We start from the raw sequence: 576,716 nt of genomic DNA, 5'->3' as shown, positions 1-576,716 counted from the left end.
AAGTATCATCCATGAAAAGCTCTTATTTCACTCCCAAAAACGTAAGCATCTCATCCCTTACTTGTTCATGCTTAGCAACCCCTTTGTTCTAGCCTTGATTCATCACTCGTAGTCACCATCTTCAAGATCTTCAAGATCTTCAAGGGTTTACGGCCGTAAACCCTTCATAAGGGCCGTAAACCCTTCAAAAGATCTTGGGCTGTAAACCCTCCCAAGGCCGTGAACTCATAGAGTTTGTCCGTGAACTCCTTGTGATCAATCACATGTGATTCTAACACTCCATTGAGAGTGTTTCCAAGTTCCTAAGGTTGTTTTCCTACATTTTAGTCATTTTAAACACTATTTATATACATATATGTATCAATATATGTCACTTAGGACTCAATTGTGCCTTGGGACTTCATTCGTGGAACTTCTCATCCTAACTCGAATCTTCAATTGAATCACCCACATAAGGTGAGTTCATACCCCTATAATCAATCTTTTAAATGTTTTAAATGCTTTTAAGGGGGGGGGGGGTACAAGTTGAACACAATATTATTGTGTTAAGATTTACTTGTGATAACCATCACTTTTAAAGATTTCTTATGCTTTTGTAAGTGATCAAATCAATTCAAAAACTCTTTTAAGTTATGTTACTTTGTTGTTTATAATACTCTGTTGTTTTAAAGTACAAGTATAACTCAGTAGATAATCGAGTCTTTTCTACAAACCAGAGACAGTTCATAACAAACATACTAATAAACTATAATAGGTGTAGTTTAGGGGTTCATAACATACAATAACAACAACAGAAAGGAACATACAATAACAAGAACAGAAAGGAACATACATCCTTTTACAAGTACAAGATAACATTAACGTGAAACCACTACTTCACGGCTTAGCAATATACTTGTTATGTCGCGTTTTGTAACCAGAGTCTCCTGGAGGGAGAGCGGGCATTGTGTGTATACATCTATACGAGACTGACAATCCCACATCCCAACTGTTAGCTATAGTCTGGCAGAAAATCCAAGGGGTGACAAATGTCACATCAGTTTCAACGCCAGCAGGTCGTCGTGTTAAACACTCGTCAATCAGTACGGTTATAACCTCATCACATTTTAACCTTAATTAACAATTTGGTTTTAAGGTAGTTAGTGCTTCATTAGTTACTTTATACAACATTACTATACGCTTTCATTTTCCCATTACATTCATATAGTGATCTTCTCACATAAAAGGTAATGCAAACTATTTTCTAGTAAAGATAGTCTTAAACTTGGGAAAACTTACATCATTACAAAAGACAACCAGAACAGTCGAGTCTTAGTACATTCAGTTAGAAGGGGGCCTATAATGCTAACTTTATGATTCCTCGGTAGATACATCAGGGATATATATTAATCGGGTCCGACAGACAGTAGGATGTGTGCTTTCCGCTTCATTTCCTGTTCCTTGTATTGTTGTGGGCTTAGAGCAGATTCACCGAGTCTACTATCTATTCAATCTTAGCTATATATATATATATATATATATATATATATATATATATATATATATATATATATATATATATATATATATATATATATATATATATATATATATATATATATATATATATATATATATATATATATATATATATATATATCCCGTATAGACCAAGTAACCATAAGGAGTATCAGGTATCGGTCAGGTCATAGCATACAAATTCAATATACATTTTTCTAGTACAAAAACATACTTTTCAGATAGAACATTTAGTAGGCTAAACTAGAAACTTATCAGTAAAAGGTTTAATTCATTTTATTAAACTAGTATAACTTAAAGGTCCTTTAGTGGTTAATTCTATAATACCTTAGTTTATACATCAGGGTTATATATAATTAATATCTGATAGGCAGTTGGATGTATGCTTTCCGCCTTACTTCCTGTTCCTTGTTTGGTTGTGGGCTTAGGGCAGATTCACCCATTTAACTGTCCGTTCGATATTGGATTATATATAACTAGTATAAACTAAGTGATTACAGAAGGAACTATTGTGGTTACCATTTTTACTAAAGGAAATATATGATTTTCTTAAAGAATGTTTTCAACAAATATAAAGAACTATTACAGTTAACTCCGTAAGTACCAAATGAATACGCCATGGTTATATACAGTGAAGAGCTAACAAACAATGGGATGTGTGACTTCCGCCTCATTTCCTGTTCCTTGTTTGGTTGTGGGCTTAGGGCACATTCACAAAATTGATTGTCTGTTTACTCAAAATTTTATATAACTTGTATCCATTTAGTACTTATAGATGGAATTGTAGAGTCATTTTTACTTTCATTCATCATATCAGAAAATATAGGATTTTCTGGAGGAACAGGAGAACTTTTCTAAAAGAACTTACAACTTTCTTTTCATCACTTAAATACTTATGAACTCACTAGCTTAAATGTTGATCTACTCTTTCAAAATAACTTGTATTCTCAGGAAACTAGTAGACAGGTACGCGCACTGGGATTCAGAAGATGGAGTATAGTAGCTTCATGTCTTGTTTTGTTATTTACTTTTGAAGTCAATCTTTTGGGAATCACATACTTTGTAAACACTTTAATATTAATGCAATGGTTGTTTGTTACTTTGATTACTATGATGCATGTGTTGTAATACTAAACATGACGTCCTCCGCCCCCGAACGTTTCCGCCATTCCGGTTTGGGGGTGTGACATCTTATCCGAACCTTGATGAACGGAGTATCTAGTCCGGTGAGCTTCGTTCATGACAACCTCCCTGTAACCGCCGTACTTTGGGGTCCAGATCTGGTTCATGAAATAATAAACTCTGTCTCCCTTGATTTCTAAGTTCTTTTCCATTCCCCTCAAGGCTTCGTCCAACATGTTCTCTGGTTTCAAGGCTTCTAGCTGAGCCTCTATGATTTGTGCAGACAGATAGGAATGGATGGTCATTGTAAGTGCCTTCACTCTGCGACCTGAGTACTCTTTCCGGCTAAGGGCATCTGCTACCACATTGGCCTTGCCGGGACGATAGCGTATTTCGCACTCATAATCGTTGAGTAGCTCTACCCATCGTCGTTATCTCATGCTCATCTCATTATGGTCAAAAATGTGTTGAAGGCTTTTATGGTCGGTGAAGAGGGTGCACTTGGTTCCGTAGAGATAATGCCTCCAAATCTTTAATGAGAAGACCACTGCTCCCAACTCCAGATCATGAGTTGTATAGTTGACTTTGTGTGCTTTCAGCTATCTTGAGGAATAAGCAATGACTTTTCCTCACTGCATGAGCACACAACCTAGCCCCTGATTAGATGCATAGCAATAGACCACGAAGTCCTCTGTCCCTTCTAGAAGAGACAAGATTGGTGCGTTGCATAAGGCCTGCTTCAATGTTTGGAACACAGTGTCTTGATTTTCTCCCCTACTAAAGGTTACACCTTTCTGAGTCAGGGCGGTAAGAGGCTTAGCAATCCTGGAGAAATTCTGGATAAACCTGCGATAGTAGCCAGCAAGACCCAATAATTGACGGATTTATGTGGGTGTCTTCAGTGCTGACCAATTCTCGATCCCTTTAATTTTGGAAGGGTCCACGTGTATGCCTTCTTCGCTAACCACGTGACCGAGGAAAGTTACTTTTCTGATCCAGAATTCGCACTTTGACAATTTTGCATATAGTTTCTCCGCCCTTAGAGTTCCCATCACTTGCCTCAAATGTCGTCTATGATCTTCCTCACTCCGATAATAAACAAGTATATCATCTATGAATACTATCATGAACTTGTCTAGGAAGGGGCGGCACACCCGATTCATCAGATCCATGAATACTGCAGGTGCGTTGGTTAGACCAAATGGCATTACTACAAACTCGTAGTGACCATATCGAGTTTGAAATGCTGTCTTAGGAACATCACTCTCATGGACCACTTCTCATGAATACCTCTTGTAGACTTCTCCAAAACCTCGACGTCAAACAAACTATCCCGATCTAACACAATCATCAGGGGAACACCATGTGTTTTCACTATCTCTTTCACGTAACCTTTGCAAGCTTTTCCATAGACCACTTCTCTTTAGAGGCTATGAAATGTGCTCTTTTTGTGAACCGATCAACGACCACCCAAATCATGTCGTGACCGTTCTTTGTTTTGGGCAGTTTAGTCATGAAATCCATAGCGATGTCTTCCCATTTACCCATGGGTACATGTAAAGGTTCTAAACTCCCATACGGTTTCTGATGTTGTGCCTTAACCCTCGCGCATGTCACACATTCGGCAACATACTTTGCAACATCGAGCTTCATCGTCGGCCACCAGTAGTAGGGTTTCAAATCCTTATACATCTTTATGCTGTCGGGATGAATCGAGTACATGGTCTTGTGAGCTTCTTCCATCAGAAGATCTCTTAATCCTCTCGTCTTAGGTACCCAAATCCTGTCTTGGAATACCTTCAACCCTTGGTTGTTTGTACCGAACACTAATGTTTTGCCCAAACGTTCTTCCTTTCGGTCATTTTTCTCTGAAGCTTCCTCCTGAGCTTTCTTTATACTTTCCACAATTGTCGAGACAACTTCAATTCTCAATGCTCTTGGCCTTTTCTTTTCGAGGTTTACCTTCGGACTGAGAGCATCAGCAACAACATTTGCTTTACCAGGGTGGTAAAGTATTTCACACTCGTAGTCCTTGAGTAACTCCAGACAGCGTCGTTGCCTCATGTTCAATTCTTTCTGATTAAAGAGATATTGAAGACTCTTATGATCAGTGAAAAGTTTACACTTTGTGCCATAAAGATAATGCCTCCATATCTTTAGGGCGAATACTACCGCTGCCAAGTCCAAATCATGAGTGGGGTAGTTCTTTTCATGCTCTTTCAATTGTCGAGATGCATCCGCTATCACCTTTTCTCTTTGAGTTAGAACACATCCCAACCCAATTCCCGACGCATCGCTATACACTGCGAAATATTCAACTCCATCGGGTAGAGAAAGAATCGGTGCTTCACATAATTTCTTCTTTAGCTTCTCGAATGCTTCCTTATGCTTCTCACACCAAGCATAAGTAGTTCCCTTGTGGGTCAAAGTTGTCAATGGAGCAGCTATCGAAGAAAAGCCTTGGATAAATCTTTGATAATATCCAGCTAATCCTAAAAAGCTTCGGATCTCCATAGGACTTTTTGGTTGTTCCCACTTCATCACACCTTCAATCTTCGCTGGGTCAACCATTATCCCTTCTTGGTTAACCATATGACCAAAAAATTGGACTTCTTGAATCCAAAATTCACATTCGGAGAACTTTGCATACAACTTCTCCTTTTTCAGAACTTCTAGTACTTCACGCAGATGCTTTTCATTCTCCTGCTTGCTTTTTGAATAAATCAAAATATCATCTATGAACACTATCACGGATTTATCGAGAAATGGTTTAGAAACCCTATTCATCAAATCCATGAATGTTGCTGGAGCATTGGTTAGTCCAAACGACATAACCAAAAACTCATAGTGTCCATATCTTGTTCTAAATGCAGTCTTCTTAATATCCTGCTCTCTTACCTTTAGCTGATGGTATCCTGACCTAAGATCAATCTTTGAGAATTAGTTCGAACCTTGCAACTGATCGAACATGTCATTAATTCTTGGCAACGGGTACTTGTTCTTTATTGTTGCCTTGTTCAGCTCTCTCTAATCCATGCACACTCTCATGCTCCCATCTTTCTTCTTCACGAATAACACCGGAACTCCCCAGGGTGATGAACTAGGTCTAATGAAACCATTGTCCAACAATTCCTGAAGTTGCGTCATAAGCTCCTTCATCTCTGTCGGTGCTAATCGATATGGGGCTTTTGCTATTGGTGTTGTTCCTGGTAACAAGTCTATTCTAAATTCCACTTCTCTATCAGGGGGCAATCCAGGAAGATTTTCGGGAAAAACTTCAGGATATTCACACACCACTAGTATACTTTGCATATCTTTTTTCTCCTTCTTAGCATCGATCACGAATGCCAAGTATGAAGTGCATCCTTTAGATAAACATTTTCTGGCTTTCATTAGGGAAATGATTCCAGAATTTACTTTGCGCTTATCTCCGTGTACCATAAACGACTCTTTTCCAGACGGGTTTACCCTTACTATCTTTTTCTTGCACAGTATTTCGGCATCATTGGCACTAAGCCAATCCATTCCCAATACTACGTCGAAGCCGCTTAACTCAATGTGTAACAGCTTCTCAAGGAATTCGTTTCCATTCAGGTCGATGACAATGTTCTTAATATAATCGCTAACAGGTATGAATTTGCCACTAGCAACTTCTACAATTAGGGCATCATCTAGCTTTTCTATAGGCAATGCTAGTCTTTCACCAAATTTATGTGATATAAAGGAGTAATTCGCTCTGGAATCAAACAATAAATTGGCAGGCAATCCATTCACATGAAAGGTACCTGAAGCGACATCCGTTGCATCCTTTGCAGCTTTTAATCTCATCTGGAAAGCTCTGGTTTTTCGCTTTGGTGGGAAATTGAGCTATGCTGCATCTTTCTTCTTCGGGCAGTCCTTCAAAATGTGCCCTTCTTCATTGCACCCATAACAGACTTTCTTAACAAAGGTGCATTCATTGGCATAATGCCCAGGCTTTCCACATTTGTAACAAGTGACTTCCTCACTACATTTCCCAGCATATTTCTTCTTACACTTGTCACACCACTTGGCTTCGCCTCCTCCTCCGAATTTTCTCGAACCAGACTTCGAGAACTTATTCTTTTTGTTGGAACCTGAAGTTCCTTCAAACTTTCTCTTTTCACAAACTTCAACCTTGCTGGCGGCTCTCCCTTTAATCATATCTTCAACAGACTTGGCAGCCTTGATAGCTGCCTCCAAGGTAAGTATCTGACGCACTGGCACTGCATACTCCCATGGAAGTCCCTTTGCGTACCTATCTATTTTCGTCAGCTCATCTGGGACAATACGCAAAGCAAACTCCATTTTGTCTGTGAAGTTATTTGTGTATTCATCAATGGTCATACTTCCCTTCTTCAACGTCAGAAATTGGTTTTCTAGCTCAAGCACATTTTGAGCCGAGTAGTACTTGCGCTTGAATTGCACCAACAACTCTTCCCAAGTCAGTTGTAGTGGCTCATTAGGGCTTAGGGTCTTCCCTAGAGTGTTCCACCAGCGAACAGCGCCACCTCTAAACTGACGCACTGCAAATATGGTTTTGTAACTTGCCTTGGCAACCACATGTCATGAAAGCCAATTCCATTTCCGAGATCCAATCCATTACTCCGACGGGATCTTCTTTTCTAGTAAAAGTTGATGGCTTGCAAGTCATAAAATCTATATACTTGCATCCATTTCTCTCCACTCTGTCCTCGTGGTTATTCCTCCTAGCTACAAGTGGTTCAGTTTGACCAACAGATCGACTATAATTTCCATCCCCATACTGACTGTCATTTAATTCAGGTTGTTCAACAGGCATTGAAGGTTCACTCATGTTGTTCAGCAATAGTTGCCTCATTTCCTCCCTTTGTTCAGTCATCATTGCCTGAATCATGGCTTGTAATCCAGCCATGGTGATGGGTGCTGGTGCAGCTTCTACTATTAGCACCTATTCCATCACTTGGGGTTGAGGTTGCTGGTTTATGTTTGCATTTCCAGCTCCACTCCGAGTTCTTTCCATTTTTATCTATACACCAAATTAGGCGAATGTAGATCTTTATTCATGAAAGACGTTTAAATCTTCATTATCACTACGAAACGTTACATGCTAGTTCTAATATCGTAATCGTACGCTTAGAATCTTAAAACATAAGGTTTCCAGATCCGGTAGGCAACAGACCATAGATCCGAACAAATAACATCATATATGGCAAACATATAGCATTTAGCACATAAAAGCATTTTAGGCATCTTTCCTAAAATATACTAGTGCTCGTGTCTAAAATATGGTAAACACTCATCTCACAATTATCGCTTAGCATTCTAAGTTTAAGTCTAGAAATCCTACAAATTCCTAGTTCGTTTAAACTAATGCTCTGATACCAACTGTGACATCCCCAAATTTCTCGGCCAGAAAAGACCGATTTAGTTTATGCTTCTAAAATAAAATCAGAGAAATCTTTTTAAAAGATGTTGCGGAATTTGTCCCCAAAACAAAACATGATAAAAATTTATCAAAACATTTCTTAAAGAAATATACATTTTCCTTATATATCAAAACCTCGGGATGTCATGTTTCGATAAAGACCAAAAGCATAAACAGTACATAATAAGCCTTACAACAGTTATTTACAACTACTGGCCTATAATCCAAAAATCCCTCGTTGTCATCCAACTATGCTCTGGGTCCACTACCTGTAATATAAAAAGCTGAGTGGGTCAGGCTTGGGAGCCTGGTGAGCATATAGGGTTTTCAACCCATAAATAATAATAAATTTATTAAATTCATCAACCAAAAATAAATTTATTAATTTCATCAACCAACAATAACCCTAATTACCTATTCCCGTTATCCTCACCTTACGTCCCTAAACACCTATCATAAGGGACCTAGTCTAAGGATTTTCATCGGGGTGACAACACTGCTTTAGGGATTCCTCAGCAATTATGTCAAATAAGGCAACCATGACGGGGATGGAGTACACCAATGAACATATAGTTCACCAACACCTACAGGTTGCGAACCTGCTAGCGTTCCACTGGACTGTCTAGAAAGGTCTGTGCTCGTCATCTATACTCCGCTAGATGACTACAATAACAACAACTACTACTACTACTACAACATCGAGACCTCTCATCATTTTAACACACATCAACTATTTCATCTACCCATGTTTTACCCAACATATTTGTAGATAAAATAAATAGACAGTTTAAAACTTGTATAAAATATCTATTCAACACTCATTTCAAATAAACAAACAATATAATTATACATAGCACGTATTTTATAGAAAATACTTCATTAATGTGTAACATGAAAGTGACTATACACTCACTTGATTTAACGATAATCGGGCAGCGCTTCGTTTCCTAAAACGATCGTTTCCGATGAAACCGGGATCTTTAATGAAAAATCGGGCCTTGCGAAGGTTGACCTTTAAACCGAAAAGATAAATTTCTCGGGCTCTTCGGGCACTCCGGAACGTGTTTCGGGTGTTGGGTATGATCCCGAGGCTTCGGGGGATGATAAGTAGCTTAAAAGAGGGTTTAGGAGTGAAAAAGTGAGGATTTTCCAAAATTACCCGGGAGGTCTCGCACCTCATATATATAGGTGCGAGCCTCGGATCCGAAGGAAGGAGAAGCAAGCACGTGGCTCGCATCTGAGGGAGGCAGGTGGCGAGCTTCGGACAGAGCAGGTGGCGAGACACGCGTCGATCTCGAATTGGACCGAGCCTTCGGTGCGAGGAGGGTGCGACACGGGTCGACAGCTGGCCTCAGATGACTCATCAATTTCGGACATGCGGCATGCTGCGAGCGAGGGTGACGTGGCCGAAGTCTGACCATGCGAAATTCCTTGGTTTTAGTGATTTTCTCGAATTTTGTGCCCCGAACTTTGAAAATCCATAACTTTCGCATACAAGCTCTGTTTTCGAAGCTCTTTATATGCACGCGTAGGTAATATTATCCTTTACAACTTTTGTTTAGACTCCGTCGGCTAATTTTGTAACATCCCAAAAATACAGTCTAAAATTTTCGTTTTAATTTAATAATAAAACCATAGTCATCGAACATCATATGAAAATCATAAACACTGTTTTCAAAATATCGTAACAATTGTGAACATATCAGAGTATAAACATCCCAGGCTGAACAAATGGTGTGTGCACTGCAATCTTCTCGAGCTCCTCTTTTGAAAACTGAGTACCTGAGACCAAAACTGAAAATGTAAGCACGAAGCTTAGTGAGCTCCCCCAAACTACCACATACCATACAATAACATATAAAGCACATACTGGACCTTGCCCACTGCATCGGACCGAAGTCCGGAACTGACTAAGGTCTTGCCCACTGCATCGGACCGAAGTCCGGAACTACTAGGGCCTTGCCCACTGCATTGGACCAAAGTCCGGAACTAACTAGAGCCTTGCCCACTGCATCGGACCGAAGTCCGGAACTAACTAGGGCCTTGCCCACTGCATCGGACCGAAGTCCAGAACTGACTGAACATAGCATAACATAATCATAGCATATAATATGAACACATATACTATGACATGCCCAATTTCTTAGCCAGAACAGACCGATTTTGTTTATGCTTTATAAAAAATCAGAGTACTTCTTTTAATAAAAATGTTGCGGAATTTGTTCCCAGTAAAACTGTTGGATAAGATGTCTAAGTCCATAACTTATTTGGTATATACTTGACCCGACCCGGCATGGTCCATTTGGGTTGCACTTCACCCAAACTAGTTATGGATAATTTTATGAGAGTTGTATACTTACGATTTATTAATATATTATAAGTTATAATATATTAATATAAAGTCATGTTACTTAATTAGTTTTAATCTTGAATTAATTATGAATTAATTTAGTGATTAAAAGGAAGACTAATTAAATCATGGGCTATTATATTTATATAGTGTGGGCTAACACTCATTTGGGAATGGGCTAAGCTTATATGGAAGTCCATGGATGATCCATGGAGCTTTTACCCATGGATCCTTGGAAGAGGAAAAGACATGGGTTATTAGGGTTTCACCCTAACCATGTACACTATATAAACAAGCTTATGTTGCCTGAAAAAAGACTAATGTGTGTGTAAGTGTGGTGGCCAAAATCAAGAGTTAGTATACTCTCTCATACATTTTCCAAGTTTGTGGTGATTTGTAATTTCCATTTGAGGCATTCACATTATTGGTGCTTGGCTCTCAAACTCCAAGGAATCAACAATCAACAAAAGGTATGTAATTCATCTAGTACTTTTATGGTTAAAAGTACCCCATCCCATGCTAGATAGGATATAAACCTTGGAAAATAATATTTTGCATGTATCTTAGACAAACATAGATCCAAGGTTTAATAGGGTTGCATGTACACTTAGGAAGTGTTAGAATGCTCAAAACCCAACAGTGGTATCAGAGCCTAGGCTTGTTTGTTTGATACTTGATGCAAAATAGTGATAAAAAGTCGATTTTTTGTTGTCTGACTGATGAACTCGCCGAGTCCATGGGGGGACTCGCCGAGTTCATGTGTAAACTCATCCTACTCGCCGAGTAGGTTCGTGCACTCGGCGAGTAGGAGCCTCAGAATGCAGATTTTCGACTTTTGCTGCTGGAAATGGACTAGAAACATTACCCTAAACTGTTTTGGTGTTTTAAAACTTGTTTTAGTTGGTGTAATGGTTGTTCTAATCCATTTACAATAGCTTATATCAAAATTTCATGCTTTGTATGTGTTCATATAATTCTTGAAACTTTGATGATCATGTTCATGTTCTTATGAATTTAGAAGATGATAGGAATTATTTGCTGAATTGTTTAGGATTAATTCTTGATCATTTATGTGTTGTAATGGAGTCCATAATTTGTCCTCAAGTTATGGATATCCAAAGGTCACTTCTTTTAAACACACACTTAAAACACATAAGTTACATGGAAATGAAGAGTCTTCATTTTTATGAACCTTTAATTCATAAGTTATGAAATGAAAAGTTTTGAATAGTTTCAAAACTTGTCCTCAAGTTTTGGAATTTGTAAAGTTACACACACTTTAATATACTTTAATTCCAAACCCTTAGATTTTTAAAAGTTAAAATTCAACCATTATACTATTTATAACATTAATGGTTAATTATTATATATATGTATAAGATCAAAGTCGTCTTACCGCTAGTACGCCTCATTCACGAAGCCAGTCTATAAGGTGGGTATAAGGTTGTGGCCTATAAAATGGAAACTTAATGGGTGTCCACTCTCACCCACCGCTTGCTTGACTGGTGGAGGGTCGTTAGCCGAACGGGTAGGACAAGGACTTATAAATTCTCATTAAAAGTATGATGAATATTATAAAGTAACTAAACCTTTTATAAATTCCCAATCTTATTTACTTTCGGAAAATGTGAATATGGTGCTAACCCATGAAATTCACACTTTGTACCTTACCAAGTCGTTGGTGGAGCGTGTGTGGTTAACCGGCACACTAACTTGGACTAGTAAGGATCACGAAGGGTGACTTAATGTTTATCATAGGTCGGTGGAGCGTGTGTGGTTAACCGGCACATTGATTAGGTGATAATATTAAGGGTACCAAGTGAATTTGCATGGTTATTCACACCTTGTTTTGTGATCCTCGGCATCCCAGTCACAAAACTTGAAGGGCACAATCGAGATTGAAACATGCCATTGAAAAGTTCAATGAATCTCAAAGGAATCTAGGAATTTCAAAACCAATTAAACCTAATAATTCATTTCGTTTTCATGGTGGAAATTGGTGAATCGTCATTCACCTACCTTCAAATATATTATAGCTTAGATTACGGCATCCCTCTTCTAAGTTATAATATATTGTGTTGGATCCTAGCCTTAATATTACATTTGGGTGTATTATTAAGGATTCGATATATCTAATCTAAACTTGTTTTCTTCTTTTCAGATGTCTTCCAACAACAAAGCTTCGGGCTCTAACCCTACTGGCTCCTTTTCCCTCATGAACCTTTGGGGAGGGTCATCTTTGATGGTTCCAACTTCATGGATTGGATCCGGAACATCAGGATGGTTACTCGTTACGAGGACAAGGAATATGTCCTCGATAACGAGCTAAAGGAGCTTGATGAGTCCACTGCTACTCCTGAGGAGGTCGCTGAGTATCAGGCACATGAAAGAGATGCCACCAAGGTGGCATGCATCATGATGGCCACCATGACAGCTGAACTCCAAAAGTCCTATGAGGACTATTACCCTTTTGAGATGCATCAGGATCTGATGGAAAGGTACCATCAGAGTGCTCGTCAAGAGCGGTATGAAATAATCTCCTCCATGATCACTACCCGTATGAAGGATAGCCAACCAATCACGAGCCACATGCAGAAAATGCAAAGGTATGTGGACCGTCTAATGAAACTGAATGTGAACTTCCCTGAGGAGTTGGCAATTGATATCATTTTGCACTCCTTGCCATCGTGTTATGATCAATTTCGTATGACATACCACATGAACAAGGAGGAAGTCACACTCAGTAAGCTTCAAGGAATTCTGAAGACTGCCGAAAGTGGTCTTAAGAGTAAGTCGGTTGCTACTCTTACTCTTACTACTACCCCTGTTTTGGCTATCGGGCAAGGCAAAGGGAAGAAGAGGAAGCACCCTTCGAAGGGTACCAAGGGAAAGTCCCTTGAAGGCTCCTCATCTGGAACCAAAGGTGGTTCTATCACTCCTTCTGCCATCCCTAAGGATGCTGAATGCTTCTACTGTCAAAATAAGGGGCACTGGAAGCGAAACTGCCCAAAGTACTTGCAGGATGTCCAGGATGGGAAAGTGAAACCATCCCATGCAGGTATTTACACTATATTGTCTAATAACTCACCATATTCTAATTCTTGGGTTCTTGATACAGGTTGTGGTATTCACATCTGTTGTGACTTGCAGGGCCTAAGAAGAAGTGAGAATGTGGAGCACGGAAAGATAAACTTAATCATGGGGAACAAGAAGGTTGCACCTGTTACCAAGATTGGAGTTTATACTTTGTTGCTAGATAGTGGGTTAAAGTTAGATTTGAATAAATGTGTGTACTCGTCTGAAATGGCGAGGAATATTATTTCCTTTCATGCTTTGTACAAACAAGGTTTTACCTTTTCTTTTGATAATGAAGTTGGTAGTATTAATGCTTTCTTTAATAATGTTCTTTATTTTAAAGCATTACCTTGTGATGGTGTGTATGAAGCTGTATCGGTTGTAGATAATTTAGGAAATAATGTATTATGTATTGATTCTTCTACTAGCTTGGATAAAGCATCTTTGTGGCATTGTCGTCTTGGACATGTAAGCAAGAAACGCATAGGCCAGCTCCAAAAGGATGGAGTCTTGGAGTCGTTCGACCTCAAGTCGGATGATAGTTGTGAGTCTTGTCTACTTGGAAAGATGACAAAATCACCCTTCACTGGTACTTGTGCAAGGGGTGAGGGTTTGTTGGACCTTATACATACTGATGTATGTGGACCATTCAAAACCGCCACAAGGGATGCTAATCGCTATTATGTGACTTTTATTGATGATTTTAGTAGATATGGTTATGTCTACTTAATCAAACATAAGTCAGAAACTTTTGAAAGGTTTAAAGAGTTTAAACAGGAAGTAGAAAATCAATTGGGCAGGAACATTAAGATGCTTCGATCCGATCGAGGTGGTGAGTATCTTAGTACTGAGTTCCTCGACTATCTTAAGGAGTGTGGGATTGTCTCACAATTGACACCTCCCAGGACACCACAGCTGAATGGTGTAATTGAGAGGCGCAATCGAACTTTGTTGGACATGGTTCGCTCTATGATGAGTCGAGCTTCGCTACCAATCTCTTTTTGGGGGTATGCCTTAGAGACTGCCGCCCACATCCTTAATCTAGTCCCTACAAAGAAGGTTGCCAAAACACCTCATGAGATATGGACTGGGAAAGTTCCCAATTTGGACCACATCAAGATTTGGGGTTGCGAGGCTTTCGTGAGGCGCGAGACTCATGACAAGCTCAAACCTCGAAGTGAAAGGTGTATTTTCATCGGCTACCCACAAAAATACTTTGGTTACCTCTTCTACAGACCCAGTGAGAATGTGGTCTTTGTGGCTAGGAGAGGGGTCTTTCGAGAGAGAGAATTTATAAGCCAAGGAGACAGTGGGAGGCAAATTGACCTTGAAGAAATTCAAGACTCGATTGGTGAAGGAACCTCAGACACTAGCAATCAACTTGAGGAGGAAATTCCTGTTGATCCAGCTGACGAGTCTATACTTCCGAGGCGTTCCACAAGGGTTAGGAACACACCTGAGTTTTATTATGGATTTCATATTACTACGGAAGGTGATACATTTATCAGTGACAGTACACTGGTAAATCTGGATGAACCTAACAGTGTTAAGGAAGCCATGGCAGGCCCAGAGTCTGCTAAATGGAAGGAGGCTATGGACAGCGAGATACAGTCCATGTATGACAATCAAGTTTGGAACTTGGTTGACAATGTACCAGGCCGTAAGACAGTCGGGTGCAAATGGATCTTCAAGAAGAAGACCGACATGGATGGGAAGGTGCACACTTATAAGGCTCGACTGGTTGCGAAGGGGTTTACTCAGACTCAGGGAATTGATTATGATGAAACCTTTTCACCAGTAGCAAAGATTAAGTCTATTAGGGTTATGCTAGCCATTGCTGCATTTCATGATTATGAAATATGGCAAATGGATGTCAAAACCGTTTTCCTTAACGGAAAGTTGGCTGAGGATGTTTACATGAATCAGCCAGAAGGTTTTGTCAGCGCAGAGTACCCCAATAGAGTGTGCAAGCTTGAGAAATCCATTTATGGATTGAAACAAGCATCTCGAAGTTGGAATCTTTGTTTCGATGAGAAGGTCAAAGAGTTTGGTTTCTCAAGAAGTGAAGATGAGTCCTGCGTGTATGTCAGTGCTAGTGGGAGTATAGTTAGTTTTTTGGTACTGTATGTGGATGACATACTACTCATAGGAAATGACATCCCAACCTTGCAGGAGGTTAAGTCCTGGCTTGGGAAGTGCTTTGCTATGAAGGACCTTGGAGAAGCTACCTATATCCTAGGGATAAGGATATTAAGAGAAAGGAGTAAAAGACTAATTGGACTTAGTCAGAGTATCTACTTGGATAAGGTGTTGAAAAGGTTCAACATGCAGAATTCCAAGAAAGGGGAATTACCGATCCAAAGCAATGCCAAACTGAGCAAGGCTCAGAGCCCGAGTACAGAAGATGAGATAGCTGAGATGAGTCGATTACCTTATGCTTCCGCTGTTGGTTCGATCATGTATGCTATGACTTGTACTCGTCCTGATGTGGCCTTCGCTTTGAGCATGGTCAGCAGATATCAGGGGAACCCTGGCAAGGCTCATTGGACTGCGGTAAAGAATATTCTCAAGTACCTGCGGAGGACTAAGGATTGGATCCTTACCCTTGGTGGGAGTGATGACTTGAGAGTAGTAGGGTATAGTGATGCTAGCTTTCAGACTGATAGGGATAACTTCCGCTCTCAGTCGGGCTGGGTCTTTCCTTAAATGGAGGGGCAATCACTTGGAAGAGTTCCGAACAGGAGACTGTAGCTGATTCGACTTGTGAATCAGAGTACATAGCAGCGAGTGAAGCGGCAAAGGAGGCGATATGGCTGAGGAACTTCATCGGAGACCTTGGAGTTGTACCAGCTATTAAGGAGCCTATCGAGATTTTCTGTGACAGCAATAGTGCGGTTGCCTTAGCCAAGGAACCAAGAGATCATGGCAGTTCCGACACATTGACAGAAAATATCACTTCATAAGACACAAGATAGAAGAGGGACTCCTCGTGGCAAAGAGGGTATCGTCAGATGAGAACCCTGCGGATCCCCTTACGAAGGGACTGACGAGGGTGAAGCATTTGCAGCATGCAAGGCGCATCAGGCTGAGGGACGATATTAGTTTTATAGATTAGATAGCCTTTTTCTGAAACTTGTAAAATGTAATCGACGTTTGATGATGAATAAATTTTGTGATTTATTCATGAGTAAAGTGTTGCTATCATTGTCAATTATTTACTATTGTTTCAGTTTTGCATGTTTTGACTTCCAGAATAATTAATTTATTCAAACTCTCCACAGTCGGTCATATGTCGGAAGTAGGTATGAATCAAGACTGTCATGAATTGGGATTGTAGATGACTAAAGGTGTTTAGCCATAGCAATGGTTGCTACAACATTCATGAGTACTCATAAGTTATGAGTATTGGAATAAACCCACGCTCACTTGTATCACTTCATGGAATTTATCTCGAGTGATCGTGAGACGGTAATATCATATAAGTCTTCAAACCTACAGATATGAGTTGTTACCTATGAGTTGGTTGTGCATTGATTGCACGTAAACGCATCAGTAACTTGATGTTATAAAACGTGCCTTTGTGTGCAATTCAATAAGTAGTAGAACAAGCATATGAGTCGAAGTTTATCTGTTCCTTCTAGAAATAGAAGCGATATCTGGGCCCCTCGATGATTTTGTGTTGACCCATGTACCGGGCCCGGTCAGAACTAAATTGATGTGTTCAGTTAAGTTCTTTGTCAAACAAATCGGAAATCGAGAAACAACTACTAGACAATAAGTAAGACATTGTTCCATCTATTTGTCCGGCTGATATCATGAGAGCAGAGGATTATATGATCACTTATCTAAAATGGCGCTTCATAGTTCACAAGAGTTTTCGAGAGCTACGATTGCCGGTTGGTTCCTGAAGTAATATAGGCAAATACAGTTATTAGAATTATCCAAGTGGGAGTCTGTTGGATAAGATGTCTAAGTCCATAACTTATTTGGTATATACTTGACCCGACCCGGCATGGTCCATTTGGGTTGCACTTCACCCAAACTAGTTATGGATAATTTTATGAGAGTTGTATACTTACGATTTATTAATATATTATAAGTTATAATATATTAATATAAAGTCATGTTATTTAATTAGTTTTAATCTTGAATTAATTATGAATTAATTTAGTGATTAAAAGGAAGACTAATTAAATCATGGGCTATTATATTTATATAGTGTGGGCTAACACTCATTTGGGAATGGGCTAAGCTTATATGGAAGTCCATGGATGATCCATGGAGCTTTTACCCATGGATCCTTGGAAGAGGAAAAGACATGGGTTATTAGGGTTTCACCCTAACCATGTACACTATATAAACAAGCTTATGTTGCATGAAAAAAGACTAATGTGTGTGTAAGTGTGGTGGCCAAAATCAAGAGTTAGTATACTCTCTCATACATTTTCCAAGTTTGTGGTGATTTGTGATTTCCATTTGAGGCATTCACATTATTGGTGCTTGGCTCTCAAACTCCAAGGAATCAACAATCAACAAAAGGTATGTAATTCATCTAGTTCTTTTATGGTTAAAAGTACCCCATGCCATGCTAGATAGGTTATAAACCTTGGAAAATAATATTTTGCATGAATCTTAGACAAACATAGATCCAAGGTTTAATAGGGTTGCATGTACACTTAGGAAGTGTTAGAATGCTCAAAATCCAACAGTTTAGGGTAATGTTTCTAGTCCATTTCCAGCAGCAAACGTCGAAAATCTGCATTCTGAGGCTCCTACTCGCCGAGTGCACGAACCTACTCGGCGAGTAGGATGAGTTTACACATGAACTCGGCGAGTCCCCCCATGGACTCGGCGAGTTCATCAGTCAGACAGCAAAAAATCGACTTTTTATCACTATTTTGCATCAAGTATCAAACAAACAAACCTAGGCTCTGATACCACTGTTGGGTTTTGAGCATTCTAACACTTCCTAAGTGTACATGCAACCCTATTAAACCTTGGATCTATGTTTGTCTAAGATACATGCAAAATATTATTTTCCAAGGTTTATAACCTATCTAGCATGGCATGGGGTACTTTTAACCATAAAAGAACTAGATGAATTACATACCTTTTGTTGATTGTTGATTCCTTGGAGTTTGAGAGCCAAGCACCAATAATGTGAATGCCTCAAATGGAAATCACAAATCACGACAAACTTCGAAAATGTATGAGAGAGTATACTAACTCTTGATTTTGGCCACCACACTTACACACACATTAGTGTTTTTTCATGCAACATAAGCTTGTTTATATAGTGTATATGGTTAGGGTGAAACCCTAATAACCCATGTCTTTTCCTCTTCCAAGGATCCATGGGTAAAAGCTCCATGGATCATCCATGGACTTCCATATCAGCTTAGCCCATTCCCAAATGAGTGTTAGCCCATACTATATAAATATAATAGCCCATGATTTAATTAGTCTTCCTTTTAATCACTAAATTAATTCATAATTAATTCAAGATTAAAACTAATTAAGTAACATGACTTTATATTAATATATTATAACTTATAATATATTAATAAATCGTAAGTATACAACTCTCATAAAATTATCCATAACTAGTTTGGGTGAAGTGCAACCCAAATGGACCATGCCGGGTCGGGTCAAGTATATACCAAATATGTTATGGACTTAGACATCTTATCCAACAGACTCCCACTTGGATAAGTCTAATAACTGTATTTGCCTATATTACTTCAGGAACCAACCGGCAATCGTAGCTCTCGAAAACTCTTGTGAACTATGAAGCGCCATTTTAGATAAGTGATCATATAATCCTCTGCTCTCATGATATCAGCCGGACAAATACATGGAACAATGTCTTACTTATTGTCTAGCAGTTGTTTCTCGATTTCCGATTTGTTTGACAAAGAACTTAACTAAACACATCAATTTAGTTCTGACCGGGCCCGGTACATGGGTCAACACAAAATCATCGAGGGGCCCAGATATCGCTTCTATTTCTAGAAGGAACAGATAAACTTCGACTCATATGCTTGTTCTACTACTTATTGAATTGCACACAAAGGCACGTTTTATAACATCAAGTTACTGATGCGTTTACGTGCAATCAATGTACAACCAACTCATAGGTAACAACTCATATCTCTAGGTTTGAAGACTTATATGATATTACCGTCTCACGATCACTCGAGATAAATTCCATGAAGTGATACAAGTGAGCGTGGGTTTATTCCAATACTCATAACTTATGAGTACTCATGAATGTTGTAGCAACCATTGCTATGGCTAAACACCTTTAGTCATCTACAATCCCAATTCATGACAGTCTTGATTCATACCTACTTCCGACATATGACCGACTGTGGAGAGTTTGAATAAATTAATTATTCTGGAAGTCAAAACATGCAAAACTGAAACAATAGTAAATAATTGACAATGATAGCAACACTTTACTCATGAATAAATCACAAATTTTATTCATCATGAAACGTCGATTACATTTTACAAGTTTCAGAAAAAGGCTATCTAATCTATAAAACTAATATCGTCCCTCAGCCCGATGCGCCTCGCATGCTGCAAATGCTTCACCCTCGTCAGTCCCTTCGTAAGGGGATCCGCAGGGTTCTCATCTGACGATACCCTCTTTGCCACGAGGAGTCCCTCTTCTATCTTGTGTCTTATGAAGTGATATTTTCTGTCAATGTGTCGGGATCTGCCATGATCTCTTGGTTCCTTGGCTAAGGCAACCGCACTATTGCTGTCACAGAAAATCTCCATAGGCTCCTTAATAGCTGGTACAACTCCAAGGTCTCCGATGAAGTTCCTCAGCCATATCGCCTCCTTTGCCGCTTCACTCGCTGCTATGTACTCTGATTCACAAGTCGAATCAGCTACAGTCTCCTGTTCGGAACTCTTCCAAGTGATTGCCCCTCCATTTAAGGTAAAGACCCAGCCTGACTGAGAGCGGAAGTTATCCCTATCAGTCTGAAAGCTAGCATCACTATACCCTACTACTCTCAAGTCATCACTCCCACCAAGGGTAAGGATCCAATCCTTAGTCCTCCGCAGGTACTTGAGAATATTCTTTACCGCAGTCCAATGAGCCTTGCCAGGGTTCCCCTGATATCTGTTGACCATGCTCAAAGCGAAGGCCACATCAGGACGAGTACAAGTCATAGCATACATGATCGAACCAACAGCGGAAGCATAAGGTAATCGACTCATCTCAGCTATCTCATCTTCTGTACTCGGGCTCTGAGCCTTGCTCAGTTTGGCATTGCTTTGGATCGGTAATTCTCCTTTCTTGGAATTCTGCATGTTGAACCTTTTCAACACCTTATCCAAGTAAATACTCTGACTAAGTCCAATTAGTCTTTTACTCCTTTCTCTTAATATCCTTATCCCTAGGATATAGGTAGCTTCTCCAAGGTCCTTCATAGCAAAGCACTTCCCAAGCCAGGACTTAACCTCCTGCAAGGTTGGGATGTCATTTCCTATGAGTAGTATGTCATCCACATACAGTACCAAAAAACTAACTATACTCCCACTAGCCCTGACATACACGCAGGACTCATCTTCACTTCTTGAGAAACCAAACTCTTTGACCTTCTCATCGAAACAAAGATTCCAACTTCGAGATGCATGTTTCAATCCATAAATGGATTTCTCAAGCTTGCACACTCTATTGGGGTACTCTGCACTGACAAAACCTTCTGGCTGATTCATGTAAACATCCTCAGCCAACTTTCCGTTAAGGAAAGCGGTTTTGACATCCATTTGCCATATTTCAAAATCATGAAATGCAGCAATGGCTAGCATAACCCTAATAGACTTAATCTTTGCTACTGGTGAAAAGGTTTCATCATAATCAATTCCCTAAGTCTGAGTAAACCCCTTCGCAACCAGTCGAGCCTTATAAGTGTGCACCTTCCCATCCATGTCGGTCTTCTTCTTGAAGATCCATTTGCACCCGACTGTCTTACGGCCTGGTACATTGTCAACCAAGTTCCAAACTTGATTGTCATACATGGACTGTATCTCGCTGTCCATAGCCTCCTTCCATTTAGCAGACTCTGGGCCTGCCATGGCTTCCTTAACACCGTTAGGTTCATCCAGATTTACCAGTGTACTGTCACTGATAAATGTATCACCTTCCGTAGTAATATGATATCCATAATAAAACTCAGGTGTGTTCCTAACCCTTGTGGAACGCCTCGGAAGTATAGACTCGTCAGCTGGATCAACAGGAATTTCCTCCTCAAGTTGATTGCTAGTGTCTGAGGTTCCTTCACCAATCGAGTCTTGAATTTCTTCAAGGTCAATTTGCCTCCCACTGTCTCCTTGGCTTATAAATTCTCTCTCTCGAAAGACCCCTCTCCTAGCCACAAAGACCACATTCTCACTGGGTCTGTAGAAGAGGTAACCAAAGTATTTTTGTGGGTAGCCGATGAAAATACACCTTTCACTTTGAGGTTCGAGCTTGTCATGAGTCTCGCGCCTCACGAAAGCCTCGCAACCCCAAATCTTGATGTGGTCCAAATTGGGAACTTTCCCAGTCCACATCTCATGAGGTGTTTTGGCAACCTTCTTTGTAGGGACTAGATTAAGGATGTGGGCGGCAGTCTCTAAGGCATACCCCCAAAAAGAGATTGGTAGCGAAGCTCGACTCATCATAGAGCGAACCATGTCCAACAAAGTTCGATTGCGCCTCTCAGCTACACCATTCAGCTGTGGTGTCCTGGGAGGTGTCAATTGTGAGACAATCCCACACTCCTTAACATAGTCGAGGAACTCAGTACTAAGATACTCACCACCTCGATCGGATCGAAGCATCTTAATGTTCCTGCCCAATTGATTTTCTACTTCCTGTTTAAACTCTTTAAACCTTTCAAAAGTTTCTGACTTATGTTTGATTAAGTAGACATAACCATATCTACTAAAATCATCAATAAAAGTCACATAATAGCGATTAGCATCCCTTGTGGCGGTTTTGAATGGTCCACATACATCAGTATGTATAAGGTCCAACAAACCCTCACCCCTTGCACAAGTACCAGTGAAGGGTGATTTTGTCATCTTTCCAAGTAGACAAGACTCACAACTATCATCCGACTTGAGGTCGAACGACTCCAAGACTCCATCCTTTTGGAGCTGGCCTATACGTTTCTTGCTTACATGTCCAAGACGACAATGCCACAAAGATGCTTTATCCAAGCTAGTAGAAGAATCAATACATAATACATTATTTCCTAAATTATCTACAACCGATACAGCTTCATACACACCATCACAAGGTAATGCTTTAAAATAAAGAACATTATTAAAGAAAGCATTAATACTACCAACTTCATTATCAAAAGAAAAGGTAAAACCTTGTTTGTACAAAGCATGAAAGGAAATAATATTCCTCGCCATTTCAGACGAGTACACACATTTATTCAAATCTAACTTTAACCCACTATCTAGCAACAAAGTATAAACTCCAATCTTGGTAATAGGTGCAACCTTCTTGTTCCCCATGATTAAGTTTATCTTTCCGTGCTCCACATTCTCACTTCTTCTTAGGCCCTGCAAGTCACAACAGATGTGAATACCACAACCTGTATCAAGAACCCAAGAATTAGAATATGGTGAGTTATTAGACAATATAGTGTAAATACCTGCATGGGATGGTTTCACTTTCCCATCCTTGACATCCTACAAGTACTTTGGGCAGTTTCGCTTCCAATGCCCCCTATTTTGACAGTAGAAGCATTCAGCATCCTTAGGGATGGCAGAAGGAGTGATAGAACCACCTTTGGTTCCAGATGAGGAGCCTTCAAGGGACTTTCCCTTGGTACCCTTCGAAGGGTGCTTCCTCTTTTTCCCTTTGCCTTGCCCGATAGCCAAAACAGGGGTAGTAGTAGGAGTAGGAGTAGCAACCGACTTACTCTTAAGACCACCTTCGGCAGTCTTCAGAAGTCCTTGAAGCTTACTGAGTGTGACTTCCTCCTTGTTCATGTGGTATGTCATACGAAATTGATCATAACACGATGGCAAGGAGTGCAAAATGATATCAATTGCCAACTCCTCAGGGAAGTTCACATTCAGTTTCATTAGACGGTCCACATACCTTTGCATTTTCTGCATGTGGCTCGTGATTGGTTCGCTATCCTTCATACGGGTAGTGATCATGGAGGAGATTATTTCATACCACTCTTGACGAGCACTCTGATGGTACCTTTCCATCAGATCCTGATGCATCTCAAAAGGGTAATAGTCCTCATAGGACTTTTGGAGTTCAGCTGTCATGGTGGCCATCATGATGCATGCCACCTTGGTGGCATCTCTTTCATGTGCCTGATACTCAGCGACCTCCTCAGGAGTAGCAGTGGACTCATCAAGCTCCTTTAGCTCCTTATCGAGGACATATTCCTTGTCCTCGTAACGAGTAACCATCCTGATGTTCCGGATCCAATCCATGAAGTTGGAACCATCAAAGATGACCCTCCCACAAAGGTTCATGAGGGAAAAGGAGCTAGTAGGGTTAGAGCCCAAAGCTTTGTTGTTGGAAGACATCTGAAAAGAAGAAAACAAGTTTAGATTAGATATATCGAATCCTTAATAATACACCCAAATGTAATATTAAAGCTAGGATCCAACACAATATATTATAACTTAGAAGAGGGATGCCGTAATCTAAGCTATAATATATTTGAAGGTAGGTGAATGACGATTCACCAATTTCAACCATGAAAACGAAATGAATTATTAGGTTTAATTGGTTTTGAAATTCCTAGATTCCTTTGAGATTCATTGAACTTTTCCATGGCATGTTTCAATCTCGATTGTGCCCTTCAAGTTTTGTGACTGGGATGCCGAGGATCACAAAACAAGGTGTGAATAACCATGCAAATTCACTTGGTACCCTTAATATTATCACCTAATCAATGTGCCGGTTAACCACACACGCTCCACCGATCTATGATAAACATTAAGTCACCCTTTGTGATCCTTACTAGTCCAAGTTAGTGTGCTGGTTAACCACACACGCTCCACCAACGACTTGGTAAGGTACAAAGTGTGAATTTCATGGGTTAGCACCATATTCACATTTTCCTAAAGTAACTAAGATTGGGCATTTATAAAAGGTTTAGTTACTTTATAATATTCATCATACTTTTAATGAGAATTTATAAGTCCTTGTCCTACCCGTTCGGCTAACGACCCTCCACCAGTCAAGCAAGCGGTGGGTGAGAGTGGACACCCATTAAGTTGCCATTTTATAGGCAACAACCTTATACCCACCTTATAGACTGGCTTCGTGAATGAGGTGTACTAGCGGTAAGACGACTTTGATCTTATACATATATATAATAATTAACCATTAATGTTATAAATAGTATAAGGGTTGAATTTTAACTTTTAAAACTCTAAGGGTTTGGAATTAAAGTATATTAAAGTGTGTGTAACTTTACAAATTCCAAAACTTGAGGACAAGTTTTGAAACTATTCAAAACTTTTCATTTCATAACTTATGAATTAAAGGTTCATAAAAATGAAGACTCTTCATTTCCATGTAACTTATGTGTTTTAAGTGTGTGTTTAAAAGAAGTGACCTTTGGATATCCATAACTTGAGGACAAATTATGGACTCCATTACAACACATAAATGATCAAGAATTAATCCTAAACAATTCAGCAAATAATTCCTATCATCTTCTAAATTCATAAGAACATGAACATGATCATCAAAGTTTCAAGAATTATATGAACACATACAAAGCATGAAATTTTGATATAAGCTATTGTAAATGGCTTAGAACAACCATTACACCAACTAAAACAAGTTTTAAAACACCAAAACAGTTTAGGGTAATGTTTCTAGTCCATTTCCAGCAGCAAAAGTCGAAAATCTGCATTCTGAGGCTCCTACTCGCCGAGTGCACGAACCTACTCGGCGAGTAGGATGAGTTTACACATGAACTCGGCGAGTCCCCCCATGGACTCGGCGAGTTCATCAGTCAGACAGCAAAAAATCGACTTTTTATCACTATTTTGCATCAAGTATCAAACAAACAAACCTAGGCTCTGATACCACTGTTGGGTTTTGAGCATTCTAACACTTCCTAAGTGTACATGCAACCCTATTAAACCTTGGATCTATGTTTGTCTAAGATACATGCAAAATATTATTTTCCAAGGTTTATAACCTATCTAGCATGGCATGGGGTACTTTTAACCATAAAAGAACTAGATGAATTACATACCTTTTGTTGATTGTTGATTCCTTGGAGTTTGAGAGCCAAGCACCAATAATGTGAATGCCTCAAATAGAAATCACAAATCCCCATAAACTTGGAAAATGTATGAGAGAGTATACTAACTCTTGATTTTGGCCACCACACTTACACACACATTAGTGTTTTTTCATGCAACATAAGATTGTTTATATAGTGTACATGGTTAGGGTGAAACCCTAATAACCCATGTCTTTTCCTCTTCCAAGGATCCATGGGTAAAAGCTCCATGGATCATCCATGGACTTCCATATAAGCTTAGCCTATTCCCAAATGAGTGTTAGCATATACTATATAAATATAATAGCCCATGATTTAATTAGTCTTCCTTTTAATCACTAAATTAATTCATAATTAATTCAAGATTAAAACTAATTAAGTCACATGACTTTATATTAATATATTATAACTTATAATATATTAATAAATCGTAAGTATACAACTCTCATAAAATTATCCATAACTAGTTTGGGTGAAGTGCAACCCAAATGGACCATGCCGGGTCGGGTCAAGTATATACCAAATAAGTTATGGATTAGACATCTTATCCAACAGATGCTCTGATACCATCTGTTGGATAAGATGTCTAAGTCCATAACTTATTTGGTATATACTTGACCCGACCCGGCATGGTCCATTTGGGTTGCACTTCACCCAAACTAGTTATGGATAATTTTATGAGAGCTGTATACTTACGATTTATTAATATATTATAAGTTATAATATATTAATATAAAGTCATGTTACTTAATTAGTTTTAATCTTGAATTAATTATGAATTAATTTAGTGATTAAAAGGAAGACTAATTAAATCATGGGCTATTATATTTATATAGTGTGGGCTAACACTCATTTGGGAATGGGCTAAGCTTATATGGAAGTCCATGGATGATCCATGGAGCTTTTACCCATGGATCCTTGGAAGAGGAAAAGACATGGGTTATTAGGGTTTCACCCTAACCATGTACACTATATAAACAAGCTTATGTTGCATGAAAAAAGACTAATGTGTGTGTAAGTGTGGTGGCCAAAAATCAAGAGTTAGTATACTCTCTCATACATTTTCCAAGTTTGTGGTGATTTGTGATTTCCATTTGAGGCATTCACATTATTGGTGCTTGGCTCTCAAACTCCAAGGAATCAACAATCAACAAAAGGTATGTAATTCATCTAGTTCTTTTATGGTTAAAAGTACCCCATGCCATGCTAGATAGGTTATAAACCTTGGAAAATAATATTTTGCATGTATCTTAGACAAACATAGATCCAAGGTTTAATAGGGTTGCATGTACACTTAGGAAGTGTTAGAATGCTCAAAACCCAACAGTGGTATCAGAGCCTAGGCTTGTTTGTTTGATACTTGATGCAAAATAGTGATAAAAAGTCGATTTTTTGCTGTCTGACTGATGAACTCGCCGAGTCCATGGGGGGACTCGCCGAGTTCATGTGTAAACTCATCCTACTCGCCGAGTAGGTTCGTGCACTCGGCGAGTAGGAGCCTCAGAATGCAGATTTTCGACTTTTGCTGCTGGAAATGGACTAGAAACATTACCCTAAACTGTTTTGGTGTTTTAAAACTTGTTTTAGTTGGTGTAATGGTTGTTCTAATCCATTTACAGTAGTTATATCAAAATTTCATGCTTTGTATGTGTTCATATAATTCTTGAAACTTTGATGATCATGTTCATGTTCTTATGAATTTAGAAGATGATAGGAATTATTTGCTGAATTGTTTAGGATTAATTCTTGATCATTTATGTGTTTTAATGGAGTCCATAATTTGTCCTCAAGTTATGGATATCCAAAGGTCACTTCTTTTAAACACACACTTAAAACACATAAGTTACATGGAAATGAAGAGTCTTCATTTTTATGAACCTTTAATTCATAAGTTATGAAATGAAAAGTTTTGAATAGTTTCAAAACTTGTCCTCAAGTTTTGGAATTTGTAAAGTTACACACACTTTAATATACTTTAATTCCAAACCCTTAGAGTTTCAAAAGTTAAAATTCAACCCTTATACTATTTATAACATTAATGGTTAATTATTATATATATGTATAAGATCAAAGTCGTCTTACCGCTAGTACGCCTCATTCACGAAGCCAGTCTATAAGGTGGGTATAAGGTTGTGGCCTATAAAATGGCAACTTAATGGGTGTCCACTCTCACCCACCGCTTGCTTGACTGGTGGAGGGTCGTTAGCCGAACGGGTAGGACAAGGACTTATAAATTCTCATTAAAAGTATGATGAATATTATAAAGTAACTAAACCTTTTATAAATTCCCAATCTTAGTTACTTTAGGAAAATGTGAATATGGTGCTAACCCATGAAATTCACACTTTGTACCTTACCAAGTCGTTGGTGGAGCGTGTGTGGTTAACCGGCACACTAACTTGGACTAGTAAGGATCACGAAGGGTGACTTAATGTTTATCATAGATCGGTGGAGCATGTGTGGTTAACCGGCACATTGATTAGGTGATAATATTAAGGGTACCAAGTGAATTTGCATGGTTATTCACACCTTGTTTATTGATCCTCGGCATCCCAGTCACAAAACTTAAAGGGCACAATCGAGATTGAAACATGCCATCGAAAAGTTCAATGAATCTCAAAGGAATCTAGGAATTTCAAAACCAATTAAACCTAATAATTCATTTCGTTTTCATGGTGGAAATTGGTGAATCGTCATTCACCTACCTTCAAATATATTATAGCTTAGATTACGGCATCCCTCTTCTAAGTTATAATATATTGTGTTGGATCCTAGCCTTAATATTACATTTGGGTGTATTATTAAGGATTCGATATATCTAATCTAAACTTGTTTTCTTCTTTTCAGATGTCTTCCAACAACAAAGCTTCGGGCTCTAACCCTACTGGCTCCTTTTCCCTTATGAACCTTTGTGGGAGGGTCATCTTTGATGGTTCCAACTTCATGGATTGGATCCGGAACATCAGGATGGTTACTCGTTACGAGGACAAGGAATATGTCCTCGATAAGGAGCTAAAGGAGCTTGATGAGTCCACTGCTACTCCTGAGGAGGTCGCTGAGTATCAGGCACATGAAAGAGATGCCACCAAGGTGGCATGCATCATGATGGCCACCATGACAGCTGAACTCCAAAAGTCCTATGAGGACTATTACCCTTTTGAGATGCATCAGGATCTGATGGAAAGGTACCATCAGAGTTCTCGTCAAGAGCGGTATGAAATAATCTCCTCCATGATCACTACCCGTATGAAGGATAGCGAACCAATCACGAGCCACATGCAGAAAATGCAAAGGTATGTGGACCGTCTAATGAAACTGAATGTGAACTTCCCTGAGGAGTTGGCAATTGATATCATTTTACACTCCTTGCCATCGTGTTATGATCAATTTCGTATGACATACCACATGAACAAGGAGGAAGTCACACTCAGTAAGCTTCAAGGACTTCTGAAGACTGCCGAAAGTGGTCTTAAGAGTAAGTCGGTTGCTACTCCTACTCCTACTACTACCCCTGTTTTGGCTATCGGGCAAGGCAAAGGGAAAAAGAGGAAGCACCCTTCGAAGGGTACCAAGGGAAAGTCCCTTGAACGCTCCTCATCTGGAACCAAAGGTGGTTCTATCACTCCTTCTGCCATCCCTAAGGATGCTGAATGCTTCTACTGTCAAAATAAGGGGCACTGGAAGCGAAACTGCCCAAAGTACTTGCAGGATGTCAAGGATGGGAAAGTGAAACCATCCCATGCAGGTATTTACACTATATTGTCTAATAACTCACCATATTCTAATTCTTCGGATCTTGATACAGGTTGTGGTATTCACATCTGTTGTGACTTGCAGGGCCTAAGAAGAAGTGAGAATGTGGAGCACGGAAAGATAAACTTAATCATGGGGAACAAGAAGGTTGCACCTGTTACCAAGATTGGAGTTTATACTTTGTTGCTAGATAGTGGGTTAAAGTTAGATTTGAATAAATGTGTGTACTCTTCTGAAATGGCGAGGAATATTATTTCCTTTCATGCTTTGTACAAACAAGGTTTTACCTTTTCTTTTGATAATGAAGTTGGTAGTATTAATGCTTTCTTTAATAATGTTCTTTATTTTAAAGCATTACCTTGTGATGGTGTGTATGAAGCTGTATCGGTTGTAGATAATTTAGGAAATAATGTATTATGTATTGATTCTTCTACTAGCTTGGATAAAGGATCTTTGTGGCATTGTCGTCTTGGACATGTAAGCAAGAAACGCATAGGCCAGCTCCAAAAGGATGGAGTCTTGGAGTCGTTCGACCTCAAGTCGGATGATAGTTGTGAGTCTTGTCTACTTGGAAAGATGACAAAATCACCCTTCACTGGTACTTGTGCAAGGGGTGAGGGTTTGTTGGACCTTATACATACTGATGTATGTGGACCATTCAAAACCGCCACAAGGGATGCTAATCGTTATTATGTGACTTTTATTGATGATTTTAGTAGATATGGTTATGTCTACTTAATCAAACATAAGTCAGAAACTTTTGAAAGGTTTAAAGAGTTTAAACAGGAAGTAGAAAATCAATTGGGCAGGAACATTAAGATGCTTCGATCCGATCGAGGTGGTGAGTATCTTAGTACTGAGTTCCTCGACTATCTTAAGGAGTGTGGGATTGTCTCACAATTGACACCTCCCAGGACACCACAGCTGAATGGTGTAGCTGAGAGGCGCAATCGAACTTTGTTGGACATGGTTCGCTCTATGATGAGTCGAGCTTCGCTACCAATCTCTTTTTGGGGGTATGCCTTAGAGACTGCCGCCCACATCCTTAATCTAGTCCCTACAAAGAAGGTTGCCAAAACACCTAATGAGATGTGGACTGGGAAAGTTCCCAATTTGGACCACATCAAGATTTGGGGTTGCGAGGCTTTCGTGAGGCGCGAGACTCATGACAAGCTCGAACCTCGAAGTGAAAGGTGTATTTTCATCAGCTACCCACAAAAATACTTTGGTTACCTCTTCTATAGACCCAGTGAGAATGTGGTCTTTATGGCTAGGAGAGGGGTCTTTCGAGAGAGAGAATTTATAAGCCAAGGAGACAGTGGGAGGCAAATTGACCTTGAAGAAATTCAAGAGTCAATTGGTGAAGGAACCTCAAATACTAGCAATCAACCCGAGGAGGAAACTCCTGTTGATCCAGCTGATGAGTCTGTACCTCCGAGGCGTTCCACAAGGGTTAGGAACAAACCTGAGTTTTATTATGGATTTCATATTACTACGGAAGGTGATACATTTATCAGTGACAGTACACTGGTAAATCTGGATGAACCTAACAGTGTTAAGGAAGCCATGGCAGGCCCAGAGTCTGCTAAATGGAAGGAGGCTATGGACAGCGAGATACAGTCCATGTATGACAATCAAGTTTGAAACTTGGTTGACAATGTACCAGGCCGTAAGACAGTCGGGTGCAAATGGATCTTCAAGAAGAAGACCGACATGGATGGGAAGGTGCACACTTATAAGGCTCGACTGGTTGCGAAGGGGTTTACTCAGACTCAGGGAATTGATTATGATGAAACCTTTTAACCAGTAGCAAAGATTAAGTCTATTAGGGTTATGCTAGCCATTGTTGCATTTCATGATTATGAAATATGGCAAATGGATGTCAAAACCGCTTTCCTTAACGGAAAGTTGGCTGAGGATGTTTACATGAATCAGCCAGAAGGTTTTGTCAGTGCAGAGTACCCCAATAGAGTGTGCAAGCTTGAGAAATCCATTTATGGATTGAAACAAGCATCTCGAAGTTGGAATCTTTGTTTCGATGAGAAGGTCAAAGAGTTTGGTTTCTCAAGAAGTGAAGATGAGTCATGCGTGTATGTCAGAGCTAGTGGGAGTATAGTTAGTTTTTTGGTACTGTATGTGGATGACATACTACTCATAGGAAATGACATCCCAACCTTGCAGGAGGTTAAGTCCTGGCTTGGGAAGTGCTTTGCTATGAAGGACCTTGGAGTAGCTACCTATATCCTAGGGATAAGGATATTAAGAGAAAGGAGTAAAAGACTAATTGGACTTAGTCAGAGTATCTACTTGGATAAGGTGTTGAAAAGGTTCAACATGCAGAATTCCAAGAAAGGAGAATTACCGATCCAAAGCAATGCCAAACTGAGTAAGGCTCAAAGCCCGAGTACAGAAGATGAGATAGCTGAGATGAGTCGATTACCTTATGCTTCCGCTGTTGGTTCGATCATGTATGCTATGACTTGTACTCGTCCTGATGTGGCCTTCGCTTTGAGCATGGTCAGCTGATATCAGGGGAACCCTGGCAAGGCTCATTGGACTGCGGTAAAGAATATTCTCAAGTACCTGCGGAGGACTAAGGATTGGATCCTTACCCTTGGTGGGAGTGATGACTTGAGAGTAGTAGGGTATAGTGATGCTAGCTTTCAGACTGATAGGGATAACTTCCGCTCTCAGTCGGGCTGGGTCTTTACCTTAAATGGAGGGGCAATCACTTGGAAGAGTTCCAAACAGGAGACTGTAGCTGATTCGACTTGTGAATCAGAGTACATAGCAGCGAGTGAAGCGGCAAAGGAGGCGATATGGCTGAGGAACTTCATCGGAGACCTTGGAGTTGTACCAGCTATTAAGGAGCCTATGGAGATTTTCTGTGACAGCAATAGTGCGGTTGCCTTAGCCAAGGAACCAAGAGATCATGGCAGATCCCGACACATTGACAGAAAATATCACTTCATAAGACACAAGATAGAAGAGGGACTCCTCGTGGCAAAGAGGGTATCGTCAGATGAGAACCCTGCGGATCCCCTTACGGAGGGACTGACGAGGGTGAAGCATTTGCAGCATGCGAGGCGCATCGGGCTGAGGGACGATATTAGTTTTACAGATTAGATAGCCTTTTCTGAAACTTGTAAAATGTAATCGACGTTTGATGATGAATAAAATTTGTGATTTATTTATGAGTAAAGTGTTGCTATCATTGTTAATTATTTACTATTGTTTCAGTTTTGCATGTTTTGACTTCCAGAATAATTAATTTATTCAAACTCTCCACAGTCGGTCATATGTCGGAAGTAGGTATGAATCAAGACTGTCATGAATTGGGATTGTAGATGACTAAAGGTGTTTAGCCATAGCAATGGTTGCTACAACATTCATGAGTACTCATAAGTTATGAGTATTGGAATAAACCCACGCTCACTTGTATCACTTCATGGAATTTATCTCGAGTGATCGTGAGACGGTAATATCATATAAGTCTTCAAACCTAGAGATATGAGCTGTTACCTATGAGTTGGTTGTGCATTGATTGCACGTAAACGCATCAGTAACTTGAGTTTATAAAACGTGCCTTTGTGTGCAATTCAATAAGTAGTAGAACAAGCATATGAGTCGAAGTTTATCTGTTCCTTCTAGAAATAGAAGCGATATTTGGGCCCCTCGATGATTTTGTGTTGACCCATCTACCAGGCCCGGTCAGAACTAAATTGATGTGTTCAGTTAAGTTCTTTGTCAAACAAATCGGAAATCGAGAAACAACTGCTAGACAATAAGTAAGACATTGTTCCATGTATTTGTCCGGCTGATATCATGAGAGCAGAGGATTATATGATCACTTATCTAAAATGGCGCTTCATAGTTCACAAGAGTTTTCGAGAGCTACGATTGCCGGTTGGTTCGTGAAGTTATATAGGCAAATACAGTTATTAGACTTATCCAAGTGGGAGTCTGTTGGATAAGATGTTTAAGTCCATAACTTATTTGGTATATACTTGACCCGACCCGGCATGGTCCATTTGGGTTGCACTTCACCCAAACTAGTTATGGATAATTTTATGAGAGTTGTATACTTACGATTTATTAATATATTATAAGTTATAATATATTAATATAAAGTCATGTTACTTAATTAGTTTTAATCTTGAATTAATTATGAATTAATTTAGTGATTAAAAGGAAGACTAATTAAATCATGGGCTATTATATTTATATAGTGTGGGCTAACACTCATTTGGGAATGGGCTAAGCTTATATGGAAGTCCATGGATGATCCATGGAGCTTTTACCCATGGATCCTTAGAAGAGGAAAAGACATGGGTTATTAGGGTTTCACCCTAACCATGTACACTATATAAACAAGCTTATGTTGCATGAAAAAAGACTAATGTGTGTGTAAGTGTGGTGGCCAAAATCAAGAGTTAGTATACTCTCTCATACATTTTCCAAGTTTGTGGTGATTTGTGATTTCCATTTGAGGCATTCACATTATTGGTGCTTGGCTCTCAAACTCCAAGGAATCAACAATCAACAAAAGTTATGTAATTCATCTAGTTCTTTTATGGTTAAAAGTACCCCATGCCACGCTAGATAGGTTATAAACCTTGGAAAATAATATTTTGCATGTATCTTAGACAAACATAGATCCAAGGTTTAATAGGGTTGCATGTACACTTAGGAAGTGTTAGAATGCTCAAAACCCAACAGTGGTATCAGAGCCTAGGCTTGTTTGTTTGATACTTGATGCAAAATAGTGATAAAAAGTCGATTTTTTGCTGTCTGACTGATGAACTCGCCGAGTCCATGGGGGGACTCGCCGAGTTCATGTGTAAACTCATCCTACTCGCCGAGTAGGTTCGTGCACTCGGCGAGTAGGAGCCTCAGAATGCAGATTTTCGACTTTTGCTGCTGGAAATGGACTAGAAACATTACCCTAAACTGTTTTGGTGTTTTAAAACTTGTTTTAGTTCGTGTAATGGTTGTTCTAATCCATTTACAATAACTTGTATCAAAATTTCATGCTTTGTATGTGTTCATATAATTCTTGAAGCTTTGATGATCATGTTCATGTTCTTATGAATTTAGAAGATGATAGGAATTATTTGCTGAATTGTTTAGGATTAATTCTTGATCATTTATGTGTTTTAATGGAGTCCATAATTTGTCCTCAATTTATGGATATCCAAAGGTCACTTCTTTTAAACACACACTTAAAACACATAAGTTACATGGAAATGAAGAGTATTCATTTTTATGAACCTTTAATTCATAAGTTATGAAATGAAAAGTTTTGAATAGTTTCAAAACTTGTCCTCAAGTTTTAGAATTTGTAAAGTTACACACACTTTAATATACTTTAATTCCAAACCCTTAGAGTTTTAAAAGTTAAAATTCAACCCTTATACTATTTATAACATTAATGGTTAATTATTATATATATGTATAAGATCAAAGTCGTCTTACCACTAGTACGCCTCATTCACGAAGCCAGTCTATAAGGTGGGTATAAGGTTGTGGCCTATAAAATGGCAACTTAATGGGTGTCCACTCTCACCCACCGCTTGCTTGACTGGTAGACGGTCGTTAGCCGAACGGGTAGGACAAGGACTTATAAATTCTCATTAAAAGTATGATGAATATTATAAAGTCACTAAACCTTTTATAAATTCCCAATCTTAGTTACTTTAGGAAAATGTGAATATGGTGCTAACCCATGAAATTCACACTTTGTACCTTACCAAGTCGTTGGTGGAGCGTGTGTGGTTAACCGGCACACTAACTTGGACTAGTAAGGATCACGAAGGGTGACTTAATGTTTATCATAGATCGGTGGAGCGTGTGTGGTTAACCGGCACATTGATTAGGTGATAATATTAAGGGTACCAAGTGAATTTGCATGGTTATTCACACCTTGTTTTGTGATCCTCGGCATCCCAGTCACAAAACTTGAAGGGCACAATCGAGATTGAAACATGCCATTGAAAAGTTCAATGAATCTCAAAGGAATCTAGGAATTTCAAAACCAATTAAACCTAATAATTCATTTCGTTTTCATGGTGGAAATTAGTGAATCGTCATTCACCTACCTTCAAATATATTATAGCTTAGATTACGGCATCCCTCTTCTAAGTTATAATATATTGTGTTGGATCCTAGCCTTAATATTACATTTGGGTGTATTATTAAGGATTCGATATATCTAATATAAACTTGTTTTCTTCTTTTCAGATGTCTTCCAACAACAAAGCTTCGGGCTCTAACCCTACTGGCTCCTTTTCCCTCATGAACCTTTGTGGGAGGGTCATCATTGATGGTTCCAACTTCATGGATTGGATCCGGAACATCAGGATGGTTACTCGTTACGAGGACAAAGAATATGTCCTCGATAAGGAGCTAAAGGAGCTTGATGAGTCCACTGCTACTCCTGAGGAGGTCGCTGAGTATCAGGCACATGAAAGAGATGCCACTAAGGTGGCATGCATCATGATGGCCACCATGACAGCTGAACTCCAAAAGTCCTATGAGGACTATTACCCTTTTGAGATGCATCAGGATCTGATGGAAAGGTACCATCAGAGTGCTCGTCAAGAGTGGTATGAAATAATCTCCTCCATGATCACTACCCGTATGAAGGATAGCGAACCAATCACGAGCCACATGCAGAAAATGCAAAGGTATGTGGACCGTCTAATGAAACTGAATGTGAACTTCCATGAGGAGTTGGCAATTGATATCATTTTGCACTCCTTGCCATCGTGTTATGATCAATTTCATATGACATACCACATGAACAAGGAGGAAGTCACACTCAGTAAGCTTCAAGGACTTCTGAAGACTGCCGAAAGTGGTCTTAAGAGTAAGTCGGTTGCTACTCCTACTCCTACTACTACCCCTGTTTTGGCTATCGGGCAAGGCAAAGGGAAGAAGAGGAAGCACCCTTCGAAGGGTACCAAGGGAAAGTCCCTTTAAGGCTCCTCATCTGGAACCAAAGGTGGTTCTATCACTCCTTCCGCCATCCCTAAGGATGCTGAATGCTTCTACTGTCAAAATAAGGGGCACTGGAAGCGAAACTGCCCAAAGTACTTGCAGGATGTCAAGGATGGGAAAGTGAAACCATCCCATGCAGGTATTTACACTATATTGTCTAATAACTCACCATATTCTAATTCTTGGATTATATGATCACTTATCTAAAATGGCGCTTCATAGTTCACAAGAGTTTTCGAGAGCTACGATTGTCGGTTGGTTCCTGAAGTAATATAGGCAAATACAGTTATTAGACTTATCCAAGTGGGAGTTTGTTGGATAAGATGTCTAAGTCCATAACTTATTTGGTATATACTTGACCCGACCCGGCATGGTCCATTTGGGTTGCACTTCACCCGAACTAGTTATGGATAATTTTATGAGCGTTGTATACTTACGATTTATTAATATATTATAAGTTATAATATATTAATATAAAGTCATGTTACTTAATTAGTTTTAATCTTGAATTAATTATGAATTAATTTAGTGATTAAAAGGAAGACTAATTAAATCATGGGCTATTATATTTATATAGTATGGGCTAACACTCATTTGGGAATGGGCTAAGCTTATATGGAAGTCCATGGATGATCCATGGAGCTTTTACCCATGGATCCTTGGAAGAGGAAAAGACATGGGTTATTAGGATTTCACCCTAACCATGTACACTATATAAACAAGCTTATGTTGCATAAAAAAACACTAATGTGTGTGTAAGTGTGGTGGCCAAAATCAAGAGTTAGTATACTCTCTCATACATTTTCCAAGTTTGTGGTGATTTGTGATTTCCATTTGAGGCATTCACATTATTGGTGCTTGGCTCTCAAACTACAAGGAATCAACAATCAACAAAAGGTATGTAATTCATCTAGTTCTTTTATGGTTAAAAGTACCCCATGCTGCGGTGCTTGGTGTTTTAAAACATGATACATGCAAAACATGTTGCGGAATTTTTTCCCAGTAAAACATGATAAATACGTTATCAAAGCATTTTCGAAGAAATGTATATTTATTCATTTTCAAAACATGGGGATGTCATCGTCAATACAGAAACATAAGCATAAACAGAACTTACACTTATTTACACTAGTGATCTACATCTCTTTTAAATCTCTCAGTGTAAGGTAGCTTCACATCGACACCTGTGATACAAATAAACTGAGTGGGTCAGGTTGGGAAACCTGGTGAGTACATAGGGTTTTCAACCCACAATAATATAATTATTATGTTTAAACATCAAACAATCAACCCAATTACCCATCCTCATTATCTTCTTTACTCTTAAGGATCTACCCTAAGAATTAGCTATTACTCGTTCATTCATTCCTAAGGATCATCCTAAGGAATCGGCACGAAATCCATCGTTGCCAGGGTTTACTCGATAGGCACTAAGTTGCATAGTCGCCAGGGTTTAGGCACTAAGTCTCATAGTCACCAGGGTTTATACAACAGGCACTACGTCGCATGGTCGCCAGGGTTTAGGCACTAAGTCTCATAGTCGCCATGGTTATCTCGTTTATCGACAGTATCGTTTCTGAGAATCCACTCGCAATACGTGTCAATGGGTTTTTTAAAGTACAGCTGGTGAATACACAGTTCAAATACATCTACAGGTTGCGAGCCTGCTAGTGTTCCACTGGACTGTCTAGAATAGTCTGTGGTTGTCATCCATACTCTGCTAGATGACAGGGCCAACACTTGGGTAAAAGGCTTCTCTCATGGTTCACCTCTCACCCTTATCTCATGGTCTATATCACCTCTCATCATTTTATTTTTTTGTCACACAGCAACTATTTCATCTACCCATGTTTTACCCAACACATTTTGTAGATATAAAATACATATACAGTTTAAATCATTTAAAACATGTATAAAACTCTTTCACCCAACATAGACGGCAAGTCTACAGACAATATGCACACATAGCATGTAATTTATATTAAATACTTCATATCTATGTGTAAGATGAAAGTAACTCTGCACTCACTTGAAAGGTGGTGACTCTGCAATCGAACAACGCTTCGTTATCTCAAAATAAGTTTCCCTCGACAAAACCTAGTATCAATACTACTAGGGTTTAGTCTAACGTTAACCGTGACTAATTAATAGTCTAGCTATTATTATTATTATTATTATTATTATTATTATTATTATTATATAAGCGTTAAACAACACTCATATAACCCATAATAATAGCCCAAGTACTTATTATAAGTTCCCAATAACGTTACTATAATTAAATAAAAGTTATATTAAAAATAGCGTAGGCGTAGCTCACTTACACCGGGTTTTATAGAAAACCGGGCTTCGCTTGGAGCAGCGTTTCTGAACCGAAAGACCCTTTTTCTCGGGACTCCTGGAGCCTGGGGGCTTCCTTCGGGTGCTAGGGGGTTTACCTAGACTTTAGGGGGCTTAAGGGGGCTTAGAGAGAGACTTTAGAGAGAGAAAGAAAGCATGAGTGGTGTGAAGAATGCTCTACCCCCGATAATCTATTTATAGGAGGCTGAAATGGCTCTCACGTTGTGAATCTCTTGATGTTCACGTCGTGAGTGAGCTTGGGCTCCAAGTCACAGCCTGGTGCTGACACGTGGCATCGCACACAGGGTGGAAATCAGCCGATTTTCAAAAATTCATAACTTTCGCATACTAGCTCCGTTTTCGACGTTCTTTATATCCACGCGTAGGTAAAAATAAGATCCACAACTTTTATTTTGACTCCGTTGGCAAATTCTCGACCGATCTTAAATTTAACAGTACGAGGAGATTATATTGTTAAATGACCGCGAAGAATTCGTAACTCCTTCATACAGACTCTGTTTTCGTCTGTCTTTTTATCGTTGAGTTCCTATTAATGAGATCTTCAACTCTCATTTAGGTCGCATAAGCCAAAAACCGCTCGAACTAAAATTCGAGTTTCGGGCCGTGCACTGCTATGCCGAATTTTACAAAATTCATAACTTCCTCATACGAAGTCAGATTTGGGCGTTCTTTTTTTGTATGTTCTTGGTTTAACATATACTACAACTTTTGTTTATATTTCTAAGGCTAAAAAGTCCTCCATCGTAAATTCACTATTTACGTCTCCCGGTGCTGTGCCGGTTTTGCCGAAAAACTTCGACGGGTCATAACTTCTTCGTTATAACTCGGATTTCGGCGTTCTTTATATGTACGTAACCCTTGTAACATATACTACCACTTGGAAAAGATTAATACTTCTAAATAATCTTCCATCAAAAACTCATTTTTGATGCTTACTGTCTCTAAATTGACTAGCCCGGATCTGCGGGTGTTACATATACTGCATACTGCATCGGACCATAGTCCGGAACACATAACACATACCATGCATGTATCACAAAGACACCAAGCATACTGAACTACTGCATCGGACTGTAGTCCGGAACTACTGCTAACTAAACAGGCCGGCATTGTGGCCGTAGACCCGTTCCTACTAAAAGGAAAACTCATCTGCAATGCTGAACTCTGCCGATAACCCTCTAGCTGCTATCCGACAACTCTCCGAAACGTTGCTCCTCTAGCTCCCTGAGCTACCAATACCAAAAATAATACTTAGTCTAAACTGTCCTTCAGAGGTCAACTAAGTTAACTCTGGTCAAAGTCAACTTTCCAGTTGACCCGACTCGCCGAGTTGTTCTACCAACTCGCCGAGTCCATGCTCCTCAAGTCCCAAAACAACTCCGACTCTACTCGTCGAGTCTAGCGAGAACTCGATGAGTTCTCCTTCATCTAACACTTCGGGACTATCTTCCACCGACTCGCCGAGTTCATCCTCATCGTATAAATATCTAAGCCATGACTCGCCGAGTTGTATGAACAACTCGTCGAGTTCATCTTCATAACTAAGAAGATTGTTTTGGACTCGCCGAGTTCCTCTTCGAACTAGTCGAGTACTATGATCTTCATGCCATTACGGGCCCAGTCTGGTTGAATCCTTTACTAAATCCACTCACTGATCCGAATCATAAACAGAAGGGTTTGGGTTTGCGACCCGACTCGCCGAGTCCATGATCTGACTAACCTAGTCCACCTTGTGACATCTCTATTCTGACGATTACAGTCCCCTCCAACACCTTCAACCCATAGATCGGGACTTCTAATGCTAGCATTGCACGTAAAGTTGCTAACTTTACGTGCATGCAAGGTGTTATGAGGCTAGAACACTTAATCCAAGCTACAATGAAGGCCTAGGTCATGAAATGGGACCTTAGCTGGATAAAGCCAACAACTTTGAGCTTCTAAAGCTCAAGAGTGTCCAGATCTGTTGTCCAATCCATCCTCAAAGGCTTAATACTCGGATTCTACTTGGAAATGATCCAATTGTGACAAAAAGGCAAGCTAGAAAGGGGATCTATCAATTGAAAGCTCAAGGTTCAGACTTTTTACCTCCTAACAGTTTCCAAGTCGATATGGAGGGTGGATCTACTCTTCCTTCCTTGCTCCTTTCTCTCCAAGCTTCCAAGATGCACTCTAAAGGCCCTTAATCTTCTCAAAAGCTCAAACAATGGAGTTGGGTGGCTAGGGTTTTGGGTTCTGGACGAGAGAAGCTGTAAATGAACCCTAGGGAAGAGAATAAGATGCTTAAATAGGGTACCAAGTCCCGGAATTAGGGCTTCCTAACCCAGCCCAGACTTGCCGAGTCCACTCGCCCACTCGCCGAGTCGGTCACTTAATCTTTGACACGGAACCCGCTCCGACTCGTCGAGTTCTTCCCTAGACTCGACGAGTTGACCCCTTTGACTTAAGGTTTTACTTTCCTTTCTTGGTCTTCTGGATTCCGGGTGTTACAACTCTCCCCCACTTAAACTAGACTTCGTCCTCGAAGTCTGCCACGGCCAACTACCTTACAATCCACTTACAACTTTCCTGCCCTATACTCGCTTCACCTGCTCAATCCATTCCTCGGAGGGCTGCCTCCAATGGCCTTCTACCTGGTTATTCCGGCCAAAACTAGCCCTTACAAATAATAACCTCGAGTGTAATCTAATCCCCGCCAATCCTGAGAACACAACTTACTCAACCAACAATCCTTCAAGTATCCATTAATCCAGTCACTCTCAGTGCTGGTCACTACTGCCGATACACACTGAATGCTTCTGACTACTATAACTTAGTGCTGAGCATCCAACCCAGCGAGTGGATCAGATAATCCTTCGAGTAAATGATTCATCCCTGTAACGGTTAGACTCATACGAGAGCTACGCAACAGGGTTAAACCCTTCCCTCTGAGATTATTTAACCCTGTTGTGAGAGGCGTAGCACTCCCCGGTCAACTAGCTGCCCCCTACCATCCTTCTCTTATCAACATTGCCCTTGCTTGAAGGTCCTGCTGTCTCGAGATGGTCTGAATCCTTGACAGACCACTCATACTGAATCATTATCTTTGAATCCAATCCTTTTATCCCTCATGTGACTACTCAACTCCTGCTAGATCAAAATTCCCACTACAAAACAGGTTCATAAACCTAATTATCCCTGCAGATCACTTATACTTTGGCCAATGCTCAGCTATTTCCGTTGTGAGTAACTTGTCACTCACCAACCCATTTATCTATTCTGCCCGAATTCACAACATGAAGCGCCAACGCTAACACTGCCCAAACGCTGAAACTGTTTGAACACTGAACTGCCTGAAGCACTATGCTACTACATAGCTGCTTCCCAAAATCTATTGAGACCTTCCTGGTCTCGATTCATCCGTCAGTCATCTGAAATACCAGGTTCCGGCCCGACTGCGGAGCCAAAGGATCCCCACTTAGTCGTCTTACATGACTCGTGAACGAAACCCTTCTCTGGAACTAGTTGCCACTGTGGCTCTAACAACCTCCTGATCCAACCGATCAGGTCCATACGTCGAATCCTGATGTTACCAATCCAAGACTAAAAGTGATTTCTACTTGACCACTGGTAGCCTTATGTTACAAGCAATCTTATATAGTCTGTGGCTTCCCTGATCCCATGACTGTAGTGACGTTCCTACAGTCTCATCACTGGCTTAACCAGATCTAATCCCTTTTGGGAAATCCATAAACCAATCCACGAATTTCCATATCCTAACTGCTACACCCGAACTGGTGGGTACTACTGTTCTTTCCGCGATCTAACAACACTCCCATTCTATATACCAATCTAGTGAACGCTACGGCTACACCCACAGTCTTACAACACTCTAACACTATCTGACTGCTAGTGAATGCTACGGCTACACCCGCAGACTTACCACACTCTAACACTATCTGGTTGCTAGTGAATGTTATGGCTACACTCGCAGGCTTACAGCACTCTAACACTATCTGGCTGCTAGTGAATGCTACGGCTACACCCTCAGACTTAAAACACTCTACACTATCTGACTGCTAGTGAATGCTACGGCTACACCCGCAGACTTACAACACTCTCCTCACTAATCCGCTGTTGGGGAATGCTGCGGCTATCCCACAGTCCTACTACACTCTCCAGGCTGTCTCTACCACTGGTTACTACTTCGAAGGCATCCGGACTCTCCCAAGTCCTACTGGCGATCCTCCAACCTAATTCCCAAACCATCCATCAGTTACCCAGTGCTGCTACTATCTTGTAGTCTTACATCCTTGTTACGCTCGCGCTCTGACAAGAAAATCTTCAGCTTGGTTTCCCGAACCAATCATCTACTAATCCCAATTACATGATCCCAACGTCGGAAAGTTCCCCAAACTCCCAACCCTGCACTCCTCTACCTACACAGTCCCTCGGACTGCTTTCGCTTCCTCCTCGAAGGTCACTAACCCTTCTAAGTTTAGCATGCTACCGACCATGAATATTTGAAGGGTTCTCCCCCACTTTGATCCGGCTAACCCCTTACAGTTAACCTCTCGAAAAGGATTCCCCCATCCTTCCTATCATCTATAGGGTCGGTCCACTGACCACAACGCTTACCTCTGCTAGAAAATAACCGATCTATACCCGAACGACACCTTCCCGAAGGTAGTGAGATGCTACCGAGTCTCACACATACTTGCTACCGCTACTGCATCTAAAGTAACCTGCTCTACAGGGGACGTCCTCCAACTATCATTCTAAAATCGAAGATATGCAGATGGAATATAACTCAATCACAAGCAGGCCACAAAATTCCAAAGTATCATTATCTGTAACAACGTAAATGTTCAAAACAATTTTTCATTTTTCAAACAACATAATATTCATTTAAACATTCTCAAATCTCATGTTCAACAATTGTTATAAAAAAAACATATCCCAAGTCACAAAACATAAACTCCATAAGTGTGTACGGATCATGTCGGCGTCTTCCCGCGATCGTCGCTAGTATCTGAAACACATAACACAACAATTGTAAGCATAAATGCTTAGTGAGTTCCCCAAAATAAGATATACGATACATACGCCACTCGAGGCTACAGTACGACCCTCTGGTCGATGTGTCTCAGCGGGACCCTCCAGTCTCGTAGCTCGTTGGACCCTCTGGTCCGGTCATAGCTCGTCGGACCCTTCGGTCCAGTCTGTGTTGGTGGACCCTTCGGTCGGTCTATATCGTTGGGCCCTCCGGCCCGGTCTGTTCAACACATAGCATACATATAACACAACGCACATAATCTCATATATATACACATAGCATACAAGACCCTCCGGTCTACACATAAATACCACTCTAGGTAATGTATAGTGAGAAAACTCACCTCGGGTATCTCGGATAATCTCGCACACGAATATACTGATCTAGCCCCCGCCTAATCACATACACAATATCCTCAAATAAATAATGGCTCTCAAAGGCTGGATTAAAAATCCCTTTCTACAATCCCACAGAAGGGTAAAAGACCATTTTACCCCTCCTTGACCCAAAAGTCCAAATGTTGACCAAAACCCTAAAAGTCAACGAAAGTCAACAGGGGCAGTACGCGGCGCGTACCAGCTCTTGTACGCGGGGCGTACTCTGGCGATCCAGAATCGGGGTCTCAGACCCTTACACTGCGCGTATGTAACATCCGGATTTCCAGGTATTATGTTTGATTATTTATTCTTTTGAGTAAAAGGGAGGGACTCGACGAGTTGAGGCGTAGACTCGTCGAGTAGGATCGTGTGTGCTGACTGGATTAATGAACGGACTCGACGAGTCGGAAAGGATGGACTCGACGAGTCCGCACTGTGGATTGAAACCCTAATTCTCGGGGTCTGTGCCCTATTTAAAGGCCTTAATGGCCTCCATTTGTGGCCGCTTCACCCCTGAGAAACCCTAGAGAGCAGAGAGATCGTTTGTGGTGATACCGATCCTACTCGACGAGTCTACGCCTCAACTCGTGAGTCCCTCCCTTTTACTCAAAAGAATAAATGATCAAACATAATACCTGGAAATCTAGATGTTACAATTCTCCCCCACTTGAAATAGATTTCGCCCTCGAAATCGCTCCTCACCCAAATAGATGGAAACCAAACACTCGAAAAGCACCACTGAGAGGTTCTCACACCAAAACGATATCCTTCCCCATGAATACCTGGATCCGACCAGGAACTCCAAATTTGGAACAAAACTGGCCCCTCTGTTGCTAGAATACCCCTTCCTGACCTTCCCAGAATCGGGAAACTCTAGTGGCCTGGCCTGCCGCCAGACCCTCCACTCACGCTATCACCATGATATTCGCTCTTCGAACATCAAACCCTGATAACTCCCTGCTCCTCTGATTCTCATAAGAAAAAATCCGACAATCGGCTACCGATCGCTCATTCCAACGTACCAAAATAGTCTGAATCACGCCCCAAGAATCGAAAGGGTTTACATCCCACCAGGGCTCATCCACTGAACTACTATCAGAATCCATCCGAACAATAAACTTTCAACATCCTGTTCTATAACACAAGAGAATCGTGCTCGCTCAGAAGTCCTCAGACATCTATAATCATAAGCCTCGGCTGCATCCCTCATATCCCTTTTTAACACTGAGTACCAGATCTGATCTCGACCCAACAGTTGAACCTACAGGGTCATCCGTTGCATTATCCCAACCGTCTCCATGGTTTTCTTCTTACTATAGCCACATCGGCCCAATGTGACACACAAATAACGAAGTTCGCTTAACCCTAAGCGAATGCTACCTCCCGTACTGGAGATCGACTCAACCACGACCTCTGTCATCTGATGAATACTACGGCTTCCTACGTTATCACCACAACCTCTCACTGACTGGTGAGTACTACGGCTTCCCGTAGCATCACAACAACCTCTGACTAGTGAGTACTACGGCTTCCCGTAGCATCACAACAACCTCTGACTAGTGAGTACTACGGCTTCCCGTAGCATCACAACAACCTCTGACTAGTGAGTACTACGGCTTCCCGTAGCATCACAACAACCTCTAGCTAGTGAGTACTACGGATTCCCGTAGCATCACAACAACCTCTGACTAGTGAGTACTATGGCTTCCCGTAGCATCACAACAACCTCTGACTAGTGAGTACTACGGCTTCCCGTAGCATCACAACACCCTCTGACTAGTGAGTACTACGGCTTCCCGTAGCATCACAACAACCTCTGACTAGTGAGTACTACGACTTCCCGTAGCATCACAACAACCTCTGACTGATTCACAATCCGCGAATCAATCACAGATAGGTGCATGCACTTACCCAAATGATGCATCACTATATCTGGCGGCAACTGTCATAACAAAACATCCTTCCCTGCTACGATCCATATTCTTGGACAATCTCACTTGTTGTCATTAAGCGAAAGGGCTCCCACTGGAATCATCGATGCTTGACCCACCACTTGCCGTCTCCACTAAGCACTCAAAATTATCCGAAATCCAATGCATTAAATTCGGATACCTCGATACACCTCATAGGACCTCATGACGTCTCGTCTCATCCGCTGATCTTCCTGTTCCACAACCTGAAATTGGTTGTCTAATCAACTTCTGCCCTTTCCAAGCTGAATAACAGCCCCATTATTGAACCAGAATTTCTCAACCGCTGAACTCACCCTACGAGCCAACCATCTCGAATTCACCATTATGACCTTGAAGAATTCCCGTTCACCCCAAGGTCTCCGATCCACGGCCACTTGCCGTGGAGGCACTCATCCTTTTCAAACATAACACATGCATCATCTCTCTCTGCACCTCGTCTCAATCACCAACAACCTTGGGCTCAATGAATTCGCACCGTCGGTCTCTATATCCAGATCTCTTAACCATTATCGATCGAATCTCTGATCCCCTCAATAAAATACCCGGTTCTCCCCCACTTAGGGTTCGAACCATCCCCAATCGGCGTGCCAGCAACCTATCACACCGACTGTTTCCACCAGTAATCACCGCACCTACTCTTGGAAGGTGCTACGCAACGCTCGATGATCTCCCGACAGAGATCGAGCAGCTCCAAATGCCCTGAAACTCAGATGAAATCCTCAGAACTTCCCACCATGACTGCCTCTAGTCATTCAGAAGCTCACACCATTCCATCACCGGACCTCCCAAATGTCCAATATTAACCCTGAATCTTAGTCTGGAAGTAATGATCTACCGTACTCCTCATCATCGACTCCTCAACCAACGTTCCATCACGCCACTTATCATAAGAGCAGAAACCATATTTCCACTCTTAATACCCATCAAAGACAATAAGGGCCACCGCCCTGATATACTCCTCTTGATCATCCGACGGTGCAGCTAACACATGCCCTACTCTACTCAATTAGGGTGTATCCTGGTCCTTGACCATCTCAGCCCCCACTGACGACCTGTTCAAGCTATATCTTTACCTCGCGGCAGATCTACTGCCATATACTCTGGTTGGAGATCACCATCCGTGCAATCCCATAGGGCTCACCCCCAAAATCAAAAACCGAAATCTCATTACCTCTTACGTCTCCCACAGGAAACGAAAATAGCACCACTCGGGTCACAGAAAGTGACCTCTCCACTATCGGCCGGTCGCCCAGCCCAGACCGTATTCTCCCATAACACACCATCCCTACTCATCCCTGAGTCTTGCGACTCCAACTGGCATATCACCAACAATCCCTCGGAGCTCACTCGATTTCCCTTTTCAAGGGATGCTCCACTAAAACTAGTTCATCAAGGCCTTCTGGCCCCTTACTCATTCACCTCTGATCTCAATCTAGACAATCCCCACGGAATAACCAGTAAAAACCAGAAATACTAACCGCCACATATCATGCTACTCAAACCGTGTGGCCACCTCTCGATCTGTTATGAATCATGGTACCTGCACCATGTTATCTCCTCTGAATCTTCTACGAGTCATGGTACTCGAACCATGTTCCCTCTTCTTATTTCACCTCACATCATGGCACTCGAACCATGACATCACCCCTCGACCTGCTACAACTCATGGTACTCGAACCATGACGTCACTTCTCAATCCGCTACTTATCATGGTACTCAAACCATGACATCACTTCTCAATCCGCTACTTATCATGGTACTCGAACCATGTCATCACTTCTCAATCTGCTACTTATCATGGTACTCGAACCATGACATCACTTCTCATTCCGCTACTTATCATGGTACTCGAACCGTGACATCACTTCTCAATCCGCTACTTATCATGGTACTCGAACCATGTCATCACTTCTCAATCCGCTACTTATCATGGTACTTGAACCATGTCATCACTTCTTAATCCGCTACTTATCATCCTCCGGATTAGCCTTCCGGATCGCCACAGTCATCTCGTCATGAATCATACGGCAAATCTCATCATCGCTAACACCGCTGCTCTCCGATGTGTGTGGTGTACCAACCATGATGTCTCTGAAACACAACATGAAGATACCAGAGACTCGATCGAGTATACTCGCACTCGACCACCCATCCCTACTTGTTCCTTGGTACCCTAAGGATTCTTACTTGGACTGCTCACTGATCTGGTGTTTTCAGCAGTACGGGCCCTATACTACCTTTCACACCGCATCAGTATTCATCCCAAGTCCTCCTCCTAGGATCCCAGATCACAAGTACTCTACACATTGCTAAGCATAGGCTACCCTTCGGTAGACCTCTCATAAGCTCCTCACTGCTACCTACTCACTCTCAAGCATCACAAAGCAGTAGAAATCTTCCTAGGCTAAGGCATCACAAATCAGGACACTCTAGTCCTAATATGAATACCTAGCCTACTCTAGCATGCATATCATAATATATCTCATAGCACAAAATGTAACAGTATTTTGGGAAATCACCGTTCGGGCGCTGACTGATCATACACACTGCTCCTTCCTGCTTTTCTCAAAATCTTTTACTCGTTTAGAAAAATTGTTCCATTTTATGAAAAACTTTCTAAAATCCTCAGTTTGAGTTCAGATACGCCCGAAGGTGCATCCGAATCCCTCAAACCAAGGCTCTGATACGTATGTGTGAACGCTACGGCTACACCCACTGTCTTACAACACTCTAACACTATCTGACTGCTAGTGAATGCTACGGCTACACCCGCAGACTTACCACACTCTAACACTATCTGGTTGCTAGTGAATGTTATGGCTACACCCGCAGGCTTACAACACTCTAACACTATCTGGCTGCTAGTGAATGCTACGGCTACACCCTCAGACTAAAAACACTCTACACTATCTGACTGCTAGTGAATGTTACGGCTACACCCGCAAACTTACAACACTCTCCTCACTAATTCGCTGTTGGGGAATGCTGCTGCTATCCCACAGTCCTACTACACTCTCCAGGCTATCTCTACCACTGGTTACTACTTCGAAGGCATCCCGACTCTCCCAAGTCCTGCTGGCGATCCTCCAACCTAATTCCCAAACCATCCATCAGTTACCCAGTGCTGCTACTATCTTGTAGTCTTACATCCTTGTTACGCTCGCGCTCTGACAAGAAAATCTTCAGCTTGGTTTCCCGAACCAATCATCTACTAATCCCAATTACATGATCCCAACGTCGGGAAGTTCCCCAAACTCCCAACCCTGCACTCCTCTACCTACACAGTCCCTCGGACTGCTTTCGCTTCCTCCTCGAAGGTCACTAACCCTTCTAAGTTTAGCATGCTACCGACCATGAATATTTGAAGGGTTCTCCCCCACTTTGATCCGGCTAACCCCTTACAGTTAACCTCTCGAAAAGGATTCCCCCATCCTTCCTATCATCTATAGGGTCGGTCCACTGACCACAACGCTTACCTCTGCTAGAAAATAACCGATCTATACCCGAACGACACCTTCCCGAAGGTAGTGAGATGCTACCGAGTCTCACACATACTTGCTACCGCTACTGCATCTGAAGTAACATGCTCTACAGGGGACGTCCTCCAACTATCATTCTAAAATCGAAGATATGCAGATGGAATATAACTCAATCACAAGCAGGCCACAAAATTCCAAAGTATCATTATCTGTAACAACGTAAATGTTCAAAACAATTTTTCATTTTTCAAACAACATAATATTCATTTAAACATTCTCAAATCTCATGTTCAACAATTGTTATAAAAAAACATATCCCAAGTCACAAAACATAAACTCCATAAGTGTGTACGGATCATGTCGGCGTCTTCCCGCGATCCTCGCTAGTATCTGAAACACATAACACAACAATTGTAAGCATAAATGCTTAGTGAGTTCCCCAAAATAAGATATACGATACATACGCCACTCGAGGCTACAGTACGACCCTCTGGTCGATGTGTCTCAGCGGGACCCTCCAGTCCCGTAGCTCGTTGGACCCTCTGGTCCGGTCATAGCTCGTCGGACCCTTCGGTCCAGTCTGTGTTGGTGGACCCTTCGGTCGGTCTATATCGTTGGGCCCTCCGGCCCGGTCTGTTCAACACATAGCATACATATAACACAACGCACATAATCTCATATATATACACATAGCATACAAGACCCTCCGGTCTACACATAAATACCACTCTAGGTAATGTATAGTGAGAAGACTCACCTCGGGTATCTCGGATAATCTCGCACACGAATATACTGATCTAGCCCCCGCCTAATCACATACACAATATCCTCAAATAAATAATGGCTCTCAAAGGCTGGATTAAATCCCTTTCTACAATCCCACAGAAGGGTAAAAGACCATTTTACCCCTCCTTGACCCAAAAGTCCAAATGTTGACCAAAACCCTAAAAGTCAACGAAAGTCAACAGGGGCAGTACGCGGCGCGTACCAGCTCTTGTACGCGGGGCGTACTCTGGCGATCCAGAATCGGGGTCTCAGACCCTTACGCTGCGCGTATGTAACATCCGGATTTCCAGGTATTATGTTTGATTATTTATTCTTTTGAGTAAAAGGGAGGGACTCGACGAGTTGAGGCGTAGACTCGTCGAGTAGGATCGTGTGTGCTGACTGGATTAATGAACGGACTCGACGAGTCGGAAAGGATGGACTCGACGAGTCCGCACTGTGGATTGAAACCCTAATTATCGGGGTCTGTGCCCTATTTAAAGGCCTTAATGGCCTCCATTTGTGGCCGCTTCACCCCTGAGAAACCCTAGAGAACAGAGAGATCGTTTGTGGTGATACCGAGGTGAGTTCCATATTGAGGAGTATTCACCTGTGTGGGTCAGTACTCGGGTACGGGAGGTACCGCAAGTCGCATGGAACGATGAGTAACAGATGACAGAGGTCGGGGTTGAGTCGATCTCCACTACGGGAGGTAGCATTCGCTTAGGGTTAAGCGAACTTCGTTATTTGTGTGTCACATTGGGCCGATGTGGCTATAGTAAGAAGAAAACCATGGAGACGGTTGGGATAATGCAATGGATGACCCTGTAGGTTCAACTGTTGGGTCGAGATTAGATCTGGTACTGAGTGTTAAAAAGGGATATGAGGGATGCAGCCGAGGCTTATGATTATAGATGTCTGAGGACTTCTGAGCGAGCACGATTCTCTTGTGTTATAGAACAGGATGTTGAAAGTTTATTGTTCGGATGGATTCTGATAGTAGTTCAGTGGATGAGCCCTGGTGGGATGTAAACCCTTTCGATTCTTGGGGCGTGATTCAGACTATTTTGGTACGTTGGAATGAGCGATCGGTAGCCGATTGTCGGATTTTTTCTTATGAGAATCAGAGGAGCAGGGAGTTATCAGGGTTTGATGTTCGAAGAGCGAATATCATGGTGATAGCGTGAGTGGAGGGTCTGGCGGCAGGCCAGGCCACTAGAGTTTCCCGATTTTGGGAAGGTCAGGAAGGGGTATTCTAGCAACAGAGGGGCCGGTTTTGTTCCAAATTTGGAGTTCCTGGTCAGATCCAGGTATTCATGGGGAAGGATATCGTTTTGGTGTGAGAACCTCTCAGTGGTGCTTTTCGAGTGTTTGGTTTCCATCTATGTGGGTGAGGAGCGATTTCGAGGGCGAAATCTATTTCAAGTGGGGGAGAATTATAACATCTAGATTTCCAGGTATTATGTTTGATCATTTATTCTTTTGAGTAAAAGGGAAGGACTCACGAGTTGAGGCGTAGACTCGTCGAGTAGGATCGCGTGTGCTGACTGGATTAATGAACGGACTCGACGAGTCGGTAAGGATGGACTCGACGAGTCTGATCTGTGGATTGAAACCCTAATTCTCGGGGTCTATGCCCTATTTAAAGGCTTGTATGGCCTCCATTTGCGGCCACTTCACCCCTGAGAAACCCTAGAGAGCAGAGAGATCATTTGTGGTGCAAGAGGAAGGCTAATTCACCATTTCTTGTGTGTTTTAGCAAGAAGGAAGGAGGTAGAACAAGCTAAGTGGGGTGAGGAGCTAGGATCCACTTCTATTTGATCAGAGGAAGCTGTTGGAGGTAACAATCTGTGCCATTCTCGTGTTTATAATGATTCTAGTGAAATCTAGGGTTTTCTTTATGCCTCTTTTAGTTGAATCTGGAGTATGTGAGGTCCCAAGGCGAGATGATTCATAGATCTGGACCTTAAGAGGTCCAGAGAGTCCTTACCACTCTGCTTTATGCCATACCTTTTGAGTTATGAGCCTAGGTGGCCATTTTAGAGATTATTTCACCAAAAGAAGCTTTGGGTGTGTTGCATGTGTACCAAGATTCGACCTTTACGTGATTATCATGCTTGGGAAGGTCAGATCTATAGATTAGAGAAGCAGATCTGACTTTAGAAGGTCATTTGAGTATGAACATGGAAGCAACTAGCCGAGTTCATAAGTGGACTCGACGAGTCGAGTCGGGGTTGCCCCGCGATTCGTGACAGGAGGAACTCGTCGAGTGGAAGGATGACTCGACGAGCCAAGAGAGGCTAGAAGGATTCAGAGGATCCGCATGGACTCGCCGAGTCGCCCGTGTGCACTCGACGAGTCGGGTCAAAGTTTGACTGTTGACTTTCGTTGACCTTAGGGTTCTGGTCAAGACTGATTCAAAAGAGTTCAGGGAGGGGTAGAATGGCCTTCTACCCAATCTTTAGAGATGAGACTATGAGAGAGTAATGATCGGGGATGTTATTTTAATGATAGGAGGAGGCTAGGTCGGGACGTTGAGCACGAGAGTTATCCGACTTCATTGAGGTGAGTCTTCTCACAATACTGTACCTGGAAGGGTACCTATGTGTGACCGGAAGGTCTTGTATGCTATGAGATGTATGTGATATATGTTGTTATGTGATATGTATGTGTTATGTATGTTATGTATGATAAGGACCGGAAGGTCAAGATGTTATGGACCGGAAGGTCAAGATGACATGGACCGGAAGGTCAGGAGGTTACGGACCGGAAGGTCGATACGGGTAGGACCGGAAGGTCTACCGGGATTCGGGACGGAAGTCCCCTGAGACACTTGGATCGGAAGATCCTACAGAGTTATGGCCTGGAAAGGCGTATGTGTTTTATGTGGTATATTGGGGAACTCACTAAGCATTTATGCTTACAGTTGCTGTGTTATGCGTTTCAGGTACTAGCGAGGATCGCGGGAAGGCGCCAGCATGATCCGTACACACTCATAGAGATTATGTTTTGAGATTCTGGGATTTGTTTGTTATGATGACATTGGATACAGTTTGTTTGATATTGTTTTTGATGATTCAAAATATGATTTAAAAATAAAAAATTGTTTTGAAAATTTACGTTGTTACAGCGTACTGAGATTTACGCCCAGCGTAAGTCTCAGCTTCAGCCTTTCTTGGATTTTGGTCTTAAAAGGTTAAGACATAAACTCAAACTCTAGATCTGACTTCTCTAAGATCACTTAATCCATAAAGTCGAGACCTTTAAGCCTTTGCATGGCTATAAAGGTCACCAAACACTCCAAACACCTTTCCTCTTTCCTCATTAAGCCAAATCTCATGCATGACTTAATATTCACGTCCAAGATTGGATTTTTATGAACATACAACTCATATTACCCTGAAATATGGCAGATCTAGGCCAATGGAGACCATTTGCTCATAAAGTCTCCACCTTGGGACCAAAAACCCTAAAAATTGGTCCAAGAACCACAAATCACAAATGACAAGGAAAGCTTTGAGCTTTTTACCTCAGAAAGAAGCTCCAACCTCTATAGAACTCAGATCTACTCTTGTCCACCAACTTCTAGCTCCTAAAATGGCCTCCTCTTCTCTTTCACCACCTTGAAATGGCACTTTGAAGCTTAGAACACACACACACAAGTTAGGAACGAAGGGTAGCTCTCTATTAGGATTTCACTCTCTGAAATGGTGGCTGAGGATAAGGCCTTAGCATTCCTTTTATAGTGTACAAGCCACAAATTAGGGTTTGCATCTGGGCCCGCCGCCCAGCGTAACCCTGGGTACGCCCAGCGTACCTAGGCGAGTCCGCGTCCAACTTAAGCGCATGAGTACGCGCAGCGTACTCTTCAGTACGCGCATCGTACTCATTTGTCTTAATATTTCCTTTAAGGGTTAGACTTGACAACTTGGAAAAGAAGAAGGGTTAAATAGATATACCTGAATTTCGAGATGTTACAATTCTCCCCCACTAGAACCAGACTTCGCCCTCGAAGTCTCATGTAGTAAACAACTCCGGATGCTGCTCCCGCATCTGTGACTCCGGCTCCCAAGTCAGCTCGGACCCTCTCCGATGTTGCCACTGGACCTGAACCAGGGGCACCTCCTTGTTCCTCAGAACCTTGATCTTTCGATCCACAATCGCGATTGGCCTCTCAACATAATTCAGGCTCGCATCCACCTGAATGTCCTCTAGCGGTACCACTGTCGTCTCGTCGGCAATACACTTCCTTAACTAACACACGTGGAAGGTATCATGAATCTGGCTCAACTCCGCAGGTAGCTCCAAACGATACGCTACCCTGCCCACCATCGCGGTCTCCCTGAACGGACCAATGTATCGGGGCCCCAGCTTGCCCCTTTTCCTGAATCGGATCACTCCTTTCCAAGGAGACACCTTCAGGAGTATGAAGTCTCCCACTTGAAACTCAAGCTTGGATCGTCGCCTATCCGCATAACTCTTCTGGCGACTCTGAGCTGTCAACTGCCTGACCTGCTGTATCTGCTCAGTCGTCTGAAGCACTATCTCAGTGCTACCCATCACGCGCTGCCCTACCTCTCCCCAGCAAATGGGAGTCCGACATCTCCGCCCGTACAACAACTCGAAGGGAGGCATACCAATACTCGAATGGTGGATGTTGTTATAGGAAAACTCAGCCAACGGCAAGTACGTGTCCCAGCTTCCTCCGAAGTCCAACACACATGCTCGAAGCATGTCCTCGAGCGTCTGGATTGTCCGCTCACTTTGTCCGTCCGTCTGTGGGTGGTAGGTGGTACTGAAATGCAACCTCGTACCCAACTCGTCATGGAACTTCTTCCAGAACCTAGAAGTGAAACGCACATCTCGGTCTAACACAATCGAGATCGGCACTGCATGCCGCGATACCACCTCTCTCACATACAACTCTGCCAGCCTCTCAGCGGAAGAGCTCTCACAGATAGCAAGAAAGTGAGCGCTCTTCGTCAGTCGGTCGACGATCACCTAAATTGCATCGACACCCCTCGCGGTCCTTGGCAATTTGGTGATAAAATCCATGGAAATCTGTTCCCACTTCCACTGGGGAACCTCAAGTGGCTGTAACTTGCCATGCGGACGTTGGTGCTCGGCCTTAACCCGACGACAGGTCAAGCACCTCTCAACGAACCACGCAACATCCCTCTTCATACAGGGCCACCAATAATCTTTCTTCACATCCAAATACATTTTAGTGGCTCCGGGATGGATCGAGAACCTCAATCTATGCGCCTCCTCCATCAGAATGGTACGTGCCCCGCCTGTATACGGCACCCAAATCCGACCTTGAAAGGTCATCAGCCCTCGGCTATCGGTAACGAACTCAGACACCTGCCCGCTCACCCGCTCCCTCTTGCGGTTCTCTGGTATTACGGCCTCTGCCTGCGCCTCCCGAATGGTGTCCAACACTGGAGTCATCACCGTCAATCGCATACAAGTGTCTCGAATCGGGGCACTCTCTGCTCTACGGCTCAGAGCATCAGCTACAACATTAGCTTTGCCCAGGTGGTACAGGATCTCACAATCGTAATCCTTTACCACATCCAACCATCTCCTCTGGCGCATATTCAGGTTGGGCTGATCCATCAGATACTTCAAACTCTTGTGGTCCGTGTATATGGTACACCGAACCCCATACAGATAGTGACGCCAGATCTTGAGGGCGAACACCACTGCCCCCAACTCCAGATCGTGGGTGGGATACCTCGTCTCATGAGGCTTCAGCTGTCTCGATGCATACGCTCTCACATGCCCTCTCTACATAAGCACCGCACCAACCCCGATATCGATGCGTCGCAGTACACCACAAAATCCTCCATCCCCTCCGGAAGGACTAACACTGGGGCTTCGCATAATCTCTGGCAAAGTGTCTCGAATGAGGCCTGCTGCTCCGGGCGCCAACTGAAAACCACGCCCTTCCGGGTCAACCTGGTGAGAGGAACAGCAATCCTGGAGAAATCCTTGATAAATCTCCGATAATAGCCGGCTAACCCTAGAAAACTCCTGATCTCTGAAGGGGATTTGGCACCTCCCAACGCATCACAGCCTCAATCTTGGCCGGATCGACCAATATCCCATTCTGGTTGACGAGATGTCCCAAGAACTGGACCTCTCGTAACCAGAAATCACATTTGGAGAATTTGGCGTAAAGGTTCTCCGATCTCAAAACTCCGAGGATCTCCCTCAAATGCTCCTCATGCTGCTCTCTGGATCTCGAATACACCAATATGTCATCGATGAACACGATCACTGAACGATCTAACATCAGCCTGCACACCCTGTTCATGAGATCCATGAACACCGCTGGTGCGTTGGTGAGCCCAAAATGCATCACCACAAACTCGTAATGCCCATAACGAGTCCTGAACGCCGTCTTCTGGATATCCTCATCTCGCACTCTCATCTGATGATATCTCGACCTCAAATCAATCTTGGAGAACCAAGATGCTCCCTGCAACTGATCGAACAGATCATCGATCCTCGGTAAGGGGTAACGGTTCTTGACTGTCAGCTTTTTCAACTCCCGGTAATCAATGCACATCCGGTGTGAACCAACCTTTTTCTTAACAAAAAGGATCGGCGCTCCCCAAGGTGAGCTACTCGGTCTGATAAATCTTTTCCCCAACAGCTCCTGAAGCTGTGAGGTTAACTCCTGCATCTCTGCTGGCGCAAGGCGATAGGGCGCCTTGGCGATAGGCGCCGCTCCCGGAACCAAATCGATGTGAAACTCTACTTGCCTCTCGGGAGGCACACCCGGAAACTCCTCCGGGAAAACGTCTGGGAACTCTCGCACTATCGGCACATCATCAACCGAACTAGGCCTCTCCGCTGCTACTCGTGTGTCCATCACGTAGGCCACAAACCCACTACAGCCCTGTTGTAGACTCTGCCTCGCTCTAACAGCCGAACAGAATGCTGACCCTGAACGGGTACCCTCGCCGTACACCGTAAGAACTCCCCCACTAGGGTCTCGTATCGTCACCAACTGTCGCTCGCAGTCTATAACAGCCCCAAAACGGCTCAACCAATCTATGCCCACTATGACACACACATCCCCCATCGCAATCGGGACCAGATCTATCGGGAACTCAACACCGAAGATCTCGAGTACACATCCCCGAATCACATCCGTAGCATACACCGCTCGCTCGTCAGCTATAGAAACTCGTAGAGGTCGACTCAACGCCTCATGCTGGATACTGATGTGCTGACTAAACGCTAACGACACAAAAGACCGACTCGCACCCGAGTTAAATAACACCAAAGCAGGTACAGAACTCACAAGAAAAGTACCTACGCATATCATCATATAAGCACAATATCTCAAACTCAGCATAAATAAATGAAAGAATACATACCAGCCACGACATCGGGCGCTGCGTGGACCTCCTCCGCTGTCAACTGGAAGGCTCTCCCGTGAGCCTTCGGTGCCTCGGCCTTCGCCGGCCGGATCTCAGTAGCTCGAGCAATAGGTGCAGATCCCTGCGCTGATCCCTGTAGTAGCTGTGGGCACTCGGCCTTCCGATGGCCGGTCTAGTTGCAATGAAAGCAAACGGTGAACCCCTTGGGGCAATCCCTCGCATAATGCCCCTCCTTTCCGCACTTGTAACACACCCCAGCTCTGCACACTCCCTCGTGGCTCTTGCCGCACTTCCCACAAGTGCGGCCCTTCGGACCCCCAGATCTCGAATCAGCGGGCTTTGCCCGCTTGGCTGCCGGCTGCGCCTGTGCCGGTCGCCTGTCCCTCCTCTGCGACTCGGCCTCCTCCCTGACCTGAGTCTCCAGCTCAATCTCTCTCTTCCGGGCATTAGCTTGGAGCTCGGCAAATTTCCGGTATGACGAGTTCGTCACGAACTCACGGATATCCCTCCTCAGTATGCTCAAGTACCGGCCCATGCGCGCCTGCTCAGTCGACACGTGCTCAGGGCAAAACAACGCCCTCTCATGAAACATCCTCGTAATCACCTTCATAGACTCAGTTCCCTGCTTGACGGACAAGAACTCATGGGCTAGACGTTCCCTCTCCACAGGGGGAACATACTCATCTCGAAACATCATGGTGAACCTCTCCCAGGTCACCGCAGTAAGCTCTGCCGTAGTGAAGTCTGCCGTCACAAACTTCCACCAGTCCTTCGCTCCCAAGCGAAGCTGGTTCAGCGCAAACCGAACCCTCAGATGCTCCAGACACGAGCAGGTGTAGAAGCATCCCTCGATATCAGAAATCCATCTCATCGCAACAATCGGATCCTGCGTCCCATCAAACTCTGGTGGCTTCGTGTTGCGGAACTCCTGGAACAACATCGAGTCACCCTCCTGGGGTCTAGCAGCAGCAACAGCTGCAGTAGCCGCAGCCTCAGTAACCGTTACGTACCGCTCATCAAAGGTCTCAATCAATGTGGTCTTGATAGACCCAAACATCTCCGGAATCTCGGCTCGGATCGCCGCAGCCACCTCATCGTGGATCATCTGACGAAGCTCCTCGTCACTCACGTTGCTCGTCTCAGGTCTGTGGCGTGTCCCAACCATGATGTCTCTGAAATACAAACATGAAATATCAGAGACTCGCTCGAGTATACTCGCACTCGATCACTCAACCCTACTTGTTCCCTAGCACCCTAAGGATTTTTACTTGGACTGCGCACTGATCCGGTGTCTTCAGTAGTACGGGCCCTATACTACCGTCCACACCGCATCAGTATTCACCCCAAGTCCTCCTCCTAGGATCCCAGATCACAAGTACTCTAATCTCTCTATGCACAAGCTACTCTCCAGCAGACCTCTCGTAAGCTCCTCGCTGCTACCTACTCACTCTCAAGCATCTCATAGCAGCAGTAATCTCCTAGGCTAAAGCATCACAGATCAGGCCACTCTAGTCCTAATATGAATACCTAGCCTACTCTAGCATGCATAACATATCATATCATATTTCATAACACATAATGTAAGGGTATTTTGGGAAATCACCGTTCGGGCGCTGGCTGATCGTACACACTCCTTCCTTCTGTTTTTCCCAATTTCTTTTACTTTTTGGAAAAATTGTTTATTTTACGAAAAACTTTCTCAAATCCTCAGTTTGAGTTCAAATACACCCGAAAGTGTATCTGAATCCCTCAAACCAACGCTCTGATACCAACTTGTAACAACGTAAATTTTCAAAACAATTTTTCATTTTTCAAACAACATAATATTCATTTAAACATTCTCAAATCTCATGTTCAAAAATTGTCATCAAACAAAACATATCCGAAGATCACAAAACATAAACTCCATAAGTGTGTACGGATCATGTCGGCGCCTTCCCGCGATCCTCGCTAGTACCTGAAACACATAACACAACAACTGTAAGCATAAATGCTTAGTGAGTTCCCCAAAATACCACATACAACACATACGCCACTCGAGGCTACAGTACGACCCTCCGGTCGATGTGTCTCAGCGGGACCCTCCAGTCCCGTAGCTCGTTGGACCCTCTGGTCCGGTCATAGCTCGTCGGACCCTTCGGTCCAGTCTGTGTCGTTGGACCCTTCGGTCCGGTCTATATCGTTGGGCCCTCCGGCCCGTTCTGTTCAACACATAGCATACATATAACACAATGCACATAATCTCATATGTATACACATAGCATACATGACCCTCCGGTCTACACATAAATACCACTCTAGGTAATGTATAGTGAGAAGACTCACCTCGGGTATCTCGGATAATCTCACACACGAATATACTGATCTAGCCCCCGCCTAATCACATACACAATATCCTCAAATAAATAATGGCTCTCAAAGGCTAGATTAAATCCCTTTCTACAATCCCACAGAAGGGTAAAAGACCATTTTACCCCTCCTTGACCTAAAAGTCCAAATGTTGACCAAAACCCTAAAAGTCAACGAAAGTCAACAGGGGCAGTACGCGGCGCATACCAGCTCTTGTACGCGGGGCGTACTTCGGCGATCCAGAATCGGGGTCTCAGACCCTTACGCTGCGCGTATTGAGATTTACGCCCAGCGTAAGTCTCAGTTTCAGCCTGTCTTGGATTTTGGTCTTAAACGGTTAAGACATAAGCTCAAACTCTAGATCTGACTTCTCTAAGATCACTTAATCCATAAAGTCGAGACCTTTAAGCCTTTGCATGGTTATAAAGGTCACCAAACACCTTTCCCCTTTCCTCATTAAGCCAAATCTCATGCATGACTTAATATTCACGTCCAAGATTGGATTTTTATGAACATACAACTCATATTACCCTGAAATATGGCAGATCTAGGCCAATGGAGACCATTTGCTCATAAAGTCTCCACCATGGGACCAAAAACCCTAAAAATTAGTCCAAGAAGCACAAATCACAAATGACAAGGAAAGCTTTGACCTTTTTACCTCAGAAAGAAGCTCCAACCTCTGTTGAACTCAGATCTACTCTTGTCCACCAACTTCTAGCTCCTAAAATGGCCTCCTCTTCTCTTTCACCACCTTGAAATGGCACTTTGAAGCTTAGAACACACACACACAAGCTAGGAACGAAGGGTAGCTCTCTATTAGGGTTTCACTCTCTGAAATGGTGGCTGGGGATAAGGCCTTAGCATTCCTTTAATAGTGTACAAGCCACAAATTAGGGTTTGCATATGGGCCCGCTATGCCCAGCGTAACCCTGGGTACGCCCAGCGTACCTAGGCGAGTCCGCGTCCAACTTAAGCGCATGAGTACGCGCAGCGTACTCTTCAGTACGCCCAGCGTACTTATTTGTCTTAATATTTCCTTTAAGGGTTAAACTTGACAACTTGGAAAAGAAGAAGGGTTAAATAGATATACCTGAATTCGGGATGTTACATTATCATTACCGATGCAGAACCATAACAATAGAGTCATTACAAAAGGGAGAATTCAAACGACATACCTGCGATCTAGTGCGGCTCGATCTTGACTTCCTGCGGAACAATGGGCGCCTGAACCTAGACTCTCTCCACCACCAAAACAGGACAGCAAGACTTGAAATGACTCGGTTGGTGACAATGAAAACATATATGATCCTTCTTACAATCCCGACACACATGCCCCTTTTCCCCGCACTTGAAACACCTGAACTTGTGACAAGCAAACCCATGAGTCCCTCCACACTTACCACACACCTCAAGGTCCTCCTGACTTGCAACACCCAAGTCAGCTGAGTATGATTCCTCACTTCCTCCCAATTGTCCTGAAATAAGTGCTCGCTTCCTTTTACCGATCTATCCATCCAAACCAATCTCCTTCTCCCGCACTATCACGACTACCTCATTAATCGAATGAGTAACCGCTGTTTGACCGTGAAGCCTAGCAGTTAGCCCAATATTGTTGGGTAGCTCTTCGCGTACTGCTCGCGACTCCACTGTAGACAACTGAAAAGCCCTGCTTCCCACCACAGGCGCCTCTACCCGGCCCTGACGGCCGTCGATGATCCTCAAAGTGGAAGGGGCAGGTGCTATCATTTGTCCTGCCGAAAGTAAACTCGGACACTGGGCCTTTCTGTGGCCCCGCTGACTGCAAAGGAAACAGATCAGATCTGACCCCTGAGTGGCGGTAACAGTACAATCTCTGCTAAAATGACCAGTCCGGCCGCACCTGAAACAACCAGAATCACCACCACTACCACTCCTACACGCACCCTCGTGCGTCCTGCCACACTTCCCGCATCGGATGCGGCTCTGATAATCCCTTGGTCTCGAATCTAACCCCTTGGGCCTTTTTCCCGAACCTGTGACTACCTGAATCTCATCTGGCTTCCTCTTCCTGATCTGCTCCAGGTCAATCTCCCTCTCTCTGGCCCGAGCAATCATGTCCTCCAGCGTTTTGTAGCTGGACCTGCTCACAAACTGCCTGATGTCACACCTCAGCATTTCATGATATCGAGCTTTCTTCATCTCCTCGTCCGCCACATACTGCGGAACCAAGAGAGCCCTCTCCCTGAACTTGGTAGTGATCTCCGCCACCGTCTCAGTGGTCTGCTGAAGATCCTGGAACTCCCGTGCCAACTGCTGCACCTCAATAACTGGTGCAAACTCAGCCCTGAACCTAGTCGAGAAATCACTCCATGTCATCGCGTTCAACGCGACATCATCCCCCAAGGCATGACCAATCTCCTCCCACCAATCCCGCGCTCTGTCCTTCAGAAGACAGGAGGCGAGTCTGACCTTGTCCCCCTCAGGGGCACCGACTCGTACGGAAAGCGTTGGCAACATCGGCCAACCACCTGCTGCTAGCGATGGGGTCCCTAGCCCCATGATAATCCGGTGCTCCACAAGCTCTGAACTCTCGAAAAGTCAAGGTACGCGCCCCAATCAACACCATCATCTCTGTACGAAAGGCTCCGAGCCTCTCGTCTAAAATCTCCAATATACCCTCCTTGACCGTGCCAAAGATCACAGGAGTCTGGTCTAAGATACTGCGTTTGACCTCAGCTGATACAAACTCTCTCATCCGCTTCTCGAGTTGCTCGGTCCCTGAACCCGAGCCTAATCCCTCTCCGGTGCCTGAACTGCCGACCGCTGGTCTAATGCACAAAACCACCATTCTGAACACATAATGACAACATCAGAAACACTGATATGACTAAATGGATCACATCTACTACAAGTTCCCCGTTCTCATCTCAGCCTTCCTTGATTCGAGTACGGATCCTCTACTTTCAGTAGTACGGGCCCATCCTACCTTCCACATCTATCCGTACTTTCCTCAAGAACTGCCTTGAGTCCACCAAGTCCCTTCTACTACCACTGCTCTCTGCTACTCTCATCCTAGGCTTGCCCTAGGGTAATCACCGACCCACTCTCTGCTATCAGCTGCATAAGAAGTCCCGGCTATCTCCCCATAACTAGCTCGTGAATACTATTACATATCACTAAGACTAGATAATTTTTCGAATGAGAGATCCTACCCTACAACGGTTGGACTCAGACAAGAGCTGTGCAATAGAGCTAGACCTGACCTTCTGAAATTATTTAATCCTCACAATATGTAACGTAACACATTCATTTACTAGTTAGTGAAAGATAACTAAGACTCCTAAAAGCACAAAGCAAGCAGCATTCGAGCATCGAGTACACATAATCAAGCATATACTACTCTAGCTATCATACTGACAATTCTGTACTAGCATACAGTTTTCATAGAGCTGAAACACGTATAACAGGCACATAAGGCATCCTTCCTAGATCCTTAGTCCTAATCTAGCATGCTGTTCTAATAAAGCTGATAATCATAACATAGCATAAACTTGTATGGATAATTTGGGAGTACTTACTTGAGCTCGGCAGATTGCATGCACCACACCCTTTTCTCTTTTCAAAGTTTCTTTTCTTTCTAAGATTCCTTTTCGCTTTTTCTAAAACTCTTTTCTTTCCTTTTTCTCAAAGCTCTTTTCTAAAAATGATTTTCCTTTTGAAAATTTTCATACCAATTCCTCAGTTTGAGTCCAGACACACCCGGGAGCGTGCCCGAATCCCTCAAACCAAGGCTCTGATACCAACTTGTAACATCCCAAAAAATACAGTCTAAAATTTTCGTTTTAATTTAACTAATAAAACCATAGTCATTGAACATCATATGAAAATCATAAACACTGTATCTCAAAATATCGTAACAATTGTGAACATATCAGAGTATAAACATCCCAGGCTGAACAGATGGTGTGTGCACTGCAATCTTCTCGAGCTCCTCTTTTGAAAACTGAGTCCTTGAGACCAAAACTGAAAATGTACGCACGAAGCTTAGTGAGCTCCCCCAAACTACCACATAACATACAATAACATATAAAGCACATACTGGGCCTTGCCCACTGCATCGGACCGAAGTCCGGAACTGACTAGGACCTTGCCCACTGCATCGGACCAAAGTCCGGAACTACTAGGGCCTTGCCCACTGCATGGGACCGAAGTCTGGAACTAACTAGGGCCTTGCCCACTGCATCGGACCGAAGTCCGGAACTAACTAGGGCCTTGCCCACTGCATCGGACCGAAGTCCGAAACTGACTGAACATAACATAACATAATCATAGCATATAATATGAACACATATACTGCATACTGCATCGGACCATAGTCCGGAACACATAACACATACCATGTCTGTATCACAAAGACACCAAGCATACTGAACTACTGCATCAGACTGTAGTCCGGAACTACTGCTAACTAAACGGGTCGGCATTGTGGCCGTAGACCCGTTCCTACTGAAACGAAAACTCACCTGCAATGCTGAACTCTGCCGATAACCCTCTGGCTGCTATCCGACAACTCTCTGAAACGTTGCTCCTCTAGCTCCCTGAGCTACCAATGCCAAAAATAATACTTAGTCTAAACTATCCTTCAGAGGTCAACTAAGTCAACTCTGGTCAAGGTCCTGGTCAAAGTCAACTTTCCAATTGACCCGACTCGCCGAGTTGTTCTACCAACTCGCCGAGTCCATGCTCCTCAAATCCCAAAACAACCCCGACTCCACTCGTTGAGTCTAGCGAGAACTCGACGAGTTCTCCTTCATCTAACACTTCGGGACTATCTTCCACCGACTCGCCGAGTTCATCCTCATCGTATGAATATCTAATCCATGACTCGTCGAGTTGTATGAACAACTCGTCGAGTTCCTCTTCATAACTAAGAATATTGTCTTGGACTCGCCGAGTTCCACTTCGAATTCGTCGAGTACTATGATCTTCATGCCATTACGGACCCAGTCTGGTTGAATCCTTTACTAACTCCACTCACTGATCCGAATCATAAACAGAAGGTTTTGGGTTTGCGACCCGACTCACCGAGTCCATGAACTGACTCGCCGAGTCCACCTTGTGACATCTCTATTCTGACGATTACAGTCCCCTCCAACACCTTCAACCCATAGATCTGGACTTCTAATGCTAGCATTGCACGAAAAGTTGCTAACTTTACGTGCATGCAAGGTGTTATGAGGCTAGAACACTTAATCCAAGCTACAATGAAGGCCTAGGTCATGAAATGGGACCTTAGCTGGATAAAGCCAACAACTTTGAGCTTCTAAAGCTCAAGAGTGTCCAGATCTGTTGTCCAATCCATCCTCAAAGGCTTAATACTCGGATTCTACTTGGAAATGATCCAATTGTGACAAAAAGGCAAGCTAGAAAGGGGATCTATCAATTGAAAGCTCAAGGTTCAGACTTTTTACCTCCTAACAGTTTCCAAGTCGATATGGAGGCTGGATCTACTCTTCCTTCCTTGCTCCTTTCTCTCCAAGCTTCCAAGATGCACTCTAAAGGCCCTTAATCTTCTCAAAAGCTCAAACAATGGAGTTGGGTGGCTAGGGTTTTGGGTTCTGGACGAGAGAGGCAATAAATGAACCCTAGGGAAGAGAATAAGATGCTTAAATAGGGTACCAAGTCCCGGAATTAGGGCTTCCTAACCCAGACCTGACTCGCCGAGTCCACTCGCCGACTCGCCGAGTCGGTCACTTAATCTTTGACACGGAACCCGCTCCGACTCGTCGAGTTCTTCCCTAGACTCGACGAGCTGACCCCTTTGACTTAAGGTTTTACTTTCCTTTCTTGGTGTTCTGGATTCCGGGTGTTACAAATTTTGACTTTATTTTTAATATTATTATTTTTAACAGACCGGCACAGGAAAATCCGTTAAAAATTCATAACTTCTTCATCCGACGTCCGTTGTACTACTATTGATGAGACCTTCGATTCTCGTTTAGGTTGTGTCGTCTAAAAATCACTCGATCTAAAATTCGAGTTTTTAGCTGTCTACTACTAAGCTGAAACTTAGAAAAATCATAACTTCTTCATATGAAATCAGATTTGGGCGTTCTTTTTATGAAAATTCTCGGTTTAACGAATACTACGACTTTTATTTAGATCGCTAAGGCTAAAAATCATTCTATCGTAAATTCACTATTTACATCACGCAGTGGCGTACCGGTTCTGTCGCAAAACTTCGACAAGTCATAACTTCTTCGTTATAACTCGGATTTCGGCATTTTTTATATATTCGGAATCCTTGTCACGACCACTACAACTTCCTTCATAGATATTGGGTTTATCTAATATTTATTTTTGACGCTTATTTTTATCCTTAATTCATTAAATTATAATAATTAAGCATAAAACACATAATTCACATAATAATCACATAATTCCTCTTTATTTCTTCAAAATGAGTTACAAAGGTTGACCTAGACTATTACATCATCATTAATGCCTAGCCTAGAAACACGAGCGTTACATATGTGTTGGCCACAGACTAGGGTATTGAAAGCAACTGTCTAAATTTAGCATTTGTTCTCTATCATGATTAACTAGACATACTTCACAAATTAATGCATAATTTTTAATTTAGCCAGGGTTCCTTAGCCACAATCCACATCACTAAACTTTAGAAACAAATTTTAGGGAACATACATTGTATGTACTACGGAGATATCGAATAGGGTACGCATACCAAAGGTCCTAAATTAGGGTATGATCTCTATCATGATTAATATACACAACTATGCAGGAGAATTATAGCAGTCTAATAACTTCATGACATTCACACTCCAGCTTCTTTTTGATGTTTTCATCGCCAATCAAATTATGTTTCTCTATTTTTGTGCTACTAGCTATAGATCTACATGACAATCCAATTTCTTGGATTCATTGATATATGTTAATTAATATTCATGATTACATCTCTCCATCATCACACTCCATACTCATGGTGTCCCCCTAAACATCAATCTTGCTAGTGCATGTAGTCATGAATGGGGGTTTACAGTTTAGGGTTTAGGGTTAATTTAGGGTTTACGGTTTATTAGGTTTTAGGCTTTCACATTTTTTATATATTTTTATGTTAATTATAGCTTTACAAAATATAAATATTTCATAAAATTTATTATATTTTTTTAAATGTACATCTATTAATTATATATTTTTATATTACAATATTACTATTTTTAAAAACAATGATTGTTAATTAAGCTTTAGAGCAAAAATTTGGACAGAAATTTTGAATTCAACACTAACTGATGATTCAATTTCCTAATTTTGCGATCCTCAACCTATTGTATCATCAGTCGGCGATCAAAAAGTCAACTTTCTTCACATTCTTTGCCAAAAAAATTCAAGAACACTCTCCAAATTAGCAGGCGCCAACCAAAGTTTCAAGTTTTTTCGACAAAAATTTTGAATTCAACACACCATGCTGACCATTAACCTACTTATTATTTCTTCTGAAACCAGATTTCATCAAATTCTTTTTACACCAGTACCAGATATTCGATCATTTCCTAAAACCCTAACCAAAGAGACTTATTTTGTTTTAATAATCTATCTTGTCAATAATCACGGAACCTTTGGCTGATAATGCAGACATTAAAATATACAAGGATCTGGACTATCGCTTAGAGGAGGAAGTTGAAGATGAGGCTGGAAACGAAAACAAAGTGGAGACAAAATGTAGTTAAGAGAGGCATAACAGGGCTACATAAGTTTCGCAATGAGCATGGTAAAGGAGTAAAGATCCCTCTCACAATCGATGACATGGGGAGGATATCAAGGACAAACCGATTAGTTTTTGCTAGTTTTCTGGGAGACCTAGTTCGTAAGCATATAGGTTTAAAAGTTCTATCCTAGAAGAAAGTGGAGTTACCAGCAAGAGATGACCTATGGAGTGAAATCACAGTATGGAAAGCATTATTTAACGTTGTCCTTAATTATGCATATATGCATTTACATTGTGTCCAACTGATAACAACATTGTGTTATATTTTGTAGGGGTATTTTTATCTTGACAACACATTTATAAAGTCAATAATGCATCGTCTTGGTCAACTTCTAAATAATTGTAGAAGGAAACTTCGAGAAAGATACATATTGCTCGACAACGAAACACCTACAACACCTAATCCAACGAATGAAGTCCCTATAAAGTATACAACAATTATTTAGGACTCACATTGAGTTGCTTGTGTAACACATATAAATTCTGAGTCATACAAGGTTTAAGTTATTTCTATAGATTTGATTATTTTCAGTCCATATATATTTCATAATATTGTGTTGGCATGTAAACATTGTATTTTTGATTTTCCATTATGGTTAGGCAAAGTCAGAAGCAACAAAAAAACCACTTGAGATGTCTGTTTATAACCATATGATAGGAATAGGTGGATGCATATGTGTCAAAGAGAAGATGGTAATAAAAATGGTTCCTTTTTGTTAATAGCAGCATACTTTCTTTTATGTTGGTTTAACTTTGTTAATTGTCTGTTTAATGATTATAAGATCAAAGCCAAAGAAATTGAACCTGATGAAGAACCCTCCCATTGTATGATGTGGTTCAAGGGGAGGCTAAACAAAGATGAAAATTTGAAAATGACGAGCTTAGAGATAAACTAGTAAGTTTGAATGTAAATTTTGTTTTGATTACTTTGTGCAGAAAACAACTGACAACCAGATCAAATATGGGACCTTAGAGGTTGACCATGGCACCAATGTCATGACATTTGTGTTTGGAAAGGACACAAGAGGTTATGCAAGAGGAGTGGGAAGTCGAGGGACATACAACAAGTATGTTGATCTTCCTCGAACCAAATCATCAGACACAAGAGTTTAATAACTTGAACATCAACTTGAAATTGAGAGACAGGAGCGTAAAAACGAGAGACGTGAACGTGAAGAGAAAGACAGACGGGAGCGTGAAGCAAAAGATAAAGAAATCAAGGGCTTGAATGCCAAGATGGCACAAACACAGGGAATGGTTTCTCTTTGGTGTGTCATTTGGCTGCCCAAGGGAAGTTAGTTCCAAATGGACTTGTAACATCATTGGTAAACATGCTTTTACTTAATTATTTCTGTCTGGCATAGGAAGTTTAAATATATATGTAACTTGTTTCAAATGTTTTATATGTACATAGGAAATTCAAATTTCTATGATGGGTGTAAATACGCTGGAAGAACAACAAAACACGTTTCCAAGTTCAGATTCTCAATCGCAACATAATGAATATCTAATAGTAATGCCAACAATATGTATATCAATCCACATGTTCATATATTATTTACTTTGATTCTCTGATGCATATATGCCAATATTGGTTATTTGATAGGAAAAGAGGCATAAATTGTGGCGCAACAGTAGAAAACAAATGATTGCTATTGGTAAGTACACATCACAGATGGAAACCAAATGCTTCATCACAAACCACTCCCAAAAACCTGCTATAAAGTGTCAATTCAAGAATCTTTGGTGGACGTAGCATGCATACCGGACATAGAAAATAACGGTTTCAAAACCTTTAAGGATGCATTAGGTTGTTTTGTGGAATGACCAAAGGATCCGCAGGTCGTTTTAATTTATCAAGAAAAGGTACACATATGTATATGTTTTATCCACATACATCTGTATTATAATCCTTCATGATTTATTCAATGTTTGATACGTTGGTCTTTCGTTTCTTACAGGTAACTCCACCATCTACCATAACAAAGGATGGTGAACAAACAACTGCACCTAAATTACCAGTTAATCGCAAATTTGTCAGTTCAGCTTTGCTGGTAAAACAAGCCATCCCAAGAAGAGTCAAAACAATTTACAGTGATGATTATTAAATGTTATATAGATCTTTTTGATATGTTAATTTAGTATTTTATTTAATTTGTACGAAATTACAATTTAACTTTTAATTTAATTATTTGTGTAAATTAATCCAATTTTGTTGGGTTTGTGCTTTTCCTTTTGATTTGTTTTATATAAATAAATAAATGAATAAAAAATAAATACATAAATAAATAAATAAGAAAACAAATACACACACACACACAATATATATATATATATATATATATATATATATATATATATATATATATATATATATATATATAATCATATTTGTCACACAAATAATGGATTTTAACCAAACACCACACAATTGTTGTGTCACCAAATACACAAAAGGCTACACATTACTTGACTTTAAAAACCATATAGTCACTCTATTTAACATCTTAGGTCACTCATTGCTTAATTGTAAGTGACGAAATCCCCCAAAAAACCAATGATTGTGTCACTAAATATACAAAATGCTACACAAACATCATATTTATGTGGCCATTGGATGGACTATATATATATATATATATATATATATATATATATATATATATATATATATATATATATAATCAATATTTTCACACAAATAATGGATTTTTTTAGAGTAACTAAATGTACCAAACGTCACACAGTCGTTGTGTCACTAAATATACAAAAGGCAACACAAACATATACATTTACTTGGACAAACATCACTTAAAATACACTTTTTAAAGATTATTAATACATTTGGCCACTCTTTTTAACACCTTAGACCACTCATTGCTTAACTATAAGTGACGAAAACCAATAGTTGTGTCGCTAAATATACATAAGGCTACACAAACACCATATTCATGTGGCGATTAGATGGACTAATGTCACTCAAAATACATTTTTTCATGACTTTTGAAACCATTTGGTGTCTCATTTTATCCCGTTTGCCACTCTTTTTAAATGGATATGACCACTAACTCGCTAATGTGACCGTATGTACTTGATGTCGCTCGACCTTTGTTCATACATGTAGTGAAAACCAATGTGTGGCTATATGCATACAGTCACTCATTTTTCGTGTGACGGAAGGCCATTTTTGTACTAGTGTGGTTTGAAAGGCAACCACTTCTCATGTGGGTTTCTTAAATGAAGTGATCACACGTTGATGCTTATCCTCTACCACAAGATGATAAGCGGTTCTTAGTTTTGGTGTCATATTCATCGCCAATATCTGTGTCTTAATCAAACTATATTGGTCATCAAGCCCCTTTAGGAACTCGTAGGTCCTCTCCTTTTCTTTGAATTTGGTCAACTTCTTCGCAAGCCCACATGAACAACCATCACAAGAAGATCAAAAAGTAGGAAGAATGAATTCCATCTCATCCCAAAGGATGCGGATCCTGGTATAATAGGTTGATACAATTGTATTATCTTTTCGGGTGGTGTTTATTAATTGTTTCAGTTCATTCACCTTGGGAGCACTCTCTTTTCCAAAATGTTCCTTCAAATCTTTCCAGATTACTTTTTTTGTTTTTGCATATTTCACACTATTGCGGATTTCCTGTTCCATGGTTGTGGTTACCAACCTTTGATCATTGCATCGCAACGCATCCAATGTAGGTATTTCACCGATCCCACCTCAGGCTTTTCAATCGAGCCATTGATCAACCCGACTTTTTTGGCAAATAAGAAATTCATCATCTCTTGTTCCTAATCGTTGTAGTTCTTGTCGGTAAGCACTTCATTCACACACATCTATTTCGGGTAGTCGGAAGCGTGTAGATAGAAAGGAGATTTGTGATCAATGGACTCTCCTTCATTCTTCATCTTTGCTGCTTCATCGCTGGATGTAGAGATCAATAAGTGTTTTTCATTTTTCATTGGTTTCTGGATCGGTCGCTCTGATACCATATGAAAATTGATATCAAAGGATACATTTTGATTATGACTAAAACTATTTACATATACAACAGGAGGAATACAAATAAAGAAAGAAACCAATTAGTGGGTTATACGAGGAAAGTGTATATACGATGGAGAGAATTTTAAGGAGTGAAATAATGGATTCCAATAAAAACTAATACAAAAACATTCACACATAAATCATTCATGTTTTAACACATAATTCATTAAAAAATCACAGCTTAATATAGTCAATTAATAGTTTAAACAGAAAATTCACAGCTTAATGCAGTTAATTCACATTTTTAAACAAAAATCACAATTTAATACACAAAATTCACAGCTTAATATATTCAATTCACATTATAAACAGAAAATTCACATGTTAATGTACTTAATTCACAGTTTAAAATATAAAAATCATAGCTTAATACATAAAATTCACATCTTATTACACTTTAATACACAAAATGTGTAAATTCACAACCATATTATCAACTTAAAACTATTAATACAGTCAATTGATAGTTTAATATACAAAATTCACACCATAATACAGTCAGCTCACAGTTTAATACATAAATTCACAACTTAGTACAACAACTTCACAATTTAGTACACAAAAAATATACATCCATAACTATATTATCAAATTAAAACTTACATATCAAGACTTTAATTCGTAGTTTAAAAAAGAACTTTAGGACACCCATTTACAGTGTTCACAACTTAAAGAAACTATTCAAAGTTTATAATTTTCATTTAGACAAATCATCAAACACCGTGTGTGCATCAAAAAACCATCAACAATATTTATATAACTCAGATTATTTATAAATACAAAAAAAATCATAGTAGAATTTAGGTTATTCACATATTAATACATAATTTTATACACTTATTCACAGCTTAATGTATACTATTTACAGTTTCAAATTTTCAGTCGGGAAAATCACCAAACACCTTGTGTGCATCATGAGATTACTCTTGATTCTGATTTTTACTAAATATTTAGCACATAATAGGTAACAAAGATGGAGTGAGATACAAAACATAATAAATAACAATGAAAATAATTGTACGAATGTAAAAAAAAAACACTCATCCGAGCCTCGTCATAACCCACCTGATGTGAAGAAAAGGAGTGACACATTATGGCACATAGGTTGTAACAGCACCACCAAATGTTATCGATATGGCTTTATCGCTCACCAAATATTATAGATCTGGTCTTGTTGGTTGTCGATGCTCTTGTTTCTGGCTTCGTTGGTTGTCGGTGGCATTGCAATCGTCATTGATGGTGGCGATTAGTGCTACACCTTACAAATCTGGAGGAGGAAGACGCTACCAGTGGTTCTATAGTGGTTGAACGGTGGTGAATCTGGTTAATCTGGAGCGAAAATCACAGATCTAGATGACAACGCCAGTGCCGGCTTGGATTCCACCAGAACTCCTTTTTCTGAACAGTAGATCTCATCGAAAGTACTTCGATTTCACCGAAAATCCTTCTAGGTGTCGAGATCTCACCGGAACTCCTTCCACATCACGGGATCTTGCGGAAAAAGTTATAGATCTAAAGGAGGAAATTGTAGATCTAGTGTAAAAAATCAGAGATCTTGAGCTGGATCTAGTAGATCTTTAGAAAAAAGTGTGTGGTGGAGGTGACGATGGATGTTCAGACATGAAGGGGGTAGTGATGACGTGACATTGACGGTAAGAGGAAAATATTTTGATCAGAATATGAGAACACACACTAGATCGGAGATATTAGTGGTGGTGGAGACGTCGTCACTGGTGGTGGTGGTAGTGTTGAAGATGCCATCACCGGTGGTGGTGATGGTGCAACCACCGATAACAGTGACGTTGTTCATCATATGTGGTGGTTGAAGGATATAAATGAAGGTTTTTGTTCTAAGGGTTGAAAGAGAAGAAGAAGTTAAAGTTAATAGATCTTAGACCCATCGAGTGATTGTTCGTTTATGAATTTAAACTAGAATTTGATGTAATTTATAATAATACCATTCTTTTTTTAACAAGTGATAGCCAAAAATGTCCTTTAAAACATTTGTAAGCATGTATGTGAGATATTACTAATATACACTTTAATTATAAGCTAAAAATAATGGTTCTTGTAGCTCTTAATCTTTTTAAGTTCTCATTTAATCTTATATATATATATATATATATATATATATATATATATATATATATATATATATATATATATATATATATATATATATATATAGACATTGAAAATTAGACACAAAATTTTAATTGAACATTGAGTATGTTTGCATCTTTATGTATGAATTTTGATTTGCTTATGCTTGGAGAAACCACTTTTACTTGTAACAGTTACTTATGCCTAGAGCAGTTGCTTATGCTTAAGCAGAAGTAGTCAGGAGGACTGCTATGCTCAAGTAGGAGGAGGTTGTTGGAGGAGTAAGTAGTTGCTTATGCTTGAAGAAGGAGCAATCAATAGTTTCTTATGCTCAGAGAAGGATTAGTCAGTAGTTACTTATTCTTGAGTAAGCAATACTACTTTAGCAGTAAGTAATATTTGAGCACCAAGAGTTGACTTAGGTATTCTTAGATGGAAATTTTTAACTCCAAGAACCACAAGTATACTCCCTCTTCAAGGGTGTAAAAAATGCACCATAATATCTCTAAGGAGGCACAAGGGGCTAGGATTCATATATAGAGGGTGGAGGCTGGTGATAGAGGAAACCTTAAGATATTAGTTCCTTTAAATAGGGTCCAAAGCCCAAAGACTAGTTTTTTGTGCAAATGCAGTGTCGCGTCACGAGCAAGATATGGGTCGCATCGCTACTTATCAACGTGGCTCGTTTCGTGTTACACAGAACTCACGTCTTTCACTACTAAAAACCCCTAATTTTCATAAATAATTCAAATCAACTAGATATCTTCTCATGACTGAAATGTGGGCATTACACAACAAGTGCCCAAATAATAGAATCTAAGAATCTAGCCTCGACTGCAAATAAGAAAGAGAAACCACCAAAAGTGATTGGAAGAGCATTCTAAATTAATTTTGAAGAGTCCAAGGAGCCAGATGATATCGTCTTAGCTATGTACATTGCTAGTTAATTACATACAAACACGCGTTTTGTGTAAACTATTCATTTGTGTCACATAATTTCTATAAATAAAGTTTCTAGTCCCACATTAGGCTATGCATGTGTAAAGAAATTGCAAATGGAGAAGATAGTTTTAATAAAAAAAAACTTTGAAGGAGACATTTTTTATGTATGTAGATAGCAAACACAAATTATAGAAAGCGTGATTACAATGTTTAAGGCTAAAGAATCTTTTGTAATGGGATGTGCATTGTTTTTGGCACATGTGCATTGTTGTAGAGGTGGTGATATTCTGAACTCTTTGGTTTATCTAGAAACTTAGGAATTTGATTTTATTTTTGGTACAACGATGTTGGGTCCAAAGTTGATTTATGGCGTTCAAGTGTACTCGTTCAGTTGAATTGAAAATATATCAAATTTCATTTGAAATGGGTTCAATGCCTAGTTTGAATTACTTGAAAAAGAGGATAAATTGAGATATAATTGCTATACTAGTACTAGGCGTAAAGAACCAACTAGGTTGACCAGTTGACCTATAATCCATAAGTACTAGGCGTAAAGAACCAACTAGGTTGACCAGTTGACCTATAATCGATAAATCAAAAATAAATAAACAAAAACACCATTGGATCGGAGAATGTGTTTTCATTATAAAGTCACATTTTAAAAGATCCAACAAGTTATAAATGATGCTACATAAATCGTGTTAGTCCGAAAGCGCCACCAAAAAACCTATATACTACATAAGTGACACTAACATTTGTAATCTCATTATGTTTCTTGGACCTTATAGTAATATCAAAGAATATGCTAAACTATTTGCAAGAGTAGATTTTCGATTAAGAAATTGGAGATTTATTAACAGGATTTGACCAAGTCATTGTATACCATAAAGTTACAAATGTTGTATATGTGAACCACCACAATGTAAAGGAAAAGTTCGGTAGTTTTTTATAGCTTCATCTTATAAAACAAATGTTTTCTATAATTCTCAACTAGTCGAGCTAGATTAGGTAAGCGAGTTTGATAATTTATCATATTTGAGTAGAAGATTCTGAATTCGAATTCTACCGGATGATATTGCCTAGAAATGTTTGGTTTGGAAGAAATAGTTGTGTTTTTTAGATAAACTTAGTCTAACAAAAACATTGTTCGAAAAATAATTACATTTTCATAAGATCAACACACGTTTATCAAATTTTGTAATCGATGGTGATATATGGTTAAGTTAATAGTGATGTTTTCATGGTTTGTAAAACAAACATGTTAACAGTATGATTTAAGGGAAATTAAGTAAACTAAACATTTTAAATGAGAATTTTAAAGAATATAACAACTTTTCTTAGTTTTTCAAAAATGGTCACTTTCTCTGGTATGCTCCATTATAGACTTGTTCTTCAAATTTTGGAGGGTTTTTTTTTTGCAATTTCTTTTTGAAAAAAATCTCCATACATATGTCTGAAATATCTATTTTGAAGTAATATCATTGTTTTTCAATCAAATGTTTGATTTTATGGCTAGTATCGTAAATACTTCCAATTTACTATATTTGATTATTTCATATTAAAATTTAGTAAAAAACGATTTATTTTTCGATATTTTGGAATTGTCATCGGATATCGGACTTATCATTTAAATCACTAACTTTTTTTCGAACTCCTAAACTTTTAGTCTAGAATCCGAAATGTTAGTCCAACATGTATATTTCTGTCAGAAAAAATATTTTTTTGTCAGTCGGTAACTTGTTCCGGATTTGATGGTTATTTTCTCATAAAAAATGGTTATTTTCTTTATATACACACTTGCCATACTCGATCTCATAGATACATATAGAATTCTGCGAAAAGCCATATTCGATGAAAGTCGTATGTATGGCTTGGAGGGAGATCTTTATGTCTTTCGAGTTCCACCCTATAATATGTGGTAAAAAATCTAAAATAAGTGATTTTATCTATTATAAAAAGAAAACGGATTCTTGAATCACTTTCATGCTCATGTCACGTCGAGGTATTACAGAAGAAAAAACTACAAAATTCGATCCAGTTTATTGTAATCGATTAGTTAACATGTTGGTTAACTGTATTCTGAGATATAGAAAAAAATCATTGGCTTATCAAATTATCTATCGAGCCGTGAAAAAGATTAAACAAAATACAGAATCAATCAAATATTTGTTTTACGTCAAGCAATACATGGAGTAACTCCGGGTATAACAGTAAAAGAAAGAAGTGTAGGTGGATCGACTCATCAAGTTCCTATTGAAATAGAACCACACAAGGAAAAGCACTTGCCATTCATTGGTTATTAGCGGCATACCAAAAACGTCTGAGTCGAACTATGGCTTTCAAATTAAGTTTTGAATTTGTGGATGCTGCCAAAGGGAGTGGCGACGTCATACGCAGAATGGAAGAGACTCATTGAATGACAGAGGCAAATAGAGCTTTTGCACATTTTCATTAATCAATGAATAGGATCTATACATCTCGATCGGAAAAGAATCAAGAGAAAAAAGAAAGAATCGGAATTGATCGATATATTTCTCGAAACAAACGAAAAGGAAATGAAAGATGAAACATAAACCATGGATCAACTAAGCCCTCTCGGGGACTTTCTTAAGAATAAGAAAGAAGAACATCATGTGAATACCATGGAATAAGGATTGATCATATTCATGGAGATTCCATAAATATTCCATTCCAAAAATGGAAACGATTGGAATTTTTTTAGAAATTAGATGCAGTTACTAATTCATGATCTGGCATGTACAAAATGAAAAGTTCATTCTTGATTCTATGAGAATTTCTATGAAAGCCTTTCATTTTCTTCTCTTCAATGGAAGTTTGATTTTCCCATAATGTATCCTAATATTTGGTCTAATTCTTCTTTCTGATGATCGATTCAACCACTGATAAAAAAAGATATACATTGGTTATATTTCATCTCTTCAACAAGTTTAGTAATGAGCATAACGTCCCTATTGTTCCAATGGAGAGAGGAACCTATGATTAGCTTTTGGGAAATTTCCAAACGAACAATTTCAACAAAATCTTTCAATTTCTTTCTTTATTATGTTCAACTCATGTATTCCTTTATCCATCGAGTACAATGAATGTACAGAAATAGATATAACCGAGTTTTTCTTATTTGTATTAATAACTACTATACGAGGAATGTTTTTATGTGATGGTAAAGATTTAATAACTATCTTTGTAGCTCCAAAATGTTTCGGTTTATGCTCCTACCTATTATCTATCTGGATATACCAAGAAAAATGTATGGTTTAATGAGGATACTATGAAATATTTATGCATGGGGTGGGGCAAGCTCTTTTATTCTGGTTCATGGTTTCTCTTGGCTATATGGTTCATTCGGAGGAGAGATCGAGCTTCAAGAAATAGTGAATGGTCTTATCAATATAAAAATATATAACTTACCAGGAATTTCAATTGCGCTCATATTCATCACTGTAGGAATTGGGTTCAAGCTTTCCCCAACCCTTGTCATCAATGGACTCGTGGCGTATACGAAGGAGTACGGCTAGTTTACGCAATTTAATTTGGATTTATCTTTCAAACACAATAAATTCCTCTTTATCAAATTTAAAATTTGATTTTATTCTCAGGAAAAAATATTATAATGATTATTTTCTTTCTTTTTTTAACTTTTACCACAGCTGTATTTGCAATATAAAAATATGAACAAAAACAGAGACGAAAACCCGACAAGCAACAAAAATATTTCCAAATTAAAAAACATAAATATACTCACGTACAACATATATACAAAGATTTATACAATTTTCCAAAATTATTAATAAATAAATTTTAACCTTTTTAAGGGGTGATGTGGATATATTGAATTTGTGGTGCTCCCATAGCCCATGTTCTACCCAATATTCCTAGATTAAGTAGAGTACTAGATATAGAAGTGAAAAAGTTGAAGGAAAGTATTAAGAAAAAAAAAAGTTAGTCAAGGCTTAATATGAAAAGATGTGATCCACTTGGATTTTGGTAGAATGGTTGTTAGATAGTAAAGTTGCTTAAAATGTCCCTGTCTTGTTTCTATTTAACAAAATCATCTTTTACGTACTCAAGTAAGGATATATAGCCGATCAAATCGATATTTATGGTTTCCTTTTTTTCATAGATGCCAATTTATATTTGTCATGTTATCACCTTTCCATAGTTTATAATGTTTTTTATCAGTGGCGGAGCCAAGATTTTAATATAGGGTACAAACATAATCGAAATTTAAAATAACATTTGAACAATCAAAATCTTGGTAAAAACATGAAGTCTCTTGAAACTGTATTTTTTAACAAAAAATTTCGAATGGATGGTGGAATACCGATCTTGCTATTGTCTCTAAACTCTCGGCAGCAATCACTTTTGATAAGAAAAAAAAACGGGCAGCAAGATTTAATGTTTCGAGTTAGGGTGCAAGGTAGTTAAGCTTACTTACATATAAGAAACTAATATATAAAGTTTAATATATAAAATTTATTTCGGGGTACAACTGTATCCCCAACGTCCCATCTAGCTCCGACACTGCTCTTTATAAAAACTAAACAGTAGACAAAACAATACAATTGGTTTTATGATATATAATTTTTTTACATGTATCGTTATTGTATCAATTTCTAATGTGGTTGGTACATGACAGATGCAAATGATATTTATATTATTTTTAATTTATTTTAATTTTAAAAAATAAATAGATTAAACCTCACCCACCCTCGCAACACTTATGACCATATCCATCACTTGGTACTCACTCTCTCACACATACACACACAAGAACCAAGTTGTTGGAACGCAGATTCGAAACTTAATCGACAAAACTAAAGTTGGCTTGGTGGGTTTGAAGTTCAGATATGAGATTCGATTTTTTAGAACCTTAATAGGATAAATAAGCATCTGTTGTTCAGGTTTTGCGTCCGAATGTTAGAGTGATAGATGCTTTTTGATCAGATTTGTTGGGGCACCGAATGACGACCCTGTGGCAGTATACGAATTCGACGGTCGGATTTTAGGGTTATGGTTTCATGTTGGTATGTTGACTATATATTGGATTAATAAATCTTGGTTCAGTCTTGAGTTTGGGTAATGGAAACAATTAAATTACCTCTTAACATTTCATCATGTACTAATACATATAAGGGTTGGGCTACTCTTGCTAATTTTCTGTATATTAAAGTTTCGGAGGGTTGGGTTGTTCTTGCTGATTTTCTGAATATTAAAATTTCTATCACGTGGAAGGTAAAGTAACCAGGTAGTTCACAACTTGAAGATAACACAGGTTGGTATTTGTGTCAATGATGAGTGTTGATGATTTTGTACGGGTTTTGATTTGAATTAAGAGTTCGATGATTAGAGTTAACCCTATCTGAACAATGCTATGAATTATAAGATAATAATAAATTTAGTTCCGCATATAAATGTCGGATTTTATATAACAATAATCAACCAACATTCTAACACAAAAATACAAATTTCAATACTTCAAATTTTAATATAAATTAAAAAAATTATATTCACTTTACATTGTAAATACATAAATAATTCTAAATCGCCTCTCATATATAATATTAGTTTCATAAATTAAGTTCACTTATGCTCCCGCTACAATATTTGTACGACTGATAAACTTTTATATAAGAACATATATTCGTGTCTAGTTAATCTAGTTGTTATAGAAACTCTTATACAATTAGAATTTTTTTTACAAATGAAATAAAATATATATAAAAAATAACAAAACATATATTTTAAATGTCTTCAAGTGTTATATAAAAAAAAGGTATCGGCTCCACTCTGTTTGTAGGAAGGTTCTTTCGTCCCTCTTTGAGGATACCCGTAATGATACTGTTAGGTTGTGATGTAGGTATAACCGTTTCTAACGAAATATGTTTATAACTTCATATTTAGAAAATTCAACCAAATGAACCAATAGTATCCGAATATAAATCAATATTACAACTATAATTAGATAACACTTTCAAAACATAGTGTTTAATGGGATAGAACTTAAAACATTATTATTAATAAGTAGATCTATCCACAGACATTACCTTAATAAAGAATGTAAACCACCATTAAAGCAAAATAATGATTATCACCTGAGTGTTAATGAACTACTTTAACAAAAAATTTGGGATGTTAAAATCTTATGAGTCATCTTATAGATAATCTACCGTATAATAAAAAAAGAAGCTAGGAACGTAAACATAATATTATAAAAAAAATGAAAAAAGAAAATATTTTAAAAAACAAATGATCGAACTTGCATTGTTGTGTTTTTTTAAGAGAGTGCATGAGGGATTTGAATAGACACAACCGAAATCCTCTAAGCTAGGGATGTAGTGTTAGGGTAGCAATTTTGTACTGACAAAAGAACTTTGTGGGTCAGATTTGGAATTTTGCACGTTCTCCCAGATACCCAACACATATGTCGCCCGGGATTCGGGGAGAAAGAGTATGACATTACAAAGACCTTGGACTTTGACGCACCTCAATTTGACCACATTTGCCCTTCAGAAAGTCTTATTATGCTTTGGACGTACGTGTATCTACTATTTTTTTTTAATAAAATTATATAATGATAAATAGCATAACTTTATGAAATCTTCCTATTCTATTTAATATTAAGTTATGAACATTAATATTCTATTCAAGTGGAATATATAAAAATAATAGCTGTCTTATATACCTTAAAGAACTCTAGATCTTGATATTATGTTTTTGTACTGTTAGGTACTTAGGTTCAAAGATCATATATATGGCAACTCTTATTTTCATAAAGATTTATGTAGGAACGAGTGTAATTTTGATGAAGGTAGTAAGTCGAAGGAAGAGCAATGATAAACTTTAGAAAGAATAATGAAAGGATAAACGGTAAGCCTTTGTACATCACAATTGACATCACATATGAATAAATGATTGTCGAATATATATATGGAGTTAAAAGACACAATTAATAAGTACGATGTTCGAATTAAGAACCACATGATAATATATAGCCATATTTGGTCTTGTCAAATGATAAGTTGGCCTCATTAATAGATAGTTTAGAAGAGTTTATGTAAAGGTTATTCAATTGAACAAATATCATGTTGGCCTCTACTGTTTTGGACGGTTAACTATTGGGCTCCTAAGAATCTCTTAAAAAAACGCAGTCCACGTATTTGGGATTCATTGGATTTGATTATTTGTAAGTCACTATGCTTGAGCTATCTAATATCTTTTCGGTTTACTTATCACGTTTTTAATATGTGAATGGTCGTTTGGATATCTATCCTCTGGTCAGTGATTAATTAGAAGCAGCTCATACAACGAGTTTTTTAGTCTTTAGATCAAAATAACTAATAATTTATTTTATTTACTTCTTTTGTATAGTTTTTTTTAATATTTTTAGTTTTTTTATTGTTTTTGCATTACATATTCTATTCATTCTTTATCTTGGATCATATAAGATACTTTCTTTTTTACATAAGGTGTTTTGGAGTCTGGTTGTGGTTGTGGATTAATTTGTTGTTGGGCTTGGTGGGCTTGCGAGGAGTTATTGGACGAATCCATTTTAGAAGAATTGGGCTTGATGTGTTGAAGGTTTGGATGAGATGGACTCTTGAAGATAGGTCACGGACTCTTAAAGATGGGCTTGGACTATCCATTTTAAAGCTTGAAGATGATTGGTCCATTTTGACTCAAGTGAGGTGTGGAGGGGACCAATGCAATCAAAAGTAACGGGGAGAGTAGTGGAAGAATAAGCCAATAACATTCAAACTTTATTTGTGAGGGAGAGATCTCACTCGCGCAACCCTGCATAGTCATCTGCACACCTACCTTCTCGGGGGCATGTTGGTCATTTAGCTCATTATTTACCTTGGAGGTTAGGTCTTGCAGCACACACTTCGAATTTTCCACCATGTGAGCAACTTAGAAGCGATTGGAGGGATAGAGGCGTCACCTTCTAATTCTTCTAATCTTTGCTAATTTCTTGATGTTAAAACACTTTTATTATTATTGCCTTGTTGCTATGAGTGACTAATTGCTTTATTTTGGTTAACTTAGGCCAAAACCCTTGGATATTTGTGGGTTTTGAAGGATTCGTGATTGATTGTCATTTATCTCATGTTATTGATTCTTAGTTCATAATTCTTATGCTTATACTTGAATAAGCAATTGTTGGTTTCTTTTTTTGATTTAGCAATGGATCATTAAAGTTGCTTAGAACAATGACTTTATGATGGTAGAAATCATCTTTAGCTTATAGATCATGACTCCTTTATGGATGTGAAGCATTGACATCCTCTTGGAATCTAGAATTCCTTCGGTCTTAAGGCTAATCAGTTTTCTTGAGTTTAGTTGCTTCAATTGGGTTCTTGATTTCGATTAAGAAGGTGTGTTGTGGGTTTCCCCAACCTCCATACTACCTTTGAGGAATTTTGCCATATCATGTTTCATGATTGCTATAAATAACTTGGATTGAATGATAAACATATATATTGAACCCTTTGATAAATACACAAATATTAATTGTGTTGAATTGCCTTAGTTGACAAACTTTCTCCAATATTTGAGCATCTCACCTGATGGGTTATGGAGGTTACAAAAACAATGCTCTAAGCATAAAAACATTTAACAATTAAATGATTAGGGCACATGCAACCTAAGAAGGATCTATGTTTTTCACATAAAGACAACATACTACGAACTATCAAACTACAAAATTTTCCTAATAAAATCTGAATTCATTAGTAAGAATACATACCTTGATGATTGTTGAAGTAAATAACCAAGAATCCATTTTATTGATCTTTTGGAAGCAAGCACCACAAGCGTCGTGCCTCTAGTGGTTCACACCCAACACAAGCAAGAATGATATTGAGGAGAGAGGAGGGAGGAGATCAGAATTTTGGCCTAGCTCTCTAAGGTATGAGTGCCGCAAATCAAAGCCTTAGGGGCCTTATATAGTGCAGCAAGGAAACCCTAGATAACCCTAAAACAAATATAATAACATTATCTTGTTTTTAGTAATTATCCAGCTTCTTGATTATCCTCCAATGATAATTCTAGAACCCTAAAGCCTTTAGAAACCGTCCACCCTATGTGTGGAAGGTTCTGGAGTCATTTTCTCAACTATTGAACAATTTCACTTTATTCCCTGCACTTTTAATTAATTCTGTTAATAACAAAATTAATTTCAATTAATTTCTGATTAAATATTAATTAAATATTTCTATTTCTAATTAATATATTGTTATCATAATATATTAATAAGTTATTTATTTCAATTTATTAATCAAATAATAAATTGTAGAAACAATAAAATAAAGAACGATAGATTCAAAACAGTTTAGTTGAATCAAACAATAAGAACAAAGATTGAATGATTGAATGAATTCTGAATGCTTTATTATCAATATCTTAGAAGAGTTCAAAGAAGAACTTCTCTATAAAGATACGTAGGGCTACAAAAACACACTACAAGAAAAACAGTCTTTTACGACACACAATCGTAAAACGCTCAGACGACACGCAAATGCGTCTCAAGGAGGCCATGTCATAACGAAAGACGACACGCTTTTGCGCGTCGTCTATTTACGACACGCATTTACGACGCGCAGTTACGACATGCATTTACGACGCTCATTTACGACATGCAATGCGTATCAAGGAAGGCCCTGTCATAAAGGAAGACGACACGTATTTGCGTGTCGTAACCTTACGACTCGCATTTATGACACACATTGCATATCATTAAAGCCCCTGTCATAAATGAAGATGACATGCATTTACGTGTCATAAACTTCAGCAGCCATTTATGATATGTATTTACAACGCCTCTTTACGATACTCATTTACGCATAATACAAAAATATGGAAACAAATATATTTACCAAAACTATCAATTTCATCCAGTAACATCATGTCAAAAAATTGTAATACATTGGTATTAAAAGGATCTGATTGTACATTGTTATTAAGAGGTTTTCCCTAATTGTATAACATAATACTACATTGCTATTAAGGGACACCTTATTTCAGATATCATGTCAAAAAAATCCTTCATGTCAAAAAATTGGTTGTTGTTCACCGGGTGTAGATGGCAAGTAATGACTTGAACATTAGCTGAAAAAAAAGCTTTTATTAATCACACAATCAACAACATTTAGAAGTACATCATAATGCATATATATACTAACAGATGTGATATAATATGTACGATCCTGTAAAAAGAAAAATAGCAAAAAACAATTTAAGGAATAGATTGCCAATGATAATAAATAATAAAGAAATGCCTCTTACCAGATGATCCAAGAACTTCTCTAGCTTATCATTGAGTGAAGGCGATTCGCTCATACGAAATTAACTCAACCTGCAATATATTTATAAAACTATATAACTACCAAAAAAATAAAAAGTAAAATCTACCCTTAAGCCGACCAGAAAGAATACATGTCATACATAGAATTAAAGACTTGTTAAACCAAAAAGAATACATAGCATACATATATAGAATATTTAGAGAAATGTAAACTAAAAGTACCTCCAAACCAAGTTCAAAAGCTTTTTTTGGCAACAAGACCAGCTCCAAGACAAGTAAACTTGCTCTTATTGGAGCTGAGAGAATTTAGATATAGCAACAATGTTATATTTAAAGGAATAAAAAAAGTAGGAATGTAAGGGAAACATGAAGGGGAATAAGATAACCTAACCTCACCATAATCAACAAACAGTTTGTTTGCTGGCTAGTATGCTTCAATCATAACCAATTACCTTCTTTCATTTTCTCAACAGCAGCAAAATAGTCATTTCCATTAACTCAACAACTTCCTTCTCATCATATTTTGCAACTCAAAATGTTCATATTGAACCACAAGGTGATAAACTCTTTATGAAATTGAAAAAAAAAATCTTGATTATGAATTCTTCACATTCTCTTACTGTATTGTAAAATTCAACCAACAATAAAGAACAAAAAAAATCATGTATACTAAATAGATTACTACATCAAATCGATCATTCTTATCCAACCATCAGGGCCAAATATGTAGTATATACCCTAAAAAAATGTGCAAATATCAAAACTTCACTCACACATACATAAGTTAGATCTGAACACACACAACAATATCTAATAATAAACACCAAATATATATACATATTGATGCATATCCAACTCTAAAATATACTAACAAATCAAAAGGAGATACATGCTAAGGGAGGAGGGAGTCATTCCCTCCCAACCCACTGAACCCACTGCCATATCATTTTTTCTCTTTTATTTTTCTTCATCTTTCCGAACCCACAACACACGGAAATCCTATCTTTTTGAACCCACTCAACCCACTCAATTAAAAAAAATACAAAACAATCAAATGTAAAATCTTAATTAACAATAGAGTTATCGGCGGTACCACTCCCGCTTCAACGAGTGGGTTGATTGGTTTCACTAACCCACTTCATCATCTCTCTCTACTTTCTCTTTCTTATTTTCTCTTGTACCATGTGTTTTAAAACTTGTACCTTATTTGTTTTGTATTTTTTTTAATTGAGTGGGTTGAGTGGGTTCAAAAAGATAGGATTTCCGTGTGTTGTGGGTTCGGAAAGATGAAGAAAAATAAAAGAGAAAAATTGATGTGGCAGTGGGTTCGGTGGGTTGGGAGGGAACGACTCCCTCCTCCCTAAGAACTTGTGTGGAATAGAGGTAACCTTAACATCAGGAATATCAGTTAGGTGCAAGTGAAGACAGACGACTTCAAAATTGAAAAAGAGTAAAGTACATTGTTATTTCCTGCAATTTGCCCAAACTGAGAATAAGTAGCATTGTTCAGTAACCTACCTTGACAAGCCTGAAAAGATTGAATAAAAGCAATGAACAATCCTCTGCTGTCAATATCTTTGCATTTTTCCTACAAACAAAACAAAAAAAACAAAGATTATTCTTAATAGATATTGTTAAGAAAAATATTAACAAAAAAAAAACTCACCTAGAATCAGATAGTAGAGAAATCGACCTACACACAAGAATGCACCAATTAAGCTTGTGTGATGTACTAAGAACTTTAGATAGCATCTGAACAACCCTTCACTCAACAGTATTGGCTGCAAAAAAAAGCATAAATCATTAAAAATTAGCAAATATTAACTTTTAAGCAACAACTTAATAAATAAAAGAATCCTTGGCATGTGGCTGTTCAAGTAAGCTATCAAGAAAATCAAGCAATCTTTGAACTTTATATGCATATATATCAGTTAAGACAGATGGATCTGAAAGCCACTCTTCAATATAAAGTATCATAGGAGTATGGCTGCTCTGTCAGCATGTACACATGCCACGCGTACAATAAAAATCCTCAAGATGTCTTGTATAACAACCAACACCTGTTTGTCAAGAAAATCCTAAAATGAAAAAAAGAAAGAGATAGCACAACGTAAAACAATCTCTAAAATCTTGTGAAGAATTGGTGTCAACTGTCCAATCAGCTTCTGCTTATGTCCAGACTGTAAGTACCAGTTGATTTCTCTCTCCTTTTCAGGGCCCAACAGTGTTGCAACTGCCAGCTGGCGAAAAGCACTCAACATTGTCATTCTGTTTTTCCAAAGTGAGACGCCTTCATCAGGTAAGAAATCATTCTACCAAAATACAAAAAAAGATAAGATATTATTACTTTCTATAACAAAAAAGAAAAAAAAGTAAAAATTGACAACTTACCAAAAGGAAAAGCAAACTACAAGTTTCTTTGGGGCCCATTGCTAGCAATGACGTAGCGTTTAGACTATCAAGAAGAAAATGAAAAATAGTAGGAGTCAAACCCTATACAGGCCAACAAGCAAGTGCAAATACAAGAAGATGGCAAACAGCTTTGAATACAAAGGCAAAATCAGGATAAGGGTAAGATAAATCAACTACACATGCAGGTTCTTTTAGGCCTGATTCTAATTTTTTCTTTGCTGAGTGTATTCCTTGTCATCCCTACCCATTCATGCGTAAGATAATTCAATTTGGACTTTGATTTCTCATAGTTCTTTGTGTTGCTGGTCTCCATAGCTGACTTACTGAAGATGGTGGAGAATATATTTTAATAAATATTTTGTTATTTGTCTAAAACAAACAAAAAATATTTGTTAAATATCTACTCTTGACAAGGACCATAATCGTTATGAAATATCAACATAAGGATCAAAATTGTAAGGTAAAACCTTTTGGGACCAAAACTTCAAAAATCAACTAAACGCAAGGATCAAAAATGTCATTTACTCTTTTGTTGATGCAAAAATAATGATGGATCATACCATATGCTTATACCAAGGTCTTCCACGGAGTTGCTCTCCTATCAATAAGTGCTCATTTTGCCATCATTAATCTATCATTCCTTTCTCTCCTTTCCGTGCTTGATCGTTTTTCTCTTTCCATATGAATGACAATGCCCACCCTTTATTTTGTCTATGTTTTATTTCCTGGAATTTGACATTTTTTAATTTAATGTCTATTCATGGTATTATTATTTATATACATAAAAAAGATGAATCATACCTTGATTTCCTTGTTTATTTGTATGGTCGTTGTTCTCATTTTCTCAATGTATTTGAACTATGGGATTATCTTATGCCCTTATTATCCGATAACTCAATTTCCAAGTCTTCAACTCTTGTCTGTGTCAACAACGAACATTTAAATAAACTGCCACCAAATATTTCAAAATAATGATCTGTGAACATACCTGAAACTCAAACACATACATAGGAATCATAATTAAAAGACAAGTGGATGATAAAATGATATAATCATCTGTTTTAGGACTAAGCAATGAGTTGATTCTTAACTTCATCACTTCTCTTTTCACATACATCCCTGTTTATTCATTACTAATTGTTTATTCATTTACTCTCATATTGAAGACTAGGGACGGATTTTTAACCTGGAATCCTGGTAAGAGTGGTATGACAATGATAACCCTAAAGCACTTTTCCTCTTTATGTGCACAGAATATACATCTGTACAGAGCTTCCAGGATATGATCATGTATGATTATCATTTGAGAGGCCTGAAATTAAAAATTTATTATGGAAGGGAATAAGAAAAAAACACAAAAATATTATAAAATTTAGATTTACAATATAAATCATTGTATTCTCTTTTTTCTTCTATTCAGCTACAACGACACCACTTATTGTTGGCATGTATGTAGTACATTTAATGAACAGATGATGTATAGAGTTTTATCAAGTCAAACATTTAACATAATACTCATTACAAAAATGCATACTTCTAAGGTCTCAAATTTAGACTGTAAACTAGGTCTGGATAGTAAAAAAAAACTCAACCAAAGTGATTCATACTCCACTTACAAAACATTGAAAATAAGTATTTACCTGTAAATCTAAAGATTTCAAAAATCTACACTTCTCAGCATAGATCTGTGGTTGTTACACATAGAATAAAAGTATTAGAAATAGGAGCAAAAGAAACACAAAAGACAACAATAAGTTGAAAAAAGTGGGTAATTAGGGAAACCGATGCACTGGGTTATCCTCCATGATGAGATCTGTAAAGGAATGAAGATCACTAGCTGAACCATGAGGTTTGTCTTCTTTTGATGTCCATAACAATTGTGTACAGGGCAGCATTCGAGAGATTACTGCTTAACCTCCTTGACATGATTTCTCTTTGCATTTCTTTGTACAATCTCTGAATCAAATCATATGTTACCTGTATAAATATGTAATAAGTTTAAAAAGGTGGAATTACATGAATTTAGGGTAAAAAATGAGAAACCTCATAAACATCTGTGATGATTCAAATTTTAGGTTTTTCTAGCAACAATAGGAAAAAGAAGGGCATACCTGAAGAATGAGAAATCGATACCTAAGGCTGTTGAAATCTCAGGAGAAGAATAAGAAATAGGATGCATAGGAGAAGTTGATGAAGGCTGAAGTGGTATATTTTTTAAAGATGAAAAAAGCTATAACGGCACAATTCGTTTAGGACCTGTAAACAAACACTCACACAACGAAAAACAATTATGGTTTTCTTATGGAAATATACTGTAGAATGATGGAGACGGGGTGGGAAGGAGAACCCAAAGAAGGTAAGAGAGGATAAAAAGGCACCATATCTTTCTTGTGCTTGCTTGTTGTTGTATAAGATAGAACCAAGGTTGAGAAAACGGATACATACTTAATGGAGGGGGAAAGAGACCAGAATGTAGTGAGGGTTAGAGGTGGTGGAGGTGGGTGAGGGGCGGAGACGGAGGGATGGATATAAGAGGAGATATACGAGAACAAAATAAAGAGACAAGATAGAAGGTAAGAGACTCGATTTTTGTGAAGAGGAAAATGAAAGGAAATGAAGGTGGAGTAGAAACAAACGAGCCGAGGATGAGAAGTGATCCTGAGGTTATCGGAGGAGAAGTGAGCCTAAGGTCGCCGGACCTGAGGTTTCCGGTAAGACGAGGCGAGGCAAGCGAGCTCATTGATTGTTGCAGAGGCCAGAGAGCATCATCGTTCTTGAAAAAAGCCCTAGCTAGAATGGTCCTTGCCATTTTGTGGAACGCGCGTTGCAAAACATTATAAAGTGACATCTATCTCTACATGACACCCATTTTAGATAGGTGCCTTCTGTGTTTGTAAAAAAACAAATTGTTGGACACTAAATTTAGGGCGCGCATAAATGCGTGTCCTCTATCCTTTAAATTTTGAAAGACTGACATTGTTTTTAGGACACGTAAAAATGTGTATCATAAATCAGTGCGTGTCATTGTTCGCGTGTCATTAAAGAGCTGTTTTCTAGCAGTGACATTGATGTGTGTAAAACCAACTCGTTTTATTCCTACTCTAAAAATATAATTACAAAGGCAGTGAACCTGTCTTTTAGTGGTATAGTTGAATAAGTAGGGTGTCGAACTCGAGGAACGGAAATTAACCTAATAACTGATTTTAACCAACAAGTAAGTAAAGGGTTTTCTCTAGTTTTACAAGACTAGAAACTCAGACACACTAACTAACACGCAATTAACTAATCAACTAAAACCAAGTAAAAATTCACCAAATTTGATAAAAGGTTTCTGCTTAGGTTCAACTCATTCACTCCTATGGTTAATTTTATGGCAAAGCAATAGATTAATTGTTATTGGTTACCGACTAAAGTGATTAGATTCGCACTCGCTATTACCAATCCTTAGAAAATCAATTAATTTAAGCAGTGATCAAGTGTTTAAGCTAATTAATTCCCTAGTTCAATTATTCGGATTAAATAAGACTTGTAATTGGTTAATGAAATTACTAATTCAATTAGCCTCTTGTTGGTTTATCAACAAGCTCACACATTAATTTACCCATTCTCTAATTAATCCTAGTTTCATATTCACTAGTCCTAGGCACATAACAAAGTGTTCACATAAATCATATGAGGTAAACAATTAAGAGATGTTCATGCAGCCTAATTTCCTTCCTATTAACAGATAATAGTTATGGTTAATGCATAAAGATCTTTAACAAGCTTAATTTAACAAAATCACCAATTAACAATTAATCAAACCATAAAATTAATCCATAAGAGTAAAATTGTCTTCCCTAAACAGAAACTAGTAAATTTAGCTCATGATTACAGTAGTCAAAAAGCTAAAAACGAAAGTAATCAACTCAAACATTGTTCAATTCAAAGATAAAGTGGAAAATTAAACCTAAGTTGCCTTGAATCTCTTAAGAATGAGAGATTAGGGTTCTTCTCACGTTCTCCAGGTCTCCAAGGGTTTCCTTAGTCGCAAAGTTTCTTCCAGAAAATCCAGAAAAGATCCTCCAATCGGATTTATTGCTTCTATTTATAGATAACTCAAAACAGGGGCTACTCGTCGAGTAGACAACCGACTCGCCGAGTACCCTTTGTGAATCCGTGTACGGTAAGGACTTTACGTGTTGCTTCGCAAATCTTCATGGAAACTCGTCGAGTAGACGATTGGACTCGCCGAGTAGATTCAGGTTTGTACTCCTTTCTTCATTCTGCAGCTTCTAATTGCATCTCCTTCCTCCTTTTTGCTCCCGAGCATGACTTCTGGACTGAAAATACAATTTAAACATTATTAAGTACCTTTTGTCCATAATGTGTAAATAATTAGCTAATAATTGATAAAAATCTATACTAAATATATGGCTAAATATGCAAATATCAAAATACCCCACACTTGACTTTTGCTTGCCCCCAAGCAAAACTGAATTTTTGCACACTAGAATCACATGAGACAATCCCAATCAAACCCAACCATTATGCCAAGACCGCAACGCATGCATTTGTGTCTAAATTTTTCCTAAACAACCCCCCCTCATCCTAAATACTCACAATCCTCATAAAAACTCGCCTACTTCTTTTGAACAATGCTCATTTTATGCATCCCTCCAAATCCATCCGCAGAAAAGCTCCTAGTCTCAACGTGTTTTTGGTTGAGCAACCCAAGCATACATAAGCTAAATATTACAATTTTTCGATACCACTATGGAGCTTTTTGGAATTCTTCACCTTCTTGATAATTTGAACTTTGATTTCTTTGAATTCTTCAAATTTGCCACCTTTTTTATTTTCTTTGATTTTTGGGTATCTTCAACTTTTTGAAATTTCTTTAGAATTTTTGATCTTTGATCTTCATACTTTGTACTCCAGAAATTCTTCAAACTTTTCTTGTAATTCTCTCTTTTTTTTACATGTAACTCACTTTTTATCACTCAAAACCTACGTGCTTAAGCAGGGGCGCTCAACTTCAACCTTTATTGATTAGAGATAAAAAATTTCCTGGATACATTTCTAGTACATGATGCTAAACTTATTGCATCCCTCAAACTAAGCGAGGTTATGTTTTTGTCCCATGATTTCACTAGAACAAAGGGGGCCACAAATGCACTATAACGTGTATAGGCTCAACTAAACATTTGGGTCTTCATGCAATCATCAAACATAACACTTAGCATGATTCCTAATTGCTTTTACCAAAATTTTCTAAATTAAGATCCTAGCAATATTAATGCAATAATTTTTTAAAAATTAAGCCTAATTTAGGATTCTAAATTTACTAATATAACCAACCCCCTACCCCACACTTAATTCATACAATGTCCCCATTGCATGTTATGCATGAAAAGAAAAATGCAAAAATAAAGAGGGAATTGGAACAAACTCCCTTGTGATAGCAGTGGCGAGGTTGATATCTCTTCTCTTCAGCTCCATCTTCAATTGACTTTAGACATGGGAACAGCTCATCCATGTCTTGGGTGTCATGTCTCGTGTGGAAAAACATCTAAATAGCTCCAATTATTAAGGAAAAAGCTCTTAGAAATCTCTAGGAATAAATCTTCATGATAATATGAGTAAAAACTGCAGCGAATGTGCCCAAAATTCGAATCATGAGAGTAGAATCTTGAGTGGCTCGTCGAGTAGAACGGGAACTCGGCGAGTAAATTGACTCCAAGCAGAAAATCGTGATATTACAGATGGACTCGTCGAGTCCAATATGTTCACTCGGCGAGTAGAGCGCTGAGTGGAAAAAATAATGTTGTGCCCTTTATCCTTTGCTAAGCTGCTGGAATATGACAATTCAGCGACTCTTCTTTGATTTCTTCAGTAAATGACACATTTTGTCACCCTTATTCCTAACGGACTCGATTCTAAACTTGAATTTTCATACTCTCATCTAGACCCGATCCTCACTCTAGCCTTGACCAATGAGACTCTTATATTGCATCCTAATCTTCAATCCTGAAAAGAAACAAGGCAACCACAGTAAAAGAAAACAAGCACACTGCTAATTAAGTCTTAATACATAAAAGTTCAAAACACAAAACCAACAAAATAAAATAACATCCAAATTAAAAAACATAAACTTTCAATCTTCTTCAATATCATCTCCTCCAGGTCCACTCCCACTCGCTTGATTGTGCCTCCTCTGCACACGCTCCTCCCAACTCATCACATACGGGAATCCGGGTCCGGGCCTCGGCGCAATATTCATTTGTTCAAAGAGATAAACAAATGACTCGTTGTGATAATTCATACTTCTACCAAGGTCATCTTGGTACCTTTTTTCCTCAACGTGGTACCAATCCATAGGCAACTCATCATCCGCCGAAATGACCGGTGGGTCTTTTCAGACTTGCTCCCTCCTTTGCCTCACCCTTCTTCCTGGCTCCTCCGGTACCAACACCTCGTCCGCATTGGGGATGCCAATGTGCCCCCCACCATAGTCGTCAATGATCCTCGCCCTCCTATATAAGGTGGTGCTAAAAGGAGGGGACGGAACCATTGTCAACATCCGAGCTTCCCTTTTTTCAAAAATCCCATATGTTCTCGCAAGCTTTGTGACAAACATGCCCCCATTGATCTTTGAGGTGATCCGCTCTTTGACTGCCCCTTCTGCTAAATATTTCGCCAAGAAATATGGCAAGTTGCAGAAAACATCAGGACTTATAATACTCCACATATAGAAAATGTCAAGGGTGGGAACTTTGTCATCATCCTTCCTCATGTTGATGGTGCTAGCAACGAGACGGTGGATAAGACGATGGATGGGTGAACGGATAAAGCCTTCTTAGGAGGAAGATGGAATATAGACCCGGTTGGCGATAGTATTCCACCAAGTCGATGCCACCACCACCTCGGGCAAATCTTTGTGACATTGTTCTAGGAAGGTTTCAAAATCTTCAGACATAATCACAGCTTGATCATATATCCCCATCCTCCAAGCAAGCTCTGCAATACTACACTGATGCAACTCCCCTCCAAGACAGAAAGTAATAGTGTTTGGATTATAATATTCACTACCACCTCGGAAGGAAATAGTGGCAAAGAATTCCCAGCACAACTCTTGATAAACGGTCTCTTGAATTTTGAAGAGTCGACTCCAGCCATCGCACACTATATTCACCCCCTCATTGTTGAAATACTTGACCAAATAAGGGGTCAACTCCTCCTCCAACCCAGTTTGACCAATCCACCGCCAGTCAATTGCATTTGGAACATATATTTCCTTGCGTTTCAATGCATCCAGTTTAGTTTTCGCACGAGCCAATGAAGATTTTGAGGTAATGCTTGGAAAGTTTAACTGTAACATCCGGATTTCCAGGGACATTATCGTGTATGTTAATCTTGAGATTTAAGGAGGGACTCGACGAGTTGAGGGACCAACTCGCCGAGTCGAGTCGAGTTGATCGCGTGAATTTAATGAATGGACTCGACGAGTCAGAGGAGGGACTCGCCGAGTAGGTGTTGGGCAGAGAAACCCTAATTTCCTGGGTTTGAGACCTATTTAAAGGAACTTATAGCCTCATTTGCGGCTACCCTTCCTTGAGAGCAAACCCTAAACGTGTATGGAGAGCCATGAGAGTCTTAGAAGCTAAAACTTGGAGGAAACTAGTGCATCTCTTGAGGAGAAGAGGAGATCACCCATCAAGGGAGCTAGAGAATCAGTGGATCTGGTGTAACTTCGTGCAAGGGCTTAAGTAAGAGGTAAAAGCTTGCATCTTTCTTGTTATTTTGCTTAGATCTTGTAGATATGGAAGATTAGGGTTTCTTCGACCATTGTTGGGACTTTGTATGCATAAGGTCTCTCATGAGGCCTAGACTTCAGATCTGGACCTTCTGAGGTCCAGAGAGTCCGAAGATTATAGCTTTAGTTAACCATATAAGAGTTATTGTGGTTAATCATCCTTGTTAGAGTTATATTGGCATTATGAGCTTTATATGCCATGTTTAAACGTAAAGCTTGCAGCTTTATGTGACAATCGACCCTCAGGATGGTAGATCTAGTCTTTGGGGTGATGGATCTGCCTTAAATCGTTTGAATGAACATTTGGTCTGAATGAACTCGCCGAGTCGATGAGCCGACTCGACGAGTTGGTTAGGGTTTGTCCCGAGGAACCGAATCAGGCGATAGCTCGACGAGTTCGGGGTCAACTCAACAAGCTGAGATGGACTGTCACGAGATCTCTGAGGAAAGTAAGTGGACTCGACAAGTCGCAAGGGTGCACTCGGCGAGTCGGGTCAAACATGGACTGTTGACTCGAGTTTGACTTCTGTTGACTTTGGGGCTTTGATCAACATAAGTAGTAGAGACCATGGAGGGGTAAAATGGTCTTTTATCCACTTCAAAGAGTTAAAGAGAGGAAGAATAGCCTTCGGTCATTAGAGTTGTGATTAGAGTATCACTTAGAGATATTCATCCCTTGTGTTAGGTGGAGGCTAGTTCGAGATCCGGGAGCGGGGTCTTTACTTGTTGCTGGTCAGGTGAGTCTTCTCACTATACCTTACCTTGAGTGGTAAGAAGAGTTATGTGACAGAGTATCTTGTATGCTATGTATATGATATGTTGCACTGCATTATTTCTATGTGATTTATGCTGTGTGTATTCCAGAGTTTACAGAGTTAGGACCGGAAGGTCCACAGAGTTAGGACCGGAGGGTCCACAGAGTTAGGACCAGAGGGTCCACATAGTTAGGGCTAGTGGGCCCACAGAGTTATAGCCTCGAGTGGCTAATATGTGTTATATGTGGTATTTTAGGGAACTCACTAAACTTCGTGCTTACCGTGTTATGTGTTATGTGTTTCAGGTATCTTAGAGGATCGCGGGAAGGCACCGGCTTGATTATACACACCAGGGAAAGAGTCACGTTTTGAGGATCCTGGCTTATTAATGGAGTTGTGTTTTGTAATTTGAATAAACGAGATTTCTATACAATATGTTACGAAAAGTATGCGATTTAAAAATGAATATTTTGTTTGAAAAATTTACGATGTTACAAGTCGGTATCAGAGCCTTGGTTTGAGGGATTCGGATGCACCTTCGAGTATATTTGGACTCAAACTGAGGATTTGAGAAAAAATTTCAATGAAATGATTTTTCTAAAACGAGCAAGAGTTTCTAAAAGAATACGAGTTGGAGCAGTGTGTGCAATTAGCCAGAGCCCGAACGGTGATTTCCCAAAATTCCCTTACGTTTGTATTATGAGATATTTATGAGATATGCTATGAGATATTATGCATGCTAGATATAGGCTAGGTATTTCATATGTTAGGACTAGAGTGGCCTGATTTGTGATGCCTTATCCTAGGAGTTATTGTTATCTGTGATGTGCTTTCGAGCATGTGTTGAGTAAGAGTATCCAGCAGGAATCCTCTAGAGAGGGATTTGAGTAGAGGAGTAATCTAGGAGAGATACCTAGATGAGCATTTGAGGAGTCTACTGAGAGAGTAGTCAGACGCCCGCGTGGGGTAAAGTTGCATGAGTTCGGTGGTATCCTTTGAGTATGAGGAGAGCAAGTGGGTAATAACCTAGAGTGGTTATACATGTTGGTAGATATTATTCGATGCCCGAATGCTGCTTGCTTCGTGCTTTGTGGAACTGTTGATGATGAGAGTCAGCTACTAAGTGAATATGACGATATTCAGGAGGTAGATGGCTGGCATCATAAGGAGTTCTTCAGCAGCTGATGGCGGAGAAGTGTGAGAACCTAGGAAGAGCCTAGGAAAGGGTGACCCTAGTCAGATAAGTACGCTGACAGAGTTGGATATTTCGCAAGAGGAGCGAACACGCATGACGGGGTTGGTGATTGAGAAGGTCGAGCAGCTACTTAGGAACTCGGGGATGGTACGTGTGGAAAGTATGGGTAGATGTGGCAGGTAGTATGGGCCCGTACTACTAAAAGCAGAGGACCCATACTCGATACAAGGAACATTCCGGAGGTTTTAAGTAGCAGATCGAGAGGTGGTTTCATGGTTCGAGTACCATGATTTGTAGCAGATCGAGAGGTGGTTTCATGGTTCGAGTACCATGATTTGTAGCAGATCGAGAGGTGATTTCATGGTTGGAGTACCATGATTTGTAGCAGATCGAGAGGTGATTTCATGGTTCGAGTACCATGATTTGTAGCAGATCGAGAGGTGATTTCATGGTTCGAGTACCATGATTTGTAGCAGATCGAGAGGTGATTTCATGGTTTGAGTACCATGATTTGTAGCAGATCGAGAGGTGATGTCATGGGTCGAGTACCATGACTCGTAGCGGATTGAGAAGAGATAACATGGTTCGGGTACCATGATTCATATCAGATCGAGAGGTGGCCACATGGTTCGAGTACCATGACCCGTGGCGGTTAGTGTTACTGGTTCTACCAGTTATTCCGTTGAAATTGGTTAGACTGAGATCAGATGTGAAAGAGTATGGGGCCAGAGGGCCATGATGAACGAGTTTTAGTGGAGCATCCCTTGAGAGGGAAATCGAGTTAGCTCCAAGGGATTTTTGGTAAGATGGCAGATGAAGTCGCAAGGCTCAAGGATGAGTAGAGATGGCAGTTATGGAGGATTGCGGCATGAGTTGAGAAATCAGCCGATAGTGGAGATGTCACCCTCTGTGACATGGATGGTATTATTTCCGTTTCCTGTGGGAAACATAAAAGGTGCTGAGAATTCGGTTTCCGAGCTTGGGGGTAGAACCCTGCGGGTTAGCATTGATGGCGACCTTCCATCAGAGTATTTGGGCAGTATGTCTGCCGAGAGGTAATGTTAGAGCAAGAGCAGGTTGTCAGCGGGGATTGAGATGGTTAAGGACCATGATACACCCTATTTGAGCATAGTAGGGCAGGTGTTAGCTGCAACAACGGACGGTCAAGAGGAGTATATCGGAGCAATGGCTCTTAGTGTCTATGATGGGTATCGAGTATGGAAATGAGGTCTCTGCTCTTATGATAACTCACGAGATGGGACGTCGGTTGAGGAGTCGAGGATGAGGAGTATGCTAGTTCATTATTTTCAGACAGAGGCAGGGTTACTACTGGACAGTTGAGATGTCCGGTAGTGGGATGGTGCGAGATTCTGAATGACTAGAGGCAGTAATGATGAGAAGCTTCTGAGGATTCCATCTGAGATTCGGGGTATTTGGAGTTGTTTGATCTCCATCGGGGAGATCATCGAGCATAGTGTATCACCTTCCAAGAGTAGGTGCGATGTTACTGGTAAAAACAGTCTGTGGGATAGATTGTTGGTGAACCAATTAGTGATGGTTTGAACCCTGAGTGGGGGAGAACCGGGTACTTTTTGAGGAGATCAGAGGTTTGTTCAAGAGTGGTTAGAGAACTGGATATAGAGACATGCGGTGCGGATTCCCGAGACCAGGGTTATCGGTGGTCGAGGTGAGTTGCAGAGGGAGTTAATGAATGTTGTCCGCGTTCAAGAAAGGATGAGTTTCTGCACGGCAGGTGGCTGTTGGTCAGAGGCCTTGTGGCAGATAAGAATTTTTCGAGGTGGTTGGTTCATAGGGATACTTCGGTAGTTGGGAGATTTTGGTTCGATGAATGGACTATTCTATGCTCTCTGGAAAGGGTAAGAGATGATCAGGCTGCCAATTTTCGGGACGGCATGCGTAATCTCGCTTAGTTTTGAGCAATGGAGGAAAGAGTTTCGGAGGGTCATTTTCGTGTTCTGAGCCGTTGGCGATTTCTCCGTGTTTCAGTTTAGGAGATGGAGTATTCCGAGGTATCCGAGTTTAATGTTATAAGTTTCGGATTATTTCGAGACTTGAGTTATGAGATGTCGAGTGGTGTATAAGTGACTATGGTTCCGGTGGGGGCCCTTCAGCTAATTGTCACCAAACGGGATTATCTGAGAATGTGAATGGCAGCGAGAAAAAGAAGTTTTGTCACGGCGGTGGTCGTCCGAAGTAGTGACGCATAGCCGGGATGGGTGTGTGTACCAATCTACTCTTGGCCGCGGAGCATGAGTGAGTGAACGCAGGATGGCGTCGACTTGAGGATGAGATCGTGGAATGGTAAGAGGAAGCACCGTAAGACTACAGAGAGCTGTAGCATCCATGAGTTAGTGCGAGAGGTTGCGGTGATGCTACGGGGAGCCGTAGTACTCACTATTCAGTGAGAAGTTACGGTGATGCTGCGGGGAGCCGTAGTACTCCCTATTCAGTGAGAGGTTGCGGTGATGCTACGGGGAGCCATAGTACTCACGATTCAGTGAGAAGTTACGGTGATGCTACGGGGAGCCATAGTACTCACTATTCAGTGAGAGGTTGCGGTGATGCTACGGGGAGCCGTAGTACTCACTATTCAGTGAGAGGTTGCGGTGATGCTACGGGGAGCCGTAGTACTCACTATTCAGTGAGGGGTTGTGGTGATGCTGCGGGGAGCCGTAGTACTCACTGTTCAGTGAGAGGTCGTTGTGATACTGCGGGGAGCCGTGGTACCTGCTAGTCAGCAAGAGAATGTTGTGACGAAGTGCTCTCTGATCAGAGCGTGGCGCAGAAGAGTTTTGGGCTTGGGTAGCCCTAATATTTGATTTTGTGGGAGCCTGGTGGTCGAACCAGGGACGAGACTGGGGTCTCCATATTTGTCGGGAGTCGTTATATTCTGAAATTGAGTAATGGTTGTCGCAACCAAAGGGAAGTGGATAAGTGAGGAATGCATGAGTTGCGGGTCATGAGTCATGAGTCATGAGTTGAGTGGTTCGTTGGGACAAGTGGTTCCAATTCTGTGCCGGATCAGACTCTTGAGTTGAGTTCGATTCTAGTGGCGTATTGAGTAGACGGAATGAGATTCCGGATTCAGAGATGCACTTCATTTGGAAGGGGGTATTGTTCCATCTGGTGTATTAGACCGGAGTGGGTCAATTCATTGGTATGAGAAAACCGCAAAACACATGGAACTAATGAGTAGTAGACGGCAGAGGTCGAGAGCGAGTCGAGTTCCGTACTCGCTTGAGGTGAAGCGAACTTCGTGACTCGTGTCTCACACAGAGCCGAGATAGTTGCATTGATAAGGAAGTCAGTGAGGCGTGTTGGTACACGCAATTGGTAACCTTTGGAGGTTCAACTGCTAGGTCGGGAGATGACCTGGTGTTCAGTGTTGAAAGGGATTTGGAGAAGGGAGCTAGGGTTTGATTGCAGTTCAGTGGATGAGTCTCTGGTGTGATGTGATCCTTCCATTCCTTGGTATATGACCGAGATTGTTTATCATGACTGGGACGAGTGATCGGTAGCCAGTTTTGGGCATGGACTTGTTTTATCGGTCCCCACTAGAGAGTCAGAGGAGCAAATAACGTGGTGACATCTGGAGATGGCGGTCTGGCTGTATGTCAGGCTACTAGAGTTCCAGATTCTTGAGAGTCAGAAGGGGTAGCATAGTAGCAGATGGGTCTGTCCTTTTCCAGGGAGGAGTTCCTGTTTGGATTCAGGTGTCCAGAAGGGAAGATAGTTGTGTGGTATGAGACCTTTCGATGGTGCTGTTTGGTTATTTGATTAGATCTAGATGTTGTGGAGGAGCGATTTCGAGGGCGAAATCTAATTCAAGTGGGGGAGAATTCTAACATCCGGATTTCCAGGGACATTATCGTGTATGTTAATCTTGAGATTTAAGGAGGGACTCGACGAGTTGAGGGACCAACTCGTCGAGTCGAGTCGAGTTGATCGCGTGAATTTAATGAATGGACTCGACGAGTCAGAGGAGGGACTCGCCGAGTAGGTGTTGGGCAGAGAAACCCTAATTTCCTGGGTTTGAGACCTATTTAAAGGAACTTATAGCCTCATTTGCGGCTACCCTTCCTTGAGAGCAAACCCTAAACGTGTATGGAGAGCCATGAGAGTCTTAGAAGCTAAAACTTGGAGTAAACTAGTGCATCTCTTGAGGAGAAGAGGATATCACCCATCAAGGGAGCTAGAGAATCAGTGGATATGGTGTAACTTCGTGCAAGGGCTTGAGTAAGAAGTAAAAGCTTGCACCTTTCTTGTTATTTTTCTTAGATCTTGTAGATATGGAAGATTAGGGTTTCTTCCACCATTGTTGGGACTTTGTATGCATAAGGTCTCTCATGAGGCCTAGACTTCAGATCTGGACCTTGTGAGGTCCAGAGAGTCCAAAGATTATAGCTTTAGTTAACCATAGAAGAGTTATTGTGGTTAATCATCCTTGTTAGACTTATATTGGCATTATGAGCTTTATATGCCATGTTTAAACGTAAAGCTTGCAGCTTTACACGACAATCGACCCTCAGGATGGTAGATCTAGTGTTTCGGGTGATGGATCTGCCTTAAATCGTCTGAATGAACATTTGGTCTGAATGAAATCGCCGAGTCGATGAGCCGACTCGACGAGTTGGTTAGGGTTTGTCCCGAGGAACCGAATCAGGTGATAGCTCGACGAGTTGGGGGTCAACTCGACGAGTTGAGCTGGACTGTCACGAGATTTCTGAGGAAAGTAAGTGGACTCGACGAGTCGCAAGGGTGCACTCGGCGAGTTGGGTCAAACATAGACTATTGACTCGAGTTTGACTTATGTTGACTTTGGGGCTTTGATCAACATAAGTAGTAGAGACCATGGAGGGGTAAAATGGTCTTTTATCCACTTCAAAGAGTTAAAGAGAGGAAGAATAGCCTTCGGTCATTAGAGTTGTGATTAGAGTATCATTTAGAGATATTCATCCCTTGTGTTAGGTGGAGGCTAGTTCGAGATCCGGGAGCGGGGCCTTTACTTGCTGCTGGTCAGGTGAGTCTTCTCACTATACCTTACCTTGAGTGGTAAGAAGAGTTATGTAACAGAGTATCTTGTATGCTATGTATATGATATGTTGCACTACATTATTTCTATGTGATTTATGTTGTGTGTATTCCAGAGTTTACAGAGTTAGGACCGGAAGGTCCACAGAGTTAGGACCGGAGGGTCCACAGAGTTAGGACCATAGGGTCCACAGAGTTAGGGCCAGTGGGTCCACAGAGTTATAGCCTCGAGTGGCTAATATGTGTTATATGTGGTATTTTGGGGAACTCACTAAGCTTCGTGCTTACCGTGTTATGTGTTATATGTTTCAGTTATCTTAGAGGATCGCGGGAAGGCACCGGCTTGATTGTACACACCAGGGAAAAAGTCACGTTTTGAGGATCCTGGCTTATTAATGGAGTTGTGTTTTGTAATTTGAATAAACGAGATTTCTATACAATATGTTACGAAAAGTATGCGATTTAAAAATGAAAATTTTGTTTGAAAAATTTACGATGTTACATTAACCATGAAAGATCCCCATAGTCACCTCCCCCGGAACTCTGCCCTCTTCTAGACATTCTGCCTTGTGGTTGGAATTGGAAGAAAATGGAAGAAATCAAGATGAAAACTTTGAGAGAACTCGCTCGTCGTGTATGGGTGGCGGCTGTGAAATGTTGAAATGTTCCTCAATTAGGGTTAAAAACCCCTTTTACTGAATGTGAAAAAAATAATTTTTTTTCTGGTAAATATGTGGACTCGCCGAGTAGGTGTACCTACTCGCCGAGTATTTTCGTGATTCTGCGTTTAATCGGGATTTCTCAAATGGACTCGCCGAGCAGGTTTAGGGACTCGACGAGTCCTTTATTCAGGAAGCTAAAAACATCGATTTTTTTTAAATTGTTATGCCACACCCCACACTTGAGCATTGCTTGCCCTCAAGCAATCATCATAAACTCAGAAGAAGAATGATAAAAGCAGATCCTAAGAAAAACTTAAAATAAAAATGAAAAAAAATAAAGGAAAAAGAAAGCAAACTCTAAACTCGGGTTGCCTCCCGGAAGCGCTTCTTTTTAAGGAGTCATTAGCTGGACTCTTTCCCGCTTACGTTTCTGTAATCCCTTCCAGCAGCAGCCCTTCTTCAAGTTCTTCATTTCTCGGAATTCCTTCTTCATATCTTTTCACCCTATGACCATTGATTTTGAAAGGAGTTCCATCTCTTGATATTAGCTCAATAGCTCCATGTGGAAAAATTTCCTTCAATATAAATGGACCATCCCATCGTGTCTTTAGCTTGCCCGGAAAAAGTTTGAGCCTTGAATTAAAAAGTAACACCTTTTGTCCTTCGTGAAAGTCCTTATTACCCTTGAGTATTTTGTCATGCCAATTCTCGGTCTTTTCTTTGTAAATCAAGGAACTAGTGTATGCCTCATTCCTTAGTTCTTCAAGGGCATTCATTTGCATCAATCGGTTGTTTCTAAGTTCAGCCAAATCAAAATTGCACATCTTTAAAGCCCAAAATGCTTTATGCTCAATCTCAACTGGCAAGTGGCAACTCTTCCCATAAACTAACCTATATGGTGTAGTACCAATAGGTGTTTTGAAAGCTGTTCTAAACGCCCAAAGTGCATCATCAAGCTTATCCGACCACTCTTTTCTATTACTTCCGACCAATCTTTCTAATATTCTCTTCAACGCCCTATTTGTAACTTCAGTTTGCCCACTCGTTTGAGGATGATAGGATGTTGAAAATCTATGGTGGACACCATATTTTTGCAACACCTTAGCTAATTGATCATTGGCGAAGTGGGTGCCTCGATCAGTAATTAGAGCCCTTGGAACTCCAAATCTTGAAAATAATTTCTTGAGAAAACGTACCACTACTCGAGCATCATTCGTGGGTAATGCTTGTGCCTCCGCCCATTTGGATACATAATCGACTTCTACCAAAATGTATTTATTTCCCTTTGACATTGGGAAAGGTCCCATGAAGTCAATTCCCTAAACATCAAATATTTCACAAACTTGAATGCTATTTTGGGGCATCTCGTTTCGTGATGAAATGTTTCCCAATCTTTGGCATGAATCACATTCTTTGACAAATTTTGTAGCATCTTTAAAGATAGCAGGCCAATAAAAACCCGAATAAAAAACCTTCTTGGCCGTATATTGCGCTCCATGATGTCCTCCGGTGGGCCCGCTATGACAATGCTTGAAGATTTCCCGACTTTCTTTCCCGGATACACATCTTCTTGTCATACCATCAGCACAACTACGAAAGAGGTATGGCTCATCCCAAAAGTAATACTTAATTTCTGAAAAGAACTTCTTCTTTTGTTGGCGGGTCAAGTCTTTTGGGATGTATTCACTAGCTAAATAGTTAGCTATATCTGCAAACCATGGAATCTCTCCTGCTATAACCAATAAATATTCTTCGGGAAATTCATCTCCAATCTTGTTTTCTTCTAACTCTTCCAAGTGCGGGTTTTCCAATCTCGATAGATGATCGGCAGCCATGTTTTCCATCCCCTTCTTATCTCGTATTTCAATGTCAAATTCTTGTAGCAGCAATACCCAACGAATCAACCTTGGCTTAGCATCTTGTTTAGCAAAAAGATACTTAAGGGCAGAATGGTCGGTAAAAACTATGGTTTTTGACAAAACCAAATAAGAGCGAAATTTATCAAATGCAAAAACCACTACTAGTAGCTCCTTTTCTGTAGTAGTGTAGTTCTCTTGTGTTGGGTTCAGGATCTTACTTGCATAATAGATTGGCTGAAAATGCTTGTCAATTCTTTGTCCCAAAACAGCTCCCACCGCAAAGTTACTAGCATCACACATTAGCTCAAAAGGAAGACTCCAATTTGGAGCTACCATAATAGGCGAAGTAGTCAACTTTTCCTTCAACAAATGAAATGCTTCAAGACATTCTTTAGAAAAGTTGAATGGGGCGTCCTTTAAAATAAGTTGAGTCAAGGGTCTTGTGGTCTTCGAAAAGTGTTTAATAAAGTGCCTATAAAACCCTGCATGGCCTAAAAAGCTTCTTACCCCCTTGACATTTGTTAGAGGTGGCAATTTGGCTATAGTGTCCACCTTTGCTCTATCCACCTCTATCCCCATCCTCGAGACCTTGTGTCCTAGCACGATTCCTTCCTTCACCATAAAATGACACTTCTCCCAATTAAGGACAAGGTTGGTCTTCTCACATCTTGCTAACATTAGATCCAAGTTGGACAAACAATCTTCAAAAGAGGACCCGAAAACCGAAAAGTCATCCATGAAAACCTCCATAAACTTCTCGATCATATCGTGGAAAATGGCCATCATACACCTTTGGAAAGTAGCCGGTGCATTGCATAACCCAAAAGGCATGCGTCTATATGCAAATGTTCCACTCGGGCATGTAAAAGTAGTCTTCTCTTGATCTTGTGGGTCGATTGGAATTTGAAAATATCCCGAGAAAGCAATAATATAGATGCCCGGACAGCCTCTCGAGCATTTGATTAATAAGTGGCAATGGAAAATGATCCTTGCATGTTGCATCATTTAGTTTCCTATAGTCGATGCAAACACGCCACGCGGTCACCGTTCTTGTTGGAATTAATTCGTTATTTTCATGTGCTACCACCGTCATTCCTCATTTTTTCGGTACCACCTGCACCGGAATCACCCACGGGCTATCGAAAATTGAGTAAATAATCCCGGCATCTAATAGTTTTACCACCTCCTTTTTCACAACTTCTTGCATGTTCGGGTTTAGTCTTCTTTGGCGTTGAACTACAGGTTTAGCCCCATCTTCTAAGTTAATTTTATGAGAGCAATAAGCTGGACTAATTCCCTTGATGTCGGTTATCTTCCATGCTATAGCACCTTGCCTCTTTTTTAGTACCCTCACAAGACTTTCTTTCTCATGTTTGGCCAAATCAGCAGCTATAATTACAGGTTTTTGTTGATCCTCTTCAAGAAATGCATACTCCAAGTGACCTGGTAGTGCTTTCAGCTCAGTTTTCGTGTTCTGGATGTTGCACACGTCGAGTCCAGTAAGGGGACTCGTCGAGTCTTGGGCAAATTTTGCGTCTGATCGGGATTCTTTGGATGGACTCGTCGAGTAGGTCGAGTCTACTCGGCGAGTAGACTGTTCATTACTTTTGATCAGCTCATTATAATAAGCTTCCTCAAGTAGTCTCTCTAATTCCAGCAGGTCGCTTTCAGCATCGAATTCTTCATCAAATGTGATGGTGGACTTGTTTGGTTCTTCATTATTCCATTCCTCCATTAATTCTTCCAACATATCAATCGAAAATGCTGTGTCATCACTACTCCTTGCGTGCTTCATGGCTTGATCAACCCCAAAAGTGACTGATTCATCCCCCACCCGTAGAGTAAGTTTGGAATCTCGCATGTCAACTATAGCGCTTGCGGTGTTAACGAAAGGTCTTCCAAGAATGATCAGGACTTGAGGATCCGCTTCCATGTCTAAAACTATAAAGTCCGCGGGAAACACGAACTTGTCAACCTTCACCAATAAATCTTCGCATATTCCCCTTGGGAATGTAACCGTTTTATTTGCTACGTGAATTGCCATTCGAATTGGCCTCGACTCTAGGAGATCTAATTTCTTGAAAAATGAGTATGGCATGAGATTTACACTCGCCGCTGAATCAGCCAATGCATAGATGGTAGCTAAATTTCCGAATTGACAAGGCAAGTTTAAGCTTCCCGGATCACCCTTCTTCTTCGGTAGTTTGTTCAACATGGCAGCTGAACAATTCTCATTTAGAACCACTTTCTTCACTTCTTCCATCTTCTTTCTATTAGTTAGAAGCTCCTTGAGAAATTTGGCGTATTTTGGCATTTGTGCAACCGCTTCTATGAATGGTATATTAATTTGAAGAGCCTTTATGTGTTCTAGAAACTTCTGGTAGTCTTCTTCATTCTTTTCTTGTCTAGCTCGGGCTGGATATGGCAGTGGAGGCTGATATGGCTTAACAAGAGACTTAATTTTCTGATCAGGTGTCGGACTCGTCGAGTCCATATCCTGGACTCGGCGAGTAGTGTCTGGGTTCAGCTGGGTCTGATTTTGGTTTTGTTCTTCTGCCTCCTCCTTTTGTACCAGCTTTGGATCTTCGTTCTGAATAGGGGCCAGAGGAGTAATTATCTTTCCACTCCTAGTTGTCACAATATTTATATGTGCGCCTCGTGGATTGTTTTCGGTATTACTAGGAAGTTCTCCTGGTGCTCTTTGATTTATTTGTTGGGCAAGTTGCCCCAGCTGCTTCTCAATGTTGTGAATAGATGCTTGCTGATTCCTTAATATCGTTCTTGTATCTTGTAATGCAGCATTGTGGTCATTGTGTCTTTTCTCGGATGCAGCTACAAATTTAGTGAGCATTTCTTCTAAATTTGGTTTCTTTTCTTGTACCGGTTCCTCCTTTTGGTAAAAACCCCTTGTCTTTTGTCTATACTTCTCCTCCTTCGCCTTCTTGTACTCATCATAAGGAAGCCATTCTTTCATAGGTTTTCGCCAATCGTCATCAAATCTATCACCACTAGAATAGCATACTTGCACTTTCTTTTTCCCGTTCTCGTCCAAATCACAATCTCTAGTTAGATGAGGCCCATTGCAATTCTCACATCCTACCCGAATAGCATGGATTGTTTGATCCATTTTATCCATCCTCATATCCATGGTTTTCAACATTGCCATAACTGTCGACAAATCTTCTGAAGCTGCATAAGCTGATCCCCTTATCACATCATTCCTTGGATTGTGGTATTCTCTAGAATGCTTAGAGAATTCCTCAATTAGTTGCTTTATCACCGGGGGTGCCTTCTTTGTGAGCGGTCCTTGCGAGTCAAGTAATTGCCTTGTTGTCACATTTACTCCATCATAAAAAATGGAGACTTCTTGTTGACTATTAAGATCATGATGTGGGCAATTCCTTAGTAAGCTTTTGTACCTCTCCCACGCCTCATAAAGTGATTCTCCGGCTTGTTGCTCAAAATTAGCTATAGCTTTCTTCAACTTGGCTATCTTTGATGGTGGGCAAAATTGATCAATAAACTCTTATTTCATTCTAGCCCATGTGGTGATGGATCCTGGAGGGAGTGATTTTAGCCAATCTTTTGCAGCACCTTTAAACGTGACCGGTAACATGCGAAGCAGAACGGTGTCGCGGGCCACATTAGGAAAGTTAAAGTAATCGGCTATATCATTGACCTCTTCTAGGTGCTTGTACGCGTCTTCATGATCTTTTCCATAGAACAGAATTTCTTTAAGTTGGGCGAGTATATGGCCTTTAAGTTCGAAGTTGGCATTTTCTGGAATCGCGGGTTGCACGAGTCCCGGACCGGTGTCTTCACGCATCCTCTTCTTCCACTCGCCCATGGTAACTTCATCGATGTTAGCCATGGTTCCGCCAAATCCGCCTTCTAGATCGCTACCTTCTTCAAATTCGCTTTCTTCCTTTTCGGATTCGTACACAATGTCTACCTTGATTGGGTCTTCGTTTGCCAAGGAAGAGGTGTTGGATGCTCCTGATTTACTGCTATTTTTCTTACTAAAAACGGATTTGAGATTCTTCAAAGGTGAGTTCTTTGAAGAAGCGGATTCTCCAACGGTTTTGCCTTTGTTTTTCCTTAAAGTAGCTTCCGGGTCTTCAAGTGGTGGAGTTAAAGGTGTATTTCTTCCTCTGGTCATAAACACTCTGCAATTAAAGCAAGAAAAACACGTAAAAAGAACAAAAATGAAACAGAAAGAAAATAAAAACGAAACTGGAAATCAGCACTGTACTCGCCGAGTAGGTTCGACTGCACTCGGCGAGTACACTGCCTAGAAGCCTAAAAATAAATAAAAACAAATAAGAACAATTAAATACTAAAACTTAACCTAATTACTGAATTACTGAAAAAAATAACTTTGTGTAAGATAAGCTCACACAAAGGATCGATAAAACTAGAAATTAGAATTAATTTTTGAACCGTTCCCCGGCAACGGCGCCAAAAACTTGATGTGTGTAAAACCAACTCGTTTTATTCCTACTCTAAAAATATAATTTAAACACACAAAGGCAGTGAACCTGTCTTTTAGTGGTATAGTTGAATAAGTAGGGTGTCGAACTCGAGGAACGGAAATTAACCTAATAACTAATTTTAACCAACAAGTAATAAAAGTAAAGGGTTTTCTCTAGTTTTACAAGACTAGAAACTTAGACACACTAAGTAACACACAATTAACTAATTAACTAAAACCAAGTAAAAATTCACCAAATTTGATAAAAGGTTTCTGTTTAGGTTCAACTCATTCACTCCTATGGTTAATTTTATGGAAAAGCAATAGATTAATTGTTATTGGTTACCGACTAAAGTGATTAGATTCGCATTCGCTATTACCAATCCTTAGAAAATCAATTAATTTAAGCAGTGATCAAGTGTTTAAGCTAATTAATTCCCTAGTTCAATTATTCGGATTAAATAAGACTTGTAATTGGTTAATCAAATTACTAATTCAATTAGCCTCTTGTTGTTGGTTTATCAACAAGCTCACACATTAATTTACCCATTCTCTAATTAATCCTAGTTTCATATTCACTAGTCCTAGGCACATAACCAAGTGTTCACATATATCATATGAGGTAAACAATTAAGAGATGTTCATGCAGCCTAATTGCCTTCCTATTAACAGAGAATAGTTATGGTTAATGCACAAGGATCTTTAACAAGCTTAATTTAACAAAATCACCAATTAACAATTAATCAAACCATAAAATTAATCCATAAGAGTAAAATTGTCTTCCCTAAACAGAAACTAGTAAATTTAGCTCATGATTACAGTAGTCAAAAAGCTAAAAACGAAAGTAATCAACGCAAACATTGTTCAATTCAAAGATAAAGTGGAAAATTAAATCTAAGTTGCCTTGAATCTCTTAAGAATGAGAGATTAGGGTTCTTCTCACGTTCTCCAGGTCTCCAAGGGGTTCCTTAGTCACAAAGTTTCTTCCAGAAAAGCCAGAAAAGATCCTCCAATCGGATTTATTGCTTCTATTTATAAATAACTCAAAACAGGGGCTACTCGTCGAGTAGACAACCGACTCGCCGAGTACCCTTTGTGAATCCATGTACGGTAAGGACTTTACGTGTTGCTTCGCGAATCTTCGTGGAAACTCATCGAGTAGACGATTGGACTCGCCGAGTAGATTCAGGTTTGTACTCCTTTCTTCATTCTGCAACTTCTAATTGCATCTCCTTCCTCCTTTTTGCTCCCGAGCATGACTTCTGGACTGAAAATACAATTTAAACATTATTAAGTACCTTTTGTCCATAATATGTAAATAATTAGCTAATAATTGATAAAAATCTATACTAAATATATGGCTAAATATGCAAATATCAGACATTATCCTTAAAACGATACATGCATACTATATTTATAGTCTAACCCTAGCACCATAATGGTGGATGGACAGGCCCAATCCGATAATAATAAAGACTACAAACATGCATAATTAATTTGACACAACAGAATAAATAACCCAACAATCTCCCCCTTTGAAGAGTTTCGGCATCAGACCAAGTAAAGTGTTGCGAACTTGAATGTACCATTTGATCATATCTGCGGAGCACTTCTTATCTGCAGCATCATTCACTTTGCATTTGTCTGTAATCCCCAACATGTAGTTGAGGCAAGGAGTTGAAAACAGATGATTGTTTGGTAAGGAGAACAAACACTTCTGAACATTCGTACCATTTCTAGCACTTTGTTGAAACGCCACACTCCAATTGTCCTTTTGTATTTTTCTGAGCTTCATCTTGGAGACATCATTCGTAGTTTCTTTTGGTTGCACAGTGGGTTTCTTTCGGAGTGCTGCCGCAATCTCCACATCCATTTTCCCAACTTCTTGAATGTAGGAGATCAACATCCTTTTCAGATGTGCCACAATGGGTTCAAATTTATGTTCATCTTTTGATAAGACGCTGAACAAAGAAATCCAATCGTAAGGATTAAGGTACGGCAGATCAGCAAGAGAGAATTCAAAGACTTAACTCCCAGCTCCTCGAACAGCTTTGAATCTAACATTGATAAAGCTTTCGGTCTCATCAGGTCCAAAAACTTTCACAGCTACAATCTTCTTTGAACTCCATGTTTGGTACTGTGGCTTTCCATTTTTAAGATAAAATGAGAAAAGCGAGTGATTGACATCATTATCCGAATCTGGTTCTTTCTCAATGTTCTCAAAGCAACGAAACATGAATGACTTCGGAGTGATTGGAAAATCAAGCTGAGACTCCGAAGTGTTGTCCAGGTCAAAAGAGACAACTGGCTCCAACCAGTACATATTCAGATTATCAATTGCCTCGTTCAGAATCCGTTCCATGGAACTGTTCGATTAGGTGTCTAAGCCCATAACTATAATCGGTATGTACTTGACCCGAGAGTAGCATGGTCCATTTTGGGTTGCCTTCACCAGAACAATCTGATAGGATGGATATTTGAGAAAGAGGTTATTTGTGATTTATTAATACATTATAAGTATAATATATTAATTAAGAAATCGTATTATTTAATTAGTATTAATCAAGAATTAATTTGGAATTAATTTAGTGATCAAAAGAGACTAATTAAATTAACGGGGACTGATTACGTAAATCAGTGATACATATGGTTTGGGCTATTGATCCATGATGGACTAAGTTTATGTGAAATTCCATGAAGAGTTAGTCTGTATGAGTTATTGGATCATAAAACTAAGTGTAAGAATTAGGGTTTACATATCTCTTGGAATTCTACACTATATATATGTATTCCTTAAACCCTAAAATCGGCACTTTGTGTATTCCATGAAGGGTATAGCCGATTTTTGGTGTGTCTAACCTCTCTCTCAAAGTCCTCCATTTGTTCATGGTGTTTATGAACCATTTGAGGCATCACACTTGAGGTGCTAAGCTCTTGAAAAGCCAAATTCTACAAGCTACAATATAGAGGTATTCATCTAACTTGATTTTATGTTTCAAATATCAAATTCTATGCTAGTTGTAGGATTCATGCTTTGGATAATTTTATTGCATGTATAACTAGAGAAAACTTAGATCCAAAGCATTAGGGTTGTATGTGCACCATAGGGATGTTAGAGTACATAAAACCCAACAGTGATATTAAAGCCATGGGTTGTTTTATGTTATATAGATGCATTAGTTAATTTTCAAAGCTGGAAAATTTCATTTTTTTACTGTCTGACTGCTGAACTCAACGAGTCCCATGAGTGGACTCGCTGAGTTGGATCATATGAGGATGAACTCGTCGAGTCCATGCCCTGACTCAACGAGTTGGCATAAATTTTCTAGTTTTTGGCCTGTTTTGGATTAGGATCATTACCACAAACTGTTTTGGTTCATAAAATTTGATTTTGTTGATATGGTAATGATTATCCCCATCCAATAACATGATGATTTCCAAATTTTAAGATAATTACTTGATTTTGTGAAAAACTAATTATTTGTAAAATTTGAATCAATTTGCTACAAGAGTTGAATTAGATCAATTTAGTAAAAGATAAAATGATATGATTATTTTATTAGTTTAAAGTTTGATCTAAATGTTTCTTGAAGAGTTTCATAACTTGTCCTCAAGTTATGGAACTTGAAAAGTCTCATTCATGAAACAAAGTAACTCCTTAAGTTATGGAATTCAAGAGTCTTGAAAGGTTACAAAACTTGTCATCAAGTTTAGGAATTTAAAAGGTTTTGAAGAGTTTCGAAACTTGCCCTCAAGTTTTGGAATTTAAAATTTAATTAAAGGTTTTAATTGTGAAATATTAAATTCTAAACCTTTTGGCTTCATAACTTAAATTTAGACTTAATGGTTTAATTATGGCTTTGTTGATAATTAATTAAAGGATTAATTAAAAGAGTATTAATAAATCCGTAATCATATGGTTTAAAGTTAATTAAATTAAAAGTTTAATTTATTAATAGATTAAACCACCTAGTATTTTAAAAGTTTAAAATACACCGTTATACTATATAAAATTAAAAGTTTAATATATTATATATGTATAAGTAAAAAGTCAGTCTTACCGTTAGTAGGACTCATTCACGAAGTTGGTGTATAAGGGGTGTTTAAGGAAGCGGCCTGTAATATGACCGCCATTGGGTATCCACTCGTACCCACCGCACCCTTGACCAGTGGAGGGTCGTTAGCCGAATGGGTTTGATAAGAAACTTAAATCCTCATTAATAGTATAATGAACTACAAAGTATCTAAACACTTTACAAATTCCCAAAATTAGTTACTTTAGGAAAAATGTGAATTTGATGCTAACCCATGAAATTGCACATTGCACCTTATTGGTCAGTTAGTGGAGCATGTGTGGTTAACTGGCACACTAATGTGGACTAATGAAGGATGGCAATGGGTTTCTTGTAAATTATCATTGATCAATGGAGCGTGTGTGGTTAACCGGCACATTGATTAGGTGATTAATGACATCGAGAGTAACAAGCTAATTTGCATGGTTATTCACACCTTGTTTGTGATCCTCGGTATCCCAGTCACAAACTTGAAGGGCATAATCAAGATTAAACATGCCATTGAAAAGTTCAATGAATCTCAAAAGAATCTAGGAATTTCAATTCATTTAAAACCTAATATTCATTTTCGTTTTTCATGGTGGAAATTGGTAAATCGTCATTTACCTACCTTCAAATATTTTGCAATTGAATTACGGCATCCCTCTTCCGAATTGCAGAATATTGTGTTGGGTCCTAGCCTTAATATTTCATTTGGGTGTTATATTAAGGACTTGAATCAATTAACTTGAATTTGTCCCTTGTAGATGTCTAGTTCTAACAACTATGGTCTTCCCGAATCTTATGGATAAAGCTTTCCTCATGAAGATGATGTTCACAGAAATCATACTTCACTTCCTCCACCTCCTCCAATTATTCTCCCTGACCCACATGTTCGTCGACTTGAAAAGTTCAAGGTTACTCAAGCCCTATTGGCTAGAAAACACAAAGATGGAAAGTCTATGTGTGCACACGTCTTGGAGATGAAGTCACACATTAACAAGCTGAGAATGTTAGGTTTCGTTGTCTCGAGGAAGTTGGTTGTTGACTTGGTTCTTCAGTCACTTCCTAAGTCATATAGTGAGTTCATTAGAGATTACTATATGACAGACCGCGACGTGACCCTTATTGATCTTACCTATTTGCTAATTGCTGCTGAATCAGAAATGATTTAGGCGCACTGGTAATGCAAATTTGATTGGAAGATCTTGTGACAACCCGAAATTTTCATTTGTATAAAGTCTACAGTCAAGCACTGCAAATATTAGTCAAATTCATTTCAGTACATTTTTGGCCGGTTTAAAGCCTGTTTGGGTGTTTTTATTTAAAATTCGTCAAAAGGACAAATAAAAGGAAGTATCTTCTAGGGGGAAATGTGTAACAAATAAACACTTCAACACCATAACAAGGTGTTTACGGCCAAACTTGGGGAGTTTGGGCCGTAAACTCCTCTTGACCTTAAACTCATGCTTAAGGCATGAGTTTACTCCCCACTTCCTCACTTTACACTTCCAAGCTCAAGAACACCCAACTTTTCTCTCAAGTATCATAACACATTTCTTCCAATCTTCCAAAAATGTAAGTGTTTCTTCTCTTGTTTTGTTGTTATAACACTTCATCTAGTAGTTATACATGATTTCATCCATGAAATCTTGTCTTTTTCATAGATCTTCAAGTGTTCTTCAAAACACCAAGAACACACACTAGTGTTTTAGGGCCTTAAACACTCTTACAAGCTTCCTATAAGTAAGTACACTCCTCCTAACTAGTTACTTACTTAGAATACTTGTTAAACCATTGACAAACATCAAAACCCCCCAAGAACACATGGGTTTACGGTCAAGGCATCTCCTTGAACCGTAAAGACCATCAAGTGGTGTATAAGTGCCACCAACACCTTCTAGGACTTGGATATGGGACTAGAACCTTGCATGCATGAGCTAAAGACCCCAAACCACGAAATGGTAGGCGTTACCATGAGTTTACGGCCGTAAACTCATGGGTTTACGACCGTAAACTCCAAGGGAGTGGTCCATGAACCGTAAACTCCAATGAAGGGCCATTTTGAGCCCTAGTCCCTTCCTAAGCCTTGGATACAAACCTAGATCACTTCCTTGAGGGGTATGAGACCTTAAAACACACAATGGTACAAATTACTATGAGTTTACGGCTGTAAACGCATGGGGGAAAAGACCAAAAACCGTAAACTCATGTATTATTACCAAATGGGAAGTAAACTCCAATGTGAGGCCATACTCTCTTTAGATACAACCCTTTAGTACTCCTAGCACTTGAATCAAAGTGTTATCCTTGTATTAGGGTGTCTTTACTTGATAAATGGGTTGTTAAATGACTAATTGGATACATATATGTATCATTACATGTTAAATAGGATCAGTATGTGTGTTCAAGTCTTCACTTGACACTTAGCATCCTATCCGGCACTTCCATCCAAACCATTCACTGCAGGTGAGTTCATACCCCTTAATCAACCTTTGAAATGATTTTAAATGCTTTTATGGGGGTAATACAAGTTGAAATATTCTAGTTGTTGCTTTAATCACATGTGATTAATAACTAGAACAAACAGAAAGATTTACTACTACTTTCAAGTTACTATCAAAATTATGGTTTTCAAGCATTTTAAAACCTTTTATTAAACTTTTAGATACAAAAACTGTTTCCAAACTCTTTTAAACTTGCATTGTTATCAAACTCATATCTACACTAATATATTTATATAAGTAAGATTTGAAGGACTTAGGACTGATAGCTCACCTTATTTCCTGTTCCTTGTTTGGTTGTGGACTTAGGGTATCCCGTTATTTGTCCGAATGTCGTTGAAATCTTAGTTATATATCATATATATATATATATATATATATATATATATATATATATATATATATATATATATATATATATATATATATATATATATATATATATATATGTGTTGGATATAAAAGCTTTCACTTCAGTTCAATACCTTTGTGTAACAAAGGCATAAATACAACATTACTATTTAACTATAATAGGTATAGTTAAGGTTTTACTACTCACTACTACTATTAAACGACACATACAAGAGCCAGTACAGTTATGAGTCAATACACGCTATATTCTATACAAGAAAACATACTATACAAGAAGACATACTATACACTATACAAGAGAACATACTATACACTATACAGAAACATACTATATACTAGTAAAGAGAAAACATCACTACACTATGACATACTATACAAACATTTGATTACTATAAACAGAATGTGACATACTACCTCTCGATACGACACTTTACTGTGCTATCACCTTGTAACCAGAGTCTCCTGGAGGGAGAGCGGGCATTATGTGTATAGATCTATATGGGACAGACACTCCCACATCCCGACTGGTAGCTACAGTCCCAGCCGAAAGGCCAAGGGGTGACAAAATGTTACCTCACTATATATGACCTGGAGGGTCATCCGTTATTCAGCCGTCGATCAGCATGGTTACATACGAGTTCACATTCAAACCTTTAATTAACCAATTAAGAATTAAAGGCAAAAATAGAATTTTCGAGGCGTATTGTTCATTTAATACCTCCTGGAGTCTACATGTTACTACTTTAGACTCCCCGAGGTGTACTGTACATTTAGTACTACGTGGAGTCTGTATTTCATTACACTGTGATTTTGTCACATACACGTTTAAATAAACTATATTTTTATAATGATAGTTTCACTGAGGAAAAACTCTTACACTACATAAGGAACAAATACACAAACAATCGGGTCTTGGTAGAAGACTACAATTTTACTGGAAAATAAAGGATTTTCTAGGGAGTATACTATTTACAAACATTTGAAATCAGTTACTACATTAAATTGTTACAAACATTTTCATACAAGCAATGACACTAAATACTTATGAACTTACCAGCTTTATGCTGATAAACTCTTTCAAAATAACTTGTATTCTCAGGTCATCAGTAGACAGGAACAGATGAAGCTTTTAAGAAGATGGAGCACACACAAGACTCATCTTTTATTTTGATTATACTTTTGGTGTCTTACAAACTATACAGAACACCCTTGTATTACAATTATTATATTAATGCAATGAATGTTGTTACTTTTCTTTACTATTATGCATTGTTATGATACTTGTGACATCCCCTAATTTCTCGGCCAGAAAAGACCGATTTAATTTATGCTTTTTAAAATAAAATCAGAGAAATCTTTTCAAAAGATGTTGCGGAATTGGTCCCCAAACAACATATGATAAAAGTTTATCAAAACCCTTCATTAAGAAGGTATATATTTTCCATATATATCAAAACCTCGGGATGTCATGTTCCGATACAGATCAAAAGCATAAACAAGACATTATAAGCCTTACTACAGTTATTTACAACTACTGGCCTATAATCCAAAAATGTCACGTCATCCTCCGACTATGCTCGGGGTCCACTACCTGTAATCATAAAAAAACTGAGTGGGTCAGGCTTGGGAGCCTGGTGAGCATATCGGGTTTTCAACCCACAGTAATAATAAACTTATTAAATTCATCAATCAATAATAACCCTGATTACCCGTTCCCGTTATCCTCACTTTACGTCCCTAAACACTTTTCACATGGGACCTAGCCTAAAGAATATCATCGGGATGGACACTACTGCTAAGGGGTTTCCTTAGCCATACATGTCCTAAAGGCAACCATGAGGGGGATTGGAGTACATCGAATAAACACCCAAGTTCATTAACACCTACAGGTTGCGGGCCTGCTAGTGCTTCCCACTGGACTGTCTAGAAAGTTCGTGGTCGTCATCCAAACTCCGCTAGATGACTGAATCACAAATCACAACGAGGCCTCTCATCACTTTATTTAATCACACACCAACTATCTACCCATGTTCTACCCAACATATTTGTAGATAAAAATACATATACAGTTTAAAACTTGTATAAAACATCAACTCAATAGTCACCTCAAATAAACAATTAATATATTTACACATAGCACGTATTATAAGGTAAATACTTCATATCTATGTGTAAAATGAAAGTGACTATACACTCACTTGATTTGATGAAAATCGGGCAGCAATTCGTTTCCTAAAACGTTCGTTTCTAATAAAATCGGGATGGCTCGCACGAGGTCTGCGCGGGCGAAGGCTTGCTGTCCTCTCCTGATTGGACCGAGGTCTACTGGTCCGAAGTAGGGTTCCGTGGCTTCTTGCGAGGGCTTCAGACATGTGAAGGAGGACACGCGTCGGACATGCATTGGACCGCTCAGCAGCTCGGATGACTCAGCCTCGTTTCAGACATGTGGCACATGCGAGGCGAGGACACGTGGCTCGCATGACTCACCAATTTCGGACACGTGGCACGATCTAAGCGAGGGTGATGTGGCAAAAACGTGACTATGCGAATTTTCTCGATTTTTGTGCAAAACTTCTAAAATCCATAACTTTCGCATACAAGCTCCGATTTTGACGTTCTTTATATGCACGCGTAGGTAAAATTACGCTCTACAACTTTCGTTTAGACTTCGTCGGCTAATTTTGATTTTAATTTTTATATTATTATTTTTAACAGACCGGGACAGGAAATCCGTTAAAAATTCATAACTTCTTCATCCGACGTCCGTTTTCGTCAGACTTTTTACCGTTGTGCTACTAATGATGAGACCTTCGATTCTCATTTAGGTCGTGTCGGCTAAAAATCACTCGATCTAACATTCGAGTTTTTAGCTGTCTACTGCTAAGCTGAAACTTCGAAAAATCATAACTTCCTCATACGAAGTCAGATTTGGGCGTTCTTTTTATGCCTACTCTCTGTTTAACGAACACTACGAGATTCGTTTAGATCACTAAGGCCAAAAAGTAGTTTATTGAAAACTCACTTTTTACGACATTCGGCCCCGTGCCGGTTTGTCGCGAAACTTCGACAGGTCATAACTTCTTCGTTATAACTCGGATTTCGGCATTCTTTATATATCCGTAATCCTGGTCACGCCCACTACAGGTTTCTTAATAGATATCGGCTTTATCTAAAATTTAATTTTTGACGCTCATTTTTATTCTTAATTAAGTAAACCCTAATAATTAAGCATAAAACACATAATTCACATAATATTCACATAATTCCTTTTTCATTTCTTCAAAATGAGTTACAAAGGTTAACCTAGACTATAATGTCAATATTAATGCCTAGCCTAGAAACACGGGTATTACAATTCTCTCCCCCTTAGGATGATTCCGTCCCCGGAATCACACATCAGCAAACAAATGTGGGTAGCGACTCATCATGTCACTCTCTGTTTCCCAAGTGAGATTTGGCCCATTCGTATGTTTCCAACGCACAAGCACTAAATCGATCATCTTGCGTCTCAGCTTCTTAGTCTTACGGTCAACGATTGCCTCAGGTTCTTCGATCAACCTCTTGTTTTCATCCAACCTTAACTCAGAAATCGGAATTATTTCGGGCACATTTCCCGTGAACTTTCTTAAATAGAACACATGAAAGGTATTATGAATACCCTCCAGTTCTTCCGGTAATTCTAGTTTGTAAGCTTGATTCCCGATCCTCTGAAGAACTTTAAATGGTCCAATAAACCTTAGACTCAACTTTCCCCTCTTACCAAATCTTATAAGTCCCTTCCACGGCGAGACTTTAAGTAAAACCGAATCTCCAACATCGAAGGATATCAGTTGTCTTTTCTTGTCACCATAACTCTTTTGTCGATCTTGAGCAGCTAATATTCTTTCTCTTATCACTTTCAACTTTTTAGCAGTTTGATGGACTATCTCAGGTCCCATAAACTGCTTTTCCCCAGCTTCCAGCCAGCATGATGGCGTTCGACACTTCTCCCCATACAAAGTGTGATAAGGTGCAATCTTGATGCTCGAGTGGAAACTATTATTATAGGAAAATTCTACTAGAGGTAAGTGTTCATCCCAGTTACCTTGGAATTCTAGGGCACATGCTCTCAGCATATCCTCCAATGTTTGAATCGTTCGTTCGCTCTGACCATCAGTTTGAGGATGGTAAGCTGTACTCAAACACAACTTGGTACCCAATTCCTCTTGTAGACTTCTCCAAAACCTTGAGGTAAAACGGCTGTCACGATCGGATACAATCGTTAACGGAACACTGTGTAGCCTCACAATTTCCTTCACGTAAGAATTCGCAAGTTTATCCATAGACCATTTCTCGTTAGCGGCTATGAAATGCGCACTCTTAGTGAAGCGATCAACGACCACCCAAATCATGTCGTGACGGTTCCTTGTTCTGGGCAGTTTAGTCACAAAATCCATAGTGATATCTTCCCATTTACCCATGGGTACAGGTAAAGGTTCTAAACTGCCATACGGTTTTTGATGTTGTGCCTTAACCCTAGCATAAGTTACACACTCGGCCACATACTTAGCAACATCGAACTTCATCGTCGGCCACCAGTAATAGGGTTTTACGTCCCTATACATTTTCGTACTGCCGGGATGAATCGAGTACATGGTTTTGTGAGCTTCTTCCACCAGAAGACCTCTTACTCCTCCCGTCTTAGGTACCCAAATCCTATCTTTGAATACCTTCAATCCCTGACCGTTCGTATCAAACACCAACGTTTTTCCCAAACGTTCCTCCTTTCGGTCAATTTTCTCTAAAGCTTCCTCCTGAGCTTTCTTTATACTTTCCACAATTGTCGAGACGACTTCAATTCTCAACGCTCTTGGCCTTCTCTTTTCAAGATTTACCTTCCGACTGAGAGCATCAGCAACAACATTTTCTTTACCAGGGTGGTAAAGTATCTCACAGTCGTAGTCCTTGAGTAGTTCCAGCCAGCGCCGCTGTCTCATGTTCAATTCCTTCTGATTAAAGAGATATTGAAGACTCTTATGATCAGTGAAAAGTTTACACTTAGTACCATAAAGATAATGCCTCCATATCTTTAAGGTGAACACTACCGCTGCCAACTCCAAATCATGAGTGGGGTAGTTCTTTTCATGCTCTTTCAACTGCCTCGATGCATACGATATCACTTTATCCCTTTGGGTCAGAACACATCCTAACCCAACTCCAGAGGCATCACTATAGACTGTGAAGTCCTCAACTCCTTCAGGTAACGAAAGAATTGGTGCTTCACACAGTCTCTTCTTTAACTTTTCAAAGGCCTCCTTATGCTTTTCATTCCAAGCATAAGTAGCTCCTTTGTGGGTCAAAGCTGTTAATGGAGTAGCGATCGAAGAAAAGCCTTGGATAAATCGGCGATAATATCCGGCTAATCCTAAAAAGCTTCTAATCTCCGTAGGACTTTTTGGTTGTTCCCACTTCATCACAGCTTCAATCTTTGCTGGGTCAACCATTATTCCTTCTTGGTTAACCACATGACCTAAAAATTGGACTTCTTGAATCCAAAATTCACATTTGGAGAACTTTGCATACAGCTTCTCCTTTTTCAAAACTTCTAGCACTTCACGAAGATGCTTGTCATGCTCCTGCTTGCTTTTCGAATAGATCAAGATATCGTCTATGAATACTATCACGGATTTATCAAGGTATGGTTTACAAACCCTGTTCATTAAATACATGAAAGCTGTTGGGGCATTGGTTAATCCGAACGACATAACCAAAAATTCATAGTGTCCATATCTTGTTCTGAACGCAGTCTTTTCGATATCCTGCTCCCTCACCTTCAGTTGATGGTATCCTGACCTAAGATCGATCTTCGAGAAGTATCTCGAACCTTGGAACTGGTCGAACAGGTTATCGATCCTCGGCAACGGATACTTGTTCTTTACTGTCGCTTTATTCAGCTCTCTGTAATCGATGCACATTCTCATGCTCCCGTCTTTCTTCTTTACAAACAACACAGGGGCTCCCTAGGGTGATGAACTAGGTCAAATGAAACCTTTGTCCAATAACTCCTGAAGTTGTGTCATAAGTTCTTTCATTTCGGTTGGTGCTAATCGATACGGTGCTTTGGCTATCGGCGTCGTTCCTGGTAACAAGTCGATACGAAACTCCACTTGTCGATCAGGGGGCAATCCGGGAAGATCTTCGGGAAAGACTTCCGGATAATCACACACCACCGGAATATTCTGCACCTCCTTCTTTTCCTTCTTAGCATCGATCACGAACGCTAAATATGATGTACACCCCTTGGCCAAACACTTTCTGGCTTTCATTAGGGAAATGATTCCAGAGTTTACTCTGCGTTTGTCTCCGTACACCATAAACGACTCTCCCCCTGGCGGGTTTACTTTTACTATTTTCTTCCTACACAATATTTCGGCGTCATTGGCGCTAAGCCAATCCATTCCTAAAACTATGTCGAATCCATTTAACTCGATAGGCAATAATTCCTCGTGGAACTTATTCCCATCCAATTCAATGAGGATATTTTTCATACGATGGCTAACAGGTACAAACTTGCCACTAGCAATCTCGACTAATAAGGCATTAACTAGTCTATCTACAGGCAAAGCTAGTTTTCTACCAAATTCATGCGAAATAAAGGAGTAATTGGCTCCAGAATCAAACAAAAATTGGGCAGGCAATTCATTTATGAGAAAGGTACCTGAAGCGACATCGACTTCTTCATTTGCAGCTTCAAGGGTCATCTGAAAGGCTCTCGCCTTCGGCTTTGGTGGTAGATTGGGCTTTGCTGCATCCTTCCTCTTTGGACAGTCTTTAAAAACATGCCCTTCTTCATGGCACTCAAAACATACCCTCTTGTCGGATGGACACACGTTGGCATAATGCCCAGTCTTTCCACATTTGTAGCAAGTCACCCCCTCGCTACGTTTCCCAGAGTGCTTTTTCTTGCACTTCTCACACCATTTCACTTCACTTCCTCCTCCTCCAAACTTCTTAGACTTAGAAAATTTGCTTTTCTTGTTGGAACCTGAAGTTCCTTCAAATTTTCTCTTCTCACCAACTTCTGCCCTCTCCAGACCCTTCTCTTTGATCTGAACCTCAACATTTTTAGCAGCCCAGATGGCGGCTTTCAAAGTGGTTACTTGCTTAATCATCGGACCAAAGTCCGCTGGTAATCCGAGGGCAAACTTGTTGACCTTAGAGAGTTCAGTTGGAACTAGGTAAGGAACAAGCTTCATCTTTTCAGTAAAACTAGCAGCGTATTCAGTAATGCTCATCTTTCCCTTCTTTAAATTCTGGAACTCATTATTAATTTCCAGAAGGTCCTGCTCAGAACAGTATTGCAGTTTCAGTTGTAGCACAAAGTCTTCCCAAGACATCTTACTAGCTTCTCCCTTGGGCATCGAATCAGCTAGTAATTTCCACCAGCTCAACACACCAGACATTAACAGAGGAATTGCAAGTCGGTCTTTTGTTTGTTTCTGCACTCACAGCTTTCAAACATCGTCTCCATTTCGGAGATCCAGTTCATGACTTCCACCGGTGTCGGACTTCCAGATAGACATGGTGGTTTAGATGCCATGAAATATTTATATTTGCATCCGCGTCCATCAACTCCTCCATCCTGGTTGTTTTGTCTAACTATCGGTGGGTTGGCTTGACCAAGAGTCCCACTATAGTTCGCTCCTACTGATTGCCCTTCATTCAATACGGGCTGTTCAACAGACATCGTAGTTTCTTCCCTATTCTGTTGTAGTAATCGCCTCGTCTCCTCCATTTGGCGATCCAGCATCGTCTGTATCATTGCTTGTACCCCAGCCATCGTCATTGGCTCAGGTGCAGCTCCTACAACAGGTACTTGCTCAACTACTTGGGGTTGAGGCTGTTGATCCCTGTTTCCGTTTGCATTTGCAACTCCACTACGAGTTCTTGCCATTACAATCTATATACTGAATAAGGCGAATTTAGGTCTTTATCCATTTTAGACATTTCAATTCCCTTATCACTCCGAAACTTTTACATGTTAGTTCTAATCTCGTAATCATACGCTTAGAATCCTACACACATAAGGTTTCCAGATCCGGTCGGCAACAGACCATAGATCCGAACAAATAATGGCACACATGGAAAACATATAGCATTTAGCACATAAGGGCATTTTAGGCATCTTTCCTAAAATAAACTAGTGCTTGTGTCTAAAATATGGTAGACACTCATCTCACAATCATCACTTAGCATTCTAAGTTTAAGTCTAGAAATCCTACAATTTCTTAGTTCGCTTAAACTAATGCTCTGATACCAACTGTGACATCCCCTAATTTCTCGGCCAGAAAAGACCGATTTAATTTATGCTTTTTAAAATAAAATCAGAGAAATCTTTTCAAAAGATGTTGCGGAATTGGTCCCCAAACAACATATGATAAAAGTTTATCAAACCCTTCATTAAGAAGGTATATATTTTCCATATATATCAAAACCTCAGGATGGCATGTTCTGATACAGATCAAAAGCATAAACAAGACATTATAAGCCTTACTACAGTTATTTACAACTACTGGCCTATAATCCAAAAATCTCACGTCATCCTCCGACTATGCTCGGGGTCCACTACCTGTAATCATAAAAAACTGAGTGGGTCAGGCTTGGGAGCCTGGTGAGCATATAGGGTTTTCAACCCACAGTAATAATAAACTTATTAAATTAATCAATCAATAATAACCCTGATTACCCGTTCCCGTTATCCTCACTTTACGAACCTAAACACTTTTCACAAGGGACCTAGCCTAAAGAATATCATCGGGATGGACACTACTGCTAAGGGGTTTCCTTAGCCATACATTTCCTAAAGGCAACCATGAGGGGGATTGGAGTACAGCGAATAAACACCCAAGTTCATTAACACCTACAGGTTGCGGGCCTGCTAGTGCTTCCCACTGGACTGTATAGAAAGTCCGTGGTCGTCATCCAAACTCCGCTAGATGACTGAATCACAAATCACAACGAGGCATCTCATCACTTTATTTCATCACACACCAACTATCTACCCATGTTCTACCCAACATATTTGTAGATAAAAATACTTATACAGTTTAAAACTTGTATAAAACATCAACTCAACAGTCACCTCAAATAAACAATTAATATATTTACACATAGCACGTATTATAAGGTAAATACTTCATATCTATGTGTAAAATGAAAGTGACTATACACTCACTTGATTTGATGAAAATCGGGCAGCAATTCGTTTCCTAAAACGTTCGTTTCTAAAATTAAAGCCATCGAGAACTGGTCAGCATCGAAGACGCCTACGGAAATTTGTCAATTTCTTGGCCTCGTTGGCTACTACCGCAGGTTCATTCAGAACTTCTCTCGAATTGCGAAACCCCTTACAACATTGACCTAGAAAGGCGTGGCCTTTGAATGGATTTCATATCACTAATTTATTTCATAAAAGGTGATTTCACTTCCACCACGGAAGATGTTTTATACTCAAAGTATATGTAAACAAGTTCACGTAAGTAGTGAGACATTTCTCTATCGTACTCTTAGAGTACGGGTTCAAAATCCTGTAAGTTATACCCAGAGTCCCTTGTAGGGAGAGTGTGATAATTGTATATAGATCTATATTGGGATTGACACCCCACACCTCGCTGCTAGCTACAGGTTGACCGGCAGGTCTGCGGGTGACAAGAGTCATAAGATCCTGACGTCAGAAAAATGTTGTTGCAGGTTGTTTCTCGTCATAGTATGGTTATAACGACTCACATAGGGAGTTAACAACCTTTCCAGTTTACAGGGGAAAATTCTATTTTGAAAAGGGGTTTTATCTATTTAAAGACTATTATAAACATTATAAGAACAAAACCCACACATTCTCGGTCTTGGGATTTAAGGCTACATAACTTTTTATAAGGAAAATAAGGGATTTTTCTTGAAGTATACATGACAAAGTACCAGGTTTATTACTAAATGGCTTTCATGATATTAAAACTAAGTTTCATCTAGAATTGTTAGACTTCAGCTATAATTTGAATTTAGTCGCAATCGACTTAGAATTGGTGGGCCCGCCTTACTTCCTGTTCCTTGTTTGGTTGTGGACCTAGGGTAGACCTATTATAATCGACAGTTTATTTAAGTTAAATTTTATATAACTTATATATACTGGGTGATTATAGAAGGAATCTACAGGTCTTTCTAGGGTACATTATTGCATAACATAGGAGAGTTCATTTCGCGTTTGATAAAGAAAATATTGAATTTTTTGGAATCATACTCTATCGCTTTTTACAAGGAAAACGACTTCTTTCTCAAATAAAACTCTTATGAACTCACCAACTTAATTGTTGAAACTTTTTCAAAACTACTTGTATTCTCAGGAATTCAGTGAAACATGAAATCAACCGCTTTTGAGGATGGGACGTTAAATCGTCAAACATTTCATTTTGTTATCATAGTGTAATTGATTTGAAACATGTAAACACATACTATGGTCTAACTTTTTCAATTATATCCATGATGGTTGTATTTACTTTGAGCACTATTATACTCGTTGTTGTGATACTATACATGAAGTCCTCCACCCCCGGACGTTTCCGCCATCCTTGGTTTGGGGGTGTGACAGATTGGTATCAGAGCATTGTTTATAGTGAACTAAGTATATCGAACCACATAAGATATACAAACTAATGCATTGGGACTAAAGTCTCTGATTAAACATTTTCAAATAACTATACTTTTATAAATAAATAGTTTCTTGATTAAAAGTATGAGTGCATGCATACATACTAGTGTAGTATCATATCTAGGACAATACAAAAGTTAAAAATAGAGGAGTTGTGCAATGTGAATATGCCCTGGGATATGCAATCAAGTCTGGGAGGAATATAGCCTGATCAACTATATTCGTCCGAGAAGTGACTAGTATGTGTCGGGGGATAGTCATAGTGGACAACAAGTCTATCAACTTACCAACACCCATACCAGAAAATCGTTAAGAAACAAACATAACATTTAAAATACTATAGGAGTATTTTGTGGTATTATAACTTATGTGAAAACTAAACATATTCTTGCTAGTAGATCTACAATCACTAAGTGGATACGCTAAAGCTATATATAACTTAGATATGTAACTGATATGCACCGTGTCATTATAGAAGTAACTAAGGAGGATCAAACCCCCATAAGTATTTCTAGGAATATGATTATTATATGCCTCTTATCTCACCCCTATTCTCGCACGAACATCATAACAAGATTTTACTTACCAGGAGACCCCTTACTTTCTGAACCCGGAGAGTTAGTGGATGATTAGGATAAAAGTCGGAAGTGGAGCCATGGGTCGACAACTCTCCTTACATAGCCAGGACTCTCGCGAACCGTTTCGACTACGTCGAACTTGTGCCCCGTTGGGCAGCATTGATCGAGGGGTGGAGTCGCCATCAGCAACAACAATCGCCATTTAAAGACCAAAGAGGTTGCGATGACCTCAACCATGGGGGACCGGTTAACAGAGCCCTCCCGGTGATGACTCGGCAGATCGCGAACATCGAGTTAGGAAACTGCGCGCTGCTACAGACGCTACCACCTCACAAACTCGAGACTTAGAAAGAGACTACTGTTTCAGAGACCAACTCATTAAGGACCTTATCGCCGCACAGACGAAGGCAAAGGAATATTAGGATAGACACTCGACACTCGAAGAGAGAGTGGTCGCAGCCGAGCATAGGTTGGCAGCACTACAAGACGCATCGGTTTCGTTTCAAGCACCACTAGGGACATATTTGTGACATCCCCATATTCACGGCCAGAAAAGGCCGATTTTGTTTATGCTTTATAAAAATAAGAGTACCTCTTTTAATGTAAATGTTGTGGAATTTGTTCCCAGAAAAGCATGATAAATACGATATCAAAGCATTTCCGAAGAAATGTATTTTTATTCATTTTAAAACATTGGGATGTCATCGTCAATACAGAAACATAAGCATAAATAGAACTTACATTCATTAACACTAGTGATCTACATCTCTTTTAATCTCTCAGTGTAATGTAACTTCATATCGACACCTGTGATACAAATAAACTGAGTGGGTTAGGTTGGGAAACCTGGTGAGTACATAGGGTTTTCAACCCACAATAATATAATTATTATGTTTAATCATCAAAAATTTAACCCAATTACCCATCCCTATTATCTTATTTACTCTTAAGGATCTACCCTAAGAATCAACTATTTCTTGTTCATTCGTTCCTAAGGATCATCGTAAGGAATAGGAACGAAATCCATCGTTGCCAGGGTTTACTCAACGGGCACTAAATCCATAGTTGCCAGGGTTTGCTCAACAGGCACGAAATCCATAGCTGCAAGGGCTATTTCGTTTATCAACAGTATCATTTCCGAGAATCCACTCGCAATACATGTCAATGGGTTTTTATCTCGTTTATCGACAATATCGTTTGCGAGAATCCACTCGCAATACATGTCAATGGGTTTTTAGAGTACATCTGGTGAATACACAGTTCAAAACACCTACAGGTTGCGAGCCTGCTAGTGTCCACTAGACTGTCTAGAATAGTCTGTGGTTGTCATCCATACTCTGCTGAATGACGGGGCCAACACATGGGTAAAAGGCTTCTCTCATGGTTTACCTCTCACCCTTATCTCATTGTCTATATCACTTCTCATCATTTTATTTTTTTCACACAGCAACTATTTCATCTACCCATGTTTTACCCAACACATTTTGTAGATATACAATACATATACAGTTTAAATTATTTAAAACATGTATAAAAATCTTTCACCCAGCACAGACGGCAAGTATACAGACAATATGCACACATAGCACGTAATTTATATTAAATACTTCATATCTATGTGTAAGATGAAAGGGACTATGCACTCACCGGAAAGGTGGTGACTCGGAACTCGGACAACGCTTCGTAATTTCAAAACAATTTTACCTTGACAAAACCTAGTATCAATACCACTAGGGTTTAGTCTAACGTTAACCGAGACTAATTAATAGTCTAGCTATTACTATTATTATATAAGCGTTAAACAACACTATATAACTCATAATAATAGTCCAAATAATTATTATAAGGTCCTAATAACATTACTATATTAAAACATAAGCTATACTAAAGATAGGTTAGGCGTAGCGCACTTACAGCGGGTTTTCTCAAAAATCGGGCTTCGCCGGATCAGCGTTCCCGAGCTGAAAGGCTCCTTTCTCCGGACTCCGGGAGCCTCGGGGCTTCCTTCGCGTGCTAGGGAGGTTCCCTAGGCTTTTTGGGGGGTTTAGGGGCTAGAGAGAGAGTCTAGAGAGAGAAAGAATGGTTTGGAAAGGTGTGAAGAATGAGGGAACCCGACACCTCTATTTATAGGCTGGAAAACAGCTCTACTCGTCGAGTAGGTCCTCCTACTCGTCGAGTCCATGCCACATGTCACCTTCTAGTGGCTTGCCTTGGGGAGAAAGCCTTGGCCCATAATCAGCCACGTCACCCCTTTTGTAGCAGCACCCTGCCGCCTTCTAAACCCCGTAACTTTCGCATACGAGCTCCGTTTTCGACGTTCTTTTTTCCACGCGTATGTAAAAACGAGATCTACAACTTTCATTTAGACTCCATCGGCTAATTCTTGACTGATCTTAAATTTAACAGTAGGATGAGATTAGACTGTTAAATGACCACGAAGAATTCGTAACTCCTTCATATGGACTCCGTTTTCGTCTGTCTTTTTACCGTTGAGTTCCTATTAATGAGATCTTCAACTCTAATTTAGGTTGTGTAAGCCAAAAACCTCTCGAACTAAAATTCGAGTTTTGGGCCGTGCACTACTATGCCAAATCTTAGAAAATTCATAACTTCCTCATACGAAGTCAGATTTGGGCGTTCTTTTTATAGATGTTCTCGGTTTAACATATACTACAACTTTTGTTTAGATCACTAAGGCTAAAAAGTCCTCTATTGTAAATTCACTATTTACGTCTCCCGGTGCCGTGCCGGTTTTGCCGAAAAACTTTGACGGACCATAACTTCTGCGTTATAACTCGGATTTCGGCGTTCTTTATATGTACATAACCCTTGAGACATATTCTAAAACTTGGTAGATTATTTATTCTAAATAATCTTTGTCGAAAAGTCATTTTCGACCCCTATTATATCTAAATTGACTAGCCCGGATCTACGGGCGTTACAGTATTGTCGTGAGCAGAGTTCATTTTACTCACAAGACCTTGTAGATTAGGTCTATGAGTATGCGTTGGTGCTACTCCCCTCCATGTGTAGGCCCGACCCTGCGAGTTAGTGATTACACTAGTCCAGAGATTATTTGCGGTCCAAACTTTTCTTTGCAATGATGTGGTGTGGACCTGCATCAGGCTCAAAACCTTTCTCTAAAAACTAAATATACTAGAATCATGCAAATGAAATGGGCATGCGTATTATTTCATTGGGAGCAATACTACCAAAAATTCATAAGTTTATTATATATAGACTCTCATAATGAATTGTTTTCAAGAACACCATAAACATTGGAACACGACACACTCAGGACTAAGATAAACTTAGTGAGATAACTCCTGACATATATGCCCTTATTCAAGACTCATTATCATCTCACCCTTTTAAACCTTATGGTTGAAAGGTGCCTTTTTCGTAGGCATATAGGGTGCGATCATACCAGCACTAATACACCGGATCCCATCAGAACTCTTCAGCTAAGCGTGTGTGGAAAAACATAACCCTAGGATAGGTAAAACTTAACGCCCGTACACAACCTACTCCTACCCACTACCATAACTTCGTCTCAGGAACGTTAGCGGAAACATGAAGAATAGTTCATTAAAGTGCGAAATTTATATATGTATATATAAATGGTAAGGATATAACAAGAGATAATCATCCCCACTCACGACATCATTTCTCCCCATGCAACAGAGTTATGTCTTCACAAGGAGGTAACCAGCCAACAAGCAAGGCATCAATGCTGCAGATAGACTCTGCTACTTTTCAAGCTGCGGTCACGGCAGCCGTGACAGCTGTCATGACGCAACTCAATGCTAACAACACCAGTAGAGGTGAAGGCGGTGTCGGCAATACTAACCGTAGTAATAGTCAAGAACACCAACGGGTGTCTACCAACGAAGACGGCTCAGACCACAAACCCAAAAGCAAGAAACGAAAGTTTTGGGACAAAAAGGGGCGTAACCTATCTAAAAAATGCACTAAAAGACAACAATCCGTGGCTGCCCTTGAGATTACAACAGCAACCCCGACTCATGCCTCGACACTAGCCGCAATATCTGTCACTCAAGCACCGGTCAGACGATATATGGGAACGCTCCCAAATGTAACAGGTGTGGCTACCATCACAATGGGGTTTGTGATGGGTTTTAGGAAAAACAAATAAACTAGAAAACAATTCCTAAGTTCACATGCAACCTACTTTGGATCTATGTTTTAACTATTGAACATACAACTTTGAATTGCAAAACAAGAACCCTAGAGGAGAGAGGCTAATTTCGAAATTAACAAACTAGGGTTTAGGGTTTACATACCTTTCAATTGTTATAGCAAACAATTGATATTCCCTTGATCTTGATCTTGATCTTCTTGGAAGCTTTAGCACTACAAGTGTAATGCCTCTAATGGAATCACACCCAATGACTAGCAAGAAGGAAAGTAGAAGAAGAGAGAGGGGAGGGAGTATGCAATTTCGGCCAAAGTATTCTTCCAAAGAATGAGTACCCTAAAATGTGAGCCAGGAGGCTCCTTAAATAGTTGAGGGAACTAGGGTTTAGGGAAAACCCTAGTTATCCTTTGCTTAGGGCCTAAGCAAGACCCAAGGCCTTATCTTGGACCCCTTGGACGAATTCTCTAGGGTTTCCCCTAGGGTTTTCGTCCACCCCCTTCCAAGGGAGTTCCGGATCCTTCCATTCAACTATCAGTTAATTGCAAACTAGTCCCTGCACTGTATAATTAATTCTTTTAACCCCAAAATCAATTCTGATTAATTTCTGGCTAACAATTAATTAAACATAATGATTTCTAATTAATATATTAATCCATTAACATATTAATAAATCATTTATATATATATATATATTAATTTATTAATCTTATAAATTAATATCTCTCCTTTCATAATTTCCTTGTCCAGTTGCTAGGTTGAGGGCAACCCAAAAGGACTATGCTGCTATCAATTCAAGTACATACCAATTATAGTTATGGGCTTAGACACCTAATCCAACAGTCTCCCACTTGGATAAGTCTGTAACTATAATTGCTAGTATGCCTTCTAAATTTTGACCAGCAAATTGTAGCTTCCAAAAGCTGCTGCCGAACTCTGACCCAGTCAGTTACGTGTCCTAAGATAAGTGATCATATAATCCTTCGTTCTGCTTGATATTCCCAGACAAAAGACATGGAATGTAATCAATCTCTTTGTCCAGAATCTATGTTTCCCGATTCCTGATTTGTGATGATGAAGGACTTCTAATCGAACACATCAATTTAGTCCTGGCTGGGCCCAACACATAAGTCAACACCAAATCATCGAGGGGCCCACAGATATCGCTTTTCCTGTTAGGGCAAAAGGAACGAATAAACTTTGACTCATATGCTTGTATCTTTTACTCATCAAATTATACATGACAATACGTTTTATAACACCAAGTTACTGATGCGTTTTCGTATCACCAATGCATGACCGACTTGTAAATTACAACTCATATATCTTCGTTTCAAGATTATAAGATATTATCGTCTCAGTATTACTCGTGATGAATTCCATGAAGTGATACTCTGAGCGAGGGTTTATCCAATACTCAAATCTCAATTTCTGAGTACTCATGAATGTTGCAGCAATTCTATTGCCATGTCTATCCTTTAGACAATCTACAATCCAGTTCATGACAGTCTTGATTCACTACTTACTTCCAAAAGTACGAGCGACTGTGGAGTTTGAATAATCTTATTATTCGGGAAGTAAAACATGCAAAAATGAAACACAATAATAAACAATTGACAAAAGGCAGAAACCAAACTTATAAATAATACTTTATTATTTAATCACCAAAAGTCAATTACATTTAGTTTGTTACAAGTTTCAGAACAAAACTAATCTAACTACTAAAACTAATATCATCTTTCAGTCCTATGCTCCAAGCATGCTGAATATGCTTAGCCCTACTCAGACCCTTTGTGAGAGGATCTGCTGGGTTATCTTCAGATGACACCCTCTTTACTATAAGATGGCCTTCTTCTACTCTATGTCTGATGAAATGGTACTTTCTGTCGATATGTCTGGTCTTACCATGATGTCTCGGTTCCTTTGTCAAGGCAACCGCTCCTTCATTATCGCAGAACAGTTCCATAGGCTCCTGGATGGTTGGAACAACTCCGAGATCTCCGATGAAGTTCCTCAACCAAGCTGCTTCTTTCGACGCTTCACTTGCTGCTATGTACTCTGATTCACAAGTAGAATCAGCCACCGTATTTTGCTTGGAACTCTTCCAAGTAACTGCTCCTCCATTCAGTAAAAACACCCAGCCCGACTGAGAACGGAAGTTATCTCTATCCGTCTGAAAGCTGGCATCACTGTAACCATCTACTCTCAAAGTATCACTGCCACCAAGCACAAGGACCCAGTCCTTTGTCCTTCGCAAATACTTGAGTATATTCTTAACTGCTATCCAATGAGCTCTACCTGGGTTTCCCTGATAGCGACTGACCATGCTCAAAGCAAATGCCACATCAGGGCGAGTACATGTCATAGCGTACATGATCGATTCGACAGCGGAAGCATAAGGTACACGACTCATGTCATCTATTTCAACATCTGTACTCGGGCATTGAGTCTTACTCAATTTGGTATTGCTCTGGATAGGTAGCTCTCCCTTCTTTGAATTTTCCATACTAAACCTCTTTAGTACCTTATCCAAGTATGTGCTCTGACTAAGTCCAATTAGTCTCTTCTTTCTATCTCTCAATATTCTAATCCCAAGAATATAGGCAGCTTCTCCAAGGTCTTTCATGGCAAAACACTTTCCAAGCCAAGACTTAACCTCTTTCAAGGTTGGAACGTCGTTACCAATGAGTAATATGTCATCGACATACAACACCAGAAAAGTTACTATACTCCCACTAGCCTTGATATACACACAAAACTCATCTTCGCTTCTAGAGAAACCAAACTCTTTGACTTTCTCATGGAAGCAAAGATTCCAACTGCGAGATGCTTGTTTCAATCCATAAATGGATTTCTCAAGCTTGCACACTCTATTGGGGAACTTTGCATCAACAAAACCCTCTGGCTGACTCATGTAAATATCTTCAGCCAACTTCCCATTAAGGAAAGCAGTTTTGACATCCATCTGCCAGATTTCATAATCATGAAAGGCAGCTATGGCAAGCAATATCCTAATAGATTTAATCTTAGCTACTGGTGAGAAGGTCTCATCATAGTCAACCCCTGGGGTTTGAGTGAAACCTTTTGTAACCAGTCGAGCCTTGAATGTGTGCACATTTCCATCCATGTCTGTCTTCTTCTTGAAGATCCATTTGCACCCAACTGTCTTACGACCTGGTGCACTATCAACCAAATTCCAAACTTGGTTGTCATACATGGACTTAATCTCGCTGTCCATTGCCTCTTTCCACTTGGAAGCCTCTGGGCCTGCCATTGCTTCCTCATAAGTGACTGGTTCATCTAAGTTTACCAGTGTTCTGTCACTTATGAATGTGTCACCATGTGAAGTAATATGAAAACCATACAACTCAGGTGGCACACTCACCCTAGTGGATCTTCTAAGAGGTAATGAGTTATCAATTGGTTCAACAGGAACTGTTTCCTCTGGTTGAGTGCTAGTGTCATCTAAGGTTCCTTCATTGGCTGACTCTTGAATTTCTTCAAGGTCAATAGTGCTCCCACTGTCCTCTTTGAATATGAGCTCTCTTTCAAGAAAGACTCCTCTTCGTGCTACAAAGACCACGTTCTCACTAGGCCTGTAGAACAAATATCCAAAAGACTGCTTTGGGTAACCAATGAAAACACATTTCTCACTTCTAGCTGCTAGCTTGTCGTGAGTCTCTCGTCTTACGAAAGCTTCACAACCCCAGACTTTAATGTGTGCTAACAAGGGAACTTTCCCTGTCCACATTTCGTGAGGTGTTTTGGTAACCTTCTTTGTAGGGACAAGATTGAGGATGTGGACGCTGTCTCTAAGGCATACCCCCAGAAGTGAATAGGAAGCGAAGCCCGACTCATCATAGAACGAACCATGTCTAACAAGGTTCGATTGCGCCTCTCAGCTACACCATTTAACTGTGGTGTCCTAGGAGGAGTCAATTGTGAGACTATCCCACATTCTTTCAGATAGTCGTTAAACTCGATACTAAGATACTCCCCGCCTCTATCGGATCTAAGTATCTTTATCTTTCTGCCCAATTGATTTTCTACTTCATGCTTAAACTCTTTGAACTTTTCAAAAGTTTCTGACTTATGCTTGATCAAGTAGATATATCCATATCTGCTATAATCGTCAGTGAAAGTCACATAGAATCGATTAGCATCTCTTGTAGTTGATCTGAAGGGCCCACACACATCTGTGTGTATGAGATCCAACAGACCTTCACCTCTTTCACAAGACCCTGTGAATGGTGATTTTGTCATCTTTCCCAAAAGACAAGATTCACACATATCATCTAACTTTAGGTCAAATGATTCCAACACTCCATCCTTTTGGAGTTGGGCTATGCGTTTCTTGTTAATGTGTCCAAGACGACAATGCCACAAGCATGCCTTGTCTACACTTTTAGACAAGTCAATATTAAGTACACTATTTCCTAGGCTATCAACACAAGTCACTGTTTCATACACACCATTACAAGGCAAAGCTTCAAACATAAAAACACCATTCTTATAAACAGAAATTGAACCATTCAAATCATTAAAAGAATATGTAAAACCTTGTATGAACAATGCATGAAATGAAATAATGTTTCTTGTCATCTCAGACAAATAGCAACAATTTATTAAATCTAATCTAACATCATTACTAAGCAGAAGCTGATAAACTCCGATCTTGGTTACTGGTGAAGACTTTCTGTTTCCTATGATCAGGTTTATCCTTCCTCGCTCTATCTCCTCACTTTCCTTTAGACCCTGCAAATCAGAACAGAAATGAAAACCACATCCTATATCAAGGATCCGTGAACGAGAAGATAATGAGTTATTAGCAGAAATAGTGTAAATACCTGCCGAAGATGGCTTCACTTTGCCATCCTTGATATCTTGCAGATATTGTGGGCAAGATCTCTTCCAATGCCCCTTTTGGTTGCAGTAAAAGCAAACTGCCTCTTTTGGATCAGAAACATGGGGAGTGGAACCATTGGGCTTAGCCTTTGGGCCATTACTAGATGACCCAGCTTGAGCCTTGCTCTTCCAGTTTTGCTTGGGAGGACCTTTCCTCTTTTTCCCCTTTCCCTGTCCAATAGCCAAAACAGGGGCACTCGTAGGTGTGGAGGGTATACTTTTACCCTTCATCCCTGCCTCAGCTGTCTGCAACAAGTTGTGCAATTGGGCCAAGGTCTGCTCAGTATTGTTCAAATGGTAAGTTAGAATAAACTGACCATAACATTCAGGAAGTGATTTCAAGACCATGTCAATGGCCAATTCCTCATCAAAGTGAATATTGAGCTTGACCAAACGCTCTATGTAGCGTTGCATTCTTTGCACATGTGACACAACCGACTCCCCATCTTTCATCTTGCAAGCCATGAGTGACTTGACTACTTCGAACTTTTCTTGACGAGCTCGCTTATGGTACTTTTCCATAAGGTCCTTGTTCATCTCGAAAGGCCAGTAGTCCTCATAGTACCTCTGCAGTTCTGGGGACATAGTTGCCACAATGATGCATGCCACTTTGGTAGCATCATCGTAATGTTTCTTGTAGGCAGCAAGATCTTCAGGAGTAGCTTCATTCTCATCAAGCTCTTTGAGCTCCTTTTCAAGAACATATTCTTTGTTCTCGAAACGAAGAGCCATCTTGATGTTGCGCATCCAATCGTTATAGTTTGAGCCATCCATAACGACTTTGGAGTAGATATTGAGCAAAGAGAAGTTTTGGTTGGAGGAGGACGAAGCAGAAGTGTTTCCAGGAGTAGACATCTGAAAAGAAAGAAAGTTTTAGTTAGATTTCAAGATACCTTAATAAAATAACCCAAAGATATAATATCAAGGTTAGGATCCAACTATGAAGATTCACAACTTAGAAATGGGATGCCGAGATCCAAGTGCGAATTTCATAAAGGTAGGTGAATGACGATTCACCAATTCCACCATTAGACGAAACAAACGAAGTGAAATTCCTAATTCTTTTGAGATACATTGAAACTATTCAATGGCATGTTTTGATCTCAGATTATGCTCTTCTATTTGTGACTGGGATGCCGAGGATCACAAACAAGATGTGAATAACCATGCAAATGTGCTTGGTAACCTCATTGTCTTTATCATTAACTATTGATGTGCTGGTAAACCACACACGCTCCATCAAAATGACAATTATGAGATACCCATTACTACTCTTTATTGGTGCCTTTTAGTGTGCTGGTTAACCACACACGCTCCACTAACGACCAATAAAGCACAATGTGAAATTTCATGGATTAACATACTTTTCACATTTTTCCTAAAGTAACTAGAGTTGGGATTTTGAAAATAATGTTCTAGTACTTTCTTTAATATCATTATACTTTTAATGAGAAGTAGTTGTCCTATCAAATCCGTTCTGCTAACGACCCTCCACTAATCAAGGAAGCGGTGGGTGAGAGTGGACACCCATTCAACTACCATTTTATAGGCAGTTTCCTTATACCCCCCTTATAGATTAGCTTCGTGAATGAGGCATACTAGCGATTTGACTGACCATATTCTTATACATATGTAATATTAAACTTTTAATCATAATACATATATAGGGTGTGTTTTAAAACATTTTAAAACTTCAAGGGTTTATATAAATTTCGAAATTCAAACTATTAAATTTAAATTTAAATAAACCAATTAACTAGATTTAATATTTATCTTTTAATTAACTATTAATCAAATTATTAAATCTTGTAAGGATTATCTAATTAAATTAATCAATTAATTTAATCCTTATCCTTATCCCTCTAAATTTCGAAAATTAGGGTAAGGATAATTATCCAATTAATCTAATTAAGTAACAATTATCCAAAACAAGAAACCCTAAAACTTATAGCAATTTCGAAATTTACAAGGGAGGAGGCTAGGGTTTTCAAAACCATAACCCTAATTTCGATTAGGGTTCTTTGGAGGCTAGGGTTTTCGAAAAAACCCTTTGATCCAAAACCCTAGAAATCGAAAATTTGGCCTTTAGGGTTTAATAGCTATAAACCCTAATTTGCAATTCAACAATTGTAGCAATTCAATTTAAAACAACAATGGCTCTGATACCACTGATGGGTTTTAGGAAAAACAAATAAACTAGAAAACAATTCCTAAGTTCACATGCAACCTACTTTGGATCTATGTTTTAACTATTGAACATACAACTTTGAATTGCAAAACAAGAACCCTAGAGGAGAGAGGCTAATTTCGAAATTAACAAACTAGGGTTTAGGGTTTACATACCTTTCAATTGTTATAGCAAACAATTGATATTCCCTTGATCTTGATCTTGATCTTCTTGGAAGCTTTAGCACCACAAGTGTAATGCCTCTAATGGAATCACACCCAATGACTAGCAAGAAGGAAAGTAGAAGAAGAGAGAGGGGAGGGAGTATGCAATTTCGGCCAAAGTATTCTTCCAAAGAATGAGTACCCTAAAATGTGAGCCAGGAGGCTCCTTAAATAGTTGAGGGAACTAGGGTTTAGGGAAAACCCTAGTTATCCTTTGCTTAGGGCCTAAGCAAGACCCAAGGCCTTATCTTGGACCCCTTGGACGAATTCTCTAGGGTTTCCCCTAGGGTTTTCGTCCACCCCCTTCCAAGGGAGTTCTGGATCCTTCCATTCAACTATCAGTTAATTGCAAACTAGTCCCTGCACTGTATAATTAATTCTTTTAACCCCAAAATCAATTCTGATTAATTTCTGGCTAACAATTAATTAAACATAATGATTTCTAATTAATATATTAATCCATTAACATATTAATAAATCATTTATATATATATATTAATTTATTAATCTTATAAATTAATATCTCTCCTTTCATAATTTCCTTGTCCAGTTGCTAGGTTGAGGGCAACCCAAAAGGACTGTGCTGCTATCAATTCAAGTACATACCAATTATAGTTATGGGCTTAGACACCTAATCCAACAGTTTGCCGGGTGCCGCACTGTAAAAACTGCAACAAGAACGGACATACTGCCCGCTTCTGTAGGAACCAGACCCAACAAATCGCTTCAATCACCTATAACAGTGTAAGTCCAGTATGCCACCTATGCGGTGAAATGGGACACTTCAAGAGAGACTGACCAACTGAGAGGAATGACGGGGGAGCAGGAGGAGTGTGGCAAACAAACTAGCAGGAGCAACAAGGAACCTTATTAGGACTTTTGTAATGTTTCCAACAACAAAAACGTTTAAGTACCATATGTTTGTAATGAATTTGGTATATTTGCTAAAATTACCGTATTTCAAAAAGTAGTTAAAATACTCTCTCGATCAATCAAATCAAAGACACTTATATATGATCTTAGGATCATTTCCAGTAAGCTGGGATAACTTGGTATGTACATCAGGGTTAATTAAAATCAAAATGCTACAGACTTAAAGCGAATACAACTTAACACATGTATTACTAAAAAGATCTGTTGTCGTCATTCGATGTCGATTGGTATAGTCCTCAATTTCCCGATTAAACGGCTACGAAAAGACCCTTCACCTAACCCACTGAATATCGAAACCCTCGTCTCTCATAAACGCAAATCCGACACGAACCTCCGGGTCATCTCTCGCTGCGAAACCCCAAAACACTCACCAGAGGAGTATTATACCTTCCGAAACCTTTCCACAAGTATTTCCAGAAAACCCTTCGAGAATATCACACGTATAACAGGACAAGATCAAGCACAGAAGCTTGGGACGAATACGGTGAGTCTATCACTACTAAGTATATACGCAAGTTAATGATAAATGGACCAGGTACGAGTCCTACCATGAACTTCGGGACAAGGCTACCCAGGAGTCCGAGTGAACATTCTACCATCCGAATAAGTCTAGTCGCGTAAACCGAACCCATATGCTCCCTACCGATCTCATCAAACGAGACACACTAAAACAGACCCTATGCATCACTTCGAGGAGAAGTTATTACTTATGACTTGGTACGAATTCGAGAAAGGTTGATAGCATCTCGAAACCGACAAGAGAGCTACACAGATAAGCGACGCAAACCCTCGGAATTGCAGGTTGATGACCGAGTTCTGCTAAAGGCCTCACCGTTGAAAAGAATGATATGTTTCCGTAAATATGGGAAACTGAATCCAAGGTATAGCGGGCCATTCAAAGTCCTCGCTAGGATTGGCCCGGTAGCATACAAACTCCGACTGCCACAAGAACCTAATAAGGCACATCCAACCTTCCACACGTCAAATTTAAAGAAATGTATGTCTGACAAGACTCTTGTGGTACCTCCCGCCGAGATCAAAATCAATGAGAGTATCCACTTCGTGAAAGAACCGGTAGAAATCAGGGATCGAGAGATCAATAGAACTAAATCAAAGTCGCATCCTCGTTGTGAAGGTCCGTTGGAACATAAAATGAGAACCCGAGTTCACCTCGGAACGCGAAGACCAAATTAAACAAAAGTACCCACATCTATTCCCTAACCCTTGAAGTCCCACTCAAAATACAAATTTCGGGACGAAATTCCTTCTAACGGGGGGATAATTGACAATAGACAAATTCTAGTCAAAGTCAAAGTCAAAGTCAACAAGTCAAACCGGTCAAACTTAACTAGTACTTGTATGTTAAAACTTATTCTATGTATAAAAATGTGCATTTGTATGTCAAGAATTCAAGTATCTCGGAGAATCTATGTGTTTATCAATGTAAAACCCTAAAAAGGGAGTTAAACGCATCAAAACACGACTATGGACCCTTTTGGGGACTTAAAACAATCATAAACGAAGCATAACGGGATTCACGAACCTTGCATTGCAAGATTATACGATAATAATGGCTAAAATCAAATCTCTCCCAAATCTCTCCAAGTATGTGAAATCTCTCCCAAATCTGTCAAAGTATGTGAAATCTCTCCCAAATCTCTCCAAGTATGTGAAATCTCTCCAAGTATGTGAAATCTCTCCCAAATCTCTCCAAGTATGTAAAATCTCTCCAAGTATGTGAAATCTCTCCCAAATCTGTCCAAGTATGTGAAATCTCTCCAAGTATGTGAAATCTCTCCCAAATCTCTCCAAGTATGTGAAATCTCTCCCAAATCTCTCTCAAAATCTCTCTCAACTTTCTATAGTCATCCGGGTCATCCCGACCCGTAACTTGGCCAAAAACCGCTCAAAACGGGAAGTTACATTGAAAAACAGCTAAATAGGACCGAAACCCTTCTTAGGAACCGAAACCCTTCTTAGGAACCGAACCTCTTAGGAACCGAACCTCTTAGGAGTCGAACCCTCCTATTAGAGCCGAACTTGTCAGAACCGAACCCACCTTCTCGGACCGAAGCTCAATAGACCGAACATGCATGCAGGACCGGAACTCCTTACAACCGAAATAGGCCGAACCCTCGGTCCATTTCGGTTCCATAGCCATTTCGGACCGAGCCTGCCACCTTCGGTCCCTTCTTCCCCCTTCGGCTCCTCCTCCCCTTCTCTCGGTTCTCACCTTCTAAGAGCCGAACCTCGCAGGTTCGATCCATAATGCCCGGTTTTCGACTACTTTCGCTTCCTAAGCCCGTTTTTGACGGGATTTTTCAACCAATTCATATTTTTACCATTTTAAACCCCCAAAACTCATATTTTGTTTATTTCTCAAGGATTTATTAATTAAAAATCATTATTTTATAATAAGAGAAGTATCCTACCCCACAAGTGGGTCAAGTGTGCCCAATTGCCTCCAAGTGTCATCCTCTCATTAGCCAACCTTATCCACATCACACAAACCAAGGCAAACATCACTTCAAACTTGCAAATTGCTCCAGCAACCTTCAATATATATAGAAATCCCTGGAGGATTTCTTGGATTACTTGATCATTTCAAACACTTACAGTTCTCAAAACACCAAAAGAGCCTCATTTTCTCTCTACTTCCCACCACTTTATGAAAGTGTTCTGGAGCTACTACTGCACCTTTTGGTAAGTATTGCATCTAAACTCAATTTTTATTCCATAATTTCATAACACTCTTGGATCATCGACTCATATCTTAACACCAAAAATCGTTCTTAGGATCATCCAACACTTCACGTGTTCATCAAGTGTTCTTGACTTGATACTCCTCGTCTCCGACCTTCCACTCTTCAATAAATCACTCAAGGTGAGTTCATACACCTACATTTTCCCGTTTTCTTTAGTTTTCAGGGGGAATACAAGTTAAAACACCAAAACATATTTGAAACTTAACTTGACAGCTTACAACAGAAAAGTTGTGACATGTTCACGAACTGTTTTACCCAACTTAAACTTAATATCTTTCAAAACTGTTTAATATGCAAATAGTTCAGGTTAATACCTTTAAAATGACTACTTGCACATCTCTATACGATTTTCCTAAAATTTTTGGTGATTTTTACAAAACTGCCTAACATTTCAGAAACGAATTCGGACCAGTCTGTGAATATGAACCTTTTCACACAAGTTAGAGACTTCTAAAAATCATAATAAAAATTATGAAAAACTAGACACATTTTATAATCTCTCAGAGTTTACGGATTTAGTTTTCGACTTCGTATGATTTTTCTATGATGTTTTCAAAACAGTGCAGAAAGGTTAAAAACTAGGTACATAGCTTACCATATTAACCACACGTTGTAGTATGTTGAGCAAAGTGCATAACACTAAGTTCCTAAATGTTGAATGTATTTCTTGTTAGTTTACCATCATAAACAGAAATTAGTCATTTATGTTAAGGTTTTTCTTCCATTCATTTCGAACACATATAATAAACTACAATAAGTATAGTTTATGAATTTTCGATAAAAGCATACTACATGGAAAAGGTTTTACTAAGAGTGCGCATTTCATAGCCGCTAACGAGAAATGGTCTATGGATAAACTTGCGAATTCTTATGTGAAGGAAATTGTGAGGCTACACGGTGTTCCGTTAACGATTGTATCCGATCGTGACAGCCGTTTTACCTCAAGGTTTTGGAGGAGTCTACAAGAGGAATTGGGTACCAAGTTGTGTTTGAGTACAGCTTACCATCCGCAAACTGATGGTCAAAGTGAACGAACGATTCAAACATTGGAGGATATGCTGAGAGCATGTACCCTAGAATTCCAAGGTAACTGGGATGAACACTTACCTCTAGTAGAACTTTCCTATAATAATAGTTTCCACTCAAGCATCAAGATGGCACCTTATCACGCTTTGTATGGAGAAAAGTTTCGAATGCCGTCATGTTGGCTGGAAGCTAGGGAAAAGCAGTTTATGGGACCTGAAATAGTCCATTAGACTGCTGAAAAGTTGACAGCAATAAGGGAAAGGATGTTAGCTGCTCAAGATCGACAAAAGAGTTATGCTGACAAGAAAAGACAACCGATATCCTTCAAAGTTGGAGATTCGGTTTTACTTAAAGTCTCGCCGTGGAAGGGACTTATAAGATTTGCTAAAAGAAGAAAGTTGAGTCCAAGGTTTATTGGACCATTTAAAGTTCTTCAGAGGATCGGGAATCAAGCTTACAAGTTGGAATTACCGGAAGAACCGGAGGGTATTCATAACACCTTTCATGTGTGTTATTTGAGAAAGTTCACGGGAGATGTGCCCGACATAATTCCCTTTTCTGAATTAAGGTTGGATGAAAACAAGAGGTTGATTGAAGAACCTGAGGCAATCGTTGACCGTAAGACTAAGAAGCTGAGACGCAAGATGATCGATTTAGTGCTGGTGCGTTGGAAACATACGAATGGGCCAAATCTCACCTGGGAAAGGGAGAGTGACATGATGAGTCGCTACCCGCATTTGTTTGCTACTGTGTGATTCCGGGGACGGAATCATCCTAAGGGGGAGAGAATTGTAATGCCCGTGTTTCTAGGCTAGGCATTAATATTGACATTATAGTCTAGCTTAACCTTTGTAACCCATTTTGAAGAAATGAAAAGGAATTATGTGAATATTATGTGAATTATGTGTTTTATGCTTAATTATTAGGGTTTAATTAAATAAGAATAAAAATGAGCGTCAAAATTAAATATTAGATAAAGCCGATATCTATTAAGAAACTTGTAGTGGGCGTGACAAGGATTACGGATATATAAAGAATACCAAAATCCGAGTTATAACGAAGAAGTTATGACCTGTCGAAGTTTCGCGACAAACCGGCACGGTGCTGAATGTCGTAAAAACTAAGTTTTTGATAAAATACTTTTTGGCCTTATTGATCTAAACAAAAGTCGTAGTGTTCGTTAAACCGAGAGTAGGTATAAAAAGAACACCCAAATCTGACTTCGTATGAGGAAGTTATGATTTTTCGAAGTTTCAGCTTAGTAGTAGACAGCTAAAAACTCGAATTTTAGATCGAGTGATTTTTAGCCGACACGACCTAAACGAGAATCGAAGGTCTCGTCAATTGTAGCACAACGGTAAAAAGACAGACGAAAACGGACGTCGGATGAAGAAGTCATCCGAAGGGGTCCACTAGGAGTCATCCGAAGGGGTCCACTAGGAGTCCGACGCGTGTCCCATTCCTCGTGTCCGAGTCTCGCAGGAGGAGCCACGTCCGAAGCCTCGGACTAGACCACGGTCCAATCAGGAGGCGACAGCGAGCCCCTCGCACGCGCAACCCATGTGCGAGCCACCTGCACACCCTCACCCAGCAGCTGCCACGCACCCTCGCCTGATGACTCCTCTCCTCCTTAAGCCGACTTCGGACCCCTATAAATAGAGGGCTTGCGAGCCTTCTCGGTTACTTTTAGAATTTTGTCACTTTTAGCCCCTTTCTTCATATTTTCTTCATCTTAACATCCCCCAAAGCCCCGGTATCGATTAAAACCCCCGGAATATGCCACGAAGAGCCCAAGAAGCCCGAAAAATTTATCTTTTCGGTTTCGAAGCCCGACCCTCGAAGAGCCCGGTTTCTGAATAAAACTCCCGGTTTTATTTGAAACGGTCGTTTTAGGAAACGAATTGCTGCCCGATTTTCATTAAATCAAGTGAGTGTATAGTCACCTTCATCTTACACCTATATATGAAGTATTTTATATAAAATACATACTACGTGTAATTATATTATTTGTTTAATTGATGTGACTGTTAAATTGATGTTTTATACAAGTTTTAAACTGTATATGTATTTTTATCTACAAATATGTTGGGTAAAACATGGGTAGATATTTGTTGTGTGATGAGATAAAAATGATGAGAGGCCTCGATGTGATTTGAGATCCAGTCATCTAGCGGAGTTTGGATGACGACCACGGACTTTCTAGACAGTCCAGTGGAACACTGGCAGACCCGCAACCTGTAGGTGTAATGAACTACAGTGTTCATTCGCTGTACTCCATCCCCCTCATGGTTGCCTTTAGGACATGTATGGCTGAGGAAACCCCTTAGCAGTAGTGTCCTTTCCGATGATATTCTTTAGGTTAGGTCCCTTGTGATAAGTGTTTAGGGACGTAAAGTGAGGATAACGGGAACGGGTAATCAGGGTTATTGTTGATTGATGAACTTAATAAGTTTATTATTACTGTGGGTTGAAAACCCTATATGCTCACCAGGCTCCCAAGCCTGACCCACTCAGCTTTTTATGTTACAGGTAGTGGACCCCGAGCATAGTCGGAGGACGATGAGAGATTTTTGGATTATAGGCCAGTAGTTGTAAATAACTGTTGAAAGGCTTATAATGTCTTGTTTATGCTTTTGATCTGTATCGGAACATCACATCCCGAGGTTTTGATATGAAATGAAATTATATATTTCTTTAAGAAAGGTTTTGACAAACTTTTATCATATTTTGTATTGGGGTCCAATTCCGCAACATCTTTTAAAAAGATTTCTCTGATTTTATTTTAAAAAGCATAAATTAAATCGGTCTTTTCTGGCCGAGAAATTAGGGGATGTCACAGTTGGTATCAGAGCATTAGTTTAAGCGAACTAAGAAATATCCTATGATTTCTAGACTTAAACTTAGAATGCTAATTGATGATTGTGAGATGAGTGTCTACCATATTTAAGACACGAGCACTAGTTTATTTTAGGAAAGATGCCTAAAATGCTTTTATGTGCTAAATGTTATATGTTTGCCATATATGCCATTATTTGTTCGGATCTATGGTCTGTTGCCGACAGGATCTGGAAACCTTATGTGTGTAGGATTCTAAGCGTGTGATTACGAGATTAGAACTAACATGTAAACGTTTCGGAGTGATAAGGGAATTGAAATACCTATCGAGGATACACACCTAAATTCGCCTTACTCGGTATATAGATTGTAATGGCAAGAACTCGTAGTGGAGTTGCAAATGCAAACGAAAACAGGGATCAACAACCCGAACCTCAAATGGTTGAGCAAGTACCTGTTGTAGGAGCTGCACCTGAGCCAATGACGATGGCTGGGGTACAAGCAATGATGCAGATGATGTTAGATCGCTAGATGGAGGAGACAAGGCGATTACTAAAGCAGAATAGGGAAGAAACTACGATACCTATTAAACAGCCCGTATTGAATGAAGGGAAATCAGTAGGAGGGAACTATACTGGGACTCTTGGTCAAGCCAACCCACCGATAGTTAGACAAAACAACCAGGATGGAGGAGTTGATGGACACGGATGCAAATACAAAGATTTCATGGCATCTAAAGCACCATGTCTATCTGGAAGTCCGACACCGGTGGAAGTCATGAACTGGATCTCCGAAATGGAGACGATGTTTGAAAGCTATGAGTGCAGCAACAAACAAAAGACCGCACTTGCAATTCCTCTGTTAAAGTCTGGTGTACTGAGCTGGTGGAAGTTACTAGCTGATTCGATGCCCAAGGGAGAAGCTAGCAAGATGTCTTTGGAAGATTTTGTGGTACAACTAAAATTACAATACTGCTTAGAGCAGGATCTTCTGGAAATTAACAATGAGTTCTAGAATTTAAAGAAGGGAAAGATGAGCGTTACTGAATACGCTACTAGTTATACGGAAAAGATGAAGCTTGTTCCTCATCTAGTTCCAACTGAAGTCTCTAAGGTCAACAAGTTTGCCCTCGGATTACCAGCGGACTTTGGTCCGATGGTTAAACAAGCAACCACTTTGAAAGCTGCCATCTGGGCTGCTAAGAATGTGGAGATTCATATCAGAGAGAAGGGTCTGGAGAGGGCAGAAGTTGGTGAAAAGAGAAAATTTGAAGGAACTTCAGGTTCCAACAAGAAAAGCAAATTTTCTAAGTCTAAGAAGTTTGGAGGAGGAGGAGTGAAGTGAAGTGGTGTGAGAAGTGCAAGAAAAAGCACTCTGGGAAATGTAGTGAGGGGGTGACTTGCTTCAAATGTGGAAAGACTGGGCATTATGCCAACGTGTGTCCGTCCGACAAGAGGGTATGTTTTGAGTGCCATGAAGAAGGGCATGTTTTTAAAGACTGTCCAAAGAGGAAGGATGCAGCAAAGCCCAATCTTCCACCAAAGCCGAAGGCAAGAGCCTTTCAGATGACACTTGAGGCTGCAAAAGAAGAAGTCGATGTAGCTTTAGGTACCTTTCTCGCAAACGAATTGCCAGCCCAAATTTTGTTTGATTCTGGAGCCAATTACTCCTTTATATCGCATGAATTTGGTAGAAAACTAGCTTTGCCTGTAGATAGACTAGTTAATGCCTTATTAGTCGAGATTGCTAGTGGCAAGTTTGTACATGCTAGCCATCGTATGAAAAACATCCTCATTGAGTTGGATGGGAATAAGTTCCACGAGGAATTATTGTCTATCGAGTTTAAAGGATTCGACATAGTTTTAGGAATGGATCGGCTTAGCGCCAATGATGCCGAGATATTGTGTAGGAAGAAAATAGTAAAAGTAAACCCGCCAGGGCAAGAGTCGTTTATGGTGTACGGAGACAAACGCAGAGTAAACTCTGGAATCATTTCCCTATTGAAAGCCAGAAAGTGTTTGGCCAAGGGATGTACATCATATCTAGCGTTCGTGATCGATGCTAAGAAGGAGAAGAAGGAGGTGCAGAATATTCAGGTGGTTTGTGATTATCCGGAAGTCTTTCCCGAAGATCTTCCCGGATTGCCCCCTGATCGACAAGTAGAATTTCGTATCGACTTGTTACCAGGAACGACGCCGATAGAAAAAGTATCGTATCGATTAGCACCAACAGAGATGAAAGAACTTATGACATAACTTCAGGAGTTATTGGACAAAGGTTTCATTCGACCTAGTTCATCACCCTGGGGAGCCCCTGTGTTATTTGTAAAGAAGAAAGACGGGAGCATGAGAATGTGCATCGATTACAGAGAGCTGAATAAAGCGACGATAAAGAATAAGTATCCGTTGCCGAGGATCGATGACCTATTCGACCAATTGTAAGGCTCGAGCTATTTCTCGAAGATCGATCTTAGGTCGGGATACCATCAACTAAAGGTGAGAGAGCAGGATATCGAGAAGACTGCGTTCAGAACAAGATATGGACACTATGAATTTGTGGTTATGTCGTTCGGACTAACCAATGCCCCAGCAGCTTTCATGGATTTGATGAACAGGGTTTGTAAACCATACCTTGATAAATCCGTGATAGTATTCATACACGATATCTTGATTTATTCAAAAAGCAAGCAGGAGCATGAAAAGCATCTGCGTGAGGTGCTAGAAGTCCTGAAAAAGGAGAAGCTGTATGCAAAGTTCTCCAAATGTGAATTTTGGATTCAAGAAGTCCAATTTTTAGGTCATGTGGTTAACCAAGAAGGAATAATGGTTGACCCAGCAAAGATTGAAGCTGTGATGAAGTGGGAACAACCAAAAAGTCCTACGGAGATTAGAAGCTTTTTAGGATTAGCTGGATATTATTTAAGATTTATCCAAGGCTTTTCTTCGATTGCTACTCCATTAACAGCTTTGACCCACAAAGGAGCTACTTATGCTTGGAATGAGAAGCATAAGGAAGCCTTTGAGAAGTTGAAGAAGAGATTGTGTGAAGCACCAATTCTTTCGTTACCTGAAGGAGTTGATGACTTCGCAGTCTATAGTGATGCCTCTGGAGTTGGGTTAGGATGTGTTCTGACCCAAAGGGATAAAGTGATCGCGTATGCATCGAGGCAATTGAAAGAGCATGAAAAGAACTACCTCACTCATGATCTGGAGTTGGCAGCAGCAGTATTCGCCTTAAAGATATGGAGGCACTATCTTTATGGTACTAAATGCAAACTTTTCACTGATCATAAGAGTCTTCAATATCTCTTTAATCAGAAGGAATTGAACATGAGGCAACGGCGCTGGCTAGAGTTACTCAAGGACTACGACTGTGAGATACTTTACCACCCTGGTAAAGCAAATGTTGTTGCTGATGCTCTCAGTCGGAAGGTAAATCTTGAAAAGAAAAGGCCAAGAGCGTTGAGAATTGAAGTTGTCTCTGCAATTGTGGAAAGTATAAAGAAAGCTCAAGAGGAAGCTTTAGAGAAAAATGACCGGAAGGAGGAACGTTTGGGTAAAACGTTGGTGTTTGATATAAACAGTCAAGGACTGAAGGTATTCAAAGATAGGATTTGGGTACCTAAGACGGGAGGAGTAAGAGATCTTCTGATGGAAGAAGCTCACAAGACCATGTACTCGATTCATCCCGGTAGTACGAAAATGTATAGGGACCTAAAACCCTATTACTGGTGGCCGACGATGAAGCTCGATGTTGCTAAGTATGTGGCCGAGTGTGTAACTTGTGCTAGGGTTAAGGCACAACATCAGAAACCGTATGGGAGTTTAGAACCTTTGCCTGTACCCATGGGTAAATGGGAAGATATCACTATGGATTTTGTGACTAAACTGCCCAGAACAAGGAACGGTCACGACATGATTTGGGTGGTCGTTGATCGCTTCACTAAGAGTGCGCATTTCGTAGCCGCTAACGAGAAATGGTCTATGGATAAACTTGCGAATTCTTATGTGAAGGAAATTGTGAGGCTACACGGTGTTCCGTTAACGATTGTATCCGATCGTGATAGCCGTTTTACCTCAAGGTTTTGGAGGAGTCTACAAGAGGAATTGGGTACCAAGTTGTGTTTGAGTACAGCTTACCATCCGCAAACTAATGGTCAAAGTGAACGAACGATTCAAACATTGGAGGATATGCTGAGAGCATGTACCCTAGAATTCCAAGGTAACTGGGATGAACACTTACCTCTAGTAGAATTTTCCTATAATAATAGTTTCCACTCAAGCATCAAGATGGCACCTTATCACGCTTTGTATGGAGAAAAGTATCGAACGCCGTCATGTTGGCTGGAAGCTGGGGAAAAGTAGTTTATGGGACCTGAAATAGTCTATTAGACTACTGAAAAGTTGACAGTGATAAGGGAAAGGATGTTAGCTGCTCAAGATCAACAAAAGAGTTATGCTGACAAGAAAAGACAACCGATATCCTTCAAAGTTGGAGATTCGGTTTTACTTAAAGTCTCGTCGTGGAAGGGACTTATAAGATTTGGTAAAAGAGGAAAGTTGAGTCCAAGGTTTATTGGACCATTTAAAGTTCTTCAGAGGATCGGGAATCAAGTTTACAAGCTAGAATTACCGGAAGAACTGGAGGGTATTCATAACACCTTTCATGTGTGTTATTTGAGAAAGTTCACGGGAGATGTGCCCGACATAATTCCTATTTCTGAATTAAGGTTGGATGAAAACAAGAGGTTGATTGAAGAACCTGAGGCAATCGTTAACCGTAAGACTAATAAGCTGAGACGCAAGATGGTCGATTTAGTGCTGGTGCGTTGGAAACATACGAATTGGCCAAATCTCACCTGGGAAACGGAGAGTGACATGATGAGTCGCTACCCGCATTTGTTTGTTGATGTGTGATTCCGGGGACGAAATCATCCTAAGGGGGAGAGAATTGTAATGCCCGTGTTTCTAGGCTAGGCATTAATATTGACATTATAGTCTAGGTTAACCTTTGTAACTCATTTTGAAGAAATGAAAAGGAATTATGTGAATATTATGTGAATTATGTGTTTTATGCTTAATTATTAGGGTTTAATTAATTAAGAATAAAAATGAGCGTCAAAATTAAATATTAGATAAAGCCAATATCTATTAAGAAACTTGTAGTGGGCGTGACAAGGATTACGGATATATAAAGAATACCAAAATCCGAGTTATAACGAAGAAGTTATGACCTGTCGAAGTTTCGCGATAAACCGGCACGGTGCCAAATGTCGTAAAAAGTGAGTTTTTGATAAACTACTTTTTGCCCTTAGTGATCTAAATAAAAGTCGTAGTGTTCGTTAAACCGAGAGTAGGTATAAAAAGAACGCCCAAATCTGACTTCGTATGAGGAAGTTATGATTTTTCGAAGTTTCAGCTTAGTAGTAGACAGCTAAAAACTCGAATTTTAGATCGAGTGATTTTTAGCCGACACGACCTAAACGAGAATCGAAGGTCTCGTCAATTGTAGCACAACGGTAAAAAGACAGACGAAAACGGACGTCGGATGAAGAAGTTATGAATTTTTAACGGTCTGTTAAAAATAATAAAATAAAAATAAAATTCAAAATTAGCCGACAAAGTCTAAACGAAAGTTGTAGAGAGTAATTTTACCTACGCGTGCATATAAAGAACGTCAAAAACGGAGCTCGTATGCGAAAGTCATGGATTTTAGAAGTTTTGGCGCGAAAACAGAGAAATTTCGCATAGGTGGCTTCGGCCACGTCACCTTCGCTTAGAGCATGCCACGTGTCCAAAAAATGGCTGAGTCATCTGAGCTGCTGAGTTATCCAAAGGGGTCCACTAGGAGTCCGACGCGTGTCCCATTCCTCGTGTCCGAGTCTCACAGGAGGAGCCACGTCCGAAGCCTCGGATTAGACCGCGGTCCAATCAGGAGGCGACAGCGACAGCGAGCCCCTCGCACGCGCAACCCATGTGCGAGCCACCTGTGCACCCTTGCCCAGCAGCTGCCACGCACCCTCGCCTGATGACTCCTCTCCTCCTTAAGCCGACTTCGGACCCCTATAAAAAAGGGCTTGCGAGCCTTCTCGGTTACTTTTAGAATTTTGTCACTTTTAGCCCCTTTCTTCATATTTTCTTCATCTTAACATCCCCCAAAGCCCCGGTATCGATTATAACCCCCGGAATACGCCACGAAGAGCCCGAGAAGCCCGGAAAATTAACCTTTTCGGTTTCGAAGCCCGACCCTCGAAGAGCCCGGTTTCTGAATAAAACTCCCGGTTTTATTTGAAACGATCGTTTTAGGAAACGAATTGATGCCCGATTTTCATTAAATCAAGTGAGTGTATAGTCACCTTCATCTTACACCTAGATATGAAGTATTTTATATAAAATACATACTACGTGTAATTATATTATTTGTTTAATTGAGGTGACTGTTAAATTGATGTTTTATACAAGTTTTAAACTGTATATGTATTTTTATCTACAAATAAGTTGGGTAAAACATGGGTAGATATTTGATGTGTGATGAGATAAAAATGATGAGAGGCCTCGATGTGATTTGAGATCCAGTCATCTAGCGGAGTTTGGATGACGACCATGGACTTTCTAGACAGTCGAGTGGAACACTGGCAGGCCCGCAACCTGTAGGTGTAATGAACTAGAGTGTCCATTCGCTGTACTCCATCCCCCTCATGGTTGCCTTTAGGACATGTATGGCTGAGGAAACCCCTTAGCAGTAGTGTCCTTTCCGATGATATTCTTTAGGCTAGGTCCCTTGTGATAAGTGTTTAGGGACGTAAAGTGAGGATAACGGGAACGGGTAATCAGGGTTATTGTTGATTGATGAACTTAATAAGTTTATTATTACTGTGGGTTGAAAACCCTATATGCTCACCAGGCTCCCAAGCCTGACCCACTCAGCTTTTTATGTTATAGGTAGTGGACCCCGAGCATAGTCGGAGGACGATGAAAGATTTTTGGATTATAGGCCAGTAGTTGTAAATAACTGTTGAAAGGCTTATAATGTCTTGTTTATGCTTTTGATCTGTATCGGAAATGACATCCCGAGGTTTTGATATGAAATGAAATTATATATTTCTTTAAGAAAGGTTTTGACAAACGTTTATCATATTTTGTATTAGGGACCAATTCCGCAACATCTTTTAAAAAGATTTCTCTGATTTTATTTTAAAAAGCATAAATTAAATCGGTCTTTTCTGGCCGAGAAATTAGGGGATGTCACAGGTGATTATAGAAGGAATCTACAGGTCTTTCTAGGGTACATTATTGCATAAAATAGGAGAGTTCATTTCGCGTTTGATAAAGAAAATATTGAATTTTCTGGAATCATACTCTATCGCTTTTTACAAGGAAAACGGCTTCTTTCTCAAATAAAACTCTTATGAACCCACCAACTTAATTGTTGACACTTTTTCAAAACTACTTGTATTCTCAGGAATTCAGTGAAACAGGAAATCAACCGCTTTTGAGGATGGGACGTTAAATCGTCAAACATTTCATTTTGTTATCATAGTGTAATTGATTTGAAACATGTAAACACATATGGTTGTATTTACTTTGAGCACTATTATACTCGTTGTTGTGATACTATACATGAAGTCCTCCACCCCCGGACGTTTCCGCCATCCTTGGTTTGGGGGTGTGACACATATGGGCTTTCTAATAAAAGGTGTATGAGCTTAGACAAAGTCTTATCGAAGCATCTGTAACACCAGTCAAAATAGGTCAACAACAATCACATGTGATTATGCCAATCATGTAATGTGATTTTGTTAAACTAGTAATGTGATAAACTTACTATGTAATTAATGTTAAAGTATGAACTTTCATGATACAACTCAAAGTATACGTACATACGATTCCAAAAATGTAGAGAACGTCTGAATCTGACTTCGCGTGAAGAAGTTATGATAAATCGAACACTATAAAATCTTTATAACAAGAGGAATTTAAAATAGGCTTAGAATTAGATATTGTAATCTGTTAGAGAGTTGTAGTACTCAGAATTACCTACGCGTGGATATAAAGAACGTCAAAAACGGAGTTCGTATGCAAAAGTTATGGCCTTCCGAAGATTTCGCTGTCAGAAACCCTAATTTGACTGAACTCACGACGTGAGCACAAAAACTCACGACGTGAGGAGTCAAACCGCCATATTTCGGATCTAGAAGGTGTGACGAGGCTGCGAGGGGATAAGATCCAAACTCACGACGTGAACATTGATAATTCACGATGTGAGGAGTCATTTTGCCACCTTCGGAAGCTAGAAGACGGATGGCAAGTCTACGAAGTGATAAGTTTGGAACTCACGACGTGAACAATGAGTTTCTCACGTCGTGAGGGTCCAAAATCCTTCCTATAAATAGCAGGTCCGACTTCAGCTATTCCTTACACCATTTCCCTTTCTCCTCTCTCCTGTGCTGAAGCCATCTTGCATCCCGAGCCTCGACGACCTCGTACGCTGACCGTTTCTGCTTAGATTACATAAAATCACGCTATTAAGGTGAGTTTCACGGCCCCACTTTCTAATATTTCGGGGGAAAACGCATGCTAAATATTATATATACGTTATTATTATATCTATATGATAATATATTAGTATCAACGTGATAGTTATAATAACCGGGATATAGTTATTTCGTATCTGAAAGTATACAACTATCGTAAAGTTGTTAGCATGTTATTGTTATAGTAGTATACTAATGTAGATCTTGAGTTATACTTAGGATTCTATATATATATATATATATATATATATATATATATATATATATATATATATATATATATATATATATATATATATATGTTGTGTGCGATATAGTTCCAGAGTTATACTCGGAAGTTCTATATGTTAATTGATAAGTATGTTGTTATTGTTGGTTTTATGTCAAGATAAAACCAGGTATGTTATATGTTGTTGTTATTGGTTTTATGTCAAGATAAAACCTGGTTTTAATTGTAATTATAGCTGTTGTACTACCGCAAGGTGTGATCCTTGTACTACCGCAAGGTGTAATCCTTGTACTACTGCAAGGTGTGATCCTTGTACTACCGCAATGTGTGATCCTTGTACTACCGCAAGATGTACTCCTTGTACTACTGCAAGGTGTGATCCTTGTACCACCGTAAGGTGTGATCCTTGTACTACTGCAAGGTGTGATCCTTGTACTACCGCAAGGTGTAATCCTTGTACTATTGCAAGGTGTGATCCTTATACTACCGCAATGTGTGATCCTTGTACTACCGCAATGTTTGATCCTTGTAATAATAATAAGAGGTATAAAACTAAGTCATACAGTCGCAGCTATAGACTCATGGTAGCACAACTTTATAAGCATTATACTTTGTTGATATACAAGTATGAATGTTAAGTATAAGTTTCCCAAAGACTTATACTCTAAGTATAAGAATCTAGTAGGTATGGTATTTGTATATTAAGTAGACCACTATACCTATTCTACTTACTCGTATAGAATTGAAATAGATTTATACGTAGCGGTTTTACTCGTATAGAATTGAAATAAGATTTATACGTAGCAACTTTCGTTTGTATGGAATTACAAACACTTATATTCATAGTATATGAGACTTATAGGTAAACTACTTATTTGGTAAGTAAACTTTTATACCTAGGATATATATGCTAAACGTTGGTGAGTCAAAATGATACTTTCAAAACTATACTTTTGAACATGGAAAATGTATTATTTTATGGAGTCAAAACCTGTGAACTCACCAACTTTATGTTGACGTATTTTAAATTGCATGTGTTTTCAGGAAGTTGATAACCATGATACGAGAAATGACGTTACACCGCCCGGTGTTTCCGCCGACGGCCGGGGTGTGACAGATTGGTATCAGAGCTATTAACTATAGTGAATCAGTACTTTCTTAGGAAAGCACGACTATAGTTTAGGGCTTACTCTGTTAGGTTTAGGTATATCCCTTAACCTACAAATAAAGAAGTATTATTAAATTATACTACTGAAGGACTACTTACGGGAGCGGTGACAAGGATAGACATGTCGATTTGGGTTGCTGGATTTCAGAACGGCTATATGCTAAAATGATCATGCCCACCGACTGTCCTGACTGGCCGGTGCCTTATCAGCTAGACCTGAAGTAACAAACATTAATTAATAATACTCGTGAATACAACAAACACAAAGATATAGAGTTATGTATGAACTCAGTTCCGCGATAAGAACACATGTATATAACCCAAAAATATAGAAAACCCAAACCCTCGATAAGAATTCAACGCAAGGTTTTAGGTCAAACTACTTAGTTGAGTTTTATTGTACATGGTACGAACAACAACTAAACGTAGACTAATCACCTATGTTTAATTTTGGTCAGACCGATGCACAACTAAACTTGGATACGGTGTTTGATAGACTAAAACACCTGAAGATTCTAGAAGATTAAAGATAGATCTCAGAGCAGGATACCATCAACTCGGAGTACAAGAAGACGATGTTCTGAAAACAACATTTAGGACTCGGTATGGTCAATCTAAGTTCCTAGCTAAGCCTTTGGATTGACCAGCGCTCCAACAACGTTCGTGGACCTCATGAATAGTGTTTGCAAACCGTACTTGGATAAATTCGTGATAGTGTTTATCGATGATATATTTGTTGGAGATAGTGTCTAAGTCCATAACTATATTTGGTATGTACTTGACCCGACCCGGCATGGTCCATTTGGGTTGCACTTCACCCGAACAATTTACGGATAATCTTTTGAGAATAGTATAAGTTATGATTTATTAATATATTATAAGTTCTAATATATTAATATAAAATCATATTATTTAATTAGTGTTGATCTATAATTAATTTAGAGATCAAAAGTATGACTAATTAAATATGGGCTCTTGTATTTATATAGTGTGGGATAATGCTTATTTAGAATGGGCTAGGCTTGCATGGAAAGTCCATGGATACTCCATGGAGCTTTAACCCATGGATCTCATGGAAATTAAAAGACATGGGTATTAGGGTTTACATGGATGTAACCCTAATCCACCACACTATATAAAGGAGGCTTTGGTTCTTGAAATTGCACTAGTTGATGTGTGTAAACTAAGAGGGCCGATTTCAAGAAGTTTGTGACTATTCTCTCAAGTTTCCAAGTTTGTGGTGATTTGTGACTTCCATTTGAGGCATCCACATTATTGATGTTAGGCTCTCAAACTCCAAGCAATCAACTACTACTACAAGGTAAGTAATTCTACTAGTTTTATTTGATTCAAGTACCCCATGCCATGCTAGTTAGGATAAGAACCTTGGAAAAATAATTATTTGCATGTACCTTAGTCAAACATAGATCCAAGGTTTCTAGGGTTGCATGTACACCATAGGAGTGTTACAATGCAGAAAACCCATCAGTGGTATCAGAGCCTGGTTTGTTTATTTGACACTTGATGCAAAAAAAAAAAAAAAAAAAAAAAAAACTTGAAAATCGATGTTTTGTTCAAAAGCTCGTATCAAAATTTCAAGTTTTGTATATGTACTTACGATTCTTGAAATTTTTGATATGGACATTCATAAACATATGAGTTTAGAAGATCATAGAAATTATGTGCTAATAATTGATTAGATTAATTCTTGATCTTTATGTGTTTTAATGGAGTCCATAACTAGTTCTTAAGTTATGGATAACCAAAAGTCACATTTATAAATAACCGTTAAAAGAACACATAGGTTACAAAAAATGAAGAGTCTTCATTTTTAATAACCATTAACTCATAAGTTATGAGAAATGAAAAGTTTTGAAAGTTTACAAAACTTGCCCTCAAGTTTTGGAACATGTAAAGTCATATTAAAAACTTTAGTTCCAACCCCTATAATTTTAAAAGTTAAAATTCAACCCTTATACTTTATAATATTATAAGTTTAATAATATTTATATATATGTATAAGATCAAGTCGTCTTACCGCTAGTACGCCTCATTCACGAAGCCGGTCTATAAGGGGGGTATAAGGTTGTTGCCTATAAAATGGCAACTTAATGCGTGTCCACTCTCACCCACTGCTTCCTTGATCGGTGGAGGGTCGTTAGCCGAACAGGTAGGACAAGGACTTATAAATTCTCAATTAAAGTATAATGATAATACTAAAGTAACTAAACTTTATTGAATTCCCAATCTTAGTTATTTTAGGAAAATGTGAATAAGGTGCTAATCCATGAAATTACACTTTACACTTTGTTTAAGTCGTTACTGGAGCGTGTGTGGTTAACCGGCACACTAACTTGAACTTAACAAGGTAGGTAAAGGGTGACTTAATGTTTATCATAGTATCGATGGAGCGTGTGTGGTTAACCGGTACATCGATTGAGGGGTAATACATTAAGGGTACCAAGTAATTTGCATGGTTACTTCACACCTTGTTTTATGATCCTCGGCATCCCAGTCACAAAATTTGAAGGGCACACTCGAGATTGAAACATGCCATTGAAGAAAGTTCAATGAATCTCAAAGAATCTAGGAGTTTCTAAACCAATTAAAACCTAATTAAATATTTCGTTTTTCATGGTGGAAATTGGTGAATCGTCATTCACCTACCTTCAAATATCTTATAGCTTAGATTATGGCATCCCTCTTCTAAGTTATAAAATATTGTGTTGGGTCCTAGCCTTAATATTACATTTGGGTGTTTTGTTAAGGACTATCTCTATATCTAATCTAATCTATTCCCTCTTCTTTTCAGATGTCTTCCAATAACAATGCTTCTGGCTCAAACCCTACTAGCTCCTTCTCTCTCATGAATCTTTGTAGGAGAGTCATCTTTGATGGGTCTAACTTTACAGATTGGATCAGAAACATCAGGATGGTCACTCGGTATGAGAACAAAGAATATGTTCTCGACAAGGAGCTGAAGGTACCCGAGCCAACTGCTACTCCTGAAGAGCTTGCTGAATATGAGGCACATGAAAGAGATGCTACAAAAGTGGCATGCATCATGATGGCCACCATGACAGCCGAGCTCCAAAAGTCCTATGAGGACTATTATCCTTTTGAGATGCACCAGGACTTGATGGACCGCTCCCATCAAAGTGCTCGTCAAGATCGATATGAAATAATCTCCTCCATGATAACAACCTGAATGAAGTATGGTGAACCCATCACGGGCCACATGCAGAAAATGCAAAGGTATGTGGACCGTTTACTGAAGCTGAATGTGAACTTCCCTGAGGAGTTAGCAATAGACATCATTTTGCACTCCTTCCCATCGTGTTATGATCAATTCCGCATGACATATCACATGAACAAGGAAGAAGTCACCCTCAGCAAACTTCAAGGACTCTTGAAGACCGCCGAAAGTGGTCTAAAGGGTAAGTCGGTTGTTACTACTCCTACTCCCACTCCAACTGCGGCCAATGTCTTGGCAATCGGTCATGGAAAAGGGAAGAAGAGAATGAACCCTTCTAAGGGTACCAAGGGTAAGACCCTTGAAGGCTCCTCTTCAAGCAAAACCAAGAAAGGTTTTGTCACTCCTTCTGCTAATCCTAATGAGGCTGAATGCTTCTATTGCCATGAAAAGTCACACTGGAAGCGAAACTGCCCAAAGTACCAGCAAGATTTGAAGGATGGGAAAGTAAAACCCAACCATGCAGGTATATACACTATATTGTCTAATAACTCACCTCATTCTAAGTCTTGGGTCCTTGATACAGGTTGTGGTATTCACATATGTTGTGATTTGCAGGGACTAAAAAGAAGTGAGAATGTGGAGCAGGGAAAGATAAACTTGATCATGGGAAACAGGAAAGCTTCACCTGTCACCAAGATAGGAGTTTATTCCTTAGTGCTAAATAGTGGGTTTACATTAGATTTGAATAAATGTTATTATTCGCCAGAAATGGCAAGAAATGTTATTTCCTTTCATGCATTGTATAAACAAGGTTTTACCTTTTATTTTGATAATAATAATGGTAGTATTGATGCTTTCTTTAATAATGTTCTTTATTTTAAAGCATTACCTTGTGATGGCATGTATGAAACTGTATCTGTTGTAGATAATCTAGGAAATAATGTATTGTATATTAACTCTTCCACTAGCTTAGACAAAGCATCCTTATGGCATTGTCGTCTTGGACATGTAAGCAAGAAACGCATAGGCCAACTCCAAAAGGATGGAGTCTTGGAGTCATTTGACCTAAAGTCAGATGATAGTTGTGAATCTTGTTTGCTTGGTAAAATGACAAAGTCACCTTTTACTGGCACTTGTGCTAGGGGTGAAGGTTTGTTGGACCTCATACACACGAATGTGTGTGGACCCTTCAGAACCGCCACAAGAGATGCTAATCGGTTCTATGTGACTTTTACTGATGATTTTAGTAGATATGGATATGTCTACCTAATCAAGCATAAGTTAGAAACCTTTGAGAAATTCAAAGAGTTTAAGCAAGAAGTGGAGAATCAGTTGGGCAGGAACATTAAGATGCTTCGATCCGATCGTGGTGGTGAGTATCTTAGTACTGAGTTCCTTGACTATCTTAAGGAATGTGGGATTGTCTCACAATTGACACCTCCTAGGACACCACAGTTGAATGGTGTAGCTGAGAGGCGCAATCGGACCTTGTTGGACATGGTTCGTTCCATGATGCGTCGTGTCACACCCCAAAACCGAGAACGGCGGAATACGTTCTGGGGTGGAGGACGTCATGTACAGTATCATAACAATGCATAATAGTAAAGACAAGCAACAACATACATTGCATTAATATAATAATTGTAATACAAGCGTGTTTTGTATAGTTTGTTAGACACCAAAAGTATAATCAAAATAAAGAGGAGTCTTGTATGCGCCCCATCTTCTCAAAAGCTGCATCTGTACCTGTTTACTGATGACCTGAGAATACAAGTTATTTTGAAAGCGAGTATCAGCATAAAGCTGGTGAGTTCATGAGTATTTAGTGTCATTGCTTGTATGAAAATGATTACAACCATGTAGTATAATAATTGATCTCAATGTTGGAAAATAGTATGCTCCCTAGGAAAACCCTATGTTTTCCAGTAAAAGTGGTCTTCTACCAAGACCCGGTTGTATGTATGTTTGATCCTTTGAAAATGTAAAAGTTTTCCCAGAGAAACTATTAGTAGGAAAATATAGTTTTAGACTTCATTCATGTAAAGTAATTTGGGAAAATAGTGTTTTACCCCAGCAGTATCACTGCCAGCTAATGAAATGAAAATGCAGGCTCCAGGTAGTATTAAATGTACAATACACCTCGGGGAGTCTGTTTTGCCTTTAATTCTTAATGTATTAATTAAAGGTCGAAATGTGAACTTGTATGTAACCATGCTGATTGACGATCGAATCCCTGATGACCCTCCGAGTCATCTGTAGAAATGTGACATTTTGTCACCCCTGGGCCTAGTCGGCTCAGACTGTAGCTAGCACTCGGGATGTGGGAGTGTCTGTCCCGTATAGATCTATACACATAATGCCCGCTCTTCCTCCAGGAGACTCTGGTTACACGGTGATAGCACAGTGAAGTGTCGTATCGAGAGACAGTATGTCACATTCTGTTGTAGTATGTTCTCTTTGTATAATGTATAATGTACTTTCTGGTATAGTGTATAGAGTGTTCTCTTGTATAGTATATAGTATTCTCTTTTTATAGTGTTTAACATGTATTGACTCATAACTGTTCGGACTCTGGTAGGTACCGTTGTAATAGTATACACGAGTAGTAATCCTTAACTATACCTATTATAGTTAAATAGTAAGGTTGGTTGCATGCCTTTGGTACACAAAGGTATTGAACTGAAATGAAGACTTTAATATTCAAAACGAATATATATAATATATAACTAAGAATTCAACGACAGTCGGACAGATAACAATATACCCTAAGTCCACAATCAAACAAGAACAGGAAGTAAGGTGAGCTATCAGTCCTATGTCCTTCAAGTCGTACTTATATAAATATATTGGTGTAGATATGGTTTGGGAACAGAAGGAGTTTAAAAGAGTTTAGAAATATTTTTATAACAATTTAACAAGAAAATGAGTTTGATAAACACTTAAAGCAGTTTTGTTGGTAAAGCAGTTAAAAGTATAAAAATCCTTTTGGTTGCAAGTTATAAATCACATGTGATTGATACTATAACTTGATTGATTCAACTTGTATTCCCCCCCCCCCCCATAAAAGCATTTAAAAACATTTAAAAGGTTGATTAAGGGGTATGAACTCACCTGCAGTGAGTAGTTTGGATGGAAGTGTCGGGTAGGATGCTAGGTTTCAAGTGAGGACTTGAACACACACACGGATCCTATGTAACATGTAGTGATACATAAATGTATCTAATTAGTTAATTAATCACTAATTAAGTAAGTAAAGACACTCTAATGCATGAAGACACTTTGTTTCAAGTGCAAGGAGTGCTAAAGGTTGCATCTAAGGAGTATATGGCCTCACTATGGAGTTTACACTTCAATAGGTTACACTTAAGTGTGTTTAAGGTTTCTGGACCATTGTCCCCATGAGTTTACGGCCGTAAACTTATGGTAATGGTGCCATTGGGTGTTCAAGGGTCTTAAACTACTCAAGGAATTATGCTAGACTCAAATCCATGGCTTAGGAAGTGATTGGGGCTAGAAATGGACACTTCTTGGAGTTTACGGTCCTTGGACCACTCCTTTGGGAGTTTACGGCCGTAAACACATGAGTTTACGGCCGTAAACTCATGTTGGTTCATTTCTCTTGTGTTTTGGTGGTTCTAGGCTATGCATGCAAGGTTCTAGTCACTTACACAAGCATAGGAAGGTTTTTAAGGCACTTAAACATTCTTAGAAGGTGTTTACGGTTTTGGGAGGCCTTCCCAAAGTGTAAACTCATGTTTGTCTCATCCTTACACGTTTTTGGGGTTCCTAGTTCATGCATGTAAGTCCTTAGTTCATTACTCAAGCATTGGAAGGAGTTTGGGGCATCAAAACCCTTCTTTGGGGTGTTTACGGTTTTGGAATGTTCCAAAACCGTAAACCCATGTTCTTGGGGTTTTTGGGTGTTTAATCCATGAATACTAAGCCAATAACTAGTTATATGAAGTATACTTACTTATAGGAAGCTTGTAGAGGTGTTTTAGGACCCAAAAACGCAAATGTGTTTTTGGTGTTCTTGAAGATTTGAAGATTCTTTGAAGATCTAAGTAAAAATCGGAATCCTTGGATGAGAAGGTGTAGAAACACTAGATTAAGTGTTGTTTAAAAGGATCTAGAAAGAAAACTTACATTTTTGGGCAGATTTGGAAGAAGAAGATGATGATACTTGAGAGAAAAACTTGTGTTCTTGAGTGGAAGGTGGTAAAAAGTGAGGGCAAGGGGTAAACCCATGTTATAAGCATGAGTGCATGGGGAAAGGGTGTTTACGGCCCAAACACCCCATGTTTAGCCGTGAACACCTAGCTAAGGTGTCAGGTTGCCCGGTTTATTAAACGCCACTAATTACGTCACTTCCATTTATTAAATCGTTTGACGAAAACTAAAATAAAACACCAAACGGGTTTAAATTCGGCCAAAAATGTACTGAAATGTTTTTATCTAATATTTGAAATGTTTGACTGTGGAAATTATACAAATGAAAATTTCAGGTTGTCACATCATCCCCCCGTTAGAGGGAATTTCGTCCCGAAATTAGAGTTCAAGCAACTAAGTTATTATACAATAACTAAGTAAAAAGGTGAGGATATTTAAGTCTCATTTGATCCTCGCGCTCCCAAGTGAACTCCGGTCCTCGCTTGGCGTTCCAGCGAACCTTCACAATTGGGATGCGGCTTTGTTTCGTTCGTTTGACCTCTCGGTCCATAATTTCCACGGGTTCTTCCACGTAGTTAAGGCTTTCGTTGATCTCGATCTCGTCGAGTGGGATTACAAGAGTCTCGTCGGATAGACACTTTTTCAAGTTCGAGACGTGGAAGGTAGGATGTACGTTACTAAGTTCGCGGGGTAGATTGAGTCTGTACGCTACGGGGCCGATTCTAGCGAGAATCTCAAAAGGCCCTACGTATCTTGGATTCAGCTTTCCACGCTTTCCGAAGCGTATTAAGCCCTTCCAGGGTGAGACTTTCAAAAGGACTCGGTCTCCCACCTGGCATTCCAAAGGTTTCCTTCGTTTATCCGCGTAGTTCTTCTGTCGGTCTCTAGAGGCTTTCAATCCTTCACGAATCTGGACTATCTTCTCTGTTGTTTCCCGAATGATCTCCGGACCTGTGAGAGTGCTGTCAGGAACTCGTCCTTTAGCTAATTGAGTGTCACCCACCTCGGCCCAGCACAGAGGGGATCTGCACTTCCGGCCGTAGAGGGCTTCGAATGGAGCAGCTTTGATGCTCGTGTGATAACTGTTGTTGTATGAAAATTCGACGAGGGGTAGGTGGGTATCCCAAGCCTTAGCAAAGTCGATCACACAGGCTCGCAGCATATCTTCCAGAGTTTGGATGGTTCTCTCACTTTGTCCGTCGGTCTGAGGATGGTAGGCTGTACTCATGTCCAGCCTCGTTCCCAGGGAGCTTTGTAGGGACTGCCAGAACCTCGAAGTGAATCTGCTATCCCTATCGGAGATAATAGATATAGGAACACCATGCAGTCGTACGATCTCCCTGATGTATGTTCTTGTGAGTTTCTCCATCTTGTCAGTTTCTTTGATGGGTAGGAAGTGTGCGGACTTGGTCAATCTATCGACGATGACCCATATGGTATCAAGCCCACCCGTTGTCTTGGGTAGCTTGGTTATGAAGTCCATAGTGATCCGCTCTCATTTCCATTCAGGTATCTCCGGTTGTTGGAGTAGACCTGATGGTTTCTGGTATTCGACCTTGACCTTGGCGCAAGTAAGGCATTTACTACTTACGAAGGTAGCGATCTCCGCTTTCATATTAGGCCACCAGTATAATTTCTTGAGATCCAGATACATTTTATCTGTACCCGGGTGGACGGAATATCGAGTGTTGTGTGCCTCCTTCATGACCAAGTCTCTGAAGCCACCGTGTCTCGGGGTCCAGATCCGGTCCATGAGATATAAGGTTCCGTTACCCTTGACCTGTAGGTTCTTATCCATTCCTCGCAGGGATTCTCCTGCTATATTTTCAGGTTTCAAGGCTTCAAACTGAGCCTCCTTTATTTGTGCGGAGAGACATGAATGGATAGTCATTGTTAATGACTTGACTCTTCGACCAGAATAATCTTTCCGACTTAGAGCGTCTGCTACTACGTTGGCTTTACCCGGATGATAACGAATTTCACATTCGTAGTCATTGAGTAGCTCGACCCACCGTCGTTGTCTCATGTTGAGTTCTTTCTGGTTGAAGATGTGTTGGAGGCTTTTGTGGTCGGTAAAGATAGTGCTCTTCGTACCGTAAAGGTAGTGCCTCCAGATCTTTAGGGCGAACACGACCGCTCCTAGTTCGAGGTCGTGCGTGGTGTAGTTTACATCGTGTGTCTTCAGCTGTCTTGAGGCGTAGGCTTTGACCTTACCTCGTTGCATCAGAACACAACCGAGCCCCTGATTGGAGGCATCGCAATATACTACAAAGTCTTCTATCCCTTCGGGGAGGGATAGTATCGGTGCGGTGCACAAGGCTCGTTTTAGGGTTTGGAATGCATTCTCCCTTTTCTCCCCCCAGTTAAAGGTCACACCCTTCTGGGTCAATGTTGTGAGGGGCTTGGCGATTCGGGAGAAGTTTTGTATGAACCTGCGGTAGTAGCCAGCGAGGCCTAGAAATTGACGAATTTCTGTGGGCGTCTTCGGAGCTGACCAGTTCTCAATGGCTTTAATCTTGGATGGGTCCACGTGGATTCCTTCCTCGCTAACCACGTGTCCTAAGAATTCGACTCTTCGGATCCAAAATTCGCACTTAGAGAACTTTGCGTATAGCTTCTCCGATCGTAGGGTTTCCAGGAGTTGTCGCAGGTGATCGCTATGCTCTTCCTTACTTCTAGAGTAGATAAGTATATCATCAATGAAGACGATGACAAACTGATCCAAGTAAGGACGGTATACTCTATTCATCAAGTCCATGAAGACTGCGGGCGCGTTGGTTAGTCCGAAGGGCATCACTACGAACTCGTAGTGTCCGTAACGAGTTCGGAAGGCTGTCTTCGGGACATCCTCCTCTAGCACTCGTAACTGGTGATACCCGGACCTTAGATCAATCTTGGAAAAGTAACTCGCCCCTTGCAATTGGTCAAATAAATCGTCTATACGAGGAAGAGGGTAACGATTCTTGACCGTCAGCTTGTTGAGTTCTCTGTAGTCGATGCACATGCGGAACGATCCGTCTTTCTTCTTTACGAACAAGACTGGTGCTCCCCAGGGTGAGAAGCTTGGTCTTATAAAGCCCTTGCTGAGCAGTTCGTTAAGTTGACCGGACAGTTCTTGCATCTCAGCAGGAGCTAAACGGTAGGGCGCCTTGGCTACGGGGGTTGCTCCTGGAATTAAGTCGATTCGGAACTCGACTTGACGTTGCGGAGGTAAGCCCGATAGTTCTTCGGGGAAGACGTCGGGGAAGTCGCGTACTACGGGAAGATCCTTCGGGTCTTTTGTTTTCCGGCTCGTATCTACAACATGCGCCAGGAATGCACGATATTCCTTACGCAAGTACTTCTGGGCTCGAATACTCGAGATGATGCGAAGGCTCGTACTGGGTTTGTCTTCGTAGATCATCAAGGTTTCGTTGTTGGGTAGATTCAGACGGATGGCCTTGTCGAAGCACAAGATATCGGTACGATGGAGACTCAACCAGTCCATGCCTATGATGACATCAAAGCTTTTGATCGCTACTGGTATGAGGTCGATAGGAAACGAATGATTATCTAGCATGAGGGTACAACCTATGTAGATTTCGTTAGAACTTTCCGTCTTGCCGTTAGCCATTTCTACGACGAATGTTTCTTTCAGTGATCGCGGTGTTTGTTTGAGTAAGTGTTTAAAGTTTTGATTTACAAAACTTCTTTCTGCCCCACTATCGAATAGAATACAAGCATAAGAGTTATCGAGAAGGAACGTACCCGTGACTACGGTGGGGTCTGCTACAGCCTCATTATGGCCAATAGCAAGTAGTCTACCCGCTCCTCCCGCGTTTCCAGCCTTTGGGCAGTTTCTTTTGAAATGTCCGACTTCGCCACAGCCATAGCAGGCCTGGCTTGCTCCCGAACTAGGAATTTGGAAAATAGGTTTGGGTAGTGTTCTGCAAAACCGGGCGGTATGGCCCTTCCGGTCACAGTTAGTGCAGTGTATTTCACGGCAGGGGCCGTTATGATGGAAAGAGCACTTATTGCACTTGGGTAAGCTTCCTGCATAAGTTTTGGCAGGTTCAGGGGCAGCAGGAGTACTGGCAGCATGGACAGCCACCGATTGTTGGTTATTGGAAAAGGATTGGTTTGATTTGCCCTTCCTTTGGTCCCCACGCTTCCTTTTGTTGTCGGATGTGTGGGTTGGTGCAGAGGTAGTTGTAGTGGTTGTTGATGGAGTATAAGGGACTTCATGATCAATCAACCTCTGGGCCAATTCCTTGGCACTGTCAAAGGTCGTAGGTTGTGATGCTAGAACATTCCCTCGATATGGGGGTACTAATCCCCAGATGTATCGTTCGATTTTCTTGCTTTCGGTGGGCACCATGTTTGGGCATAGAGCCACCATGTCGCAGAACCTGGCCGTATAGGCTACGATGTCGGAACCCTGTATTTTGAGGTTCCAGAGTTCCTCCTCAAGTTTCTGAATTTCGCCCCTCGGGCAGTACTCCCTCATCATGAGCTCTTTCAGTGTGTCCCAGCCCATGGCATTGGCTGTGACCAGGGAGAGTGATTTGACATGGCCATTCCACCATGTTAGGGCCCTTTGGGTGAAGGTGCAAGCAGCAAATTTTATCTTGCTTCCTTCGAGGCATGAGCACATTTCGAAGATCGCTTCGGTTCTCTCAATCCATTGGGACAGTGCAAGGATCCCTCCGGTTCCATTGAAGTAAGTAGGTTTGCAGCTGATGAAATCCTTATAGGTGCACTCTCGTGCACGTGGGTGGATTTCACCATGGCTGGAGTTTGTGCCAGTTCCCGTTCCACTAACACCACCAGAGTTGACTTGCGCCAGCGCGACAGTCACAGCTGCAGTCACAGCTGCTTGAAACATCACCGGGTCGAACTGCGGTGGGGGAGGTGGTGGTGGTGTTTGATCCACAGGCGTGCGTCTGGTCGGACGCTTGCGAGGAGGCATCTTTTACTGAAAATTTTTAAAAGATGATGACAACAGTGAGAATCAATTGTAAGTATGATGAGAGTGTCTCATGGAATAAATCGCCATAGTCCAACAATTAGATAGATGCATATCAATAGAGTAAGAAAACACAAGAGCATGAACTTCCAAATAGATTAGACAACTGCCAATATTACTGGTATTACTGATGTAAAATGAGTTCAGGAAAAACGACCTAACAATTGGTCTTACATCAAACCATAAGGAGAATGTTGACAGTTTAGAGGGCTAGTTATAGTACTTTCAAAGTCGGGAATGTTTTACAGACAGGTGAGACGGAGGTATTGAAGGGGAAGGCTATTCTTCTTAGGAAGAGAGAGGATGAGTAGATAATCTTCTGCTGGCGACGGGCACCCCTCTCTGGGTTACCCTTGAATCAGCCATTGTATCTATGCGAGAATGGAGAGAAGATAGTTAGTAGACGTACTAATCCTAAGATACTTATAAGATGATCGTTATTAGCCGACCCAATACTTGCATAATGCATACCAATTACATGTAATTCGAGACAGGATAGACCTTCGAATAAGTGACCCTAACTCTAAATCCACAACCAAACAAGGAACAGGAAGTAAAGCAAAGATCACAGATTCTAAGTCTATAGCGTCTTAGTCACATGTAACTGTAGTGTATCCACTTAGCAACTATTGCCCTACTAGTAACGACCTTTTTAGTTCTCACATATGTAAATTACAGGAAATGCAGAATACTCCTATAGTATTCTTGTTCAAATGTTCTCGTAGTAGTGTTGGTAAGTTTTTAGACTTGTTGCAACACCACAACCATTCTTAGGCACATGCTAGTCACTCCTAGGAAAATGTAGTTGATCAGGCTACATCCACCCAGATTTGACCATATGTCTCTAAGCCCAATTGTGCTGTTCAACAATCTTAATACTTTTGTTATGTTCTTGTATGATACTGACCCTTTGTATGAATGGATTGTACATATATATACTTAGTTAAATATTTTATTATTAAAAAGTATATATTCTTGTTCAGAGTGTTTTAATCCCGATGTGTTTATAGCTCGTATATCTTTTATGGGTTGATATACTCGATTCAGTATAAACAATGCTCTGATACCAATCTGTCACACCCCAAAACCGAGAACGGCGGAATACGTTCTGGGGTGGAGGACGTCATGTACAGTATCATAACAATGCATAATAGTAAAGACAAGCAACAACATCCATTGCATTAATATAATAATTGTAATACAAGCGTGTTCTGTATAGTTTGTTAGACACCAAAAGTATAATCAAAATAAAGAGGAGTCTTGTATGTGCCCCATCTTCTCAAAAGTTGCATCTGTACCTGTCTACTGATGACCTGAGAATACAAGTTATTTTGAAAGCGAGTATCAGCATAAAGCTAGTGAGTTCATGAGTATTTAGTGTCATTGCTTGTATGAAAATGATTACAACCATGTAGTATAATAATTGATCTTAATGTTGGAAAATAGTATGCTCCCTAGGAAAACCCTATGTTTTCCAGTAAAAGTGGTCTTCTACCAAGACCCGGTTGTATGTATGTTTGATCCTTTGAAAATGTAAAAGTTTTCCCAGAGAAACTATTAGTAGGAAAATATAGTTTTAGACTTCATTCATGTAAAGTAATTTGGGAAAATAGTGTTTTACCCCAACAGTATCACTGCCAGCTAATGAAATGAAAATGCAGGCTCCAGGTAGTATTAAATGTACAATACACCTCGGGGAGTCTGTTTTGCCTTTAATTCTTAATGTATTAATTAAAGGTCGAAATGTGAACTTGTATGTAACCATGCTGATTGACGATCGAATCCCTGATGACCCTCCGAGTCATATGTAGAAATGTGACATTTTGTCACCCCTGGGCCTAGTCGGCTCGGACTGTAGCTAGCACTCGGGATGTGGGAGTGTCTGTCCCGTATAGATCTATACACATAATGCCCGCTCTCCCTCCAGGAGACTCTGGTTACACGGTGATAGCACAGTGAAGTGTCGTATCGAGAGATAGTATGTCACATTCTGTTGTAGTATGTTCTCTTTGTATAATGTATAATGTACTTTCTGGTATAGTGTATAGAGTGTTCTCTTGTATAGTATATAGTATTCTCTTTTTATAGTGTTTAACATGTATTGACTCATAACTGTTCGGACTCTGGTAGGTACCGTTGTAATAGTATACACGAGTAGTAATCCTTAACTATACCTATTATAGTTAAATAGTAAGGTTGGTTGCATGCCTTTGGTACACAAAGGTATTGAACTGAAATGAAGACTTTAATATTCAACACGAATATATATAATATATAACTAAGAATTCAACGACAGTCGGACAGATAACAATATACCCTAAGTCCACAATCAAACAAGAACAGGAAGTAAGGTGAGTTATCAGTCCTATGTCCTTCAAGTCGTACTTATATAAATATATTGGTGTAGATATGGTTTGGGAACAGAAGGAGTTTAAAAGAGTTTAGAAATATTTTTATAACAATTTAACATGAAAATGAGTTTGATAAACGCTTAAAGCAGTTTTGTTGGTAAAGCAGTTAAAAGTATAAAAATCCTTTTGGTTGCAAGTTATAAATCACATGTGATTGATACTATAACTTGATTGATTCAACTTGTATTCCCCCCCCCCCATAAAAGCATTTAAAAACATTTAAAGGTTGATTAAGGGGTATGAACTCACCTGCAGTGAGTAGTTTGGATGGAAGTGTCGGGTAGGATGCTAGGTGTCAAGTGAGGACTTGAACACACACACGGATCCTATGTAACATGTAGTGATACATAAATGTATCTAATTAGTTAATTAATCACTAATTAAGTAAGTAAAGACACTCTAATGCATGAAGACACTTTGTTTCAAGTGCAAGGAGTGCTAAAGGTTGCATCTAAGGAGTGTATGGCCTCACTATGGAGTTTACACTTCAATTGGTTACACTTAAGTGTGTTTACGGTTTCTGGACCATTGTCCCCATGAGTTTACGGACGTAAACTCATGGTAATGGTGCCATTGGGTGTTCAAGGGTCTTAAACTACTCAAGGAATTATGCTAGACTCAAATCCATGACTTAGGAAGTGATTGGGGCTAGAAATGGACACTTCTTGGAGTTTACGGTCCTTGGACCACTCCTTTGGGAGTTTATGGCCGTAAACACATGAGTTTACGGTCGTAAACTCATGTTGGTTCATTTCTCTTGTGTTTTGGTGGTTCTAGGCTATGCATGCAAGGTTCTAGTCACTTACACAAGCATAGGAAGGTTTTTAAGGCACTTAAACATTCTTAGAAGGTGTTTACGGTTTTGGGAGGCCTTCCCAAACTGTAAACTCATGTTTGTCTCATCCTTACACGTTTTTGGGGTTCCTAGTTCATGCATGTAAGTCCTTAGTTCATTACTCAAGCATTGGAAGGAGTTTGGGGCATCAAAACCCTTCTTTGGGGTGTTTACGGTTTTGGAATGTTCCAAAACCGTAAACCCATGTTCTTGGGGTTTTTGGGTGTTTAATCCATGAATACTAAGCCAATAACTAGTTAGATGAAGTATACTTACTTATAGGAAGCTTGTAGAGGTGTTTTAGGACCCAAAAACGCAAATGTGTTCTTGGTGTTCTTGAAGATTTGAGGATTCTTTGAAGATCTAAGTAAAAATCGGAATCCTTTGGATGAGAAGGTGTAGAAACACTAGATTAAGTGTTGTTTAAAAGGATCTAGGAAGAAAACTTACATTTTTGGGCGGATTTGGAAGAAGAAGATGATGATACTTGAGAGAAAAACTTGTGTTCTTGAGTGGAAGGTGGTAAAAAGTGAGGGCAAGGGGTAAACCCATGTTATAAGCATGAGTGCATGGGGAAAGGGTGTTTACGGCCCAAACACCCCATGTTTAGCCGTGAACACCTAGCTAAGGTGTCGGGTTGCCCGGTTTATTAAACGCCACTAATTACGTCACTTCCATTTATTAAATCGTTTGACGAAAACTAAAATAAAACACCAAACGGGTTTAAATTCGGCCAAAAATGTACTGAAATGTTTTTATCTAATATTTGAAGTGTTTGACTGTGGAAATTATACAAATGAAAATTTCGGGTTGTCACACGTCGAGCTTCGCTACCAATCTCATTTTGGAGGTATGCCTTAGAGACTGCCGCCCATATCCTTAATCTAGTCCCTACAAAGAAGGTTGCCAAAACACCTCACGGGGTGTGGACTGGAAAAGTTCCCAATCTAGACCACATCAAGATTTGGGGTTGCGAGGCTTTCATGAGACGTGAGACTCACGATAAGCTCGAACCCCGAATCGAAAGGTGTATTTTCATCGGCTACCCACAGAAATCCTTTGGTTACATCTTCTACAGAGCCAGTGATAATGTGGTCTTTGTAGCAAGAAGAGGATTCTTTCGAGAGAGAGAATTCATGAGCCAAGGAGACAGTGGGAGGCAAATTGACCTTGAGGAAATTCAAGAGTCAAGTGGTGAAGGAACCTCAAACCCTAGCCCTCAACCTGAGGAGGAAACTCCTGTTGAGCCGACTGAAGAATCTATACCTCTGAGACGTTCCACCAGAGTTAGGAATGCACCTGAGCATTATTATGGTTTTCATATTACTACAGAAGGTGAGACACTTATCAGTGATAACACACTGGTAAATCTGGATGAGCCTAACAGCTACACGGAAGCCATTGCAGGCCCTGAGGCTGCTAAATGGAAAGAGGCTATGGATAGCGAGATACATTCCATGTATGACAATCAAGTTTGGAACTTGGTTGACAATGTACCTGATCGTAAGATAGTTGGGTGCAAATGGATCTTCAAGAAGAAGACCGACATGGATGGTAATGTACACACTTATAAGGCACGACTGGTTGCAAAGGGTTATTCTCAAACTCCCGGAGTTGATTATGATGAGACCTTTTCACCAGTGGCCAAGATTAAGTCTATTAGGGTTCTATTAGCCATTGTTGCATTTCATGATTATGAAATATGGCAAATGGATGTCAAAACCGCTTTCCTTAATGGAAAGTTGGCTGAAGATGTTTACATGGTTCAGCCAGAGGGTTTTGTCAGTACAGAGTACCCCAGTAGAGTGTGTAAGCTCGAGAAATCCATTTATGGATTAAAACAGGCACCTCGCAGATGGAATCTTTGCTTTGATGAGAAAGTCAAAGAATTTGGCTTTTCAAGGAGTGAAGATGAATCTTGTGTCTATATCGAGGCTAGTGGGAGTATAGTCAGCTTTTTGGTACTGTATGTGGATGACATACTACTCATAGGAAATGACATCCCAACCCTGCAGGAAGTAAAGTCCTGGCTTGGGAAGTGTTTCGCTATGAAGGACCTTGGAGAAGCTGCCTATATCCTAGGGATAAGGATTTTGAGAAACATGAGTAAAAGACTAATTGGACTTAGTCAAAGCACCTATGTGGACAAAGTGTTGAAAAGGTTCAACATGCATAACTCCAAGAAAGGAGAGTTACCCATCCAGAGTAACGCCAGATTGAGTAAGACACAAAGCCCTAGTACTGAGGCTGAGATAGCAGAAATGAGTCGAATACCTTATGCTTCAGCTGTAGGATCGATCATGTATGCTATGACGTGTACTCAACCTGATGTAGCCTTTGCTTTGAGCATGGTTAGCAGGTATCAGGGGAACCCTGGCAAGGCACACTGGACTGCGGTAAAGAATATCCTCAAGTACCTACGGAGGACTAAGGACTGGGTCCTTACCCTCGGTGGCAGTGAGGACTTGAGAGTTGTAGGGTATAGTGATGCTAGCTTTCAGACTGACAGGGATAATTTCCGCTCTCAGTCGGGCTGGGTCTTTACTCTAAACGGAGGGGCAATTACTTGGAAAAGTTCCAAGCAGGAGACAGTGGCTGATTCCACTTGTGAATCGGAGTATATAGCAGCAAGCGAGGCAGCAAAGGAGGCTATATGGCTAAAGAACTTCATCGGAGACCTTGGAGTTGTACCAGCTATAAAGGAGCCAATGGAGATTTTCTGTGACAGCAATAGTGCGGTTGCCTTAGCCAAGGAACCACGAGATCATGGGAGATCCAGACACATTGACAGAAAATATCACTTCATCAGACATCGAATAGAAGAAGGAATCCTCGTGGCAAAGAGGGTATCATCGGATGAGAACCCAGCAGATCCCCTCACGAAGCGACTGACTCGGGCTAAGCATCTCCAGCATGCTCGGAGCATAGGGCTGAAGGATGATATTTGTTTTAGTAGTTAGATAATCTTGAAATTTGTAAAATGTAATTGACATTTGATGATAAATAAAAGCTGTTATTTATGAGTAAAGTGTTGCTATCTCTTGTCAATCGTTTACTATTATTTCTTTTTGCATGTTTTGACTTCCAGAATAATTATGTTATGGTTTATATCATATTATTCAAACTCTCCACAGTCGGTCATATGTTGGAAGTAGATATGAATCAAGACTGTCATGGGTTGGCTTGTAGAGGTCTAAGATGTTAGACAAAGCGGGGTTACAGCATTCATGAGTGCTCATAAGTTCTGAGTATTGGATTCAACCCACGCTCACTTGTATCACTTCATGGAATTTATCTCGAGTGATCATGAGATGGTAATATCATATAAGTCTTCAAACCTAGAGATATGATTTGTTGCCTATGAGTTGGTTATGCACTGATTGCACGAAAACGCATTGGTAACTCGATGTTATAAACCGTGCCTTTGTGTGTAGTTCAACAAGTAGTAGAGCAAACATATGAGTCGAAGTTTATCTGTTCCTTCTAGGATTAGAAGCGATATCTGGGCCCCTCGATGATTTTGTTTTGACCTATGTATCGAGCCCGGCCAGAACTAAATTGATGTGTTCAGTTAAGTTCTATGTCAAACAAATCAGAAATCGGGAAACAAATGTTGGACAATAAGCAAGACCATGTTTCATGTATTTGTCCGGCTGATATCTAGAACAGAGGATTATATGATCACTTATCTAAAATGGCGCTTCATAGTTCAACAGAGTTTTAAGAGCTACGATTGTTGATCGGTTCCTGAAGTCATACTTGCAACTATAGTTATTAGACTTATCCAAGTGGGAGACTGTTGGAGATAGTGTCTAAGTCCATAACTATATTTGGTATGTACTTGACCCGACCCGGCATGGTCCATTTGGGTTGCACTTCACCCGAACAATTTACGGATAATCTTTTGAGAATAGTAGAAGTTATGATTTATTAATATATTATAAGTTCTAATATATTAATATAAAATCATATTATTTAATTAGTGTTGATCTATAATTAATTTAGAATTAATTTAGAGATCAAAAGTATGACTAATTAAATATGGGCTCTTGTATTTATATAGTGTGGGCTAATGCTTATTTGGAATGGGCTAGGCTTGCATGGAAAGTCCATGGATACTCCATGGAGCTTTAACCCATGGATCTCATGGAAATGAAAAGACATGGGTATTAGGGTTTACATGGATGTAACCCTAATCCACCACACTATATAAAGGAGGCTTTGGTTCTTGAAATTGCACTAGTTGATGTGTGTAAACTAAGAGGGCCGATTTCAAGAAGTTTGTGACTATTCTCTCAAGTTTCCAAGTTTGTGGTGATTTGTGACTTCCATTTGAGGCATCCACATTATTGGTGCTAGGCTCTCAAACTCCAAGCAATCAACTACTACTACAAGGTAAGTAATTCTACTAGTTTTATTTGATTCAAGTACCCCATGCCATGCTAGTTAGGATAAGAACCTTGGAAAAATAATTATTTGCATGTATCTTAGTCAAACATAGATCCAAGGTTTCTAGGGTTGCATGTACACCATAGGAGTGTTAGAATGCAGAAAACCCATCAATATTGATATATTCACGAACCAAGGAAGAACACGGTCAATGCTTACAAATAATCTTGGAACTTCTAAGAAAAGAAAAGTTGTACGCCAAATTCTCCGAATGTGAATTCTGGATTAGAGAAGTACAAATTTTTACATGTAGTTAGTAACAAAGGGATTCATGTCCAACCCTCCAAGATTGAAGCAATTAAGAATTTGGAAGCACCAAAGACGTCAACAGAAATGCGTCAATTCTTAGGATTTGCTGGCTATTACCGTAGATTCATAGAGAATTTCTCCAAGGTAGCCAAGCCACTTACAACACTAACCCAGAAGGATATGAAGTTCAACTAGGAAGACAAACAAGAAGCTGCTTTTCAGAAACTAAAGCAAATGTTGTGTAGTGCACCAATCCTATCCCTTCCAGATGGGACGGAAGATTTCGTCGTATACTACGACACATCAAATCAAGGATTGGGATGTGTGTTGATGCAAAGAGGAAAAGTTATCGCCTACGCATCACAAGAACTAAAGGTGCATGAGATTAATTACACTACCCATGACCTTGAATTGGGAGTTGTAGTTTTTGCACTGAGAAGTTGGAGACACACAATTGGCCAGAGAACATATAGGTGATACCTTATGTGCTAAGCCAGAAATAATCCACGAGACAACTCAAAAGATCGTGCAAATTAAGGATCGGTTAAAGGCAGCACGTGATCGTCAGAAGAGTTATGTTGATGTAAGACGTAAGCCTTTGGAATTCCAAGTTCGAGATAGAGTAATGTTAAAGGTATCTCCTTGGAAAGCCGAAATTCGATTCAGGAAACGAGGCAAACTAAACCCACGGTATATAGGACCTTTTTCTAGCAAGAATTGGTTCTGTCGCATACCAACTCAAGTTACCTCAAGAGCTAAGTAGTGTGCACGATGTTTTTCACGTGTCAAAAGATGTCTATCTAATGACACTCTTGTTGTACCTATCAACGAGATACAAGTCATAACCAAACTCAACTTTGTAGAAGAACCTGTCGAAATCATGGATCGATACACCAAACGATTAAAACAAAGTTGTATTCCCATAGTGAAAGTTCGATGGAACTCTTTACGAGGACCTGAATTTACTTGGGAATATGAAGATCAGATGAAACAAAAATACCCCCAACTATTTAATAAAACCCCATCCACAAGATAAACTTCGGGACGAAATTATTCTAACGGGGGGAGAATGTAACACCAGTCAAAATAGGTCAACAACAATCACATGTGATTATGCCAATCATGTAATGTGATTTTGTTAAACTAGTAATGTGATAAACTTACTATGTAATTAATGTTAAAGTATGAACTTTCATAATACAACTCAAAGTATACGTCCATACGATTCCAAAAATGTAGAGAACGTCTGAATCTGACTTCGCGTGAAAAAGTTATGATAAACCGAACACTATAAAATCTTTATAACAAGAGGAATTTAAAATAGGCTTAGAATTAGATATTGTAATCTACTAGAGATTTGTAGTACTCGGAATTACCTACGCGTGGATATAAAGAACGTCAAAAACGGAGTTCGTATGCAAAAGTTATGGCCTTCCGAAGATTTCGCTATCAGAAACCCGAATTTGACTAAACTCACGACGTGAGGAGTCAAACCGCCATATTTCGGATCTAGAAGGTGTGACGAGGCTGCGAGGGGATAAGATCCAAACTCACGACGTGAACATTGATAATTCACGACGTGAGGAGTCATTTTGCCACCTTCGGAAGCTAGAAGACGGATGACAAGTCTACGAAGTGATAAGTTTGGAACTCACGACGTGAACAATGAGTTTCTCACGTCGTGAGGGTCCAAAATCCTTCCTATAAATAGCAGTTCCGACTTCAGCTATTCCTTACACCATTTTCCTTTCTCCTCTCTCCTGTGCTGAAGCCATCTTGCATCCCGAGCCTCGACGACCTCGTACGCTGACCGTTTCTGCTTAGATTACATAAAATCATGCTATTAAGGTGAGTTTCACGGCCCCACTTTCTAATATTTCGGGGGGAAACGCATGCCAAATATTATATATACGTTATTATTATATCTATATGATAATATATTAGTATCAACGTAGATAGTTATAATAACCGGGATATAGTTATTTCGTATCTGAAAGTATACAACTATCGTAAAGTTGTTAGCATGTTATTGTTATAGTAGTATACTAATGTAGATCTTGAGTTATACTTAGGATTCTATATATATGTGTTGTGTGCGATATAGTTCCAGAGTTATACTCGGAAGTTCTATATGTTAATTGATAAGTATGTTGTTATTGTTGGTTTTATGTCAAGTTAAAACCAGGTATGTTATATGTTGTTGTTATTGGTTTTATGTCAAGATAAAACCTGGTTTTAATTCTAATTATAGCTGTTGTACTACCGCAAGGTGTGATCCTTGTACTACCGCAAGGTGTGATCCTTGTACTACTGCAAGGTGTGATCCTTGTACTACCGCAATGTGTGATCCTTGTACTACTGCAAGGTGTGATCCTTGTACTACCGCAAGGTGTAATCCTTGTACTACCGCAAGGTGTGATCCTTGTACTACCGCAAGGTGTGATCCTTATACTACCGCAATGTGTGATCCTTGTACTACTGCAATGTGTGATCCTTGTAATAATAATAAGAGGTATAAAACTAAGTCATACAGTCGCAGCTATAGACTCATGGTAGCACAACTTTATAAGCATTATACTTTGTTGATATACAAGTATGAATGTTAAGTATAAGTTTCCCAAAGACTTATACTCTAAGTATAAGAATCTAGTAGGTATGGTATTTGTATATTAAGTAGACCACTATACCTATTCTACTTACTCGTATAGAATTGAAATAGATTTATACGTAGCGGTTTTACTCGTATAGAATTATAGGTAAACTACTTATTTGGTAAGTAAACTTTTATACCTAGGATATATATGCTAAACGTTGGTGAGTCAAAATGATACTTTCAAAACTATACTTTTGAACATGGAAAATGTATTATTTTATGGAGTCAAAACCTGTGAACTCACCAACTTTATGTTGACGTATTTTAAATTGCATGTGTTTTCAGGAAGTTGATAACCATGATACGAGAAATGACGTTACACCGCCCGGTGTTTCCGCCGACGGCCGGGGTGTGACAGCATCTCATATCTGAAATCTGAACTTTGGTAAGAAAGTCAATAAAGTATTGATTTCTAGAAGTCCAGTTGATTTTGGATGCATGTCAAAGCTAGTGGGAGCATAAATGTTATGCTAGTAACAAAATAGTTGTTATGCTAGTGAGAGCATAATTATTATGGTAAGTGTTGCGAGTTAGCAATACTATTTATAGGGCACAATCTAAAGTTCGCTATGGATTGGTTGCTTAAGGACAGTTGGAAGTATAAGTAATGGATGGACCATATTGACATTATTATGAATAGACAAAATTCTATTAATAATGCATTGTCATATGGCAATGGAAATGTTTTCATAATGGGAGTTGGATATTAAGAATCTATGTGTAGGTTAGAAACTTTTATGCAAGAAGGATGTTCAAAGGAATGTACTTTGAATTTGAGACTTCGCTCCCTTGGAATTGTTTTGTTATCAATCTCCAGTGGAAAGTTTTGTAATATCGTTGGCAAAGTCTCTGTGACTTTGGTACCTCGACATTACAAAAGATACATTGCATGAAAGTTTAGAATCTAACACATTCTTATAGTGGCAAGAATTATGTATTCTTACACTAAGTAATAAGGATTTGGAATTGTGAAATGAGCATCATTGAAATGTTTTCAATTTATCTATTTCACAAAGTAAGGACCATATATAAACATAGTGTGCATGCTTGTAGGATGGGATAACTATTGTTTTAATTCAATTATTAAGTTGATTAATCGAAACATTATACAACGAATAATGTGTAATCAATATGGTGATTAAATAATAAGTGTTTTATTTATATTCAAAAGTTTTGAAACCATATTGGATTAAATTATTCTTGTGTTTTACTTTGCGTGTTTTGACTTCCCGAATAATAAGATTATTCAAACTATCCACAGTCGATCATACTTTGGAAGTAGGTATTGACGTAAGACTGTCATGAATCCGTCTGTAGATTGTCTAAAGTGTTTAGACTGCTACAGTATTCATGAGTACTCCTGTAATAAGATTTGAGTATTGGATTAAACCCACGCTCATCTGAATCACTTCATGGATTTTATCACGAGTAATTAGTGAGACGATAATATCTTATATTCTCGAAACGGAGACATATAGTTGCTGTTTACAAGTCAATTGCACATTGATGATATGTAAATGCACCAGTAACTTGGTGTTATAAAATATATTAATGTCTGTGATTTGATGAGTAAATAGAGCAAGCATATGAGTCGAAGTTTATCCGTTCCATTTAACCTAATAGGGATAAAAGCGATATTTGTGGGCCCCTCAATGATTTAGTGATGACACCCTAAGCGCTTGGCCAACCCTGGACTGATTTGATTTGTTCAGTTAGTCATTCATCATAAATTGGAAATCGGGAAACAACATATCAACAGAGAGAATGATTATAATCCATGTCTCAGTTCATACGATATCTAGAATGGAGGAATATATGATCCCTTATCTAATGGACGCGTCAGAGTTCGACATCGGCTTTTGAGAGCTACGATTGCTAATCGGATTTTGGAGTCGTACTTGCAATAATAGTTATTAGACTTATCCAAGTGGGAGACTGTTGGATTAGGTGTCTATGCCCATAACTATAATTGGTATGTACTTGACCCGAGAGTAGCATGGTCCATTTTGGGTTGCCTTCACCAGAACAATCTGATAGGATGGATATTTGAAAAAGAGGTTATTTGTGATTTATTAATACATTATAAGTATAATATATTAATTGATAAATCATATTATTTAATTAGTATTGATCAAGAATTAATTTGGAATTAATTTAGTGATCAAAATAGACTAATTAAATTAACGGGGATTGATTATGTAAATCACTGATACATATGGTTTAGGCTATTTATCCATGATGGACTAAGTTTATGTGAAAGTCCATGAAGAGTTAGTCCATATGAGTTATTGGATCATAAGCCTAATTGTAAGAATTAGGGTTTACATATGACTCTTGGAATTCTACACTATATATGTATTCCCTAAACCCTAAAATCGGCACTTTGTTTATTCCATGAAGGGTATAGCCGATTTTTGGTGTGTCTAACATCTCTCTCAAAGTCCTCCATTTGTTCATGTTTTTTGTGAACCATTTGAGGCATCACACTTAAGGTGCTAATCTCTTGAAAGGCCAAATTCTACAAGCTACAATATAGAGGTATTCATCTAACTTGATTTTATGTTTCAAATATCAAATTGTATGCTAGTTGTAGGCTTCATGCTTTGGATAATTTTATTGCATGTATAACTAGAGAAAACTTAGATCCAAAGCATTAGGGTTGTATGTGCACCATAGGGATGTTAGAGTACATAAAACCCAACAGGAACAAGGAGGGAAAGAGGGCCTTCTGAGTTTTGAGTGTGACTTGTGCTTCACGAGCCTCCCTTTCCAGAGCTTCAGATTCCTTGGCAACCCACTGAGCTTCATCAAGCTCTTTATCACGTTTCTTTCGTTTGAGCTTTGCCCCTTCAGATAATTCCTCTTCTTCTTCATCATCATCAATCAACTTTCCTTTTCCCTTCGATCCAGAAGCTTCATTACCCTTCGGATCTTGTGATTTTAGCTGTGTCTTATGTTCGTATTCACCAGAATTAGCAGCCAATTTATTTAGTTCTTCAGTAGATGGCTTCTTTGCTTCTCCCCCTTGTTTCGGAAGAGAGCCAGATTCCGAAACACCCTTGATATGATTCATCAAGGAGAATACTGGCTTGAGTTTGTCAGCGAGATGTTGGCGAACTGAGACTGTGAGCAAGGAATCACGAGTCTCTACCAGATTTTGCAAAAAGAGGTTAACATCCGCAATACAACTTTTGATAACAACGTTTTCGGACTTTAAGGCATCAAGCTTCTTGTTGGCATTTTCAAGATGAATTGAAAGATCCTTCACCTTTTCAGTCTTCACAGCTAGCTTATCCATGATCTTGTTCTCCATAGCCAGATCTGTTGAGTATTTGATATATTGAAACTGATTTGACATGTTTGGTTATTTAGGGAAGCCTTTTTAGGGTTAATCGTTTTGTGATTCCCTACTTTGCCTTTACATTAGAAGTTCTTCATCGAACTCTTCTAAGGCATTGGTTTTATATTTTTGGTAAATATTTTATGTTCCCTATAAATAATCATTAGGTTAGCTTTTGTTGTAAGCTTTTTCCTAATTAGGGTTTTCTTTGTACGTTCATATCAAAATCAATATACACAAAACATTTGACAGATTACTTGCATATTATGGTGATTGATTCGTGATTATTCTTGATATTCCGCATTCGTCATCTCAGATTTATTCCTAACAAGTGGTATCAGAGCGGGTTCTTGTAGATCTCAGCGATTATTGCAACAACCGATATTGTTTATGACAATATTTTTTCGTGAATATCACCTTGTTCTTCAAGTTTTTATAAGTTTTCTGAAAAGAAAAAGTGAAATATCTCGTTTTGTTGCAAAACCCATCTCAGATCTGTTATTTTCTACTCATTATTTCATCTAATTTTTTCTTGATTCGTGTTTTGGAAGAGAAATAGAAGAAGAATTTCGTGTTTATTCGCATGTTTGTGTTCAGATCTACTTTATCTCTCTAAAAACCATCTCATATCCATTTTCTCTCTCTAGAAATCTTATCAGATCTACTTTCTCTCTCTTCAAGTTCTGTCACTTGTTAAAGATCTAATGGATTTTTTATTCTATAACTCCATCTTAGAACTTGGATTAAAGGTTACTAAACCAATCTATGGAGTCAACAAAGTAGCTATGTTTCATATTCTTGGTGAATATACATTGAGGGATGTTACTGAGTTCTATAATCTTTTTGTTGATAAGACAATATCTGAATACTCACGTGTTAATGACGGTGAATTACAAAAGGATGAGAGAATAGTAGAACAATTTCGTATTATCCATAGATATTTAGATCGAGAAAATAAGCAACAGACTGTGGAGATGAAAAGAGCTGAAAAGAAAAAGGAAGATGTTCTTGGTGAAGTTCATAATCTTCTTCATCTTTCTGAAGAAAAAGTGACTCCAGATGTTCTTGTTGAGGGGGAGTCAATTGGTTCAAGTTTTTCAGAAGTTTTACAATCTGAATCTAGATGTTTTGAAGACGAATCTCATGGCAAAAATTCAAAAGTTGTGAATGTAAAGACATTTTGTTCTATTAGAACTCAAACAGATGATTTTTCTAGTTCTGATGATGTTTTTGAAGGATTGGTTCCTTACAGAAAGCCAATAATTCAAGATGTTCAGATTTACCAAACTCCTAAGGATTGTGTTCAAAAGTCTTCAAATGTTTAGATTCAGAAAGGTGAAGAGGTTGTTCAGATCCAAAATTCGTTTCTAAAGCCTAGAAATCAGAAAAGAAAGAAAAAGAAGAAGAACAATAGTAAAATGAAGAAAGTTTGGATGCCCAAGTTACAAGTTCTTCAAGCTTGTGAAAAGGTTCAGAAAATTGAAGTCAAACATGTTCAAAGAAACTTCACTTCTCATTTTTCTTCAGATAAAGATGTTAGAAGTTGGAGAAAAGAGGAAAGAGTATTTGGTTGGTTTAATGAAGTTTTAGGAACTTTTTGTTTTCCAACTAAAAAGTGGGTATTATTTTCAGAAGATGATCGATTATCTTCAAATAAATGGGTATGCAAGAAACCAACTTCAATCTTGAATCTTAAATGGGTACCAAAAGTTTCATAAAAGTTTTGTCCTTTATCAAAAAAAAATGAATAATGAAAAATAAAGGGGACAAAATATGGTGAAAGCTAACGAATTTTGAGTCAAAAGGATGAAATCTTGTTGAAGGAATCAATTTTTATTGATTTTTAATTGTTGGAAATGACAAAAGGCTGAAAAACTTGAAAAAATTGGTGACAAATGACATTTTCTGCAAAAAAAGAGAGCTACCATCTGACACATTTCAGCAAAAAGGGTGCATGCTGTCAGTGTACTGTAATAGGAGGGTTACATTCGGAATTATTGACAAATAGGGATTAGGTTCGGAAGTTTGAAGAAATAAAAGGGTTAAATTCAGAATTATAGTCAAAGATTGATGTTTGATTGGTATAGTGGGTTGCATTTGATTCTTCACTGATTCTCTAGGGGCCAATTATGTAACGTGATGAAATACTTACTTTGCATCTGGTAACGAACAAAAGAAAAAAAAGGAAGGCTTTACATGAAAGTCGCAATCAAGAATCAGAGGAGTTCTAGTTTCAAAATTGAATTTAGAGTTCACTATTCATCTCGGAATGACTCCGAGCGCTCGGAGCGATTCAGAGTTCTAAGATCAGAAACCTTTATCGGATTCACAATCGGACTCGTATTTGGAAAACGAAATCGGAATCTGAAGCTACGAATGCGAATATACTATTCATCTCCGAGCATTCGGAACTATTCAGACTCGGTATGAATCGGATTCGAAACTTCAACACTCTCGGAGTTCTGCGTTCGGAGTTCTAGGCTCGGAGGTTGCAATCGATTCGGAAGTTCAAATCAGAATCGGAGTTTCATCACTTTCGGACTCGGAATTCTGGACTCGCATCTTACTTGGAAAATGGAATTGTTCTGAATTAGAATTAAATGTCACGAACTCGGAAATCATCATCGTACAGCAGGTTACTCTCGCTCAAATCAAAAGAGTTCGATTTCGAATGTGAAGACTGCAAGCAAAACGAAACTGAAATCGGATTTCAAGCAAATTGAAAACGGAAATTTCATTCATAAAATTCCAAATCGGAATTGGAAGTCCCGTCAGATCTGTTGAATCGGAATTAATGAATATCTCAATCGGAAATTGGAATTCACATATATAATCGGAACTTATGAAGAAAAGTCAACATTCGATCTGCATCATATATATGATCGGAATCTGATTTTGACTTTACGAGTCAAAATGGTGTGTTTCATTCCGATTAAACTGAAGATGAGTTCTTTTTCTCAAATTCAGTCTCCTAACTCAGAGTTTCACAGTTTCAACCCCACATATAAAATTTTTTTTACAAATTCTTGGATTTTACCATTTTTACCCCTTCTTACCAAAATATTTTCACTTATTATTCTTTTCTTTGGTCTTATTCTTTTAAATCTCTTCTAAATAATATTTTCTTATTCTATTCTTTTTGTCTAATATCTAAAAATCGAAAAATACAAATTTAATTTTTGTTACTTTTCCGGTTTTAATTTTTGAAAATTGGGTATATTCTAAAAAGATTTATTTCATCAAGTCTGACGGGTTTTGAAGATCCTTTTTGGCAACTCGCTCCTTATGATAGAGCAGGTTATACGACTTACTCTATGAGATAGCAAAGATTGTTGATGATTCTTCTTAACTTTTCGGATTCTCTCCATGATATTTTTTGAAGATTTAAGGGGGATTGATGATTATTCAAGGGGGAGTTCGTATTTGGAAGATGATATTTAAAGTAGAAACTGATTTGGCATGTTTGGTTATTTAGGGAAGCCTTTTTAGGGTTAATCGTTTGGTGATTCCCTACCTTGCCTTTATAGTAGAAATTCTTCATCAAGCTTTTCTAAGGCATTGGTTTTATATTTTTGTAAATATTTTATGTTCCCTATAAATAATCATTAGGTTAGCTTTTGATGTAAGCTTTTTCCTGATTAGGGTTTTCTTTGTACGTTCATATCAAAATAAATATACACAAAACCTTTGACAGATTACTTGCATATTATGGTGATTGATTCGTGATTGTTCTTGATATTCCGCATTCGTCATCTCGGATTTATTCCTAAGAAGATCTTCTTGAAGCTTCTCAATCTTGGAACCGATAGAGGCACTTAACTCCGCATTGTCCTCTAGGAGTTCGGCACGAACCTTGGATAAAGCTTCTTTCTCGGTTTGGAGCCTATTCCCAAGATTGGTAATCACCTTGTTCGCAACTGATGTGTTGTTGTCAGAGGAACTCTGAAAGTCCTCCATGAACTGAGTGACATTTGCAAGTAGTTTTTCAACTTTTTCGGTCGTATCACGAACAATCTTTTTGGAGTTTTCAACAACTTTGGTAGAAGCATCAAGACTCTTGGCATGTTCCTTGGTGAGAGTCTCGATTAAGGCTTTAACAGACTCATAGGAGTATTCGTTGCTTGACGATGTTTTGGAAGACTCAAGTAGAGTATCCAACTTTTCATTGAGGGCCTGAAACTGCCCTTTCGTCACAGGTGCATCATCATCACTTTCCTCGTGAATAGTGAATGGAATGTAGTGGAAATATTGAAGGTCATCCCGATCATCACCAAATATCATATCCGGATCATCAGTCCTTAGGGGTGAGATTGGGGTAGAATCCTGACCAATAGTAACACCAAATGCACCTGCCCCCGTATCAGATACGTTGACAGTTACTAGAGGTGAACTCGTAGTGGTCGTTGTTGTTGTGGATTCGGTGTATAGGAGAGTGGTGTGAGCAACTTAGATCTGTGGTTATGAAACACCAACAAATATATTTGGACAAGGAGCGATTGTGATTGGTGTAGAAATGGTTGTAGATGTAGTAGTAGGAGGTGGTGGAGGAGAAGGAACATGAAAAGTGTCATTTGGTGAAGGAACAGAAGTAGGAATCACGGAATATACCTTCGCAGTAGACCGAGTGGGAGTGGGCTTCGAGACCATAGGTTGGGAACTGACTCCTGTATCTTCGTTATTATTCCGAGCCTGAATATCTTCCGAAATGGTTCGAGAATCCGAATCCTTTTAAGCGACTGGTGAGGGTGATCTCGGCTTGCGAGTAGCCCTCTTTATTTTCTTCTTCGGAGTTTGAGCTGGCTCGGAGGGACCAGCTTTCGCCTTTTTTCCGCCCTTTTTGGGTTTGTTACCTTCTTCAAGTTCCCTTCATAAATCTTCGGCCCTAGGTCGAACACCAGAAGCAGGTTTCTTTCGGTATTCGTTTATCACAACATTATCACCTGGAACATTTAAGAGCATTGCTTTGGGAATCGAACCAACGAAGCTAAATTTTGTTTTCCTCCTTTTTCAACTGAGCTTCGGAATTCTTGGAAGAGATTTCGGGTTCCGAAACTAGTTTGCCTTTGCCTTTAACATCTTTTGATGCATTGGCAGTTTTTGAAAAATTGGATTTAGGAGAAAATTTTGGTTTAGCCTTTTCAAATGGGTTCGAAACTTGAGGTTTTACATAATTTTATGGTTTCGCAACAGGTTTTGTAACCGGAGGTTTTGTAACCGGAGGTTTTGCAACCTGTTTCGGAATAGAATTTGGTTTCGAACTTTGAACAGGAGTCGATTTCACATTTTGAACCGGAGTTCTTACTGAATGAACAACATTGTAATTAGAATAATGACTTTTTTAGAACTATTTCCTAGCTTGTTGATTTTTCTTGTATCTACTATTTATTTGCTTTCTCTTAGTTATCATTTCTTCAGAAGACAAATGTACCTTAGATCTAGGATTTTCCTTTTGGATCTTAGGACATGACGGTTCGGAAGAGGTTTCGCATGGGACATCTTTGGTGCCACTTGGACTTGCCTGATTGTTATAGGGATTGAAAAAATTTATGGGATTTGAGACATATCTGACTTTTGTCTTCCAAGAGGTCAATTCGGACAGACCTCTTGTCTTATCTTCATTGTCTATAGGACCATCCTAGCAAATTGGGGACAACCATTAGCATTATCATCATTAACAATGGTCGTTAGTTCTGGAGTATCTTTTGTGTCGAGTCCAGTTGTTACGAACACTTGATTCGTAATAGTTTTAACTTTCGGGAAAATGGCAGCCTTTTCTTTTAAAAGGCCTGAACCTTTATTTTCTACAGTACGAACATATTCAATAGAGTTTTCAGAAATTAACTTATTCTTAGGTTCATATTCATTTTAAACAAAATCTGAACAATCAATCTCATCCTCTAGATAAATTTCAATCATGTCGCTCTCATCAAATTCAGAAACATTGTTAGCATCAAAAGTGCTTTCTGAACTCAATTTCGTGCACAACGAGTCAAATTTTTTCACAGTATCAGATTTAATTTTCTCTTTATCTTTTTCATCCAAAACTTATTTTAACATGTTCTTATGGTCTTTGGATTGTATGTACACTACAATTTCCTCAAGTCCAACTCGATATGCGTCTGAAACCTCTTCGAAAGAGACTATGGACTCGCACTTGTAACACTCTGCATCGATTTCATCCTCTTTCAATTCGAGAAAGGGTAAAATCATTTTATGAATCTTTTTGCCTATTTCACAATCAAGACGTAGTTGAGTGATGTTAAAATGTAATGTGTTGAGTATTTGAGATATTGAAACTGATTTGGCATATTTGTTTATTTAGTGAAGCCTTATTAGGGTTAATCATTTTATGATTCCCTACGGTGCCTTTACAGTAGAAGTTCTTAGTCGAGCTCTTCTAAGGCATTGGTTTTATATTAAGGCATAGATTTTATATTTATGGTATATATTTATTGTTCCCTATAAATAATCATTAGGTTAGCTTTTGGTGTAAGCTTTTTACCAGATTAGGGTTTTTCTCTGTACGTTCATCTCATAATCAATATACACAAAAACCTTTATCAGATTACTTGCATATGATGGTGACTGATTCTTGATTGTTCTTGATATTCCGCATTCGTCATCTCGGATTTATTCCCAACAAGTGGTATCAGAGCGGGTTCTTGTAAATCTCAACGATTATTGCAAGAATCGATCTTGTTTATGGGGATATTTTATCATGAATGTCACCTTGTTCTTCAAGTTTTGTAAGTTTTCTGAAAAGAAAAAGTCTAATACCTCGTTTTATTGCAAAATCTTGTTTAGATCTGTTATCTTCTACTCATTATTTCATTTAATTTGTTCATGAATCGTGTTCTGGAAGAGTATTAGAAGAAATATTTCGTGTTTATTCGAATTTTTGTGTTCAGAACTACTTTATCTCTCCAAAAATCATTTCAGATCTGTTTTCTCTCTCTAGAAACCATCTCAGATCTGTTTTCTCTCTCTAGAATTCTTATCAGATCTACTTTTTCTCTCTTCGAGTTCTGTCACTTGTTGAAAATCTAATGGTTTCACCAAACTCATTGTTTTTATCTTCTGTTTTCGATCTTGGATTAAAGATCACTGATCCAAATTTTCATCTGGATTTAAAGAAATATTGGCGTTTGTACAATCAATATGTGGATTGAGATGCTATAGAGATGTATAATCTCTTTGTTGATGGGGAGATAGATAAGTTCACAAGTTGTAATCAATATGGAAGTTGTGTCTTAGTAACTGATGAAGTTTTTATAGATCAATTTCGTATTATTAAATCACATTTAGCTCTGAAAAATGAACAACAGTTGGAGTTAGATAGAAAAAGAAAAGAATATGCTATGAGAGAAAGAAAAAGAAAAGTGTAACATCTGGAGTCCCAGGTACATCATTTTGATTATTACTTTTGAAGTTTATAGAATGACTCGACAAGTTGGTGCTACAACTCGCCGAGTAGTATCGCGAATGGCCACGTGGGTTTAATGATCTACTCGATGAGTTCGAGAGACGACTCGCCGAGTAGGCGCTTGGATGAGAAACCCTAAATCCCCGGGTTTGGGGCCTATTTAAAGGCACTTATAGCCTCATTTGCTGCTACCCTTCTTTGAGAGCAAACCCTAAATGACCTGTGAGCCTAGATAGAGAGAGTGCTTTGCTAAGTGTGAGTGTTTGGTGCATTTTGTGAAGAGAAGAGAAGATTTCCAAGCCAAGGGACAAGAGGGTGTTGCTAGATCTGAGGTTGTTTCACTTCAAAGCTTTTGGGAAAGGTATAAAGCTTTCACCTTTCTCATCCTATTGTATAGATCTTATGATTTTGTGAATCTAGGGTTTTTCCACCCAAATATGAGGACCTTCAGGGTTCCATGCTCATTGAAAGGGTTGAACTTCAGATCTGGACCATGTGAGGTCCCTAGAGTCCAAAAGTCCCTGCTTTATCCAACCATAATAGTGATCTTGAGTGAAAAACCCTTTTTGGGGTGTGTTTTGGCATTTTAAGCTCAAAATGCCATGCATGAACGTAAACCCTGTGACTTTACGTGATAAATGAGCCTTAGGAGTGTAGATCCAGAGTTGGGGAAGTTCCCTACTATGAAAACGACTGAATGAGATATGAGTCTGAATAGACTCGCCGAGTCAAGAAGCCGACTCGACGAGTCAGATGGGGTTGTCCCGATGGATTAGATCGTGCAGCAACTCGGCGAGTTGACGGGTCAACTCGGCGAGTTAAGCCAGACTTTTGAGTAATTCTAGGAATGGCGAGCAGACTCGTCGAGTTCCATGAGTGCACTCGACGAGTAGGGTCAACATGGACTGTTGACTCGAGTTTGACTTCTGTTGACTTAGGGTTTGGTCAACCCTGTCTTTGGGAAACCATCGAGGAAGCTAGACTGGTGATTTGTGTGCGAGAGTATTCATTCACTCAGCTTACTTACGAGGTGAGTCTCCTCACTATACGTGCCTTGAGTGGTACATTGTGTGATTGAGTTGTTTATTGTGTTTATCTGTGTATTTGATATTCTGCATTATGTCTTTGTGGTTTATGCTGAATATTGTTATTATAAGCTTACTGAGCTGGAACCGGAGGGTCCCACTGAGACACACTGACCGGAGGGTCTTATCGAGTTATAGCCTAGAGTGGCTACTGAGTTATATGTCGTATTTTAGGGAACTCACTAAGCTTTATGCTTATCGTGTTATGTGTTATGTGTTTTAGGTACTTTCGATGATCGCGGGAAGGCCCCGGCTTGATTGTACACACACTCGCTTTGGGGATATATTTTGGAGGATCCTGGTTTATGTAATAAACAACTTTTGATAAATAAATTGTACTAATGTTGATACTTGAGATTTTCGGGAAATATGATATGTGATTTTTATGTCTAAAAATGAAAAATTCGGTTTGAAATTTCGGTGTTACAAGTTGGTATAAGAGCCTTGGTTTGAGGGATTTGGATGCACCTCCGGGTGTGTTTAGACTCAAACTGAGGATTTGAGAAAAAAAAATTTCAAAAGAAATGATTTTTTTCCAAAAATGAGAAAGAGCTTTAAGAGAAAACGAGTTGGAGCGGTGTGTACAATCAGCCAGAGCCCGAATGGTGATTTCCCAAGATACCCTTACTTTGTGTTATGAGATATTTATGAAATGTTCTGTTAGGGTTGCATGATAGAAAAATTAGGCTAGGTATTTCATATCCTAGGGCTAGAGTTGCCTGATTTGTGATGCCTTAGCCAAGGAGGTGTTCTTGATTAGTGTTACCTGCTATTTACTCTGAGTATGTACTGAGTTTTGAGTTGAAAGATAATCTAGGAGGAGGTAGCTAGATGAGCTTGGGAGGAGTCTTCTGAGAGAGTAGTCTGTGAATAGTGAGGCATAGAATGTTGTGAATTAGAATCCTAGGAGGAGGACTTGGGGTGACCACAGGTGGGGTGTGGAAGGTAGTATTGGGCCCGTACTACTGAAGGCACCCGGTCTGTGTGTAATCCAAGTAAGAATCCTTAGGATGCTGAAGAGCAAGTAAGGATTAGTAGTCATGTGTGATTATGCTCGAGCGAGTCTCTGATGATTTTGTGTTGTGTTTCAGAGACATCACGGTAGGTACACACCATAACCCCGGGAGCAGTGGGACTAGTGATGATGAGATTCACAGGATTATTCACGAGGAGGTGTCCGCAGCTATTCAATCAGAGATTCCTGAGATATTTGATGAGCGGTATGCCGCTGTTTCTGAGGCCGTTGCTGCTGCAGCCACTGTAGCTCTCGCTGCTGCCAGACCGTAGGGAGGTGACTCGTTGCTGTACCGGGAATTCAGTAACACGAAGCCGCCGGAGTTTGATGGGGCTCAGGATCTGATTGCTGCGATGAGATGGATCTCTGATATCGAGGTTTGTTTCTACACTTGTTCATGCCCAGAGCATTTGAGGGTACGGTTCGCGCTGAACCAGCTTCGATTGGGAGCGAAGGACTGGTGGAAGTTTGTGACAGCTAGTTTCACCCCTGCAAAGCATGTTGCGGTGACTTGGGAGAGATTTGTGGGGATGTTCCGAGATGAGTATGTTCCTCCTGTGGAAAGGGAATGGCTGGCCCAGGAGTTTCTGTCTCTTCGACAGAAGACAGAGTCGGTGACTGTGATTACGCGGATGTTTCATGAGAGGGCGTTGTTTTGCCCTGAGCATGTGGCGATTGAGCAGTCTCGCAAGATTCGGTACTTGAGCATATTGAGGACGGATATTCGGGAGTTCATGGCGAACTCATCTTATCGTACATTCGCTGAGCTACAGGCGAATTCCAGGAGGAGAGAGATCGAGCTGGAGACTCAGGCGAGGGAGGACGCGGAGTCTCAGGGGAGAGACCGGCGACCGGCGCAATCACAGCCGGCAGCCAAGCGAGCTAAACCCGCTGATCCGAGACCAGGAGACCAGAAGGGCCGCACTTGTAGCAAGTGCGGCAAGAGTCACGAGGGATCTTGTCGGGCAGGGATTTGCTACAAATGTAGCAAAGAGGGGCATATGGCGAAGGATTGCCCCAAGGGTTTTGCAGTCTGTTTCCACTGCAATCAGACCGGCCATCGGAAGGTCGAGTGTCCTCAGCTTGTTCAAGGATCAGCCCAGGGTTCCACTCCTGCTGCATTGCGTGTTACTGATGTTAGACCGGTGAAGGCCGAGGCTCCATAGGCTCGTGGGAGAGCTTTCCAGCTGACAGGGGAGGAGGTCCGCGCAGCACCTGGTGTTGTGGCTGGTATGTATTCCTCTATTTATCCATTTATTTGCTCTTCGCTTCTTTTATGATTATCCTGTGCTATATTTAGGTACATTTCTTGTGAGTTCTGTACCTGCTTTAGTGTTATTTGATTCGGGTGCGAGTCGATCCTTCGTATCCATAGCCTTTAGTCGTCACATTGGCAACCAGCGTGAGGCGTTGAGTCGACCTCTGAGGGTTTCTATAGCTGATGAGCATGTGGTTTTTGATACCGATGTGTTCCGAGGATGTGTGCTGGAAATTTTTTGCGTCAAGTTTCCGATCGACCTGGTACCGATCGCGATGGGAGATGTCTGTGTCATCGTGGGTGTTGAGTATTTGAGATATTGAAACTGATATGGCATATTTGGTTATTTAGGGAAGCCTTTTTAGGGTTAATCATTTTATGATTCCCTACGATGCCTTTACAGTAGAAGTTCTTAATCGAGCTTTTCTAAGGCATTGGTTTTATATTAGGCATAGATTTTATATTTATGGCATATATTTATTGTTCCCTATAAATAATCATTAGGTTTACTTTTGGTGTAAGCTTTTTGACTAGATTAGGGTTTTCTCTGTACGTTTATCTCATAATCAATATTCACGAAAAACCTTTATCAGATTACTTGCATATTGTGGTGATTGATTCTGATTGTTCTTGATATTCCGCATTCGTCATCTCGGATTTATTCTTAACAAGTGGTATCAGAGCGGGTTCTTGTAGATCACAGCGATTTTTGCAAGAATCGATCTTGTTTATGGCGATAATTTATCATGAATCTCACCTTGTTCTTCAAGTTTTGTAAGTTTTCTAAAAAGAAAAAGTCTATACCTCGTTTTTATTGAAAAATCTTTTTCAGATCTGTTATCTTCAACTCATTATTTCATCTGATTTGTTCTTGAATCGTATTCTGGAAGAGAATTAGAAGAAAATTTTCATGTTCAGATCTACTTTATCTCTCTAAAAATCGTTTCAGATCTGTTTTCTCTCTCTAGAAACCATCTCAGATCTGTTTTCTCTCTCTAGAATTCTCATCAGATCTACTTTCTCTCTCTTCAAGTTTTCTTTCTTGTTGAAGATTAAATGGCGGATTATAAGGTGTTAAAAGACATTAAGACACTAGAATTAAAAGTTACAGATCCAAAGTTTCGTCTTAAAGAAGGATATTTGTTTTGGGATGTTCCTGAACAATCTATGTTGAAGAATGCCATTGAGATGTATAATCTCTATGTTGATGAGAAGATTGGTGATTTCACACATATTTCTAGTGGTGGATTTAAAAGTAATCGTGTAGAGGAAGATAAAGATTTGTTAAAACAATTTATCATTATCAAAGAATAATTACTTTTGAAGCACATACAACAGAAGTTAGAGAAAGAAAGAAAAGAAAAATAAGGTGTTCTTGGTGTTATTAATAAAGTTCATGATGTTCTTCAAGTTTCCGAAGAAAAAGTGACTCTAGATGTTCTTGTTAAGGGGGAGTCAAGTGTTTCAAGTCTTTCAGAAGCTTCACAATCCGAATCTAGTTGTTCTGAAGAAGAATCTCAAAGTAAATCTTCGGAAATCGTGAAAGTGAAGGAGTTTTGTTCTATTGGAACAACTACAGATGATTTTTTGTGTGTTGATGATGTCTTTGAAGGATTGGTTCCTTACAAAAAGCCAATAATTAAAGATGTACAGATTTATCAAACTCCTAAGGATTGTGTTCAAAAGTCTTCAAATGTTCAGATTCAGAAAGAAGAAAAAGTTTTACAGATCCAAAATTTATTTCTGAAGCCTAGAAATATGAAAAGGAAGAAGAAGAGAAAGAACAAGAGTAAAACAAAGAAGGTTTGGATGCCCAAGGTACAAGTACCCAATGCTTGTGAAAAGGTTGAGAAAGTTGATGTCAAGCATGCTCAAAGAATCTCTGATTCTCATTTTTCTTCAGTTAAAAATCTTAGAAGTTGGAAGCAAAAGAAAAGAGAAATTGGTTGGTTTAATGAATTTTTTGGAAATTTTTGTTTTCCAACTAAGAAGCGGGTATTATTTTCAGAAGATGATAAATTTTCTTCAAATAAGTGGGTATGCAAGAAACCAACTTCAATGTTCAACCTTAAATGGGTTCCAAAAGTCCCATAAAAGTTTTGTCCTTTAATTTAAAAAAGAAAAACGAAAATGGGGACAAAATCTTGGTGAAATCTGGTGGATTTGGTTCAAAGATATGATATTGTGTTGAAGAAATCAAATTTATTGTTTTTTTTTGTGTTGGAATTGACAAAAGGCTGAAAAAGTTGAAAAAGGGGTGAAAATTGTCATTTTCTACAAAAGGAAAGCTGCCTTCTGACACTTTTCTGCTTAAAGGGTACAAACTGTCAGTTCTCTGCAATCAGGAGGGTCAAATTCGGTTTTATTGGAAAATTGGGGTTAATTTCCCTTGTTTGTTGGTTCTCGTTCTTTGATGTTCGGTAAGATCAAAGAGCGAATACTCACAAGCCAAACTCAAGATGTAATTTTGCTAAATCATAGAAGCGAACCTCACGAATAAGAACCGAACTCATAGAAGCGAACCTCACGAATAAGAACCGAACTCATATAAGCGAACTTCACGAATAAGAACCGAACTCAAGTTAAGAAGCGAAACTCAGATTAAGAACCGAACTCACAAGAACCGAACCCGAATCTACTGTTCATAGGCGAACGTTCGGTTGATTTCGCTTTGGGTATGAAATTGAAGCGAACCTGCAATTCGCTTTCGGTTCATCATCAATTGACTAGATTTAGAAACGAACGTAGTGGATTAAGTTCGCTTCCTCATCTACATCTACAGGTTCGTTTTCATGGCTCGATAGTTCACAGTTGCAAATCCAAATCGAAAGTCAAAATTGGAATTTGTACCACACACTCATAGTCTTCTTACAATCGATTTGGAGTCGGAATTCACGAATCTACATTGAAATAGCATCGACATCAACTGGAAACGAAGGTTTGTGATTTAGTCTCAAAATCAGAAATCTCATTCAGAACTTATGGAATGAATTTAATCGCAATCTGTTACTAATGAATGAGAGTCGGAATTAATTGATTCTGAAAATTGAAGTCGATCTCAGTGTTCGTAATTTGGTTCTCGACTACATCATCATCTGAAATCGGAATTTTTGTTGGAATCAAAATCGTCGGGACTCGGGAGTTCTTTGTTTTGGCGTCTGTAATCAGGAATTTACAAACGAAATTGAAGTCGAAATTGGCTTGTAAAATCAAATCTCGATGGGGTAATGGACATTTCATGGGTACCTGATTTCGATCTAATGTTCTTGGAATTTTGTTTTAAGAATTTTGACTTTCAGAAGTCAATGAAACGTCGTTCCCTGAATGAACGAAGAAGATTACTCAATGTTACAACTCCAGTCCCCGAAAGTTATCAAGCTTTACAGTTTTAATCCCAACAAGTGGTATCAGAGCCCCGACTTTCAGACCTTCACAAGTTCAACCCCATATCCGAAATTCTTTACAAATTTCTTGGATTTTACCATTTTATCCCCTTCTTACCAAAATATTTTCATTTCTTATCCTTTTCTTTGGTCTTATTCTTTTCAAACCCTTCTAAATAATTGCTTCGTTTCTATTCTTTTGTCTAAATTTAAAAATCGAAAAATACAAAATTATTTTTTGTTATTTTTCCGGTTTTAATTTTTGAAGATTGGGTTTATTCTAATGTGATTTATTTCATCAAATCTGACGGGTTTTAAAGATTGTTGGTGATTCTTCTTAACTTTCCGGATTCTCTCCATGGTATTTGTTGAAGATTCAATGGGGGTGATGATTATTCAAGGGGGAGTTCGTATTTGGAAGATTATTCTTATTTCTCTCGCGTTGAACACCCCATGTGCTGATGAGTATCACAATTTAGGGGGAGAAATGCAAAGAAGATCGGAAATTGTGATCTTCATCAGTTTCAACATCTAGGGGGAGATTGTTGAGTATTTGAGATATTGAAACTGATATGGCATATTTGGTTATTTAGGGAAGCCTTTTTAGGGTTAATCATTTTATGATTCCCTACGATGCCTTTACAGTAGAAGTTATTAATCGAGCTCTTCTAAGGCATTGGTTTTATATTAGGCATAGATTTTATATTTATGGCATATATTTATTGTTCCCTATAAATAATCATTAGGTTTACTTTTGGTGTAAGCTTTTTGACTAGATTAGGGTTTTCTATGTACGTTTATCTCATAATCAATATTCATGAAAAACCTTTATCAGATTACTTGCATATTGTGGTGATTGATTCTGATTGTTCTTGATATTCCACATTTGTCATCTCGGATTTATTCTTAGCAGTGGGCATGGATTGGTTGGGCCGTTCTGTAGCAGTGATCGACTGCGAGCGTCGGTTGGTAATTATACGAGACCCTAGTGGGGGAGTGCTTACAGTGTATGGCGAGGGTACCAAATTTGGGTCAACTTTCTGCTCTGCCGCCAGGGCAAGGCAGAGTTTACAGCAGGGTTGTAACAAACCGTTATTTCAAACTTATGTAATAATATAGGTCAAATTGTAGTTCTTTTAAAATAATAAAGAGAAATTTTAGCATACTGTGTACATTTACATAATCGACCCTCAACAATGAAGTATTAAACAATCTTGATTGGGATGAAGAAAGTAGTAGAGATTGTAACAAGGTTTCCAAAATGTAAAGAACACTAAAATCCGACTTATAACGAAGAAGTTATGATCAATCGAAGATCCGCGACAAAACCGGCAAAACACTGTTCAGTGTAAAAAGTGAGTTTTCAATAAAAGGCTTTTTAGCCTTAACAATCTAAATGAAAGTTGTAGAATATGTTAAACCGAGAAATTTCATAAAAAGAACGACAAAATCTGACTTCAGATGAGGAAGTTATGATTTTTCTAAGTTTCAGTATAGCAGTATACAACTAAAAACTCGAAATAAAGATCGAGTGATTTTTAGCCAACACAACCTAAACGAGAATTGAAGGTCTCATCAATAGTAGTACAACGGTAAAAAGACAGACAAAAACGGACGTCGGATGAAGAAGTTATGAATTTTTAATGGATTTTTCTGTCCCGGTCTGTTAAAAATAATAATATTAAAAATAAATTCAAAATTAGCTGACGAAGTATAAACGAAAGTTGTAGAGTATAATTTTACCTACGCGTGCATATAAAGAACGTCGAAAAATGAGCTCGTATTCGAAAGTTATGAATTTCGCAAGTTTTGGGCACAAAAATCGAAAAATATTGAAAACCGGGAAAAAATATTGAAAACCGGGAAAACTGACCTCGTGTCTGCTTCTGATTCGACCGAGGGCTCGGCCACTCCTGATCCGACACGCCTTGCACGGTGGCGCCTCCGAGCTCGGACCCGTGTCCGCTTGCGAGCCGAGCCATGCGTCCCTCTTCCCTCGCTGCCACGTCACTGCTGACTCCTCCCCCTCGGTCCGAACTTCGGCCTATAAATAGCCTGCGAGACTCCCCGGTTTTAACCTCATTTTTACACCAAATTTCACACTCTTTCACCTCTTTCACTCCCACAACCTCACTTACAACCCCCGAAGCCCCGATATCATATCTAAAACCCTAAGCAAGCGTCGAAGCCCCGAGATTCCCGAGAAAAACAACCTTCTCCAGTCGAAACTCTGTCCAAGTAAACCCGGTTTTTCTTCAAATAAACTCCTTTCTAGAAAACGAAACGCTATCCAAATCACCACCTATCAAGTGAGTTCATACCCCCATATTTTCATAGTTTTTACTGTTTTAAGGGGGGGAATACAAGTCTAACACAAGAATTTTGTGTTACAAACAAATGATTTCAAATCGTGATAAAATGACATTAAGTCATCAAAAATACTTCAAAATATTAAACTCTTTTATAAACTTATATTTTTCCCCAAAATTCATATTTATATATATGTATGTATATATATATATATATATATATATATATATATATATATATATATATATATATATATATATATATATATAAATAAGATTTAAAAGGCTTAGGACTGATAACTTATTCTGGGTCATTTTCCTTGTTTGGATCTGGGCTTATAGTATCGGTTATTTGTCTGAATGTCGTTTAAATTTTACTTATATATAATTGTATATGTATATAAATATAAAAGTTATTTCATTCAGTTTAAATACCCTTTGTAAAATGTTGAGCAAGGGATTACATTCAAAAACAGTTAATACCAATTCAGAAAGTACATATAAATTATAATAGGTATAATTTATGATACATAAAACAATAATTCATGATTCAAGTATACTAGAATACACAGTTTTACAAGAAACAAAGGTTTGATTCAAAACAAATCAAGGGTATACAACTTTCAAATACATGTTAAGAATACTAATTCAGGAATATACAATCAATCATTATTTCAGGATGATTGGGTTTTCATAACTATTATACATGTAATGTTTATATGCTTTTTATGAGTCATTCGATTTAGGTTGTTTAATTCATTTAAACAAAATTGTTAAAGTCCTGATATTATAACCAGAATCTCCAGTCAGGGGATCGAAACAAGTTGTGTGTAGATCTATATTAGGATTGACAATTGTTATCAACAGTTTAAACGCCTACAAAGCGTTTGTTTCAGGCCATCTAGTCTCAGTATGGTTATAATAACTCATTAAAAAGATATTAACAATACGTTAGTGTATAATCAACTAAACGTAAGTACATTTTCAAAGTACTAGTTTACAAAATACAAACTACAGTAGTACGTTACAGTTTACAATAACAGCTGGTGGAACCAGGCACAGTCACAGTTACAAGTTTTACATAAAGGAATACAAATACAGAACATTGTTTTACAAATAGAACGGTTTTATGAGAATAAAACTACTTTTCATATACAGCAGAAAATATAGGATTTTCTAGAACAGTTTACATATTCAAGATACAGAAACATACTTTTAAACATAAATACTTATGCACTCACTCAACTTTATGTTGATACTCTCTTTTCAAATTACTTGTATTCTCAGGGAAACAATAAACAAGTACTCCCCGAGCTTTTTGAGAAGATGGAGCTATTTTGAGTCATATCTTCTTCTTTTGTATAACTATTTTGGTTTCAATATACAATGATTGAACACATGTAAATACTTATACTTTTTTTTAAATACAATGGTTGTTTGTACTTTGATTACTATGATGCATGTGTTGTGATACTACAAATGAAGTCCTCCACCCCCGGACCTTTCCGCCGTCTGGTTTGGGGGTGTGACAGATTGGTATCAGAGCATTGTTTATAGTGAACTCAGTATATCAATCCATAAAAGATATACAAACTATAAATACATTTGGGGCTGAGAGCTCTGACTACAAGTATACTTTTTAAAAATTTAAGTATTTTTACAAGAAGCATACTAACACTTATACCTACAAGTACAGTATCACAGTCATAAGAACTTAAAAGTATTTGGATGTTGGAGATTACAGTCAAACCTGGGCAGTTATGTAATCATATCTGGGATTAATATAGCCTGATCAACTATATTGATTTGAGATATGACCAACATGTGTTTGGGAGTGATAGTGGTGTTGCGACATGTCTAAAACTTACCAGTTATACATATTCAGAAGAACTCTAGAACAGAACATAAAGATTAAAATACAATAGGGGTATTTTAGGCACTACTAATAACAAACATGTGAAAACAATAGAACAATTGAGGGTAGAACTATAAATATTAAGGGTATATTACAGTTATATATAATTAAAGTTATATAGACTTGGAATATGTGATCTAGCTTCATTTCCTGTTCCTTGTTTGGTTGTGGATTTAGAGCCAGGTCATTTAATTGAAGGTCAGTTATACCCAAGTTATATATAATTAGTATACACTTTATAGTTATAGTAATACCTAGAACAAGTCATAAAGAATACATTACTTAATAACTATAGGTCTCTCTCGTAGAAACTTGTATCCTTAATCTATCGTTACTAACTATATTTTATATCTCTTATCCCTATTCTCGCTTAGATAACAATGGCTGGATTTCATCTACCTGGAAACCCTTATTTCCCCAATCAAGGACAAGATGCAGAGCCAGAAGAAAATCACGAAATTCCCTTAGATGATGATTTTGCAGAAAATTTTCCCGAAGACAATGATTCTGAATCAGAAGCCTATAATCCACCACCAGTTGCCCAAAATCCTAACCCTCGTCCGGCTTTTCAAGGCCCGACGCCTTTGTGGGTGGAAAGCTTGGAAACATGGAGTCAAGAGTAGGGTCAACCCATGCCATACAACGGAGAAAGAATCTTCTACAACCTGAGCGAATGAGGATCAGCAGATAGAGTCCTGTCAATTCTGGTCCGCAGGGTTGCTCGAAATGAAATACAGGGTAGGACAACCATCAACCGAATCATGGAACTTGATGCCAATGCGGGAGTTAATACAGTCCGAATTCGTCGTCTTGAAGATGCTCGTGACAGAGCAATGAGAGAAAATGAAGCCTTACTGCAAGAGTTAGCTGTAACTCGAGCTGAAGTCATAGAGCTTCGAGCACGCCTAACAGTGTATGAAAGACATATGCTTGCTGTGGAGCGTCAGCTGGCTAAGTTGAGGTTTCGTCCAAGTGATACCCGTCGCTAGTAGGAGATGCTCTACTCATCCTTTCTTTTGATTAAGAAAGGGATAATACTCTACTCGTTCTTTGTTCACTCTTTTGGTTATAGTTAAAGTCTACGTATATGTTCTAGCGTTATTTTTCATGTTTTTCAGTAAGACCGCGAAAATTTCATCTTCGGTAGGTCAGTATGATGTCGATATTTTTCCCAGAATTTGGTATATTGTAGACCTGTTTAGGGTCAAGTTTTCCAGACTTTATGTATTCAATATGCCAATTTAATCGACATGCATTTTCATACTCTTTGAAAAATTACCACTCAATTTCATATCATCCTGTTGCAAGTTGTACTTGTCGTAGACTTCTATTTCCAATTCATTACAAGATTCATGTTGAACTAAATGTTTTAGTTCAGAGATATCAAAATTCATATTCACTCTTGATATCTTACCATCTTTGTATCTTTTAACTTTTATAGAGAAAGATGCCTCCTCGTAGAAATCCAAGACGTAACACTATTAATGAAGCACCTCCGCCACCTCCGCCACCACCTCCTCAATTCGACGCCGCTATATTTCAAGCGGCAGTCATGGTAGCGGTTTCGGCTGCCATGTCCCATATCAATACTCCTGGTACTAGTGGGTCGGGAGCTGGTGCACATCCTTCTAACCATGGCGAGAGTCATGGGCACTCGCGAGAGTGTACTGATAAAGATTTTTCGAATGCCAAACCCAGGACCTTTAATGGGACTGGGGGAGTTATGCCATTAAGACAGTGGATTGAGAAGACAAAAGCAATTTTCGAAATTTGCTCCTGTCCAGAGAGCAGCAGAGTCAAATTCGCTGCGTGTACCTTTTTGGATAAAGCCTTGACGTGGTGGAATGGCCATGTTAAGTCACTTACTCTAGTAGTGGCTAACTCGATAAGCTGGGAGAGCTTAAAAACTATGCTGATGCGGGGATACTGTCCGTGAGGGGAAGTTCAGAAACTCGAGCTAGAGCTCTGGGGCATTATAATGGTTGGTTCTGACATATCAACCTATACCAGTAGATTCTGTGATTTGGCAATTCTTTGTCCGGATATGGTTGCTCCGGAGAGCAAGAAGATTGAGAGATATATTTGTGGACTGTCGCCCAAAATTCAGTCAAGTGTTTTAGCTTTAAGGCCTGTTACTTTTGACAGCGCCAAAGAGCAGGCGCAATCTCTTATTGACCACGGAGCCCGTCAAAACTCAGTGGTTGCTGCACTAGAACAACCGAAGGGAAACAACAACAACAATAACAACAATAACAGCAAGAAGAAGGGTTGGAGCAAGAGGAAGGGCAAGTCTTCACAGGAATCCTCAAAGAAGCAACAACTAGTTGCAGTCAATGCTGCTACTGTACCTGCTACTGTTCCTGCTAACCCTGCACCAGCTAAGCCTTATGCTGGTAATCTCCCCAAGTGCAACAAGTGTAATTTTCACCATAATGGAAATTGCCGGGAAATGCAGTGTCGTAACTGCAACAGAAAAGGGCATATTGCCCGATTCTGTAGATCACCACCCCAACCACTTAACCAAGTACCTTCCGCTGGAGTAGGTCAAGCATGCTACCAATGTGGTGATGTGGGGCATTTCAAGAGAGATTGTCCAAAAGCTGGAAATGCCAGTGGAGTTGGGAGAATTTTAGCCTTGGGTCACGAAGAAGCGGTGGCAACCGTGCGGTGGTCACGGGTACGTTTCTTCTCAACAACACTTATGCATGAATTCTATTTGACTGTGGTGCTGAGAAGAGCTTTGTGAGTCATAATTTCAAAAACTTGCTAAATCAAAACTCCCAACCACTAAATAAAATTTTCACAGTCGAAATGGCTAACGGGAAATCCGAATCCACCAACGATATATACATAGGATGTACTCTTACCTTGAATAACTTTTCGTTCCCAATAGACCTTATGCCTGTCTTTATCAAAAGTTTCGACGTCATAATAGGTATGGATTGGTTGTGCTCTAACCACGCTGACATCCTATGCTATGAAAAAGCCATTCGTCTGAACTTGCCAACTAACGAAACTCTTGTTATTTACGGCGACAAACCCGGAACGAACCTCCAGATCATTTCTTGCATCAAGGCACAAAAGTACCTTCACAAAGAGTATTGTGCTTCCTTAGCTCACGTGGTAGACAAAAAGCAAGAAGTGAAAGATATCGCGAGCATTCCTAAGGTCTGCAACTTTCCCGATATTTTCCCGATGATATTCCAGGAGTGCCTCCCGAACGACAAGTCGAATTCAGAATCGACTTAATCCCTGGGGCTACCCCTGTAGCCAAATCCCCCTATCGTCTTGCACCTTCTGAAATGCAGGAATTAACCAGCCAGCTTAACGAACTCCTTAGCAAAGGTTTCATAAGACCAAGCTTCTCACCCTGGGGAGCACCGGTTTTGTTCGTGAAGAAGAAGGATGGATCATTCTGTATGTTCATAGACTACCGCGAGCTGAATAAACTTACCATCAAGAAATGATATCATCTGCCTCGCATTGACGATCTGTTCAACCAACTTCAAAGTGCGAGCTACTTCTCAAAAATAGACTTAAGATCCGGGTATCATCAGTTATGGATTTTGGAGGATGACATTCCCAAAACCACATTCAGAACTCGTTATGGTCATTACGAGTTTGTAGTGATGCCATTCGGATTGACGAATGCACCTGCCGTGTTCATGGACCTAATGAACAGAGTGTGTCGTCCATTCCTGGACAAATTCGTCATAGTCTTCATTGATGACATCCTTATCTACTCAAGAAGTAAAGAAGAACATGGCCAACATCTTCGTCAAGTATTGCAAACTCTTAGATCATAGAAGCTCTATGCGAAGTTTTCAAAGTGTGAATTTTGGATCAGGAAGGTTGATTTCCTAGGTCACGTGGTCAGTTCAGAAGGAATACACGTCGACCCTTCCAAAATAAAGGCAATTGAAAACTGGTCAGCACCCAAAACACCTACAGAAATCCATCAATTCTTAGGTCTTGCTGGCTATTATCGCAGATTCATCCAGAATTTCTCTCGAATAGCTAAGCCTCTTACCACCCTGTCGCAAAAGCGTGTAACTTTTAGCTGGGGAGAAAAGCAAGAAACAGCGTTCCAAACGCTGAAGCGAGCCTTGTGTAGTGCACCGATCCTGTCTTTTCCTGAAGGAACAGAGGATTTCGTGGTGTACTGTGATGCTTCTAATCAAGGGCTTGGATGTGCTCTTATGCAAAGAGGAAAGGTTATATCCTATGACTCAAGACAGCTAAAGACACATGAAGTCAACTATACAACACATGACCTTGAACTAGGAGCAGTGGTATTTGCTCTGAAGATCTGGAGACATTACTTATATGGCACGAAATGCACAGTATTCATGGACCATAAAAGTCTCTAGCATATCTTCGATCAGAAAGAGTTAAACATGAGACAACGACGGTGGGTGGAGCTACTGAATGACTACGATTGTGAGATTCTTTATCACCCTGGTAAAGCTAACGTAGTAGTTGATGCCCTTAGCAAAAAAGAATACTCGGGACGCCGAGTAAAGTTGTTGACCATGACAATCCATTCACATCTGGCCACACAGATCAAAGAAACTCAAATTGAAGCCTTGAAACCCGAAAACGTGGCAGGTGAAACCCTGAGAGGAATGGATAAGAACTTCGAAGTCAGGGATGATGGAGTCTATTATTTCATGAACCGGATCTGGACACCAAAGTTCGGTGGTTACAGAGACGTGGTTATGAATGAACCACACAAAACCCGATACTCCATTCATCCAGGTTCAGACAAGATGTACCTGGACCTCAAGAAACTATAATGGTGGCCTAACATGAAGGCCGAAATTGCTACCTTTGTGGGCAAGTGCCTTACTTGTGCCAAAGTCAAGGTAGAATACCAAAAAACTTCAGGTTTATTACAACAATCTGAAATCCCTGAATGGAAGTGGGAGCGGATTTCATAACCAAGTTACCCGGGACATCGGGTGGTTATGATACTATTTGGGTAATCGTAGATAGATTAACCAAATCCGCACACTTCTTACCAATAAAAGAAACCGACAAGATGGAGAAGCTAACAAGAACTTACCTTAAGGAGATTGTTAGACTGCATGGTGTACCAATATCTATTATTTCAGACCGAGATAGTAGATTCACTTCTCGTTTCTGGCAATCTTTACAAAACTCTTTGGGAACTTGGCTGGACATGAGTACAACCTACCATCCACAAACCGACGGACAAAGTGAGAGGACGATTCAAACATTAAAAGACATGTTGCGAGCTTGCGTGATAGACTTTGGAAAGACATGGGATACCCATTTACCCCTTGTCGAATTCTCTTATAACAAAAGTTATCACACTAGCATAAAGACTGCTCCATTCGAAGCCCTCTATGGCCGCAAGTGCAGATCACCTCTGTGCTGGGCTGAAGTGGGTGACACACAGCTAGCTAGAGGTCAAACTCCTGACAATGCTCTCACTGGTCCGAAAATTATTCGAGAAACTACAGAGAAAATCATACAAATTCGGGAGTGACTTAAAGCTTCCAGAGATAGACAGAAAAGCTACGCTGACAAAAGGAGAAAACCCTTGGAATTCCAGGTTGGTGACCGCATCTTGTTAAAGGTTTCACCCTGGAAGGGTATGATACGCTTTGGAAAGCAAGACAAACTAAATCCATGGTACATAGGACCATTCAAGATTCAAGATTATTGCCAGAATCGGTCCTGTAGCTTACAAACTTCGACTACCCCAAGAACTAAGTAACATTCATCCTACCTTCCACGTTTCGAACTTGAAAAAGTGTCTATCCGACGAGACTCTTGTGATCCCACTCGAGGAAATCGAGTTAAACGAGAGCCTCAACTTTGTGGAAGAACCTGTAGAGATTCTGGACAGGGAAGATAAGAAAACCAAACAAAGCCGTATCCCGATAGTGAAGGTTCGCTGGAATGCAAAACGAGGACTTGAATTCACTTGGGAGCGGGAGGATCAAATGTAACAGAAATACCCACATCTTTTTCCCTAGTCTATCTGTAATGCTAATTTCGGGACGAAATTCTCTCTAACGGAGGGATAATGTAACAAACCGTTATTTCAAACCTATGTAATAATATAGGTCAAATTGTAGTTCTTTTAAAATAATAAAGAGAAATTTTAGCATACTGTGTACATTTACATAATCGACCCTCAAAAATGAAGTATTAAACAATCTCGATTGGGATGAACAAAGTGGTAGAGATTGTAACAAGGTTTCCAAAAATGTAAAGAACACTAAAATCCGACTTATAACGAAGAAGTTATGATCAATCGAAGATCCGCGACAAAACCGGCAAAACATTGTTCAGTGTAAAAAGTGAGTTTTCAATAAAAGGCTTTTTATCCTTAACAATCTAAATGAAAGTTGTAGAATATGTTAAACCGAGAACTTTCATAAAAAGAACGACAAAATCTGACTTCGTATGAGGAATTTATGATTTTTTTTAAGTTTCAGTATAGCAGTATACAGCTAAAAACTCGAAATAAAGATCGAGTGATTTTTAGCCAACACAACCTAAACGAGAATTGAAGGTCTCGTCAATAGTAGTACAACGGTAAAAAGACACACAAAAACGGACGTCGGATGAAGAAGATATGAATTTTTAATGGATTTTTCTGTCCCTGTCTGTTAAAAATAATAATATTAAAAATAAACTCAAAATTAGCTGACGAAGTCTAAACAAAAGTTGTAGAGTATAATTGTACCTACGCGTGCATATAAAGAACGTCGAAAACAGACCTCGTATGCGAAAGTTATGAATTTCGCAAGTTTTGGGCACAAAAATCGAAAAATATTGAAAACCGGGAAAAATCGCATGGCTGGGGTTCGGCCACGTTCCCTCGCATGTGAGGCTGCCGCGTGTCGCCTCGTGTCCACTTCTGATTCGACCGAGGGCTCGGGCACTCCTGATCCGATACGCCTTGCACGGTGGCGCCCCCGAGCTCGGACCCGTGTCCGCTTGCGAGCCGAGCCACACGTCCCTCTTCCCTCCCTGCCACGTCGCTGCTGACTCCTCCCCCTCGGTCCGAACTTCGGCCTATAAATAGCCTGCGAGACTCTCCGGTTTTAACCTCATTTTTACACCAAATTTCACACTCTTTCACCTCTTTCACTCCCACAACCTCACTTACAACCCCCGAAGCCCCGATATCATATCTAAAACCCTAAGCAAGCGTCGAAGCCCCGAGATTCCCGAGAAAAACAACCTTCTCCAGTCGAAACTCTGTCCAAGTAAAGCCGGTTTTTCTTCAAATAAACTCCTTTCCAGAAAACGAAACGCTATCCAAATCACCACCTATCAAGTGAGTTCATACCCCCGTATTTTCATAGTTTTTACTCTTTTAAGGGGGGGAATACAAGTCTAACACAAGAATTTTATGTTACAAACAAATGATTTCAAATCGTGACAAAATGACATTAAGTCATCAAAAAAACTTCAAAATATTAAACTCTTTTATAAACTTATATTTTTTCCCAAAATTCATATATATATATATATATATATATATATATATATATATATATATATATATATATAAGATTTAAAAGGCTTAGGACTGATAACTCATTCTGGGTCCTTTTCCTTGTTTGGATGTGGGCTTATAATATTAGTTATTTGTCTGAATGTCGTTTAAATTTTACTTATATATAATTGTATATGTATATAAATATAAAAGTTATTTCATTCAGTTTAAATACCCTTTGTAACATGTTGAGCAAGGGGTTACATTCAAAAACAGTTAATACCAATTCAGAAAGTACGTATAAATTATAATAGGTATAATTTATGATACATAAAACAATAATTCATGATTCAAGTATACTAGAATACACCGTTTTACAAGAAACAAAGGTTTGATTCAAACAAATCAAGGGTATACAACTTTCAAATACATGTTAAGAATACTAATTCAGGAATATACAATCAATCATTATTTCAGGATGATTGGGTTTTCATAACTATTATACATGTATCATTTATATGCTTTTTCTGAGTCATTTGATTCAGGTTGTTTAATTCATTTAAACAAAATAGTTAAAGTCCTGATATTATAACCAGAATCTCCAGTCAGGGGATCGAAACAAGTTGTGTGTAGATCTATATTGGGATTGACAACCCCGCACTCAGGCTGCTAGCTACAGTCAGGCATACACGCCAATGAGTGATAATTGTTATCAACAGTTTAAATTCGTACAAAGCGTTTGTTTCAGGCCATCTAGTCTCAATATGGTTATAATAACTCATTAAAAATATAATTACAATACGTTAGTGTATAATCAACTAAATGTAAGTACATTTTCAAAGTACTAGTTTACAAAATACAAACTACAGTAGTACGTTACAGTTTACAATAACAGCTGGTGGAACCAGGCACAGTCACAGTTACAAGTTTTACATAAAGGAATACAAATACAGAACATTGTTTTACAAATAGAACGGTTTTATGAGAATAAAACTACTTTTCATATACAGCAGAAAATATAGGATTTTCTAGAACAGTTTACATATTCAAGATACAGAAACATACTTTTAAACATAAATACTTATGCACTCACTCAACTTTATGTTGATACTCTCTTTTCAAATTACTTGTATTCTCAGGGAAACAATAAACAGGTACTCCCCGAGCTTTTTGAGAAGATGGAGCTATTTTGAGTCATATCTTCTTCTTTTGTATAACTATTTTGGTTTCAATAAACAATGATTGAACACATGTAAATACTTATACTTTTTTTTAAATACAATGGTTGTTTGTACTTTGATTACTATGATGCATGTGTTGTGATACTACAAATGAAGTCCTCCACCCCCGGACGTTTCCGCCGTCTGGTTTGGGGGTGTGACAAGGGTTGTATGGGATTCCTGGCGTATGTGATGGATTCACGGACCGTGTCAGAGAGGCCGAGTTCTGTATCCGAGGTTCCGATAGTATGCGAGTTCCCTGATGTGTTCCCCGAGGAGTTACCGGGTGTGCCTCCCGAGAGTCAGGTGGAGTTTCGGATTGATTTGATTCCGGGTTCGGCACCTATTACCAAGGCACCCTATCACCTTGCACCACTAGAGATGCATGAGGTATCCTCTCAGCTCCAGGAGTTGCTGGGGAAAGGGTTCATTAGACCGAGTAGCTCACCGTGGGGAGCTCCGATCCTTTTTGTCAAGAAAAAGGAGGGTCCGCACCGGATGTGCATTGATTACCGGGAGTTGAACAAGTTGACTGTCAAAAACCGTTATCCACTTCCAAGGATCGACGATTTGTTCGATCACTTGTAGGGGGCATCTTGGTTCTCCAAGATTGATCTGAGGTCCGGATATCATCAGATGAGAGTTTGCGAGGAGGATATTCCAAAGACAGCCTTTAGGACTCGTTATGGGCACTATGAGTTTGTGGTGATGCCCTTCGGGCTCACCAACGCACCGGCGGTGTTCATGGACCTCATGAACCGGGTGTGTAGGCCCACATTGGATCGATCGGTAATCGTGTTCATCGACGATATTCTTGTGTACTCAAGATCCATACAACAGCACGAGGAGCACCTTAGAGAGGTTTTGGGAGTTTTGAGATCGGAGAGGCTATATGCCAAATTCTCCAAGTGTGATTTCTGGTTACGAGAGGTCCAGTTCCTAGGGCATCTCGTTAATCAGAATGGGATATTGGTCGACCCAGCCAAGATTGAGGCAGTCATGCGATGGGAGGTGTCGAGATCCCCATCCGAGATCAGGAGTTTTCTGGGATTGGCCGGTTACTATCGTAGATTTATCAGGGATTTCTCCAAGATTGCAGTTCCTCTCACCAAATTGACCTGGAAGGGTGTTACTTTTGTTTGGGGGCCTGAGCAGCAGGCATCATTTGAGACCCTCCGCCAGAGATTGTGCGAAGCTCCAGTGTTAGCCCTTCTGGAGGGAGTGGAGGACTTTATGGTTTATTACGATGCGTCTATCTCAAGGATGGGTGCAGTGTTGATGCAGAGGGGTCACGTGATAGCATATGCGTCGAGGCAACTGAAGCCTCATGAGACGAGGTATCCCACCCATGATTTGGAGTTAGGGGCGATGGTGTTCGCCCTCAAGATTTGGCGCCACTACCTTTATGGCGTGCGGTATACTATATACACGGACCACAAGAGCCTGAAGTACCTCATGGATCAGCCCAACTTGAATATGAGACAAAGGAGGTGGTTAGATGTAGTGAAAGACTATGACTATGAGATCCTGTATCATCCGGGCAAAGCTAATGTGGTAGCCGACGCCCTGAGCCGTAGAGCCGAGAGCGCTCCGATCCGAGATATGTGTATGAGGATGACGGTGATGACTCTAGTTTTAGATACCATTCGAGAGGTCCAGTTGGAGGCCGTGAGACCGGAGAACCGCAAGAGGGAGCGGGTGATTGGGCAGGTGTCTGAGTTTGTGACAGACAGTCGTGGGCTTATGACTTTCCGAGGGCAGATTTGGGTGCCCTATACTGGCGGAGCTCGCCGTGTTCTGATGGAGGAGGCGCATAGATCGAGATTCTCGATCCATCCAGGAGCCACTAAGATGTACTTGGACCTGTAGAGGGACTATTGGTGGCCCTGTATGAAGAGGGACGTGTCTTGGGTAGTCGAGAGGTGCTTGACCTGTCGTCGGGTTAAGGCCGAGCACCAGCGTCCTTATGGAAAGCTGCAGCCATTAGAGGTTCCCCAGTGGAAGTGGGAACAGATTTCCATGGATTTTATCACCAAATTGCCGAGGACCGCACGAGGTCTCGACGCAATTTGGGTGATTGTGGACCGGTTGACGAAGAGCATTCACTTCCTTGCTATTAGTGAGAGTTCTTCTGCAGAGAAACTAGCTGAGGTATATGTAAGAGAGGTGGTAGCTCGGCATGGAGTGCCGACATCGATAGTGTCAGATCGGGATGTGCGCTTTACGTCCAGGTTCTGGAAGAAGTTTCATGAGGATCTGGGTACGAGATTACACTTCAGTATAGCCTACCACCCACAGACGGACAGGCAGAGTGAGCGGACGATTCAGACGCTCGAGGACATGCTTTGAGCATGTGTTATGGATTTCGGTGGAAGTTGGGACACATATCTGCCCTTGGCGGAGTTTTCTTACAGCAACAGCCACCATTCCAGTATCGGTATGCCTCCTTTTGAGCTCCTTTATGGGACAAGGTGTCGGACTCCTATCTGTTGGGGAGAGGTGGGGCAACGAGTGATGGGTAGCACTGAGATAGTGCTCAAGACGACTGAGCAGATTCAACAGGTTAGGCAGAGGTTACTCACGGCCCAGAGTCGCCAGAAGAGTTATGCAGACAGGTGACGATCCGAGCTTGAGTTTCAGGTTGGAGATTTTGTCCTCCTGAAGGTATCCCCTTGGAGAGGGGTGATCCGATTCAGGAAACGGGGCAAGCTTGGGCCCCGATACATTGGTCCTTTCAGGGTGACCGCCAGAGTGGGTAGGGTAGCGTACCGTTTGGAGCTACCTGCGGGGTTGAATCAGATTCATAACGCCTTCCATGTGTCTCAGCTAAGGAAGTGTGTAGCCGACGAGACGGCGGTAGTACCATTAGAAGACATTCAGGTGGATGCGAGCCTGAATTACATTCAGAGACCAATTACGATCATGGATCGAAAGGTGAAGCTTCTGAGGAACAAGGAGGTACCCCTAGTTCAGGTCTAGTGGCAACATCGGAGAGGGTCCGAGTTGACGTCGGAGCCGGAGTCCGATATGCAAGAGAAGTATCCAGAGTTATTTCCAGATTATGACTTCGAGGGCGAAGTATGATTCTAGTGGGGGAGAATTGTAGCATCCGGAGTCCCAGGTACATCATTTTGATTATTACTTTTGAAGTTTATAGAATGACTCGACGAGTTAGTGCTACAACTCGCCGAGTAGTATCGCGAATGGCCATGTTGGTTTAATGACCTACTCGACGAGTCCGAGAGGCGACTCGCCGAGTAGGCGCTGGGATGAGAAACCCTAAATCCCCGAGTTTGGGGCCTATTTAAAGGCACTTATAGCCTTATTTGCGGCTACCCTTCTTTGAGAGCAAACCTTCAACGACCCGTGAGCCTAGAGAGAGTGTTTTGCTAAGTATGAGTGTTTGATGCATTTTGTGAAGAGAAGAGAAGATTTCCAAGCCAAGGGACAAGAGGGTGCTGCTAGATCTGAGGTTGTTTCACTTCAAAGCTTATGGGAAAGGTATAAATCTTTCACCTTTCTCATCCTATTGTATAGATCTTATGATTTTGTGAATCTAGGGTTTTTCCACCCAAATATGAGGACCTTGAGGGTTCCATGCTCATTGAAAGGGTTGAACTTCAGATCTGGACCATGTGAGGTCCCTAGAATCCAAAAGTCCCTGCTTTATCCAACGATAATAGTGATCTTGAGTGAAAAACTCTTTTTGGGGTGTGTTTTGGCATTTTAAGCTCAGAATGCCATGCATGAACGTAAACCTCGTGACTTTACGTGATAAATGAGAATTAGGAGTGTAGATCTGGAGTTGGGGAAGTTCCCTACCTTGAAAACGACTGAATGAGAGATGAGTTTGAATGGACTCGCCGAGTCAAGAAGCCGACTCGACGAGTCGGATGGGGTTATCCCGATGGATTAGATCTTGCAGCAACTCGGCGAGTTGCGGGTCAACTCGGCAAGTTAAGCCAGACTTTTGAGTAATTCTGGGAATGGCGAGCAGACTTGTCGAGTTCCATGAGTGCACTCGACGAGTAAGGTCAACATGGACTGTTGACTCGAGTTTGACTTCTGTTGACTTAGGGTTTGGTCAACCCTATCTTTGGGAAACCATGGAGGGGTAAAATGGTCTTTTCCCACTTCAAGAGAGAGAGAAAGAGAGATAACTTAGTGAAATGTGCAATATTAAGAGTTAATTAGATATACTTATCTTATGTGATTAGGAGGGGCTAGACTGGTGATTTGTGTGCGAGAGTATTCATTCACTCAGCTTACTTACGAGGTGAGTCTTCTCACTATACTTGCCTTGAGTGGTACATTGTGTGATTGAGCTGTTTATTGTGTTTATCTGTGTATTTGATATTCTGCATTATGTCTTTGTGGTTTATGCTGAATATTGTTATTATGAGCTTACTGAGATGGGACCGGAGGGTTCCACTGAGACACACTGACCGGAGGGTCTTATCGAGTTATAGCCTAGAGTGGCTACTGAGTTATATGTGGTATTTTGGGGAACTCACTAATCTTTATGCTTACCAGGTTATGTGTTATGTGTTTCAGGTACTTCCGATGATCGCGGAAAGGCCCCGGCTTGATTGTACACACACTCGCTTTGGGGATATATTTTGGAGGATCCTGGTTTATGTGATAAACAACTTTTGATAAATAAATTGTACTAATGTTGATACTTGAGATTTCAGGAAATATGATATGTGATTTTTATGTCCAAAAATGAAAAATTCGGTTTGAAATTTCGGTGTTACAAAAAGAATATTTTATGAGAAAAGAAGAAGAAGTTCTTGGTGTTCTTGATGAAGTTCATAATGTTTCTCATGTTTCTGAAGAAAAGATGACTCCAGATGTTCTTGTTGAGGGGGAGTCAAGTGTTTCAAGTTTTTCAGAAGCTTCACAATCTGAATCTAGTTGTTTTGAAGAAGAATCTTAAAGCAAATCTTTGGAAATCATGAAAGTAAAGACATTATGTTCTATTGGAACTCAAACAGATGATTCTTTATGTTCTGAAGATGTTTTTGAAGGAATGATTCCTTACAGGAAGCCAATAATTCAAGAAATTCAGATTTATCAAACTCCAAAAGTTTGTGTGCCAAAGTCATCTAATGTTCAAATTCAGAATGGTGAAAAGGTTGTTCATATTTCCAATTCGTTTCTGAAGCCTGGAAATCAGAAAAGAAGAAAGAAGAGGAAGAAGAACAAGAGTAAAACAAAGAAGGTTTGGATGCCCAAGGTACAAGTACCCAATGCTTGTGAAAAAGTTGAGAAAGTTGAAGTCAAGCATGTTCAAAGAAACTTCAATTCTCATTTTTCTTCAGATAAAAATATTAGAAGTTTGAAGGAAAAGAAAAGAGAATTTGGTTGGTTTAATGAAATTTATGGAAATTGTTGTTTTCCAACTAAAAGGAGGGTATTTTTTCAGAAGAAGATAGATTTTCTTCAAATAAATGGGTTTGCAAGAAACGAACTTCAATGTTGAACCTTAAATGGGTACCAAAAGTCCCATAAAATGTTTTGTCCTTTACTAAAAAAACTAAATAAATAAAAAAATAATAACGAAAAAGGGACAAAATATGGTGAAATCTTATGAAGATTTAGTCAAAGATGTGAAAGTGTGTTGAAGAAATCAATTTTATTGAATTTTTAATTGTTGAAATGACAAAAGGCTGAAAAAGGGTGAAAAGTGACATTTTCTACAAAAAGGAAGTTGTCATCTAACACATTTCAGAAAAAGGGGTACAAGTCGTCAGTTTACAACATTCAGGGGTCAGATTCGCTATTTCTTGAAAAATTGGGGTTAGTTTCGCTTGTTTTCTTGTTCCTGTGTTCTTTGAAGCGAAGACAACTCAAGACGCGAATGATAAGAAACAAACTTCATCAACCAAAAGCGAACCTCAACATCTATCAAAAGCGAATGTCAGGAAAGATCATGAAACGAAAGGCGAACCTCAAGACGCGAACGTCAAATAAGCGAATGTTAGATTCGCAGGTCTCTTGTTACTCCATGAAGCGAACATTTGAAACGAACCTGAGATTCGCATTGGGTTTGGGACTTGAAGCGAACCTCTCACAATCGATGTTTCTAAACTCGGAACGAATCTCCATTTGCATTCACAGCTACCAGGTTTCGTTTCGTGTTTGGATTGAAAACAAGAATCGGAAGTATTAAAAGCGAATCATGATCTGAACTGATCAAACTACAATCGAAATTTGATATACATGTATTGGAACTGAAACCCAAATCTGAAACGACTGTTAAAATCGGGATTGGAAATCAAAAAGAGAAATCGATCAGAAATTGGATGTCGCTACTGAACTCGGAATTAGATGATGACTCGGAATTGGTGATTGGATTGATTGAATTTCTCTCGACATTTGAAGGCCTGCGCTTGAAATTTTGATTTTGACTTTTAATAGTCAACAAAGCGTCGTTCTCTGATTGAACGAAGAAGATAACTAAAAGTTTCAATTCCGGTCCCCGAGTATTTGCAATCTTTACAGTTTTAAACCCCCTTTGGAAGATTCATTTCTTTCAGCGTTAAAATGAAGAAAATGGGATATATTTTCATCTTTAGCCCCCAAACTTTCAGACCTTCACATTTTCAACCCCATATCCGAAATTCTTTTAAAAAATTTTGGATTTTTACCATTTTAACCCCTTCTTTCCAAAATATTTTCACTTCTTATCCTTTCCTTTGGTCTTATTCTTTTCAAACCCTTCTAAAATAAATTGCTTCTTATTCTATTCTTTTGTCTAAATTTAAAAATCACAAAATACAAAATTAATTTTTGTTATTTTTCCGGTTTTAATTTTTGAAGATTGGGATTATTAAAACGGGATTTATTTCATCAAATCTGACGGGTTTTGAAGACTGTTGGTGATTATTCTTAACTTTCCGGATTCTCTCCATAGTATTTGTTGAAGATTCAAGGGGGAGTGATGATTATTCAAGGGGGAGTTCGTATTTGGAAGATTATTCTTATTTCTCTCGCTTTGAAGACCCCATGTGCTGATGAGTATCACAATTTAGGGGGAGAAATGTCAAGAAGATCGGAAATTGTGATCTTCATTAGTTTCAACATCTAGGAGGAGATTGTTGAGTATTTGAGATATTGAAACTGATTTGGCATATTTGTTTATTTAGTGAAGCCTTATTAGGGTTAATCATTTTATGATTCCCTACGGTGCCTTTACAGTAGAAGTTCTTAGTCGAGCTCTTCTAAGGCATTGGTTTTATATTAAGGCATAGATTTTATATTTATGGTATATATTTATTGTTCCCTATAAATAATCATTAGGTTAGCTTTTGGTGTAAGCTTTTTACCAGATTAGGGTTTTTCTCTGTACGTTCATCTCATAATCAATATACACAAAAACCTTTATCAGATTATTTGCATATGATGGTGATTGATTCTTGATTGTTCTTGATATTCCGCATTCGTCATCTCGGATTTATTCCCAACATAATCGTTTCGCAATCAAACAAAAAATATTTCGTTGTTTTAAAAGCGCTAAATTGTCTCGTTTCAAATAAATGGCATCATCCCTAGACCTAGTCAACTCTAACTCCAGCTTCTCTATCCACATTCGTCTCTCTTCACTTTTACTTGTTAACCTGCTGATTTGATCAGTTAGGTTAGAATTGTTTAGATGAGTTCTCTTTAAACTATCACTAAAACTAGAGAAAGTGCAATTCAAATCATCTAATTCAGGTTCATAGCGTGTAGCAGGAATATTAAGAGATTGAAGTATGCAGTGTACCTTGTTGATGACATTTTCGCACTCCTTCACCTATTCTGAAACAGGCCTCGCTGCAAAACAGCTTTCAGTAGGACCACCTACATCAACTGCGGATCCCTTCTTCTCCGATACTTCGCTTTGCACCATCAGACATTTCCTAGTATACTCCTGCGCATCAGCCTTCGCAACAAAGCATTCGCCATACATCGGATTTCGGACCTCTTCATCTTCCGAATCAGTTGACCATACCTCAACTCGTCCAAACTCATCCCCATCCTCCTGCAAGATTAAAGAAGGTTTGGCATTCTTTGCATTCTTTCTCTTCCACGGCTCTTCTATCTTCTGAAGATAGTACGCTTCATTCTTTTCTTCTTCCTTCTTCTCATTCGTCTTTCTCAGCATGCATTCTTTGGCGAAATGGTTCTTGCCGTGGCAGTAGTTACAATCGTAACCTGAATAACCAAGCAGCTTTTTCTCTTGGTTTTCCTCATCCTTTTGCGAGCCTTTGTAGCTCTCATCCCTATACTTCTCAGAATTAAAGTTTCCTGCCCTGTTTCTGCCCTTGAACCGACTGAAGTTCCTTTTAATGAACTTTTTGGGATTAGAAACCATCATAGCATATTCTTCCTTGGTGGGTTCATAATCCGAGAGGTCGGATTCTGTCTCTTCTTCTAAAACCTTTTTTCCCTTCGCAACCAGGGCCAACGAACCCATACTAGAGACAAGTTTCACATCTTTTGTCACTTCATCTTCATGGGATCTCAGAATCCCCACCAACTTCACCAAAGTATAGCTCTTAAACTGTTAATGAGTTTTCATAGTTAATACCACTGTTTTCCATTCGGACCTCAAGTCGTTCATGAAAGTTACTTTTTGCTCAATTGTTTCACGCTTTATCTTGTGTTTTAACATTCTGCTCAAAAGATGATTAAATCGATTAAAAGTCTGATCAAGTTTCTCTTCAGGCTTCTGAACAAAATCATCAAACTCTGAAGCAAGGTTTGTACAGAGTGTTCTAGATCTGCATCGCTTGAGTAAAGTTCCTTCAACCTATTCCATATTTCCTTGGCTGTTTCACAAGCACTGACCAGACGAAACGTGTCTGGAGGCAAAGCAAACCAGGTTATTCTCATTGCTTTTATGTTACTCAACAACTTTTCTTTTTCATCTTGTGCAACGTCCTTAACGTTAAGAAGAAGTTCGTTGTATTCAACTTGAGTCTTAATGGTTTTTCTTGTACCAGAATGCATGAAGGTCTCCTTCGCCATTGCTTCCCATATTAGGGTTCCATTTTCTTCAAGACCAAGAATATAGTCTTCAAAGTGTAGAGCCCAAACTTCATAGTTTTGTGGAAAAAGGATTGGGATCCTGGTAGTCGATCCAATGCTGCTAGAAAGATTGAAAGAAAGAGTATGTGGATCTTTTGGATTCATCTTTAACAGGATTATCGAAACTGTAATGAATCAGATGTGTAAAATACTAATCGAGATTAGGGTAAAATAAAGACCCAGATCTAACGTCTACAATCGATGAAAACGATGGAGACGGCAAGAATATATCTGATAAAAAATCAAAACTCTAGTAAGCTCGACAAAAGATATGCGCATGTATTACATAATCTCCTACTCTGATACCAATTGTAGAAACAATAAAATAAATATCGATAGATTCAAAACAGTTTAGTTGAATCAAACAATAAGAACAAAGATTAAATGTGATTGAATGAGTGCCGAATGCTTTGTTATCAATATCTTAGAAGAGTTCAAATAAGAACTTCTCTGTAAAGATACGTAGAGCTACAAAAACATTAACCCTAAAACGATACACGCATACTATATTTATAGTCTAACCCTAGCACCATAATGATGGATGGACAGGCCCAATCCAACAATAATAAAGACTAAAAACATGCATAGTTAATTTTGACACAACACAATAAATAACCCAACATAAATCAACCTCTCTCTCCAAAAACATCTTATCCAATTGCTAGGTTTGAGGGCAACGCAAAAGGTATTTGCTACCATCAATTCAAGTTTATACAAATTATAGTTATGTGCTTAGACACCTAATCCAGTAGTCTCCCACTTACGTAAGTCTGTTACTATAATTGCCAGTATAAATTTTAAACTGATTAGCAAATTGTAGCTTCCAAAAGCCGACGTCGAATTCTGACCCAATCAGTTACGTGTCCTAAGATAAGTGATCATATAATCCTTCGTTCTACAAGATATTATTTGGGTATGAGACATGAAATAGAATGAATCTCATTGTCTAATACTTTGTTTCCCGATTTCCGATTTATAATGATATAGAACTTCTAATTGAACACATCAATTTAGTCCTGGTAGGGCCCGACACTATAAGTCAAAAAAAAATCACCGAGCGGCCCAAAGATATCGCTTTCCCCATTTGAGCAAAAGTAATGAATAAACTTTGACTTATATGCTTACACCATTTACTGATGTGTTTCTTATCATCAATTCACAACTAACTTGTAAACACCAACTCATATATCTCTGTTTCGGGATTATAAGATATTATCGTCTCAAAATTACTCGAGATAAATTCAATGAAGTTATTCTGTGAGCGTAGGTTAATCTAATACTTAAATCTCCATTTTAAAGTACTCATGAAGATTATAACAATACCATTGTTGTATCTAAAACTCTTTAGACAATCTACAATCTAATTCATGACATTCTTAATTCACTACTTAGTTCCAAAAGTATGATTAACTGTGGAGTTTGAATAATCGAATTATTCAGGAAGTAAAACATACAAAAATGAAACACAATGATACACAATTGACAAAAGGTAGTAAACAAACTCATAAATAATTCTCCATTATTTAATCACCAAAAGTCAATTACATTTACTTGTTACAAGTTTCAAACTAACTATCTAACTACTAAAACTAATATCATCTCAGACTAATGCTCCTAGCATGTTGAATGTGTATGACCCTACTCAGACCCTTTGTGAGGGGATCTGCGTAATTCTCTTTTGATGATACCCTCTTCACTACGAGGTGACGTTTTTCTACTCTTTGTCTGATGAAATGGTATTTTCTGTCAATATGTCTTGATCTATCACGATCTCTTTGCTCCTTGGTCAAGGAAACCACTCCTTCATTATCATAGAAAATTTTGATTGGCTCCTTGATGGCTAGAACAACTCCAAGGTCTCCGATGAAGTTCTTCAACCAAATTGCCTCCTCTGATGCTTCTCTTGCCGCTATGTACTCTGATTCACAAGTAGAATCAGCCACTGTTTCTCGTTTGGAACTTTTCCAGGTTACTGCCCCTCCATTTAAAGTAAACACCCAACCAAATTAAGAACATAAGTTTTCTCTGTCTGTTTAAAAGTTGGCATCACTATACCTAGTTACTCTCATTATATCACTGCCACCAAGTACTAGGACCCAGTCCTTAGTTCTTCGCAGATACTTGAGAATATTGTTAACTTCTCTCCAATGAGCGCTACCCAGATTTCCCTGATAACGACTGGACAAGCTCAAAGAAAAGGCCACATCAGGGCGAGTACATTTCATAGCATACATGGTAGATCCAATGGTGGAAGCACATGGAACTCTACTAATTTATGCTATCTCTACATCGGTACTCGGGCTTTGAGTCTTACTCAGTTTGGTATTACTCTTTATAGGCAGTTCTCCTTTCTTGGAATTCGCCATACTAAAAAATTTTAGCACCTTTTCCATGTATGTACTTTGATTAAGTCTAATTACTCATTTACTCTCGTCTCTCAGAATTTTTATCCCCAGAATATAAGCAGCCTCTCCTAGATCCTTCATAGCGAAACACTTCCAAGACAAGACTTAACTTCTTGCAAGGTTGTAATGTTGTTTCCTATAAGAAGTATATCATAAACATACAATACTAGAAAGGTTACTATACTCCTACTAGCTTTGACATATACAAAGGACTCATCTTCACTTCTTGAGAAACCAAATTCCTTGACTTTCTTGTCGAAGCAAAGATTCCATCTGCGAGAAGCATGTCTTAATCCATCGATCAATTTCTCAAGGTTACACACTCTATTGGGTAACTTTGCATCAACAAAACCCTATGGCTGACTCATGTAAACATCCTCAGCCAACTTCCCAGTAAGGAAAGTGGTTTTGACATCCATCTGCCAATATTCATAATCATGAAAAGCAGCTATGACGAGCATTATCCTAATAGATTTTATCTTAGCCACTGGTGAGAAGGTCTCATCATAGTCAACCCGTGGGGTTTGAGTAAAGCTCGTCGCAACCAGTCGAGCCTTAAAAGTGTGTACCTTTCCATCCATGTCGGTCTTCTTCTTGAAGATCCATTTGCACCCAACTGTCTTACGACCTGGTACATTATCAACCAAATTCCAAATTTGGTTGTCATACATGGACATGTTCTCGTTGGCCATTGCCTCTTGCCATTTGGCTGCCTTAGAGCCTACCATTGCTTCCTTTTTAGTAAGTCGGTTCATCTAAATTTACCAGTGTACTATCACTGATAAACATATCACCATTTGTACTAATATGGAAACCATTGAACTCAGGTGGGATTCTAACTCTACTGGAATGCCTACGAGGTAATGACTCGCCAACTGGTTCAACTGAAATTTCTTCCTCTGGTTGAACCCTAGCGTCTTTAGAGGTTCCTTCATTGTTTGATTCTTGAATCTCTTTATGATCAATTTTACTCCCACTGTCCTCTTTGCATATGAGCTCTCTCTCTCTCTCTCTCTCTCTCAAAAGACTCCATTCGTGCTACAAATACCATGTTCTCTTTAGGCTTGTAGAACAAATATCCAAAGGACTTCTGTGGGTAGCCGATGAAAATATATATCTCACTTCGAGGTTCAAGCTTGTTGTGAGTTTTTCGTCTAACGAAAGCTTCACAACCCCAAAACTTAATATACGAGGGAACCTTCCATGTCCACATCTCGTGAGGTGTTTTGGCAACCTTCTTAGTTGGGACAAGATTAAGAATGTGGGCGGAAGTCTCTAAGGCATACCCCCATAATGAAATTGGAAGAGAAGCTCGACTCATCATGGAACGAAACATGCCTAACAAGTTTCGATTGTGCCTCTCAGCCACACCATTAAATTGTGGTGTCATAGGAGGTGTCAATTGTGAAGCTATTCCACATTCCTTGAGGTAGTCGTGGAACTCGATACTAAGATGCTCACCGCATCTATCAGATCTAAGCATCTTTATATTCTTGCCTAATTGATTATCGACTTCTTTTTTTAAGTCTTTGAACCTCTCAAAGGTTTCTGACTTATGCTTGATTAAGTAGATATAACCATATCTGCTATAATCATCAGTAAAAGTCACATAGAATCGATTATCATCCCTTGTGGTAGATCTGAAGGGCCCACACAAATCTGTATGTATGAGGTCCATCAAACCTTGACCTCTTTCATAAGAACCAGTGAAAGGTGATTTTGTTATCTTACCCAAAAGACAAGATTCGCATTCATCATCTGACCTTAGCTCAAATGATTCCAACACTCCATCATTTTGGAATTGGGCGATGCGTTTCTTGTTAATGTGTCCAAGACGACAATGCCACAAGCATGCTTTGTCTATACCATTAGACGAATCAATTTGAAATATACTATTGCCTAAATTTTCTACACACATCACTGTTTCATACACACCATCACAAGGTAAAGCTTCAAAATAGAAAATACCATGTTTATAAGCATAAATAGAACCACTCTCATAATTAAAAGTATATCTAAAACCTTGTCTGAACAATGCATAAAAAATGATGTTTCGAGTCATCTATAACGAATAGCAACAGTTAAATAAATCTAAACTAACTCCATCACTAAGGTCTAGACTATAAACTCCAATCTTGGTGACAAGTGAAGATCGCCTATTCCCCATGATCAAGTTTATTCTACCATGCTCCACGTCCTCACTTCTTCTTAGCCCCTGCAAATCAGAACAAATGTGAAATCCACATCCTGTATCACGGACCCAAGAACGAGAAGATGATGAGTTATTAGAAAAGATAGTGGATATACCTGCAGAAGTCGACTTCACCTTGCTATCTTTAATGTCTTGCAGATACTTTGGGCTGCTTCGTTTCCAAAGTACTTTGTCATTACAGTAGAAGCAAGTGACCTCTTTGGGATCAGAGACAGGGGGAGCATTAGAACTAGATTTACCTTTGGTTCCATTGCTTGATGACACAACTTGATACTTTCCCTTCCAGTTTTTCTTTGGATGACCTTTCCTCTTTTTCCCTTTCCCTAAACCAATGGCCAGAATAAGAGAACTATTAGAAGTGGAGGCAACACTTTTTCCCTTCATCTCTGCTTCAGATGTTTGCAGGAGGTTGTGCAATTGAGACAAAGTGGTCTCATTGTTGTTCAAATGATAGGTCAAGATGAACTAATCATGACAACTTGGTAAAGAGTTCAAGACTATGTCGATAGCCAACTCCTCATCAAAATTCACATTAAGCTTGACAAGGCGATCCGCGTATTGTTGCATTATTCGCACGTGGCTGCTAAGAGATTCTCCCTCTTTCATCTTGCTTGCTATGAGGGACTTTACCACCTTGTAATTTTCTTGACGAGCTCGCTTATGATACTTTTCCATAAGGTCCTTGTTCATCTCGTACGAACAGTAATCCTCATAGTATCTCTGCAGTTCATGTGACATCCCCATTTTCACGGCCAGAAAAGACCGATTTTGTTTATGCTTGTTTGAAAATCAGAGCAACATTTTAAATAAAATTGTTGCGGAATTTGTCCCAAAACAAAATATGATAAAGATTTATCAAAAGCATTTCCAAGGAAATGTATTTCATTAAAAGACTCGGGATGTCATCTTCGATACAGATCAAAAGCATAAACAGTACAACATAAGCCTTACTACATTATTTCATATCTACAGGCCTATATCCATAATCCCTCATCCAAAACATCACATCTATGCTCGAGCGCCACTACCTGTAATACATGAAACTGAGTGGGTCAGGCTTGGGAGCCTGGTAAGCACATAGGGTTTTCAACCCATAATAAATAAGTTTATTAATTTCATCAATCAACAATAACCCGATTACCCGTTCCCGTTATCCTCACTTTACGTCCCTAAACACTTATCATAAGGGACGTAGCCTAAGGATCGTCATCGGGATGGACACTACTGCTAAGGGGGTTCCTCAGCAATAAATGTCCTAAAGGAAACCATGAGGGGGATGGAGTACACCGGTGAACACATCGTTCACAAACACCTACAGGTTGCGAGCCTGCTAGCGTTCCACTGGACTCTCTAGAAGAGTCCGTGGTCGTCATCTATACTCCGCTAGATGACTGGATCACCAACAACATCGAGGCCCCTCATCATTTTATCACACATCGTCTTATTACATCTACCCATGTTTTACCCCAACATTTTGTAGATATAAAATACATATACAGTTTAAAACATTTAAAACATGTATAAAAATATTTCATCAGCATAGACAGCAAGTATTCAGATAATATGCACACATAACACGTAGTTTATAATAAATACTTCATATCTGTGTGTAAGATGAAAGGGACTATGCACTCACCTGATTAGGTGGTGACTCAGATACTCGGACAGCGCTTCGTTATCTCAAAACAATTTTTCCTTGACCAAAACCTAATATCAATACCACTAGGGTTTAGTTTTAACGTTAACCGCGACTAATTAATAGTCTAGCTATTATTATTATTATTATATAAGCGTTAAATAACACTCAATATAACTCATAATAATAGCCCAAACAATTATTTTAAGGACCTAATAACATTACTATAATTATTTAAAAGTTATATTAAAAATTGCGTAGGCGTAGCTCACTTACAGCGAATTTTAAAGAAAATCGGGCTTTGCTCGGAGCAGCGTTTCCGAACCGAAAGACCCTTTTTCTCGGGGCTCCGGGAGCCTCGGGGCTTCCTTAGGGTGCTAGGGATTTTTCCTAGGGTTTAGGGGTTAAAATGGGTAGTGAGAGAAAGTAGAGAGAGAAAGGAATGAAGAAATGAGTGATTTCCTCGGCAGCCCTCGCAGGGTATTTATAGGGGCCGAACTTCGGATCTACACGGGGCGTTCAACAAGTTACGTGGGGCGTAACTTCGGATAAGGGTGCCAGCTCGCACCAGCTGGCTCGCACTCGCTAGAGGATCAGGTCCGAAGGTACGCTGGGCGTACCAGCCTTGGAAGCGGGGCGTAGAGTGAAGGCGAGGCGACGTGGCGTTCATCGGATGCGAGACCGTGGGGAGCAAGCAACGGCTAGGATTGAGCCACGTCATCGCGTCTTGCATCAGATTTCGCAAATTGCACTCTCGACTTTAAAATTTCGTAACTTTCACATACGAGCTCCGTTTTCGACGTTCTTTATATCCACGCGTAGGCGGGAACATACTCTACAACTTTTGTTTAGACTTCGTCGGCTAATTTTGACTTTATTTTAAAAGTTATATTTTTAACAGGCCGGGATAGGATTGATCCGTTAAAAATTCATAACTTCTTCATCCGACGTCCGTTTTCGTCTGTCTTTTTATCGATACGCTACTATTAACAAGATCTTTGATTCTCGTTTAGGTTGTGTCGGCTAAAAACCGCTCGATCTAATATTCGAACTTCGGGTTGTACACTACTAAGCCGAAACTTCGAAAAATCATAACTTCCTCATACGAAGTCAGATTTGGGCGTTCTTTTTATGGACGCTCTCGGTTTAACGTTTTCTACGACTTTCGTTTAGATCACTAAGGCTAAAACTCGCTCTATCGTAAATTCACTATTTACGCTTCCCGGTATCGTGCCGGTTCCGTCGCGAAACTTCGACGGGTCATAACTTCTTCGTTATAACTCGGATTTCGGCGTTCTTTATGTGTCCGGAATCCTTGTTTCGACCACTACAACTTTATGTAAAGATATGGGGCTTATCTCATACTTTAATTTTGACGCTTATTTTTATTCTTTGTTTATTATATATTTATAAATAAATAATAAGCATATAAATTCACATAATACTCTAATATTTCATCTTTATTACTTCAAAAGAGTTACAATAGTTGACCTAGACTATTACATCGTCTAAAAATCCTTAGCCCCGAAACCCAGGCGTTACAATTCTCTCCCCCTTAGGATGATTCCGTCCTGGAATGATGCTTCAGCAAACAGATGCGGATAGCGACTCATCATGTCGTCCTCTGTTTCCCAAGTGAGATTCGGCTCATTCGAATGTTTCCATTGGACTAGAACTAATTCGACCATCTTGCGTCGTAACTTCTTAGTCTTACGGTCAACAATTGCCTCGGGCTCTTCAATCAGCCTCTTGTTTTCATCCATTCTTAACTCTGAGATCGGAATTATGTCGGGAACTTCTCCCGTGAATTTTCTCAGATAACACACATGGAAGGTGTTATGAATACCATCGAGTTCTTTGGGCAATTCCAGCTTGTAAGCATGGTTCCCAATCTTCTAAAGAACTTTGAACGGTCCAATAAACCTTAGACTCAACTTTCCTTGTTTCCCGAATCTTATAAGTCCCTTCCATGGTGAGACTTTAAGCAAAACCGAGTCCCCAACTTTGAAGGTCATCGGTCGTCTTTTCTTGTCAGCATAGCTCTTCTGACGATCCTGAGCTGCTAACATTCTTTCCCTAATCACCTTCAGTTTCTCAGCAGTCTCATGGACTATCTCGAGGCCCATAAACTGCTTTTCTCCAGCCTCAAGCCAACAAGACGGCGTACGACACTTTTGCCCGTACAAAGCTTGATAGGGTCCCATCTTTATGCTCGAGTGGAAACTGTTGTTGTAGGAAAATTCTACCAAAGGTAAGTGCTCATCCCAGTTACCTTGGAACTCGAGGGTACATGCTCTCAACATATCTTCAAGCGTTTGAATCGTTCTTTCGCTCTGACCATCAGTCTGCGGATGGTAAGTTGTACTCAGACACAACTTCGTACCCAGTTCCTCTTGTAGACTTCTCCAAAACCTTGACGTGAAACGACTATCACGATCCGATATAATTGTTAGAGGAACACCGTGAAGTCTCACAATTTCCTTCACGTAAGTATTTGCAAGCTTATCCATAGACCACCTTTCGTTGGCAGCTATGAAGTGTGCACTCTTTGCGAAACGATCCACGACCACCCAAATCATGTCGTGACCATTCTTCGTCCTGGGTAGTTTAGTCACAAAGTCCATGGTGATGTCTTCCCATTTACCCATGGGTACAGGTAAAGGTTCTAAACTCCCATACGGTTTCTGATGTTGTGCCTTAACTCTCGCACATGTCACACACTCTGCCACATACTTCGCAACATCGAGCTTCATCGTCGGCCACCAGTAGTAGGGTTTTAGGTCCCTATACATTTTAGTGCTACCGGGATGAATCGAGTACATGGTCTTGTAAGCTTCTTCCATCAGAAGATCTCTTATTCCTCCCGTCTTAGGTACCCAAATCCGATCTTGGAATACCTTCAGTCCTTGACGGTTTGTACCGAATACCAACGTCTTTCCCAAACGTTCTTCTTTTAGGTCATTCTTTTCCGAAGCTTCTTCTTGAGCTTTCTTGATACTTTCCACAATTGCCGAGACAACTTCAATTCTCAACGCTCTTGGCCTTTTTCTTTCAAGATTGACTTTCCGACTGAGAGCATCAGCAACAACATTTGCTTTACCGGGGTGGTAAAGTATCTCACAGTCGTAGTCCTTGAGTAATTCCAGCCAGCGTCGTTGCCTCATGTTCAATTCTTTCTGATTAAAGAGATACTGGAGACTCTTATGATTAGTGAAAAGTTTGCACTTCGTGCCATAGAGGTAATGCCTCCATATCTTTAGAGCAGAAACTACCGCTGCCAATTCCAAATTATGAGTGGGTTAGTTCTTCTCATGTTCCTTCAATTGTCGAGATGCGTATGCTATCACCTTTTCTCTTTGGGTCAGAACACAACCCAACCCGACTCCAGATGCGTCACTATAGACTGCGAAGTCTTCAACTCCATCGGGTAGAGAAAGAATCAGTGCTTCACATAACTTTTTCTTTAGCTTCTCGAATGCTTCTTCGTGCTTCTCACTCCATGTATAAGTAGCTCCTTTGTGGGTCAAAGTTGTCAATGGAGCAGCTATCGAAGAAAAGCCTTGGATAAATCGTCGGTAGTATCCGGCTAATCCTAGAAAGCTTCGAATCTCCGTGGGACTTTTTGGTCATTCCCACTTCATCACAGCTTCGATCTTTGCTGGGTCAACCATTATTCCCTCCTGGTTAACCACATGACCCCAGAATTGGACTTCTTGGATCCAAAAATCACACTTGGAGAACTTTGCATACAATTTCTCCTTCTTCAAGACTTCTAACACTTCTCGTAGATGGTGGCCATGCTCCTTCTGGCTTTTCGAGTAGATGAGAATGTCATCTATGAATACTATCACGGACTTATCGAGGAATGGTTTACAAACCCTGTTCATTAGATCCATGAATGCTGCTGGAGCATTGGTTAGTCCAAACGACATAACCAAGAACTCGTAGTGTTCATATCTCGTTCTGAACGCAGTCTTCTCGATATCCTGATCTCTCACCTTCAGCTGATGATATCCTGACCTAAGATCGATCTTTGAGAAATAGCTTGAACCTTGCAGCTGATCGAATAGGTCATCAATCCTTGGCAATGGATACTTGTTTTTCATCGTTGCCTTGTTCAGCTCTCGGTAGTCTATACACATTCTCATGCTTCCGTCTTTCTTCTTCACGAATAGCACCGGAGCTCCCTAGGGTGATGAACTAGGTCTGATAAAACTGTTGTCCAACAACTCCTGAAGTTGCGTCATGAGCTCCTTCATCTCCGTCGGTGCTAATCGGTATGGTGCTTTCGCTATCGGTGTTGTTCCTGGTAACAAGTCTATTCTGAACTCTACTTGTCTATCAGGCGGTAATCCAGGAAGATCTTCGGGAAAGACCTTCGGATAATCACACACGACCGGTATATTCTGCACCTCCTTTTTCTCCTTCTTTGCATCGATCACGAATGTCAAGTATGATGCACATCCCTTGGACAAACATTTTATGGCCTTCATCAGGGAGATGATTCCAGAATTTACTTGGCGTTTGTCCCCGTACACCATAAATGACTCTTTTCCAGGTGGGTTTACCCTTACTATCTTCTTTCGGCATTGAATCTCAACATCGTTGGCGCTAAGCTAATCCATTCCCAGAACGATGTCGAAATCGTTCAATTCTATGGGTAACAGCTCCTCGTGGAATTCGTTTCCGTTTAGGTCGATGACGATGTTCTTAATACGATTACTAACAGGTACGAACTTGCCACTGGCAACTTCCATAATTAGGGTATTATCAAGTTATTCTACAGGCAATGCTAATTTCCCACCAAATTTATGCGATACAAAGGAGTAGTTTGCTCCCGAATCAAATAGTATATTGGCAGGCAATCCATTTACAAGAAAGGTACCTGAAGCGATGTCTGCTTCCTCCTTTGCAGCCTCCAGCGTCATCTGGAAGGCTCTTGCCTTCGGCTTCGGTGGAATGTTGGGTCTTCCTGCCTCCTTCTTCTTCGGACAGTCCCTCGAAATGTGCCCTTCCTCGTTGCACTCATAACAGACCTTCTTAGTGAACCTGCACTCGTTGGCATAGTGCCCAGGTTTTCCACATTTGAAACAAGTGACTTCTCCGTCACATTTCCCCTGGTGCTTCTTCTTGCACTTGTCGCACCATTTGGCTTCACCTCCTCCAGACTTCTGTGTACCAGACCTTGAGAACTTGCTTTTCTTACTGAATTTCGACGACCCATCAAATTTCCTTTTCTCTCCCACCTCCACTCTCTCTAGACCCTTCTCTCGTATCTAGGTCTCCACATTCTTAGTAGCCCAGATGGCGGCTTTCAGAGTGGTTGTTTGCTTGACCATTGGACCGAAGTCCGTTGGTAATCCGAGGGCAAACTTGTTAAGCTTGGAGAGTTCAGTTGGGACGAGGTGAGGAACAAGCTTCATTTTCTCTATAAAGCTTGCAGCGTATTCAGTAATGCTCATTCTTCCCTTCTTCAGATTCTGGAACTCATTGTTGATCTCCAGAAGATCCTGCTCAGAGCAGTATTGCATCTTTAGTTGCACTAGAAAATCCTCCCAAGACATCTTGCTCGCTTCACCCTTGGGCATTGAATCAGCTAGCAGCTTCCACCAGCTTAGTACTCCAGATTTTAACAGAGGAACCGCGAGAGTGGTCTTCTGCCTGTTGCTGCATTCGCAACTCTCAAACATTGTCTCCATCTCGGAGATCCAGTTCATGACATCCACCGGTTTCGGGTTTCCAGATAGACACGGTGGTTTGGATGCCATGAAATCCTTGTATTTGCATCCACGTCCATCATTTCCTTCATCCTGGTGGTTTCGCCTAACTATCGGTGGGTTGGCTTGACCAACAGTCCCACTGTAGTTTCCTCCTTCAGACGGCCCATCATTCAGCTCGGGCTCAACGATTGGTATGGTAGCTTCCTCGCGATTTTGTTGGAGCAAACGCCTGGTTTCCTCCATTTGACGATCCAACATCATCTGGATCATCGCTTGCACTCCGACCATCGTGATTGGCTCAGGAACATCTGCTACAACAGGTATTTGTTGAATCACTGGGGGTTGATTCCTATTCCCATTTGCATTCCCAGCTCCATTGCGGGTTCTTGCCATTTTGATCTATACACCGAATAAGGTGAATTTAGATCTTTATTCAGGATAGACGTTTAAATCATCCTTATCTCTCCGAAACGTTTATATGCTAGTTCTAATATCGTAGTCGTACGTTTAGAATCCTAAACACATAAGGTTTCCAGATCCGGTCGGCAACAGACCATAGATCCGAACAATTATCAGCACCTAAGGCACAAAGTATTTAGCACATAAAAGCATTTTAGGCATAATTCCTAAAATAAGCTAGTGCTCACACCTCACAATCATCGCTTAGCATTCTAAGTTTAAGTCTAGAAATCCTACAAATTCCTAGTTCGCTTAAACTAATGCTCTGATACCAACTGTGACATCCACATTTTCACGGCCAGAAAAGACCGATTTTGTTTATGCTTGTTTGAAAATCAGAGTAACATTTTAAATAAAAGTGTTGCGGAATTTGTCCCAAAACAAAATATGATAAAGATTTATCGAAAGCATTTCCAAGGAAATGTATTTCATTAAAAGACTCGGGATGTCATGTTCGATACAGATCAAAAGCATAAACAGTACAACATAAGCCTTACTACATTATTTCATATCTACAGGCCTATATCTGTAATCCCTCATCCAAAACATCACATCTATGCTCGAGCGCCACTACCTGTAATACATGAAACTGAGTGGGTCAGGTTTGGGAGCCTGGTGAGCACATAGGGTTTTCAACCCACAATAAATAAGTTTATTAATTTCATCAATCAACAATAACCCGATTACCCATTCCTGTTATCCTCACTTTACGTCCCTAAACACTTATCATAAGGGACCTAGCCTAAGGATCATCATCGGGATGGACACTACTGCTAAGGGGGTTCCTCAGCAATAAATGTCCTAAAGGCAACCATGAGGGGGATGGAGTACACCGGTGAACACATCGTTCACAAACACCTACAGGTTGCGAGCCTGCTAGCGTTCCACTGGACTGTCTAGAAGAGTCCGTGATCGTCATCTATACTCCTCTAGATGACTGGATCACCAACCACATCGAGGCCTCTCATCATTTTATCACACATCGTCTTATTACATCTACCCATGTTTTACCCCAACATTTTGTAGATATAAAATACATATATAGTTTAAAACATTTAAAACATATATAAAAATATTTGATCAGCATAGACAGCAAGTATTCAGATAATATGCACACATAACACGTAGTTTATAATAAATACTTCATATCTATGTGTAAGATGAAAGGGACTATGCACTCACCTGATTAGGTGGTGACTCGGATACTCGGACAGCGCTTCGTTATCTCAAAACAATTTTTCCTTGACCAAAACCTAGTATCAATACCACTAGGGTTTAGTTTTAACGTTAACCGCGACTAATTAATAGTCTAGCTATTATTATTATTATTATATAAGCGTTAAATAACACTCAATATAACTCATAATAATAGCCCAAACAATTATTTTAAGGACCTAATAACATTACTATAATTATTTAAAAGTTATATTAAAAATTGCGTAGGGGTAGCTCACTTACAGCGAATTTTAAAGAAAACCGGGCTTTGCTCGGAGCAGCGTTTCCGAACCGAAAGACCCTTTTTCTCGGGGCTCCGGGAGCCTCGGGGCTTCCTTAGGGTGCTAGGGATTTTCCTAGGGTTTAGGGGGTTAAAGTGGGTAGTAAGAGAAAGTAGAGAGAGAAAGGAATGAAGAAATGAGTGATTTCCAGCCCTCGCAGGGTATTTATAGGGGCCGAACTTCGGATCTACGCGGGGCGTTCAGCAAGTTACGCGGGGCGTAACTTCGGATATCGGTGCCAGCTCGCACTTGCAAGAGGATCAGGTCCGAAGGTACGTTGGGCGTACCAGCCTTGGACGCGGGGCGTAGAGCGAAGGCGAGGCGACGTGGCATTCATCGGATGCGAAACCGTGGGGAGCAAGCAACGGCTAGGATTGAGCCACGTGATCGCGTTTTGCATCAGATATCGTAAATTGCACTCTCGACTTTAAAAATTCGTAACTTTCACATACGAGCTCCGTTTTCGATGTTCTTTATATCCACGCGTAGGCGGGAACGTACTCTACAACTTTCGTTTAGACTCTGTTGGCTAATTTTGAATTTATTTTAAAAGTTATATTTTTAACAGGCCGGGACAGGATTGGTCTGTTAAAAATTCATAACTTCTTCATCCGAAGTCCGTTTTCGTCTGTCTTTTTATCGATTCGCTACTATTAACGAGATCTTCGATTCTTGTTTAGGTTGTGTCGGCTAAAAACCGCTCGATCCAATATTCGAACTTCGGGCTGTACACTGCTAAGCCGAAACTTCGAAAAATCATAACTTCCTCATACGAAGTCAGATTTGGGCGTTCTTTTTATGGACGCTCTCGGTTTAACATTTTCTACGACTTTCATTTAGATCACTAAGGCTAAAACTCGTCTATCCTAAATTCACTATTTACGCTTCCCGGTATCGTGTCGGTTCCGTCGCGAAACTTCGACGGGTCATAACTTCTTCGTTATAACTCGGATTTCGGCGTTCTTTATATCTCCGGAATCCTTGTTTCGACCACTACAACTTTATGTAAAGATAACGGGCTTATCTCATACTTTAATTTTGACGCTTATTTTTATTCTTTATTTATTATACATTTATAAATAAATAATAAGCATATAAATTCACATAATACTCAAATATTTCATCTTTATTACTTCAAAAGAGTTACAATAGTTGACCTAGACTATTACATCGTGTAAAAATGCTTAGCCCCGAAACCCGGGCGTTACAGTTCAGGAGTCATTGTGGCAAAAATGATGCAAGCAACTTTTGTTACATCATTGTAGTGTTTCTTGTTGGCAGCCAGTTCTTTAGGAATAGGCTTCTCTTCGTCTATATCATTGAACTCTTTCTCAAGGACGTACTCATTGTCCTCGAAATGAAGGGCAATCTTGATGTTGCGCATCCAGTCATTATAGTTGGTGCCATCTAATGTCACCCTTGAGCAGATGTTTAGCAATGAGAAGTTTTGATTCGAGGAGGAGGAGGAACCAGAAGCATCATTTGGAGTAGACATATGTAAAAGGAAGGTAGGTTTATTTAGACAAGAATATTCCTTAATATAACAACCCAAAATGAAATATTAAGGCTAGGATCCAACTAAAAATTCACAACTTAGAAAAGTGATGCGGTAATCTAATTCTAAATTTTATGAAGGTAGGTAAATGACGATTTGCCAATTCCACCATTGAAAACGAAATTTGAAGGAAATTAAGATAAGTGAAATTCCTAGATCTTTTGATACTCATTGAAACTATTCAATGACATGTTTAATCTCATATTATGCTCTTCCATGTGTGACTGGGATACCGAGGATCACAAACAAGATGTGAATAACCGTGCAAATTAGCTTGGCACTCTCGATGCCATTTATCATCTCATTTTAATGTGCTAGTTAAGCACACACGCTTCATTAATCAATGATAATTTTTTAGATGCTCATTATCACTCTTTATAGTCACTATTAGTGTGTCGGTTAACAACACACGTTCCACTAACTACTATAAAGTATAATGTGCAATTTTATGGGTTACATACAAATTCACATTTTTTCTAAAGTAACCAAGATTGGGTTTTTTTTTAAAATAGTTACTTTTAATCGCATTATACTTATTAATGAGAATTAATTGTCCTATCAAACCCGTTCGGCTAACAACCCTCCACCATAAAAGAGAACGGTGGGTAGGAATGGATACCCAATGATGGTCATTTTATAGGTCGCTTCCTTAAACTCAATTATAGTATGGCTTCGTGAATGAGGCGTACTAGCGGTTCGACCGACTTAGTCTTTATACATATAGTAATTATTAAACTTTTAATTTTACATATAGTATAAGATGTATCTTTAAAACTTTTTAAAAAGTACTAGGTTTATAATAATTTCAAATTTTTATACAATTTAATTTAATATAAACCAAATAATATTGGACATTAATTATTAGGACTAATTAATATCTAAATCAATTATTTACACACTTAAAAAATCAATCATATTAATCAATAATTAATCAAGTCAAATATTTATCTCTTAACTTTAAGGCTTATAATTTATCATCAAATATTTAGCAAAATCGGATTTGGAAGATATTTAGGGCAGATAGTTATCAACCAAAACAGATTAGACAGATACTCTCGAAAAATCTGATTTGATCAGATCTCAAGTCGTGAGCATCAATGCTCACGTCGTGATATGCGATTAATCCGAAAATTAAACTTTTGATCAATTCACCAATGTGCAATCACATGAAAGATAGTCATATGCTCTGATACCACTGATGGGTTATGGAGGTTACAAAAACAATGATCTAAGCGGAAAACATTTAACAATTAAATGATTAGGGCACATGCAACCTAAGAAGCATCTATGTCTTTCACATAAAGGCAACATACTATGAACTATCAAACTACAAAATTTTCCTAATAAAATCTGAATTCATTAGTAAGAATACATACCTTAATGATTGTTGAAGTAAACAACCAAATATTTAGCAAAATCAGATTTGGAAGATATTTAGGGCAGATAGTTATCAACCAAAACAGATTAGACAGATACTCTCGAAAAATATGATTTGATCAGATCTCAGGTCGTGAGCATCAATGCTCACGTCGTGAGATGCGATTAATCCGAAAATTAAACTTTTGATCAATTCGCCAATGTGCAATCACATGAAAGATAGTCATATGCTCTGATACCACTGATGGGTTATGGAGGTTACAAAAACAATGCTCTAAGCAGAAAAACATTTAACAATTAAATGATTAGGGCACATGCAACCTAAGAAGCATCTATGTCTTTCACATAAAGGCAACATACTATGAACTATCAAACTACAAAATTTTCCTGATAAAATCTGAATTCATTAGTAAGAGTACATACCTTAATGATTGTTGAAGTAAACAACCAATAATCTGTTTTGTTGATCTTTTGGAAGCAAGCACCACAAGCGTCGTGCCTCTAGTGGTTCACACTCAACACAAGCAAGAAGGATATTGAGGAGAGAGGAGGTAGGAGATTAGAATTTTAGTCTAGCTCACTAAGATATGAGTGCCGAAAATCAAAGCCCTAGGGCCTTTATATAGCGCAACAAGGAATCCCTTAATTACCCTAAAACCAATAAAATATTATTATCTTGTTTTTGGTAATTATCCAGCTTCCTGATTATCCTCCAAGGATAATTGTAGAACCCTAAAGCCTCTAGACACCATCCACCTGTAACATCCCGACTCCCAGGTATAAAAATTAAAAGCTTAAAGTCATATTCTTAAACCTACTCGACGAGTTGGTTGCCCCCAACTCGTCATGTAGAGGTGGATCAGGACGTGTGATTTATGAGGGCTACTCGACGAGTTGGAGGACCTCGACTCGACGAGTAGGAGCTGGAAAATGAAACCCTAATTGTTAGGGTTTGCCCCCTATATAAAGAATTTAATCAGCCTCTTGTGGCCTCCCTTACCACTTCATTACCCAGAGAAGAAACCCTTGCCGTCATTTGTTGTTTTCTTGAGCTTGTGAGACTAAAAGAGTGCTTTTGGTGAATTTTGTTGAAAAAGCTGGAAGGTTGAGAAGCTTGGAACGGGAAGGAGCTTGTAGATCCAGCATCTACAATGTTTAGGCATCCATTTGAAGGTAACAAGTTGTTACCTTGATCATTCTAGCATTAAATCCCCTTTTTCTTGGGTTTAAGGCCATTTTTAGTATATTTCTGAACTATTTCGGGTGTTGGTCATGATCTGAAGTTGTAACTTCAGATCTGGACTCCTCTATGTCCCTATAGTCATAAAATTATCAGATTTAGCAAGCCTTGGCCTTCTCCCTAGGTTAAACCTTTCCCTTAGCTTGGTTTTGGCATTTAGGACCATGCATGTACGTAAAGTTTGAAATTTTACGTGGAAACCATGTCACAATTGGAATTTTTGCCAGGAAATTTTGTGATCATGTAAACGTCATCTATGATGATACTTGTAACTCTAACTTGATATCATAGACTATGTTGATTCTATGACCACAAACTTAGTCAAGATTTACAATTGAAATTCAAAACTCTACGCAAAACATTTCAAAAAGTCAATTGGGGAGTTGAAATCCCTAGAGATCCAGGTTCAAGTTCATTATGGACTAGGACTTCCTTATTGGGCCTAATGGACCAATAAGCATTCAATTCAACTACATTGGGCTTAGAAACCCTATTTGGATTCTAATTGGACCCAATTCATAAATCTATAACATTTTGGACCATTTGGGCCTAGAATGATTCATTCTAACCCTAATGGGCCTTATTGGGCCATAAATGATTTCCATTTACCCTAATGGATTTTTATTGGGCCGTAAACCACTCTAAGGGCCCAATGGGCCGAAAAATAATTTTTAGGCTTCATGATTTCGAACAAAGGCAAGGAATGACCCAAGATAACCCATTCCTTCCTCCTAGCCCAATTGATCGGCCCATATATATATATATATATATATATATATATATATATATATATATATATATATATATATATATATATATATATATACAAGTAATAAAAAAATAAAGAAGAAAGGAAGGATAAATTGTGCACTTGCCACCTCACTTTTGCATGGTGGGTTTCCATGCACCTATCACTTCAACCCTCTCTCCCCTCTTTTCTTCTACTCACGACCGAGAGCAAGAAACACACACACACATCTTCAAAATTTCCTTCAAACTCTCTCAAGCACTCAAGAACATCCCTTCCCTTCCATCAAAAATTTCGAGATTTCTAAGTGCTTCAAGAGGATCCTTCACAAAAAAATCATCAATCCTTGGTAAGTCACTACACCTCTAAATTATACAACTTCATTCTTATGTTAGATCACGCCTCCTAAACATTTGCTTGTGATCACACTCTTAGAAACCTCATAAAATCGAGATCTACTCAAGGAAGCTTGCTAGGATCGAAAACTCACCCCATTCTTCTTCAAAACCGAGATCATCAACCCATTGTGAGTTCATACCCCCTTGTTTTCGGTTTTTACTTGTTTTGGGGGGAGAATACAAGTGTTTATGTGTAGATCTATGTATATATGCATGTTATGTGTGATTTTCTTGGTTTATGTTGTGATTGTGTGATAAAACTCGATCGAAAATCCGGGGGTGACTCCCCCACACCTGAGTTGTTCGCTACAGTTAGACTAGGTCAGTCTAGGGTGACAAAACCTTGATCGAAAATCCGGCGTTTGGAAAAATGCCAAGCCAGGCAAATTAGTCACTATCATGCATGGTTATAACAACTCATATAGAGATCTATTCCCATCACGACATTACGGAAATTAAACACTCGTAAGTCATATTGATACAAAACATACGACAGTGCAAAGACCGTAACATTTTTATAAATAAGAAAATATCGGATTTTTTGGGGAAATACTATTATTCAAATACCACTTACTTACAACAGAAATACTATTTGCTATACATGTTTATTGGGCCTTCGTGATCCATTTACATGTTTATTGGGCCCAATGTATTCATCACATGTATATTGGGCCTTAGTGACCCAATTACATGCTTAATGGGCCTAAATTAGCCTTTACATGTTATTGGGCCTTAGTGGTCCATTTACATGCTAATTTAGCCTGGAATAATTCATCATGTGCTTAATGGGCTTAAATGTGTCCATGGTATACATAACAAGCCTAGAAATAACTTACATGTCTAATGAGCCATAGTTGTCTTTTCTTCATGTTTGTTGGGTCTTTTTTTTCATTTCATACACCATCTAGTGGTTCGAACTTTCAAATACATATAACGTATACAAATTCATGAGGCAATAACTGGAATCTAGTGAGACGTGTCGGTTGACTCCATTGATTGTATGGCCGTAGCCTGTAGTTATAATCAGAGTCTCCTGGAGGGAGAGCGAGAGTTTGTGTATAGATCTATACGGGGGTGACTCCCCCACACCTGAGTTGTTCGCTACAGTTAGACTAGGCCAGTCTAGGGTGACAAAACCTTGATCGAAAATCCAGCGTTTGGAAAAATGCCAAGACAGGAAAATTAGTCACTATCATGCATGGTTATAACGACTCATATAGAGATCTATTCCCATCACGACATTACGGAAATTAAAAACTCGTAAGTCATATTGATACAAAACATACGACAGTGCAAAGACCGTAACATTTTTATAAATCAGAAAATATCGGATTTTCTGGGGAAATACTATTATTCAAATACCACTTACTCACAACAGAAAGAATACAAAGAAATTTGAACTGCATTCCTATATGTTACTACTATTAAATTCACACATGCATTTATACTCGATTTTCACATCATTTTTCAGACTTTTTACAGAAAATATCGGATTTTCTGGGTTTTACAAACAATACAAAAACTTTCATTCAAACATGCTTATGAACTCACCAACATTATATATGTTGACTGTTTTCAAAATAACTTGTATTCTCAGGTAACCGTTAAGCGGAAGGACTTTCAAGTGTGTATGGATATATTTTGTGTAATGTCACTCATTGTACTATTAATATTTTGGAATTATCTAACGTAAGACAATGTACTTGATGTGAACAATACTAGTTGTAATATGTAATGTTTGGTGATGAATGTGTTATGTTTCATGTATATTCATTGTGATGATACTTCAATTGATAGTCACACGAGCCCTCAGACGTTTCCGCCGTCTGGTTCGGGGGTGTGACAGGTTGGTATCAGAGCATTGTTTATAGTGAACTGGCATATCTAACCATACTTGATATGCAACTATAAATACAATGGGACTAAAACACTCTGAATAAAGTGCAAACATTAAAACAATAACATTAAAAGTCTCTAGAGGAAATGGAAAGTTGTGATTAACTTGGGCAGTTATGTAGTTATATTGGGGGTAAATATAGCCTGATCAATTATATTTATTCAAAATATGACCAACATGTGTTTAAGGGTAATTATGGTGACAAATCGACCTAGAAACTTACCTCCTATCCACAACTTCTCCGGAATTCGAACATAAAAAAAATGAAAATACTATAGGAGTATTTTGAAATTTTATATACACCCCTTTTACACACTTCTCACTCCCAGCTTCTCGCGCATCCACCAAAGATGGAGCGCATCAGGGCATTCTTTTCCACCAGAACGTAGTGGCTCACGGAGAGATTGAAGAAGACCCCGTGGTAGGACCCGAGGCAGCCTCTGACCTTGAGGAAGAGGAGTATACAGACATGGACTACGAGTTTGACGAGACTGATGACGACAAAGAGGACGATAAGAACACTGATGAAGTTTCCGACGAGCCTCCTACCACAGAAGTGCATCAGGACCACCCTATACCGCCAAGGGGCTCCATTAGTGGAACCCGATCTTCGGAAGAAGAAATTGCCGCACTTCGACAGCAGCTACTGGCAATGGAGACGCGAGCTTTGCGAGCGAAACAGGAAAGGGATGAGGTCATTAGAGAAATGACCGAGATGGCTACTTTAGTAGCACAACATTTTGGAATATGATATCGCTATTGCTGTTAGACGCATCTCGTCATGATTAGGATTCGCTCCCTCACTTACTAGTATCATTATGTTTCCTTTTTTATGTATGCTACTTTATGTACTATCGACCTTATGTTTAAGTGATTACACTACTCATAGGGTCGTCATGCTGTCGGATTATATGTCTTCCTGATGTACTGTATGCCTTCTGGGAAATTTTCATGTATTAAAAACAATTAGTATTAATGGAAATGCTTTATGATTTTATCGTGATGTTGTTATCTGCTATGTGTTTATTTCCTTGTTTTATGTTAATACATGGAATCACCTAAATGCATACTCGATACGCTGAGTCTATGGAATTCTAAACTCGGAATACGATATGTACTAAACATCTTTCCGTTCATTGATAGAAAGATGCCTCAAAGACCCAACCGTGGAAACAACGCAACACCGACCCAGCCGGAAATAAACTCGGTTGCATTCCAAGCAGCAGTGTCCACTGCGGTCACTGCAGCACTTGCACGGATTCGCAATGGAAACAACATAGAAGGAAACGGACAGGGAACCGGAAGCACAAATCAAGGAACAAACCACGGATCCACACGAACATGCACCTACAAGGACTTCACCAACGCCATGAAGCGATGGATTGAGAAGGTGGAATCAGTTTTTGAAATTTGCGGGTGTCCGGATGGGTGCAAGGTCAAGTTTGCGGCCTGCACATTCACTGATCAAGCTCTGTCCTGGTGGAATGGCCACGTAGAGGCCATGACACTCCTGGTGGAGAACGCATTGCCATGGGAAGAGCTTAAAGATATGATGTTGGCTGAATACTATCCAAGAGGCGAAATTCAGAAGATGGAACAAGAGTTGTGGAACCTCACGGTTCAAAACTCTGATATCGATGCATACATATCCAAGTTTAGTGAACTATCCCTCTTGTGTCCCGGAATGATCACCTCAAAAGGGAAAAAGATTGACAGGTTTATCTAGGGATTGATTGTACCTATCCAAGGGAATGTTATTGCGGCAAACCCTGAGACGTTTGATAGCGCCAAGAGGCTGGCTAAGAAATTGTATGATCATGGCAACAAAAAGGGTGCCAAAACAGTAAAAGTGGAGGTTAAGAAAGAAGGTGAGAGCAAGAAGGGGAAAAACAACAAGCGAAAGGGAAAACAGAACTCCGAATCATCAAAGAAAAAACAAACTGTGACTGTCTATGCTGCAACTCAAGCTACCACCACACCACAAGTTCCAACCTCATCCACGCCAAATGCTCCAAAGAAGTACTCAGGAAATCTCCCCAAATGTAACAAATGCAACTTCCACCATCAGGGGGAATGGAGAGAGATGATTTGCACAAGGTGCAACCGGAAAGGCCATACATCAAAGTACTGTAGGACTCAACTTCAACAAAACCAGACGCCAAACAACAACAACAATAACAACCACAAAAACAACAACAACAACAACAACAACAACACCAATGCTGGGACCAGTCATACCTGTTACGGATGTGGGAGAACTGGGCATTTCAGGCATAATTGCCCCAATGTTAACAATCAAGGAGCTGGAGGATCGGGAAGAGTTTGACTTTGGGACAAGGTGAAGCAGTCCAGGACCCTACCGTTGTCACCGGTACGTTCCTACTTATCAACACATATGCATGCATCTTATTCGACAGTGGAGCAGAGCGAAGTTTCGTTAGTAACAAGTTTAAACATTTACTAAAACAACGACCCCAGAAGCTCAATGAAACCTTCACGGTGGAAATGGCTAATGGGAAGACTAAATCCACTAAAGATATATATATATATATATATATATATATATATATATATATATATATATATATATATATATATATATATATATAGGATGCACGTTAACACTAAACAACCGCTCTTTCCAAATAGATTTGATGCCTGTAAATGTTAGAAGTTTTGATGTGATAATTGGCATGGATTGGTTAAGCCCCCATCATGCTGATATTATGTGTCACGAGAAGGCCGTTCGCTTTAATCTTCCCAATCATGAAACCCTAATAATCTACGGAGATAAACCCAACACAAATCTTCGCCTTATCTCGTGTATCATGGCACAGAAGTGCCTACACAAAAAGAACTACGCATTCCTCGCTCACGTCGTAGATAAAACCAAGGAAGAGCTAAACATTCATAACATCCCAGTGGCGTGTGACTTTCCAGATGTATTTCCTGAAGATCTTCCAGGAATACCTCCAGAAAGGCAAGTCGAATTCCGAATCGACCTCGTGCCTGGAGCCACTCCGATCGCCAAATCACCCTATAGGTTGGCTCCCGCTGAAATGAAAGAATTATCAAGCCAACTGAGTGAACTCCTGGATAAAGGATTCATAAGACCAAGCTTCTCTCCATGGGTAGCTCCGGTTCTTTTCGTTAAAAAGAAAGACGGATCCTTCAGGATGTGCATTGACTATAGGGAACTAAATAAACTCACCATCAAAAACCGGTATCCCCTTCCACGAATCGATGATCTATTTGACCAGCTTCAAGGGGCTAGTTACTTTTCGAAGATAGATCTGAGATCCGGTTATCATCAACTCAAAGTCCGAGATGAGGACATTCCTAAGACTGCTTTCTGAACTCGCTACGGTCATTACAAATTTGTCGTGATGCCCTTCGGTCTGACAAATTCCCCCGCTGCATTTATGGACCTCATGAATCGAGTCTGCCGCCCATTCCTTGACAATTTCATAATTGTTTTCATCGATGATATTCTCGTATACTCTCGAAGCGAAGAAGATCATAGACAACATCTCCGACAGATCTTAGAGACTCTGCGGGCTGAAAAGTTGTATGCGAAACTCTCCAAATGTGAGTTTTGGATCCGCAGTGTAAATTTCTTGGGCCATGTTGTTAGCAAGGAAGGAATTCATGTAGATCTTTCCAAGGTCAAAGCCGTTGAAGGCTGGGCAAATCCGACAACACCAACGGAAATTCGCCAATTCTTGGGTCTTGCAGGCTACTACCGAAGGTTTATTCAGAACTTTTCCAAGATAGCCAAACCCCTCACCACATTAACATAAAAAGGCGTACCTTTCAACTGGACTGAGAAGCAAGAGATTGACTTCCAAGCCTTAAAGCAAGCCCTCTGTAGTGCACCAGTGCTATCCTTACTGGAGGGAACCGAAGACTTCGTAGTCTACTATGATGCTTCGAATCAAGGTTTAGGTTGTGTCCTTATGCAACGCGGGAAGGTAATTGTGTATGCGTCCAGGCAACTAAAAACTCATGAAGTGAATTACACCACCCATGAACTCGAGCTGGGGGCGGTGGTCTTCGCCTTGAAAATTTGGAGGCACTACCTTTATGGTACCAAGTGCACCATTTTCACCAATCATAAAAGCCTCCAACACATTTTAAATCAAAAGGAACTAAACATGAGGCAGCGGAGATGGGTTGAGCTACTAAATGATTACGAGTGTGAGATCAAGTACCATCCAGGCAAGGCTAACGTGGTAGCCGATGCCCTGAGCCGAAAGGAGTATTCAAGTCGCCGCGTGAAGACTCTATCAATCACCATCCAATCTCATCTAGCCTCACAGATCAAGGAAGCCCAATTGGACGCATTGAAACCAGAGAATGTCGTTAGTGAATCACTACGTGGAATGGATAAGGGACTTGAAGTTAAAGAAGACGGAACTCACTACTTCATGAATAGAATCTGGGTTCCCGAGATTGGGGGATTCAGAGAAGTAGTCATGCATGAAGCCCACAAGACGCGATATTCTATTCATCCGGGGTCAGATAAGATGTATATGGATATCAAGCAACATTATTGGTGGCCTAATATGAAGGCAGAGATGGCCACTTACGTCGGCAAGTGTCTTACTTGCGCCAAGGTGAAAGTGGAATACCAAAAGCCCTCGGGATTATTGCAACAGCCAGTGATACCTAAGTGGAAATGGGAAAGGATAACTATGGACTTCGTGACCAAATTACCAAAGAAAGCAGACGGATTGGATGCTATCTGGGTAATCGTCGATCGGTTAACAAAATCCGTTCATTTCCTACCAATAAAAGAATCCTACAAGATGGAAAATCTGACCTGAATTTACATCAAAGAGATCGTGAGACTCCACGGAGTGCCAGTGTCTATTATCTCAGATCGAGATAGTAGGTTCACTTCAAGATTCTGGAAATCCCTTCAGAAGGCAATGGGAACACAGCTAGATATGAGCACTGCCTATCACCCACAGACGGATGGTCAGAGCGAGCGTACCATCCAAACGCTTGAGGACATGCTCCGAGCTTGCGCGATTGACTTCGGCAAGTCATGGGATGCCCACTTGCCTCTGATCGAATTCTCATACAACAACAGTTATCACACAAGCATCAAGGTTGCTCCTTTCGAGGCTCTTTACGGACCTAAATGCAGATCGCCCCTATGCTGGGCCGAGGTGGGTGACACCCAACTAGCAAAAGAGCAATCATCGAACAATACTTTAACAGGGCCAGAAATTATTTGTGAGTCGACGGAGAAGATAATCCAAATCAAAGATCGACTCCAAGCATCGCGAGACCGACAAAAGAGTTATGCTGACAAGCGGCGAAAGCCATTAGAATTTTAAGTCGGGGATCGCGTGTTATTGAAGGTCTCTCCTTGGAAAGGAATGATTCGCTTTGGGAAACGAGGAAAACTGAACCCGCAATACATTGGACCGTTTGAGAATTCTTGCCCGGATTGGTCCAGTGGCTTACAAGCTGTAGCTACCTGTCGAGCTCAGCAACGTACACCCCGCGTTCCACATCTCGAATCTGAAGAAGTGCCTATCAGATGAAACTCTTGTCATTCCTCTAGAAGAGACCGAGATCAACAAAAATCTCCCGTTCGTCGAAGAACCAGTCGAGATATTGGAAAGGGAAGTGAAGTGTACGAAGCAAAGTCGCATTCCGATTGTGAAGGTTCGATGGAACGCCAAGCGTGGACCGGAATTCACATGGGAACGCGAAGACCAAATGAAGCAGAAGTACCCTTACTTATTCTCTCCTTCATAATCCTAGTTTTCGAAAGAATTTCGGGACGCAATTCCCTCTAACGGGGGGATGATGTCACAACTGGCATTTTTGCCAGGAATTTCTGTGATCATGTAAAAGTCATCTATGATAATACTTGTAACTCTAACTTGATATCATACACTATGTTCATTCTATGACCACAAACTTAGTCAAGATTTACAATTGAAATTCAAAACTCTGTGCAAAACATTTCAGAAAGTCAATTGGGGAGTTGAAAACTCTAGAGATCCATGTTCAATTTCATTATGGACTAGGACTTCCTTATTGGGCCTAATGGACCAATAAGAATTCAATTCAACTACATTGGGCTTAGAAACCCTATTAGGATTCTAATTGGAACCAATTCATAAATCTATAACATTTTGGACCATTTGGGCCTAGAATGATTCATTCTAACCCTAATGGGCCTTATTGGGCCATAAATGATTTCCATTTACCCTAATGGATTTTTATTGGGCCGTAAACCACTCTACGGGCCCAATGGGCTGAAAAATAAATTTTGGGCTTCATGATTTCGAACAAAGGCAAGGAATGACCCAAGATAACCCATTCCTTCCTCCTAGCCCAATTGATCGGCCCATACACACACACACACACATATATATATATATATATATATATATATATATATATATATATATATATATATATATATATATATATATATATACATATATATATAGGGTGAGGTTCAATAGAGAACCATAATTAACCAAGGAACCAATCTTTTTTTCAACTTTTAGAACTTATTTTTTATCAAAAAAAAAATTAAAAATACAGAAATTCATAACTTTTTATCATTTTTCCAATGATATCAAATTCAATTTTTTTTACGTCAAATTCACGATGCGCATCTTTGAAAATTCACAATGTGAATCCAAAAATATTTTTCACATTCACAATGTTAATATATGAATTTAGATATTTTTAGATATTTTTTCGATAAAGAAGAAGCTCTAGAAATTGAAAAAAAGATTTGGTTCCTTGAAGAACCAATAATTATGGTTCTCTATTGAACTTTTCCCTATATATATATATATATATATATATATATATATATATATATATATATATATATATATATATATATATATATATATATATATATACAAGTAATAAAAAAATAAAGAAGAAAGGAAGGATAAATTGTGCACTTGCCACCTCACTTTTGCATGGTGGGTTTCCATGCACCTATCACTTCAACCCTCTCTCCCCTCTCTTCTTCTACTCACAGCCGAGAGCAAGAAACACACACACACATCTTCAAAATTTCCTTCAAACTCTCTCAAGCACTCAAGAACATCCCCTCCCTTCCATCAAAAATTTCGAGATTTCTAAGTGCTTCAAGAGGATCCTTCACAAAAAAATCATCAATCCTTGGTAAGTCACTACACCTCTAAATTATACAACTTCATTCTTATGTTAGATCACTCCTCCTAAACATTTGCTTGTGATCACACTCTTAGAAACCTCATAAACTCGAGATCTACTCAAGGAATCTTGCTAGGATCGAAAACTCACCCCATTCTTCTTTAAAACCGAGATCATCAACCCATTGTGAGTTCATACCCCCTTGTTTTCGGGTTTTACTTGTTTTTGGGGGAGAATACAAGTGTTTATGTGTAGATCTACGTATATATGCATGTTATGTGTGATTTTCTTGGTTTATGTTGTGATTGTGTGATAAAACTCGATGGATCTAAGAAACTTCAACAAAAATAGGTGAGATTCATAAACTAAAACACTCTAGTCACCATACTACAAAGTTAAAAGTGTTATACATGCCTAAGTTGTGAAAAACAAAACACAAATCTTGTATAAGGATCATTTTTGGCAAATAAACAAAAGATTGGGACAAAAGTGACACCTACGGTTTTATAGGGACCAAAAGGGTCATATTAGCTTAAAAACGAGTTTTTTATAACAATCATATTTTCCAAAGGGCCAAAAGTGTAAAATTTGGCATTATGGGCCTTAATGTGGGCCTTACGGCTTTTTGGGCCCAAATTGCAAAAGTAACAAATTTTATGGATCAAAATGTTATGAAATAGAAACTCGAGCCAAAAATGAAAACCCACGAGATTAGGGGCTGAAAACGACACTTATTTCAAGATTTGGACCAAAAATGTTAATTTTATAAAAATTAGGCCGAAAATGTCATTTTATTCAAATAAGGGCTGAAATTGTAATTTTCTGCAAAAATGGACTGAAAATGTCATTACATGTATTTTTGGGCCAAACCCGTCAATTACTAAACATTTGGGGCGAAAATATAATTTTTTATAAATTTATGGACTAAAATGTTATTTTTAATTTAAATAGACCAAAATGACATTTTATGTAAAAATAAGCCTTTAAATGTTCAAATTAGTTCTTAAGTGACCTAAAGTGTAATTTTTAATAAATACGGGTTCAAATTATAGAATTTTGACGTATCAAACTAAAAATATCATTATAACAAACATTGGACTTTTTATAATGTTATGTATAAATAATTCGACTAAACGAAATATACTATAGCAAATAAACGAAATACAACAATGGTGCGATTATTCGGCCTAGTATTTGCTATACATGTTTATTGGGCCTTCGTGATCCATTTACATGTTTATTGGGCCCAATGTATTCATCACATGTATATTGGGCCTCAGTGACCCAATTACATGCTTAATGGCCCTAAATTAGTCTTTACATGTTATTGGGCCTTAGTGGTCCATTTACATGCTAATTTAGCCTGGAATAATTCATCACGTGCTTCATGGGCTTAAATGTGTCCATGGCATACATAACAAGCCTGGAAATAACTTACATGTCTAATGAGCCATAGTTGTCTTTTCTTCGTGTTTTATTGGGCCTTATCTTTTCATTTCATACATCATCTAGTGGTTCGAACTTTCAAATACATATAACATATACAAATTCATGAGGCAATAATTGGAATCTAGCGAGACGTGTCGGTTGACTCCATTGAGTGTATGGTCGTAGCCTGTAGTTATAATCAGAGTCTCCTAGAGGGAGAGCGACAGTTTGTGTATAGATCTATACGGGGGTGACTCCCCCACACCTGAGTTGTTTGCTACAGTTAGACTAGGTCAGTCTAGGGTGACAAAACCTTGATCGAAAATCCGGCGTTTGGAAAAATGCCAAGACAGGCAAATCAGTCACTATCATGCATTGTTATAACGACTCATATAGAGATCCATTCCCATCACGACATTATGGAAATTAAAAACTCATAAGTCATATTGATACAAAACATACGACAGTGCAAAGACTGTAACATTTTTATAAATCAGAAAATATTGGATTTTCTGGGGAAATACTATTATTCAAATACCACTTACTTACAACAGAAAGAATACAAAGAAATTTGAACTGCATTCCTATATGTTACTACTATGAAATTCACACATGCATTTATACTCGATTTTCACATCATTTTTCAGACTTTTTACACAAAATATCGGATTTTCTGGGTTTTACAAACAATACAAAAACTTTCATTCAAACATGCTTATGAACTCACCAACATTATATATGTTGACCGTTTTCAAAATAACTTGTATTCTCAGGTAACCGTTAAGCAGAAGGACTTTCAAGTGTGTATGGATTTATTTTGTGTAATGTCACTCATCATACTATTAATATTTTGGAATTATGTAACCTAAGACAATGTACTTGATGTGAACAATACCAGTTGTAATATGTAATGTTTGGTGATGAATGTGTTATGTTTCATGTATATTCATTGTGATGATATTTCAATTGATAGTTACACGAGCCCTCAGACGTTTCCGCCGTCTGGTTCGGGGGTGTGACAAACCATACCCTTGGAGGTTAGATCTGCAATTTGGAGCTTTGGGGTAACTTAAAAATGTCTGAATGAGAAATGGATTGAAGGGACTCGACACCTTATGGACCATGCCGGGTCGGGTCAAGTACATACGAAATATAGTTATAGACTTAGACACCTTATCCAATAGTCTCCCACTTGGATAAGTCTGATAACTATAGTTGCAAGTATGACTTCAGGAATCGACCAACAATCGTAGCTCTTAAAACTCTGTTGAACTATGAAGTGCCATTTTAGATAAGTGATCATATAATCCTCTGTTCTCAAGATATCAGTTGGACAAATACATGGAACAACGTCATACTTATTGTCCAGCAATTTGTTTCCCAATTTCTGATTTGTTTGACATAGAACTAAACTGAACACATCAATTTGGTTCTGACCGGGCCCGACACATAGGTCAAAAAAAATCATCGAGGGGCCCAGATATCGCTTATAGTCCTCCAAGGACTAAAAGGAACAGATAAACTTCAACTCATATGCTTGTACTAACTACTTGTTGAATCATACACAAAGGTACGTTTTATAACATCAAGTTACTGATGCATTTTCGTACAATCAATGTACAACCAACTCATAGAACAACTCATATCTCTAGGTTTGAAGACTTATATGATATTACTGTCTCACGATCACTCGAGATAAATTCCATGAAGTGATACAAGTGAGCGTGGGTTTAATCCAGTACTCAGAACTTATGAGCACTCATGAATGTTGCAGCAACTTTTGCTATGTCTAAACACCTTAGACATCTACAAGCCCAATTCATGACAGTCTTGACTCATACCTACTTCCAAAGTATGATTGACTTTGGAGAGTTTGAATAAAGTAATTATTCTGGAAGTCAAAACATGCAAAGTTGAAACAATAGTAAACGATTGACACAAGATAGTAACACTTTACTCATAAACAAATAGCAAATTTTATTTAATCATCAAATGTCAATTACATTTTACAAGTTTCAGAAATAGCTATCTAATCAGTAAAACTAATATTGTCCTTCAGCCCGATGCGCCTCGCATGCTGCAAATGATTAACCCTAGTCAGTCCCTTCGTGAGGGGATCTGCTGGGTTCTCTTCTGACGATACCCTCTTTTCCACGAGGAGTCCTTCTTCTATCTTGTGTCTTATGAAGTGATATTTTCTGTCAATGTGTCTGGATCTGCCATGATCTCTCGGATCCTTGGCTAAGGCAACCCACTATTATTGTCACAGAAAATCTCCATAGGCTCCTTTATAGCTGGTACAACTCCAAGGTCACCGATGAAGTTCTTCAGCCATATCGCCTCCTTCACCGCTTCACTTGCTGCTATGTACTCTGATTCGCAAGTTGAATCAGCTACTGTCTCCTGCTTGGAAATTTTTCCAAGTAATTGCTCCTCCATTTAGGGTAAAGATCCAGCCCGACTGAGAGCGGAAATTATCCTTATCAGTCTGAAAGATAGCGTCACTATACCTTTCTTGGAGTTCTGCATGTTGAACCTTTTCAACACCTTGTCCAAGTAGGTACTCTGACTAAGTTCAATTAGTCTTTTACTCCTTTCTCTCAATATCCTTATCCCTAGGATATAGGCAGCTTCTCCAAGGTCCTTCATAGCGAAACACTTCCCAAGCCAGGACTTAATTTCCTGCAAAGTTGGGATGTCATTTCCTATGAGTAGTATATCATCCACATACACTACCAAAAAGCTAACTATACTCCCACTAGCTCTGACATACACACAAGACTCATCCTCACTTCTCGAAAAACCAAACTCTTTGACTTTCTCATCAAAACAAAGATTCCAGCTGCGAGATGCTTGTTTCAATCCATAAATGGATTTCTCAAGCTTACACACTTTATCAGGGTACTTTGCATTGACAAAACCCTCTGGATGACTCATGTAAACATCCTCAGCCAACTTTCCATTAAGGAAAGCGGTTTTGACATTCATTTGCCATATTTCATAATCATGAAATGCAGCAATGGCTAGCATAACCCTAATAGACTTAATCTTCGCTACTGGTGAGAAGGTTTCATCATAGTCAACTCCCTGAGTTTGGGTGAATCCCTTCGCAACCAGTCGTACATTATAAGTGTGCACTTTCCCATCCATGTCGGTCTTCTTCTTGAAGATCCATTTGCACCCGACTGTCTTACGACCCGGTGCATTGTCAACCAAGTTCCAAACTTGATTGTCATACATGGACTGAATATCGATGTCCATAGCCTCTTTCCATTTAGCTGACTCAGGGCCTGCCATGGCTTCCGTATAGTTTTTAGGTTCATCCAAATTTACCAGTGTACTATCACTGATAAATGTATCACCTTCCGCAGTAATATGGATACCATAATAATGCTCAGGCGGATTTCTAACTCTAGTGGAACACCTCAGAGGTACAGACTCGTCAGTTGGCTCAACAGGAGTTTCCTCCTCAGGTTGATTGCTAGGGTTTGAGGTTCCTTCACCACTTGACTCTTGAAGCTCTTCAAGGTCAATTTGCCTCCCACTGTTTCATTGGCTTATGAATTCTCTCTCGCGAAAGACCTCTCCCCTTTCCATAAAGACCACATTTTCAATGGGTCTGTAGAAGAAGTAACCAAAGGATTGATGTGGGTAACCAATGAAAATACACCACTCACTACGAGGTTCGAGCTTATCGTGAGTCTCGCGCCTCACAAAAGCCTTGCAACCCCAAATCTTGATGTGGTCTAATGTGGGAGCTTTCCCAGTCCACATCTCGTGAGGTGTTTTGGCAACCTTTTTAGTTGGGACTAGATTAAGGATATGGGCGGCAGTCTCTAAGGCCTACCCCCAAAATGAGATTGGTAACGAAGCTCGACTCATCATGGAACGAACCATGTCTAACAAGGTTCGATTACGCCTCTCAGCCACACCATTCAGCTGTGGTGTCCTAGGAGGTGTCAATTGTGAAAAAATTCTACATTCCTTAAGATAGTCAAGGAACTCGATACTAAGATACTCACCACCCCCAACCAAACCGAGCATCTTTATCTTCCTGCCCAAATGATTCTCCACTTCTTGTTTAAACTCTTTGAATTTCTCAAAGGTTTCTGACTTATGCTTGATTAAGTAAATATAGTCATATCTACTATAATCATCAGTAAAAGTCACATAGAAGCGGTTAGCATCCCTTGTGGCGGTTCTGAAGGGCCCACACACATCGGTGTGTATGAGATCCAACAAACCCTCACCCCTAGCACAAGTACCAATGAAGGGTGACTTAGTCATTTTTCCAAGTAAACAAGATTCGCAACTATCATCTGACCTTAAGTCAAATGACTACAAGACTCCAACTTTTTGGACTTGGCCTATGCGCTTCTTGTTGACATGTCCAAGATGACAAGGCCAGAAGGATGCCTTATCCAAACTAGTGGAAGAATTAATATGCAAAACATTATTTCTTAAGTTGTCTACAACCGACACAGTTTCATATACACCATCACAAGGTAATGCTTTAAAATAAAAAACACTATTATAAAAAGCATTAATACCACCACATTCATTATCAAATGAAAAAGTAAATCCTTGCTTGTACAAACCATGAAAAGAAATAATATTTCTCGCCATTTCAAATGAGTAACAACATTTATTCACATCTAACATTAACCCACTACTCAATAATAAAGAATAAACTACGATCTTGGTGACAGGTGAAGCTTTCCTATTCCCCATGATTAAGTTTATCTTCCCGTGCTCCACATCCTCACTTCTTTTTAGGCCCTATAAATCAGAACATATGTAAATTCCACAACCTGTATCAAGGACCCAAGAATTAGCATGTGGTAAGTTATTAGACAATATGGTGTAAATACCTACATGGGTGGGTTTTACTTTCCCATCCTTAACATCCTGCAAAAACTTTGGGCAGCTTCGCTTCCAGTGCCCCTTATCATGACAATAGAAGCATTCAGTTTCTTTAGGGTTGGCAGAGGGAGCAGCAGTACCACCTTTAGTTCCACTTGAAGAGGAACCATCAAGAGACTTTCCCTTGTGACCCTTTGAAGGGGTTTTCCTCTTATTCCCTTTACCTTGCCCAATTGCCAGAACAGGGGCGGTGGTAGGAGTAGGAGTGGTAACAACCGACTAACCTTTGAGACCACTTTCTTCGGTCTTCGAAAGTCCTTGAAGCTTGTTGAGTGTGACTTCCTCCTTGTTCATATGATAGGTCATTCGGAACTGATCATAACATGGAGGTAAGGAGTGCAGTATGATGTCAATAGCCAGCTCCTCGGGGAAGTTCACATTTAACTTCAGCAAACGGTCCACAAACCTTTGCATTTTTTTGCATGTGGCCCTTGATGGGTTCACCATCCTTCATTCGGGTTGTTATCATGGAAGAGATGATTTCATACCTCTCTTCACGAGCACTCTGATGGTATCTATCCATCAGGTCCATGTGCATCTCAAAAGGGTAAAAGTCCTCATAGGACTTTTGGGTCCAGCTGTCATTGTGGCCAACATGATACATTCCACCTTGGTGGCATCTCTCTCATGAGTCCTAAAGTCAGCGATCTCCTGTGGAGTAGCAGAAGACTCATAAATTTCCTTCAGCTCCTTGTCGAGGACATATTCCTTGTCCTCGTAACGTGTGACCATCCTGATGTTCCTGATCCAATCATTAAAGTTGGAACCATCAAAGATAACTCTCCCACAAAGATTCATGAGAGAGAAGGAGCCGGTAGGGTTTGAGCCAGAAGCATTGTTGGAAGACATCTGAAAAGAAGAAAGACAAGTTTAGATTAGATAAAGATCCTTAATAAGACACCCAAATGTAATATTAAGGCTAGGACCCAACACAATATTTTATAACTTGGAAGAGGGATGTCGTAATTCAAGCAATAAAATATTTGAAGGTAGGCGAATGACGATTCACCAATTTCCACCATGAAAAACGAAATAAATTATTAGGTTTTAATTGGATTGAAACTCCTAGATCTTTTGAGATTCATTGAACTTTTCAATGGCATGTTTAAATCTCGATTGTGCCCTTCAAGTTTGTGACTGGGATGCTGAGGATCACAAAACAAGATGTGAATAACCATGCAAATTAACTTAGTACCCTTAATTTTATCACCTAATCGATGTGCCGGTTAACCACACGCGCTCCACCAATCTATGATGAACATTAAGTTACCCTTTGCCACTCTTACTAGTCAATGTTAGTGTGCCGGTTAACCACACACGCTCTACTAACGACTTGGTAAGGTACAAAGTGTAATTTCATGGGTTAGCACCAAATTCACATTTTCCTAAAGTAACTAAGATTGGGAATTTATAAAAGGCTTAGTTACTTTATATTTATCATTATACTTTTAATGAGAATTATAGTCCTTGTCCTACCCGTTCGGCTAACGGCACTCCACCAGTCAAGGAAGCGGTGGGTGAGAGTGGACACCCATTAAGCTGCCATTTTATACGCAACAACCTTATACCCCCTTTATAGACCGGCTTCGTGAATGAGGCCTACTAACATTATGACTGACTTGATATTATATATATATATATATATATATATATATATATATATATATATATATATATATATATATATATATATATATATAAACTTATAATACTATAAAGTTAAGGGTTGAATTTTAAACTTTTTAAAGTTCTAGGGATTGGAATTAAAGTATTAATGTGTGTGAGACTTTACAAATTCCAAAACTTGAGGGCAAGTTTTGAAACTATTCAAAACCTTTCAACTTCATAACATATGAGTTTAATGGTTCTTGAAAATGAGACTCTTCATTTTTATAACCTATGACATTTATTGATCCATTTGAAAGAAAACTTTTGGAATTACATAACTTGAGGACAAGTTATGGAGTCCATTAAAATCATCAAGAACAACAATTCCACTAACAAGAATGTTCAAGTTCTAGATTAAACTCATATGATTAAGGTAATACAAATCAAACAAATTCCATGTAATTTAGATTAATCATATAAACAAAAACAAAGTATGAAATTTTGACAATCACCTTTCAATTGGACAAGCAAGAACATTACCCTCTTGAAAAACAGGTTTCTAGGTTCAAAAACAGTTTAGGGTAATGATCCTCATCCAATAGCAAGAAAAAACCCGAAATTCTGTGTTAGAAATTAAATATAAGATCTAATCACCACGAATAACGGCTCGGATACAGTTACTGTGTGACAGATATTTATATTAATTAGATATAAAATGCGGAATATAAACAATAATAGTTGCGGAAATAAATATGGGATTATTAGTCACCACTAGAAAGCAGTAAATGACTGAAAGCTATAAATAAAGTAAATAACTGTATTTAAATAACGTTAAGCTGTAAATAATATAAATGACTGTATATAGATGTTAGAAGTTAAATAATATGTATAAATATATATAACGGGTTTAGAACTGGACGGATGAAGCGACTGGTCTTTCAAGTAAGTTCGCCAATAAATTGACTGAACAGGCTTAGGGTTGGACTGGTAACCTAAAAGACTTTGTCACTATTTGTTCAATAGTTCAATCCGGAATATGATAAGTAACACAAAATTCTTTTTGTTTCAAATTTTATGTAAAACAATTTGTTTACATAAGGGTTTGAAGGTTTTCTTAATTTTTGGATATATTTCTCTGGATACCCGATTTTCTCTGTCGTCTCTCTGGAGTTTCCCTTGGTCAAAATCGACCACGAAACTTCCTAGATATAGGTAAGGTTCTGAATAATTTGTGGTAAAAATCTCTCCAGGGTTTGTTGGATGTATTGTACCCAGTTAGCTTTGTTTCTGACTTGAAGATTCTGATCTGGTGAACCGAAATCTATCTGGATACCCAATTTTGTATATCGTCTCTCTGGGGTTTCCCTTGGTCAAAATCGTCCAGAAAACTTCCTAAATGTACGTAAGGTTCTGAATAATTTGTGGTAAAAATCTCTCCAGGGTTTTTTGGATGTATTATACCCAGTTACGTTTGTTTTGGACTTGAAGATTCTGATCTGGTCAACAGAAATCTATCTGGATACCCGATTTTGTATATCGTCTCTCTGGGGTTTCCCTTGGTAAAAATCGTCCAGAAAACTTCCTAGATGTAGGTAAGGTTCTGAATAATTTGTGGTAAAAATCTCTCCTGTATTATCTTGTTGAGTTGTGCTCGGTGATTTTTTTCTTAACTTCGAAATTCTGATGTCGAAAAAACAGCAAGGTGGAGATTTTGTGGTGGTTTAAAGGATGTTTGGAGGAGGTTTAAGGAGGGTATTTGGAGGATGTTTGGAGGGTATTTGTAGGATGTTTGGAGGGTATTTGTAGGTTGTTTGGAGTTGTTCTTGGTGTTCTTGGTGTTCTTGATGTTCTTGGTGTTCTTGGTGTTCTTGATGTTCTTGGTGTTCTTGGTGTTCTTGGTGTTCTTGCTTCAAGGATGAAGATGAAGATGATGTTGAAGAACTTCTTGAAGATGCAGGAGATGTTCTTGGTTGAGAGGTTTTGGTGTATGGAGAGGTTTTTCAAAGTTTATAAGAGGTTATGAATGAAAGAGCACACAACTCTCTTATATACTAACTTACATATACATACACTTTCCATACATACATACAAGTATACATACACACACATAAATATCTAATATGTATGGATTATTGGCTGTCAAATAAAGAGGTGGAGTAGTAGAAGTCAATTTGACTTTTGCTTCTTTGATTTGCAAGAGAAGTATTTGGTATAAATACTAGGTATTTGGTATAAATACTTGTATTTTGGAGATGTATCTTTTCTTCACTAGGTATTTGCAAATGAAATACAAATAAATTAATATACATAAATTCAAGTAAGATTAATTGAATTTACATAATTAATCCAAATTGTTTTGAAGTTTGACACTTTTAGCCCTTGATTGGTTTTTGTCTTCAAACGTGGTTGACTTTCCGTCTTTGCGTATTTCGCCTTTGCGTATTTTTGTTTAATTACGAATCCATGAAACCTGAAATAACTGATAATATTTGTCAGATTAAATAAATACAGTTCATCTTATTTCAGTGATGGTCACATACAAAAACATTTTTCAACAATTTCCCCCTATGTGATCATTGCTGGAATAAGGACATGTATGTTTTTAAAAGACCGATTATCAATTAACAATTTATCTTTAAGATTTTGGATAAAAGTTTTGTCAATCTATAAGATATATATAAAACCATAGTGATCGATTTGAAAGTTTATGACTTGGTTTGACATATCTTATGTAAAAGATTTTTAGAAATTTGATTCCGGATCAAAGTCTCGGGTTCGGTTATCAAAGAGTAGCCATATATGTATCTAAAGAAATTTCCTTAGATTTTATAGCATTATTAACGACGACAAGTGGTCTAACAGGTCGATTCAGATGAACGCTCATAGGTATAGCTCACACTTCACTTGGGTGTTTGGTTGTTCTGGCAGCAGAACAAGTTAATGATCACTAAAAATGAGTGATATCTCTCTCTGACGACTCACACTCATATTGGAGGTGTTCAGCTATGCTTTTCCTGTAGAGTCACTTAGTCTCGTTATTAGAAAATCAATCACATAAGACTGGTTTCGGCATTACTCAGTGGGTTTCTTCATTCATGCCATTAATGTTCACTCTCTCTCCGTTGGGAAATACATGTAGAGGGGTTTAGCAATTTTCATAGTGCAGTTTGCAACTAAGATTCTTCAGTGATGAAGGCTACAGTATCCCGGGAAATCCATTGTTGTTGCAGCTTCTTCTTTGATAGTATCCTGTTTGTTGATCAATATCGATTTATTGTAAAAAGATATTTTGTTTTAGCATTGAGAATTTGCTACATTTGAGACCTTTTTAAGAGTATTTGACTTGAGTGATTGAGATATCTTCTTTTGTGAAAAATGGTTAAAACAAATCGCGGGATTTTATGATTTTTGTTTTGAAATAACCATTTGGTTGAAAGTTTGTTTGAAAATACCAAATATAGAATAATTTTTTTTGTTTTGTTTGGTATATCTTTATTGAATCCATTTGTTTTCTTGTTGATTTGTCTTTGAGGATTAGATGTTGATAGATATTTGTTTCTCCTTTGGTTTTCTTGTAAAGATATGTCGTTGTTTGCTTGATAGATCATGGGATCGCAAGTCTTCATTTTTGGTTGGCTTTTATCTAGGTAGGGATAGGTGGCATAAAAGACAGTTTGTCTAGTATGTAAGAAATGAATGTATCGTCCCTGGTCATTTTGATATCTAAGCAAAAATGAGACCGTGACAAGGTATAATTGGGTATACCTTATAAGCAATAGTGACACACCTAAGCTCACAAGAAATGATTTCCACAATGATTTAGATCGACGAGGCACAAATTCTCACATGGGTTTTTGTTTTCATCTGAACCTCCTAACCTTATGTCCCTTGATTGTTTAAAATCGTCAATAATGAAATAAAATCGAAGGAAATAAAGTTATATACATTATGAAAAGTAGGATATTTGAACCTTCACTCCAATTGAGAATCAATATGACTTAAAATCTTCATCGAGCATAAGCATCTGAAAATTAAGTCAAGAGAAGATTAATCACAAGGTTCTATAAAAGCTTATTATGGCAAGTCTTTTATTAATTTATTTGAAGATTTGTTTTTCTGAATGTTTTTGGAAATATTGGTTATTTGAATGTTTTTGGTAATTTTTAAAAGGAAAGCAATTTTCAATTGTTTTTGAATTTTCCTTTTGAATGAAAGTAAACACACTTTTGTACAAACAAAAAGTAAAAGTTTAAGGATAGATGTTATCTGGATTTAACATTCCTAGACGGCCTAGGAAGTATTGAAACTTTGTTTCATCGAGAGCCTTAGTGAAGACATCGGCAATTTGATCTTCGGTGTTGATGAAGTGCAATTCGATATGACCCTTTTGAATGTTGTCTTTGATGAAATGATATCGAATATCGATGTGCTTTGTCATGGAATGGTGAACGGGATTGTGAGAAATGGCAATTGCACTGGTTGAGTCACAAAATATGGGAATTTGTGAAATTTTGAAGCCATAGTCTCGCAGTTGAGTTTGCATCCATATGACTTGCGAACAACAGCTGGCGGCAACGACGTATTCAGCTTCTGCTGTTGATGTGGATACACAAGTCTGTTTCTTTGAAGTCCAACTCACTAGTCTACCTCCTAGGAATTGACAGCTACCAGATGTACTCTTTCTATCTAACTTGCATCCTCCATAGTCTGAGTCGGTGAAAGCGTTCAGCTGAAAATCGGATTTAGCTGGATACCAAAGGCCAAGTTTGGGAGTGCCTTTTAGGTATTTGAAGATGCGTTTCACAGCAACTACATGGGATTCCATAGGATTTGCTTGGTATCTGGCACAGACACATGTAGAAAACATGATGTCAGGTCTGCTGGCAGTGAGGTATAAGAGTAATCCGATCATTCCACGATATCTTTTCTGATCAACAGGTTTGCCATTTAAGTCTGCATCGATTTTGTATCCAAAAGCCATTGGGGTTTTAGCGGTATTGGATTTGTCCATTGAAAAGCGAGTGAGTTGGTTTTTGATATAATTCTCTTGGTTGATGAAAATGCCATCAGTTGACTGTTTGATTTGAAGTCCGAGAAAAGTAGTCATCTCCCCAATCATGCTCATTTCAAATTTGCTCTTTATTAGATCTGCAAACTTAATACTCAAAGATTCATCAGTAGAACCGAAAATAATGTCATCAACATATATTTGTAAGATTAAAAGATGTTTATTATAGATTTTACGAAAGAGGGTTTGATCGATTGAACCTCTTTTAAAACCTGATTCTTCGAGAAAGGTTGTCAATGTGGCATACCAGGCTCGGGGTGCTTGTTTCAAGCCATAGACAGCTTTCTGCAATTTGAAGCTGTGATCAGGAAATTTGGGATCTTCGAAACCTGGTGGTTGTTGGATGTATACATCGCGATCTAACTCTCCATGTAGGAATGTACATTTAACATCCATTTGGAATACTTTGAAGTTCTTATGTGCAGCATATGCAAGAAAGATGCGAATTGCTTCAATTCTGGCAACTGGAGCATATGTTTCATCGTAGTCGATTCCTTCTTGTTGTGAATATCCTTTGACTACGAGACGTGCCTTGTTTCGACAAACGATTCCTTGATCGTCAGTTTTGTTTCTGAACACCCATCTTGAACCTATAACAGAAACATCGGGTGGGGTAGGGACAAGATTCCATACGTCATTTCTTTCAAATTCTTCTAGCTCTTCTTGCATAGCTTTTACCCAGTCTGGATCTTTGAGAGCAGAATGTATGGTTTTGGGTTCAGTCATGGATAAGAAGGCTCCAAATAAACAATCATTAGAAGTTGCGGCTCTAGTTTGGATGCCTGAGTTTGGATCTCCGATGATTTGGTCAGTTGGGTGGTTTCTGGTCCATTTTATTAAGCGATTCTCTTCCACTATAATAATTGGAATTTCAGTATCCCATTGTTCTTCTCCGGGAGTTTCATCTTGGAATAGGTTTGAAGGTTCCCCCATAAATGATGCATCGGGATTGTTTTGGATATTTGGGGATGGGGTATTTAAAGGAGGATTTGGTGTTTGTTCCAATGAAGAAGTATGTGTAGGTGGTTCCCCCTCGAATTGATCTGCATCATTTCGGTTTGTTTGTGGAGTTCCTTCAGTGGTTGTTCCTGTAGAATCAATAGAAGTAGTTAGAAGTTCAGAATTGTAAGCGGTTTTGGGTTGTTCAAAAAGTAAATCAAGATCGATTTCAATATCTCTGTCAGGAGAAGGTGTTTGTTGAATTGGATTTTGAAAAATATTATCGATCATTTTTGAACCAAAATGTTCACGATCCAATTTCCTGACATAAAATTCATCGAAATGAACATTGGTACTTTCTTCAATTACTCTGGTATGTTTGTTCAGTACTCGATAAGCAGCTGAAGAAAATGAGAAACCAAGGAAAATTCCTTCGTCCGACCTTGATTCAAATTTTGAGAGGTGGTCTTTATTGTTCTTTATGAAGCATCGACAACCAAAAATATGGAAAAATTTGATGTTTGGTTTTCGGTTGTTAATGACTTCATATAGTGTTTTATGAAGATGTTTATGGATTAAGGAGCGATTTTGAGTGTAGCAAGTTGTGGCTATTGCTTCTGCCCAGAAGTATTGTGGCAGATCAGCAAAGATAAGCATTGATCTTGCAGCTTCACACAGTGTTCGGTTCCTTCTTTCGACAACTCCGTTTTGTTGTGGAGTGTATGGGGCTGAAAATTTGTGTTCAATTCCCTTGTTTTTGAGAAATGAATCTAGAGTCTTGTTTTTGAACTCTAAACCATTGTCACTTCTGGTTCTTCGAACAGGTCGTTTGAGTTTCAGTTCGATCTGTTTGATGAAGTTGATCATCTCTTCAGGTGCTTCAGATTTTAGTCTTAAGAAAAAGACCCATGTAAAGCGTGAGAATCCATCAACAACAACGAGAATGTACTTCTTCCCTTGTATGGTTTGGGTTTTGGCAGGGCCACAAAGGTCTATGTGCAACAATTCTAGTGGTTCAGATACACTAGAATTTGGGATGCTTTTGTGAGTTGATTTGGAAAGTTTTCCTCCTTCACAAGCAGCACAAAGAGTTTCGTTGTCAAGTTTTAGAAGTGGTAGCCCTCGAACAAGATCATCGCCTATGAGTTTGTTGATGTACCCAAAGTTTAGATGGGAAAGGCGGCGGTGCCATAACCAACTAATATCTGTTGGGGCTTTGGATAGCAGACAAATATCGGGTTTACCATAAATAAGATCCATGTCAAGTAGATACATATTTCCGGCACGGTCAGAGTCAACAATAACATCTTTGGTTTTGGCGTCCATGATCAAGCTTCGTTGTTTTGTGAACATAACTTCAAGATTGTTGTCACACAACTGAGAAACACTGATGAGGTTGTGTTTCAGGTCATCAACATAAGCAACTTTCTTGATGGTAAAGTTACCATTTGTTATGTTTCCATAACCCATGATTTTTGATGTCATGTTGTTGCCAAAGGTAACATCTTGATTGGTGTCGGTTGGTTTGAAGTCACGTAAGAAATTCCTCTTTCCTATCATATGCTTAGAGCAGCCGCTATCGATATACCATGTATCATCCTTGGGCTCTCCAACATTAAGTACCTGCAATTAGACAGAAGGTTTAGGTACCCAAATCTGAATGGGTCCTGTTTTGTCAGTTGTTAACTTAGGTACTTTTTTTTGATGAATTTCTTTTGTTGTAGGGTCTTGGTTTATTATGACGGAATTGTTGTGGTTTGATCTGACTTATCAAGTTTTCCCAAAAAGTGATTTGTTTTTGAAAACCCGTGGGTTGATAAGATCTGTGTTTTGGTGTAGGATATCCTAGATGTGATGTTTTGTTAGAAATTGTTTTCTCATATCTAGGATGTGAAGTATGGTTTTGAAAAGCATTATAATGATGGTTTTGAACTTTCTGATATGATGGTTTTTGAAAGTTCCCTGACTGTTTGAAATTGATATCCTGAAAGTAATTTTCAACAGTCTTTCGCAAAGGTTTTGGTTTAGAGTTGAAAACTTGTTTTTGTGGCACAAAGTCAGGTTTCAAAAGTTTCCTTGGTTTTGTGGACTGAGCGTGGACAGCCTGAATGGGTTGCTTATTTTTTTGTTGTTTCTTTGAATACTTTTGTCCCAAACTGTTCTTTCCAACTATGGTAGAATTCAAAGAAGGGAAGACATTTGGAGCAGAAGTATTTCCATGCTCATGAGTAGATTTTTGTCCATTTAAGAAAATCTCAGGTTTGATTGTGCCATCATTCTTTGTTAGTTCATTAGATCTCAATTGATGAGTTATTGAACTAACAGAGTCTGATTCAGAATTCACAACTCTTTTGTATGACTTTTTGGAAATAAAGAAATCAGTATCATCTGGGCTACAGTTGATAACTGTTTCGTCATCTGAATCTTCCTCGTTGGCAGATGTGAAAAGATCTGGTAGAGTGGATTCAGAGTTTTCACAAATTGTCATGTTTTCAATTTGTTCCTTTTCAAATGCTTCTCTACCAATTCCTGGTTTATAACTTGTATTAACTGTGCCAGATCCTAAGGTTTTTGCCTTAGTGAAAATATCATCACTTAATTTTCTAGCAATATTAATAGAATCCAATTTTCCTTGCAGTCTTTTGTTTTCGGATTCAAGAAATATGATTTTGTTTGAAAAATCAGTCAGTTTTTGAGTTAAAACATAATTTTCATCAGTTGAAGATTGAAATTTTTGTTTCAACTTAATGATTTCCATTTCTAAAATATCTTTAATTTCAGAAGAAATAACTGACTGGTTTTTCAATTCCAAATCCCTCTTTTGAATTAGGGCTTGATTTAATTGTTCCAAGACGTGAACATTATCTTCAGATTTTCGTTCAACGTCTCTTTCCAATTTCAAAATCGTTCTTGTATTTTCTCCGAGTTTGAATTGCATCGTTTGTGATTCAGACTTGACAATGTCCATTTTAACCATGTTGTTATGATATGTATTGAGATCAACTTGCAGGCTATTCTCAATCTTGGTTATATGGGATTCAAAAATTGTTTTAGAATAACCAAGTTCTACAACCATGTTCCATACCTGTTCAATGACGTTTGGAGCCCTTGAAGGTATTTCTTCACCAGCCATGAAGCAGAAATTTGACTGTGCTGGTTCAGAGTCTGCTTCATCATCTGAAGTTGGCCAGTATTCGACGTTGGGTTCGTAGATTGCCATTAAAGCTTTATCTTTCTTTTCTTGTTTCTTCAGTTCTTCAGCTTTTTGAACGTAGTATGCTGAGTCCTTGACTTTGGATTTGCTTTTAGCACGACATTCTCGAGCATAGTGATTTGTTCCTTTACAATTGTGACAAATGATCACATCATCATTATCACTGTCAGCCTTTTGACTTTGAATTGGTGGTCTTTCAGGTGCCTGGGCTTGGTTCTTTTGTTGAGATTGCTGAAATCCAAAATTTTGATTGTTGTTAGAACCTTGATTTGAGTTGTTATTAAAAATTGGATTGGGATTGTTTTGAAATCCCCGGTTTTGGAAACCTTGGTTTGGGTAGTTTTGGAAAGATGGTCTTTGAGAACTTTGTCCAAAACATGGTCTTTGTTGAAAACCTGGATCGTTTTGTCCAAAGTATGGTCTTGGTTGAAAACCTGAATTGTTTGGTCCAAAAGATGGCCTGTTTTGATAATTTGGTCTGAAATTTGATTGACCAGAATTTGGCAAAAATCTTTGTAGGTTTGTGTTTGCTACCAAGGCGCATAGTTGTTGATAATCCGCTTCATCATTTGAATCAAAAGAATTATAACAATTTCCCAAAAATGCTTGGTTTTGATTTTGATCGAAAAAGGGTGTTTGGTGTTGAGAAGATGTGGACAAAAGAGCTAATGGTCCACCAAAAGTTGTAGTGGTTGGTGATTCAATAGAGGATTCATACGATTGAAGTTCTCCATACAAATTGTATAAAGATTCAGTATGAATTGCTGGATTTCCCTGAATAATGAGTTTTACCATTTTCCAGCTTTCAAAAAGATTATTCAAAAATTTGAGATTTATCTCATGTTGTGACTTTTTGATACCCAAATTGTTCATTTTAATAACAATAAAATTGAACCTGTCGTGAGCATCATGAATAGTTTCTGATGAAAACATTTTGAAATTGTCAAATTCATTCAAAATGGATGTTTTCTTGTTTCCGATTATTCTTTCGTTTCCACAAAAACGATTTTTTAAACTTTCCCAAATTTGATTTGCGGTTAACAGTATAATGTCATCCATTTGACTTAGAATACTGTGTGGGATTCCAGAAACTAGTTCCTTTTTAGCTTGGAGTTCAAGCTTTCTGTTGTTTTCGGCTATTGTGATTTGATTTGTAGCAAGAGTGGCCATATCTTCTGTAGAGATTCCAGTATACGTTCCTTCCACGCATTTCCAGACATTTTCACCTAAAGTATTTAGATGAAGGTTCATACGTCCAACCCACGAATTATACTCTTCAGGTATAAGTATGGGTGCCCGTGAACCTGAACCCAAACTGTTAGCAATAGAAACAGAATTCATGTTTGAGTAATTTGTTGAAGACATAAAATAATAAATTTTTTAAAATTTTTTGATTAAGGATTTGAGCAAGTGATATTAAAATGAAACTTTTAAAGAAAATCTTATGGAAGGTTTATATAAAGGCTAACCAAAAGTTTTCGACAAAAATTTCAGAATGAATCACACGAGCTCTGATACCAATTGTTAGAAATTATAATATAAGATCTAATCACCACGAATAACGGCTCGGATACAGTTACTGTGTGACAGATATTTATATTAATTAGATATAAAATGCGGAATATAAACAATAATAGTTGCGGAAATAAATATGGGATTATTAGTCACCACTAGAAAGCAGTAAATGACTGAAAGCTATAAATAAAGTAAATAATTGTATTTAAATAACTTTAAGCTGTAAATAATATAAATGACTGTATATAGATGTTAGAAGTTAAATAATATGTATAAATATATATAACGGGTTTAGAACTGGACGGATGAAGCGACTGGTCTTTCAAGTAAGTTCGCCAATAAATTGACTGAACAGGCTTAGGGTTGGACTGGTAACCTAAAAGACTTTGTCACTATTTGTTCAATAGTTCAATCCGGAATATGATAAGTAACACAAAATTCTTTTTGTTTCAAATTTTATGTAAAACAATTTGTTTACATAAGGGTTTGAAGGTTTTCTTAATTTTTGGATATATTTCTCTGGATACCCGATTTTCTCTGGCGTCTCTCTGGAGTTTCCCTTGGTCAAAATCGACCACGAAACTTCCTAGATGTAGGTAAGGTTCTGAATAATTTGTGGTAAAAATCTCTCCAGGGTTTGTTGGATGTATTGTACCCAGTTAGCTTTGTTTCTGACTTGAAGATTCTGATCTGGTGAACCGAAATCTATCTGGATACCCAATTTTGTATATCGTCTCTCTGGGGTTTCCCTTGGTCAAAATCGTCCAGAAAACTTCCTAGATGTAGGTAAGGTTCTGAATAATTTGTGGTAAAAATCTCTCCAGGGTTTGTTGGATGTATTATACCCAGTTACGTTTGTTTTGGACTTGGTGGTTTAAAGGATGTTTGGAGGAGGTTTAAGGAGGGTATTTGGAGGATGTTTGGAGGGTATTTGTAGGATGTTTGGAGGGTATTTGTAGGTTGTTTGGAGTTGTTCTTGGTGTTCTTGGTGTTCTTGGTGTTCTTGGTGTTCTTGCTTCAAGGATGAAGATGAAGATGATGTTGAAGAACTTCTTGAAGATGCAGGAGATGTTCTTGGTTGAGAGGTTTTGGTGTATGGAGAGGTTTTTCAAAGTTTATAAGAGGTTATGAATGAAAGAGCACACAACTCTCTTATATACTAACTTACATATACATACACTTTCCATACATACATACAAGTATACATACACACACATAAATATCTAATATGTATGGATTATTGGCTGTCAAATAAAGAGGTGGAGTAGTAGAAGTCAATTTGGCTTTTGCTTCTTTGATTTGCAAGAGAAGTATTTGGTATAAATACTAGGTATTTGGTATAAATACTTGTATTTTGGAGATGTATCTTTTCTTCACTAGGTATTTGCAAATGAAATACAAATAAATTAATATACATAAATTCAAGTAAGATTAATTGAATTTACATAATTAATCCAAATTGTTTTGAAGTTTGACACTTTTAGCCCTTGATTGGTTTTTGTCTTCAAACGTGGTTGACTTTCCGTCTTTGCGTATTTCGCCTTTGCGTATTTTTGTTTAATTACGAATCCATGAAACCTGAAATAACTGATAATATTTGTCAGATTAAATAAATACAGTTCATCTTATTTCAGTGATGGTCACATACAAAAACATTTTTCAACATTCTGCACAAAGGTGCATCACCACGTCGTGGTAAAGACTGCCACGTCGTGGTGAGCAGTCAGATGCAAAAATGGCAGAATTTCAACTTTGGAAAAACATGTAGCATCAAATATAATTGAAAACAAACCTAGGCTCTGATACCAGTGAAGGGTTTTGAGAATTCTTACACTCCTATGGTGTGCATGCAACCCTATAAACCTTGGATCTATGTTTTCTCTATTATACATGCAAACTTTCTTTTTCCAAGGTTTCATCCTAACTAGCATGTGATTTGGGTACATGTAATATAAAAATTAGAAGGATAACATACCTTTTCTTGTGGTTGATTTATTAGAGCTTTAAGAGCCTAGCACCAATAATGTGAATGCCTCAAGTGGAATCACAAATCACCAAAACAACTTGTAAGACTTTGATAGAATATGATGCACTCTTAAAATCGGCCCACCCTTGTTATCTCATACACTAGTACCATTTCAAGTGCCAAAGACCTCTTTATATAGTATGGTGGATTAGGGTTACATCCATGTAAACCCTAATACCCATGACCTTTCATTTCCATAGTATCCATGGGTTAAAATCTCCATGGACTATCCATGGACTTCCATGCAAGCTTAGCCCATCCTAAATGAACATTGGCCCATTCTATATATAAAAGAGTCCATATTTAATTAGTTTCTTCTTGATCACTAAATTAATTCCAAATTAATTTTTGATCAATACTAATTAAATTATATGATTTCATATTAATATATTACAACTTATAATATATTAATAAATCATAAATATACAATTCTCAAAAGACTATCCATACAAATTGTTCTGGTGAAGTGCAACCCAAATGGACCATGCTGGGTCGGTTCAAGTACATACCAAATAAAGTTATGGACTTAGACACCTTATCCAACAAGTTCTTCTCATTATATCAACAGGGTCTAAGGCGCCAATGCCGGCCCTTTCGGATTTGTATCCGGGTTTATTGCATGATATGCTTATTGATTTGCATACTGATAGTTAGGATGGTGATATGCTTAGTGACCTGGTAGGTCGGTTTCCTAGTATATAGGATAATGCTATGTTAGTGACCGGTTAGGTAGATATCCTGGTTATAGGATGTTGCTATGATTTGTGATCTGTTGGATTGGTATGACTATTATATATGCTAGCGTATGAGATTTATGTGCACATGTTTCTTTGATTTAGGGTTGGGTTGAGGCGGTCCTGCTTTGTGCGGAAGGCCAACATACCCAAGGTGGACCGGATAGACTACAGGCCCGATAGGGCGTACTAGTAAGGATGAAGGCTCGACGAGCGGTCCGGATAGGCTAAAGGCCCTGCGAGGCGGTCCAGACGTGCCGAAGGCTCGGAGAGTGGTCCAGATAGGCTGAAGGCCCTGCGAGGCGGTCCAGTCAGACTGAAGGCGTATTATGCACGCTGTTTGTTTATATGATATGATTATGATTGTATGGCGTTGGTATTTTGGGAAGTCACTAAGCTTCGGGCTTACAGTTGTTGATTTTGTTTCAAGTACTTCTAATGATCGTGGGGAGGCGAAGGCGTGATCGTACACCTCCTTATGTTTTCATGATTTGATTCTGGGATACTCTGACACTAAACTATTTTGAAAACAAGTTTTGTAATAATTGTTGGTTTTTTAATGTTTTAAAAAGTTTAAATTTGGCATGATTTTTATGGGTGTTACAAGTTGGGATCAGAGCCTTGGTTTGAGTGAATTGGAGGAAACACTCGTCTGTCTCCAGTCTCAAACTAAGGACAAGAATTTTAAAATGATTTTTCAAATGATTTTCAAAATAATAAAGGAGGATGCAAGTGTACTATCAGCCGGAGCCAGTAAGTAGACCCCAAAATACCTTACGGATTATTTGATTTTGTGATATGTTAGAACAGCATGCTAGTACTAAGCTAGGGATCTTCATGAATTGCATGATAGAATTTCCTGATTATATGATGCCTGGTAGCCTAGGGTTTTCCTTATATGAAATTGACATCATTACTTTAGTTGCTTAGTGTATGCATCATGGTTGTACATAATTAAGATCTTATAGCCTGAGAATGTTTGGTTTGGCCTTATTTCCTATTCTGGTTTGATGAAGGGCTTGGGGTAGGATCAGGTATTTGAAAATCTATAGGCTCCAGCGTTATGTATGGCTAGCATAAACGAGTGTTGCAGGGTAGGTGGAAGTTTCATGGGTGGGTTGTGCGAGGTCGGTAGGCCAATATGAGATATTTAGCATTCCTCTAGGAGTGAGGATTGAGCGTTCACTATGTTTATGTATATTGTTAGGGCGTTGTGGTGATACTTGAGACAAATATGGGTAGGTGTGGAAGGTAGTATGGGCCCTTACTACTGAAAGCACAGGACCCATACGCGTAGCAAGGAAGTCACAACCCCTAGGGTTTAGTTGGGAGTTGGTTCCCCGTTATTTATACGAATTATCTGATATTTTTCCTGGTGTATTTTCCGTATGGTGGTTACGAGACGCTTTGTGACTGGATCCGGATCAGGATCAGGAGATGGCGTTCAGGAGGGACCGGCAGTGCTCGAGGTTGTTGGTCAGATGAGGTCGAATGAGCTGGACGCCAGGATTCGAGAGATCCTGCATGATGAGGTTGCTCCTTTATTTCGGGCACAGCCGCCGGAGATGTTTGGGTCTATTAAGACCGCCATGGTTGAGTATTTCGACGAGCGCTATGCAGCCCTTGCTGAGACGGCTGCCGCAGCAGCTAAATCAGCTGTAACACCGGCAGAGGAGGAGGTAGTCGGGCTTTTCAGTACCGGGACTTCGATAACATGAAGCCCCTGAATTTTGATGGGATACAAGACCCGATTGTAGATATGAGGTGGCTGTCTAACGTGGAGGGTTGTTTCTTCACATGCTCATGTCCTACTGACCAGAAGGTCAGATGTGCCCTGAACCTGCTGAGGTCCGGGGCAAAGGACTGGTGGAGGTTGATGACTGGGAGTTATACTGATGATCAGAGAGCTGCGATTTCTTGGGAGCAGTTCAGCGATATGTTCCACGCCCGCTACATTCCGTGGGTCGAGCGGGAGCGGTTAGCTCAGTAGTTTTTGGATCTGAGATAGGGTACTGAGACGGTGACGGAGATCACCCGTGTGTTCACGGAGAGGGCGATGTTCTGCCTGGAGTTTGCTTCTGAGCAGGCTCAGATGACACGTTATTTGAGCATGCTCAAGACTGACATCCGTCAGTTTTTTACTACCCAACGATGTGATACTTTGCTGGAGTTACAGGAGGCCGCTAGGCGGCGGGAGCTTGAGATTGAGTTACAGCTGAGAGAGCAGAGACGGGCCCCGGTGCAGTCATAGTCAGTGCCAGAGTGGTCTAAGACTGCTGATTCCAAGACGGGAGGACAGCAGGGTCGCACTTCTGGCAAGTGCGGGAAGGGTCACTCGGGGGTTTACAGATCGAGCAGTGTGTGCCGCAAATGTGGCAGGGAGGGGCATTTTGCAATGGATTGTTGCTAAATAGCGTCGGTTTAGGATATGAGGATCTGCTACCACTGCCATCAGGTTGGTCACATGAAGACCAACTGTCCACAACTCGTTGCCAGGCCGGCGCAGGCACAACGCCGAATACACTGAGGATTACTGACGGGAGTCGGGGTAGAGCAGCTCCCCCGACCGCTCAGGGACACGCCTTCCATCTTACAGCAGAGGAGGCCAGGACAGCACCAGACGTGGTTGTTGGTATGTTTCTATCACTTATCTTACTGATTATATCTGTTTTATGCTTATATGTTTGTACCTGTGATTAGGTATGTTCTTAGTGAACTCTTTACCTGCTTTGGTATTATTTGACTCGGGGGCGAGTCGGTCATTTGTATCTCAGTCATTCAGTAGGAAGTTCATATTGCTAGTAGGAGAGCTAGAGTGTCCGTTGCGAGTCTCTATCGCCAACGAACACAAGATTTCTGCTTCTTCTGTCTATCGGGTTTGCGTGTTGTAGATCTTCGGGGTATCTTTCCCGATAGACTTGATTCGGATTCCCATGGGGGATGTGTGTGTGATCGTGGGTATGGAATGGCTTAGTCGCTTCGGTGCCATGATCGACTGCGAGGGTCAGCGAGTGGTAGTTCGAACCCCAAGTGAGGGAGAACTAATTGTCTACGGCGAGGGCACCAGATGGGGATCAGGGTTTTGTTCAGCTGTCAGGGCTCGGCAGTACATTCAACACGGGTGTGCGGGTTATTTAGCATATGTGGTGGATACGCGGGTCAGGGATCAGATTTCAGTTTTAGAGGTTCCAGTGGTCCGGTAGTTTGATGACGTGTTCCCGGAGGAGTTATTCGGAGTGCCTCCAGAGAGGCAGGTAGAGTTTAGGATCGACCTAGTGCCAGGTGCGGCCCCTATCGCCAATGCGTCGTACCTGTTGGCACCACCAAAGACGCAGGAGCTGGCGTCACAGCTGTTGAAACTGTTAGGCAAGCAGTTCATTCGTCCACGTAGTTCTCCGTGGGTAGAACCGATTCTCTTCGTTAGGAAGAAGGATGGTTCAGGCCGGATGTGCATTGACTATCGGGAGTTGAAAAAGTTTACGGTGAAGAACCGTTATCCACTCCCGAGGATAGATGATCTTTTCGAGTAGCTGCAGGGAGCATCTTGGTTCTCCAAGATAGACCTGAGGCCCGGGTACCATCAGGTCAGGGTTAGAGTGGAGGACGTCGAAAAGAGCGCGTTCGGAATCGTTGAGGACATTACAAGTTCGTGGTGATGCCATTTGGGCTCACCAACGCGCCGTCGGTATTTATGGACCTGATGAATCGGATATGCATATTGATGCTCGATCGCTCGGTCATTGTGTTCATAGACGATATCTTAGTGTACTCCAAGACCCGAGAGCAACATGAGGAGCATCTTCGGGAGCTACTGGGAGTTTTGAGGGCGAGAAAGGCTATATGCCAAGTTCTCGAAGTGCGCGTTTTGGTTACGAGAGGTTCAGTTTCTTGGACACCTCGTTAACCAGGAGGGGTTTTGGTCGATCTGGCCAAAATCGAGGCGGTTATGCAGTGGGAGGTTCCGAAATCTCCCTCGGATATCAGAAGCTTCTTGGGATTGGCAGGGTACTATCAGAGATTCATACAGGATTTCTCCAAGATTGTAGTACCCATCACTCTTCTGATGAGGAAGGGTGTGGATTTACGGTGGGGCCATGAGCAGCAAAGGGAATTTGAGACCCTCAGGCAGCGACTTTGCGAGGCTCCAGTCTTGAATCTCCCAGAGGGAGTTGAGGATTTTGTAGTGTTTTGTGATGCATCCATCACGGGACTGGAGCAGTCCTCATGCAGAGAGGACGGGTGATAGCCTATGCGTCGCGGCAGTTGAATCTGCACAAGACGAGATACCCTACTTATCATCTGGAGTTGGGAGCGGTGGTATTCGCTCTCAAGATTTGGAGACATTACCTCTAAGGGGTACGTTGTTCCATATACACGGACCACAAGAGTTTGAGACACATCATGGATCAGCCGAACCTAAACATGAGACAGTGCAGGTGGCTGGATGTAGTCAAGGACTACGACTGTGAGATCCTTTACCACCCAGGTAAAGCGAACGTGGTTGCGGACGCTCTGAGCTGCAAGTCAGCTGGATCTTCTACTCCAGTGACATGTATGAGGATATCAGGGGATTCTCCACTTGTGATTTTGATCAGGGAAGCTCAGGTTGAGGGTATGCGTCAGGAGAATTGGAAGCTTGAGAAGATTATGGGTGAGAACACTCGGTTTGTGCAGGATAGCCGGAGATTATTGACCCGTTATGGTCGTGTCTGGGTTCCGATGTCTGGTGGGGTCAGACAGATTGTTCTGAAGGAGGCTCATAAGTCTCACTTCTTAATCACCGGGGGCCACCAAGATGTACCGGGATCTACGATTGAGTTACTGGTGGCCATGCATGAAGAGGGAGATTGCATGGTATGTTGAGAGATGCTTGACCTGCCGGATGGTCAAGGACGAGCATCAGAGGCCGCATAGTCAGCTGCAGCCTCTGCAGATCCCCATGTGGAAATAGGAGCAGATCACGATAGATTTTATCACCAAGCTACCAAGGACGGAGAAGGGCTTCGACGCTATTTGGGTCATCGTGGATCAATTGACCAAGAGGGCCTACTTTTTTGCGATACGGGAGAGTTCATCGGCCGAGAAGCTGGAGGACTTGTATATCCGCGAGATCGTTGCTCACCATGGGGTGCCGGTCTCTATTGTCTCAGACCGAGATGTTCGGTTCACCTCCCATTTCTGGAAGAAGTTCCACGAGGAACTAGGCATGCGGCGGCACTTCAGTACAGCCTATCATCCGCAGACAGACGGCCAGAGTGAGAAGACCATACAGACTCTCGAGGATATGCCGAGAGCCTGCATTATTGACTTCGATGGGAGCTCGGACTCCTACCTACCCCTTGCAGAGTTCTCTTACAACAACATCTTTCATTCCAGCATTGGTGCTCCACCATATGAGCTGTTGTATGGACGGATATGTCACACTCCAGTCTGTTGGGGTGAGGTTGGACACAAGGTGATGGGACGGATAGAGGTAGTTCTACGGACTACCGAGAGGATTCAGCAGATCAGGCAGCGACTACAGACCACTCAGAGTCGGCAGAAGAGTTACCCCGACAAGCGTTGATCTGAGCTGGAGTTCCAGGTAGGAGACATGGTTTCACTGAAGGTCTCACCCTGGAAGGGTGTGATTCGTTTCAGGAAGAGGGGAAATTGGGTCTCCGATACATTGGGCCATTCAGGATCGTTGCCAGGGTTGGCAAGGTGGCATATAGACTGGATCTCCCGGAGGAGCTTAGTCGGGTCCACAACATTTTCCATATGTCACAGTTGCGGAAGTGCATATTGGATGAGGAGGCAGTAGTGTCGCTAGATGATATTCAGGTCGATGAGCGCCTGAATTACATGGAGAGGCTAGTGGTCGTTCTTGAGAGGAAGGTAAAGGTTCTACGGAACAAGGAAGTACCTTTAGTAAAGGTACAGTGGCAGCACCGGAGGGGATCCGAGTGGACGTGGGAGCCGGAGACAGAGATGCGGGAGCATTACCCCAAGTTATTTACCGCAGGAGACTATGGGGACGAAGTCTAGTTCAAGTGGGGGAGAATTGTAACATCTCGACTCCCAGGTATAAAATTTAAAAGCTTAAAGTCGTATTCTTAGACCTACCCGACGAGTTGGTTGCCCCTAACTCGTCGTGTAGAGGTGGATCAGGACGCGTGATTTATGAGGGCTACTCGATGGGTTGGAGAACCCCGACTCGACGAGTAGGAGCTGGAAAATGAAACCCTAATTTTTAGGGTTTGCCCCCTATATAAAGAACTTAATCATCCTCTTGTGGCCTCCCTTACCACTTCATTACCCAGAGAAGAAACCCTAGCCGTCATTTCTTGTTTTCTTGAGCTTGTGATACTAAAAGAGTACGTTTGGTGAATTTTATTGAAGAAGTTGGAAGGTTGAGAAGCTTGGAACGGGAAGGAGCTTGTAGATCCAGCATCTACAACGTTTGGGCATTCATTTGAAGGTAACAAGCTGTTACCTTGATCATTCTAGCATTACATCCCCTTTTTCTTGGGTTTAAGGCCATTTTTAGTATATTTCTAAACTATTTCAGGTGTTGGTCATGATCTGAAGTTGTACTTCAGATCTGGACTCCTCTATGTCCCTATAGGCATAAAGTTATCAGATTTAGCAAGCCTTGGCCTTTCTCCCTGGGTTAAACCTTTCCCTTAGCTTGGTTTTTGCATTTAGGACCATGCATGTACGTAAAGTTTGCAACTTTACGTGGAAACCATGCCCTAGGAGGTTAGATATGCAATTTGGAGCTTTGGGGTAACTTAAAAACTTCTTAATGAGAAATGGACTTAAGGGACTCGACGAGTTGCATGGTTAACTCGACGATTCGGATGAAGATTGCCTGTATTAGTTCGGCATGGACTCGGCGAGTCAGTGAGAAGACTCAACGAGTTAGTTAGGGTTTTTCCTGACATTTGGACATCACATGGACTCGACGAGTTGGCTAGGAACTCGGCGGGTCAACTAGGGTTTTCACGATTTCTCAAGTTCTGGAAGGACTCGACGAGTCAGTAGCTGCACTCGACGAGTTGGGTCAACATGGACTATTGACCTTGACCGTTGACTTTGACTTTGACCAAGGGTTGACCAGTTTGACTTCTGGGGGTATTTTAGTAATTTGGGAATTTATGGAAGTGGATAATTGGTGGATGTGGGTGTTGGAATTGGAGTTGTATTTGGAGGAGGTTGACATTATCACTCCGAGCTACTTGTGAGGTAAGTTCTTCTCACTATATCAACAGGGTCTAAGGCACCAATGCCGGCCCTTTCGGATTTGTATCCAGGTTTATTGCATGATATGCTTATTGATTTGCATCCTGGTAGTTAGGATGGTGATATGCTTAGTGACCTGGTATGTCGGTTTCCTGGTATATAGGATAATGCTATGTTAGTGACCGGTTAGGTCGATATCCTGGTTATAGGATGTTGCTATGATTTGTGATATGTTGGATTGGTATAACTAATATATGCTAGCGTATGAGCTTTATGTGCACATGTTTGTTTGATTTGAGGTTGGGTTGAGGCGGTCCTGCTTTGTGTTGAAGGCCAACAAACCCAGGGCGGACCAGATAGACTACATGCCCGGTAGGGCGTACTAGTCATGTCGAAGGACCGACGAGTGGTCTGGATAGGCTGAAGGCCATGCGAGGCGGTCCAGACGTGCCGAAGACTCAGAGAGTGGTCCAGTTGTTGATTTTGTTTCAGGTACTTCTGATGATCGCGGGAAGGAGAAGGCGTGATCGTACACCTCCTTATGTTTTCATGATTTGATTCTGGAATACTCTGACACTAAACTATTTTGAAAACAAGTTTTGTAATAATTGTTGGTTTTTGAATGTTTTAAAAAGTCTAAATTTGGCATGATTTTTATGGGTGCTACACCACCCTTTGTGTGGAAGGTTCTGGAGTCTTTTGTCCAACTTTTAAACAATTACATTTTAGTCCCTACACTTTTAATTAATTCTTTTAATCACAAAATTAATTCCAATTAATTTCTGATTAAATATTAATTAAATATTACTATTTGTAATTAATATGTTACTCTAATAATATATTAATAAATTATTTATTTCAATTTATTAATCAAGTAATAAATCAATCTCTCTCTCTCTAAAAACTCCATGTCTAATTGTTAGGTTTGAGGGCAACCCAAAAGGACTGTGATACTATCAATTCAAGTTTCTATTAATTGTAGTTATGTGCTTAGACACCTAATCCCACATCAATATATTACGTTTTATTTGCAAGCAAAATGGTGCAATTTTCTTGGTGGACTTGACATCCCACCGATAACCATGTTAAAAACCATGAATAAAGTTATTTGAAAAAATGAACAGATTATTACTATAAATGTAAAATTATGTGGGGGCATATCTATGTATGCAAGAATGTAGTTTTTTAAATTTAACTCAATAAATGAAAGTTATTTTTACCGATATGTTCTCATTGCATTTGACACATGTTATTTTTTGGGATGTTATAAATTACATTTTTTCCACTTGTCATTTTCTTGTATTTTTTTTCTTAAATTTAAAATCTATATTTTAAGTGATGCTTTATATATGTAAGGTAAATCATTGTATTTTACAACAACAGTTTCTTTCATTCATGTATATATATATATATATATATATATATATATATATAGGTTCAAATGTGGATCCACATATATTGTGTGGATGTATGGATCATTCTAGACCAAGTGTTTTCATTAATTAAATAAGATATTATTCCCAATCAAATCCCTTATTTTTAGCCTAATTATAGATATAATTTTAATTTGTATTCATTATCCTTTAACCCATATATAATCTCTGTACGTTTGATTGAAGATTTATCATTCTCGTTCGTTTTTTTTCTTTGAAATTGCAATGGAGCATCCGAACAATAATCAAGTTCAGGTACAAATGAATTACAGTTTTTGTTTATCTAATTAACGAATTCGATACAATATGTGTTAGTATCATATTTTTTTTTCAGCAACAACTAAACAACGATTTCAATGTTCAAATGGATCCTCCTCCGACGAATGCAAGTAGGATTCGAAAATGAAGATGTTCGATTTGTATTAAGTTGGTGAATCATGACATGTGAAATTGCCCATTTGCCAGGAAATCAACCTAGAACTCTAGTTGTTTGGAGTTTATGTTTCAATAAAATTAAGTTTTCGCTATATGTATGGGTTAATTTTATCAAAGAAGCTTTAGGTATTTTCATTATGTAATTCAAATAAATTCATACATCATTTGATGTATGGGTAGATTTTATTATATTAATTGGTGTCTTTTTAGTCTATATAATGAGCAATATCGTTTTTGTTTGGATGTTACACAAGTATGTTTGAATTATTCAACAATGTGAACTTAAATGTTTCAATAATATTGTAAATGTGATAATGCAATGTGAAGTTGCATGAATTTATACTTTGCGATTCTGAAAGAAAAGGAAAACATATTTATAGTATTAGCATTTGTATATTGCTGTTTTAGAATAATTGTAATTTAAATCGTTTACAGAATTCATATAGGTATTTAATAAAAGTAAAATGTTGCTGCAATTCTGCCAGAATTATGGGCTTATAAGGATAACAGAACCCATAAGTTCAATACTACTCTGAAAGAAAAGTGAAACAAATTTTTATTATTGTCATTAGTACATTTCTGTTAATAAGGTTTTTATTATGTAGTTTGTTTATAACAACCACGTATTTAGTTGCTAAAATACAAATATTATAGACATTCTGTCAAAATTCCGTGTAATGACCATAATTTTTTTACATGTGTAAATTATGTTTGAATTCAGATCACCATTTAATTTTAGATAATATATTTAGTTTTTAGAGCTTAATGTCAAGGAGCCAAGTTACCAAATCTAAGACTATTTATGAAATTTTTTTTACAAAAAACAAGATATTATCAATTAATGAATGATATCTTTTAAAAAAATAAATTAAAATCATAAAATCATTATTAACTTAATATCCCCTGATATCACGTGTTATCAGTTACACCGAATTGGATTGTTTGTTCTTTGAAATTCCTATTGATCAAGTCGATTTTATTCATTTTTCTTTTCTTTCTACAGATCGGTGTATGTTATCATAGAGCCTGTTTATCATATTCATTCTAATGGAGGAGCAAGTTATCAGTTACACCGAATTGGATTGTTTGTTCTTTGAAATTCCTATTGATCAAGTTGATTTTATTCATTTTTCTTTTCTTTCTACAGATCGGTGTATGTTATCATAGAGCCTGTTTATCATATTCATTCTAATGGAGGAGCAAGTACTTTCAGTTGATGAACAAGTAATTCCTATAAATTATGAAGAACAATAAGAAGAGTTTGAATTTTCTGAGTACGATACACTCGACAATGTAAATTTGCAGATTGTTGATACTAGTAACATCAATGAGTGTGAGTTTATTTTTATTTATGAAGTATCTAATTTTTCATAATGTGTGCTGTAATAAACATTTAAATGTCAATTATGAATTTGTTTCTTGTAAGGCGGTTATTCATATGCCAACATTGGTTCTGACACACTCTACAACAACGGATTGTCAATCGGTGAAAGTAGTAAATCTAATGATGGTGATTATTTTAATTATTTAATGACCCCATTACCAATAGAATTTAACTTTATATATTGTAATTTCATTCCTTTTGTTAGCAGAATTTGAAGATGCAGAAATCGAAAATTACTCATCTGATGAGGATGATATAGCACAAAATATCGATCTACTACGTGGTAACATATATTTTAACCCAATAATTTGATTGTATTCATATTTATGATTTAATACTTTCAGAACAATCAGCTGCTGATCATGATTACGTTTCACCTGGTGGCTCACTGTATTGGACTCCCGATGTATCTGATCATATTAAGACAAAGATTAATTAAGTATATGATTCATATGCTGATGTTGTTAGAATGTATAGACCCTATGCATTAGAAGCTGGATTTGATGTTAGACTTGGGACTCTTAGAACATCAACGTTTCGTGTTATTACGGAAAGACATTTATTCTATAACCGTGAAGGCAAGCCCAACACTGGTAAATTGGATACTTTGGATATTCAACACAATAAGCCTAAAAGAAGAAAAGATTCATTTAGGGTGGATTGCAAAGCAAAGATTGTTTTAAAGATAATACCTAGCACTATAAAGTATGTGGTTCATGATTTTACCGAGAAACATTCTCACGCTTTGTTTAGTAAGGAAACTATTCACTTATCACGTGCCAAGAGAAAACTTGATTACGCACAAGAAAGTTTTATTCACAACATGTCCAAACAAAACATTGGTGCGACAAAAGCACATAGATTTTATACTGGCATAACTGGTTGTCATTCTGATCGAGGATTGGTTTCTGACTTCAAAAATAGTACAAGAAATATTAATTGTTTCATAGGTGGGAGGGATTCCAAATTTCTTGTTGACAAAATGAACGAAAGGAAAAAATATGTCCCAAACTTTACTTTTGAGTACAAAGTTGTCGACAAGAAGCTAAATACACTTTTTTGGGCGGACGAGACAGCTAAGTTTAACTATAATGCTTTTGGGATGTTGTATCACTTGATGCCACGTTCAACACAAATAGGTATGTTTTTATTATTTTTTCTTAATTTATCTTCAATAAAACATGTAGTTAATTTTCCTATATATAAAACATATTTTCTACACAGGCATAACATGGTTTTTGTTCCATTCACTGGTATAGATAACCATAAAAAATGTGTAACATTTGGCGCTGGTCTGTTGAGTAAAGAAGACTATGACTCTTACTCTTGGCTGGTTAAGGCCTTCTTGAAGACATTTACAAAACCACCTACATTGATACTATCATATCAGGATCCAGCATTATCCAAAGCTATTAAAGAATTTATTCCAACGACACAACACATACTTTGCATGTGGCATATAACTAAAAAGTTACCAAAGAAGGTACAATTTAAGTCTCATACTCGTATAATAATTATACAACCACGCCAATTACATAAGAATCATACCAGTTCTTAAAGGATTGGCATTCTTTTATCACAATAAAATTTGAATACAGACTATATTCTGCATAGCATTACATTTCAAAGACATTCTTATTCATACTAACACATTTATCTATTTTAAATAGATATAAATTGAAATCTCTACCAATCCAGAGTTTCGTAATCGTTTCCATGGTTTAATATGGAATTCTAAAATTGAACCACAAGCATTTGAGGCTGGTTGGGAATGTTTGTTGAGGGATTTCAATATTACAAACAACAAGTGGTTGAATGCTATGTACGAGTATTTAATAATGAAACAAGTTCCTATAAACAAGTGTTCTGAATTAAATATCATCTTTGGAGAACAAACATACAAATTCTACAAGAAAAAGTTTACATCCATAATGTAACGCCCGCAGATCCGGGCTAGTCAATTTAGAGACGATGAGCATCAAAAATGAGTTTTTGATGGAAGGTTATTTAGAAGGATTAATCTTAACCAAGTTGTAGTATATGTTACAAGAGTTCCGTACATATAAAGAACGCCTAAATCCGAGTTATAACGAAGTTATGGCCCGTCGAAGTTTTACAGCAAAACCGGCACGGCACCGGGAGACGTAAATAGTGAATTTACGGTAGAAGACTTTTTAGCCTTAGTGATATAAACAAAATTTGTGGTATACGTTAAACCGAGAACATACAAAAAAAGAACGCCCAAATCTGACTTCGTATAAGTAAGTTATGAATTTTCTAAGATTTGACTTAGCAGTGCACAGCCCGAAACTCGAATTTTAGATCGAGCGGTTTTTGGCCTACGCGACCTAAATTATAATTGAAGATCTCATTAATAGGAACTCAACGGTAAAAAGACAGACGAAAACAGAGTCCGTATGTAGAAGTTATGAATTTTACGCGGACATTTAACAGTATAATCTCCTCGTACTGTTAAATTTAAGATCGGTCGAGAATTAACCGACGGAGTCAAAATGAAAGTTGTAGATCTTATTTTTACCTACGCGTGGATATAAAGAACGTCAAAAACGGAGGTCGTATGTGAAAGTTACGGATTTTAGAAGTCGGAAGTGTGCTGTGCGAAAATGGGTGATGTGGCACAATATTGGCCATTGCTTTCTCCCCAAGTCTTGCCACTAAATGGTGACATGTGGCACCAAGTTCAGCCATTTTTCACCCTATAAATAGAACCTCTCCCACCCTCATTTTCTTCACACCTTTCCTATTCTTTCTTCTCTTTACTCTCTCTCTAGAACCTCTCTCTAGCCCCGAAACCCCCCGAAAAACCTAGGGAACCTCCCTAGCACGAGGCGGAAGCCCCGAAGTGCTCGACGGCTTCGAGAAGAAGAGCTTTTCGGCTCGGGAACGCTGCTCCAAGCAAAGCCCGGTTTTCTATAAAACCCGCTGTAAGTGAGCTACGCCTACACTATTTTTAATATAGCTTTTATTTAATTATAGTAACGTTATTAGGAACTTATAATAAGTACTTGGGCTATTATTATGGGTTATATAAGTATTGTTTAACGCTTATATAATAGTAATAATAGCTAGACTATTAATTAGTCTCGGCGAATAATAGACTAAACTCTAGTGGTAATAATACTAGGTTTCGTCGAAGGAAATTATTTTTAAGAAGCGAAGCGCTGTCTGAGTTCGGAATCACCACCTTTTCAAGTGAGTGCATAGTTACTTTCAGCTTACACATAGATATGAAGTATTTTATATAAATTACGTGTTGTGTGTGCATATTATCTGTATACTTGCTATCTATGTTGGATGAACGATTTTATACATGTTTTAAATGATTTAAACTGTATATGTATTTTATATCTACAAAATGTGTTGGGTAAAACATGGATAGATGTAATAGTTGTTGTGTGACAAAATAAAATAATGAGAGGCCTCGATATAGATGTTATTGATGATCCAGTCATCTAGCGGAGTATAGATGACGACCACGGACTATTCTAGACAGTCCAGTGGAACGCTAGCAGACTCGCAACCTGTAGGTGTTTATTTGAACTGTGTGCTCACCAGCAGTACTTCATCCCCCACATGGTTGCCTTATTTGACATTAATTGTTGAGGAACCCCCGAAGTATGTGTTGTCACCCCGATGAAAGTCCTTAGACTAGGTCCCTTGTGTTAGATGTTTTAGGGACGTAAAGTGAGGATAACGGGAACGGGTAATCGGGTTTGTTTGGTTTGATAAAGTTAATAAACTTATTTATTGTGGGTTGAAAACCCTATGTACTCACCAGGTTTCCCAACCTGACCCACTCAGTTTATTTATATCACAAGTGTTGATATGAAGTCACATTACACTGAGAGATTAAGGAGTTATAAATCACTAGTGATAATGAATGTAATTTCTGTTTATGCTTATGTTTCTGTATTGACGATGACATCCCAAATGTTTTAAAATGAATAAAAATACTATTCTTCAGAAATGATTTGATAACGTATTTATCATGTTTTATTGGGAACAAATTCCGCAACATTTTTATTAAAAGAGGTACTCTGATTTTTATAAAGCATAAACAAAATCGGACTTTTCTGGCCGTGAAAATGGGGATGTCACACATAAGATATGAAACATATATCATGATTATAAACATAAAAAATCACTTTCAATTATTAATACTAACATTATGAAGGAGTGTTTCATACCATTGAAACTACAATACTATTAGAACTTCATACCACCACAAAACCCACATAAAATCTAACAGAGTAACAAACATTCCATTCGAATCTCACTGAATTCATTCGAATCTTACTAAATTCATAAGAACAATATCCCAATAGATGTTTCATATACCAGAATAACAAATTTAACAACACACATTACATCAAAGGGAACCCTATCGATTTAAATCAGTTTTTGTCGTGTTCGTGTAAACTACACACAAGACTACAATACTATTATAACTTCGTACCACCACAAAACCCACATTAAATCTATCAGAGTATAATACATTCCATTCGAATCTAACTGAATCTATTCGAATCTAACTGAATACATAAGAACAATATTCCAATATATGTTTCATACACCAGAAAAACAATTTTAACAACACAAATGACATCAAAAAGGAACCCTATCGATTTAACACTAATATCTCACCGAAAACCCCTATGACAAAACCCTCAAGTATTCGTAAACAATTTTTTTTAAATTCTCATTCTTTTTGCAAAAAGCTTAATACCTGAAGTTGGGGAAACGAAATCGTCATCATCGTCAAGAATTAAAGCATTTTTTGCCGTGTTCGTGAACTTAGACTTGAATAAAGTCGACCTTGTTGCTCTTATTCTTCTAGAAACTGTATCACAAACAAACCCTATCGATCGTTTTCGAAAAAACAAGTTTCATATAAAAAAGGATTAACAAATGTAATACCTTTTACGAAATTGGTTCTTCTTTCTTGAGTATAATCAATCGTAAGAAACTTTGAGCTATGATAAAGACGAAGGTAGCTTCTGCCTCCGTTAATTTGGGGATTCTCAAAATCTGTTACAAAATAATCTATATATTTCCAAATTAGATGGAATAGTATCCGGAATGGTATCCGTTCTTATTTAATAACTTGTTTAAAATTAATATCTTTTTTTTTAAGTAAAAACAATTACTTTAATATAAGAAAAACACTTGGCACACAAACTATCATTACATCCACACAATACTTAGAATCCACGTTATAACTTAAGCCTATATATATATATATATATATATATATATATATATATATATATATATATATATATAGGGAAGGGTTATTTGGAAAACAAAAAAACCCTAAAAATCATAAAAATACATAAAAAAAATATTTATAGATCACAAAACTTTTTTTTGAATTTTTTTTTGAAAAAATCGCAGCTTTCTATACAAATTCGCTGAAAAAAATTTTGAAAAAAAAAATTGATTTTTTATTTTTTTTTCAGCGAATTTTAAGAAAAAGCTGCGATTTTTTATAAAACAAATTCAAAAAAAAGTTTTGTGATCTCTAAGTATTTTTTTTATTCATTTTTATGATTTTTAGGGTTTTTTTAGGGTTTTTTGTTTTCCATAGAACCTAAACCTATATATATATATATTAGGGGTGTTCGCGTTGTGGTTTGGTGCGGTTTAGAGTCAAAACCGAAAACCGTACCACATATGCGGTTTGAGTTTTTTGAAAACCACAAACCGCACCGCGAACCATGTAAACCGCATTATGCGGTGCGGTGCGGTTTTGGGCGGTGCGGTGCGGTTTTATGCGGTTTAAAAAATTATATATTTTATAAAAGTATTATACGATATAATCGTAATGAAAATAAAAACATCTAAACAATTAGCACAAAAAACAAATTTTCTATCATAATTGTCACACACATAGAAGTTAAACTATAATTATCGTCAATACTCTACACAATTATCAATAATTAGAATTACTTTAGTTATGAAATCAATTCAAAACCATGCAATCTGATGAACTTCTATCCTTCAATCTATTTCTTCTTTTGTTTGTATATATATACACGAGCGATTGGTTATTATATATATATATATATATATATATATATATATATATATATATATATATATATATATATATATATATATATATATATATATATATATTGCGGTGCGGTTTGAAACCGCGGTTTCATATTTAAAAACCGCAAACCGCACCGCGTAGTGCGGTTTGACAAAAATAGAAACCACAAACCGCACCGCTAATGTTCCAAACCGCGTTATGCGGTGCGGTGTGGTGCGGTGCGGACGGTTAATGCGGTTTGTGCGGTTTTCTGCACAGCCCTAATATATATATATATATATATATATATATATATATATATATATATATATATATATATATATATATATTAACTTACTTACTTTATTCATTATATATTTTATATTTATGTAAAGCTACTACTTTAAAAATACGTAATTTACAACTTTATATTAAACATTTATTTTTTTATGGATTTTTATTATTTTTCTGGTTTTTTTAAGGTTTTTGTTTTCCATAGAATCTAAACCTATATATATATATATATATATATATATATATATATATATATATATATATATATATATATATATATATATATTAACTTACTTACTTTATTCATTATATATTTTATATTTATGTAAAGCTACCACTTTATAAATACGTAATTTACAACTTTATATTAAACATATATATATATATATATATATATATATATATATATATATATATATATATATAAATGTTTAATATAAAGTTGTAAATTACGTATTTTTATATATATATATATATATATATATATATATATATATATATATATAAATGTTTAATATAAAGTTGTAAATTACGTATTTTTAAAGTAGTGGCTTTATATATATATATATATATATATATATATATATATATATATATATATATATATATATATATATATATATATATATATATATATATATATATATATATATTAACTTACTTACTTTATTCATTATATATTTTATATTTATGTAAAGCTACCACTTTAAAAATACGTAATTTACAACTTTATATTAAACATTTATTTTTAATAAACTCGTATAGTACACATGTTTGACACCGCGTCTATCCTAATAAATCAAGATCTTTTTGCTAAATATCAATTTCTTATTCAATTTGACATATGTCATTTCCTAGAAAGTTTAGATTAACTTTTTATATATATATATATATATATATATATATATATATATATATATATATATAATTCTATTCATAAATATGCCACGTATTACTTACTAATAAAAATAATAAAAACAATAATTATTGCAGACGGGTTTTATATGTCATGTATTTATTATATTAAATGTGGGTTATATGACAATATTTATTACATTAAACGTGAGAATAAAGCCTCCATATACGTCAATCGTTTTCCAATATATATATATATATATATATATATATATATATATATATATATATATATATATATATATATATATATAAAAAGCTAGCTTCAAGTATTCTAACTAATTATTATGCGGATATCGTATGCTATGAGAATGATAAAGAAAATATTTTGTTTGATAATATAAATATGTTCAATGTTACATAACTATTGTCATTAACACACATTCTCACTAATTAAATCGTCTATAAGGTTACTATACACTTATTATTATTATTATTCTAATTTCTGTCAGAATGTTTTATTGGGTCGTATTCTGTCAGAATGAAAATGAGTGAAAAACGATGTGTGAGAACAAAAAAAATTAATAATTAGCGAGAATGCATGAAAATGACGATATTTTTGTAAGGTTGAACGTATTCGCATTGCCAAACAACTTATTCTCTTAGTAATTTTCATAGCATACGATATCTGCACAATAATTAGTTAGAATAGAATAACCTAAGCATATATATATATATATATATATATATATATATATATATATATATATATATATATATATATATATATATATATATATATATATAGACTTATAAAGGAAGCATTTTCCTTTCACCACATTAATTTGAAACTCCCAACTTTTCATATTTCCCTATAATATACTTTGTAACATAAATATGTTATTGATTATAAATATTATCATAAATGGAAGACTTCTTGAGTTATCAATAACTTCATTATAGTGTTAAATGCATAACCAAAATTAATATATCGAATAAACTTAAAAATATAGTGTAAAATTTAAATCCTAAAGTAAAATATCAAAAATATCAAATAAAGTTTTAAAAAAACTAAATGTATATTTTTTACAAGAGTTAAAAAGAAAATATTAAATATAATAAACGTAAAAGAACATAAACCTAAAAGAAAAATTAACTAAAGATTTCCACAAACTATTATTTACAATAACTGAAATTCAGTTAAGTTTATTTTTTTATTTTTATTTTTTTTAATTAGTTTATAATAATAATAGTTAAAATAACATAAAGCGAAAAATTAAATTATATTACATCACAAACAATGATTGATAATTTAAATAATCATCATGATGAAATTAAAATGTCGTCAATTTTTGTTTAAAGTTAATAAATCATTACATTAGTTAATTAAAATAGATAAGAAATATATTTAATTTTATACACACGTAAAGCGTGAGTAGATACCATTAAATGGTTCGATTTTAGTAAGTGTTATATTATCTATTGTTCAAATTATTTATATTGTTACATTAACTAAATGTCTAAATGTAATAATAATAATTTTTTAGTTAATATAAATGATAAAAATATTTTCAATGACATATGATTACAAATAATGATTAAAAATTGTTTAATAATCTTAAAAAAAGCAAAACCTAAATTTTAATCTTAAATTAACTAAACCTAAATATTAAACTATCACGTTTTACTTCAACTTATAAAATAATGTCTTTAACTTTTAACATATTATACTCAACTTATTAGTTTACATGTGTTGTTGAATGTAAATTATTGTTATTTTAAAGTCACAGCTTTGAATAATAGAAAATATTTCAATTTTTAATTTAAATATAACCTTAAAGGGTTCATTTAAGTTGAAATTTCAATTAAACTTAAAATAAAATCCAAAGTATTTTATAAATAGTTAAAATATGTAAATTATAGTGTTCAATGCAAAACCTAAATTATAATCCCAAAATAAATAAAAAATCTAAAACTATTTTTATAATCATTAAGAGTTTCTAAATAAGTAGTTTAAAAATAACTTACAACAATATTAATAGTCAAAAGTAGCAATATAAAAATTATATTGTTACCTTTTAAAAGAAAAACAATGTTTGATATTTTTAAATAATTACAATGATAGAAATTAAAATGTTAAGAAAAATAATTAAAAATAATAATTAAAAATGACAACAATTATAAATAACATTAAACTATATATTATTTTTAATTTTTTTTATGAGTAACCCGCGAGTAGAACTCATTGAGACGATGAATATTATATAGTTTTAATAGATGTATACATTGTAATATCATTCAAAATAATCAATGTTTAATAACAACTTAGTTTAAGAATTATTATCAAAGTTAACAACCTCATTGTTATAATTAACAAAAACATATATATTTATAAATATTTCAACTATATACTAATATTCTGCACAACGCGCGGATTTTCGCCTAGTCATACTATATTATAAAGGAAACATTTTTCCTTACGCCACATTCATTTGAAACTTCCATGCATTTTTTCTTTCACCACATTCATTTTAAACTCCCATGACTTTTTAATTTTTTTTCTAATAATAATTATAAGTTGGTTAATAAGGTTAAAAAAATATCAAATCTAAAGTGTAATCATTTATAAACTAAATTTCAATATTAAAATAATATCTTTACTTCTACTTATTAATTAATGTTTTTTAACTTTTAACATATTATACTTAATTTATTAGTTTTATTATATTGTTGGATGTAAACCATTATCATATTAAAGATACAATTTTGGAACAATTTGTATAAAATATTTAAATTAATTTGAATATAACATTACATAGTCAAAATAAATATAAATTTTAGTTTAACTTAAACAACCCAAAGAATATTTTGTATATAGTTAAAAGTGATTAATTGTGGTGTCTTTCCAATAATGATGATAAGTTGGTTAATAAGGTTAAATAAATATCAAACCTAAAGTGTAATCATAAATATACTAAATTTCAATTTTAAAATAATATCTTTACTTCTACTTATAAAGTTACGTCTTTAACTTTTAACATATTATACTTAATTTATTAGATTTAATATGTTGTTGTATGTAAACCATTATCAGTTTAAAGCTACAACTTTTGAACAATTTTGACAAAATACTTAAATTGCTAATTTAAGTATAACATTACAATGTCAACTTAAATATAAATTTCAGTTCCATTTAAAAACCAAAGAATATTTTCTAAATAGTTAAAAGTGATAAATGCAAAAACTAAATTGTAATCTCAATTTATCTAAAATATTTCCTAAATATATTTTTATAATCAATAAAGTTTTCAAATAAGTAGCTTAAAATAACTTACAATAACAATAGTTAAAAATAACTCTATATAAATAATTATATTGTTACCTTTAATGACAAAAAAACAATGTTTGATGTTTTAAATAATTTAATGATAGAAATTAAAACATTAAGCAAACAAACTTTAAAAAATTAATGAACAACAACAACTATAAATAACGTTAAACCATATAATATATTTAATTTTATTTATGTGTAATTCGCAGATAGAATTCATTCAAACGATTGAGATTATGCAGTTATAACAGATATATATATATATATATATATATATATATATATATATATATATATATACAATTCAAAATAATCAATATATTATATCAATTTAGTATATGAAATACTATATCAAATTTAACAACAATGTTATTGCTATATTTTAAAAAAAACATATATTTATAAAGACTTCAACTATATAGGTGTTTCTGTGCAACGCGCGGGCATTCGCCTAGTATACTTATATAGGAAGCATTTTTCCTTTCACCACATTCATTTGAAACTCCCATGCATTTTTCCTTTCACCACATTTATTTGAAACTCCCATTACTTTTTAATTTCTTTCTAATAATGATTATAAGTTGGTTAATAAGGTTAAATAAATATCAAACCTAAAGTGTAATCATATATAAACTAAATTTCAATATTAAAATAATATATTTACTTCTACTTATAAAGTTATGTTTTTTTTAACTTTTAACATATCATACTTATCTTATTAGTTTTAATATATTGTTGGATGCAAACCATTATCATTTTAAAGATACAATTTTGGAACAATTTGTATATAATACTTAAATTATTAATTTAAATATAACATTACAGGTTCAACTTAAATATAAATCTTAGTTTAACTTAAACAACCCAAAAAATATTTTGTAAATAGTTAAAAGTGATAAATTGTAGTGTCTTTCTAATAATGATTATAAGTTGGTTAATAAGGTTAAATAAATATCAAACCTAAAGTGTAATTTTTAAATAAACTAAATTTCAATTTTAAAATAATATCTTTACTTCTACTTATAAAGTTATGTCTTTAACTTTTAACATACTATACTTAATTAATTATATTTAAAATATTGTTGTATGTAAACAATTATCAGTTTAAAGCTACAAATTTTGAACAGTTTTGACAAAATACTTAATTTGTTAATTTAAATATAACATTACAATGTCAACTTAAATATAAATTTCAGTTCCACTTAAAAAACCAAAGAATATTTTGTAAATAGTTAAAAATGATAAATTGTAGTAATAAATTCAAAAACTAAATTGTAATCTCAACTTAACTAAAATATGCCCTAAAGATATTTTTATAATCGTTAAAATTTTTCAAATAAGTAGCTTTAAATAACTTACAATATCAATTAAAAATAAATTTAGGTAAATGATTATATTGTTACCTTTAAAATCAAAAAACAATGTTTTATGTTTTAAATAATTAGAATGATAGAAATTAAAACATTAAGCAAATAAATTTTAAAAAAATTAATTAACAATAACAACAACTATAAATAACATTAAACCATATATTATATTTAAATTTATTCATGTGTAACTCGCGGGTAGAAGTCATTCAAACGATTGAGATTATGCAATTGTAATAGATGTATGTATTATCATATAATTCAAAATAATCAACATATTATATCAATTTAGTATACGAATTATTATATCAAATTTAACAACAATGTTATTGTTATATTTAACAAAAGCATATATTTGTAAAGCTTTTAACTATATAGGTGTTTCTGCGCAACGCGCGGACATTCGTCTAGTATACTTTTAAAGGAGGCATTTTTAGTTGCACCACATTCATTTGAAACCTCCATTACTTTTCAATTTCTTTCTAATATATATTATAAATTTTTTAATAATATTAAATTAATGCAAAAAGCTAAATTCTAATCATAAATTAACTAAACTAGAATATTAAAATATAATATTTTACTTCTATTTATAAAATTATGACTTTAACTTTTTAACATATTATAGTTAACTTATTTCTTTAGATATGTTGTTGTAAGTGAGCAATTATCAATTTAAAAGTTACAACTTTTGTATAATTTATGATTTTATGCAAAATAGTTAAGTTATTAATTTTAATATAATGTTAAACGGTTAACTTAAATCAAAATTTCAGTTAAACTTTAAAAAAAATCGAGAGACCATTTTATAAATAGTTAAATGTTATAAATCATAGTATTAAACATAATCTGTAATCCTAAATTAGCAAAAAAAAACCATGAAACTATTTTTATAATCATTAAGAATTTTCAAATAAGCAACTTAAAAATAACTTACAATAAGAATAGTTAAAAGTAATATTATATAAAAGAAATTATAGTGTTATCTTTAAAAAAATATTTGTTGTTTTAAATAATTACAATCAAAAAAACTAATTTTCAAAAATGTTAAATTTCTAAAAACAAATTAAAATAATTAAGAGTTTCCATATACATTATTTTAAATAACTTACAACAACAATAATTAAAAGTAAACATTATATATAAAAATTATATTGTTACCTTTAAAAACAAAAATAATGTTTGATGTTTTAAATAATTAAAATGATTGAAATTAAAATCTTAAGAAAATAAAACTTTTAAAATTAATTAAACATAACAAAAACTATAAATATCATTAAACTATATATTATATTTAATTTTATTCATGACTAACACGCAGGTAGAGGACATCGAGAAATTTGAGATTATAAAATTTTAAAAGATGTCTATATTATCATATAATTCAAAACAAACAATGTTTATACCAACATATTATAAGATTTATTATATAAGAGCTAACAACAATGTCATTGATATATTTAGAAAACATATATTATAAAGATTTCAAATATATTGTTGTATTCTGCGCAACGCGCGGGCATTTGCCTAGTATCTATATCTATATATCTATCTATCTATTTATCTATCTATCTATCTATCTATATATCTATATATACTTATAAAGGAAACATTTTTCCTTTCACCACATTTATTTGAAACTCCCATGAATTTTTCCTTTCACCACATTCATTTGAAAATCCCATGACTTTTCAATTTCTTCTAATAATGATTATAAGTTGGTTAATAAGGTTAAATAAATATCAAACCTAAAGTGTAATCATCTATAAACTAAATTTCAATATTAAAAGAATATCTTTACTTCTATTTATAAAGTTATGTTTTTTAACTTTTAACATATTATACTTAATTTATTAGTTTTAATATATTGTTGGATGTAAACTATTATCATTTTAAAGCTACAACTTTTGAACAATTTATATAAAACACTTAAATTATTAATTTAAATATAACATTACATGGTCAATTTAAATATAAATTTTAGTTTAACTTAAAAAGCCTAAAGAACATTTTGTAAATAGTTAAAAGTGATAAAATGTAGTCATTCGAATAATGATTATAAGTTGGTTAATAAGGTTAAATAAATATCAAACCTAAAGTGTAATCATAAATAAACTAAATTTAAATATTAAAATAATATGTTTACTTCTATTTATAAAGTTATGTATTTAACTTTTAACCTATTATACTTAATTTATTAGATTTAATATGTTTTTGTCTGTAAACCATTATCAGTTTAAAGCTACAACTTCTGAACAGTTTGAACAAAATACTTAAACTATTAAATTAAATATAACATTACATTGCCAACTTAAAAATAAATTTCATTCCACTTAAAAAACCCAAAGAATATTTTGTGAATAGTTATAAGTGATAATTGTAGAGCTAAATGCAAAAACTAAAGTGTAATCTCAATTTAAGTAAAATATTTCCTAAAGATATTTTTATAATCGTTAAAAATTTTCAAATAAGTAGCTTAAAATAACTTAGAATAACAATAGTTAAAAATAACTCTTTATAAATGATTATATTGTTACCTTTAAAATCAAAAAACAATGTTTGATGTTTTAAATAATTATAATGATAGAAATAAACGTTAAGCAAATAAATTTTAAAAAATTAATTAACAATAACAACAACTATAAATAACATTAAACCATATATTATATTTAATTTTATTCATGAGTAACTAGCAGGTAGAAGTCATTCAAACGATTGACATTATGCAGTTATAATAGATGTATATATTATCATATAATTCAAAATAATCAATATATTATATCAACTTAGCATATGAATTATTATATCAAATTTAACAACAATGCTATTGTTATATTTAAAAAAAAAACATATATTATAAAGATATCTACTATATAGGTGTTAAGCATTTTTTCTTTTCACCATATTCATTTGAAACTCCCATGCATTTTTTCTTTCACCACATTCATTTTAAACTCCCATGACTTTTCAATTTCTTTCTAATAATAATTTTAAGTTGGTTAATAAGGTTAAATAAATATCAAACCTAAAGTGTAATTATATATACACTAAATTTCAATATTAAAATAATATCTTTACTTCTACTTATAAAGTTATGTTTTTTTAACTTTTAACATATTATACTTAATTTATTAGCTTTAATATATTGTTGGATGTAAACCATTATCATTTTTAAAGATACAATTTTGAAACAATTTGTATAAAATACTTCAATTATTAATTTAAACATAACATTATAGGGTCAACTTAAATATAAATTTAGTTTAACTTAAACAACCCAAAAAATATTTTGTAAATAGTTAAAAGTGATAAATTGTAGTGTCTTTCTAATAATGATTATAAGTTGATAATAAGGTTAAATAAATATCAAACCTAAAGTGTAATCATAAATAAAATAAAATTCAATTTAAAGTAATATCTTTACTTCTACTTATAAAGTTATGTCTTTAACTTTTAACATATTATACTTAATTTATTAGATTAAAAATGTTGTTGTATGTAAACTATTATCAGTTTAAAGCTACAAATTTTGAATAGTTTGGACAAAATACTTGAATTGTTAATTTAAATATAACAATACAGTGTCAACTTAAATGTAAATTTCAGTTCCACTTAAAAAATTAAAGAATGTTTTGTAAATAGTTAAAATTGATAAATTGTAGTGATAAATGCAAAAACTAAATTGTAATCTCAATTTAACTAAACTATTTCCTACAAATATTTTTATAATCGTTAAAGGTTTTCAAATAAGCAGCTTAAAATAATTTACTATAACAACAGTTAAAAATAACTCTATATAAAAGATTATATTGTTACCTTTAAAATCAACAAACAATGTTTGATGTTTTAAATAATTATAATGGTAGAAATTAAAACATTAAGCAAATAAAATTAAAAATTTATTTAACAATAACAAAAACTATAAATAACATTAAACCATATATTATATTTAATTTTATTCATGTGTAACTCGCAGGTGGAAGTAATTCAAACGATTGAGATTATTCAGCTATAATAGATGTATATATTATCATATAATTCAAAATAATCAATATATTATATCAATTTAGTATACGAATTATTATATCAAATTTTACAACAACGTTATTGTTATATTAAAAAAAACATATATTTGTAAAGACTTTAACCATATAGGTGTTTCTGCGCAACGCGCGGTTATTCGTCTAGTATATTATAAAGGAAACATTTTTCCTTTCACCACATTCATTTGAAACTCCCATGACTTTTCAATTTCTTTCTAATAATTATTATAAGTTGGTTAATAAGGTGAAATAAATATCAAACCTAAAGTGTAATCATATATAAACTAAATTTTAGTATTAAAATAATACCTTTACTTCTACTTATAAAGTTATCTTTTTTAACTTTATAACAATTTATACTTTATTATTAGTTTTAATATATTATTTGATGCAAACCATTATCATTTTAAAGATACAATTTTGGAACAATTTGTATGAAATACTTATATTATTAATTTAAATATAACATTATAGGGTCAACTTAAATATAAATTTTAGTTTAATTAAACAACCCAAAAAATATTTTGTAAATAGTTAAAAGTGATAAATTGTAGTGTCTTTCTAATAATGATTATAAGTTAGTTAATAAGGTTAAATAAATATAAAAGCTAAAGTGTAATCATAAATAAACTAAATTTCAATTTTAAAATAATATATTTACTTCTACTTATAAAGTTATGTCTTTAAATTTTAACATATTATACTTAATTTATTAGATTTAAAATGTTGTTGTATGTAAACAATTATCAATTTAAAGCTACAACTTTTGAACAGTTTGGACAAAATACTTAAACTGTTAATTTAAATATAACATTATAGTGTCAACTTAAATATAAATTTCAGTTCTTCTAAAAAAACTAAAGAATAGTTTGTAAATAGTTAAAAGTGATACATTGTAGTGATAAATGCAAAAACTAAATTGTAATCTCAATTTAACTAAAATATTTACTAAAGATATTTTTATAATCCTTAAAAGTTTTCAAATAAGTAGTTTAAAATAACTTACAATAACAATAGTTAAAAATAACTCTATATAAATTATTATATTGTTACCTTAAAAATCTAAAAACACTGTTTCATGTTTTAAATAATTATAATGATAGAAATTAAAACATTAAGCAAATAAATTTTAAAAAATTAATTGACAATAACAACAATTATAACTAACATTAAACCATATATTATATTTAATTTTATTCATGTGTAACTTGCAGATAAAAGTCATCTAAACGATTGAGATTATGCAATTATAATAGATGTATATATTACCATATAATTCAAAATAATCAATATATTATATCAATTTAGTATACGAATTATTATATCCAATTTAAAAATAACATTGTTGTTATATTTAAAAATACATGTATTTGTAAAGACTTCAACAATATAAGTGTTTCTACGCAACGCGCGGACATTCGACTAGTGTCCTACATAAATGTAGGAAATCATTATTCCACAATTTCACCCCTTAAACAAGGCTAATAGAATTGGTCATGTAAATTAAACATTTTCATATATTAACATTATTTTTACATACCTACACATTTACCTTTGTAATATCTTTATTTTACTAAATGAATTGGTCTAAAAATTTACATTTTTTCATTATACTTTTATGACCGGAAGTAATATTGTTTTATAGATTCGGACACGATATGGATTCTATTGACCCTAAAAACAGATGAAAAAAATAAAATTACTTATGTATGAAAAAAAAATACAATGTTATGTGTACCATGGAAATTTGTAATTACTATCTATATGTCAATTTAAATTTATTGTCATTTATTTTTTAAATTTAAATTATCTTATAATTTTTTTTATAATGTATCAAAATGATATGTCACAATTAATTACATTTTATTATTAATTATTGTTACTTTTATATAACAAATGTAGGTTATCATCAGAAACATATAATGATGAAGCCATTGCCCATTAGAATTTTTTATTTAAAAAAAAACAAGATGAATCAGTTCGAAAGTTGCCAATTTAGTGTTAAGTGAAGATAGAGATACTAATAAAATAGAAAGATTGGTTAACAAAAGTATTGGTATTGACTGTTAAGAGGATAATTAAGGCATAATCTTTATTCAGCTATGATATGATCTTAGGCTAAAATACTTATTTTCATCACTATACGTTATTTATACGTTATTGATAAAGGGAGGGGGCGTATGTAGGTATTCTCTTATTAATTGAAGTATAATTTTGGGAGGATACCATATACCTTGAGTAAGTTTTTTCAAAGACATATGGTTAGCTCCAAATTACCACTTTGGTCCAAAAAGGTTTGAACTAGCACCAAAGGTCCAAACTTTTCATTTTGTTGTGAGTTTGGTCTGTTTTAAAATTGAAAAAGGTTAAAATAACTTTTTTGCCCTTGTTATTTGTTTTTTTATTTCCTTTTTATTTCCTCCATTACTTTTTAATTAAAAAAGAAATAAAATTAAGTCTCTTTCTCTCCCCTCCTCTCTCTCTCTCTCTAACCTTCCCTAACACTTTTATTTTCATCTTTTCCAAGACTGAAAAACAAATCTTCATCTTCTTCCCAACGTAGGAAGCCACCACCGAAAACCCTAGCCCCGGTGAAATAGGATGGTGTCTCAGATTGTCACCCTTCTCTCCTTCTCTTTTAGATATGCTAACCTTCTCTCCTTCTCTATCTGATCTGCAAACCCTATAAACCCACCTTTGTGATGCTCCGTAGATCCGCAAACCCACCTCTAGGAGGCGATGATGAGGGAAGTAGTGGAGACAGGAAGGTGAGAAACACCTTAAGTGTAGAGAAAGTCATTGAGGCCGGTGATGACACCGGTGACAGCCGCTACAAAGAACAATCTAGGAAAATATGATGCCACCCTTCGTCTTTATACGACCAAGCATCAAAAGATCGAACCGGAGAAAGACATCTCCGGTGGTTGTTCATATCAGAAACCTCCCTCCCTAACGATCGCCACTTTTTTGACTTCGTCTTTCCAGATCTAATCCGTAGCGTCGTTGTCACCATCGTTGTTAGAGATATCAACAACGATAGCAATGTTCAGATCTGCGACCATGGGCGGCGGCTATAAAAGATGGGTTCAGGGTTTCCAGATCTACAAATGATGGTTGAAGGCTCGAAGGTAAGAGGTATTCGAAAACGGATGTGCGTTTCCAACGGGGGTAATAAGGAGATGAAGGTGAGGTTATAAGAATAAAGGATGAGGTTATAGGTGGTGTTTGGCGAAGGTTACAGGTGGTGTTTGGTGGAGGTGCTGCTTCGAGGGTGTTTACAGATCTTTCAGCGGCGACTACTTCAGTAGTGGTATGGAAGTCAAACACGAACAAAGGGTTTTGATTTTGTTTTTATTGATGTTCTATAGAGAGAGAGAGAGAGAGAGAGAGAGAGAGAGATAAAGAGAAAGAGAGAGAGAGAGAGAGAGAGAGAGAGAAAAGTATTTTTCTTTTAATCATAAAAATATTTAAATAAATTAATTAACTAAAAAAGCAATAAAAACAAGGGTAAAATCGTCATTACAAAAAAGTTTAAATTAAATTGGACTATACACGCAACAAAATGAAAAGTTTGGACCTCTGGTGCTAATCCAAACTTTTTTGGACCAAAGTGGCAATTTTGAGCTAACCACAGGGACCATTTGTGCAGTTTAGTCTTTTTCAAAAGCATTTCCATATTCCATAAAGGGGAAGTTTAAAGTGATTTTTTCCATTGACTTGATAAGTTTGATCAAATTCATGAAATAGTGGTGTTATATAAACACTAGAGACCATATGGTGACTAATGGGTGGCTGAGTTGGTTGCAAATAAGGTCCTGATGGTGAGGATAAGTTATCCTAATATGAGTTTCTATTAGAATTATTCTTCAAAAAGAAAGAAAGAAAGTATATGGCTCGACCCCTTTAAAGTGGCAGGATTGTAAAAGAACTTACAATGTGACATCCTGTTTCGGATCGTTTTGTAATTTAAGGCTCGCCGGCCGTGATCCGGGTATGAGAAGGTTTTGAGGTTATAAAGGAGAGGGTTTTAGGCCCTTTTGGATATGGATAAGGTAGTTTGTGTGATAAAAGGGTTCGTGTTGTGCTTTAGATCCCAAGGGTGTCGGTAAGGCGTTAGTTCAGACCTTTATTGAATTTTAGATCGAGCTCAAGTGGGTTTCAGGAAAAATAAAGTTGATAGAAGTGTAGGGCTTCCCGTTACCTTTCCGTGGATATAAAGTTCGTTGGAAACAGACTTATAACGAAGAAGTTATGGCGGTTTGAAGTTTTGGCAAGTTTGGCCCTCTGTGGAATAAGTTGTCTCAAGGTTCTCATTACCTTGAGACATATACAGTTGTGTATTCGAATTTCAAATGCACAGATGAGGTTATCTTTCCAAATTAGGTTTTTGTCACAATAGTGAATTTCAAATGCACAGATGAGGGAATTTCACTGATTGCATGTTTTGTGTTACGAGCAATATGATGACAAATGGTATATCGATAGTGGTTGCTCTCGTCACATGACTGGGAAGAAGGAAAACTTGCGTGATTATTGAAGTCTAGATAATGTTGGAGTGGTGAAGTTTGGAAACAATAACAAGTGTCAAGTCAAAGGATATGGAAAAGTTACAGATGGGAAATTCACAGTGAACAGGGTAGCATATGTCGAAGGTCTTCAACACAACTTGATAAGTGTTTCGCAACTTGTTGTGGGCACTGGCAATCAAGTGGTGTTTAATGAAGAAGGAAGTGTGATTTCGAACATAGACACAAAGGAAATATTGCTCAAATCAAAACAAAAAGGCGATATGTTTACTCTCGACATCAAACCAATTGTTGGGATTCCCTCAGTGTACTTACTTTCGAAAGCTTCATCAGATGTTAGTTGGCCCTGGCATCGAAGGCTTTCTCATTTGAATTTTCAAAATTTGAATAAATTGGTGGTCAATGACTTGGTTAGAGGTTTACTTATGTTAAAATTTAATAATGATACTTTGTGTGCAGCTTGCGAACAAGGAAAACAACACATACAAGGTCATCCGATTGTCATTGATTCAAAGATTGTTGAACCTTTGGAACTTCTTCACATTGATTTTTGTGGACCATCGACTGTTGTGACTCTCAACAAGAAGAGATACATATTGGTCATTGTTGATGAATTTTCAAGGTTTACTTGGGTATATTTTCTTAGACCGAAATCCGAAACTGCTCAAGCAATGATCGACTTCATCAAACATATTGAACTAAGTTTGAAGAAGAAGGTTCGAAAGATTAAGAGTGACAATAGCTCTGAATTTAAGAGCAATGTTCTTGATTCATTCTTAACTGAAAAGGAATTTTGCATAATTTCTCTTCACCTTACACTCCTTAACAGAATTATGTTGTAGAAAGGAGAAATCGTTCACTTTGCGAAGCAGCAAGAATAATGCTCACATATGCGAATCTTCCTCAATATCTATGGGCCGAAGCAGTTTCTACTGCATGTTTTACTCAAAATCGATCTTTTATTCATCGTCGTTTTAACATCACTCCTTACGAAATTATAAACAATCGAAAACCAAATGTTAAATTTTTTCATGTTTTTGGTTGCAGGTGCTTTATTATGAATCTCAAGGATAATATTTCGAAATTTCAGTCAAAAGCTGATGAAGGGATATTCTTGGGATATTCACAAAATTCGGTTGCTTATAGGGTGTTAAACAAACAAACGAGGAAAATTGAAGAAACATTCAATATGACATTTGATGATTATTATGTTAAAAAAGTTGAAAAGACTTTTGAACAAAATCCAATAATGAATGAATCAAATAAGGAATCTCAAACTTTGAATTCGTTAGATTTTGATTATGATTTGATTTTCGGTGTTCCAGACCGTGCTATAGATGCAGAAGTTAATGCTGATGACAATCAAGTACCTGAAGCGTCGAAACATTCTGATGAGTCCACTCTCACATAGGATAACAATGATTCGCTCTCATCAACAAATTCTTCCAATGTTAACGAAGTCTGCCAATTGAAACGAATATTCAAGTAGAGGGGGAGCACTTGGATTCGTCTGCTCAAATTGAGGGGGAGCATACTTTCGAGGGGGAGATAGAAAGAATGAGTGTTGATGTCGAAGGGGAGCACCCTAATAATAATCCAATTGTTGAGGGGGAGCAACATGGAAATAATACAAATGTTTCGAATGATCAGAATAATGAGTTTCATGATATTAATGATAACTTGTCAAATGCAGGTGAAGGATTTGAAACTGAAGAAATGTTTGAAGATGCACCTTTGGACTTTGATCCTGCATTTCATCCAATAGATAAGTGGACGCAAACTCACCCAAAAGAACAAATTCTTGGCAATCCTCAAGATGGAGTTTTAACGAGAGCTCAACTTCGTGTGAAAAATGAGGTACTTAATGTACACCAAGAATTTTGTATGTTTAATGCCTTTATTTCAAAAATTGAACCAAAAACAGTCAAGATTGCTATGGAAGATCCTGATTGGATTGTTTCTATGCAATCTGAGCTGGCTGAATTCGAAAGAAATAAAGTTTGGCGTCTAATTTCGAAACCAAAAGATGTGTCAGTGATAGGCTTAAAATGGATCTTTAAAAATAAAAGTGATAAAGAGGGGAACATTATTCGAAATAAGTCTAGGCTAGTTGTAAAAGGATATTCGCAACAAGAAGGGATTGGTTATGAAGAAACCTTTGCCCCTGTCGCAAGACTCGAGGCTCTTCGAATATTTTTAGCCTATGCTGCACAGAAGGATTTTGATGTCTATCAGATGGATGTCAAGTGTGCTTTTCTCAACGGTGAACTCGAAGAAACTGTGTATGTCGAGCAACCTCCAGGTTTTATCAATGAAAAATTCCCTGATCATTCTTATATTTTAGATAAAGCTGTATATGGGTTAAAACAAGCACCAAGAGCCTGGTATGCAACTCTTACCAATTTTTTAAAGCAATAAAAATTTGAACAAGGATCAGTTGATCCTACTCTCTTTTAAAAGAAAGTTGGGAATCATCTCATGCTTATTCAAATTTGTGTTGATGATATTATTTTTGGTTCTACTGATCCTGCTTTATCAAGTGAATTCGAAATTTAATGAAAAGCCAATTTGAGATGAGCATGATGGGGAAGATAAACAATTTTCTAGGATTAAATATTCGTCAAAGCAGAGAAGGTATCTTCACCAATCAAGAGAAGTATACAAGAAATTTGCTTGAGAAGTTCGGAATGACGAATAATTCAAAGTTACGAGTACCGATGGCAGTTGGAACAAGAATGAGTCCTTCATTAGATAAACCAGTTGTTGATCTCACATTGTATCGAAGCATGATAGGTTCGTTACTATACCTCACAGCTAGTACACCTGATATTATGTTTTACGTGTGCAATTGTGCTAGGTACCAATCGAATCCTAGAGAACCTCATATTCCTGCTGTGAAGAATATTTTTCGCTATCTCAAAGGCACATTTTCGTTAGGATTGTGGTATCCTTCGAAAACAAGGTTTTTCATTAAAGCATTCTCAGATGCTGATCTTGGTGGTTGTCAACTCGATCGAAAAAGCACAAGTGGCGGATGTCAACTCTTGGACGGGAAGCTTGTGAGCTGGCAGTCGAAGAAACAAACATGTGTTTCGATTTCCACAACAGAAGCAGAATATGTTGCTGCTGCAGCTTGCACTTCTCAAATCATATGGATTCAAAGTCAACTGCGTGATTATGCAATCAACATGAAGAAAATTTCGTTGTATTGTGATTCACAAAGTGCCATACGCATTTGTCACAATCCTGTGCAACATTCAAAAACAAAGCACATTGCTCTTCGTTATCACTTTATTAAAGATCATGTTGAAGATGACAACATTGAAGTTCATTTTGTAAAGACACCTGATCAGCTTGCCGATATCTTTAGAAAACCATTAGATGAAAAATCTTTCGTAAGAATTCTGAATGGCTTAGGTATGATAGATGTGAATTCAGTTCAAGGACTGATTTCATTAGATTGACAAGCCAAAGTGGTGGCAAGATGTCGATTCAGCGGTTACTGTACATTATTCAACGGTTACTGTTCACAGTTAACGCTTCGACATGCTTCACTTTCGACATTATGCACAATGGTTTGACAAAATCTTTTCTACTTTTGTACTTATCTAATTTTCGTTAAATAGTTACATTTCTTTTAATGTTTACTATCTTTTCTTTAAAAATTAAAACAACAAAAAGATTTTCATTTTTGTTTTTCATCTTCAAAATTCAAAAAAAAAAAATTCAAAAAGATTTTCTTATTTTTGTAATTTTCTTTCAAAAATCAAAAATCCAAAAATATTTTTGTGTTCTTTTAATGTTTTATTGTGTAGCTTTTAGCGAAGATTTTTGATAAGTCATGCCTGTTGCTTGAGGGAAAGGTATATCTTCGAAACTATGTACTAGTTAAGATGTGCCTAGAAGCATGCTGCAGCATGTCGACCAAAGCCTCCATAACTCAATGTGTTTCGAAGCCTTAATGGATCTCTCATTCTGAGGATTCCTACCCAAGCAGGCTATATTCACATTAGTTTCTAAGCTACCTTACTCTTCTCATATGAGTTAATAGTTAACTGCTTGGTCCAATCATAGCAAAGGTACTTTCGATTCTTAAACTCCTCTTTTTCATCCTAGAGTTATTTCATGATCACACATAAAGACACATACCCAAGACATCTCTGGTCAAAACAAACCAGGTTATAGGTATGTAAACAATCTGTGTTTATGATCTGGATTCATGAGACCATGATGAAAGTGAAACCCAAAATTTCAAATCATTAAAGGAATTAACGAGGAATTTTGTTCTAGGTTTTAACGAAACTTTTGTTTCACTACCATTTTTCGATACTTCAAATCATATTATTTCTTTATGAGTGGTCTTGCTAAAATATTCGAAACCCACGACATTTTTACCCAACAAGATCCAGGAATAGTTTTGTTTTATGGAATATGATTTCAGTGTAAGTATCACTCAGATTCTTCGTTACTTGATAAATTTTTCCAAAGCATACTTGCCTCTGACTACACTGGTCAAACAGGTAATTTCATTTACATTTTATTACTCTTATGTTTAGATGTGATATGTAACAAAATTCTTAGCCACCCATGAAGCCTTATAAAAAATGCCATTCGATACTCCTTAATAAATATTCGATTGTAATTCACGGGAAACCACACAAGCTGTTAGTCATCTCTCTTGATGAATAATGAAGTGATCTTTTCCTGGGATCTCACTACATTTGTGTCGAAATATTTTTGACATCAGAGAACCAAAATTTTCTTATTTCGCTTCTTATCTTTTTATTTGGCACACATTGCACTCACGAAATCCTTGAAGTTCTGAGTAATACGAACTCAGGTTGATGATTTCGAAAGTCTGGCACATGATTTCGCTTCTCAACCCAAAAGTGAAAGAGCCCAACCTCCATACCGAAGGTTCTGACGGTTCTTATCCTATGGGTACTATCGAACAGACTGATGGATGTGACGTTCTGGTTAGGAATGGCAACGGGTCGGTTTCGGGAAGGGGCATGGTTTCCCAACCCGCCTCGATATCTTTCGGGTATCTTATCGGGGCGCCCCATCGGGTTTCGGGTATCTTATCAGGTTTACAACAATTCATAACAAAATCTTTATTCCGTTTTAGAGTACCTCAATATCTTATAAAAAATACATATTCTAGCCTCCTTTTAAATTAAAAATATGATGCATCATTTTAATAAAATAAATTGGACGTTATATTAAAAATTATTTGATTTAAGTTTATACGTCAAAATATAAAAACTGATCATTTACAATAGATTGTTAATAACTAAAAAGATTGTTCATAGTAAGTATTTTATCTTTAAATGCGTGCAATTAACATCAAAATGATTCGAACAAATTATATATATATATATATATATATATATATATATATATATATATATATATATATATATATATATATAGAGAGAGAGAGAGAGAGAGAGAGAGAGAGAGAGATATGTTCAGGTGTTCTAAGTAAGTATTGTGTTATTGTATGCATAAATCTAGGGCAATCAAAATTAAATAAAAATTTAAATAATTAAATAAATAAACAAGGGTATTTTAGTATTTTGAAAAATAGCTTCCATAAATAGTCCCTATAATCATGCTAGCATTCACTTTTAACCTAATTTCTTTTCTTATATACAGCCGTCATCAGTCAAATATCTTCTCTCACTCTCTCCGTTCAACTCCGACTGTATTACCATGGCTCCACCGCCGTCCCCCACCAGTCTCGAGATCGAATATGTCGTATTTCCACCAGCCATCAAGCCTCCTGGTGCAACCACCACTTTGATCCTCACCGGCGCACGTATTAATTCCCATATTCAAATCAGTAATTATACTCGATCTTCCACCGACAAAAAAATCATGTCACTTTCATCACTTCAGTTAGGTTTACAATTTTATTGTTAATTGGAGTTTGAATCGTCTAAATCGTGGTTTCTATCATGCGCAAGGTGTGATAGGTATGGAAATCGAAGGTAACTTCGTGAAGTTCACAGGGATTGGTGTGTATCTGGAGGATAAAGCTATTCCGTCACTCGCCGTTAAGTGGAATGGCAAAACTGCTGCTGAGTTGACAGATTCCGTTGAGTTCTTCAGAGACATTGTTACTGGTAAGCTTAAACTAATTTTGTGCTTATGACTCTGATTTGCTCTTCCATGTTATATGAATAAATTTGTGCTTTGATTTTAGGTGTTATTAAGTGGTTACAAAAAAAGTATAATTACAAATAAGGGCAAAAAGTATAATTTCTGCTTTGATATTAGGTGTTATTAACTCAATTACAAAAAAGTAGAAATAAGGGCAAAAACCGAAATTACAACAAAAGAAAAAATAGGGCCCAACCGGGTTCGAACCGGTAACCTCTTGATCTGCAGTCAAATGCTCTACCACTGAGCTATGGACCCATGACTGCTTGACAGAATTCGATGTGGTGTTTATTGCTTGAAATTGCCATGGAAATAAGATGAAGTAATAACAATGAGTGGTTGTATTTCTCATTTGCAGGTATACATGAAATCAAGAACAAGAATGTTCTTGTTTTCTTGGCTGGGAACGAAACGAGAGATATCAAAGCAAAACATGGTACATATGAAACTTACAACATTCTACTGGAATGGAATGTTGAATTCTGATTTTGTCATAATAGAATCTTGAAGATGAACATTGTATGGGATGAAGATGAACAATGACCACCAATCTTCCAAAAAAGAATGGATTATTCTACCAGAATAATATACAATATAATGAAAAAATATATGTAATAGTATATTCTGGTAGAATGATTTATATATTGAGTTTTTTGTTATTAATAAGCGTAACATTCTCATAGAATAATATATAATTTTTTTTTCTTTTCTAAGAATGTAATGAAATTTTTTTTAACTTATATCCAAAATTTTGTTATTCTTCAAGAAGTTCATTAAATCAAAATATATATTATGTCAGAATGTGTATTCTTGTATGGTTCAATCATATTTGTTATTTTTCAATATATTGATAAACATATTCCGTAAGAATTTCCGAATTAGGAGAATTATCATCCATACAATCAGATTTTTAAAATTAATAGAATCTATTTTCCCTTAAAATATGCAATTTTCCTTTTTTAAATTTATGTTAATTGACCCGTTATCCGACCCGAAATGATCGGGTTTCGGGTTCCCCCGTCGGGTTCGGACTTTTTGCCATCCCTAGTTCTGGTTACTATGCGGTTTTTAAGGTAAAAGTGATAATCACTTTTTCACACGTGGCTATCTTTACGACTCTAGCTCCACTTTTCTGGATGATACGTGGCTTACCATTTAATGCGCAAACTGTTTGGAATTCAAATTTGGTGTACGTATAAAAAGGGATTTGGGGATTCTATTCCAACTTTACACACACTTAATCTTCTCAAACGATTTGTGTTATTTTCTCTCTGTAATTCTTCAAGTTCTTCAAAACCCTAACAATGGCGGCCAAGCAATCTCAAACCAGTGAAGATGTTTCATCCCAACCAATCATGAAGATCCAAAGTACTAACTACCAAGTTCTTGGAGATGTCGATGCTTATCCGGAAGGTTTACAGATGCTAATCGTTGCTCTCCAGAATTTCGTGATGTCGAATGCAATGTTCAATTCATTCTCAGTACCACTTTCATGGTTGTCACTTGCTGGTTGCACGGCTACTTACAGCAAGACAATGAAGATCGTGACTTTTCAATTGGTGAATGAAAAGAAATTCAGGTTATCCAAGAAACTCTTTGCTCAGATTCTGAATATCCCAAATGATGAACCTTTCTACAAGGTCACGAATGAGCAAGTCATTTATATGTTCAATGAGATGGGTTATCAATCTATTCTTACCAAAGTTAGTGATTTTAAAAAGTCTGGAGTGCCCTATATCTGGAACTTCCTATTTGGAATATACCTTCTTTGTCTGACTGGTCGATGTGTGGGGTTGGATAAAGCTCGTTTGGAAGTGTATGCAATGGTAGCAGGGATTTACTATGATTTACAGGTGGACTATGCAACTCAAATCTGGAATGAGTTTGTCAAAAGTATTGGCAATACGAATGATGTAAATGGGATTTCTTGTGCTCGATACTGGAGCTTAATATTACAATTCGTTTATGAGAAGGAAGGGATTATGTTTCCTGAAGGCGAAGAAACAACATAATTCTCAACTTATCATTATCCCAAAACCGCCAAAGACAGTCTAGATGTGTTTCCTTCCATTGCTCGTATCCCAGATGCGATGCTTAGTAAAGTTGATACATCAAACCCTATTTTGGTAGCTTACTTACAGACTATCAGTCCATCCATTCAGACTGGAGTGTTGTTGAAAAAGTCTGAAGAAGGTCCTTCGAAGAAACGCAGAGGATCAAAGAAGGATGATCAACCTAGTCCTGTGAAACCAAGTCCTTCAAAAACAAGTCCAGTACCAGTGGAAAAATTGGCCAAGTGTAACACCGTAAATTTTCAAACAAAATTTTCATTTCAAAAATCATGTAATTCTCATAACATAGTTCACAAAACCCCAAATGACAATATTTTCAAAAACACATATTCAGAAAATGTTTTAAACACAATCCAAGATCCTCAAAATGTAACTCCGCCTCGTGTGTACAATCAAGCCAGCGCCTTCCCGTGATCCTGAGAAGTACCTGAAACACATAAAACATAACACGGTAAGCACAAAGCTTAGTGAATTCCCCAAAATACCAAACATAACTCATTAGCCTCTCATGGCTATGCTCGGATAAGACCCTCCTGTCAATGTGTCTCAGTGGGACCCTCCGGTCCTAACTCAGTAAGCTCAGAATAATACACATCATAAATCACAAAGACATAATGCAGGATATCACAATACTCAATATAAGCACATAAGACCCTCTGGTCACACAGAGATTACCACTCTAGGTAAGTATAGTGAGAAGGCTCTGTTGAGAGAAAAACTTGAGACACACTTGAATAAACGTTAGAACAAGTATAGTTGCGGAATAGTTTATCTCAAAGGATCTAAAAGCTCAACAATAATAATAAGTTAACGAGTTAGATAATTAGAGAGTTAATTGCGGAAATGTAAGGAAATATAAATGACAGCAGGTGATATATCAAGTATACACATAAGTTGATTCATAACATGGAATGCATTCGGACCAAGTTAGTAAGTGAGATCAAACTTAGTGATTAAGTCACGAATGACTTGCTTCGAAGAGAAATAATATTCAGTTATGTTCTAGTGAACTTTGAAAGTAAGGAGAGATTTAAGATGCATAATAAGATAGAATTGAGAGATGTAATTGATAGCATAGATTTTGTATTAGAAAGATTGAGCTATATATATATATATATATATATATATATATATATATATATATATATATATATATATATATATATATATATATATATATATATATATATATATATATATATATATAGACTCAGGAATTACATTGGATCAAATCTCTAAGAATAGCCATGCAAGGCATATTGGACAATAGAGAGTACTACAATAAAAGTAGATAAAGTTAAACTAAGTAGATAAAACTGCGGTTGATGATGACTTCGGATGAGGTTGCTGATGAAGCTTTGACTGCGGATCCTTGTGGGCTGCGGTACCTCAAGTTCAAGAGGGTCACTTTTATGATTCAACAATTTCCCCCTAAGTGACCTCTTTAACTTCTCTTCAGTTATCAAGTTTTAAGAACTTGATCAGAATCCACCAAAACTTTCTGATATTTTCCAACCATGTGATCCTTCTTAAAATTTCGAACTTGACTTCGGCAGTCGTGTGTTTTGATCTTTCAACTGCGGTTCGACAAATTTCAAGTTGCTTCCTTGTGAGACGATTCATGGCAGTCATAGGAATGAAGTATTTGATTTTATCGACCTTCCTTTTGAAAATGACTCCGAGTTCTGGGAAGTTTGTTGCACCTAGGGATCTATCTTGATAACCTTCGGTAGGCATCGGTGCAGGATCAAGTGGTGGTAGATCGAACTTTTTGGCAATTGTAGGGTAAATGTCTGCATCAATCTTTGCAAAGTCACAGACGGTTTCCCTCAGAAATGTGCTTGACCTTTCAAGTGCTACCTTCATCTTTGGATACTTCTCGCTTTTGTTTTGGAACACCTTTGCTATTAGGAAGACTTCTTCTGGATTCATACATGGGAAGTCAGCTTGGGTGCGGACGTAGTCCTGATTCCTTCTTGTAAGAGTATATTGAATGAAGTCAGCTTTCATGAATTTCCGGGGCATAAAGTTCTTGACTGCGGATGGTCTATCATTAGACCAGATTTTCTCTATGGAAGAAGCATGTTTGGCATAGAATCGATTGAGTCTTTCGAATTCCATAGGCAGTCTCTTGTGATCAGGTAGGCTACGGTTAAACTGCTCAAATACAGTGAAGTATTTAGCATTTGGGGAGATTGGAACATCCCAGTAACCGTCAGAGGGGGGTTCAACATAAGTAAGGTAGGGTTTGTAGTCATCATCCAGCAGTCTTCGGTGGGGATTGATCCAGGAATTGACTAAGGATTCATCCATGGTGATGTCGAATCCGTTTTCTCTCCAGATGAGTTCAGCAAACTTGGCTGCTTTCCAATCTGCTTTCTTCTGTTTCGTTGTGGGAGAGTCGTTGGAGTGTTCGGATGACATATTGGATGCAAGATTCTTGAAGTTGGGAGGAGTTTCCGGTCGCTCAGGAGAACTTTCTTGAGTGATTTTCTGTTGCGGTGGAGACTGATGCGGTGGTGTCTGATGAGGAGATGGTTGCGGTGAGGGAATTTTTTTAGTTATGATGGGGGAGCTCCTATGATGAGAGGCGCTGTTTGAATGATGGTCTTCATCACTTCCCTCTCTTGAGGAATGCAACATAGGAGCATCCTCAAGCCATTGTTTGAGACCATCGACTTTGGCACACACCTCCCGGAATTAAGCTTTAAGAGCATCAGCCAGTTGCTGATTGTCTGGGATGGCGGTGTTGAAGAGTAGTCGATGAATCTCCTTAGTAAGTTGAAGAATCTCGGGGCCATGAAAATTTGACGCTAAAGATCGTTGAAGTCTGTTGATGATGGATTGAAGGACTGAGATGGTAGACTCATAGGCAGTGTGAGTCTCAGCAATCAGCTTTTGTGAGTGAGTTGAATGGTATGCAATGGCTGTTTGTAAATCTGCCTTGATTGCGGATACCTCGGAGATGAGGCGCTCCGCAGCAGCCATGAATTGTGTATGATCAGCCTGGTGAATTGTATCCAGGGATCGGATTCCCATTTCAACTTTCAGGGAAATGCGCTCAGCAGCCAGTCGTTCACGGGTTTCCAGTCTTTCGATTCTTTCAATTAAGGACTGCGGTCCTGGAATGTCTTCAGGTTGTGGTTGAGTGGGCTTGACCGCAGCTAGAATCTGATCTACTTTGGCTTGTAGACTGAGCAATTCTTTTCTGGACACATCCATCTTCTTTTTCTTCTTTTTCTCTTTAGGCTTGGAGGTTGAGTGTTGAGAGCCACTCGATTCTTCTTCTTCATCAAACATCATCAAATCATCATCAGAAGGGTTAGGCTGATCTACCTCATTGAGATCAAAATCATCGAATCCGAAGGTAGGAGCGGAGCTAACTTCGATTGCGGTTCCCTGGTCTTGAGAATCTCGAACAGTTGGAGTTGGAGTTGGAGGGAGTTTAGATGTACCTTCACCACCATGAGTGGACTGAGCCTTGCGGATCGTCTCAGCCATTTCGGACATCTACTCTTGTACTTTCAGAATGGTGGCTACGGTATTAGCGTTGTTGAATGCGTCCGCCCAGTACTTGACTACAGATTGAATCTCCTGTTGTTTCTGTTGAAGTTGCTTGATTTGTTGATCCTTCCTTGCTTAAAATGCCCTACGGAAAGCGACATATTTCTTGATATCGGATTCAGAAACCGGAGTGTAATGTAACCATGAATCATTCGATTCATCACCGTTAAATCCTTGGAAACGCACCGAGGTGTCCCTCGGGTCCACGGATCCTTGCACATTGGTGCTCACCATGCCTAAACCACCTGTAAAAGATGTAAGTAGAGTAGGATTTCCTGAGCTTCCTCGGTCTCCTTGACCAGTGGTCAAGTCTGGCCTCGACTCAGTTCTGGGAAAGGCGGAAGAATTGCCCTGCGGTTGGGAAGGTGTTTGCAGTGTTTGGGTTACAGACAAAAGGATGGAGTTCAATTCCTCAGGAGAAAAGAAGTGTAGACGGGAAGCCCTGGAGACCTTAGGGCGAGAACCAGTTCCATCCTCTTGGGAGTGAGCTGGGGGTGAGTCTCCACGTTGAGATGAAACAGACACACTTTCTGTGTTTGAGTGGAATTCGATGGTGGTATTGAATGTGTCTGCGGCCACCCCAAGGACTACCGAAGCCTTTTGAGAGGTTGCGGCATCAGTCCGGTCACGCATTTGGTCTGTGGGATTGGTGTTTCTTTTCTTGAGTATAGATATGGGTTGTGCATCCTCATCAGAATCACTCATAGAGGGAGAGTGAGATCGATTTTCGATTGATTCGTCATCTGAGGGCACAGTTTATATGATTTTTCGTTTCTTGGAAGGTTCAGCTTGTTTGGGAGAATCTTTCTTCTTTGGGGTTCCATGTTTCTTGGAGACATTGAGGGGGCCTTGATGGGCTGAGGCTAACTTCTTATGTCTTTTTGATAAAGAAAAGTTGGATAGAGTGGTGGAGGATGGGACTGCGGTACTACCAGGGATGGTGAGTGCGGATGTGGCTTGTAGACGCGGGTAGGAAGGTATGGGCTAATACCTTCCGTAGCCTCTATATGGTCTGTGACATCAGTGGTTTCAAGACCAAGGGTAGATAGAATATGGACTGGTAGCCATCTGATGGGTCCAAAAACAGATTGATCAGTAGAAGGATTGTACCTTTTAAAATCTTTGGTGATAAAGAGGTTGGTATCGTTGCCCATGCGAAGTCCTGTATCCGCATGAAGATCCGAGATGCATAGAGACCAGAACCTAGCAAAAGTGAGTTCGGTAGGGTTTTCTCTTGGACTCTCTTTGGGAATGTACTGGAAGAAGTCATCCCACAAGATCTGACCGTAGTTGACATCGTGGCCAGTGAAAATACTCCATACCAACTCCAATAGCTTGAGACCCATATTATCAGTGCCTCCGGTTCGGCCTGACAGGCTGCAGATTACAAAGTGGCAAACGAACTACCACACCGCAGGCAATTGATTTTTCTTGAATTCACCTATGCCTTTGATCTTTTTCTGGTAACCCATTTGATAGAGTGCAGAAAGGATGTCCGCCATGCTTGGAGTGAAAACCTTGGTTGAAGGATGAACTAGCAGATTGATGGCATTGAGGAATTTTTCTTTGTTCAGAATGACCAAAGAATCGTTCACCAGATTCAGATGCACCTCTTGAAAATTTTCGAGTGGTCGATATGCAGAGAAGGCACATTTGAACAGAGTTGAAAGAGGAACCACATCTGTGAATGAATCGAAGGGGCCAAACAGGGGGTGATTGGTCAGGAACTTCATCATTAACTTGATCGGAGCATTGTAGGAAGAATGCTCTTCGAACACAACCCTAAAATTGCTTGAAGCAATCGTTGGCATTTGGTTCCTTGATGCAGAGTCTGAACCAGTAGGGTTTGCTGAGGCAGATGCCTTGGAATGTTTCTTCGAAATGCCGGATTTCACCATTTTTTTGAGAGTTGAAGAAAGTTGCAGAAACAGAGTGCAAGAAGATGGAGAATAAGTTCGATGTTCAGAAAGCGTAAACCTTTCTTGGGGAAGAAGAAGGGGTTTTATAGTGTTGGATTTGAAATGGTAATTGTTTTTACCCTAAGTGAAATTAGATAAGGTAAAAAACGTTTGGGTATTTTTCTTTGATTAGAAGGGGAAATCTGAGCCACAGATTAAGAAAGGGTTTAATTTATTTTTCGAGATTTACCAAAAAGGGTTGGCATTTAATGAAGTGTCAGTCTAATACATCACGTCTGAAGAACGTGTGGTGAGGGTGGGTTTAATCTGTTGTGTAAAAGGGGAAGATGTAACAGATTGGACGTTTTGGGGGTAATAGGAAGGGACAGGTTAAAAAGGATTTGTTTATGGAAAAACGTTCTTTTTGTCATCATACCTAAAATAGGTCTGACACAAGGTTTATTCAAAAGAAAGGAATGGGACAGTTACACAAGGAATGTTTTTTTTAATGTTTTTCTTATTTAATGAAGGATCATTAAATAGCACACCATGATTCAAGAATTAATGAAACAGTTGAGAAAACAATCAATGTGGTTGCGGATTGAGACTTCATTGCGGATGGATCATTTGTCATTACGGATGGATGGTTGGATGACTGTAGTAGAAGAACTGAGAAGAACACTTGAACCATCTATCATAAGTAACTTCAGTTAGGACCGCAACAGAGACCAATGATGGTCTGCGGTACCTATCAATTCAAGAAGAATTGTGGGTCCGGATTCATCATTCCTAACATTTGTAAGAAACTGTTGAGTTTTGTAGAGTCAAGTGCCTTTGTGAATACATCAGCAATATCTTCATGAGTATGGACAAAAATTAGTTCGATGTTACCTTTCAGGATGTGGTCCTTGATGAAGTGATACCGTATTTAAATATGCTTTGTCTTGGAATGCTGAATTGGATTGTGAGAAATCGCTATAACACTTTCAGAGTCACAGTAAATTGGTATCCGCAACATTCTGTATCCGTAGTCCATAAGTTGTGTTTTCATCCATAAGACTTGTGAACAACAGCTGGCTGCGGCCACATATTCAGCTTCTGCGGTAGACAGTGATACACAATTTTGTTTTCTTTATGACCAGCTGACGAGTCTTCCACCCAGAAATTGACATCCACCGGAGGTGCTTTTTCGATCTAGTCTGCATCCGACATGATCTGCATCAGTGAATGCCTGTAGGCTGAAGTCATTCCTTGCGGGGTACCATAAGCCAATAGTCTTGCTACCCTTTAAGTATCTTAAAATATGCTTGGCTGCGGTCATGTGTGACATTTTTGGGTCAGCCTGGTACCTTGCACATACACCTGTTGCAAAAACGATGTCTGGTCCGCTTGCGGTGAGGTACATCAATGAGCCAATAATACCTCTATAAGTCTTGTGATCCACTGATTCGCCTGAGGGATCAGCATATATCTTATATCCGAAGGCCATGGGGACCTTAGCCGAAGAACAGTTGTCCATTGGATATTTTTTTAACAGTTCAGTGGTGTATTTCTCCTGATGAATGAATATCCCTTGAGGAACTTGTTTCACTTGAAGTCCTAGAAAGAAGTTAATATCTCTATTCATGCTCATTTGGAACTTGTTGGTCACGAGCTTAGCGAATTCATTCACCATTTTTTGATCAGTTGATCCGAAGATGATATCATCCACATATATTTGTACAAGCATAAGGTGATCACCATTTGATTTTCTAAATAAAGTGGGATCAATCACTCCTCTTTTGTATCCGGACGAGACAAGAAATTCAGAGAGAGTCTCGTACCACGCTCTTGGGGCTTGCTTTAGACCGTATACTGCTTTTTCAAGCTTGTAGCAGTGGTCTGGGAATTCAAGACTTTCAAAGCCCGGAGGTTGCTGAAGATAAACTTCCTCTTTTAATTCACCATTGAGAAAAGCACTTTTCACATCCATTTGATGAACCTTGATGTTCTTGTGAGCTGCGTATGCTAAGAAGATTCGGATGGCTTCTATTCGTGCTACCGGAGCATCGTTTCATCATAGTCAATACCTTCAAGTTGACTATATCCCTTGTCAACTAGTCTTGCCTTGTTTCTGACGACCGCACCGGATTCATCCAACTTATTCTTGTACACCCATCTAGTACCAACAATGGTGTGACCTTGCGGCTTCGGAACGAGCTGCCATACTTTGTTTCTTTTGAATTCTTCTAGCTCTTCTTGCATTGCGGATATCCAGTCTGGTTCTAGTAATGCTTCTTTGATCGTTCGGGGCTCGACCGAGGACATAAATGCTGCGAAGTGACAATGATCAGATAAATCCTTGGAAGATTGAGTCTGGATACCTGCAGATGGGTTGCCGATGATTTGACCTGGTGGGTGGTCCTTCGTCCATACGTGTAGACGGATTTCAGATAATCAGCAGTTGCGGTAGAGGGAATGTCTTTAATATCGGAAGACTCTGCGGTTGGAGATGGCAGTTCCTCCTGGACTTGAGAACATCCTGCTGAATTGTCTTAAACGGGAAAGGTGGGATCAGAGTTTCCTTGAGCAGATGGTGAAGGTTCCCCGTGGAGTACAGACGGGAGTTCCTTTTGAACCTGAGAAGGTTCCCCCTGGGTTGCGGATGGGAGTGTGATAATCCTTGAGTCTGTTCTTGTGTCAATGTTCTCGATGTTTTCATTATCCGAGTCTGAAGAAACGTTTGATGGTTGAAAGTCTCTTCGGATAGGGATTGGAGCTGGATCCTCTAGTAATGGAACCTCGATGGTTGTTGTATGGTCCGGATTTGAGTTTTCCCCCTCAATCGGCGAGGTGGAAGTATTTAGTGATACCTCATCGGACGGTGTAGGACCAGATACGTCAGCATGCTGCTGCTGAGATTCCAGGGACAAAAGAACTTCGGATAACTTGGCTGTTTCTACAGGGTCGAAGAGATCATCATAGTTTACTTCAATTAGATTTAGTGGACCCGAAGAGGCAGGAATATCACTTTCTAGGATTGCTGTGGTTTCGGTGGATGGAGCGGTGTTGCGGATGTGATAGTTATCAAATTTCACATCGAAGCTTTCAATTATCAGCCTTGTGCGTTTAATGAGAACCCTATAAGCAACTTTGTTAGTGGAGTAGCCAAGGAAGATGCCTTCATCAAACTTCGGTGCGGACTTGTTAAGGTGGTCTCTGTTGTTGATGACGAAACATATACACCCAAATATATGGAAGAATCGGACATCTGGCTTGCGGTTGTTAAGGCCCTCATATGATGTTTTGCTGAGACGTTTACACACAATGCTTCGGTTCTGTACAAAGCAAGTTGTGGCCACTGCTTCGACCCAGAAGTAGAGAGGAAGGTGGGCGAAGTTGAGCATAGACCTGGCAGCTTCTACTAGAGTGCGGTTCGTTCACTCTACTACCCCATTTTGTTGCGGTGTGTAGGGAGCTAAGAAGTTGTGAGTGATACCCTTTGAAATCAAGAAACTATTTAGAAGATGATTAGTAAACTCGGTTCCATTATGACTTCGGATACGTCGTACTGGTAACTTGATCTGAAGTTCAATTTCCTTGATGAAATTGATCAGTATCTGCGGAGTTTCTGATTTGAGTCTTAAGAAAGAAACCCAGGTGAACCGTGTGAAGTCATCAACTATAACCAGTATGTATTTTTTGTGATGAAGATTGGCTACGGTAGATGGACCGCAGAGATCAATGTGCAAGAGTTCCAATGGTTCAGAAATTGAGGAGTCAATCACCATGGGGTGACTTGCTTTGGATTGCTTTCCACATTCACATGCAGGACAAAGAGTATCATTGCTGAACTTGAGGATTGGAAGACCTCTGACTAGTTCTCCGGTGACCAAATTGTTGATGTATCTGAAGTTGAGATGAGCTAGCTTGCGGTGCCATAGCCAGCTGACTTCGGATACTGCTTTGGATAGGAAGCATAACTACGGTTTTCCTATGATCAGAGATACGTCCAGAGGATACATAGTACCTTCGGATCGGGACTTGATTACACACGTGCTTCTATCGCTTGTCATTACATAGCAAAATTGGTCATCAAATTCAACTCGATGGCCTGCCTTACATAGTTGACCAACACTGATGAGATTGTGTTTAAGGCTTTCTACATAAGCAACCTTTTGAATAGAGAAGTTTCCCGTAGTAAGAACACCATAACCTCGGATTATCCCATTCGCATTGTTGCCGAATGTGACATTTCCACCGTTGCAAATTGGCCTCAAATCCCGAAGGTATTCTAACCTTCCGTTCATGTGCAAGGAGCAGACACTGTCGATTAACCATTCTTCTTCTTGTTCCTCCTTGCACAGAGCCTGAGAATTACACGGTTAGTTTAGGCATCCAAACTAGTTTGGAGCCTGGGCCAAAAGCTGAGTTTCTAAGTGATGCATGAACCGAGGTTGCAGGGACTGGTTTCGTGTCAAATTTTAATCCTAATCCTGGGTGTTTGTGAGTTTTTGGAGTGTTGTGTTTTTTGGAAAAGTTACGAGGTTTCTAACAACTACATTGACATTGACATGCTGAAATTTTGTCTTTTGTTCTGACACTTGGTTTGGTCAGCGGTCTAAATGATGAAGTAAGCTTGTGACCGGTCCGAGGTTCGTAATATCTGACATTGGTGCTGTTGGAATTTGAAAAAGTTTGTTTCAAAAAAGATTTAGCACGTGTAGATTCTTTGGACCTTTTTATTGGATTTGGTAAAATTCCCTTCCACTTGTTAAAATTTTGATGTGATTTTAAAAGTGTTGGAGTGGGTAAGATACCCTTCCATTTTGGATCATCTGAGGAATAGATTTGAAAACCATTGCTTCGAAAAGACCTTACACTCTTTTGGGTTGTGTCAGATGAGCTTGGAATGACTGTTGAAACTGTACATTCCTTTTTGCATGTTTTCTTGATGGGAGAGTTTTTTGAAAAATAGTGTGAGAAAACAAACTTTTCTGGACTTTTAGATTTTGGAGATCTGATATGTCTTTTGTTTTTAGAAAAGGTTTGTCGATTTGTGCCTCGGGATCGAATTTCCTATTTGAAAGCCTTTTTTGCTAAGGTTTTTGGAGAACCGCAATCATTAGTGTTCAGATGCGGTTTCCTGGAAGCCTTTGAAATTTTTTGAAAACGAGGGCTTGATTCATCCGAACTTGAAGATTCAGGGTTTTGAGAGCATTGACCCACTTCAAAGTTCTATATGGGTAATTCATGATGAATTGGCTGAAGAGTCACAAAGCCTTTTATTGAGGACTGCGGTAAGGATGATTTGACTACCGTAGAGTAAGTCTGAGTTGGGACTTCAGTAGGAATTTTGTGGGACTTCTGCAGCTCATGACTACAGTGAGAGACATTGCGGTCTGAGGGCAGAGATGGGAAGTCCTGTGAGACTTCGAGACTCTCTATGATAATTTCTTCATCAGCAACTGATGAGGTCTGAGAACTTGGATAGATTGTGCCACAGATAGGAGTTTGATCACTTGTGTGACCCGAAACCTCAGGCACGATTTCCTCTATGACATAGTTATTACTTAGATTATGAAGTCTACCGAAGTGTGTTCTGATATCTTCGGGAAAGGTCTTGTCATTGACTGGGAAATGAAATTCTTGGTCCGGAGGGACACACAGTCGATCTTTGTTAAACCGGGGTGAGGAATCCTTTGCGGTAGGATATCCATTGGACCAACCCCAATTGTATGTATTGTCCATAATTCCATTATTCACCAAATTTTCAATAGCTTCACTTTCATTGAACAGTTTTTCTATTAATAGATTTAAGCGTACAATCTCACTCTGAGCTAAATTTCTTTGGTTTAAAGCTATCTCTAGTTGTGTTTCACTCAACATTCTTGCATCTTTTTCTAACTCTAAGTCCTTTTCTAACATAGCCATTTTGAGTCTTTTGTTGTCCAGTCGTCCTCTTACATGAAACATTTCTTGGGACGCTATGTTCTTCTCATCTAAAGCTTTGTTATAGTCTGTAAGGACGGCATCACATGTGTCATTAAGATTGTCTATGAAGGGTTGACAGTCATGCATGCTATAGTTTAGAGTTTGAATCATGAGTTTTACCTATTCGACGATGCTTAGAGTTCCATCCTTTGCCATGTAGCAGTAGTTTTTTTTAGCTTTGTAGACCCATCATCATCCGCAGTTTCCAGCATGCAGATTTTGCCTTTTCCTTTGACATTGCTGATGGCTTCTTCTTCATCTCCGGATGACCAAACTTGATGGTCTCTTTTGACATGGGCTACGTATGCCCTAGCCTTTTCTTTTTCTTCCAATTCATGAGCCATTCTAAGGTAGAATGCTCTGTCTTTTACTACATTTTCCTCGCAATCTCTTGCAAAATGATTCTCTTTGTTGCACTTGTGACAAATCACAACATCAGTTTTGTCTTCTGGGGGAGTACCGGAGTCAGTGGTTTGAATGGACTGCGATGCCTCCTTTGGTTGAGTATTTTGAGATTGCGGTGGTGGATGAGAACTTTTGGGATAACGAGAATGGTTATTCTGTGGGTTAAAGTTACGGTTGAATGGAGGTTTGTTGAACTGTTGATTTTTACGAAAAGAAGGAGGTGGTAGCCGGTTGAACTGTTGACTAACAAGAGTAATAGCCTTCTGAAATTCTTCTTCATCATCATAGTCTGAGTCAGCTTCGTATGACTGCGGTGTAGTGTCATACGAGGGAGAGTAGGATTGATTATGTGGAGCTTGTGCTATAAGAGCAAGTGGTCCTCCGAAGTCAGCACAGTCTTTGAGTACAGTTGATTCTTGTGCTTGCAGTTCCCCGTAGAGCTTGTAGAGAGACAAAGAATGAATCTTTCTATCTCCTTGAACTATCATCTTAGCAGTAGTCGAATGTATTCCCAAACCGTTGAGAAACTGAAGGTTTGTTTCATGGTTACTGCGGATGGTGCCAGCATTTGATAACTTGGTGACTATCAGGTTGAACCTTTTAAAGGAGTCTTCTAAACTTTCGCCAGTATGAGCTTTGAAGTTGTTGAACTCATTGAGTGCAGTTGTGAGCTTCTTATCTTGAGCTTGTTCTGAGCCTTCGTACAAATTCTTGAGAAGTTCCCAGATCTCTTTTGCTGATTTGCAGTTTATGATAATGTCGAAGTTGTCAGGAGCAACTCCACAAGAGATTTCATAAAAGGCAACATCATAATTTTCCATTTTATCGAGATCATCTTTGGTGGGACGGTTCATGACTGGTTGTCCTCCTCCTAGTCTGGCTGTGGCGCCATCGGTTTAAATTGGTGTAAGAACAGGGACATGTGGTCCTTCTTCTACGGATCGCCATACATCTCTACCAAGTCTCCTTAAGTATCTTTCCATTCTCTGAGACCAGTGATGATATTCATTTGCTACCAATATTGGGGCTCGATTTGAACCACCAACACTGTTGGAAACATTCAGAGATAATGCTTGTGCCATTTTTCCTTTTTTTTTTTGAAGTTTTTTTTGAGAAACAAGCTTCAGTTGTATAGAAGGCCCTTTGAAAAAATCAGAGTTTTGTTTTTCAAAAAGCAACCACTATGGCTCTGATACCAATTGTTGAGAGAAAAACTTGAGACACACTTGAACAAACGTTAGAATAAGTATAGTTGCAGAATAGTTTATCTCAAAGGATCTAAAAGCTCAACAATAATTATAAGTTAACGAGTTAGATAATTAGAGAGTTAGTTGCGGAAGTGTAAGGAAATATAAATAACAGCAGGTGATATATCAAGTATACACATAAGTTGATTCATAACATGGAATGCATTCAGACCAAGTTAGTAAGTGAGATCAAACTTAGTGATTAAGTCACAAATGACTTGCTCCGAAGAGAAATAATATTCAGTTGTGTTCTAGTGAACTTTGAAAGTAAGGAGAGATTTAAGATGCGTAATAAGATAGAATTAAGAGATGTAATTGATAGCATAGATTTTGTATTAGAAAGATTGAGCTCTATATATATAGAGACTTAGGAATTACATTGGATCAAATCTCTAAGAGTAGCCATGCAAGGCATATTGGACAATAGAGAGTACTACAATAAAAGTAGATAAAGTTAAACTAAGTAGATAAAACTGCGGTTGATGATGACTTCGGATGAGGTTGCTGATGAAGCTTTGACTGCGAATCCTTGTGGGCTGCAGTACCTCAAGTTCAAGAGGGTCACTTTTATGATTCAACAGACTCACCTCGTAAGCAAGCAAGGAAACTGAATACCCCTCGAACAGTCTAATCCCCGCCTACATGTAATAAGCATCTCTAATTAACACTTAAAGATCACAACTCTAAATAAACTCATGTTAGTCCCTCTTTAACTCTTGGGATGGGTAAAAGACCATTTTACCCCTCCATGACCTCCATCCCTCAGTTTGACCAAACCCTAAAGTCAACAGAAGTCAACACTCGAGTCAACAGTCCATGTTGACCCAACTCGTCGAGTGCATCTATGCGACTCGTCGAGTGCATCTATGCGACTCGTCGAGTCCCTTCGTTTCCTCAGAACCCTTGAAAGTCCAACTCAATTCGCCGAGTTGACCCGTCAAATCGCCGAGTTACAGCGTGTTCAGACTCATCGGGACAAGCTCCAACCGACTCGTCGAGTCAGCTCATCGACTCGTCGAGTCCCTTAAGTCAAATTCTCATTCAGACGTTTTAAGGCAGAACCGATACCCCATACTTCAAATCTATCTTCCTAAGGCTCGAATATCACGTAAAGCTGCAACCTTTACGTGCATGCATGGCATATTAGGCTCATAATGTCAATACAAGCTCCAACAAGGGTTAGATACACAAGATCTTGCCTCCAGCTCAATAAAGCTCGAGTCTTTAGACTCACAAGACGTCCTACAGTCCAGATCTGAGGTTTCAACCTCAAGCCATGCTCAAAAGACTTAATGACACAAGATAGATGGGAGAAAACCCTAAAAACTCCCTAAACCAAGATCTCATAAGGAAATGATCAAGTTAGCATCTTTTTACCTCCAACTAAAGCAAAACTCTGAGGAATCTCTGGATCCAAAAGCCTCCTCTTGATCCAAGCTTTGATGCTCTCCACTTCTCCTCCAAAAGATCACAAAAATGCCCAAGATTAACTCTCTTTTCTCTCTTAGCTCACTCTTGGCGATTAGGGTTTCACACAGGGGAGTTGGGTGGCTGGTGAGGCAGAAATGAGGGTTTATGGCCCTTTAAATAGGACACAAACCCGAAGATTTAGGGTTTCCTCACACAGTTCCAACTCGGCGAGTCGGCTCTTTGAGTCGTCGAGTTGGTCATTAAACCCACGTGACTAATCCGACTCTACTCGACCAGTCGGGCATACAACTCGTCGAGTCACTCAATCAACCCCAAAAATAAATATATAAATATAATACTTGAGAGTCGGGATGTTTCAATTCTCCCCACTAGAATCAGACTTCGCCCTCGAAGTCATGCTCCAGAAACAACTCAGGTTACTGCTCGCGCATCTTGGACTCCGACTCCCAAGTCCACTCGGATCCCCTGCGGTGCTCCCACTGCACCTTAACCGGTCGCACCTCCTTGTTCCTTAGGATCTTAACTTTTCTATCCAAAATTTCTATTGGCCTCTCAATGTAATTCAGGCTAGCATCCACTGCCGTCTCATCGGCTACACACTTCCTCAACTAGGACACGTGGAAGGTGTTATGAATCTGGCTCAACTCTACAGGTAGCTCCAACCGATAAGCTACCTTCCCCACTCTGGCAGTCACTCTGAAAGGACCGATATATCTGGGGCCCAACTTCCCCCGCTTCCTGAATCGGATCACCCCTTTCCACGGGGATACCTTCAGGAGGACAAAATCTCCAACCTGGAACTCCAGCTCGGATCGTCGCCGGTTTGCATAACTCTTCTGGTGAATCTGAGCTGTCAGTAACCTCTGTCTGACCTGCCCTACCTCTCCCCAACAGATGGGAGTCCGACACCTCCTCCCATATAAGAGCTCAAAGGGAGGCATGCCAATACTGTAATGATGGCTGTTGTTATATGAAAACTCAGGCAAGGGAAAATAAGTATCCCAACTTCCTCCGAAGTCCATAACACATGCACTCAGCATGTCCTCCAACGTCTGAATTGTCCGCTCACTCTGCCCTTCTGTCTGTGGGTGGTATGTGGTACTGAAGTGCAATCGGGTACCCAACTCCTCATGAAACTTCTTCCAGAACCTGGAAGTAAAATGCACATCCCGATCTGACACTATCTATGTCATCACTCCATGCCGAGCCACAACCTCTCTCACATAAATCTCGGCCAACTTTTCTACAGAAGAGCTCTCACTGATAGCAAGGAAATGAGTAGTCTTCGTCAACCAATCCACAATCACCAATATCGCGTCGGCACCTCGAACGTTTCGCGGTAGTTTGGTGATAAAATCCATGGAGATCTGTTCCCACTTCCACTGGGGAACCTCTAGAGGCTGTAACGAGCCATGTGGACGCTGGTGCTCCACCTTAACCCGACGACAAGTCAAGCACCTCTCAACTACCCATGCCACATCCCTCTTCATACAAGGCCACCAATAATCTCTCTTTAGATCCAAATACATCTTAGTGAATCTTGGATGGATCGAGAATCTCGATCTATGTGCCTCCTCGATTAGTATACAACGAGCTCCACCTGTATAGGGCACCGAAATATGCCCACGGAAAGTCATAAGCCGCCGACTATCCGTCTCAAACTCGGAAACCTGCCCGATCACCCGCTCCCTCTTGAGGTTCTCTGGCCTCATATCCTCCACCTGAGCCTCTCGGATGGTATCTAGGACTGGAGTCATTACCGTCATCCTCATACACACGCCTCAGATCGGTGCACTCTCTGCTCTACGGCTCAAGGCATCGGCTACCACATTAGCCTTGCCTGGGTGATATAAGATCTCACAGTCGTAGCCTTTCACTACATCCAACCATCTCCTCTGTCTCATATTCAGGTTGGGCTGATCCATGAGGTACTTCAGACTCTTATGGTCTGTGTATATGGTGCACCGGACTCCATACAGATAGTGGCGCCAGATCTTGAGGGCGAACACCACCGCCCCCAGCTCCAAATCGTGGGTGGGATACCTCGTCTCATGATACTTCAACTGCCTCGATGCATATGCTATCACATGCCCCCTCTGCATCAACACCGCACCCAATCCTGATATAGATGCATCACAGTAGACTACAAAGTCCTCCACTCCCTCGGGAAGGGCTAACACCAGGGCTTCGCACAATCTCTGGCGAAGAGTCTCAAATGAGGCCTGCTGCTCGGGCCCCCAGGAAAATGTAACACCCTTTCGGGTCAATCTGGTAAGAGGAACAACAATCTTGGAGAAATCTCTGATAAATCTCCGATAGTAGCCGGCCAAACCCAAAAAACTCCTGATCTCGGACAGGGATCTCGGCACCTCCCATCTCATAACTGCCTCAATCTTGGCCGGGTCGACCAATATCCCATTCTGATTTACGAGATGTCCCAAGAACTGGACCTCTCGTAACCAGAAATCGCACTTGGAGAATTTGGCATACAGCCTCTCCGACGTCAATACTCCAAGAAGCTCTCTAAGATGCTCCTCGTGCTGCTCTCTGGTTCTCAAATACACCAAAATATCGTCGATAAACAGATCACCGATCGATCCAACATTGGCCTGCACACCCGGTTCATGAGGTCCATGAACGCTGTCGGTGCGTTGGTGAGCCCGAAAGGCATCACCGCAAACTCGTAGTGCCCATAACGAGACCTAAAAGTCATCTTCTGGATATCCTCCTTGCAAACTCTCATCTGATGATATCCAGATCTCAAACAATCTTGGAGAACCAAGACACGTCTTGCAACTGATCGAGCAAATCGTCTATCCTCGGAAATGGATAACGGTTCTTGACCGTCAGTATGTTCAACTCCCGGTAATCAATACACAGCCGGTGTGAACCATCCTTTTTCTTGACAAAAAGGATCGGTGCTCCCCACGGTGAGCTACTCGGTCTGATGAAACCTTTCCCTAGCATGCCTTCTGTCGTCCTTGAAATACACTAAAAAATGGCCAAAACGTCAGACCGTTCCAACACGAGACGCCCCTAAAACGCCAAGACATTCTAGGGGACGTCTTAGACGCATTGTAAGATGGAGAAGGGTGTCCTTCCTTCTTTCCTGCTCCGAAATTTGCCCAGATGTTGACTGTTTGACTTGGGCGTCCTATGAGACGTCTTAGACACCTGGAGGCGTCCTTCATCTTCTGTGCAAGTTTTGGTGGTCAAAACTACATAACTAGCAGAAATACAAAACATGAAAGTTGTAGAAAATATTGTCTAGTTTCCAGAACGTCTTGACTCATGTCAATCGGAGCTCCATACCTTGAGATACGACAAAAACATTGAAGCATGGTCAATTTTCCCAGCAACGTTTCTCCATTACTTTAGCAATCCATTTTACTTGCAGGATCCACCCACTTTTAGTATGATATATTGACCTGCATATGAAGTTCAACAACTCATCAAAGTAGTGCCAGTCTTGGACAATTATACATCAATTCAACAGATTTATTACAATTTAGTACATTCATAAAATAGACTTATCAAACCTCCCCAACTTTATTCCAAACTCGTCCCGAGATTGGCCTGAAATAATCAGCGTAGTCTTACTCTCTTATCCTAAGAAAAACTCAATGGAATCACGAATTCCGTACATTTTATCACAATAGGTTCAATAGCACAATATATTGATTTTAGGGATTATTAGTTTCTTATCCGGACTTTTAAACTCAAAACACATGTTATGCTTATTTTACTTTGTTGTTTGAAACCCTCCACTTTTTGAAACCTTTCCAATAATCAACCTCATAAGTAATCAGTTGAACTCATTGCCAAAGTCCCGTTTTCAAGGTTCACTAACATAGTTAGCGCGGTCGGTAACACTTAATGGACCAACCCATATACTCCCGCTATCGAGGGGTCACATATTGCTTCATACAATGTATTCAACTTGAACTTTTCTTCATATTTATCTTGATTGTGCATTCTTCAAGTTCTTTGATGGCTTCATCGGATTTGATCATCTTTGTATTTGACTTGAGCTTGAATATATATACTTGGAAGTTCTTCAATGTCTTATGTTGCCTTTTGGTTGTGTGAAAACAATAATAGTCCCCTCCCAACCCAAAGGCGCAGGAGTAAGTAAGACCAAGTACTCAGAGCATGATGGCACATATTGTTCAGTTGGGTCCTCAATTGAAAGATCATAGGCTCGAGCCAAAAACCTTCATTTTTCAAACACTTGGGTATTTCACATAACAATTTTTTTAATAAATATAAATATTACCCAACCGGCTGAGCAACCCACAAAATCAATATTAAATAGATATTATGACTCGATGTACAAAACTCCTATCATTTTTCATCTTGATGAGTTACATTCAAGATATAGAGATGCTACTAACTCATCACATATTTCATATAACCAACCCAAGAGAGAATAATAATAATAATGAGTTTAATAACTATACTTTCATCCCAAATAAAGACAAGAAAATCAAAATAAATATAAAAAGAAAAAGTCTTCATCACACAACCATAAAAATAAAAATCAAAAGAGGATCTCACCAAAGTTCACTGCGGGGGCGGCTGTGGAGGATATCGTGGGTATAGTGGAGGATACCCAAAGATCGATCCAACTAAATCATCAAATCGAATGGTGTCTGCTGTAGCTGGTGGTGGATTATAATGCTCGTACTCTGATGGTGATGGATAGTCACTCGGGTCCCCAGATCGGTAGAAAACCAGTGCTGGCGCTCAAGATCGCTGTGGTAGATCAATGTCCATCGGGTAATGATGTACACGACCGCGTCTATAAGCCGCATCTGTATAGTACTCCTGCTGGTACAGCTGACGAGTAGCAACACTATAAGTGTTGTCAGCTGTAATGCCAACCAGTCGCATCTGCTCAATAAGATCAGCTAGTGTCGTGTCGACACCCTCCATCCATATATTTGTTCTCCCCATCCAAGCCTGCACCTCCTGTTTATGCGTGTTTTGCCTCCCTACAAAGTCCCCCCAAGCTGCCTGCATGTTCCATCCCTGACCTGCTGCTTGTCCCTGTTGCTGCTGCTGATCCCCCTGAAAATACCTACGAATGGCTCTTCATCCCCCACTCCGAGTGGTGCGGTGTATGTCTGATTCGTGGCAGAATCCCTCAGAGTATGCCTCCCATTTTCAACATGAAATGAGATGTGTCTGAAAGAAGTAGCAGTGGGGTGAAGGATACGCTGGTATGATGTAGCTCGTGGGACCCTATCCTATTCCCCAACTCCTTAGTCACATATGTCGATATCTGGGCAACATGGGGGGTGATGACTCTGTGCTGGATATCAAAACAGGACCATATGTTGCACATAGCATTATATGCATAAGAGATAAAGATAGATCCTGTCATCAATCCATATAATACATATAAGTCATGTGTCCTCATCGCCCTGGGATCACTATTCCTCGGGTTCACATTTTCCATGATAATGTTATGCAATGCCTTTGCTAAAGGCATCGATTTGCGGAATCTGTCGTATGCCCTCATCCCCTCACAGAATACTGTATGGTATACTTCTGCTATGCTAACCCCAGGGTTACCCCCCCTCGTGCCAATACATCTATACTCAGTCGGCTGATTCTCAAGATCATGCAGATGATATCCAGTATCTACATGAAACATGTCCCGAATACCCTGCACAGTCATCACTATATCATGAGTACGAACCGTACCAATTAGCTCCAACTCCTCCGGCCTACCAGGCACCTCGATACGTCAAAGTGTCCTCATCCATTCCCGCACTATATCAACATAAATCTGCGTGGGATTGAAGTCCAGCGTTCCACCCCATCCATAGCGATCAAACGTCTCCACAATATTGTACCCAGTGAAGCTCGGTCGCTTCACCATGTACTCCATAATAAATCCAGTAATTGGATGAGTCGCCTCATAAACTGCCAGGCGAATGTCATCTGGATGCTCATGCAATGTCTGATACTGTGGGTTAAAACCGACAAGTACATTTGGCTCTGGCTATCTAGCTGGTTGTCTGGCTGCACTGCTTGATGATGCTACCCTTGATCTCTTTGTTGGCATCTGCAAAATGAATCACACACAAAACCACAAAACAAAACTTGCCAGTAAACATATCAAATGTCACAAAAATAAAACAATAATTCAGTTGGCAAGCTGTTCCAAACAAAGTTAATTTAAATGCAGTCTGAATAAATAACTGTTTTAAGTCCTGTTATGTTTTCAGTAACTAAATATTTTTCAAAAATTTATCCAATCAGTAAAAACATAGCTAAACCAAAGGTTAACTGACAAGTTTTAACTAAAACTTGCACATAACTATAACATATAAATATTTAGACTAACAATACAGTGTCAAAATTCAGTGTCATTCTGAAAATTTCTAAAAACTTGAATTTTTAATCTAAACACAAATGTAAACATAAGAATGATTTTCCAACAATATATGTGCTTTTTTGATTTTTACTAATTAACAACAAAAATTCAATTTTCAGAAAATTCCCAAATCAACACATGCAACTTGTTTGGAACATACTTTTAACAACTACAAACACTAATTCACAAGAATTCATACCAATATATATCATATTCTTCATCTTTTTCAAAATTTCAAACATACATGAACATACATGAAAAAATTTCGAAATTCAACTAAAAGATGGAGTTTTGAAACACATACCTTGTTGAAATTGTGTTTCTAGTGAAGAAGAACCATGAACTCGAACCCAAAACCCAAAAATAAGTCTAAAAATTCGAACCCTAACTTTTGGGGGTTTTGAAATCGGCCCAAAATATGTGATTTGAGTGTGTAAATCTTGTAATGTGATGTTTCTCACTTGATTTCTTGAAGATTGCAACAAAAATCAAGAGTTTTGGTTGAGATTTGAGGGAGAAATAAAAAAAACAGGCAAGAACAAGTGGGTTTTCGGCCATAGCAGTTTAGAGAAGAGGAGACTAGAACTTATGCAAAAAACGTGACCTAAAATGCTCAAAATAAGCTGAAAGACGCGATGGCGTCTTAGGGGGCGTCTTAGACGCGTCCTTGGACGTCCCATAAAACGAGGGGTATTTTTGTAATTTCAGCAAGGATTTCGTCGGGGGAAAAAAACAAGACAGCCCGTCGGCGTCTTAGACGTCTTCTAGTACGCCAAATGTTTTTTTAAGCAAAAAATAATTTTAAACAAAAATTAAATACCTCGTCCCCAACTTTAAACCTTGGATCGTCCTCGTTACAAAAAAACAAAAATTAAACCACACAAAACGAAAAATAAAACTAAAAACATACCAAACCACGGGTTGCCTCCCGAAAAGCGCTAAGTTTTACGTCTTCAGCCGGACGGTTTACCTCGACTAAGTTGTTCCTGAATATTGTGGTACCTCGAGCGTTGTTTTCTCAACGAGTGTCGTTTCACCATCTACCATTCGAATGTATGGTTTGAGTCTTTGTCCGTTTACCTTGAATGGTTCACCGGATTTCGAGTCCTTGATTTCAATGGCTCCATGATCCGCCACATTTGTCACCACAAAAGGTCCACTCCATTTACTCCGAAGCTTTCCGGGGAAGAGTTTGAGATGAGAGTTAAATAGCCACACCAATTGTCCTTCAACGAATTGTTTTTGAATAATATGTCGATCATGAAATGCCTTCGTCTTTTCATTATAGATCATTGAGCTTTCGTAAGCTTCCCTTCGAATCCCTTCCAATTCAACAATTTGAAGTTTTCTTTCCGTACTTGCATCGCTTAATTCAAAGTTAGCCTTTTTAATGGCCCACATAGCACAATGTTCCAACTCCACCGGGAGATGGCATGGCTTTCCATAAACAAGCCGGCACGGGGACATTCCAATGGGCGTCTTATAGGCTGTACGATATGCCCATAATGCATCATCTAATCTTAGGGACCAATCTTTTCGGTCGGGACGAACAGTCTTTTCCAAGATGCGTTTAATTTTCCTATTTGACACCTCTACTTGTCCACTTGTTTGTAGGTGATATGGAGTGGCTATCCTATGTGTGACACCATAGTATTTTAGTAAGTTTGCAAAATGCCAAATTTTAAAATGGGAACCCCCGTTACTAATAATAGTTCGAGGGATTCCGTGTCTAGAAAATATATTCTTTTTGAAAAATTTACAAACAGCACTATTGTAACGCCCCGTTTATTTAAATAAATTAATAAATGTAAGTCTCGGACTAATTTGTGAAGAATGTTAGGAGTTGGGGGTTAAAAGTGTAAGTTTCAGATTAGTTTTGTAAGTATTTATGAAGGCAGGGACTAAATGGTAATTAATGGGACTTCTTTTGAAAAGATTTTAGAGGCTAAGGGGCTGTTTGGTAAGTTTTGGACTTAAAATGAAATGAATTTATGGAATCGGGGTCTAAGGAGTAAATTTTGGACTTCTTATGAAGAGATTTTAAATGGCTGGGGGTTAAAGGGTAACTTATGGACTTATTTCGTAAGAAAAAGAAGTTGGAGGGGCTGGTTTCGCTATTATGGGAAAATGTTAAGGGAGTCGGGTATATTAGCCAACTGCCGTCAAACCCTAACCCTAAATGCTCTCATCCTCCAGCCGCCACTCTAACCTCACCCATTTACGGCATCCATCCTGCCATTGTCGACCGTTGTTCCAGCAGTTCAGGGGCCCGTCGCCGCCATCCCTTCGCCGTCAAAACGCCTCGGCAGCTTCCTTGTCGGATCCGTCGCGTGCATCGGAGGATCGCCTAGGCTGCCGGAAACGATGTAGGGCGGTGTTGCTGATATTATCGGCCGTTCCTCTCCCTTCTTCTTCTTCTTCTGGTTCGCGTTCGGGTGGCTGCCTCAGCCTACGACCGCCGTTGTAGCGCTGTGGAGCTGCAGCGTTGCCGTCAAGCGCCGCCATTCCCGTGACTCTTGGCTGTTGAGGTTGTCGTGAGCGAAGATCAAAAGGGGTCATCTTCAGTTGTTGCTGTTGCTGCCATTAGCGAAATCTCAACCCTTCTTCTCCATTTCTCTGGTGTGGCGCCGTAGTCACAACTGCCGCCGCCCGTAGGGCTTGTTCTTATTGCTCCGGCCAACAACCACCGCCCCGAGGAAGGTTGCAGTGGACTTTTCAGTTTCTGGGTCGCATGTATGTGTGTAATCTGATGTTGTTGTTCGTTTTGTCGGTGTTTTGCGTGGCTAGATAACCTAGAGGTCCACCACCATCACCGTGAGGTGGTGGCTGCCGCCACAAGCCACCACCAACCACCACTAGGGTGGCTGTGTGTGTGTGTGATAGAGTAGTTAGTGGGTGTGTTTATTTGTGGATTAAAAATTGTAATTGTAATTAGCTAATTGAATAATAAAATAAACGCAAAACCACCACCATAAGGTGGTGGCCTCCGCCGTGAGCCGCCATTGACCACCACTACCCGAGGTGGTAGTGGGTGGTGCCCCACAAGCAAAACCCTAATGGGCTTAAAGATTAGTTTTGGGCCTACTGGGCCATGTTTGGGTGGAAAACCCTAACTGTGAGTATTTGGGCCTTGGACTTATTTGGATCCACTTTTGGGCCATTGGGATTGGATTATGTATTAAGCCCAAGCACTCCATATCATGTATATAGTAGAGCAAAGGACTTAATGGATTAAGTCCTTAATGGGTTAAGTAAAAAACACATAACCCTAATCATCCTGTTGTGTGAAACCCTAATTTCACTTGGGCCTTGAGTTGGGCATTTCCATTGGGCTTTGGTATTAGGTTTATTAATAGGCCATCCAAGAATAATCAAATAGACTAGAGTAATTAGTTGGGCTTTATGGTAAGGCCCAGATGAAGGATTGGGCCCAATTTCGAAAATTGGGCCATAGATGGGCCATAGTTTGGCCCTAGATGGTTGTATGATATTGGGTCCTTAGAATAAGACATGTTGGACTGGACGGAACAATTGGGCCTTAAGACAAGACCATGTAGAGGTTGGGCCCAATTTGGAAAATTGGGCCATAGTTGGGCTTTGGTCCATTATTAGACCTTTAGGCCTTTGGATTGGGCCTTGAGCTTGAGTCAAGCTAAGATCGGGGTAAGGTAGTCTCTTACCCAAGCATGGACTTATGACTATGAGTTGGAACCCAATTATTAATTGGGTGTTATTTTGATATTGACAGATCGAGAATCTGTCATCCAGTAGCTATGGTTTTGTCAGCGGGACTTTAGCATGTGAGGTGAGTTTTCCTCTAGTAGGAACGTGTCTAAGGCACCAATGCCGACCCGTTTATATATTGGTAGTATACCGGGGTTAGCCCGATGCAGTCTATATGTTTCCGGACTTCGGTCCGATGCCGGGGTGGTCCTGAGAAGTAGTTATGTATGCTTGACGTCTTTGTGATTCATGCATGTGTATGTTATGTGTTATATGCTCCGGACTTCGGTTCGATGCTGGGCAAGCCCGATGCAGTATATGTGATTATGTTATATGTTTATGTTCATGTTTATGTTATGTTCAGTTTATTCCGGACTTCGGTCTGATGCAGTGGGCGAGGCCCAAGTTATTCCGGACTTCGGTCCGATGCAGTGGGCGAGGCCCAAGTTATTCTGGACTTTGGTCCAATGCAGTGGGCGAGGCCCAAGTTATTCCGGACTTCGGTCCGATGCAGTGGGAGAGGCCCAATTTATTCTGGACTTCGGTCCGATGCAATGGGCGACGCCCAAGTTATTCCGGACTTCGGTCCGATGCAGTGGGCAAGGCCCTAGTTATCCCGGACTTTGGTCCGATGCAGTGGGCAAGGCCCAATATTTGCTTTATGTGTTATTGTATGGTATGTGGTAGTTTGGGGGAGCTCACTAAGCTTCGTGCTTACAGTTTCAGTTTTGGTTTCAGGTACTCAGTTTTCAAAAGAGGAGCTCGGGAAGATTGCAGTGCACACACAATCTGTTCAGCCTAGGATGTTTATACTCTGATATTTTGACAATTGTTACGATATTTTGAGATACACTATTTATGATTTTTATATGATGTTCGATGACTATGGTTTTATTATTAAATTAAAACGAAATTGTTAGACTGTATTTTTGGGATGTTACAAGTTGGTATCAGAGCCTTGGTTTGAGGGATTTGGGTGCACTTCCGAGTGTGTCTGAACTCAAACTAAGGAAGTGGTATAAAGTTTTCAAAAGAAAAGAGGTTAAGAAAAGTGAAGAGAATTTTTTTTTTGAAGAAAAGAACTTTGAAAAGAGAAAAAGGGTGTGGTGCATGCAATCAGTCGAGCTCAAATAAGTACTCCCAAATTACCCATACAAGTTTATGCTATGTTATGTTTATCAGCTTATTTAGAACAGCATGCTAGATTAGGACTAAGGATCTAGGAAGGATGCCTTCTGTGCCTGTTATATGTGTTCCAGCTTTATGAGAACTGCATGCTAGTACAGAATTGTCAGTATGATAGCCAGAGTAGTAGATGCTTGATTATGTGTACTCGATGCTCGAATGCTGCTTTCTTTGTGCTCTTAGGAGTTTTAGCTATCTTTTACTAACTAGTAAATAAATAAGTTACGTTACATATTGCGAGGATTAAATAATTTCAGAAGGTTAGGTCTAGCTCTATTTCGCAGCTCTTGTTTGAGTCCAACCGTTGTAGGGTAGGATCTCTCATTCGAAGAATTATCTAGTCTGAGTGATATGTAATAGTATTCGCGAGCTAGTTAGGGGAAGAAAGCAGGGACTTCTTATGCAACTGATGGCGAAGAGTGGAATGGTGATTACCCTAGGGCAAGCCTAGGATGAGAGTAGCAGAGAGCAGTAGCAGTAGAAGGGACTTGGTGGAGTCAAGGCAGTTCTTAAGGAAAGTGCGGATAGATGTGGAAGGTAGTATGGGCCCGTACTACTGAAAGCAGAGGATCCGTACTCGAATCAAGGAAGGCTGATATAAGACCAGGGAACTTGTAGTGTGTGAGATCCCTCGAGTATGATGAGTATTATGATGATCGTGATGGTATATTTCCATGTATAGTGACGCTTAGAGGTAGACCAGATGGCAGTTCTGGTGTCGACAAGGGATCAGGCTCAGACTCTGTAGTCGGGCAGCTCGATGATCAGATGAGGGAGTTCATTCCATCTGAGACTACGCACACCGTATCACTTACCAGACTCCCGCGATCTTCGTTATGATCGGGGAGGGCAGCTTAGAGATTTGTGATGAGAGGCATAGTGCATTCCCTACTGAGATGGCAATCATGATAGGGGCACATACATTGATGCTTCGGGAGTTCAGAGCTTGTGAAGCTCTAGATTATCATGGGGCTAGGGACCCCATGGCTAGCAGCATATGGTTGACAGATGTCGCCAACACTTTTAGTACCAGCCGTTGTCTCGAAAGGAGACAAGATCTGACTTACTTCCTGCCTCCTGAGGGACGGCGCACGAGATCGATAGGAAGAGGCTGGTAGAAGGTTGAGTGATGATGCGGTTGATGCAATGTCATGGGATGACTTTTAGACCAGATTATGGCCAGAGTGTCCCCAGGAGATTGAGGCACAGCAGTTGGCGCAAGAGTTGTTAGATCTCCATTCGACGACTGAGACCATGGCAGAGATCATTGCCAAGTCTCGGGAAAGAGCTTATATGGTACCACAGTATGCATCAAATGAGGAAATGAAGAAGTTAAGTTATCAAAACATACTGTAGAATGATAGCAGGGAGATCGTGAGTATCTCGGGGTGCAAGACCCTGAATAATATGACTTCTAGAGCTTGAGAACGGGATATGGACTTGGAGCACATTGGTAAGAGGGGACCAGATCAGTTGCTTATATTGAAGGGTCTAGGGAGGAGACCCTAGATTTAGGATCAACTTTCGAGAGACCAGCATGACCAGATTCGGTGCAACACTTGAGGGAAACTGCATAAGGGAGCCTTTCGTTCCAAGGGTTTGAGTAAGTGTGACTCTGGGTTATCCTCTGTTTGTGTTTGATTTATACTTACAAGAAATGGCATATGCCAACTGCATACCGAGAATTATTAGCGGATAGCGAAAGATCATTTCCCAAATTGCGGGATTGGGAGAGTACATCATCATCTTGGTTTATTCCAAGACTGAGGAGCAGCACGAGAAGCACCTGGGGGAGGTACTAGACACTTTGAGGAGGGATAGACTTTTTGCAAGGTACTCCAAATGTGAGTTTTGGTTGCGCGAGGTGCAATTTCTTGGGCACCTTGTCAATCAGAAGGGTATTCTAGTCGATCCGGCCAAGATAGAGGCCGTGACGCAGTGGGAGATTCCGAGGTCTCCAATCGAGATTCGGAGCTTCCTGGGTCTAGCGGGTTATTACCGGAGATTTATTCGGGTTCTTGGAGGTGGTGTAATCTTTTGGACTGGCTAGTATTGAAACACTAGCAATCGTAAACGTGGTTTTCAGCAGATTGGGCATAGAATGGTAAGAAGGATTGAGAATCCTTCCAGTAATGTGTGCTGTAAGACGTTAGTTGACTCAAAGTGGGGGAGAATCATCCAAGGATTCAGAAGTAGGAGCGGTTTTGAAACTAGGACAAGTTTCGCATCCTTGTCTGGAAGGAAGACAGCCCAAGCGGCTGTATGGTTTGAGGATAGTGTGAGATGGAAGTTCGGAAAAACTTGCCAATAAGGAGATCGCGTTCTCGGAATGTTTGCTAGCAAGCCTTAGGGAATCAGTTTGGGGATTCCAGTCACGACATGGGTTCAGTTTTGGATGTTAGGTCGTGTGTATGCTTGACGTCAGAGGTGTTCGGATCAGTAACCAGTGAATGAGATAGTGTTAGAGTGTTGTAAGTCTGCGGGTGTAGCCGTAGCATTCACTAGCAGTCAGGTAGTGCTAGAGTGTTGTGAGACTGCGGGCGTAGCTGTAGAATATACTTGGCCGGTAGACATCATGAGCACGTTGTTAGGACGCGGTATTTCAGACGACTGATGAACAATTTGAGACCAGGGAGGTCTTGGTCAATTTTGGAAGGCAGTCAAGGCGCAACATACTGCTTCAGACAGTTCAGTGTTTCAGGAATTTCAATGCTTCGGACAGTTCAGTGTCTCAAGCAGTAATGGTATTTTGGGATTTCATGCATGGTTAGAGTCACAGATAGCTTGGGATATGTTAAGTCACTTGCAGCGGAAATAGTTGAGCATTGGCCAAGTATAAGTGATCTACAGGGATAATTAGGTTTGTGAACCTGTTATAGTGGGAATTTCGAGCTAGCAGGAGTTGAGTAGCCAGTTGAGAGATAAGCAGGTTGGTTTCATTGATAATGATTCAGTATGAGAGGTCTGTCAGGGAATCAGACCATCTCGAGACAGCAGATATCAGACAGAGTAGATGTAGACTGTTGCGAGGAATCCGTTCACCAGTGGAATTTATGGCTTTGTAAGGATTAGGTCATGGCTACCATGAGAAGACTATGGTGTGCCCAGGATGGCGACCATCTCACTATAGTGGTTGGGTGTATAAGGAATGGTAAGAAATGATTTCGAGGACGAAATCAAATTTAAGTGGGGGAGAGTTGTAACGCCCCGTTTATTTAAATAAATTAATAAATGTAAGTCTCAGACTAATTTGTGAAGAATGTTAGGAGTTGGGGGTTAAAAGTGTAAGTTTCAGATTAGTTTTTTAAGTATTTATGAAGGCAGGGACTAAATGGTAATTAATGGGACTTCTTTTGAAAAGATTTTAGAGGCTAAGGGGCTGTTTGGTAAGTTTTGGACTTAAAATGAAATGAATTTATGGAATCAGCGTCTAAGGAGTAAATTTTGGACTTCTTTTGAAGAGATTTTAAATGGCTGGGGGTTAAAGGGTAACTTATGGACTTATTTTGTAAGAAAAAGAAGTTGGAGGGGCTGGTTTCGCTATTATGGGAAAATGTTAAGGGAGTCGGGTATATTAGCCAACTGCCGTCAAACCCTAACCCTAAATGCTCTCATCCTCCAGCCGCCACTCTAACCTCACCCATTTCCAGCATCCATCCTGCCATCGTCGTCCGTTTTTCCGGCCGTTCAGGGGCCCGTCGCCGCCATCCTTTCGCCGTCAAAACGCCTCAGCAGCTTCCTTGTCGGATCCGTCGCGTGCATCGGAGGATCGCCTAGGCTGCCGGAAACGATGTAGGGCGGTGTTCTGATAGTATCGGACGTTCCTCTCCCTTCTTCTTCTTCTTCTTCTTCTGGTTCGCGTTCGGGTGGCTGCCTCAGCCTACGATCGCCGTTGTAGCGCTGTGGAGCCGCAGCGTTGCCGTCAAGCGCCGCCATTCCCGTGACTCTTGGCTGTTGAGGTTGTCGTGAGTGAAGATCGAAAGGGGTCATCTTCAGTTGTTGCTGCTGCTGCCATTAGCGAAATCTCAACCCTTCTTCTCCATTTATCCGGTGTGGCGCTGTAGTCACGACTGCCGCCGCCCGTAGGGCTTGTTCTTGTTGCTCCGACCAACAGCGACCGCCCCGAGGAAGGTTGCAGTGGACTTTTCAGTTTCTGGGTCGCATGTATGTGTGTAATCTGATGTTGTTGTTCGTTTTGTTGGTGTTTTGGCGTGGCTAGAAAACCTAGACTTCGGTCCGATGCAGTGGGCGAGGCCCAAGTTATTCCGGACTTCGGTCCGATGCAGTGGGGGAGGCCCAAGTTATTCCGGACTTCGGTCCGATGCAATGGGCAAGGCCCTAGTTATCCCGGACTTCGGTCCGATGCAGTGGGCAACGCCCAATATTTGCTTTATGTGTTATTGTATGGTATGTGGTAGTTTGGGGGAGCTCACTAAGCTTCGTGCTTACAGTTTCAGTTTTGGTTTCAGGTACTCAGTTTTCAAAAGAGGAGCTCGGGAAGATTGACGTGCACACACCATTTGTTCAGCGTGGGATGTTTATACTATGATATTTTGAAAATTGTTACGATATTTTGAGATACACTGTTTATGATTTTTATATGATGTTCGATGACTATGGTTTTATTATTAAATTTAAACGAAATTTTTAGACTATATTTTTTGGATGTTACAACTATGGTCATTCGTGCGTGTAGCCTCGGCTTCGACCCATTTTGATACATAATCAACAGCTACAAGAATGTATAGATTGCCAAAAGAAGTAGGGAACAGACCCATGAAATCAATGCCCCATACATCAAAAATTTCAACTACTAAAATTGGGGTCATTAGCATCATGTCCCGTCGTGAGATCCCCCCAACTTGTTGGCAACGAATACAAGCTTTAACGAATGTATGTGCATCTTTAAAAATAGAGGGCCAGAAAAAACCGCTTTGTAGAACCCGGTGCCCTATTTTTTTGGCACTAAAATGCCCTCCACATGCATATGAGTGGCAATGTCGAAGAATGTCTTCTTCTTCCGTGTGTGGTACACATCGCCTAATCACTTGATCCGCTCCAATTTTGAAAAGATCCGGGTCCTCCCATATGTAGTATTTTGTTTGAGAGTGGAAGAACCTCCTTTGTTGAGCAGTCCAATATGATGGAGTTTCGATTAGCAAACCATGGTATAGTTTTGACACCAAGAATATGCTCATCCGGAAAGTTTTCTTGAATAACTTCCGATGAGTTATCATTATTAATCATTCTAGATAAATGATCCACCACAACATTTTCGAAACCCTTTTTGTCCCGGATTTCAAGATCAAATTCTTGAAGAAGAAGGATCCATCTAATGAGACGTGGTTTGGCATCCTTCTTTTCCAAGAGGTGGCGAATAGCATGATGGTTAGTGAAAATTACAACTTTAGAGCCCCAAATGTAGGATCTAAATTTGTCGAGTGCAAACACGAACGCAAGCAACTCTTTTTCGGTAGTAGTGTAATTCAATTGTGCATCTGAAAAAGTTTTGCTCGCATAACAAATTGCAACGGGTTTTTTATTCACTCGTTGTCCCAAAACTGCCCCTACCGCGTAATCACTCGCATCACACATAATTTCGAAATGTAAAGTCCAATCGGGTGATTGCAAGATAGGGGCTTCAACAAGTTTATTCTTTAATGTTGTAAAAGCTTCAAGACATGCTTTATCAAAGGAAAATGGCGCGCCTTTTAAAAGTAAATTACAAAGAGGTTTTGAGATTGCACTAAAATCCTTGATAAATCTTCGATAAAAGCCGGCACACCCAAGAAAAGAACGGACGCCTTTTACCGAAGTGGGTGAGGGAAGAGTAGAAATAATTTGTACTTTGGCCCGGTTGACTTCAAAACCACGCTCGGAGACAACATGGCCAAGTACAACTCCCTCTTTTACCATGAAATGACTCTTCTCCCAACTTAAAACCAAATTAGACTCGATACAACGTTTTAAAACTTTTTCTAATTGGTCTAAGCATGTCTCAAATGATGATCCAAAAATAGAAAAATCATCCATGAAAATTTCTAATGAGTCCCCCACCATGTATGAAAAAATAGCCACCATACATCTTTGGAATGTGGCGGCGGCATTACACAAGCCGAATGGCATCCTTCGGAAAGGAAAGGTGCCATAAGGACACGTGAATGTGGTTTTGGATTGATCCTCGGGGTGGATGGCAATTTTATTATATCCCGAGTATCCATCCAAAAAGCAATAAAACTTTTTCCCGGATAATTTTTCAATGATCTGATCAATAAAAGGGAGAGGGAAATGATCATTTGATGTTGCAGCATTGAGTTTGCGATAGTCGATGCAAACTCTCCATCCTGTGACCGGTCTTGTTGAGATATTCTCTCCATCTTCTGTATCTATCATTGTAATGCCCGACTTCTTTGGCACTGTCAGTGTCGGGCTCACCCAATCACTATCAGATATTGGGTAGATAATACCCGCATCAAGCCATTTCAGCACCTCCTTTTTAACAACTTTTCGCAGATTCGGGTTGAGCCTTCGTTGTGCATCTCGGGATGGCTTTTCTCCAGCTTTAATGATGATTCGATGCATACATGTGGCTGGACTAATTCCCTTCAAGTCTGCTATGGTCCATCCAATTGCTCCCTTGTACTTGGAAAGCACCTTCAGTAATGCTTCCTCATGTGGACGTGTCAAATCAGAAGATATGATAATTTGTAAGTTCTCGTTAGATCCTAAAAAAGAATATTTAAGATGTGAAGGAAGAGTTTTAAGTTCAAGAGTGGGTGGCTCCTCCAAAGATGGCTTAAGTGGGTCCGAAAAACTTGTTGGCAATTTTTTCAACTTGATGACTACATGGTGGCCTCTCTTTTTCAATAGCATTTTCAAATGCTTCCTCAACCATCTTGATGTCTTCCAGGTCTAACACTTCTTTTCTATCATTAGAAAGAAAAAACTCCAACGGATCGGGGTGTAAGATTTTAGGAGTGAATTGATACACTAAGTCATCAACCACATCCACAGGATAACATTCATAATCTGATGGTGAGTTAGGAAACATATTAAAAATATTAATTTTAAGTTTCCTATTTCCAAAAGAGATATCCATTGCACCCATTCTATGATTAATTTGTGCATTTATTATTGCCAAAAACGGTCGACCCAAAAAAAATAGAAGGTTGACTTTCTTTATAAGTGCTCTTGGTGTCAAGCACAAGAAAATCAACTGGGTAATATAAATATTCCACCTTAATGATGACATCTGATAATATACATCGGGGAATTTTTGTTGACTTATCGGCCAATCGTAAAATAATATCAGTTTATTCCAAAGTGCCTAAGTCATGTTGATCAAAAAGATTTCCGGAGATTATATTAACACTAGCTCCAAGATCAAGGAGCGCGTTTTTGATATTAATGACACCTAAGGTAAAAGAAATTAAAGGTGCCCCAGGATCCTTAAGCTTGGGTGGAAGTTTATTTGATATTATGGAACTCGCATGCTCGGTTAAATCAATCTTTTTAGGGAGGTGTGCTTGGAGTTTTCTATTTTGAACACCCAAATCCTTCAAAAATTTAGCATAAGAAGGTACCTCCTTAATAAGTTTGACTAACGGGATATTTATTTTAACTTGACTGAATAGATCCCACATGTATTCCATTTTCGGCCCTCGCTTCCCAAAAGGGAATGATGTCGGCTTCTCTAAAGCCGAAGGGTATGGTGCGGTATTAACCTCCACACCATGCTCCCCAACTTTAGAGTCATTTTGACTCTTAGCTTCTTTTTGTTTTTCATATTTGAAATCTTTCTCAAACTCTTATTTTTCTTCAAAGATGACTTCAATGTCACAGTCATTATCTAAGGTAGGAGCACTTATGTTGGGTCAAAAATATTGGTTTATACTTTACTTTTCTAGCAAAATGTATTTTTCAGTCATGTAATAGGCGTTTGCGGTTGTGTTTACGGTCGTGAACTGGTTCACGAATGTGAACCCATTCATGACCCATGTGTCATATATATAAGTGTTAGTGGTGAGGTCATAAGGAAGAGAGAGTTCACGGCTAAGAGACAAAAGAGAGAGAGAGAAAGGAGCTTAAGTGTGTGTTAGTGTGTGTGAATCTCATGTAAAGGAGCATGATTCTATTCATCAATACATTGGGATTCATATTATTATTCTTCTCATTCTTCTTCATCTGATCTGGCATCATCCGGTTGATTGAGATTCTGCACCATCAAGCGGATCGGATTGATACACAAGCAGATTTGGGACTTTACAAGTGGTATCAGAGCTTGGATTGTATCAATAAATTTGGCAGATCTGGAGCGTATTTGATCTTATTTTTAAAGGATTTTTGCGTTTTTGGATAGCTCTTCTCAAAATAGTGGGGGTTTGTTCTTTGCGTGTTTCATAAAAACGAGTTTTGGAGCAAAAAGGGTGAAAAACGTCGTTTTTTTCGTAACTGTTGAAGTGTTGTCGGCCACTGTTGAAGGGTTCTCGGCCTCGGAAGAAGCGTTCTCGGCCCCGGATTCGAAGAAGCTTTCACGGCCCAGCAGTCTCGCACGTTCACGGTCCTCGGTGGTTTGCGGTCCGAGGTTTACGGCCAGCTTCGCTCGATCACAGTCTCGCTAGTTCACGGCTTCGGACGTTCTCGGCCAGCATCCTCGCACGCGCGCACGCTACGTTCTCGCTTCAGATTTAATTCAAAAACGTTTTAGGGGTTGCCAGCGATCGAACCCGGGTCCCCTGATTCATCAACCAGACGCCTTTCCAACTGCTTTAGCTTGTTAGATGGTATACGCCTTCCAGATTTAATTCAAATACAATATCTTCGATTCCATTTTCGCAACTTTAACACTTTTAACCCAAAATTCAATTTCCTTTTATTTTTAAATTCCATTTTCTTCCAAAAATTTTAGCTTTTAATTTTTGAATTTCTAAATTGACCTTTGACCTTAAAAATTGACTTTGACTTTAAAGTTTGACCTTTGACTTTAAACTTTGACTTTCTTGTTTAACTTTCAAAATTTCAAAATTAGCTTTTCGATTTGACTTTTAACTTTGACTTTTTAAGTTTGACTTTTTAAATTTGACTTTTAAGGTTGACTTTTGAGTTTTTTAGTCAAAGGGCATTTTTGATAAAAATGAATTCCGCATCCCTCCCGGTGAATGACGTTTCATGTACTCCATATTGTGAAACTACTATTAAGTTTCTTCGTGAACAAATCAATTTATTAAAAAGAGAAAATGAGGAACTTAAATATGAGGGGTACCAACTTAGGAAAGGCCAGAAACCATTGAAAGAACAACTAGAGGCAAAGACTAAGCACTTTAGGAAATTACAGGCAGAGTACAGTGACAAGTGTATCCATTATAGATATATTAAGAAAGATTTTGATGTTGTGACTGCCGAACTTGATGCATTAAAAGCAAAATATAATGATGCTGAATTCAACTTTAAAAAATTTGATGTATCAAGTGAGGTAGTTGTGTCCATGATTGACAATTGTTTAAAATTTAAAGATAAGCAAAATAAGGGTCTATGGTACCACAGTGTTCCACCTCCCTTTAATGACAACTATAACCCATCCGTTGAGACCAATGAGGAAGAAATGCCTGCTCAGTATGGCCAAACCCCTGTTCCAGCTTCAGTTAATACTGAACAATCTGGGCCAACTGAGAATATTAAAGTGAACGTTTCTGATGCTTCTACTTTATGTGCAGGTAAAGTAGCGGAAGATGAGAACAAGGAGAACACTACTGAACAAACCAATGTCTCCTTGAACTCTGAATCTGTTGCTTCGAACTCAGTTGCTTCTGATAAACCTGCTGTTGAGAAATACAGGCCACCAATTCAAGCTAAACAGAGTGCTTGTTGCAAGTGTGCTTGTGGGAACAACAAGAGACGAGGCAAGGATACTGTTGGATTAAGTGTCTAAGCCCATAACTATAATTGGTATGTACTTGAATTGATAGCAACACAGTCCTTTTGGGTTGCCCTCAAACCTAGCAACCGGACAAGGAAATTATGAAAGGAGAGATATTAATTTATTATAAGATTAATAAATTAATATATAAATGAAATTATTAATATATTAAAAGATTAATATGTTAATTAGAAATCATTATGTTTAATTAATATTTGACCAGAAATTAATTAGAATTAATTTTGGGGTTAAAAGAATTAATTATAAGGTGCAGGGACTAGTTTGCAATTATCTAATAGTTGAGTGGAAGGCTCTAGAACCCCCTTGGAAGAGGGTGGACGAAATCTTTAGGGGAAACCCTAATAATTTCGTCCATAGGGGCTTGGATAAGGCCCTTGGGTTTGCTTAGGCCCTAAGCAAAGGATAACTAGGGTTTCCCTTAAACCCTAGATCCCTCAGCTATATAAGGAGCCTCCTGGTTCATGTTTTTGGTCACTCTTTCTTTTGAAGAAACCCTAAGGCCGAGATTTTGCATACTCCCTCCCCTCTCTCTTCTTCTACTTTCCTTCTTGCTAGTCATTGGGTGTGATTCCATTAGAGGCATTACACTTGTGGTGCTAAAGCTTCCAAGAAGATCAAGATCAAGATCAAGGGAATATCAATTGTTTGCTATAACAATTGAAAGGTATGTAAACCCTAAACCCTAGTTTGTTAATTTCGAAATTAGCCTCTCTCCTCTAGGGTTCTTGTTTTGCAATTCAAAGTTGTATGTTCAATAGTTAAAACATAGATCCAAAGTAGGTTGCATGTGAACTTAGGAATTGTTTCTAGTTTATTTGTTTTACCTAAAAACCATCAGATACGCCACCGGGGGCAGGAAGAAACAACTTCCCAGTAAAGAAAAAGACATGTATTCACTGTGGAACACCTGGACACATTGCCAGAACCTGTCCTAATCGTGCATACGTTCCCTACTACGCACAAGGCTGGCAGAACGCGCCAAGAGGGAAATACCCCAAAAGAAGCCCTTCAAGGTCACAATTGCAAAATGGTGACTGGAATGCAAAAAAGGCCAAGGATTCATCTTCCAACAACAAGAAGGGTATGCCGGCCAAGAAGTCCAATCCAAGAGATGCTCTAGTGAAACCAAGACCCGTTAGGTCAAAGTCATCTCGGCGATCGACTTCAAGTTCAAAAGCAAGCGATAAGGCACCCATCAGATCGAACAAGAAATGGGTTAAACCCAACTACAAATGGGTACCAAAGGTTCAATCTCCCAAATCACCTAATAACTCTAATATTTCTTCATCTTATGTTTGTGATACGCAGGATATGTCGTGGGAGAGAGTACCTTGCGTTGATAACAAAGGTCAACCCAGTTTCAAAACGGACTGGGTTCCTAAGACCAACTGATCCCGCCCTGTGTCGAAGCAGCTATGGAGGCATATCATTAGACTTCGGATTGTTGATAGTGGCTGTTCCAGGAACATGATAGGAGGCATCTCTCAACTGTACAACATTTAGAACTTTGTTTGAGAGTATGTGTCATTTGCGGGAAAGGAAGAAAGGAAGGGATCACTCATGGGGTTAGTGCTTAACGATGTGAAGAATTTTCGGATCTGTTATGAGATTATGTGTGGTGTTCTCAGACTTTCTGGATGCAAATTCAATCGGTGACTTATGGTTTGATTTTTATTCTCGATACTCTTGAGTTTATCTTACACTGATTCGTATTGAAGACAATCTTTTATTTTCTTATAGTTTTTCGTTAGTAGGTATTATTGGGAAGTGATATCAAGAGAGTGATAACGACAGTCTAAACCAGTGTAAGGTAGTGAATCTGAATTGTCTAGACTCTGTGTTCAATGTGCTGGTAGGCACGAAGGATTTGGCAGTGTGGATTTAGATAGGATTGTTTGGACTGACCATACGACGCTTGGGTATATTGAGTAGTGAGATAAACACAGGAACCTATGAGATACATTAAATTAATACGCATCTAGATCTGTGGCTTAACTTTTCCTTGATGTACGAACTTATGTCCTTAATTCTGGTTCTGATAGGGCGACTGGGGGGTTCTGATAAAGTAGGTCTATAGGAGATTATTTTCTTGCTTTCTATCTGTCAGTCATATGTTGCTTCTTCTGCGTGATTGGAAGAGATCCGACCTGGAATGCAACATATGCAACTCTATTTCTATGCATCTTCTTTATTTGTGCAATTCTTTCTATCTGTTAGTCATATTCTGTCTCCTCTGCGTGATTTAAATGATCCGACCTGGAACACAGCATATGCAACATTCTACCTCTCAATCCCTCTATCTCTGTTAGTCATATGTTGTCCCCTCTGCGTGATTGAAAGAGATCTGACTTGGGACACAACATATGCATCTATCTCTAAATCTGACTTCCTCCTTAATAATTGTTAATCACCTAAAGTAAGGAGTCCTTAGGAAGTTCTTGATAACCAGGGTATATCGGGAAGTGGGGAACATATTCTAGTGCAACTAACATTGAACCATTTAGAGGATGTCTGTAGATCTTGCTGCTTAATTTAAGTGGACAACAATACTTGTGGTCGTCGTCAGCTAAATGGTATATTTGGAAAAAATTGTCGATATCCTTCGTGTTTAAGTCGACCACAATACCGACAATTGACCAGATCTATTCATGAAGGTGAAGGTACTGATAAACAAAGTTAAGACTGTCTCACAACTTTGATCCCAAATATTTTTGTTTTTGTTAAATTTGTGCATAGTTTTCCTCTATCCACAAATTTAGGGGGAGAATTGAAAAAAATTCAAAAATCAAACAAAAATCAGAAAAAAAAACAAATAAATAAATAGTGTTATTTCTGTTTTATTTCTTTTTCAGAAAAATAAAAAATCCAAAAATATTTTTGTTTATGTTTTATTTTTCAGAAAATATAAAAATCCAAAAATATTGTGTGCTAAGTTTTCTTTTAGCTTTGTTTTGTCTTGAAAATTGAATTAAGATGTAGATGAGACTCATGGAGACTGTATCGAGATTTTCTGAGCCAAGGCTTCATCCGCGATCATCGAAGAATTCTCATTCGAAGGAACAAGAAATGAAGACTATTCTTTCAACATTCAATCTTCCAACCCCAGAAGCAAGGTGAAGCTGACTTGAAGATTTTGTGACAGATTGCATTGAAGCCTCCTCAATCAATTTGCTGCTATCTATGAACCTGCTGAAGTGATCCAGAAGATTCGTTCTCTCTGATATTCTATCTGAAGATTCTCAAGTTGAAGGCGCCACTTGTAAGTCCCAAATCTGCTTGTGTATCAATCAGATCCGCTTGATGGTTCAGAATCCCAATCAAGCGGATGATGCCAGATCAGATGAAGAAGAAGGAGAAGAATAATAACATGAATCCCAATGTATTGATGAATAGAATGATGCTCCTTTACATGAGATTCACACACACCAACACACACTTAAGCTCCTTTCTCTCTCTCTTCTCTCTCTTAGACGTGAACTTTCCTTTCATTATGACCTCACCACTAACACTTATATATATGAGACATGGGCCGTGAATGGGTTAACGGCTGTGAACCAGTTCGCGGTCGTAAACACAACCGCAAAAACCCTAGCCTCCAAAGAACCCTAATCGAAATTAGGGTTAGGGTTTTGAAAACCCTAGCCTCCTCCCTTATGAATTTCGAAATATGCTAAGAGGATAACTAGGGTTTCCTGTTTTTTGGATAATTGTTACTTAATTAGATTAATTGGATAATTATCCTTACCCTATTTTTCGAAATTAGAGGGATAAGGATTAGGATTAAATTAATTGATTAATTTAATTAGATAATCCTTAAAAGATTTAATAATTTGATTAATAGTTAATTAATAGATAAATATTAAATCTAGTTAATTGGTTTATTTAAATTTGAATTTAATAGCTTAAATTTTGAAATTTATATAAACCCTTGAAGTTTTAAAAGGTTTTAAAACACACCTTATATTATAATTAAAGGTTTAATATTATATGTATAAGAATATGGTCAATCAAATCGCTAGTATGCCTCATTCACGAAGCTAATCTATAAGGGGGGTATAAGGAAACTGCCTATAAAATGGTAGTTGAATGGGTGTCCACTCTCACCCACCGCTTCCTTGATTAGTGGAGGGTCGTTAGCAGAACGGATTTGATAGGACAACTACTTCTCATTAAAAGTATAATGATATTAAAAGTACTAGAACATTATTTTCAAAAATCCCAACTCTAGTTACTTTAGGAAAAATGTGAAAAGTATGCTAATCCATGAAATTGCACATTATACTTTATTGGTCGTTAGTGGAGCGTGTGTGGTTAACCAGCACACTAAAAGGCACTAATAAAGAGTAGTAATGGGTATCTCATAATTGTAATTTTGATGGAGCGTGTGTGGTTTACCAGCACATCAATAGTGAATGATAAAGACAATGAGGTTACCAAGCACATTTGCATGGTTATTCACATCTTGTTTGTGATCCTCGGCATCCCAGTCACAAATAGAAGAGCATAATCTGAGATTAAAACATGCCATTGAATAGTTTCAATGTATCTCAAAAGAATTAGGAATTTCACTTCGTTTGTTTCGTCTAATGGTGGAATTGGTGAATCGTCATTCGCCTACCTTTATGAAGTTTGCACTTGGATCTCGGCATCCCATTTCTAAGTTGTGAATTTTCATAGTTGGATCCTAACCTTGATATTATATCTTTGGGTTATTCTATTAAGGTATCTTGAAATCTAACTAAAACTTTCTTTCTTTTCAGATGTCTACTCCTGGAAACACTTCTACTTCATCCTCCTCCAACCAGAACTTCTCCTTGCTCAATATATGCTCCAAAGTCGTTATGGATGGCTCAAACTATAACGATTGGATGCGCAACATCAAGATGGCTCTTCGTTTCGAGAACAAAGAATATGTTCTTGAAAAGGAGCTCAAAGAGCTTGATGAGAATGAAGCTACTCCTGAAGATCTTGCTGCCTACAAGAAACATTACGATGATGCTACCAAAGTGGCATGCATCATGGTGGCAACTATGTCCCCAGAACTGCAGAGGTACTATGAGGACTACTGGCCTTTCGAGATGAACAAGGACCTTATGGAAAAGTACCATAAGCGAGCTCGTCAAGAAAAGTTCGAAGTAGTCAAGTCACTCATGGCTTGCAAGATGAAGGATGGGGAGTCGGTAGTGTCATATGTGCAAAGAATGCAACGCTACATAGAGCGTTTGGTCAAGCTCAATATTCACTTTGATGAGGAATTGGCCATTGACATGGTCTTGAACTCACTTCCTGAATGTTATGGTCAGTTTATTCTAACTTACCATTTGAACAATACTGAGCAGACCTTGGCCCAATTGCACAACTTGTTGCAGACAGCTGAGGCAGGGATGAAGGGTAAAAGTATACCCTCCACACCTACGAGTGCCCCTGTTTTGGCTATTGGACAGGGAAAGGGGAAAAAGAGGAAAGGTCCTCCCAAGCAAAACTGGAAGAGCAAGGCTCAAGCTGGGTCATCTAGTAATGGCCCAAAGGCTAAGCCCAATGGTTCCACTCCCCATGTTTCTGATCCAAAAGAGGCAGTTTGCTTTTACTGCAACCAAAAGGGGCATTGGAAGAGATCTTGCCCACAATATCTTCAAGATATCAAGGATGGCAAAGTAAAGCCATCTTCGGCAGGTATTTACACTATTTCTGCTAATAACTCATTATCTTCTCGTTCATGGGTCCTTGATACAGGATGTGGTTTTCATATCTGTTCTGATTTGCAGGGTCTAAAGGAAAGTGAGGAGATAGAGCGAGGAAGGATAAACCTGATCATGGGAAACAGAAAGTCTTCACCAGTAACCAAGATCGGAGTTTATCAGCTTCTGCTTAGTAATGATGTTAGATTAGATTTAATAAATTGTTGCTATTCGTCTGAGATGACGAGAAACATTATTTCATTTCATGCATTGTTCAGACAAGGTTTTACATATTCTTTTAATGATTTGAATGGTTCAATTTCTGTTTATAAGAATGGTGTTTTTATGTTTGAAGCTTTGCCTTGTAATGGTGTGTATGAAACAGTGACTTGTGTTGATAGCCTAGGAAATAGTGTACTTAATATTGACTTGTCTAATAGTGTAGACAAGGCATGCTTGTGGCATTGTCGTCTTGGACACATTAACAAGAAACGCATAGCCCAACTCCAAAAGGATGGAGTATTGGAATCATTTGACCTAAAGTCAGATGATATGTGTGAATCTTGTCTTTTGGGAAAGATGACAAAATCACCATTCACAGGGTCTTGTGAAAGAGGTGAAGGTCTGTTGGATCTCATACACACAGATGTGTGTGGGCCCTTCAGATCAACTACAAGAGATGCTAATCGATTCTATGTGACTTTCACTGACGATTATAGCAGATATGGATATATCTACTTGATCAAGCATAAGTCAGAAACTTTTGAAAAGTTCAAAGAGTTTAAGCATGAAGTCGAAAATCAATTGGGCAGAAAGATAAAGATACTTAGATCCGATAGAGGCGGGGAGTATCTTAGTATCGAGTTTAACGACTATCTGAAAGAATGTGGGATAGTCTCACAATTGACTCCTCCTAGGACACCACAGTTAAATGGTGTAGCTGAGAGGCGCAATCGAACCTTGTTAGACATGGTTCGTTCTATGATGAGTCGGGCTTCGCTTCCTATTCACTTCTGGGGGTATGCCTTAGAGACAGCCGCCCACATCCTCAATCTTGTCCCTACAAAGAAGGTTGCCAGAACACCTCACGAAATGTGGACAGGGAAAGTTCCCTCGTTAGCACATATTAAAGTCTGGGGTTGTGAAGCTTTCGTAAGACGAGAGACTCACGACAAGCTAGCAGCTAGAAGTGAGAAATGTGTTTTCATTGGTTACCCAAAGCAGTCTTTTGGATATTTGTTCTACAGGCCTAGTGAAAACGTGGTCTTTGTAGCACGAAGAGGAGTCTTTCTTGAAAGAGAGCTCATATTCAAAGAGGACAGTGGGAGCACTATTGACCTTGAAGAAATTCAAGATTCAGCCAATGAAGGAGCCTTAGATGACACTAGCACTCAACCAGAGGAAACAGTTCCTGTTGAACCAATCGATAACTCATTACCTCTTAGAAGATCCACTAGGGTGAGTGTGCCACCTGAGTTGTATGGTTTTCATATTACTTCAGATGGTGACACATTCATAAGTGACAGAACACTGGTAAACTTAGATGAACCAGTCACTTATAAGGAAGCAATGGCAGGCCCAGAGGCTTCCAAGTGGAAAGAGGCAATGGACAGCGAGATTAAGTCCATGTATGACAACCAAGTTTGGAATTTGGTTGATAGTGCACCAGGTCGTAAGACAGTTGGGTGCAAATGGATCTTCAAGAAGAAGACAGACATGGATGGAAATGTGCACACATTCAAGGCTCGACTGGTTGCAAAAGGTTTCACTCAAACCCCAGGGGTTGACTATGATGAGACCTTCTCGCCAGTGGCTAAGATTAAATCTATTAGGATATTGCTCGCCATAGCTGCCTTTCATGATTATGAAATCTGGCAGATGGATGTCAAAACTGCTTTCCTTAATGGGAAGTTGGCTGAAGATGTTTACATGAGTCAGCCAGAGGGTTTTGTTGATGCAAAGTTCCCTAATAGAGTGTGCAAGCTTGAGAAATCCATTTATGGATTGAAACAAGCATCTCGCAGTTGGAATCTTTCCTTCCATGAGAAAGTCAAAGAATTTGGTTTCTCTAGAAGTGAAGATGAGTTCTGTGTGTATATCAAGGCTAGTGGGAGTATAGTAACTTTTCTGGTGTTGTATGTCGATGACATATTACTCATTGGTAACGACGTTCCAACCTTGAAAGAAGTTAAGTCTTGGCTTGGAAAGTGTTTTGCCATGAAAGACCTTGGAGAAGCTGCCTATATTCTTGGGATTAGAATATTGAGAGATAGAAAGAAGAGACTAATTGGACTTAGTCAGAGCACATACTTGGATAAGGTACTAAAGAGGTTTAGTATGGAAAATTCCAAGAAGGGAGAGCTACCTATCCAGAGCAATACCAAATTGAGTAAGACTCAATGCCCGAGTACAGATGTTGAAATAGATGACATGAGTCGTGTACCTTATGCTTCCGCTGTCGGATCGATCATGTACGCTATGACATGTACTCGTCCTGATGTGGCATTTGCTTTGAGCATGGTCACTCGCTATCAGGGAAACCCAGGTAGAGCTCATTGGATAGCAGTTAAGAATATACTCAAGTATTTGCGAAGGACAAAGGAATGGGTCCTTGTGCTTGGTGGCAGTGATACTTTGAGAGTAGATGGTTACAGTGATGCCAGCTTTCAGACGGATAGAGATAACTTCCGTTCTCAGTCGGGCTGGGTATTTTTAATGAATGGAGGAGCAGTTAATTGGAAGAGTTCCAAGCAAAATACGGTGGCTGATTCTACTTGTGAATCAGAGTACATAGCAGCAAGTGAAGCGTCGAAAGAAGCAGCTTGGTTGAGGAACTTCATCGGGGATCTCGGAGTTGTTCCAACCATCCAGGAGCCTATGGAACTATTCTGCGATAATGAAGGAGCGGTTGCCTTGACAAAGGAACCGAGAGATCATGGTAAGACCAGACATATCGACAGAAAGTACCATTTCATCAGACATAGAGTTGAAGAAGGCCATCTTATAGTAAAGAGGGTGTCATCTGAAGATAACCCAGCAGATCCCCTCACAAAGGGATTGAGTAGGGCTAAGCATATTCAACATGCTCGGAGCATAGGACTGAAAGATGATATTAGTTTTAGTAGTTAGATTAGTTTTTGAAACTTGTAACAAAGTAAATGTAGTTGACTTTTGGTGATTATTTATAAGTTTGGCTACTACCTTTTGTCAATTGTTTATTATTGTGTTTCATTTTTGCATGTTTTACTTCCTGAATAATGAGATTATTCAAACTCCACAGTCGCTCGTACTCTTGGAAGTAAGTAGTGAATTAAGACTGTCATGAATTGGATTGCAGATTGTCTAAGGATAGACATGGCAATAGAATTGCTGCAACGTTCATGAGTACTCAGAAATTGAGATTTGAGTGTTGGATAAACCCTCGCTCAGAGTATTACTTCATGGAATTCATCATGAGTAATACTGAGACGATAATATCTTATAATCTTGAAACGAAGATATATGAGTTGTAATTTACAAGTCGGTTGTGCATTGGTGATACGAAAACACATCAGTAACTTGGTGTTATAAAACGTATTGTCATGCATAATTTGATGAGTAAAAGATACAAGCATATGAGTCAACGTTTATTCGTTCCTTTTGCCCTAAGAGGAAAAGCGATATCTGTGGGCCCCTCGATGATTTGGTGTTGACTTATGTGCTGGGCCCAACTAGGACTAAATTGATGTGTTCGATTAGAAGTCCTACATCATCACAAATCAGGAATCGGGAAACATAGATTCTGGACAAAGTGATTGATTACATTCCATGTCTTTTGTCTGGGGATATCATACAGAACGAAGGGTTATATGATCACTTATCTTAGGACACGTAACTGACTGGGTCAGAGTTCGGCAGCAGCTTTTTGGAAGCTACAATTTGCTGGTCAAAATTCAGAAGGCATACTAGCAATTATAGTTACAGACTTATCCAAGTGGGAGACTGTTGGATTAAGTGTCTAAGCCCATAACTATAATTGGTATGTACTTGAATTGATAGCAACACAGTCCTTTTGGGTTGCCCTCAAACCTAGCAACCGGACAAGGAAATTATGAAAGGAGAGATATTAATTTATTATAAGATTAATAAATTAATATATAAATGAATTTATTAATATATTAAAAGATTAATATGTTAATTAGAAATCATTATGTTTAATTAATATTTGACCAGAAATTAATTAGAATTAATTTTGGGGTTAAAAGAATTAATTATAAGGTGCAGGGACTAGTTTGCAATTATCTAATAGTTGAGTGGAAGGCTCTAGAACCCCCTTGGAAGAGGGTGGACGAAATCTTTAGGGGAAACCCTAATAATTTCATCCATAGGGGCTTGGATAAGGCCCTTGGGTTTGCTTAGGCCCTAAGCAAAGGATAACTAGGGTTTCCCTTAAACCCTAGATCCCTCAGCTATATAAGGAGCCTCCTGGTTCATGTTTTTGGTCACTCTTTCTTTTGAAGAAACCCTAAGGCCGAGATTTTGCATACTCCCTCCCCTCTCTCTTCTTCTACTTTCCTTCTTGCTAGTCATTGGGTGTGATTCCATTAGAGGCATTACACTTGTGGTGCTAAAGCTTCCAAGAAGATCAAGATCAAGATCAAGGGAATATCAATTGTTTGCTATAACAATTGAAAGGTATGTAAACCCTAAACCCTAGTTTGTTAATTTCGAAATTAGCCTCTCTCCTCTAGGGTTCTTGTTTTGCAATTCAAAGTTGTATGTTCAATAGTTAAAACATAGATCCAAAGTAGGTTGCATGTGAACTTAGGAATTGTTTCTAGTTTATTTGTTTTACCTAAAAACCATCAGATACGCCACCGGGGGCAGGAAGAAACAACTTCCCAGTAAAGAAAAAGACATGTATTCACTGTGGAACACCTGGACACATTGCCAGAACCTGTCCTAATCGTGCATACGTTCCCTACTACGCACAAGGCTGGCAGAACGCGCCAAGAGGGAAATACCCCAAAAGAAGCCCTTCAAGGTCACAATTGCAAAATGGTGACTGGAATGCAAAAAAGGCCAAGGATTCATCTTCCAACAACAAGAAGGGTATGCCGGCCAAGAAGTCCAATCCAAGAGATGCTCTAGTGAAACCAAGACCCGTTAGGTCAAAGTCATCTCGGCGATCGACTTCAAGTTCAAAAGCAAGCGATAAGGCACCCATCAGATCGAACAAGAAATGGGTTAAACCCAACTACAAATGGGTACCAAAGGTTCAATCTCCCAAATCACCTAATAACTCTAATATTTCTTCATCTTATGTTTGTGATACGCAGGATATGTCGTGGGAGAGAGTACCTTGCGTTGATAACAAAGGTCAACCCAGTTTCAAAACGGACTGGGTTCCTAAGACCAACTGATCCCGCCCTGTGTCGAAGCAGCTATGGAGGCATATCATTAGACTTCGGATTGTTGATAGTGGCTGTTCCAGGAACATGATAGGAGGCATCTCTCAACTGTACAACATTTAGAACTTTGTTTGAGAGTATGTGTCATTTGCGGGAAAGGAAGAAAGGAAGGGATCACTCATGGGGTTAGTGCTTAACGATGTGAAGAATTTTCGGATCTGTTATGAGATTATGTGTGGTGTTCTCAGACTTTCTGGATGCAAATTCAATCGGTGACTTATGGTTTGATTTTTATTCTCGATACTCTTGAGTTTATCTTACACTGATTCGTATTGAAGACAATCTTTTATTTTCTTATAGTTTTTCGTTAGTAGGTATTATTGGGAAGTGATATCAAGAGAGTGATAACGACAGTCTAAACCAGTGTAAGGTAGTGAATCTGAATTGTCTAGACTCTGTGTTCAATGTGCTGGTAGGCACGAAGGATTTGGCAGTGTGGATTTAGATAGGATTGTTTGGACTGACCATACGACGCTTGGGTATATTGAGTAGTGAGATAAACACAGGAACCTATGAGATACATTAAATTAATACGCATCTAGATCTGTGGCTTAACTTTTCCTTGATGTACGAACTTATGTCCTTAATTCTGGTTCTGATAGGGCGACTGGGGGGTTCTGATAAAGTAGGTCTATAGGAGATTATTTTCTTGCTTTCTATCTGTCAGTCATATGTTGCTTCTTCTGCGTGATTGGAAGAGATCCGACCTGGAATGCAACATATGCAACTCTATTTCTATGCATCTTCTTTATTTGTGCAATTCTTTCTATCTGTTAGTCATATTCTGTCTCCTCTGCATGATTTAAATGATCCGACCTGGAACACAGCATATGCAACATTCTACCTCTCAATCCCTCTATCTCTGTTAGTCATATGTTGTCCCCTCTGCGTGATTGAAAGAGATCTGACTTGGGACACAACATATGCATCTATCTCTAAATCTGACTTCCTCCTTAATAATTGTTAATCACCTAAAGTAAGGAGTCCTTAGGAAGTTCTTGATAACCAGGGTATATCGGGAAGTGGGGAACATATTCTAGTGCAACTAACATTGAACCGTTTAGAGGATGTCTGTAGATCTTGCTGCTTAATTTAAGTGGACAACAATACTTGTGGTCGTCGTCAGCTAAATGGTATATTTGGAAAAAATTATCGATATCCTTCGTGTTTAAGTCGACCACAGTACCGACAATTGACCAGATCTATTCATGAAGGTGAAGGTACTGATAAACAAAGTTAAGACTGTCTCACAACTTTGATCCCAAATATTTTTGTTTTTGTTAAATTTGTGCATAGTTTTCCTCTATCCACAAATTTAGGGGGAGAATTGAAAAAAATTCAAAAATCAAACAAAAATAAGAAAAAAAAACAAATAAATAAATAGTGTTATTTCTGTTTTATTTCTTTTTCAGAAAAATAAAAAATCCAAAAATATTTTTGTTTATGTTTTATTTTTCAGAAAATATAAAAATCCAAAAATATTGTGTGCTAAGTTTTCTTTTAGCTTTGTTTTGTCTTGAAAATTGAATTCAGATGTAGATGAGACTCATGGAGACTGTATCGAGATTTTCTGAGCCAAGGCTTCATCCGCGATCATCGAAGAATTCTCATTCGAAGGAACAAGAAATGAAGACTATTCTTTCAACATTCAATCTTCCAACCCCAGAAGCAAGGTGAAGCTGACTTGAAGATTATGTGACAGATTGCATTGAAGCCTCCTCAATCAATTTGCTGCTATCTATGAACCTGCTGAAGTGATCCAGAAGATTCGTTCTCTCTGATATTCTATCTGAAGATTCTCAAGCTGAAGGCGCCACTTGTAAGTCCCAAATCTGCTTGTGTATCAATCAGATCCGCTTGATGGTTCAGAATCCCAATCAAGCGGATGATGCTAGATCAGATGAAGAAGAAGGAGAAGAATAATAATATGAATCCCAATGTATTGATGAATAGAATGATGCTCCTTTACATGAGATTCACACACACCAACACACACTTAAGCTCCTTTCTCTCTCTCTTCTCTCTCTTAGACGTGAACTTTCCCTTCATTATGACCTCACCACTAACACTTATATATATGACACATGGGCCGTGAATGGGTTAACGGCCGTGAACCAGTTCGCGGTCGTAAACACAACCGCAAACACCTATTACATGACTGAAAAATACATTTTGCTAGAAAAGTAAAGTATAAACCAATATTTTTGACCCAACAACTTACCTTGTTGTCAACCTTTTTCCCACTACGCAGGGTGATTACCTCGTTCACTTGATGCTCTTTACCTGGTCTTTGGTTGTGGGACGGGTTGACTGTGGTGGTACTTGGAAACTTGCCATCTTCTGTTTTCCCAATTTTCTCCGCAAGTTGAGCAATTTGCTTCTCGATAGCAGCTATGGACTTGGAGTTAGTGTCGGCTTTCTGATATGTTTGGGTTATGAACTCCATGATTTTGTCCAACTTGTTGCCATCAATTTCCTCCTTCTTTGATGTTCCATCTTGGTGAAAGTTGGACTGCTGGAACTATTTTTGCTGATTTTGGTTTTGGTAATTTCCTTGACGGTTGTTATTGAAATTCCCATTGATGTTGTAGTTCCCACCTTGGTTGTAGTTCCGATTGAATGATCATGGATTATTTTGGAATTGACCATAGTCGTGCACTTGATTGATTTCCTTTTGAATTCTCATGCACTCATCTACAATGTGTCCTGAATCTCCACAGCTTACACATATCTTCTATCCCTGCGAAAAAACACACCTTTCTCTTTGCCTAGACTAGAGAGTAGTAATTCAAATTTTTTATTTAAAGAATTAATATAAGATTTGACTTCATTTTTCCAGTTTTTGTCTAGTCCAACTGAAGCAGCAGATGAAACTGGGGTGTCCCGTTTCTTAGCTGAGTAATTGGTTTTTGAACCATGACTCAACTGCTCCAAGAATCGCCAAGCGTCTTCACCATCTTGCATCATAATAGTGCCGCCAGACGAGGCGTTAATCATGGTTTGATTGGCAGTGTCGACTCCATCATAAAAGAAACATACAAGTTGCCAACGGGGAAATTCATGATCGGGACATGAACGCAACAATTCCTTGAGGTGCTCAAATGCATCATGAAATTCTTCAATTGGTTTTTGTGCAAAATCTTGTATCGCTTTTCTTATTTCCGTTGTTTTACTAGCAGGGTAAAACTCTTGCAAAAATTTAGTTTTTAATTGCTCCCAAGTAGTAATACTATGGGGGGCAAGAGAAGTGAACCAATACTTAGCTTTTTCTTTTAAAGTGAACAGAAATGAGTGAAGTCTAAAGGAATCTCTATTAGTTCCTCGCGGAGTATTCACGTTAGCAATTGCAAGGAACTCATAGAGGTGATTGTATGTATCATCAGTTTTATGGCCTCTAAAGATGGGTAAGACACTAATTAGTTGTGGTCTTACTTCCAGATGATGCTCATTTCCTTCCGCAAAGAGTATAGGTGAAGCATCATCATACTCTCCTGGGTGAAAATGAGACACCACAGATTGTCTATTAGGTTGTGGGAAGTAAAGATGAGGGAATTTATTACCTTCGTTGTAGTATCCTCCATTTGCATTGTTGAATCCACCATTTGGATTCCTTCGATATTGATTCCCAAAACCTTGACTTCCGAACCGATCAGTGTAGTCATTATTGCCACCATTGTGGAAATTTTGGTTGTTCTAGTTGTTGTAATTTTCGTTTCCACCCCGATTGCCTTGATTCCGCCCATTACCACTGTTGTGGTTCTGATTCCAACCAATTCCATTGTCATTGCCATCATCAAATCCAAGTCATCCTCGTTACGTCCATTACCACCATTACCGAATTGAGGACCAACATTTCTAGGATTTTGGTTCTGATTTCTAACATTACCACCGTTGTGGTTTCCTACATTGCCTCCCATATTTTGTGTCCAATTTCCTCCGTTTCCACCATTTTGGCCACGGTTGTTTCTATTCGGTTGTGGTTGTACTGGTTTGATGATTGGTGCACCGACATTTTTGTTGTTCCCATTGTTTCCATTGTTGTTTGGGACTTGAGGAGCTGGTGGTGGAACTAGTGGTGGAGGATTGTTGACTGCATCCTCATGCCCCTCAACCACATCCTCCACGACTGCATTATCTACATTCATAGTGTCGATGTTTCTTCTAGCGACCCGATTTGAGTGAGCTATTCGTTCGATTTCCGGATCAAATGCAAGCTGTGAAGAACGTCCGCTATCTCTTGTATACATGCACCGGTGTGCCTGCACAACACAAATAAAACAAACGTGAACTGCAAACAAGAATTAAAAATGAAAATAAAAGACTATGACTACTTAAACACAATAGTTCAAGCGCACAATCTCCCCGGCAACGGCGCCAAATTTTGATCGATGTCGTTGTATCAATAAAAAATAAACCAACTAACCTACGTAGATAGGGTAAGTCGGGTCGAATCCACAAGGAGTTCGTGGTCAAACTATGTGTCAAAATAGTCAATGGAAAATAGATTACTTGTAATCGTGACAAAAAGGTTTAAACAAAGATTAACCAAAAAAAACTTGAGACTTATTAGTTAAAACAAAACTTTAAATGAGAAAAGTAAGGTACTCCCGGTTCAGTTGTCGGACAATTCAGATTCACACACTTTCTTCCCTAAAATCCTAGTTCAACTACTTAGATGTAATTGGTGTAACACCGTAAATTTCCAAACAATTTTTTCATTTCAAATTCGTATAAATATCACAACGTATTTCACAAAATCTCATTTATTTAGTTTACAAAACGCATCTCCATAATTGTTTGTTTAGTAATCCAGGATCCTCAAAACATAACTCTTTCTCTGGTGTGTACAATCGAGCCGATACCTTCCCGCGATCCTGAGAAAAACCTGAAACACATAACACATAACACGGTAAGCACAAAGCTTAGTGAGTTCCCCAAAATACCACACACATATCGGTAGCCTCTCATGGCTATATTCAGATAAGACCCTCCGGTCAATGTGTCTCAGTGGGACCCTCCGGTCCCAGAACACAGGTTGACCCTCCGGTCCTAACCCAATAAGCTCATAATAACAATACTCGGTATAAATCACAGAGACATAATGCAGAATATCACAATACACAAATAAGCACATAAAACATCTCAGTCACACAAGGATACCACTCATGGTAAGTATAGTGAGAAGACTCACCTCGAATGATGAACAACCCCTAAAAACGTTGTTGCTGTGCACCAGCCTCTAACTCTAAGCCAAACCCACAATTAACCCAATTAGGAAGTAAGTCCAAACTCTCACTCATTAGGTCTAAGGGTAGACCATTAACCAGCCCATTAATAGCCTAAAACCCATTGGGCCCACCAAGGCCCAATAATAAATGGGCACACCCGAGGCCCACTCTCAAAGCTAAAAGGCAAGCCCAACTTAAGGGCCCAAGCACGAACACTCAAGGCCCAAAATGAGACTTAGCCCAAAAGTCCACAAATCTATTTTGATCTTGTGTTCATCATTCTTACTTTACTCTGATCTTGTTATTCATTCTCGATTTCATTACAAATACAAGATCAATTCTCCTGGCACTCCTGGTGGCCAAACAATCTCACCTGCTAGAACCACTGAACCCCGACTATACTAGAGACTAACTCGCTGAACTTGATCATAGACCTTCCAAACAATACCCCTTAACTGAAACTACGAAAGAATCGGAACAACAAGCGAACACACTGAAACCCGATCAACAAGATACAACCCCTTACTGACCCACTAATGATTCATGGCATACAAAATGACATATAACAATTCTTGATGATACTACCCAAGCAATTAATAGAGAATAAACAAAAGATAAAGCTTACCCACACCGATACAAATTTCTAAGCAACATAAATACTGATAATAACCCTAGAGAAAACAAAAGATAACATACCTCCAATATCACATGCTGGAGTCCTGGCCTCCCCTGTCTGACACTGAAATGCCCGACTTCTCTCTGCTGGGGCTCCTTTCCTACCCTCACGACCATTGGCGATCCTCAAAGTAACCGGAGCAGGTACACTCACTACTCTTCCCCTCATCATCGGACAGTCAAAATTCTTGTGGCCAAATTGGTTGCAATGAAAACATAACAGGCTTTCCCCCTGAGGACAATCCTTGCTGAAATGACCAACCCTTCCACACTTGTAGTAGCCCATACCCCTAAAACGACAAACTCCATCGTACAATTTCCCACACGTGCTGCACCGACCCCGGCCCTGCTGGCCCTTAAACGCTGATCTGAAGTCTTGGGTCTCTTTCCGGGACCCTCCACTATCTGCACCCGATCTGGCCCCCTCTTCCCAGGTGCTCGAAATCGATCTCCCACTTTCGGGCTCTAGAAATCCTATCATTCAACGCCTTGCACCCCGATATACTCACAAACTCCCTGATGTCATCCCTCAGTATATCATGATACCTTACCTTCTTAATCTCCTCATCCGATGCATACTGCAGAACCAATAAAGCCCTATCCCAGAACTTGGAAATGATCTTTGCCACAGTCTTAGTAGTCTGGCAGAGATCCTGAAACTCTCATGCGAACTGTTGCACCTCAATCACCGGTCCGAACTCAGCTCGGAACCTGGTCGAAAAATCAACCCACGACATCGCATCAACAACATCATCACCCACCTCATGTCCTACCTCCTCCTACCAATCTCGTACCCTGTCCTTCAAAAGGCAAGAAGCAAATCTGATCTTTGACTCCTCGGGACAGAAACTCGTCCTAAACGCGTTAACCATATCTGCTAACCATCTCCTACTTGAAATGGGGTCCTTCTCCTAGTCAACATTGGAGCTTCACAAGCACGAAACTCACGAAAAGAAAGAGTGCGAGCTCCAACGATAGCCATAACCTCAGCATGGAACGCACCCAAGTGCTCTTCCAAGATCTCCAGAATCCCCTCCTTCACCGTACCAAAGATCATAGGAGTCTGCTCCAAAATACCACGGTTAATCTCCGACGAGATAAACTCCTTCATCTGCTCGCTAATCGGCTCAGTACCTGCACCTGAGCCGAAACCAAAACCAGAACCTCCTTCCTGAGTGCTCATCACCAAACAGAAATACAACATGCAAATGATCAGAACATACCCAAGAATCCTCCTCCTACAAGCTTCCTCGATTCTCCAAGACTCTCCCCGATTCGAGTATGGATCATGTGCTTTCAGTAGTATGGGCCCAATACTACCTTCGATACCTATCCATACTTTCCTCAAGAATCATCCTGAATCATCTAAGTCACATTCTCAAACTGATGTACCAAAAACTCAATAAACAACGCAACTAAATCCCACTGAAGCATATCCTAGGCTCTCTTAGGTTCCCGACCTTACCCTACCCTCAGCTGCTGAAAGGCTCCCACCAATGTTAACTAACTACCTCATGAATACAGTCACATGCAACAGAGATCAGATAATCCTTCAAGTAAAAGACTCAACCCTAGAACGGTTGGACTCAAACAAGAGCTACGCAATAGGGTCAGATCCACGACTCTGAGATTAGTTAACCTGTACCACATGTGCATTAGCATATTCACTTAGTATTTGATCCACATCGCTAAGATCCCCACAAAGCACAAATCTACCAGCATTTAGGCAACGAAAAATCTAACCAACATACACTAATAAAGCCATTTTATCTACTTATCTGAAATCCATACTAGCATGCAGTTCTAAAGCTCATACGATTAGGCATACGACATCTCTCCTATCATAAAATCATGAGCAGATCCTTCGCCTTAATCTAGCATGCAATTCTCATAATCATATCATATATCATAATAAACATGTAACAGTATTCTGGGAACCACTTACTTGAGCTCGGCTGATTGCACACATCACACCCCTTTCTTGATTAGAAACCCTTTTAATAAAACATTATTTTATGAAAATTTTCACCAAACCCTCAGTTTGAGTTCAGGCATACCCGAGAGTATGCCCGAATCCATCAAACCAAGGCTCTGATACCAACTTGTAACAATCCAAAATGTAAAGGTAAAAATTTCATTTTTAAAACAATCAAAACACCCATTTATCATTTACTAAAACGCTTAAAGGTATTTTACAATACAAACAGTTATCAGAGTACAATCCCAAAATCTCAAGGTGATGGAAAAATATGGGTGTATGCGCTACGATCAAGTCGGGCCCTTCCCTTTCAAACCGGAAGTACCTAAAACTATAAAAAGCAACTGTAAGCACAAAGCTTAGTGAGTTCCCTATATACCACATACCATACATAATATACGAGTAATACATATCAAACATGCAATAGAAGGTGCTATGTGCCAACCATAGTCTTGCCATTATGCCACGAGTCGTATCATGGTCTTTCCTTGCCAATCCGGGGACCAAAACCATGGGTCTTACAGACAAGTGCAAGGAGCCACCTCCTGGTCTGCCATGCAAGCATCACAAAGACAACTAGAATACAATCTACCACTACTTATCTACTTAATTGCAAGAGTCCAAACTCTGGTCTTGCATACAGTTTTTCCAGGAGCCGCCTCCTGTTATTTCATACAAATACCAAGGGCCGCCCCCTGGTCTTCCTATAATACATAAAACAATAGGTCCGACATTGGTGCCTTCAAACCATAGTATAGTGAGGAGACTCACCTCACACTACTGAATCACACTGATAATCCCTAGCTGATGGTCCGACAATTTCTCGAGCTATCAATATCAAATAACACCCAATTAACATTTGGGTTCCAATCCAAATCCAACAATCCATACATGAGGTAAAAAGACCATTTTACCCCTCACCTAGTTTGTTCCAAGACTAAGGCCCAAACTCACAATCAAAAGGCCCACTAACTAAATAATCATTCAAAGCCCACTTATGGCCTAATTTTCCAAATTGGGCCCAAACCCTTACATGGGCCTTACCCTAAATACCAATAACTTTTACCTAGTCCAAAAGACTTGTTTCTTAGATGGCCCAACAATGCCCCAAGCAACCAAGCCCAAAAGATAGCCCAAACATGCAAGGCCCAACAGACCGAGTACGCGGGGCGTGCTCAGCACGTACGCGCAACGTACTTTCTTGGAGGGTTGTACGCCCGGCGTACTCACCCTCTTCAGCCTAAAACTTGATTCAACACATAATCCCTTAAGACAATGCTCCAAAACATAGATCTGACATCATTGAGCTGGAATATCACGTAAAGTTGCTAACTTTACGCTCATATATGAAAAAATGAAGCTCTTAATCTTAAAAAGGACTTAATAAGTGACTCAATGCATGCACGTGATCAAAAATCCAATACAGAGTCAGATCTAAAAGGACAAGCCCTCAAAATATCTTAACTCTTCCATCAACCCAAAAAGGACCAAAAGCATAACAAAATAAGCTATAATGAGATCTAAACATCTAGAAGCCAAGGTTAAAGCTTCATACTTGAGAAAGCCTTCCTAAAAGATGATGATTCTGGATCCAAAACCTTCTCACCAAGCAAGACAACTTCAAGCTTCTCATATTCCTTTATAAAGGCAAAAATGGGCACCAAAGTCTTCTTAATAGCTCAAGAACAACACAAGGGGGATAAAGGGTTTATTTAGGGTTTTAAGAGGTTTGGGGGGGTGGTAAAGAGGCCAGCCTAAAGACTTAAGTTGCTTAAATAGGGTACATATGCTCAAAAATTAGGGTTTAGGCACCCGTCATATGCCCAGCGTACGAGGCCGAGGTTCGTGATCCTTCCTTCAGGGTACCCCCCGCGTACTCCCTATGTACGCCCTGCGTACTAGGGTTTCCTCTTAAACCCTAAAATACTCCGAATGCCATAACTTCTTCGATATAAATCCGATTTCGACGATCCTTATATCCATGAAAAGGTAGCAAGAAGCTCTACACTTTTATCAACTCATATTTTCCATAAAAGTTCCCAAACAAAAATCCAATTTCCATAAAAGCCCGTGCTGCCAATATACCAAAATACCCCTTGGCTCCAAAATCCAATCCGAACACCCGAATCATCTAAATTACGTCACCCACACCCAAATGGGTAACGGTTCGGGACAGGGCGTTACACATTTGGTTTATTTTTAAATTTAAATTAATTATCTAATTTTTAAAATTTAAATATAAACTTAGTATTTTGAAAAAAAATTAAAATACACCTTATACTATATGTAAAATTAAAATTTTAGTTATTACTATATGTATAAGACTGTGTAAGTTAAAGGCTAGTATGCCTCATTCACAAAGCTAGTCTATAAGGTGGGTATAAGGAACTGCCTATGAAATGGTAGTTGAATGGGTGCCCACTCTCACCCACCGCTTCCTTGATTAGTGGAGGGTCGTTGGCCGAACGCCTTTGATAGGACAATTAATTCTATTTAATAAGGTATAATACTATTAAAAGTAACTAAACCATTTTATTTAAAATCTCAATCTTAGTTACTTTAGGAAAAATGTGAATTTGTATTCTAACCCATGAAATTACACATTACACATTATAGTAGTTACTGGAGTGTGTGTGGTTAACCGACATACTAATAGTGACTATAAAGAGTAATGATTGACATCCTAAAAATTATCATTGATTAATGGAGCGTGTGTGGTTAACCGGCACATTAAAATGAGATGATAAATGACATCGAGAGTGCCAAGCTAATTTACATGGTTATTCACATCTTCTTTGTGATCATCGCTATCCCATTCACAAATGGAAGAGCATAATTTGAGATTAAACATGCCATTGAATAGTTCTAATGAGTCTCAAAAGATCTAGTAATTTCACTTAACTTTATTTCTTTCAAATTTCATTTTCTATTGATGGAATTGGTAAATCGTCATTTACATACCTTTATAAAATTTACAATTAGATTACCGCATCCCTTTTCTAAGTTGTGAAATTTTTAGTTGGATCCTAGCCTTAATATTTCATTTTTGGGTTATTATATTAATGATTGTTCTTATTTAACTAAAACTACCTTTCTTTTACAGATGTCTACTTCAAATGATGCTTTTGGCTCCTCCTCCTCATACCATAACTTTTCGTTGTTGAACATCTGCTCAAAGGTGACATTGGATGGCACCAACTATAACGACTGGATGCACAACATCAAGATGGCCCTTCGTTTCGTGGACAAGGTGCATGTCCTTGAGAAAGAACTGAATGAGAATGACAAAGAGAAGGCCACTCCTGAATAGCTAGAAGCCAACAAAAAGCACGACAATGATGCGACAAAAGTTTCTTGCATCATGGTAGCCACAATGACTCCTAAAATGCAAAGATTCTATGAGGATTACTAGCCGTACGAGATGAACAAGGACATTATGGAAAAGTACAATAAGAGAGATCATCAATAAACGTACGAGGTGGTAAAGTCCTACATATCAAGCAAAATGAAAGAGGGAGAGTCTGTTAGCAGTCATGTACAAAGGATGCAACGATACGTGGAGCGCCTATTTGGCTAAATGTGAATTTTGATGAGGAGTTGGTTGTTGACATAGTCTTGAACTCTTTACCTAGTTTTTATGATCAGTTCATCTTGACCTATCATCCGAACAACAATGAGACCACCTTGGCTCAATTGCACAACCTCCTGAAAACAATTGAAGAATGGATAAAGGGAGAGGGTATTGCCTCCACTCCTGCTAGTGCTCTCGTTCTGGCCATTGGTCAAGGGAAGGGGAAGAAGAGGAAATGTCCTCCAAAACAGAACCAGAAGGGAAAGTCTCAAGTTGGGTCCTCATGCAATCGACATAAAGGTAAGTCTAGTTTTGATTCTCCTCCTGTCTCTGATCCCAAAGCGTCCACTTGCTTTTATTGTAACGACAAAGAGAATTGGAAACGAAGCTGCCCAAAGTATCTACAAGACATTAAACATGGCGAAGTGAAGCTGACTTCTGAAGGTATATACACTATCTTATCTAATAAATCATCATCTTCTCATTCTTGGGTCCTTGATACAAGATGTGTATTTCACATTTTTTCTTATTTAAAGGGTTTAAGAAGAAGTGAGGAGGTGGAGCACGGTAGAATAAACTTGATCATGGGGAATAGGCGATGTTCACCTATCACCAAGATTGGAGTTTATAGTCCAGTGCTTAGTGATGGTGTTAGTTTACATTTTTTGCTACTCGTCAGAAATGACTGGAAACATTATTTCTTCTCATGCATTGTTCAAACAAGGTTTTAGATATTCTTGTAATGATGAGAGTGGTTCTACGTCTGCTTATAAGAATGGTATTTTTTATTTGAAGCTTTACCTTGTGATGGTGTGTATGAAACTATGATGTGTGAAGACAATTTAGGCAATAGTGTATTTCAAATTGGTTCTTCTAATGGTATAGACAAAGCATGCTTGTGACATTGTCGTCTTGGATACATTAACAAGAAACGCATCACCTAACTCCAATAGGATGGAGTGTTGGAATCATTTGACCTAAGGTCGGATGATGCATGTGGATCTTGTCTTTTGGGTAAGATGACAAAATCACCTTTCACTGGATCTTGTGAAAGAGGTGAAGGTTTGTTGGACCTCATACACACAGATGTGTGTGGGCCCTTCAGATCCACCACAAGGGATGCAAATGAATTATATGTGACTTTAACTGATGATTACAGCAGATATGGTTATATCTACTTAATCAAGCATCAGTTAGAAACCTTAGAAAAGTTCAAAGAGTTTAAACATGAAGTCGAGAATAAATTGGGCAGGAAGATATATATGCTCCGATCAGATAGAGTTGGAGTGTATCTTAGTATCGAATTTCACGACTACCATAAGTAATGTGGAAGAGTTTCATAATTGACATCTCCTAGGACACCACAACTTAATGTGTGGCTGAGAGGCACAATCGAACCTTGTAATACATGGTCCATTCCATGATAAGTCGAGCTCCTCTTCCAATTTCATTCCTGGGGTATGCCTTAGAGACTGACACCCATATTCTTAATCTTTTCCCAACTAAGAAGGTTGCAAAAACACCTCACGAGATGTGGACATGGAAGATTCCCTCGTTAGCACATATCATGGTTTGGGGTTGTGAAGCTTTCGTTAGAGGAGAAACTCACGACAAGCTTGAACCTCGAAGTGAGAGATATATTTTCACTGGCTACCCATAGAATTCCGTTGGATATTTGTTCTACAGGCCTAGTGACAACGTCGTCTTTGTAGCATGAAGCATAATATTTTGCGAGAGAGAGAGAGAGAGAGAGAGAAAGAGAGAGAGAGAGAGATGATATATAAAGAGAACAGTGGGAGTACCATTGATCATGAAGAGATTCAGGAATTAAACAATGATGGAACCTCTAAAGACGCTAGGGTTCAACCAGAGGAAGAGATTCTAGTTGAACCACTTAACGAGTCATTACCTCTTAGGTGTTCCAATAGAGTTAGAATGCTACCTGAGTTTTATGGTTTCCATTTTACTACAGATGGTGATACGTTTATCAGTGATAGTACATTGGTATATTTGGATGAATCAGCTAACTACAAGGAATCAATGACAATCCATGAGGCAACCAAATGGAAAGAGGCTATGGACAGCGAGATCAAGTACATGTATAACAACCAAGTTTGGAATTTGATTGAAAATGTACCAGGTCGAAAGACAGTTGGGTGCAAATGGATCTTCAAGAAGAAGTCTGACAAGGATGGTAATGTGCACACATTCAAAGCACGACTAGTTGTCAAGGGCTTTACCGAAACCCCAGGGGTTGAATATGATGAGACCTTCTCACTAGTGGTTAAGATAAAATCTATTAGGATAATGCTCGCCATAGCTGCATTTCATGTCTATGAAATTTGACAGATGGATGTCAAAACCGCTTTCCTTGATGGGAATTCAGCTGAGGATGTTTACATGAATCAACCAGAGGGTTTTGTTGTGGCAAAGTTTCCCAATAGAGTGTGCGAACTTGAGAAATCCATCTATTGATTGAAACAAGCATCTCAAAGATGGAATCTTTGCTTCGACGAGAAAGTTAAGGAGTTTGGTTTCTCTAGAAGTGAAGATGAGTCTTGTGTATATGTGAAAGCTAGTGGGAGTATAGTAACCTTCTTGGTATCGTATGTTGATGACATACTTCTTATAGGAAATGACATTCCAACTTTGAAAGAGGTTAAATCTTGGATTGGAAAGTGTTTCGCTATGAAGGATCTAGGAGAGGCTGATTATATTCCAGGGATAAGAATTCTGAAAGACAGGAGTAAAAGACTAATTGGACTTAGTCAAAGTATATACTTGGAAAAAGTACTAAAACGTTTTAGTATGGAGAATTCCAAAAAAGGAGAGCTGCCTATCCGGAGTAATACCAAAATGAGTAGAGTTCCATACTCTTCCGCCGTTGGATCTATCATGTATGTTATGATATGTACTCCCCATCATGTTTCCTTTGCTTTGAGCATGGTCAGTCGTTATCAGGGAGATCCAAGTAAAGCTCATTGGATAACAGTTAAGAATATTTTCACATGTCTGTGTAGGACTAAAGACCGGGTCCTAGTACTTGGTGGCAATGATACATTGAGAGTAATTGGGTATAGTGACGCCGACTTTCAAACAGACATATAAAACTTTCATTCTCAATTTGGATGGATGTTAACCTTAAATATTGGAGCGGTTACTTGGAAAAGTTCCAAACAAGAGACAATGGTTGATTCTACCTATGAATCAAAGCACAAAGCAGCGAGAAGGAGGCAATTTTGTTGAAGAACTTCATCGGAGACGTTGGAGTTGTTCCAGCCATCAAGGTGCCCATAAAAGTTTTTTGTGATAGTGAAGGAGTGGTTGCCTTGACAAAGGAGCAACAGATCATGGAAGATCAAAACATATCGACAGAAAATACCATTTCATCAGACATAAAGTAGAAAAAGGTCGCCTTGTAGTGAAGAGGGTATCATTTGAAGATAATCCTGCATATCCACTCACAAAGGGTCTGAGTAAGGCTAAACACGTTCAGCATGCTAGGAGCATTGGTCTGAAAGATGATACTAGTTTTAGTAGTTAGATAGTTAGTTGAAACTTGTAATAAAGTAAATTTAATTGACTTTTGGTGATTAAATAATAAAGAATTATTTATTAGTTTGTTTACTACCTTTTATCAATTGTTTATTCCTGTGTTTCATTTTGCATATTTTACTTCTTGAATAATTCGATTATTCAAACTCCACAGTCAATCATACTTTTGGAAGTAAATAGTAAATTAAGACTTTCATGAATTGAATTGTAGATTGTCTATTGAGTTTTAGAAATAGCAATGGTATTGATACAATGTTCATGAATACTTAGAAATGGAGACTTAAGTATTAGATGAACCCACACTCAGAGAATTACTTCATGGAATTTATCACGAGTAATTATGAGACGATAATATCTTATAATTTTTAAACGGAGATATATGGGTTGTGGTATACAAGTCAGCTGTGCATTGATAATGTGTATACTCATAAGTAACTTGATGTTATAAAACGTATTGGTGTGCATTATCTTATGAGTAAATGGTGCAAGCTTATAAGTAAAAGTGTATTCGTTCCTTTCGTCCTAATGGGAAAAGCGATATCTTTGGGCCCCTTGGTGATTTGGTGTTGACTTATAGTGTCGGGCCCGACCAGGACCAAATTGATGGTTCGATTAAAAGTTCTATGTCATTACAAATTACAAATCGGGAAACAAAGTATTGGACAATGAGATTGATTTTGTTCCATGTCTCATATCTGAATGATATCTTGCCGAACGGAGGATTATATGATCACTTATCTTAGGACACGTAACTGATTGGGTCAGAGTTCGACAGTGGCTGTTGGAAGTTACAATTTGATGATCAGTTTAGTAGCTATATTGGCAATTACAGTTACAGACTTATCCAAGTCGGAGACTGTTGGATTTGGTTTGTAATCCCATATATATAATTGGTATAAACTTGAATTGATAATAGCACAGTCCTTTTGGAGTGCCCTCAAACCTAACAATTGGACAAGATGAGTTTTGGAGAGAGAGATTGATTTATTATTTGATTAATAAATTGAAATAAATAATTTATTAATATATTATGAGAATAATATATTAATTAGAAATAGTAATATTTAATTAGTATTTAATCAAAAATTAATTGGAATTAATTTTGTGATTAAAAGAATTAATTAAAAGTGCAGGTCTAAAGTGTAATTGTTCAATAGTTGAATAAAAGGCTCCAGAACCTTCTTGGTAAAGGCATGGATGGTTTCAAAGGGATATTCTAGGGTTTCTAGAATATCCCATGTGGATAAATATGGAGCTGGACAATTACCAATTTGAAATATTAATATTATAGTTAGATTAGGGTTATCCAATGCTTCATTTCTACATTATATAAAGGCCCCTAGGACTTTGATTTTCTTCATTCATAAATTCTCCAAGGATTGGCCAAATTTCTTACCTCCTCCTTCCTCTCTCCTCAATATACTTCTTTATAGCTTGGGTGTGCACCATTAGAGGCACGACGCTTGTGGTGCCCGCTTCCAAAGCTTCAAGAAATCAAGGATCATTGCTATTTGCAATATTAAGAATAATGTATGTAATCCTTAAACCTTCTATATGATTTTCGAAAATAACCTAGGGTTCCTAGGGTTCTTAATTTAATTTCATAGTTATATGTTCAATAGTGAAAACATAGATTTTTTTTAGGATGCATGCACACTTAAGAGTTTAAGTTTGTTTTTGTTATCCCTAAAACCCATCAAATATTTCATGCAAGAGTTACAAAGATAGTCTAGCATCCTACATAGTATAGTGAGAAGACTCACCTTGAAAACACAGTTGACAGCTAACAAGCTCACACAATAGAAGAGTGGGTGCTACACCTCCGACTAAAACATAGAAGTTAAACCCTTATTCTACCTTTTAACACTAGCAATTTGACTCAAAGTCAACCCATATCTAAGAGTCAATGATCAAAGTATAAGGTCAAAGTCAACTGTAGTTGGCCTCCACGTCGTGGCCAACCCATGGATACCTCGTGGACATTCAACTGAATCGCAATCCAAAATTTGCTACGACATCATGACAGGCATGCTACCACACCGTGGTAGCATCCAGATAGTACAGTCATGAAGTCCACCATCTCCACATCTTGATACTCATCTTGCCATGTCGTGGCTACTGTACATCGTAAAATTAATGGATTTAGTCGTTAATCCGTTAATCCCACTCTTCGTACTTTCTAGAAAGCTTCTTGGGACCCTAATGGTCCATAAAAATCCAAACATTATGGACATGCATGATCGATGCATGTCTTTCACCCAACTAGGTTAAATGACGAAAAAATTACCTAAATCTTATGCATGGATTGCAAACTTTATATCATAAAACCATTCCAGTCACAAGTATGAACCCAAAAAACCAAAACCTAGATTTACTAAGAAGGAACCAAAAAGATCTAAGTGTTGAAGTCTTACAAAAGGTCCAGAGAGTGATTCCAAATATGGATATGAGTTGCTTGCTTGATCCTTGCACCGAAACTTCCTTTTTCTTCCTTAAATTGTACCAAAGACACCAAAATGATCTCAAAGCTTGCAAAGAGGCTAGGGTTTTCAAAAGAACACTTTTAGATGTGATGGAGGCAAAGGGTAGGTTAAACCCTATCCACAACTTCCTTCAAATATGTCTTTAGCCCAAAATTTTAGGGTTTTTACCATCCAGCCATGACCGCATTGTGGCCAATACATGCCCACGTCGTGGCCAATTAAAAACCTCAAAAACTACCAAGTCAAATTCATAAATGAAATCATGCGTTAAAAATTATCCCCCACTTGAATCAGAGTTCATACTCGAAGTCTGCTGCTGCAAACATCTCAGGGGTAATGCTTCCTCATGTCCTCATCGGGTTCCCAAGTCCACTTGGAACCCTTTTAGTTATGCCAATACACATTTACTAAACCCACTACCTTGTTGCATAAAGTATTCATCTTTCTGTTAAGTATCAAAACCGGTCTCTCTACATAATTCAAGCGCTCATCAACCTGAATGTCATCTAAAGGAACTACTATGAAATAATCAGCCAAATATTTCCGCAGTTGAGAGACCTGAAAAGTGTTGTGGATCTGTCTAAGCTCGGCCGGTAGATCCAGTCAATACACAACCATGCCCACTCGGGCGATAACTCTAAATGGACCAATGAATATGGGGCCCAACCTTTCCCCACTTTTGAAATCGGATGACACCCTTCGAAGGTGACACCTTCAGAAGACCAAAATATCCGACCTAAAACTTGAGGTCAAAACATTTCCGATCAGCCTAACGCTTCTAGCGAGTATACATGGTCTGCAGCCTCCCACACATCACTTGAAACAATTCAGTAGTCTTGAGTACTACCTCAGTACTCTCCATCACTCTCTTCCCTATCTCGCTCTAAAAAATCTGGCTTCAACACTTCCTCCTATAGAGCATGTTAAAGGGAGGGCGATTAATACTAGCTTGATAGTTGTTGTTGTAGGAGAACTCAGCCAATGGAAGATAAGTATCCCAACTCTCTCCAAAATCCAACACACGTTCCCTAAGCATATCCTCAAGTTTCTAAATATTACGCTCTCTCTATTTGTCGTTATGTGGGTGATAAGCAGTAGGGATGAGAGTGGGTCCAAACCCGGAAAACTCGGGATTACGCTCTCTCTATTTGTTGTTATGTGGGTGATAAGCAATAGGGATGAGAGTGGGTCCAAACCCAGAAAACTCGGGTACCAGTTAATGAGATTTTGTAGGACTGGAAACTGGACCGGTATATAGGAACCAGTTCCGGTTCGTTCAGGGTAAGATACCAGGTAAAGTGGTTCTGGAACTAGGAAACTCAAAAATATCAAAGTGGGTTGGATGGAACCGTTTAAAGTGGGTCTAGAACCGGAAAACCCAGGAAAACCGGAATTTTTTGTTAAATTATAGTCTAATATCATGCACAAACTTTAAGCTACACGATGAAAAAAACCTCATGATAATTAGATATGCATGTTTTAAAATTTCACAGAATACAAAAATAAAGCTGAAAAAAAATTCGCAGCTTTGATATCCCGACTTTGGGAGACTATATATCAATGAATAAGAAACCAAAAATGAAAAAATTATAGTCCTAAATCATGTATAAACTCTATACTACACTTTGGAAAAAAAGCGCAAGCTATTCCGACCTCAAACAAATTAGATATGCATGTTTTAAATCAATGAGAGACTATAAAATTTGCAGCTTTGATATCCCTACTTTGAGAGACTATAAATCAATGAATTAAAACCCAAAAATGACAAAATTATAGTGTAAAATCATGTACAAAGTATAAAATACACTATGGAAAGAACCTCATGCCAATCCGACTTCAAACGAATGGGATATTCATGTTTTAAAACTATCACAAAATACAAAAAAAGCTTAAAAACATAAAATTTATAGCTTTGATATCCCAACTTTAAGAGACTGTAAGTCAATGAATATAAGCCCAAAAATCACAAAATTATAGTCTAAATCATGTACAAACTATAAAATACACTCTGCAAAAAACCTTATGCCAATCTGAATGAGATGTGTATGTTTTAAACTTTTCACAGAAACCGGTTCCGGCCCCTAAAACCAGTTTTGGTTCCTAACACAGTTCCGGTTCTTAAACCCAGTTTACCCGGACCCGAATGACCCGAAACCCGGATTACTTGGAACCTGGATAGAACCATTCTTTAAACCCAGGACCCGAACCGATTTTACATATTCTGGTGCTAATGGTTTCTGGTTCCGATCCAGTTTTCCTGTTCTAAATCTCATCCCTAATAAGAAAAAATGAAGTGCAACTAAGTAGCCAACACCTAATAAAACTTCTTCCAGAACTTGGAAGTGAAGTGGACATCCCTATCAGAAATCATCGAGCCTAGAACACCATGACGTGCAACTACCTCTCTGATGTAGATGTCAATCAACTTCTCGGTGGAAATACTCTCTAGACTAATGATGAAATGAGAAATCTTGGTTAATCTCACTACAAGAAAAAGACCCTTTTACGACGCGCAAACCACGACACTCATTGATTTATGTTACGCAAAAGAGAGTGACATTAAAAAAGTGTCATCTCTTTAAAAAATTTAAGGACTTAGGTCACGCATTATTGCGTGCCCTTAAACTAGTGTCATAAGAAAAATAATTAAAAACACAGAGAGCGCTGTATGTTAAATGCGCGTCCTCTATAAGTGTCGCTTTATAACTTTAATGAAAGGCGCGTTTGGTAGATAAGGGGAAACGAAATCCCCAAAATTTTGAAAACCCGCTTTTCTACCTTCTTTCTATCTTTCATCTTCCCAATCGATTATCCCCTCTCCCTCCTTCTCCCTCTACTCTGTTACGCTTCTCCCCTCTCCACCACGCCATGATGAATGAGATCTCTTCGTCAATCAGAGCTACCAGCCAACAAAGACCTTCATTTTCTCACTCCCTTCTCTCTACAAAAACCCCGCCTTGTGTTTTCCTCTTCCTTGTTCACCTCACAAAATTAGGTCATGTCCTCTCACTCACAAAGCCGACGATTGATGATTTTGCGACTCCTCAATCGCCTCCTTCTCTCCTCGCCTTTTCTGTCTGCAGCCCTAACTCGCCGTGTCCTTCCATTTTCGACATTCTACTTCTCCCTTGTACATTCTCAAAAGTAACAATAAAGGTATTTGATTTAGAGTTTTGCTTTTGTATGATTCCATCTCAATATCAATTTACTAATCGACATCTTTAATTTCATCAAAGATTCTTCAAGTCGTCTGTGCAAACTAGGTATGACCCTTTACCTTTTTTTCTCAATTTTCTCTTCTACTATGTATAATTCAATAGATTTTCGCTTCAGAACATAACTAATTGAATTTATTTAGGGGTTGAGGTTTTGATACTACCAAATTGACTCAAAGGAGTCTTTTTTTTTTCCGTTAATGGAGTCTTCTTCAGAATTTCTTCTTTTCTTTGTTTTATGTTATTCTATTCTGTCGTATTAATCGTGGTTTACGGTTGTATTGGATTGCTCTACTTCAACTTATCCTATTTTGGGTTTTATGCTCCATCTTTATCTCTTTCTTTCTTTGAGTTTTTCTTTGATTTAAGGTTATGAGGTTCTATAAAATATTAGAATTGTTGAATATTACCATATCTGATTGGTTTTTTTTGGTAATTTAGCCAAATCAAACTTCCCCACTCAGATGATGATTATACCAAATATTTGGTAGGTTAATTTATGAAGAAATTATTACGATTAATTTATGTTTTTTTGTGATGTAGAATTTGTCACCCGGAGGTTAGATGAATACGATTTAATGTAAAGAAAGCACAATTACTCCATATACATCTTCTCCCAGAGAATTAGACTCTTCGTTGTTGGATTTGGATATGTGGAAACCATCAGCCCCACCTTTTAGAGACTTCGTATGGAGATCAAATTGAGGATGCAAAAACGTACGTCTTTTTACTTTCTCCATATCCCTCAGATTGATGTTTATGTTTTATGTTGCTTTTTTTAAACATTAGTATATGTTGGCTTCAGATATGCTAGATTGATGTTTTATAATGACTAAATTTCTCAATTTTTAGGTTAATCTTTTAAGAGTTTTATGTTTCACTTGATTCCAAACGCAAATTCACATGTTTGTGTCAGGTTTGTTAAAAATTGCTTTTTTGGTGAGCCTGTATCAGACTATTGGACAATCCCTGTCATTCCTCTCTGTATAAGGGTAGGAGGTTAGAGCTATCAGAAATTTTGGACAATCCCGAATTAGTTATTTTTGACTTCGAACATATCGGCACGTTTTTCCCATTTTTCAAGTGCTTCTTTATCTGCATTAACACAGGGGTATAATTGTCATTTTCACACAAAAAGACAGGGAGATAAGTAAAACATAGAGCAAATGGATGACAATTATACCCTGGCTCATCGAAGCTTTCCTTCCTTTACATGATCAATAAAATGTTTCTTCAAACCCTCATCTGTGGTTCTAAAATTCTGATTCTTGACAAAAAGCGATCTTGACTGATAACAACACAAAAAGCAGTTTATGTTTAGCAAAAAATAAAAAGACCTAAGTGAATGAAATAGCAATAGCATTTCCATTTCCATTCCCTTTTCAACTTTGTCTATAGTGGATGTCAATGGAAGCTCAAGGTTCCCTGAGCAACATGATTTATCTCCTCATCAAATGAATGGTGGCAGGTTTGGTAATTTTCAGTAAATGCATGGTGATCAGTTGCTTGGTGGGATTATAGATGAGCCACTGCCACCCTATAATGGTGATAATGGGCAAGGGTATTTAGATGATATGCTTAATGAGGGTACAAAAGCAAATTCTCTTGGATTTTTTGCTTCTCAATTTCCAGGTTTTGCAGCTGAAAGTCTTGTGCAGGTTTATTATGCTAATGGGTGTGACTTGAATTTGACAATTGAGATGTTGATTCACCTTGAGGTACTTTTTTTTTTGCATCATTTACTCTAAATAAGAAAATTTGTTTGTTTATATTTATACAACACTTAGGGCTGTTTCTTTTCTTTTGTAAATTAAATAAGCATACAAACACAATTAAATTATAAGAAGAAGAAGAAAAACATAAAAAAAATAAAAACAATAATGAAGGTTTTAAAAATAATAAAACTGCAAAGAGAAACTTTATACCATCTTTTAGAGTATCTTGAATACCAGCTGTATATATATTCTTTGGAATAGCCCAATCAACAGCGATTGGCCTTTTACCGAAATTTTTACCATTAAACTTTTGGATGGCCTAAATAAAAGTAATTAAAAAAGGTTATGAAAAATTCAAGTTGAAAAAAAAAACTGTGCGACTTATTTATCATTATCCATACATTTTTTGCATCTTGCTTGCAGGTGAATTGACAAATGCAAATCCCTTCAATAGCTTCGAGAAAAAGATATATTTAATATAATTGAAAAGTAAATTACAAATTTAGTCCCTGTGCTTTACTCAAAATCACAAGTTTTGTCAAACTTTTTAAATGTTTCCAAACCTGTACCTATATTTGGTCTTTACAATTACTTGAGTTTCTGCTAATGCAATACATACAGCTACATCAGAGGCTTCCCGATCAAGTAGCTCACTTTTACTTGTACTAAATTCCCTAGCAATGTTTAGAACAAGAAAGAATAAGTATATATTAAATTCAGTATGTTTCTTTTACTTTCAAGATTTATCATTATAGTGAGTATAACAACGGTGCACAAGTAATTTATATATCTATGATGTTTTTGTTTCAACTTTCCAGGGTATTTTAAACATTTAACTATTTTTGTATGTAGGTTGTGACATAGGACAAAACTTACATTAGTGTTTTTTTACTTAACATAATATTTTTTTCCGTATTATGAATATTACACTATTTTGTTAACTGGATTGATTTATGTAACCAACTGAAACATTATCTGCATTTTTTTCTCAGGTCGGGGGTAGCAAAGTTCATTACACATATGATGATATTGATGAAATCTATGAAGAATGCCCGACTTTTGTTACAGGCTTCATTTATCAGTGATATTTTGTATCTACAAACGATATAACAGTGAAATGTTAGGTAGCATCATCTTTTGACATGTTTACAATGTTTTTGTTAACTGTACATGTGAAGTGTTAGGTAGCATCATCTTTTGACATGTAGTATACATATAATGTGTTTGATAACTTGTTTGACATTTATATGAAATTGAATGTTTCGTATTATATTTGTTTATGTATTATGCGTAAATGCACGTCGCTCGTTAATGCGTATCGTTATTTTTTTGTTGAAGTTTATGACACACAAAATCGGTGTCGTATTCATTTATGAAAGGGGATTTAATGATACACATTGCATGTCGTAAACGCACGTCGTAAGGTTACGAAACGCCAATGCGTGCCGTCTTTCTTTATGACAGGGGCGTCCGTGACACGCAATGTGTGCCGTACATGCGCGTCGTAAATGCGCGTCGTAAGTTTATGACGCGCAAAAGCGTGTCGTCTCTCGTTATGACAGAGCCTTCCTTGACACGCATTTGCGCGTCGTCTAAGCGTTTGTACGACACGCATTGCGCGTCGTAAAAGGCTGTTTTTCTACTAGTGTCTGTCCATGATGAACCTGTTGGATAAGGTGTCTAAGTCCATAACTATATTTGGTATGTACTTGACCCGGCTTGGGATGGTCCATTTGGGTTGCTCGGCATCTCAACAACTGGATAGACATAATGAGAAAAGAACACTTATGGTTTGTTAATATATTATAAGTTCTAGTATATTAATATGAAACCGTATTATTTATTTAGTATTGATCAAGAATTAATTTGGAATTAATTTTGTGATAAAAAAGAGACTAATTAAATATATGGGGATTGATTTGTAAATCATTCATTCTTATATAGTGGGCTTATGGTCCATGATTCACTAGATTGGGCTAGGACCCATTGGGTGCTCCATGGATGCTCCATGGAGGTTGTAACCCATAGATCATGGGGGAAATGAAAAGCCATGCACATTAGGGTTTACATGGTGTAACCCTACATGTGACATACTATATAAAGAACCTCATGGTAAGCAAAATCGGCCACTATTACAAGACAAGGAGGGTTAGCCGATTTTTGAGTGAAAGTGTTCTTCTCTCAAGTTATTCCAAGAGTTGTGGTGTTGTGTGAAACATTTGAGCATCACATTTGGGGTGCTAGGCTTACAAGGTCTTAAGGAATCCAAGCAACAACAAAGGTGTGTCATTCTACTAGTTTTTATATTACAAGTACCCCATGCCATGCTAGTTAGGATGAGAACCTTGGAAAATCAAATTTGCGTGAATATTAGAGAAAACATAGATCCAAGGTTTCTAGGGTTTCATGTACACCATAGGAGTGTTAGAATGCTCAAAACCCATCAGTGGCATCAGAGCCTGGTTTGTTTTCTTTGTATTTGATGCAAACTGCTGTAAAAATCGAATTTCTAGGCTTCTGGACTGTGGAATCGCCAAGTACACTGGGGGACTCGCTGAGTCCAAGACTAAAATCAACCTACTCGTCGAGTAGGTTCATACACTCGGCGAGTAGGAGGCCCTGAGTGCAGATTTTCGACTTTTAAGGCTGGAATTGGACTAGAATCATTACCCTAAGCTGTTTTTGATCTTATAAACCTGTTTTTGATGTGGTAATGATCATTTTAATCCAATTCAAAAGATAATTGTCAATAGATTCATGTTTTATATTAGTTTAATGGTTAGGCTAATTACATGAAAATTGTTTGATTTGAATTGTCTTGTTTATATGAGTTTAAACTAGATCTTAGTTTTTTTTTGACATGTTTGTTTGATTATTAAATGACCTAATGGCCTTTAGTGGATTCCATAACTTGCCCTAAAGTTATGGAAAACCAAAAGTTTTTCTTTAAAAGAGTTTTTAAAGCCATAGGTTATAGAAACTTGAAGAGTCTTTTTCCATAAATTGTTTTATGACATCCATAACTTGTCCTCAAGTTATGGATTTTCAAGAGTCTTCCCATTAAAAGTCATATTAAACTCATATGTTATGGATTCCAAAAGTTTCTTGAATTGTTCAAAACTTGCCCTCAAGTTTTGGAATTTGTAAAGTTACACCATTTGAATACTTTAGTTCCAAACCTTAGAGTTTTTAATAGTTAAAATTCAACCCTTATACTTTATAGTATTATAAGTTAATAATATATATATATATATATATATATATATATATATATATATATATATATATATATATATATATATATATATATGTATAAGAACAAATTCAGTCTTACCGTTAGTAGGTCTCATTCACGAAGCCGGTCTATTAGGGGGGTATAAGGTTATTGCCTATAAAATGGCAGTTTAATGGGTGTCCACTCTCACCCACCGCTTCCTTGACTGGTGGAGGGTCGTTAGCCGAACGGGTTTGACAGGACTATAATTCTCCCTTCATTAAAAGTATAATGATAAATACTAAGTAACTAAACACTTATAAATTCCCAATCTTAGTTACTTAGGAAAATGTGAATTTGGTGCTAACCCTTGAAATTGCACTTTGTACCTTACCAAGTCGTTGGTGGAGTGTGTGTGGGTAACCGGCACACTAACATGGACTAGTAAGAGTGGCAAAGGGTGACTTAATGTTTATTATAGATCGGTAGAGCGCATGTGGGTAACCGGCACAACGATTAGGTGATAAAATTAAGGGTACCAAGTTAATTTGCATGGTTATTCACACCTTGTTTGTGATCCTCAGCATCCTAGTCACAAACTTGAGAGGGCACAAACGAGATTTAAACATGCCATTGAAAAGTTAAATGAATCTCAAAAGATCTAGGAGTTTCAATCCAATTAAAACCTAATTCTCATTTCGTTTTTCATGGTGGAAACTGGTGAATCGTCATTCGCCTACCTTCAAATATTTTGTAGCTTGGATTACTGCATCCCTCTTCCAAGTTATAAAATATTGTGTTGGGTCCTAGCCTTAATATTTCATATTGGGTGTTGTATTAAGGACTTAAGTCAACTAACTTGAATTTCTCCCATTGTAGATGTCTGGTTCAGAAAATTATGGTCTTCCCAAATCCCTTGGAACAAGCTTTTCTAATGAAGATGATGTCCCGCGATTGGATCATGGAAATCATACTTCTCTTCCTCCACCTCCTCCAATTATTCTCCCTGACCCACAAGCTCAAAGAATTGAAAAATTCAAGGTCACTCAAGCCCTACTTGCAATGAAACATGAAGATGGAAGGCATGTGTGTTCTCACATCTTAGAGATGAAGTCACATATCGACGGGCTGAGAGTGTTGGGTGTCAAAGTCTCAAGGAAGTTGGCTGTCGACTGGGTTCTTCAATCACTTCCTGAGTCGTATAGTGAGTTCATTAGGAACTACTATGTGACAGACCACGACATGACCCTTATTGATCTTACTTATTTGCTTGTTGCTACTGAATCAGAAATGTTTTGGCGCACTGGAAAAGTAAAATTGGGTGGAAGATCTACTTCTCAAACTTCCATGGACATTGACAATGGTAACATTGGAAGTCCGGAAAAACTTTCTCTTCCCAATGGAAAGGGATCGGCCTTAGTCAACCCGGTTGACCAAAAGGTAAAGGGAAAGGCTAAGTCTGTGATAGTCCCGTGTACCATTCCCAAAGAGTCTATATGTTTTTATTGTAAACAGGAGGGGCATTGGTTGCGAAGCTGCCCTGACTACCTGAAAGATCTGAGAAAAGGAAGAATCAAAAAGTTTGACTCTGCTTCAGGTAAGTACACTATCTAACTCTGTTAAGTTTCTAATTGTTGATTCTTAATACATGATGTGACTAAGTTGCATTTTGATGTTTGGCAGGATCAAGCAAAGGGAAGGAAACTTAAAGGAAGAGTATGTTGAATCTGTTGGCGAAGATGGATTTCAATCGTATGGTTCGAAGATCGGATTTTTGAGCTGCTACTTAGGAGTTATGATAGATTGCTAGGAAATATATAACAGCATAGTTTTCATTTAAAGTTGCATTGTAAGGAAAAAGTTTTTTCCGCATTTTATAAATAAATAAAATTTTGTTTTATGTTATTATATCTCCTTGCAATGGCATTTATGAGAAAATGATGTTTGTATGTTTCTAGCAATATTGGAAATATGAATTTGGTTCTTTCTTTTTGTGGTAGTGTCTAAATTTACCAAATAACGAAAGATTCTCGTCACCCAAGTTTCAATTGGACAGAAACTTGGAATCATGCAAGTTGTATTGTATGATGAATGAGAATTTTCATCTTTGGAAAATTAAGACAAATTCCTTGTTCACATGTATATGTGAGTCAAGTGAAGGACTAAGTGATTGAGTACACATTCTTGTGCACTGGTCAAGTCCACCACAAAGATCGATAAGACTATTCGTCATGATTTACTAAAGTTTAGTAAATATGGTTATACTTACAAGTTTAAATATAATTCTGAAACATTGTAAAAATTTCAATGTATGGCAGAACGAATGAGAAGAATCAAATTAGGCAGAAAGATAAAAGTTTCTCAAATCTGAAAAGATGGGAGAGTACTTTAGTATCATGTTTTATGATCATCTTAATGATTATGAAACCATATCACAATTGATCCTCTAAGGACATCTTAGTGCACTCTTATGGCTAAGGAGAGGAGTCATGAATTATTGAAATGGTTAAATCAAGAAGATGAGTCATACTTCGTTCCAAAACAATTCTTAGAGTCATACTCCAAGATTGTAAATTGAGTGACATATCTTAAAGAAGGTTTATAACACTTGTTAAATGTAGAGTAAAATGCTTCCTACTCTTGTACATTTGAAATTGGTAAGTTGTGATGTTTTGGATAAAACAGAGACCAACTAAGGCCAATTATGTGAAGTGTTTGTCTTGATAAGAATCCGCACTATCTCTTGAATATTTATTTGTCAAGGAATGGTTCTTGGCAAGAGAGTATTATATGTCAAGAGGAAAGTGAGAGTCTTAAAGATCCTGAAAGTGTTCCAAGAACTAATCAAGAATAAAACTTGTAGTTTATCACTAGCACACGACTTGAGGTTTATAGCCTATCGTGTTGACATATTCTTGTTTCTATGCCCATTCCAGTTAAAGTTGACTTTGCAGCGTTCTCAATTGGTTGCATAACAACCTGGAAGCGATGGTAGGCCCTTGTGCTGCCAGGTGGCAAGAAATTAAGATTAAAAAAGTTCAATCCATATGAGTTTGAATATGTCATTAACCTTGTCTTGTGATTATGGTTTTGACAAATTCACATACACCACAAAATCTAAGTGTCATTAGGTTTCTCTCCGATTCATGAAAATGATGGTGAGGAAACGCTTTCACTAAGTAGATTTTAAGTAGATAGCAATTGTCATATTTGCATTCTCAAAGTCGTTAGTAGAGCGTGTGTGGTTAACCGGCACACTAACATGGACTTGTGAGAAATGGCAAAGGTCTAAACAATTGAGACTATGATTACAACATCCCTTTTCATAGTTCTAAAATTGCTTAGATACACATGTGAGCTATCTAAGGAAAGGTGTATAATTTTGATAAAGTTTTATCAAAGAATCTCGTATCAGAAATCTGAACTTTGGTAAGAAAGTCAATAAAGTATTGATTTCTAGAAGTCCAGCTGATTTCTGGATACATGTCAAAGCTAGTAGGAGCATAAGTGTTATGCTAATAGTAATTATTATGCTAGTGGGAGCATAATCAGTTATGATAAGTGTTGCAAGTTAGCAATGTTAATTATAGAAAACAAAAGGTTTCAATTGGGAAAAGTTGTTTTGCTATAATGAAGGGAGAGGAAATTATACTTCATTTCAATTCTAAAAGCTTAGATTGAGATTATAATCATCTTTAGTTAAGGATATATATATATATATATATATATATATATATATATATATATATATATATATATATATATATATATATATATATGAATTTTATGTTGGAATGGTTCAACATAAGGAAATTATATATATATATATTGTTTTCTCAGAATTCGATTATGATTACGGCATCCCTCTTCATAGTCGAATTATGAAAACATGACAAATAAAAAAATATTATAGCAAAAGGCTGGTCTTGGATCATGTCTTTATGTGAGACATCATGAATCGTGTACCATATGCTTCGGGTATAGGATCGATTACATTCTAAATCTTCCAAATGCCGAGGGCATTAAGAGGGAAATAATACTAGAACTGGATATGACTAAAATGATTAAACAATTGTCAAGGACAATCTGAGGTTTACCAAAGATTGGTTCCTCATGGAAAGTTGGAAGTATAGTATTGTTTTTTGAAAGGACCATATTGACATATTCTGAAAAGAGGCAACTCTTGTTCAGAAGTGATAGTTGTGACAACCGTCAATTTTTGGCCAAGTCAAAGTCAACTAAAGTCAACAAGTCAAACCGGTCAACTCATCTAACCCTTGTATATTAGGGTTTCCATTATGATTCGTATTGTACTACTCGCAATCTTAATATAAAGTATCACTTAAAGTTTTCACGTGTTCGGAAATTCTAAACCCTAATCAGGGTAAGTGATGAATCTACTCGATAAAACATTATTCCATACCCCTCGAGAGCGTATAACATTTATAACAAGGCTTAACAGAGTGTAAGAACCTTGCGTTGCGAAGCCAAACACTCAAAAAGGTCACAAAAGAAGTCTCTCCCAATCTCTTTCACTCTGACTCTCCCAAAACTCTCTAAGTAGGAGAAATCTCTCCAAGTATGTAAAATCTCTCCCAAAACTCTCTAAGTAGGAGAAATCTCTCCAAGTATGCGAAATCTCTCCCAAATCTCTCCAAGTAGGTGAAATCTCTCCCAAATCTCTCTCTGAATGGGAAATCTCTCCAAGAATGTGAAATCTCTCCAAAATCTCTCTCTATACGAGAAATCTCTCCAAGTATGTGAAATCTCTCCAAGTATGTCAAATCTCTCCCAAATCTCTCTCAAAATCTCTCTCAACTTCTTATAATCACTTGGGGCATCCCGACCCTCGATTTAGCCGAAAACAGCTCGAAAACGGAAGTCTATCCGAAAAACAGCCTTAAGGAGCCGAACCCTTCTTAGGAGCCGAAACCTTGCATCAGAACCGAAACCCCCCTCAACCGAAATGGACCGAGGGCTCGGTCTATTTCGGTCCCCTGTCTAATCCAAACCGAGACCTGACCTTCGGCTCTCCTCTTCCCACCTTCGGTCCGAGAGGACTGCACTTTCGGTCCGAGAGGACTACACCTTCGGTCCGAGAGGCGACCCTGCGCAGCCGAACCCTACTCTCGGTTTCTTCTTCTACTCTCGGTTCTAAGGACTAGGACCGAAGCTCCGGCCCTGAATTTCGGATATTGGCACTTTTCACCCGATTTTCAATATTTTTAGCGTTGAGCCCGTTTTTCGTGATTTTAACGCGGGATTTTCACCCAAACTCGTATTTTAACATAATAAACCCTAAATATTCATATTTTGATTATATTTTGGGGAAAATCATTGCCTAAGAATAAAATCTATATAGTGAGATATTTAGGTGGAGTGTTGACTTATCCTTTGGACAAGGACACAAACAACCTCCCCATACCTTCATAGTACAACCCCTTGTCCTTCCACCATACCTAGTCATTCCATAGTACTTTTCCCACCATTTTTCAGCCACACACTTGGTCAAGAGCTGGAAAACCCTCCTCTCTCCTCACATTTCTCTCATTTTCCACGAAAGAACAAACTTCATTCTCTCTCACTTTCTCTCTCTAAATTGCGAGATTTAAGGCTAGTCTCCAAGCTTTCCTTCTACATTGGTAAGTATATTCCTCCTACACTTAGATATTCTACTATCCTTCATCCAAATCATAGATTGCTTACACAAATATCGTCATATTGTGTTAGATCTTCAAATCTTCAAAGCATCTCCCAAGTGTTCTTGAGTTGAACACTTCCTTTCTCCATCATCCACCTACTGAAATCACTCAAGGTGAGTTCATATCCCTACATTTTCATGTTTTCTTCAAGTTTTAGGGGGGGATACAAGTTAAAACACCAAAAACTTAACTAAACTCAAACAACAGCTTTCATCAGAAAAGTTGAGTCTTATTCACGGACTGTTTTGACTACCTTAAACTTAATATCTTTCAAAACTGTTTAATATGAAAATAGTTCAGGTTCATACCTTTAAAATGACTACTTGCACATCTCCATACGATTTTTCTACGATTTATGGTGATTTTTACAAAACTGCCTATCACTGTAGCAACGAATTCGGACCAGTCTGCGAATATGAACATTTTAACACAAGTTAAAGACTTCCAAAATAGTGCAGAAAGGTTAAAAACTAGTTAACATTTTTCTACGATTTATGGTGATTTTTACAAACAGTCTGCCTATCACGGATTCAGTTTTCGGGTTCGTATGATTTTTCTATGATTTTTCTAAAACAGTGTAGAAAGGTTAAAAACTAGTTAACAGCTTATAACTTTCATAACACTTTGTATTATGTTGACCAAAGTGTATAACAATAAGTTCTAAATATTGAATGTATTTTGTTGTTAGTTTATCATCATAAACTGAAATTTAGTCATTCATGATAAGGTTTCTTCATTCATTTCGAACACATATAATAAACTACAATAAGCATAGTTTATGGGTTTTTACCACATGAAAAAGGTTTCACTCTCAAAACAAATGGGTTTTTCATATATTACATGATAAACTATAATAGGTATAGTTTATGATTCCATTAACACAACAAACATAGTTCGGAAGGTTTTATTCCCACAGAAAAAGGTTTTACACTCACGCACACCACACGTAAACTTGTTAACGTAAATTGTGAGACATTCCTCTTAGTACTCCTAGAGTACAGGTTAAAATTCCTGGTAGTTATAACCAGAGTCTCTTGTAGGGAGAACATGATAGTTGTGTATAGATCTATATTGGTTTGACAAACCACACCTGAGCTGCTAGCTACAGCTAGACCGGCAGGTCTGAGGTGACAAGTGTCATTATCTTTTCGACGCCTGAGAAACGTCGTGGCAGGTTCATAGTCATAGTATGGTTATAGTGACTCACATAGGGAGTTAACAACACATAAAGTTTACGGGATTTTTCTCAAATCAAAAAGGGTTTTATGCCGATTTAAAATCACTTTTTATATCTTTAAGTATGGAAAAATACTTGTTTATTTTCGGTCATGGGATTTAGGACTACATAAATTTTATAAAGAAAATATTGGATTTTCTTTGGAAACATATTTCTATTAAAACTACATATAGCTAGAATTATTAGACTTCAGCTATAATTGCTAAGTGTATATGATAGAGTTATATAAGAATTTAGTCACAATCGACTTAGAATTGGTAGGCCCGCCTCATCTCCTGTTCCTTGTTTGGTTGTGGACCTAGGGCAGACCCATTATATTCAACGGTTTATTTAACTTAAATTTTATATAACTTATATACGCTGGGCGATAATAGAAGGAATTTATGGGTCCTTCTAGGGTACATTATCGCATAACATAGAAGCATTCATTTCACACTTAATAAAGAAAATATTGAATTTTTCTGGAAACATACTTTGTCGCTTTTACAAGGAAAACAGTTTCTTTCTCAAACAAAACACTTATGAACTCACCAACTTAATGGTTGACACTTTTTCAAAACTACTTGTATTCTCAGGAAATAAGTGAAACAGGAAAACCAACAACATTTTGAGGATGGGACGATAAATCGTCAAACAGTTCATTTTGTCATCATAATGTAATTGATTTTGAAACATGTAAACTTATTCCATGGTGTAACCTTTTCAATTATATTTATGATGGTTGTCTTTACTTTGAGCACTATTATATTCGTTGTTGTGATACTATACATGAAGTCCTCCACCCCCGGACGTTTCCGCCATCCTTGGTTTGGGGGTGTGACAGATTGGTATCAGAGCATGGTTTATAGTGAACTAAGTATATCGAACCACATAAGATATACAAACTATAAATGCATTGGGACTAAGGTCTCTGATTTAACATTTTCAAATAACTATCCTTTTAGAAATAAATAGTTTCGTGTTAAAAGTATACATGCATGCATACATACAAAGGTCAGCATCATACTAGAACAAAACAAAAGTTGTGATTGTTGAATGACACAAGTAGGCTTGGGGATGTATGGTCAGGTCTGGGAATGACATAGCCTGATCAACTATGTCTATCCCAGAAGTGATTAGCATATGCCCGGGAATGGTTGTGTTGTTGCAACAAGTCTAAAAACTTACCAACTCTATCTAGAAACAAACATTGAAAAACATATGTCAAACATTAAAATACTATAGGAGTATTTGGTGATACTATAACCAACTTATGTGAAAACTAAAGACCCCTATTAGTAGGTCTATAATGACTGAGTGCATACGCCAAGGTTATACATAATTAAAGATATTATAGACGCAGAATCTATGACTATTGCTCTACTTCCTGTTCCTTGTTTAGTTGTGGACTTAGAGTAGAGTCATTTATTCGAAGGTCTATTGTATCTCAGATTATGTATAACTGGTATGCACTACGTGATTATAGACGTGACTAATAAGGATCACCCTTATAAGTAATTATAGATTTAGGTGTCTATTAATTATCTCTACTACCCCTATTCTCGCACGAGCAACATGATGGGTAAATCTTAACGACCGTACAAAACCTACTTCTACCCACCACCATAACTCCGTCTCAGGGACGTTAGCAGAAACACCGAGAATAGTTCAGTAAAGTGCGAAATTTATACGTGTGTATATAAATGGTAAGGATATAACTAGAATATATCAATAAAAATTGGCATGCAATTTATTTCAGGGGGAGTTTACCATATATTTCATAACCTGGTATTACAAACGATTTGCTTGTGGTAACTCTAAGATTACTTAATGTATACCTCAAAGTTTATGTGTAATTAAGAGACGATCGGCTTAGAAATGGTAAGTCCGCCTTAGGTCCTGTTCCTTGTTTGGTTGTGGGCTTAGGGCAGACTCATTAAGTTCAACGGTCTATTGGACCTTAATTACACACAACTGGTATACATTGGGTGATCTTAGGAGTGGATCGGGCATGGAACAAATCACAAGATTACAATCTAGTCCTTTCTGCTAAATTCATAAGTTTATTTATATAAACCTCTGCTATGAATTGTTTTCCACATTCGAAAAATCGGGAAATACTATACTTGAAAACTAATAAACTAGTTTACGACGCCCAACTAATAACCATTACTAAAAGACTTATACTCATTTCGTCTTTGAAATTCTATAACAGAAAGATGCCGCCTCGGAGGTCTGTTAGACGCACTAGCGGAACGCAAACAAATCCACCACCACCGACTCCCCAATATGATCCTGTTATGTTCCAAGCTGCGGTCACGGCCGCGGTGGCAGCTGCTATGTCCCAAATCAGTACTGATGGTGCAGGACGGACAGGGAGCGGTACTAATAACTCCACTTAAGGAGATAGCCAATGGCGTTCTAGAGAATGCTCCTTCAAAGACTTCACCAATGCCAGACCCGATTCATTCAATGGCAGCGGGGGAGTCATCGATTTGATGCAGTGGTTCGAAAAGACCGAGTCTGTCTTCGAGATCTGTGCATGCCCCGAAGCAATCAAAGTCAAATTCGCAGCCCGCACATTCTCCGGCCGGGCCCTTACATGGTGGAACGGCCACGTTAAGTCACTGACGCTTACAGTGGCTAACTCGATGAGTTGGGAGGACTTGAAGGCAAGGATGCTGAAAGAGTATTGCCCAAGGGGCGAGGTGCAAAAGCTAGAGCAAGAACTGTGGAACCTCAAAATGACAGACTCTGACCTTGCAACCTATACCGTCCGATTCTGTGATCTAGCACTCCTTTGTCCCGCTATGGTCACCCCGGAAAGCAAAAAGTTGGAGAGATACCTCTGGGGATTGTCCCCCCAAATTCAAGATAGCGTGTTGGCCTCAAGGCCAACTACCTTTGAAAGTGCCAAGGAATTGGCACAACAACTCATCGACCATCATGCCAGCCATGACACTACGACAACCACCCCTGATCAAGCAAGAGGAGGGAACAACAAAAGGAAGTTCTGGGACAACAAGAAGGACCAACCAGCCCAGGACTTCACTAAGAAGCAACAGATCGTTGCTTTTCATGCTGCCTCAACCCTCGCCACGCCAGCACCCATAAAACAATATGTTGGAACCCTTCCGAAATATAACGAGTGTAACTTCCATCACACTGGGGCTTGCCGAGAGATGCATTGCAAAAATTGCAACAGAAAGGGGCACACTGTCCGTTTCTGTAAGGCACCTGCACGACCCCTCAACCAGGTCCCTGGCACTGGAGTAAGCCCAGCCTATTACAAGTGCGGCGAAACGGGACACTTTAAAATGGATTGCCCAAGAGCACGAAATATCGGTGATGGTGGAAGGGTGCTCGTGATCACCGTAGGAGAGACCACCCCGGAACCGCCCGTAAATATCAGTACGTGTTTCTAACATCGATGTTTAAATTTTAAATTTCTTTTTATTACTAAAACTAGCATCGATTAAAGTATATCAACTATAAATCTCGAGAACGCGGCGAAACCCAAATAAGTCTTATCATCTATATAAAAACGCAGGGTTTTTACTAGTGAATCTATGATGGCTAGTGTAAACATTATGGTCATATATCATTAAGATTCTATGGACTTAGAATGTGTGATCCCGCCTCATTTCCTGTTCCTTGTTTGGTTGTGGGCTTAAGGCGGGGTCACCCATCCGAATGCCTTTGCAATCTTAATGATATACGACTAGTTTACACCAAGCGATTATAAAAGATCTGGTAGGACTTATAATGCAAACTTCGTCAGAATTTGTTGAAACATTCGTAATACTAGTACTCACAAATTACATTATAAAATATTCATAGCGGTAATACCAAGTATAAACCGGAGAGCATAAAGGCACACGTAGAATACACAATCATTCCAAAACAATAACTCCTTTTAAATCGACTCAGCTCAAGTTACAATAAGAAATTCCAAGGTCGTCATTTAACATCAGGCGGGTTGTTCCCCACCATAATCAATTTCTTGTACCACGAAAAGTTCCCCCATCTTTCCTCCAAATTCTTGAAGTCCCAGTCGAAACACTAATTTCGGGACGAAATTCTTTCTAACGGGGGGATGATGTGACAACCGTCAATTTTTGGCCAAGTCAAAGTCAACTAAAGTCAACAAGTCAAACCGGTCAACTCATCTAACCCTTGTATATTAGGGTTTCCATTATGATTCTTATTGTACTACTCGCAATCTTAATATAAAGTATCACTTAGAGTTTTCACGTGTTCGGAAATTCTAAACCCTAATCAGGGTAAGTGATGAATCTACTCGATAAAACATTATTACATACCCCTCGAGAGCGTATAACATTCATAACAAGGCTTAACAGAGTGTAAGAACCTTGCGTTGCGAAGCCAAACACTCAAAAAGGTCACAAAAGAAGTCTCTCCCAATCTCTTTCACTATGACTCTCCCAAAACTCTCTAAGTAGGAGAAATCTCTCCAAGTATGTGAAATCTCTCCCAAAACTCTCTAAGTAGGAGAAATCTCTCCAAGTATGTGAAATCTCTCCCAAATCTCTCCAAGTAGGTGAAATCTCTCCCAAATCTCTCTCTGAATGGGAAATCTCTCCAAGAATGTGAAATCTCTCCCAAATCACTCTCTGTACGAGAAATCTCTCCAAGTATGTGAAATCTCTCCCAAATCTCTCCATGTATGTCAAATCTCTCCAAGTATGTCAAATCTCTCCCAAATCTTTCTCAAAATCTCTCTCAACTTCTTATAATCACTTGGGGCATCCCGACCCTCGATTTAGCCGAAAACAGCTCGAAAACGGAAGTCTACGCAAAAAACAGCCTTAAGGAGCCGAACCCTCTTAAGGAGCCGAACCCTTCTTAGGAGCCGAAACCTTGCATCAGAACCGAAACCCCCCTCAACCGAAATGGACCGAGGGCTCGGTCTATTTCGGTCCCCTGTCTAATCCGAACCGAGACCTGACCTTCGGCTCTCCTCTTCCCACCTTCGGTCCGAGAGGACTGCACTTTCGGTCCGAGAGGACTACACCTTCGGTCCGAGAGGCGACCCTGCGCAGCCGAACCCTACTCTCGGTTTCTTCTACTACTCTTGGTTCTAAGGGCTAGGACCGAACCTCCGGCCCTGAATTTCGGATATTGGCACTTTTCACCCGATTTTCAATATTTTTAACGTTTTGAGCCCGTTTTTCGTGATTTTAACGCGGGATTTTCACCCAAACTCGTATTTTAACATAATAAACCCTGTAACATACACGTTTTGAAATCGTGTTATGTAAATTAAAAAGTTAATGATATTATGAAATATTATGTGAAATTGAGTGTTGAGTTCTAACAGATAGTTTTTACTAGAAATAAGGTAAAACTATGTTTAGAATCACTCATAAAGTATTGGAAGTCTGATGAGATTCCAATCAAATGCCAAATAGTGAAATTTAGGGAAAATATAAAATTTGAAATAAGTAAAATTTTATTATTGAAAGTTGTAGATAATCTCGTTAGAAACACGTAGGCGAAAACCTCATCGAAATCCGAGTTATAACTAAGAAATTATGACCAATCGAAGATCCGCGATAAAACCGGCACGGTGCCGAATGACGTAAAAAGTGAGTTTTTGATAAACTACTTTTTAGCCTTAGTGATCTAAATGAAAGTCGTATTATTCGTTAAACCGAGAAGTTCGATAAAAAGAACGCCAAAATCTGACTTCGTATGAGGAAGTTATGATTTTTACAAGTTTCAGCTTAGCAGTAGACAGCTAAAAACTTGAATTTTAGATCGAGTGATTTTTAGCCGACACAACCTAAACGAGAATCGAAGGTCTCGTCATTAGTAGTACAACGGTAAAAAGTCTGACGAAAACGGACGTCGAATGAAGAAGTTATGAATTTTTAACGGATTTACCAGTCCTGGTCTGTTAAAAATAATAATATAAAAATAAAGTCAAAATTTTCCAACGAAGTCTAAACGAACGTTGTAGAGCATAACTTTCTCTACGCGTGCATATAAAGAACGTAAAAAACGGAGCTCGTATGAGAAAGTTATGGATTTTACAAGATTTGACACAATTTTCGAGAAAAATCGCATGCATAGTAATTGCCACGTCACCCTCGCTCGGAGCTGGCCACATGTCCGAAGCTGCTGTGTGGCAGGCCCGAGAAGCGAAGCGTGTCGCACAGGTGTCCGAAGGAAGCCACGTGATCCTCGCATGCACCCACGTGATCCGACCCGCATGTAAGCTCCTGATTCGACCAAGGAGGAGGCCCAATCTGAAGCAGCCAGCTCTCCGACCGAAGCTTCGCCCTACTGCCGCGTGTTCCGAGCATCGCACACATGCCCCCCTCTCCTCGCTTCGGATCCGAGGCTCGCACCTTTATAAGGGGTGCGAGACCTCCCGGTTAGATGTTTGAATTTTGGTCTTTTTCACCCCTTTTCAACATTTTCTTACATTCCGACTTCCCCCGAAGCCCCGGTACTTATTCCAAAGCCCGAAACACGCCCCGAGATTCCCGAGAAGCCCAAAAAATTTATCTTTTCGGTTTCGAAGCTCTACCTTCACAGAGCCTGGTTTTCAAGAAAACTCCCGGTTTTCAACGAAGAAAGTCATATTTAAAGCCGAAGTGCTGCCCAAATTACTATTTTGACCCTCGGTTATTTCACGGTGAGTTTAATATGTAGAAACAATTGTATGTTATGTGTTATATGTGTTATGTGCTTTTCCATGTTATCCTCTCGAGTTGTTGTATCCGCTATTTTTATAGCAAGGTTGTACCTCTGACTTGAAGTGTATGACATAGGCATCACTTGGGTATTGGTATGAACCGTTGACCATGAAGTGTATAACATAGGCATCACTTTGGCTTCGGTAGAATGTTATTCCTGAGTATTTTCCCGTGTTATTTTTATTTCTGCTATTTATGATAGCAAAGCTATACCTTTGACCATGTGATCAGTTTAAGAACTCAGATTCACGGTGGTACTGGTATGTAGCCTCTGGCCATGTAGAGCATGTCCCCCAGTAAGTGAATGACTCTATTCTATGGCATTGGCAGAAGGTTAGACAGGGCGTGAAAACCTGAAATCTACCGAAAAGGTTAATCTGAAGTTGTATGTCTTCTGTGCCATTTGGGCCAAAGCGTTATTGATGTATATCAAGTATGGAAATTGTTATGTCTAAATGATTGTATATCTTTGAATCAAATCAATGATTGTTAGGGAAAGCTTATCACATTATGCCTTTGTTGTTCCTTGCTCGTATTTGCTTCTGCCATATTGGTATATATATAGCATAACGTTATATTGTATCTACTATTGAACTCACTAAGCGTTATCGCTTACCCCTCCCAATGTTTTAACATAATGCAGGCAATAAGCACCCAGTATAGTTGGAAGACTTAGAATAGTTGTAATATTATTTTTGTATTTTGGTTTAGGTTTGTATAGATTTACAATATCCTGGGTAGTTATGTAAAATCTTAAAACATAGTCGGTTTGTATCCAATCTTTTGTAATGACTTTATCAATGTAAAAATATTATTTTATAAATATGCATGTAGCATGTTTTGGAATAACTATATTGTCAAGTATGGAAGTTTGGGTCATTCAGAAATATGAAAGTATAGAAAGGGTTTTTTCAATCATGGTATTAGAGCAGTGGTTTAAGTGAACTAAATTCCATGGATTGGTATTTAGACTTAAACTATTGGAAGTTCAATATATGAACTGAATCATTGTAAATATATGGATACAAACCATAGGAAACACTTAAGTGGGGTATTGGGTAGTGATAAACCCTAGCATTCTAAGACATTAAGTTACTTCAAGAATTTTAGAGAATTAGTTTATATAAACTGGAATTTTGAGAATTTCTAGATTTAGACATGAATTGTTAGTGATGATACAATATGTATCTAGTATACTTTAGGTTGAATACCTAATGGGGTAAGCACTAGAATATTAAGAGGAGATATGCCTTATATTCTATTAAGTGCTAAATGATAAATAAATATAGCATGCCTTAAGTTGCTTAGCTATATTGCTATTACTTGATAAAGTTTAAGGTCTGTTACCGACCTTGGTTTAGATGAGAAAAGTATATGTTCAGAATTCTAAGAATTTCCATAATAGAATTTACATGAAACTTTTCGAAGTAATAAAGATACTTATGATAGTTGATATTGATAAGTTTATAAATAAACGATTGTGGGAAATCGTAAAATAATAAATATGAAGTGAAATCGTAAATAGTGTATTAATACCAATAGAGTGGTATTATACATTTAAAATATGTAAGATAATATAATAACATCTTTGGAAGAAAGATGTGCGTTTAAAATACATTTAGATGAGATAAATGTTTTGGCATAACCGTTGAAGTTGTTCCACCGCTGTCCAGATTAAAGCAGTGATAGTTTATAGAGTCGGAAGAACCGAGGATGGTGATAAATACTTCAACAGTATTGAAACTAATGTAGTCCAAGATTTAGAAGAATTAAATGAAGATCAAAGGAAAGGCTAATGAAGTTTTTAGACTTATTAGGCCAAGACTTTGTGATTAAGTATGTAGTTCGAGTAGTAACCCTATACAAGATGCTCAGACTTAGTATTTAATAATACTAAGTAATGATTGACTTCTATCACATCCTTATGGAAGTTCCATTGTGTGTTAAGCCGACTTTAACATACAAGATTGGGATGGTGAAATAGGTTATTTGGTTGTGAAAAGGCTGAGTAGCTTACTTGTTAGAGTAAGGTAGAGTACTTAGTTGAAGAAGATATACACTCATATTACTATATGAGAAGAAATGTTGTAATTAGGAATGACAGAGAACCAAGTTGAAGCTAGTAGAGCTTGCTGAGATGCAGCTATAATGCATACTTCTTAGGATAGACTCCTATGAAGTAGACTTAAAAGATACAACCATGAGAAGAAGACTTACTCAGATACAGGAATGACGATGTCATGAAAAGATAATGAAACCAACAAATATGCATGATGGTTTGCATGAGTTAGAAGATGATGTAAGTAGTTGGAAACTATTTGTCTTTACACTACTAGAGGAAATTTTGGGTGTAGTATGTCTTACAGAGTAGACACTACCCGAGAAAGAATCTATATGAAGAAATAGAAGTAAAATTTCTATCGACCTATGGAAAAATATTAGGATATATTAAATCGAGCATATGCATGAGAAGAATTTTAGAAGGCGAGTATAATTAATCCAATATATGTTTGATAGAAACGCGAAAACCCTAGTTGAGTCTAGGAGAAATTGTTGTATGTATTTGTTCGAACACACTCAGGTGTGAAAAATTTGCTTTGTGAAAATTTTGAATGGTGACTTGGGAACTACGAGACAATACTTGGGACGAGTATGAGTAGCTGTGAATAGTAGTAGAGGCCTATAATACTGGAAGCACAGGACTCACGCTTGGATCAGGCAAAGTCACAAGGTTACCAAGAAGATAGTAAATGATTCCGTTTTATTCATGTGTGTCGTTACCTTCGTTTTGGTAATGACTAAGAAGATAATTATCGTTCAAATCTTAATGTCATAAAGAATCGAGTCTGATTAGTATAAATCCACGAAAGGAGTTGATTGGTTCAGAGAACCATGTCTTATATAATGACGAAACTTCAGTAGGAATACTGAACAAGTAAATGGTCGAGGTAGTCGATATAAATATAACGATCTTCATTAAAGGATTGAGCAATCATTAGCCAGAGATGTGACTGGCTATGTGGTGTTACTGGCCACAAGAAATGTTTCCGCCTTACTCTTACTAGTCAAATAACGGGGAGTCAAGTTTCCGTTCAACGATCAAAGAGTACTCCAACTAAAAAGGAGGAGGTGCCAAAAGCTAAAAGATGTGTATGTCCAAAAGCACGAATTAGAGATACGTGGTGCTATTCTTTCTATTCCAAAGCATCCACGTGTTGATCAAACTCTTTTGTTTTCTTTATTCCATCAGCTCGGTTTATTCGATCTGATTCTAATACAAGAGTTTGGTTCGTTATGTGTCATGTGCGTTATAAAATCAAAGGTCATTAGAATAAGGCCATTCGAGTTGTTGTTATAGCCAAAGTAAAGGCCTTATCTTGGGTTTAGTTTATAAACCAAGAAGGAGCAGGAGTCTGCAATGATAATTGAGTTTTAACTCAAAGATTAGGATCGAAGGCCCAATAGAGAATGATGAGCGGGTGCAGGTTTGAGCACCGCTAGTAATTAAGAAGTTTGAAGAGTTTGACAATCGTTTGGCAAACCAAAAGATAAATATCGTACATTTTAGATTACCACAGAGGAAGTAAGATAGGACTCAAATGTTGTGACTAGTAATTTTCTCGTAAACTTTAGATCTTCTCACATCTTATTTGATTATGATGCCTCAGATTCTTTCGTGCATTATAAATTCGCACATTCTTTTCAAATTGCTTGTTACGCAATTGTCCAATCATTTCATATAGATAACATAGGAAATATATTATTACTTGCTGATAAAGTCTATAGAGATAGTGTTATAGGAATTGAAAGTTATAATCTTCCTGCTAACCTAATTCCTATCTTTGATATTATTCTCGACATGAATTGGTTGTTAAAGAACTACGCAGATCTCTTGTGCTACGAAGAGATGATATGCATCCCTATCGAAAGGGAAGATTCTATTTAGGTCTATGGTGAAAATAATAAATTTCTTTCTTAAAAACTCGTAAATTTATGTCGAAGAGATATTCTACTTATCCGGCTTATACAGTTAATACCTTGAAAGAGGAGAAGAAAACTGTGAATGATAGCCTTTGGATAATTATCGACCGGCTGATTAAGAGTGCATATTTTCTCGCCATACGTACAACGGTTCTAATGAAGAAATACGCACAAGTTTACTTAGACGAAATTGTGGCGAGACATGGTGTGCCACTAAAGATTATTTCCGATCGTGATACTCGCTTCACTTCTCACTTTTGGGCGAGTATGAAGAGTTAATTGGGATCTCGAGTTACTCCCAACACAACTTATCATCCCCAGACAGATGTTTAGACAGAGAGAACAATCCAAGCAGTAGAAGATATGCTTCGTGCATATGTCTTAGAGTTCGGTAGTATCTGTGAACACCATTATGTTGGCATAATGTAGGATAGAAAATCCTTGGTGGTCCTGAAATGATTGAAGACACCACTGATAAGATTCAAATTATACAAGAAAGAATGAAAGTAGCCTAGGATCGACAAAAGACCTGTGTAGAAATGGAGGAAACGATCCATAGAATTCCAAGTGGGTGATACTGAAGGTAACCCCGTGGAAAACGGACGTCGGATGAAGAAGTTATGAATTTTTAACGGATTTACCAGTCCCGGTCTGTTAAAAATAATAATATAAAAATAAAGTCAAAATTTTCTGACGAAGTCTAAACGAACGTTGTAGACCATAATCTTCTCTACGCGTGCATATAAAGAACGTCAAAAACGGAGCTCGTATGAGAAAGTTATGGATTTTACAAGATTTGGCATAATTTTCGAGAAAAATCGCATGAATAGTAATTGCCACGTCACCCTCGCTCGGAGCTGGCCACGTGTCCGAAGCTGCTGTGTGGCAGGTCCGAGAAGGGACGCGTGCCAAACAGGTGTCCGAAGGAAGCCACGTGATCCTCGCATGCACCCACGTGATCCGACCCGCGTGTAAGCTCCTGATTCGACCGAGGAGGAGGCCCAATCTGAAGCAGCCAGCTCTCCGACCGAAGCTTCGCCCTACTGCCGCGTGTTCCGAGCCTCGCACACATGCCCCCCTCTCCTCGCTTCGGATCCGAGGCTCGCACCTATATAAGGGGTGCGAGACCTCCCGGTTAGATGTTTCAATTTTGGTCTTTTTCACCCCTTTTCAACATTTTCTTACATTCCGACTTCCCCCGAAGCCCTGGTACTTATTCCAAAGCCCGAAACACGCCCCGAGATTCCCGAGAAGCCCGAAAAATTTATCTTTTCGGTTTCGAAGCTCTACCTTCACAGAGCCCAGTTTTCAACGAAGAAAGTCATATTTAAAGCCGAAGTGCTGCCCAAATTACTATTTTGACCCTCGGTTATTTCACGGTGAGTTTAATATGTAGAAACAATTGTATGTTATGTGTTATATGTGCTATGTGGTTTTCCATGTTATCCTCTCGAGTTGTTGTATCCGCTATTTTTATAGCAAGGTTGTACCTCTGACTTGAAGTGTATGACATAGGCATCACTTGGGTATTGGTATGAACCGTTGACCATGAAGTGTATGACATAGGCATCACTTTGGCTTCGGTAGAATGTTATTCCTGAGTATTTTCCCGTGTTATTTTTATTTCTGCTATTTATGATAGCAAAGCTATACCTTTGACCATGTGATCAGTTTAAGAACTCAGATTCACGGTGGTACTGGTATGTAGCCTCTGGCCATGTAGAGCATGTCCCCCAGTAAGTGAATGACTCTATTCTATGGCATTGGCAGAAGGTTAGACAGGACGTGAAAACCTGAAATCTACCAAAAAGGTTAATCCGAAGTTGTATGTCTTCTGTGCCATTTGGGCCAAAGCGTTATTGATGTATATCAAGTATGGAAATTGTTATGTCTAAATGATTGTATATCTTTGAATCAAATCAATGATTGTTAGGCAAAGCTTATCACATTATGCATTTGTTGTTCCTTGCTCGTATTTGCTTCTGCCATTTTGGTATATATATATAGCATAACGTTATATTGTATCTATTATTGAACTCACTAAGCGTTATCGCTTACCCCTCCCAATGTTTTAACATAATGCAGGAAATAAGCACCCAGTATAGTTGGAAGACTTAGAATAGTTGTAATATTATTTTTGTATTTTGGTTTAGGTTTGTATAGATTTACAATATCCTGGGTAGTTATGTAAAATCTTAAAACATAGTCGGTTTGTATCCAATCTTTTGTAATGACTTTATCAATGTAAAAATATTATTTTATAAATATACATGTAGCATGTTTTGGAATAACTATATTGTCAAGTATGAAAGTTTGGGTCTTTCAGAAATATGAAAGTATAGAAAGGGGTTCTTTCAAACCCTAAATATTCATATTTTGATTATATTTTGGGGAAAATCATTGCCTAAGAATAAAATCTATTTAGTGAGATATTTAGGTGGAGTGTTGACTTATCCTTTGGACAAGGACACAAGCAACCTCCCCATACCTTCATAGTACAACCCCTTGTCCTTCCACCATACCTAGTCATTCCATAGTACTTTTCCCACCATTTTTCAGCCACACACTTGGTCAAGAGCTGGAAAACCCTCCTCTCTCCTCACATTTTTCTCATTTTCCACCAAAGAACAAACTTTATTCTCTCTCACTTTCTCTCTCTAAATTTCGAGATTCAAGGCTAGTCTCCAAGCTTTCCTTCTACATTGGTAAGTATATTCCTCCTACACTTAGATATTCTACTATCCTTTATCCAAATCATAGACTGCTTACACAAATATCGTCATATTGTGTTAGATCTTCAAATCTTCAAAGCATCTCCCAAGTGTTCTTGAGTTGAACACTTCTTTTCTCCATCACCCACCTACTGAAATCACTCAAGGTGAGTTCATACCCCTATATTTTCATGTTTTCTTCAAGTTTTAGGGGGGGAATACAAGTTAAAACACCAAAAACTTAACTAAACTCAAACAACAACTTTCATCAGAAAAGTTGAGTCTTATTCACGGACTGTTTTGACTACCTTAAACTTAATATCTTTCAACACTGTTTAATATGAAAAATGTTCAGGTTCATACCTTTAAAATGACTACTTGCACATCTCAATACGTTTTTTGTACGATTTATGGTGATTTTTACAAACCTGCCTATTACTGTAGCAACGAATTCGGACCAGTCTGCGAATATGAACATTTTAACACAAGTTAAAGACTTCCAAAAATCATAATAAAAATTATGAATAAACTAGACACATTTTATGAACTCTCAGAATTTACAGATTCAGTTTTCGGGTTCGTATGATTTTTCTAAAAAAGTGCAGAAAGGTTAAAAACTAGTTAACAGCTTATAACTTTCATAACACTTTGTATTATGTTGAGCAAAGTGTATAACAATAAGTTCTAAATATTGAATGTATTTTGTTGTTAGTTTATCATCATAAACTGAAATTTAGTCATTCATGATAAGGTTTCTTCATTCATTTCGAACACATATAATAAACTACAATAAGCATAGTTTATGGGTTTTTACCACATGAAAAAGGTTCCACTCTCAAAACAAATGGGTTTTTCATATATTACATGATAAACTATAATAGGTATAGTTTATGATTCCATTAACACAACAAACATAGTTCGGAAGGTTTTATTCCCACAGAAAAAGGTTTTACACTCACGCACACCACACGTAAACTTGTTAACGTAAATTATGAGACATTCCTCTTAGTACTCCTAGAGTACAGGTTAAAATTCCTGGTAGTTATAACCAGAGTCTCTTGTAGGGAGAACGTGATAGTTGTGTATAGATCTATATTGGTTTGACAAACCACACCTGAGCTGCTAGCTACAGCTAGACCGGCAGGTCTGAGGTGACAAGTGTCATTATCTTTTCGACGCTTGAGAAACGTCGTGGCAGGTTCATAGTCATAGTATGGTTATAACGACTCACATAGGGAGTTAACAACACATAAAGTTTACGGGATTTTTCTCAAATCAAAAAGGGTTTTATGCCGATTTAAAATCACTTTTTATATCTTTAAGTATGAAAAAATACTTGTTTATTTTCGGTCCTGGGATTTAGGACTACATAACTTTTATAAAGAAAATATTGGATTTTCTTTGGAAACATATTTCTATTAAAACTACATATAGCTAGAATTATTAGACTTCAGCTATAATTGCTAAGTGTATATGATAGAGTTATATAAGAATTTAGTCACAATCGACTTAGAAGTGGTGGGCCCGCCTCATCTCCTGTTCCTTGTTTGGTTGTGGACCTAGGGCAGACCCATTATATTCAACGGTTTATTTAACTTAAATTTTATATAACTTATATACGCTGGACGATTATAGAAGGAATGTATGGGTCCTTCTAGGGTACATTATCGCATAACATAGAAGCATTCATTTCACACTTAATAAAGAAAATATTGGATTTTCTGGAAACATACTTTGTCGCTTTTTCAAGGAAAACGGTTTCTTTCTCAAACAAAACACTTATGAACTCACCAACTTAATTGTTGACACTTTTTCAAAACTACTTGTATTCTCAGGAAATCAGTGAAACAGGAAAACCAACAGCATTTTGAGGATGGGACGATAAATCGTCAAACAGTTCATTTTGTCATCATAATGTAATTGATTTTGAAACATGTAAACTTATTCCATGGTGTAACCTTTTCAATTATATTTATGATGAATGTATTTACTTTGAGCACTATTATATTCGTTGTTGTGATACTATACATGAAGTCCTCCACCCCCGGACGTTTCCGCCATCCTTGGTTTGGGGGTGTGACAATAGTCAATATGGAATATGGAAATTTTTCCATACGTGGAAGTTATTCATTAAATTTGTGTAAGATTAAAGAAACTTAAAGCATGAAGGATGTTCAAAGGAATGTACTTTAAATTTTAGACTTCGTTTCCGTGGAATTGATCTCCATTGGAATACTCTGTGATGTATATTGACAAGTCTTTGTGACTTTGTGCATAGTCATTACAAGAGGATCAATGCATATAAGTTTAGAATCTAACAGATTTCGGTAAATGGTAGGAATTTGGAATTCTTACATTTACGATAAGGATTTGGATTGTCAAATGAGCATCATTGGAATCATGTTCAATTGGTCTATTTCACAAAGTAAGGATCATAGACAAACATAGTGTGCATACTTGGAGTATGGCATAACTATTGTTTGGACAAACATAGTGTGCATGCTTGGAGCATGGCATGACTATTGTTTTAATTCAAGTATTAGGTTGATAAATCAAAACATTATACAATGAATAATGTGTAAACAATATGGTGTTTAAATAAAAAGTGTTTTATTTATTCTCAAAGGTGCTTGGGGCCATATAGGATTAGTATTATTCTTGTGTTTCACTTTGCATGTTTTGACTTCCCGAATAACTCGTTTATTCAAACTCTCCACAGTCAGTCATATGTTGGAAGTAGGTATGAATCAAGCCTGTCATGAATTGGGTTTGTAGATGTCCAAGATGTTAGACATAGCAAAAGTTGCTACAACATTCATGAGTGCTCATAAGTTCTGAGTATTGGATTACACCCACGCTCAATTGTATCACTTCATGGAATTTATCTCGAGTGATCGTGAGACGGTAATATCATATAAGTCTTCAAACCTAGATATATGAGTTGTTGATTATGAGTTGGTTGTGCATTGATTGTGCGAAACGCAACGGTAACTCAATGTTATAAAACGTACTTTTTTGTATGATTCAACAAGTAGTTAGTACAAGCATATGAGTCGAAGTTTATCTATTCCTTCTAGTCCTTGGAGGATTAGAAGCGATATCTGGGCCCCTCGATGATTTTGTTTTGACCTATGTACCGAGCCCGGTCAGAACCAAATTGATGTGTTCAGTTTAGTTCTATGTCAAACAAATCGGAAATCGGGAAACAAACTGCTAGACAATAAGTATGACATTGTTCCATGTATTTGTCCGGCTGATATCTAGAGCAGGGGATTAAATCCATGGCTATCTGTTCCCATTTCCACATGGGAATATCCATCGGCTACAACTTACCATGAGGTATCTGATGTTCGACATTGACTCTCCGAGAAGTCAAGAAGTTCTCCACATACCAAGCATCACGTCGCTTCATGCAGGACCACCAATAGTCAAGTCTGAGATCCATGTATGTCTTCGTCTCACCCAGATGAATCGAAAATATCAGTTTTCGATCCTCCTCCATCAAGGTCTGTCAAGTCCCACCCAGAAAAGGAACCCATACCCTCATATGCAAGGTCAACAATCCCCAACTGTCATAATCAAAAGAGAAAACCTAACCCACTATCCAGTCGCTCTTTGATCAGCTTCAACAGTTGAGTGACAACTATTATCTGCAAACATGAATCCCTGATAGGTGCACCAATTGCCTTCGAATCAAACCATCGGCCACCACATTGGCCTTCCCGAGATGATATAAAATCTCACAATAGTAGTCCTTCAGTAAGTCGAGCCATCTGTGCTGCCTCATGTTCTGATTCGGATGATCCATCAAATACCTCAAACTCTTGTGGTCCATGTAAATAGTACAGTGAACCACATGCAAATAATGATGCCAAATCTTGAGGGTGAAAACCACACCCCCAACTCCATATCATGTGTAGGATAATTTTCCTCATGAGGCTTCAACTACCTTGAAGCGTATGGAATCATGCGACATATCTACATCATAACTGCCCCAGACCCATAATTAAAACATCATAATAAACTACGAAATCATCTACACCATCGACTAGAATCAGTATTGGAGCCTCCCATAACCTATGTCTCAAAGTCTTAAAAGTCGTCGGTTGCTCAGGCCCCCAACGGAAAGTGATATTCTTCTTCGTCAAACGGGTCAAAGGAAGAATAATCTTGGAGAACTCTGAATGAACCTCCGGTAATGTGCTGCTAATCCAGGGAAACTCCAAATCTCTGATGGAGACCTCAGAACCTCCTACTACATCACAACCTTAATATTGGCAAGATCGACGAATATACCCTGCTGGTTGAAAAGGTTCCGAAGAAAATGCACCTCATGTAACGAAAACTCACACTTGTAGAACTTGGCGTAAGAACTCTCCCTCCTCAATGTCTCAAGAACCTCTCGTAGGTGCTCCTCATGTTGCTCCTTGGTCATGGAATAGACCAAGATATCATCAATAAACACAATTACTAATTGATCCAACATCGACTTGCACACCTGGTTCATGAGATCCATGAATGATGTCGGTGCATTGGGGAGCCCAATAGGCCTTACCACAAACTCATAATGATCATAAGTAGTCCTAAAGGAGATCTTTAGCACATCCTGCTCCATGAACCTCATATGATGATAACTTGATCTCAAATCAATCTTGGAAAACCAAGACGCACCCTGAACCTGGTCAGACAGGTCGTCGATACTCAGAAGTGGATAACGGTTCTTCACCATAAATTTGTTCAACTCTCTGTAATCTATACACATCCTGTATGATCCGTCCTTCTTCTTCACAAATAGGATCGGTGCTCCCCATGGTGAACTACACTGTCTGATGAATCAATTGTCTAACAACTCCTACATCTCTAGATGTGCTAAATGATATGGTGCCTTGGCTATCTGAGCCGCACCCGAAATCAGATCAATCTAAAACTGAACCTCCCTCTCGATAGGCACTCCCAAAAAATCCATAAGAAAACATCATAGAACTCCTGAACGATAGGCACACTATCCATGGTCTTCTTCTCCCCAACCCTAGTATCTACCACATAAGCTAGAAATCTAGAACACCCTTACTAAAGATACTTCCTATCCCTTGCAGCATAAGAGATCGTTGGCCCATGTTGAGAACCCTCACCATGAATAACTAGTACTCCCCGACTTGGGGTTCGAACCCTGACCATCTAATGTTCGTAGTCAATCATAGCCCCATTTATACTTAGCTAGTCCATACCCACGATAATCTTCGTCTCTTGCAGAGGAATCAGAACCACGTCAATCAGGTACTTCTTGTTGAGCATCTCTGTAACACAACCCCGGTGACCTCTCAAAGGACTTACTGTACAATCATCAGCGATCTCCACCTCCAGTGGATAATCCAGAGCTCCCGGAGTGTCTCTAAACTTCTTTCTAAGCGCAAGAGACATAAATGATCGGGTGACACCCGAATCGAAAAGAACAATAGTAGATAAACCATCGACTAGGAATATCCCTAATCACAACCACAAAACATAAGATTAAAATACAGAAAGAAGAAAAAGAGTAAGAAAGCCATACGTACCAGTAACAACATCTGGTGTTGCTCAGGCCTCCTCAACCGTCAACTGAAATGCTAGGATCCTCACCATACGATCCTTTGCCTTTCCCTGGCGGCCATCTGTAATCCTTAAAGTAGCTAGAACGGGTGCCGCCGCCGCTCCTCCTGACAATCTCGGATAGTCGTCCTTCTTGTGGCCCATTTGATTTTAGTGAAAGCAAATCAGTGCCCCACAAGGGAAAACCTACCAAAATGCCTTTCCCATCCACAATAGACACAACCTACACCAATCGCTTTACTAACCCCATCGTGCACCTTTCTGCATTTTCTGCAACATCCCCGACCCTGTTGGCTCCTAGAACGCTAGTCAAACATCTTGGGCTTCTTCGCTAAGCCATCCACTATCTAAACCAGATCTGGCTTCCGCTTCGGCCGAAGCTCCAACTCAATCTCCCACTCCCGAGCTCTGTTAACCATATCCTTTAACTCTTGCAACTCGAAATGATAACAAACTCCCTGATGCATCCCTCAACATGTCATTATACTTGGTCTTCTTCATTTTCTCATCCGCAACGTACTACAGAACCAACAAAGACCTCTCTCTAAATTTGGCGATGATCTCAACCACAGTTTCTGTCTTCTGACACAGTTCATGAAACTCCGCCGGTAAGTACTACACCTCGATAGCAAGTGCAAACTCCAATCAGAATCTGGAAACAAAATCAGGACAAGTCATAGACTTGATGACAGGTGCTCCATGAGCATTGCCAATCTCCTCCCATTAATCATGAGCTCGATCTCTAAAAAGACAACCTAAAAAATTCACTTTTTCCCCCTTAGGGCAGGAGCTCATCAGTTGAGTACTCTCCATATTCACAATACATCGTCTACTAGAAATGTTGTCCTTCTTCTCAAATAACTCAGGAACCCCACAAGCACAAAAATCTCGAAAAGTGAGATTACAACTCCCGAACTTCCTGGCTTCCAATTCCACACGAAAGACCCCAGTCACTCCTCCATTAGCTCAATAATCCCCTTCTTAATCGACCTAAAAAATATAGGGGGTCACTTCAAGGATACCTCGTGTAATCTCGGACACGATAAAATCACATACGTCGCATCTCATCAATCGGCTCATCACTAGAGCCAGAGCTAGAACCAGAACCTCCTCTAGTGATCACCACCATATTGAAATGCAACAAAAATACAAACAATCATAATATACATGAAGAATTCCTTACACTACAAGCTCCTTAGGATATCTATGATTTTCCTTGATTCGAGGATGGATCATGTGCTTTTAGTAGTATAGGCCCAATACTACTTTCCACACATATCTGTACTTTCCTCAAAAATCATCACGAGTCCTATAAGTCACTCCCCTATGACTACACACATAGGTTCACAACATACACATTATACTATAGATACTTCCTAGGCTCTTTAAGGATTCTACTCTCCACACATTCCGAAAAGATCTCTGCCGATACCGAAAACCACTCCATGAATACAGGTCGCACATAACTGTAATAAAATAAATGTTCGAATAAAAGTATCTACCATAACGTCTTCATCAAACAAGAATAGGGAATAAGGCTGAATCAAACATTTTAAGGTTATTTAGTCTTAACTATGTACTACCCTATTCATTTCATTCAATAATTTCCAGTATCAGCAAGAATTTTTTAAAGCACCTAATCACACATTAGGAATATAAAGTAATCTCTCCTAACAAGCATCTTATCATGTAATTCTGAGCAGATCCTTAGCCCCATTCTAGCCTAAAATTCACAGAATAGCATACTAAAGAATAACATTCATGTATGGGTCTATTAGGAACCACTTACTTAATCTCGAATGATTGCATGCATCACACAACTTTCTTTGTAAAAACCTTTTTAGAAAAAAATTTCTTTTAAAAGATTTTATTATTTCCTCAGTTTTAGTTTAGACACACTTGAGAGTGTAACTGAATCCCTCAAACCATGTCTCTGATACCAACTTGTAACGTCACAAAAATAATAGGTAAAAATTTCATTTTTAATTCAACTAAAACATTCATTATTTACTTCCAAAGAACAATTAGAGTATTAATACCTTTTCAAAATAACACTAGAGTAATAACAAAATCATAAGTGCAGAAACTCAAGTGGATACAATGCAATCTTGGTAGGCCCTTCCCCTTGTAACCAGAAGTACATGAAACGTTTAAACATAAAAAAAAAATAAGAACAAAGCTTACTGAGTTCCCACAAAATAGCACATACCCTACATATCAGTGGGACCAGTCCTAGGGCTATATTTCAACCCATGTGAATTCTATGATCCAACCATAGTCTTACAATCACTTTCATTGTTATGGTAGTTCCTTCCATGATCAAACCATGGTCTTCCATATTAGTGTTGAGATCCAACCACAGTCTTCCATACAAATGTTGTGATCCAACGATAGTCTTTAATGCAAGAGTCATAAAGAGATTCAATCATCCTTCCTAGTATAGTAAGAAGATTCACCTTACAAATGAAGTCGACAGCTAACAAGCTCACACTCTCATAATGCGGGTGCTGCACACCTCCTACTAAAACATACAAGATAAACACTTAGTATGCATTCTAAAACTATCAATTTGAATAAAAGTCAATGTAGGTCAAATAGTAAATGGTCAAAATCAACGGTGAAAGTCAACTCCAGCTGGTATCCACGTCGTGACCAACCCATGGCAACATCATGTCCATTCAACTCAATCACGATTCAAAATATGCTTCCATGTCATGGCACACATGTTGCAACTTCGTGTAGGCATCCATGTAGAACAATCGCGTAGTTCACCATCGCCATGTCATGGCACTCATCTTGCCATGTCATGGCTACTTCACTTGGACAACTTAATGGATTTAGTACTTAATCCGTTAAGCCTATTCTTCATATTTCAAAAAATCTTCTTGGGACCATAATGGTCCATAAAAATCCAAACTTTATGGACATGCATGTCCTTCACCCAACTAGGTCAAATGATGAGAAAAATGATCTAAATATCATGCATGACTCTTAAAACTCATTTAACTCGTAGATCTAGAAGATATCGTGACCAAGGGACCAAGATAATATATAAAGTTGCAAACTTTATCTAATAGAACATTCCAATCAAAACTATGAACCCAAAAATGAAACCAAAACCTAGATCTATTAAGAAGGAACCAAAAAGATCAAGTCTTGAAGTCTTACGAAAGGTCCAAAGAGTGATTCCAAAGATGGAGAGGATTTTCTTGCTTGATCCTTGCACAAAAACTTCCTTCTTCTTACTTGATAATACACCGAAGATACAAAAATGAGCTCGTTTCTTCCAAAGAGGCTAGGGTTTGCTCAAGAACACTTTTGGTGGTGATGGAGGTTGAGGGTGGAGGAAACCTTAGCTGTCACTTCCTTTAAATAGGCCTTAATCCCTTAAAAAACTAGGGTTTTTACCATCTAGCCATCACCACATTGTGGCCAATACATGCCCATGCCGTGGTGACCTAGATGAAACACGTGTTTCATGAAAAGATGCCAAGTTATGGTGATCCTTTCACCACATCATGGCTAATCAAAAACCTTTTACAAGTTAAATTCATATCTAAAACCAGGTGTTACAAATGCCTTCTTCTTCAAATCATCCATATACAATTATATACCCCATAATTAAGGGTCAAAATTTTCATTTATAAGGGCCATGGTTTCTTCTCTACATTTGAGAGAATTTAGAAGAATGCAAAATTGAATGACAATTATATTCATCATGTTTTAGTTCTTTTATCTAGACTGATTGATTACTTTTCCCCATAGAGCTCTAATTTACAGAACTGTTTCAAAAGTCATTATTGATGTCGTTGACCATTGCGATCATCTGGTCTTCATATTCCAATAATTTCTCTGCATCCACAACCCGTTTCTGATCAACTATATAAAGATCTTCTTCAACTCGTAAGAATATAACATCCTTGATTATTTGATATACTTCTTGAAGAGAAGGGATTGTAAGATCGAGATAGAAGATGTTGGAGATATTGTCGAAGGTCATTAGTTATTAGTGATAATTATAAATATTAACAAGGTACTTTTGGGTTGGCCTAATGACACCAAAAGCAATCAAAAATGGATAAAAATAAGTTGTTAGTTTATTATGAATTAATAAATTAATTGAAAATTATTTTGGAATTAATTAAATAGTTTGAATTAATAAAAATAGTAGAATATTAATTAATCATTTGAGATTAGTTGGAATATTCTAGAATCATCCAGGAATAATGATAGGGAAGATTTTATCCTAAAAGATTAGCATAAGGCATGTTTTTGAAAAGCATAAGGATTATCCTTAGGAATTTGACTAACTTAAGGATTTAATTTGGAGCCTATAAAGACGATGCTTGAGATTAAACCCAAAGGCTTTATAAGGCTCCAATTTTTTTCTTCCTACTATCTCCTTCTTCTCCTAGTGCAAAAATTATAAACTCTCTCATAGTTTATGGAATATTCAGAATTCCCTTTATAAGGTTTCCTTGATTTGCTTCTTGGAATTTGGGGTCTGACTACATGAGAGGGATTCTCTGTTGGGTCCTTCATCATTTTCAAGAGTTGGAAATCACATGGTCTTAATCAAAAGATCAAGAGGTTAATATTATTTATCCGTAATTAAAATCAAAGTAGGTTGATGTAATTAGTAAAACCTAGATCGTAGGAGGCATGTACACATATGGATTAATAAGTTTATTCCACTGTGCTAATTCTATGTGTATTGATGTAATAAAACCCAAGATTGGTATCAGAGGCTTTAGGTATTAACTATATGCAATGTTTTAACAAATAAATAATCATAAATCGAAATCAGTGAAACATGCGGCGAGCCCTTTCCTGGACGTGGTGTGCCCTAGCGTATTTCAGATTTCTGGATTTTGTTTTTATTCAAAATGTTAGGATAAAGCCTCAATTTGAAATATTATTTAGAAGGGTTTAAATCTGAATACTAAATTTGATAAATATAAGTATTATTTAAATTATTTAAATATGAATATTCAGTATAAGATTAGTTTTATTTTTTTTAAATAACAATTGACATCTGAATATTCAATTAATTTCTTGAATATTGTTTAAATTAGAATTTAAATCTAAATATTAAAGTTCAAATATTATTTAATTAGAGATTTAAATTTGAATATTTAAAATTATAAATTTCAAATTTAAGTTGTTTAAATTTACCTACATATTTTAATAAGACTAATATATGTATAAGAGATCATTAGAAACATGTGTCCTCACATGTTTAACATAACGTTATCAGCCAAACCAAGACTAGGCGCATCCAGTCTAATGTTATAAGAGAGGTTTAAAGAGGTCTCTTCGATTCTTAATGTGGTCCGTTTTTAAAAGCCCTTAGGCTTACCACCCTCACCGCCTCTTTGCATTTTGAGAATTATGTTACCGAAATGGTTTGATTGGATAAGTTTTTTCAAAGTTAAAAGTATTAACTAAAGTATTAAATTAAAATCCCATTTTATTAAAAACGTGAGTCATAAGATACCCATAAAAACAAGGTTTCTTTAGATTCTGTTGATAGAGTGTTTATGGTTAACAAACATATTAAAGCGAGTGTATAAGTTGAAAATAACGTGGCACTCAGAAAAATTATTCTATTGATGTAGTGTGTGTGGATAACAGCCACGTCAATGTAAGAATATTTTGGATCAAGGGTCACATGGTTATATATGGGTGATCCACCATCTGTTCTATGATCCACGTCATCCTTATCATAGAATTGAGGTAACTGTAATCCAAGATTAACATGTCACTGACCCCACTCAATGAACTTCAAATTATCTAGGAGAGTCATGGATATTGAAAATGGAAAAAAGCTTTGCCTACCTAAATAACTTTGTGTTGTATGTTTACAACATCCTTTTACACATCATAGACCTAATTATGGATCCTATCCTTATTTAAATAAACTAGGGAACTATGTTTAATGGTTAATAAAGCAAAAAGAATGGAATTAATATTGAATGATGTCTACAAGATAATCCAATAAAATCTATTGCTATAAGACCTCTCGAAGGGAATAACTATTAGGATGACCAATCTTGTCCAAATTCGTAGTTTGGGAATAGTTCTCTTAGACAAATAGAAATATCACACCTTAGATAAAGATCTTCCTGAGGTTCCTCTAACCACTGCATTCTAGACAAATAGAAAGATCACACCTTAGATAAAGATCTTCCTGAGATTCCTCAAACCACTACATTCTAAGACTATTAGAAATAGTTATCAAGTGTATTGTTGAAGTATAATGGAATTCCATTAGGTTAGGAGTTGACCATGGCCATCATTATCAACTAGCTGACATATACATATAATCAGTTCGCCATTATTTTGATATGAACAACCTTGAAATATCGATAAAGTAGTTTCATGGCCCCTTTGAGGACCTCTGGGACTAACATGTTCAATCGTAGAAACTCCAAGTTCAAAAGCTCCTATATTCGCTATCATGAATATAAGTGTCAAGAAAAATAAAGCTAGTTGTCCATGCATGGAAGGCGATTAGTGTTGAGATACCTAATATGGCCTTAGACGCTAAAGGAAAAAAGGAAGGCTTATTCCAAGACATGTTTTGATAGGCTATTCGTTTCCATAACAAGGGAAGGATCAATAAAGCATAAATGCCCAATATGTGTGATGGATAAGATTGAAACATGGAAAAGATTATTTGATCATGGATTAAGAGCCCATTCTATTATTCATAAGATCAAAATACAACTCTTTCTTGTGAATTTTAAGTCTATAATTAGATATAAAAATTTGTAATACCATTGGAATATTACTTCAAGTCCTTTTAGTAATTTTCTCAGGATCAAGTACTGTCATTTAAGAGAATGTGTGGTGACTAAAAGGAAGTAACAAGACTGAAACATGGAGTAGAAATTTTGATCATGAATATTGAGTCGTTGCTACTATTCGTAGGATCAAAAGACATCTCGTTCTCCCAAATGTTTAGTCTATGGTTTTATGATTTCAAAATTGTTTATAAAAAATTTCATAAGATTATTAGGAGTTATTTAGAATGTGTTTAAAAGAAAGTCACGAAATATATGAAACTAGTATAGTAACAATGGTTCAAAATCGAATTTAGACAACTGAATGAAATATAGTATTGTGGAATAATTTTCTTGACAATGAGAATTACATTACCAAATATCTAGTTATATAGGATTTTGAAATTCATTTTCCCACAAGTCTTGTGATAAATGCAAGTCTTATTTGTCAAGGTAGATGAATATCTATTGGAATTCACTTGACTAATGGACCGTTCAAATTTTTCCATAATGCATAATGATTCAAATACATCCTAAAGTTTGGGTGAAATTCATTTGTGGAATAATATTCTTTGAAACATTAACAATAAATGCATTTCCACGTATAGCTTGGATCAGATTTAGGATATCATTTGACCGTAAGTCTTATGATAAATGCAAATTTTGTTTATCAAGATAGATGGTGAATACATTACTTGATAATGTGAATATATGTTGGAATTAGTTCAAAATAATGGATTGCTCAGATAAACCATAATACATAGTAAGACAATCTTCCTATGAACATGTGTATCTATATAAACATTAAGTTTGAGACCTTTCAAGTGTCCAAAGTTTTCATAAAACGAAGTTAAGAATCAACTGGAAATAGGATGAGGTACACATATCCAATAGGGATAGTGAGCATCTTACTCAAAAGTCTATCAATCATCTAAGTAATTTTGAAAGAGCTTCACGAGTTGTCTCCACCTAGAAAACTATCACAAGGAGTGTAGTTGGAAATAGAAACAAATCATTGTTTGATTTGATACTTGATGAGTAGTATTATTCTTAACAAAACAATTCATGAATTGTACTATGAATAATGTTACAAGAGTCTTTGGTCTTGAACTGATGAGTAAGGGTGTCGAACTCAAGGGGAATAAAGGTGTACCAAATTAAATAACAGAAAAATTTATATATATATATATATATATATATATATATATATATATATATCGGTTAGCAAATAAACAATTTATTAGGTAACCACTTTTATTTAGATATTGAATCACTATGTAAATATGGTTAATTCATATGAAGTGTAATGTAATTTTGATAGATATTCACTGATTTATAAATTGATTAGATCGGATGGTCATGTCACTAATCCTATGGTTATAAGTTGTATACCAGCAAAGATAGCTCCCATAAACTTAGGCTATTTGTTTATATTATGTAATGACTCATATGATTAGTGAAACATCCCAAAAATATAGACCAAAAATTTTCGTTTTAAACCAGTGATAAAAAGCCATCAATATCATCTATCACATAAAAATCGTAGTCATGTATCTCAAAAACGACAGCAATCTGTCAATGTATCAAAAACATATATCATAAATCAGAGTGAATCCTCCCAGGCTAAAAACAGTGGTGTGTGCCATGCAGTCATCCCGAGCTCTTCCCCTTACTAGCGGAAGTACCTGAAACCAAAACTGAAAACTATAAGCACGAATCTTAGTGAGCCTCCCCAACTACCACATACCATACACATAACACATAAACATAACTTGGGCCCCGCCCCTGATACATCGAGTCAAGCCCGGCATCGGGCCCCGCCCGACAACGAACCCTATTCGGCATTGGGCTCCGCCCGACATCGAGCCTCGCCCGGCATCGAGCGAATCTCGGAATACATAAGAGTTAGTTTTGATAACACTTAAACATTCCTCAGGCCCCGCCCGACATCGGACCATAATCCGGTATCATACTAACATTCCTCAGGACCACCCCAGCATCGGACCGAAGTCCGGAAACATACAATACAAACACATGCAAGACATCAAGAATACAAGCGTTCCTGGGGACCCCCTGGCATCAGATCAAAATCTGCAATTTCATATAATCCTACACCGGGCCCCGCCTAGCATCGAACCATAATTCGGAACTACTACTAGGTAAACGGGCCGGCCTTGGTGCCTTAGATCCGTTCCTAATGGAGGAAACTCACCTCGAATGCTAGCTGTGAAATCTCGTGTGGGGAATCTCTGATGGCTGCTCCAATGACTCCCCGACTATCAATTTCACAATAACACTTAATCAAAATCTAATAATCATTCTTAGGTTAAAATGACCATTTTACCCCTGGTCAAAGTCAACATCCTGGTCAAAGTCAAAGTCAAGGTCAACTCCCAGTCAACCCAACTCGGCGAGTTCCTGTACTACTCAGACTCGTGGTCAACCGAGTCAACTCGTCGAGTCCCTTCACAGACTCATCGAGTTCTACTTGGCATACAATCGGGACAACCCGACTTCAACTCGTCGAGTCCCTTACTGGACTCGCCGAGTTCCCTTGTCTGCTTGGGCTATCTTAAGGGATTAAGCCCCTACACTTCAGATCCAAGCTTCATACTTCACAATAACTCTGAAAATGTCCTTTTAAGGGTAAAGTTTTTGACTTTACCCCTTAACACTACTTCTTAAAGGGTTTAGCTCAAACCCTAATTCCTTGGGACCTAGAACTTGGTCCTTAACCCTTCCATACACCCAACTAACGCTTACAACTCCAGATCTAAACCCCTAACACTACTTGGACACGTAAAGTTCCAAGCTTTCCTTCCATGCATGGCCTTTTAGGGCTAAAAAGGCCATATAAATGCTTAAAAGCTTGCATGGGGCTTCCATGGTCATAAAGTTTGCACCTTTATGCCATGGAACCCCTGCTAGATTCCAGATCTGAAATATAAGTCACTTGGGACGTCCAAATTCCAAAGACCAAGGGTCTTGAACCAAAACCCTCATAAAATGGGAGTACATAGATCTAAGAAAAGAATGATCAAGTTAGAGACTTGATTACCAGAAAATGTAGCAAATGGAGTGTACCTTATGGATCTACTCCTTCCATCTTGAGCCTTCTATCTTCTTCTTCTTCCACAAGCTTCAAAAGTACACAAAGATCACTCAAAATGGCTCACACACTCAAGGAAAGCTTTAGGGTTTCGTGGATTAGGGTTTGGGACAAGGAGGTTGTAAATGAGGCCAAGGGGTGGGGATTAAGATGCTTAAATAGGGTGCAAAACCCCGAAATTAGGGTTTTATTCTGGCCGGTCTACTTGCCGAGTCGAGGGCTCTTGACTGGTCGAGTAGATAGCTTAAACCCCGCGCATAATCTGCCTTCTACTCGACGAGTTAGGGCCACTAAATCGTCGAGTCCCTCTCTTAACATGAATAAATAAATAAGTTAAATGCATACCAGGAACCAGGCGTTACAATTAGTCCCAGGGTTAGTGGAAACTTCTTAATTTGTCAAAAGTATTAGATCAATCATGAATATTAAATCAATTCTATTATGTTTAACATACGAATGACTCCACTAGTTATATCTATCTACAACTCAACTGGTCAAGTTCTCATCTCCTAGTTGTCAATTAAACAGTTGATTCAAGATATATAATCCGAACCTATTCCTTAGATCATGCACTTAGTTCCATAAACATAACAAAATCAATATCGATACGCAAAGGGTCTTTAATTGAGCATTAAGACAATAAATTAAAAACTATCAAAATCCTTTTAATGAATTGAAAATAGATCATCTACATATAAATAAAAGTATTAGGACTTAGCCCATAATTAAAACTAAATAACTAAAACAAACTATGCAAGCCAAAGAATAAAAGGTTCACTCGAAACCTTCTCCTCCTTCTTTTTGGCTCATACTTCATATGATTTTTGCAACATCCAGTTTGCAGGTATTCTTTTGATAAGTTAATAATTTAAAATTTTAGAAATTTTGTATGGCCACAACGTGGCGTTAGGTGAGCCACATCGTGGGATTAGCTGAGAAGAACACGCTTTGGGTGTGATGCGACGACATGGCAACCATTGTGGGCCAAAATCCTAATTTAATGATTGATGCCCTAAAGGAGATAACTTACAGTGGATGATGCAAGAAATCTTAGATGAAATTGATGATTGCAATTAGAGTTAGTTTTGACATCATAAAACTGGGGGAGATTGTGAGGTCGAACCTTATAATCTGATTAGTTCAAGCACCAGCGCTAGCGCCAACACAAGCTCGTATACCTCAAAGCTAGTGTTAGCGTGTGATCACTTGTACTAGTGCATTTACTTTGTACTTTGTAATTATAGTAATAGTACATGTCGGTTAACTGATTCTTAATGTTAGTGATAACGATCAGTCTGTTTACTTAGATTAGATTAAATCCCTTTAATTTTGGGATTGATTGTTACTAGTTTTACCATATGTTTGTGTACTCGGTTTGTTCTCATTACAACACTAATCACCGCGTTATGCTGATTCTATATGTGAGAATCATTTCTTAGTGAAAACATCTTTGTGATAACTTTGTTATTTGTTCTTTATTGTTTGTATCCAATCTACAAACCTTCAACGAGTAGTTCTTCTCAAATGGAGACCACGGAAACTTCCCAAGCATAACCGTCCCTAACATCAAGAATCATGTGTAGATGCACAAACAATAATTCCGATAGTCCTAACATTGTATCGATTCTCTATCTAGCAACAAATGGACTACCACACACCTCGAAGACAAACACCCATCAAGCAATTCATTGCGAGAATCATTCATATATACTGGAGACATCAACCTCATAGTCGGGATACATCAGAGACAACGAAAGTTGTCGTCCCCCATTTCACTTTTCCTGATCATCCTTGTTCTCATCTTTTACAGTCTCAACAATAACGACTCTCTTCCCTACATATGAAATATCTCAAGGCAACCATACCACAAGAATCATCTTGTGTATTCCCACACTTGTCGCAGAAACCGCAACTATCTAGTCCCACGTTGGGTCTACATCTCAATTCTGAAATCATACATCCGCTCTCTCTTTCCTCCGAACAAAGAAAGCTGGAAGAACAAATTCCTCATCATAGAAAATGACATCCTAAGCCATCGGCCGATCACTCAACCTCAGGCTGCAATCCTCAATTCAATCATCATAATCGCTTCCTTCTTAAGTCCCGAGACTCAAACTATTAGTACTTCGAAGAAGGCCCTCGAGACCTTAGAATCAGCTAACTCATATATGTTTGTACCACTCAGACCGAAACCGCCATGACCACTAAGGCCCGAACTATTTCCTGATTCATTTTCATCTTGAACAAACACAACCGAAAGGCCGATAAAGACGGGAACATGCTACATGAATCATGGTGCCAAACCATGCTATCTACCCCAAACCAACCTTTTATAATTCCTCGAAAATTTTCCTTGATTCGAGTACAGATCCTGCGCTTTCAGTAGTGTGGGCACAATACTACCTTCCACACCTATCTGTACTTTCCTTAAGAATCGTTTCAGATCCTCCAAGTAACTACTCATGTCCACTACCGTCTGATCTAATCACATATACATGCTCTTAAATGAATACACACCGCTAAACAACACACTCATCGAGCTAAATAATCCCTAGGCTCTGCTTGGATTCCTCTCACCCTGTCCCTGCTATCATCTACAGAAGAAACTCTATCCAGTGTCCACTAACTACCTCACAAATACAATCACATGCGATAAACGTTAAACAATCCTTCGACTGTGAGGTATCACACTATAACGGTTGGACTCAAACAATAATTGCGAAATAGAGTTTAACCTAACATTCTAAGATTATTTAACCCTTGTAGCATGCAACCTAACATATTCATTTAGTAGTCAATCGACATCGGTAAAGGTTTCAAATAACACAAAGCAAGCAATATTCGAGCATTAACAACAAATAATCAGGTCGTCCTATCTTATAGCTCCTGAAGATCTCTAATCACTAGCATGCATCACTACCAACTTATAGAACACGCATAAAGGCATCTCTCCTAAACATGCATTCCATCATGCAAATCTGAGAAGATCCTTATCCTAACTTCTAGCATGCATATCATACTATACCACATATAACATATCAACATGTACGGGTATTTTGGGAATCACATACTTGATCTCGGCTGATTGCATGCATCACTCCCATTTTTCTTAAAAACCTTTTTGGAAAACTCATTTTATTTTAAAAGATTTTATTAACTCCTCAGTTTGAGTTCAGACACAGCCAAGAGTGTGCCCAAATCCCTCAAACCAAGGCTCTGATACTAACTTTTAACGTCCCAAAAATATCAAAAAAAAATGAATTTTTTTAGTCGGTATTTTAGGGACATTAAATAATAAACTAAAACCTACAAGGATCTTTAACTTAAATAATATGAACAACTACAAGAAGGATAAAAAATACTAATATTTAGCCAAACCAATTTGTTTGAAGAACCTTGATGTAGATCTCAAATTCCACCAAGCCAAGGAAGATAACAACCAAAGTAGATTGCCACTAATGGTTCACACTCAACAATTCCAAATTATTAGTATTAGAATATTAATCGTTAGATCAATAGATATTGACTAAGGAATTAATCAAGAGATACGATAAACTCTAGATGTGCAGATCGAGACGATTTCATAAGGTGTCAAGGAGGAGTATTTATAGATTCTGACTTCTGGGAACGAAAACCGATTTGAATTGACAACTAAATAAAGATAATAATTAAATAATCTATTTTATCTAAAATTCAAATCTCCTTCCTATTATCTAGCATGAGACGAAATCTCCAAGGCTTATCGATTGATTTTTTCATCAACCCTCTTAAGGGATCTATAACTTTTCATTATTCCACTATTTAATAGTTAACATTTAGTCTCTACACTCTTAATTAATTCCAAACTTGTTCCTAATTAATTTGTCATCACATGAATAATTAATAAAGTATTTGTATCTCTCTCTCACAACCTTCTAATACTATTTGGATCATTGAGGGAAACCAAAAAAGAAATCTTTTATAAATGAAAAATCTTACCAATTAGTTATGACATTGAACAATATTCTAACAGTTCACACCATTATTAGAGTAATCGTACTAATACGAACTACACTGAATATTTGTCGATCTTCTAGAAATACACCGGTCATACATATGCTTTATGCGTCAAGTTACAAATGTACAAGGAGATCCAATTAAAAAAAATTTGACCTAGAACTGCACGGCCTACTCACCTAAAGTTACAAGTGTACAACGAGATCAAATTATAAAAGACAACTTGATCCAGCACTGCATGACTTACAAGACATCATCTAAACATGCCTCCTCGTCCATGCACCACCGAACTTGCTACAAGGCAGCGTAGACCGAGCATCGTAGACCTTGGATTGAGCATCGTTGTCCCCCACTTCACTTGCAGTGTAAACTAAAATGCTCCCCTTACTTATTTGATAATGCCCCTAGTTGTCTCATTGTCTCTTCTATGTTGATCTAAAGCAAGGAAGGAAGACATGTCAAGATTGATATGGTTTAATTCCAAATGAACGGTCTTCCACTTCCAAATCCTCCCAATCTCAACCCCAATCTCAATCTCTATATTGATGCACAACAAATGCAAGAATACTTGCAACAATATAATGCATCATTAGCGGCATGTATTTCGAACTTCCAACCACCACCATTTCCTAACTTTCTATTCAACTCTAACACACAAGCAAGTACCTCTCAACAATTTGCCGAAAGGATGGAAGAAGAAGGGGAAGAAGAAGGAGAAGAAGAAGAAGAATACGATGATGATAATGATGGTTGATGTTTTTTAGTATTTTGAACAATGTTAATTAACTACTTATTGTAATATTAAACTTGAGTTTGATGTTTTGAAATTGAAAATTGGTACCTAGTTAATGTATTTCAATTGATATATGATGCAATGTTTTTGGATTTGTTAAAAATGCAGGAATGGTAATGTACAGAATCTGTAAAACTAAAAAAAAACAACCAGTGTCTATCCCAACGACAAGTCGCCGCTATAGGTATTTAATCGACAAATGTGAAAAATCTATAGAGACGACAAGTCATCGTAATAGCTTAAACCTATAGCGATGACGTGTCGTCACTATAGGTATCCCGACGACATGTCGTCGCCACAGGTAATTAATAAAACTTTTTTTTTCCGAAAATATGTTTGACGAAACCTGTACCGACACCAGGCCGTCACAGTAGGTGAAGCTATGCCGACGACATCTATGTCGACGAAAATATTGACCTATGCCGACAGGCCTATGCCGACGACAGTTTGCCGACGACGAGTCGTCTGCATACCGTATGGCGACGACATGTCGTCGAGATACGGTCCGAAATTGTCTTCGCCATAGGGTGTTCATGTTGTAGTGGTTGGTGGTCTAGTAGCAGTCTATCTCTATGCGTGTGACTCAATCGTAGATATAGCAAATCCATAGTAATTGTTCTTGAACATCAAACGACCACATAAATTATTAAGGTAATACTTCCTTAAGCTCAAAAGTTCAATATGGTTAGTTTATCCTTATGATTCCTGACCATTCACCCATAGCTAGGGGCATTATCGGGTGTTGTTCAAAACTCTACCTCAAAACTCACTCTCTCGTATGGACATAACGACTGATTCATATTGATCATGGGTGATTACTGGTGTTCATTTGGATGGATCGGTTTGATCCGATCCAATCAAGTGAATCCAAATTGATTTCGGTTTTCAAAATATGAATCTGAATAGTCCAAACTAAATTCAAATCCAATCCGATCTGATCCAATTACAATTCGGTTGGATCGGTTTTAGTAATTCGATTTTCAACAATCGAAACATTTTAAAACGACATATAATTATAATATTACCCAATTTTACACAAGAAGCAAAAACAATTTATTTAGTTGTGATTTAAATTTATAAACAATTACTATGAAGATATATTATAGTTTAATATTTTATAGATAAAAAACTTTTGTGAGAAAATGCATATTAATATTTGTTATTTGGTGAAACTTTTTGAAGGTATTTGAAAAATAAATTACAAACTTAATAAATAATTATAGACATATTAAAAGTAAATAAGTAATAAATTATTATTCGGTTATTTGGACTATTCGGTTCTTATTTTATAAACCAATCCAAAATCCAAAATAATAATTCAGTTTTCTTGAAAACCAATCCAAAAATCTGAATATCCGAACTAAATAGTCAAATTCAAATTGTCCAATTGGACAATTCAGTTTTATCTGAATATTGAACACCCTTAGTTTTTAGTAAAATATAGATATCATTCTAGAATTCTAGCATCTTAAAACCATTGCCACCTTGAAATTTGATAATTGGATGAAAGTATTTGATAGATTGGTTGTTTTACTGTGTTCTTGTAAGTATTATTTTGAAATAAAATTATAAGTCCTATTTTTAAAATTCAATGTCAAACACGCTACATTATATTAAAAGAAATCCAATTGTCTGGAGTTAATTTACAGATGTTACAATTAAAAAAAATATGTTTCATCTATGAACGAATTATCGTGTACGGTTAACCTTGACCTCATATGAGTACCACCAAATTTCAAAGGTTTCCGAAAGAACAACCTACGCGCGACCTTCCATTGATCCTTGATCAGGGTTCCAACATTCTAAACCTCACATTTGTCTGAATTCAATGTAAACAAATTCCCACCGTATGCGTGGAACTTTTAATTCTCTTATATAGACGAATCTAATGACAAAAGGTTTCTTAGGAGCTCAACCCATGTATCCATAGTAATTTCATAGTAGAAATATACATATATATATTTTTACATATAATTATAAAAACATTAAAAAAAATGGCTTCCGAAGGGGGGAAGAAGAAGAAGGTGATCGCAATGGCTGTATTACTTGTGGTGGGGGCTGTTGTTAGCACCATTGTCACCGTTAGAAGACACAAAGATATTGAGATTAATGTCCGGAAGGCAGGCGGCAAGAAAACCGGTATCATAGCTGCCACAGCCGTGACCACAGCCGCGACCACCGCAACTGTGATAATTCTCTGCAAACACACGGATTTCAAGAAGGTTTGCGAGGAAACTTTGAGTAGAGTTGGATTGAAAGAACCTAGGGACCTGGTAAAAGCGAATTTTAATGCAGCGATGGAGAGTATCCTGGTCGCCATTGAAAAATCATACACCCTACAAGTAGCTGCAAAGGATCCTATGGCTGCTAAGGCAATTGAGCAATGTAACGAGCTTCTACATGTATCCATTGAAGATCTAAAAAGATCGGTAGATCAAGTGAACATCTTTGATCTTCCCAAGTTGAAGCAAAATATTATTGACTTGAGGGTTTGGCTTAGTGGTGCTGTAACTTGGCAAGAAACCTGCCTTGATGCATTTGAAAACACCACAGGCGATTCAAAAATGTCGATGTGGAAATTTATGGAAACAGGGAACAGACTTACACGAAATAGTCTTGCAATTCTTGATGGAGTCGCTGAATTGTCTGTAGATGTCCAAAAGAGCCCTCGAAAGGTTCCTAGGCCACGTCCTAAACCGCTTACCATGCCAATTTCTGTGAATTGGAAGGCAGATCTCACCATTAATCCTATGGCTTTGAGACAAGATACTGGCAATGGCATGAATAATAACCCCGCAGATTCACAGCCAGCAACTGTTGGTGGGGATTCAAAGCCAATGACAGGCAATAGAAGGATGCTTGACCAATTGGATGATGATTTTCAGGATCCTGCTGTTCATTCAAATCTACAGATGGTTGGAGACTCATCATCAAAAGATGATGAAATTCCTACTCCTGAAACAAAGCCAGTGATGCCCCTTCAGCAAGATGATAATACACAATACCCTTCATGGGCCGATGGTCCACGGAGGTCTCTAATTAACGCTGATCCCTCAACTCTTAAGCCTAATGCCATCGTGTCTCAAGATGGGACAGGTAACTTCAAGACCATCACCGAGGCAGTTGACTCAGTGCCCCAAAAGCAAACCGAACCATTTATCATACTCATCAAGGCTGGTACCTACAAGGAAAATGTTGCAATTCCTCGGCATTCTAACAACATTGTCCTCCTCGGAGAAGGTCCAGCCACCACCAAGATCACCGGAAACAAGAATTTCATTGATGGAGTCTCTACTTTCCATACTGCTACAGTCGGTAAGTTTCTTTACATATACCACATTAATTATTTGATCTTGCAACAATCCCCATTTGCACTCAAATTAATATGATTAATGGTATGATATTTTATTTAAACATAAAGTTTCTCCGACCTATTACATCATTTTCAATGCAATTTTTTTTTAAGGTATGTAATGTTTTTGAATATCCTTTGTGCTAACAAAAAAAGTTGATTTATTATTAAAATATGGCTCATTTTGGGTTTACATGCAGCGGTGAACGGGGATGGGTTCATGGCGAAGGACCTATGGTTTGAGAACACTGCGGGATCTGAAAAACATCAAGCAGTAGCCCTGCGTGTCTCAGCAGATATGGCCATTTTCCAAAACTGTGTGATGGATGGATATCAGGACACCCTTTACACTCATTCATATCGACAATTCTACAGACGATGCAACGTCAGTGGAACCATTGACTTCGTGTTTGGGGATGCTGCAGCTGTTTTCCAGGACTGCCATATGATAGTCAGGAAGCCGATGAGCAACCAAGCATGCATGGTGACAGCTCAAGGGCGGAAGGACTCCCACTCAGTGGGTGGAATCGTCCTCCAGGGTTGCACTATTACAGCTGAGCCCGACTTCTTGAACGCAGCCCCAATGCCCAAGTCTTATCTCGGTCGTCCATGGAAGGAGTATTCAAGGACCATCATCATGCAATCATTCATCGACAAGAACATCGACCCAGAAGGGTGGGCTCCATGGACTGGGACTTTTGGCCTAGACACTTGCTTTTATACAGAACTAGACAACAAAGGTCCAGGCGCTGACACTTCCAAGAGGGTCAAATGGAAGGGTGTCAAAAGAATGTCTCCACGAGAGGCTAGTAAATATACACCTGCAAGATTCATACAAGGAGATTCATGGATCAAAGGAACTGGCGTGCCTTATGATTCTGGAATGATGAATATCTAAGTTTCTTTGCTTGTATATATGGTTCTTCTACTTATTTTTCTATTTATATATATATATATATATATATATATATATATATATATATATATATATATATATATATATATATATATATATATATATTTTTTTTTTTTTTTTTTTTTTTTTTTTTGAGATAATTTATATTTATAAAGTGTAATATTATTGTAGAGTTTTTTCCAAAGTGTAAATTCATACTTATCATCAAGTGTAAATTCATATTTATCAAGTGTAAGAGCATATACATCGGGCTTTTCAAATGCACTTGCAAAAAATATGTGAGACGTCAAGTCAAAATCTTTTTGCGAACACAAATCGTAATATATTGAATCTATAAAATTCAATGTATTCTATAAAAATTCAATAAAACATTCCCACGTACTATAGTTAAGTTTAATCCATGATTGTCAACTAGATATTTTTATCTCATTGCAACTCTTTCATTTGTACTTTGGATACTCTTTATATATATATATATATATATATATATATATATATATATATATATATATATATATATATATATATATATATTAACGGGGTTTCTAGGTTACATTAAATATATTTGCATTGTGGAATCATCATAAAATCGAATTATGGACACATGTAACATAGAGATCTATCTCTTTACACATTATAGCAATATATTATTGAAACTATCAGAAAACCTTGTTATAATCGAAAATCATGAATATGATTGCATAGGTCTAGTGTTACACTCATATGTATCATTGTTGAATCCTCAATTACTCTTCAGAAAGCTAGCATCAAAATTATGATTGTCTCTAATGGCTCACACGCAAACCCTAGAAACTAAGAAATGGTTTAGAGAGAGAGAGAGAGAGAGAGAGAGAGAGGAGACTGAATGAAATTTTTGGCCTAAGCTTCACAAGAGAACAAGTGGTTTAAAATCATACCCTATGAGATGTATTTATACTGCAAGATATCTAGGTACGTTCTAGTGTCGTGCTAAGTATTAAACTACTCTTCCTGACGGGTTATCACTATCAATGATTGACGCTGATTTCACCTTAGCATGATTGAGACGTCCTACTTATTTCCCCAAGTCTTCTTTATAAGAACTTGATGATTCACTGTGCAATACTACACACTGATAAAAGTTCAAAAATTTGTGTCGATTGTTAAATTATGTACCGTTGTGTATCACACGCACCAACCCATTCTTGCTCTTAAATTCTTCTCAAAAGCTTTATAATACAGTGCCTAATGTCAGACACTGATGAGAACTTGAAAAATCTATGTCGGTGGGTACATTTTGTACCAGAATGTATTACACAAATCATTCCACTCTCGCCCTTTTTATCTTATATTAAATGTAGTTAATGATTCAACGTTTAAAATCATACGTTGATGAGACTTCATAATTCTATGTAAATGATCTACTATTGGAACAACACAATAGTGTGACACACTTATCTTATCCTCTAACTTTATTTGATGTTTTCTTTTTCTTTTAGGTTACTTGTTGTCTTCTTAAAAAAATAAAAATAAAAAACAAAAGAATGTAGTGTTTATTGATGCTTTCAAAAAGGGGGAGAAATACTAGTTCTGCTACATTGTTACTTGATCATTCTTTGAAAAGTAGACATTCTTGAAAAAAGAAGATTTTGAAACTCAGGGGGAGGAAAACGTAAATGTTGTTTATCTAAGGGGGAGTAGAAATCAACATTTTACTTCAGATGTAGTTAGGTCACTCATGTGTATATATTTGATCATCAAATAGGGGGAGATGTTCTAATACAGTCTTGACTGTTTTGGTTCATTTTTTGAAATAAAAACATTGAACATGCAAAGTTCTTGATGAACATTAAGAACTTCAGTCCTAGTTGTAACATGTACGCACATTAACACACCAAAATTAGGATTACCAAGAATTTGTTCTTTCCGATGATCACATGTCAATTTCTCCATAGAAGGAAATGATGGATCAAAATCCAAATGAACATCTTCACATGTTTCTTTAGATTCAGATACTTCTTCTCCAACTAAAAGATTATCATTAATATCATCATTTTCATTAACCGGAGATTTGTTATCATATTCATTATGTGTTAGATCTTGCTCCCCCTAAACACATGGATCTACCATTTGTTGCTCCCCCTCAAAAACAACATACGAAGGTAATGGCTCCCCCTCGACTTGAGGTTGAGTAATCAAGTCCTCCCCCTCCACTTGACCAAATGTCGAAGTTTGACCCTCTTCTACATTAACTCTTGGTGTCGATGACAAATATTCATCAGTTCGTTCATCAGTTATTGTTGAGTCATCAGAGTGCTTTGATTCTTTCGAGACTTGATTGTCTTTGATATTGACCTCAGCATCAATAGCTATGTCAGGAATACTAAAAAGCAAAAAAAATCAACATCAAACGTAAGCATTTGCTCGAATTCCTCATTAGACTCAGAAAGAGTTGGTTTCTTTGAAAATTCATGTTCGACTCTTTTGACGTAGTAATCATCGAATGTTAGGTTGAAAGTTTCTTCAACTTTTCGTGTTTGTTTGTTCATCACCCTATATGCCACAAAATTATGTGAATATTCAAGAAAAATTCCTTCATCAGCCTTTGTTTGGAACTTTGAAAGATTATCTTTTAGATTCATGATAAACCATTTACAACTAAAAACATGGAAAAATTTGACATTAGGTTTCCATTTGTTAATGATTTCATAAGGTGTGAGGTTATATCTGCGATGAATAAAAGATCGATTCTGAGTGAAACATGTTGTAGAAACTGCTTCTTCCCATTAATATTGAGGTAGATTTGCATTAGTGAGCATAGTTCTAGCAGCTTCACTCAAAGAGCGATTCCTCCTTTCGACAACATTGTTTTGTTGTGGTCTGTAAGAGAAAAAAATAGTGAGAAATTCCCAAATTTGACAAAAATGAATCGAGAGCATAATTTTTGAATTTCGTTGCATTATCGCTATTGATATGACAAACTTTCTTCTTTAGACTTAATTCGATACTTTTGATGAAATCGATCATCAATTTAGTATTCTCAGATTTTTGTCTAAGAAAATAAACACAAGTAAAGCATGAAAAATCATATATAATAACAAGTATGTACTTATTCCCATTGAGAGACTCAATAGTCAAAGGACCACACAAGTCAATATGTAGAAGTTCCAACATCTAAACAATCTTTGACCGATAACGATAGGATGACCTTGATGGTGTTCTTTTCCCTGTTTGAAATTTGCTCACAAATAATCATTATCAAATTTTAGAACATGTAAACCACGAAAACGATCATTTAAAACAAGTTTATTCAAAATTTTGAAATTGAGATGAGAAAGGCTTCGATGCTAAATCCAATTGAGGTTAGAAGAAGCCTTCGATAGTAAGCAAACAGAGGGAACGCCAACTATTTGTTTTATGTCCAGAGTGAACACATCTTCGTTCCTTTTCGACTTTAACAAGACTTCCTTTGTTTCTTTGTTTGAAATCATGCTTCCTTCTTCATCAAAGAGAACTTAATTCCCAGTTCCAACGACAAGTTAAGATACACTTATAATGTTGTGCTTCAAACCTTCAACATATGTGACACCGTTCACAGTCTACTTCCCATTCATCACCTTTCCATATCATTTTACTTTGCATTTTTTATTGTTCCCAAACTTCACAACTACAACATTCTCTAACTTCCTAAAATCCCTTAGGTTCTCCTTCCGACCAATAATGTGACGCGAGCATCTACTATCAATATACCATTTTTCGTCATATTGCTTGTCACATAGAAATTGCAATCATTCAGAGAGATTTAGGTCCCCAAGGCTTTTTGGGTCCTTGGACATTAGTGTGAAAAGTTGTGTGTAGTGTCAAATTAAGAATCCAACTACAGACTTTTATTTTGATTTGGTCAATTAAATCAAATTCAACAGATTTAGGCATACAAATATAATTATTCAGTGTCGAAGTTTCAACTTTGATTTTTTCTTTTTCAACCCTTTTCTCATAAAAATCAACTTGTTTATTTTAACTTCTTGCCATTTTGAAGGATTCGACGATGATTCTTTAGATGAAGTACTTCCATTCATCGATTCATTCAATCAAGTAATTCTCATAAGCCTGTTGAACTTGTTATTGAGAATACTCTTTCGATTGAAATTGCTATCCTTTTCATTCAAACTAATGATTAAAATTTTCCATTTCATTCTTGCCCTTGACAAATGAATATTTTATTTGTGCTTTGAATCGGGATTTGAAAAATGTGGGCCATCAGGTTTGAATGGTAAATTTTTCTTCACAACTTTTTTTCGGTTTTGAAAAACTCATTTGTGAAAAAGGTTTTTGTATTTTTGCTAAAAACGGTTTTGATATCGATTTTGATATCCAAAACGAGACTCCATTTGAAAACCATTACGATTTTGCGAAAAATATTTTTCAACATTTCTCTGAAAATGATTTTGTTGTTTCTTTTTTGCATTTTCAACAACTTCTGACTTTTGTGAAAAAACATTTTGATTTTTGTTCTCCATGTTGGGTCTAAAATTATGGTTTATACTTTGTTTTTCTAGGCAATTGTATTTTTCTGTAATGTTTTAAGAGTTTACGGCTGTGTTTACGGCCGTGAACAGGTTTACGGCCGTGAACCTGTTCACGACCCATGTCTCATATATATATGGTGAGGAGTGCATGTGGGTGTATGGTGGAGAGGAGCTTAAGTGTGTGTATTCTAAGGTGTGAGAGAATATAGAGAGAAGAGCTAGTGTATGGAGCATCATTCTATTCTTTGAATACATCATAGATTCAAGTTATTCTTCTTCTCCTTCTCTTCTATTTTGATCTGGCATCATCCAATTGATTGGGATTTTGCACCATCAAACGGATCTGATTGTTACACAAGCAGATTGGGGACTTACATTCCAAATTTTTGTTGACTTCTTTGTGAAAAACTTTCGAAGTTCCTTTTGAAGAATGAGGTTTAGTTTGTTGCTTTTGCGAAACTTTATTTTCTTGAACTTGTGGTGAATTTTGTTTTAGTTTCTTTTCCTTTTGAAATTGTCTTCTTTTCTTCCAATAAGCTTTATTTTGAGCTTTCTTTTTAGAAATTTCTTGTTTTAAGTAAGATTTTTCAAAAAACTTTTTCGAGATTTTGTGTCTTTGTCTTGTGATTTTTCAAATCATTTGGTAAAGACTTATCACAACTCTTCTCTATTTCGCCTTCTACATCTGGCTTGACAGTTTTCACAACCCAAAAACCATTTTTGTTGTTTTTATTTTCATTTGGAAAAGATGTTTTACTCTTTTAATGTTGAAAGGTTTTTGACCTTTTTTCAAATCGTTTTCTACAACATTTCGATTTGAATAAAATCCTTTAGCATACACTTCCACATTATCTTCTTTGAATAATTCATTCAGTTTTGGATCAACTTTGTCTCCATTTCCTTTTGTAACGAAAACTTGGTTTAAAAAATCTAGAAATTGTGGATAAAGAACTGAGCTTAACGATGTGAAGAATTTTCGGATCTGTTCTGAGATTATGCGTGTTATTCTTAGACCTTCTGGATGCAAATTCAATCGGTGACTTACGGTTTGAGTTTTCTTCTCTATACTCCTGAGTTTATTTTAAACTGATTCATTTTGAAGACAATTTTTTATTTCCTTATATGTCTTTCTTTAGTAGATTGTTTTGGGAAGTGATATGAAGAATAGTGCTAAAGGGCAATTTATGATGCGTGTAATGCACTAAAGCCGAATTGTCTAGACTTTCTATTCAATGTGCTGGTAGGCACAAAGGATTCAAAAGGACTAGACGTTGATTGACCATGAAAGGACTAGACAATATAGACTTAGATAGTTTCATTTGGACTGACAATACGACGCTCGGGTAGATTGAGCAGTGAGATAAACATGGGAACCTGCGAGATACACTAAAAGTTAATTATCTAGAACTGTGGCTCAACATTTCCTTGATGTACAGACTTATGTACTTAATTCTGGTTCTGATAGGGCGACTGGGGGGTTCTGATAAAGTAGGTCTGTAGGAAATTATTTTCTTGCTTTCTACCTGTCAGTCATATGTTGCTTCCTCTGCGTGATTGGAAGAGATCCGACCTGGATTGCAACATATGCAACTCTAATTCTACGCACCTCCTTATCTATGAAATTCTTTCTATCTGTTAGCCATATGCTGTCCCCTCTACGTGACCGGAAGATCCGACCTGGGACACAGCATATGCAACATTCTACCTCTCAATCCCTCTATCTCTGTTAGTCATATGTTGTCCCATTTGTGTGATTGGAAGACATCCGACCTGGGATACAACATATGCACTTCTATATTTGACTTCTTTCTTAATGATTGAATACTCACCTAAAGTAAGGAGTTCTTTGGAAGTTCTTGATAACTAGGGTATATCGGGAAAGGGAAACACGTTCTAGTACATCTAAAATTGAACCATTTAATAGGTTGTCTGTAGATCTTGCTGCTTAATTTAAGTGGACAACAATATCCTTGGTCGTCGTCAGCTAAATGTCCATTTAGGAATATATATCACAATGACTTGTCACTTATAATCTGTCCAAATTGTCAACATCCTTTGTGTTTAAGTGGACCACAATACCAGTGATTGACCAGATCTAGACATGCAGGCGTGTGCTGATAAACGATATTGGATTGCTTGACAACTTTGATCCCAAATATTTTTGTTTTTGTTAAATTTGTTCATAGTTTTCCTCTATGAACAAATTTAGGGGGAGATTAAAAAAAAAACAAAAATCAAACAAAAATCAGAAAATTAAAAATCCAAAAATAGTGTTATTTCTGTTTTTATTTTTTGTTCAAGAAAATCAAAAATCCAAAAATATTTTTGTTTCTGTTTTATTTTTTTCAGAAAATATGAAAAATCCAAAAATATTGTGTGCTAAGTTTTCTTTTAGTTTTGTTTTGTCTTGAAAAGTGAATTCAGATGTAGATGAGACTCATGGGGACTAAATCGAAAATTTCTGAGCCAAGGCTTCATCCATGAGCATCGAGGAATTCTCATTCGAAGGAGCAAGAAATGAATATTATTCTTTCAACAATTCAATCCTTCAACCCCAGAAGCAAGGTGAAGCTGTTCTTGAAGATTATGTGACTAGTTGCATTGAAGCCTCATCAATCAATTTGCTGCTATTCTTGAACCTGCTGAAGTGATCCAGAAGTTTCGTTCTCTATTGTTCTCTCTGAAGATTCTCAAGCTGAAAGCGCCATCTTTCAAGAATCTTTTCAAGAAGCCTCCTCACCCAACGTGCGTTCAATGCCAAATTCTAAAGAAAAGCCCAAGTGCTCAAGATGAAGTCATTTATTGAAGATTCATCATGTTCATCTTGAAGCTGTGAAGAATTTGAAGATTGATGCTGAAGCCAAGCTCCTAATAAAGATTGACAAGAAAAGCCAGCGACTTTTTAGGGGGAGCTTGTTGGGTCAATTAGAAAAGAAAGCTATAAACCAAGGGGGAGATTGTTGGGTCTAAAATTATGGTTTATACTTTGCTTTTCTAGGCAATTGTATTTTTCTGTAATGTTTTAAGAGTTTACGGCTGTGTTTACGGCCGTGAACAGGTTTACGGCAGTGAACCTGTTCACGACCCATGTCTCATATATATATGGTGAGGAGTACATGTGCGTGTATGGTGGAGAGGAGCTTAAGTGTGTGTATTCTAAGGTGTGAGAGAATATAGAGAGAAGAGCTAGTGTGTGAACTATGTGTATGGAGCATCATTCTATTCATTGAATACATCATAGATTCAAGTTATTCTTCTTCTCCTTCTCTTCTATTTTGATATGGCATCATCCGTTTGATTGGGATTCCGCACCATCAAACGGATCTGATTGATACACAAGCAGATTGGGGACTTACACTCCAAATTTTTGTTGACTTCTTTGTGAAAAACTTTCGAAGTTCCTTTTGAAGAATGAGGTTTAGTTTGTTGCTTTTGCGAAACTTTCTTTTCTTGAACTTGTGGTGAATTTTGTTTTAGTTTCTTTTCCTTTTGAAACTGTCTTCTTTTCTTCCAATAAGCTTTATTTTGAGCTTTCATTTTAGAAATTTCTTGTTTTAAGTAAGATTTTTCAACAAACTTTTTTGAGATGTTGTGTTTCTTCTTGTAATTTTTCAAATCATTTGGTAAAGACTTATCACAACTCTTCTCTATTTCGCCTTCTACATCTGGCTTGACAGTTTTCACAACCCAAAAACCATTTTTGTTGTTTTTATTTTCATTTGGAAAAGATGTTTTACTCTTTTAATGTTGAAAGGTTTTTGACCTTTTATTCAAATCGTTTTCTACAACATTTCGATTTGAATAAAATCCTTTAGCATACACTTCCACAATATCTTCTTTGAATAATTCATTCAGTTTTGGATCAACTTTGTCTCCATTTCCTTTTGTAACGAAAACTTGGTTTAAAAAATCTAGAAATTGTGGATAAAGAACTGAGCTTTGTTCAAGAAATGCTATCCTTTTTTCAAAAATTTTGTGGATACCTCTGTATCCTCAAACACGTGAGCTTCAACAACTCGTGGAACTTCTTTTTCACAAGAATCATCATCATTGTCATTTTCATTATTCGTTATGTCTTTGACAATAACCGACTCTTGAGAATCATCAACTTTGGTTGTCGAAGATTAATCATTGTTTAGCTTCCTTTTTGTATCATCATTTTCTTTGCTTTTAACGAAGAAAGTGATATTAACGACAAATAATTTGTACAATCTTCACATCCCTTTTCCTCAATTTCACTTATATTGTCAGAATAATCTTCGATATCAGCAAAAAAATTTTGAGTACTTTGTGTCAAATTCTCAGTTTTGTTCTAAATTTTCATTTGTTCGTTTTAGACAAAGTCTCATTCACAATATCAATCAATTCATCAGCATCCAAATAATTATGGATATTCAAAATACCATATTCATAAGAATCCTTAGAAACTTGATCACAATTCGAAACTTTACTCTCACAGTCATAAGTGGTTTCATCAACTAATTCACATTTGAAACTAATGAAAGGGAGTAACTTCCTATTTTGTTCCTTACATATATCAGATGAATGAGAGAGATCAGTTAGTTTACCATACAACCTTTTAGCAGTATTACAATATATATATTCCTTTGTTTCAAAAGTAAACTATTGTCCATTCTTAATGACTCCCTATCAATCATTACATTCGTAAGTTTTAAATCTAGTCTTTCTATCCTATTTTTCTTTTCCTTTAACTTATTTTTCACTTCATAAAGCAATGCCATATTCTTCTCCACTACGCTACTGATAAAAATCAACATATCACTCATGTAAGAACATGTATCATCAAAATCATATAAAATGGCATTCTAAGAATTTAAAGGAATGTTAAGAGAGATATGAAGTTCACGTACCTTCTTAGTCATGGGAGATTTGGAAGCAGTCGTTACGAAACATCTTTCAGCTATCATCTCTTCCTCTTCTTCACTCTTATCTCCATTCTTCTTCTCCAATTCATCCAAATCACTATCCTTCTCGAATTCACCAAACATGCTCTTTCCACTTGAATGATCGTCCACATGCTTGGCATACATGACTACATGAGTAGGAGGACACGTATCTTTGTTATAGGAGTCTAAATGTGACAACCCGAAATTTCAATTCTGTACAACCATTCACTTCAATAGAAGTCAGAACTGTTTTTGCTAACTTTCAAGCTTTTTGGAGTCAGTTTGAGTGTTTTAAAGTTAGTACTTCAAGAGATAACAGGAGAGAGGATGCCCTAGGGTTTATTGTGCACCAATAAAGTCCCAAAACTCCAAGAGTTTGGAGTTTACAGCCTAAACATGGTGTTTACGGCCGTAAACCCCAAGGGGTATAAATATGGCACTTAGCCATTTTATTCACTTTTTCACATTTTCAAGAACTAGAACTCAAATCCTCTCAAGTAGCATCCGATTTTCCTTCTTGATCTTCAACTATGTAAGTGTTTCTTTCCCTAATAAGTTGATATCTTACTTAATCTAGTGATCTTACATGATTCCATCCGTGAAATCATTCCGTTTGTGTAGATCTTCAAGTGTTCTTAGTTTCACCAAGAACACCAAGAACACACACTATTGTTCTTGGACTTTTAACACCCTTTCAAGCTTCTACATAGTAAGTACTCTTACCTTGGCTTGTTATAAGGCTTGTTACACTTCTTAATCATCTAGAAAACACAAAGAAACACAAGATCAAAGGTGTTTACGGTCGAACATGTTCTTGGACCGTAAACCCTAATGAAGGGGCCAAAGTGTGCCCTAGTCCCTTACCAAGCCTTGGATACTAGTCTAGATCATATCCTTGATGTGCTTAGGACCTTAAACATCAAAAAGACCATGAACCATATGAGTTTACGGCCGTAAACTCATGGAGAAATGGTCCATGGGCCGTAAACTCTACAAAGGGGTGAAATGATGCCCCAATCACTTCCTAAGGCTTAGACTTGAAGTAGGAATGCTTCTTTAGGACTTATAAGCTTCAAAAAAAATGGTAAAAGTACCAGTACGGCCGTAAACTCATGGTTTTACGACCGTAAACTCCAAGGGAGTTGGTCCCAAAACCGTAAACTCATAAAGAGTTTACCCTTGGACCCTAAACTCAATATCCAAGCCCTACAACCCTTAGATGCAATCCTTAGTACTTATAGCACTTAAAACAAGTGTTTTACATGTCTTAGGATGTCTTAACTTGGTTAATTAGTTGTTTAATGACTAATTGGATACATATATGTGTTATTATATGTTAACTAGGATCCTTGTGTGTGTTCAAGTCTTCACTTGACACTTAGCATCCTATAACATCCATTCATCCAAACCACTCACTACAGGTGAGTTCATACCCCTTAATTAACCTTTTAAATGTTTTTAAATGCTTTTATGGGGGGGATACAAGTTGATCTATTATAGTTATTATATCAATCACACGTGATTAATAACTACCAAACAAGTGGATTTCTTACTTTTCAAACTGTGTTATCAAACTGTTTTACTTCAAACTGTTTTACAAACTCTTTTACATGTCAAATACTTTTATTAAACTCTTTTAAACTTATATTCTGTTAAATGTGTATTTATATAGATATAGTTATATAAGTAGGATTGAAAGGACTTAGGACTGATAGCTCACCTTACTTCCTGTTCCTTGTTTGGTTGTGGACTTAGGGTATTCAGGCTATTTGTCCGAAGGTCGTTTGAATCCTAGTTATATATTATGTATATGTATATAGATATAAAAGTTCCTTCTTTCATTCAGTTCAATACCTTTGGGTAGAAAAGGTATACAAACATGTTCATACATTCAAACAACCTTACTAGTAAGCTATAATAGGTATAGTTTAAGGAAATACTAATACTATTACTAGAACAGAGAGAACAAACAATACCATACAGAGAGAACATACAATACCATACAGAGAGAACAAACAATACCATACAGAGAGAACATACATGCATACTAGACAGGGAGAGAACATACAATACAGCTAGTACATACAATACATTCATAAGTACACTAATACAGTTATGTGAGCCACGTAACGGGGCATGACATCACCTGTCATGGCCCGTTTTGTATCCAGAATCTCCTTAAATGGAGAGCGTTGAGTTTGTGTATAGATGTATAATAGATTGACTATCCTACACCTTGATGCTCGCTACAGTGGGACTTGCAAGTCTACGGGTGCCAAACGTCATTTCTTCCGACGTCTTACATCGTCGTGTTTATAGTCAGTAGTATGGTACAGGCCGATCACATGGTACTTTAAATAACAATTGGTTTAAGGTAGTTAGTACAGCAGTAGTTACTTAATACAACACTACAGTACTATTTCATTTTCCCATTTGCATTCTATTTGTGATCTTCACACAATAAACAGTAATGTAAAAACTATATTTTTGGTAAATGATAGTCAGATTTGGGAAAATACATACTCTTTCAAGAGACACACACACGACCACTAGATGCCTTGGTAGAAGGCTACTTTTAGTAGGAAACATAGGGTTTTCTAGGGGAATTCAAACACTTACAAACATTTTCAAACTTATACATTACATAATTACAAACACTTTCATACAAACTCAGACACTAATATACTTATGAACTCACCAGCTTTAAAGCTGATAAACTCTTTCAAAATAACTTGTATTCTCAGGTCACCAGTAGACAGGTACCGAAGCCAGGTTTTGAGAAGATGGAGCTCGTTCAAGACTCATCTTTTATTTTGATTTATATTTTTGGTGTCTATATAACTTGACATAACACACTTGTATGAAATTATATTATTAATGCAATGGATGATGTTGTTGCTTGTTTACTTCTTTGCATTGTTGTGATACTGAACATGACGTCCTCCACCCCCGAACGTTTCCGCCGTTCTGGTTTTGGGGTGTGACAGATTGGTATCAGAGCATAGTTTATAGTGAATTGTGTATATCAACCCATAAAAGATATACGAACTATAAACACAACGGGATTAACATACTCTGATAAAGAGTTTATACTTTTAAATAATAAAATATTTAACTAAGTATACATACCTGCATTCATACTAAAATCGGTGTCACTAGGACAGAACAAAAGTATTACGATTGTTGGGCAGCACAAGTAGACTTAGAGACATATGGTCAACCCTGGGAAGATATAACATGATCAACTATATTATCCGAGGAGTGACTAGCATGTGCCTAAGGGTGGTTGTGAGGTTGCAACAAGTCTAAAAACTTACCAACACTACTACAACAAAAACACTATAACAGAACATAAACTTAAAATACTATAGGAGTATTTTGTGTTACTATTAATTACTTATCTGCGAACTAAAGGTCTTTATTAGTATGTCAATAGTTGCTGAGTGGATACACTAAGGTTATATGTAACTAGGATGTCATAGACTTAGAATCTGTGATCTTTGCTTTACTTCCTGTTCCTTGTTTGGTTGTGGGCTTAGAGTTAGGGTCATTTATTCGAAGGTCTATCCTGTCTTGGTTACATATGACTGGTATGCACTATGCAAATGTTGAACTAACTAATAAAGATCATCTTATAATTATCTACTTAGTGCGTCTATTTAGTTAATTATTTCTTTTCCCCTTTTCTCGCGTAGATTTCACGGCTGGATTCCATCTTCCCGGAGACCCATACTATCCCAACGAAGGCAATGTTGGATGGCTTGGAGAAGAGCCAGAAGATGATCACCCAATCCCTTTGGATGATCACGAAGCTGAAGGCTTTTCTGATGGTTCTGACTCAGAACCTGAAGTCAACAACCTACCCCCAGCTGCTCAAGACCCAAACCTGAATCCTCGTCCAGCATTTCAAGGACTCACACCTCTGTGGGCCATAAACTTGAACAGATGGAGTCAGGAACAGGGACAACCCATTCCCTACAATGGAGACAGAAGCTTCTACAACCTCACCGAGGGAGGTTCAGCTGACAGGGTCTTACCCATCATGGTTCGTAGGATTTCTAGGAACACCGAGCAAGGTCGAGCAGCTATCGACCGAGTCATGGAGATTGACGCCAACTCTGGCATTAACACAGTCCGTATTCGCCAGCTAGAGTCTACTCATGAAAGGACTCAGGTCCGCAATGCAGCTCTGCAAAGAGAACTTGCTGAAACCCAAGCTGAAGTCAGAGAACTTCGAGCTCAGCAAGCAAGATCTGATAGGCGTATGAGGGACATAGAACGTCTCCTGTCGGAGTCAAGAACTCACTCTAGTAGTTCTCGTCGCCGATAGAGTCCCATCGACTTCTCTTTTGGATATAACCTAGTTTATGTAAAAACTCTAGTCTAATTTCCTATCTTTGAAAATCTTAGACCTGTTAGGTCTTGATTAGGTCGTAGTTCTGTCAAAATTTTCCCATCTTGGTTGATGTAAGGCCTACTTCTAGGCCATTTTTCCCAAACTTGTTACATCTGTAATTCCAGTATTATTGACAGATATCTAATCTCATGAAAATTTTATCCAAATGCTTTCATCTACAATCAATCCTACTATTCAATTGTGCTGTTGGGCTATGGAGAGTTAGTCCATGAGTCATTCTCATCAATTTTCCTATTAAATTCTTATCAATATCTTCATCTTTCTAAACTTATAGTTGAAAGATGCCTCCACGTCGATCAACAAGACGCGATCCTCCGATAACTGCAACACCACCTGCTCCTCAAATCGATACGGCAGCTCTGAACGCTGCTGTAGATGCGATTGTGGCTACAGCCATGGCTCAATATCACTCTTCTGGTTCTACTGGAGGAGGAACCCTTGTTCAATCTACTCTTGGTGAAGCTCCTGTGCGCTTGAGAGAGTGCTCCTATAAGGACTTCACTAACTGCAAGCCCAAGTCCTTTAGAGGGACTGGCGGAGTCATTTCCCTCTCGCAATGGTTCGAGAATACCGAATCGGTTTTCAAAATCTGCTCCTGTCCAGAAGGGAGCAAGGTCAAGTTCGCTGCTTGCACCTTTGAGGAAAAAGCCCTAACATGGTGGAATAACCATGTCAAGTCACTATCTCTTGTGGTGGCTAATGCCATGGGCTGGGAAGCTCTGAAAGAGCTAATGATTGAAGAGTATTGCCCGAGGGGCGAAATCCAAAAACTGGAGGAAGAATTGTGGAGCCTAACCATGAAGGGCTCCGACATAGTCTCCTACACCGCCAGGTTCTGCGAACTGGTGGCCCTCTGTCCCAACATGGTTCACACAGAGGGAAAGAAGATTGAAAGATACATATGGGGGCTGGTGCCTCCATTCCAGGGAAATGTTTTGGCTTCAAACCCCACTACATTCGATAGTGCCAAGCGATTGGCACAACGGCTTATAGACCATGGGGTTCGTACCCCGGCCGCAACAACAACCCTGGCCATCTCAGAACCTTCCAGAACCGCTGATTCCAAGCGGAAGTTCTGGGATGACAAAAAGAAGAAGAAGGCTGCCAAAGAGCAGCAGGTCGTGGCAGTTCATGCTGCGATAGTACCTGTCGTTGCTGCTCCGGTAAAGCAGTACGCTGGAAGTTTGCCTAAGTGCAACAAATGCAACTTCCACCACACAGGAGCCTGCCAGGAAATGCAGTGTTCGAACTACAACAGGAAGGGGCACACCGCCCGTTTCTGCAAAGATCCGGCAAGGCCACTCAACCAAGTCCCCGGCGCTGGTATGGGCCAAGCTTGCTACGGTTGTGGCGAGGTGGGCCACTACAAGAGGGACTGCCCTAAGGCCAGGAATGCTGGTGGAGTAGGAAGGGTTCTGGCCATAGGCCACGAGGAAGCGGTTGCCGACCCCACAGTGGTCACGGGTACATTTCTCCTCGATAACTCTTATGCATGCATTCTGTTTGATAGTGGAGCGGAGAGGAGCTTCGTGAACCAAAAATTTGCTCATTTACTTAAGCAAAAATCACGAGCACTTAAAGAACCGTTCACTATAGAAATGGCTAATGGAAAGACGGAGAGCACTAGCAGTATATTCATAGGGTGTACCCTAACACTAGATAGCTATTCATTTTCGATCGACCTCATGCCGGTATCAATTAAAAGTTTCGACGTCATTATCGGCATGGATTGGTTGAGTCTTCATCGTGCCGACATCATGTGTTATGAAAAGGCTGTACGCCTTAATCTGCCATCTGGCAAAATTCTGGTAGTTTATGGCGACAAACCCGGCACGAACCTTCGTATCATCTCTAGCATTCAAGCCCAGAAATTCTTGCGAAAGGAATGTCGCGCATTCCTTGCTCATGTGGTCGATGTGAGCCAAGAAACAAAAGACATTCAGAACATTCCCGTAGTACGCGACTTTCCCGATATCTTTCCAGAAGAACTCCTAGGATTACCTCCGCAACGTCAAGTCGAGTTCAGAATCGACTTAGTTCCAGGGGCTACTCCCGTAGCCAAATCGCCCTATCGTCTAGCACCTGCAGAGATGCAAGAACTGTCCTGTCAACTTAACGAACTGCTCAGCAAGGGCTTTATAAGACCAAGCTTCTCACCCTGGGGAGCTCCAGTCTTGTTCGTCAAGAAGAAAGGCGGATCGTTTTGTATGTGCATCGACTACAGGGAGCTCAACAAACTGACCGTCAAAAATCGTTACCCTCTGCCTCGTATTGACGATTTATTTGACCAACTTCAAGGGGCGAACTTCTTTTCAAAAATCGACTTAAGATCCGGATATCACCAACTACGAGTGCTAGGGGAGGATGTTCCGAAGACAGCCTTCCGTACTCGTTATGGGCACTACGAATTCGTAGTGATGCCGTTCGGATTAACAAACGCGCCCGCAGTATTCATGGATTTAATGAATAGGGTGTGTCGTCCTTACTTGGATCAGTTCGTCATCGTCTTCATCGATGACATACTCATCTACTCTCGTAGTAAGGAGGAACATAGTCAACATCTGCGACTAGTCTTAGAAACGCTACGTTCGGAGAAGCTCTTTGCGAAGTTCTCGAAATGCGAATTTTGGATCCGACGAGTCGAATTCTTAGGGCACGTGGTTAGCGAAGAGGGAATACACGTGGACCCTTCCAAAATTAAAGCCATTGAGAGCTGGTCAGCACCGAAGACGCCTACAGAAATTCGTCAATTTCTAGGCCTCGCTGGCTACTATCGCAGGTTCATTCAGAACTTCTCCCGAATTGCAAAACCTCTTACAACACTGACCCAGAAGGGCGTGGCCTTTGACTGGGAAGAGAAGCAGGAGAGAGCGTTTCAAACGCTCAAACGAACCTTGTGCACCGCACCAATACTATGCCTCCCCGAAGGGATAGAAGACTTCGTTGTCTATTGTGATGCGTCTAATCAAGGGCTCGGATGTGTTCTGATGCGGCGAGGTAAGGTCATCGCCTACGCCTCGAGACAGCTGAAGACACATGAGGTCAACTACACTACGCACGATCTTGAACTAGGAGCAGTTGTGTTTGTTCTGAAGATCTGGAGACACTACCTGTATGGCACAAAAAGCACTATCTTTACAGACCACAAAAGCCTACAACATATATTCGACCAGAAAGAGCTCAACATGAGACAACGACGGTGGGTCGAGCTACTCAGTGACTACGAATGTGAAATTCGTTATCATCCGGGTAAAGCCAACGTAGTAGCTGACGCCCTAAGTCGGAAAGAATATTTTGGTCGTAGAGTCAAATCTTTGACTATGACTATCCATTCACACCTGTCCACGCAAATTAAGGAAGCTCAGCTCGATGCTTTGAAACCTGAAAATGTGGCGGGTGAATCCCTGAGAGGGATGGATAAGAACTTGGAAGTTAAGGGTGGCGGAGCTTTTTATCTCATGGATCGGATCTGGACCCCGAAACACGGTGGCTTTAGATACTTGGTCATGAACGAGGCGCACAACACTCGTTATTCCGTCCACCCGGGTTCAGATAAGATGTATATGGATCTTAAAAAGCTATACTGGTGGCCTAACATGAAAGCAAACATTGCTACCTTCGTGAGTAAATGCCTTACTTGCGCTAAGGTCAAGGTCGAATACCAGAAACCCTCAGGTCTACTACAACAGCCTGAGATACCGAAATGGAAGTGGGAGCAGATCACAATGGACTTCATAACCAAGTTGCCCAAGACAACGGGTGGACTTGATACCATATGGGTCGTCGTCAACAGATTGACCAAGTCCGCACACTTCCTGCCTATCAAAGAAACAGACAAGATGGAGAAGCTTACAAGAACTTAAATAAGGAATATTGTATGACTGCACGGTGTTCCCATATCTATTATCTCGGACAGAGATAGTAGATTCACTTCGAGGTTCTGGCAGTCGCTACAAAGTTCCTTAGGAACTAGACTGGACATGAGTACAGCCTACCATCCACAGACCGACGGGCAAAGTGAGAGGACTATCCAAACCTTGGAAGATATGTTGCGAGCCTGTGTGATCGACTTTGGGAAAGCATGGGATACTCATTTACCCCTTGTCGGATTTTCCTACAACAACAGTTATCACACGAGCATAAAGGCTGCTCCATTCGAGGCCCTCTATGGCCGAAAGTGCAGATCTCCTCTGTGCTGGGCTGAGGTGGGTGATACCCAGTTAGGTAAAGGACGAGTTCCTAAAAGCACTCTCACGGGTCCGGAGATCATTCAGGAAACGACAGAGAAGATCGTTCAGATTCGTGAACGATTGAAAGCCTCTAGAGACCGACAGAAAAGCTACGCTGATAAACGAAGGAAATCGTTGGAATTCCAGGTGGACGACCGTGTTCTATTGAAGGTCTCACCCTGGAAGGGCTTGATACGCTTCGGAAAGCGTGGAAAGCTAAACCCAAGGTACATAGGCCTTTCGAGATTCTTGCCAGAATCGACCCTGTAGCTTACAAATTTAACTTACCACGCGAACTCAGTAACGTACATTCTACTTTCCACGTCTCGAACTTGAAAAAGTGTCTGTCCGACGAGACTCTTGTAATCCCACTCGACGAGATCGAGATCAACGAGAGCCTCAACTTCGTGGAAGAACCTGCAGAGATCATGGACCGGGAGGTCAAGCAAACGAAACAAAGCCGTATCCCGATAGTGAAGGTTCGCTGGAACGCCAAGCGAGGACCTGAATTTACTTGGGAGCGAGAGGATCAGATGAAACTGAAATATCCTCGTCTTTTTACTTAGTTATTTGTAACTACTTATTTGCTTAAACTCTAATTTCGGGACGACATTCCTTCTAACGGGGGGATGATGTGACAACCCGTAATTTCAATTCTGTACAACTATTCACTTCAATAGAAGTCAGAACTGTTTCTGCTAACTTTCAAGCTTTTTGGAGTCAGTTTGAGTGTTTTAAAGTTAGTACTTCAAGAGATAACAAGAGAGAGGATGCCCTAGGGTTTATTGTGCACCAATAAACTCCCAAAACTCCAAGAGTTTGGAGTTTACGGCCTAAACATGGTGTTTACGGCCGTAAACCCCAAGGGGTATAAATATGGCACTTAGCCATTTTATTCACTTTTTCACATTTTCAAGAACTAGAACTCAAATCCTCTCAAGTAGCATCCGATTTTCCTTCTTGATCTTCAACTATGTAAGTGTTTCTTGCCCTAATAAGTTGATATCTTACTTAATCTAGTGATCTTACATGATTCCATCCGTGAAATCATTACGTTTGTGTAGATCTTCAAGTGTTCTTAGTTTCACTAAGAACACCAAGAACACACACTAGTGTTCTTGGACTTTTAACACCCTTTCAAGCTTCTACATAGTAAGTACTCTTACCTTGGCTTGTTATAAGGCTTGTTACACTTCTTAATCATCTAGAAAACACAAAGAAACACAAGATCAAAGGTGTTTACGGTCCAACATGTTTAGGACTTATAAGCTTCAAAACACAAAATGGTAAAAGTACCATGAGTTTACGGCCGTAAAATCATGGGTTTACGACCGTAAACTCCAAGGGAGTTGGTGCCAAAACCGTAAACTCATAAAGAGTTTACCCTTGGACCCTAAACTCAATAGCCAAGCCCTACAACCCTTAGATGCAATCCTTAGTACTTATAGCACTTAAAACAAGTGTTTTACATGTCTTAGGATGTCTTAACTTGGTTAATTAGTTGTTTAATGACTAATTGGATACATATATGTGTTATTATATGTTAACTAGGATCCTTGTGTGTGTTCAAGTCTTCACTTGACACTTAGCATCCTATAACATCCATTCATCCAAACCACTCACTACAGGTGAGTTCATACCCCTTAATTAACCTTTTAAATGTTTTTAAATGCTTTTATGGGGGGGGGGGAATACAAGTTGATCTATTATAGTTATTATATCAATCACATGTGATTAATAACTACCAAACAAGTGGATTTCTTACTTTTCAAACTGTGTTATCAAACTGTTTTACTTCAAACTGTTTTACAAACTCTTTTACATGTCAAATACTTTTATTAAACTCTTTTAAACTTATATTCTGTTAAATGTGTATCTATATAGATATAGAACAAACAATACCATACAGAGAGAACATACAATACCATACAGAGAGAACAAACAATACCATACAGAGAGAACATACATGCATACTAGACAGGGAGAGAACATACAATACTGCTAGTACATACAATACATTCACAAGTGCACTAATACAGTTATGTGAGCCACGTAACGGGGCATGGCATCACCTGTCATGGCCCGTTTTGTATCCAGAATCTCCTTAAATGGAGAGCGTTGAGTTTGTGTATAGATCTATACTAGATTGACTATCCTACACCTTGCTGCTCGCTACAGTGGGACTTGCAAGTCTACGGGTGCCAAACGTCATTTCTTCCGACGTCTTACATCGTCGTGTTTATAGTTAGTAGTATGGTACAAGTCGATCACATGGTACTTTAAATAACAATTGGTTTAAGGTAGTTAGTACAGCAGTAGTTACTTAATACAACACTACAGTACTATTTCATTTTCCCATTTGCATTCTATTTGTGATCTTCACACAATAAACAGTAATGTAAAAACTATATTTTTGGTAAATGATAGTCAGATTTGGGAAAATACATACTCTTTCAAGAGACACACACACGACCACTAGATGCCTTGGTAGAAGGCTACTTTTAGTAGGAAACATAGGATTTTCTAGGGGAATTCAAACACTTACAAACATTTTCAAACTTATACATTACATAATTACAAACACTTTCATACAAACTCAGACACTAATATACTTATGAACTCACCAGCTTTAAAGCTGATAAACTCTTTCAAAATAACTTGTATTCTCAGGTCACCAGTAGACAGGTACCGAAGCCAGGTTTTGAGAAGATGGAGCTCGTTCAAGACTCATCTTTTATTTTGATTTATATTTTTGGTATCTATATAACTTGACATAACACACTTGTATGAAATTATATTATTAATGCAATGGATGATGTTGTTGCTTGTTTACTTCTTTGCATTGTTGTGATACTGAACATGACGTCCTCCACCCCCGAACGTTTCCGCCGTTCCGGTTTTGGGGTGTGACACTAAAGACCAAATTTGATAAGTTCCATCATCATCATCATTTGCAACCTTCGCAACCAAGGAAAGATTATTGGATTTTGCACGGAGTTCCTCAATCTTCATTCCATAGTACACCTCATCCTTCACTTTCTCCTTTTTTTCTTCTTGCTTTCTCAGCATGCAGTCACGAGCAAGATGATTACGTCTATTACAATAATATCAATTGTAACCAGAATCTCCTATAATCTTCTTCTCAATTTTTTTTCTCTTCTTCTTTATTTTCAACACTTTTTAGATTACAACCAGAATTCGATATTGGCTTCTTCACTGAGTTATTATTGAATTTTCCACTGAATGGCTTCTTATAAAACTTCTTGATCCTATTATTTTACTAATAGGCAAAAACTTCGCCATCTGAATTCAGCATAAAACCTTTTTAATTCTCCTCAGCTTCATCATCAGTACCAGCTTCCTTCCTATTTTTTTTTCGAGACAAGAGCCATAGGACCTCCAAAGTTCATCTTGTTGTTTTATTCGGCTATCTCCTTCATGTTAGACTCATGTTCTTTCAAAATTTTGTAGAGATTCGAAAATGAGTATGTGTTGAAGTTCTCCCGAGTGTTGATCATCAGAAACATTTTCTTACATTCCTTCTTCAGCCCCAAAATGAAGGTGATGTTGAACTCCATAGTGGTATGAACCACACCATATCTGGTACACTTATAGATGACCTCATTGAATCGATCGTAATAAGCTTCGATTGATTCACTCTCATTCTGCTTAAAGTTGGCTAACTCCGATAATAATTGAGTTACCAAGCTCTTCTTCGTTCCCTCATTACCTTGGAATTTCTCCTCAATGTTTCCCATATTTCTTTAGCAGTTTTACAGCCTAAAATATAGTTGTGCACAACTGGTGGCAAAGCACCGCATAGATCTTGAAGACATCTCTTATCATTAGCCTTCTTCTTATTTGCTTGAACTATCACATCTTCTGCAACACCAACATTTCCAACAAGTTGAATATGATCAACACAAGGACCAACACTAACAGATATCCACAGATCTTCATCGATTATGGTGATGTAATCTTCCATAAGATCTGCCCATTGATCATAATACTCTGGAAGCATCATCGAAGTTTTTGTTGTGGATCCAAGCAGATTTGCATAGTTCATCACATTATAGATATTCAGATTCGCCATTTGATCAAGTCGAAAAAGGATAATCTTGAAAAAAAAGAAATTAGATACAAAACGATTGATAAAACGATCGCAGAATCGTTAAATCACGGTGATCGAACGAAGAATTACGTTTTCACTTATGGAATGATTGAATATGAATAAAAGATTCAATAAGATGAAAACTTGAATAAGGTTCTTCAAACTATATGTCGATTCCTGCTCTGATACCAATTGAAAAGTATCTTTGAACAAAGCTTCAATCAATCATAATGTAAATCAAAGTTAATTGAACTCATAAATCTAAATAAGATCATTGTTTCAGCTCAATTATCCAAAATAAGTACAATTGTACTTGCAGAGAGAGAGAGAGAGAGCTCAAAGCGTAAGAGTGAAAAAGCTACAACACACTTATGTACCTACCCTATTTATAGGATAATCACGGATACAAAAAACTTTAACACTGAAAAAAAAAACCTATAAAAGTGCCTGATAAAATACATACATAACCTAAGGTTACCAAGACCACTACCTAAGGTTCGACATATCACAACACAATTAAACTCTACAAATAGACCATTGATGTTAGTTTTTACATGTCAATTACGCCATTATATGACCTGATACCGAAAGAGCAGGCTACTTTAGCGATTTGGCATTTTAAATTAGATTTTTATATATTTTTTAAGGTCCAAACCCATGAGACATTAGCAGGATGGCAGGTCCACACTTAGACCGGCTGAAATTTTGGTCTTTGGATGGATAGGAGGGAAGCATGCGTGCGTGGATCTTACTGGGGTCTCTCCTCTCGTTGGTTTGGGGAGCGGGGGTTTCACAGTTGGGATGCCGCTTTGAAAGCCGCTGCGTGCAAAGTGGTAAAGCACGATGATGCATGTATAGAAAATCAACATGTGTTTGTTCCTTTTGCATTCGATACATTTGGTTTTCTCGCACCAGAGGCGGTGGAGCTCCTTAATAGAGTCCAACAGGTCATGCATTCTAATGTCATATATCCTAGATCCACAAATGTTGTTTTCAAAAGAATTGGTTTTGCCATCCAGAAAGGGCTAGCGGCGCAGCTTGTTGCCCGTTTGCCGTCAATCGATATGTATTGAACTATAATATTTTGTTAAAAGAAATATGTATTTTTTATATAATAATATATAATATTTTTCAATGGTAATCTAAGTTGAAGAAGGTTGTTCATGACAAACCCAGAAGTTCAAACCAAATATTTTTCGTTCTCACAAACCCATAAAAACAAAATAACACAATTCAAGGAAGTAAGTGAGAAAAACTTGAATTATTTAGGTGCATTTTCTTCACACTTTTGTCCATTTCATTAAAATATCTAATTAGGGATTGTTTGTCAATGAGAAAAACATCGTAAATATCAAGCATTTTTTCTAGGGCTTCACAAGAAATATCCCCTGCGATTCCAACTGCCATACTGAAATTGAAACTCGCTTCATACGGTAAATCTGATGGAGAAATAAGGTTGTATGTTTGGACATCATAAGCAAAACTAGAACCCATTTTTTATACGAAATAGGAGGTGATGTGAGGCCTTCAAGGACGATGAAGATGAAGAGACAGCACCACCCAAGGTCTCCGCGAGTACTAACTCGTCTTTGATCAGAACGTCCGTATTAACAGACAATCAGATCTCGGGTTCTCGATTTCCACACTAGAAATTATTGTTGTGACTCAGATATTATTCGACGATTATGATGGGTTCACGTTTTAGTAAGGTTAACAGTTGTATGGTACCGAAGTCGACGCCGGTGACGTAGATATAATGGTGCAACTAGTGGACGATATTGGATACGCCGGTTCTAAAGCCTAGTTAAGTCGTAACATCCAAAATGATCTTTTCAATTTTTCCTTCCAGATGAGTGAATTCGAATGGGAGGCCGAGAGAATTTGTAAAGTCATGAAGATGGTGAGCGGTGGCTTTGAGAAGTTTGATGGAAGATCCGATGGAACGATTTTAATAGATTTGATTTCTTGGTTATGGAAGATATTTGGAGGAGGATGATACGACAGTGGCTTAATGGCATTGGTTGATGGTTTATGATTTCTCACAAAATGGATGTAGGTGGTTTCAATTTTATTAATAAAATATGAAATGCTATTATTATTGATATTTATAAATATAATTTTTTTGAATGCCAAGATCGACGATTGTCTCCATGTCACCCTAATGTGGCTAACTGTTTCCATGTCATCAGTGCCAACTAGGAAAGGTAACCTACCAACTGGTAAATATGAGGGTTGGTCCCTGATTTAATAGGTAAAAAAGTAACTTTAATGACTAATTGTACAAAAAAAGAACTTGAGTTACTAAATGTGTAAATTGGTCAAACACAAAACGATGCATATAAATTCATGGAATTTATTTTATATTACCGAGGCATAATTTTTTTTGTGAAACTAGGGATGAGAATTTTAACTAAAAAACCAAACAGAGACCCGAACCGATTAGTGGTATTTGCCCCGGTTCCCGGTTCTCCTAATTTATCATTTTTGGTTTTCGGTTCTTTCAGTTCTAGTCTAGGCCAGTTTACATCCCTCTGTGGAACATATACAAACAAATTATTATCGTTTTCATAAGATCGAAGGTAGAGAGCTTGGACACAAACCGAAGGTAAGGAACTTGGACACAAATTATTCTCCTAATCCCTTGTCTGTTTAAAAGACACAAATCCCCCCCCCCCCATCCCTTTGATCCTCGTCAAAAGTAGTAAATCTACAACCAATAGAAGTTCATGAATACAAGTTTGTAGAGCTATTGTTGCTTCTTTTCTAACCTTTCCAGCCTTGTAAATATTTTCAATTAGATATAATAACTACACAAGACCATTAAATCATAAAGGAATCGCACCATTAAATCATAAGAAAGAACCATTTTCTAGATTTCCAAAATCTTGAGCTCACTGGTGTTTGAAAACTAGATTTAAATTTTATAAATGATAATTGAATAGAACCTAACAAAGTAACTCAATTGCAAACCATAAGACCTGGAATCAAGGTTGCAGAACTCGCTACTTGGTACCTGCTCGGCCAACTACCGAGTAGCGAGTACTTGGGAGTACTCGGGGAGTACTCGGATTCACTAATTTGTGTAGAAATATTTTTAAGAAAATTTTATATGTCAAAATCATAAGTGAAAATCATAATTTGATTGAAATATATAACAAAATTAGATACATGTGAATACATAAAACCTGAAATACACACAATTGTCTCAATTCGTGAATAATTACTGAAAATTTAAGATATATATATATATATATATATATATATATATATATATATATATATATATATATATATATATATATATATTAATCTTGAAATTCTTGATTTTTTTTCTCTTTTTATGACAATTTGACCCTTTGACCAGGTTTGACCGAGTAGGCCCGAGTAAGACCGAGTAGGTCCGAGTTAGAGAGATATTGACCGAGCTTTGACCGAGGTTGACTGATTTTTGACCGAATTTGACTTACTCCGAGTTCACAAAACTCGCCTCGGTGGAGGGCCGAGTACTCGGCCGAGTAGGCCGATTTTTACAACACTGTTTGGAATACCCCATCTATGGAAGCAACAATAGCCTTAATAACTTTGTCTTTTAGAGTTTTCGCCTTGGCATCCTATCAACAAATGGATCCTCTTCACATATGCATCAAAGTTCTACATCCTCCATCTCTTTTGACGGTCTTCATTTCTTTAATTTGACTTTTCTTGATCATGAATTTTGATTGAGCCTCTGGTTATACAAAGATGATAATTTTGATATTAAATGGACTTAATGATGTTAGAATGAAAGATTAACATAAATATTGATGTGCACAAAAGTAACTACTAGTTTTAAATTTATACCCTAACTAACTTAACTAATTTATGCTACTACAGGCAGTGTACCTAGTTGGATTATAGGGTAGCTTAGGTATGTCGGGTGTCGAACTCAGGGAACAGAATTCAATTAATTAAAATAATTAGTTCTAATTAAACTAATAAAATAAACTTAAAGTGGGGTTGCTGATTTTGCAAGATCGGAAGAACATAATTCAAACTATTATCAAATTAACAACTAAGAAAACAAAGAAAATGAATTCACTTCAAGATTAAAGAGTACTTCTATTTATTTTCGATTGTACCTTCTCCTATGGTTGATTTCTAGTGGATGGAATATATTGATTACCAATTCATTAACTAGTTATTATGATAAAATACCTATATGTATCAATTTATGAATTATCATGCAGGTTAAACACGAAATCGATATAAGCACAAATTGGACTATGAATGATAAATCTAACATTTGCTTTCCTATGATCAAGTTAAGCAACCAAGAATAAATTAAGATTAATTATGCTCTCTAACACATTTAAAGTTACTAGCTTTAATTACCTAATATAAGATCTGATTAATTTTAGCTCTAATTATTTAATGATCATAAACAATTAGGTAAGAAATTCATTCAACTAGAATGATTATCTATCACATAGAACTTGATTAATAAGAAATATAAACTATCAACATGCTAGGATTTCGATTTTCAAACACAAGTAAAATCAATATAAATCATCTCTAAACTAAAATTAGCACATAAGGATCAGGTTCATCTTCACTAAACAGAAGTGTAAGTTTTTTAGCCTCTCATAATGTCAGAAAAACACACTAAATCAATGCAATTTAAACTAGACATGAGTAATGCTTAGAAAACCAAATGGATTTATGTAGATTTTTTCTAAATCTCTTCAACTCTTGAGCTCGAATCGATTTCTGATTTTCTCTAGGTTTTCCAGAAGGTTTTAGTCGTAATCTTCCTTAGAAAATCGGACATAAGTCTTAGCATTCGACCTAATTTCCGAATGTATAAAGTTTCCATAAAAGCTGGTCACCAAGGCATGGTAAATAGGCTCCACGTCATGGACTTCTATGAGATCCTGTATTCTCCAAGTCAGCTCATAAATCGCGAAGCTTCCACTTGCCACATCGTGGTTGGTGATCATCATGTCGTGGGCTTCAGTCTTCAAGCCTTCTTTTTGCCTTCAAATGTCTTGGCCCACACTTTCCTGCTTCTATCTCCTTTTTTCTTCTTTTTCATCCCGCACATGTCTTTTCTACTTCAAAACAGATTTCAAACATAATAAGTACCTTATGTCCCAAAATAAGCATAATTGTAGCTAAAAGTATTAGAAATATGCACAAAATATATGACTAAATGCGCACATATCAAATATGTAATTACTAACATGTGACCCATTTCATAACACACTACTAGAAAAAGGCCTTTTATGACACGCATTGCAAGTCATAAAAGGGTACATATGACACACAAATGTTTGTCATTAAAGCTTGTGTCATAAAGGAAGACGACACACCTTTGCATGCCATAAGTTTACAACATGCATTTATGAAAGGCATTTCAGACACACATTGTGTGTCATTAAAGCCCCTGTCATAAAGAAATATGAGACGAATTTGCTTGTCATAAGCTTACGAAACACATTTTGCACGTGCATTTAGGAGATGTATTTACGACATACAATTTGCATGTCATAAATTAAAGTGTTTTAAAAAAATTAAAATTATTTATAGATTTACTAGTTTTCAAATCAAATGACATTTAATCTCTCATAATACAAAATAAAATACATGTATAAGAAAATAATTCATATCATACAATAATTGTACTAACATTCAATACAAAAAAACATCATGTACACAAATAATCTCTTTAAGTTTCACCTTAAAAATATAATCAATAATTAAGTGAACATTAGAAGGAATTAAGATACAAGAATCAACTTATGTCAAATTAAGAAGCTCCATCACCCAATCTTCAAGCATGTTATGTGTGAACAAATAACTCGAAATAACTTCTACTAACAAGTTGGGTATTCACGTCTTTTGTATAGACAAGATGTATAGCAAAATATTGGGAAGACCAATCAATATAATGAAAATATATAAACCCTAATAATAATTTCATGACATAGGAGGATAAACATACATACATCTGGCTCTTCATGTCGATTCGACCATCCTTAGTGGCAAAAATAGTAGGCTCAGATGCCCCAACGACCATAATTGGACCTTGCACAAACATGATCAAGAAAAAGGTTAAAATAACATATCATATGTCCCTAAGACCTTGAGGTTAAATATGGAAACTCACAATTGCTAGTGGCAAGATGGCATCCATGCGATCCATTTCAAACAATCAATGGTCAGAAAGAGTAAAGGTATCTGCAACATATTAAAGACTCCCTGCATTCGTAACTTCCATTTTAATGGGTGGATATTTTTTCAACTCCTATGATTACAAACCAATATATTATATACGCTTTAGAAATATTTAACATATTCTAGCAAAATGCAATTTACTTTCATCATTCTAACCTTGGTCTCCATAATTGACGTGCAAACTAGATCCCTGATGAACTTGAAATAAATAAGGACTAAACAACACATTTATAAATTACTAGATTAATTTATTGTCCTATTAAGTCCAATAAGTCAAAACAAAACAACACTTTACTTCTAATAAAGGCCTCTTACTACTTACATAACTATGTAATCCATTATTAGTGACATTTATTATACGCAAAACACAAACTGATAATTTTGTATCAATGGCTTCGTGGGAATCCATGCTAAATTGGCGAAAAAAAAATATGTAAGTCACACATGATCAAATGATATGTCATTTTGCAAAGGAATCATTCTTTGATTTCATTTTCAAATTGATCAAAGGACAATTGTCTCATTAGTCCTCCTAGGTTACCTACAACCTCTTTTTCAACTACAACCTGCATTATATATTAACATAATGTTACTTTAGCATATGTATAGTATTAATAAATATATAGTGAAAATAAGAAATATCATACAACTCTTGGATGAAAAAATATCAATTCACCAGAGAACGACATGCTTCCTAATTTGAACTCTAGATTTAAGATTCTCAATCGTTACAACTCACATAAGGAAGTACTACCTTCTATCGTGAATGAAACATAAGATCTTAGGGAAAATTACACACAAAACATAAGGGCCATTAGTTGCTAGACTATCCTTCCACAGCTTGTGACATCCCCAAATTCACGATCATTTTAAAAATTTTATTTATATTTATTTGAAAATCATAAGGGTCAGCATAATAACCGAAAAACGGAACCAAAACCAAATTAACCGATATAACCGAACCATTTTAAAAACCGTTTCTTCCGTTTCTAATTTTTGTTAACCGATAACTAACGGTCCGGTTATGGTTTTATAGGTTAACCGAACCATTATTAACCGAACCGCTAACTTTATATTTTAATATATAAAAATTATAGATTATATATTAAATAATATAGTAAAACTTATTTAAGACCCATTAAAATTCCAAAATATAATTCATTAATCATCACTTATCAGGAGACGAACGAAGAATCAAACCATCAAAGGCTGATCACGCAGACACACAATCTTCCAATCATGCCAATAGTTAGATTATTCATTAATATTGTAATTCCTAATCGGCTAATTCTACAATTTGTAAACATTATTCACAACTAATTTAATCTTCACACTCATAATCTTAAATGGATGCTTCTCACACCGTTAATCCTAATCAAAGATTGTTTTGACTTTATAGACCTATTCGAAGGATTTTTTGACTTAATCACATTGAATGTATATGAGTGATTGGATTTTTTTATATCCAGATAACACATAATATAAATGTTTGGCTATTTTATTTTATAGTTTTTGATTTAATCGCATTGAACGTGTATGAATGTTTGACTTTATTTTAATGTTAATATCAATTATCAATATATGAAAGTATTAATGTCAAGTTTTTTAAAAGTTTTATATTTTTATTAAATGTTTTTTGATTATGAATGTGACTATGTGTTATCTCACTCTGAGTATCAAAGGTATACGTTTTATTCTATTACTATAAGCTAGGTTACAAACATTCGTGTCGATGACTTTTTTGTATTCCGTTTTCATTTTTTATGTCAATATACTTTTGACATTTATATTATTTTGAACATTATGGTTAACCAATATTAATCATTAACCAAAATCGTTAACCGATAAAAACCATTAACCATAATCAATATTAACCATACCCAATGGCTACCAAATTGCATTAACCAATCATAATGATTATGGTTCGGTTTTGACCAATAACCAAACCAAACCGCCCCATACACACCCCTAGAAAATCAGAGTATTCATTTTTAAAGAATAATATTGCGGAATTTGTTCCCAGAAAAACATGATAAACATATTATCAAAGCATTTTCGAAGAAATGTATTTTGTTTATATTAAAACTTTGAGATGTTGTCGTCAATACAGAAACATAAGCATATACAGACCTTACATACATTTACACTAGTGATCTACATCTCCTTTAATCTCTCAGTGTAATGTAGCTTCGTATCGACCCTTATGATACAAATAAACTAAGTGGGATAGGTTGGGAAACCTGGTGAGTACATAGGGATTTAAATCCTACAATGTTATATATATATATATATATATATATATATATATATATATGTTGTAGAACTCACAGCATATACAATTTCACCTCATATAAGTAATTTTTACTCCACCCCGCCGATCCTTACAATGACACGATCTATACTCTCATATCTAAAATTAACTTCTTTACCTAATCCGTACTCCCGGATCTAAAATGAACCTCTTTACCTAATCCATATTCCCAGATCTAAAATTAACCTCTTTACCTAATCCATACTCTCGGATCTAAAATTAACATTTTTACATAATCCATACTCTCGGATCTAAAATTAAACTCTTTACATAATCCATACTCCCGGATTAGGTTTGTCTAATTCATGCTCCCGTATCAATAACTATGCATATTCCATACTCCCGGACTAGGGACAATTGACTATGTCTAATCCATGCTCCCGGATTAATGACAGATAACTATATCCTCTCCATACTCTCGGACTATGGATAAATGACTAAGTCTAATCCATGCTCTCGGATCAATGACAAGTTTTGAAGTTCTATCATCCGTGTATATTTCACTCGTACTCATAAGGAGATACTACCTAATATTCATCTTCATTAGTTTAGGTTTACTCTGTATCCTAAATCATCATATATAATCAGATATGCTCTTAACAAGTATTTCAGGAAATATCAAATATTTCACACACAAACATATATTTAATACTTTGATCAATACTTGTATAAAAACCATGTTCATGAAAGGGACTATGCACTCACTTGTTAAAGTGATGATTCCAAACTTGGGCAGCGCTTTGCTTCTAACAATTCTATTTTCCTTTGACGAAACCTAGTATCATTACCGCTAGATTTTAGTCTAATATTTATAGCGACTATTTACGATCTATATTGTTTTATAAGTGTTAAACAATGCTTTTCAACCACTATGTACAGACAGGGCCAGACATGAAACACCGAAGGACAGGACCATTTTGGCATTATAGCACTTCTGAAATCCAACAACCTTATTCGGCCCTTCAAACCAGATTCCCCGTACCATGAGTAGTGAAAAGATATTATAAAAAAAAAATTATATTATGTTTTATAATATTTTTATTTTTTATAAGTTTATAATAACGATAATAAACTTAAACATAAGCTATACTTAAAGTAGGGTAAACATATCTCACTTACCGGGGGTTTGGCTATGAACCGGGTTCTGCAGGGGTAAAACTTCTGAGCTAAAAATCTCGTTTTCTCGGAGCCTTCTGGCACTCGGGGGGATTTCCTCTGGCACTTATAAGTTACTAGAGGTTGGGGGAGGTTTAGAGAGAAGTTAGAGAGAGAGAGAGAGAGAGAGAGAAAAAGGTTGAGGTGTGAGGAAAATGAGTGAGCCTTGCATGTTATTTATAGGCTGAAAAATAGCTCAACTCGGCGAGTTCTGTGCCTCCAACTCGTTGAGTTGGGTGCCAGGTGTCACCATCTGGTGGCAAGGCGTGGAGAGGAAGCAATGGCTCAGATCGCGCCACGTCACCCACTTCGCATCAGCCCATCCTGACATCTAAATTCTGTAACTTTTGCATAAGAGCTCTGTTCTCGACGTTATTTATATCCACGCATAGGTATTGACAAGATCTACAACTCTCCTTTTGACTCCATCGGCTAATTCTTGACTGATTTAAAATTTAACAGTATGAGAAGATTACATTGTTTACCGACCGTGTAAAATTCATAACTTCTACATACAGACTCCATTTGCGACTATCTTTTTATCGTTGAGCTCCTATTAATGAGATCTTCAATTCTCATTTAGGTTGTTTCGGCTAAAATTTGATCGATCTAAAATTCGAATTTCGGACTGCGTACTGCTATGTCAAATCTTAGAAAATCATAACTTCCTCATATGAAGTCAGATTTGGACATTCTTTTTATGCACGCTCTCGGTTTAACGTATACTACGACTTTCATCTAGATCCCTAAGGTTAAAAGTAATTTATCAAAAAATCACTTTTTACATTACATGGTGATGTGTCGGTTTAGCCGTAAAACTTCGACGGGCCATAACTTCTTCGTTATAACTCGGATTTTGGCGTTCTTTATATGTACGGAACCCTTGTGACATATACTATATTTTGGTTAAGATTATTCATTCTAAATAATCTTCCATCAAAAAATCATTTTTGACGCTTATTGTCTCTAAATTAACTAACCCGAATCTGCGGGCATTACACAGCTAAAGGTTACTTATTATACCATTAGATTGTACTTGTTAAATCTCAATCACATGCCATGAATTAGATTTTACCAGAATTAATGGAAATTAAGGAAAGAAAAAGTTGCTTTAATCAATTAACAAATAAAAAAGGAAGTGGATATACTTGCCGAATATGAGAATTATACAAGATGGTTGGGAGAACAAATCGATAGATTAAACCATTTATTGGTAGGATTTTCATAGTATCTGGAAAAGAGTCAACCAATAGCCCATATGAAGGAATACATAAAAATAAATAAGACTCCAATCAATCTACAAATAAATGAAAAGAAAAAGTTGGTTAAGGAATTATGTCAAATAGTTGGCGCGCATGAAATCTTGTACTCTTATTATCAACCGAGATATGTCTCTCAAACTCCATTGATGAACCATATTTGGTCTCCATTATACTCAGTTACAATAACACATCATAATGGGACTATAATACTTAATTATTATAACACGATTTCTAATGTTTACTTTGTTCTCTAAAAAGTTTAGGGTTGATGGTGTAGATGGAGGGGTCAATGGTGCAGATGGAGGCGTTAATTGTTGGTGATGAAGGAAGAAGCATTGAGGTGGAGATGACAAAAACGTGGAAGAGGGCTTCTTTCTTGCTAATTTAAAGATTAGGCATCGATGGTAGAGAGTAGAGCCATCGTGTTGTTTCAACCTAGGTAAAGCATTCTATGGAAGAACATGGAAACACTATTATATGTAATAAGGGAGAAGTGATTATGAGAAAGACACTTGGGAATTTAGAAAGGTTTTTTTGGATCTAGAGAAGGTAACGAGATATAAGTGATTAAGTGTAAGTTATGAATGATTTTTTGAGGTCCCATTTTAAGATCATAAAAGCCCTAGTTCTTATTCCTGGATTTTTTGAGGACTGATATCTATTTAGAAAAATGATATAGAAATATAGGGCACATACATGGAGAAGAAAAGAAAAATATTTGAACAAGATGGCTCCTTCATTTTTGTTTCCCGCTTTCTGATGCCTCCAGACCTTGAACCTCTGATTTTTTGTGTTTGGTTTTAAAGAAGGGTTTTATAATTTTTTAGGAGTGGAAGCCGATTGTTAGCGCATAGAAGCGGTTGACATATAAGTGGTAGTGATGAATTGGTGATAATGTAAAGAGATGAATAACTTATTTAAAAAAATTAGAGGATACATGCTCACTAACAGTGGACATCCCGTTGCATTAATCCAAAGCCCTATCAAAAAGCAAGAACTTAAACTAAAAACGAACATAAGCTCAAAAAGGTATAAGATGACAAATTTCACTAAAAATTATCAAGTTAAACTACAATAATTTACCTGATTAACAACATCATACATGATAACAATTTTACATACTAAGACAACATCAAACACCTGTACCAATAACAAAAAAAACATCAAATTCGAAGAATATTACACAAAGCCTGTATGCCAAACATCATGTAATTAACCCCATAATTAAGATCAATCCCCTGATCAACATATGTAGTTAACAAATATACCAACAAAGAGAAAGCATGTCAAAGTATCAAACCCACTGATGAAGGTTAGCTGAGTTATGTAATAATGCTTGCCCATCGGACAAAAGCCAACAGAACCGATTGATAAGACATAAAAATGAAAACATTGTATTTGCAATTTCATCAAGAATCAACTCCAATGCTCAATTTCAACATTATGATTCGAAGACAACAATTCAAAATCGGGATTCATTATCAAGAAATTGAGAAATCCATATTCAACCACATACATTGCAATGTGTAACGATTTTGTTATATTTTTCATTTTTTTTTTAATATGGACATTTAGTTATAGCTAATATTATTTTTGTTTATGGTTAACAGATTTGTTTTTGCCTGTTTGATTGAAAGTTGAAACTTAATTAAAATAAGAGTAACATTGCATTTCAAATTATGAATTGTATATATTATAATTATATTACTTTATTGAGAATGTATTGACGAAGGACTGCTACAAAAGTCTCATTTAATATTGCAAGTCTCGCAAAAATAGTTTGTGAAATCTATTATGATGAAAATAAAAAGAAAATAGTTAAACTAATAATATTTTGACAAAACTTGATAAATGGTTCTTATGGTTTTCAATAATCTGAAGTTTGGTCCCTAAGTTCAAAAACCTCACAGATGGTCTCTATTGTTTCAAAATTTTTAACAAACGGTCCTTTTTGCTAGCTAACTATGTTAGCTTTTGGCCGTTAACTATTTTTTTATTATAATATTCGAAGGGCATTTCCGTAATTTCATTTTTGTCTTATTTAATATATATATATATATATATATATATATATATATATATATATATATATATATATATAAATATATAACCTAACCCCCAACCCGTTTTCTACCCCACCAAACTTATCTTTGTCCCTGCCCTTCGTCTTCATCCTTAGGGAGAACGGAATGGTAGCGGTTTTGTTGAGTGGCTTTGACCGGAAAGGAGAAGAGGGAGCACCGGGAGGAGAGCAAGAGAGAAAGAGAGGGTGTTGAGCGGGTTCAAGAAACCGCTGGAGGGTTGAATCACAGAAGAAAAATAGGGAAGATGGGTTGGGAGGGATGCGGTTTAGGCGGGTTCGACTCCCTCCACAAAGGGTTTGGCGGATAACGAGAGATAAGTGATTAAGTGTAAGTTATGAATGATTTTTTGAGGTCCCATTTTAAGATCATAAAAGCGCTAGTTCTTATTCCTAGATTTTTTGAGGACTGATATCTATTTAGCAAAATGATATAGAAATATAGGGCACATACATGGAGAAGAAAAGAAAAATATTTGAACATGATGGCTCCTTAATTTTGTTTTCCCGCTTTCTAATGCCTCCAATTTGACCTTGAACCTCTGATTTTTTGTGTCTGGTTTTAAAGAAGGGTTTTGTAATTTTGTAGGAGTGGAAGCCGATTGTTTTGCGCATAGAAGCGGTTTACATAGAGAAGGGAGGGAGAGAATGAAATCATAGTAGGTTGAGATCTAGAGGAGATAATGGAGTGGTAGAAGAAGGCACGTGTTCAAAAGTTTGGGGGATTTCATCTTTCCCCTCTTAGGAGACGATCTTTCTTAAAAAAATTATAAAGAGACGGAAAATTTAGGACACACAAAAAATGTGTGTCCTAAATCCTTCAAATTTTGAGAGAGATGCCATTATTTTTAGGACACACACTTTTGCGTGTCATAAAGCAAGTGCATGTCATAGTTCATGTGTCATTGACTACCTATATTCTAGTAGTGACAAAGCATTTTCCAGCTATGGAAACAACATCATGTGGTATCCTAGATAAAAAGGGGAGCCGTTTTAGTGAAAAAAAAAGGCATCAGGAGATGTAGAAGGCCAAAGCTAACAAAGGCTAACTGCCTGTTGTTGTTCAAAGATGACTTGGGCGTTTAAACAAAAAGGTAGATTGCAATGGATAAACTCTAAGACCCTATATAACATGGTGGCCATCAACCAAAAAAATTAAACAAAGCATATCCATATTATTCATAACGGGAAGCTCAAAGTTTAATCATAACTTGGTTCCACCGACCTCGATAGCTGTAAGCACAAAATCATCTTTACGAAGAAATAAACATATAAAAGACTCAAGCTATCACATGTTTACCCCTTTTGATTTCCACCAAAACTGATCAATTAGGTCTTGCGAATCAATCATATTCACACAAACATACAATACATACGGATTAATAGAGGACAAAAATAGAGACTTTTTATTACTTACCATTCTTTGAACCGTTAAAAATCAGGAATTTTAGACTTGATGAAATTACGTCGTTCGAAAGGGTTGTTGTCTCCCGGAGTGGAGGTTACCTTGTTGTGCATGTGTTATAATTCCATGAAATCGTCAACGTAATATGTCGGCAAGAGACTAAAGAGAACAAGGGAAAGGGGTCTTCTGAGGTGTGTATATGTACGAACCAAAGTGAAATCAGTGAAGAAATGAAAAATCAAAACATTTAACTATTTAAGAATATAAACAATCCGGAACATACTAACAATCTAAAAAAATCGAAGCTAGGGTTTTTAGATTTTGTACTAGAGCAGGAGGAGGAAGTCGTCGGTTGAAGCAGGACGTCGTCGTCTTCCCTTTAGTTTAGAAATGAGAGAACGAAATATTTGAAGGAAAGAAATGGCGATGGGGTATGAAAAAATTGGAAGGGAAAGCATCGCCCGAGAACAAAATGGAGGGAAGCGAATGTTTAATAATGTGATTTTGAAGTAAACGCAACAATAAATGGTTTTTAATGTGTTTATATGGAAACTGCATCAATAAATGTTTTATATGCTGCGATTTTATAGTTTATTAATGCGAAAATAATTTTTATTTTGTTAATGATGTGATTTTATGCTACCATCGTACCAAAAAAATCTATCACACTATTAAATTGGTTTTGTACGTGTGTGTGTGTTGCGATTGGTCATGTGCGTGTTCCACATATTCCATATGGGTCTATCTTAAACAATTTTTCTTTATTTCAAAAATACTTTGAACATTCGAGAATCTCCTGTTCCAAATACATGGGTGTCTTAGATAGTTATACCTGTTATATATACAAATTTAAAATATATAGACCCGAATGTAACTAATATATATATATATATATATATATATATATATATATATATATATATATATATAGAGAGAGAGAGAGAGAGAGAGAGATAAGTTCAAATGTGGATTGACATCTATTGTGTGGACGTGTGGATAATGCTATTCTTTGAGAATGACAAAGAAAATATGTTGTTTGATAATATAAATACGTTCAATCTTATATAATTATTGTAATTATTAAGCATTTTCACTAATTAAATCGTCTATAAGGTTATTATACACTTTTTTTTTAATTATTCTCATTCTGTCAGAATGTTATCTGGATGTTTATTGAGTCGTATTCTGTAAGAATTAAAATAAATAAAAAACGATGCATGAGAACAAAAATGAATTAGAATTGGTGAGAATCCATTAAAATAACAATAGTTCTGTGAGATTGAACGTATTCACATTACTAAACAACATATTCTCTTAGTAATTTTCATAAAATAGCATTATCCACACGTCCACACAATAGTTGTCCATCCACATTATAACCTAGCCCTATATATATATATATATATATATATATATATATATATATATATATATATATATATATATATATATATATATAGGGTTATGAATAAATGTAAATTACAAGTATTGTGTGATTGTATGACTAGATTTAGACCCTTAGATTATAATTCTTAATGACTAAGATTGTTATCATATACCATAGTTATTGTGTGATACATCACAAATTAACAATGTTTTTTTTTCTAAAAAACTTTTATAAAAGGGCATTGTAGAAATTTTTATTCAATACCAAGTGAGGAAGTTACTATTATTTATGGAGTTACCATTCTTTTTTTTTAAATCCATATTAGCTAACCATTTTTTCTTGAAACATTGTTTCAGATCATATAACCATGAATATATATAGTTCTTTCATTCTTAAAAACTCTAACTACAGTCTAGTGATTGTTTGAGAATTAAAATTCTTAAAGAATATTCTTGTATATATTTTTTTAATGATAAAACTTTGCATAAAAATAAAAATAATTCTTTTTGTACAATTGAAATATTCTTCTAAGAATAATGTAAAAGGTAACAAAAAAAATCAGAATTTTACAAATCAGAAAGTATTGTATGAGAATATGATCATGCTTTGTATTCTTTTTATCATATTTTGTAAGAACAAGAAAGAGTGGGAATGAATGTTAACAATCAGAATAAGTAAACGTAAAACAAGAATGTATATACAACATTTTAAAGAACATACACAACCTTCTATGCTATATTTTCAAGAATTTGACATCATTTTGCAAAAATATACAAAAAAAGAATATGATATATAATACATTTTTTAAGACTCTGTCATCATTTTTAAGAATTTGTCATCATTCTTGAAGAATCTATATGCCTTTGTTTTTTGATGGTTTTCACATGCCTTTATATTTACCTCTTGTTGTTTGAACCTAAACACACAAATAGACAAGAGATATCATATGTTGCAAAAAAGGTCAAGAACATTAAAGATAATGATGTCTAGTCACAATGGGAAAAATAAATTCAACTCCATTAGAGTTCAAAACCCATACAATGTAATTTGATCTTCCATTGGAGCTACTCAATAGAGAATCAAAACCCATCACTTTACATTATATTCGATGCAATTCCATAGGCAAACATACTTGTTTAAGTGTAACTTAAATTCAACTGATAAGAATAAAGCTAACTGATTCTAGAAAAAAAAAAGACATGATAGACTAATGAAAAATGCATCCAAACATGATAAATCATAAAAATATCTTTATTTTGAACACAACAATTCTATCAATAGATTTAAGAATACAATTGGATTTAGAAGAAAAAAACTGACATATAAGTGGTAGTGATGAATTGGTGATGAAGTAAAGAGATAAATAACTTATTTAAAAAAATTAGAGGATACATGCTCACTAACAGTGGACATCCCGTTGCATTAATCCAAAGCCCTATCAAAAAGCAAGAACTTAAACTCAAAACGAACATAAGCTCAAAAAGGTATAAGATGACAAATTTCACTAAAAATCATCAAGTTAAACTACAATAATTTACCTAATTAACAACATCATACATGATAACAATTTTACATACTAAGCCAACATCAAACACCTGTACCAATAACACTGGCCACTACAACGCAACCAACAACAAAAAAAAAACATCAAATTCGAAGAATATTACACAAAGCCGTATGCCAAACATCATGTAATTAACCCCATAATTAAGTATCAATCCCCTGATCAACATATGTAGTTAACAAATGTACCAACAAAGAGAAAGCATGTCAAAGTATCAAACCCACTGATGAAGGTTAGCTGAGTTATGTAATAATGCATGCCCATCTGACAAAAGCCAACAGAACCCAATGATAAGACATACAAATGAAAACATTGCATTTGCAATTTCATCAAGAATCAACTCCAATGCTCAAATTCAACATTATGATTCGCAGACAACAATTCAAAATCGGGATTCATTATAAAGAAATTGAGAAATCCATATTCAACCACATACATTGCAATGCGTAACGATTTTGGTATACTTTTTCATTTTTTTTAATATGGACATTTAGTTATAGCTAATATTATTTTTGTTTATGGTTAGCAGATTTGTTTTTGCCTGTTTGATTGAGAGTTGAAACTTAATTAAAATAAGAGTAACATTGCATTTCAAATTATGAATTGTATATATTATAATTATATTACTTTATTGAGAATGTATTGACGAAGGACTGCTACAAAAGTCTCATTTAATATTGCAAGTCTCGCAAAAATAGTTTGTGAAATCTATTATGATGAAAATAAAAGGAAAATAGTTAAACTAATAATATTTTGACAAAACTTGATAAATGGTTCTTATTGTTTTCAAAAATCTGAAGTTTGGTCCCTAAGTTCAAAAACCTCACAAATGGTCTCTATTGTTTCAAAACTTTTAACAAACGGTCATTTTTGCTAACTAACTATGTTAGCTTTTTGGCCGTTAACCATATTTTTATTATAATATTCGAAGGGCATTTCCGTAATTTCATTTTTGTCTTATTTAATATATATATATATATATATATATATATATATATATATATATATATATATATATATATATATATATATTAAACCTAACCCCCAACCCGTTTTCTATCCCACCAAACTTATCTTTGTCCCTGCCCTTCGTCTTCATCCTTAGGGAGAACGGAATGGTAGTGGTTTTGTTGAGCGGCTTTGACCAGAATGGAGAAGAGGGAGCACCGGCAGGAGAGCAAGAGAGAAAGAGAGGGTGTTGAGCGAGTTCAAGAAACCGCTGGAGGGTTGAATCACATAAGAAAAATAGGGAAGATGGGTTGGGAGGGATGCGGTTTAGGCGGGTTCGACTCCCTCCACAAAGGGTTTGGCGGGTAGCGGGAAGGACGGGGACGATTCCGTCTTCCCTTAGTGACAAGAAATCGAGGGTTTGGTGTTTCGATTATCATCCTATGAATCATCCCATTAACATTCTTGACCACATAATCAGACTTGAAGATATCAATTTCGTAAGCAACAAACTCGAGTGCAGTTTCGAGAAAACGAAAGGATTCGATGAAATCGTGGGTGCGTAAGTGAATTCAGAACTAAAATCAACTCCCTAGTTGGTAAAACTCCTATACACTTGTGTGTGTGTCTGTATGTGTGTTGGCTCTTGTTCCTCCTGCGACTACAACACATCTTCTCTTTCGTTCCAATCAGGTTTGTATCTGTTCAAGATTTGATTTGCAGGTGTGTTAATTCGATATGCTCAAGTTTTGATTGCATTTGTTTGGTGGAAGTACTATGTTAGAAACATTTTTTTGATTTCAGTGTGTTAATATTGATTTCTGATAAAGCTCGATAATGATGTTAACAAAGAGTGGGGTTCAATTGATAATTGGCATCAGAATGGAATCATAGGTTTTAGGCGCTTGAACTTGAACTTGAACTTGAACATGAATCGGAATGGAATTAGAGGTTTCAGCCGTTTCGACACCAATGGTGACAGAAAGATTTCTGTTGAGGAGCTCGTCCACGCTGTGAAGGCACTAGGATCCGACATCTCTACTGAAGAGGCGAAGCAAGTGATGGCTAAACTCGACGCAGACTGTGACGACTTCATCAACCTCGAGGAGTTCATCGGATTCTACAAAGAAAACACCAGAGACCAAGAGGTAGGAATCAACGAGCTCCATGATGCGTTTGAACTTTACGATTTGAACAAGAATGGGTTGATCTCGTCAACTAGGTTCATCAGATCTTAAGTTGCTTGGGGGAAAGATGTACGGTTGATGATTGCGTGACAATGATCAAGACGGTGGATTCTGACGGTGATAGATATGTCAATTTGGAGGAGTTCTAAGAGATGATGTTAAAGAGTTGATGATGATCATCTTTCCTGAATCTTCCTTTACATAAATGTTTGATTTCTAATAAATAGTATAGGATTAGTAAGATGAATATAAAGAATGAAATATGAATTAGGGAAATTCATTGATCCAATTCATATAAATAAAATGTGGAATTGTTATTCTAATTAAATGTATTTGTGGATTTGTTAATTTCAATTAATGGAATCTTGATTTTGGGTTGGCTACATGAAGAACAAACGGTTTGGTATTCATGTTCTTGGTATAGAGAGAGAGAGAGAGAGAGAATTAAATAAATATTTTTTTTTAAATAAGACAAAACATCATAAATGGTCTCTATAGTAAAATGACGAAAATGCCCTTCGAATAATATAATCAAATAATAGTTAACAACCAAAATCTAACGGAGTTAGCTCAAATGACCGTTTGTTAAAAGTTTTGAAACTACATGGACCATCTGTAATGTTTTTTGAACTTAGGAACCAAACTTCAGATTTTTGAGAACCACGGGGACAATTTATGAAGTTTTGTCTGATATTTTTCTTTTAATTTTAAGAAAATAATAAAAATAATTAGTTTTTGAAAAATTATTTTAAAAGTCCATTTCAAAGGTTTAATAATTAATATCACCGTTTTTTTTTTTTTCTGGGAGAAGTCAACATTTAGGTTAGCACTAGAGACATTCAATCTAAGAGATAAAATATCTACCAAACGGTTAGTCTTATATTGACAATTAATATTATCGTTTTAATCATTTGTTTGTTTTTAAGTCCTTGTATCGTTTACACTTTCATTTGGTATGTTTCTTTAACTTTTTGTTGGTTTTTTAGTAAAAAAATGAAATGTTTTCTTAAAATTCCGGAATGTTTTAAATCAGATTTCGTACTTGTTCTAGTGATTTTTTAGTTTTTTTTTCAAAATCTGGAATTTTGGTCCGAAATCCGCTATATCAGTCTGAAACTTATTTAGTACGATTTTTTTTTCAGAAAGTAAATATTTTGTACGGTGTCTGAATTGATGCACAGTTGCCCATTCTGGACTTAGGTGATTATTTTTCAACAGAACATATTGGATTATTGTCCTTAATATTGAGCTAAAATATGGTTTGTTTAGTTATTTTATAGAAAATAAATATAGGGAAATTGAGTAATTTAAACATTATAAATGAGGTTTTCGAAGAAAATAACTATATTTTTTCAGTTTTTAAAAAATAACCAGTTTCTTCGGAGTGCCGAGTTATAGTTTACACTGTTCATGTTCCAGAGTTTTTTTAATAAAATACTTATTTTCAAAAAAATATATATTCTATTTTTAAATGTTTAATGTCACCACTTCTCAATAAAATGTCTAAGTTCATATACTAATATCGTATATAGTTCACATTAATATGTTTTTTTAAAACTCTTTGTTAATTTAAGAAAAAAAACGATTTTTTAGAAGTTTCGAAACTATTATTTGGATTTCAGACTTGTTCTTGAAATTTCAGAGTTTTTTTTACCGAAATCTGAAATGTTAATACGGAAGTCGGAATGTTGGTCCAGAATCCAAAATGGCATTCCAGAATTAGTCAAAAAATGTTTTCTCTTGGTCCAGAATACCCCATTCCGGACAAAATGGTTATTATTATTCTTTTCTAAAATATTAAGTTATTTTTTTCAAAGTGCTTAGATCACTTAATTTCTCATAAATATATACATCAACCGGAAGGTCCAATATTTTAAGCCTCAATTTTAATAAAAGAGTGGCATTTAAACCCTTATAGTTAACAAATGATTGAAAATATGTCAATTATTTTTAGTCTAACGGGATTGTAATCTTGTTATCATGTATCATGTCCTAAGTTAATTTTATTGAAGGTATAGTTTTTTTTGAAGTTACATGTACGTATATGATGATACTTGATAGCCATACACATATACTATATGTATACACAAAATTCTAAAAATATTTCTTATGATTGTCAAAATTATATGGTTTTGGTTCAAAAATGTTTGATGGTACATCAGTGATCTAATTTTAGATACCTTGTGTGGTTTTGGTCCTTATGATTGAAATTTTTATATGATTTTGGTACACACTCAATCTGGTTTTGGTACACACTCAGAAATGATGAATATATGAATATGCCCTTATACAATTATTGCTTAATTTCTTTTATTTTTTTCTAATTATTTTTATTAAAATAAAATACAACCCACCCACCCTACATATGAGTGGTGATGGTACTACAACATCCCCCAAAAATTATTTTGTATATATAAAAAATAATTTGTAAATATGCTTTATGTTATTTTTGTTGGGTTATAAGCAAAAAATCATTCATATGGTATACATGCAACCCTAATTGCTTTGATATGGGTTTTTCTAAATTGAACATACAATATTGAATACCAAAGCAATAACCCTATGACTAGCATACATATATCGAAATTAACATATGATTAGGGTTAGAAACTTTACCTCTCTTGTTATGTAGCAATAACAAGTTCAATCCTTCTTGATATTGACTTCTGAAAGTCTAGTGCCCCAAGTGTTGCACCTCTAATGAAGTCACAAACACTCTATGCAAAGGATGATGTAGGAGAGAGGAGGATTTCGACCACTCTAGGGTTTCTTAAAGCCTTGGACCAAAATCCCTTGTAATGGAGTCTATTTATACTTGTGGCTGCTAGGATTTTAGGTGGAAACCCTAATGTGACTGCTTAGGCCTTAAGCAACCCATAGACCCCTTCTAGAATAACCCTTGGACGAATTCCTTATGGGCTTCCCATAGAATTCGTCCAACCTTATTCCAAGGTAATCCGTCAGCCCAATTGCAACTATAAAATAATTACAATATCAGTCCCCTTTATTTAATCAGTCTCTTTTGATCACCTAATTAACTCCAAATTAATTTATGATCAATACTAGTTAAATAATATGATTTCCAAATAATATATTATTCTTGTAATGTATTAATAAAACCACTTTCAGTACAAATTTATTATTCATATAATAAATTCTACTCTCTCTCCTCTTCTCATCCTATCAAGTTGCATGAGTGAAGGCAACCCAAAAGGACCATGCTCATAATCAAATCAAGTACATACCAAAATAGTTATGGGCTTAGACACCTAATCCAACAGTCTCCCACTTGGATAAGTCTAATAACTATTATTGCGTATGACCTCAGAATTTGATTAGCAATCGTAGCTTTCAAAAGCCGTTGTCGAACTCTGATTTTATCATAAACGCGTCCTTTAGATAAGGGATCATATATTCCTCCATTCTAGATATCGTATAGACATGAGACATGGATTATAATCATTCTCTCTATCTATGTGTTGTTTTCCGATTTCTGATTTAAGACGACTGACAATAGACTTCAGTTGAACACATCAACTTAGTCCAGGCTTGGCCAAACGCTTAGGGTGTCATCACTAAATCACCGAGGGCCCACATATATCGCTTTTATCCCTCTTAGGGTAAAAAGGAACGAATAACTTCGACTCAAATGCTTGCTTGTACTTACTCATCGAATCACACACAACAATATGTTTTATAACACCAAGTTACTAGTGCGTTTACATACGTCAATGTGCAACCGACTTGCAAACTACAACTCACATGACTCTGTTTCAAGAATATAAGATATTAGCATCTCACAATCACTCGTGATAAAATCCATGAAGTGATTCACGTGAGCGTGGGTTTAATCCAATACTCAAATCTTATTTCAGGAGCACTCGTGAACACTACAGCAGACTTTTGCTATGCCTAAACACTTAGACAATCTACAGTCGGATTTATGACAGTCTTACCTCATTACCTACTTCCAAAGTATGATTGACTGAGGATGTTTGAATAACCTAGTTATTCTGGAAGTCAAAACATGCAAAGTGAAACACAAGAATAATCGAATCCAATACGGCCTCAAACTCTTGAGTATAAATAAAACACCTTTTATTTAATCACCATATCGATTACACATTATTCATTATATAACGTTTCGGATAATCAACTTAATACTTGAATTGAAACAATAGTTATCTCATGCTCCAAGCATGCAACTATGTTTATTTATGGTCCTTACTTTGTGAAATGGATCAATTCAACACATTTCCAATGATGCTCATTTCATAATTCCCAATCTTTATCACAAGTGTAAGAATACCAAATTCTTGCCACTCTTAGAATATGTTAGATTCTAACATTTCATGTAATGACCCTTTTGTAATGTCACAACACAAACGTCATAAAGACTTTGCCAATGATATTACAAAGTGCTCTATCGGAGATTGTTACAAGACAATTCCATAGATATGAAGTCTCACATTCAAAGTACATTCCTTTGAACATCCTTCTTGCATAAAAGTTTCTAACCTACACATAGATTCTTAATATCCAACTCCCATTATGGAAACATTTCCATATTTGCCATATGACAACTCATTCTAAATAGAATCGTATCTATTCATAATAATGTCGATATGTTCCATCAAATACTATACTTCCAACTGCCCACAAGTGACCAATCCTTAGCGAACCTTAGACCGTCCTTGACAGTTGTTTAACTAATTTTTGTCATATCCGGTTCTGGTCCCTTTTCCACTTAATGCCCTAGGCATTTGGAATAGACAAAACGGTTGAATATTACAGCATATGCAATCAATCCTATACCCCGAAGCGTATTGGGATACGATACATAAAGTCTTACATAAAGACATGATGCTATACCAGTCTCTTGCTATAATATTGCCATATATAGAATTTCCCTTATGTCGAACCTTTTCAACATAACGTTCATATATGTCCTTTGACTAAATTTGATTAAAATTTCTCGATCTAATCTTTTAGATTTGAAATGAAGTATAATATTCTCTCCCTTAATTATAGAAAAACAACTTTTCAACCTCTGCAACTTTGTGAATTGAAACTTTTGTTTTCTATAATTAATATTGCTAGCTTGCAACAATTAACATAATAATCATGCTCCCACTAGCATGATAATTATTTCCTTACCAGCATAACACTTATGCTCCCACTAGCTTTGACATGTACTCAGAAAACAACTGGACTTCTAGAAATCAATACTTATTGACTTCCTTAACCGAAGTTCATATTTCTGATACGAGATGCTTCGATAAGCTTTTATCTAAGCTCATACACCTTTTAGAAAGCTCATATGTGTGTCTAAACTATTTCAGAACTTATATCAATATGTCCCAAAAGTTCAGACTAATTGCCAAATCTCACAATTCGAACTATGAAGAGGAATGTCGTAATCATAATCGAATTTGAGAATGCAATTTACACAATCGCTATCTCCTTAAAATCTTTTTAGTGAAAGTGTTTCCTCACAATCATTTTCATGAAACGGAGAGAAACCTTGCCACTTAGATTTTATGGTGTATGTGTTCCTATCCATGTGAATTTTTCATAACCATAATCATAAGACAAGGTTGTGACAAATCCAAACTCATATGGGCTGAACTTGTTCATTCTTAATTTCTTGCCACCTGGCAGCACAAGGGCATACCATTGCTTCCAAGTTGTTCACCAGCTCATCCATACCGATCAATGTACTGTCATTGATCAAGGTGCTTTGCCCTATATGCAGTCAAATGAAAACTCATAGAACTCACATGCATAGCTGACTTAACTGGAATGGCACAGAAACAAGAATATGTATACACGATAGGTTATAAACCTCAAGTCGTGTGCTAGTAATTAACAATAGGTTTACTCTTGATTAGCTCTTGAAACCTTTCAAGATCAATAAGACTCCCACTGACCTCTTGACATATAAGAATCTCATGTCAAGAAACATTCCTTGACAAACAAATATTCAAGAGTTAGTGTGGGTTTTTATCAAGACAAACACTTCACACAATCGGTCCTAGTTGGTCTTTGTCTTATCCAAGACATCACAACTTACCAATTTCAAACGTGCAAGAGTAAGAAACTTTTCTACTCCACATTTGATGAGTGTTATAAACCTTCTTAAGATGTGTCACTCAAGTCACAATCTTGGAGTATGACTCTAAGACTTGATTTTGGAATGAAGTATGATTCACCTTTTGATTTAACCATTTCAACAATTTCTGATTCCTCTTCTTAGCCATACTAGTGCACTAAGGTGTCCTTAGAGGATCAATTGTGACACGGCTTCACAGTCATTAAGTTAATCATAAAACACGATATGTGACAACCGTCAATTTTTGGTCAAGTCAAAGTCAACCAAAGTCAACAAGTCAAACCGGTCAACTCATCTAACCCTTGTACATTAGGGTTTCCATTATGTTTCTTATTGTACAACTCGCAATCTTAATACAAAGTATCACTTAGAGTTTTCACGTTTTCGGAAATTCTAAACCCTAATCAGGGCAAGAGACGAAACTACTCGATAAAACATTATTCCTTAACCCTCGGGGGCATATAACAATCATAACGACACTTAACGAGATGTACAAACCTTGCGTTACAAAGCCAAACACTTAAAAAGGTCGCAAACGAGATCTCTCTCAAATCTCTCTCAAAAGTTCCTTTAACTTTTTATAATCATTTCAGGCATCCCGACACTTAACTTGGTGAAAAACGGCGCAAAACGGGAAGAATTCTTGAAAAATAGCCTTAAAGAACCGAAACCTTCCTTTAAGAGCCGAAGCCTCTCGGACCGAAACTAGGAAGAACCGAAGCTTGCTATAGGGACCGAATTTTCCGAACCGAAGCCTGATGACCCGAACCCGAAGTTCGCTTTCGCTCCTGACCTTCGCCTTCGACTCATTTCGTCCATTTCGCCTTCGGGCCCAGCAACAGTAGGGACCGAACCTCCGGCCCAATCCGAGAAGCCTTGCTGTAATGCACTTTTCACCCGGTTTTCGACTACGACTTCATTTTAGGCCCGTTTTACATAATTTTAACGCGGGATTTTCACCCAAAATCATATTTTAACATATAGAACCCCATACTTCATAATTAATCACGTTTTTGGGGTATAATCCTTATCCAAGAAGAGTGGGTGGGATATTATTGGTGGAGTGTTGACTTTACTTTAGTGTATGACACAAGCAACCACCCATGCCCACTCAATGACCAGCCCTTGTCCTTCCACCATACCTGGTCATTTCATTGTCCTTTTCCCCCTCTTTCCAGCCAAGTACTTTGACTCAAGGGTAGAAAAACCCTTATCTCTCCTCCCATTCACTCACACTTCACCAAGAAGCAAAAACTCATTCTCTCTCACTTCTCTCTCTAAATTTCGAGATTTCAAGGCTGATTTTCAAGTTCTTCATCTACCTTGGTAAGTAAATCTCTTCCCACACTTGATTTCCTTACACTTCTTCACTCAAATCATGAGTTCCTTACACAAATATCGTCATATTTTTTGTTAGATCTTCGAATCTTCAAGCATCATCTAAGTGTTCTTGAGTTGAACACTTCTTTTCTTCATCATCCATCTACTGAAATCACTCAAGGTGAGTTCATACCCCTACATTTTCATGTTTTCTTCAAGTTTTAAGGGGGGGGGGGGGGGAATACAAGTTAAAACACTAAAAACTTAACTAAACTCAAACAACAGCTTTCATCAGAAAAGTTGAGTCTTATTCACGGACTATTTTGACTACCTTAAGCTTAATATCTTTCAAAACTGTGTAATATGCAAATAGGTCAGGTTCATACCTTTAAAATGACTACTTGCACATCTCCATACGATTTTTCTACGATTTATGGTGATTTTTACAAAACTGCCTATCATTTCAGAAACGAATTCGGACCAGTCTGTGAATATGAACATTTTAACACAAGTTAAAGACTTCTAAAAATCATAATAAAAATTACGAATAAACTAGAAACATTTTATGAACTTTCAGAATTTACGGATTCAGTTTTCGACTTCGTACGATTTTTCTATGATTTTTCTAAAACAATGCAGAACGGTTAAAAACTAGTTAACAGCTTATAACTTTCATAACACTTTGTATTATGTTGAGCAAAGTGTATAACAATAAGTTCTAAATATTGAATGTATTTTTTTGTTAGTTTATCATCATAAACTGAAATTTAGTCATTCATGATAAGGATTCTTCATTCATTTCGAACACATATAATAAGCTATAATAAGCATAGTTTATGGATTTTTACCTACATGAGAAAGGTTTTACTCTCAAAACAAATGAGTTTTTCATATCCTACATAATAGTAATAGTTTATGGACTCATAGCACTAATGTATTTTCATAAAAGGGGTTCTTTTACATTACAAACGTTTTGGATAAACTATAATAGGTATAGTTTATGTATCATTTACATTTCAAACTCATTTACCAAAGGTTTTCAGTTCAGTTCACGTAAATCTGTTAATGAATAAATTTGTGAGACATTCGCTTCGTGTTACCTTCATAGTAACAAAGTCAAAAGTCCTGTAAATTGTAACCAGAGTCTCTTGTAGGGAGAGCGTGATAGTTGTGTATAGATCTATATTGGGCCTGACAAGCCCGCACCTGAGCTGCATGCAACAGCTAGACCGGCAGGTCTGATGTGACAAGTGTCATTTAACTTGCGACGCCTGAAGAACGTCGTATTACGAGGCCGTCTGAGTCTTAGCATGGTTATAATAGCTCACATGTGGTATTAACAAATCATAAGATTTACGGGTTTTACTTTTAAATTAGCGAGTTATGTCAATTTAACTCACATGAATTACTTTAAGTATGGAAAAATACTTGTACACTTTCGGTCTTAGGATTAAAGACAACGCATAACACATAAAGTTTACGAGATTTTTTCTCAAATCAAAAAGGGTTTTATGTCGATTTAAAATCACTTTTTATATCAATAAGTATGGATATTACTGTATACTTTCGGTCTTGGAATTTAAGACTACACATAGGGAGTTAACAACACATAAAGTTTACGGGATTTTTCTCAAATCAAAAAGGGTTTTATGCCGATTTAAAATCACTTTTATATCTTTAAGTATGGAAAAATACTTCTTTATTTTCGGTCCTGGGATTTAGGACTGCATAACTTTTATGAGGAAAATATTGGGTTTTCTGGAAACATACTTTGTCGCTTTTATAAGGAAAACGGTTTCTTTCTCAAACAAAACTCTTATGAACTCACCAACTTAATTGTTGACACTTTTTTAAAACTACTTGTATTCTCAGGAAATCAGTGAAACAGGAAAACCAACAGCATTTTGAGGATGGGACGATAAATCGTCAAACAGTTCATTTTGTCATCATAATGTAATTGATTTTGAAACATGTAAACTTATTCTATGGTGTAACCTTTTCAATTATATTTATGATGGTTGTATTTACTTTGAGCACTATTATACTCGTTGTTGTGATAATATACATGAAGTCCTCCACCCCCGGACGTTTCCGCCATCCTTGGTTTGGGGGTGTGACACGATACTTAAGTACTCTCCCTTCTTTTCAGATCGGAGAAACTTTTATCTTTCTGTCTAATTGATTCTTTCTTATTCGTTCTACCATACATTGAAACTTTTCAATGATTCAGAGTTACACTTAATCTTGTAAGCATAACCATATTTACTAAACTTTTTAGCAAATCATGACGAATATTCATATCGTCCTTTGTGGTGGACTTGACCTAGTGCACAACAATGCGTACTAGATCCCCTAGTCCTTCACTTGACTTACATACATATGTGAACAAGGAATTAGTCTTAATTTCCCAAATACGAAGGTTCTCATTCATCATACAATACTAGTTGCATGATTCCAAGTTTCTGTCCAATTGAAATTTGGGTGATGAGAATCTTTCCTTATTTGGTAAATTTTTCGACACTACCACAAATAACATAACAAAGAATCATATCCATTTCAACATTGCTAACATTATAAACATCAATTGTCACAAAAGTCAATGCAATGATATATATAAATAAGACGAAAATCAAAATTTATTTTATTTATAAAAACGCGGAAAAACATGTCCTTACAACGCAATTACAACGCAATTACAAATGAAAACTATGTTACTAGTCATGTATAATTAAGATTAAATAGACTATTGACTGAGCGACTCCGCCCTAAATCCACAACCAGACAAGGAACAGGAAATAAGGCCGCATCACTCACTCGAGGTATATCCATCCCAATTACAATTGGCCTTAACGTATATACTAAGCCATCATAGCTTTACCTGATGGGTTTTTAAGTTTTACAGCAGTGCTGCGACTTTTGCCTTAACGAGGGAGTAATTACAATTAGAATCGATTATTTAAAGTTTTCGACTAGCTACTTAAGGTTGAGAGACGTACCAAAATTCTACCGGGTTCCTTGATGTTTCCCCCTAGGCATTAGGGTTAAACTCCTCCTGCGCATTTGTTATTTCTTTCAGTTGGTCAGTCCCTCTTGAAGTTTCCAATTTCACCACATAGGTGGCATATTGGACTGGTCCCTACATTGGTGGTTGATGTAATAAACTCAACCGGGGTCCTGCAGTTTTGAACGGTATGCCCCTTCATGTTGCACCTAACACAAAAGGGTTCTCGATAGACTCCGTAATGATGGTAGTCACACTTGCTACAATGGGGGAGGTTTCCTAGGTATGGTCTTCTTGGTGTCGAGACAGGCGGGTCGACAGGGGTATTGATCACCTCAGCTTGCTGCCCCTCGGAGGGTCCTTGAGTCGAGGTACTTCCCTCCTCGTTCCCAAACTTCCTTTTCAGTGGGTTAGGTTGGAGTTCTTGGGTGGCTTTGCACACGGGTGTTGGTTGTTGCTGTCCATTGCTATAATCGGGATTCCCGATAGTGCTCCTGTTAAGATTGGCGTTGTTAGCATTCAGGTGAGCCATGACAGCTGCTACGGCTGCTGAAACTGCAGCTTGGAACGTAGCTTCATCGATCTGAAGAGTCGGTGTCTTGCTAGCGGGTTGGTTACGTTTCTTCGGAGGCATGGTTTTCCCTACACGATGAAGAACACAAGTTGATGAGAAACGATGGTTACCCCTAGGCGTATCTTTCTTTACTATAATAGGCATAAAATTTTTCCCGCGCTTTGAGTTATGGTTCTCTAAGTGTCGACCTACATCCCTATGATGCAGTCCTAGTAACAGGGTAGAAGTAAGTGTATCGGAAAGCCATAAATCGGATGTCGTTCCAACTAAGTTATCTTTATACTGGAGAGGTTCACTCTCCGGCTTTGAAAAGATTTGAAAGAATTCCGGAACGAGGATTACACAAGAAAAGGCTCATGAAAGTTTATAGCTAAGCACTCTCAATCGAGATTTTGCGATCCGATTTATTTATCTTAGTCGCGACAGGAAAGACGATTTTCCTAACACATAGTGTGAGTAGTGTAATCACTAGCTCACTAAATTGTATTATTTTATAGTTTATTAGCGTGACGTTTTAAGGAGGTAGAAACACTTCACAGGTTCCATGCATTGGCTCCCGCTGTCCACCTTTTATCCTTGGTTGAAACAAGTGTTGGTTTTCTTCGGGTACTTATATAGGGTTCTCTTTTCCTGTAGACATATTGAATTCCTGCTCCGCCTTACTTCCGATTCTGACTCTGATCGCCATTACTTCGTAATGGGTGATTGGAATCTCAGAAGTTCAGGCGAATTTCCCACCAATGTTCCTAAAAGGTATAGGCACATGGTGATTTCAATAGTCTCGTCACTGTTCATTTATTTCCTACTTGGAAATCTTTCTCAATGAACCTCTTCCGGGTCTTTATCGATTCTTCTGTCGATTACTGAAGTGGATATGGTTTTCTAAAGGGGTTTATGCGAGAATGGTAATGTCTAAAGAATCTTAAGAGATTAATAAAACATTTTACTGGGTGATCCATATCGAGTCTTGCTACAATTACATAGTGTACACAAATCATATATAACTTAGATCACATAGGCCTTCGAATATGTGATACTACCCTATATCCACATCCAAACAAGAAAAAGGAAGTAGAGCGAAACCACACATTCTCAGCCTATGAGATCCTAACTATATATAACTTTGGGAGCACACACACTGTAATCATAAACCGATCCATAAGGATCTTTTTAGTTTTCACGCAAGGTTATTTATGGTTTCTAAAATACCCCTATAGTATTTTAATTATATGTTTGATTCTAAAACTTCTGAACATGCCTTTGGGTTTATTCTTAGTCTTTTAGTATCATAAAATACTCCCATAGTATTTTAAACTTTATGTTTGGCTCTAGCATTCCTATATGGTAAGTTTCAGATTCATTGCAACACCACCATCACTCCCAAACACACGTTAGTCGCATCTCGAATAAATATAGTTGATCAGGTTATATTTATTCCAGCTTACGATTACATAACTGCCCAGGTTTGACGATAATGGTCAACATCCAAAGACTTTTATTCTTATTCTTCTTGTGATACTTGTTCGGGTTTTTATATTCTGGATGTTCTTATACTTTTGTAAAATATGGTTATATTTTAAAGTATAATTCTTGGTCAGAGTGTTTTTATCCCATTGTATTTATAGGTTGTATATCTTTTATGATTTGATATACTGAGCTCACTATAAACAATAATCTGATACCAATCTGTCACACCCCAAAACCGGAACGGCGGAAACGTTCTGGGGTGGAGGACGTCATGTCAAGTATCACAACACATGCAGTATAGTAATCAAAGTATAACAACCATTGCATTAATAGTATAAGTTTTACATAGGTTACATTTAGCACCAACATCAAATTAGATATAGAAAATAACATAAAATGCAGCTCGGTACAAGGCTGTCTTCACAAAAGCTTCCGGAGTGTACCTGTCTACTGACGACCTGAGAATACAAGTTATTTTGAAAGAGAGTATCAGCATTTTAATGCTGGTGAGTTCATAAGTATTTTAATGACATTGATATAAATACATGTTTTTCCTCAAAATAATCTCATTAGATGATGGTGATAAAAGTTTATAGCGTATTTGAATTCCTTCCCGAAAATCCTATATTTTCTACCAAGACCAGACTGTTTTGAGTTTAAAGAATGAGTTTATCTAATAAAAGCAGTCTTCTACCAAGACCCGACTGTTTTGTGTTTAAAGAGCATTTTTCCCTAATGTTACTATCATTATCAAAATATAGTTTTTACATTAATGAGTATATGGGAAAGCCACAATTTAATGTAATAGTGAAAATAATGCTTTACTTCAGCAATGACATTGCTGCTTATAAGGTAATAAAAATGCAAACTCCGGATAGTATTAAATGGACAATACACCCCGAGGAGTCTAAAGTAGTAAGATACAGACTCCAGGTAGTATTAAATGACAATACACCTCGGGGAGTCTGAAATAGTAAAATACAGACTCCAGGTAGTATTAAATGACAATACACCTCGGGGAGTCTAAAATAGTCTTTAATCCTAAGTAGGTTAGTTTAAAGGTTTAAAATGTGGCCTAGTGTATAACTAGGAAAATATATTATGATGGTTTTGTATGTAGAAAATACCGTGATAGTACTTACCTTAAGGCCATGAATTATAAGGTAAATGTAAAGATACTCGTAACCATACTGATTGACGGACGTAAACACGACCACCTGCTGGCATCGAAATGAATGTGACATTTGTCACCCCTTGGCTTGGTCGGCCGGGACTGTAACTAGCAGTCAGGATGTGGGATGGTCTGTCCTGTATAGATCTATACACACAATGCCCGCTCTCCCTCCAGGAGACTCTGGTTACCAACTTGACAACGGTGAAATCCGCGTCATGAGGATGTATCTAGTGTTTTGATTTCTATATACCTTTCTTTTTACTAAAAGTGTATGTTTTTATGAATATAGATATAACTAAGTTCTACTTCATGAAAGTTATGGTTGGTTTCTAAACTATACCTATTATAGTTTACTTGAGAGGTTATCTAGGTACCTTTGCTACCCAAAGGTATTGAACTGGAGTAAGTGTTTTAATATCTATCCAGATATATAAGATATATAACTAGGACCTCAACGACACTTGGACAAATAACCGGATGCTCTAAGTCCACAACCAAACAAGGAACATGAAATAAAGCGGGCTATCAGTCCTAAGTCCTTCAAACCCTACTTATATAACTATATCTATATAGACATGAATCTATCAAGAATATAAGTTTAAAAGACTTTGATAAAAGCTTAGTAATTTAAAAGGAGATTTTAGTGTTTTAAAAGAGATTTGAAAACGAGAATTGAAAACCTTTAGCTGAATAAAACAGTTTAACATGCAAAAATCTATTTGCTTTACAGTTATTAATCACATGTGATTGATATAATAACTTAGTAGTTCAACTTGTATTCCCCCCCCCCCCCCATAAAAGCATTTAAAATCATTTCAAAGGTTGATTAAGGGGTATGAACTCACCTGTAGTGGGTGATTCGGATGAACGGATGGTATAGGATGCTAAGTGTCAAGTGAGGACTTGAATACACACACGGATCCTACGTAACATATAATGACACATATATGCATATAATTAGTCCTTTAAAAACTAATTAATTAAGTTAAGACACCCTAATACATGGATAACACTTTGCTTCAAGTGCTAGGAGTGCTAAAGGGTTGCATCTAAGGAGAATATGGCCTCACATTGGAGTTTACTTCCTATTTGGCAACAAAACATGAGTTTACGGTTTTTGGCCATTTCCCCCATGAGTTTATGGCCGTAAACTCATGGTAATTTGCATCATTGGGTGTTTTAACGTCTTATATCCCTCAAGGAAGTGTTCTAGGTTTGTATCAAAGGCTTAGGAAGGGACTAGGGCTCGAAATGACCCTTCTTTGGAGTTTACGGTCCTTGGACCACTCCTTGGGAGTTTACGGTCGTAAACCCATGAGTTTACGGCCGTAAACTCATGGTCACTCCTACCATTTCGTGATTTAGGTTTCTAGCTCATGCATGCAAGGTTCTAGTCCAATATCCAAGCCCTAGGAGGTGTTAGTGGCACTTAAACACCACTTGATGGTGTTTACGGTTCAAGGAGATCCCTTGACCGTAAACCCATGTGTTCTTGAGGGTTTCTTGGTGTTCTTCCATGATTTAACAAGTATACTAAGCAAACAACTAGATAGGAGGAGTGTACTTACTTATAGGAAGCTTGAAAGAGTGTTTAGGGCCCAAGAACACTAGTGTGTGTTCTTGGTGTTCTTGGCGTTCTTGAAGAACACTTGAAGATCTATGAAAAAGACAAGATTTCATGGATGAAATCATGTATAAACACTGGATAAATTGTTATATCAACAAATCTAGGGAAGAAACACTTACATTTTTGGAAGATCGGAAGAAATGTGATATGATACTTGAGAGAGAATTGTGGGTGTTCTTGAGCTAGGAAGTGAAAAATGAGCCAAAAATGACTAAGTGTCATATTTATACTCTTTAGAGTTTACGGCCGTAAACTCCACGTTTGGGGCCGTAAACTCCAAACTCTTGGAGTTTTGAGACTTAAGTGATGCACGACAACCTCTAAAGTATACTTCCTTTTATTTGTTCGGTTGACGAATATAAAATAAAAACACCCAAACGGACTGAAAACCAGCCAAAAACGTACTGAAATGAATTTGGCTACTATTTGTAGTGCTTGACTGTAGAGTTTATACAAATGAAAATTTCAGGTTGTCACATCATCCCCCCGTTAGAGGGAATTTCGTCCCGAAATTAGAGTTCAAGCAACTAAGTTATTACAAAATAATTAAGCAAAAGATGGGGATATTTAAGTTTCATTTGATCCTCGCGCTCCCAAGTGAACTCCGGTCCTCGCTTGGCGTGATCTCCATTCTGAAGTTCCAAAAGTTCTCTCTTACTGAGGGTGTAGTCCTTTTGATTGGTTCTTAGGAAGCTCAAGTCGTCTTCGGATTCGTATTTCCTACTGGTTGCCTTTCGGAGGTTTTCTGGATCATTGGAGATGCTGACTATATGCTGGCATCTATTGGTTACGTGGCATCTATCTCAGCCCAGTGCAAAATGGACCTGCACTTCTGACTCCTGAGGTGTTTCCAACGGAATTTCTCAACTTTTACCGTCCTAGGCACCTCTCGTCTGTATCTGGATGAACGAAGTGCTTGAGTAGTGCGAGCATTCCTTGCAACTACTCTTCCGATGTTATCGAGTTTTCTCTATCTAGATTTAATCTAAATAGTGTAGGATTCTGCCACTCAGAATCTTTGATTTCCTCATCCATTCTTCTCAGAGCTTAACCTGCTACATCTTTTCAGGTATTCTGGCCCACTACTGAGATGCTTAATTTGTGGAATCAGGCGTGAATGGATGGTCGTACCCAATGTTTTTGACCCTTACGACTCGAGTTACTTTTCTTAACTGAGGGTGTCGGCTACTATGTTGGCTTAACTGGGATGACAACAAATTTCGAATTTGTAGTCAATTTAGTAGCACAACCCACAACTGTTTCTTTGACTTCAGCCCCTTCCTAAGGGTATATGATGAAGGGCTTTATTTTAAGGTTCATGGTAGATCTCATACTCCGCTCAATCACTATTACTCGGTGTATGCATGTCGTATATAATTGAGATTGACAGGATGTTCAGATGTGTGGCCCCACCCCAAACCCACAACCAAACAAGGAACGGGGAGTAGGGAGGAAGCACACATCTTAAATTTTGTTGATCTAAATTATATACCACTCTAATGCATATACCCAGTAGTAGTAAATTAATCCCATGAGTTCTTTTCTCTTGATTCACGAACCATCTCGTGCGGTGCAAATGGCCTTTCTGGAGGATCTACTGAGTAAGCCTCGGGCGGTTATTGTCTTCCGGAATATCTCCAGTACCTTTCGCTTCTGGTTTTAATGTCTAATGGAGTTGGTTAACAACGCGTGGTACCTCTCTCCTGGGTACTTCTGAAGGTTGGATGAGAAGGACGATCGATGGTTCACATTAGGTTTTTCCCTATTAGGTTCAAAGAACCTTTATTTGACGCTTATGATAAGGTGAAAGTTCTTTTTACACAGCACTAGAAATTTTCGCATGGTCGAACTAAGTCGAGCCATGACTGACGGTGGTGTCGAAATTTACAACCATCGACACAATATGGAATGAAGATTGATAGGACCAGGTGCTGAACAGAGCACACAAGTTCATAGCATCTCGGGTTCGTCCATAGTAATACTATTGCGAATACTTGGACCGATATGATTTAACGCTGAACGTTAGGGGTCCTGATGTTTTGGAATAATGTACTTTTCATGAATAGATTCCTCACGATGCCTCTCTATAATCGCCTAGTATACACTAGTCATGTATAATTAAGATTAAATAGACTATTGACTGAGCGACTCCGCCCTAAATCCACAACAAAGACAAGGAACAGGAAATAAGGCCGCATCACTCACTCGAGGTATATCCATCCCAATTACAATTGGCCTTAACGTATATACTAAGCCATCATAGCTTTACCTGATGGGTTTTTAAGTTTTACAGCAGTGCTGCGACTTTTGCCTTAACGAGGGAGTAATTACAATTAGAATCGATTATTTAAAGTTTTCGACTAGCTACTTAAGGTTGAGAGACGTACCAAAATTCTACCGGGTTCCTTGATGTTTCCCCCTAGGCATTAGGGTTAAACTCCTCCTGCGCATTTGTTATTTCTTTCAGTTGGTCAGTCCCTCTTGAAGTTTCCAATTTCACCACATAGGTGGCATATTGGACTGGTCCCTACATTGGTGGTTGATGTAATAAACTCAACCGGGGTCCTGCAGTTTCGAGCGGTATGCCCCTTCATGTTGCACCTAACACAAAAGGGTTCTCGACAGACTCCGTAATGATGGTAGTCATACTTGCTACAGTGGGGGAGGTTTCCTAGGTATGGTCTTCTTGGTGTCGAGACAGGCGGGTCGACAGGGGTATTGATCACCTCAGCTTGCTGCCCCTCGGAGGGTCCTTGAGTCGAGGTACTTCCCTCCTCGTTCCCAAACTTCCTTTTCAGTGGGTTAGGTTGGAGTTCTTGGGTGGCTTTGCACACGGGTGTTGGTTGTTGCTGTCCATTGCTATAATCGGGATTCCCGATAGTGCTCCTGTTAAGATTGGCGTTGTTAGCATTCAGGTGAGCCATGACAGCTGCTACGGCTGCTGAAACTGCAGCTTGGAACGTAGCTTCATCGATCTGAAGAGTCGGTGTCTTGCTAGCGGGTTGGTTACGTTTCTTCGGAGGCATGGTTTTCCCTACACGATGAAGAACACAAGTTGATGAGAAACGATGGTTACCCCTAGACGTATCTTTCTTTACTATAATAGGCATAAAATTTTTCCCGCGATTTGAGTTATGGTTCTCTAAGTGTCGACCTACATCCCTATGATGCAGTCCTAGTAACAGGGTAGAAGTAAGTGTATCGGAAAGCCATAAATCGGATGTCGTTCCAACTAAGTTATCTTTATACTGGAGAGGTTCACTCTCCGGCTTTGAAAAGATTTGAAAGAATTCCGGAACGAGGATTACACAAGAAAAGGATCATGAAAGTTTAGAGCTAAGCACTCTCAATCGAGATTTTGCGATCCGATTTATTTATCTTAGTCGCGACAGGAAAGGCGATTTTCCTAACACATAGTGTGAGTAGTGTAATCACTAGCTCACTAAATTGTATTATTTTATAGTTTATTAGCATGACGTTTTAAGGAGGTAGAAACACTTCACGGGTTCCATGCATTGGCTCCCGCTGTCCACCTTTTATCCTTGGTTGAAACAAGTGTTGGTTTTCTTCGGGTACTTATATAGGGTTCTCTTTTCCTGTAGACATATTGAATTCCTGCTCCGCCTTACTTCCGATTCTGACTCTGATCGCCATTACTTCGTAATGGGTGACTGGAATCTCGGAAGTTCATGCAAATTTCCCACCAATGTTCCTAAAAGGTATAGGCACATGGTGATTTCAATAGTCTCGTCACTGTTCATTTATTTCCTACTTGGAAATCTTTCTCAATGAACCTCTTCCGGGTCTTTATCGATTCTTCTGCCGATTACTGAAGTGGATATGGTTTTCTAAAGGGGTTTATGCGAGAATGGGAATGTCTAAAGAATCTTAAGAGATTAATAAAACATTTTACTGGGTGATCCATATCGAGTCTTGCTGCAATTACATAGTGTACACAAATCATATATAACTTAGATCTAACAGGCCTTCGAATATGTGATACTACCCTATATCCACATCCAAACAAGAAAAAGGAAGTAGAGCAAAACCACACATTCTCAACCTATGAGATCCTAACTATATATAACTTTGGGAGCACACACACTGTAATCATAGACCGATCCATAAGGATCTTTTTAGTTTTCACGCAAGGTTATTTATGGTTTCTAAAATACCCCTATAGTATTTTAATTATATGTTTGATTCTAAAACTTCTGAACATGCCTTTGGGTTTATTGTTAGTCTTTTAGTATCCTAAAATACTCCCATAGTATTTTAAACTTTATGTTTGGCTCTAGCATTCCTATATGGTAAGTTTCAGATTCATTGCAACACCACCTTCACTCCCAAACACACGTTAGTCGCATCTCGAATAAATATAGTTGATCAGGTTATATTTATTCCAGCTTACGATTACATAACTGCCCAGGTTTGACGGTAATGGTCAACATCCAAAGACTTTTATTCTTATTCTTCTTGTGATACTTGTTCGGGTTTTTATATTCTGGATGTTCTTATACTTTTGTAAAATATGGTTATATTTTAAAGTATAATTCTTGGTCAGAGTGTTTTTATCCCATTGTATTTATAGGTTGTATATCTTTTATGATTTGATATACTGAGCTCACTATAAACAATGATCCGATACCAATCTGTCACACCCCAAAACCGGAACAGCGGAAACGTTCTGGGGTGGAGGACGTCATGTCAAGTATCACAACACATGCAGTATAGTAATCAAAGTATAACAACCATTGCATTAATAGTATAAGTTTTACATAGGTTACATTTAGCACCAACATCAAAGTAGATATAGAAAATAACATAAAATGCAGCTCGGTACAAGGCTGTCTTCACAAAAACTTCCGGAGTGTACCTGTCTACTGACGACCTGAGAATACAAGTTATTTTGAAAGAGAGTATCAGCATTTTAATGCTGGTGAGTTCATAAGTATTTTAATGACATTGATATAAATACATGTTTTTCCTCAAAATAATCTCATTAGATAATGGTGATAAAAGTTTATAGCGTATTTGAATTCCTTCCCGAAAATCCTATATTTTCTACCAAGACCAGACTGTTTTGAGTTTAAAGAATGAGTTTATCTAATAAAAGCAGTCTTCTACCAAGACCCGACTGTTTTGTGTTTAAAGAGCATTTTTCCCTAATGTTACTATCATTATCAAAATATAGTTTTTACATTAATGAGTATATGGGAAAGCCACAATTTAATGTAATAGTGAAAATAATGCTTTAATACACCCCGAGGAGTCTAAAGTAGTAAGATACAGACTCCAGGTAGTATTAAATGACAATACACCTCGGGGAGTCTAAAATAGTAAAATACAGACTCCAGGTAGTATTAAATGACAATACACCTCGGGGAGTCTAAAATAGTCTTTAATCCTAAGTAGGTTAGTTTAAAGGTTTAAAATGTGGCCTAGTGTATAACTAGGAAAATATATTATGATGGTTTTGTATGTAGAAAATACCGTGATAGTACTTACCTTAAGGCCATGAATTATAAGGTAAATATAAAGATACTCGTAACCATACTGATTGACGGATGTAAACACGACGACCTGGTGGCATCGAAATGAATGTGACATTTGTCACCCCTTGGCTTGGTCGGCCGGGACTGTAGCTAGCAGTGAGGATGTGGGATGGTCTGTCCTGTATAGATCTATACACACAATGCCCGCTCTCCCTCCAGGAGACTCTGGTTACCAACTTGACAACGGTGAAATCCGCGTCATGAGGATGTATCTAGTGTTTTGATTTCTATATACCTTTCTTTTTACTAAAAGTGTATGTTTTTATGAATATAGATATAACTAAGTTCTACTTCATGAAAGTTATGGTTGGTTTCTAAACTATACCTATTATAGTTTACTTGAGAGGTTATCTAGGTACCTTTGCTACCCAAAGGTATTGAACTGGAGTAAGTGTTTTAATATCTATCCAGATATATAAGATATATAACTAGGACCTCAACGACACTTGGACTAATAACCGGATGCTCTAAGTCCACAACCAAACAAGGAACAGGAAATAAAGCGGGCTATCAGTCCTAAGTCCTTCAAACCCTACTTATATAACTATATCTATATAGACATGAATCTATCAAGAATATAAGTTTAAAAGACTTTGATAAAAGCTTAGTAATTTAAAAGGAGATTTTAGTGTTTTAAAAGAGATTTGAAAACGAGAATTGAAAACCTTTAGCTGAATAAAACAGTTTAACATGCAAAAATCTATTTGCTTTACAGTTATTAATCACATGTGATTGATATAATAACTTAGCAGTTCAACTTGTATTCCCCCCCCCATAAAAGCATTTAAAATCATTTCAAAGGTTGATTAAGGGGTATGAACTCACCTGTAGTGGGTGATTCGGATGAACGGATGGTATAGGATGCTAAGTGTCAAGTGAGGACTTGAACACACACACGGATCCTATGTAACATATAATGACACATATATGCATCTAATTAGTCCTTTAACAACTAATTAATTAAGTTAAGACACCCTAATACATGGATAACACTTTGCTTCAAGTGCTAGGAGTGCTAAAGGGTTGCATCTAAGGAGAATATGGCCTCTCATTGGAGTTTACTTCCCATTTGGCAACAAAACATTGTTGGGTTATGAGCATTCTAACACTCCTAAGTGTACATGCAACCCTAAATACCTTGGATCTATGTTTTCTCTATTATACATACAATTATGAACATCCAAGGTATTATCCTAATCTAGCATACAAAATAATAAATATAACAAGATAGAATACATACCTCTTTGATGTAGAATGTCTTCATGAAGCTTGAGTGCCTAGTGCCCCAAGTGTGACACCTCAAATGGTTCACACAACATCAAATACACTTGGAATAACTTGAGAGAAACTTGAACACTCCTTGAAATCGTCTAGCCCTCACACTCACACATTAGTGCACGATTTCTTGAGCCATGGGATTCTTTTATATGGTGCCTATTAGGGTTACACCATGTAACTCATAACTTTACCCATTTCTTATGCTCCATGGATTTTAACCTCCATAGAGTATCCATGGGTCACCGCATAGACTTAGACCAACATAAGGGATCTTGGATCACAAGCCCACATATATAAGAATGAATGATTTACACAATCAACCCATATATTTAATTAGTCTCCTTTTGATCACTTAATTAATTCCTAGTTAATTCTTGATCAATACTAATTAAATAACCTTATTAATATATTAGAACTTATAATATATTAACCAACCTTAAGTGTTATTTCTCTCATTATAGTCTATCCAAATGCATGATGCCATGCAACCCAAATGGACCATGTCGGGCCGGGTCAAGTCTTACCAATTATAGTTATGGACTTAGACATTAATCCAACAGTCTCCCACTTGGATAAGTCTAAAACTATTATTGCGTATGACTTCAGGAACCGATCAGCAATCGTAGCTCTCAAAAGCTTCTGTCGAACTCTGACCTTGTCGATGAACTCTGACCTTTGTCAATGACTTGTCCATTAGATAAGGGATCATATATTCATCCATTCTAGATATCATATGGACTGAGACATGGATTATCAATCATTCTCTCTGTCCATTTGTTGTTTCCCAATTTCCTATTCATGATGACTGACTGATTGAACAAATCAAATCAGTCCTGGCTTGGCCAAGCACTCACATGTATCATCTTTAAATCATCGAGGGGCCCACAGATATCGCTTTTATCCCGAAGGTAAAAGGAATGGATAAACTTCGACTCATATGGCTTGTTCTACTACTTGTTGAATCATACACAAAGGCACGTTTTATAACATCGAGTTACCAATGCGTTTTCGTGCAATCAATGTATAACCAACTCATAGTAACAACTCATATCTCTAGGTTTGAAGAATATAAGATTTTATCGTCTCATGATCACTCGTGATAAAATCCATGAAGTGATTCAAATGAGCACGGGTTGAATCCAATACTCAGAACTTATGAGCACTCATGAGTGTTGTAGCACCACTTTGTCCACCAACTTGGACCTCTACAAACCAACCCATGACATTCTTGATTCATATCTACTTCCAACATATGACCGACTGTGGATGGTTTGAATAACTTAATCATTCAGGAAGAGCGACTTAGTTATTCTGGAAGTCAAAACATGCAAAGTGAAACACAAGAATAAATGAATCAAATATGGTATCAAACCCTATGAATATAAATAAACACTTTTATTTATCACCATACTGATTACTCATTATTCATTGTTTCGGTTTTATCAACTTTATACTTGAATTTAAAACAATAGTTGTCCCATGCTCCAAGCATGTACACTATGTTTTCTAAACACTAGTCATGCCATACACCAAGTATGCATACTATGTTTGTCTATGATCTTTACTTTGTAAAATAGATCAATTGAACATCACTCCAATGATCCTCTTTTCACAGTCCCAAATCCTTACTGCAAATGCAAGAATTCCAAATTCATGCCATTTACTGAAATCTGTTAGATTCTAAACTTATATGCATTGATCCTCTTAATGATTATACACAAAGTCAGAAAGACTTGACAACAATCATTACAGAGCATTCCAAAGGAGATCAGCTCCTTAGAAACATCCTTCTTTCATTAAGTTTCCTAATCTTACACAGATTGAATAATTTCTAACTTTGAAACATTTCCATATTCCATTTTGACTATCACTTCTGAACAAGAGTTGCCTCCTTACAGATTATATCAATATGGTCCTTCCAGAATTAACATTATACTTCCAACTATCCTTGAGCAACCAATCTTTGGTAAACCTTAGATTGTCCTCGACAATTGCTTAATCATTTTAGTCATATCCAATTCTAGACCTTTTCCCTTCATAATGCCCCAGGCATTTGGAAAATTTTAGAAAGGATGAATATAGCACATGTAATCGATCCTATATCCGAAGCATATGGGACACGATTCATAATGTCTCACATAAAGACTAAACCAGTCTTTTGCTATAATATTTCCATTTCAATTTGCCAAGTTCTCAAAATTCAGATTATGAAAAGGGATGCCGTAATCATAATCGAATTTTAGAACGCAAATAATGGACCCATATATAGAATTTCCTTATGTTGAGCCATTCCAACATGAAATTCATATATATATCCTTGATTAAATACGATTATAATCTCAATCTAAGCTTTTAGAATTGAAATAAAGTATCATTTCCTCTCCCTTAATTATAGCAAAACAACTTTTTCAACCCCTGCAACCTCACGAATTGAAACTTTTGTTTTCTATAATTAACATTGCTAACTTGCAACCTTTGTCATAATTATCATGCTCCCACTAACATGATGATTATTAGCATAACACTTATGCTCCCACTAGCTTTGACATGTACTCAGAAATCAGCTGACTTTCTTACCAAAGTTCAGATTTCTGATACTAGATTGTTTTGATAAAACTTTATAAAAATCATACACCTCTCTTAGATAGCTCACATGTGTGTCTAAACAATTTTAGAACTATGAAAAAGAGATGCCGTAATCATAGTCTCAATTGTTTAGACCTTTGCCACTTCTCACAAGTCCATGTTAGTGTGCCGGTAAACCACACACGCTCCACTAACGACTTTGAGAATGCAAATATCACAATTGCTATCTAGCTAAAATCTACTTAGTGAAAGTGTTTCCTCACCATCATTTTCATGAATCGGAGAGAAACCTTATGACACTTAGATTTAATAGTGTATGTGTTCTTATCCATGTGAATTTGTCAAAACCATAATCACAAGACAAGGTTAGTGACAAATCCAAACTCATATTGATTAAACTTGTGCAATCTTAAATTCTTGCCATTTGGCAGCTCAGGTGCCTGCCATTGCTTCCAAGTAGTTGTGCAACCAATTGAGAACTCTCAGAACTCCTATGCAAAGCCAACTTGAATAGGCACAAAAATTTCAACACGATAGGTTATAAACCTCAAGTCGTGTGCTAGTGAAGGACTTTAGGTTTTATTCTTGATTAAGTCTTGAAACTTTCAAGAGCTTTAAGACTCCCACTGTCCTCTTGACATATAAGACTCCCTTGTCAAATATTCAAGAGATAGTGCGGATTCTTTATCAAGACTAACACTTTACACAATTGGCCTAAGTTGGTCTCTGTTTTATCCAAAACATCACAACTTACCAATTTCAAATGTCCAAGAGTAGATAACCTTTTACTCTTACATTTGACTAGTGTTAACAAACCTTCTTTAAGATATGTCACTCAAGTTACAATCTTGGAGTATGACTCTAAGAATTGTTTTGGAACGAAGTATGACTCATCTTTTTGATTTAACCATTTCAACAATTCATGACTCCTCTTCTTAGTCATAAGAATGCACTAAGATGACTTTAGAGGACCAATAGTGATATGGTATCTTAATCATTAAGATGATCATAAACATGATACTAAAGTACTCTCCCATATTTTCAGATTTGAGAAACTTTTATCTTTCTGCCTAATTTGATTCTTCTATTCGCTCTGCCATACATTGGAACCTTTTCCAATGTCTCAGAATTACACTAAAGCTTGTAAGTATAACCATATTTACTGAGCTATAGTAAATTATGACGAATAGTCTTATCGATCTTTTGTGGTGGACATGACCAGTGCATAAGAATGTGTACTTGATCCCTTTAGTCCTTCACTTGACTCACACATCCATGTGAACAAGTAATTAGTCTTGATTTTCCAATGCTTGAAAGTTCTCATTCATCATACTATACAACTTGCATGATTCCAAGTTTCGGTCCAATTGAACCTTGGGTGATGAGAATCTTTCCTTATTTGGTAATATTAGACACTACCACAACCGAAAGAATCAAGTCCATTTTTCCAATATTGCTATCAATGGAATCTTATAAGCAACAACTTTTCACAAATGCCATTGTAAGGATACTTAAAATAAATAAAATCAAAACCTTTTTCTTTTATTTTAAAACTTTGCGGAAAAACTTATCCTTACAATCCATATGAAAACCTTGTTGTTATCTATTCCTAAGCAATATAAATATCATAACTCTTAAGTAATAGCCCAAAATTCTGATCACCGAACCATGCGATTGAAATCCATCTTCGCGATTAGAATCAGCATGTACTTAATAGAGTTAGACAATGGACTTTACCTGAAGTAGAGCCAAACTTATTGACTTTAACATCCTTAGGTAAATTTGGCAGCTTCGTAACCAATGCCCATTCCTTTGGTAATAGTTACCTATGGACCCTTGATAATGGGACTATCTCAGACTTCGCCTTTCTCTTTACCATTTGGTCAACCGGGTTGACTATGGCCAATCCCTTTCCATTGGGAAGAGAATGCTTTTTCTGGATTTCCAGTGTCACCATTGTCACTGTCCATAAAGTTTTTGGGAAGTTGATCTTCTAATCAAATTTGCTTTACTATCGTTCCAAATCATTACTGATTCAGCAGCACCAAGCAAATAGATATGATCAATAAGGTTCATGTCATAGTCTGTTTCATAGTAGTCCCAAAGTAACTCACTATGTGACTTAGAAAGTGATTGAACATCCAACTTTCTCAAGACTTTGACACCCAACTCTCCCGGCTTGTCAATATGTGACTTCATCTCTAAGATGTGATCACACATAGACCTTGCTTGCCATTAGGGCTTGAGTGACCTTGAACTTGTGGGTTAGGGAGAATAATTGGAGGAGGTGGAGGAAGTAAAGTTCCAAGAGATTTGGGAAGATCATAGATGTCTGAACTAGACATATTTTGGGAGATATTCAAGATAGTTGATCTAAAGTCCTTAATATGACACCCAATATGAAATATTAAGGCTAGGACCCAACAAACTATTTTATAACTTAGAAGAGGGATGCCGTAATCCAAGCTATAAAACATTTGAAGGTAGGTGAATGATGATTCACCAATTTCCACCATGAAAAACGAAATAATTTATTAGGTTTTAATTGGATTTGAAAGTCCTAGATCTTTGAGATTCATTGAACTGTTCAAAGGCATGTTTCAATCTCGAGTGTGCCCTTCAGGTTTTGTGACTGGGATGCCGAGGATCACAAAACAAGGTGTGAATAACCATGCAAATATACTTGGTACCCTTAATATTTACCCCTTAATCAGTGTGTCGGTTAACCACACACGCTCCACCGATACTATGATAAATATTAAGTTACCCTTTGCCTACCTTGTTAAGTCCAGGTTAGTGTGCCGGTTAACCACACACGCTCCACTAACGACTTAAGCAAAGTGCAAAGTGTAATTTCATGGGTTAGCACCAAATTCACATTTTCCTAAGTAACTAAGATTGGGTATTAATAAGAGTTTAGTTACTTAGTATTTATCATTAATACTTTTAATGAAAGGAGAATTATAGTCCTTGTCCTACCCGTTTGGCTAACGACCCTCCACCAGTCAAGGAAGCGGTGGGTGAGAGTGGACACCCATTAAAATGCCATTTTATAGGCAGTAACCTTATACCCCCCTTATAGACCGGCTTCGTGAATGAAGCCTACTAACGGTAAGACTGACTTTACTCTTATACATATATATAAATATTATTAACTTATAATATTATAAAGTATAAGGGTTGAATTTTAACTTGTAAAATTCTAAGGGCTAACTTGGAATTAAAGTATTCATAAGTGAAAACTTTTCAAATTCCAAAACTTGAGGGCAAGTTTTGAAACTATTCAAAACTAATTAATTCCATAACTTATGAGTTTAAAGTAGTTTTAATTAAAAAAAAAAAACTCTTCAAGTTCCATAACTTGAGGACAAGTTATGGAAGACTTTAAACTAATTAATAAAAAAAATAACTTTTTTTTATTGTAACTTATGGAACTAATTAAGGTTACACTTTTTTTTTAATTTAATGAAGAGACTCTTGAACCTCCATAACTTGAGGACAAGTTATGGAGTCATAAAACCATTTAATTAGAACTAGACTCTTCATTTTGTAACCTTTGCCAACTTTTATGAGTTTTATGATTCTTAAATGTGACTTTTCATATAACTTGAGGACAAGTTACAAAAACACACTTTGGAATCAACTCTTAGATTAAAATGGATTGAAAACAACTATTTCACACAACTTTTCTATTAATCTAAGAACCTCATAAGAACAAGATAATTCAAATCATCAATCTTCAAGAAATTAGCATGAACATACAAACTAATACAAATCTTGAAATTATGACAATTATCTTAGAAATTAGATTAGCATGAACATTACCACATCAAAAACAAGTTTATAAGTCCAAAAACATCTTAGGGTAATGTTCCTAGTCCAATTCCAGCCAAAACAATCAAATATATGCATCCAACTCGATTTTTCAGCTACTTTTGCAAGTATAACAAGAAAACAAGCCTAGGCTCTGATACCACTGTTGGGTTATGAGCATTCTAACACTCCTAAGTGTACATGCAACCCTAAATACCTTGGATCTATGTTTTCTCTATTATACATACAATTATGAACATCCAAGGTATTATCCTAATCTAGCATACAAAATAATAAATATAACAAGATAGAATACATACCTCTTTGATGTAGAATGTCTTCATGAAGCTTGAGTGCCTAGTGCCCCAAGTGTGCACCTCAAATGGTTCACACAACACCAAATACACTTGGAATAACTTGAGAGAAACTTAAACACTCCTTGAAATCGTCTAGCCCTCACACTCACACATTAGTGCACGATTTCTTGAGCCATGGGATTCTTTTATATGGTGCCTATTAGGGTTACACCATGTAACTCATAACTTTACCCATTCCTTATGCTCCATGGATTTTAACCTCCATGGAGTATCCATGGGTCACCCCATGGACTTAGACCAACATAAGGAATCTAGGATCATAAGCCCACATATATAAGAATGAATGATTTACACAATCAACCCATATATTTAATTAGTCTCCTTTTGATCACTTAATTAATTCCAAATTAATTCTTGATCAATACTAATTAAATAACCTTATTAATATATTAGAACTTATAATATATTAACCAACCTTAAGTGTTATTTCTCTCATTATAGTCTATCCAAATGCATGATGCCATGCAACCCAAATGGACCATGTCGGGTCGGGTCAAGTCTTACCAATTATAGTTATGGACTTAGACATTAATCCAACAAACATGAGTTTACGGTTTTTGGCCATTTCCCCCATGAGTTTACGGCCGTAAACTCATGGTAATTTGCATCATTGGGTGTTTTAAGGTCTTATACCCCTCAAGGAAGTGGTCTAGGTTTGTATCAAAGGCTTAGGAAGGGGCTAGGGCTCGAAATGACCCTTCTTTGGAGTTTACGGTCCTTGGACCACTCCTTGGGAGTTTACGGTCCTAAACCCATGAGTTTACGGCCGTAAACTCATGGTCACTCCTACCATTTCGTGATTTGGGTTTCTAGCTCATGCATGCAAGGTTCTAGTCCAATATCCAAGCCCTAGGAGGTGTTAGTGGCACTTAAACACCACTTGATGGTGTTTACGGTTCAAGGAGATCCCTTGACCGTAAACCTATGTGTGCTCGAGGGTTTCTTGGTGTTCTTCCATGAAATAACAAGTATACTAAGCAAACAACTAGATAGGAGGAGTGTACTTACTTATAGGAAGCTTGAAAGAGTGTTTAGGGCCCAAGAACACTAGTGTGTGTTCTTGGCTTTCTTGAAGAACACTTGAAGATCTATGAAAAAGACAAGATTTCATGGATGAAATCATGTATAAACACTAGATAAATTGTTATATCAACAAATTTAGGGAAGAAACACTTACATTTTTGGAAGATCGGAAGAAATGTGATATGATACTTGAGAGAGAATTGTGGGTGTTCTTGAGCTAGGAAGTGAAAAATGAGCCAAAAATGACTAAGTGTCATATTTATACTCTTTAGAGTTTACGGCCGTAAACTCCACGTTTGGGGCCGTAAACTCCAAACTCTTGGAGTTTTGAGACTTAAGTGATGCACGACAACCTCTAAAGTATACTTCCTTTTATTTGTTCGTTTGACGAATATAAAATAAAAACACCCAAACGGACTGAAAACCGGCCAAAAACGTACTGAAATTAAATTGGCTACTATTTGTAGTGCTTGACTGTAGAGTTTATACAAATGAAAATTTCGGGTTGTCACAAAAACCAACAGCATTTTAAGGATGGGACGATAAATCGTCAAACAGTTCATTTTGTCATCATAATGTAATTGATTTTGAAACATGTAAACTTATTCTATGGTGTAACCTTTTCAATTATATTTATGATGGTTGTTATTTACTTTGAGCACTATTATACTCGTTGTTGTGATACTATACATGAAGTCCTCCACCCCCGGACGTTTCCGCCATCCTTGGTTTGGGGGTGTGACAGATTGGTATCAGAGCATTGTTTATAGTGAACTAAGTATATCGAACCACATAAGAAATACAAACTATAAATGCATTGGGACTAAGGTCTCTGATTTAACATTTTCAAAAAAAACTATACTTTTAGAAATAAATAGTTTCTTGTTAAAAGTATACATGCATGTATACATACTAAGGTCAGCATCATACTAGAACAAAACAAAAGTAATGATTGTTGAATGGCACAAGTAGGCTTGGGGATGTATAGTCAGGTCTAGGAATGACATAGCCTGATCAACTATGTCTATCCCAGAAGTGATTAGCATGTGCCCGAGAATGGTTGTGTTGTTACAACAAGTCTAAATCTTACCAACTCTATCTACAAAGAAACATTGAAAAGCATAAGTCAAACATTAAAATACTATAGGAGTATTTTGTGATACTATAACCAACTTATGTGAAAACTAAAGACCCCTATTAGTAGGTCTATAATGACTGAGTGCATACGCTAAGGTTATACATAATTAAAGATATTATAGACTCAGAATCTCTGACTATTGCTCTACTTCCTGTTCCTTGTTTGGTTGTGGACTTAGAGTAGAGTCATTTATTCGAAGGTCTATTCTATCTCAGATTATGTATAACTGGTATGCACTATGTGATTATAGACGTGACTGATAAGGATCACCCCCTATAAGTAATTATAGGACGTCTATTAATTATCTCTTCCACCCCTATTCTCGCACGGACAGCACGACAAGATCTTACATACCAGGAGGCCCCTACTTTCCAAACCCGGAGAGTTAGTGAGTGATGAGGATACGAGTCGGAGGTAGAGTCAGAGGTCGACAACTCTCCTCACATAGCCTGGGCTCTCGCGAACCGTCTCGACTCCATCAAACCTGTGCCCCGTTAGGCAGCATTGATCGAGGGATGGAGTCGCCATCAGCAACAACAATTCACCATTTGGGGACGTATTATAGTAAGCAGAGTTCATTTTACTCACAAGACCTTGTAGATTAGGTCTATGAGTATGCGTTGGTGTTACTCCCCTCCATGTGTAGGCCCGACCCCACGAGTTAGTGATTACACTAGTCGAGAGATTTATTTGCGGTCCAAACTTTTCTTGCAATGATGTGGTGTGGACCTACTTCAGGCTCAAAACCTTCCTCTAAAAACTAAATATGCTAAAATCATACCAATAAAAGGGACATGCGTATTATTTTCATTGGGAACAATACTACTAAAATTCATAAGTTTATCATATATAGACTCTCGTTATGAACCGTTTTCAGAACACCATAAACAACCGGAACACGATACACTCAGAACTAAGATAAATAACTCCCGACATATAAGCCCTTATTTAAGACTCACTATCATCTCACCTTTTTTTTAAGCCTCATAGTTGAAAGGTGCCTTTTTCGTAGACCTATGAGGGTTCGATCATACCAGCACTAATGCACCGGATCCCATCAAAACTTCTCAGCTAAGTGTGTTTGGAAAAACATAATCCCAAGATGAGTAAAGCGTAACGTTGCACGAAAACCTACTTCTACCCACTACCATAACTCCGTCTTAGGGACGTTAGCAGAAACACCGAGAATAGTTCAGTAAAGTGAGAAAGTTATATATGTATGTATAAATGGTAAGGATATAACTAGAGATAATCATCCCCACTCACGACATCGTTTCTCCTCATGCAACAGGATTATGTCTTCACAAGAAGGTAACCAGCCGACAAGCAAGGCAGCAATCCTGCAGATGGATCCTGCTACTTTTCAAGCTGCAGTCACGGCAGCCGTGACAGCCGTCATGGCGCAACTCAATGCTAACAACGCCAGCAGAGATGGAAGCGGTACCGACAATACAAATCGTTGTAACAATCAGGAACACCGGCGGGTGTCTGCCCATGAAGGCACCTCAGGCCACAAACCTACGAACAAGAAGCGAAAGTTTTGGAACAAAAAGGAGCGCAACCAATCTCAAAGATTCGCTAAAAGACAACAACCCATGGCCACCCCTGCCATTACAACAGCAGTCACGACACATGCCTCGGCACTAGCCACAAGGTCTGTCACCTAAGCACCGGCCAGACCATATAAGGGATCACTCCCAAGGTGTAACAAGTGTGGCTACCATCACCATGGGGTTTGCCGGGTGATGCACTGTAAAAACTGCAACAAGAACGGACATACTGTCCGCTTCTGCAGAAACCAGACCCAGCACCTCGCTTCAACCACCAACACCAGGATAGGCCCAGGATGTTAGCTATGCGGTGAAACGGGACACTTCAAGAGAGAATGTCCAACTGAGAAGAATGACAGGGGAGCAGGAGGAGTGTGATGAACAAACCAGCAGGAGCAACAATGGAACCCTATTAGGACTTTTGTAATGTTTCTAACGACAAAACGTTTAAGTACCATATGTTTGTAATGAATTTGGTATGCTTGATAAAATTACCGTCTTTCTAGAAGTAGTTAAAATACTCTGTCGTTCAAATCAAATCAAAGACACTCATATATGACCTTAGGATCATTACCTGTAAGCTGTGATGACTTTGTGCATACATCGGGGTTAATTATAATCAAAATACTAAAGACTTAAAGAAAATAATTCCATCCTGACTCCTGTTCCATGTCTAATAGTGGGATTAGGGTGGAGCCACCCACTCAACGATTTCACCAATATCAAATTACATGCGACTTACATATACCGCTCGATCATAGAGTAACCTGTTAGGGATCATGATATCAAGTATCATTGCTAGCTATCATAACACACTCACTGTCAGTGCTAGACGCTGTGGTATGAATCATCTGCAGTAATAATAATATCGAACGAAACGGAACACACTGAAAAGAAACACAAGATACTCTATCACCCTAATGAGCACTTATTACGAATACAGCTTAACACATGTTTTACCTAAAAAGATACTGTTGTCATCATTCAATTTCGATTGGTATAGTCCTCATCTTCCCGATTTAACGGCTACGAAAGGACCCTTCACCTAACCCACCGAATATCGAAACCTTCGTCTCCCATAAACACATCCAGCACGGACTTTCGGGTCATCTCTCGCTGTGAAACCCCAAAACACTCACCAGAGGAGTATTATACCTTCCGAAACCTTACCACAAGTATTTCCAGGAGACCCTTCACGCAGCAGATAAAGTTCAAGCACAGAAGCTTGGGACGAATACGGTTAGTCTATCACTACTAAGAATATACACGAGGATAATGTATAATTAAGATTCTACTGACATTGGATGTGTGTTTCCGCCCTACTTCCTGTTTCTTGTCTGGTTGTGGACTTGGGGAAGAGTCACCCATCCAACTGTCTTGCCAACCTTAAGGACATATGACCTATATGCGCAAGTTAATGATAGATAGACCAGGTACGAGTCCTACCATGAACTTCGGGTCAAGGCTACCCAGGAGAGCGAGTGAACGTTCCATCATCCGAATAAGTTTAGCCGTGTAAACCGAACCCATATGTTCCCTACTGATCTAATCAAACGAGAAACACTAAAGCAGACCCTATGCAGCGCTCCGAGGAGAAGTTATCACTTATGGCTTAGTACAAGTTCGAGAAAGGCTGAAAGCATCTCGAGAACACGGCAAAACCCGAATAAGTCTTATCTTCTATATAAAAACACAGGGTTTTTACTAGTGAATCTATGATGGCTAGTGTAAACATTATGGTCATATATCATTAAGATTCTATGGACTTAGAATGTGTGATTCCGCCTCATTTCCTGTTCCTTGTTTGGTTGTGGGCTTAAGGCGGAGTCACTCATTCAGATGCCCTTGCAATTTTAATGATATACGACTAGTTTACACCAAGCGATTATAAAAGATCTGGTAGGACTTATAATGCAAATTTCATCACAAATTGTTAAAGCATTCGTAATACCAGTACTCACTAACTACATTATAAAATATTCATAATAGTAACAGCAAGGATAAAATAGGGAGCATAAAGGCACACATTGAATACACTATCATTCCAAAACAATAACTCCTTTTAAATTGATTTAACATCAGGCGGGTTGGTCCCCACCATAATCAATTTCTCGTACTACGAAAAGTTCCCCCATCTTTTCCCAACTCTCGAAGTCCCGATCAAAGTGCTAATTTCGGGACAAAATTATTTCTAACGGGGGGATGATGTGACAACCGTCAACTTTTTGTCAAGTCAAAGTCAACCAAAGTCAACAAGTCAAACCGGTCAACTCATCTAACCCTTGTACATTAGGGTTTCCATTATGTTTCTTATTGTACAACTCGCAATCTTAATACAAAGTATCACTTAGAGTTTTCACGTGTTTGGAAATTCTAAACCCTAATCAGGGCAAGAGACGAAACTACTCGATAAAACATTATTCTTTAACCCTCGGGGGATATAACAATCATAACGAGACTTAACGAGATGTACAAACTTTGCGTTACAAAGCCAAACACTTAAAAAGGTCGCAAACGAGATCTCTCTCAAATCTCTCTCAAAAGTTCCTTTAACTTTTTATAATCATTTCGGGCATCCCGACACTTAACTTGGTGAAAAACGGCGCAAAACGGGAAGAATCTTGAAAAATAGCCTTAAAGAACCGAAACCTTCCTTTAAGAGCCGAAGCCTCTCGGACCGAAACTAGGAAGAACCGAAGCTTGCTATAGGGACCGAAGCTTCCGAACCGAAGCCTGATGACCCAAACCCGAAGTTCGCTTTCGCTCCTGACCTTCGCCTTCGGCTCATTTCGTCCATTTCACCTTCGGGCCCAACAACAGTAGGGACCGAACCTCCGGCCCAATCCGAGAAGCCTCGCTGTAATGCACTTTTCACCCGGTTTTCAACTACGACTTCATTTTACGCCCGTTTTACATAATTTTAACGCGGGATTTTCACCCAAAATCATATTTTAACATATAGAACCCCATACTTCATAATTAATCATGTTTTTGGGGTATAATCCTTATCCAAGAAGAGTGGGTGGGATATTATTGGTGGAGTGTTGACTTTACTTTAGTGTATGACACAAGCAACCACCCATGCCCACTCAATGACCAGCCCTTGTCCTTCCACCATACCTGGTCATTTCATTGTCCTTTTCCCCCTCTTTCCAGCCAAGTACTTTGACTCAAGGGTAGAAAAACCCTTATCTCTCCTCCCATTCACTCACACTTCACCAAGAAGCAAAAATTCATTCTCTCTCACTTCTCTCTCTAAATTTCGAGATTTCAAGGATGATTTTCAAGTTCTTCATCTACCTTGGTAAGTAAATCTCTTCCCACACTTGATTTCCTTACACTTCTTCACTCAAATCATGAGTTCCTTACACAAATATCGTCATATTTGTTGTTAGATCTTCGAATCTTCAAGCATCATCTAAGTGTTCTTGAGTTGAACACTTCTTTCATTCATCATCCATCTACTGAAATCACTCAAGGTGAGTTCATACCCCTACATTTTCATGTTTTCTTCAAGTTTTAAGGGGGGGGGGGAATACAAGTTAAAACACCAAAAACTTAACTAAACTCAAACAACAGCTTTCATCAGAAAAGTTGAGTCTTATTCACGGACTATTTTGACTACCTTAAGCTTAATATCTTTCAAAACTGTGTAATATGCAAATAGGTCAGGTTCATACCTTTAAAATGACTACTTGCACATCTCCATACGATTTTTCTACGATTTATGGTGATTTTTACAAAACTGCCTATCATTTCAGAAACGAATTCGGACCAGTCTGTGAATATGAACATTTTAACACAAGTTAAAGACTTCTAAAAATCATAATAAAAATTATAAATAAACTAGACACATTTTATGAACTCTCAGAATTTACGGATTCAGTTTTCGACTTCGTACGATTTTTCTATGATTTTTCTAAAACAGTGCAGAACGGTTAAAAACTAGTTAACAGCTTATAACTTTCATAACACTTTGTATTATGTTGAGCAAAGTGTATAACAATAAGTTCTAAATATTGAATGTATTTTTTTGTTAGTTTATCATCATAAACTGAAATTTAGTCATTCATGATAAGGATTCTTCATTCATTTCGAACACATATAATAAGCTATAATAAGCATAGTTTATGGATTTTTACCTACATGAGAAAGGTTTTACTCTCAAAACAAATGAGTTTTTCATATACTACATAATAGTAATAGTTTATGGACTCATAGAACTAATGTATTTTCATAAAAGGGGGTCTTTTACATTACAAACGTTTTGGATAAACTATAATAGGTATAGTTTATGTATCATTTACATTTCAAACTCATTTACCAAAGGTTTTCAGTTCAGTTCACGTAAATCTGTTAATGAATAAATTTGTGAGACATTCGCTTCGTGTTACCTTCATAGTAACAAAGTCAAAAGTCCTGTAAATTGTAACCAGAGTCTCTTGTAGGGAGAGCGTGATAGTTGTGTATGGATCTATATTAGGTCTGACAAGCCCGCACCTGAGCTGCATGCAACAGCTAGACCGGTAGGTCTGATGTGACAAGTGTCATTTAACTTGCGACGCCTGAAGAACGTCGTATTACGAGGCCGTCTGAGTCTTAACATGGTTATAATAGCTCACATGTGGTATTAACAAATCATAAGATTTACGGGTTTTACTTTTAAATTAGCGAGTTATGTCAATTTAACTCACATGAATTACTTTAAGTATGGAAAAATACTTGTACACTTTCGGTCTTAGGATTAAAGACAACGCATAACACATAAAGTTTACGAGATTTTTTCTCAAATCAAAAAGGGTTTTATGTCGATTTAAAATCACTTTTTATATCAATAAGTATGGATATTACTGTATACTTTCGGTCTTGGAATTTAAGACTACACATAGGGAGTTAACAACACATAAAGTTTACGGGATTTTTCTCAAATCAAAAGGGGTTTTATGCCGATTTAAAATCACTTTTATATCTTTAAGTATGGAAAAATACTTCTTTATTTTCGGTCCTGGGATTTAGGACTGCATAACTTTTATGAGGAAAATATTGGGTTTTCTGGAAACATACTTTGTCGCTTTTATAAGGAAAACGGTTTCTTTCTCAAACAAAACTCTTATGAACTCACCAACTTAATTGTTGACACTTTTTTAAAACTACTTGTATTCTCAGGAAATCAGTGAAACAGGAAAACCAACAGCATTTTGAGGATGGGACGATAAATCGTCAAACAGTTCATTTTGTCATCATAATGTAATTGATTTTGAAACATGTAAACTTATTCTATGGTGTAACCTTTTCAATTATATGTATGATGGTTGTATTTACTTTGAGCACTATTATACTCGTTGTTGTGATAATATACATGAAGTCCTCCACCCCCGGACGTTTCCGCCATCCTTGGTTTGGGGGTGTGACACGATACTTAAGTACTCTCCCTTCTTTTCAGATCGGAGAAACTTTTATCTTTCTGTCTAATTGATTCTTTCTTATTCGTTCTACCATACATTGAAACTTTTCAATGATTCAGAGTTACACTTAATCTTGTAAGCATAACCATATTTACTAAACTTTTTAGCAAATCATGACGAATATTCATATCGTCCTTTGTGGTGGACTTGACCTAGTGCACAACAATGCGTACTAGATCCCCTAGTCATTCACTTGACTTACATACATATGTGAACAAGGAATTAGTCTTAATTTCCCAAATACGAATGTTCTCATTCATCATACAATACTAGTTGCATGATTCCAACTTTCTGTCCAATTGAAATTTGGGTGATGAGAATCTTTCCTTATTTGGTAAATTTTTCGACACTACCACAAATAACATAATAAAGAATCATATCCATTTCAACATTGCTAACATTATAAACATCAATTGTCACAAAAGTCATTGCAATGATATATATAAATAAGACGAAAATCAAAATTTATTTTATTTATAAAAACGCGGAAAAACATGTCCTTACAACGCAATTACAAATGAAAACTATGTTACTAAATATTTCTAAGCAATCTACTCTAACTCTTTAAACAGCAGCTCAAAAAATCCGATCTTCGAACCATGCGATTGAAATCTATTTCTTCGTGATCAGACTCAGCTCACTCTTCCTTTAAGCTTCCTTTCTTTTCTTCGATCCTACAAAACATCAAAATGCGATCTTATCACATCATGTATTAAAAATCTACAAATAGGAACTTAATAGAGTTAGATAGTGGATTTACCTGAAGCAGAGTCATACATATTGACTCTACCATCCTTGCGATCCCTCAGGTAGATGCGGCAGCTTCGTAACCAATGCCCCTTCTCATGGCAGTAGAAACAATTTGACTCTTTGGGAATAGCACATGGGACAATTTCAGATTCAACCTTTCTCTTTGCTATCCGGTCAAACGGTTTGACCTTGGCCGATCCCTTTCCATTAGGAAGAGAAGACTTTTCTGGAATTCCAATGTTTCCATCATCAATGTCCATGGAAGTTTGGGAGGTTGATCTACCAGTCAAGTTTGCTTTACCAGTGCGCCAAATCATTGTTGATTCAGCAGCAATAAGCAAATAGGTAAGATCAATGGGGGTCACGTCGTGGTCCATCATATAGTAATCTTTAACGAACTCACTATATGATTCGGGAAGTGATTGAAGAACCATGTCAACAACCAGCTTCCTTGAGACATTGACACCCAACATTCCCAACCTATCAATATGCAACTTCATATCCAAGACATGAGGACATACAGACTTTCCATCTTCGTGTTTGTTTGCCAATAGGGCTTGAGTGACCTTGAACTTTTCAAGTCTTCGAACACGTGGGTTAGGGAGAATTATTGGAGGAGGTGGAGGAAGTGAAGCATGATTTCCATTTCCATAATCCAACCGTGGAACATCATCTTCATGTGGAAAACTTTTTCCAAAGGATCTAGGAAGACCATAGTTGTTAGAATTTAACATCTACAAAACGGGAGAAATCCAAGTTAGTTGATTAGAGTCCTTAATATAACACCTAAATGAAATATCAAGGCTAGGACCCAACACAATATTCTACAATTCGGAAAAGGGATGTCGTAATCCAATTGCTGAATATTTGAAGGTAGGTAAATGACGATTTATCAATTTCCACCATGAAAAACGAAAATTTAAAATTAGGTTTTAAATGAATTGAAACCCCTAGATCTTTTGAGATTCATTGAACTTTTCAATGGCATGTTTAATCTCGATAATTCCCTTCATGTTTGTGACTGGGATGTCGAGGATCACAAACAAGGGGTGGATAACCATGCAAATTAGCTTGGTACTGTCGAAGATGTCCATCACCTAATCAATGTGTCAGTTAACCACACACGCTCCATTGATCTATGATAATCTACGAGCTACCTATTGCCATTCTTCATTGGTCCCATATTAGTGTGCTGGTTAACCACACACGTTCCACTAACGACCAACAAGGTGTAATGTGCAATTTCATGGATTAGCACCAACTCCACATTTTTCCTAAAGTAACTAAGATTTGGGAATTTATAAAAGTGTTTAGTTACTTCGTATTTCATTATACTTATAATGGAAGGTTTGTGTCCTATCCTACCTGTTCGGCTAACGACCCTCCACTAGTCAAGGGTGCGGTGGGTAAGAGTGGATACCCAATGGCGGTCATTTTACAGGACGCTTCCTTAAACACCCCTTATAGACCAGCTTCGTGAATGAGACCTACTAACGGTAAGACTGACTCTTTACTTATACATATATAATATGTTAAACTTTTAATCTTGTATAGTATAAGGGTGTATTTTACACTTTTAAAATACTAGGTGGTTTAATTATTAATAAATTAGACTCTTAATTTGATTAATCTTAAACCATATTTGTTATGTATTTATTAATTCTCTCTTTTAATTAAGCACTTAATTAATTTAATAAAACCATAAGGGTGTAATTTTGAATTTTTCAAAATACTAGGGTTTTAGAATTTAATATTTCAAAATTTATATTTTTTAATCAAATTATAAATTCCAAAACTTGAGGAAAAATTTTGAAACCTTTCAAAATATTAGGGTTTAACTATTTAAATTTCAAAAACTAAAACTTTTAATTTCAAATTTAAACTATAAAACCTAAAGGGGGTAATTTGAAACTTTTCAAACTTACTAGGTCAAATATTTGAATCATAATAATCCAATATTATCCATATTTAACCAAATCCACCAATTTTGATAAGGATATCCATACGAAACCGAAAAAAATCGAATTTTGGCAAGAAAAACGAGTTTTGGTAGTTATCTTCATCAAAATCTGGCCAGAAAATCGAAAATCCCGGCACCAGAGCCCTGGACTCGTCGAGTCCACTATGGAACTCGACAAGTTCATGCAACTCGGCGAGTCAGCCAGTCAGACAACAAAAAAATTTGATTTTCTAATCTTTGGCGGTTCACATTTGCATTTATTCAATAGAAAAACGACCTATGCTCTGATACCACTGTTGGGTTATAAGCAAAACATCATTCCTATGGTGTACATGTAACCCTAATTGCTTTGATTTAGGTTTTTCTAAATTGAACATACAACATTGAATACCAAAGCAATAACCCTATGACTAGCATACACATATCGAAATTAACATATGATTAGGGTTATAAACTTTACCTCTCTTTTTATGTAGTAATAACAAGTTCAATCCTTCTTGATCTTGACTTCTGAAAGCCTAGTGCCCCAAGTGTTGCACCTCTAATGGAGTCACAAACACTCTATGCAAAGGATGATGTAGGAGAAATGAGGACTTCGACCACTCTAGGGTTTCTTAAAGCCTTGGACCAAAATCCCTTGTAATGGGGTCTATTTATACTTGTGGTTGCTAGGGTTTTAGGTGGAAACCCTAATGTGACTGCTTAGGCTTTAAGCATCCCATGGACCCCTTCTAGAATAACCCTTGGACGAATTCCTTATGGGCTTCCCATAGAATTCATCCAACCTTATTCCAAGGTAATCCATCAGCCCAATTGTAACTATAAAATAATTACAATATCAGTCCCCTTTATTTAATCCGTCTCTTTTGATCACCAAATTAACTCCAAATTAATTTATGATCAATATTAATTAAATAATATGATTTCCAAGTAATATAATAATCTTGTAATATATTAATAAAACCATTTTCAGTACGAATTTATTATTTATATAACAAATTCTACTCTCTTTCCTCTTGTCATCCTATCAAGTTGCATGAGTGAAGGCAACCCAAAAGGACCATGCTCATAATCAAATCAAGTACATACCAAAATAGTTATGGGCTTAGACACTTAATCCAACAATTTTACCCCAACTAAAGAGATTGTACCATCTTTTTAAATAGCCAGGATAAGATAACTACAATGTTTGTACCCCATATCAAAATTCATGGCTCTGCTAATGCCCTTATATATATATATATATATATATATATATATATATATATATATATATATATATATATATATATATATATATATATATATATATATATATATATATATATATATATATATATCAACAATACCATCAGTCGTCCCACCTTACCACTTGTTGGACCAACGCCCCGCTTCTGCCACCGACGTTCGTCCTTGTCAACCTCCTTTGTTGCCATTAAGTCCAACACTGTCACCTCTTACCCTCTATTCAAAGCTTCGACCATCTACACCCTCACCGACGACCATTGTACCACTAAATTCGACGGGACACGCTAGCTTCGTTTATGGATAGATTCGACGAAGAAAACCATACCTCTCCTTTCGTTTCCCTTTTGGTGGTGGTGGTTCTAGCCTTCTCGGTGTAGATTTGTACTTCGATCTGGATGAAGTCTAGTAGGCAGTGGTGACAGAGGTAGGGATGTGGAGAATCAAATGAGAATGACTATTATGGAATACCGTATTTGTGACAGAGGTGGTGGTGGTGGCAAACTGGATGTAGTCTAACAAACACGTTTTTCCAATTAGAATGGCGGTTGTCGGCAGTGGTTCCAGAAAGAAGAGGGTTACGCCGGTGATGAAAAGGCTTCACACCTCACTGCTTTTGTAATGATGGAAGGGGAGGTGCGTTAATCTATATTTATTCTGTTAAAATAAAGATAAAAAACAATTATATATATATATATATATATATATATATATATATATATATATATTGTTAAAAGAAAAGAAAAAAGAAAGAAAGGGTAATTTGGTCTTTTTATATGGACCAATGGATCTATAGTGCAATTTTCACAAACCACAGAGATGTAACCTATCAAATTTTAAACTTAGAAACAAAAAACGAAAATTCGACCAAACCACAAGGACCATTTTTGTAATTTACTCTAATTTTATAGACCAAAATCACTAAAATTTGACTACTAATACAATAACATAAAAAAAAACTGTATACTTTTTAGGGTTAATGTCATAAAAACCCTCAAGTTTTCAAGGTTTTGTCGGTTTTGCCCAAAGTTGAATTTTATGTCCGTTTTTACCCTAACATTTTCGAAAAAATGTTCGGTTTTACCCTTTTACCGGTGATAACAGGTTTTCCAGGTTACCATTATATTAAATTCACAAAAAAACCCTTAAGTTTACCATTGTTTTTTTTCTTGTTTTTACCCTTAGATACATATTTTTACATTTTTATATATTAATATGTATCTATACTTCTAAAAATATATTTATACTTAAGAAAAACATATATCAAAATACATATTTACACTTCTAAAAATATATGTATATACTTATATAAACATGTTTATGATTGAACAAGTTTTTTTTTATTTATTGATATGTATATTTTTAAATACATAAAAATATGTATTTGTAGTTCTAAAAACATATTAAATTGTTTTTTTTACATATTAAATGGTTTATCCAAGAAAAAAATACACACACACACGCGCACACACACACACACACACACACATATATATATATATATATATATATATATATATATATATATATATATATATATATATATATATATATATATAAATAACATTAAAAAATGTAAATACAATATTTAATTAAAATTTTTTCGTATATAAATATGATTTTTCGGCATGAATACGTATAATATGAAAAAAAAATACATAGGGTAAAAGTGTAAACAAAATTATAAACTTAAGGGTAAAAACGTAAAAAAAACTGTAAACTTAAGAGTTTTTTGCGAAGTTAATATGATGGTAACCTGTTATCACCGAAAAGGGTAAAACCGAACATTTTTTGGAAAATGTTAGGGTAAAAACGGACTTTAAATTCAACTTTAGGCAAAACCGACAAAACCCTAAAAACTTGAGGGTTTTATGACATTAGCCCTACTTTTTAAACCGACATTTTTACAATTCCTCCTTAATAAATTAAGTTTTTTTTTTAACATGTCAATCTCTCATGAGTTTTAGCACTTGTCATTTTGTGGTATTTTTGAAATAAATATTATCCACTTGTCAATTATTGGTTTATTTTAATTTTTAAAATTAAAGTCATATACTTATATATGTAAAATATTAAATATCATATATATGATATTAAATTGCAATAAATACGTTTCTTTTTTTTCTTATTTTAAAGTTGTACATTAAAAAATATTTTCTGTTTACACTTTAATGTTTAATTTTTTTTAAATCGAACCCGTATAATACACGGACACAGATTTCACACCTAGTTTATCTAATATTTAACTAATAAAAAAAACACAAAGATACCTACTAAGACTAGCAAACAAGACAATGGAAACGACAATTTGTTGACCTATATCTAGTCAACTCTCCTGTCTCTTTTAATTACAAGTTGTATCGAATATTTTTGGAAAAAAAAAACCCCACATCAAAGCCCAATCAAACTAAAAGATGGGAAGCTGTTGTTGCTCTGAAGATGAAGAAACAGACATCAAGGGGATTCTACTCATGCTAGTAATTGTTCTTGTGCTAATGTCTGTCTGCCTTCCCCAGCCACGCCAGCGCACCTACTATGTATATCGTTGCTAGCTAGTTGATCTTCTTTATGCAGGATTCAAGTTTGGTCCAAACTTTCGTGCAGTTGCTTGACTTAGTACATGAAGATGATCAATCATTGTATCCAAGTGGTTATAAACTTATGATTCTTTGGCGTTTATGCTTATGTATTTTTTCTTCATATACCGAATAAAATACTTTTTGCATACTGATCATTTGATTAAGTAATTAGTATGCTTTCAAATCTTTATTGTTGAATCGCATTTATAGTTTATTTCTTTTCATCTATATCTACAACACCTAATCAGCCCACTTGTTATCCGAAAACCTACCCAACCAGATATCATGATTTGGAGTTCTTGATTCAATTTCCAGTCTGGTCCTTTAATAATAGAAATATGATGCGGAAGCAACATCTGTCAAAGAATGTTCCACCCAACATTTCAGTACCTACAAAGTTGCTTCGTTTATTCCTTTAAGATTGTGACATGAAAGGGTGAAACAGGTGAAGTAATGGATAAAAAACATGTGATTTTCCATTGTTCAGAATTGTCCGAGTCTAGTTAGTTAATTAGGTTAAATTGCAAGATTTTTCTGTCTAATTTTTTTATTTAAATTAATTAAAAAATTACACAAAAACAAATGGTCCATATGTTTTATAAAAGGGATGAGAGTGGCTCCCACTGGATTTTACTAATAATCCTTATGATTTGCAAACATTGCACAATAAATACTTAACACCGTTAAAAATAAAGATTAAATATTTAGGAAATGAAACCAGTAAGTTCCCATAAAAGCGTCCCCACCACTGCCATCCCTTCCTTCATGATCGACGTGCTGCACCACCGTTACACCCATTGAAATCGACAGGCCCTTCCATTCTCCGCCCTTATCCCACCACATCATGGTGATGCTCTTATATACGTACCATCCAACGCCGCCCTCCTAATTGTAAACCATCTAACCTTTCACCTCTCCGTCTCCTTGATGGATATGAAATCTGAGACCAATTCTGGAAAGTTATGCTCACCAAAGCCACGCCTCACTTAGCTTCTTGTTGTTTGTACTTTATATGGTTGTAAATTGTAAGGTAAAGATTTGATTACATGTATAAATATTATAGTTTGATTGATAGAGAGGGTTAAACCTCATATAAATAAGGATAGAAAATGGGGCGTGTTGTAACCTAAACTCTAAAGATCTTGAGCCTAAATCCTAAATACTAACATACTAATAACATGATGGTAGAATGTGCATTACTAGATCTAGATTATGATAATCTGTGATAGCTTATGCAAGCATCTTATTCTCTTCTTGAATGAAGACATTATGTTGTTATGACAATTAAGAACATCTGTGGCTGCATTTTAAATTTTTCCTAAGGTTCTTGTTGAGATGCAGGTTCCTAAACTTGTATGGATCAGGTGGGGTTTCTTTGTGTAGGGGAATTAGGGTGGGGGCTTTCTTGTAGGTTCCTAAATTTTCTTATAGAATTCTTGTTAGGTTGTTTTTTTAACAGAGATAATTTTACCGAAGCCACTAACGAGATACTAGGAGGGAATTAAGAGAAGCATTACAACATTATTTACAGCACTCCTCCAAAATAAACTCTTGTTTATCAACAACCTAGAATTGGGGAAATAACACAAGTGCCCTACGAACTTTCTAGGGTTTACCCGTTGAGTCCCTAAAGTTTTTGTCGGGCTTTATGTGTCTCTAAATTAGAATACGACCTACTCTTTTAGTCTGTGTCAACGTGTAATAGCCGGTTCACCATGTGACAATAACCATTTAGACAAAAAAAAAACTTACATTGTGCCCCTATAAAGCCCAAAAAATAAGTTCAGGGATCAAATGCTTATGCCACAAGATAGAAGTAATTTGGGAGAAGAATGAAAGATAGCAGCCCATTCGATTTCTTGTCTGTCATCGTGTATACCAACATCCAGCAACAAAAAAACGACTTTATTAGCTCTCCTTCTTTTCTTCTAAAGCCGTTTCACACTCAATTTATACCCACCCAAGAAATTGATCGTTGCTCTTCTTTCCGTCTTCACCCTCGATCGTCACACACACTCACCGAAGATCACAACCCTCTTCTCCTTTTAATCGATTCTCGATCACAGCCCCCTTCCATGCTTTTATTTGATTCGATTTCAACTCTTCATGGAATCGACCCCCTCCTTCCTTCTTCTATGTTCAAAAACGCACAAGCTACTGTAACAGTCTAAATTTTCAAACAAAATTTTCATTTTTAAATCACATAAAACTCAATATCACATTTCTTAAAAACCACAAATGTATCAGTTGTCAAAAACACAAATCAACAAAATGACTGATAATATCCCATAATCCTCAAACATAATCTCGAACTGGTGTGTAGAATCAAGCTGGCGCCTTCCCGCAATCCTAAGAAGTACCTGAAACACATATCACACAACACGGTAAGCACGAAGCTTAGTGAGTTCCTCAAAATACCACATACACAAATAATAAGCCTCTCATGGCTATAGCTCGACATGGACCCTCCGGTCATGCGTCTCGGTGAAGACCCTCCGGTCTCACGGCTCAGTGTGGACCCTCCGGTCATGTGTCTCAGTGAAGACCCTCTGGTCCCACAGTTCGGGTTGGACCCTCCAGTCTTGTATCTCAGTGAAGACCCTCCAGTCTCACAACTCGGTTTGGACCCTCTGGTCCTAACTCAGTAAGGCACAGAATAATATAGCATAAATCACAAAGACAAAATGCATAATATCACATAACTCAGTATAAGCACATAGGACCTTCTGGTCGATAACTCAAATAAGACCCTCCATTCACACAGTATTATCACTCAGGTAAGTATAGTGAGAAGACTCACCTCGTAAGCAAGCAAGTAGATCTAGTACCCCACGAACAGTCTAGACTCCGCCTACATAATATAATCATCTCTAATTAACACTTTATAACCACAACTCTAAAAAGTTAGGCTAACCCTTTTTCTCACTCTCGGAAAGGGTGAAATACTATTTTACCCCTCAATGGTCTCCATAAGTCATGTCTTGACCAAACCCTAAAAGTCAACGGAAGTCAACGCTCGAGTCAACAGTCCATGTTGACCCAAATCGTCGAGTGCATCTATGCGACTCGTCGAGTTCCTTCGTTTCTCTGAAAAATCGGGAAAGTCCAACTCAACTCATCGATTTCTCTCACAAACTCGCCGATTTGCAACGCGTCCAGACTATCGGGGAAAACCCTAGCCAACTCGTCGAGTTGGCTCATCAACTCGTCGAGTTACTTCAGTCCATTCTCTCACGCAGACGTTTTTAAGCAAAACTAAGGCCTCATACTCTAGATCTATCCTTCTAAGGCTGAAGTATCACGTAAAGCTGCAAGCTTTACATCCATGCGTGGCATCTAGGGCTCAAAATGCCAAAACAAGCTCTATAGAGGGTTTAATGTATGAAAGCTGGCCAATAGCTTGATAAAGCTTGAATCTTTAGGCCCTAGGGACCTCATATCGTCCAAATATGAAGTCTTAACTCCATGGAAAGCTCAAACAACTTAAGGACCCAAAGAAAAGATGGAAAATGGCCATAAACTACCTAGTGATGAGATATAACCAAACAATGATCAAAGTGATAGCTTTTTACCTCCAAAAAGCAGCTAGCACTGAAAAGAACACCGGATCCAAAGGCTTCTTCTCGTTCCAATCCTTTTTGCTCTTCAATCCCCTTTTAAAAATGCACTAGAACACAAAATCTTAGCCTTTCTCTCTCTCTCTCTCTCTCTCTCTCTCACAACGACTACAGCTCGTTTAGGGTTTCTCTCAGTGTGTCAAGATGATAAAGGAGGCAGAAATGAAGTCTTAAGGTCCTTTAAATAGGACACAAACCCTGAAAATTAGGGTTTTCACACTCAGCTCCTACTCGTCAAGTTGGGGTCTTCCAACTCGTCGAGTAGACTCTAGAAATCACGCGCCCTTTTAATCCTCTACTCGGCGAATTGGGGCCTCCAACTCGTAGAGTTTCTTTGACAACATGAATGTAAATTAATTAAATTTTATACCTGGGAGTCGCGATGTTATAGCTACCTCCCCTCCTCGGGTTGAAGGTTTGATGGATGAGTGGTTGAGAAGGATGTGTCGGTTTGATGAGGTTCACAGAGAAAATGAGAGTAAATCTTTTTTTCTTCGATTTACAAGTGATTGGTTATGGTGGACGACTGGTGGTTTTTGTGGGTTATGTGTGCTCCGGTGGTGACTAATTTCACAAGAAAAAAGGGGAGGAATAAGGGTGGTTAGATTGGGTTGTTGTGATATTGATTCAATGGTGATTAAGGTGGGTTATGGTGGATGTAATGGTTGAATAAAATTTTGATGAGCAGTTGGTTTAGGTAGGGCGACGGGTTGACGGAGGAGGTTATTGGGAAGGTGGAATAAGGTGGTATTGGGTGGAGATGAAGGCGAGACTAGCATTTGATCCACGAACTTATTTTTTTGAATTTATAGGGGCACAATGTGAGTTTTTTTGGTCTAAATCGCCACTGTCGCATGGTGAACCGGCTATTACAGGTTGACAGAGACTAAAGGAGCAGGCCGTATCCTAGTTTAGGGACCCATAAAGCCCGACAAAAATTTAGGGACTCAACGGGTAAACCCTAGAAAGTTGGTAGGGCATTTGTGTCTCCCCCCACCCCCCCTAGAATTTAATCAAGTAAAACCAAGAAAAACAACGTCAACCTACAATGCATGAGAGTTTTACTCTTTTTCTATCAAACACCATACCCCTTATGTGGTTTCATCTGACTAGGGATGGCCATTATCAACAAGATACAAACCCGACACGCAAATAAATGAATATTTGTTGAGTTTTTTGACCCACCAATCTGCAACTGTGTAACCCGTTTATTATATATGAATTGTATTAGGGTCATCACTTGTGTTCGCCTTCAACCTATATGTTATATTAGGATTTAAAAAAAATTGTTTTAATATATTTTTTAGTTCTTTAATTAGATAAAACGTATTTGTATTTTTCTCTAAATCTTGAACGCAACTTCACTCTATATAGATATAAGCGGCAACATAATTCACCAGGATCATCTCCACCCCTTCTCATCGGTAAGTCTCATTGTCACTCTCTAATATTTCCGATGTGAATTTTAACTTTTTATTTGGATGTGTTTATCAGTTTTTTCTGGAACTTGGATGTGTTTATTAGTGTATTTTATTTTAATTTACAATTTATTAGTTTATTTTTTTGGAATATTTCATAATTAAACATGCATGACCCGTGAACCTGATTATGACCAAACGTGATTTGGACCCACAAACATGATTTTGACCTACAAACTTGCATAAATAAACAGGTTAGACGGGTCGTGTTTGGCATATCCGGCTAGATCATGGTTGAATAATATGACATAGATATTTATAGGAGTCATATGTCCAGATTGGACTTTCTAACCTACCAACTAAAAATAACATGATTTCGAGACCTAGATATGACCATTAAGTAAGCCAATTGAACGACATCAAGCTTGTGAGAGTCCTTCATCAAACGTTGAGCAACCCTCTTTAGCCTGTTATCTACCGGGATAGAACTCACTTACACGCTTCCGAAACATGATTTAAGATTAATTAGAATTGATATTTTTGGTTGGAGAGGTGAAGAATTTCAGGTGGAGTTGTTAGTGAATCTCATATCGGTGCGAAACGGTAATATAAGTGACTAAATATGTTGGAGTCCCCCTTCTCTCCATAGTGTCTCTTTTGGAGAGACAATATTGGGTCCAAATATGCTTATATGGTATCAGAACTGGCATCTTGCACCCCTGTGAGTCAACATATCCTTGTATATCCTCATCGAGCCTCCGACTCTGATGGGGACTGTTAGTATATCTCATATCGACACAACAAGGTAATATAAATGACTATATAATATAAATTGCTATATATGTTGTAGTTCCTCTTTTCTCCACAAAGGTTTTTTGGATGGACAATCTTGGATCCATATATATATATATATATATATATATATATATATATATATATATATATATATATATAGGGTTTTTTACAAGTTGAGGGAACTCCAAAGAGTTTGGGTGGAAAAGGATGAGAAATGAGGATAAAATCGAGACATTATATAGGGTGAAAAAGAAATGCACGTTGCGCACTCTATCTCGGTGAGCCATGCTCAGTGTCGGAGGTGATGACGTGTCATTCTATGAGTGGTGCCACGTGTCAAGCATCTGGAGCTTTGTCGGTGCGCGTCGCGCCCTATGTCGGGGCGCACGGCTACATGCGGGAAATCCTGATTTCCTAAAAATTCATTACTAATTTATATGAACTCCTTCTTCGAAGGGTTTTATATGCACGCATAGCTACCGAAGAGCTATAAAACTTTCATTTAGACTCTATTGGCTAATTTTCATTTATTTTTAAAGTTATATTTTTAACAGCCTTAGACTATTAAAGTCCGTTAAAAATTATAACTCTCTCGACTGAAGTCCGTTCGTAACTATCTTTATATCGATGGACTTCTATTAAAGAGATCTTCAACTCTCGTTTAGATTATTTTTCCTAAAAATCAATCGATCTCAAATTCGGTTTCTATGTTTCACATTGTTATGCTGAAATTGCTAAAAATCATAACTTCCTCAATTGACTTCAGATTTAGACGTTCTCTATATGCACGCTTTTGGTTTTATGATTACTATGAATTTTGTTTAGATCATTTAGGCTAATAAGTAACCTATCATTAATTCATATTTTATGACGCGCATAGCTGTGTTAGTTTAATCGTGAAACTTCGAAAAAACATAACTTCTTCATTCGAAAACGGATTCGGGTGACCTATATACGTACGGGAATCGTATTGACTTTTCCTACATGATTATGTCAATTACTTTGGCTAAAAATTAATTTATCTCGACTTTAAATTTTATAAACAATGGTTTATATTGAATTTTATTGAAATGTGAACTGGGGTGTTAAAACTCTCCGATACTTAAAAAGATTTCGTCCCCGAAATCCTACTCCTATCTCACCTTCGGATAATGCCCACACACTAACCCACTAGATTATAATGAACACTAGGTCACCTAATAGCCCTTTGACAAGGCTCTAACTACATTATCTATATCGAGGTACAACTATTGTTTGAGCAATTTATTCATGACACGTTGTGACACTATCCAACTACTAGGATTTCGATGCCAAATCGCTCTTGTCAACACCCCCCCCCCCCTAGGGATTGAAGACTAACGATCAACCCTTTAGTGGTCTTAAAGATTCACAAACATTATCTTACTGTTCTAAAGGAACCTATTCATCCTCTTTCCTTGATATCTACTTATCACAACGGATTTTATCTTTTTAAGTTTTGAGATTATAATTGATTTAGAGGTCTTTAATCTATATTATACGGGTGCTAAAGTCTAACTATAGCCCTATTTCAACCTATGAACATTTAAATTTGATCCTAGTTTTCTACTAATCTTTACGCTTTTCGACTAAAGAAATAACTAAACTAAATGCGTAGTTTATCTAGAAGCCTAAAATAACACTGAAGCCTTACCATATGCTTAATGGGCATCTTCCTTTTCGAATGGTCTGATCCTATGGGTTTCTAATCGTACTTATGAAAACATTCTATTCTTTAATGTCGATCCTACTTCTAAAATCGTTTGGCATGGGTTAACTATTTTCTTACTATGGTTGAAATCAACTGCCTAAGTCTGGTGTATCCCTTGAGTACTTGACACTTTTTATGGTAAACCAAGCCGCCCATTGTGTTCCTGATCCTCTGCTACAAGGATATATCCTTCATCCGTGAGGGTATGAACCTAAATGGCTATTTGATTCGTAGCTGGGAGTCTGGCTAATTTCTAAATCCTACTTAATGTCTGGAAGGAGATCCAAACTATTCCTTGAGAAACACTTCAAGAATCTCATAACTTATGGGTTTCTAATCATACTTACGAAAACATTATATCCTTTAATGTCGATCCTACTTCCAAAATCGTTTGGCATAGGTTAACTATTTTCTTACTATGGTTGAAATCAACTGCCTAAGTCTAGTGTATCCCTTGAGTACTTGACACTTTCTATGGTAAACCAAGCCGCCCATTGTGTTCCTGATCCTCTACTACAAGGATATATCCTTCATCCGTGAAGGTGTGAACCTAAATGGCTATCTAAGTCGTAGCTGGGAGTCTGGCTAATTTCTAAATCCTACTTAAAGTCTGGAAGGAGATCCGAACTATTCCTTGAGAAACACTTCAAGAATCTCATAACTTATGGGTACTCTATCCGAAGACTCTCTTCTTCGACAACACCGAAACAAATTCTACCTACTTGTGACACAATCTCTCCATGATCTTCATATCAAAAGTCGAACTACTCCTCACACCTCTATCTTAAGGGACGGTTCTCCACCATTTGGGATCAACCCATTATTTGCTACTACTTATCACTGATCAAGCCTAAGCTGGCCTTGTCTGCGCAATCCATGGCTCATCTTTGACTTTGAAGAAACTTATGCTTGTCATATCTAATTACCATCGATATTCCTATCGCACTACTACTACTTGTATTCTTTACAAGTGACTTCCTTAAAATAGGATCAACACACGTGGTTTTGCAAAATATACTAACGCATATGGTTGATTATCTTAATACTAGTGACAATATCTAAAGTAAACATTCCATCTTTATTTTAATATCATCATTGTACATTTAATTTTACAAGCTAAAGCCTAAGAGAACTATTAACTTCTAGGACGTGATCTCATTCATGCTGGAGCTTTTCCTCGATCCGATGAACAACCAGCTACAAACTTTGGTGCTTCCCTTGCTTCTTCCACCATGAGTTGAAAGGCTCGCCTATGGCCCTTGGGGTTTTAACTCCGCCCTGTCGTCTGTCGGTTATCCTCAATGTCACTGATGTTGGAACTTGTATTGCGCCTGTTGCATTCAGAGGAGGAAGTTTGGCCTTGATGTGACCTATCTGGTTGCAGTGGAAACAGATACACACTCCATGTGCTTCCTGCTTACAGTCTCGGCTGTAATGGCCCTCCTTTCCGCACTTGAAGCATATCAAAGCACGACAAACTCCTTCATGGGACTTCCCACACCTGTTACACCAAGGACCTCTCTGTCCTCTAGACATCTTTTCTTCGAGCTTGAATTTCTTGGTTGATGGCTCAGATGGAGTTGGAGTGTGCCTCTTTTGCTTTCGTTGAGTTTCCAACTCAATTTCCCTTCTCCTGTCATGCTCTTGCATCTCTGCTAAGATCTTGTATTGATTGGTCTATAAGAACTCCCTGATATCAGTCTTAAGCATAGTTAAGTATCGAGACATTTGTACCTACTCCGATAGGGCATACTCTGGGAAAAACAGAGCCCTTTCGCTAAACATCTTGGCAATCGCAATCACTGATTTAATGCTCTGTTTGAGTGATAGATATTCATGAGAGAGTCGCTCCCTCTATACTAGTGGAACATTGTAACATTCATCACTTGAGTTATTATTTATTTTAAAATACTTATTATTTATTTGATTGGGCTATGAAATAGATAAGTGGATTATTGAGTTGGACTTTAGCAAAGTGGGTCGATAAGTTGGGCTACCTGCAGAGTACGTTGGGCGTATGCGAGGCGTAGTGCAACATTGGAAGCGGGGGCGGAGGCGCGTATGCGCAGCGTACCAAGGTCTACGTGCAACATATACATGCAGACTCAAAACCCTAATTTTGAGGGTTTAAGCCATATAAAAGCAACATTATGACTCAAACACTAGCCTCCTGACCAGCCTCTCAACCTTAGAAACCCTAGATAGCCTCTCATCCTTCATACTTGTGTGTTTTTGGCTTTGTGAAGTTCTTGGTGGTGTTTAGAAGCTTGAAAGAAGAAAGGAGAAGTTGGAGAAGAAGAACTTGAGTATCATGAGCTCAAGGATCCGAGATTTCATCACAATTTGGCACTCATTGGAGGTATAAAGCTTTCAACTTGCCTCATGAATGCTTAGATCTATGTTAATGGAGTTTTGGACCTCCTTAGGTCCCAAGAATGGATTTTTACGATTCAACTTTGTTTCTAGGCTTAGGGTTGCCACCCTTAGTACTAAATGTGTCCCTATGGCAGTAAAGTTTCAATCTTTATGGTCTTTTTGTGACAATGCATGAGTTCTAGTCATTTCCATGGAAGTTAGTTGCTCTATTCCAAGTTTGGGTCCATTTTGTGGGTTGCAAGCCACCAAGTTATCGAATTTATGGGTTAAGACATGTTAATGGACTCAGATCTATAATATGGACTTGAGGTCTTAAAGGATTAAGCAGTTTTGAAGAATATGGCTTAACAGAGTAGTACGTTGGGCGTACAAGCCAGTACGCGCAGTGTACAAGCCATGCAAGTTGTACGCGTAGCGTACAGAGGAGTACGCCCTACGTACTCACAGTTTTGGGCTTTACGTCTTTGGGGCCTCGGATTGGGCCAATCTTTGGACTAATCAGCTATTGGGTGTTCATAAGCCATCAAAAGTTAGCTAATGGTCCAAGGACATGTTTGGGCTTAAAGGAAGGCCCATTTGAGGAGTTGGACCCAATTTAGAAAATTTTGCCATTAGTGGGCCTTTAGTGGGCCATTAGTGGGCTTGGAAAGATTAGATGGAATCGAGCCTAGGTTATGGTCCGAATTAGACCAGGGGGTAACATGGTCACTTTACCCTAAGAAGGATTATGGGATTTGGACTAAGTATTGTTGTGACAATGATAGCCGGGGAGTCGTTGGAGCAACCGATAGAGACTCCTTACCGAGAGATTTCCACAGTCAGCTTTGCGAGGTGAGTTTCCTCTTGGTTTGAACGGTTCGAAGGCACAAGGCCAACCCGTATATGTTTTGATTAGTAGTTGAGTGTGGGCGAGGCCCGTATCTCATAGATAGCTGAGTGTGGGTGAGGCCCGTATCTCCTAGCATTATTTGAGTATGGATATAGGATTGATTGATAGATTTGATTATACTTGTTGCCTGTGTGATACTTGTATGTATGCTTAGTAGCTGAGTGTGGGCGGGGACCGTATCTCATAGTTTGCCGAGTATGGGCGGGGCCCGAATCTCGTAGTCAGCAGAGTGTGGACGGTGCCCGTATCTCCTAGTAGCGGAGTGTGGGCGGGGCATGTATCTCCTTGAGTGTGGGCGGGGCCCGTATCTCCTAGTAGCATGATTATGTGTATGCTATGTGGTAGTTTGGGGAGACTCACTAAGCTTCGTCCTTACAGTTTTCAGGTTTGGTTTCAGGTACTTCCGGTAGCAAGGGGAAGAGCTCGAGATGATTGCACCGAACACACCATTTGTTTAGCCTGGGATGTTTATACTCTGATATATTTGACAGATGTTTATGATATTTTGAGATACACAACTTATGATTTTTATATGATGTTTGATAACTATGGTTTTCTTAATGAATTAAAATGAAATTTTTGGACTGTATTTTTGGGATGTTTCAAACATACTCTGCCTTGAACTTCTCAATGAAATGTTACCAAGTTATCGTGCTCTTCTCTGCCGGTTAGTAGTTATTGGTGACAAAGTTCCACCAGTCTTTTGCTCCCAGACGTAGAAGATTATGCACATATTTGAACTTCAGGTTCGCCGGACAAGAACAAATGTAGAAGCATCCTTCCACATCCGAGATCCACCTCAAGGAAACAATCGTGTCTATAACACCATCGAACTACAAGGGTTTGGTGTTGTTAAACTCTCGATAAGGCATTTATTTCTCTCTGGGTAAAGCTTCAACATAGACAACAATAGTGGCTACAGCGGCAACGGTACTGGCAACGACAGTGTACCGTTCATCAAACAAAGCTATCATTTCATTCTTAATAGTTTTGAACATTTCCAGAATTATCTCTCTTACAACTGTTGATAATATCGCCTCTGTCTAGTCTCGTATCTCAGCCTCCCTCGGTCTGGACCCTTCAGATCCAGAACCCGACCAGCTTGCTCTCGTGATCATTACCATGCTGAAGGCATAATGGAAGCAAGTTAATACGAGTCGAACTAACTCTAAAGGAATATTCGAACCCTCTCCGGTTCCTTAACAACTTTGTGGCTTTTCTTGATTCCTGTATGGATCTTATGTTTCCGGTTGTACGGGCCCATACTACCTTCCACACCTATCCATACTAGATCCATGAATTGTTCCACGGTTTCCAAGTCACTAGACTATGCTAATGACAGGTCTTTTCACACACAATGTTTCAAGCACCCAATTATTTCTTTCCTAAACTTCACTTGGATCTTGCGTCTTCATTGATGCCCTATCTTACGAATATATGCCCTATCAAGAAAATATTAAACTTATTACTTATTAGACTATTCTTATAGGTTTCCTTTCCATTTCTCTCTTCTGTTAGCCAATGAAGAACTTATAATAATATTTAATAATTGTTGGATGAATAGATTACATGCCTATAAAATCAAACAGTCTGTCGACTGAAAGATCTGACATTATGATAGCTAGACTCAAACGAGAGTTGTGCAATAGTGCCAAATCAAACAATATAAAACTTTTTAATTTGGGATCATGCAACCTAACCTACTTTTCGAATAATTAATTAAAATCAATATAGGGTCTTAGTAGCAAATAACAAGTAAATCCCTAGGCCATAAGGCATCTTAAGTATCAGGCAATTCTGAACCGACAATTCCTGAAAAGATTCCTAGCGTACATACTAGCATACATTTCTAACTTTTCATATATCAGTAAACATAAAAAATATGGATATTTTGGGAATCATTTTCCTTTATGAGCTTTGGCTGATTGTATGCATCATATTCTTTCATTTTTGTATTATTCTTTTTATGAAAAAGATTTATTAATTACTCTGATCCTTAGTTTGAGTATGGAATTATACGAGTGTTCATCCTGTTAACTCAAACCAGGGCTCTGATACCAACTTGTAACATCCCGATTTTCAACCTAAATTTTTCAAATTTATTTATTAAAACATATCAGAGTGTGTTTACATTATGTGGAGACATGTTATGAAGGAGTTTGTGTACAGTCGAACCTTTCCCTTCACATGAGTCCTAGAAAAACATTTATAAACAAATGGGTAAGCGTTGGGCTTAGTGAGTTCCCTAAGATACCATATACCATAATTCATATACATGCATACAAAGGGGCCCCACCCAACTACCTAATGGGCCCTGCCCAACATACATCGTCGGTCCTGACCAAACCACATGGCGGGCCCACCCCGACATACATAACTGAACATAGAGGCTACACACTAAGTTGCAATGATACATGCACATAGAGGTTATACCACCGACTCTACTCTACTAACTCCTATGTCATAACATACATGGATATATATATTGTAACATTGGATATAGTGAGATAACTCACATGGACAATTACTCGGAAGATTGACAACTTTCTGGGTGATTTTACTGGTGATTCAACTAGCAGATAACACACCGAACAAGTATTAACCAATAATACTTTAACCTATTAATTTCTGTATTGCCCGTGTTTCTAGGCTAGGCATTAATATTGACATGATAGTCTAGGTTAACCTTTGTGACTCATTTTGGAGAAATGAAAAGGAATTATGTGAATATTATGTGTTTTATGTGTTTTATGCTTAATTATTAGGGTTTAAATAATTAAGAATAAAAATGAGCGTCAAAAATTAAATTTTAGATAAAGTCGATATCTATTAAGAAACTTGTAGTGGTCGTGACAAGGATTACAGATATATAAAGAATGCCGAAATCCGAGTTATAACGAAGAAGTTATGACCTGTCGAAGTTTCGCGATAAACCGGCACGGTGCCGAATGTCGTAAAAAGTGAGTTTTTGATAAACTACGTTTTAGCCTTAGTAATCTAAACGAAACTCGTAGTATTCGTTAAACAGAGAAGTTCGATAAAAAGAACGCCCAAATCTGACTTCGTACGAGGAAGTTATGATTTTTCGAAGTTTGAGCTTAGCAGTAGACAGCTAAAAACTCGAATTTTAGATCGAGTGATTTTTAGCCGACACAACCTAAACGAGAATCGAAGGTCTCGTAAATTATAGCACAACGGTAAAACGTCTGACAAAAACGGACGTCAGATGAAGAAGTTACGAATTTTTAACGGATTTCCTGTCCCGGTCTGTTAAAAATAATAATATAAAAATTAAAATCAAAATTAGCCGACGAAGTCTAAACCAAAGTTGTAGAGCGTAATTTTACCTACGCATGCATATAAAGAACGTCAAAAACGGAGCTCGTATGCGACCGTTATGGATTTTAGAATTTTGGCGCGAAAACCGAGAAAAATCCCCAAACCGAGGAATTTCGCACACGTGGACTTTGGCCACGTGTCCTCGCTTCGCATCCGACGCGTGTCCGGAACCTGCTGAGTCACCGAGGCCAGCTGGCGAGGCGTGTCATGTTCTTCGCGAGTCCGAGGTCCGGTCCAATAGGAGGTTGCCCCGTGTCCGATCTCGGTGTGTCATCAGCAACGTGTCCGAACCGAGGTGTTGTCCGAAGCGGTCCAATCAGAAGCCTCCAGCGAGGCCCTCGCATGCGCAGCCATGTGCGAGCCCACGTGCGAGCCTTCCCTACAAGCCCTCGGATCTGCGATGCGCGGCTTCTTCTCAGCGGTTGGATCAGCCGTGGATATTATCGCTGATTTATCCAAGGCTTTTCTTCGATTGCGACTCCATTGGCAGCTTTGACCCACAAAGGAGCTGTCTATACTTGGAATAAGAAGCATAGGAAGCTTTGAGAAGTCAAAGAAGAAGTTGTGTGAAGCACCGATTCTTTCGTTACCTGAAGGAGTTAATGACTTCACATTTTATAGTAATGCCACTGGAGTTAGGTTAGGTTGTGTTCTGAACCAAAGGGATAAAGTGATAGCGTATGCATCGAGGCAATTGAAAGAGCATGAAAAGAACCACCCCACTCATGGTCTGGAGTTGGCAGTGGTAGTATTCGCCTTAAAGATATGGAGAAGGAATTGAACATGAGGCAATGACGCTGGCTAGAGTTACTCAAGGACTACGACTGTGAGATACTTTACCACCCTGGTAAAGCAAATGTTGTTGCTAATGCTCTCAGTCGGAAGGTAAATCTTGAAAAGAAAAGGCCAAGAGCGTTGAGAATTGAAGTTGTCTCGACAGTTGTGGAAAGTATAAAGAAAGCTCAAAAGGAAGCTTTAGAGAGAAATGACCGAAAGGAGGAACGTTTGGGCAAAACGTTAGTGTTTGATACAAACGGTCAAGGACTGAAGGTATTCAAAGATAGGATTTGGGTACCTAAGGCAGGAGGAGTAAGAGGTCTTCTGATGGAAGAAGCTCACAAAACCATGTACTCGATTCATCCCGGCAGTACGAAAATGTATAGGGATCTAAAACCCTATTACTGGTGGCCGACGATGAAGCTCAATGTTGCAAAGTATGTGGCCGAGTGTGTAACTTGTGCTAGGGTTAAGGCACAACATCAGAAACCGTATGGGAGTTTAGAACCTTTACCTGTACCCATGGGTAAATGGGAGGACATTACCATGGATTTTGTGACTAAACTGCGCAGAACAAGGAACGGTCACGACATGATTTAGGTGGTCGTTGATCGCTTCACTAAGAGTGCGCATTTCATATCCGCTAACGAGAAATGGTCTATGGATAAACTGGCGAATTCTTACGTGAAGGAAATTGTGAGGCTACACGGTGTTTCGTTAACGATTGTATCCGATCGTGACAGCCGTTTTACCTTAAGGTTTTGGAGGAGTCTACAAGAGGAATTGGGTACCAAGTTGTGTTTGAATACAGCTTACCATCCGCAAACTGATGGTCAAAGCGAACGAACGATTCAAACATTGGAGGATATGATGAGAGCATGTACCCTAGAATTTCAAGGTAACTGGGATGAACACTTACCTCAAGTAGAATTTTCCTATAATAAAAGTTTCCACTCGAACATCTAGATGGCACCTTATCATGCTTTGTATGGAGAAAAGTGTCGAACGCCATCATGTTAACTGGAAGCTGGGGAAAAGGAGTTTATGGGACTTGAAATAGTCCATCAGACTGCTGAAAAGTTGAAAGTGATTAGGGAAAGGAGGTTAGCTGCTCAAGAGAGCCATGCTGAAAATAAAAGACAACCGATATTATTCGAAGTTGAAGATTCGGTTTTACTTAAAGTCTCGTCGTGGAAGAGACTTATAAGGTTTGGTAGAAGGGGAAAGTTGAGTCCAAGGTTTATTGGACCACTTAAAGTTCTTCGGAGGATCGGGAATCAAGCTTACAAGCTAGAATCACCGGAAGAACTGGAGGGTATTCATAACACATTTCATGTGTGTTATTTGAGGAAGTTCACGGGAGGTGTTCCCGACATAATTCCCATTTCTGAATTAAGGTTGGATGAGAGCAAGAGGTTAATTGGAGAACCTGAGACAATCGTTGACCGTAAGACTAAGAAGTTGTAATGTAAGATAGTCGATTTAAAGCTTGTGCGTTGGAAACATACGAATGGGCCAAATCTCACCTGGGGAAATGGAGAGTGACATGGTGAGTCGCTACCCGTATTTGTTTGCTGATGTGTGATTCCGGGGACGGAATCATTCTAAGGGGGAGAGAATTGTAATGCCCGTGTTTCTAGGCTAGGCATTAATATTGACATGATAGTCTAGGTTAACCTTTGTGACTCATTTTGGAGAAATGAAAAGGAATTATGTGAATATTATGTGTTTTATGCTTAATTATTAGGGTTTAAATAATTAAGAATAAAAATGAGCGTCAAAAATTAAATTTTAGATAAAGCCGATATCTATTAAGAAACTTGTAGTGGTCGTGACAAGGATTACGGATATATAAAGAATGCCGAAATCCGAGTTATAACGAAGAAGTTATGACCTGTCGAAGTTTCGCGATAAACCGACACGGTTGCAAATGTCGTAAAAAGTGAGTTTTTGATAAACTACTTTTTAGCCTTAGTAATCTAAACGAAACTCGTAGTATTCGTTAAACCGAGAAGTTCGATATAAAGAACGCCCAAATCTCACTTCGTATGAGGAAGTTATGATTTTTCGAAGTTTCAGCTTAGCAGTAGACAGCTAAAAACTCGAATTTTAGATCGAGTGATTTTTAGCCGACACAACCTAAACGAGAATCGAAGGTCTCGTAAATAGTAGCACAACGGTAAAAAGTCTGACAAAAACGGACGTCAGATGAAGAAGTTATGAATTTTTAACGGATTTCCTGTCCCGGTCTATTAAAAATAATAATATAAAAATTAAAATCAAAATTAGCCGACGAAGTCTAAACGAAGGTTGTAGAGCGTAATTTTACTTATGCGTGCATATAAAGAACGTCAAAAACGGAGCTCGTATGCGAAAGTTATGGATTTTAGAAGTTTTGGCGCGAAAACCGAGAAAAATCCCCAAAACCGAGGAATTTCGCACACGTGGACTTCGGCCACGTGTCCTTACTTCGCATCCGACGCGAGTCCGGAACCTGCTGAGTCACCGAGGCCAGCTGGCGAGTCCGAGGTCCGGTCCAATAGGAGGCTGCCCCGTGTCCGATCTCGGTGTGTCATCAGCAGCGTGTCCGAACCGAGGTGTTGTCCGAAGCGGTCCAATCAGAAGCCTCCAGCGAGGTCCTCGCATGCGCAGCCATGTGCGAGCCCACGTGCGAGCCTTCCCTGCGAGCCTTCGGATCTGTGATGCGTGGCTTCTTCTCAGCTGTTAGATCAGGAGGCTCGGCCCTATAAATAGGAGGGTGCGAGACCTCCCGGGTAAACTTTGAAAACTTGTCATTTTTAGCCCTTTTTTCAATATTTCTTTCATTTCAACTTCCCCCGAAGCCCCGGTATCGATTCTAACACCCGGAATACGCCACGAAGTGCCCGAGAAGCCCAGAAAATTTATCTTTTCGGTTTCGAAGCCCGACCCTTTGCAGAGCCCGGTTTCTCAATAAAACTCCCGGTTTTATAAGAAACGATCGTTTTAGGAAACGAATTGCTGCCCGATTTTCATTAAATCAGGTGACTGTGTAGTTACTTTCACCTTACACATAGATATGAAGTATTTTACATAAAATACGTGCTGTGTGAATATATATTGTTTGTTTATTTGAGATGGGTGTTGAAGGAATGATTTATACAGGTTTTTAAATAATTTAAACTATATATGTATTTTTATCTACGAAAAATGTTGGGTAAAACATGGGTAAATGAAATAGTGGGTGTAATGAAAGGTGAGTTGGATAAAGGAGATGATTAGTAATATTGATCATGAGTTGAGGGTGAGTGGTGAAATTTGAGAAAATCACTTACCCAAAATATTGGCCCCCATCATTCAGCAGAGTATGGATGACAACCATGGACTATTCTAGATGGACTGTGGAACACTAGCAGGCCCGCAACCTGTAGGTGTAATGAACTATATGTTCATTTGGAGTACTCTAGAAACCCATTGACATGTATGACAGAGATGAATATTGTCAATAATACTATCAATAAATAAGAGCTATGAATTTAGCCCCTGTTGTACAAACCCTGGTGATGGTGTGACCTTGTGTCTATTCCTTAGGATGAATCCTTAGGAAGGACTGATAGTTGATTCTTAGGGTAAACCCTTAAGAAATAAATAAGATAATGGGGTTGGGGTAATTTGGTTGATTGATTGATGTTTAAGTACAATAAATTTATTTATTGTGGGTTGAAAACCTTATATGCTCACCAGGCTTCCAAGCCTGACCCACTCAGCTTTTTATGATTACAGGTAGTGGACCCCGAGCATAGTTGGATGATGATGATGAGTGATTTATGGATTATAGGCCAGTAGTTATAAATAACTGTTGTAAGGCTTATAATGTCTTGTTTATGCTTTTGATCTGTATCGGAACATGACATCCCGAGGTTTTAATATAAAAAGGAAATTATATATTTCTTACAGAAAGGTTTTGATAAACTTTTATCATATGTTGTTTTGGGGACCAATTCCGCAACATCTTTTAAAAAGATTTCTCTGATTTTATTTTAAAAAGCATAAATTAAATCGGTCTTTTCTGGCCGAGAAATTAGGGGATGTCACAGTTGGTATCAGAGCATTAGTTTAAGCGAACTAGGAAATTTGTAGGATTTCTAGACTTAAACTTAGAATGCTAAGCGATGATTGTGAGTTGAGTGTGTCTATTATATTTTAGGTAGTACACCTAAATTGACACGAGCACTAGTTTATTTTAGGAAGGATGCCTAAAATGCTTTTATGTGCTAAATGTTTTGTGTTATAGCTATAATGATGCTATTATTTGTTCGGATCTATGGTCTGTTGCCGACCGGATCTGGAAACCTTATGTGTGTAGGATTCTAAGCGTATGATTAAGAGATTAGAACTAACATGTAAACGTTTCAGAGTAATAACGAAGATTTAACGCCTATCGAAAATAAAGATCTAAATTCACCTACGATTGGTGTATAGATCGAAATGGCGAGTACTCAAAGTGGATTCGGAAACGATAATCCACAGCCTGAGCCAATCACGATGGCTGGGGTGCAGGCAAAGGTGCGTACGATGTTGGATCAACAGATGGAAAAAACAAAACATTTACTTCAACAAAGTAAGGATGAACTTACTGTGCCAGTACGTCAGGCACTTACTTTGGAGGCAGCTATCTGGGCTGCCAAGTCTGTTGAAGTTATGATTAAAGGGAGAGCCACCAGCAAGGTTGAAGTTGGCGAGAAAAGAAAGTTTGAAAGGACTTCAGGGTCCACCGAGAAAAGAAAATTCTCGAAGTATGGAGGAGGAGAAGGCGAAGCAAAATGGTGCGAGAGGTGCAAAAAGAAGCACTTCGGGAAATGTAGCGAAGAGGTGACCTGCTACAAGTGTGGAAAGATTGGGCATTATGCCAACGAGTGTCCGTCCAACAAGAGGATGTGCTATCGATGTAACGAGGAAGGGCACATTTCGAAAGACTGCCCAAAGAAGAAAGAGGCAGCAATGCCCAATGTTCCACCAAAACCAAAACCAAAGGCATTCCAAATGATCCTTAATGAAGCAGATGGAAATATAAGGGATCATGAGTAAGGACATTATATTCCCAAAACTAAGACATAAAGTAGCAATGTAGTTAGTAACAAGTGGTTTAGCCTATTAGAGGCATAGTATAGGGTAAACTTGAACCTTTGTGTAATCGTTTCAAGGAAATAATATAAACCCTGGTTTTGTCATCTAATGAATGGAATGGTTGGTGTAATTCTTGAAGTTTTCCCAATCGTCTGGAATTTCCATCACCAACCAAGTTGAAGCAGAATTGATGATTGAAGATACGTATGGAAGAAGTCCTAGTAGAGTCTAGGAAAATTTTATGATTAATTGGACACATTCGTATGTGTTAAATTGTTTTGTGATTTTAGGACTTGGGGACTGCGAGACAGTACTTGGGACGAGTATGAGTAGGTGTGAATAGTAGTAGAGATCTATACTACTGGAAGCACAGGATTCACACTTGGATCAGGGAAAGTCACAAGGTCACCAAGGAGCTAGTAATTGATTCCGTCTTATTCTAGTCTGTCGTTACCATCGTTTCGGTAATGACTAAGAAGATGATTGTTATTCCGACCTTAGAGGTCATATCGAATCGAGTCCGACTAAGATGAGTTTATTATGTGGTTCAGAGAACCAAGTTCGATGTAGTATTTGACTTAAGCCAGAAGATTGAAGTGAGAAATGATCAAAGCGATCAATAGAAGTATCGCACTCATTGTTAAAGAAGTAGGTAGTTAGAAATGATACATGTTGAACTGTGATTGTATCACATTAGAACATGAAGGAAGGTATAGTTTGCTCTGAAATTTGTCCCTAGGAGATCTGATTCTAAGTAGTGCAGTATATAATGAGAGATCATTAGAACATGACCCATCGGTCTGTTACAATCAACGAAGGAAAATACTTATTCTAAGAAGAAGAAGGAGTCCTCAATAAGGATTTATTTTGTAACTCGAAGGTTATGATTGAAAGTCCTATGGAGATCTGAAGCTTTTTAGGATTAGCTGGATATTATCGCTGATTTATCCAAGGCTTTTCTTCGATCGCGACTCCATTGACAGCTTTGACCCACAAAGGAGCTGTCTATACTTGGAATAAGAAGCATAGGAAGCTTTGAGAAGTCAAAGAAGAAGTTGTGTGAAGCACCGATTCTTTCGTTACCTGGAGGAGTTAATGACTTCACATTTTATAGTAATGCCACTGGAGTTAGGTTAGGTTGTGTTCTGAACCAAAGGGATAAAGTGATAGCGTATGCATCGAGGCAATTGAAAGAGCATGAAAACAACTACCCCACTCATGGTCTGGAGTTGGCAGTGGTAGTATTCGCCTTAAAGATATGGAGAAGGAATTGAACATGAGGCAACGGCGCTGGCTAGAGTTACTCAAGGACTACGACTGTGAGATACTTTACCACCCTGGTAAAGCAAATGTTGTTGCTAATGCTCTCAGTCGGAAGGTAAATCTTGAAAAGAAAAGTCCAAGAGCGTTGAGAATTGAAGTTGTCTCGACAGTTGTGGAAAGTATAAAGAAAGCTCAAAAGGAAGCTTTAGAGAGAAATGACTGAAAGGAGGAACGTTTGGGCAAAACGTTGGTGTTTGATACAAACGGTCAAGGACTGAAGGTATTCAAAGATAGGATTTGGGTACCTAAGGCGGGAGGAGTAAGAGGTCTTCTGATGGAAGAAGCTCACAAAACCATGTACTCGATTCATCCCAGCAGTACGAAAATGTATAGGGATCTAAAACCCTATTGTTGGTGGCCGACGATGAAGCTCAATGTTGCAAAGTATGTGGCCGAGTGTGTAACTTGTGCTAGGGTTAAGGCACAACATCAGAAACCGTATGGGAGTTTAGAACCTTTACCTGTACCCATGGGTAAATGGGAGGACATTACCATGAATTTTATGACTAAACTGCCTAGAACAAGGAACGGTCACGACATGATTTAGGTGGTCGTTGATCGCTTCACTAAGAGTGCGCATTTCATAGCCGCTAACGAGAAATGGTCTATGGATAAACTTGCGAATTCTTACGTGAAGGAAATTGTGAGGCTACACAGTGTTCCGTTAACGATTGTATCCGATCGTGACAGCCGTTTTACCTCAAGGTTTTGGAGGAGTCTACAAGAGGAATTGGGTACCAAGTTGTGTTTGAATACAGCTTACCATCCGCAAACTGATGGTCAAAGCGAACGAACGATTAAAACATTGGAGGATATGATGAGAGCATGTACCCTAGAATTTCAAGGTAACTGGGATGAACACTTACCTCAAGTAGAATTTTCCTATAATAAAAGTTTCCACTCGAACATCTAGATGGCACCTTATCATGCTTTGTATGGAGAAAAGTGTCGAACGCCATCATGTTGACTGGAAGCTGGGGAAAAGCAGTTTATGGGACTTGAAATAGTCCATCAGACTGCTGAAAAGTTGAAAGTGATTAGGGAAAGGAGGTTAGCTGCTCAAGAGAGCCATGCTGACAATAAAAGACAACCGATATCATTCGAAGTTGAAGATTCGGTTTTACTTAAAGTCTCGTCGTGGAAGGGACTTATAAGGTTTGGTAGAAGGGGAAAGTTGAGTCCAAGGTTTATTGGACCATTTAAAGTTCTTCGGAGGATCGGGAATCAAGCTTACAAGCTAGAATCACCGGAAGAACTGGAGGGTATTCATAACACATTACATGTGTGTTATTTGAGGAAGTTCACGTGAGGTGTTCCCGACATAATTCCCATTTCTGAATTAAGGTTGGATGAGAGCAAGAGGTTAATTGGAGAACCTAAGGCAATCGTTGACCGTAAGACTAAGAAGTTGTAACGTAAGATAGTCGATTTAAAGCTTGTGCGTTGGAAACATACGAATGGGCCAAATCTCACCTGGGGAAATGGAGAGTGACATGGTGAGTCGCTACCCGTATTTGTTTGCTGATGTGTGATTCCGGGGACGGAATCATTCTAAGGGGAGAGAATTGTAATGTCCGTGTTTCTAGGCTAGGCATTAATATTGACATGATAGTCTAGGTTAACCTTTGTGACTCATTTTGGAGAAATGAAAAGGAATTATGTGAATATTATGTGTTTTATGCTTAATTATTAGGGTTTAAATAATTAAAAATAAAAATGAGCGTCAAAAATTAAATTTTAGATAAAGCCGATATCTATTAAGAAACTTGTAGTGGTCGTGACAAGGACTACGGATATATAAAGAATGCCGAAATCCGAGTTATAACGAAGAAGTTATGACCTATCGAAGTTTCGCGATAAACCGGCACGGTTGCAAATGTCGTAAAAAGTGAGTTTTTGATAAACTACTTTTTAGCCTTAGTAATCTAAACGAAACTCGTAGTATTCGTTAAACCGAGAAGTTCGATAAAAAGAACGCCCAAATCTGACTTCGTATGACGAAGTTATGATTTTTCGAAGTTTCAGCTTAGCAGTAGACAGCTAAAAACTCGAATTTTAGATCGAGTGATTTTTATCCGACACAACCCAAACGAGAATCGAAGGTCTCGTAAATAGTAGCACAACGGTATAAAGTCTGACAAAAACGGACGTCAGATGAAAAAGTTATGAATTTTTAACGGATTTCCTGTCCCGGTCTGTTAAAAATAATAATATAAAAATTAAAATCGAAATTAGCCGACGAAGTCTAAACCAAAGTTGTAGAGCGTAATTTTACCTACGCGTGCATATAAAGAACGTCAAAAACGGAGCTCGTATGCGACAGTTATGGATTTTAGAAGTTTTGGCGCGAAAACCGAGAAAAATCCCCAAAACCGAGGAATTTCGCACACGTGGACTTTGGCCACGTGTCCTCGCTTCGCATCCGACGCGTGTCCGGAACCTGCTGAATCACCGAGGCCAGCTGGAGAGGCGTGTCATGTTCTTCGCGAGTCCGAGGTCCGGTCCAATAGGAGGCTGCCCCGTGTCCGATCTCGGTGTGTCATCAACAATGTGTCCGAACCGAGGTGTTGTCCGAAGCGGTCCAATCAGAAGCCTCCAGCGAGGCCCTCGCATGCGCAGCCATGTGCGAGCCCACGTGCGAGCCTTCCCTACGAGCCCTCGGATCTGCGATGCGTGGCTTCTTCTCAGCCGTTGGATCACGAGGCTCGGCCCTATAAATAGGAGGGTGCGAGACCTCCCGGGTAAACTTTGAAAACTTGTCATTTTTAGCCCTTTTTTCAGTATTTCTTTCATTTCAACTTCCCCCGAAGCCCCGGTATGGATTCTAACACCCGGAATACGCCACGAAGTGCCCGAGAAGCTCGAAAAATTTATCTTTTCGGTTTCGAAGCCCGACCCTTCACAGAGCCCGGTTTCTCAATAAAACTCCCGGTTTTATAAGAAACGATCGTTTTAGGAAACGAATTGGTGCCCGATTTTCATTAAATCAGGTGAGTGTGTAGTTACTTTCACCTTACACGTAGATATGAAGTATTTTACATAAAATACGTGCTGTGTGAATATATATTGTTTGTTTATTTGAGATGGGTGTTGAAGGAATGATTTATACAGGTTTTTAAATAATTTAAACTATATATGTATTTTTATCTACGAAAAATGTTGGGTAAAACATGGGTAAATGAAATAGTGGGTGTAATGAAAGGTGAGTTGGATAAAGGAGATGATTAGTAATATTGATCATGAGTTGAGGGTGAGTGGTGAAATTTGAGAGAATCACTTACCCAAAATGTTGGCCCCCATCATTCAGCAGAGTATGGATGACAACCATGGACTATTCTAGATGGACTGTGGAACACTAGCAGGCCCGCAACCTGTAGGTGTAATGAACTATATGTTCATTTGGAGTACTCTAAAAACCCATTGACATGTATGACAGAGGTGAATACTGTCAATAATACTATCAATAAATAAGAGCTATGAATTTAGCCCCTGTTGTATAAACCCTGGTGATGGTGTGACCTTGTGTCTATTCCTTAGGATGAATCCTTAGGAAGGACTGATAGTTGATTCTTAGGGTAAACCCTTAAGAAATAAATAAGATAATGGGGTTGGGGTAATTTGGTTGATTGATTGATGTTTAAGTACAATAAATTTATTTATTGTGGGTTGAAAACCCTATATGCTCACCAGGCTTCCAAGCCTGACCCACTCAGCTTTTTATGATTACAGGTAGTGGACCCCGAGCATAGTCAGATGATGATGATGAGTGATTTATGGATTATAGGCCAGTAGTTATAAATCACTGTTGTAAGGCTTATAATGTCTTGTTTATGCTTTTGATCTGTATCGGAACATGACATCCCGAGGTTTTAATATAAAAAGGAAATTATATATTTCCTAAAGAAAGGTTTTGATAAACTTTTATCATATGCTGTTTTGGGGACCAATTCCGCAACATCTTTTAAAAAGATTTCTCCGATTTTATTTTAAAAAGCATAAATTAAATCGGTCTTTTCTGGCCGAGAAATTAGGGGATGTCACAATTTCTAATATGATCTGGAAATGAAATCTAGATTTTTCACTAATCCTAATGAATACCGAGACTTCTATCAAGTAAGGATGAGCTAGGCCGGACAGTCGGGAGGCATGACCATTTCAACGTATAGTCTTTTTAAAATCCAACAACAAAGCCAACATGACCATTCTAGACACCACTCCCATAAGTAGATCAATCAGAATTATGAATGGAGTGAATGACGAATCTAGTACTTGTAGCTTCCCAATAACGTCTATAGTTATAATATAAATTATCCTAGAAATGTAGTAAGCGTAACTTGACTTACAAAGAGTTCTAGCGAAAACTGGATATTTCGTAGACAGAACTTCAACTAGAGAGCTTCTATTTCTCTGGCCTTCTAATGTCGCAGGGAGTTGCTAAAGCAACCGGGAAATAGGGAGTAAAAGGGCTAAGAATTATGAGGGAACTCCAGAGAGTTTGGGTGGAAAAGAAGGAGAAATGAGGTTGAAATCCGGACATTATATGGCCTGAAAAAGCAGGGCGTGCCGCACACTCTCTCTAGGCGCACCATGTTCAGTATTGGAGGTGACGACATTTCGTTCTCTGAGCGGTGCCACGTATGGAGCATCTAGAGCTTTTTTGGTGCGCGCCACGCCCTATGTTGGGGCACGCGGGAAACCCTGGTTTCTTTAAAAGTTCATAACTAATTCATAGCAACTCCGTTTTCGACGAGTTTCATATCCATGTGTCGCACCCCCAAACCAGAACGGCGGAAACGTTCGGGGGCGGGGGACTTAAGGTAAGTATCACAACACATGTAACATAGTAATCAAAGTACAAACAACCATTGCATTAATAAGTATAGGTTTTACATAAGTGTTTAAACATTACATATTCAAACACTAAAGTAGGTACAGTAGAAGACAAGAGTCGCAGTACGATACTAGGTAGTCTTCTCAAAAGCTTCTGGAGTGTACCTGTCTACTGGATTCCTGAGAATACAAGTTATTTGGAAAGAGTAGATCAACATTTAAGCTGGTGAGTTCATAAGTATTTTAGTTCTGTTAAGTATACCCTAAGTTCTTTGAATAAGTTCGCTGGTTTCTCCAGGAAATCCTATATTTCCTGAGGTGATTAACTGATAACCTCAATAGTTTCCCTCTGTAATTACTTAGTTTATACTGATTATACATAACACCATATCGAATGGACAGTCAATTGGGTGTATCTGCCCTAAGCCCACAACCAAACAAGGAACAGGAAGTAAGGCGGAAGTCACACACTTCACTGTCAATCGAACATTACTTATGTATAACTATGATGTAATAACTAAGGAATTATAGAATTAACCACTAAAGGTCTTTTATGTTATACTAGTTTACCGAGATTGAGTGACTAAGTTCCATTGGATAAGTGGTTTAATCCCATAAACCGTTCTCTTTGTATTACTGTTTTATATTTGTATTCCTTTATGAAAACTTGAAACTGAGAGTGTGCCTGGCTCCACCAGGTGTTAATGAAAACTGTATTAAACCATTTATTTTGTATTCTATAAACTGGTGATAACAATTGTCACTCATCTAACTGTAGCTAGCAGCCTGAGTGCGGGGTTGTCAATCCCGATATATATCTACACACACTTGTTTCGATCCTTGGCTGGAGATTCTGGTTATAATGTTAGGACTTTTCCTATGTTGTCTAAAATGAATTAAACAACCTGAATATAGAGTCTCATAAAAAGCATATTAAACGTTATATGTATATTAGTTTTGAAAACCCAATCATTCTGAAATAATGATTGACAATATATTCTTAGTTTTCCAAACATGTATTTGACAAGTGTAAACCCTTGATTTGTTTTGAATCAAAACCCTGGTTTCTTGTAAAACCGTGTATTTTAGTATACTTGGATCATGAATTATTACCTCGTGTTTGCTAACTCGGGTACTCTGTATAGTACCTTTGCTAATGCAAACCCGGGAGGATGTATTATTACCTCGTGTTTGCTAACTCGGGCACTCTGTATAGTACCTTTGCTAATGCAAACCCGGCAGAATGTATTATTACCTCGTGTTTGCTAACTCGGGTACTCTGTATAGTACCTTTGCTAATGCAAACCCGGCAGGATGTATTATTTCCTCGTGTTTGCTAACTCGGGCACTCTGTATAGTACCTTTGCTAATGCAAACCCGACATTACCACGTTTTTGCTAACCTTGGTACTCTGTATAGTACCTTTGTTAATGCAAAATAGGTATGATGTATCTTTACTTCTTTAATATGTTGTTCGTATATTAAAGGTATTATACATATCTTGGTATAGTTGAATGAATTTTGGTAATTTCCTTGGGAAGTATACAGTCGTGAATCATACTTGTATATTTAGTTTTGAATCATAAATTATACCTATTATAATTTATATGTTCTATCTGATTAGCATGAATTCTTATGGAATATCACCTTTGTTCAGCCTAATACAAAGGTAATGATACTAAAAGGAGTAACCTTTTAGACTCATATATGAATAATATATATATAATTAAGAAGGAAACTACCTTCGGACAAATAACACAACCTTAATTCCACATTCAAACAAGGAAAAGGATATAAGATAATTCATTAGTCCTAAGCCCTTCAAGTCTTATTTATATATTTATACATATATAAACATGACTTTGGAATTTATATTTTGAAATAGCTTATAAAACATTTTTCAAGGAATTTAACATGGCTTTACGTTATTTTGGAAGTATTTGGTAATTCTTAAAATCATACAGAAACTTTCTGTGTGATTATTATCACACACAGTTATTAACACAATTTAATATTGTGTTAAACTTGTATTCCCCCCCCCCCCTAAAAAGCATATAAAACCATTTAAAAAGGTATATTAAAGGGGTATGAACTCACTTTGATAAGCGGTGATTCGGGCAGCGTTTCGTTTCCTGTAAAGAGTTTATTTAATGAGAAACCGGCTCAAACCGGGCAGAGTTTCGACAGGAGAGAGGATAAATTCTCGAGAATTCCGGGGCTCCAGGGCTTGCTTCGGGCTTTAGACACGATATCGGGTCCTTGGGGGGTCGTGAGAAAGACGAGGGGGTTAAAATGTGAATTTTGGGAAGTTTTGGGGTGAAAAAGTCATCTTAGCCGAGGAGTCTCGCACCCTTTATATAGGGGTGCGAGGGTGCGGTCCGAGAAGAGGAGTCAACAGCCACCTGGCGAAGGCGAAGAGTCAGCAGGACACGCGTCGGACATGCGGAGTGTATACGTGCGAGGCTCGGACCCAGTGGCGAGGTGGTGGCTTCGGACCATGTGCGAGGCACGTGACTTCGGACAGGTGGAGGCTCCTAAGTGGACCGGACTTCGGTCCAATGGGGAAAGAAGGTGACGACTTCAGACCAATCAGGAGACGACACGCGAGGCTGCGGTCCAATGAGAAGCGAACACGTGGAGGCCTCGCATGCGAGGTGACGTGTCCGAGGTGACTCATGCGAATTTGCCCGATTTTCCACATTTTCTTGATTTTTGTGCCAAAAACTTGCGAAAATCATAACTTTCGCATACGAGCTCCGTTTTTGGTGTTCTTTATCTGCACGCGTAGGTAAAATCATACTCTACGAATTTCGTTTAGACTTCGTCGGCTGATTTTGACTTTATTTTTAATATTATTATTTTAAACAGACCGGGACGGGAATCCGTTAAAAATTCATAACTTCTTCATCCGACGTCCGTTTTCGTCTGTCTTTTTACCGTTGTGCTACTTTTGACGAGACCTTCGATTCTCGTTTAAGTTGCGTCGGCTAAATATCGACCGATTTATATTTTGAATTTTTAGCTGTCTACTGCTAAACCGAAACTTCGAAAAATCATAACTTCCTCATACGAAGTCAGATTTTGACGTTCTTTTTATGAACGTTCTCGGTTTAACATATTCTACAACTTTCATTTAGATTGTTAAGGCTAAAAATCCTTTTATCGAAAATTCGCTTTTTACACTGAACAGTGTTTTGCCGATTTTACCGCGGATTTTCGATTGGTCATAACTTCTTCGTTATAACTCAGAGTTCAGTGTTCTTTATGTTTTTGGAAACATTGTTACAAACTCTACCACTTGGTTCATCCCAATTACGATTATTGATCAATTTATTTTTGACCAAAATTTGACTGGTGTCACATTATCCCCCCGTTAGAGGGAATTTCGTCCCGAAATTAAGTCTAAAGTGATACTCATGGACTAGGTCTAATCTTTCCTTTCCCAAGTGAATTCAGGTCCCTGGTTTGTAATCCAGTGAACCTTCACTAACGGGATAAGACTTTGCTTGGTTCTTTTGATTTCCCTATCCATGGTTTTTCATTGGTTCTACTACAGAGTGTAGACTTTTATTTAACTTGATTTCATTGAGTGAAATAACAAGTGTTTTATTGGATAGACACCTCTTTAGATTAGATATGTGAAAGATGGGATGAATGTTGTTAAGTTTTTGGTGGTAGTTTAAGTTTTAAAAGTACAAGACCGATTCTGGTAAGAACCTCAAATGGTCCTATGTACTTTGAGTTTTGTATTTCACGCTTTCTCAAGCGCATCTTGTCCTTCCTGAGTGAGACCTTCATATGACAAGGTCATCAATCCTGGAATTCCAAGGGTTTTCTTGTATCGAAGCCGTAGCTTCTCTGGTTAACTTTGGAAGCTTTATGGCGTTTCCCGATTCGAATTTTGTTTTTGGTAGTTTCTCGGATGAATTCCAGATCAGCGAGGGTGCTGTGTGGAAATTGGATCTCTAGCTAGTTGCGTATTACCTAATTTAGTCTAGTGCAGATAGAATCTGTACTTGTGACCACAGAAGGTTTCGAATGGAGCAACTTGAATGCTAGCGTGTTAAAGGACTAGACTAATTGGTAAATGGATATCCCATTCTTTACCATAGCCGATCCCATAACATCATGACTACTCTGGTTCCTAGAGGTTTTTGAGTGACGGCCTGAAATGGTATATGATTCTATTATTTTAGTGAAGATAACAGATATTGGCATACCGTGCACTTACACGTTCTACTTATCTTCTCTACTTGCCACATTTTTAGGTTTCAAGGCTTCCTGTTGAGCCTCCTTACTTTGTGTGGAGAGATTTGAATGGGTTATCATAGTCCATGATTGGTAGTATGACCTGGGTACTCTTTCCGACTTAGGGTGTCAGCCACTATATTGGCTTTGTCGAGATGATAACGAATTTCAAATTCGTAGTCATTTAGTAGCTCGACCCACTGTCGTGGTCTCATGTTGAATTCTACTTGGTAGAATACATGATGCTGGCTTTTGCTCCAAAGTTCATGATTAGACTCATACTTGGCTTATCCACCAATACCTCGTGTATACAAGTCGTATATAATTTAGATTTCACAAAACGTTCGGATGGGTGACTCTGCCCCAGGTCCACAACCAAACAAGGAACAGGAGATAGGGCGGAAGCACACATCCTTAATCTTGTTAAGTCTAACTTATATACCACCCTCGTGTATACACTTAGCAGTGATAGATTAACTTAATGAGTTCTTAGTCTCTATTCTTGAACTTAACCTGCGGTATAATGATTTTCCTACGAGATCTATTGAGGTACTTCGGTAGTTACTGACTTCTAAGACTACTTTGGTGCTTTTCGTTTAAAGTTTCTTGTCTACTGAGTAGGCTAGAATGGCGTGGTACTCTTCGCATGGGTACTTCTGAAGTTTTGAAACAAGAGACAACCTAAGGTTTTTGTGTTATGGATTGAAAGAATTTCATCTTACGGCTGATTAAGGAAAAAGTTCTCTTATACAGCATAATAATTTTCACATGGTAAGGGCCAGGCCAAACCATGTCGAATGAGGATGTCATAAATTTTCTCGATGAAATAGATATTAAGTCGTTCTGGGACGAATGATTACTAGGGTGATATCTTATGTACCTAAGTTTTCTGCGCTTCTGGTTTTATTCTGTTATTATCACTACAAACCCCTTTTTTATTCGAAATTGGCGGGTACTACCAATACGAGGGTTCTGATAATTTAAAATTATGAACTTTCATGAAACGATCCTTACTAGGTCTCTCTATAAACGCTTGGTGTATACAAGTCATGTATAATTAAGATTGGTAAGACCTTTGACTGAGCAACCCTGCCCTAAATCCACAACCAAACAAGGAACAGGAAATGAGGCGGAATTACTCACTCTAAGTCTACAAATCTTAATTATAAATGACCCTTATGTATACACTAAGTCATCATAGCTTACCTGTTAGGGTTTCAAATTTTTATATAAGTGTTATGATTTAATTTGAACGGAAGAGTAATCATAATTATAGATAATTATCGGGGTTTAGAAGCGTACCAAAATATAGCAGGGTTCTTTGATGCTTTCCCATGTATTGGGATCAAAATCCTCCTGCTCCCCCGTCGTTCTTCTCTGTTGGACAATCCCTCTTGTAATGTCCTATTTCACCACAAAGGTGACATATGGGAATGGTTCCAACATCGGTAATTGAAGTGATGAACTCAACTGGAGTTCTACAGATGCGGGCGGTATGCCCCTTCATGTTGCATCTATTGCAATGCAACTCTCGGCAAACTCCATGATGATGGTAGTTGCACTTACTGCAGTGTGGGAGATTTCCTAAGTACGGCTTGGTTGGTGCTAGAATAACAGGGCTGACGGGGGTATTGACTGCCCCAGTTCGTTGCCCTCTGTTAGGTTCTTGAGTTGAACAACTCCCTTTCGTGTTCTCGAACTTTCGTTTAAGGATATTAGGCTTAAGTTTCGAGGTGTCTTTACAAGTAGGTGCTCGTTGCTGTACTTGGCCATCACCACGATCGGGGTTACCGATAGCATTACTACTAACATTTGCATTGTTAGCATTAAGGTGTGCCATGACAGCTGTTACAGCTGTTGTGACCGCAACTTAAAATGTAGCCGCATCTATCTGAAGGATTGGGGTTTCGCTGGTGGGTTGGTTACATTTCTTTGGAGGCATGGTTCTGTTACATGATAAGAAACTGAGCTCGTGAGCGACTATCGTGTCTCTAGATGTATTCTAACCATTTGTATCTATGTATTAACATTTTTTTTGTTATATTGTTCTCAATGATTCGACCTGCATCCCTATGATGCAGTCCTGGTAAGGAACATAATTAAGTTTCTAGAATGGTTAGGAACCGAGTATCATCCGAACTAAGTTACCTTCGTTTGGTGGATATCGTTTCCCAATTTTCGAAAATATTCGAAAATAATTCATAACAGTGTCTATATAAAATAGACTTATGAATTTGAGAAGTAATCACTATCAATTAAGATTCCGTGATCTGATTTATTGTTATTAGCCGTGACAAGAAAAGAGGATAAGCTCCAAACCTAATGTGAGTAATGAAATCACTAACTCACTAGGTTGAACCGATTTACTAGTTATTACTTAGATTAAAAGGTGATCGAACACTTCACATGAATCATGCGTGGTTTCCCTTTGTTCTATTCTGGGTGGTAATGATTTGTTATCTCCTGGTATCTATAGGGTGTCCCTCTCCTCTGTAGGTATCTTGAATTCCCGGGCTATCTTACTTCCGATTCTGACACTGATCCCCATTACTTTGTAATGAAGATTTTGAATCTCGGAAGTTCATGCGAATATCTCATTGGTGTCCTTAATAGGGTAAAGGCACTAAATGATTTCTATAGTTCATTTACTTCTCCTATGTTTCTTCTTGGGATTCTCCTAATGAAATTCTGTTCGATTCTCCTTGACTCTTCTCTTGATTGCTGGAGTAACTATGTTTATCTAACGAGTTTATACGAGAATGGGAATGTCTAATGAATCTATGAGAAAATTTGAATTTTTACGAAGGTGATTCTTTCTGGTCCTTCTATAATCACATGGTGTGTACCGATTATATATAATCCAGATCAAATAGACCTTTGAATAAGTAATCCTACTCTAAAACCACATCCAAACAAGGAAAAGGAAGTAGAGTGAAAATCACATATTCTAAGTCTATAAAATCTCGGCTATATATAACCTTAACGTATCCACTTAGTAATTATAGACCTATCAGAAAAGATCTTTTTAACATTTTCCCAAAGGTATGTAACATACCTCCATGTTATTTTAGTTATGAGTTTGATTCTTGGACTTCTAGATACAAGAACTTAACAAGTTTTCAGTTTTCTTGTTATAGCATCCTAAAATACTCCCATAGTATTTTAGTCTTTGGTTCTAGAATTCTTCTGGTGCTTAGGTAAGTTTTAGACCAGTTGCAACACTACAATCACTCCCCTAAACACATGTTGGTCATATTTCGTATGAATATAGTTGATCAGGCTATATTGATCTCAGATATGATTACGTCACTGTCTAGGTTTAACTGCAATGTCCAACATCTAAATATTTTAGTTTTGTTCTTCTTGTGATACTCATTCTGGTATATATACTCTGCATGTACTTATACTTTTATAAAATATTGATATATTTTTAAAGTATAACTCTTGGTCAGAGTGTTTTTATCCCAATGGGTTTATAATTGTATATCTTTTATGACTGATATACTGAGTTCACTATAAACACTGCTCTGATACCAATCTGTCGCACCCCCAAACCAACACGGCGGAAACGTTCGGTTGCGGAGGACTTAAGGTAAGTATCACAACACATGTAACATAGTAATCAAAGTACAAACAACAATTGCATTAATAAGTATACGTTTTACATAAGTGTTTAAACATTACATATTCAAACACTAAAGTAGGTACAGTAGAAGACAAGAGTCGCAGTACGATACTAGGTAGTCTTCTCAAAAGCTTCTGGAGTGTACCTGTCTACTGGATTTCTGAGAATACAAGTTATTTGGAAAGAGTAGATGAACATTTAAGCTGGTGAGTTCATAAGTATTTTAGTTCTGTTAAGTATACCCTAAGTTCTTTGAATAAGTTCGTTGGTTTCTCCAGCAAAATCCTATATTTCCTGAGGCGATTAACTGATAACCTCAATAGTTTCCCTCTGTAATTACTTAGTTTATACTGATTATACATAACACCATATCGAATGGACAGTCAATTGGGTGTATCTGCCCTAAGCCCACAACCAAACAAGGAACAGGAAGTAAGGCGGAAGTCACACACTTCACTGTCAATCGAACATTACTTATGTATAACTATGATGTAATAACTAAGGAATTATAGAATTAACCACTAAAGGTCTTTTATGTTATACTAGTTTACCGAGATTGAGTGACTAAGTTCCATTGGATAAGTGGTTTAATCCCATAAACCATTCTCTTTGTATTACTGTTTTATATTTGTATTCCTTTATGAAAACTTGAAACTGAGAGTGTGCCTGGCTCCACCAGGTGTTAATGAAAACTGTATTAAACCATTGTATTTTGTATTCTATAAACTGGTACTTTGAAGGTGTACTTTCGTTTATTTGTTTATACACTAATGTATTGTTAATATCTTCTTAATAAGTAGTTATTATAACCATACTATGAATGATGGCCTGAAACAAACGCTTTGTGGGTGTTTAAACTGGTGATAACAATTGTCACTCATCTAACTATAGCTAGCAGCCTGAGTGCGGGGTTGTCAATCCCGATATATATCTACACACACTTGTTTCGATCCTTGGCTGGAGATTCTGGTTATAATGTCAGGACTTTTCCTATGTTGTCTAAAATGAATTAAACAACCTGAATATAGAGTCTCATAAAAAGCATATTAAACGTTATATGTATATTAGTTTTGAAAACCCAATCATTCTGAAATAATGATTGACAATATATTCTTAGTTTTCCAAACATGTATTTGACAAGTGTAAACCCTTGATTTGTTTTGAATCAAAACCCTGGTTTCTTGTAAAACCGTGTATTTTAGTATACTTGGATCATGAATTATTACCTCGTGTTTGCTAACTCGGGTACTCTGTATAGTACCTTTGCTAATGTAAACCCGACAGGATGTATTATTACCTCGTGTTTGCTAACTCGGGCACTCTGTATAGTACCTTTGCTAATGCAAACCCGGCAGAATGTATTATTACCTCGTGTTTGCTAACTCGGGTACTCTGTATAGTACCTTTGCTAATGCAAACCCGGCAGGATGTATTATTTCCGCGTGTTTGCTAACTCGGGCACTCTGTATAGTACCTTTGCTAATGCAAACCCGACATTACCACGTGTTTGCTAACCTTGGTACTCTGTATAGTACCTTTGTTAATGCAAAATAGGTATGATGTATCTTTACTTCTTTAATATGTTGTTCGTATATTAAAGGTATTATACATATCTTGGTATAGTTGAATGAATTTTGGTAATTTCCTTGGGAAGTATACAGTCGTGAATCATACTTGTATATTTAGTTTTGAATCATAAATTATACCTATTATAATTTATATGTTCTATCTGATTAGCATGAATTCTTACGGAATATCACCTTTGCTCAGCCTAATACAAAGGTAATGATACTAAAAGGAGTAACCTTTTAGACTCATATATGAATAATATATATATAATTAAGAAGGAAACTACCTTCGGACAAATAACACAACCTTAATTCCACATTCAAACAAGGAAAAGGATATAAGATAATTCATTAGTCCTAAGCCCTTCAAGTCTTATTTATATATTTATACATATATAAACATGACTTTGACATTTATATTTTAAAATAGCTTATAAAACATTTTTCAAAGAATTTAACATGGCTTTACGTTATTTTGGAAGTATTTGGTAATTCTTAAAAGCATACAGAAACTTTCTGTGTGATTATTATCACACACAGTTATTAACACAATTTAATATTGTGTTAAACTTGTATTCCCCCCTAAAAAGCATATAAAACCATTTAAAAAGGTATATTAAAGGGGTATGAACTCACTTTGATAAGCGGTGATTCGGGCAGCGTTTCGTTCCCGTAAAGAGTTTATTTAACGAGAAACCGGCTCAAACCGGGCAGAGTTTCGACAGGAGAGAGGATGAATTCTCGAGAATTCTGGGGCTCTGGGGCTTGCTTCGGGCTTTAGACACGATATCGGGGCCTTGGGGGGTCGTGAGAAAGTCGAGGGGGTTAAAATGTGAATTTTGGGAAGTTTTGGGGTGAAAAAGTCCTCTTAGCCGAGGAGTCTCGCACCCTTTATATAGGGGTGCGAGGGTGCGGTCCGAGAAGAGGAGTCAGCAGCCACCTGGCGAGGGCGAGGAGTCAGCAGGACACGCGTCGGACATGCAGAGTGTACACGTGCGAGGCTCGGACCCAGTGGCGAGGCGGTGGTTTCGGACCATGTGCGAGGCACGTGATTCCGGACAGGTGGAGGCTCCTAAGTGGACCGGACTTCGGTCCAATGGGGAAAGAAGGTGACGACTTCAGACCAATCAGGAGACGACACGCGAGGCTGCGGTCCAATGAGAAGCGAACACGTGGAGGCCTCGCATGCGAGGTGGCGTGTCCGAGGTGACTCATGCGAATTTGCCCGGTTTTCCACATTTTCTTGATTTTTGTGCCAAAAACTTGCGAAAATCATAACTTTCGCATACGAGCTCCGTTTTTGGCATTCTTTATATGCACGCGTAGGTAAAATCATACTCTACGAATTTCGTTTAGACTTCGTCGGCTGATTTTGATTTATTTTTAATATTATTATTTTAAACAGACCGGGACGGGAATCCGTTAAAACTTCATAACTTCTTCATCCGACGTCCGTTTTCGTCTGTCTTTTTACCGTTGTGCTACTTTTGACGAGACCTTCGAATCTCGTTTAAGTTGCGTCGGCTAAATATCGATCGATTTATATTTCGAATTTTTAGCTGTCTACTGCTAAACCGAAACTTCGAAAAATCATAACTTCCTCATACGAAGTCAGATTTTGACGTTCTTTTTATGAACGTTCTCGGTTTAACATATTCTACAACTTTCATTTAGATTGTTAAGGCTAAAAATCCTTTTATCAAAAATTCGCTTTTTACACTGAACAGTGTTTTGCCGGTTTTACCGCGGATTTTCGATTGGTCATAACTTCTTCGTTATAACTCGGATTTCAGTGCTCTTTATGTTTTTGGAAACCTTGTTACAAACTCTACCACTTGGTTCATCCCAATTACGATTATTGATCAATTTATTTTTGACCAAAATTTGACTGGTGTCACACCATGCGTAGCTGTGGATGAGATCTACGACTTTCACTTAGACTCCGTCAACTAATTTTGAGTTTATGTTTAATGTTATATTTTTAGCAAGCTTAGACTGTTAAAGTCCATTAAAATTTATAACTCTCTCGTCCGACGTCCGTTCTCAAATGTCTTTATATCGATGGATTTCTATTAATGAGATCTTCAACTCTCTTTTAGATTTTTTTTCGTAACAATCAATTGATCTCAAATTATGTTTCTATGTTGTACACTGTTATGCTGAAACTGCTAACAATCATAACTTTATCACTTGAAGTAAGATTTAGACGTTCTCTATATTCACGCTTTCGGTTTTATGACTGCTATGACTTTTGTTTGGATCATTTAGGGTAATAAATAAGCTATCATTAATTCATATGTAACAGCGCGCATAGCCGTGTGGGTTTAATCGTGAAACTTCGAAGGAGAATAACTTCTTCATTCGAAGTCGAATTTGGGTAATTTATATATCTATGGGAATCGTATTGACATTTCCTACATGAATAGGTCGACTACTTTGCTAATAAGTAATATATCTCCAATTCGAATTTTGTAAACGACAGTTTATATTGAATTCTATTGGAATGCAAAAATGGGGTGTTACAACTCTCCCTCACTTATAAAGATTTCTTCCCCGAAATCCTACTCTTATCGCACCTTTGGATAATGCATACACACTAACCTACTAGATTATAATGAACACTAGGTCACCTATTTTCCCTTTCACAAGGCTCTAACTACATTATATATATCGAGGTACAACTATTGTTCGAGCAATTCGTTTACGACACGTCGTGACACTATCCGACTATTGGGATTTTGATGCTAGATTGCTCTTGTCATCATCTCCCGAGCTTGAAGACTCACGATCAACCCTTCAGTGGTCTTAAAGACTCATAACCATTATCTGACTGTCTTAAAGGAACCTAGTAATCCTCCTTCATTGATATCTACTAATCACAACATATCTTTTGTTTTTAACTTTTGAGAATATAATTGATATCTCCTTCATTGATATCTACAAAATATCTTTGTATTTCACCAAATTATAGCGAAATTGTATTGAAATAACACATAAATATATGTGTATATATGGAAATATCAAAATACTCCACACTGGTCTTTTGATTGTCCCCAAGCAAAACTTATTTCAATACATTGCATCAAAAGATTACCTACCAATATCATACAATACAATCCAATTCAAACTCACTAATTACGCCTCGCCTAAACGCATGTGTTTGTGTCTAAAAAATCCTAAGTACTTCCCAAGCCCTAACTACTCACAATCCTCTTAAACGCTTCCTACTTATTTTGAACAACATTCATTTTGGGCTTTCCTACCACCTATTCCCTTTTATTTGCCCCCCCCCCCCCCCCCATTTCTTTCAAAAGTTATTGCCAAATTCCAAGTGACTCAACTTTAAAAAGAAAAATACTATATAATACTCCCTCAATCCCAATATTATTGTCCACAGACAAAAAACACACAGATTAAGGAAGCATTAATTACCACTAACTTTATACAATAAAATGACAGTTTTGTCCTTACTTTGCATTTAATGTTCCATAAATGTTTAGTTGGTTAAGTAATAATGAGGGGTATTTTGGTAAACATGTTATTTATTTTTAGAAGTGGACTATTATTTTGGGACAAACCAAAATGGAAAGATGGACTATAATTTTGGGACGGAGGGAGTATAATTATCCTAAAAATATAACTATACTTTTATTGCAACTTCGTATTTTTGTGAAACATTCTCTCTTTTTCACTTTTTTTTTTCTTTTTCATAACTTGAACTTTCAACTTTCACATATATAAGCAAACAAATAACTTCAACCTTTTCTATTAATACGATAGTTCATGACTTTCTAAGAAATTCATTAGAGTACTTAGAATTTCATACGCTACTAATAGAACCCATGACTTTCGATGAAACCCATGTAACGATTTTCTTTCCATCCATCCAAGCTTTTACAAATAGGTGGATAGATGTAAATATCACCGGGGAGAACAGTCATCGAGTCTCAATGGCCACATATTGATTCCACTCATTAACTGTTAGTTATTTATTATATATAACTAGGACGAACAATGCAAAAACTAAACATATAATACTTGGAAAATTGACTCACTTTATTTTAACAGAAAGGACCCAGGAGATAAATTGTCACCGGTAGGCTTTTTAGTAGATCTAGGTATTCACAAAGAAAAACTTATTATGTCCCTCAAACTACACAAGGTTGTATGTTTGTCTCATGATTTCATTAGGATTGGGAAGCCACAAATACACTATAACATATTAGCTAAAATAAATTGTAAAGCTCTTCCTGCATCATTTCACACAACAATAGCAAATTAGTCTTAATGCAAAATATCAAAAAATTCAAAAATATACACAAAATAATTTTTTTCAAGATACGATCTGTAGTACCTAGAGCATGGCTCTAAAACTTGATTGGAAACGAAGTATGACTCATCTCTCGATTGAACCATTTTAACAATACAATTGCACTAAGATGTTCTCCGAGGATCAATCGTGATATAGTTTCACAATCATTAAGATGATCACAAAACATGATACTAAAGTACTCTCCTTTCCTTTTAGATTGGAGAAACTTTTTTCTTTCTGCCTAATAGATTCTTCTATTCGTTCTACTACTCTTTGAGACTTTTCAAAGCATCAGAATTACACTTAATCTTATAAACATAACCATATTTACTAACAAATTAGTAAATCATGACAAATTGAATTTTCATCCTTTGTGGTGGATCTGAAGAGTCCATATCAACATGTACTAGATCCATTAGTCCTTCACTTGACTCACATATACATATGATCAATGAATTAGTCATAATCTTCAACAATCAAGATTCTCATACATCATGCAATTCAAATTGCATGACTCCAAGTTTCTATCCAATTGAAACTTGGGTGATGAGAATTCTTTATCACTTAGTAAATTATGATATTTCCACAAGCGATGTATGACAAGAATCAAATCCACAATTAACGTTGCTAATAATAGAAATGTAACCAACACTTTCATAAATTCCATTGTAAAGTAAGCAAACCAGATAAATCAAAATTTCACTTTTGTTGATAATAAATGAAAAATTGGAACTTGTCCTTACAATGCATAAAATTGAAAACTATGTTTCTAGACATTTCCTAAGAAATCTATTCAATTATCCTAACTCTCAAGCAGCAGCTCCAATTTCTGATGATCGAACCATGCAACTGAAGCTCATCTTTCACGATCAGATTTAGCTCACTCTTCTTAAGCATCCTTATTTCTCTTAGATCATGAAATAACATCAAAATGTGATCATCACATCATGTATTAAGAGTCTATAAATAGGAATTTGTTAAGATAATGGAGTTAGATAATGGATGTACCTGAAGTAGATTCATTCAACTTGACTTCACTATCTCTGAGATATCTTAGGTCGTTTGGGCAGCTTCGCAACCAATGTCCCTTCAAGTGGAAATAAAAACATATGAACTCCTTAGGGTTAACACATGGAACTATCTCAGAACTAGCCTTTCCCTTTACCATACGATCAAATGGTTTGACCTTGCCCAACCCCTTTCCTTTGGGAAGAGAAATCTTTTGTGGACCACAATTGTCACCATTCTCAATGTCCATGAATTAGACCCTTCAAGATCCTTTGCTTCATTTATGCTCTTAAGCATTTTTGCTTCAGCAACAATAAACATCTGGGTCAGATCAGTTAGGGTCACGTCGAGGTTCCTCATATAAAAGTTCTCAATGAACTGATCATATGACCTAGGAAGAGAGAGAAGGACCAAATCAATGGCTTCTCCCTTGGGAAAATGACACCCATTCTATCAAATTTGTCAATGTATGATTTTATTTCCAGAACATGCGTACACACAGAATTTCCATCTTGATGTCTACATGCCAATAGGGCTTGAGTAGTTTCGTATGTTTCAATTCGAGGAAAACATGACGTGGGGAGAGTCACTGGAGGAGGAGGATGAAGAGTTGGTGAAGCATGACGTCTAGTTCCATTATTTCCTGAACAAGATAAAACATTTTCACCTTGTTTAGAAAATGGAAGATCATCTTCTGGGGGAAGAGGAAAACCATTTCCAAAAGAATGATTAAGACCATTATTTTCTTGACTTGACATCTATAATGGAAGAAAAGAGAATTCAATTTAGTTGATTTAAATCCTTATTTATTAACCTATAAATTTAAAATAAGGCTAGAATCCATATTTTCTATTCGAACTTTGAAGAGGGATGTCATAATCAAATTCGAATCTATTTTAGGTAGGTAAGGCTCTTATCAATTTCAATCTTATGAAACTCCTAGATCTTTTTAGATTCATTGAATCTAATCAATGGCATGCTTAATCTCAGATTATGCTCTCATTTTTGTGACTGAGATGTCGAGGATCACAAACGAGATGTGAATAACCATGCAAACCTGCTTGACAACCTTGATGTCATTTGTCATCTCACATTGATGTCCCGGTTAACCACACACGCTCCATCAACAATAATAACTTTCAAGATGTCCATCATATCCTTTTATAGTCCCCATTAGTATGCCAGTTAACCACACACACTCCACTAACAACATATAAAGCATGATGTGTGTTTTCATGGATTAGCATATATTTCATATTTTTCTAAAGTAACTAAGAGTGGGATTTAATAGTTTAGTTTCTTTGTGTCATTATACTTATTAATGAGATTATGTTCAATCAAACTCGTTCGGCTAACGACCATCCACTAATCAAGGAAGCGGTGTGTGTGAGAGTGGACACCCATTCAACTACCATTTAATAGGCGGTTTGTTTATACCCCCCTTATAGACTAGCTTCGTGAATGAGGCATACTAGCGGTTCGACTGACTTAGTCTTATACATATAGTAATTATTAAACTTTTAATTATACATATACTATAAGGTGTATTTTAAAACTTTTTTCAAAATACTAGGTTTCATAATTTAAATTTCGAAATTAATATCTAATTAATTAAATTTAAAATAAATCAACAATGATTTAATTATTATCTTTTAATTAACAATTAATTAAATAAATTAAATCAATTAAGAATTATCTAATTAAATTAATCAAATAATTTAATCCAAATCCTTACCCTCTAATTTTCGAAAATAGGGTATAGGATTTATTCCAATTTTAATTATTTCATATTAGGAAAGTGAAATAACAATTACCAAAAGTTAGAAACCCTAAAATCTAGCTATATTTTCGAAATCTTGGGGAGGAAGGTAAGGGATTCAAATCCTTACCTTAATTTTGAGTTTCTTGGGGAGGAGCGTTACAGTTTCAAAACCCTAACCCTAATTTCAAAACTTCGGGGCAAGAAACCCTAATCAAATTTTGAAATTTGTTGCCTTATAGGTATAATTGCCATAAACCCTAATTTGGTCAAATTCAACAATTATAGAAAATTCAATTAAAAACAACCCTAACTGTAACGCCCTGTTCTGAATTTACTCCTAGTCTGAGGCTGTGGCCCGAAGGCCGGTCATCATATGGATTATGGCTTTTGAAAAGGGTAAGATCTAGGCCATTTTGGGTGCGAGTGATGCATTAGAAGCGATCCGGATGTTCGGTTTGTGTTTTAGAGCCTAGGGGTATTACGGTAAAGTGTCAGTTTGGGCTTTTGTGGAAAATGGACTTTTGTTCGGAAGGTCTTAAGGAAGATATGAGTTGATAGAAGTGTGGGGCTTCTCGTTACCTTTCCGTGGATATAAGGATCGTCGAAAACGGATTTATAACGAAGACGTTATGGCCTTCGGAAGTTTAGTGGTTTCAGGCTTAGCCGAGTACGCTGGGCGTACACAAAGAGTACGCTGGGCGTACTAGTGAAGAAGACAGTACGTTGGGCGTACTGACCAGGATGGTCGCGAATGTTCTTTGGAGTGCGATGGGCGTACCATATGTACGCTGGGCGTACGCCGATCAGACCTGAACCCTATTTTAGGGTCTTGGACCCTATTTAAGGTCCTTATCTCATACCCTAACCCTAATATCTTCAGCCTCCACCCTCTAAACCCTAGAAATCGACCCTTAACCCTCATTTGAGTGATTTTGGAGCTTGGATGGACATTAGAGGAGTATTTTGGTGTTTTTTAAGAAGAAGGTGTTTAGAGAAGAAGCAAGATATTGAAGAGAGCTTGTAGATCCAGAGGTTTTACATCATTTCCAGCCTATTGAAGGTATAAAGTTTTCATCTTGGTGCTTCTACATCATAGATCTAGGTTCTCATGGATATTGTTCCTTTTTGGTTTCAAGAATGGATTTTTATGGTGCAAATCCGTTTCTAGACTTAGGGTTGCCACCCATGATGCTATTTGAGTCCCTTGAGCAGTAGAGTTGCAATCTTTAAGGCCCTTTTGCACCAATGCAAGAGATCTAGCCATTTCCATGAAGATAGTTGCTATTTTTCCAAGTTTGATCTCATTTGGTGGGGTGCAAGCCACCAAGTGATCAACTTTATGGATTAAGAAAGATTATTGGACTCGGATCTGTAGTTTGGACATATTGTCTTAAGGGATTAAGCAGTTTTGGAGAAAGTGAATTAACAGGAGAGTACGTTGGGCGTACAAGCCATTTCAGCAGAACGCGCAGCGTTCAGAAGGGTACGCCCAACATACGCTCAGACAATGTACCTTATGTTATTGGGCCTCGGTTTGGGCCATGCCTTGGTCATAGCAGCAGTTGGGCCGTGATGGGCCTTTAGGAGTCTGTTTAGGGCCCAAGGACTAGTTGGGCTTGAGAGGAAAGCCCATTTGAGGAGTTGGGCCCAATTTAGAAAATTGGGCCACTTGGGGATTTAATGGGCTTTAATGAGTTTGAAAGTAATAGAAAGGATTGGGTCTTGGACATGGCCCAAATTAGATCAAAATGGGTAAAACAGTCATTTTGCCCTTAGCACGATTCTCAGTTTTTTACTAAGTGTTTATGTGGTCATAATAGTCGGGGAGTAGTTGGAGCAGCGGACAGAGTTACCTTGCACGAGTTTTCAGCAAGCAAATTGAGTGGTGAGTTTCCTTCCAGTAGGAACGGGTCTACGGCCAGAATGCCGGCCCGCTTAGATGATAGTACTTACGGACTTCGGTCCGATGCCGGGGTGGTCCCGAGAAGTAGTTAGGTATGCTTGATGTGTTTGTGATTCATGCATGTTTATGTTATGTGTTATATGTTCCGGACTTCGGTCCGATGTCGGGCAAGCCCGATGCAGTATATATGATTATATTATATGTTCATGCTTATGTTATGTTCAGTTTATTCCGGTCTTCGGTCCGATGCCGGGCGGGGCCCGATGCAGTTGGCGGGGCCCAAATTATGCCATACTTCGGTCCGATGCCAGGCGGGGCCCGATGCATTGGGTAAGTCCTAGTATGTGCTTTATGTGTTATATGTGTTATTGTATGGTATGTGGTAGTTTGGGGGAACTCACTAAGCTTCGTGCTTACAGTTTCAGTTTTGGTTTCAGGTACATCTACTAGCAAAGGGAAGGGCTCGGGATGATTGCATGGAACACACCACAACTTTCAGCCTGGGATTGATTGAGACTCTGATATATTTTCTCATTTGTTTTTGATACAGTATTTGATATGAGATTTTGAGATACATAACACTTGGTTTCTTATTGATTATGGATGATTATAGTTTTTATAATATTTTCAAAACGAAACTCTTGGCTTGTGTTTTTGGGATGTTACAAGTTGGTATCAGAGCCTTGGTTTGAGGGATTCGGGCACACTTTCGGGTGTGTCTGAACTCAAACTAAGGAAGTGGTATAAAGTTTTCAAAAGAAAAACCATGTTTATAAAAGGATTTTGAAAATAGAAAAGAACTTTGAAAAGAGAAAAGAGTGTGGTGCATGCAATCAGTCGAGCTCAAGTAAGTACTCCTAAATTACCCATACAAGTTTATGTTATGATACATGTCTCAACTATATGAGAACTGCATGCTAGATTAGGACTAAGGATCTAGGAAGGATGCCTTATGTGCCTATGATATGTGTCAGCTTTATGAGAATTGCATGCTAGTTAGGACCAAGGATGTAGGGAGGAGCCTTATGTGCCTATTATATGTATCTCAACTTTATGAACCGTATGCTAGTATAGATTAGTTAGTGATGGCCTGAATGTGATATGCTCTATTACGTGGTTAGTTTTTCCCATTGTCCGAATGTTGCTTGCTTTGTGCTTTGTGGGACTCTTAGTAATGTGAGCTGGCTATTAAGTGAATATGCTAAGTCACATGTGGCACAGGCTGGATAATCTTAGAGTGATGGATTTGACCCTATTGCGCAGCTCTCATTTGAGTCTAACCGTTCTAGGGATGAGTCTTTTACTCGAAGGATTATCTGATATCTGTTGCATGTGGCTATGTTCATAATGTAGCTAGTTGACATTATTGGTAAGTCCTTCAGCAGCTAAAGACAGAGTGAGTTGGAGGATACCCTAAGGCAAGCCTAGGATGAGATTAGTGCTGGGAGAAATAGTAGTAGCGAAAGGGACTTGGTGGAGTTGAGGCAATTCTTAAGGAAAGTACGGATAGATGTGGAAGGTAGTATGGGCCCGTACTACTGAAAGCAGAGGATCTGTACTCGATTCAAGAAGGGCTGAGATAAAACCAGGGAACTTGTAGTGAGTGTGTGAGATCCCTCAGTAGTGATGAGTATTCTGATGGTAGTTACGGTCTGCTTGCAGCATGGTGACGCTTCAGGGTAGACCAGTGCGCAGTTCTGGTGCAGGTGAGGGATCAGGCTCGGTTTCAGGAGCTGGGCAGCTCGGGGAGCAGATGCGAGAGTTTATTTCAACTGAAATTAAGCGTAGTATATTGTACCAGGCTCATTTGATCTTCGGTACAGTCAAGGAGGGGATATTGGAGCTTTTGGATAGCCGCCTCGAGGCCTTCCGGGCCGAGATCGTTACGAGGCAGTTAGGGGCTCCTCTGGGGCCCAGTGTTTATGGATCACTAGGATCCCTCGGAAGGGAGGATACTGTTATTAGATCTTGTTATCAGGGATCGGAGGTGGGTCACGCACCTTGCCTCTAGGAGAGTCCACTACGGGATTGGATCGCTGTGGAGATTTCGCGAGCCGTACGTGAGGAGTTACCCGACATTATTGAGCGTGTTACTGGCAGGGTAACCGCTAGGTTTCAAGGTCAGACAGCGACTGTGCAGGCCGTTGATGGGGTAGTCGGGGTAACTCGGGAGCAAGAGATTGGGTTACATGTGCACCTAGGAAAGAGGAAGCGGGAACATGGTTTGATTCAACCAACCGAGCAGTTGAGTTCCACTGTAGCAGGAGTCAAAAATCCAAAGGGTCGTGACGGTTCCACAAAGGACAAAGGGGTACAAAAAGATGTTTGTAGCAGGTCTAAGTGCGGAAGGTACGGGTGGAAGGGTCACAAGCGTCAAGAATGCACGTTGGAGGAAGAGTTGTGTCATCGTTGTCTTCAGCCTGGACACATCAGGGCGAATTTCCCCCGTATAGGGGTTAAGGCAGCTCCGGTTTCATTGCAAATACTCCAGCAGGGAGGGGTAGTTCAGGCTCCAGCGCCCATGGTTCCGCAGGAAGTCAGGATCGAGCCGCAATGGATCGCTGGTATGTATTCCAAATTCAGCTTTTGTTCATGAGTTTATTGTTATGGTACTGCATCAATATTGGTAAGGTTATTTCAAAATTTTGTGGCCTGCTTGTGATTGAGTTATATGTAATCTGCATACTATGGATGTTAGTGTAGTAGTTCAAAGATGTTCCCTTTAGAGCTGGTTCTCAGGATGCAGTCACTGTAGCAAGTGTGTGACTCGGGCTCGGGAGGTGTTCTGTTAGTCTTTCAGAGTGGTTCAGATTTGGTATTGGTTAGTTTTGGAGAACTAGCAATAGTAAGTATTGGTTTCCAGCCAATCGATCGTTGGATGATAGGAAGGATTGGGAATACTTTCCTCAAGCTATGGGCTGTAAGAAATTAGCGGGATCAAAGTGGGGGAGAACTACCCGAGTGGTCAGAAGCAGAAGTAAGTGCGTGACTGGATTGGGTTTCGCATCATTTTTGAGAAGGAAAGAAGCCCAAGTGGTTGTTTGGATGGAGGAGCACGTGAGCGGGGAGTTGGGGAAAACTTCCCGAAGTTGAGTTCGTGTATGCACGATTAGCTGATGACTGGTTGGAAAACCAGGCAAGAGATTTTTCCGTCAGAACAGGAGATGGTCGAGTGGTCGTCTTGATTGAGGATTGGATGAACTGGGAGTTCATAAAACGTTCCAACATTTGGTTTACGCTTTTCCTTGGCTTTGGGAAGCAGGTTTCAGGAACCAGGTTAGAGCCCCAGTTAAGACTCAAGTGCGGTTGAGTGTTAGGTCGAGTGTGTGTTCGACACAGTGTGGAAGTGTTGTAAGTCTGCGGGTGTAGCCGTAGCATTCACTAGCAGCCAGATAGTGATAGAGTGTTGTAAGTCTGCGGGTGTAGCCGTAGCATTCACTAGCAGCCAGATAGTGTTAGAGTGTTGTAAGTCTGCGGGTGTAGCCGTAGCATTCACTAGCAACCAGATAGTGTGAGGAAGTGTTGTAGGTCAGCGGGTGTAGCCGTAGCATTCACTAGCAACCAGATAGTGTGAGAAAGTGTTGTAAGTCTGCGGGTGTAGCCGTAGCATTCACTAGCAGCCAGATAGTGTTAGAGTGTTGTAAGTCTGCGGGTGCAGCCGTAACATTCACCAAGTTGTCAGATAGCATTAGAGTGTTGTAAACATACGAGGGTTGGAATGGATTTCACTAGGTTGGAAGGTAGTATGGGAGTGATGGCAGATCACGAGGAGAACAATAGTACCCACTAGTTCGGGTGCAGCAGTGAGGGCATGGCAAATCCACAGATTGGTTACAGATTTCTCCAGATGAATTAGACTTGTTTGAGCCAGTGATGAGACCATGGGATCACCACTACAGTTATGAGATCAAGGAATCAATGGACCGTTTAAGGTCGTTTGAGATATAAGGCTACCATTGGTCGTGTAGCAGTCAATTTTAGCATTGGAATTTGTTAATGTCAGGACTCGACGTATGGACTCGATCAGTAGATCGCCAGGTCGTTAGAGCCACGGTGGCAAGTGAACTTGTGGCAATTGTTGATAAAAAAGGATTACGCTTGGAAGTCGTGTGGGGCGACTGTGAGATTACTCTTGACTCAGCAACCGGACGGGGCGTCCGCATTCCAGATAGGCTGGAACCAGGGAGGTCCCGGTGGACCTTGGGGAAGTAGCCATGTAGCAACGTGTTGTTCAGGCAGTTCAGTGTTTCAGACAGTTCAGTGTTTCAGGCAGTTCAGTGTTCCAGGCAGTTCAGTGCTTCGACCAGTTCTATATTTCAGGCAATTCTGTGTTGCGGGTAGTTTCAGAGTATCTGACAGTATTGGTGTCTTAGGATTTCCGGTACAGGCGAAGCAACTGAATGATTTGGAAGTGACTTGTTGCTTGTAGTGGGATTAAATAATCTCAGAGTAGTTGATTTGAACCTGTTGCGCAGCTCTCGTATGAGTCTAACCGTTACAGGGATGAATCTTCTACTCGGAGGATTATCTGAGCCTTCTGTCAAGTGCAAGTACTCTACAGCTAGTTATGGACAGGGATTTTGTTTCTGATGATAGCATTGAGATAATCAGCAATGGGGAATGTGCATTGGTCAGTTACTCGATGAGGTTTTGGCATGGTAGTTAGGGCATAGGTGGTCCGTCAGAAAGATAGACCATTATGGAACTCAGACCTTAGGAAGGCTATGGTATTTTCGGGTTTGTGGCTGTATTGTTCAGGTCGTCTGGTATATCGGGCATGGTAGCGAATGATTTCGAGGACGAAATCTAATTTAAGTGGGGGAGAGTTGTAACGCCCAGTTCTGAATTGACTTCTAGTATGAGGATGTGGCCCGAAGGCCGGTCATCATAAGTATTATGGCTTTTGAAAAGGTTAAGATCTAGGCCATTTTGGGTGCGAGCGATGTATTAGAAGCGATCCGGATGTTCGGTTTATGTTTTAGAGCCTAGGGGTATTTCGGTAAAGTGTTAGTTTGGGCTTTTGTGGAAAATGGACATTTGTTCGGAAGGTCTTAAGGAATATATGAGTTGATAGAAGTGTAGGGCTTCTCGTTATCTTTCAATGGATATAAGGATCGGCAAAAACGGATTTATAACGAAGAAGTTATGGCCTTCGGAAGTTTAGTGCTTTTAGGCTTAGCCGAGTACGCTGGGCGTACACAAAGAGTACGTTGGGCGTACTAGTGAAGAAGGCAGTACGCTGGGTATACTAACCAGGATGGTCGCGAATGTTCTTCGAAGTACGTTGGGCGTACGCCAATCAGACCTCAACCCTATTTTAGGGTCTTGGACCCTATTTAAGCTCCTTATCTCATACCCTAACCCTAATATCTTCAGCCTCCACCCTCTAAACCCTAGAAATCGACCCTTAGCCCTCATTTGAGTAATTTTGGAGCTTGGATGGCCATTAGAGGAGTATTTTGGTGTTTTTGAAGAAGAAGGTGTTTAGAGAAGAAGCAAGATATTGAAGAGAGCTTGTAGATCCATAGGTTTTACATCATTTCCAGCCTATTGAAGGTATAAAGTTTTCATCTTGGTGCTTCTACATCATAGATCTAGGTTCTCATGGATATTGTTCCTTTTTGGTTTCATGAATGGATTTTTATGGCGCAAATCCGTTTATGGACTTAGGGTTGCCACCCATGAAGCTATTTGAGTCCCTTGAGCAGTAAAGTTGCAATCTTTAAGGCCCTTTTGCACCCATGCAAAAGATCTAGCCATTTCCATGAAGATAGTTGCTATTTTTCCAAGTTTGATCTCATTTGGTGGGGTGCAAGCCACCAAGTGATCAACTTTATGGGTTAAGAAAGATTATTGGACTCAGATCTGTAGTTTGGATGTAGTGTCTTAAGGGATTAAGCAGTTTTGGAGAAAGTGACTTAACAGGAGAGTACGCTGGGCGTACAAGCCTGTACATGCAGCGTACAAGCCATTCAGCAAAATGCACAGCGTTCAGAAGGGTACGCTCAGTGTACGCTCAGACAGTGGACCTTATGTTATTGGGCCTCGGGTTGGGCCAAGCCTTGGTCATAGCAGCAGTTGGGCCGTGATGGGCCTTTAGGAGTCTGTTTAGGGCCCAAGGACTAGTTGGGCTTGAGAGGAAAGCCCATTTGAGGAGTTGGGCCCAATTTAGAAAATTGGGCCACTTGGGGATTTAATGGGATTTAATGAGTTTGAAAGGACTAGAAAGGATTGGGTCTTGGCCATGGCCCAAATTAGATCAAAAGGGGTAAAACAGCCATTTTGCCCTTAGCAGGATTCTCAGTTTTTGACTAAGTGTTTATGTAGTCATAGTAGTCGGGGAGTAGTTGGAGCAGCGTACAGAGTTACCTTGCACGAGTTTTCAGCAACCAGATTGAGAGGTGAGTTTCATTCCAGTAGGAACGGGTCTACGGCCACAATGCCGACCCGCTTAGATGATAGTAGTTCCGGGCTTCGGTCCGATGCTGGGGAGGTCCCGAGAAGTAGTTATGTATGCTTGATGTCTTTGTGGTTCATGCATGTTTATGTTATGTGTTATATGTTCCGAACTTCGGTCCGATGTCGGGAAAGCCCGATGCAGTATATGTGATAATGTTATATGTTCATGCTTATGTTATGTTCAGTTTATTCCGGACTTCGGTCCGATGCCGGGCGGGGCCCGATGCAGTGGGCGGGGCCCAAGTTATTCCAGACTTCGGTCTGATGCCGAGTGGGGCCCAATGCAGTGGGCGGGGCCCAAATTATGACGGTCTTCGGTCCGATGCCAGGCGGGGCCCGATGCAGTAGGCAAGGCCCAATATGTGCTTTATGTGTTATATTTGTTATTGTATGGTATGTGGTAGTTTGGGGGAGCTCACTAAGCTTCGTTCTTACAGTTTCAGTTTTGGTTTCAGGTACTTCTACTAGCAAAGGGAAGGGCTCGGGATGATCGCATGGCACACACCACAGCTTTCAGCCTGGGATTGATTGAGACTCTGATATATTTTCTCATTTGTTTTTGATACAGTATTTGATATGAGATTTTGAGATACATAACACTTGGTTTTCTTATTGATTATGGATGATTATAGTTTTTATAATATTTTCAAAACGAAATTTTTGGCTTGTGTTTTTGGGATGTTACATTAACACTCTGATAACACTAATGGGTTTTATACAAAACAAATATACTTAAACTCTTAAGTGTGCATGCAACCCTAATAAGGATCTATGTTTTCTCTATTGAATCTATAACTTATAGTTGTTTTCTCCTTTGTTGACCTCTTGGAAGCAAGCACCACAAGTGTCGTACATCTAATGGAATCACACCCAAACTAGAAAGAGGAAAACTATAGAGAGAGGATAAGAGAGCCAAGATTTTGTCCAATGCTCTTAAAAGAAAGGCATGGACAAATTTAAGGGGCTAGGGACTCCCTATATAGTTGAGGAAACTTGGTGCCAAAGCTAGGGTTAAGGGTGATATGCCCTCGATCCTTTGCTTGGTGACATGGCAGCCCATTCCCCTTATCCAAGGGGTTTGGACGAAAACTCCTGGGGTTGACCAAGTGATTTTCGACCACCTCACCCAATGAGATTCTTGGGACTTCCTTTTTCAACTTTCAATAAATAACCAAACAGCCCCTGCACTATTAATTAATTCAATTAATCCTAAAATTAATTCCAAATAATTTTTGATTAATTATTAATTAAATAATATGATTTCTAATTAATTTATTATTTTCATAATACATTAATAAATCATTTATTTCAATTTATTAAACATATAATAAATTAATCTCTCTCTCTCTCTCTCTCTAAAAGTCATCTTGTCCAATTGCTAGGTTTGAGGGCGACCCAAAAGGACTATGCTACTATTAATTCAAGTTTATAGCAATTATAGTTATGGGCTTAGACACCTAATTCAACACCTTGTTCATCTCGTACGACCATTAATCCTCATAGTATCTCTGTAATTCAGGATTCATTGTGGCCACCATGATGCAAGCAACTTTTGTTGCATCATTGTAGTGTTTCTTGTAGGCGGCCAGTTCTTCAAGAGTGGCCTTCTCTTCGTTAATCTCATTTGATGGTCTTTCAAGGACATACTCCTTGTCCTCATAATGAAGGGTCAGTTTCGCATCCATTCATTATAGTTGGTGACACCTAATTGCACCTTGGAGCAAATGTTCAACATAGAAAAGTTATACCAGGAGGAGGAGGAACCAGAAACATCATTTGGAGTAGACATCTTTCAAATAAAGGTAGTTTTAGTTAGATAAGAAAAATCCTTAATATAACAACCCAAAAATGAAATATTAAGGCTAGGATCCAACTAAAAATTTACAACTTAGCAAAGGGATAAGAAGGATCACAAATAAAATGTGAATAACCATGCATATTAGCTTGGCACTATCGATGTCATTTATCATCTCATTTTAATGTATTGGTTACCCACATGCACTCCATTAATCAATGATAATTTTCGAGATGCCCATTATTACTCTTTATAGTCACTATTAGTATGTCAGTTAACCACACACGCTCCACTAACTACTATAAAGAATAATGTGCAATTTCATGGGTTAGCATACAAGCTAACGATTTTTCCTAAAGTAACTAAGATTGGGATTTTTTAAAATTTAGTTACTTTTATAATATCATTATACTTTTAAGGAGATTTAATTTGTCCTATCAAAAGGATTGTGCTACTATCAATTCAAGTTCATACCAATTATAGTTATGGGCATAGACACCTAGTCCAACAAATACTTGCATGGACCAATATCCTCCATAAAGTTGCATTTTTATTAACAAGGGACCTCAATGGAGCTAAGATCTAACATCCATGGTTTCTGGAGTAGATCAAAAGCTCAACATTAACTGAAAAGACTCAAAGATGCATAAATAACACCATAAAATGGATCTAGCACAAAGGACCATCAAGGTGAGAGCTTTTTACCTCAAAAGGCTTATTAATGTGAAGATAACTCTAGATCTACAAGCACAAGTTATTCCCAAGCACCCTCCAAGTGTTCCTATTCTTCTTTTTCTTCACCACAAAACACCAACAAACTCACTTTTTAGCTCAAATCTCACCAAATACACTTAGGGTTTCAATATTAAAGCATAAGGTGATGGAGGTTGGTCAATAATTATCCAATAGCTGCTATAAGTTGTTTAGATAGGGTGTATACCCTAAAAATTAGGGCTTTCCCAATACTTGTGTATGCCCAGCGTAATCCCACGTACGTCTAGCGTACGTGGGTAAACTCGCGATCCTTTGGAGAGGTAGTATGCTCAGTGTACTCCTTGTACGCCCAGCATAATTGGCTTTGCCCCAATTCCTTATTAACTTCAAATGGCTATAACTTCTTTTTTTTAGTTATGATTCCAATGATCATTATATCCACAGAAAGGTAATGAGAAGCTCTACACTTATATCAACTCCCCCTTACCATAAAACTTCCCGAACTAAAATCCAAAATTCAGAAAAGGCCCGAGCTGCCACTTACCGATATACCCTTGGACTCCAAAACACAAACCGAACTTCCTTATCATCTAGTCTACATTATCCACACTCAAAGGGAACTAAGTCTCTTTCCCAAAGACCCTAAACTTTTTGATAACTGGTCTTCGGGTCACGGGCTCGAATTATGAAACGATTCAACAGAGGGTGTTACAGTCAAACTAGAAGGAATCCATAATACCTTTCACATTTGGTTTTTGAGGAAGTACTCGAGAGAAGAAGTTGATATGCTCCAACTTTCAGAGTTAAGGTACGATGAAGATAGAAGGCTGATTGAAGAGCCTGAAGCAATAGTTGACCGTAAGAGGAAGAAATTACGACATAAGATGATTGACTTGGTTCTAGTGCGATTGAAACACACGACAGGGTCGAACCTCGCCTGGGAAACATAATGGAAGTAAATAGTCATTATCCTCATCTATTTGCTTATGCATGATTCCGGTACAGAATCATCCTAAGGGGGAGATAATTGTAATGCCTACATTTCCTGCTGGAAATAGTCGTATTCTGTAATGACTTTGGCCAACTATTCTAATCTTGTTATGAATGAATAAGAAAGGATTATGCATGTATTTATGTGCTTATGTATTTTATATGATGTTTTGTGTATATTATATATGTAGTTAATAATATAATAATTATGATTAAAATACGCGCCAAAATAGAATAATAATTAGGAAGAATAACCTTAATGAAATATGAAGTAATTGCAATTAGGATTCTGCAGATATAAGGTGTAACACCCCGGTTTTCAGGTATTTTCGAATCCTTCCTTTGGTTTTAAATAATGTCATTTTGGCCCTTGGATTGTAAGGATATAGCCCTAAGAAGACCTAGTGGCAAAATGGTAATTTTGAGGCAAGAAGTGTACGCTAAGCGTACATGTGGGTATGTTAAGCGTACTAGGGCGCGCCCTAGTTCGCTGGGTGTACACAAATGTACGCTAGGTGTACTTATGTCCGATTGAAACCCTAGTTTTTAGGTTTTATGGAGTATTTAAGCATCTTCATGGACCACTTACTCCCATTTTTTCAGCCTCCAATCCCTTGAGTCGTTTTGGCAAACCCTAACCCCCATAAGAGAGTGTTTTGAGCTAAAAGTGTGTTATTTGTGTGCTTAAGGAAGAAGGACTTGCATTAAGGAGATTAGTAGTTGAAGCAAGCTTATGGATCTTGGATCATCACCTTCTTGGGAAGCTATAGAAGGTAAAAAGTTTCCACCTTGATGCTTTGTTTGCTTGGATCTCATTTTGGCACCTTTATGATATTCTTTTTGTCTCAAAAGTGTCATTTCTATGCAAGTTTGGTTTTTGTGACAACCGTCAAAATTCGAGTCGGTTCTAAATTTGACTAAACTTAGTTGCACGTACAGGCACGACACATACTAGACTTAGTAACTAGAAGCTAAGTTATAACCTACTAGGAACTTGGAAACAATTAGAAACAATGGATAATGTACTTAGATTTCATATTGATATGTGAATTCTACAACTACTTAACTGTAGAGGCTATCCATATTCGGGTCACTCTTTGACTCGAACACCTTTTCATCAATCATATACACACATTATGCACTTGACCTAGTGGTAAAAGTTAGGTCGGAATCTCGTGGAACTTAAGTTAAAGTTGAAACTATGACTAGTATACTTGGTTCTTCAAGTTCACTTGAATCTCGGAACCACTACATATAAATGCCAATAAACCGACAAAAAGGAATTAAAAACATTATTTATAACTATAAAAGAGTTATAAGACTCAAAAATAATTTGATGCCTCCAAAATTCAATCTACCTTGATATCTAAAGTTTAGCAAAATCCGAAAAACCCTAAAAACCCTAAAAGCCCTAAAAACTCATATTTATAAACTTTAACCTTAAAAATCCTATAAAAACAATTATGAACCTTATAATATTATCTTATCATAATAATTATTATGAAACACAATCAATGAAAAATAAAGATTTAGTTATTAACATTTACACTTGATTTATAAGTCAAAAATCAAGAGTTTTATGCATAAAAACTTGGTTAAGGTGCACATTTTATAAAAAATTTGGATATTTTTATAAAATATTTGAATTTTTATAAAAGAAACAAGAGAGAGGGAGCCTCTCCTGCCCTAAAATTCGTTCTCTCCCTCCCCATATCTCTCTCTCACACTCTCATTCTACAACATACACACATCTCTCTTCTTTCTCTCTCTAGAAAACTCTCTCTACCTTCTCTCTAAAATTTTTCTCCAAACACCACAACCACAGCCTCTTAACCACGAAATTATGGAGATTCATAAGGGGTTTTCAAGCCACAAATAAATTTAAGGTAAAGAACATACATCTCTTGAAGATCCACAACAATGATTTGAGTCATGCATGTGCATTTTACTTCAAAAACCGACTTCTACTTCTTCATCTTCTTCAAACTTGTTTTCTTTTTGTTAAAATGGTTTTTAGAAAATCATGGATGTGTTTTAACACCATGCATCTATGATAAACAAGGTTGCATGTTCATGATCTTAGTGCAAAAATCGATTTTAAGGACTAAAACATCAAACTCAAGTTAAGAGTTTTTGAGAAACAAAATTTTGTTCATAAATGCATGTATACATTTTGGTAAGTTTTAATCTTTTGATCTCTGGAAACATGACTAAAATATGAGTTTATCATGATATATTTAAAATATTTGAAAAGATTTACTCAAGGAAATGATGAAAACTCACTTTTCTAACCAATCATCATGCATGCAATCTGCCAGATTTCTTTACCTGACTTTAAACTGCCATATCTCATTCATTTCTTAACCACAACTCGTGATTCTTTTTCTTAAATATAGTATTTTGAGTTAGCTTTCAAACCCATCTGACCTCACTGGGAAATTCCAATATTTCGATTTTTACCAATTTTTACAAAACTGTTGCTCAAACAGCACTTTCCTTATGAACATTTGTTTTGTGTTGCATGTTCAAATGACTTATTCATCACTAAAAATCATTCAAAAATTATTTTGAACTCTTAATATCATGTATTAATTGGTACAAAAATATCTTGATTCAAAAGTCTTTGTAACATGTTGCAAAAATTCTCAAAGTAACATCAATAATCTTTACATAAATCACAAGAACCAAGTTTTCTCTATAATTTATTGAGCCTTTAGGCATGGTTTTCAACATCAAAAATAAGAAAACAATTTTTCATTGTTATTAAATTGTATGAAGATGTATTCTGGAAATTTTCAGCTCAATATATATTTTCTTTATTTTTATATGAAAATAATAATAAATAGAAATCATATAAAATACTTACACTAGTAAATAAATTCTGGAAAAATTCTTGGATGATCCTTTAAGTTAATAAACATCTCCATGAAGTTTCAATGACTTTTGTTATTGTTTAATATGGTTTTGAGTTTTCTTTTTGTTTAGATCTAATAAATCATAAAACCACATTAGGGAATATAAAAAGAGTATCTAATAATTTTCGCAGCTTCTACCCTATGTGGAAGACTTAGAAAAATATTTTGGGAATTTTTCAAAATGTATATCTATTTTTCATGATTTGTTTTGTGTTTATAATGGACTAAAAACAGGAAAAATAGTTTTACTCATCCAAAATTCATGAAAATTTACCAGAACACCTTATAATATATTAGAATGCTACATAAAAATTTTGATAATTTTTCTCTTCTGTATGCTATTTTTCATCTATTTTCCCAAGATTAAATACACTTAAATCCATTTTTATTAGAATAAATGCACAAAAATCATAAAATTGGGTTAAACAGTTTAGAAATTCATTTTTATATTTTTCCCTGCTTAATAATATTTAATAACAGTAATAGAAAAAGTTTGGCTAATTTTCGAAACCGCTTTCTATTTATTTCATTTTTTATTAGAATAAATGCACAAAAATCAAACAAATTGGGTTAAACAGTTTAGAAATCCATTTTTTATATTTTTCCCAACTTAATAATGTTTAATAACAGTAATATAAAAAGTTTGGGAAATTTTGGAAACTGTTTTCTATTTATTTCAAATTTTATTAGAATAAATGCTCAAAAATCATAAAATTAGGTTAAATAGTTTGGAAATCCATTTTTATATTTTTCCCAGCTTAAGTATGTCTAATGGCAGTATTATAAAAAGTTTGGGAATTTTTATCATCTGGATCCTATTTTTCATGAATTTATATTGTTATGAAGGCTTAAAAATTGGGAAAAATAGTTAATAACATCAAAAATTCAAGGGAAAATTTCTGGAAAACCTCTACTGTGTTTAGAATGAAAATGCAAAGTTTGAGAATTTTTGGAAATTGTTTGATAATATTTTGGCTTTTTAAGAGCTTAAAACACATTTAAATGTGTTGAAATACCCTCAATTAATATTACAAAAATCTGAAAATTAATATGCAAAATTGTCTTAATCACATGAGCTATAAAATTTCACCATTTCAGAAAAATGTTTGTAACTTATCAATATTAAATTTTGACACAATATTGGCATAATTCTATTGTAGTAGTAAGTATACTAGTGTTAGATTTCGATTAGAGACTCACTAGCGAATACCATTATTGTAGGAATCAGTAGTGGTACATGTGGAACGTAGTTCAAGGCATCATTTGCATCATCTCAATGCATTGTGAGTATTCACGAACTCCCCTATTTTCAGTTTTTATGTTTTGGGGTGGAAAAGCATGTCCCGGAAAACTATTATTTGTTCGTTGTATTTAAATTGATTTGTATCAAACATGATTGCTATTTTATTGCTATATCTCTCTATCTATGTCTATGCAACACGGAACATGAAAACTTATCGTCTCAAGGCCCTTCCCTTACACTTTTCTCTAACCATTAACTCTTTGAGCCAATGGTCATTGTGGATAGCGCTATTAGGAATTGACAACTCCTCACTCACCCAATTGCTGGAGTGCATGATACCATATAATCTATGGAACGATAAGCATAGATCTTGATAGGGCTTCAGTCATAGGCTTGGTTGAGAACTCATTGTTTGCTTATACACATACAAACTTGTTACTTATTATAGTAACACACTTGTTTATTAATTATAGCAATGAACTTTGTTTCTCATTATAGCAACGAAATTTTATTACTGGAAACTTATTTACTTGTCTTAACAATAAATTTGTTTGCTCCTTGTAGCAAAAAAACCTGATTGCTCATTATAGCAATGAAACTTGTTTACTCGTTTTAGCAACAAACTTTATTTCCATAAGGATATGAACGTTGCATCTCATTTGGGCAACGTAACTTTATTTCTCACGATGGCAACAAACTTTGTTTATACAAACTTATTTACTCATTTTTGCAATATATTTTTATTTATGGAAAACTCTATCAAAACTTTGATTTCGATTCATGAAACTTATATTATTTTTAATCTGTGAGTACTCACCAACTATTTTTATAGTTGACGCTCGTTTTACATGCTTTTTCAGGAATCAGCGAGTAAGTGGCACTTAGGGACACTTCACTTTTAGGAGCATTCGCCTGTGTTGTATTTCAATTTACATTGTAATTTCTTTTAAAAGTTGTTCAAACCCATTGTAAATTTGTAATGATTGTTAATACTATGGTTGGTGTTGTCTTTTAACTTTTGCTATGAAACCCTTTATACTGCCACGCCTCGTGTTTCCGCTTTAGCGGGGTGTGACAGAAAATGGTATCAGAGCCGAAGGTTATAGAGAATACCGGTTTTCCTTTGGAGAACCACAACTATAGCCAAAAAATTTCTAAACGTTTTTAAAATATAGAACATACTACTGGTATAACTAATTCGAGTACGCATTATTGGACTTTAATTAAGTATAGCCTGACCAACTATGCTTAATTAAAGAAGGTTAATGTGAGGCTGGAAATGGTTATACTAGAATTATGTTCCAAACAATTTTCAACTTAAACTTTTGAAAAAAAAAAATTCGGTGTGCGTACGGGCATTGCATATTATAGGCATTCATCTAGATACATTTAGAAACTAAGTGCACTTTTATAACAATGCCTTTATTTAGAAATATTCTTACCCCTTATCAAGTGCTAGGTTAACCACTTAGGTTATATCACTAGTCACTCTAGGAGCAATGCACTTAGTACTGAGAATGAGTATTCCTCGGTAGTTGTTGACTTTAGATGTAAGGTTAGTAGTTAGATATACACAAGTAATAATCTTAAGTCGAAACCTATTCCAATTATTCCTCAATACCTCTTCATCGTCTTCGTACTAGAGTTACAACTAGGAAAGCGTTCCGATACCGACACGGATGAAAATTGGAGCATTGCGTAAGGAGGGTTAACCCATACGTGAGACCTTATTACTACGTTACGACTTAGCTCTAGGTTGTTTCCACCTTGAGCTTAAAACTTAACATAGGATGTCCCTTTGACCTCTATAAAAGGTCATAAACTACATTGACACCGTAAAACATTTTTCAAACAATTTTCATAAATAATTTTTTTCTTGTCCTTTATCTTGAGGAAAAGACATCAGTACTCGCCTTATACTCGCCTTGTACTCGCCTTAGTATTTAGGTACGATCAGCTGCACTAATCTACCTATTCCTTACTTCTTAATCTTCCATCGAAAAGTTATTTCGTTTCATCGGTTTTATTTATCATCGATAAAATATTTTATAACCACTTCATACAACTTACTAGACCTTTCCTAACAATGTAAGCCATATTCTCGCTAAAAATCTTTTGACAACTTGCTTTAACTTAACACTTTTCTTCAAAACTCAATTTAACCAATATTGGTTTTAATCCTGCTATTTCAATTTCATTTCAAATCCATTTCAATGGATAGATGTGCTTTTAAGGGCATATAAACCATTTTAAACCTTGCTTACCATTTTTGTACGTTTTCGAAAAACTAGAAACATTTTCTTTTATAATCGTGTTTAAACTCTTTGCTACAAAACATAGACCTATGACATTGAAGTTCATTTTATGTGTAAAAGCTTCATCGGATCTTCAAACCACTTTAGTTTTAAGTCTTTTGACCACTTTCTTATTTAGGCATTGTACCTTACTTAAATATGTTTTCTTGAATCCCAACATGATATTTTCACAACTTTCTACTTCACACATGTTTCTAAGATATCTCTAATTCCTAAATTTCCAACACACATCATTTGTTTATTTTATTTCAAATTAGTTTTATAATCTGTGTTTATAAAATTTACATGATTGCAAAACTTAGTGTTCACTTTTAAACTTCCAGCGATGTACTTTTGACAATGCACAATTATTCATCTAAATATGTTAAGTCTTTACCTTATCCGTTTTAACCATTGTTGGACCCCAGTCAAAAAGGTCAAAACTGTCAGATTTTCAATTACAAGTTTTAGTGTTTCTTCTTTTTCACAAATGGAGTTTAACTTAATAGATAACTCGTGAATTTTTAGCAAACCTTAGAAAACACTTTAAAACTTCTTCATTTCTATTTAATCATCAATATACATCACATATTGAAGTTTGAAATATATCTCAACCTAGTTTTAAATCTACCTATATGTATTGTTCTTATAATTTTAACAATAACAATCATTGTCGCCGCTACCTTCCTTTTTCTTTCCCCCGAACTTTATTTCTCACCCTCCTTCTGATTTTAGATCTCGCACGCCATAATATTAACATAATACATTGTCTAACTTTGTTTCTGTCTATTTTTCTTCTCCTGGTATCATGTTCGTATACATAAAGACTAGAAGTCTACCCTTTCGTTTCGAGCGATTAATACGGGTATAGTCGTGAGGCATAATTTTGATTTAGTCAATTTTGATATATTCAAATACGTCATTTATCATATACTTCTTATTTTTATTTTGAAAACTACTGTAAAACAAGTGATCCTTATTTACATTTGCTCTTTCGTTCTAAATTCGGAAACTTGATTTAAAATGCAAGTTTCATTATATTTTTCCTTATAATTAATACACAAGATGAAGACCCTTATGCTTATAATTTTTCTATATCCGAAAAATATATGTGAAGGATATGTTTCCTTATGTTTTTTCTTTCCTTTAAATACATCAAAAGTCTTGAATTTTACTATTATATATTCTCTAAATGATTGTTTTGTAGAAACACTAAATTAAGAATCCACTATTTTCAATGATCGATATTTTTACACATTTCTTAAAAATAGCATTCTACTTTGCAATTTTCAGTGAGTTCCTAAACTCTCAAACTTGTTTTCATAAATATTTTGACTCCTTTTAAACTTGTATTTGTCTTGACTTAGACAATTATTCAATTTTACAAAAAACGTAATATCAATATTTCTATAAAAAAAAATTTCCCTTAATGACGACTTAAACATTTAACATTAATTAATCTTTATATTATTTTACTACTTCGTTTGATCGCCAAACATGTATTTTCATTATCTCGGAATTATTACATATTTTGATAATAGTGAGATTAATTATCATTTCTAAACACACATTTTGATAACAATGAGATTTTTATCACTTCTAAACACTTAAAATGCTATCTACACAATGTGATTTAATCGCCTCCATTTGCAACATTGACTCTCTAAATATATATATTCTTCGAATATAGTTCTATTATTGTAAGAGTAACCGTAGTAGTAATTATAGCCTCGGAGATCCTCAATCATTTCGTAACTTATTTTTTAGACGACACTTAAATAGACTTTACATTCGAGAGGTACCAAAACTTCGTTGCCTACCCTTAGTACGTATCTTTAGGAACTTACCCTTGATCATTAATTTTCATTCGTGCTACCCCTTCTTATTTCGGAATATGTATTTTCCAAATTTAGTAGCCAACCCGGAAGTGAACAAATTGTTCTTAATCCCTTCTTTATTAGATGACGAATTTATACTTAGTGCTGATTTAGAATGCGACTTAGGAATCAATGCGGATCAAACACTCAATGTAGTTGGTGCTTCAGCCAAACTTATAGCGCTCTCTTAATTCAGATAATATCTAACTAGATGATCTTTTTCGACTAGGTCGCCATGGTTGGATCATGATTCCATGACCCAAATTTTCCATAATCTAGACGAAAGAACTCGAATTAAGGAGACATTAATTTAATTGTAGCTAAAGAGCTGCGCTCTTCACTTGAGGAATTAACCTAAAATAATCAAAGAGCTCTTCAAGTCACCACCTCTCCAGCTATACAATTGTATTCGGCTGAGTTCTAATAGAATACGTCACGAATTGAATTTCGGGACGAAATTCTTTCAAACGGGGGAGACTATGACAACCGTTAAAATTCGAGTCGGTTCTAGATTTGACTAAACTTAGTTGCACGTACAGGCACAACACATACTAGACTTAGTAACTAGAAGCTAAGTTATAACCTACTAGGAACTTGGAAACAATTAGAAACAATGGATAATGTACATAGATTTCATATTGATATGTGAATTCTACAACTACTTAACGGTAGAGGCTATCCATATTCGGGTCACTCTTTGACTCGAACACCTTTTCATCAATCATATACACACATTATGCACTTGACCTAGTGGTAAAAATTAGGTCGGTGTCTCGTGGAACTTAAGTCAAAGTTGAAACTATGACTAGTATACTTGGTTCTTCAAGTTCACTTGAATCTCGGAACCACTACATATAAATGCCAATAAACCGACAAAAAGGAATTAAAAACATTATTTATAACTATAAAAGAGTTATAAGACTCAAAAATAATTTGATGCCTCCAAAATTCAATCTACCTTGATATCTAAAGTTTAGCAAAATCCGAAAAACCCTAAAAACCCTAAAAGCCCTAAAAACTCATATTTATAAACTTTAACCTTAAAAATCTTATAAAAACAATTATGAACCTTATAATATTATCTTATCATAATAATTATTATGAAACACAATCAATGAAAAATAAAGATTTAGTTATTAACATTTACACTTGATTTATAAGTTAAAAATCAAGAGTTTTATGCATAAAAACTAGGTTAAGGTGCACATTTTATAAAAAAATTGGATATTTTTATAAAAGATTTGAATTTTTATAAAAGAAACAAGAGAGAGGGAGCCTCTCCTCCCCTAAAATTCGTTCTCTCCCTCCCCATATCTCTCTCTCACACTCTCATTCTCCAACATACACACATCTCTCTTTTTTCTCTCTCTAGAAAACTCTCTCTACCTTCTCTCTAAAATTTTTCTCCAAACACCACAACCACAGCCTCTTAACCACGAAATCATGGAGATTCATAAGGGTTTTTCAAGCCACAAATAAATTTAAGGTAAAGAACATACATCTCTTGAAGATCCACAACAATGATTTGAGCCATGCATGTGCATTTTACTTCAAAACCCGACTTCTACTTCTTCATCTTCTTCAAACTTGTTTTCTTTTTGTTAAAATGGTTTTTAGAACATCATGGATGTGTTTTAACACCATGCATGTATGATAAACAAGGTTGCATGTTCATGATCTTAGTGCAAAAATCGATTTTAAGGACTAAAACATCAACCTCAAGTTAAGAGTTTTTGAGAAACAAAATTTTGTTCATAAATGCATGTATACATTTTGATAAGTTTTAATCTTTTAATCTCTGGAAACATGACTAAAATATGAGTTTATCATGATATATTTAAAATATTTCAAAAGATTTAATCAAGGAAATGATGAAAACTCACTTTTCGAACCAATCATCATGCATGCAATCTGCCAGATTTCTTTACCTGACTTTAAACTGCCATAT

General features: G+C 38.0%; 1 protein-coding gene and 3 non-coding genes across 4 annotated transcripts; 3 read left to right on the top strand and 1 right to left on the bottom strand.

The window, feature by feature from the left end:
* Positions 1-108,557: 108,557 nt before the first annotated feature.
* Positions 108,558-108,664, top strand: LOC145123143 (small nucleolar RNA R71). Its single transcript, XR_013715017.1, has one exon. It is a non-coding gene; the product is annotated as a small nucleolar RNA R71 (small nucleolar RNA).
* A 197,643-nt stretch (positions 108,665-306,307) lies between these two features.
* On the bottom strand, positions 306,308-306,379 carry TRNAC-GCA (transfer RNA cysteine (anticodon GCA)). Its single transcript has one exon. It is a non-coding gene; the product is annotated as a tRNA-Cys (tRNA).
* A 51,745-nt stretch (positions 306,380-358,124) lies between these two features.
* Positions 358,125-358,231, top strand: LOC145123176 (small nucleolar RNA R71). The gene has a single exon (XR_013715048.1). It is a non-coding gene; the product is annotated as a small nucleolar RNA R71 (small nucleolar RNA).
* Positions 358,232-423,230: 64,999 nt separating this feature from the next.
* LOC145120696 (pectinesterase/pectinesterase inhibitor-like) lies at positions 423,231-425,583 on the top strand. The gene is made up of 2 exons (XM_079056495.1): positions 423,231-424,625; positions 424,863-425,583. Exons 1-2 carry the CDS (start codon positions 423,305-423,307, stop codon positions 425,558-425,560), a joined length of 2,019 nt encoding a protein of 672 aa, XP_078912621.1. The 5' UTR covers positions 423,231-423,304; the 3' UTR covers positions 425,561-425,583.
* The last annotated feature ends 151,133 nt before the right edge of the window (positions 425,584-576,716 follow it).

This window comes from Lactuca virosa, chromosome 6, assembly GCF_052849685.1.
Source record: "Lactuca virosa cultivar CGN04683 chromosome 6, Lactuca_virosa_CGN04683_v6, whole genome shotgun sequence".
Classification (NCBI taxonomy): Eukaryota; Viridiplantae; Streptophyta; class Magnoliopsida; order Asterales; family Asteraceae; genus Lactuca; species Lactuca virosa.
The sequence above is the reverse complement of the archived record's forward strand: the minus strand, read 5'-3'. Positions and strand labels throughout refer to the sequence as shown.

What these genes read in the sequence shown, in the direction of transcription:
- LOC145120696 (XM_079056495.1), top strand. Translation starts at nt 423,305, where the DNA reads ATGGCTTCCGAAGGGGGGAAGAAGAAGAAGGTGATCGCAATGGCTGTA. An exon ending in TTTCCATACTGCTACAGTCG is followed by an intron (nt 424,626 to 424,862) that starts GTAAGTTTCTTT and finishes GTTTACATGCAG; the next exon opens with CGGTGAACGGGGATGGGTTC.